Below are 576,716 nucleotides of genomic sequence, written 5' to 3'. Positions count from 1 at the left end.
GTAATAAAGGGGCAAAAAAAGGGGATATTGACCCCCAAAAAGCAAATAAGGAAAAAATTTGGGTCAAGAATAAAATGATTTGCTTTTAGGTGTTGGTTGACTAAGAGATATGATGAGAGGAATAAGAGGGAAACAGGAAAATGGGGGGGAAATTAAAAAATTACTATTGTATTTAGTGGATCAAGAACAAGATAAAATGGAGAGCCAGGGATGGGAACACTGATAGTGAGTTAAAAAAGTTAAGTAAAAACCCCTAAAATGCCACAAACATAAGTTTGAGTCCCAGATAAGATAATTTGTTTGTTATTGAGGATTAAATGAGAGAAGACATAAAGGAGAGAAGAAGAAACTAATATAGAGGGAGAAAAGAAAGAGAGAAAAAAAGGGAAACACTAAAAGAAGAAAAAATAAAAAATAGGAGAAAGAGAGAGTTAAGGGTTTTGGATTGCAACCCTCATAGAGAGAAAGAAAGAGGAAAGAAAAGATAATGGGAGATGCAACACTTATGGGTAGTGTAGTTCAAGGAAAGGAGAGAGTAAGACCAGCAGAGAATTAAATGACCAAATTGGAGGAGGAAAAAAAAAATCAAGAATGAAGATAAGAGAAACAAATGAACAAATATAATAAAATGGGATAGGTTATAAAGTCTGAGGATTATTCTTGATTTTGAGAGGTTATCTTCTTGCTTTTTCTTTTCTTTCCCTCTTCCTGGTTGGTGACTCTGTACCCCGGGTTCTGCCCCTTTGGCACGCTCAGGTAGAGGTTTGCAGTTGATAAGTCTCTATGGCGATGTCATGTATTGGGCTTCAGTCTTGTTGGCAGTCGAGGCTCATTAGCATTTGCAGGCTCTGACAGTGAGAGAGTCTGTGTTCCTGGAGCCTCTCTCCTAGTCTTTCCTTCCTCAATTAGTAGCCTAATAATCCAGGTATGGGGTTGCTGCTGCCTCTGCCTAAATAGTAAGAGGCTCAAAGAGCTGGCAACTCCCCACTCAGCACAGGGCTCTGGGTAAGGCTCAGTCAGTCAGAGCTGATAGCATAATCAGGTGGGGCTTTCACCCACACAAAGACCTCTGGCTCTGCCACTCTGTCTGGTAACATGGGCGGGCAGGCAGGCACTCACTCCCGGGGTGCTCAGAGTAATCTCTCACTCACTATCTGTGCATGCAGAGCAGGATATCAGACCAGCTGCCTCACACTTTGAGTGAAACCGCCGCCCACACGGAAAAGTTCCAGTGTTGGAATTGGCTCTCCCTCCGTTCCGTGCGCATTTTATTCAGGGTGCTGGGGCAGCCTGGAGATTCCACTTTTGGCCCACACAAGGGCCTCTGACTCTGCCTCTCTGTGGGATAACATGGTTGCCCACTCCTGGGGCTTTCGAAGGAATTTCTCACCCACTATCTGCACGCGCCAACCAGGAGATGGGGCAAAAGGCTGCCCTATTGTCTTTCTTTATCTGGGTTTGGCATGAGTGTTAACTTGTATTGCCTGGGTTGCCACAGGCACAGTTTTTCCTCTGCTTGGATCTCTGTGCCAAAGCCTGGTTCGGCCGTTTGTGCCACAGCCTGGATCTATGCGCCCCCTTTGCCTGCCTCAGTTTTTATACTCTCAGTTTCCAGTGAAGGCAGCCCTATTTAGGTTAGTGAGGAAGGTGGAGCATTTCTTACTCCCTATTTCCTTTGGGGTTTGACTATATATTTAGCCAATTTTTTGCTCGACCATACCTTTGGGTGTATTGCGGAACATCTAGAGGCTCCAAAGATAGATTTTTCTGTTTCTGGTTGAAGATCTTGTTGAGTTTTTGGGGAGATTTATCAGTATTGCTTCCTACCATGCCATTACTCTGATGTCATCTCTCAGCTTTGTTATGTTTTGATTGTATATATTGGTGTAGTGTTTTATCTAAAGTTTATAAAGAAAGCAAGGTTGCATATATCCACTGGGGGAAGCATATGCAAATTGAGCAATTTCTCCATTTTTATAAATAGATCTCACGGAAATTATACCAGAAACTATCACAATAGAAACTGCAGTAAAAATCTAAAGCAACAATATTAATGTGGGCTGTAGTGGTTAAGAGAACTGATTCTGGAAATCCAAGATAAATTGCAGCTACAAATCTCACCACACATACTTCAAAAATAACTATACAGATCAACAAATACAAATAAATCTATATAAATATTATACTTTCAGCATATATAGAGGAAAAAAACACTATAATTTCCAAGTATCTGTGTTTAGAAAAATAAATACCAATTTTTCATCAAAGCTTAATCTGAAACTCCTAACTCAGTTTATTTCAGAGAGTAGGATGGGGGAGGAGCAGAAAGGGAGAAGGAATAGTATCTAGACAAAGTATGAAAAAGATGGAAGGGGAAATTAAGTTAAAATCACTCTAAGCTATAAATATTAATTAAGAGTACTGGAGGAGCAGAGCACTGACTACAGGGAAGAGACTTCAAATTGGATTCAATGCTTAAAGAGGAGACAGTCTTGAAATGTTTTTCAAGAAAAGAGAATAAAAGGGAAAGAAAGACTGATGAGAGAAAAAATGAAGAAGGTTATGTTAAGATCCTTCCAGACAACATATTGTAAAGGAAAATATCAAAGATACACACAACATCACACCTTATTGCCCTCACTTATGCCACCTATTAAAAAAATTGCAATCTCCTACTCTGACAGAAGATGGCAACCTTAGATAAAAAAAATCTGGGAAACCACTCTAATCTGCCAAAACAATCAAACAAATACATAGGTATGTGCAGTTTTCTTCTATACAAAGCTACTATAAAAAAATTAAGTTAAAAATTTTAGCTGATAAAATTTACTCAAATTACCTTAAATTCAAAGTAAACTTACACAATAGACAAAACTGAATTATTATCTTTAAACTGTTAAAGATACAAAAAGACACATAAAATTAAAACTTTAAAATCTAATAACCAAAATTAGGCCTAAAATAAAAAGAAATGAAACCATAGTTGGTTGATTTCAGGAAAGAAATTAAGATAATAACCTATCATAAAGTAAGCTCAATTATATGGCACCTAGATAATATTTTAAATAGATTGGAGTGAAAATTTAATGAGCAGCATTGAAGAAAAACAGGAAAATAACAAAGAAAAAAATTTTTAATGAAATCAGAGAGAAATGGGTTGAAATAAAAATAAGGTAATGAAAAATCAACATATGTATAAGTGGAGACCCTAAAGAAGCAAAAAATTGCAGTGAAACAGGACTATTATTATTTTAAACTGCAATTTTTTAAAACATCGCAAAAATAAAAGAAGATCTGAATCTACAAAAGAGCCAACTCATAAAAGAGAGAAGTAGTCAGAAAATTGTTAGGAAGATCACTTCTAAAATTTATTCTGGTAAAATTATTTAAATTTAGAAATTAAAAAATACATATTCAAAGTTCCACTAAAAATTTACAAAGGCAAGAGAATTTAACTGGCACAATAGTTTTCAAAATTAGTATGCAAAGCAAGGCAAAAAAGAAATGCCATTTAAACAAAGATCAAGAAAAGAAAGTGTGAACCATTAATATTATATTCAATTATATTACCTTTTAAAGTATCAAGGCTACAGTATTAGAGTTCAAACTTGCAAGAGCTCAGGGAATGTTATATCCATAGCCCTACCTAAGAAAGAATTTTATACAACCAAGAAATTACTGAGAAAACCTAGTCCAAAGCGTTCAAATTTCTAAAGAACAAGAATAATGAGGAGTGACGTCACGGAAATGGCGCCGTGAGCAGCACGTCCGACAGATCTCCCCTAAATCACAACAAATTTATCAACTAGAAACAGAAAAATTTATCCTCAGAGCATTCCGGAGTTCCACACAAACTGAAAGCGAAAGGACGGTTATCACTTGAATCTGAGAGATGAGGGTGTGGAGGAAGCTACCGCAGCGACGTTCATTCAAGCCGCAAGGGAGTGCGCCTGTGGTGAGTCAGCCCACACTCGGGAGCCGCGAGCAGCCGCGGGCGCGCGCCTGGTACAGTTGTAGAGCGAGCACCGCCCACACTCCGGAGCGCGAGCAGCCACCAGCGTGCCCGGTCCGGTTGCAGAGTGAGCACCGCTAATGTTCCCAGCGGCCGGCGCACTGCGAGTGAGAGTTGCCAGCCACCGGTGCCCGGAGCACTCCATTCGCGCACGTGCCCTGGGCATTCCACACACCCAGAGCGCCTTACTGGCCCGCACACCCAGGGTGCCCCATTATCCTGCGCCTGGTGCGATTCAACCGCCAGCGGCAGGGCAAGCGGGAGAGGCACCAGGGTGGTCTTCCCTACTTGGGAGATTCTCTCTGTGGGCGGGGCACCTCACCCAGCCATTCAAGCTAACAATCAAGCGTTGGGGAAGGGGCGCGCGCAGGCAGCCTAAAATACCTTCAGGAGCACAGCTGCGACCTAATCACTGAAATTAGCTTAACCCATGAAATCTGCACACCCTTGGTTCTAATTGATAAGATCTCTCTCAGTTCAGCGACCCAAGACAAGAGGCATGATATTTTTTAGTGCCTCTCACTAAAGGGGCGGAAGCAACTTCTGATTGATAGAGCCTCCATATTCAGGGATAAACGCTAACAAGAGGGACTTGGCAGATAATAAGATCTATACTACACTAGTCACAAGCAGAGACGAGTGCCTCTTCTTCCCATCCAACACAGGCTACAAAGTGTGGAAAACCTGGGTTGAGAGGTCCAACTGAATGCTAGGCGCTGAACAGTCACCTTGACAACAATTGACTCCCACCCCCGCCTGATTACACTGGAGGCCCTGACTGCCAGAGCCTTTCCCAAAACCTTGCACTGAGTGGGGATAGAGTGGGGATTTCCCAGCTCTTTGAGCCTCTTACTCCCCAGGCAGAAGCAGTTGCAGCCTTATAGCTGGATCACCAGGCTGCTAATTCAGGAAGGGGGGACTAGGAGAGAGACTCCAGGAAAGCAAACTCTCTCATCGTTGGACCCTGCAAACGCCAACAAGCCTTGACTATCAGAAAGACTAAAGCCAATTATATGACATTGCCATAGAATCCCATCAACTGCAAATCCCTACCTAAGTGTGACACAGGGGCAGAGCCTGGGGTACAGAGTCACCGACCAAAAAGAGGGAGAGAAAAGAAAAAGGAAGAAGTTAACCTCTCAAAATCAAGAAAAATCCAGACTTTACAACTTGTTCCACTAATTTTTGTTGTTGTTGTTGTTTGTTTCTTCTATCTTATAGCCTTTATTTCCTCCACCTCGGTCCTTCTATTCTCTGCCCATCTTATGCTTCCCTTTTCTTGAACTACACTACCCATAACTGTTACATTTTATTTCTCTTCTTCATCCTCACCCTCCTTTAAAGTTATACTCCAAAACACTTAACTCTCACTCTCTCCTCTTTTTTTTTATTTGCTTTATTTTGTTTTTTTCTCTTCCCTTTTTATTACTTCCTTCGTTTTTCTCTTTTTCTTATTTTTTCTTTCTATTCGTTTTTTCTTTTCTCGTTTTACTTTCCTCCCATTTAATCCTCAATCACGAACAAATTAGTTAATTTGGGACTCAAGGATTTTTTGGCTTTATTTTTCTTTTTTGCTTTTGTTTTTTTTTTTTTTCTAGGTTGTTTATTTTTGTGGCATTTTGGGTCCTCCCAACCCAAGGTCTCCATTGTATTTAGTCTTCGCTCCACTTAATACAACAGATTTTTACTTATTATTTTTATTTTTTTCTTCTTTATTATTCTTTTTTTGGTCCTTTTTTCTGGTTCCCTCTTATCCCTCTCATTATATCTCTTAGTTGACCATCACTTACAAGCAAATCATCTTATGCTTGTCTAAAATTTTCTTCCTTTTTATTTATTTATTTTTTTTGCATTTAGTAGGTTCCTACTCCTTTTATTTGCCCCTTGAACTCTTCACCCCAAATCAGGCCCTCCATTATAGGCACGATATTTCCCTGAGGAGGGGAGAGGAGGGAAAGAGAAAAAAGAAAAAAAGGGGGAAATAATAAATTATTACTGTTTTTTTGTGTGGGGTGTTTTACCTTTTTTTTTTTTTTACTTTTTACTCTTTATTAATTCTAATTAGTGCTATAAACAAGACCACTCTCAGATGCCAATAAGAAAGAGGAAATAGAATATTATAAATACAAAAGAAAGAGAGGTAACACAAATAGATGTGGAAAAATCTATGGAGAAAAGACTTAAAATATTGGAAGCCTTGGAGCTAAATGACAGAGAATTTAAAATAGAAATCTTAAAAATACTCAGAGATATACAAGAAAACACAGAAAGGCAATATAGGGAGATCAGAAAACAACTCAATGAACACAAAGAATATAAAACTATTAAAACAAATCAAACAGAAATGAAAAACTCAATTCACGAGCTGAAAAACGAGGTAACAAGCTTAGCTAACAGAGCAGCCCAGACTGAGGATAGGATTAGTGAAATAGAAGACAAACAACTTGAGGCACAACAGAGAGAAGAAGAAAAAGACTAAAAAATAATAAAAAATGAGAAAGCCCAACAGGAATTGTCTGACTCCATCAGAAAGAATAACATAAGAATAATAGGTATATCAGAGGGAGAAGAGAAAGAAAATGGAATGGAGAATATACTCAAACAAATAATAGACGATAACTTCCCAAGCCTGTGGAAAGAACTAAAGCCTCAAATTCAAGAAGCAAACAGAAAACTGAGTTTTCTTAACCCCAACAAACCCACTCCAAGGCACATCATAATAAAGATGACACAAACCAATGACAAAGAAAAAATTCTCAAGGCAGCCAGGGAAAAGAAGAGTACAACATATAAAGGAAGGCCTATTAGATTATCATCAGACTTCTCAGCAGAAACTCTACAAGCTAGAAGAGAGTGGACCCCAATATTTAAAGCCCTGAAAGAGAGGAACTTTCAGCCAAGAATACTATACCCATCAAAGCTATCCTTCAAGTATGAAGGAGATATAAAAACATTCACAAATACAGAAAAGATGAGAGAATTTATCAACAGAAAGCCCCCACTCCCGGAAATACTAAGGGGGGTTTTCCAACCAGATTCAAAGAACAAAAGAAAACAACACCACAAGTAACAGCTCCACCAAGAACACAATAAAACCAAACTTAAACTGTGACAACAAAGGAAAAAAAGGGTGGAGAGGATGGAGATTAACAGTAGCAAAGGATGATGAAGTGCAAAAATACTTATAAGATAGGGTACTACAATGAATATGGTAGGTACCCTTTTCATTACTTAATGGTAACCACCCTTGAAAAAACCACCACAAAAACACTTGACTTAAAAAAGGTAGCAACAGAGGAAAGAAATATGGAACACAAACAAACAAAAACAAATGATAGAAAAACAAAAGAGAAGAATCAAACTAGATACAAAACTAACAGAAAGCAATTTATAAAATGGCAGTAGGGAACCCACAAGTGTCAATAATTACACTAAATGGAAATGGATTAAACTTACCAATAAAAAGACACAGAGTAGCAGAATGGATTAAAAAAGAAAATCCAACTATATGCTGCCTACAAGAAACACATCTAAGCAACAAGGATAAAAACAAATTCAAAGTGAAAGGCTGGAAAACAATACTCCAAGCAAACAACACCCAAAAAAAAGCAGGTGTAGCAATACTCATATCTAATAAAGCTGACTACAAGGCAGAAAAAGTACTCAGAGACAAAAATGGTCATTTCATAATGATTAAGGGGAAGTTGAATCAAGAAGACATAACAATCCTTAATATATATGCACCAAACCAAGGAGCACCAAAATATATAAGACAGCTACTTATTGACCTTAAAACAAAAACTAACAAAAATACAATCATACTTGGAGACCTCAATACACCGCTGACGGCTCTAGATCAGTCATCCAAACAGAGAATCAATAAAGATATAGTGGCCTTACACGAAATACTAGAACACCTGGATATGATAGACATCTACAGGACACTTCATCCCAAAGCGACAGAGTATACATTTTTCTCTAGTGTACATGGAACATTCTCAAGAATTGACCATATGTTGGGCCACAAAGACAATATCAGCAAATTTAGAAAAATTGAAATTGTACCAAGCATATTTTCTGATCATAAAGCCTTGAAACTAGAATTCAACTGCAAAAAAGAGGGGGAAAAACCCACAAAAATGTGGAAACTAAACAATGTACTTCTAAAAAATGAATGGGTCAAAGAAGAAATAAGTGCAGAGATCAAAAGATATATACAGACAAATGAAAATGAAAATACGACATATCACAATCTCTGGGATGCAGCAAAAGCAGTAATAAGAGGAAAGTTCATATCACTTCAGGCCTATATGAACAAACAAGAGAGAGCCGAAGTAAACCACTTAACTTCACACCTTAAGGAACTAGAAAAAGAAGAACAAAGACAACCCAAAACCAGCCGAAGACAGGAGATAATAAAAATCAGAGCAGAAATAAATGAAATAGAGAACAGAAAAACTATAGAAAAAAATCAATAAAACAAGGAGCTGGTTCTTTGAAAAGATCAACAAAATTGACAAACCCTTGGCAAGACTCATCAAGGAAAAAAGGCACAGGACTCAAATAAATAAAATCCAAAATGAAAGAGGAGAGATCACCACAGGCATCATAGATATACAAAGAATTATTGTAGAATACTATGAAAAATTATATGCCACCAAATACAACAATCTAGAAGAAATGGATAAATTCCTAGAACAATACAACCTTCCTAGACTGAGTCAAGAAGAAGCAGAAAGACTAAACAGACCAATCAGCAGGGAGGAAATAGAAAAAACTATTAAAAACCTCCCCAAAAATAAAAGTCCAGGCCCAGACGGTTATACTAGTGAATTCTATCAAACATTCAAAGAAGACTTGGTTCCTATTCTACTCAAAGTCTTCCAAAAAATTGAAGAAGAAGCAATACTTCCAAACACATTTTATGAGGCCAACATAACCCTCATACCAAAACCTGGCAAGGATGGCACAAAGAAAGAAAACTACAGACCAATATCTCTAATGAATACAGATGCTAAAATACTAAACAAAATACTGGCAAACCGAATACAACAACATATTAAAAAAATAATACATCATGATCAAGTGGGATTCATCCCAGAATCTCAAGGATGGTTCAACATACGCAAAACGGTTAACGTAATACACCATATCAACAAAACAAAGAACAAAAACCACATGATCTTATCAATAGATGCAGAAAAGGTTTTTGATAAAATACAACACAATTTTATGTTTAAGACTCTCAACAAAATGGGTATAGAAGGAAAATATCTCAACATGATAAAGGCCATATATGATAAACCATCAGCCAACATCATATTAAATGGCATAAAACTGAGGACTTTCTATCTTAAATCAGGAACAAGACAGGGTTGTCCACTCTCTCCACTCTTATTTAACGTGGTGCTAGAAGTTCTGGCCAGAGCAATCAGACAAGACAAAGAAATAAAAGGCATCCATATCGGAAAAGAAGTAGTAAAGGTATCACTTTTTGCTGATGATATGATCCTATACATCGAAAACCCGAAGGACTCCACAAAAAGATTATTAGAAACAATAAACCAGTAATAATACAGTAAGGTCGCAGGATACAAAATTAACATACAAAAGTCCATAGCCTTTCTATATGCCAACAATGAAATATTAGAAAACGAACTCAAAAAAATAATCCCCTTCACGATTGCAACAACAACAACAAAAAATACCTAGGAATAAACATAACAAAGAATGTAAAGGACCTATATAATGAAAATTACAAAGCATTGTTAAGGGAAATCGAAAAAGATACAATGAGATGGAAAAATATTCCTTGTTCTTGGATAGGAAGAATAAATATAATCAAAATGGCCATATTACCCAAAGCAATATACAAATTTAATGCAATTCCCATCAAAATCCCTATGAGATTTTTTAAAGAAATGGAACAAAAAATCATCAGATTTATATGGAAGTATAAAAAACCCTGAATAGCCAAAACAATCCTAAGGAAAAAGAATGAAGCTGGGGGCATTACAATAGCTGACTTCAAGCCATATTATAGGGCCACGACAATCCAAACAGCATGGTATTGGCAGAAAAATAGACACTCAGACCAATGGAACAGAATAGAAAGCCCAGAAATAAAACCACATATATATGGTCAAATAATCTTTGATAAAGGGGCCAACAACATACAATGGAGAAAAGAAAGCCTCTTCAACAAATGGTGTTGGGAAAACTGGAAAGCCACATGCAAAAGAATGAAACTCGACTATAGCCTGTCCCCGTGTACTAAAATTAATTCAAAATGGATCAAAGACCTAAATATAAGACCTGAAACAATAAAGTACATAGAAGAAGACATAGGTACTAAACTCATGGACCTGGGTTTTAAAGAACATTTTATGAACTTGACTCCAATGGCAAGAGAAGTTAAGGCAAAGATAAATGAATGGGACTACATCAGAATAAAAAGTTTTTGCTCAGCAAGAGAAACTGATATAAAAATAAACAGACAGCCAACTAAATGGGAAATGATATTTACTAACAACAGCTCAGATAAGGGCCTAATATCCAAAATTTACAAAGAACTCATAAAACTCAACAACAAACAAACAAACAATCCCATAAAAAAATGGGAAGAGGACATGAACAGACACTTCTCCCAGGAAGAGATACAAATGGCCAACAGATATATGAAAAGATGCTCAGCTTCATTAGTTATTAGAGAAATGCAAATCAAAACTACAATGAGATACCACCTCACACCTGTTAGATTAGCTATTATCAACAAGACGGATAATAGCAAATGTTGGAGAGGCTGTGGAGAAAAAGGAACCCTCATTCACTGTTGGTGGGACTGTAAAGTAGTACAACCATTATGGAGGAAAGTATGGTGGTTCCTCAAAAAACTGCAAATAGAACTACCTTATGACCCAGCAATCCCTCTACTGGGTATATACCCCAAAACCTCAGAAACATTGATACGTGAAGACACATGTAGGCCCATGTTCATTGCATCACTGTTCACAGTGGCCAAGACATGGAAACAACCAAAAAGCCCTTCAATATAAGACTGGATAAAGAAGATATGGCACATATACACTATGGAATACTACTCAGCCATAAGAAATGATGACATCAGATCATTTACAGCAAAATGTTGGGATCTTGATAACATTATAAGGAGTGAAATAAGTAAATCAGAAAAAAACGAGAACTACATGATTACATAAATTGGTGGAACATAAAAATGAGACTAAGAGACATGGACAAGAGTGTGGTGGTTACCAAGGGTGGGGGGAGGGAGGACATGCGAGGGAGGGAGGGAGGGAGAGAGTTAGGGGGAGGGGGAGGTGCACAGAGAACTAGATGGAGAGTGGCGGAGGACAGTCTGACTTTGGGCGAGGGGTGCGCAACATAATTTAATGACAAAATAACCTGGAGTTGTTTTCTTTGAATATATGTACCCTGATTTATTAATGTCATCCCATTACCATTAATAAAAATTTATAAAAAAAAAAAAAAAAAAAAGCTTTTGGCAAGGTAGCCAGTAAAAAAAAAAAAAAAGAATAATGAATATACTGAATATCAGATTCTGGATATATTTAAATCAACATTAAGAGAAAATTCACAGCTTAAAATCCACAAATCAGAGTAAAATAATACTTATAATAAATTACAATGATAAAAGGGCCATATAGATTTAATAGTAAATCTAATAATAAAATAAAGATAGAAACAAGAGTTGCAGAATAATATAAATGATACATGTTCTTACAAAGTATATCTTTCTAATTACTATTTTTATAAAGTAAAAATATAGGGATATAGAGAAAGTAGATTAAAGTCATTGATTCTATTAACAAATGAAAGTCAAAGAATACCATTTAAAACTGACAAACCACAAATTAAAAGTTAAATGAAATAAGAAACCAGGGGGATTTTTTAAAATTTAACAAAGTATAAATATAAAGATAACTAGATATACAAGGTTTTCTAAATTCCAAAAGAAACTATAGAAAATGATAGAAGATAATATACATACCAAATAATATGATGGTCACTAAAATTAAATGAGCTCAACTCATCTATTAAAAAATAATTTTCCTATGAATGAACAACTAAGGAGACTAAGGAGCCACAACAGGGAATTGATGCTTCTCATCTCTCTCCCTTCCTGTCTCTCTGTCCCTATTTGTCCCTCTCTTTTCTCTCTGTCTCTGCCATACAAAAATAATAATAATAATAATTTTCCTCTTGGCTTATGAAAAAAACTACTTTATATCGATTACAAAAGACACATCCAGGCAAATTTAAGCAGGAAAAAGTTACAGGAGTTGACAAAAATATACCAGGCAAGTAGAAATAACAAAAAGGCAAAGGCTGTCATTCTAATACCAGATAAAGTCATTCTAATACTCCATCAGAGCATTAACATTAGGAGTTATACTTTTTAATACTAAAAGTCACAAATCATCTTGAAAATAAAACATTTATGAATACTGATATATTTCTGTATTAACACCTTTCTTTTTTTGTCCTTTATTAATTTTTTATAGATAAATTTTTATTAATGTTAATGGGGTGACATCAATAAATTAGGGTACATATATCCAAAGAAAACATGTCCAGATTATCTTGTCATTCAATTATGTTGCTTACCCATCACCCAAAGTCAGATCGTTCTCTGTCACTCTTTAACTAGTTTTCTTTGTGCCCCTCTCCCTCCCACTTCCCCTCTCCTCCTTCCCTCCCATGCCCCCTTTCCCCCACCCCCGGTAACCAACACACTCTTGTACATGTCTCTTAGACTCATTTTTATGTCCCATCAATGTATAGAATCATGTAGGTCTTGGTTTTTTCTGATTTACTAATTTCACTCCATATAATGTTATCAAGATACCACTATTTTGTTGTAAATGATCCAATGTCATCATTTCTTATGGCTGAGTGATATTCCATAGTGTATATGTTTTGGTTTTTTATCTTATTTTTATTGATTTGAATGCAGTGACATTGATATATCAGGGTACATATGTTCTGAGAAAACATCTCCAGGTTATTTTGACCTTTGATTATGTTGTATACCCATCACTTAAAGTCAAATCGTCCTCCATCACCTTCTATCTGGTTTTCTTTGTGCCCCTCCGCTCCCGCCACACCCTACCTCTCCTTCCTCACCCTGCCCCACCCCTCCACCCCACTCCCTGTTACCATCACATTCTTGTCATGTCTCTGAGTCTAATTTTTATGTTCCATCTATGAATGGGTTCATATAGTTCTTAGTTTTTTCTGATTTACTTATTTCACTCTGTATAATGTTATCAAGGTCCATCTATGTTATTGTAAATGATCTTATGTCATCATTTCTTATGGCTGAGTAGTATTTCATAGTATATATGTACCAAAGCTTTTTAATCCACTCGTCCTCTGATGGACACTTGGGCTGTTTCCAGATCTTTGCTATTGTGAACACTGCTGCTATAAACATGGGGGTGCATTTCTCCTTCTGAAACCGTTCTATGGTGTCCTTGGGGAATATTCCTAAAAGTGAAATGGCATCTTCTTTATCCAGTCTTCTATTGAAGGGCTTTTTGGTTGTTTCCATGTCTTGGCCACTGTGAACAATGCAACAATGAACATAGGGCTACATGTGTCTTTACGTATCAATGTTTCTGAGTTTTGGGGGTATATATCCAGTAGAGGGATTGCTGGGTCATAAGGTAGTTCTACTTTCAGTTTTTTGAGGAACCACCATACTTTCTTCCATAATGGTTGCACTACTTTACAGTCCCACCAACAGTGAATGAGGGTTCCTTTTTCTCCACAGCCTCTCCAGCATTTGCTATTACCTGGCTTCTTGATAATAGCTAATCTAACAGGTGTGAGGTGGTATCGCATTGTAGTTTTGATTTGCATTTCTCTAATAACTAATGAAGATGACCATCTTTTCATATATCTGTTGGCCATTTTGTATTTCTTCCTGGGAGAAGTTTCTGTTCAAGTCCTCTTTCCATTTTTTTATTGTTTGTTTGTCGTTGAGTTTTACGAGTTCTTTGTAAATTTTGGATATTAGGCCCTTATCTGAGCTGTTGTTTAAAAACATCATTTCCCATTTAGTTGGCTGTCTGTTTATTTTGTTGTCAGTTTCTCTTACTGAAGCAAAAACTTTTTAGTCTGATGTAGTCCCATTCATTTATCTTTGCCTTAACTTTCCTTGCCTTTGGAGTCAAATTCATAAAATGCTCTTTAAAACCCAACTCCATGAGTTTAGTACCTATGTCTTCTTCTATGTACTTTATTGTTTCAGGTTTTATGTTTAGATCTTTGATCCATTTTGAGTTAATTTTAGTACAGGGGGACAAACTGTAGTCGAGTTTCATTCTTTTGCATGTGGCTTTCCAGTTTTCCCAGCACCATTTGTTGAAGAGGCTTTCTTTTCTCCATTGTGTGTTGTTGGCCCCTTTATCAAAAATTATTTGACCATATATATGTGGTTTTATTTCTGGACTTTCTATTCTGTTCCATTGGTCTGAGTGTCTATTTTTCTGCCAATACCATGCTGTTTGGATTGTCGTGGCCCTATAATATAGCTTGAAGTCAGCTATTGTAATGCCCCCAGCTTCATTTTTTTCCTTAAGATTGCTTTGGCTAATTGGGGGTTTTTATAGTTCCATATATATCTGATGATTTTTTGTTCCATTTCTTTAAAGAACATCATAGGATTTTGATGGGAATTGCATTAAATTTATATATTGCATTGGGTAATATGGCCATTTTGATTATATTTATTCTTCCTATCCATGAACAAGAAATATTTTTCCATCTCATTGTATGTTTTTCAATTTGCCTTAACAATGCTTTGTAGTTTTTGTTATATAGGTCCTTTACATTCTTTATTATGTTTATTCCTAGGTATTTTATTTTTTTTGTTCCAATCGTTAAGGGAATTATATTTTGAGTTCGTTTTCTAATATTTCATTGATGGCATATAGAAAGGCTATGGACTTTTGTATGTTAATTTTGTATCCTGAGACCTTACTCTATTGGTTTATTGTTTCTAATAATCTTTTTGTGGAGTCTTTGGGTTTTTCAATGTATAGGATCATATCATCTGCAAAAAGTGATACCTTTACTTCTTCTTTTCTGGTATGGATGCCATTTATTTCTTGCTCTTGTCTGATTGCTCTGGCCAGAAATTCTAGCACCACGTTAAATAAGAGTGGAGAGAGTTGACAACCCTGTCTTGTACCTGATTTCAGATGGAAAGTCTTCAGTTTTATGCCATTTAATATGATGTTGGCTGATGGTTTATCATGTATGGCCTTTATCATGTTGAGATATTTTCCACCTATACCCATTTTGTTGAGTGTCTGAAACAAAAAGTTGTGTTGTATTTTATGGAATGCCTTTTCTGCATCTATTAATAAGATCATGTGGTTTTTGTTCTTTGTTTTGTTGATACGGTGTATTACGTTAACTGTTTTACGTATGTTGAAACATCCTTGGGATTCTGAGATGAATCCCACTTGATCATGATGTATTATTTTTTTAATATGTTCTATTCAATTTGCCAGTATTTTGTTTAGTATGTTAGCATCTGTATTCATTGGAAATATTGGTCTATAGTTTTCTTTTTTTGTGCCGTCCTTGTCAGGTTTCAGTATGAGAGTTATGTTGGCCTCATAAAATGTATTTGGAAGTATTGCTTCTTCAATTTTTTGAAAAACTTTGAGTAGAATAGGAACCAAGTCTTCTTTGAATGTTTGATAGAATTCACTACTATAATCGTCTGAGCCTGGACTTTTATTTTTGGGGAGGTTTTTAATAACTTTTCCTATTTCCTCCCTGCTAATTGGTCTGTTAAGGCTTTCTGCTTCTTAATGACTCATTCTAGGAAGAATGTATTTTTTCAGGAATTTATCCATTTCTTCTAGATTGTTGAATTTGATGGCATATAGTTTTCATAGTATTGTACAATAATTCTTTCTATATCTATGATTTCTGCAGTGATTTCTCCTCTTTCATTTTTGATTTTGTTTATATGAGTTCTTTTCTTTTTTCCTTGGTGAGTCTCGCCAAGGGTTTGACAATTTTATTAATCTTTTCAAGGAACCAGCTCCTTGTTATATTAATTTTTTCTATAGTTTTTCTATTCTCTATTTCATTTATTTCTGCTCTGATTTTTATAATTTCTTTTCTTCAGCTGGGTTTGGGTTGTCTTTGTTCTTTCTTTTCTAGTTCCTTAAGGTCTGAAGTTAAGTGGTTCACTTGGGCTCTCTCTTGTTTGTTCATGTGGGCCTGAAGTGATATGAACTTTTCCCTTATTACTGCTTTTGCTGCATCTCAGAGATTCTGCTATATAGTATTGTCATTTTCATGTGTCTTTATATATCTTTTGATCTCTGTGCTTTTTTCTTCTTTGACCCAAACACTTTTTAAAAGTATGTTGTTTAGTTTCCATATTTTTGTGAGTTTTTTTTCCTGTTGCAGTTGAATTCTAGTTTCAAGGCTTTATGATCAGACAATATGCTTTGTACAAATTCTATTTTTATGAATTCACTGATGTTATTTTTGTGGCCCAATATATGGTCAGTTCTTGAGAATGTTCCATGTACACTAAAGAAAAATGTATACTCTGTCACTTTGGGATGAAGTGTCCTGTAGATGTCTATCATATCCAGGTGCTCTAGTGTTTTGTTTAAGGCCAATATACCTTTATTGATTCTCTGTTGGATGACCGATCTAGAGCCGTCAGCAGTGTAGTCAGGTCTCCAAGCATGATTGTATTTTTGTCAGTTTTTGTTTTAAGGTCAATAAGTAGCTGTCTTATGTATTTTGGTGCTCCTTGGTTTGGTGCATATATATTAAGGATTGTTATATCTTCTTGATTCAGCGTCCCCTTAATCATTGTGAAATGACCATTTTTGTCTCTGAGTACTTTTGCTGTCTTGTAGTCAGCATTATTAGATATGAGTATTGCTACACCTGCTTTTTTTTGGATGTTATTTGCTTGGAGTATTGTTTTCCAGCCTTTCACTTTGAATTTGTTTTTATCCTTGTTGCTTAGATGTGTTTTTTGTAGGCAGCATACAGTTGGGTTTTCTTTTTTAATCTATTCTGCTACTGTGTGTCTTTTTATTGGTGAGTTTAATCCATTTACGTTTAGTGTAATTATTGACACTTGTGGATTCCCTATTGCCATTTTATAAATTCCTTTCTGTTAGTTTTATATCTTGTTTGATTCTTCTCTTTTGTTTTTCTATCATTTGTTTTTGTTTGTTTGTATTCCATACTTCTTTCCTCTCTTGCTAACTTTTTTATGTCATATGCTTCTGTGGTGGTTTTTTTCAAGGGTGGTTACCATTAAGTAATGAAAAGGGTACCTACCATATTCACTGTAGTACCCTATGTTGTGAGTGTTCCTGCACTTTATTGTCCTTTGCTATTGTTAATCTCCATCCTCTCCCCCTTTTTTTGCTTTGTTGTCACAGTTTTTATTTGGTTTTATTGTGTTCTTGGTGGAGCTTTTATTTGTGGTTTTGTTTTGTTTTGTTCTTTGGATCTGGTTGGAAAACCTCCTTTAGTATTTCCTGGTGTGGGGTTTTTCTGATGATAAATTCCCTCATACTTTCTGTATTTGTGAATGTTTTTATTTCTCTTTTTTACTTGAAGGATAACTTTGATAGGTATAGTATTCTTGGCTGAAAGTTCCTCTCTTTCAGGGCTTTAAATATTGGGGTCCACTCTCTTCTAGCTTGTAAAGATTCTGCTGAAAAATCTGATGATAATCTAATAGTCCTTCCTTTATATGTTGTATTCTTCTTTTCCCTGGCTGCCTTAAAAATTTTTTCTTTGTTGTTGGTTTGAGCTATTTCCATTATGATGTGCCTTGGAGTAGGTTTGTTGTGGTTAAGAAAACTCGGTGTTCTGTTTGCTTCTTGAATTTGAGGCTTTAGTTCTTTCCACAGGCTTGGGAAGTTCTCATCTATTATTTGTTTGAATGTATTCTCCATTCCATTTTTTCTCTCTTCTCCCTCTGATATACCTATTATTCTTATGTTTTTCATTTTGATGGAGTCAGACAATTCCTGAAGGTCTTTCTCATTTTTTTTCTTTAATTTTTGAGTCTCTCTCTTCTTCTCTCTGTTGTGCCTCAAGTTGCTTGTCTTCTATGTCACTAATCCTAATTTCTACCTGCCTATTGTATTAGCTAAGCTTGTTACCTCGTTTTTCAGTTCATGAATTGAGTTTTTGATCTCTGTTTGATTCTTTTTTATAGTTTCAATTTCCTTGGTAATATATTTTTTGTGTTCATTGAGTTGTTTTCTGAACTCCCTAAATTGCCTTTCTGTGTTTTTTTGTATATCTCTGAGTATTTTTAGGATTTCCATTTTAAATTCTCTGTCATTTAGCTCCAAGGTATCCAGTATATTAAATTTTTCTCCATAGATATTTCCATATCTATCTGTGTTACTTCTCTTTTTTTTGTATTCATGATATTTGATTTGCTTTTTCTTAATGGCATCTGAGGGTGGTCTTGTTGATAGCACTAATGATAATTAATAAAAAATATAAAGTAAAAAATTTTAAAAAACATTGGAAAAAATAACAAAATAAAACCCAATAATAATTTATTATTTCCATCCCCTTTTCTTTCTTCTCTTCCCCTCCTCTTCCCTCCTCCTTAGGAAAATATCGTGAAAAACTGTGAATTATATTATGCTAAATGTTACAAAAACTGCCTATAATGGAGGGCCTGAATATGGGGTAACTGTTCAAGGGGAAAAAAAGGAAGTAGGGATCCACAAAATGCAAAAAAGGAAAAAATTTGGGTCATTTATAAAATGATTTGCTTGTAAGTGATGGTTGACTAAGAGATAATGAGAGGGATAAGAGAGAGGGATAATGAGAGGGATAAGAGAGAAACCAAAAAAATTGAAAAAAAATCTATTGTATTAAGTGGAGCAAAGACTGAATAGAATAGAGATCCTGGGTTGGGAAGAATTCTAATGAGTTAAAAAGCGAAGGGAAAAGCACCCAAAATACCATAAAGGAACCCAAAAAAACTTGAGTCCCAAATTAAATAATTTGTTCGTGATTGATGATTGAATGAGAGAAAAATTAAAAGGAGAAAAGAAGAAACTAATAGAAAGGGAGAAACAAGAAAAATTGGAAAAAGAAAGGAAGAAAAAAGAAAAAAAAACAAAGAGAGAGAGAGAAACAGAGAGTTAAGGTTTTGAAGTGTAACCCTCATGGAGAATAAGGAAAAAGAAAAGAAATAAAATGAAATACTTATGGGTAGTGTAGTTCAAGAAGAGGAAAGAGTAAGATGGGCAGAGAATAAAAGAACCAAGGTGGAGGAATAAAAATAATACTAATAAAGGCATGAAGTTAAAAAAAAACAAAAACAAAAAAATAGTGGAACAAATTATAAAATCTGTGGATTTTTCTTGAATTTGAGAGGTTAACTTCTTCTTCCCTTTTCTTTCTTCTCCCTCTTCCTGGTCAGTGACTCTGTTCCCCAGGCTCTGCCCCAGTGGCATGCTTAGGTAGGGATTTGCAGTTGATGAGACTCTACGGCAATGTCATATATTTGGCTTCAGTCTCATTGGTAGTCAAGGCTTGTTAGCGTTTGCAGGCTCCAATAATGAGAGAGTCCGTTTTCCCGGAGTCTCTCTCCTAGTCTCTCCTTCCTGAATTAGCAGCCTGATGATCCAGCTATGAGGCTGCAGCTGCCTCTCCCTGGGGAGTAAGAGGCTCAAAGAGCTGGCTAATCCTCACTCTATCCCCACTCAATGCAGGGCTCTGGGTAAGGCTCTTGCAGTCAGAGCTGCCAGTGTAATCAGGCGAGTCTGGGAGCCAATTGCTCTCAAGGTGACTTTCTATGTGCCTCCAGCCTGTTCAGCACACCTAGCACTCTATGGGACCACTGTCCCCAGGTTTTTTGCACTTTTTAACCTGTTTTGGCTGGGAAGAAGATGCCCTAGTCACTGCCTGCAGTACAGAAGGTCTTACCACAGCCAAGTCTCTCTTTTAAGCATATATTCCTGAGTATGAAAGCTCTGCCAATCAGAAATTGTCCCCACCCCTTTAGCAAGAGGCACTAAAAAATATCATGCCTCTTGTCTTGGATAGCTGAATTGAGAGAGATCTTGTCAATTAGAGCCCACGTAGGTCAGTTGGGAGGTGAGCAGCCTGTGGGTTAAGCTAATTTCAGCGATTGGATCCATAGAATTTCTCCAGAATGAACTGCAAGCTGCACGTGCGCCCCTCCCCCAAAGCTTGATTGTTAGCTTGAATGGCTGGGTGAGGTGCCCCGCCCATCTAGAGAAGCCCGGGTGTAGAAAAGTTCACTTTGGCACACTCCCCGTGCGCTGCTGGCAGCTGCTGCTCATGACGCAGGTGGTTACTCGCGTGCAGGTGGTTGCTCTCAGTGTGCGTGTGCTGTTGGGCTGCTCAAGCTCACATGGGAGGTTGGGCTGCTCTCGGCACAGCATGCGCGGGAGTGCGCGGTAGGTTGGGCTGCTCACTGCACGGTTCGGGTGGTTGCTCGCGGCGTGCAGGCGGAGCAGCGCATGGGCAGTTGCTTGCATTGGCTGACTCACCACAGGCACAGTCTTTCCTCGGCTTGAATAAATGTCTGTGCCACAGCCTAGCTACCTCCACACCCTTAGCTCCTCCCGACTCTCAGTTCCAAGTGAAAGCAGCCTTTGCTCAGGTTAGTGAGGAAGGCAGAGAGTTTCTTTGTCCGACTTATTTCCTTCAGGGTTGATTATATATTTAGTCAATTTTTTGCTCAACCCTACCTTCGCTTTCAGGGTGTGGAACTCTTGGATGCTCCAAGGATAGATTTTTCTGTCTCTGGTTGATGAACTTGTTGAAATTTTGGGGAGATTTTTTGGTCACGCTCCTCACAGCGCCATTTCCATGACGTCACCTTAACACCTTTCAAAGTCAACAATTCTGTAAAACAGAAGCTATAAGACATATTAGTGGACATGTAAAAAAACATAAGTAACAGATGACTTTATCACATTATTCTCTGTATAAGATAAATCAAACACACAAAAACAAATAAATAATGATATAGAAAACCTAAACTTTATATATTGCTAACACAGAATACAATTTTATCTCAACTGTACATAAAACATTCATACAAATTATCATATACTACATTTAAAAAGCACCCCTATGTTTGTAAAGTATAAATATTATGAAAAGGCTACAATTAAACTACAATTAAATATAATTAGAAAATATTAATAAAAATGCTAAAACACCTATCACTTGGACTTTTTCTTTTAAATAACTCTCAGTAAATGAAAACTAAAATTACAGAATTTCTAAGGAATATTTCTGAAACAAATAAAGGATTTCAATAAATGAATTAATTTTCCAATTTAAAAAGGTAAAATAACAACAAAGTAAACCAAAACTAATCAAATTGAAGGAAACAACAAACATGAGGACAGAAAAGAAAGTACTAAAGAATAATAACATACTAAATATAATATTAATTTTTTAATTTAGCAAAATAGAAAATCACCATGTACTTTAATCAGAAAAACAGTAGAGAAAAACACAATATACAAATTAGCAAATTACAAAAGAGAAATAAGAATTGAAACAAAAGAAACTTTAAATATCATAAACTACTACTTTCTAGACTTCTATTCAAATAAATTAACAACACTCAGTAAAGTGGGTAATATTCTAGGAAAGTACAGACTACCAAAGTGAAACTCATTAAGTATAGAAAGATTTAAATATACTATATGCAGTTGAAACAAAAAATTATTTTAAAACTCTCCCATAGAAACATCAGACATAGAGTGATTCATAAGCAAGTCTATCAAACTCAATGCTACATATTTTTTATAGAATACAATACAAAAAGATCTTATAAATTCTATTTACATAACCATTACAACATTAATATCTAAGCCTTATAAAGGTGATACAAAAGAGAAATTACAAATAACACTTTAAATATTTATGAAAATACTAAATACAATATTACCAAACAAAAAACAATCCCATCTTTTTTCTAGCTTTGATGTATAACATTAAGTTTAAGGTATACACATGTTGATTGAATCTACTTTATTGCAAAATAATTACCACCATAATGTTAGTTAACACCTAGATCATGTCACCTAATTACTATTTTTTTCTATTAAAACATTTTGAGATTTACCTTCTTAGCAACTTTTAAGCATTTAATACAGTATATTAACTATAATCACTATAATGTACATTGCTACTCAGAATTTATTCATCTTGTAAATGGAAGTTTATACTCTTTTATCAACATCTTCCATTTCCTCTGTCAAAACTCCCAACCCTTGAAAATCATCATTCTAGTCTATTTCCATGAGTGCAATTTTTTTTTAGATTCCCCATATCAGTGATATCACACAGTAATTATCTTTTTCTGCCTAACTTATTTCACTTAGCATAATGCTCTCAAGATTCATCCATTTTGTTGCAAATGGCAGATTGCCCTTCTTTCTCATGGCTGAATAATATTCCAATGTATATATACATAAATACTGTATCTTCTTTATTCATTCATTTATTGATAGACACTTAAGTTGTTTCTAAAGCTTGGCTATTCTGAATAAAGCTGCAATGGACATAAAAGTGCAAATATCTCTTCAAGATCCTATTTTTATTTCCTATGGATATACACCTTAAAGTGGGATGGCTGGATCATATGGTAGTATTATTTTTAATTTTGGGGCAAACTTTCATCTCTTTTCTCTAGCGGCTGCACTAAATTACATTCTCACTAACAGAGCACAAAAGTTCACTTTTCTCCACATTCTCTTCAACACCTGTTATTTCTTGCCTGTTGTGGACAATTAATGGCAAAAATCCATTATAGATTCGAGGTTTGGCAGGGGGCTAAGTTCTCCCCCCTCCATCTCCTTATTTGGCTTTGATGCTGAGTGTTTGCACCCACTCCACTTGTTTCCTTGGGTTGCAGGAAGTAATATACATGCCCTTCCTCTGACTCTTTGTTTGTTTCAGATGTTTGTAAATTTCACTAATGTATCCTGTTTTTGCCTTGGGAGAATTCCTGTCTTAGCCTTTGATGTGCAACTTTGTATCAGGGTCCTTGATTTGCATAGGTCCACATAATAAAGTGAACTGGGGCTGTGAGGCACTCAGATACTGCCAGGCAGTTTGAAGAGTCCTCCCGGTCCCATCGGTTTTGTTTTGACAAGTGTGTTTCCTCAATTCCGCACCGTTATTTGGAGCCGCGCTGGTCCGCGGCAAGTGGCGCCCGAACAGACGACTTGAGTACGAGGAAACTAAAACTGAAGGAAGGTGACGGAACTCCCCAAAGTGAAGTGCGCACAGTGAGTAAAGAAAGCTTTTGGGGAAAGTGTAGTTGGGAGTAAAAGAATATGGGGACAGATAGGGTAAAAAATAAGGGACCTTTTTGTAAAAATGTTTCCATATGAAGACAAATCGTTGTCTGAAGAGTATCAGGGTAAGCCGGAAACAGAGGAATGTGAATATGAGGATAATTTGAAGTCTGAGGATGACAGGGGGGATGAAAAATCCATGGCTATGGCTGCCTTAGCCGCGGGGCCTCTGCTGCCCTCAGCTCCTTCCTACATTCAACCCTCTGCTCCTCCGTTCCCTTATTGGGCTGATTCCATAGTCTATAGCTCAAAATCTGGGAAATCTCCTCTCCAACAATCTATAGACCAGGCTCGAAATATAGGGGAAACAATAGATGGCTTTGCCTGTTTTCCTATTGTGGAAAGACAGGATGATACAGGGAGACTAGTGCGAGAACATGAACCTGTACCTTTTAAAACTCTGAAAGAGCTTAAACTTGCTTGTGCTCAGTATGGGCCTACTGCTCCTTTTACACTTGGTTTATTAGATACCATTAGTGCAAAGGCTCTTCCCCCAAATGACTGGAAGGCGATTGCTCGTGCTTGTCTCTCTGCGGGTGATTATTTGTTGTGGAAGTCAGACTTTCGTGAAAAGGCTATAGAGCTGGATGAGAAAAATCAGCAAGAGGGGGTTGCTGTTACTGTAGATATGTTAACTGGAGAAGGACAGTATGCCCATACGGCAACTCAATTAGAGTATCAACCAGCTATTTATGATATAATTAATCAACTAGCCACACAGGCATGGAAATGCCTGCCTATTCCAGGGACCAAACCAGAAGAATTTGGTAAAATTAGGCAGGGTGCAGACGAGCGATTTCAAGACTTTGTCTCACGGCTAATTCAAGCAGTTGAAAGAATAGTAGGGGATAAAAATGTGGAAAAGGTTTTAATAAAACAACTAGCATATGAAAATGCTAATTCTGCTTGTCAGGCTGCACTTTGGCCTCACCGCAAGAAGGGAGATATAGAGAATTATATTAGAATATGCGCCGATGTTGGGCCTTCATACATGCAAGGTCTTGCCTTTACCACAGGTAATAAGGCAAGATTTCGAGGACAAAACTTTGATAAAGGACAGAACAAGCAAAGGAAGGAAGGTCAGGGAAGTACTTTTGCCCATGGAAACTGTTTTCAATGCGGGGGTTCGGGGCATTTTGCTAAAAATTGCCCTGCTTTTCCCGGATATTGGTCTCGGCCTCTCCCTCAAGGACAGCCAGCCCTTAAGGCTCCAGACCTCTGTTCACTTTGTAGACAAGGGACACATTGGAAGAATAAGGAGGCCTAAATATACTACCGCAGGGCAGGGAAACGGACAATGGGGCCCTCCCCGGCCCCATCAAACAATAGGGGCAATGTCAGTGTTTCCTCAGCAAATTCAGATTCCAGCAGGCTAAACATTGCCCAACTATCCCGGGCAACAACAGGCAGTACTGGACTGGACCTCAGTCCCACCTCCCAATTTGTATTGACTCCAGAGATGGGACCTCAAGCCATACCCACTGGAATTTTTGGGCCACTTCCCAGTAACATAGTAGGAATCTTGTTAGGCAAAAGTAGTTTAACTATGAGGGAATTCTTTGTTCTTCCTGGAGTGATAGACTCTGATTATGCAGGGGAAATTAAAGTAATGGCTCACACTTTGAGGAATATAGTCACTATCTCCCCTGATATGAAAATTGCTCAAGTAATCCTTTTACCTCTTTTAAGACAAGGCCAAACCCCGCTAAAGGGACCCCGAGAGAATCAAAGATTTGGTTCCACTGATACTGCCTATTGGATTCAAAAAATAGGTCAGAAACGCCCTGAAATGAAACTAACAATACAAGGGCATAAATTTAAAGGGCTTTTAGATACTGGGGCTGATGTATCTGTTATTGCAAAGCTACATTGGCCTCCTTCCTGGCCCACTCATGCAGCAGCCACAGAATTACAAGGTATAGGGCAGAGTAAATCCCCTCAACAAAGTTCTAGTTTTTTACAATGGGAAGATAAAGAAGGTCATTCTGGATTTTTTCAGCCTTATGTGCTCCCTGGATTGCCAGTTAATTTGTGAGGTAGAGATGTTTAGAAAAATATGGGGGCATTGCTTGTCAGTCCTAATAGTTTAGTTAGCACTCAAATGCTTGATCAGGGATTTTTGCCCACTAAGGGTCTAGGGAAAGAACAGCGAGGAATTCTCACCCCCATAGAAGTGGCACCCAATACCAGAAGGCATGGATTAGGATATCAAAGTTTTGCATAGGGGCCTTGGTAGCTCCTGCTACCCCAATAATGCACTGTGCAGACCCAATTACTTGGAAATCAGATAATCCTGTATGGGTAGACCAATGGCCCCTTTCTCAGGAGAAACTTAGGGCAGCTGCTCAATTGGTACAGGAACAGCTACAGCTTGGGCACATTGAACCATGGAATATGCCTATATTTGTCATTAAAAAGAAATCAGGAAACTGGAGGCTATTATAAGATATGAGAGCAATAAATAAGACTATGGAAATTATGGGTCCTCTCCAGCTAGGACTTCCTTCTCCTACTGCCATTCCATGGAACTATCACCTTGTAGTTGTTGATTTGAAGGATTGCTTTTTTACTATTCCTTTAAGCCCTCATGATTGCAAGCGTTTTGCATTCAGTGTTCCTTCACTTAATTTTCAGGCTCCCATGGAGCGATACCAGTGGAGAGTTTTGCCTCAAGGTATGGCTAATAGTCCTACCTTGTGCCAAAAATATGTTGCTCAAGCCATCTCTCCAGTACGAAGGCAACACCCTAAGGCATACATAATTCATTATATGGATGATATTCTTATTGCTCATCCAGATAAAGACACTGTGTTGACCATTTTGCAACAACTAGAATATTCTCTGAAAAAATCAGGACTTTATATAGCTCCTGAAAAGGTACAGCAATCTTTACCTTTTTCTTATTTAGGACAAATTATTGAGGGACAACAAATTCGCCCACAGAAAATAGAAATCAGGACAGATCATTTGCAAACTTTAAAAGATTTCCAGAAACTGTTAGGAGACATTAATTGGCTTAGACCTTCCTTGAAATTAACTACTGGAGAACTGAAGCCACTTTTTGATATTCTTAGAGGCTCAGCTGAACCAGCTTCTCCTCGGCTACTTACAGCTGCAGGACAGCAAGCTTTAAAGCTTGTAGAAAAGGCCTTGCAGCAAGCACAACTAAAATGCGTAAATCCTGAGGAATCAATTGCCTTGCTAATATGTCCCTCAAGTTACACTCCAACAGGACTATTGTGGCAAGCTTCAGGTCCTATTGAATGGATCCATTTAGCTGTTACTCCTAAGAAAGTTTTATCTCCATATTTTGATCTTGTTGCCTCCTTGATTATCAAGGGGCGTAGGCGACTCTTGCAGCTTATAGGTTTTGAGCCACAGACTGTTGTTGTTCCTTTTTCAAAGGATCAACAACAATGGCTCTGGGAAACTTCCACAAAATGGCAAATTGCTTTTGCAAATTTTACAAGCCAAATTGATTCTCACTACCCAGCTGATAAAATAGTTCAATTTTCATTAATTACTACCTTTATATTTCCTAAGACAATTGTTAATGAGCCCATTCCTGAAGCACCTACAATCTTTACTGATGGATCCAGCTCAGGAATAGCAGGCTTAATAATCAATGGACAGCTTTATACTGAAACAGTCACCTTAAAATCAGCCCAAAGAGTAGAATTACATACCATTATCATGGCTTTTCAGCATTTGCCATACTCCTCCTTTAATTTATATACAGACAGCAGATATTTACTTATGGTTGTTTCCACTATAGAGACTGCTATCTTAGGGACAACTGCTGATGAGGAACTATTTCAGCAGTTCCTCCTTCTTCAAAGACTTGTACGTCAACATACAGCTCCGTGTTTTATAGGACATATTCGAGCTCACTTCATGCTCCCTGGAGCTTTAGCGCAAGGGAATGCCCTTGTTGATCAAGCTACCCAAAAGAAAAGTATTGGAGCAACCATGACAGATCAAGCAATTCAGTCTCATACTATCCATCACCAGAACGCTGCAGCCCTGCGTAAACAGTTTCAACTTTCTCGGGAAGCAGCACGGCAGATTGTTAAATCTTGTCCAAGGTGCCCTATATTACAATCTGTCCCTTCATTTGGAATTAACCCTCGAGGACTCCTACCGGGACAACTCTGGCAAATGGATGTTACTCATATACCTTCATTTGGCAAACAATCCTTTGTCCACGTTACAGTAGATATTTATTCTGGATTTATAGTAGCCTCTGCCAGAACAGGAGAGGCTGCTAAACATGTTATAGCTCATTGCTTGTATGCATTTTCTATTATTGGACTTCCTAAACTGATTAAAACTGACAACACTCCTGCATATGTAGGAAAAGCATTTACTACATTTTGTCAGACTTTTGGACTTGACCTAATGACGGGAATTCCTTACAATCCCCAGGGTCAAGGCATTGTAGAGCGTGCACATCAAACACTTAAAAACCAATTGGAAAAAATTAAAAAAGGGGAATTATACTCTCAAACTCCTGCAAATCTCCTTTGTCATGCTCTTTTCACTTTAAATTTTTTGAATACTGATGTTCAGGGTCATTCAGCAGCAGAGAGACTCTGGAACCCTGCAAGGAAAGCCTTCCCTGAAGTGCGATGGAGGGACCCACTCACAGGAATCTGGCAAGGGCCAGACCCTGTTCTCTTATGGGGCCGAGGATATGTGTGTGTTTTTCCTAGGTCTGCTGAAGCTCCTCAGTGGATCCCTGAACGACTGGTGAGACACCATGATTCTAGATGACAGACTCACTTTACAAGAGCAATTGCATAAGACTTACTATGCTCTCTTCCCTTTCTCAATTATTATCTAATTTTTTAATGTTTTAGATCATTTTATTTTCCTGATTCATTGCTTGAAAAGAGGGCAAAGGGGGGGCCTGATTTGGGTATTGCTGAATAGAAAAATCATACCGCCGTCTTGAGATTTTTCGAGAGAGATCTCTGTTTAGTATATATCCTTATTATGTTCCTATTAAGATAGCCCTATTTAAGATCAAGCAGGCCATAGTTTAATCTCTAAAACCCCGGGTTTCACTCTTGATTTGTGTGATTGTATGTGAAGTCTTTGTTTAATGTCTAAGTGTTTTCGTTTATAAGGCCTGAATTAAGTCCTTACATGAAAAGTAATGATGATAATAGTTTTGGAAGTGCCAGCTGTAGTATTGAAAACAAAATGGGAATAATTTCATTTCCCTATATAAATATAATTTTGTTTGGAATAAGGAGAGCACGCTCATTTTGGATCCAAAAGTCTTGCTGGTTTGGCCAGGCTGTTCCAGGCCGCAAGTGAAAGGCTTGAAGCAGCATAGATTTACATAATAAAGGTGTAAAGATTTTTTTGCTGTAGAAGAATAATGAAGATCACAATGGGATTTTTCAGTTTTGATATGTACTCTCTAAAGTGCCTGTTAATTAATGTTAAGGGGGTGTTTTGATAAGTGTGGGAATTTTGTTTGGAAGTGCTTTTACTCTATTTTTGTTAAAAGTTAACAAAGTCAAGAATTTCTTGCAATAGAAGTCAAAATATTGTAAAGTGTGATTCAATTGTAAATAATATAAAAAGAAGGGGGGGGGAAGTCACGTCCTGGAGCTCCTGCAGGTCTACCCTGTTACGCTTTTTACTTCAAACAGTTTATCTTGAATGCTGATGTACAAGAGATGCCCAAATTTTTGTCCTGCAAACTACTACCCTTTTTTAATTTTTATTTGATTCCAGCTAATAACACTGTTTTGTTCTTTTCTGAATAGCTCCAGATATATAGGCAGATAGGGACTCTCAATCCCCTCAGCGAGATCTTCTGAGCATGGCTTTTAAGGTACCAAGAGGCCAAAAAAGCCCAAATGAGATCAGGTAAAATAGTAGCTCTTGGCATACGCCCTCAGAGGCTCCAACGCTCCAACTGGAACTTCATCAGGGCCCTGCTTCAATAGTGGAAAGGATGGTCATTTAAGCCAAAGCCTGTCAGGCTTATATGCTTTTGCTGTGAGGAAGAAGGGACACACTGGAAGGTAGGCTTCCCCCTCACTCCTCTAAGGGAGGGTTCAGTCTCTTCCAGCCCTGCTCCAGCCACCTGTGACCTAACTTTGCCCAGAATACTGAGATTTGCCACTGAAGGCTAAAAGGTGCCCAGGGCCGTCGGCCCCATCTTCGACACTGTGGATGAGCCTGGGGTATTTCTTCCAAGTAGCTGGTAGACTGGTCTCATTTACACAAGGGTCATTTAACTAGGTCTTGCCTGAATATTCAGGTTTTTTATTCTTCCCTCGAAGATCTCTGTTGTGGGTATTGATAGTCCTGTTTTCTGCTGCTTTGATTAATATATAGTATTTCCTTTATTCCTCCTGCCTCAATGCCCCACTCATAGTTTAGGCTAGGACCTACTCCTAATTCAGAGCTCCTTTTTTCCTTTTTTGCCAACTTACAAATTTACCTCTGCCACCCAGCTTAGTGTATCCCAAGGTTCTCCTCACCACCCTATGGCTGTAAAGCTCCAGTATAGGACCCCTGGGTTCATCTTTCCAGTTTGAGGAAAACGGAAGCTCCATCTTCATGCGTGCTGCAGATGGCTTTTCCAGTCTACCTGAGTCATTGCCAGCTGGGAGCAGCGGTCATTGGGACTTTGACGCTAACTGCAGAGTGTGGAAGTGTGACGGCAATTCCAGTGCCATGAGGACTTCTCCTGAAAGTGGACTTTTCCTGGACTCCTGCTCTTGTGACAATTTTTGATGGACTGAACTGGGGTTGGGTTGCATTTGCAGAGATTTGGAATGGTGTTGGTGTCAACTTGGACTTGGTGAACATGTTAAGGACATTACTCTTTTATAGATTCTTGTTGTATTAGCTTAAAGAGTTTGCTTAAGGGCTTTAATCACTGTGATGTATTAGTATACTTGTTTTGGGTATCTGTTAGCATTGGCTATATTAATTTTGTGTTTGTTTTGTATTTTTTCCATCTGCCTCCAAATTAGAAAATCAGATGAATGCAAATCTCAGCACACAAATTAAAAAGAAAAGGGGGATATGTTGTGGACCATTAATGGCAAAAAGCCATTATAGATTCGAGGTTTGGCAGGGGGCTAAGTTCTCCCCCCTCCATCTCCTTATTTGGCTTTGATGCTGAGTGTTTGCACCCACTCCACTTGTTTCCTTAGGTTGCAGGAAGCAATATACATGCCCTTCCTCTGACTCTTTGTTTGTTTCAGATGTTTGTAAATTTCACTAATGTATCCTGTTTTTGCCTTGGGAGAATTCCTGTCTTAGCCTTTGATGTGCAACTTTGTATCAGGGTCCTTGATTTGCATAGGTCCATATAATAAAGTGAACTGGGGCTGTGAGGCACTCAGATACTGCCAGGCAGTTTGAAGAGTCCTCCCGGTCCCATCGGTTTTGTTTTGACAAGTGTGTTTCCTCAATTCTGCACCGTTATTTGGAGCCGCACTGGTCCACGGCACTTGCCCTTTTTATGATAGCCATTCTAACAAATATCTCATTTAGTTATAATTTGCATTTTTCTGATGATTAGTGATGTTGAGCACCTTTTCATATACCTGTTAACCATTTGTACGTCTTCTTTGGAAAAGTAGCTATTTGGTTTCTCTGTCTATTTTTTATCTTTAAAATGGTTTATTCTTTTAATATTTTAGATATTAATCTCTTATTGCATATATGATCTGCAAATTTTTTCAAGCACTTAATAGGTTGTCTTTAAACTATGTTAATTGTTTCCTTTGCAGAAGTTTTCCGTTGTGCAGAAGTTTTTCATTTGATGTAGTCTACTTATTCACTTTTATTTTTATTGCTTTTGCTTTTAGTGTCAAATAAAAAAAATTGCTAAGTTAGATGTTAAGGAGCTTATCCATTATGATTTCTTCTAGGGTTGTATAGTTTCAGATATTACACTTGTCTTTAATCCATTTTTAATTGACTATTGTGAACTATGTAAACAGGAATCCAGTTTCACTTTCATGCATATAGCTGTTCAGTTTTCCCTACACCATTTATCAAAACAAAACAAAACAAAAAAATTGTCTTTTCCCATTATATATTCTTGGCTCCTTTTTCATACATTAATTGACCATATATGCTTGGTATTGTTTTCATGCTCTCTATTGTATTCCATTGATTTATGTATCTGGTTTGTAGCAATACCATACTGTGTTTATTACTAGAGCTTTGTAACATACCTTGAAATCAAAGAGACTGAAACTTCCAGCTTTGTTCTTCTTTCTCCAGATTACTCTGGCTATTCAGTGTCTTTTGTGGTTCTATACAAACTTTAGGGTTGCTTGTTCTAGTTCTGTGAAAAATGCCATTAAAATTTTCATAAGGATTGCACTAAATCTATAAAACTTTTTTAGTAGTATAGACATTTTAACAATATGAGTTTTTTCAAGTCATCAGCACGAGCTATTTTTCCATGTATATGTGCTTTCTTCAAGATCTTCTTTTTCCATGTCTTATCATTTCTAGTGTACAGATCTTTAACCTCTTTAGTTAAATTTATTTCTAAGTATTTTATTCTTTTTTAAAGAATTGTTTTCTTAATTTATCTTTCTGATAGTTTGTTATTAGTGTATAGAAACACAGCTAATTTTTGTGTATTGATTTGTATACTACAACTTTACTAAATCCATTCATTTGTTCTAACATTTTAATGACATAACCCTTAGGACTATTCTAAATATAATAGAATGTGATCTGAAATAGAGACAATTTTACTTCTTTTTTACTCATTTGTAATCCTCTTATTTTTTCTTCTTGTGTAATTGCTCTGACCAGCAATTCTAGTACTATGTGAATAAAAGTCATGAAAGTAGACATTCTTGTCTTGTTTCTGATCTAAAAGAAAAAGATTTCAGCGTTTCACCATGGAATATAATGTTATCTGTGAGCTTGGTCGAAATGGCCTTTATTACCTTGAGGTACATTCCTTATATACCCAAATTTGTTGAGAGTTTTTATCTTGAAAGAATGTTCAATTTTATCAAGTGCTTTTTCTGCATATATTGAGATGATTATATAATTTTAAAAAATATTTAGATGGCGGCCCTGGCCGGTTAGCTCAGGGGTAGAGCATCGGTCTGGTGTATGGGAGTCCCGGGTTCGATTCCAGGCCAGGGCACACAGGAAAAGCGCCCATCTGCTTCTCCACCCCTCCCCCTCTCCTTCTTCTCTGTCTCTACAGCCAAGGCTCCACTGGAGCAGTTTCCTCAGGCACTGAGGATGGCTCTGTGGCCTCTGCCTCAGGCGCTAGAATGGCTATGATTGCAGCAGAGTGACCACCCTGGGATGGGCAAAGCATTGCCCCCTGGTGGGCATGCCATGCTGGGTGGATCCCGGTCGGGCACATGCAGGAGTCTGTCTGACTGCCTCTCTATTTCCAACTTCAGAAAAATACAAAAAAAAAAAATTTTAAATGGCTTTATGTACGCTTTTCATTAGAAGATGATCATTAGTTATTGAAAGTAGAGGACAAGAGTTATATATTTTTTGAGGGGATCAAATGATTTTAATCCTTCATTTTGTTAATGTAGTATATCACCTTGATTGATTTATAGATGTTGAACCATTCTTGCATTCCTGGAATAAATCCTACTTGATCATGTGTGATTATTTTAATGTACTACTGAATTTGGTTTCCTAATATTTTGTTTTGGATATTTGCATCTGTGTTAATTAGGGACATTTGTATGTAATTTTCTTTTCTCGTAGTGTTTTTGTTGGATTTTAATATCAGAGTGATGCTAACCTCATAAAATCTGTTTTGAAATATTAATTCCTCTTCTACTTTTTGAAAGAGTTTGAACAGAACTGATTTTAAATCTTTTTTAAATGTTGGTAGAATTCACCATGGGAGTCATCTTCTCCTGGATTGTTCTGTTGGTAGATTTATTACTACTGTGTCAATCTCCTTATTTATGATCAGTCTATTCAGCTTTTCTTTTTCTTCTAGATTTCTAGAAATTTATTTATTTAATATAGGTTGTGCAATTTGTTGGCATATAATTGTTCACAATAGTCTCTTATGATTTTTTGTATTTGTGTTGTATTAATTATTATGTCTCCTCTTTAATTTATAATTATAGTTGAGTCTTCTCTCCTCATCTTGGTGAGTCTAACTCAGGGGTGGTCAACCTTTTTATACCTACCACCCACTTTTGTATCTCTGTTAGTAGTAAAATTTTCTAACCGCTCACTGGTTCCACAGTAATGGTGATTTATAAAGTAGGGAAGTAACTTTACTTTATAAAATTTATAAAGCAGAGTTACAGCAATTTAAAGCATATAATAATAATTACTTACCAAGTACTTTATGTTGGATTTTTTCTGTTTGACAGAATAAATCTTTATAAAACAACTTACTATAGTTAAATCTATCTTTTTATTTATACTTTGGTTGCTCTGCTACTGCCCACCATGAAAACTGGAATGCCCACTAGTGAGTGGTAGGGACCAGGTTGACTACTACTGGTCTCACTAATCAGTTTTTGTATTATGTTTATATATATTTTTAAGGAAACAGTTCTTAATTTCACTGATCTTTTGTATTGTTTTTAAATCTGTATTTCATTTATTTCCACTCTGATCTTTGTTACTTTCTTCTATTTAGGTTATTTTTTTTCTTATTTTTCTAGTTCCTTAAAGTATAAAGTTAGGTTGTTTACTTGATTACCAAATCTTTATTTAGTAGTAACATAACCCTAGAAAAACTATGAAGATAGGATAAGAATCAGAACCCTGACCTTTAAGACTATGTGAACATTACAAATGGATTTTATTCACTTGCCCAAATCACAAACTTTTAAATATGTTTAGTAATGCTTTAAAAAGTCTGATATAATTGGCTAATATTCTGCTATAAAATGATTATGAATTATATTTTTATTACCTGGGAAAACCTACTGATAGAGAAATCTACCTTGTAAGTGAAATATATAAGTAGTAAGTAGTTTTGAACAGAACAAAAACAAAATTAACATTCTTAAAGCTCTGGAAAGAAAGAATAAACCAATGATATTATTTTTAAATCAAAACAATCAAAATTTTCAGATCAATTTAATCTACTTTGCCTGAATTCTACCTTTAGTCCTAATGATATGCTATCTACATTTTAAAATTCTTATAAATTTTCATGTGTTCTCATAAACATGTTGCAAGAAAACTTACAAGTCCTGGGTAGATCTTTCACTGACAGACTCTAAATTCTCGCATTATAATTACATCAGGCATTGTTAAAATTAATATTATACACACACATATATGCTTGGCAAGTAAAAGTTACATTTTCAAACAAGTTACCACTAGATATATATCTGCATGATATACATTTAGGAAACTGAATTTATTGGAAAGGACACCAACAAAAGGCAGACTTAAAATCACTTAGAAAAGAACCAATTGAATATTTATGAACACAAATATTGTTCTTGAATTTCAGGGTATACAACTATGGAACCCTGTTTTCCTGTTTAAATTACCAGGAATCCTACAACCAGCAACTCAAGTAGACTTAAGGTCTAACACTGCATCTCACTAAAAGGCCAACAGTAGCAAATGACTCCAGAAGTAAGCATTTAACCCAAAAATTTAGAGCTCATACAGATGATATCAGGGGTATATTTCTTCCTTCTAAGGCTTTTTGATTAAGATTCATGATAGGAAAATGAACTTTTACCTAAACTCACATTTTATTACTTGTTTCTTTTTCTGTCACTGATTGCTACATTCTCCCACTGAATTTGATACTAGATTATTAAAGCAGATAATCATTTTTGACCTTCTCTATACAGACTTGCTTTTTCTAAACTTTTTTAAGTCCTTAATTTATCGTTACCAAACAATTATAATGGTGGACAATCCAACTGTTAAGTTTGTCATCTAGCCCTAGATCCCACTATTAAAATTAACATCAACATGAATTAATTGGACATATACCTCAACAATTGAGCTGCTTTTATGTATTTTTTAGAATCTTAAACTCAGAAAATGTCAAGAACATGGGGACACAGAACTAATAATACAAACTATGGTACAGTTTTTCTCTTATAAGTCTATATATACAAAAACAATTATATTATTTGTTTAATTACCCCCAAGGTGAAACCTATTAAATTTGAATAGGAATTTTTAACAGCCTCAGTGTCTGCTTAATATGCATCCTGAAGATTATTTTTCTTAGGTGATCAGATGCTTACCCACATTAAAATTTGACCTAGACTTTAATGTGGTTAGCCAGCCTTTCTAAGTATTCAAAATGATCACCATGAGGGATACAATCTATCAAATTGGATTAAAATATATGATCACACATTAACATATATGATCTACAATTAATCTCTGACTGTATCCCAAATAACAAATAAATCAGTTCAAAAAAATCAACACAAATTTATGAGCTAGAGTATTTTTAAACAATAAAATTGCCTTTGACTAGGTAGTCACCAAGCAAAAAGGAAAATAACTGATACCCGGGGAGACACTTCAGGAATAATGCAATAATCAGTTCATCAACTGAGCAGGCACTTTGGTTGAGCAAACTGAACCATGAAGCTTACTCTTTTGGTTAGATATATGCAGAATGTTGAGTGAGTGGGTTTCAAATGTTGTTTATGATGATTGAGATTACCTTTAAACTTGTGGTCTTTTTTCCAATCTTATACCTTGTTGCTTATATATTACTACACTGCCATTATCCTAAGCCAGACAAGGAGTGAAATTTCTGGGTCATAGACCATATTTATATTACATATATATAAAACCAAGGCTCATCTAAAGTAATGTTACCCCACATGCAGTGCTGAGCCTTCCAATTGCTCCACATTATTGTCAATATTATAAAGTTTCAGTCTTAAAATTTAACCATACTGGTGGATCCACAATAATACTGTGCCATGGCTTTAATTCATATTTCCCTGATTAAAAAAAACAGAAAAAAAAAACCTGGTTGAGCACAAATGTTTGCCCATCCTTTTGATAGGCTCTTTGAAAAGTGTTAGTTCAAGTTTGAACAATTTTCTCCCTTTGGCTTTTATTTATGGACTTGTAGGAGTTTTTTATGTATTCAGATATAAGCCCTTTGTACCTGTTTCTATCATAAATATCCTCTCCTAGTCTATGATTGGCCTTTTACTCACTTAAGGTGTCTTTTGATGAACAGAATTTTTTTTTTTTTTTTTTTTTACAGAGACAGAGAGAGAGTCAGAGAAAGGGATAGATAGGGATAGACAGACAGGAACAGAGAGAGATGAGAAGCATCAATCATTGGTTTTTCATTGTGACACCTTAGTTCATTGATTGCTTTCTCATATATGCCTTGACCGTGGGCCTTCAGCAGACCAAGTAACCCCTTGCTCGAGCCAGCGACCTTGGTGAGCTTTGAGCTCAAACCAGATGAGCCCGCACTCAAGCTGGTGACTTTGGGGTTTTGAACTTGGGTCCTCCACAAATCAGTCTGATGCTCTATCCACTGCGCCACTGCCTGGTCAGGCATGAGGAACAGAATTCTTAACTTTAATGTATCTTTCTTTTTAGTAATTCTGTCTTATTTAAGTATGTTTAACCCAAAGTGACAAAAATAATCTCGTACATTTTCTTCTAAATGCTTTCTTATTTTATATTTTACTTTAAAATATACCTGTCACATGGCATTAACTTTTGTTGTGATGTCAGTGAGAACCAAGTTTCATTGTTTTCCGTGTGAATTTCAAATTGGTCCAGGATCATCTGAAGAGAGATCATCCTCTTCCCACTCCTCTAAAGTGTTGATTTTATAATAAATCAAGTGTGTATTATGTATGCATAATTCTTTGTACCAATACTATACAATAATTACTGTAGTCTTGTAATATTAAGTTTTACTGTCTAGTAGAAATGATTTCTAAGATTGTCTTGACTATCTGTGGCCTTTTCCATTTCCATAAATATTTTAGAACTACTTGGTAAATTTCTACAAAAAATATCTATGCAGTTTAAGCTAATTTTTTTTTTTTTTTTTTTGTGGCAGAGATAGAAAGACTCAGAGAGAGGGACAGATATGGACAGGCAGGAAGGGAGAGAGATGAGAAACATCAATTCTTCGTTGTGGTTTCTTAGTTGTTAACTGATTGCTTTCTCATATGTGCCTTGACCAGGGGCTAGAGCAGATCGAGTGACCCCTTGCTTGAGCTAGCGACCTTGGGCTCAAGCTGGTGAGCCTTGCTCAAACCAGATGAGCCCGCGCTCACGCTGGCGACTTCAGGGTCTCAAACCTGGGTTTTCCACATCCCAGTTCGTCGCTTTATCTACTCTGCCACTGCCTGGTAAGGCTTAATTTTTTTATATCATAATAAGGTTATTATGGTGTGGAGACATGGAGACAGACAAGTACATTTAAGTTGGGTCCACTAAACTGGCTTTCCACTGTTTTTAGTCTGTTGTTATAGCCATCAGGTGAATTCTTAATTACTAATATATTTTTCACTTCTAAAAATTCATTTAATTCTTTTTTAAAAAAATGAACTTTATTTTGTCATAGTTCTTGGGACTGAGAAGCCCAAGATCAAATGCAGCTCAAAATGTTTTCTGGTAAGATCTCTCTTCCTGGCTTGTTAATGGCTGCCTTCTCTTTGTTCTCATATGAGAAAGACAGAAAGAACTTGTCTTTCCCTTTTCTCATAAAGGCACCAGCCCAATTGGATTAAAGTGTCACTCTTATTACATCTTTTAACATGTATCATCTCTTCATAGGTTCCATATAAAATATAGTCACATAGAAGGATAAGACTTCAATATATGAATTTGGGGTAGGGGAACACACACATTCAGTCCAAAACACTTCACCCCTGGTCCCCCAAAATCCATGTCCTTCTGTCTGTCTCACATTGAAATATATCTACTGCATCCCAACAGTCTCGAAAGTCAACTCACCGTGGCATCAAACTAAAGTCTAAAGTCCAAAGTCTTATCTAAAGATTATCTAAATCAGATATGGGTTAGACTCTAGGTAAGGTGAAATTTCCTGCTGTAAACCTCTGAAACCAGACTATTATTTGCTTACATAATGCAATGGTATGACAGACATAGAACATTCTCACTCCAAAAGGAAGAAACAGGAAAGAAGAAAAAGGTGACAGGTCCCTAGCAAGTCTAAAACCTGAAAAGAATTTCATTAGATCTTAAGGTTTGAATCCAGTCTTCTTTGATTGGATGCACTTGTTATCAGGGCCACTGAGGTGGCATTGTCACCTTCAAGATTGTTGAGGGCCCCCATCACAGCTCTGTCCAAGGGCCCTGCCCTCTGAAGCCAAGGAAGAAGCAGCCTTAACCCCTGGGCCTGTGGTAGAAGTGGCAGCTCTAGATCTTTGAATCACATTTTTCCCTTTTCTTGAAAGATAACCCCTGTAAGCAACTTCCTTTTATTTCATTCCTTTTGTTAAGCTGACAGGATTTCTGATGGTGAAATCCCATCTCTATTTCTGTATTCTGATGAAATGGCCAATTAGATTTATGGTTCACACCCACATTAATCACCATTAGTGTTCTCTTCAGAACATTTTTATCATTTTTTATATTATGAATTGATTGAGAATTTTTCAAATATTTAAGTTCTATTTCCATTTTGCTAAAGGATTCCTTCTTCAACTCATCTTTCAGCTCTATTTTTATGAAGTTACTGGGATGACATTGGTCAATAAAATTATATAAGTTTCATGAGTACAATTCTATAATACATCAGCTGTATATTATATTGTGTGTTCACCATCCCAAGTCAAGTCTCCTTCCATATCTTCCCTCCTATATCTCCTCTCCTACCTCTCCCTACCCCCTTTACCTCTGGTAATCACCATATGGTTGTCTGTTCTATGAGGGCTTTTTGCTTAATCCCTTTACTTTTTCCACTGAGCCCCCCAAATCCCCTCTCATCTAATAGCTGTCAGTCTGTTTTCTGTATCTATGACTCTGTTTCTATTTTGTTGTTTTTTTTTTCATTTGATTTTGTTTCTGTGGATTCCAAATCTTTGTCAATTTTTTTTATTTTTAATCTATTTTTTTCTGTATTTTCCCTATATTCTTAGACATATTATTCAGTTATTTTAACTATATCTGATACTTCCAATAATTTTACCACCATAACTCTTCTCTGTTACCTGTTTTTTGTTTTGTTTTGTTTTTATTGCTTAATTTTTAGAGAGAAAGAGAGCAAGGGAGGGGGGGGGGAGGGAAGCATCCATTTGTTCCACTTATATATGCATTCATAGCTCACTTCCCCTATGTGCCCTGACCAAGAATCAAACCTGCAATCTTAGCTTTTCAGGACTACACTCTAACCAACTGAGCTAACCAGCCAGGAACTCTTACCTATTCTTTACCTATTTTTGGTTTTTGTTTTTTCCTGTTGCTCTAACATGACTATAAGTTTGTATCAGCTGTTTGACATTATGGATATTATGCAGGACCTGGACAATGTTGTACATTCCTCCAAAAAGGGTTAATATTTTTTTTGTGTGTTAGGTTTTTGTTTATTCATTTGCTTGTTGTTATTTTAGTTGTTGTTTCTTTTTTTTTTTTTTTTGTATTTTTCTGAAGCTGGAAATGGGGAGAGGCAGTCAGACAGACTCCCGCATGCGCCCGACCAGGATCCACCTGGCACGCCCACCAGGGGTGACGCTCTGCCCACCAGGGGGCAATGCTCTGCCCCTCCGGGGCGTCGCTCTGCCGTGACCAGAGCCACTCTAGCGCCTGGGGCAGAGGCCAAGTAGCCATCCCCAGCGCCTGGGCCATCTTTGCTCCAATGGAGCCTTGGCTGCAGGAGGGGAAGAGAGGAAGGAGGGGAGGGGGTGGAGAAGCAAATAGGTGCTTCTCCTATGTGCCCTAGCCGGGAATCGAACCCGGGTCCCCCGCACGCCAGGCCAACGCTCTACCGCTGAGTCAACCGGCCAGGGCTAGTTGTTGTTTCATTTTGTTTTACAGGTAAGTAGCATACCAGCAGATCACCTGATCCTGCCAACCCTTTCTCTTAGGTTTTATTAGGGCTGGGATACTTCAGTTTTCATTTACTGTTGGGATGTACCACTCATTCCTAAAACATATGCTTTACTTTTGGAGTGTGGCTATTACTCCTAGAACCTCTGTGGGCTCAGTATTAAGTCCAGGGAATTTACTGAGGTGTATATCTTGGGAAAGATAAACTTGAATCTACAACTTTCCTGTACCTAATTATTGTGAAATCTCTAATCAGTTCATTTGAGTTCCAGCTGCTGTTTCCTGGTGGGTGTCTTTGAGACTCTCCTTGCACATGTGCTGCTGAAAAGTTGGTTCAGAACTTACTTAAGGAGTAGTTATACACAGATTTTTGGGCTCCTTCTCCATAGTTCCCTCTTCACTTAAAAGATTATCCCCTCTCTATATTGTATTGTCTAAATACTTTGTGGCCCTGAACCCTGACCTCTCAAAACTGCCACATTCTATTTAATTTTCAAATAGAGGGTTTGCTGGTATGGTAAGTTACCATCCTCTATTCATATAGCCTTAATAAACCAGTTTGTTCATAGGTAATACTGACATCCCATGTATTTTTGTTCTTCCAATCACTTTATTAACTTGAGTATTGACATGGAATCATGCTATGATAAAACTAGAAAGGATCACATAGATTTTTCTATTCCAACACCTTTATTTCAAATATGAGAAAAACTATACCCAGAGAGTAAATAATGGTTCTAAAATCTCTAGTATCTTATTAAACAAATAATCTCCTGTTTCCAAAGCTTTATTTGGACTCTCTTTCACTGTGCTATATCTAACCTCACTCTCATTGTAATAAGACGTTTTAAACTGTTTATGAATTTTTCTAGTTAATATCATGAAGTGACTACTTTATATTCGCACTCTTCTTACTGTTCTACTAGTAATTCTTGAAAAATTAATCTCCATAAAATGGTTGCTTTAGCCACTTTTGGTAATGCTATTCTCACTGCTTTCCCCATCCTGGAAGAGATAATAATAAGGAATTTTTTCTCCAGCTGAATCCAAGAAAATGTTTGCCTCATTAGCTCAGGAAACACTCTCACCAGCTAATTCATTCAGTGGTAGAGGCAAGAACAGAGAGCATATGGCTTCATTCTGCAAATATGGTCACAATTCATTTAAAAAACAAAAGAACACACACTGCAACACATTCTTCAATGTTTCTGCTGCTGTGGAATTAATGTCCAACAAAATCTTTACACAGTAACTATCACAAAGAGTGGCTTTCAGTTCTTAAGTAAACAATTTAGCCCACATAATCAGTCATGTCCTCATGAAAACTGTTAGAATTGGACCAGTGTATGGAAGAATTGAGCAAAGATCAGTCAATCTAGGGTGAGGTTTCTATATCTTTGAACCCTATAGGAACAGTGTATATTTTTTTATCCCTAATATCCACAGGCAATCTATCTAATAACGAAATTGTAAACAGAAGTTACAGTAAAAACTATCATGTGTAGATTAAAATTCAATTCCTTTCCATCCTGACCAAACAACTGGGTAAAATTTACCAGCCTCTCTTTATGATGAGATATTACTGTCTTCCATGCAATGTAGTGTGATCCATTCCAGGGTTGGCCTATAAAGACCTCCTACCCATAATCTTTGTCTCTCTTTTTTCATCTACAAGCAGAGGAAGACAAGCTCTAGAGAAGTAGAATTCTATTATGGAAAAACCCTGCAACCCAAAGTAATTTGTGAAGAGATCTAGAACCCCTATCACTACCCACCCACATTGGACAACAGTGTTTGTAAAATTCTATGTACTATTTGACCCTCTTGGAATATAAAAATGCAATTAATTTTTATTGTTCTTGTATATAAAAAAACTTGCTAATTATTAACTCAAGTAATTTACCTGTACATCATTGAATATTTTCTATTCACAATCATATCATTCACAAATAGGACTATTCTTTTCAAATCCTTACAACTTTTATTTTATGTTCTTGAGTTATTGCACTAGCCATGACTTTCAGTAAAATGTTAGTTTGTGCCTTGGCCGGTTGGCTCAGCGGTAGAGCGTCGGCCTGGCATGCGGGGGACCCGGGTTCGATTTCTGGCCAGGGCACACAGGAGAAGCGCCCATTTGCTTCTCCACCTCCCCTTCTTCCTCTCTGTCTCTCTCTTCCCCTCCCGCAGCCAAGACTCCATTGGAGCAAAGATGGCCCGGGCGCTGGGGATGGCTCCTTGGCCTCTGCCTCAGGCGCTAGAGTGGCTCTGGTCGCGGCAGAGCGTCACCCCTGGAGGGCGTGCCGGGTGGATCCCAGTCGGGCGCATGCGGGAGTCTGTCTGATTGTCTCTCCCCGTTTCCAGCTTCAGAAAAATACAAAAAAAAATGTTAGTTTGTCATTCTGATGTTTGCTATAGGTCTTTTTAGGCATACTTCATTAGATTAAGAGGTTTCCCTTTTAGCCTGACCTGTGGTGGCACAGTGGATAAAGCATCGACCTGGAAATGCTGAGGTTGCCGGTTTGAAACCCTGGGCTTGCCCAGTCAAGGCACATATGGGAGTTGATGCTTCCAGCTCCTTCTCTCCTCTCTCTCTGTCTCTCCCTCTCCTCTCTAAAATGAATAAATAAATAAATAAATTTAAAATGGTGTTGCTAATGCTAAGTTTAAAAAAGAAGAGGTTTCCCTTTTATTTATACACTGGAAAGATTAATCATAAATAGATACTGATTTTAATCATAAAGTTTTCTGCATCTATTTAACAGACTATATATTTCTCTCTTATTTCATTTATGTGGTGAGTTTTGTTACCCGAGTTAATAATATTAAATGAAACATGCATTCTTAGAATAAAACAACCTAATATATTATGAATTTTATATTATTTGATATATCATTTTTTTCTCAGATTTGTTGTAAACGTGTATTCTGTGTTTTTCAGGACATTTCCATCCATATTGAAAGACTTTCCAGTAAATTTTTCCCTTTCTTATAATGCCCTAATTAGGTTTTAGTATTAAAGTTATTTTGGTTTCATAAAATGAGGTGGACAGTGTTACTCTAATTTCTTTTTCTGGAATATTTTCTGTTAATCTTTGATAAAATTCACCTTTAAAGTCATGGGTACCTAAAATTGTAGGACTATTTTTTAATTAAAGACTCAATATTTTAATAGCCAGAAGACTATTCATATTTTCTATAACTAATCTACAAACCTGATGTTGTATGAAGAGTATAAAGTCTAAATCACTGAGTCTCTAATCTTCATATAACATCAGGGTAGTTAACTCTTGTTAACCAGCATGAGCATTTGAAAACACTGTTCCAAATAACAAATATTCTAGAACTAAAAATAGCCCCAAAGTTGGATTTCACTTAATTTCTGTCTCATCTAAGATATTGCCCTGCTTTCATTTTATCTCTCTATTCATCCTCCAGTGACCATTTAAAAAATATTTTTTACATCTTAGTCAAATTTTCTAATTATTGTCAATAGAAGCATGGTTCTGATTTACCTGGTCTACTCAAGCAAAATTATTAACCTCAGTGATTTTTAAAAAGTAAAGTTACTAATATAATCAACTACTTGATTTAATCAGCAATTTTCAACTGGTTTGTCTCAAGAATTTTTAAAACATGCAATACCTGACTATTTAGTCAAGGGTAATGACCTCTTTTTCCTTAGACTGTCAGATAAAAAAAAAGAAAAAGAAAGAAATAAAAATGAGAACAGCCAACAAAATAGCCATTTAGTGTGAATACTCTGTCATGAACCATAAATATATAGGTTATATAAAAGAGTTGCATCTTATCGGTTAAATCACAAAATAAGATTGCATCTGATTATTTGTAGGGATCTATCTATCTACCTAATCTAATATACCCAATTTAATCAGTCCTTAATCTACTCAGCAACCAAATGCAATCAATCTTTTAACTGCTAATCTATTCACTACTTAATCAAGTCAGCAACGAATCTGATTGACCTCTCAATCCAGTGGTTCTCAAACTTTTTGAAGTCCAGGCACATTCAAAATCCTACAAATAATTGTAGGTGCACTATATACAAATTTCTGAGAAATATATTATAATAATTAAGTCAAATATTAAAGAAAAAATATAAAGTCCAAGAATGCTTTTATGCTAATTAAATGAAATAAATATGACAAAATTAAATTTACTCTGACATTAAAAAAACATTTTTATGTTACATTTTTTGAGTTATGCTTTTAAGAATTTGTAGAAAAGAGGTGTTAAAAAGTGACAACAAAGTTATCTTTTTATATATATAGATACATTCTTAGTAAGATTTAATAAATTTGACAGGTCCTGGCACAAATGTGTAAAGTTTTTCATTTTTGTGTTTATAGAAAACATGAGCCTGACGTGTCTTAGCAATTTCTTCAATGTTTGGGCATATTTTTGAAAGGCAAACTCTCATTTTCTCATCAATACATTGAAGAATTCCTCTCTTTTTACTCTTAATTGTGTTAAGGGTAGAAAATCCTAATTCACATAAATAGGATGTTGAAAATTGTAGTAAAATGGTCAAAGCTTTTTTAGATATTGCCACATATTCTTCTTTAATAGAAACCCAAAAGGCTTCAAGAGACAATTCCTTATGTTTAATCATCAATCCACAATCAGTGAATATAGCTGCTAGTTCTTCTTCTGTTAATGTTAAACCAAAATCACTTGAAGCTTCCATAAATGGATTTCTAATCCAATTTTATTTTTCAGTGTTAAGTGATGGAAAATGCTATAAATTAAATTCTACCTGTCAGCATTCAAGTCCGATTTTATTTATACTTAATTTTGCTCACTTCGAGAATTGTATTCTTCAATATCATGCTTCTTTTTTAGAATTCTATCCATTTTATTTGGGTGTATTTATCTAAAAATAATATAATGATGTGTTAATAATAAATATAATAATGATGTGTTAACAAAAAGAGCAGTATTTCCTTAATGAAAGGGTATAATAGAGTAACTGTGAGGTAGGTTGGCAATGGGGAAAGGTCACATGAGGAACCAGGTCCGAGGACTTTGGCCGAAACCACCCACACACATGACTGCCAAAAGAAACAGCCCAGGAGCATTTTGTAAAAATCTGTCAGTCAATGAAATTTCACCACAACATATCAACCCACCACCACCCTACCAACACTATTAATTACCCCCAGGTGAGGGAAGCTGCACAACTTCCCTGGCCCCTTCTTGCGGACTAGTGAACCTCACCCAGGATGCACTCTAAATAAAGCTTTTGCTTGTCCACACTTGGCGGCTATGTCTTCCTTTCTTCCTTGGCGGAAAATACCTTACATTTGGTGCCAAAACCCCAGAGGAGCTTGAGTCCACAAGTACCGCTCCTCTCCCCTTCTCTTCCAAGGAAGACTAGGGACCTTCCAACCTTCCACCCACTTCAGCACATGGTGCAGTAGGTCCCCTGCCTCTGGCCTCCCCTCAGTTCTTTCTGTCTTCGAGACTCCCTCTCCCTAATCACAGCTGTGTCACAGACCTCCTACCCATTCCGAGTGTGTGTGTGCCCGTGGGGATCTCCCAGACACTCTCACTCTGCCTGACTATCTGGTGGTCAGAGATTGAGTTGTGGGATGACAATTCTCATCTCTGATCACCTCAAGGCTGAAGGTAGCCATGGGGGCACAGGACTCTAAACCTGGCTCAAAAACACCCCTGGGGTGCCTTATCTGGAATCTCTCAAACATTGATCCCTCCCTAAAGAAGAAGAAACTGATATTCTTCTCCACTGTGGATGGGCCATAGTACCCATTAGACCAGGGGTAGTCAACCTTTTTATACCTACTGCCCACTTCTGTATCTCTGTTAGTAGTAAAATTTTCTAACCACCCACTGGTTCCACAGTAATGGTGATTTATAAAGTACGGAAGTAACTTTATAAAATTTATAAAACAGAATTACAGCAAGTTAAAGCATATAATAATAATTACTTACCAAGTTCTTTATGTTGGATTTTTGCTAAGTTTGGCAGAATAAATCTTTATAAAACAACTTACTATAGTTAAATCTATCTTTTTATTTATACTTTGGTTGCTCCGCTACTGCCCATCATGAAAGCTGGAACACCCACTAGTGGGTAGTAGGGACCAGGTTGACTACCACTGCATTAGACAATCAACCAGGTGGCCTTCTGAAGGGACTTTTGATTTTAACACCCTCACCAATTTACAGAACTATTGCCAGAGAACTGGGAAATGGTCAGAGATCCCTTACATTCAGGGCTTCTAGTATTTGTGCTCCCATCCTAATCTCTGTGCCATCTGCTCTACAGCACAGGACCTTTTAGCCAGAGAAACCTCAAATAAACTCTCCGCTCCTGATCTTTTCTCCTTCACTGACCCCCTGAGGAACTCTCTTCTTTTCCTTTTCCTTCCCCTTGCACATTGCCATTACTCCACGTCCTGTCCAAATCTCTTTTTAAAACTTCTTCTGTATATTGCCTTGATGTCTCTATGTAAACCTGCAGAATGCTACTTTACAACATTTGGGGGCTCACCCAAAATGCTGGTGTTCTGTGTCACTGGGTAGAGAAACCCGATCAGCTGGTCTCTCTGGAGGGTTGGCTGACCCTCTAGAATCTTGAGGAGAGGTGCCACCTGAGATGGTCCAGGGCTCCCATTTTCCTGTGGCATTTGGACAGCTCTTTGGCAGACACGTTTGGTGCCCAAATTTGACAATTTGACAGAAATCAAGGAGGGTAAATTCTGACTCCAGAGGTAAGTGAGACAAATGTTTTGCTTTGCTGAATTCTGTTTGGGACTAGTCAATTTGGAACTATTGAGTGAGGACATTTGTTTGTACTCTCAGGAAGAGACCTGAGTGGGGACTGAGTTAATCAGTCCTGTCTCAGACTTCCAGAGACACCTTTGTGTTTGTCAAGATCTCATTCTTTGCTTTTAATGTTTCTGTCTAAAATCCCTGAGTGATTGGTGTGTGAGTGAGGATCTCTGGTGCCTGAGCCTTAGTTCCAAAGGGACATGGCTAGATGAGCACCTGAGAGGCCCTGATGGGGAATCACTTCCTTTGTCTGTTGAACTGTGTGCCTAAAAGTCAAGTGTAAATATAAAATAGTAAATTGTCTGTTTTATAAGTTCTCTTTGTTAGTCAGGAAAATCTCTGGTGTAATTTTAATTAGAATAAGTAAAGTGTGCTCATTTAAATTTTTTGATTTGTGTGATTATATGTGAAGTCTTTGTTTAATGTCTAAATGTGTCTGTTTCTAAGGCCTGAATTAAGTTCTTGCATGCAAAAATTGGAAATTTCTGGCTTAAAACCAGAGGGCAAAAGCCAAGGGAAATTCTAAGGTTCTGAACCTTAAAGACTGACAGGGCCAAGGTGGGTGTTTGCTCCCCTCAAAGTTTCCCCTACCCTTCCCCAGTTTCTTCGTGTAGCATGATTGTTGTCTGACATGGGAGGCATGGGGTTCATGGGGGAGACCCACTGCTTTAGCCATAATGGTGAAAAATTGTAAGAGAGGGTTCTCAGGAAGTTGCATGGTTGCTCTGTCCCTGGAAAAATTGAAAACATCATGTGGGCTAGAGTAGCCCACTGTTGGGAAGATGAATTTGTGAAATTTGTTTTGTTTTGTTTTGTTTTGGTTGCTGCTTTTGTTGTGGGAAATGGCACTAGGCAGCTGTTTGGAGAAGTGCACTTGGTTGCTGATAGCAGATTGAATTGTGTTCCTGCTTGGGAGGGGCCATTGTTTTGCTAATGGCTGCACGAAAACCAGCAGAGATAAATAAATAAATAAATAAATAAATAAATAAATAAATAAATAAAAGGGGCTGGTTTCTCTCACAGCTCCCAGTGCCTGCTCCCCCTCTGGCACCTGAGTATTCAGGCACTCTGACCAATTCCCTTATATTGACTTAATAGTGTAAAGTACTTTGGGCCAAGAAAAAGGTTAGCATCTTTTTACCAGCTGGGTAGTTATGAAATAGTGAGTACATTTTTACCATTCCTTATTTTTCTCAGTAAATCAGTGGTTCATTATGGATAGTAGTTTACAATCCTCTTATTATAAATTGTACTAAAATTGTACTAATAATAAGGCATATAGAATTGTATAGGCTACCAAATCCAAAGACTTCCTTTTTGTACCAAGGATCCCTTGTTGTGTAAAAAGTATTTTCCATGTTGAAAATGTATTATAAGTTACTAAAAAGGTAGCATCATCAGCTGCTAAAATAAATAAATAAAACTAAGCATTTCAGAAGGGACATTACTCTTCCCTCATATAACTCTGTTTGGTCCCTAAGATGGCTGGTTAGTCAAAACAGGTAAGATTCCTGAAGGCAGGAACAACCTAAGACAGGCACAGTCAAAGAGGGGCCATCAGGAGAAGGCTAAAGAACTAACAAAGGTGAGGCTCAAACCCTTACCCCAACAATGCAGGAGCCTGCTACCCTGAAATAGTAAATTTTATCCACTGTCCAGGGTACCAAAACAGGGGACTCCACCCCTGCTTCCCCACTCATCAACTGAGGGGGCACATGCCAGGCCAGGATTGGCAAATTGACTTCATAATGACTTTTATATGCCCCTTCATAAAAAATTCCATTATCTCTCAACTTTTGTTGATACCTTTGCAGGGTGGATAAAAGCCTTTCTCACCTCTCAAGAAATGGCAGACATCGTTGCCTCCATTCTCGTTGAAAATATCATCCTGCAGTTTGGACTGCTGACTACCATCCAGTCAGACAACAGCCTGGCCTTCAGTGCCCAAATGGTCCAGCAGGTTGCCACATCTCTCAACATCAACTGGAGACTCCACATACCCTATCACCCTCCATTGCCAGGTAAAGTGGAAAGGGCATCCTGAAGGGTCAGCTAACCAAGCTTTCCATTGAGACCAGACTCTTCTGGCCAAATTTGCTCCCCCTGGCACTCACCAGAATCAGAGAAACCCCACAAAACCCCATTGGACTCAGCACCTTTGAGCTGGTTTATGGTAGACCATTCCTAATTGACCATAACTTACTTATTAACCTTCCTCCTCTTGCCACATACCTTCCCTTCTGTCTTTACTCCGCCATCTTCTGAGGGAACATGTGGACTGAACCCTTCCTCCCATAGGGGGTCCAGAGGAAGCACACCCAGTGGTCCCCCTCCAGCCAGGAGACAGGGTTCTTCTGAGGGAGCTCAAGCCCAGCTCCCTACAGCCTGGGTGGATGGGACCCCATACAGTAATATTGACTACACCTACTGCAGCCAAGCTCCTAGGGCAAACATCTTGGTACCATGTCTCTCACCTCAAGCTTGCCTCCATGCAGGACTGCTTGCAGTCAGAACCACTGGGCCCCACCTGTGTTCAGCTCACCAAAAAGTTGGGCCCTGCTGATCATCCTGTTACTCCTCTCCCTTCCACTGGGAACCTGCCACCAGAGTGAATTAAAGCAGGGAGAAATGCTTTTACTATATCATTGAGACTGGCCTGATGGAATAAAACATCAATGTGCTCAATCATCTGCAAGAGAAACTGCACAAGGATCTCTCCTTCTACAACCCACTTAACTCCTGATGGCATTCACCCATCCTTACCTGGGTTGCCCCTTTCCTAGGTCCTCTTCTAATTATCAGCGTATTACTCACGTTTGCTCCTCTTTTTCTTAGATTGTTACAGGGATGCATCCATGAGGTTTCTTGAGTTACAGTCAACCAGATGCTCCTACACTTATATACACAAATCCCCTCAGAGCCACCTTCTTCTGACTTCCCTTCCCCATGATGCCCCTAACCAATAGGAAGTAGCCAGATGAATAGCAGTGCCCCTATCTAACATAAAAGATCAGAATGTGAGGTCAGTTGGCAATAGGGGAAGGTCACATGAGGAACCAGGTCCTGGAACTTTGGCTGTAACCACCCACACACATGACTGTCAAAAGAAACAGCCCAGGAGCATTTTGAAAAAATCCGTCAGCCAATAAAGTTTCACCATGACATATCAACCCTCCACCACCCTACCGATGCTATAAATTACCCCCGGGGCAAGGGAAGCTGTGTTACTTCCTTGACCCCTGTCTTGCAGACCAGTGAACCTTGCCCAGGATATGCTCTAAATAAAGCTTTTGCTCGTCCACAGTTGGTGGCTATGTCCTTCTTTCTCCCTTGGCAGAAAATATCTTACAGTAACTATATTTATTTTTATATCTGGGCACATGCCCCAATCCAACACAGCTAGTAATTCCAGGTCCCAAGTGGGACCAATGCAAAATTTAAAAATATGCAGAATTAAGAAAATATGGGGTCAGGAGGGCTCTGTAATTGCTGCTGGCAAAAACAAAGTGCACCCAAAAACCGCATCTTGCTTTATTTATAGGGCAAAGTGAGGCCATTAGCAAATCAATGGTCTCTGATCACATTTCCAAGGCAACCCAAGAATTTTACCAAGTATAGAAAACCCCCACCATTCATATCATCTTAACTTCACACCAAACAAAGGATAAAAGAAACTTGCCTCCAGTCTTTCTGGGGAACATGGGGGTAGTGTAAACAATCCAGCATCACAGCTTAACAGCCTTTTGCAACCTAATAAGGCAAATGAGGTGGGGGGTCAGGCAGACTGTCATTTTACAGCCAATTCCCCACACCTCTGTCCCCAAAAAATCTAAGCTCCAAAAACCTTGTTCGTTTTTTGGTCACCAAGAGGCACATATTTCTCTGGAATACCATAGGGCACACCTGGAAATCTTCGAGGGTGCACCAGTGCACCCTGGCACACAATTTGAGAACCACTGCCTTAATCTAACCAGCCATTCAATCTAATCAACCTACCTTTCCTTTCAATTGGCCACTTATTCTAATCAATGCCCTGATCCAACCCTGTTTGACCTAGTCTATTGCTTTAATCTAATAAACCACTTAAATTAGCAGTCCTGATTCATTCAGCAATTTAATGCGATCCGCCACCTGATCTAATCTTTCTCGTTAAACTAATCAGCTGTTAAACTAATGAGAACATAATCTGATCACTTCCCAGTTGATTTAATCAGCCCCCTATTCAGCCAAAGTGTTTAGTTTAATGAACTGATTATTCTAATCACCTGTTTAATTGATCTGCCAAAAATTTAATAGGCCCTGCTACTACTTAACCTAATTTAATTCAACTGTTCAAACTAATGAAGCACTTAATCTAAACAGCTATTTTATCTAAATCAGCCATTAAGTTAATCAGCTTCTAGTTTAATCAACTGCTCATGTAATCAGCTGCGTCACCTAATCAGCCAATTATTTAACCAACCACTTATCTAATCAACTGCTTATTTTAGTCAATTTGATTAATCTCATCACCCCTTACTCTAATAAGCTGTTTGATCCAATCAACAACTAATGTAATAGGTCGCCCAATCTAACAGGCTGCTAAACTAGTCAGATGCCTAATTTATTTAGCTGCTAATCTAATCCACCAGCTGTTAATCTAATAATCAGTCACTAATCTAATCTTTTTCGCCAAATCTGTTTTGACTGCTGATCTACTCAACAGTTAATCTGATCTCTCACTAATCTAAACAGCTGTTGATGACAATATGGCTTAACTAATCATTTGTCTGTCTGATCAACTGCTAGTCTAATGAGTTGCTAATCTAGTCAAATGCTGGTCTAAAAGCAGTTTGCTAAACTAATCAGCTGCCTGATCTAATCATTCACTCATCTAATATATGTTAATTCTCCATTTTCTATTTAGAAAATATTTTTTACCTCTTACTTAGATTTTCTAATTATTGTCAATAGAAACATGTTCTGATTTACCTGGTCTACTCCAGCCACATTAACCTTTACTGAGTAAAAAAAAGTAAAGCTAAAATTAAGTTATTTATACGTACATATATTTTCAACTCTTAAATTACAAATTATATTTTTCCAGTTTAACAATATACTTCTGCCCTGGCTGGTTGGCACAGCGGTAGAGCATCAGCCTGGCGTGCAGGGGACCCGGGTTCGATTTCCAGCCAGGGCACATAGGAGAAGCGCCCATTTGCTTCTCCACCCCCCCTTCCTCCTCTCTGTCTCTCTCTTCCCTTCCCACAGCCAAGGCTCCATTGGAGCAAAGATGGCCCGGGCGCTGGGGATGGCTCCTTGGCCTCTGCCCCAGGTGCTAGAGTGGCTCTGGTCATGGCAGAGCAATGCCCCGGAGGGGCAGAGCATCGCCCCCTGGTGGGCAGAGCGTAGCCCCTGGTGGGCGTGCCGGGTGGATCCCTGTCAGGCACATGCGGGAGTCTGACTGTCTCTCCCTGTTTCCAGCTTCAGAAAAACACACACACACACACAAAAACATACTTCTTAGGTTTCATTTCTTTAACTCTGTTGGTAAGTCTCATTTCAGGGCTCGTAATAGATGACCAACCACAAAGGAATGTCTGACGTCACAAGCTGAGAAGTCCTGGATGATTGAAGACTTCTAAAAGTTAAACAGTCAAACTTCCATAAAAGACAATCCCTTGTGCAGCAGCCAATTGGCTGATGCCCCATGGCCCTTCCTACACCCCTCTTCTAACCCTTGAAAAGGCATGGTCCTGTGTGATTGGCATGACTCTCCCTTACAATCCAGCCCAGCAGGGTTCCTTTCAATAAAGCCTGTTACACTGGTCTTTTCGGACTCCAATGGATTCTAACAATACTAAGTTGACTAATATGATCATTTGAATGACATCTTCAAAGTCAATATAAAAAAAGGTTAGGCCTTTGAGGGTGTATGTTGTTCCTCAAACTAGATTGTAAAACTTGCCTACGCAAGGATATAACTCTCAATAGTTCTACATTCCAATGTTCCACTGACCCTTTTTTTAGGAACATTTTATATGCGGTTTCTTTCAGCATTTGAGTTGCATTATGTAGAATTTAGGATCTTGTATGTCTTACTCTGTGTGTATAATTAGAACATGTGCTCTCATATAGGCAACCAGTAAACTAATTCCCAGGAATACAGACAAAGGGTTGCTTAGCAGGTGACTTTAGTTTGTCCTCATGATAGCTATCAATTCTCTGCTTGTATACTCAGTTATCCTATGTAAAAAGATCTTAGTATAAAATATGTGCTTTTTATGCAAATGTAACTTTAAAAAAGTCCTCTGACCCTCAACTTCATCTATATTATTGTTCCAAAATCCTCTTAAAATTAAAATTCTAGTCCTGGCTGGATGGCTCAGTTGGTTAGAGCATCATCTTGAAGAACAAAGGTTGCTGGTTTGATCCCCAGTCAGGGCACATACATGAATAGATTGATGTTCCTGCCTCTCCCCACCTCCACTTCTCTAAGATCAATAAAATAAACATTAAAAACCCAAAGTTCTAGAACCATGATTATAATCAGTTCCATGGGGGAACATTTCTATTGTCTGTATAAGTACACATATTCAGTGAAGATGTGTACTGTCATGAAATTTATAGGTGACTCAAGCTGAGCTTTTGCATACAAAAAAGTAACTTTTGCAAGTCTTCTGGAACCCCCAAACCAGGTCTCAATATAGTAAAGGGAATAGAGTAAGAACTGTCTTGACATTCTACCATCAAATGCTAGCTTCAAGGAATATTTTCTTTTTTTAAAAACAATACTAGAGTCTTTCTTGATTTTTTTCCCTTTTTTAAATCCCTTTGCCCTTAACACCTAGCCACCGACCCCTTCCTCAGACATCTGTCAATCTGTTCTCTGCATCAATGAGCCTCTCTACACTTTCTAAAGAACAAAAGGACTTATGTACACAGACAACAGTATGGTGATTGCCAGAAGGAATTGGGAAGCAGGGGGAGGTAGAAGAAAATAGAGGGAGGATCAATGGTAATGGAAGGAGACTGGACTTGGGGTGGTGAACACAATACAATATACAGATGAAATATTGTAGAATTGTACACCTGAAACATATCATTTTATTAACCAATGTCACCCCAATAAATTCAATTAATAAAATTTTTTATTGGTACCAAAATAATAAATACATCAGTTACAATCCTAAAGATAAAAATACACAATGACACTCTTTTCCAACTAGTTTGTGTCTTAGAAAAAATAAGGAATAAATATTTAGTAGCAATAGTTGATATTAGCACTACACTAAAACATCTTATATATTCTATCTCTAGCCTAAAAACAACCTTGAAAAGTATTGACCATCATCCTCAAATAAGAAAACTAAGGTCCAAAAGTTCAAGGCAGTATAAAGGCAGAATTTGAGCCAGTTCTCAAAGTCACTTTTCTGCAATAGATTCCTAAGGTCTGTGAGGTCAGAAAGTGCCTCTTCCAGGATACAACCTCCTATTTATTCTCAACTGTTTATTTTATTAATTAAAAAAGTAGTTATTGGTCATCTACAGAGTCTGACATATTCCAAGCATTGGTAAAGCTGCAAAAAATGTAACCAACAAGATTTTTGTGCTCATAAAGCTTAAATTATAGTGTACAAGAAAGACAAGAAATAGGAAGATTGTTGTGAAGAAAATAAAATGGGAAGTGAGAGCTAATTGAGATAAGATAGTTAGGGAAGATCTTTCTCAAGATCTTTGAGGTGGGTCTAAAATGATAAAATAGGACCCACTCAAGCAAAGACTTAAGGGGAAAGTGTTTTCAGTAGAATAAACAACAGGTACAAAGGCCCTGAAATAATGAATCCTCTACTTCAGATCTCCAGTGCCTTCACATTCACTTCTGTTTAAAAATATCAGATAAAAATACATAAAAAGACCGGAAAACATCAATTCTTCAGAAGTTCTTACAGTTTGCCAGAATTAAAAGATTGAATAGAATGAGGAAAGTTCCAGGGTAAGAGGTAGTCAACATCTCTCTGCGACCAAGAAAAGCATTGTGACATAGGCTCTTGCCCATCCTCCTCTACCCATGAAAGATATGCTTTGGTATCAGTTTTTCATATCTGAGAGGAAATGAAGAACCTGATAAGGCACAATATTGTCTCCCAGCACAGCAAGTTCCCAATGCACCAATTTGCCCCCTTTCAGTGCTTTGTGAGTAAGATTTTTTGAACCAAGACTACATGTCCCTGTAGGAACAATGATCTTAATTGCAAATTAGAGCCTGAAGCAAGTCTACAAAAGCCTGCCTAACTTACAACATTGTAAATAAGCTACAAATCAGCAATGGAAAACAGAATTCTGTCACACAACTACAGAATAAGTGGGAAAAATAATTGGGTGAGAAGTAATTTATCTTGAGTGGCATTGCATAAAGAAGGCCCAGTTTAAGAACAAGAGTTAATAAAAAGGATTTTGAAGGGGCTTCCTGGCAACTTTTAAAAATTCTGGTGGATGAGGCAATCAGTTGATTAGTTATGTTTGATCTTGCTTAATAAACTTTGGCTCTCCTTATTTTAGTGTATTTGCAATACTGCATTCTTCTGATGCATAATCATCTATAAGTAGAGATGGTTGACTTGGGGTCCTTGTCCTGGTTGTAATGGTGTTAAGAACTCATGCAAATTATAGAGAAAGTCAGGGAGAGACAGAAGAAGGAGGTTTAAACAGGAAGTTTTCATAGTTAGCATGCATCTGAATCCCCTGGCAGGATTTGTTGGAACACATGTTGCTCAGCCTTGTGCCAGACCATCTGACCAATAGGTCTGGGGTTGGGGGCAGAGAATTTGCATTTCCCATAAACTCCCACATAATGTTGATGCTGCTAATCCAGGGACAATACTTCGAAAACCATTACTCAAAACACTAAAGCAGGGGTCCCCAAATTACAGCCCGCCGGCCGCATGCAGCCCCCTGAGGCCACTTATCTGACCTCACAGCACTTCCAGAAGGGGACCTCTTTCATTGGTGGTCAGTGAGAGGAGCACAGGATGCAGATGCAGGAGCAGAGGATGCATATTCAGGAGCACAGATGCAGGAGCACAGGATGCAGTACTCCTGGAGTACTATATGTGGTGGTGCCACAAAGCACAGTGTCTCTCAGGTGCAGTACTACTTCCGGAGATGCCGGACGCAGGCAACATGGCTCCAGAAGTGAGTCATATGATGCACATCTGGTCTGTGGCTGCAGCGCCCCACATCACCGGAAGCAGTGTGAAATAACAGCAGAAGTAGGAGGAAAGGCAAAACACTATAACCATTACTAAACAGTACAATGGCCTCCATACTCACCCAAATGTACATCAACATAATGGCCCCTATAACCTCCCTTTGCCCAAAAGTATCCCCTCACATTACTACACACCATGTTTCCCCTATTATATATAAGACGCTGTCTTATATTAATTTTACCCCCAAAAGACGGGGGTTATCTTATTTTTAGTTCCCATTGAAATACTGGTCAGTTTGTTGGTTTAAATTTACTTGTTCTTTATTTTAAATATTGTATTTGTTCCCATTTTTACTTTAAAATAAGGTATGTGCAGTGTGCATAGGGATTTTTTCATAGTTTTTTTTATACTCCAGCCCTCCAACAGTCTGAGGGACAGTAAACTGGCCCCCCATGCAAAAAGTTTGGGGACCCCTGCACTAAAGGTTCAAGCTGCAGGAAACACTGACATCTTGCAGGAGGCACTGTTGTTAGCCCTGGTAGGCAGTACGTTAACATGATGCAGAGGGATGCCATGTAACTGACTGAAGGCTAATTATATGTGCAAATGGGTTGAGAAGGACCAATATTTCAGGGAGCAGTTTTGAGTTTTCTAAAAGCAGGTAAAAGTATTAGTAATAGTTTTTTACAAATTGGTATGATTCTCATTCTTCAATATGATGAACAATTTCTGGGACTATGCAAGGAAATTTTGGAATAGCTAACCCTTTTAGACCACAAATACATTGTTTGAAATGTATCATTTTATAGTTTACTCTGCAAATATATAATCAGTGCTACTCATTGCCACACTGTGCTAAATAAATGATGGGGAAATGTGGGAAGGATGTTTCAACCTGAGAGAAAAGCAGTCAAAGAAAAGTGGTATCTGGCCATAGAGTTGAACAAGAGATAAGGTTACACATTTAGGGGATTGGGAATAAAAGAGAGAAGAAAATATGTGTCCAGGAAGATAGAACTGTTATAAGGTACCAGAAAGCTGAAAAATTAATATTGATATTCTAGGAGGAAAGGTCAGGCTTTCCTGTTAGGCTTTCCTGTCCCATTCTTCCTTTGGAAAGGGGAGGGAGAAGAATGTAGAAGTTTCTGGCTTGCAAGAACAAGGGGTCATTTAGTTTTAAATCTAAAATAAAGGTTAACAGAGAAACTTCTTCTCTTTCAATGGAAGACAGAATTTACATAGCACCTTACATTGATTGCAGTTCTTCCCCCTTCCTGGAATCTTGAGAGTAAAATACCTCTAGGCTAATGATGGAAGATGAACCCTAAAAGATTTGTAAACATTTTTGATTGTGTTACCTTGAAAGTCTTAATGTTTCTGTATATCCTCTAAACCAGGGGTCCCCAAACTATGGCCTGCGGGCCACATGCGGCCCCCTGAGGCCATTTATCTGGCCCCCACCGCACTTCTGGAAGGGGCACCTCTTTCATTGGTGGTCAGTGAGAGGAGCATAGTTCCCATTGAAATACTGGTCAGTTTGTTGATTTAAATTTATTTGTTCTTTATTTTAAATGTTGTATTTGTTCCCGTTTTGTTTTTTTACTTTAAAATAAGATATGTGCCGTGTGCATAGGGATTTGTTCATAGTTTTTTTTATAGTCCGGCCCTCCAACGGTCTGAGGGACAATGAACGGGCCCCCTGTGTAAAAAGTTTGGGGACCCCTGCTCTAAACAAATGTTGTCAGCTTGTGCCATGATGTCATGCTCTCCCCTGCCAGTGTGTGATCAAAGGTATATAAACAGCCCCTGAAATATTTTTGGTTTGCACATGATTTGGGCTTCCAGAGTGCCCCATGTAAGCTATATGCAGCTGGCATATTTAATAAATCTCCTCCTTTAATAAAACTCTTCAAAATTTATCTGGACTTGGTGTCTCTATGTAAACCCACAGAATTGAGGTATGAGTACTTTACAACAGAACCATATGAAAAAAGTTTTCATGTAGGTGAGGGTAGGACATAAGAAAGGGAGCAGTGATCAGTTCCAGTTGGCTGGAGTGCAGGCCACAGAGCAATGGACAAGACTGGAAAGGTAAGTTAGCATTAAAACATGAGGTCCTTAAATAGCAGGAGGGGGGAGCTTGAATTCAACTGGGTATCAGGAGAGCTCTGAACGATTTTCATCATAGGAGTGAGAATTTGGAATTTTATTTTAGGTTAGTTTATTGGGTAGCAGAAAATTCAGAGGTTTTAAGAAACCTACTATCATAACCCAGGACTGAAAAAAAAAAACAAGTGGGGCAATGAGGGGTGAGAACAGAAGAACGATGATGAGTAAAGTAGGATAGAGTCTTCATTACCCAGCAACCAATTTGAGGTCAAAAATAAGAAAGAGAGAAAGAAAGAAGACAAAAAGTGACCCTGGTGTTTTGAACTTTAGAAACTGGACAAAGCATAGAATGTCCAACAAGAATGTGGAAAGTGCTAAGAAACATTTCAGTACTAAAAGAATTCCTGTACTTGATAGATATCGTAACTTCTCATACCATGAGGTAGATGAAAACTTTGTTGTAAAATCCAAACCTTTCCTGACTCTATTATTCAGCCCCACTTGCCTTGGACTAAATCCTGAAGTCAGCAGCTACCAAAAAGAATTTTTTTTAACTTCAATTCACATATACACATGTGAGAGAGTAAATATATTAATGAAGTGAAATGTTGAGAAACAGTACTTAACCTTTCATATATATTGGACTCTGATATTTTCTATTCTAGTCCATTTCACTTTTTAAAAATACCCATTGAGCCTGACCTGTGTTGTCACAGTGGATAAAGTGTCAACCTGAAACACTGAAGTCACTGGTCCAAAACCCCAAGCTTGCCTGGTCAAGGCACTTAAGAGGGTTGATACTTCCTGCTCCTTCCCCTGTTCTCTCTCTCAATCTCTCTCTCACTCTCCCCTACCTCTTTCTCTAAAACTCAATCAATCAATAAATAAATTTAACAATTATAATTAATAAAAAAAAATAATCATTGCAACTGCCACACTGATCTCATGGCTCACAAACAGGTTGTATTCGAGAGTATGAGAAACACTGTCCTAAGTGATGAGATTCAGCAGTTATGTTGACAGTATAGAAAGGGGAAAAATGGTCTTGGATAGTTGGCTCAGCAGTAGAGCAGGGGTCCCCAAACTTTTTACACAGGGGGCCAGTTCACTGTCCCTCAGACTGTTGGAGGGCCGGACTATAAAAAAAACTATGAACAAATCCCTATGCACACTGCACATATCTTATTTTAAAGTAAAAAAACAAAACGGGAACAAATACAATATTTAAAATAAAGAACAAGTAAATTTAAATCAACAAACTGATGAGTATTTCAACGGGAACTATGGGCCTGCTTTTGGCTAATGAGATGGTCAATGTGCGTCTCTCACTGACCACCAATGAAAGAGGTGCCCCTTCTGGAAGTGTGGTGGGGGCTGGATAAATGGCCTCAGGGGGCCACATGTGGCCCCCGGGCCGTAGTTTGGGGACCACTGCAGTAGAGCATTGGCCCTGAGTGTGGAAGTCCCAGGTTTGATTCCCAGTCAGGGCACACAGGAGAAGCACCTATCTGCTTCTCTACCCTTTCCTCTCTCCTTCCTCTCTACCTCTCTCTTTCCTACCCACAGCCAAGGCTCCATTGGAGCAAAGTTGGCCCCAGGTGCTGAGGACAGTTCCATGGCCTCAGCCTCAGGTGCTAGAATGGCTCCAGCCACAAAGGCGTAAGGCCCAAGATGGGCAGAGTATCACCCCCTGGTGGGCATCCCAGGTGGATCCCTGTCAGATGCATGCTGGAGCCTGTCTGACTGCCTCCACACTTCTAACTTCAGAAAAATACAGAGAGAAATGGCTCCCTGAGGAGTGCAACTGACAAATCTCCCCCAAATTTCAACAAGTTCATCAACCAGAGACAGAAAAATCTATCTTTGGAGCATCTGGGAGTCCCACACACTGAGAACAAAGGTATGATTGAGCAAAAAATTGACTAAATATATAATCAACCCTGAAGGAAATAAAATGGAGAAAGGAACAAACACTCTGCCTTCCTCACTAACCTGAGCAAAGGTTGCTTTCACTTGGAACTGAGAGTTGGAGGGGCTAAGGGTGTGGAGGAAGCTAGGCTGTGGCACAGACATTCGTTCAAGCCATGGAAAGAGTTTGCCTGTGGCAAATCAACCCACGTGAGCTAACACCCACGCTGTGAGCAGTAGCTGCAAGTGGCATGTGGGGAGTGTGCCAAAGCAAACTTCCCTATGCCCGAGCTTCTCTGGGCGGGTGGGGCACCTCACCCAGCTATTCAAGCTAACAATCAAGCATTCAGGGAGGGGCACAGGGGCAGCTTGTAGTCCATCCTGGAGCAGATTGGAGGATCCAATCGCTGAAATTAGCTTAACAAATGGTCTGCTCATCTCCCAACTGACCTACATGGCTCTAACTGACAAGATCTCTCTCAGTTCAGTGATCAAAGACAAGAGATGTGATATTTTTTAGTGCCTCTTGTTAAAGGGGTGGGGACAACTTCTGATTGGCAGAGCTTTTATACTCAGTGATATACACTAAAAGAGAGACTTGGCTAATGTTAAGACCTCCTGTACTACAGGCAGAGACTAGGGCATCTTCTTCCCAGCCAAAACAGGTTAGAAAGTGCAAAAAGCCTGGGGACAGTGGTCCCACAGAGTGCTAGGCATGCTGAACAGGCCTGGAGGATCATAGAAAGTCAGCAATTGGCTCCCAGCCCTGCCTGATTACGCTGGTGGCTCTGACTGATAGAGCCTTACCCAGAGCCCTGCATTGAGTGGGTATAGAGTGGAGATTTGCCAGCTTTTTGAGCCTTTTACTCCCCAGGCAGAGGCAGCTGCAGTCTCATAGCTGGATCATCAGGCTGCTAATTCAGGAAGGAGAGACTGGGAGAGAGGCTCTGGGAAAATGGACTCTCTCATTGTCTAAACCAGAAAATGCTAACAAGCCTTGAATACCAATGAGACTGAAGCCTAATATATGACATTGCCGTAGAGACTTATCAACTGCAAATCTCTACCTAAGTATGCCACAGGGGCAGAGCCTGGGGTACAGAGTCACCGACCAGGAAGAGGGAGAGGAAAGAAAAAGGAACAAGTTAACCTCTCAAAATCAAGAAAATCCACAGACTTTATAACTTGTTCCACTATTTTTTTTTGTTTCTTTCATCTTCTGTCTTTTATTATTATTATTATTTCTTTTTCCTCCACCTTGGTCCTTTTATTCTCTGCCTGTCTTATTCTTTCCTCTTCTTGAACTACACTACCCATAAGTGTTACATTTCCCATTTTATTTATTTTTTCTTCTTTACTCTCCATGAGGGTTACACTCCAAAACCCTTAACTCTCTCTTCTTCCCTTTTTGTTCTCAGTTCTTTTTTCTTCTTTTTCTTTTCCCCTTTTTCTTTTTTCTCCCTTTCTATTAGATTCTCCTTTTCTTCTGTAATTTTCCTCTCATTCAATCCTCAATCACAAACAAATTATTTTATTTGGGACTCAAATTTCTTTTTTTGTGGCATTTTGGGTGCTTTTTCCTTTGCTTATTAACTCATTAGCATTCCTCCCAACTCAGGCTCTCCATTCTATTTAGTTTTTGCTCCACTTAATACAATAGTAATTTTTTTCTTTTCTCCTGTTTTCCTCTTATTCCTCTCATTATATCTCTTAGTTAACCATCACTTACAAGCAAATAATTTTATACTTGACCTAAATTTTTTTCCTTTTTTGCATTTTGTGGGTCCCTACCTCATTTTTTGCCCTGTAAACACATCCCCCCAACTCAGGTCCTATATTATAGGCAGTTTTTATTATATTATCCATTTAACATAATATAATTCACAGTTCATCATGATATTTTTCTAAGGAGGAGGGGAAAGGAGGGGAAGGAAAGAAAAAAAGGGGGAAAATGATAAATTATTATTATATTTTTATTATTATTTTATCCAAATTTTTTTCATTTTTTCTTTTTTTTACTTTTTATTCTATATTAATTCTCATTAGTGCTATCAACAAGACCACCCTCAGATGCCATTAAGAAAAAAGAAATTGAATATCATGGATACAAAATATAGAGAAGTAGCACAGATAGATGTGAAAAAATCTATAGTGAAAAAATTTAATATATTGGAAACCTTGGAGCTAAATGACATAAATTTAAAATAGAAATCCTAAAAATACTCGGAGACATACAAGAAAACTCAAAAGGCAATTTAGGGAGCTCAGAAAACAACTCAATGAACACAAAAAATATATTACCAAGGAAATTGAAACTATAAAAACAAATCAGAGGTGAAAAACTCAACTTATGAACTGAAAAATGAGGTAACAAGCTTAGCTAATAAAACAGGCAAGATAAAAGGTAGGAATAGTGACATAGAAGACAAGCAACTTGAGGCACAACAGAGAGAAGAGACTCAAAAATTTAAAAAAAGGAGAAAGCCCTACAGAAATTGTCTGACTTTATCAAAAAGAATAACAAAAGAATAAGAGGTATATCAGAGGGAGAAGAGAGAGAAAATGCAATGGAGAACATATTCAAACAAATAATAGATGAGAACTTCCCAAGCCTGTGGAAAGAACTAAAGCCTCAAATTCAAGAAACAAACAGAACACCGAGTTTTCTTAACCCCAACAAACCTACTCCAAGGCACATCATAATGAAAATGGTACAAACCAACGACAAAGAAAAAATTCTCAAGGCAGTCAGGGAAAAGAAGAATACAATATATAAAGGAAGGCCTTTTATATTATCATCAGATTTCTCAGCAGAAACTTTACAAGATAGAAGAGAGTGGACCCCAATATTTAAAGCCCTGAAAGAGAGGAACTTTCAGCCAAGAATAATATATCCATCAAAGCAATCCTTTAAATATAAAGAAGAAATAAAAACATTCACAAATACAGAAAAGATGAGGGAATTTATCATCAGAAAACCCCCACACCAGGAAATACTAAAGGGGGTTTTCCAACTAGATACAAAGAACAAAACAAAACAAAACCACAAGTAAAAGCTCCACCGAGAACACAATAAAACCAAATGAAAACTGTGACAACAAAAAAAGGGGGGGGGAGTGGACAGAGATTAACAGTAGCAAAGGACGATGGAGTTTAGAAACACTCATAAGATAGGGTACTACAATGAATATGGTAGGTACCCTTTTCATTACTTAATGGTAACCACCCTTGAAAAAAACCACCACAGAAGCACATGACTTAAAAAAGGTAGCAACAGAGGAAAGAAGTATGGAATACAAACAAAAAAAAAATGATAGAAAAAAAAGAAGAATCAAACAACACACAAAACTAACAGAAAGCAATTTATAAAATGGCAATAGGGAACCCAAAAGTGTCAATAATTACACTAAATGTAAATGGATTAAACAAACCAATAAAAAGACACACAGTAGCAGAATGGATTAAAGAAAATCCAACTGTATGCTGCCTATAAGAAACTCATCTAAGCAACAAGGATAAAAATAAATTCAAAGTGAAAGGCTAAAAAACAATACTCTGAGTAAATAACATCCAAAAAAAAAGCAGGTGTAGCAATACTCATATCTAATAATGCTGACTACAAGACAGTGAAAGTACTCAGAGACAAAAATGGTCATTTCATAATGATTAAGGGGACAATGAATCAAGAAGACATAACAATCCTTAATATATATGCACCAAACCAAGGAGCACCAAAATATATAAGACAGCTACTTATTGACCTTAAAAAACTGACAAAAATACAATCATACTTGGAGATCTTAAGACACTGCCGATGACTCTAGATCGTTCATCCAAACAGAAAATCAATAAAGATATATTGACCTTAAAAGAAACACTAGAGCACCTGGATATGATGAACATTTACAGGATACTTCATCCCAAAGAGAGTATAAATTTTTCTCTAGTGTACATGGAACATTCTGAAGAATTGACCGTATGTTGGGCCACAAAAATAATATCAGTAAATTCAGAAAAATCAAAATTTTACCAAGCATATTTTCTGATCATAAAGCCTTGAAACTAGAATTCAACTGCAAAAAAGAGGGAAAACCACCACAAAAATGTAGAAACTAAACAACATACCTTTATTTATTTTTATTTATTTTTTTCAACAATTACAAAGGTACATTTCACCAATCTCTAAGCACTTTGCCAAAAGCGCAAAATGTCCTTGGCCTTCTTTCTAGCCATAAAAAAAGCTTTCCAGGAAAGGGAAAGGGCCTCTAGCAAATCCACCCCCCACCTCCATCAGGGTATTTCACATTGTCCAAAATCCGTAAATCTATCCAACAAAGGAGCCACTGCCCACTCCGGTCGTAGTCCAGAAAATCAGACCACGCAAATGGGACATCAACCACCCCCCTCATTTCTGCCATCCTGGCAGGTTTGACACTGTCCCAAAAAGGAGCACATGGCAATGGCAGTCAGCATTTTCATCTCTGCTCTGGAGAGCATCATGGTGTACAGCCCTATGTTCCAAAATCACAGACCTACCAGGGCCATAGTAGGTGTTCCTTCCAGGTGGGCTCTCATCTTATGGAGAATGTGGATTACAACTACAGCCCAATTCTCTTCATCCTCCAAAGAGGAACTGAAAACAACAGCTCCCACTGCCAGGCTTGCAGCCCCTGGCACAGCCTCAGCCCTGGCCTCAGTCCTGGCCCTGGCCTCCTGCCACGACTGGCTCTCCACAACATCCAGGGCAATCTGCAATTCACGAACCTGTGATTTCTCCTCTAGTAGCTGCTCCATTTCCAGGGGAATGTTGCAAATCTATTGGCCTCCATCCATGCTTTCTTCAGCTCCAGGGTCAAAATCTCTTTCTACCACGTTCGCTCCAGATCCTTCCACTGGTCAGTTTGCAGATCCCAGACAGCCTTTACTAAAGATCTCTCAGTTTCCTCACACATGGCTGTAAAAGTCAGCCAGCCCACAGTCCCTAAAAAAACAGCCATGGGGAACCATAACAGCAGCCAGTCCTCTACTCCACTGCTCAAAGGTGGTGGTGGTTCCGTACTGATCTGTATCAAATCCTGCCACAAACTATGCCAAATGTAAAGCCAGTAGGCACGGCCATCATCACAGCCGCCTGGCACATGCAGGTTCACTTTGGATTTGGACAGTTGGTAAAGAAACAATGGAGTGAAAAACTGATGGGCCATCATCTTTAACCCTAGCTTGCACCTGGTGGGCAAGTAAAGACACACACTGTGCTCCAAAACCCATTCATTTAGGGCTCACAAAGCTACTGACTTATTCAAGTTTCCTAGAATCAAAGGTTTCTAGCTCACCAGACTTATTCACCTCTGTTCACCATCACCTTCTTTCTCCCTGCACAAATTCTGCACAAACTGGCTTCTCATTCAGCACTCCATCATCTTGGCCTCCTCCACATGGCCTTTCTCTGCTCTGCTCTCTAATGCTAATTTCAAAAACCGAGGGCTAAACAACATACTTTAAAAAAATGAATGGGTGAAATAAGAAATAAGCCCAGAGATCAAAAATATATACAGACAAATAAAAATGACAATACAACATATCAGAATCTCTGGGATGCAACAAAAGCAGTAATAAGAGGAAAGTTCATATTACTTCAGGCATATATGAAAAAACAAGAGAGAGCCCAAGTGAACCACTTAACTTCAGACCTTAAGGAACTAGAAAAGAAAGAACAAAGACAACCCAAAACTAGCTGAAGAAAGGAAATAATAAAAATCAGAGCAGAAATAAATGAAATAGAGAACAGAAAAACTATAGAAAAAATTAATAGAACAAGAAGCTGATTCTTTGAAAAGATCAACAAAATTGACAAACCCTTGGCAAGACTTAGCAAGGAAAAAAGGCACAGGACTCAAATAAATAAAATCCAAAATGAAAGAGGAGCAATCACCATGGACATCATAGATATACAAAGAATTATTGTAGAATACTACAAAAAACTATATGCCACCAAATTCAACAATCTAGAAGAAATGCATAAATTCCTAGAACAATACAACCTTCCTAGACTGAGACATGAAGAAGCAGAAAGCCTAAAAAGACCAGTTAGCAGGGAGGAAATAGAAAAAACTATTAAAAACCTCCCGAAAAATAAAAGTCCAGGCCCAGACGGTTATACTAGTAAATTCTATCAAACACTCAAAGAAGACTTGGTTCCTATTCTACTCAAAGTCTTCCAAAAAATTGAAGAAAAAGCAATACTTCCAAACACATTTTATGAGGCCAAAATAACCCTAATACCGATTCCTGGCAAGGATGACACAAAAAAAGATAACTACAGAACAATATCTCTAATAAATACATATGCTAAAGTACTGAACAAAATACTTGCAAATCAAATACAACAACATATTAAAAAAATAATACATCATGATCAAGTGGGATTTATCCCAGAATCTCAAGGATGATTCAACATACATAAAACGGTTAACATAATACACCATATCAACAAAACAAAGAAGAAAAAACATATGATCATATCAATAGATGCAGAGAAGGCACTCGATAAAATACAACACAACTTTATAAAGACACTCAACAAAATGGGTATAGAAGGAAAGTATCTCAACATGATAAAGGCTATATATGATAAACCATCAGCCAACATCATATTAAATGTCATAAAACTGAGGACTTTCCCCCTTAAATCAGGAACAAGACAGTGTTGTGCACTCTCTCCACTATTATTTAATGTGGTGCTGGAAGTTCTGGCCAGAGTAATCAGGCAAGGGAAAGAAATAAACGGCATCCATATTGGAAAAGAAGAAGTAAAGTTATCACTTTTTGCAGATGATATGATCTTATACATCAAAAACTCCAAAGACTCCACAAAAAGTTTACTAGAAACAATTAGCCAATACAGTAAGGTCGCAGGATACAAAATTAACATACGAAATTCCATAGCCTTTCTATATGCCAACAATGAAATATTAGAAAACAAACTAAAAAAAATAATCTCCTTCATGATTGCAACAAAAAAAATAAAATACCTAGGAATAAACATAACAAAGAATGTAAAGGACCTATAAAACACAAACTACAAAGCATTGCTAAGGGAAATAAAAAAAGATACAATGAGATGGAAAAAATATTTCTTGTTCTTGAATAGGAAGAATAAATATAATCAAAATGGCCATATTACCCAAAGCAATTTATAAATTTAATGCAATTCCCATCAAAATTCCAATGACATTTTTTTAAAGAAATGGAACCAAAAATCATCAGATTTATATGGAACTATAAAAAACCCCAAATAGCCAAAGCAATTCTAAGGAAAAAGAATGAAGCTGAGGGCATTACAATACCTGACTTCAAAGTACAATATATTATAGGGCCACAACAATCAAAACAGCATGGTATTGGCAGAAAAATAGACACTCAGACCAATAGAACACAATAGAAAGTCCAGAAATAAAACCACATATATATATATATATAGTCAAATGATTTTCGATAAAGGAGCCAACAACACACAATGGAAAAAAGAAAGCCTCTTCAACAAATGGTGCTGGGAAAACTGGAAAACCACATGCAAAAGAATGAAACTCGGCTACACTCGTCTCCTTGTACTAAAATTAATTCAAAATGGATCAAAGACCTAAATATAAGACCTGAAACAATAAAGTACATAGAAGAAGACATAGGTACTAAACTCATGGACCTTGGTTTTAAAGAGCATTTTATGAATTTGACTCCAAAGGCAAGAGAAGTGAAGACAAAGATAAATGTATGGGAATACATCAGACTAAGAAGTTTTGGCTCAGCAAGAGAAACTGACAAAATAAACAGACAGCCAACTAAATGGGAAATGATATTTTCAAACAACAGCTCAGATAAGTGCTGCGGACCATTGCGGCTCCTAATAACGTTGCGGAATTAAGGAAACACACTTGTCAATACAAAAACGATGGGACCGGGAGGACTCTTCAAACTGCCTGGAAGTATCTGAGTACCTTATAGCCCCAGTTCACTTTATTATATAGACATATGCAAATCAAGGACCCTGATACAAAGTTGCACATCAAAGGCTAAGACAGGAACTCTCCCAAAGGCAAAAACAGGATAATTAATGAAATCTACCAACAACTGAAACAAACAGAGCGCAAGAGGAAGGGCATGTATATTGCTTCCAGCAACCCAAGGAAGCAAGGGGAGTGGGTGTAAATACTCAGCATCAAAGCCAAATATGGAGATGGAGGGGGGAGAACTTAGCCTTTAGCTAATCCTCAAAATGTACAATGGCTTTTTGCCATTTACGGTCCAAAACATATCCCCCTTTTCTTTTTTATTTTTAATTTGTGTGCTGAGACTTACAGTTATCTGATTTCATAGTTTCCCAGATTCTAATTTGTAGGCAGACAGAAAAAATACAGAACAAACACAAAATTAGTATAGCCAATGCTAACAGATACCCAAAACAAGAATACTAATACTTCACAATGATTAAAGCCTTTAAGCAAACTCTTTAAACTAATACAACAAGAATCTATAAAAGAGTAATGTCCTTAACGTGTTCACCAAGTCCAAGTTGGCACCAACACCATTCCAAATCTCTGCAAATGCAACCCAACCCCAGTTCAGTCCATCAAAAACTGTCACAGGAGCAGGAGTCCAGGAAAAGTCCACATGACACTGGAATTGCTGTCACACTTCCACACTCTGCAGTTAGTGTCAAAGTCCCAATGACCACTGTTCCCAGCTGGCAATGACCCAGGTAGACTGAAAAAGCCATCTGCAGCACACATGAAGATGGAACTTCTGTTTTCTTTAAACTGGAAAGATGAACCCAGGGGTCCTATACTGGAGCTTTACAGCCATTGGGTGGTGAGGAGAACCTTGGGATACACTAAGCTGGGTGGCAGAGGTAAATTCGTAAGTTGGCAAAAAAAAAAAAAAAAGGAAAAAGGGAGCTCTAAATTAGGAGTAGGTCCTAGCCTAAACTATGAGTGGGGCATTGAGGCAGGAGGAATAAAGGAAAGACTATATATTAAACAAAGCAGTAGAAAACAGGACTATCAATACCCACAACAGAGATCTTCGAGGGAAGAATAAAAAACCTGAATATTCAGGCAAGACATAGTTAAGTGGCCCTTGTGTAAATGACACCAGTCTACCGGCTACTTGGAAGAAATACCCCAGGCTCATCCACAGTGTCATAGATGGGGCTGACGGCCCTGGTCACCTTTTAGCCTTCAGTGGCAAATCCCAGTATTCTGGGCAGGGTTAGGTCACAGGTGGCTGGAGCAGGGCTGGAAGAGACTGGACCCTCCCTTAGAGGAGCAAGGGGAAGCCTACCCTCCAGTTTCCCTTCTTCCTCACAGCAATAGCATGTAAACCTGGCAGGCTTTGGCTTAAATTACCATCCTTTCCACTATTGAAGCAGGGCCCTGATGAAGTTTCAGTTGGAGTGTTGGAGCCTTTGAGGGCATATGCCAAAAGCTAGTATTTTACCTGATCTCCTTTGGGCTTTTTCTGCCTCTTGGTACCTTAAAAGCCATGCTCAGAAGATCTTGCTGAGGGGCTTGAGGGTCCCTATCTGCCTATATATCTGGAGCTATTTGGAAAAAGACAAAACAGTGTTATTAGCTGAATCAAATAAAAAAGGGGTAGTAGTTTGCAGGACAAAAAAATTTGGCATCTCTTGTACATCAGCATTCAAAAGACACTATTTGATGTAAAAAGCATGACAGGGTAGACCTGCAGGAGCTCCAGAACATGACCCCCCCCTTATTTTTATATTATTTACAACTGATCTTCAAGCAACTGTTAAGCACACTTTACAATACTTTGACTTCAAAGATTGCAAGAAATTCTTGACTTTGTTAACTTTTAACAAAAATAGAGTAAATGCACCTTCAAGCAACATTCCCACACTTATCAAAACACCCCCTTAACATTAATTAACAGGCACTTTAAAGAGTACATATCAAAACTGAAACATCCCAGTGTGATCTTCATTATTCCTCTATAGTAAAAAAAATTTTTTACACTTTTATTATGTAAATCTATGCTGCTTCAAGCCTTTCACTTGTGGCCTGGAGCAGCCTGGCCAAACCATCAAGTCTTTTGGATTCAAAATGAGCGTGCTTTACTTATTCCAAACAAAATTATATTTATGTAGGGAAATGAAATTATTTTTATTTTGTTTTTAATACTAAAGTCGGCATTTCCAAAATTATTATTATTATTACTTTTCATGAAAGGACTTAATTCAGGCCTTATAAACAAAGACACTTAGACATTAAATAAAGACTTCACATAAAATCACAGAAATCAAGAGTGAAACCCGGGGTTTTAGAGATTAAACTATGGCCTGCTTGATCTTAAGTAGAGCTACCTTAATAGGAACATAATATGGATATATACTAAACAGAGATCTCTCTCAAAAAAATCTCAAAATGGCCGTATGAGATTTCTATTCAGCAACACCCAAATCAGGCCCTCCTTTTGCCCTCTTTTCAAGCAATGGAGCAGGAAAGAAATAAAATGATCTAAAACATTAAAAAAATTAGATAATAATAATTGAGAAAGGGAAGAGAGCATAGTAAAATAAGCCTCATACAATTGCTCTTGTGAAGTGAGTCTCTCATCTAGAATCATGGTGTCTCACCAGTCATTCAGGGATCCACCGAGGAGCTTCAGCAGACCTAGGAAAAACACATACATATCCTCGGCCCCATAAGAGAACAGGGTCTGACCCTTGCCAGATTCCTGTGAGTGGGTCCCTCCATCGCACTTCAGGGAAGGATTTCCTTGCAGGGTTCCAGAGTCTCTCTGCTGCTGAATGACCCTGTACATCAGTATTCAAAAAATTTTAAGTAAAAAGAGCATGAAAAAAAGATTTGCAGGAGTTTGAGGGTATAATTCTCCTTTTTTTATTTTTTTCCAATTGATTTTTAATTGTTTGATGTGCACGCTTCACAATGCCTTGACCCTGGGGATTGTAAGGAATTCCTGTCCTTAGGTCAAGTCCAAAAGTCTGACAAAATGTAGTAAATGCTTTTCCTACGTATGCAGGAGTGTTGTCAGTTTTAATCAGTTTAGGAAGTCCAATAATAGAAAATGCATACAAGCAATGATCTATAACATGCTTAGCAGCCTCTCCTGTTCTGGCAGAGGCTACTATAAATCCAGAATAAGTATCTACTGTAACGTGGACAAAAAACTGTTTGTCAAATGAAGGTATATGAGTAACATCCATTTGCCAAAGTTGTCCCGGTAGGAGTCCTCGAGGGTTAATTCCAAACGAAGGGACAGATTGTAGTATAGGACACCTTGGACAAGATTTAACAATCTGCCGTGCTGCTTCCCAAGAAAGTTGAAACTATTTATGCAGGGCTGCAGCTTTCTGGTGATGGATAGTATGAGACTGAATTGCTTGATCTGTCATGGTTGCTCCAATAACTTTCTTTTGGGTAGCTTGATCAATAAGGGCATTCCCTTGCGCTAAAGCTCCAGGGAGTATGGAGTGAGCTCGAATATGTCCTATAAAACACAAAGCTGTATGTTGACGTACAAGTCTTTGAAGAAGGAGAAACTGCTGAAATAGTTCTTCATCAGCAGTTGTCCCTAAGATAGCAGTCTCTATAGTGGAAACAAACATAAGTAAATATCTGCTGTCTGTATATAGGTTAAAGGAGGAGTATGGCAAATGCTGAAGAGCCATGATAACGGCATGTAATTCTACTCTTTGAGCTGATTTTAAGGTGACTGTTTCAGTATAAAGTTGTCCATTGATTATTAAGCCTGCTATTCCTGAGCTGGATCCATCAGTAAAGATTGTAGGTGCTTCAGGAATGGGCTCATTAACAATTGTCTTAGGAAATATAAAGGTAGTAATTAATGAAAATTGAACTATTTTATCAGCTGGGTAGTGAGAATTAATTTGGCCTGTAAAATTTGCAAAAGTGATTTGCCATTTTGTGGAAGTTTAGAGCCATTGTTGTTGATCTTTTGAAAAAGGAACAACAACAGTCTGTGGCTCAAAACCTATAAGCTGTAAGAGTTGCCTATGCCCCTTGATAATCAAGGAGGCAACAAGATCAAAATATGGAGATAAAACTTTCTTAGGAATAACAGGTAAATGAATCCATTCAATAGGACCTGAAGCTTGCCACAATAGTCCCGTTGGAGTGTAACTCAAGGGACATATTAGTAAGGCAATTGATTCCTCAGGATTTATGCATTTTAGTTGTGCTTGCTGCAAGGCCTTTTCTACAAGCTTTAAAGCTTGTTGTCCTGCAGGTGTAAGTAGCTGAGGAGAAGCTGGTTTAGCTGAGCCTCTTAGAATATCAAAAAGTGGCTTCAGTTCTCTAGTAATTAATTTCAAGGAAGATCTAAGCCAGTTAATGTCTCCTAACAGTTTCTGGAAATCGTTTAAAGTTTGCAAATGATCTGTCTTGATTTCTATTTTCTGTGGGCGAATTTGTTGTCCCTCAATAATTTGTCCTAAATAAGAAACAGGTAAAAATTGCTGTACCTTTTCAGGAGCTATTTAAAGTCCTGATTTTTTCAGAGAGTATTCTAGTTATTGCAAAATGGTCAACACAGTGTCTTTATCTGGATGAGCAATAAGAATATCATCCATATAATGAATTATGTATGCCTTAGGGTGCTGCCCTCGTACTGGAGAGATGGCTTGAGCAACATATTTTTGGCACAAAGTAGGACTATTAGCCATACCTTGAGGCAAAACTCTCCATTGGTATCGCTCCATGGGAGCCTGGAAATTAAGTGAAGGACACTGAATACAAAACACTTGCAAACATGCAGGCTTAAAGTAATAGTAAAAAAGCAATCCTTCAAATCAACAACTACAAGGTGATAATTCCATGGAATGGTAGTAGGAGAAGGAAGTCCTAGCTGGAGAGGACCCATAATTTCCATAATCTTATTTATTGCTCTCAAATCTTGTAATAGACTTCAGTTTCCTGATTTATTTTTAATGACAAATATAGGTGTATTCCATGGACTATTAGATGGTTCAATATGCCCAAGCTGTAGCTGTTCCTGTACCAATTGAGCAGCTGCCTTAAGTTTCTCCTGAGAAAGGGGCCATTGGTCTACCCATACAGGTTTATCTGATTTTTAAGTAATTGGGTCTGCACAGTGCATTATTGGGGTAGCAGGAGCTACCAAGTCCCCTATGCTAAATTTTGATATCCTAATCCATGCCTTCTGCTATTGGGTGTCACTTCTATGGGAGTGAGAATTCCTCACTGTTCTTTCCCTAGACACTTTATGGGCAAAAATCCCTGATCAAGCATTTTGAGTGCTAACTAAACTATTAGAACTGACAAGCAATGCCCTCATATTTCTCAAAACATCTCTACCCCACAAATTAACTGGTCATCCAGGGAGCACATATGGCTGAAAAAATCCAGAATGACCTTCTTTATCTTCCCATTGTAAAAAACTAGAACTTTGTTGAGGAAATTTACTCTACCCTATACCTTGTAATTTTGTGGCTGCTGCATGAGTGGGCCAGGAAGGAGGTCAATGTAGCTTAGCAATAACAGATACATCAGCTCCAGTATCTAAAATCCCTTGAAATTTATGCCCTTGTATTGTTAGTTCCATTTCAGGGCATTCCTGACCTATTTTTTGAATCCAATAGGCAGTATCAGTGGAGCCAAATCTTTGATTCTCTCGGGGTCTCTTTAGCAGTGTTTGGCCTTGTCTTAAAAGAGGTAAAAGGATTAATTGAGCAATTTTCATATTAGGGGAGATAGTGACTATATTCCTCAAAGTGTGAGCCATTACTTTAATTTCCCCTGTATAATCAGAGTCTATCACTCCAGGAAGAACAAAGAATTCCCTCATAGTTAAACTACTTCTGCCTAACAAGATTCCTACTGTGTTACTAAGAAGTGGACCAAAAATTCCAGTGGGTATGGCTTGAAGTCCCATCTCTGGAGTTAATATGAATTGGAAGGTGGGACTGAGGTCCAGTCCTGTACTGCCTGTTTTTGCCCGGGATAGTTGGGCAATGTTTGGCCTGCTGGAATCTGAATTTGCTGAGAAAATACTGACATCGCCCCTATTGTTTGATGGGGCCGGGGAGGGCCCCATTGTCCATTTCCCTGCCCTCCAGTAGTACAGTTAGGCCTCGCCTTATTCTTCCAATGTTTTTCTTGTCTACAAAGTGGGCAGAGGTCCGGAGCCTTAAGGGCTGGCTGTCCTTGAGGGAGAGGCCGAGACCAACATTTGGGGAAAGCAGGGCAGTTTCTTGCAAAATGCCCCAAACCCCTGCATTGAAAAGAGTTTCCATGGGCAAAAGTACTTCCCTGACCTTCCTTCCTTCGCTTGTTCTGTCCTTTATCAAAGTTTTGTCCTGGAAATCTTGCCTTATTGCCTGTGGTAAACGCAAGACCTTGCATGTATGAAGACCCAACATTGGTGCATATTCTAATATACTCCTCTATATCTCCCTTCTTGTGGTGAGGTCGAAGTGCAGCCTTACAAGCAGAGTTAGCATTTTCATAGGCTACTTGTTTTATTAAAACCTTTCCCACATTTTTATCCCCTACTATTCTTTCAACTGCTTGAATTAGCCGTGAGACAAAGTCTTGAAATCGCTCGTCTTCACCCTGCCTAATTTTACCAAATTCTTCCGGTTTGGTCCATGGAATAGGCAAGCATTTCCATGCCTGTGTGGCTATCTGATTAATTATATCATAAATAGCTGGTTGATACTCTAATTGAGTTGCCATATGGGCATATTGTCCTTCTCCAGTTAACATATCTACAGTAATAGCAACCTCCTCTTGCTGATTTTTCTCATCCTCCTCTACAGCCTTTTCACGAAAGTCTGACTTCCACAACAAATAATCACCCCCGGAGAGACAAGCAGGACAATCACCTTCCAGTCATTTGGGGGAAGAGCCTTTGCACTGATAGTATCTAATAAACCAAGTGTAAAAGGAGCAGTAGGCCCATACTGAGTACAAGCAAGTTTAAGCTCTTTCAGAGTTTTAAAAGGTACAGGTTCATGTTCTCGCACTAGTCTCCCCATATCATCCTGTCTTTCCACAACAGGAAAACAGGCAAAGCCATCTATTGTTTCCCCTATATTTTGAGCCTGGTCTATAGATTGTTGGAGAGGGCGTTTCCCAGATTTTGAGTTATAGACTGTGGAATAAGCCCGATAAGGAAACGGGGGAGCAGAGGGTTAAATGTAGGAAGGAGCTGAGGGCAGCGGAGGCCCCACGGCTAAGGCAGCCATAGCCACAAATTTTTCATCCCCCCTATTATCCTCAGACTCCAAGTTATCCTTGTATTCATATCCCTCTGTTTCCAGCTCACCTTGATACTCTTCAGATGATTTGTCTTCATGCAGAAACATTTTTACAAAAAGGTTCTTTATTTTTACCCTATCTGTCCCATATTCTTTTACTCCCAACTACACTTCCCCAAAAACTTTCTTTACTCACTGTGCGCACTTCACTTTGGGGAGTTCCGTCACCTTCCTTCAGTGTTAGTTTCCTCTTACTAAAATTGCCTGTCCGGGCGCCACTTGCCACAGACCAGTGCGGATCTGAATAACGGTGCGGAATTAAGGAAACACACTTGTCAAAACAAAAACGATGGGACCAGGAGGACTCTTCAAACTGCCTGGCAGTATCTGAGTGCCTCATAGCCCCAGTTCGCTTTATTATATAAACATATGCAAATCAAGGACCCTGATACAAAGTTGCACATCAAAGGCTAAGACAGGAAATCTCCCAAAGGCAAAAACAGGATACATTAGTAAAATCTACCAACAACTGAAACAAACAAAGAGCAAGAGGAAGGGCATGTATATTGCTTCCAACAACCCAAGGAAGCAAGGGGAATGGGTGCAAATACTCAGCATCAAAGTCAAATATGAAGATGGAGGGGGAAAGAACTTAGCCTTTTGCTAAGCCTAGAAATCTACAATGGCTTTTTGCCATTTAAGGTCCACAACAGATAAGGGCCTAATATCCAAAATATACAAAGAACTCATAAAACTCAACAACAAACAAACAATCCAATAAAAAAATGAGAAGAGGACATGAACAGACACTTCTCCCAGGAAGAAATACAAATGGCCAACAGATATATAAAAAGACACTCATCTTCATAGTTATCAGAGAAATGCAAATCAAAACTACAATGAGAAACCACCTCACACCTGTTAGATTAGCTATTATCAACAAGACAGGGAATAGCAAACGTTGGAGAGGCTGTGGAGAAAAAGGAACCCAACAGTGAATGAGTGTTGGTGGAAAGAAAAGTAGTACAACCATTATGGAAGAAAGTATGGTGGTTCCTCAAAAAACTGAAAATAGAACTACCTTATGACCCTGCAATCCCTCTACTGGGTATATATCCCAAAAATTCAGAAACATTGATACGTAAAGACATATGTAGCCCCATGTTCATTGCAGCATTGCTCACAGTGGCCAAGACATGGATACAACCAAAAATCCCTTTAATAGAAGACTGGATAAAGAAGATGTGGCACATATACACTATGGAATACTACTCAGCCATAAGAAATGATGACATTGGATCATTTACAACAAAATGGTGGGATCTTGATAACATTATACGGAGTGAAATAAGTAAATCAGAAAAAAAAACAAGAACTACATGATTCCATACATTGGCGGGACATAAAAACAAGACTAAGAGACATGGACAAGAGTGTGGTGGTTACTGTGGGGGGGGCGAGAGGGAGGAAGAAGGGAAGAGGGAGGGTGAGGGGCACAAAGAAAACTAAATAGAAGGTGATGGAGAACAATCTGACGTTGGGTAATGGGTATGCAACATAATTGAATGACAAGATAACCTGGTCATGTTTTCTTAGAATATATGTACCCTGATTTATTGATGTCACCCCATTAACATTAATAAAAATTTATTTATAAAAAGAAAAATACAAAAAAAGGGGGTAGAACATTCAATTGGAGCTAAGGGAAAAACATGTAGAAACAAATATTCTTTGTCAACAATATTTTAGATTACTTCTTTTAAAAATCTAGAATACCTATCTAACAAGCTTTAAAATAATGCACTACTCTAGTAAAAAAAGTGATGTACATTTTGTGTCTCTGTTAGTAAGATGCTCAAAGTACTGATCACTATTCATTTATGTACCTTAAGGAAACTTAGTATAGTACTGTGTTGTTGTTTTTTCAGCTAATAATTCTCACTATTTTTTTATTCATTTTAATGGGGTGACATTGATCAATCAGGGTACATAGGTTCAGAGAAAACATCTCCAGGTTCTTCTGATATTTGATTATGTTGCATACCCATTATCCAAAGTCAAATTGTCTTCCGTCACCTTCTATCTGGTTTTATTTGTGCACCTCCCCTCTCCCCACCCCAGTAACCAACACACCCATGTCCATGACCCTGAGTCTCATTTTTATGTCCCACCAGTGTATAGAATCATATAGTTCTTAGTTTTTTCTGATTTACTTATTTCATATCAGTATAATGTTATCAAGGTCCATCCATGTTGTTGTAAATGATGCAATGTCATCATTTCTTATGGCTGAATACTATTCCATAGTATATATGTACCACATCTTCTTTATACAATCATCTATTGAAGGGCTTTTCGGTTGCTTCTATGTCTTGGCCACTGTGAACAATGCTGCAATGAACATGGGCTGCATGTGTCTTTACATACCAGTGTGTTTGACTTGGGGGGATATATACCCAGCCGAGGAATTGCTAGGTCATATGGTAGTTCTATTTTTAATTTTTTGAGGAACCACCATACTTTCTTCCATAATGGTTGTACTACTTTACATTCCCACCAACAGTGAATGAGGGTTCCTTTCTCTCCACAGCCTCTCCAACACTTGTTATTACTTGTCTTGTTTATAATAGCTAATCTAACAGGTGTAAGGTCATATCTCATTGTAGTTTTGATTTGCATTTTTCTAGTAGCTAATGAAGATGAGCACCTTTTCATAAATCTGTTGGCCATTTGTATTTCCTCCTGAAATAAGTGTCTGTTCCATGTCCTTTTCCCATTTATTTTATTGGATTTTTTGCTTGTTTTCTGTATATTTTTTATTTTAGGCCTTTATCTGTGCTGTTATTTGAAAATATCAACTCCCATTTAGTTGGCTGTCTGTTTATTTTGTTGTCAGTTTCTCTTGCTGTGCAAAAACTTCTTAGTCTGATGTAGTCCTGTTTATTTATCTTAGCCTTCACTTCCCTTGACTTTGGAGTGAAATTCATAAAGTGCTCGTTATAACCAAGGTCCATGAGTTTATTATCTATGTTTTCTTCTATGTAATTTATTGTTTCAGGTTTTATATTTAGGTCTTTGATCCATTTTGAATTAATTTTAGTACAAGGGGACAAACTGTAGTTGAGTTTTATTCTTTTGTATGTGGCTCTCCAGTTTTTCAAGCACCGTTTGTTGAAGAGGCTTTCTTTTCTCTATTGTGTGATAAATCAAAAATTATTTGATTATATATATGTGGTTTTATTTCTGGACTTTCTATTTTGTTTCGTTGGTCTGGGTGTCTTTTTCTGCCAATACCATGCTGTTTTGATTATCGTGGCTCTATAATATAATTTTAAATCAGGTATTGTAATACCCCCAGCTTCGTTATTTTTTCTTATAATTGCTTTGGCTATTCAGGGATTTTTATAATTCCATATAAACCTGATGGTTTTTTGTTCCATCTCTTTAAAAAATGACATTCAAATTTTGATGGGAATTGCATTCAATTCGTATATCACTTTGGGTGATATAGTCATTTTTATTATATTTATTCTTCCTATACAAGAACAAAGAATATTTTTCCATTTCATTATATCTTTTTTATTTTTCTTAACAATGCTTGGTAGTTTTCATTATATAGGTCCTTTACATTCTTTGTTATGTTTATTGCTAGGTATTTTGTTGTTGTTGTTGCAATCATAAAAGGGACTATTTTTTTTAGCTCATTTTCTGCTGTTTCATTGCTGGCATATAGGAAGGTAATAGACGTTTGTATATTAATTTTGTATCCTGCGAACTTACTGTATTGGTTTATAGTTTCTAGTAGTCTTTTGGTGGAGTCTTTGGGGTATTCGATATATAGAATCATATCATCTGCAAAATACGAAACATTTACTTCTTTTTTCCCACTATGAATACATTTTATTTTTTTCTCATCTCATTGCTCTGGCTAGAACTTCCAGCACTATGTTAAATAAGAGTGAAGAAAGTGGACAACTTTGTCTTCTTCCTAATTTTATGGGAAAAGTCCTCAGTTTTATGTCACTTAATATAATGTTGGCTGATGGTTTATCATAAATGACCCTTATTATGTTGAGATATTTTCCTTCTTTATATATATATATATGATATATATATCATATATATATATATATTAATTTTACTAGGGTGACATCAATAAATCAGGGTACATATGTTCAAAGAAAACATGTCCAGAATATCTTGTCACTCAATTATTTTGCATACCCATCACCCAAAGACAGATTGTCCTCTGTCACCTTCTATCTAGTTTTCTTTGTGCCCCATCCCATCCCCCTTTTCCTCCTCCCCACCCCTAACCATCACACTCTTAACAATGTCTCTTAGTCTCACTTTTATGTCCCACCTTCGTATGGAATAATGCAGTTCTTGTTTTTTTCTGATTTACTTATTTCACTTTTCATAATGTTATCAAGATCCCACCATTTTGTTGTAAATGATCCAATATCATCATTTCTTATGGCTGAGTAGTATTCCACAGTGTATATGTGCCACATCTTCTTTATCCAGTCTTCTATTGAAGGGATTTTTGGTTGTATCCATGTCTTGGCCACTGTGAACAATGCTACAGTGAACATGGGGCTGCATGTGTCTTTACGTATCAATATTTCTGAGTTTTGGGGATATATACCCAGTAGAGGGATTGCTGGGTCATAAGGTAGTTCTATTTTCAGTTTTTTGAGGAACCATTATACTTTCTTCCATAATGGTTTTACTACTTTATTTTCCCACCAACACTCATTCACTGTTGGGTTCCTTTTTCTCCACAGCCTCTCCAACATTGCTATTCCCTGTCTTGTTGATAATAGTTAATCTAACAGGTGTGAGCTGGTATCTCATTGCAGTTTTCATTTGCATTTCTCTAATAACTAAAGAAGATGAACATCTTTCATATATCTGTTGGCCATTTGTATTTCTTCCTGGAGAAGTGTCTGTTCATGTCCTTTTCCCATTTTTTTATTGGATTGTTTGTTTGTTTGTTGTTGAGTTTTATGAGTTTTTTGTATATTTTGGATATTAGGCCCTTATCTGAGCTGTTGTTTGAAAATATCATTTCCCATTTAGTTGGCTGTCCATTTTGTTGTCAGTTTCTCTTGCTGAGCAAAAACTTAGTCTGATGTAGTCCCATTCATTAATTTTTGCCTTCACTTCCCTTGCCTTAGGAGTCAAATTTATAAAATGCTCTTTAAAACCAAGGTCCATGAGTTTAGAACCCATGTCTTCTTCTATGTACTTTATTGTTTCAGGTCTTATATTTAGGTCTTTGATCCATTTTGAATTAATTTTCATACAAGGGAACAAACTGTAGTCGAGTTTCATTCTATTGCATGTGGCTTCCCAGTTTTCCCAGCACAATTTGTTGAAGAGGTTTTCTTTTCTCCATTGTGTGTTGTTGGCCCCTTTATCAAAAATTATTTGACCATATATGTGTGGTTTTATTTCTGGATTTCCTATTCTGTTCCATTGGTCTGAGTGTCTATTTTTCTGCCAATATCATGGTGTTTTGATTATCGTGGCTCTATAATATAGTTTGAATTCAGGTATTGTAATGCCTCCAACTTCATTCTTTTTCTTCAGTATTACTTTTCCTATTAGGGGTTTTTTATAGCTCTATATAAATCTGATGATTTTTTGTTCCATTTCTCTAAAAAATGTCATTAAAATTTTGATAGAAAATGCATTAAATTTATATATTGCTTTGGGTAATATGGCCATCTTGATTATCTTTATTCTTCCTATCTAAGAACAAGGAATATTCTTCCATCTCATTGTATCTTTTTCGATTTCCCTTAACAATGGTCCTTTACATTCTTTGTTATGTTTATTCCTAAGTATTTCATTTTTTTGTTGTTGTTGCAATCATGAAGGGGATTCATTTTTTGAGTTTGCTCTCAAATGTTTCATTGTTGGCATATAGAAAGGCTATGGACTTTTGTATGTTAATTTTGTATCGTGCGAACTTACTGTATTGGCTTATTCTTTCTAGTAGTCTTTTTGTAGATTCTTTGGGGGTTTCGATGTATAGGATCATCTCATTTGCAAAAAGTGAAACCTTAATTTCTTCTTTTCAGATATGGATGCCTTTTATTTCTTTGTCTTGTCTGATTGCTCTTGCTAGAACCTCTAGCAGCACATTAAATAAGAGTGGAGAGAGTGGGCCCTGGCTGATTGGCTCAGCGGTAGAGCATTGGCCTTTCGTGCGGGGGACCCGGATTCGATTCCCGGCCAGGGCACATAGGAGAAGCGCCCATTTGCTTCTCCACCCCTCCTCCTTCCTCTCTCTCTCTTTCCCTCCCTCAGCCAAGGCTCCATTGAAGCAAAGATGGCCCGGTCGCTGGGGATGACTCCTTGGCCTCTGCCCCAGGTGCTAGAGTGGCTCTGGTTGTGGAAGAGCAAAGCCCCAGAGGGGCAGAGCATCGCCCCCTGGTGGGCAGAGCATCACCCCTGTGGGCATGCCAGGTGGATCCCAGTCGGGCGCATGTAGGAGTCTGTCTGACTGTCTCTCCCCGTTTCCAGCTTCAGAAAAATACAAAAAAAAAAAAAAAGAGTGGAGAGAGTGGACAGCCCTGTCTTTTTCCTGATTTAAGAAGGAAAGCCTTCAGTTTTGTGACATTTAATATGGTGTTAGCTGATGGTTTATCATATATAGCCTTTATTATGTTGAGATATTTTCCTTTTATACCCATTTTGTTGAGAGTCTTAAACATAAAATTCTGTTGCATTTTATCAAATGCCTTTTCTGCATCTATTGATAAGATCATGTGGTTTTTGTTCTTTGTTTTGTTGATATGGTGTATTATGTTAACCGTTTTACGTATGTTGAACCATCCTTGAGATTTTCGGACGAATCCCACTTGATCGTGATGTGTTATTTTTTAAATATGTTTTTGTATTTGATTTGCTACTATTTTGTATAGTATTTTAGCATCTGTATTTATTAGGGATATTGGTCTGTAGTTTTCTTTTTTAGTGCTGTCCTTGCCTGGTTTTGGTATGAAGGTTATGGTGGCTTCATAAAATGTGTTTGGAAGTATTGCTTCTTCATCGATTTTTTGGAAGTCTTTGAGTAGAATAGGAACCAAGTCTTTCTTGAATGTTTGATAGAATTTGCTAGTATATCTCTCTGGGCCTGGAGTTTTATTTTGGGGGAGGTTTTTAATATTTTTTCTATTTCTTCCCTACTAATTGGGCTGTTTAGGCTTTCTGCTTCTTCTTGACTCAATCTAGGAAGGTTGTATTCTAGAAATTCTTCTAGGAATTTATCCATTTCTTCTAGATTGTTGAATTTAGCAGCATAAACTTTTTCATAGTATTCTACAATAATTCTTTGTATATCTAGGATGTCCGTGGTGATCTCTCCTCTTTCATTTTGGATTTTGTTTATATGACTTCTTTCCCTTTTTTCCTTGGTAAGTCTTGCCAAGGGTTTGTCAATTTTGTTGATCTTTTCAAAGAACCAGCCCCCTGTTCTATTATTTTTTTCTATAGTTTTTCTGTTCTCTATTTCATTTATTTCTGCACTGATTTTTATTATCTCCTTTCTTTTTTTTTTTTTTTTTTTAAATAAAAACAATCCATAATATTTATTGTCATCTGGTAGTCAAAGCAACAGGGATAAATGTTTAAGAACTACATTCCCAACAAAGAACATCTAAAAGACAGACTGCAATTAATATTCCACAATTTCTCACTCCATTAGTCATTCTAGTTGCAGACACTTTGAAGCAGAGTGATATTATCTCCTTTTAGCATGATCCGACCTAGTTGTTTCCTTGACTTTGTTTTAGAATGAATCTCTTCTGCATCATCTAATACGAGGTTCATATACTCATCAAAACCAATGATACAGCCCTCTATCCGCATATTCACTTGCTCATAAAGCCACACCTGAATCCGAGATCTGTTTTGCAAGTATCTGAAGATGAGGTTGATGGGCTGCACCATCACCTTCTGCACCTTCTGGCCCTGGCTGCGGTACGCCATGGTTGAAGCTGACAAAGACCACACTAAGCCCCACGCTTCCTCAAAATGCTACTTTTGGAATCTATTATCTCCTTTCTTCAGCTGGTTTTGGGTTGTCTTTGTTTTTCTCTTTCCAGTTCCTTAAGTGTGAAGTTAATTGGTTCACTTAGGCTCTCTCTTGTTTGTTCATATATGCCTGAAGTGATATGAACTTTCCTCTTATTACTGCTTTTGCTGCATCCAAGAAATTCTGATATGTAGTATTGTCATTTTCATTTGTCTGTATATATCTTTTGATCTCTGTGCTTATTTCTTCTTAAAAGTATGTTGTTTTATTTTTGTGGCCCCACATATGGTCGATTCTTGAGAATGATCCATGTACACTGGAAAAAAATGTATATTCTATCACTTTCGGATGAAATGTCCTATAGATGTCTATCATATTTAGGTGCTCTAATGTTTTGTTTAAGGCCAATATATCTATTGATTCTCTGTTTGCATGACTGATCTAGAGCTGTCAGTGGTGTTATTGAGGTTTCCAAGTATGATTGTATTTTTGTCAGTTTTTCTTTTAAGGTCAATAAGTAGCTGTCTTATATATTTTGGTGCTCCTTGGTTTGGTGCATATATATTAAGCATTGTTATGTCTTCTTGATTCAGCATCCCCTTAATCATTGTGAAATGACCATTTTTGTCTCTGAGTACTTTTGCTGTCTTGTAGTCAGCATTATCAGATATGAGTATTGCTACACCTGCTTTTTTTTGGATGTTATTTGCTTGGAGTATTGTTTTCCAGCCTTTCACCTTGAATTTGTTTTTATCCTTGTTGCTTAGATGCGTTTCTTGTAGGCAGTGTACAGTTGGATTTTCTGTTTTAATCCATTCTGTTTCTGTGTGCCTTTTTATTGGTGAGTTTAATCTGTTTACATTTAGTGTAACTATTGACACTTGTGAGTTCCCTACTGCCTTTTTTTTTCTAAAATTTTATTGAAAACCTTTATTGTCACTTAAGAAAAACAAAATAAGAGAGCAGTTCTCTGGCAGACCTCAGGACCCTCAGTGCGGAGTGGGCATGTCGGGGCTCAGACCGCTGCACCGAGCCCTGAACCAGAGCTCGGGCCACTGTGCCACAGCCCTGTCCTCTGCTGCGCTGCCTACAGCGAGAGCCCCAGAGTGGGGTCCGCTACAGTGGAAGCCCCAGGATGGGTCCACTACAGTGGGAGCCCCAGGGTGGGGTCCGCTACAGTGGCAGCCCCAGGGCGGGTCTGTCTACAGTGGGAGCCCCAGGGCGAGTCCACTACAATTGGAGTCCCCAGAATGGGGTCCACCGCAGCGAGAGCCCCAGGGCGGGTAAGCTACAGTGAGAGCCCCAGGGTGGGGTCCACTACAATTGGAGTCCCCAGAATAGGGTCCACCCTACTGCCATTTTATACATTATTTTCTGTTAGTTTTGTGTGTTGTTTGATTCTTCTCTTTCGTTTTTCTATCTTTTGATTTTGTTAGGTTGTATTCCATACATCTTTCCTCTGTTGCTATCTTTTTTTAAATCATGTGCTTCTGTGGTGGTTTCTTCAATGGTGGTTAGCATTAAGTAATGAAAAGGGTTCCTAACCTTTTGATTGTACTGCACTATCTTGTGAGTAATTTTGCACTCCATCATCCTTAGCTACTGTTAATCTCTGTCCTCTCCCCCTTTTTTTTGTTGTTGTCACAGTTTAAATTTAGTTTTATTGTGTTCTTGGTGGAGCTTTTACTTTTGGTTTTGTTTTGTTTTGTTCTTTGTATCTAGTTGGAAAACCCCCTTTGGTATTTCCTGGAGTGGGGGTTTTCTGATGATAAATTCCCTCATACTTTCTGTATTTGTGAATGTTTTCATTTCTCCTTCATATTTGAAGGATAGTTTTGATGGGTATATTATTCGTGGCTGAAAGTTCCACCTTTCAGGACTTTATATATTGGGGTCCACTCTCTTCTAGCTTGTAGAGTTTCTGCTGAAAAATCTGATGATAATCTAATAGGCCTTTCTTTATATGTTGTATTCTTCTTTTCCCTGGCTGCCTTGAGAATTTTTTCTTTGTTGTTGGTTTGTGCCAATTTCATTATGATGTGCCTTGGAGTAGGTTTGTTGGGGTTAAGAAAACTTGATGTTCTGTTTCATTCTTGAATTTGAGACTTTAGTTTTTTCCACAGGCTTGGGAAGTTCTCATCTATTATTTGTTTGAATATGTACTCCATTGCATTTTCTCTCTCTTCTCCCTCTGATATATTTATTATTCTTATGTTAGTCTTTTGATGGAGTCAGACAATTTCCGTAGGGTTTTCTCATTTTTTTAAATTTTTGAGTCTCTTTTTTCTTCTCTCTGTTGTGCCTCAAGTTGCTTGTCTTCTATTTCACTAATCCTACCTTCTATCTGACCTGTTCTATTAGCTAAGCTTGTTACTTCGTTTTTCAGCTCGTGAATTGAGTTTTTCATCTGTTTGATTTGTTTTTATAGTTTCAATTTTCTTGGTAATATATTCTTTGTGTTCATTGAGTTGTTTTCTGAGCTCCCTAAATTGTTTTTCTGTGTTTTCTTGTATATCTCTGAGTATTTTTAGGATTTCTATTTTAAATTCTCTGTTATTTATCTCCAAGGTTTCTAATATATTAAATTTTATCTCTATAAATTTTTTCTCATCTATCTGTGCTACCTCTCTGGCATTTGTATCCATGATATTCAATTTCTTTTTCCTTAATGGCATCTGAGGGTGGTTTTTTGATAGTATTAGTGAGAATTAATACAGAATAAAAAGTTAAAAAAATAAAAATTAAAAAATAAGTAAAAATTAAAAAAAATTATTATTCCCCCCTTTTTTTCTCTCTCTCCTCTCCTCTTCCCTTTTCTTGAGAAAATCTTGTGGTGGACTGTGAATTACATTGTGCTAAATAGAACAAAAACTACCTATAATGGAGAGCCAGAGTTGGCGAGAAGTGATAAATGGAAAAAGGGGGTCTATGGACCCACTAAATTCAAGAAAGAAAGAAATTTGGGTCAAGATTAAAATGATTTGCTTTTAGGTGATGGTTGACTAAGAGATATGATGAGAGGAATAAGAGGGAAACAGGAAAAATTAGAAAAAATTAAAAAATTACTTTTGTGTTTGGTGAAGCAAGAACTAGATAAAATGGAGAGCCAGGGTTGGGTGCACTGCTAGTGAGTTAAAAAAGCAAAGTAAAAAACTCCTGAAGTGCCACAAAGAAAAATTTGAGTCCCAGATAAAATAATTTGTTTGTGATTGAGGATCCAATGAGAGGAAAATTAAAGGAGAAAAGAAGAAACTAATATAGAGGGAGAAAGAAAAAAAAGAAAGAGGAAAATACAAAAAGAAGGAAAAAGAATAAAAGGTAAGAGAGAGAGAGATAAGAGTTTTGGAGTGCAACCCTTATAAAGAGAAAGGAAGAAGAAAGAAAAGATAGTGGGAGATGTAACACTTATGGGTAGTGTAGTTCAAGGAGAGGAGAGAGTAAGACCAGCAGAGAATTAAATGACCAAATTTGAAGAGGAAAAAAATAATCAAGACAAAAAGATAAGAGAAACAAACAAACAAATATAATAAAATGGGATAGGTTATAATGTCTGTGGATTATTCTTGATTTTGAGAGTTTATCTTCTTGCTTTTTCTTTTCTTTCCCTCTTCCTGGTTGGTGACTCTGTACCCTGGGTTCTGCCCCTGTGGCAAGCTTAGGTAAAGATTTGCAGTTGATAAGTCTCTATGGTGATGTCATATATTAGGCTTCAGTCTCATTGGTAGTCAAGGCTTGTTAGCATTTGCAGGCTCTGACAATGAGAGAGTCCATATTCCCTGAGCCTCTCTCCTAGTCTCTCCTTCCTAAATTAGCAGCCTGATGATCCAGCTATGGGGTTTCTACTGCCTCTGCCTGGATAATAAGAGGCTCAAAGAGCTGGCAAATCCCTACTCTATTGCCACTCAGCGCAGGGCTCTGGGTAAGGCTCAATCAGTCAGAGCTGCTAGTATAAGTAGGCAGGGCTTCAGCCCACACAAAGACTCTCTCCCACTATCTGTGCTCCTGACCAGAATATCGGGCCAGCCACCTCTCACTGCCGGTGAGGTGCCCGGTCCCCCATGGAAAAGTTCGTGCGTAGGGAATTTTCTTCCTGCTCCCTCCCTCCCTGTGTGCTGCTTTTTCAGCATGCAGGGCCGGCCCTGAGATTCCGCTTTCAACCCACACAAAGGCCTCTGATTCTGCCCCTCTGTCTGGGAACATGGGTGCCCACTCCCAGGGCTCTAGGAGGAATCTCTCACCCACTATTTGCATGCACCAACCAGGAGATTGGGGTGGATGGCTGTCCCAAGTGCCTTTCTTTGTCTGGGTTTGGCGCTGTCGTTAGCTTGTGTTAAATGGGTTGCACAGCACAGTTTTTCCTCAGCTTGGATGTCCGTGCCACAGCCTGGTTCAGATGTTTGTACCACAGTTTGGTTCTATTCACACCCTATGCCTGCCTTAGTTCCTATATGCCCAGTTCCCAGTGAAAGTAGCCCTTATTTAGGTCAGTGAGGAAAGCGGAGTGTTTCTTCCTTCTTATTTCCTTTGGGGTTGATTATTTATTTAGTCCATTTATTGCTCAATCATACCTTTGCGTTTAGCATGGAACTTCTGGAGGATCCAAGGATAGATTTTTCTGTCTCTGGTTGAAGATCTTGTTGAATTTTTGGGGAGATTTATCAGTATCATTCCTTACGGCGCCATTTCTCTGACATCATTCCCAAAATGTTTTCCTTCTATACCTATTTTGTTGAGTGTGTTAAACCTAAAATCATGTTGTATTTTATCAAATGCCTTTTCTGCATCTATTGATAAGATCATATGGTTTTTGTTCTTTGTTTTGTTGTTATGGTGTATTACATAAACCATTTTAGTATGTTGAACCATCCTTGTGATTCTGGGATGCATCCCACTTGATCATAATGAATTATCTTTTTTTTTTTTTTTTTTTTTTTTTTTTTCCGTACCTTTCCGAAGCTGGAAACGGGGAGAGACAGCCAGACCGACTCCCGCATGTGCCCGACCGGGATCCACCCGGCACGCCCACCATGGGCAACGCTCTACCCACCAGAGGGCGATGCTCTGCCCCCCTGGGGTGTCGCTCCACCACGACCAGAGCCACTCCAGCACCTGGGGCAGAGGCCAAGGAGCCATCCCCAGCGCCCAGGCCATCCCCGCTCCAATGGAGCCTCGGCTGTGGGAGGGGAAGAGAGAGACAGAGAGGAAGGAGCGAGTGGGGGGGGGGGGGGGGGGGTGGAGAAACAAATGGGCGCCCCCCCTACGTGCCCTGGCCGGGAATCAAACCCGGGTCCCCCGCACACCAGGCCGACACTCTACCGCTGAGCCAACTGGCCAGGGCCATGAATTATCTTTTTTAAGTGTTATTGTATTTGATTTGCTGGTATTTTGTTTAGTATTTTAACATCTGTATTCATTAGAGATACTGGTTTGTAGTTTTCTTTTTTTTTTTTTTTTACAGAGTCAGAGTCAGAGAGGGGAATAGACAGACAGGAGTGGAGAGAGATGAGAAGCATCAATCATTAGTTTTTTGTTGCGACACCTTAGTTGTTCATTGATTGCTTTCTCATATGTGCCTTGACCGTGGGCCTTCAGCAGACCGAGTAACCCCTTGCTCCAGCCAGAGACCTTGGGTTCAAGCTAGTGAGCTTTTTGCTCAAGCCAGATGAACCCACGCTAAAGCTGGCAACCTTCAGGTCTAGAACCTGGGTCCTTCTGCATCCCAGTTCGATGCTCTATCCACTGCACCACCACCTGGTCAGGCTGTAGTTTTCTTTTTTTGTGTTGTCCTTGCCAGGTTTTGGTATGAGGGTTATGTTGGCCTCATAAAATGTGTTTAGCAATATTGGTTCTTCTTCAAATTTTTGGAAGACTTTGCGTAGAATAGGAACCAAGTCTTTGAATTTTTTATAGAATTCACTAGTATAGCCATCTGGCCTTGGACTTTTATTTTGGAGGTTTTGATAGCTGTTTCTATTTCCTCCCTGCTTATGGGTCTGTTTAGGCTTTCTGCTTCTTCATGACTAAGTCTAGGAAGATTGTATTTTTCTAGGAATTTATCTATTTTTTTCTAGATTGTTAAATTTGGTGGCATACAGTTTCTCATAGTATTCTATAATAATTCTTTGAATATCTATGCTATCTGTGATGATCTCCCCTCTTTTATTTTGGATTTTGTTTATATGAGTGCTTACTTTTTTTTCCTAGTGAATCTATCCAAGTGTTTGTCAATTTTGTTGATCTTTTCAAAGAGCCAGTTCTTTGTTTTATTAAATTTTCTATAGTTTTTCTGTTCTCTATTTCATTTATTTCTGCTCTTTTTTTTTTTTCTTCTGGTGGTTTTGGGTTGTCTTTGTTCTTCTTTTTCTAGTTCCTTAAGATGTACAGTTAAGTGGTTTACTTGGGCTATCTCTTGTTTGTTTATATAGGCCTGTAGTGATATAAACTTCCCTCTTATTACTGCTTTTGCTGCATCCCAGAGATTCTGATACGTCATATTTTTATTTTCATTTGTCTGTATGTATCTTTTGATCTCTGCTTTTATTCCTTCTTTGACCCACTCATTTGTTAGAAGTATGTTGCTTAATTTCCACATTTTTGTGAATTTGTTTACTTCCTTTTTGCAGTTAAATTCTAGTTTCTAGGCTTTATGGTCAGAAAATGTGCTTGGTATCATTTCAATATTTCTGAATTTGTTGGTGTTATTTTTGTGACCAACATATGGTTGATTCTTGAGAATGTTTCATGTACACTAGAGAGAAATGTATACTCTGGCACTTTGGGATGAAATGTCCTGTAGATATCTATTATATCCAATTGTTCTAGTGTTTCATTTAAGGCCAATATTTATTGATTTTCTGTTTGAAAGAACAATCTAGAGCCATCAGCGGTGTATTGAGATCTCCAAATATGATTTTATTTTTGTCAGTCTTCGTTTTTAGGTCAGTCAGTAGCTGTCTTATATATTTTGGTGCTCCTTGCTTTGGTGTATATATATTAAGAATTGTTATGTCTTCTTGATTCAATGTCCCCTTTATCATTATGAAATGACCATTTTTGACTCTGAGTGCCTTAGCTGTCTTGTAGTCAGCATTGTTAGATATGAGTATTGCTACACCTGCTTTTTCCTAGGTGTTATTTGCTTGGATTATTTTTTTCCAACCTTTCACTTTGAATTTGATTTTATTCTGCAGCTTAGATGTTTTTCTTGTAGGAAGCATACAGGTGGATTTTTTTAAGTCCATTCTGCTACTCTGTGTTTTTTTATTGGTGAGTCCTATCCATTTATGTTTAGTGTAATTATTGACACTTGAGGGTTTTCTATTGCCATTTTATATATTGCTTTCTGATAGTTTTGTGTCTTGTTTGGTTCCTTTTTTTTCTATCATTTGTTTTTGTTTGCTTGTAATCCATACTTCTTTCCTCTGTTACTTCTTTTTTTAAGCCATGTACTTCTGTGGTGGTTTTTTCAGGGGTGGTTACCATTAAGTAATGGAAAGGATACATATCATGTTCATTTTAGTACATTATCTCATGAGTGCTTCTGTACTTCATCCTCCTTTGCTACTGTTAATTTTTGTCCTCTCCCCTTTTTTGTTTTTGTTGTCTCAGATTAATCTTGTTTTTATTGTGATCTTGATGGAGCTTTTACTTGTAGTTTTGTTTTGTTTTGTTCTTTGTATCTGGTCAGAAAACCCTCTTTAGTATTTCCTGGTATGGGGGTTTTCTGATGATAAATTCTCTCATCTTTTCTGTATCTATGAATGCTTTTATTTCTTCTTTGTATTTGAAAGATAGCTTTGATGGGTATAGTATCAAATGGGTACTATCCCATCTGATGGGATAGATGGGTAACTATCCTTGGCTGGAAGTTCCTCTCTTTCAGAACTTTAAATATTGGGGTCCACTGTCTTCTAGCTTGTAGAGTTTCTGCTGACAAATCTGTTGATAATCTAATGGGCCTTCCTTTATATATTGTATTCTTCTTTTCCCTGGCTGCCTGGAGAATTTTTTCTTTGTCATTGGTTTGTGCCAATTTTATTATGATGTGCAATAGGTTTGTTAGGATTAAGATTACTCAGTGTTCTGTTTGCTTCTTGAATTTGAGGCTTTAGTTCTTTCCACAGGCTTGGGAAGTTCTCATCTATTATTTGTTTGAATATGTTTTCCATTGCATTTTCTCTCTCTTCTCCTTCTGATATACCCATTATTCTTATGTTGCTCTTTCGGTTGGTGTCAGACAATTCCTGTAGGGCTTTCTTAGTTTTTTTAATTCATGAGTCTCTCTCCTCTTCTCTCTGTAGTGCCTCTAGTTGCCTGTCTTTTATGTCACTAATTCTCTCCTCTATCTAGTCTGTTCTATTGGCTAAGTTTGTTATTTCATTTTTCAGTTCATGTATTGAGTTTTTCATCTGTTTGATTCATTTTCATAGTTTCAATTTCCTTGGTGATGTATTCTTTCTGTTCATTGAATTGTTTTTTTGAGCTCCCTAAGTTGCCTTTCTGTGCTTTCTTGTTTATCCCTGAGTATTTTTAGGACTTGAATTTTAAATTCTTTTTCATTTAACTCCAAGGTTTCCAGCTATTGATACTTTTTCTGCAGATTTTTTCTCATCTATCTGAGCTACATCTCTGTCTTTTGTATCCATGAAATTCAATTTCTTTTTCCTTTATAGCATTTGAGAGTGTTATTAACAATTGATAAAAAAAATATTTTGAGAAAATGCAGTAAAAAACTGAAAACTGAATTGTGCTAAGTGGAACAAAAATATCTAGAATGGAGGGCCCGAGTTGGGGGGAGGTAACAAAGAGGCAAAAAACAAGGCAAGAACCCACAAAATGTCACAAGAAAAAAATTTGGATCAAGAATAATTTTTTTTTGTAAGTTATGGTCCAATAAGAGAAATAGTATAAGAGAAGAGAAGAAAAAAAGAAAAAGAGAAAAAAGAAAAAAATACAGTGAAAAATGAAAATTCTATTGTATTGAGTGGAACAAAAACTACATAAAATGGAGATCTGGAGTTGTGGGAAATGCTAAAGATAAAAAGTGAAGTAAAATGCACACAAAATGCCACAAAGGAAAATTTGAATCCAGAATAAAATAATTTGTTTTATGGGTGAGATTTGAATGAGAGAAAAAGTAAAAAAAAAAAAGAAGAAACAAAAAGAAAGAGAGGGAGAGAAAAATAAAATTTAGTTAAGTGTTTTGGAATATAACATTGATAAAAAAAAAAGGAAAATGTAATACCTTTGGATAATAAAGTTCAAAATGAAAAGAAAAGAATAAAACAGAAAGAGGATAAAATGACTAAAGTGGAAGAAAAAAAAGATAAAAATACAGGAAAAAATTGGAAAATGTAATAAAGATTGTAGATTTTTTCTGGTTTTGAGAGGTTATCTTTTTCCTTTTTCTTTCTTCTCTGTCTTTTTGGCCTGTTGCATTGTACCCTAGGTTTTGCACTTGTGACACTCTTAGGCTGAGATTTGCAGTTGATGTGTTGCTATGGTGATTATATAAACTAGGCCTTGGTCCCATTGGTAGGCTGGGCTTGTTAGCATTTGCAGGCTTTGACAATAGGAGAGTCCGTTTTCCCTGAACCTCTTTCTAAATCTTTCTTTCCTAAACCAGCAGCCTAGGTTTCCAGCTGTGAAGTTGCCCCAGCCATTCCTGGAGGGTGAGAGGCTCTAAGAGCTGCCAAATCTCCCCTCTATCCCCTTCAAAGAAGGGTTCTGGGTAACGCTTTTCCAGCCAGAGCTGCCAGCATAATCAGGTAGGGCTGGGAGCCAATTTCTTTTCAGGTGTCTTTCTATGATCCTCCGGGCATGTCTAGTATGCCTCAGTGCTCTGTGGGTCTACTTTCCCCAGGCTTTTTGCACTTTTTAATCTGTATCGGCTTGCAGGAAGATGTCCCAGTCACTGCCTGCAGAGCAAGACATCTTAAAAGCTGCCAAGTCCCTCCTCCAGGTTTGTTCAAAGCAGAGCTCTGTGTATGAAAGTGTTGTCAACCAGAGCCACCAGCTCAAGTAGGCAGGGCAGTGAGCTTATTTCTGGTTGTAGTTAAATCTGCCTCAGCACTCCACAAGTCAGCTCTCCACAGGCTTCTCCCTTGTTGAGAAGCCTACAACCCAGCCCACCCAACTTCTACAGTGTCCTCTGAGGTCTGTTCTGTGGGATTGTACTTTTTAACCTGTATTGGCTGGCTGGAAGTTGCCCCAGCCATTGCCTACTGAGCAAGAGACCCTGAAAACTATCAAGTCCCTCCTCTGGGTCCCCTTAAATCACAGGCCTGGGAAAGAAGGCTTTGTCAGCCATAGCCACCAGTGTAAATTCATCAGGCAATGAGCAGACTGTGGATTAGGTTCCTTTCAGCACTCAGTAAATAGCTGTCTGTGCGCCCTTCCCCCCACCACTTTCACAGTTCTCATTCCCGGGAATGTATTTTGTTCACCTGTATGGCTGGCGGAGATGCCGTGCCCATAGGGCAGCCAGGCTCTCTGTGCACTTCCTGCACACTGCCATTCGGGGCACCAGGATTATACAGCATTGGTCACAGCTCATGCAGAGGATCACTGCTGACAGTCTCCAACCCAGCCCCTCTGTCCAGGAATGCGAGTACCCACACCTGAGGCACCAGGTGGATCCACTCACACACTGCTCATGCTCACCAATCAGGAGACCTGGAGTAAACAAGGCAACTGTTCGCCCCCCTCTGCCGGGGTCTGCCACTGGCATTAGCTCCACATGGGCTGAGCCATGGGCACACTCTCTCCCTGGCTTGAACTTCTCTGCCCTAGCCCAGCTTTTTCTGTGCCCCCAGCCCTCCCTTCCTCTCAGTTCCAAGTGAAAGCAGCCCTTCCTCAGATCAGTGAGGAAAGCGGAATATTCCATTCTCTGTCTTATTTCCTTCAGAGTGGATTATATATTCAGACACCTTTTCACTCAGTCATACCTTTGTTTGATGTATGTGTATTTCAGATGTTCCTGCAATTGTTTTTCTGTCTCTAGTTGTTGAATTTGTTGAAGTTTCAGGAGCACCCTTCATGGCACCATTTCTCTGATGTCACTCTAGTATAGTACTGTTTATGAAAGCCTGTATTTACAACCTAATAAATTGAGATGAGGGAAAATAGGCATTCACATTTCAAAGGCAATCCTCACTCTATGAAAGGATTTTTAAATATAAATAATTCTCATACTGCATTTATGCTGCTAATAAAGTCAACCACTTGACAGAACCAGCTAAAAGGAAACTAGATAAAATGCCACTGCCAATTTTCTTTTGATCAAAATCAAGATAAGGGGACCCAGAGGAGGGACTTGATAGTTTTCAGGGTCTCTTGCTCAGCAGGCAATGGCTGGGGCAACTTCCAGCCAGCCAATACAGGTTAAAAAGTACAATCCCACAGAACAGACCTCAGAGAACACTGCAGAAGTTGGGTGGGCTGGGTTGTAGGCTTCTCAACAAGGGAGAAGCCTGTGGAGAGCTGACTTGTGGAGTGCTGAGGCAGATTTAACTACAACCAGAAAAGATGTTCTAAGGTAAGTTGTTTTCATTTATAAAACTTTTATTTATATCAAAGTTTTTAAAAATATCCAGATAAGGTATGGATACTGCATCCAATAGTGATGGAGTATGTGTTGGTCCTCAATTAGGGCCTGACCAGAGGGGGAGATTTTCCATGGATAAGATGAGAGTATAGTCTTTTGACTCACCGGCCTTTATTAGCCATGATACATCACTTTAATGAATCCAATTCCATTTGTGCCTGGCTTTGAAGGAAGAGTGGGAAAACAGACAAGTGGACTGTCTTGTCACACAAACTCATATACTACCTTGTGAGGAGTAAAATAAAACTGAGCTAAAGTGGGCATTCTTATTTCTAGTACTGCTCTGAGTACTTTCCACCCATATGATTGCCATACAGCCCAGAGAAGTAGTGAATTATCCCATTTTACAGGTGGATTAACTGGAACATCAAGAAGTTAAATACATTGGCCAAAGACAAAGAGCTGGGAAGTGCCAAGCTAAGATTTGAACGTAAGTTTCCTAACTTCTTTCCTTCCCTGATAATATAAAGAACATTGCACAAAAGCAGCTGGCTTGGTCTCTAGTTCCATCCTTTATGGAGCTTTATTCAAGAAGATAATTGTCTTCAGAGTCACTGTGCGAATATACAGTGTAAGCACCAGGATAGGCAATCAAAACCTTCAACAATAAATCTTTCAAATGCTTGGCTGTTGAGATTATTTCCCCCATTTCTTCCACCCCCTAATCTATCAGCCTCCCTCTACCCTTTGAGTTTCATTTTTCTCCATCAGTAGCCATGGCAACACCCAAAGATAAAACATGGGCAGGAGATTCTTATAAGTCTCTCAAAACATGGCACCTTGCTGATATTCTTCATCAGTCCAATACGATGTACCACAAAAACAAAGCAGCCTCCTTCTCTTTCTTTCACATGCCACCCGCTTAGTGGAAGCCAAGGCCATCGTTCCACTTATGAGACAACTGTCTTGTATTCATACACTTGCAGATCAGTCTTCTAGTGTTTCAAAAATGCTCAAACTGGAAGCTGTTGGATTCTTCTCACTACGCCCTAGTAAGCCTTTCTTAAGAACTCAGCAGTAGCCAGAAATAAGCTTTCTGTGAGATGTTTATTCTTTACCTTAATCAGAAGTGCCTGTCTAAATTGTAGGGCTCTCTCTGGCTTCCCAGATATACTGAATATGCAATGTAATTTTACCACAATGAAGCTCTTCTGAATCTCTTTACGGTATTGTGAATACTGAAAAATACAAGAGTGGAATCTGAAAACAGACTCAGTTTCTTTGGTGTTTTACTTAAACAACAGTCTTGATTGCATTCATAAATATCTGATCCACCCAGTTAGAATGCCTAATAATTGAATTGCATGGCTATAAATCAGAGGAGATTGCAAAACAATAGTCATCTGTCTGGAACACATTAAAACCTGGAGCATCTGCAGGCATAAATACAGTGTGAATGGCACACTGTGTGGTTGAGAATGTGTACAAACAACTGTCTCTTTAGCTTTATTTATTTCAAATTGTCCAAATTTGTACTGATGATTTTTATTTAGAGTTATTATTTTTTTAATTTTTGGCTTTCTTTTCAAAAGTATTAATGACTTCATAATGGACAAAAATTCTTAAACACACAGCTTACTTCATCGGGCTACAAGATACACTGCCCTCATAATTTCTTGACCCCATCAATTCTAGCCACAGATCTATTTATTGTGAGTGCTTATCAAGTCACAGCCATTGACACTTTATATACCATATCTCGCATTCATTTTTCCCACAACTTTATGTGGTATGGATTTTTAGTCCCATTTACAATAGAAGAAATTGTGGTTCAAAGAGAATAAATGACTTGCCTGGGGTCACAAACAGAGCAGTAGTAAAGTAGAAGTGGGAGCCAATTTTGTGACTACTCCATACCCCTTCCTTCCAACTTTGTGTCAGTGTAATGCTGGTGGCCAAGGCCAGGCAGATTCATATTGGATTTGGGCAGATGGTAGAAAAACTGTGGAGCTGGAAAGGGTTGGGCCATTCCATTTAATAGAGTCTCACAATGGTGGACAAGCACACAGGCAGGGCACACTGCTCTTAGGCAAACAAACAGCAAAATGGCCCCTCACAGTGGTGGGGAGGCAGTCCACACATCTGCAATTCCCATCTATCTCGAGCACAAGCACCCATAGCCTTATATAGGCTGTGCACTCATGCCTCTGCCAGCTGCTTACACACTACCAAGCAAAGTGCTTGCAGCTGGTACAGCAGCAAGCACACCTCACACAGCTGCCCCACAGTCAGGTACTCATAGCTTCAGTTACCCTGAAGCAAGGCTCTTAGCATAAATTAACTCCATTTTAGCTTTTGACTGCCATCTTGAACTCTAAATAACTCCAGAACTTATTTTTCTTAAGAATCCCCTAACCCTGGCCTTAGAGCTGGTTTTGCAAGATTGCAGATGTGGGCCCTGGTCAGTTGGCTCAGTGGTAGAGCGTCGGCCTGGTGTGCGGGGGACCCAGGTTCGATTCCTGGCCAGGGCACATAGGAGAAGCGCCCATTTGCTTCTCCACCCCCCCCTCCTTCCTCTCTGTCTCTCTCTTTCCCTCCCGCAGCCAAGGCTCCATTGGAGCAAATATGGCCTGGGTGCTGGGGATGGCTCCTTGGCATCTGCCCCAGGCGCTAGAGTGGCTCTGGTCGTGGCAGAGCGATGCCCCGGAGGGGCAGAGCATCGCCCCCTGGTGGGCAGAGCATCGCCCCTGGTGGGCGTGCCGGGTGGATCCCAGTCGGGCACATGCGGGAGTCTGTCTGACTGTCTCTCCCCGTTTCCAGCTTCAGAAAATTAAAAAAAAAAATTAAAATTAAAAAAAAAAAAGATTGCGGATGTGTTCGAAGTAGTTAGGCCCAGGATGTTCCTCCCAAAATTCCTCCTGTAGATGAACTTTGCAAAAGGTCAATGTTGGAATCCATGGGAGTTCGAAAGTAACAGGCTTTATCTACAGGAAGAAAGGAACCCTGCCAGGCACTTCTCCAAGGGAGAAGAGCACTGGTTACAGACTAGGGGTGAGTTATATAGTGTTTGGGAGAGCCTGAGGGGATACTGAGGCAAAAGTCCTGGTATGTCCAGAATGCTCCTCCGGGGCTTCGAGCATGTGGGTGTTGAATCAAAAGTCCTAGTGTGTCCGGAGCCCCTCCTTGAGGGCTTCTCAGCTTTTTGGAATTTCTCTGTCTCAGGGGCAATAGTCCAGTAAGGGTGAGGTCTGACAGATAAGCGGAATTGAAGAGGGCAGTTTGGAATACACATATCTATCATTTATCAGCTCTGTGGTTACATATAAAAGAAAGGCAGTTATTAATTTTATAATATACTATAAGGGGTGATGAGGAAAAAAGGGAGAAAAAAATTGGAAAATTATTGCTTCTGGAGTAAACTCAAAAAGGAAACCTTGCCAAGCCAAGTCCCTCATCCAGTTAAGGAGGTCATCAATTTCCATGCTGTAAGGTCTGAACCAGGTGATGTCTCTGAAAACCTGAGTGAGGAAGTAAAAAAAATTTGCGAGGTAATAATTGTGCATTGCTTGCTGCAAGTGAGTGCCAAATAAACAGAGTGACATGGTGGTATATGGTCTCCTGGATGAGCCTCATGAGACGTGCTGATCTGGTTCCTCTTGAATGGTAGGACATATGGAGATTTTTAGAAATAGGGAACCATTTGGTGTAAGTTTTTAGAAGGACTGAATATGTGTGGTTTAAAAGGAAGGGGGCCTGACTGGGTGTTGGCACAGGGGATAAAGCGTCAAACTGGGATGTGGAAGACCCAGGTTCAAGACCCCGAGGTCACCAGCTTGAGCAAGGGTTCATCTGGTTTGAGCAAGAGCTCACCAGCTTGGGCTTCTTCCTGCTGTCATCCCTACCTATTTGATATTTCCTTCATGAAATTCTCTTTGGGGTATTGGGGAATAGGAGTGTAGGAGCATTTGATTGTAGGTAATCCTAGAGATTTCTCTCATCCGGGCCTGTAGGAACTTGATAAAGAAAGAGGCAAGTATTTGGAGATTAGGAATGCAGAGATAAGTAGGGTTGTATAGCGGGGGGAGGGGTGGGTGAAGTTTACAGATATTTTTCCTGGCAGCCCTGGAGAGAGCAGTTAGCTTGAGCTAAAGGAAATGTTTCATGTCTGTTTGTAGGCTCTTCTTCAGCCAAGAAAACCCAGAGTACTTGTCCCCTTACTATGTGAAAAGATTGAGAAGCATTAAGAGGTGAATGCTATTTATTCTCCTAGTTCTTCAGGGATACAGGAGAGCTTTAGGGTTAGGGGACCTGTAAAGATTGAAAAATAGAATTTAGGAGCTTTGCTGATATAGGGTTTCAGATTTTTCTGTTTCGTGAGGGCAGGTTTTAGGGTTAGGTGTGTAGTGTTAGGTAGATTTTTCCAATTTTCTGATTGGCAAAGGTCTGCATGCAGTTCTGTAAGAAACTAGTGAACAAATGTAAGAGGCAGGGGCTAAAAGTTAGAAAAATAAATAGGAGAGTGAGTGGAGCAATGAAAGGCAATAGTCAAGACACCTAGTTTGTGTGACACCACTGATTCCATGTTTATGAATTCGCTGGGCTTCAGAGAGAGAGAGAGAGCAAGTGAATAGGAATAAGACAGGGAAGTAGCCAGTCCCCCTGCCCCTAGACCTACTTTTGTAGAGATTTCTAAAGCAATATGAATAGGGATTACTTATATAGCTCGTTTGGTTCTTAGATTGACAGGTAGTGTACTAGGAATTGAAAGAGGCTCATGGGGTGGGATTAGGTTGATATTTGGGGTGAGATAGATTAGGGGTTTCTGTCCAATTAGTAAGGAGACACATATAGGTGTTTGTAAAGCCAGTAGGAACAGCCACCATCACAGTAGCCCGGCCAATGCAGGTTCACATTGGATTCAGACAGTCGGTAAAGAAACAAAGGAGCCAAAAACTGGTGGGCCATCATCTTTAATCCTAGCTTGTACCCGGTGGGCAAGTAAAAACACACACTGGGCTCCAAAGCCCACTCACATTCAGTGCTCACAAAGCTACTGACTTATCCGAGTTTCCTAGAATCAAAGGTTTCTAGCTCACTAGCCTTATTTACCTCTGTTTCCCATCTCCTTCCTTCTCCCTGCACAAACTGGCTTCTCACTCAACACTCCACCATCTTGGCTGCTTCTCCTGGCCTCCTCCATGTGCCTTTCTCTGCTCTCCTCTCTGCTTTCTCCTCTAATAATAATCTCAGGATCCAAGAGAGTAAGCTCCCATTCTGCCCCCATTTTATAATGTAGAAATCCAGACCTTTATTCCAATATACAAAATAGGGAAGTCTCTAATACAAAGTCACTTATCTGAGGCATGATGGGATTGTACCACCCCACATCAAAAAGGGTGGGAAAGGCTTAGTCCTAAAACAAAGCCTGCCTGCCCACAGCCTGCCCCCAATACACATTCATATCACCTGGGCGACGGCTTCTGTATGGGCAGCACCATCTTTAACAAAGTGAGCATAATATATTTTATCTGCCCAACAGTGTTGGTCCCACACAAGTAGAAAGCCTTTGATTGGATGAGGCAGGTTGAGAGGTGAATAGAGAATAGAAGGGCAAGGAGTCGGTTTTGTTTCTCTGTTTCTGAGCTCCAGATGGTCAGGGTGGAGGAAAGAGTCATCTTACTAAGTGGGGAGAGTAGAGGATTGTTAGCTAGGGTGGCTGATTATTTGAAAACCAGTTTTCTGACTGTACAAATTCTTTTTTCTAAGTACAAACCTCCTATAACCTGCACAAACTTTCTACAACTTACATAAACCTTCAGCTTTCATGCAATTTCTTATCTAGAAATAACTAGCCTTCATAACAATTTGCTTTTTCTTTCAAAAGTATTTCCATACCTTATGCCTTCTATTATCAAAACCATACAATTTCTTTCTAGTCAGAACTCTTGATTTAAAACTCTTTAACCTTTCGTGACAATTAAGTTGACTTTCTTTTTATCCTAGTTTCCCTTTCCCAAAAGCCTGATTAAAAGAGTCCTTAGTTTTTTCATATATTTTCCATACATAGACCAACCAGCTTCAGGTTTGTGGTTGGAGTAAGGCATGTCGTTTTTCTACTTTAGCAGCAGTGGGAGTTGTCAGGATTACAGTGTGTGGACCTGCCCATGTGAAAGTCAGTCCTTGAGTGATCTAATGCTGGAAGTGCCTCTTGGACAGTCTTTGAACAGTTTTCTGAGTGATCTGTAAATCCTGCAAGTAATTAGGAAAAGGTTGGTTACATTCCTACACTTTGCAGTTAGAGTTTAAGTTCTAGTGACCACTGCTTCTAGCTGAGATTAGCAGCAGGTTCCAGCCTACAATAGGCATGGGGCATTGAGACAAGAGGAATAACAGAGACACTACACATTAAATAAAGTAACAAAATCAAACTGTCAATACCCACAGTAGAGATCTTTGAGGGATAAATAAAATTCAAATATTCAAGCGAGGCATAGTTGATGGCCCTTGTGTTTACAAGAAATGAGATTAGTGTATCTGCTACTTACGCTCGTGAACAATGTCCTTGGGCCTTCAGTGGCAATTCCCAGCATGCTGGGCAAGGTCAGGTCACAGGTAGCTGGAGCAGGGCTAGAAGAGACTGAACCCTCCCTCCATGGAGCAAGGGGGCAGCTTACGTTCTTGTGTCCTTCTTTCCACAGCACAGGTGTGTCAACCAGTGGGGCCTTCAGTTCAATGACCTTTCTTTCCACTCTGGAGCAGGGCCCTGATGGATTCCTATGAAGCCCTTTAGGGTGCTGGAGCCAAAAGCTTGTATTTCCTGACTTCTTTTAGGCCGTATTTGCCTTTTCTGTTACTTCCTTTGTCATTATAGACCTTAAAAGCCATGCTCAGAATATCTCACTGAGGGGCTTGACTAAGAGAAAAATTGGGAATTCAGTGTTTAAAGAAGTCTATTAGACCAAGGAAAGAAAAGATTTGATCTGTGGTGGTAGGTGGTTGGAGACTGCGGAGGGTCTGAGTTTTATCTAGGGTGAGACCTCAGGTGGTAGTGTTAAGGCAATGCCTAGATAGGCTACGGACTGAGAATGAAGTTGAGCCTTAGCAGAGAAGACATTGATATCACTTCACAGCAAGGAGGTTAAGAAGGGTGGAGATGTGTCTTCTTGAGGCAAACAGGGAGGGGCTGTAGAGGAGTAGGTTATTTACATATTTTAAGAGAGTACTAGATTTGAGATTGCATGCTGTTAAATCCTGAGCTAGTGCCTGCCCAAACAGGTGTGGGTTGTTTTTGATCCCTAAGGTAAGACAGTCCATGTAAATTGCTGGGCTGCATTAGTGTCAGGGTAAAGGCAAACAGAAAGTAAAAGCCAGGGTGTAGAACAGGTATCAGGAACCTATGGCTCGTGAGCCAGATGTGGCTCTTTTGATGGCTCTATCTGGCTTGCAGACAAATCTTTTTTTTGGGGGGGGTCTACTTTATTTTTTTTATATAATTTTATTTTTTTAATGGGGTGACATCAATAAATCAGGATACATATATTCAAAGATAACAAGTCCAGGTTATCTTGTCATTCAATTATGTTGCATACCCACCACCCAAAGTCAGATTGTCCTCTGTCACCTTCTATCTTGTTTTCTTTGTGCCCCTCCCCACCCCCTTTCCCTCTCCCATTCCCCCCTCCCCCCTGTAACCACCACACTCTTATCAATGTCTCTTAGCTTCACTATTACGTCCCACCTACGTATGGAATAATACAGTTCCTGGTTTTTTCTGATTTACTTATTTCGCTTCGTATCATGTTATCAAGATCCCACCATTTTGTTGTAAATGTTCCAATGTCATCATTTCTTATGGCTGAGTAGTATTCCATAGTGTATATGTGCCACATCTTCTTTATCCAGTCATCTATTGATGGGCTTTTTGGTTGTTTCCATGTCCTGGCCACTGTGAACAATGCTGCAATAAACATGGGGCTGCATGTGTCTTTACGTATCAATGTTTCTGAGTTTTTGGGATATATACCCAGTAGAGGGATTGCTGGGTCATAAGGTAGCTCTATTTTCAGTTTTTTGAGGAACCACCATACTTTCTTCCATAATGGTTGTACTACTTTACATTCCCACCAACAGTGTATGAGCGTTCCTTTTTCTCCACAGCCTCTCCAACATTTGCTATTACCTGTCTTGCTAATAACAGCTAATCTAACAGGTGTGAGGTGGTATCTCATTGCAGTTTTGATTGGCATTTCTCTAATAGCTAAAGAAGATGAGCATCTTTTCATATATCTGTTGGCCATTTGTATTTCTTCCTGGGAGAAGTGTCTGTTCATGTCCTCTTCCCATTTTTTTATTGGATTGTTTGTTTGTTTGTTGTTGAGTTTTATGAGTTCTTTGTAAATTTTGGATATTAGGTCCTTATCTGAGCTGTTGTTTGAAAATATCATTTCCCATTTAGTTGGCTTTCTGTTTCTTTTGTTATCAGTTTCTCTTGCTGAGCAAAAACTTCTTAGTCTGATGTAGTCCCATTCATTAATTTTTGCCTTCACTTCTCTTGCCTTTGGAGTCAAATTCATAAAATGCTTTTTATAACCCAGGTCCATGAGTTTAGTACCTATGTCTTCTTCTATGTACTTAATTGTTTCAGGTATTATGTTTAGATCTTTGATCCATTTTGAATTAATTTTAGTACAGGGGGACAAACTGTAGTCCAGTTTCATTCTTTTGCATGTGGCTTTCCAATTTTCCCAGCACCATTTATTGAAGAGGCTTTCTTTTCTTTATTGTGTGTTGTTGGCCCCTTTATCAAAAATTATTTGACTATATATATGTGGTTTTATTTCTGGACTTTCTATTCTGTTCCATTGGTCTGAGTGGCAGACAAATCTTTAGTAAAAAAATAATAAAGTTAAAAATATAAAACATTTTCATGTATTACAATCCATTCATTTTCTACCACTCATGTTCATGATTGCAGGTGGCTAGAGCCAATCACAGATGTCCTCTGAGACAACACCAAATTTTTATTGGATAATGCGTAATATACGTGAGTTGTTGTATGGCTGTCATGGAATTACATTTTAAAATATGTGGCATTCATAGCTCTCTCAGCCAAAATGGTTCCTGACCTCTGGTGTAGAAGAATGGTAAAAACGGCATTCTTGAGGTCTAGGACCTGTAGAGATTAGGGACTACTGGATGGAGGGGAATTACCACCTCATTCATTAGATGTAAGTCTTGTATGAGGCGATAAGCCCCTGAAGGTTTTTGAACAGGAAGGGTGGGGGTATTGCAGCGAGAGTCTGTGGGGATGAGTAAGCCTGGTTTAAGAGGTGAGTAATTATAGGTTTAAGGCCTTAGAAACAGACACAGTTACACATTAAACAAAGACTTCACATATTATGAATTAAGAAATTTAAATGAGTGTGCTTTACTTGTTTCAATTCAAATTATATTTGAGATATTTTCTGACAAAAAGACAAGACCGATTACTTACTCACACAGTTCAATAGACAACTTTGTTTTTTTAAGTTTTTTGAGATGGCAGGGAGTTGCCAACATAGATGGGAGGAAGAGAGAAAGCAGATGGATGGACATTGTGAGCAGCTGGATGGAAAAGAAGGAGGGTCAGAATCTGCAAGAGGAGGAGGAGATTAAAGCACCACATGGTCAGAGGAGTCAAAAAAGATTTAGAGCTTGAGGAGCGGGGAGAGGATGAGGGGTAGTGGAAGACACAGTCTCTGAGGAGGGGTAAGGATAGGACAAAGAAGAAAAAAAGACAGCTGAAACTGGTGGGGTGGGGAGATGGGTCAAAAAAGAAAAATAGACAGTACTGCTAGTCTGTAAGGAGGGAAGAGGGGTCAGAGAAGAGACAGGCACCTCAGTCAGAGCCACAGTTTCTAAGGAGGGGGGAGGAGATGAAGAACACAGTGGAGAAGGGAGGGGCCCCCAGCCAGCAGGGGAGGAGAAAGAGTGTGGTATTTGCAGGTGAATGAGAAAGAGGTTTCTGTAAAGGGAGGGGGCTTTCTGGAGGGGAGAGACTCGAGTGGAAAAAATTTGCAGAGGGACCAAAGAGGGGTCCCGAGAGAGGGGTGCCCTCAGGGGTCAGGTAGGAGAAGGAGAGAGTTGGGAGCCCATGGAGAGGAAAGATTAGGAGCAGAAGTTTTAGGTGAGGTTTACTTGGCCAAAATGGCCTGCGTGTAGAACAGAAGGCACAGAATTAAGGACAGGAGAGAAGGGAGAAGAAAAGCCTGCACATAAGGAATTTCTGATGCCCTCCCCATCCAGTGGCAGAAATTGTCAAGATCTCTTAAGATATTGTAATGATAGTAGAGAGCAACCTGGCTAGGTGCTTAGACTTTCGAGGAAGTCTGTAGAAGCTAGTCACTCAGAGTAGAAACCTCCCAAACTGTGAACCTCAGAGAGTAGGGTGAGCCCTGAAGGAGTAGAGGAGTAGTCTCTGAGGCCTGAGATTGGGAGAAGCCCGTGTTCTGAGGGGAGTCTGGCTGGACGGTTTGGACAGAGAGGAGCCCACAGTAGAGGAGACTGGTGAGAGAAGGGAGCGTCCCCGCCTTCAGTCACAGTTCCGAGAGGAGAAAATCTCTGTAGAAAGAGAGACTCAGTCAAGAGGTCGTCACCCCAAGGCTGGGATCATGGGACATAGGAGAGTGGCCTGGCTAGGCATGCCTAGACTTTCGTAGAAGTCCATAAAGGAGTAGAGGCAGACCACCTGTAAATATGGGGTCTGAAGTCAAAACCATCCATCCAGAAAGGGGTGTTTTGGAGAGAAATTTGGAGGCCAACTGGGGAAGGGGGAGGGAGAAACTCCTTACTTTTCTCTGGTTCAGCAGGGGTTCAGGACAGGGTTAGACTGCTGGCCAATCAACCCTGTCCCGGGTTTCAGCACCAAAATGTTGGAATCCATGGAAGTCCAAAAGACCAGAGTCACAGGCTTTATTAAAAGAAAGAAAGGAACCCTGCCTGGCACTTCTCCTGGGGAGAAGAGCACTGGTTACAGACTAGGGGTGAGTTATATAGTGTTTGGGAGAGCCTGAGGGGATACTGAGGCAAAAGTCCTGGTATGTCCGGAATGCTCCTCCTTGGAGGGCTTCGAGCATGTGGGTATTGAATCAAAAGTCCTGGTATGGCGTGACCAGGCAGTGGCGCAGTGGATAGAGCATCGGACTGGGATGCAGAGGACCCAGGTTCGAGACCCCGAGGTTGCCAGTTTGAGCACGGGCTCATCTGGTTTGAGCAAAAGCCCACCAGCTTGGACCCAAGGTCGCTGGCTCCAGCAAGGGATTACTCAGTCTGCTGAAGGCCCGCGGTCAAGGCACATATGAGAAAACAATCAATGAACAACTAAGGTGTTGCAATGCGTAATGAAAAACTAATGATTGATGCTTCTCATCTCTCTTCATTCCTGTCTGTCTGTCCCTGTCTATCCCTCTCTCTGATTCACTCTGTCTCTGTAATAAATAAATAAATAAATAAATAAATAAATAAATAAATAAATAATTAAAAAAAGAAAAGTCCTGGTATGTCCAGAGCCCCTCCTTGGGGCAGCTTGTCAGCTTTTTGGAATTCCTCTGTCTCAGGGGCGATAGTCCAGTAAGGATGAGGTCTGACAGATAAGCGGAACATCAAGAGGGCAGTTTGGAATACACATTATCTATCAGTCAACAAGATTAATGAGCTTGTTTTCCTGCTTTTTTTTTTCTACCATGCTTCACTAGGCTCCCCTCACCCTCCTATACCCTGGCTAAGATGTAGATTTTGTCTTTAAAACTCACCCCTGACTGTGCTCAGCACTGTGAGTTCTTTGGGACATAAGTCCACTCATGGTCACCAGCTTCTGTAATCAAGACTCCTAATTCAACAATTCTCAGTGTGGTAGATTCTGTTTCTTTTTTGCTAAATTGAGATACAACAACCCATTGACCTCATAAACATCTGAAGGCATTTTACTAACAGTAAGCCCTCCTGAGCATCATGCTTCTTCTCTTTGCATTTCTTCCATTGAGTTCTCTGGCCCCTTATCTCCTTTTCCAGAGTCCATCAGCATCTTTAGCACAAGATCCTTCCCAGCTCAGCCATGTCAGCCTTTTGCTCAGTTGTACCCTTGATGACTGCAAATCTGCTTCTAGTTCTTCAGCTCCACCCACCTTAGCACTCATCAAACCTGAGTAAACCATACACCTGGAGGCTACTAAATAGTAATGAAGAAGTTAGAAAAACAACTTGATTGTTTGCACACAAAGCAATGCTAATCAACTCACTTTAGTTCTCATTATTCCTTGATGAGCCTTTAATACATTCCAATTTGATTCTCAAACTCGATTCCAAACCATTTTGTTCTCAAAGTCCTAACTGTAGTTCTCCTGTTGTTATCTCAACAAGGAGCTCACATTTCATTTTACTAAAGTGATGAAAGTCCTTTAATACAGAATGCATAGCTTTGTGCTCTTCGTCATCATCATTTTTCTCCGTTTGCTTCCAAAGTAGGGAGAGAAACTGCTTCATCTCAGAATCTATGCCATGATGTATTGCTTTGAAATAAATTAAAGAACATAAGAATGAAATAATCAACAAATCCAGAGTGTGGGGCATTCTACAATATAAAAAATTTCATTTTTTCAACAAATAAATGGCATGGGAGAAAAGAACTATGGTGGAAAGATTGTTAGAGATTGAAAAGACTTAAAAGAAATAAGAACCAAATGAAATGTATAGATCTTATACTGATGCTGAATTAAACATGCTATAAGTAAAAAGACATTTGTAGATAACTAAAGACAATAAATATGAACTGAGTATTAGATGACCATGAGAAATTAATGTTAATATTTTAGGTCTGCTAATAGCGTTATGTTTATACAAAGAAAGGTGCTGTAAAACCAGTATACAAGGTCACCATCACAGCTGCCTGGCCCATGCAGGTTTGCATTGGATTCGGACAGTTGGTAAAGAAACAACAGAGCCAAAAACTGGTGGGCCATCATCTTTAATCCTAGCTTGTACCCAGCGGGCAAGTAAAAACACACACTGGGCTCCAAAACCCACTCACATTCAGTGCTCACAAAGCTACGGACTTATCTGAGTTTCCTAGAATCAAAGGTTTCTAGCTCATCAGATTTATTCACCTCTGTTCCCCATCTCCTTCCTTCTCCCTCCACAAACTCTGCACAAACTGGCCTCTCACTCAGCACTCCATCATCTTGGCTGCTTCTGCTGGCCTCCTCCATGTGGCCATTCTCTGCTCTCCTCTCTCTAATGCTAATCTCAGGAACCAAGAGAGCAAGCTCCCATTCTGCCTCCATTTTATAGTGTAGAAATCAAAACCTTTAATCCAATATACAAAATAGGGAAGTCTCTAATACAAAGTCATTTATCTGAGGCATGATGGGATTGTACCACCCATATTAAAAAGGGTGGGAAAGGTTTAGTCCTAAAACCAAGCCCCAGGCTACAAGGATCCTGCTTTCCCACAACCCACGCCCAACATACATTAATATCACTTGGGCAACAGGCTTCCATGTGGGCAGCACCATCTTTAACAAAGTGAGCATAATATATTTTATCTGCCCAACAATCCACCCCTATGCTCACTTTACTACCCACAATCTACACTGGCATTCCTGTGCAAGGAATTTAGGCACATTACACAAATTACAACATGACAAATCATACAATTTCAACAATTACAAAGATACACTTCGCCAGTTTCTGAGCACTTTGCCAAAAGCACAAAATGTCCTCAGCCTTCTTTCTAGCCATGGGAAAAGCTTCCCGGGGCAGGGGAAGGGCCTCTAGCAAAGCCGCCCCCCACCCCCATCAGGGTATTTCACATTGTCCAAAATTCATAAGTCCATCTAACAAAGGAGCCAGTGCTCACTTGATCGTAGTCCAGGAATCAGTTCATGAACATGGGACCTTAGCCTCCCCCCTCATCCCTGCCATCCTGGCAGGTCTTACACTGTCCCAAAGAGGAGCATGTGGCAATGGCAGTTAGCATTTCCATCTCTGCTCCAGAGAGCATGATGGCATTCAGCCCTATGTCCCAAAATTGCAGACCTACCAGGAACTTAGTAAGTATTCCTTTCAGCTGGGCTCTCATCTTATGGAGACTGCAGATTGGAACTCCAGCCCGATTCTCCTCATCCTCCAAAAAGGAACTGAAAACACCAGCTCCCATTGCCGGTCTTGAGCCCCGGGCTGCCACAGCCTTCTGCTCCATAGACCTCTCAGCTCCAGACCCGGCCTCAGCTTCAGCCTCAGCCTCAGCCCTGGCCTCCTGCCACTGCTGGCTCTCCACAATGTCCAGGGCAAGCTGCAACTAATGAACCTGTGATTCCTTCTCCAGCATCTGCTCCATTTCCAGGTGAATCTCGCAAACCTGGTCGGCCTCCTCCTCCAGCACTTCCTCTAGCTCCAGGGTCAGCATCTGCTTCTCCCATGTTTGCTCCAGCTCCTTCCACTGCTTAGTTTGCAGGTCCCGGACAGCCTCTTCCACAGAGCTCTCAGTTTCCTCACGCATGGCTGTAAAAGTCAGCCAGCCTACGACCCCTAAAAGGACATGGAGAACCATAAAAGCAGCCAGTCCTCTACCATGCACATCAAAGATGGCAGCTCCATACCTATCTCTGAATCCTGCAACAGACTACACCAAATGTAAAGCTAGTATACAAGGTCACCATCACAGACATCTTGCAGGTTCACATTGGATTTGGACAGTTGGTAAAGAAACAACAGTTTTGGTAAAGATGGCCCAAAAACTGGTGGGCCATCATCTTTAATCCTAGCTTGCACCCAGCGGGCAAGTAAAAACACACACTGGGCTCCAAAACCCACTCACATTCAGTGCTCACAAAGCTACTGACTTATCCGAGTTTCCTAGAATCAAAGATTTCTAGCTCACCAGATTTATTCACCTCTGTTCCCCATCTCCTTCCTTCTCCCTGCATAAACTCTGCACAAACTGGCTTCACACTCAGCACTCCACCATCTTGGCTGCTTCTCCTGGCCTCCTCCATGTGGCCTTTCTCTGCTCCCTGCTCTCTAATGCTAATCTTAGGAACCAAGAGAGCAAGCTCCCATTCTGCCTCCATTTTATAGTGTAGAAATCAAAACCTTTAATCCAATATACAAAATAGGGAAGTCTCTAATACAAAGTCACTTATCTGAGGCATGATGGGATTGTACCACCCATATCAAAAAGGGTGGGAAAGGTTTAGTCCTAAAACCAAGCCCCAGGCTACAAGGATCCTGCTTGCCCACAGCCCACCCTCAACACACATTAATATCACCTGGGTGACAGACTTCCATGTAGGCAGTGCCATCTTTAACAAAGTGAGTATAATATATTTTATCTGCCCAACAGGTGCTTACTGGTTCAGAGATGCATACTAAATTATTATGAGTGAAATGATACATGGTATCCAGATTGTTTCAAAATGCTTTGGCAACTTTTTTATCCAGTGTGGGGCACAGCAGAAACAGTTTTGGAAAATACTGACAATTGTCAAAGCTGGGTGATGGGTACCTGGAAATTTATAAATTGTCCCTACACATGTATGTTTGAAAATATGTATACTAACAAGTTAGCAAATAAAAGAGCAACTGAAAATCCTTTATTCATTATTTAAAAAGCATTTTTTTTTCTCAAACATCTTCAATCCCTCTCTATTTGGTTGTTTCCCCAGCCTCTACCTTCAAACAAACTAACTCTTTTGTCCCAATCTCTTAGTAACACTGTTTCCAGAAGCTAAACAGTGATAGCTTCCTATCATTGTTAACAATGATAGGCTCTTCCTATCATTCCCAGAGCCCTAAAATTTCAAGAAAAGAGGCCAGATCACTTCTGCCTTTTCCAAATTATTCACCCCTTTCCCCCCATTTTCTCCTACTGGATGTGCCCTGTAATGCCAGTGGCCGAGGCCAGGCAGGTCCACATTGAATTCGGGCAGATGGTGGAGAAACTATGGAGCTGGAAAGCGTTGGACCATTCCTTATAATAAAGTCTCACAATGGTGGACAAGCACACAGGCAGGGGAAAACCTCTTCTCAGGCAAATGAACAGCAAAAATGGCCCCTCACAGTGGCGGCCAAGGAATCTGTAACCCCCAATCTCTCTGAGCACAAGCACCCTTACCCTTATATAGGCCGTGCACATGTGCCTCTGCCATGTGCTCATGCACTAATCAAGCAAAGTGCTTGCAGCCGGTAAACCCATGAACAAGCCTAACACAGCTGCCCCACATGCCCTCATCACTAGTGTTCCCATTCTAAATATCTAAGTTGCTAGACCACTAAGCCCTACATAAACGAGGTCTCTTTCTCCATCTGTTTGTAGCCATCATCTCTTCTCTTCTCTTCTTGACCATTCTAAATGCTTTATTTACATTTGTTAACTCACATAATCTTATTAGGTAGGGACCGTTGAGGCAGGTTAGTAAGAAACTAGGGAAGTCCCCAGACAAGTAGAACGACGAAACTGAGACAAATTGTTGAACAAACAGCTGGAACAGCTGAGCAGTTAGCAGCCAGCTGATAAATCACAAGACTGTCCTCCCTGACCACAGATGCCTAAGAGCGGGTGGGTTAAACATACCCTCCCAAAGCGTGGAAGCAGTCCAGTAACACTATTATTATCCCCATTTAATGAGAGGGGGGGAAATGGGGCCAAGAAAAGTCGAATAATTTGTCCACAGCATGTAGGTAGTAACTGGTGGGGCTGAGAACCCAGGCAGTTTCACCTTTGACCCATGCTTTTAACTGTCATGTCAAATGCCTCTTCCTGGAGGCTGGCCCAGGACCCCTGCTCACAGCCTGTGTGTGGTGTACAGGAGAAAAGCACGTGTGTGTGTGGTGTACAGGAGACAAGCACGTGTGTGTGTGGTGTACAGGAGAAAAGCACGTGTGTGTGTGGTGTACAGGAGACAAGCACGTGTGTGTGTGGTGTACAGGAGACAAGCACGTGTGTGTGTGGTGTACAGGAGACAAGCACGTGTGTGTGTGGTGTACAGGAGACAAGCACGTGTGTGTGTGGTGTACAGGAGAAAAGCACGTGTGTGTGTGGTGTACAGGAGACAAGCATGTGTATGTATGGTGTACAGGACATAGGCACATGGGGGCTCTGACGTTCTGTCACAATGGTCCGTGTGCCCAGAGGGTGACCTTTTTGCTATATTATTGGGGCTAATATTCAGCATGGCCAATAAAATCATTATAAAGTTCATTTATTTTTAATAAATCAATCCAAACATGACAAGCTAAAAAACTAAACAGACAAGACAGCTTATGATTGAGCAATTTACTTTATTTTCTGACATTTCCTACAGCTAGTATAAATAATTATGTTTAGAGATAATAGGACAGGTGAAATATTTTATGTAATGATAATATGACTTCTAGAGATACATTTGGGTAAACCTTGTCATTTCAAATGTAAATAGAGCAATCTTTGCTTTCCTCTGAGAGATCTGAATTCTGCAGATGACCCCTGCCCACGTGTCTGGCTCATCCTTACCACCACTTCCTGATGCAGTCTACACTTCCTGCCTGCAGTTTCCAAGTGGCCATGCAGTTAAGTCTCTAGGCTTCTGCTCAGCCTGCTTCTTTGGCCTGGGATCTTTTTATTCCCAGTGTACACTTTTGAGCCTAAGCTGAATTATAACCTGCGAGGCCTCCCCATCTCTCCCTCTGTGGGACTCTTCCTCCATGGAACTCCATGATTATTTGTGTCCACATTGTCCAAGCTCAGTTGAGCGGTGAGAGACAGAGTTGAGCTGTCAGATGTGGGGTAGCCCAGGGAAGCAACAAGCCTGAAATAGAAGAGCCCAGCCTTTAATCATTTACTGCAATGATAGAAGTCAGAGTCCAAAGCCCAAGGAAACACCAGCTCCCCCTGTTCCACTCTCCCCCATAGAGTAGTGCAGGGGTTGAGGGTCAAGGGGAGCAGCACAGATGTGAGAGGCTTCTCACTGTTTCCTGACTTTTGCTTTATGGACTCTGAGGTGGGGATGGGGGAAAGTGATGTGGACTAGGAGTGAACTGAATCATGGTGGAGAAAAGTGTCTTCAAAATCTTCCCCTCCATTCAGCAAGGAGACCTTGGCTGGGGTTCCCGGAGAGGACATCTGATAGAGACCAGAAAGGAAGGTACTGCAGATAGGAGTGTAAACTTGTGAAAAATCATGACTTGGGAGGGGGCTTCTGAATCTTTGCTGGAGACCACAGAGCCTTGGCTGTGCCCTGGGTCTGGTGTGGGGAGGACAGCTCCCTAGGAAGCCTGTCAGATAAAGCCTTTGTAATTGCCTGTGGTCAGCCTGAGAGGTCACACACAGGGCTTTAACCTGGCTCCAGAGTTCTCACACATTATTCTGTCTGCCCAACTGAATTATAAACATCTTGAAGGCATCAGTTACCACTTTCTTGTCTTTGTTTGTCCATATAAAGTGGATGCTCAGCCGCACATAAGATCTTGTCACGAATGAAAGGCTCTTTCACCGGAGCCCTTCCACTTGACTCCAACTGGAAAATCCTACCAGTGGGATTTTCTCTGCTCAGGTTGTCTTATCTATCAAATCTTTAAAGGCCCAAATATAATACATTTTAATAATGTCATTCCAACATCTACCTGATTCAAATCTGTCCAAAATATCAATTGCAGCATCTTTTGCCAATTTGAAAGAATATATACATCTGCATTAATGGGTCTGAAAATGAACACATACAACTGTGACTTGCATTTATCAAGTTCATGTTGTACTGACCGCCTCATTTGGTGCTAAAGACAGAGATTTCAAAAGTATATGAATTTGACTCACACTTAGAATAATAATGCTTACAGAGATGATTGCTTTTTAACTTCCTTACATTTGTTATTAATGCTAGTCGATCCCAGGAATATCTCATTTTGTTTTAGCCTAGTTGTTTTCAGTTTGATTATCCTTGAAACTGCAGATTCCAAATGACTGAAACTTGAGTATCATGCTTTTAGAATGTTTTCCCAAGAAATCTGCAGAGAAAGCCATGTGTTTCAATATACATAGAGAAAGAGATGTGTCTTATGCCTCTTTGTGGCTTTGGAATAGACTATAGATCCTAGAGTACACTGAGGACTGAAAACACATTTATCAAATTGAATTGACCTTTGCTTCATCTTAAAGATCTGATATTAAATAACAGTCAATCTTACTTGGTTTTATTTGGGGGGAGGTCTTATTTTAGAAGAGCATGATCTCTGGGTTATGAATTCCTGATGTGTCTATATTTCTTCACAGATATTATTACATTAATAGGACCTTAGCAAACCACATTTCAGAGTTTGTCATCTAGCACCATCAGTTTTACTTTGACAAAGTTATATATTAACTTTTGATCATAGATATTTGTAGAATATTAAGTTTCAATATAGTTGGAGGTAATACTATTAGGTTTTATTAATCGTTTACAAGCTAGTGTCTCAGGTATTCTAGAGAGATTATTGCTTTTTCTTCCTTTACTTATTCCATCTTTTTTTTATTCTTTTCCATGTGAGAGGTGGGAGATAGAGAGACAGACCCCCACATGAGCCCCAACCAGGATCCACCCAGCAACCCTCATCTGTGGTGATGCTCTGCCCATATGAGGCCATGTTTGCATCTGAGCTATTTTTAGCATCTGAAGCAGAGGTTCCATGGAGCTATCCTCAGTGCCTGGGCCAGACATGCTGGATCGAACCAATCGAGCCATGGCTGCAGGAGGGGAAGAGAGGTAGAAAGAAGGGAGAGGGGGAGGGGTGGAGAAGTAGATGGTCGCTTCTCCTGTGTGCCCTGACAGGGAATCAAACCCAGATCATCTGTAAGCTGGATCAATACTCTACCACTGAGCCAACTGGCCAGGGCCTGCTTATGACCTTTAAATCATAGAGCTTCTTCACTCACATATGTTCTCTTTTTTATTTGTATATTCCACCAGATATTAATATTCTTTTGTAAAGATTGGAAAATGAGGGTGTTTTCTTATACAGAATTATGACACATGCTTGAAAAATACAATGTCTGTATAAAAACATGGTAGAAGTAATAAAAAATACCATATAGGGGTTCTCAACCAAATCAGAAACATAGAAAAAGACAATTAATATCTAGTGAACTATGAAAAAAAAGCCAATGCACAGCTTTTAGAATTTTAATTATTGCCTATGTCACATAGAAAAAAACCAACCAACCAAACAAACAAAAAGCCACTGTTTCCAGCATTTTGTGCACCTGCTAAAGACTCTAAATGGAATCAGATATAGAAGTATATCTCTAGTAGTTAAAAGGGGTCAGTATCCAAGTACTGTGAAGACATTAATTAAATCCCAGTTTCAATCTGTACTAAGACACTGTTCTCTTGAAGTCATAAATAAATAAAATGTTCTAAATAGATTAAGTGCATTGCACTCCAAGGAAAAATAAGAATGTCAATATGTAAATAAATGAATTGTGAATTAGCTCCTTTAGGAAAAAGACAAAGGAAAAAACAAAGAAACAAAAATTAGGTATTTTTAAATATCACTGAGATTCATAGATCACAGCGCTAATGCTAGAGGACCTCCCGTACATAAATATATAATAAAGCCCTACTATTTCAGTGGCAAAGAAACAGAGAGTGCCCAAAGGCCCTCACCCAGTTGATGAGAAAACACATACATTCAGAAAAAGACATTGTCACAATTTTCAAAATAGAAAATCACAAGGGACAAAAATAAGTCTAGAACTACACATAAGTTTAGCAAAGTCACAAGATACAAAATCAACATGTAAAAATCAATAGCATTTATTTATTTATTTACCTATTTTTTTTAAATAAATTTTTATTAATGGTAATGGGATGACATTAATAAATCCGGGTATATATATTCAAAGAAAACATGTCTAGGTAATTTTGTCATTAAATTATGTTGCACACCCCTCGCCCAAAGTCAGATTCTCCACCGCCACCCTCTATCTAGTTCTCTGTGCCCCTCCCCCTCCCCCTAACACGCTCCCTCCCTCCCTCCCATGTCCTCCCTCCCCCCACCCCTGGTAACCACCACACTCTTGTCCATGTCTCTTAGTCTCGGTTTTATGTTCCACCAATGTATGGAATCATGTAGTTCTTGTTTTTTTCTGATTTACTTATTTCCCTCCGTATAATGTTATCAAGATCCCAACATTTTGCTGTAAATGATCTGATGTCATCATTTCTTATGGCTGAGTAGTATTCCATAGTGTATATGTGCCACATCTTCTTTATCCAGTCTTCTATTGAAGGGCTTTTTGGTTGTTTCCATGTCTTGGCCACTGTGAACAGTGCTGCAATGAACATGGGGCTACATGTGTCTTTATGTATCAATGTTTCTGAGGTTTTGGGGTATATACCCAGTAGAGGGATTGCTGGGTCATAAGGTAGTTCTATTTGCAGTTTTTTGAGGAACCACCATACTTTCCTCCATAATGGTTGTACTACTTTACAGTCCCACCAACAGTGAATGAGGGTTCCTTTTTCTCCACAGCCTCTCCAACATTTGCTATTATCCGTCTTGTTGATAATATCTACTCTAACAGGGATGAGGTGGTATCTCATTGTAGTTTTGATTTACATTTCTCTAATAACTAATGAAGCTGAGCACCTTTTCATATATCTGTTGGCCATTTGTATTTCTTCCTGGGAGAAGTGTCTGTTCATGTCCTCTTCCCATTTTTTTATTGGATTGTTTGTTTGTTTGTTGTTGAGTTTTATGAGTTCTTTGTAAATTTTGGATATTAGGCCCTTATCTGAGCTGTTGTTTGAAAATATCAGTTCCCATTTAGTTGGCTGTCTGTTTATTTTGTTATCAGTCTCTCTTGCTGAGCAAAAACTTTTTATTCTGATGTAGTCCCATTCATTTATCTTTGCCTTCACTTCTCTTGCTATTGGAGTCAAGTTCATAAAATGTTCTTTAAAACCCAGGTCCATGCGTTTAGTACCTATGTCTTCTTCTATGTACTTTATTGTTTCAGGTCTTATATTTAGGTCTTTGATCCATTTTGAATTAATTTTAGTACACGGGGACAGGCTGTAGTCGAGTTTCATTCTTTTGCATGTGGCTTTCCAGTTTTCCCAACACCATTTGTTGAAGAGGCTTTCTTTTCTCCATTGTGTGTTGTTGGCCCCTTTATCAAAGATTATTTGACCATATATATTTGGTTTTATTTCTGGGCTTTCTGTTCTGTTCCATTGGTCTGAGTGTCTATTTTTCTGCCAATACCATGCTGTTTTGATTATCGTGGCCCTATAATATAGTTTAAAGTCAGGTATTGTAATGCCCCCAGCTTCATTCTTTTTCCTTAGGATTGTTTTGGCTATTTGGGGTTTTTTATACTTCCATATAAATCTGATGATTTTTTATTCCATTTATTTAAAAAATCTCATAGGAATTTTGATGGGAATTGCATTAAATTTGTATATTGCTTTGGGTAATATGGCCATTTTGATTATATTTATTCTTCCTATCCAAGAACAAGGAATATTTTTCCATCTCATTGTATCTTTTTCGATTTCCCTTAACAATGCTTTGTAATTTTCATTATATAGGTCCTTTAGATTCTTTGTTATGTTTATTCCTAGGTATTTTATTTTTTTTTGTTGCAATTGTGAAGGGGATTATTTTTTTGAGTTCGTTTTCTAATATTTCATTGTTGGCATATAGAAAGGCTATGGACTTTTGTATGTTAATTTTGTATCCTGCGACCTTACTGTATTGGTTTATTGTTTCTAATAATCTTTTTGTGGAGTCCTTCGGGTTTTCGATGTATAGGATCATATCATCAGCAAAAAGTGATACCTTTACTTCTTCTTTTCCGATATGGATGCCTTTTATTTCTTTGTCTTGTCTGATTGCTCTGGCCAGAACTTCTAGCACCATGTTAAATAAGAGTGGAGAGAGTGAACAACCCTGTCTTGTTCCTGATTTAAGGTAGAAAGTCCTCAGTTTTATGCCATTTAATATGATGTTAGCTGATGGTTTATCATATATGGCCTTTATCATGTTGAGATATTTTCCTTCTATACCTACTTTGTTGAGAGTCTTAAACATAAAATTGTGTTGTATTTTATCAAAAGCCTTTTCTGCATTTATTGATAAGATCATGTGGTTTTTGTTCTTGTTTTGTTGATATGGTGTATTACGTTAACCGTTTTGCGTATGTTTAACCATCCTTGAGATTCTGGGATGAATCCCACTTGATCATGATGTATTATTTTTTTAATTTGTTGTTGTATTCGGTTTGCCAGTATTTTGTTTAGTATTTTAGCATCTGTATTCATTAGAGATATTGGTCTGTAGTTTTCTTTCTTTGTGCCATCCTTGCCAGGTTTTGGTATGAGGGTTATGTTGGCCTCATAAAATGTGTTTGGAAGTATTGCTTCTTCTTCAATTTTTTGGAAGACTTTGAGTAGAATAGGAACCAAGTCTTCTTTGAATGTTTGATAGAATTCACTAGTATAACCGTCTGGGCCTGGACTTTTATTTTTGGGGAGGCTTTTAATAGTTTTTTCTATTTCCTCCCTGCTGATTGGTCTGTTTAGGCTTTCTGCTTCTTCATGACTCAGTCTAGGAAGGTTGTATTGTTCTAGGAATTTATCCATTTCTTCTAGATTGTTGTATTTGGTGGCATATAATTTTTCATAGTATTCTACAATAATTCTTTGTATATCTATGATGTCTGTGGTGATCTCTCCTCTTTCATTTTGGATTTTATTTTTTTGAGTCCTGTGCCTTTTTTCCTTGGTGAGTCTTGCCAAGGGTTTGTCAATTTTGTTGATCTTTTCAGAGAACCAGCTCCTTGCTTTATTGATTTTTTCTATGGTTTTTCTGTTCTCTATTTCATTTATTTCTGCTCTGATTTTTATTATCTCCTTTCTTCGGCTGGTTCTGGGTTGTCTTTGTTCTTCTTTTTCTAGTTCCTTAAGGTGTGAAGTTAAGTGGTTTACTTCGGCTCTCTCTTGTTTGTTCATATAGGCCTGAAGTGATATGAGCTTTCCTCTTATTACTGCTTTTGTTGCATCCCAGAGATTCTGATATGTCGTATTTTCATTTTCATTTGTCTGTATATATCTTTTGATCTCTGCGCTTATTTCTTCTTTGACCCATTCATTTTTTGAGAATTATGTTGTTTAGTTTCCACATTTTTGTGGGTTTTCCCCCCTCTTTTTTGCAGTTGAATTCTAGTTTCAAGGCTTTATGATCAGAAAATATGCTTGGTACAATTTCAATTCTTCTAAATTTGCTGATATTGTCTTTGTGGCCCAACATATGGTCAATTCTTGAGAATGTTCTATGTACACTAGAGAAAAATGTGTACTCTGTCACTTTGGGATGAAGTGTCCTGTAGATGTCTATCATATCCAAGTGTTCTAGTATTTCGTTTAAGGCCACTATATCTTTATTGATTCTCTGTTTGGATGACCGATCTAGAGCCGTCAGCGGTGTATTGAGGTCTCCAAGTATGATTGTATTTTTGTTAGTTTTTGTTTTAAGGTCAATAAGTAGCTGTCTTATATATTTTGGTGCTCCTTGGTTTGGTGCATATATATTAAGGATTGTTATGTCTTCTTGATTCAACTTCCCCTTAATCATTATGAAATGACCATTTTTGTCTCTGAGTACTTTTTCTGTCTTGTAGTCAGCATTATTAGATATGAGTGTTGCTACACCTGCTTTTTTTTGGGTGTTGTTTGCTTGGAGTATTGTTTTCCACCCTTTCACTTTGAATTTGTTTTTATCCTTGTTGCTTAGATGTGTTTTTTGTAGGCAGCATATAGTTGGATTTTCTTTCTTAATCCATTCTGCTACTCTGTGTCTTTTTATTGGTAAGTTTAATCCATTTACATTTAGTGTAATTATTGACACTTGTGGGTTCCCTACTGCCATTTTATAAATTCCTTTCTGTTGGTTTTGTATCTTGTTTGATTCTTCTCTTTTGTTTTTCTATCATTTGTTTTTGTTTGTTTGTGTTCCATACTTCTTTCCTCTGTTGCTACTTTTTTTAAGTCAAGTGTTTTTGCGGAGGTTTTTTCAAGGGTGGTTACCATTAAGTAATGAAAAGGGTACCTACCATATTCATTGTAGTACCCTATCTTATGAGTATTACTGCACTTCATCATCTTTTGCTACTGTTAATCTCCATCCTCTCCCCCCCTTTTTTCCTTTGTTGTCACAGTTTAAGTTTGGTTTTATTGTGTTCTTGGTGGAGCTGTTACTTGTGGTGTTGTTTTCTTTTGTTCTTTGAATCTGGTTGGAAAAACCCCTTTAGTATTTCCTGGACTGGGGGATTTCTGCTGATAAATTCTCTCATCTTTTCTGTATTTGTGAATGTTTTTATATCTCCTTCGTACTTGAAGGATAGCTTTGATGGGTATAGTATTCTTGGCTGAAAGTTCCTCTCTTTCAGGGCTTTAAATATTGGGGTCCACTCTCTTCTAGCTTGTAGAGTTTCTGCTGAGAAATCTGATGATAATCTAATAGGCCTTCCTTTATATTTTGTACTCTTCTTTTCCCTGGCTGCCTTGAGAATTTTTTCTTTGTCATTGGTTTGTGTCATCTTTATTATGATGTGCCTTGGAGTGGGTTTGTTGGGGTTAAGAAAACTCGGTGTTCTGTTTGCTTCTTGAATTTGAGGCTTTAGTTCTTTCCACAGGCTTGGGAAGTTCTCGTCTATTATTTGTTTGCGTATATTCTCCATTCCATTTTCTTTCTCTTCTCCCTCTGATATACCTATTATTCTTATGTTATTCTTTCTGATGGAGTCAGACAATTCCTGTAGGGCTTCCTCGTTTTTTATTATTTTTGAGTCTCTTTCTTCTTCTCTCTGTTGTGCCTCAAGTTGTTTGTCTTCTATTTCACTAATCCTATCTTCAATCTGGGCTGTTCTGTTAGCTAAGCTTGTTATCTCGTTTTTCAGGTCGTAAATTGAGTTTTTCATTTCTGTTTGATTTTTTTTATAGTTTCAATTTCCTTGGTAATATACTCTTTGTGTTCATTGAGTTGTTTTCTGATCTCCCTAAATTGCCTTTCTGTGTTTTCTTGTATATCTCAGTATTTTTAAGATTTCTATTTTAAATTCTCTGTCATTTAGCTCCAAGGCTTCCAACATATTAAGTCTTTTCTCCATAGATTTTTCCACATCTATTTGTGTTACCTCTCTTTCTTTTGTATCCATAATATTCTATTTCCTCTTTCTTATTTGCATCTGAGGGTGGTCTTGTTGATAGCACTAATTAGAATTAATAAAGAGTAAAAAGTAAAAAAAAGAAAGGTAAAACACCCCACAAAAAAAAAACAGTAATAATTTATTATTTCCCCCTTTTTTCTTTCTTCTCTTTCCCTCTTCTCCCCTCCTCAGGGAAATATCGTGATGACCTGTGAATTATATTATGCTAAATGGAACAAAAACTGCCTATAATGGAGGGCCTGATTTGGGGTGAAGAGTTCAAGGGGCAAAAAAAAGGAGTAGGGACCTACTAAATGCAAAAAAAAAAAGGAAGAAAATCTTAGACAAGCATAAGATGATTTGCTTGTAAGTGATGGTCGACTAAGAGATATAATGAGAGGGATAAGAGGGAACCAGAAAAAAGGAGAAAAAAAAAGAATAATAAAGAAGAAAAAAATAAAAATAATAAGTAAAAATCTGTTGTATTAAGTGGAGCGAAGACTAAATACAATGGAGACCTTGGGTTGGGAGGAATGCTAGTGAGTTAAAAAGCAACGTAAAAAGTACCCAAAATGCCACAAAAATAAACAAACAAACAAACAAAAAAAAACAAAAACAAAAGCGAAAAAGAAAAATAAAACCAAAAAAAAAACCTTGAGTCCCAAATTAACTAATTTGTTCGTGATTGAGGATTAAATGGGAGGAAAAGTAAAACAAGAAAAGAAAAAACGAATAGAAAGGAAAAAATAAGAAAAAGAGAAAAACAATGGAAGAAAAAAAAGGAAGAGAAAAAAAAACAAAATAAAGCAAAAAAAAAAAAAAAAAGAGGAGAGAGTGAGAGTTAAGTGTTTTGGAGTATAACCTTAAAGGAGGGTGAGGATGAAGAAGAGAAATAAAATGTAACACTCATGGGTAGTGTAGTTCAAGAAAAGGGATGCATAAGATGGGCAGAGAATAGAAGGACTGAGGTATAGGAAGTAGAAATAATAATAATAAAGGCAATAAGATAGAAGAAACAAACAACAAAAAAAAAATTAGTGGAACAAGTTGTAAAGTCTGTGGATTTTTCTTGATTTTGAGAGGTTAACTTCTTCCTTTTTCTTTTCTCTCCCTCTTCCTGGTCGGTGACTCTGTACCCCAGGCTCTGCCCCTGTGTCACACTTAGGTAGGGATTTGCAGTTGATGGGATTCTATGGCAATGTCATATAATTGGCTTTAGTCTTGCTGGTAGTCAAGGCTTGTTGGCGTTTGCAGGGTTCAACAATGAGAGAGTTTGCTTTCCTGGATTCTCTCTCCTAGTCCCCCCTTCCTGAATTAGCAGCCTGGTGATCCAGCTATAAGGCTGCAACTGCTTCTGCCTGGGGAGTAAGAGGCTCAAAGAGCTAGGAAATCCCCACTCTATCCCCACTCAGCGCAAGGCTTTGGGAAAGGCTCTGGCAGTCAGAGCCTCCAGTGTAATCAGGCGGGGGGTGGGAGTCAATTGTTGTCAAGGTGACTGTTCAGCGCCTAGCATTCAATTGGACCACTCAACCCAGGCTTTCCACACTTTGTAGCCTGTTTTGGCTGAGAAGAAGAGGCACTAGTCTCTGCTTGCGACTAGTGTAGTATAGATCTTATTATCTGCCAAGTATCTCTTGTTAGCATTTATCCCTGAATATGGAGGTTCTATCAATCAGAAGTTGCCCCCGCCCCTTTAGCGAGAGGCACTAAAAAATATCACGCCTCTTGCCTTGGATCACTGAACTGAGAGAGATCTTATCAATTAGAACCCATGGGTGCGTAGATTTCATGGGTTAAACTAATTTCAGTGATTGGGTCTGCAGCTGTGCTCCTGAAGGTATTTCAGGCAGCCTGCGTGCCCCTCCCCCAACGCTTGGTTGTTAGCTTGAATGGCTGGGTGAGGTGCCCCGCCCACGGAGAGAATCTCCCAAGTAGGGAAGACCGCCCTGGCGGCTCTCCCGCTCACTCCGCCGCTGGTGGCTGGGGCGCACCGGGCACAGGATAATGGGGCACCCTGGGTGTGCGGGCCAGTAGGCCACTCTGGGCGCGTGGGATGCCCAGGGCACACGCGCGAATGGGGTGCTCTGGGCACTGGTGGCTGGGGACTCTCACTCACAGTGCGCGGGCCGCTGGGAACTTTAGGGGTGTTCGCTCTGCAACCGGACTGGGCGTGCGCCGGCGGCTGCTCGCCACTTCCGAGTGTGGGCTGACTCACCACAGACACACTCCCTCCGTGGCTTGAATACACCCTCGTCTCTCAGATTCAAGTGATAATAATCCTTTCGCTTTCAGTTTGTGAGGAACTCTGGAATTCTCCAAGGATAAATTTTTCTGTTTCTAGTTGATAAATTTGTTGTGATTTTTGGGAGATCTGTCAGACGCACTGCTCACGGCGCCATTTCCGTGACGTCACTCCTATTTACCTATTTTTTTAGAGACTGGGAGGAGGAGAGATGAGAAGCATCAACTCATACTTGCATCACTTTAGTTGTTCATTGTTTCTTATATGTGCCTTGACCAGGGAGCTCAGCTGAGCTAATAACTCTACATTCAAAATGGCAAGTCTGCGCTCAAGCTGGCAGCCTCAGAGTTTCAAATCTGAGTCCTCAGTGTTCCAGGTCGACACTCTATCTACTGCACCACCATTGGTCAGGCTCAACTGCATTTCTATACACTTATAACAACCATGCAGAAACCAAAATTTCAAAACACAGTATCATTGAAAAATCTCTTCAAAGAAGACGAAATGCTTAGGTATAAACCTAACAAAACAAGTACAGAATATAATTAGAGAGTATTACAAGATGCTAGTGAAACAAATCAAAGAAGACCTCTATAAATGGAGAGAAATAGTGTGCATGGATCGATAGACTCAATGTAATAATGGTGTCAGTTCTCCCAAAATTGATTTAATGCAGTTTCCATCTAAACCTCAGCAAGTTATTTTGTAAACATAAGTCAGCTTATTCTAAAATTTGTAGGGAAAGACACAGGCCCTAGAATAGCTAAAATAATCTTAAAAAAGAAAAATAAAGTAGTAGGAAGAATCACTTTATCCAATGTTAAGTCTTACTAGTACATAGTTACAGTAATTAAGAGAGTATGGTATTGGCAAAGAAATAAACACATTGATCAATGTAATAAAACTAAAAATCCAGAAATAGGCTCACTCAATTAGGCTCAACTGATTTTTGGCAGAAGCAATTCAATGGAAAAAGCATTGCCTTTTTAGCAAATGGTGCTGGAGAAACTGGATAGCCATAGATAAAATTAATCTCAACCTAAACCTCAAACCTTATGCTAATATTAATTCAAAATCAATCACAGACTTAAATTTGAAATGAAAAACCTATAAAAGTTTTAGAAAAACATAGGAGAAAAAAATCTCCAAGACTAAAGTTAAAGGAAACTTCTTAGATTTGACACCACCAACAAAATTCATAGGAGAAAAAATGAATTAACTGGACTTGATGAACATTTTAAAATATTTGTTCTATATTACATACACTGCTGATGAAAAAGACTGCTAAAAGGATGAAAAGATGAAGCAAAAGAATAAAAAGACATTTGACTAAGGACTAGTATTTAAACTATATAGAGAATTCACAAGTCAACAATGAAACAAATAATCCAATCAACAATGAAACAAATAATCCAATTAGAAAAAGGACAAAAGATATAAAGAAAACTTTCATTGAATAGAATATAGAGATGGCAAATATGCACATGAAAAAATATTCAACACCACCAGCCATTAAAGAACTGAAAATTAAGTGCACCATGGGATGTCATTACATAACTATTAGAACAGCTAAAATAAAAAATCATGATTAACACCAAATGCTGTCAAAGATGCAGAGAAAACCAATCTTTCATACCCTGCTGGTAGGAATATAAAATTGTAAAGACATTCTGAAATATTATTTGGCCATTTTTTATAAAAAATAAACATACAATCGCCATATGATCTAGCAATTGCATTCTTAGGCATTTACTCCAGAGAAATGAAAACATGTTTACACAAATACCTACACATGGATGTGATAGCAGCTTACTTTATTATAGCTGATCAAAACCTGAAAACAACCCAAATCTCCTTCAGCAAGTACAATAGATGATTAAACAATTTGTGTGTGTGTGGGGGGGGAAACAAAGGTAAACATGTGAGATGAAGAATTGTGATTTAACACAATTGTGGAAATTTTTACAATGTATACATATATTAAACCAGGGGTTGGGAAAATTTTTGACTGAGAGAGCCATGAACGCCACATATTTTAAAATGTAATTCCGTGAGAGCCATACAACAACCCATGTACGTTACGCATTATCCAATAAAAATTTGGTGTTGTCCCGGAGGATAGCTGTGATTGGCTCCAGTCATCTGTAATCATGAACATAAGCGGTAGGAAATGAATGGATTGTAATACATGAGAATGTTTTATTTTTTTAACTTTATTATTTTTTTCACTGAAGATTTGTCTGCAAGCCAGATGCAGCCATCAAAAGAGCTACATCTGGCTCGCGAGCCATAGGTTCCTGACCCCTGTATTAAATCATCATGCTGTTCACTTCAAATATATCACAATTTGTCAGTTATATCTCAAAAAAACTTAAAAAAAAACACCCTATGATATATCCTTACCATGAAATACTACTCAGCAATAATTAAAAATAAACTATTGAAACTCACAAAAACTTGAATGAAACTCAAGGGAATTATGCTGAGTGGGAAAAAAAAAGCTCATAAGGTTATACAGTATACAGTATAAGTCAATGTATATGTCATCCTTAAAATGACATTATAGAGATGGAAAATAAGTTAATGATTGTCAGGGTTTAGGGACAGGTAAGAGGACCCATGAATATGATTATAGAGGGCAAAAGAAGAAAATTTTGAGGTGCTAGAACAGTTTTGTTCTTTGACTATAGTCATGATCATATGAATCTAAAATGTGATAAAAATTGATTAGAATTAAACACACACACATATGAGAGTATGTAGAATTGGTGAATAAGATGGATGAGATATCAATGTCAATTTCTTAGTCATGCTATTGTATAAAATATAATAGTAATTTTAGTAAGTTGTTACTGTTAGGGAAAACAGTAAAGGTTACAAGGGACCTCTCTGTATTATTTCTTACAAATAAACATTAATCTACAAGTTTTTCAAAATAAAAAGTTTGTATTTTTTAAAAAGGTATTGTCAGTTAATTCAGATAATACCTACCACAGGAATTCATAGTACATAGAGGTCAGTATGAGCTGGACTATAAGTCAAAGACAGAACTTCCCTAAATGGATTCAAGATGGATGATAGGATTTGTTCAGGTATAAAGAAGTGACCATTCCATTTATATAGTAAAAATAAGAAATTTCTGGTTTCTGCCAGAAGGAAGAGAGAAACCAATTTTCAATGACATGATAGGCAGGTAATGGTGTGTAGGGCTCTGTGAGCATTTCAAATGGCTGCTATACTAGGTAAGATATCATCCGTGTCTTCCAAATGACCTGGTTAGACAGCATAGAGCCAGAGTTTCCCAGTTCTCCAGAATAGATCAGCTCCTTCCAGAACACCTTAGAGTGAGAGAGAGGCTAATCAGGCTATCTTTAACAGTGGATAGAACATTAACAACCTTCTACATCATAACTGAACTCTTTTTGTTCAACACAACATGCCATAATGACATGGGCTATAAGATGGAGCCACATAGAACCCAGTCTGAGTATAGATACTTAGAACTGAGAAACAGCAGAATGTATTGGAGCAGACATGTGGACACACGACAAGGAAATCTGGTTCTCTGTTTCAGACCAGAATCCCTATGGAGGAGTACTAAACATTTCAGTGCTTAGAAAACAGTCCATTTTTCTACTACCTCTCTCCAATACCACCAATGTTCTAATCATCATTGCTATCCTCCAAAATAAGTTATGCCACCACCTTTAAGCATGAGACTAACCATCTTTGAAAAGTAAATTATAGTTTTGTTATAGACTACAAAAAAGAAAATGTTTTCCCATTTCTTCTGTAAATGATTCTTCTAAGAATCCATCTGTTATTGTATTTGCAAAATGTCACATTTTAGGAGTCCCTCCTTGTACCTCATTTTGAATCTTTTCTATTATAAAATTATTGCTTTTTTATCATATTCCAACTTCAATAGCAATAAAAGAAAATTCCTCCACTATGATGTACTTTCATTGCTTTGAATATTTTGAATATGATAGGACCTTATCTCGTACAACCTCCTCTTCCAACAGATAAAGAACTTGAACTTTGGTAATGGGCCTTACTGAGGCCACACAGTGAGACAGAGGAACTGAGAGCAGGACATATGCGACTGACTGACTGACTGACTGACTGGTTGGTGGAATAGAAGTGATTATAACTTGGGAAGAAACTAATCATGTGTTAGAGTCCTCGATTTCCAGAAAAGGGAATTCTGAAATACTTTAGAGATGGACATAAGATTTTGGAAAAGTTGGCCAAAGGTATCAGATAGACTGTCTAAAATGAAAGCAAGTAAAGAACTCTATTTGAGGGCAGGAGGGAGAGGAGAATGGGGATGGTTACATAGATCTCTGTAGGACTAGCTTTTAAAGACAGCATGAAACAGTTGGAATGAGAAAGCCTTCATCAATGTTAACTGCCAATCACAGACCTATAATTGGAGTAATGTCAGAAGTTCTAAACCCCAGACCAAATATTACTGTAAAAAAAACCAGAAATAGTAATAATCATAACTATAATAACTATATAGTAAAATAAAATGGTTTTTTAAAATTGCTCTATGAGAAAAAAAATGACAGTTCTAAAGACCAATGGTTTTATATTAATTGGAATAAATAAAGCAAAATCACCTCTGTTAAAAAATGGATCTTTAGTTTTAAAAAGGTAGAACGAACTCATTAAAAGGGAACAGGGCCCAATAGAAACTCATTCCTTCACCCATTCATGAAAAAAAAAAGGAAAAGAAAGAAAGAAAGAGAGAGAGAGAGAGAGAGAGAGAGAGAGAGAAAGAAAGAAAGAAAGAGAAAGAAAGAAAGAAAAGGAAAAAGGTAGGGTCATACAATATGCTAGGTACTTTGCAATGGGTACAGAAATGAACAAGTGAAACATAAAATTGTGACAAGGATCTAAAGGTGAGCACAATGAAGTGCCACCTGTCTCCTAAAAAGTTTACCGATTTACTGTAGGGGACATATTTAATTCAATCATCATTAAGACAAATGTAAATTTATCTCTCCAAAGTGCTGAGAAGAAGGATACAGTGCTATGACATCACATGTCAGGAATATCTGATTTAGAGACACTGAGGAATGTGTGAGAGGTGGTTGGGAAAGGCCTCCATGGGGAGGGATGATTGAGCTGAGACCAGATGAGGAGTAAGACTTAAATTAGGAGGAAAGCACAAGAGAAGAGGCTGTCTGGCCAAGAGAATTATGAGTGCGAGGGTCCCATGGCAGGGAAGCATGGTGTGTACGCCCACACACTGAAAGAAGGCCAGGTGGCCAGGCACTGAGGGATAGGCAGGGTGGGATGTTCCTATGGAGACAGGCAGCACCAGCATAGACTGGGCTTTCCAAACCATGGGCAAGACCTTAACTTTCATCTTGGAACAAAGGGAATTCATTGATGAGATAACAATCAAATTTATCTCGTAAAAAGGCCATGATGTCCAACAGGAGTAGACTGGGGTGTCCAAATAGAAAACTATTGCATTAGCCCATGATGTCCAACAGGAGTAGACTGGGGTGTCCAAATAGAAAACTATTGCATTAGCCCAGATGAGAAATTATTTACTTTGAACGGGTGTGAGAGAAGGGAAACATTTGAGAAGTATTTTTAGAAGATATAATCTATTGCATTTTTGATGGCTTGTATATGGAGTAAGAAAGAGGTATCCATATGGCCGTTTTTTAGTGTACCAAGTTGTAAAATTTGCCAGATGGTGGTGCCCTTCACCAAGCTAAGAAACAGTGAAGAAGACCATATTGGGGCTGGAAATCACAATTTCAACATGATTTGAATGATATCTGAGACATCCAAGTGAAGATGTCACATTAGCAGTTGGATGTGTATTTCTAGCATCTAGAAGCAAGATTTCAAAAGCAATTCTTTTGCTGCTTCTAAGATGTTTATATGCACACACACACACTCAGATGTTCAGAGAAATATTATCTTGTATCTATGGTTTTTACTATTTTAGAAATAATGCACTGAGGGATTAAGTAGCAAAAAGCGGGGATGGACAAATATTCTGAAGGGAAAAAGGTTGGTTCCACAAACATAAACTTTGAATTCAAATTTATGCACCAAAGGATTTTAAAATAGATGATTAATAAGATGATTTATGAGCTCTTCAAAAAGAAAACCACAATTACTAGGTGCCAGAAGAGGCTAAAATTTAGTTAAATTTATTCTATCTTTAAAAAATATATATTATTAAAATGTGATAGACAAGGCATTTGACAAACACTCTCAAAATAACCTTATGAACAATTTAAGCTAGATGATAATGTTAGATAGATTGACAGCTGGCTCCAAAAAAGTAGATTTATGGTCTATCAGGAAGAAGATAATGGTGGTCTGCAGTGCTTCAACCTCAGTCCTACCTTTTTTTTTCTTTTCTTTTTTTAACACTGTTACATATACATCTTAACATTTGGCTAAAGATAATAATTTTCAATAAAATTAGTAGACGATAAGTTTAAAATTAAAAATGAGAGAAAAGAATGTCTTGAATCTAAATGTTTCCACGTTGGTTAGTAGTTTCTTAACTCATGATAATTTTGCCCCTCAGAAGACATTTGGTTATGTCTATTGACTCTTTTGGTTTTTATAACTGGGGGACAGAGGAAAGGGGTAAAATGGTGCTATTAACATCTAGAAGCCAGAGGTGCTGATACCATCTGAGAAGCTAATAAACATACTACATGGCAGAGGACAGCCCCTTCCCTGCCTCCACCAACCAAGAAAGAATTATGCAATCCAAATGTCAATAGTGCCATTGTTGAGAAAACCTATTGTAAGTGAGCAGATTAGAATAAAGGGTCAAATACAGCAAGATTTAATAAATATCATTATAACATCCTATATTTACTTCTTCCAAATGGCAACTGTATAAATTATGGGCAAGCAATTAGAGTCACTTCCTTTTGCTACAGTAGGAGCTGAAAGGAGTCTTCTTGCTTCATCTAGTCATTCAAAAAGTAAAAACCAATTCCCAGAGACTGACTTACCTTCTCAAGGTTCTGTTTTTTTGTAGAAAAAGGAGGTCAAACATGAAAATGTTTAGTGTAGGTTGAAAAATGCCCCCGTGCCAAGGACCTCCACATCCTACCCAATGGATCATATTTGGAAAAAGGGTTTTTGCAAATGTGATTAACCTAAGGATATCGGGGTAGAGAGGATCCTAACATTATCTGGATGGGTCCTACGTGCCATCATAAGAATCCTAATAAGAGAGAGACAAAGGGGGCTAACACACACAGATGAGAAGAAGGTACTGTGACCATGGAGATAGAGATGGGAGGATGCTATCACAAGTCAAAGAATGCCAGTAGCCATGATCAACCAGAAGAGGCAAGGGACATAATCTTCCCTAGAGCCTCTTGAGGGAGCACAGCCATGGCAATGCCTGCTCTCTATCTATGAGCCTGTCTCTATTTTGCTTGTTAGTTCATTAGATTCCACATATGACTGAAATCAGATGGTATTGTACTTGTCTTTCTTTGACTGGCTAATTTTAGTTAGCATAATTTTCTCCAGGTCCACTTCTCTTGAGAGAATGTTCTCTAAATGCAATCACACTTAGCCTTATGAAAGAGAAACAGGGAGTTCGGAGAGAGACCTCGGCACACAGAACTGAAGGCAATATGAAGATGAAGCAGAGAAGCAGCCACAGGCCAAAGAATGCCTATGAACACTAGAGGCTGAAAGAGGCAAGAAATAGATTTCCTCTTTAAGCCTCTGGAAGAAGTACAGCCCTGAGGCTTCTGGCATCCAGAACTGTGAGAGAAAATATTTTTCTTCTTTTAAGCTCTCATTTGTGTTAATTTGTTACAGCAGCAATAGGAAACTAACATAGTATTCTATAATACTAACAATATAATGGGGAGTTGTGATGTAATAACAGTGCACACTTAAAAGAACCTGGGTCTTTATGTGACTGCACATTCAGTTATGTGACTGTCATAAATTGTGTCACCTTAGACTTCCTTAACAGAAGATTACAGAATCAGGAAGCTGATGTCCTGTTTCCCTACAATGCTTATTCAGCAGTATTATGCACAGGTATCTGTACTACAACTTGAAAAAGACATTGACACAATACAATGTACAGATGATGTATTTTAGAAGTACATACCTGAAACGTATATAATTTTATTAACCAATGTCACTCCAATAAATTCAATAATGTTTTTCAAAAGACATTGACATACTAAATTTGTTTCAAGAAAAACACCAAGAAGAGAAAGAAATCATATATATATAATGATAAAGAGTTAACACAACTAAGTCATGATGTTTAGTGCTTATCTTGAAAAAGTCTTGCAAGGCTTATGAGTGATGTCCTCAAACCACATAGAAGTCTGCCTTGTGAAGTAGGGAAGAGACACTCTCATTCCCTTCAACTCTACAGACCAGGACCTGGATTTAAGCAGAAGCTTTAGAGAATCAGATTTAGGATCCATAAATTAAAACCTCAAATTTTGGTCATACTGCCTCAGTGGAGCTAAACTGTCCATCACCTGAGGAGTTCACCAAGCCAAATGGTTACCAGTTAGGGCTTGTTATCTAGGGCTTTACTGTATAAAGTAGCAGATTAGGTAATATATCCCAGGTTCCATTCAGATATAATTCTCTAACTCTACTGTCATTAGGAAGAGTGGATCTGTTCATTTATTTCTTAGCCCCCTTTTTTTCAGACCCTCCCAAAACAACAATAACAACAAAAACTGGCTTCTTTTACCCTTATTGATATTGTTATCATCCAAGATTAAAGTACTCTACTCTTGACTTTCTCTGATCATTCCAAACTTTTCTTGACTATGCCATTGTAGAATCTAGTGTATAAACCAGCCCCAAATCTGGGTGTGACCAACCAGAAGCAGAAGTAGATAACAGCCCATATTCTATTTCCCTGATAATATAGCGATCAACACAAACTCACATTTGCTTTTCTTTTTTCTTTATTTAAGTGAGAGGCAGGGAGGCAGACAGACAAACTCCTGCATGTGCCCTGACCAAGATCCACCTGGCAAGCCCCCTATAGGACAGTGCTCTGCCCATCTGGGGCTGCTGCTCTGTTGCTCAGCAACCAAGCTATTTTAGCACCTGAGGCAAAGCCATGGAGCGAGCCATCCTAAGCACCTGGGGCCAAATCGCTTGAACCATTTGAGCCCTGGCTGCAGAAGGAAGAGAGAAAAAGAGAGGGAGAGAAGGGGGAAGGGGTGGGGAAGCAATTGGTCACTTCTCCTGTGTGCCCTAACCAGAAATCAAACCGAGAACTTTCACACATCAGGCCGATGCTGTTCTGCTGAGCCAACCAGCCAGGACCACATTTGCTTTTCTAAAGTGGTAAACTGTTTGAACTTTTCTTCCTCCCTGAGCAACTTTGAACTTCATGTAGTAAAGCTTGCTGATCCTCCCCATGTAGTTAAGTTAAACTTAGCAGAGCAACCGCAGCAGCATGGTGGCAGAGGCCTACCAGCCTGAGTTCTCCAGTGAGCAGGAAGATGTGCTGTCACTGTGGGACAACCAGGCTATGAACTTCAACCCCATGATCTTAACCAATATCTTTTCATTGTTTTACTTCAAAGTGCAGTTTTATGAGCTCAGGACCTACCACGAGGTGGTGGACAAGATCTACTTTAAGTCACATATGTTGAAGCATAGGAGAAAAGGAAGCAGGAAGGCAGTAAGCCAAACAAAGATGTGTAGAAGGGTAAGTAGAAGTCAGAGGTGTTAGAACAGGAGGAATTGTTCTATAGCCTTTTTTGTTATACACACTATTTACTCTGAAGTGAACTTATAAGCAAGTGATGGGCCTTATAACACACAGACTCGCCATATATGAAAGTCCTTAGATTTATGTGTATAAGGTACACACAGCCCCCTACAAATCTATGGGACTGGTTTGAATCCTTTCTTGATGATGAAGAGGACCTAGATGGAAAGGCTAGTGGAGGCTGTGTAATGACCATTGGAGAAATGCCATGGTCTTTTCTCACAAAACGGGAGTGGTTGTCAACCTTGTTCTCAAGAATTACAGTCCCAGTTCAGAAAGATATCAATCAATAGGTTTAAAACCAGCCTAGAAAAATCAAGAAAGATGGGAAGGAAGGCACTGAGGAAATAGACATGTTGAACAGAGATGTTCAAGGTCTCTAAAAAAAAAATCCGTGAGTCTACAAAAGTCCCCAAGAAGATCAAGAATTAGAGGTTTGCCCAGTCTGTGGTGGCACAGTGGATAGAGCATCAACCTGGAATGCTGAGGTCATTTGTTTAAAACCCCAGGCTTGCCCCATCAAGGCACATATGAGAAGCAACTACAATGAGTTGGTGCTCCCCATTTCTACCACCCACCCTCTAAATCAAGAAATAAAATCTTTAAAAAAAATTTTTTTAAAGAAGTTGAAGCCATTGTTGAGAGGGCCATGGGTCTTTGTTTTGACCAATAATTGGAAAGAAAGAATGCTAATGACTAGAATGTGAAGCCAAAGAAAGAGAAAGACAGGTGAATTTTCTAAAGTATTGCTAGATGTTAGAGCACAGGCCCAGCAGCAGTAGGGAAAGGCATACAAGTCCTAGTCAAAGTCACAATAGGAAAGGAGACAAAAAAGACAGGGTTCGAGAAAGAGAGAAAGAAAATGAGAGAAGTCTTAAATATATTGATGATTCCAAGATGGTGACAGAGTAGGAGGATATTCCAACTGCCACCTCCTAGGACCAAATTGGATTAAAACTTAATTTAAGAACAGTCATCTTGAAAAACCAACTTTAGACTAAAAGAAGAGGAGTCTATAACCAAGGATCACAGAAGCCACACCAAGACTAGTAAAGGGTGGAGAAGCAGAAAGGGCTGCCCTTCTCCCAGGAGCAAGTAGTAATGGAGGTATCCAGAGGGACTCTCACTGCAGGGAGAGAAGGGAGGGACCTAAGCCCCAGTCTGGTGTCACAGCCTAGAGCACAAGAGCCTAAAGAGTCACCCACACAGCATTTGGCAGTGAAAAAAGCTAAGGTTTCTGTTTGCGAGAAAGAGACCAGAGCTCTAGAGACACAAGGTAGAGTCTGTCTCATTCGTAGCCACTTACCTGGGGCTCTGGCAGGGGAGAGCTGAGAGGACCAGAGTTGCATGAAGAGAGCATGAAGTTGGAGGCCCAGGGAGAGACACTGTAAGGGACAGTCACCAGAACCCCTGTGCTGAATTATTCTTTAATACCTCCATCACCATCTTTCTTGAGTGGAGCAGTCCATTCTGAGCAGCATTAGCCTGGGGGAAAGCAAATGCCACCCCTCAGGAATCCTTATTGCCCATCCCATGGAGACCTGGCCTTTCTGAGAAGTCATCTCTGAAGCAGGGGGCACGTAAGTGACTCAGTTTTCTGAGTTCTGGCATTGAGGCCAGAACTTTTTACCTCATGCTCCCAAGTCGATGACTGGTGCTTCTGCCCAACAGGACACTCAGTAGAAACTGAAGAGACTGCGGGCAGACCACATCTCTGGGTCTCAAGGCCACACCCACCAGACTTCCAGGGCCACACATTACTGAGGTCTGTGAAAAGTCCAGACAAAATGACACCTGGGGCCCGGGGCCGGAGACAAACCCACTACCTTTCCTAATCCCTGAATTGCTACAGGCTCTAGATTCTACCAGAGGTTTTTTCAGTGGCCAAGCCCAACAAGCAGCCAGCTGACAGAGGCTGCAGGAGGCAGGAGGCAGGACTCAGATAATGTTGGTCTTTTAAGCAGACTTTCCCCCAGGCCCAATGTGGGTAAAAGCCAGCCTAGGCATGCAACTTGTTATTTCCATGTGTACCTGGGCCCAGCAAAGGCAGCCACAAACTCTAGATTGCTTGTAGGTCCAACAAGGCTGCTGAGGACCAGTCATGGGCAGTTTATCCCACTGATCTATGCCAGTTTCTCTCCAGGTAGGCTCAGGGCAAGCATATCCAGTGGCCAACTTTGGAGAGCATTGGTTCAGGACCTAACAACCTTTGCTAGAGTGGTATCATAAGGAAGGGCTCCTCGTGTCACAGCTGAGGCAAGTTCTGATCTCTGTGATCAGCAGTGGCACAGTGGCTCATGTGCATTGGATAGGGTAGAGCTTCACAGTCAGCCAGCCTGGGTGCTGGATATCCTGCCCTGTTGGGCTAGATTCCACAGGGGAAATGGAGAGAACCTTGGAACATGGACATTTAAAGTGTGAGTTCTTTGTGAGCCTATTGTTGGGTCTGGTGGAAAGACTAACCACTTTGCGGGGGGGGGGGGGGGAGGCACAGTCAGCCCCAGGAAAGGACTTCCAGTTTTCCTCCCAGAGACCAGGGTCTCATCAGTGTAAGAACTTCTGCAGAGGGGACTGTCAGCCTCACTCGATCTGAACCTGCTGCTCACTTGCTAAGGAGAAATAAAATTTGAGTATCCAGCAGTGGCTGAGGAATTAGGCTTTGGAGTAGGGGCCACTTTCTACATACTAAGTTTCTGACCAAGAGACCCCTGAAGTAGGAGGTCCCACTAATGTTGTATTCCCAACCTCAGCTTCTCTAATCCACAAAGCTTACAACCTGTAGAGGGATTGGTTGGGGGAGGCCAGACTGAGCCCACACTACAGTCTTTCTACAGAAGACTCTGTGGGAAGACAAAGCAGCCACAAGATGAGGTAGAGCAGCTAAAAAGTGGAGGCCAATGTTATAAGAGCCTGGGATTTTCATGGAGCTGCTATCATCTCTAGGCAGGAGAAAGCTGATCTTTATACACAGGTTGGCCCCTCCCACACTACCCAGGCACAGGAAATACAGACACAAACAGTATACAGAGCAATAGCTCCAGACAGGTAGCCCACAGCAGTTTACAAATAACAGCTGATGCCAACCCAAGAAGACCTGGAATCAACACAACTAGAACCAAGTGGAAGACAGCACCAGCCCTAGATTCAGCTAACTACAGAAATAGCATGCCCAAATGAGGAGTCCAGCAGGCACCAGACACTGTAAAGAATAAATGCACCCAACAAGTCAGACACTACACAGTATCTAAAACACATGATCAATGTTGACTCTTAGAGCCAGCCAGCCTGAAGGGATAACTGCACCCATGAGAGGTCCAACTGCATTCAATGCTCACATAAAACAGGTGGGAAAATACTACCCTCAAGAAGTATTCCTAGAGCAAGAAAAATGGGTGGTCTGGAGATCAGTGCCACTGAGCCCATCTTCCTCATAAAGAAACCACAACAAATTTCAAAGTCAGGCAGTGCTACCCAATACACCGAGAAAAAGAACAAAGAAATATTACCCAAATGATTCACCAAGAGAATTCCCCAGAAAAATAAAATGGAAGTAATCAAACTATTAGATGCATAATTTAAAATAATAATTTTTATGATGCTCAAGAATCTTAGAGCAACAATGGATGGTCATAATAAGTACCTAAAGACATAGCAAGCATCAAAAAGAATATTGAAATCATAAAAAGGAACCAGTCAGAAATGACAAATACAATATGAGAAATGAAGAGTGCAATAGAAGGAATCAATAGCAGGCTGGATGAAGCAGAGGATTGAATTAGTAATTTAGAGGATCAGATAAATGAAAGCACAGAAGCAGAGCAGAAAAATAAAAAGAGGCTCAAAAAGACTGAGGAAACTCTTAGAGACCTCTGTGACAACATGAAGAGAAACAACATCTGCATAATAGGGGTTCCTGAAGGAGAAGAGAATGAACAAAGGATAGAGAATGTTTGACGAAATCATAGCTAAAAATTTCCTTAAATTGATGAAGGAAAAAAGTCATATAAATTCAAGAAGCATAGAGAGTCCAATTAAAGAGGAATTCAAGGAGGCCTACACTAAGACACATCATAATTAAAATGCCAAAGTTAAGAGACAAAGAAAGAATACTAAAAGCTGCAAGAGAAAAAGTTAGTTACCTACAGAGGAGCCCCCATAAGGATGACATCTAACTTCTCAACAGAAACACTTGAGGCCAGAAAGGATTGGCAAGAAATATTCAAAGTGATGCAAAACAAGAACCTACAAGATTACTTCATCCAGCAAAGCTATCATTTAAAATTGAAGAAGAAATAAAAAGCTTCTCAGACAAAAAAAGACTCATGGAATTTATTACAACCAAATCAGTTGCAAGAAATGTTAAGGGCCTGCTATAAAAAGATCAAAGGAAAAAAGAAATTGATAGAAAGATTTTAGATTTAAAAAATAAAATGGCAATAATTAATACATATCAAAAATAACTATAAATGTAAATGGATTAAATCCTCCAATCAAAAGATATAGAGTAGCTGCATAGATAAGAAAATAGGACCTGTACATATGCTATCTACAAAAGACCTACCTCAGAACAAAAGATACACATAGATTGAAAAAAAGTATTTCATGGAAATGTAAATGAAAAAAAAGCTAGGGTAACAATACTAATATCTAACAAAATAGCCTTTAAAACAAAGGTTAAAGGGATAAAGAAGGGATAAAGAAGGTCACTACATAATGATAAAGGGAGCAATGCAACAGGAGGATATAACCATTGTAAATATCTATGCATCTAATATAGGAGCACCTGAATATATAAAGCAGGTTCTGACAGACACAAAGGGCAAGATCAACAGCAATATTATAATGCTGGGAGATTTTAATACCCCACTAACATCAATGGATAGATCTTCCAGACAGAAAATTAACAAAGAAACAGTGGTCCTCAATGACACACTAGATCAGGGGTCTCAAACTCGCGGCCTGCGGGCCCAAGTTTGAGGCCCCTGCACTAGATCAACTGGATTTAATAAATATCTTCAGAACCTTTTACCTCAAAGCAAGAGAATATACATTCTTTTCAAATGCTCATGGTACATTCTAAGGGACAGACCATATGTTAGGACACAAAACAAGTCTCAATAAATTTAAGAAGATTGAAATCATATCAAGCCTCTTCTCTGATCACAATGGCATGAAATTAGAAATCAACTACAATAAAAAAATTCAAATACCTGGAGAATAAATAGCATGTTATTACATAATGAATGGGTTAACAATGAGATCAATGAAGAAATCAAAAATAACCTTGAAACAAATAAAAGTGAGCCTACAATTCAAAATCTATGGGACACAGCAAAAGTAGTCCTGAGAAGAAATTTCATAGCATTACAGAAATACCTTGAGAAGCAAGAAAAAGATCAAGTAAACAACTTAACCCTGCACCTAAAAGAACTAAAAAAAGAACAACAAACAAAGCTCAGAGGAAGTAGAAAGAAGAAAATAATAAAGATCAGAGTAAAAATAAATGACATAGAGGCTAAAAAACAACACAAAAGATCAATGAAACTAAAAGCTGGTTCCTTGAAAAGGTAAACAAGACTGACAAACCTTTAACCAGACTCATCAAGAAAAATAATGAGAGGACTCAAATAAATAAAATTAGAAATGAAAATGGAGAAGTAACAACTGACACCACAGAAATAAAAGGATTGTAAGAAAATACTATGAAGAGCTATATGCCAAAAAATTGGACAACCTAAATGAAATGCATAAATTTCTAGAAACATACAATCATCCAATATTCAATCTGAAAGAATCAGAAAACCTAAACAGACTGATTACAACAAATGAAATTGAAACAGTTTTTAGAACAAAAGTCCTGGACCAGATGGCTTCACAGGTAAATTATACCAAACATTCAAAGAAGAACTAACACCTATCGTTCTCAAGGTATTTCAAAAAATTCAAGAGGAGGGAAGACTTCCAAGCTTTTTTTATGAGTTAAGCATGATCCTCATTTCAAAACCAGCTGAATATACTACAAAGAAAGAAAACTATAGGCTAATATCCCTGATGAACGTAAAAGCTAAAATTCTCAAAAAAATATTACCATTCTGGATCCAACAATACATCAAAAATAACATACATAATCATCAAGTGAGATTTATTATGGTTAGGCAAAGCTGGTACAATATTCTCAAATCAATAAATGTGATTCATCACATAAAAGGAAGAATAAAAGTCACATGATTATATCAATACATGTAGAAAAAGCATTTAATAAAATCCAGCACTCTGGGAAAACTGGAAAGTCACATGCAAAAGAATGAGACTAGACTACAGCTTGTCCCTTTGTACAAAAATTAATTCAAAATGGATCAAAGACCTAAATATAAAACCTGAAACAATAAATTACATAGAAGAAAACATAGGTACTAAACTCATGGACCTTGGTTATAACGAGCACTTTATGAATTTGACTCCAAAGTCAAGGAAAGTGAAGGCTAAGATAAATAAACGGGAATACATCAGACTAAGAAGTTTTTGCACAGCAAGAGAAACTGACAACAAAATAAACTGACAGCCAATTAAATGGGAAATGATATTTTCAAACAATAGCTCAGATAAGGGCCTAATATCCAAAATTTACAAAGAACTCATAAAGCTCAACAACAAACAAACAAACAATCCAATAAAAAAATGGGAAGAGGACATGAACAGACACTTCTCCCAGGAAAAAATACAGATGGCCAACAGATATATGAAAAGATGCTCATCTTCATTAGTTATTAGAGAAATGCAAATCAAAACTACAATGAGAAACCACCTCACACCTGTTAGATTAGGGTATTATCAACAAGACAGGTAATAGCAAATGTTGGAGAGGCTGTGGAGAAAAAAGAACCCTCATTCGCTATTGGTGGGAATGTAAAGTAGTACAACCATTATGGAAGAAAGTATGGTGGTTCCTCAAAAAACTGAAAATAGAACTACTTTATGACCCAGCAATCCCTCTACTAGATATATACCCCCAAAACTCAGAAACATTGATACATAAAGACACATGTAGCCCCATGTTCATTGCAGCATTGTTCACAGTAGCCAAGACATGGAAACAACCAAAAAGCCCATCAATAGAAGACTGGATAAAGAAGATGTGGCACATATACACTATGGAATACTACTCAGTCATAAGAAATGATGACATTGGATCATTTACAACAAAATGGTGGGATCTTGATAACATTATACGGAGTGAAATAAGTAAATTCATAAAAACCAAGAACTACATGATTCCATACATTGGTGGGACAAAAAAACAAGACTAAGAGACATGGACAAGAGTATGGTGGTTACCGGGGGTGGGAGGAGAGGGGGCATGGGAGGGGAGGAGGGTGAGGTGAAAGAGGAGGGGCACAAAGAAAACTAGATAGAGGTTGACAGAGGACAATTTGACTTTGGGTGATGGGTATGCAACATAATTGAATGACAAGATAACCTGCATATGTTTTCTTTGAACATATGTTCCCTGATTTATTGATGTCACCCCATTAACATTAATAAAAATTTATTTATAAAAAAATGGAAAAAAAGAAAAAAAACAACAAAAAAGAAGTATAAATTGGTTTCTACAGAATAGACATGGGGATGTAAAGTACAGCATAAGGAATATAGTCAATAATGTTCTAATAATTATGTATAGTGTTTGATGCATATGAGAGTTATTGAGATGCTCATTTTGTAGGCTATATAATGTCTAATCACTGGGTTGTACCCTTGAAACCAACATAATATGGTATGTCAACTGTAATTAAAAAATAAAAAATAATTTTAAAAAGTAAATAAAAATAAATCAAAATTTAAAAATAATAAAATAAAAAACCCAGCACCCATTTATGATCAAAACTCTCAGAAAAGTGGGAATACAGGGGACATACCTCAACATAATAAAGGCCATCTGTGCCAAACCGACAGCCAACATCATACTCAATGGGTAAAAATTAAAAGCGACTCTTTTAAGATCAGGAACAAGGCAGTAGTACCCCCCTTTCACCACTCTTATTCAACATATTTCTGGAAGTCCTAGCCACAGCAATCAGACAAGAAAAAGAAATAAAAGGTATCCTAATTAGAAAAGAAGTATAACTGTCATTATTTGCTGATGACATGATACTATACACAGAAACCCTCAAGTCCAGTCAAGAAACTACTAGACCTGATAAATAAATTTATCAAGGTGGCAGAATATAAAATAACTATTCAGAAATCAGTGGCATTTTTATACAACAATAATAAACTGTCAAAAAAAAGAAATTAAGGAAATAATCCCTTTAGATATTGCAACAAAAATAAAAAATGTACCTTGAAGTAAATTTAAACAAGGAGGTAAAAGACCTGTACTCAGAAAATTATAAGACATTAAACAAAGAAATCAAGGAAGATACAAAGAAGTGGAAGCATATACTGTGTTCAGGGATAGGAAGAATAAACATCATTAAAGTGTCTATACCACCCAAAGCAACCTATAAACTCAATGCAATTTCTATTAAAATATCAATGGTATACTTCAAAGATATAGAACAAATATTCCAAAAATTTATATGGAACCAAAAAAGAAAACAAGTTGCCTCAGGAATCTTGAAAATGAAGAATAAAATGGGAGGTATCACACTTCCTAATATCAAGTTATACTAGAAGGCCACTGTGACCAAAACAACTTGGTACTGGCATAAGAAGAAGCATACAGATCAATGAAACAGAACAGAGAACCCACAGAAAAATCCACACCTTTATTATCAATTAATATTTGACAAAGGAGGTAATAACATAAAATGAAGTGAAGATAATCTCTTTAATAAACGGTGTTGGAAAAATTGGCCAGCTACATAAAAAAAAAAAAATGTAACTATCCCACCAACTTACACCATTCACAAAGATAAACTCAAAATGAATAAAAGACTTAAATGTAAATTGCAAAACCATAAACATCTTGGAAGAAAACATAAGCAGTAAACTCTGATATCTCTTGTAACAATATTTTTGCCAATTTATCTCCATGGGCAAGTGAAATAAAGGACAAAATAAACAAATGGAATTATATCAAACTAAAAAGATTTTGCACAGCAAAAGACACCATTAATAAAAATAGGAGACAACCCACACAATGGGAGAACATATTCAACAATATGTCTGATAAAGGGCTAATAACCAAAATTTATAAAGAACTTCTAAAACTCAACACCAGGAAGGTGAATAATCCAATTAAAAATTGGCAAACAAACTGAATAGACACTTCTCCAAAGAGGACATACAGACGGCCAATAAGCATATGAAAAAATGTTCAATGTCACTAATCATCAGAGAAATACAAATTAAATCTACAAGATACCACTTCACACCTGCCAGAATGGCGCTCATTAACAAATCAACACACAATAAGTGCTGGTGAGGTTGTGAAGAAAAGGGAACCCTCCTGCACTACTGGTGGGAATGGAGACTTTTGCAGTCACTGTGGAAAACAGTATGACATTTCCTCAAAAAATTAAAAATGGAACTGCCTTTTGACTCAGCTATCCCACTTTTAGGAATACATTCTAAGAATACCAAATCACTGATTCAAAAGAAGATATGCATCCCCATGTTTATTGCAGCATTGTTTACAATAGCCAAGATCAGGAAACAGCCCAAGTGTTTGTCAGTGGATGAGTGGATTAAAAAGCTGTGGTACATATACCCAATGAAATACTACACAGCTGTGTAAAAGAAGGAAATCTTACCTTTTGCAATGGCATGGATAGATCTGGAGAATATTATGCTAAGTGAAACAAGCCAGGCAGAGAAAAACAAATATCATATGATCTCACTTATATGTGGAATCTCATGAACATGGTGAACTGAGGAATGGAATAGAGGCAGAAGTAGGGTCACAGGGAGCAGAGGGACAGCTGTCAGAGGGAAGAGGGATGAGGGGATGGGATCAGAGAAGGTGAAGGGATTAGTAAAATTTTGTATACATAACACATAGATACAAATAACAGGACAGCAAATCCCAGAGGGAAAGGGGAGGGAGTTAAGGAGAGGGTGACAAAGGAGTGTAGTGGGGGACATGTGGTTGGGGGATGAGGGTGTTATATTAAGTGGGACACTTGAATACATGTAAACACAATAAATTAAAATTAGTAAAAAAATGAGAGAGACAGAATACAAGATTGTGACTATGATAAGGAAAGAGGTAATGATGGAAGAAAGAAAAGTGAATGGTACAAGGCACAAAGAAATTGGGGCTATGTGGAAGAAAAAATATCATAAAGAAGGCAAAGATGGAAGACAGCATAGAGATGACAAAAAAAACTGATTCTAAGTAAGAGAAAAAAACATAGCAGAAAGCAGAGAAAGGACACAAAGAAGTAGGAATGCAGGGAAATGGAGTAGAAGCAGCAACAAAAAGAAATCAGGTAAGCATAAAAGCAAAAGCAAGGACCAGGTCCTGGTGAGCAGCTCAGTTGGTTAGAGCATCCTCCAGATATTCCAAAGTCAAAGGTTCCATCCCCCATCAGGGCACATACAAGAATCAACTCATGAATTCATAAAGTGGAACAACAAATCAATGTTTCTCAGTGTCTCTTCCTTTCTCTCCCTTTAAAATTAATAAATTAAAAAATATATTTTTTTAATTGAAAGCAAGAAGTCAAATAAAGTCAAAGTGGCAGTCAAGGAAGAACTGACCGTGTTGACAAATCAAGAAAACAGAAACATGGCCCTAGCAAAAAAAAATCTAGAAAGCATAGCAGAAGCTAAGAGCATTCATTCCCACAAATAGGATTACAGTGATAGTAAGGACCAGTCTGACAAACATGATCATTGAAGGAACCAAAGTATAGAAACAGAGAGCCAAGGAAAACAACATAAAAACTAAAAACAGACTACGAATTTTTTTGTGTGAAAGGGATTACATTGAATCCTATAAATGTTTGATTAAATCTGCTTTTCTTCCCTTCAAAAATAGATAACCTTAGCAGGGATTGAACTGTTTTATTTGTTTCAGGTTTTTTTTATTCATTTTAATGGGGTGACATTGATCAATCAGGGTACATAGGTTCAGAGAAAACATCTCCAGGTTCTTCTGATATTTGATTATGTTGCATACCCAATTGACAAAGTCAAATTGTCTTCTGTCACCTTCTATCTAGTTTTATTGTGCCCCTTCCCTTTCCTCACCCCAGTAACCACCACACCCTTGTCCATGACCCTGAGTCTCATTTTTATGTCCCACCAATGTATAGAATCATATAGTTCTTAGTTTTTTCTGATTTACTTATTTCATATCAGTATAATGTTATCAAGATCCATCCATGTTGTTGTAAATGATCCAATGTCATCATTTCTTATGGCTGAATAGTATTCCATAGTATATATGTACCACATCTTCTCTATACAATCATCTATTGAAGGGCTTTTTGGTTGCTTCTATGTCTTGGCCACTGTGTACAATGCTGCAATGAACATGGGCTGCATGTGTCTTTACATACCAGTGTGTTTGAGTTGGGGGGATATATACCCAGCTGAGGAATTGCTGGGTGGTAGTTCTGTTTTTAATTTTTTGAGGAACCACCATACTTTCTTCCATAATGGTTGTACTACTTTACATTCCCACCAACAGTGAATGAGGGTTCCTTTCTCTCCACAGCCTCTCCAACACTTGTTATTACTTGTCTTGTTTATAATAGTTAATCTAACAGGTGTAAGGTCGTATCTCATTGTAGTTTTGATTTGCATTTCTCTAGTAGCTAATGAAGATGAGCACATTTTCATAAATCTGCTGGCCATTTGTATTTCCTCCTGGGATAAGTGTCTGTTCCATGTCTTTTTTCCATTTTTTCTACTGGATTTTTTGCTTGTTTGTTGCTGAATTTTATGAGTTCTTTGTATAATTTTTATTTTAGGCCTTTATCTGTGCTATTGTTTGAAAATATCAACTCCCATTTAGTTGGCTGTCTGTTTATTTTGTTGTCAGTTTCTCTTGCTGTGCAAGAACTTCTTAGTCTGATGTAGTCCCATTCATTTATCTTAGCCTTCACTTCCCTTGACCTTGGAGTCAAATTCATAAAGTGCTCTTTATAAGCAAGGTCCATGAGTTTAGTACCTATGTTTTCTTCTATGTAATTTATTGTTTCAGGTCTTATATTTAGGTCTTTGATCCATTTTGAATTAATTTTAGTACAAGTGGATAAACTGCAGTTGAGTTTCATTCTTTTGCACGTGGCTTTCCAGTTTTCCCAGCACCATTTTTTGAAGAGGCTTTCTTTTCTCCATTATGTGTTGTTTGCCCCTTTATCAAAAATTATTTTACCATATACATGTGGTTTTATTTCTGGGCTTTCTATTCTGTTCCATTGGTCTGATTGTTTATTTTTCTACCAATACCATGCTGGTATTGGTTGATTATCATGGCTCTATAATATAATTTGAAATCAGGTATTGTAATGCCCCCAGCTTTGTTCTTTTTCCTTAGAATTGCTTTGGCTATTTGGGGTTTTTTAGAGTTCCATATAAACCTGAAGATTTTTTGTTTCATTTCTTTAAAAAATGTCATTGGAATTTTGATGGGAATTGCACTAAATTTGTATATCCCTTTGGGTAATATAGTCATTTTGACTATATTTATTCTTCCTATCCAAGAACAGAAAATATTTTTCCATTTTATTATATCTTTTTTGATTTCCCTGAACAATGCTTGGTAGTTTTTATTATATAGGTCCTTTACATTCTTTGTTATGTTTATTCCTAGGTATTTTTTTGTTGTTGCAACCATGAAGGGGACTTTTTTCTTTTTAGTTCATTTTCTGATGTTTCATTGTTGGCATATAGGAAGGCAATGGACTTTTGTATATTAATTTTTTATCCTGTGACCTTACTGCATTGGTTTATTGTTTCTAGTAGTCTTTTTGTGGAGTCTTTGGGGTTTTCAATGTATAGGATCATATCATCTGCAAAAAGTGAAACCTTTACTTCTTCTTTTCCAGTATGAATACGTTTTATTTCTTTCTCTTGTCTGATTTCTCTGGCTAGAACTTCCAGCACTATGTTGAATAAGAGCAGAGAGAGTGGACAGCATATTCTCTGATCATAAAACCTTGAAACTAGAATTCAGCTGCAAAAAAGAGGTAAACAAACCCACAAAAATGTGAAAACTATACAACATATTTTTAAAAAATGAGTGAGTCAAAGAAGAAATAAAAGCAAAGACCAAAAGTTACATAGAGACAATCAAAAATAACAATATGACATATCAGAATCTCTGAGATGCAGCAAAAGCAGTAATAAGAGAGAAGTTCATATTACTTCAGGTCTAACAAACAAAAGAGAGCTCAAGTAAACCACTTAAATTCACATCTTAAAGAACTAGAAAAAGAAGAACAAAGGCAACCCAAAACCAGCAGAGAAAGAAAATAATAAAAATCAGAGCAGAAATAAATGAAATAGAGAACAATTAAAACTATAGAAAAATTAATAAAACAAAGAGCTGGTTTTTTGAAAAGATCAACAAAATTGACAAACCCTTGGCAAGACTCACTAAGGAAAAAAGAGAAAGAGCTCATATAAACAAAATCCAAAATGAAAGAGGAGAAATCACCATAGATATCATAGATATACAAAGAATTATTGTAGAATACTATGAAAAACTATATGCCACCAAATTTAACAATCTAGAAGAAATGGATAAATTTCTAGAATAATACAATCTTCCTAGACTGAGTCATGAAGAAGTAGAAAGTCTAAACAGACCCATAAGCAAGAAGGAAATAGAAACAACTATCAAAAACCTCCCCAAAAATAAAAGTCCATGGCCAGACGGCTATACTAGTGAATTCTATCAAACATTCAAAGAAGACTTGGTTCCTATTCTCCTCAAAGTCTTTCAAAAATTTAAAGATGAAGCAATACTGCCAAACACATTTTATGAGGCCAACATAACCCTCATACTGATACCTGGCAAGGACAACACAAAAAAAGAAAACTACAGACCAATATTTCTAATGAATACAGATGCTAAAATACTAAACAAAATACTAGCATATCGAATACAATAACAGATTAAAAAAATAATGCATCATGATCAAGTGAGATTTATCCCAGAATCTCAAGGATAGTTCAACATATGTAAAACAGTTAATGTAATACACCATATCAACAAAACAAAAACAAATACCATATTGCATGCAGAAAAGGCATTCAATAAAATACAACACCATTTTATGTTTAAAACACTCAACAAAATGGGTATAGAAGGAAAATATCTCAACATAATAAAGGCCATTTATGATAAACCATTAGCTAATATCATATTAAATGGCATAAAACTGTTTTAACCTCTAATTAAATGCTAATCTTATTCTCCAGAGGGCCGGTGTCCTAGGCCAATTTCCAATGTACTTTCTCTTTTCCTCTCTCATGTTCTCTAACCAACTAGATATACAAGACAGAGCTTAAGGAAAAACTCTGAACCTTCGTCTTGGCTGTGCCCATAAAATAGAGCTAAGAATGTGGAAATCAAAGAACCAGTTATTTGAGACATATAATATTAAACTACTAGTTTTTTGTTTTGTTTTGTTTTTTATTGTAACTGCTTCTGGATCAGTAGAGTGATTATTAACTTTTCTCAAGCTGGAAGTGCTTCATCAGTTACTATTTTCTGGGCATGATGTATTATGCCCATGGCTCCAGCATGTGATATAATTACCTAGGAAATATCAAGTTTTTATCAGTGGGTTCCAAGTATTCCGCAGAAGCCCACAATTCTAATGTGTGTTCCCCTTTTTAGAAAGCAGTCCTTGAAAAGGACCATTAATATTCATTACCATTTACAATATACCCACTGTGATATTATAATTTATAATAAAAATATATATATCTGGTCTTTGTCCCCATTCCTGGAGCAGAACTGGTAAAGCCCTTGAAATTTCCTGTGATGATAGCAATAAAGATGTCTTTTGTTGTGTTAATGACATGACATCGGGAAAGCCCCCAGAAAACCTAAATTTGGGATCTGGCTGCTTGGGCGAGCTCAAACAAGTGATTAGAGTGTTGGAATTTTTAGTCTCACCCACACTCCATCTTAACCTTGGAGGAGAGTGGAGGGGCTGGAGGTGAAACAGTGGCCAATGATTTAATCAATCATGACTACAAAAGATAGCCTCCCTGAAAACCCAAAAGAGCAGTGTTTGGATCTTCTGGACTGGTGGAGGGACACATGGAGATTTAGAGAAAGACAGTTGCATAGATAGCTAATGGAGGTTCTGAGCGCTTTCCTCATACTTTGCTTATGCATCTGGCTGTTACAGAGTTATATCCTTTACAGTAATATGATTAAGTAAAATGTTTCCCCGAGTTCTGTGAAACTACGTAGTAAAATAATCTAATTGGGATCATTGGAACCTCTGATTCAGAACTGTTGGGTCAGAAGCACAGTTGACAACCCAAATTTGTGATTGGTATCTGCAGTTCTGTTGGAAAGAGCAGTCTTGTGAGATTGAGTCTTTAACCTGTGGGGTCAGAAGCTACCTTCAGGTAGACAGTGTCAGAATTGGGTTTAAATTGTAGTGTATCTAGCTGGTGTTGTATTAATTGCTTGGTGTGTGTGGGTGAACTCGCACATTGGAACTGGGGGCAGAATTGTACTCAGTTAAACATACACAGTGAGACTAAAAGTATACTTATACCAAAATATATTGAATATATCCACAACTACTTAGATTTGCTTCCATTAAATTTAAAAACCTTGTCTAAGCTATTTATGTACACAATCTTGACTTCAATTGTCCTGGAACAAAATTCACAAAAAACAGTTTTACCAAATATGCCATTTTTATTTCTGACACATGCAAACAAATCAGTAAAGATTTATTTGAATCTATTAGTAACATGCAACTAAATTCTAAAGTCAAGATTTTCAACTTAAACTTAAGCTTACATCAAAAAACTGGGAAATGGGATGTTATAAGGTTGTTTCTGTTTTGTTTTATATAGTCAGAGCAATTCATTCATCAACCAATATAAATGCACATAAATTCCTAAAAGTATATGATATACATCCCTAATAAAAATGATGGATACATTTTATTCATATAAAAGTTCTGTGCAAATGCTGAATAATTATAAGTCATTATTTCAAATCTGATTTAAGAGGCAAAGCATCTATATTTAGCAAGACTTGTTCCTCTGCTCCTAATTAGTTAGCAACCATGAAATTGACTAATAAAAATGACTGACATCTTATTTACAAAAGCTTTCATATTTTCAGGCTATAACATTTTATGACACTATTGACAGTTCTTATTTAGTCCACCTAATGGAAGATTCACAAAAGTTTAGACATGTGCAGTGAACAGCAAAAATATTTTCTAGGAAGTAGAAAACCATCTTGTTTGCATTAGCAAGATAAAGAGTAAGCATTCAAAAGCAGAATCAACCGGTATATTACAGTGGGTTTACTAAGCCAATTAAATATAACTATTTACTAACACAAATTATATTAAACTCCACTCTCCCTAAAAGCTAAATAACTATATCTTCCCTTCATAAAATAATCTTATATTCTATCAAGTACAATAGTCATTTTCAAACTATCTTTGAGCTTTTGGGCCCAGACATAGGCTTTGCCTGACAGGCCTCGTGTTGAGAAAGCTGCTGTCCCTACATTAGTTGGTGCAGTTAGTGCACTGCAGTCTCTGGAGGGCATTACTGTCAAGGACTCTGCCCTTCCCACCTTCCTGCTCACGGTGCTCATACACATACTTGCATTCCAAGCTTAGGCACCACCAAGCAGAAGCTTCCTTGTGCTGTTGGGGGAGGGTGTGTTGCTCTCTTCTCCCCTAGACCCCAGGGCCTTAAAATAGCAGGAGTCTTTTATTTGAGGCTCCCTCAGGAGTGAGGCCACACCTCCCTGTTTCTGTGCTGATCTATCTGACCTTGCTCAGTCATTGGCCAAATCCGTACTTGATCCCTGTTTAAACTTTCCACCTGACAGTCATCTCTCCAAGAGTGAAAAATGAACAAACTGAAGGGATGTCTGATTTGACTTTTCCCCTGATTCCTTTGCTCTCTTTTATGTGTTGCACTCACTCTCTTTCTCTGTCTCACCTGTCCTGTGATAGAAACTAAGTCCACTGATGTTAAACTGGCCTGTGTGGGGTTTGATAACTTTATCTTAAAGATTTCATTTACTTATGTTTTAATGAATTCAGAGCTATGATTAAAATGCTATAATGTATTACACGTGATTTCTCCCCTTCTGTTCCCATCTTTATTCATTCTCATGACCTTCACAACCCTCACTTTCACTCTCAAGTATGTGTGTTCAAGGAGAATAGACTTGGAACAGCATAACACCTTACAGTTAGCCCACTGCCCAGCTATTTCAAGCAAGCTAATTTGCATCTGTGAACAATTAAGCCAACAAGGTGTGTTTTTGCATCCTCATAAATGTCCTGGCTCTCTAGTCAGCATGACTTCATTGTGAACCACGTCCCAGAAAATTAATTTCTCCCACAACTTCTTTATTACTTTCACAGTCAGTTAAAAAAAGCCCTAACTGGTTAACAATCTATACACCACAATTCAATAAATCAGTATTGAAAGTGGCATAAATGTCAAGTTTGCAGTTGACTAGGACAGGTGTCATACGGTCTCCTCACTCAACCAAAATATATATGCTTGGGGCCAGTTGGGCACAGCTGACTCATTTGGTGAAGGTTGCAGATGAGTCACTGTGAAATCCAAAGATAGCACCAATGCAATGACTGTCTAGTGATCTTTTTTCAATCTGCCAGCTCAGTGATAAGATTATGAGTTTGTTGCTACTTCCTGCGTGGTTCTTTTTCGTGCTTGAAAACAGCAAAAATATCCAAGTCACTTCTAGGCAGACTAAACTGTGACTTTCTTTGTGTTACTTCCAGACTGTACAGAACAATGATTACAAGACAGTGGTGTGAGAACCGCTAAGATGCCTGGAGCATGGTGACACTCTGTGCTTATCACCATCACTGTTGTGAAATGTGATGGTGAAAGAAACTACAATCGTGTCTAGGCAGTGCCCACAAGAATAGGGAGGAGCAGAGGTCCATGAGACAGGAACAGGACTCCGGACAAGAAATATTAGTATTCTAAAAGGAATTGGCCAAGATGACACTGATTCCAGCTCTCAAAATTTTGGTGTCTCTATAAATTCTTCCACAAAATAACACCTATTATTTTTGGAGCCCTTACTATGTGCGAGGCATTATGCTAAGTGTTTTTTTCACATTAAATCACTTAATCCTTGCAAGCCTATGAAATGGTCAAGAATCACCCTCTGTTACCTGAGAGTCAGTAGACGTAAGTGGTCAGAAGATGAATCCTAGAGCCAAGTGGCATAGGTTCAAATCTGACTCTGCCTCCTATTAGCTCTATCACCTTGGACCTACCCCATACAGTGACTTTGATGAATCAAGGAGTTGACTTATGAAAAGCACTCACTCAATGTGAAGGCTAGCAATGATTATTGTTACACCATCAATGGTTAACTGGGTCCACAGAGTAGGGGCAGGGGAATGAGGTGAGATAGAATGGCTATCCAAGACCCATCTCTAAAAGAACACTTCTCATGAGGATTGGTGCCTTTGAAGAGGACCCAAAACTGACTATGGGGATATTGATTTTAAGTTAGTTTCTGAGAAACAAAAAACTCAGAAAACAATATTTGTGTGGCCCTCCACCTTTTCTTCCCAAGAGGTTTAGATAGAAAGACAGGCTCCAGGAAGGAAGTCTTAGCACCAGCACCTTAGCCTAACTTGTATCAAATATGATAGATCAGAAGGTTCCAGGCTGGGGGCTGGTAGCTAGACCACTCCCTGTGTTCCACTGTTTCCAGATTGCCTAGCCTTTGCCTGCTATGTAAGTTATGCTCTTCCTCGACTACCTATATATTAGACATTTTCACTTTTGGAGCCAAATACTCCATTCTCTCTTTTTTCCTTTGCCAAAAATGTCATATATACCCAATTTTGCCTTACTATTTTTGGAAATTTTTATGCTTATGTAAATTCCTTCTGTGTACATATTAAAATTTTATTTTCTCTTCTTAATTTTTGTTAATTTTATAATTATCCCAGCTAGAAAGCTAGAAGAACTTAGAAGAAGGGAGAAAAACAAATTTTTTTTTTTTTTTGGCCCTCACACCACTTCGGATCAGCCCTCTTCAGTGACAATGACATGCATCTTCATATTTTCATTAGCTGCTTGGTTAGCCATCTACATTCCAGGAAAAGGTGAGATGAGGCCAGTTTTTCCATATAACTAAAATCAGATCCTATTTCTGGAAAAAGAATATACATATACTTCTAGTTCTTAAGTACAAATTCTAACCCAATGGCAATTGCCTATTCAGAATGAATCTCCCTTTATTTATTTATTTATTTATTTATTGACTTACTTACTTACTTATTTTTATTTTAGTGAGAGGAGGGGAGGCAGAAATAGACTCCTACATATGCCCTATCCAGGATCCACCTGCAAGTCCACTAAGGGGCAATATTCTGCCTATCTAAGACTGTTGCTCCATTGCAACTGAAGCCATTTTTTAGCACCTGAGGCAGTGGCATGGAGCCATCCTCAGCACCTGGTGCCAACTTGCTCAAGTCAATTGAACCATGGCTATGGGAAGTTAAAAGAGAGAGAGAGAGAGAGAAGGGGGAGGCAGTGGGGTAGAAAAGAAGATGGTTGCTTCTCTTCTGTGCCCTAACTGGGAACTGAACCTGGTACAACCACACACCCAGCTGATGCTCTGCCACCGATCCAATCAACCAGGGCCTGAATCTCCTTTAACATAAAATTAATATGCCGGTAACTTTTTCCTCACCCAGGGTTCTCTAGAAGCAGAGCATCAGACAGGATTTGGCAAAGATGATTTCTGAGGGGGTGTCCCTAATGAAAAGCCTGAAAGGGAGAGATAGAATCAGGATATGAAAGGAAAAGGATAGAGCAAGAATGGGCTCTCAAGTAAACTGTAGCCTTAGCCTGATCCATGGAGGATACTAGAACATAAATCATACCATGATGTTGTCTCCACCTTGAGGCAAGGGGAGGGTCCTTTGTACCCTTCTACCTATGGGTCATCATCCGTGTCCTGCTTCTATTGTGAACGGAAGCCAAGAGTAGCCCCACAAAAGATGCAGAGTGGCGTGCGTGGTGAGCCGGAGTAGCCAATTCCCACCGCAGTGGGGAGTCCAGGCAGGATACCAATAGCATCTATGACAGTCTAGCAGGCAGTATCACTACAAAGGCATTGCCCCTCATGCTCTTGAAACAGCATATGACTACATAAAGAGTTTAATCCAAAATATTAAATGGCCAATTTGACTTACACTTTAAAGCAATCAAAATAAAATTTCTGAACCCTAGATATCTACCTAAGCCAGGGAGACTCTCCAGAGTTCTCTTTTTAAGGAGGGGATGCAGTAGAGTAGGGTTCATCTCAACAAGAAGTCCCAGTTAACAGTCCTCTTGCCCATCCCCTGAGTACACCTGTTTTTTTTTAACTTAGCTTTGCTGAAATGGACACAAATGGAAAGCATCCTGAAAGCTTATTGGCAGACTACCATATTTCCTCCTCCAAAGATAGTCAGGGTAGGAAAGTGTGTTCCCAATTTTCTTTTACAAGGAAATTATAAGAGTGAGACAGAGCAGTTACAGAAGTGTAATTAATGTCATTAAATCAATGTGAGGAATGATTATGCCTTGAATTTAGAGGTCACCTCCTTGCAAGGATTTGCAAAGAATGAAAGCTTCATCCTTACATTGTCTTACTCATCCTGACAGCACCTCCGGATAGACAAGAAAACAGCCAGCTTTATTCTCTGCGGCCACTCTTGGATCTGGGCAAGAACGCATGCCTAATTTAGCATACTCAAATGTATCACAGAGGACCTATCTTCTGCATCCCTGCCTGGGCTGTACACAGGTCCAGTTTTGTGGATGTGTAACTTGCACAGTGGCATAGGGCCACACTTAGAAGGATCTAATGTTTGGTTTAATGCTCTGATGTCACTCTCTTGGAACTCTTAATAATTTTTGAACAAGAGGTCACATATTTGCATTTTATACTAAACTCCACAAATTATTTAGTCAGCCCCTGCTTGTATGTATTGAGCTGAACCTGACATGTGAATGAGGACCAAATACTTGGGGTTCTCCTTCCAGATACAAGAAAGATTGAAACAGAACTTGCCATCAATGAAATGTGAGCAGGAAGTGATGATGTCATATCTGGGAGGAAGGTTTACAGGCCAGTCTTTCATGTACCACACTCCCTTTCTCTCTGCTTCTTAGTTCAGTTAGAGCTTCCCTCTGCAAGTACCTGAGAGAGATAGAGCCCCTGGACTACCTGCACAAAACATGCTCTGTGAACGAGATAAACTTTGGTCGTTGCAAACTACTAAGATTGTGCAATTATTTTTTCATACCTGAGCCTACCCTGATGGAGACAGAAGAGGTACACACATTCTGAAAGCACCCTTTGCAACCTGAAGAGCTAGGGAGAAGCAGCAGGGTGTGTGGCAACAGTGTTTCTGATCATGGAAGGGAGGCTCCCATACAAAGATAGGAGCTGGAGAAGAAGTCCAGAGCTATTTAACTGTAGTCCAATTGTCACTACTGAACCTCAGGAAATACAGCATTAGCAGGGTTCATTTTTAATGGTCCCAACAGCATATAAATTTAAACTAGAGGAAAAAAAATCTGATCAAATGAACATGTCCTCCCATCACTGCCATTTTGTTTCATAAATACTCAGCAAGTACAAATTGCTTTCCCCCACCCACCCACCCAACCAGAATAAGGAAAAGACCTTAAACATTTATTGGGTTACCTAGTGAAGCTCAGCAAATAAACAGTATTTTATTGAAATGTTTTATGAGCCTGGGAGCTACAGCAGCTTAAATTAAAAAAAAAATCAACCTGTTTGATATTTTTCTTTCTCTCAAGCCAAGAATCAAAGTCAATGTGAATTTACAGTAGTAGCCCCTGGAACAGCTCTGTACAGAAGTGTCTTGTTCTGCCTGCAAGTTAAAACAGCTGCAGTGTTCTTTTATTCATGACCAAATGTGTTCAGAATGATTAAAGCAGTTGTAAATGTGCAGCCTATATCAGCTGAATGACAAAGATTAAGTGATATTCAGATTAAAATGCTAAGTGATTGAAAAGAAGAAATGCACCCCCATCTTTATGGCAGCATTGTTCACAATAGCAAAAATATGGAAACAGCCCAAGTGTCCATCAGAGGATGAGTGGATTAAAAAGCTTTGCTACATATATACTATGGAATACTACTCAGCCATAAGAAATGATGACATCGGATCTTTTACAACAACATGGATGGACCTTGATAACAGTATACTGAGCAAAATAAGTAAATCAGAAAAAACTAAGAACTATATGATTCCATACATAGGTGGGACATAAAAATGAGACTCAGAGACATGGACAACAGTGTTGGGGTTACAGGGTGGGGGGGAGGAGAGGGAGGAGGTTGGGGGAGGGGCACAAAGAAAACAAGTTAGAAGGTGACAGAAGACAATTTTATCAATGTCACCCCATCAAAATTAATCAAAAAAAAAAAAAAAAGAATGTGTCTCATGGCTAATTCAGGCAGTTAGAAGAATACTATAAGGATGCTAATTCTGCTTCTCAGGCCACATCCTGCAAAAGGGGCCCCAAGCAAATTGGTGAGTTGGCTCCTCTGATTTTGCCAATTGGATTTAAAAAAAAAATAGGTCAGGAACGCCCTGAAATGGAACTAACAATACATAAGCATAAATTTAAAGGACTTTTAGATACTGGAGTTGATGTATCTGTTATTGCTAAGCTACATTGGCCTCCTTCCTGGCCCACTCATGCAGCAGCCACAGAATTACAAGGTATAGGGCAGAGTAAATCCCCTCAAGAAAGTTCTAGTTTTCTACATTGGGAAGATTAAGAAGGTCATTCTGGATTTTTTAAGCCTTATGTGCTCCCTGGATGGCCAATTAATTTGTGAGGTAGAGATGTTTTGAAAAATATGGAGACATTGCTTGTCAGTCCTAATGTTTTAGTCAGTACTCAGATGCTTGATCAGAGATTTTTGCCCACCAAGGGACTAGGGAAAGAACAGCGAGGAATTCTCACCCCCATAGAAGTGGCCCCCAATACCAGAAGGTGTGGATTAGAATATCAAAATTTAGCCTAGGGGTCTTGGTAGCTCCTGCTACCTCAATAATGCATTGTGCATACCCAATTACTTGGAAATCAGATAATCCTGTATGGGTAGACCAATGGCCCCTTTCTCAGGAGAAACTTAGGGTAGCTGCAGCTTGGGCACATTGAATTGTCTAATAGCCCATGTAATACACTTCCATATTTTGATCTTGTTGCCTCCTGGATTATCAAGGGGCATAGGCGACCCTTACATCTTATAGGTTTTGAGCCTCAAAATTATTGTTGTTCCTTTTTTCAAAGGATCAACAACAATAGCTCTGGGAAACTTCCACTAAATGGCAAATTGCTCTTGCAAATCAATGGAATTTATACTGAAACTGTCAACTTAAAATCAGTTCAAAGACTAGAATTATATGCCATTATCATGGCTTTTTAGCATTTGCCATATTCCCCCTTTAATCTATATACAGACAGCAAATATTTACTTATGGTGTTTCCACTATAAAGACTGCTGTCTTTTTTTTTATTATTTATTCATTTTAGAGAGGAGAGAGAAAGGGAGAGAGAGAGACAGAGAGAGAAGGTGGGGAGGAGCTGGAAGCATCAACTCCCACATGTGCCTTGACCAGGCAAACTCAGGGTTTCAAGCCGGCGACCTCAGCATTTCCAGGTCGACGCTTTATCCACTGTGCCACCACAGGTCAGGCCTAAAGACTGCTGTCTTAGGGACAAATGCTGATGAACTATTTCAGCAGTTCCTCCTTCTTCAAAGACTTGTATGTCAACATAGAGCTCCATGTTTTATAGGACATACTCGAGCTCACTCCATGCTCTCTGGAGCTTTTTTAGCACAAGGGAATGCCCTTTTTTTCTTTTTTCTTTTATTTTTTATTTATTTTTTTTTCTCTGAGGTTGGAGATGGGGAGGCAGTCAGACAGGCTCCTGCATGCGCCCGACTGGGATCCACCCGGCATGCCTACCGGGAGGGATGCTCTGCCCATCTGGGGTGTTGCTCTGTTGCGACCGGAGCCGTCCTCAGCGTCTAGGCCAGCTTTGCTCTGGTGGAGCCTTGGCTGCAGGGGGGGGGAGGAGGGGAGGATGAGCGCTTCTCCTGTGTGCCCTGGCCGGGAGTCGGGCCCGGGGCCCCTGTGTGCCAGGCCGGCGCTCTACTGCTGAGCCAACTGGCCAGGGCCTAGGAATGCCCTTGTTGATCAAGCTACCCAAAAGAAAATTATTTGGAGCAACCATGACAGATTGAGCAATTCAGTCTCATACTTTTCATCACCAGAACGCTGCAGCCTTATGTAAACAGTTTCAACTTTCTAAGGAAGCAGCACGGCTTGGAAATCCTGTTCAAGTGGTCCTATACTACAATCTGCCTCTTCATTTGGAGTTAACCCTCAAGGACCCCTACCAGGACAACTTTGGCAAATGGATGTTACTCATATACCTTCATTTGGCACACAGTCCTATGTCCACGTTACAGTGGATACATATTCTGGATTTATAGTAACCTCTGTCAGAACAGGAGAGGCTGCTAAGCATGTTATAGCTCATTGTCTGTATGCATTTTTCTATTATTGGATTTCCTAAACTGGTTAAACTGACAATGCTCCTGCATATGGAGCAAAAGCATTTACTGTATTTTGTCAAACCTTTCGAATAATGTGTATTTCTTAAAATCTTTAAAGTCAAGGTATTATTAAAGTGTACCCAGCAAATATTTAAGGTCAATTTAAAAAAATTTAAAATGAGGGAGTCATATCCTGGAACTCCTACGGGTCTACCATATCATGCTTTTTACTAAAAAAAAAAAAATTAAATTTCTTTTGAATGGTGATGAACAAATCTTTTTCTCCTGCAAACTACTACCTTCTTTATTTGATCCAGCTAATAACACTGCTTTGTCTTTTTCTAAATAGCTCCAGATATATGGAAAAGACTTATATAGGCGGATGGGGATCCTCAAATCCCTCAGTGAGAGCCTCTGAGCATGGCTTTTAAGATACCAAGAAGTAGAAAAAGCCCAGTAGAGACCAGGCAAACTACCAGCTTTTAGGATATGCCCTTAAAGGCTCCAATGCCCCAAAGGGGCCTCATAGGATGCCATCTGGGTCCTGCTTCAATAGTGGAAAGGAAGGTCATTGAGCTAAAGCCTGCCAGACTTATATGCCTCTGCTGTGAGAAAACAGGGACACTGGAAGGTAGGCTTCCCCCTCGCTACTCTAAGGGAGGGTTCAGTCTCTTCCAGCCCTGCTCCAGCCACCTATGACCTAACCTTGCCCAGAATGCTGGGGTTTTCCACTGAAGGCTGAAGGGGCCCAGGGCCATTGGCCTCATCTACAACACTGTAGATGAGCCTAGGGTATTTCTTCCAAGAAGCAGGTAAACTGATCTCATTTGCACAAGGGCCACTTAACTATGTCTTGCCTGAATAGTCAGGTTTTTTATTCTTCCCTTGAAGATCTCTGTTGTGGGTGTTGATAGTCCTATTTTCTGCTGCTTTGTTTAATATATAGTGTTTCCTTTATTCCTCCTACCTCAATGCCCCACTCATATTTCAGGCTGGGACATACTCCTAATTTAGAGCTCTCTTTCCCCCTTTTGCCAACTTCTATTATGAATCTACCTTTGCCACCCAGCTTAGTGTATCCCAAGGTTCTCTTTACCAAGCCACAGTCACAGAGCTCCAGGGAAAAGCAACCTGGTCTCATCTCTCCAGGCAGAGGAGGACATAAGCTCCATATCCACACATGCTGCAGATGGCTTTTCCAGTCTATCTGAATCATTACTAGCTAGAAGCAGCAGTCATTGGGACTTGGACGTGAGCTGCAAAGTATAGAATGGTGACAACAATTCCAGTGCCATGCGGACTTTTCCTGGATGTGGACTTGTTCTGGACTCCTGCTCCTTGTGACAGCTCCTAACAGACTGAACTGGGGTTGCGTTGCATTTTTCAGGGATTTGGCATGGTGTTGGGGCCAACTTGGACTTGGTGAACATGTTAAGGACACTACTCTTTTCTGGATTCTTGTTGTATTGGCCAAGAGTTTGCTTAAAGGCTTTAATCACTGTAAAAAAAAATAGAAGACTGGATAAAGAAGATGTGGCACATATACACTATTCAGCCATAAGAAATGATGACATCAGATAACTTACAACAAAATGGTGAGATCTTGATAACATTATATGGAGTGAAATAGGTAAATCAGAAAAAAACATGAACTGCAGGATTCCATACATTCGTGGGACACAGAAACAAGACTAAGAGACATGGACAAGAGAGTGGTGGTTACGGGGGGAAGTGGGGGGAGGAAAGGAAGGAGAGGGGGATGGGGAAGGGGAGGGGCACAAAGAAAACTAGATAGAGGGTGACGGAGGACAATCTGACTTTGGGTGATCGGTATGCAACAGAATTGAATGACAAGATAACCTGGACATGTTTTCTTTGAATATATGTACCCTGATTTGTTGATGTCACCCTATTAAAATTAATAATAGCCTAAAGAAGTGTGCAAATCACCACCTAGACAAAACTTCAGAATAACAGGGTACTCAAGAAACTGTCTTGAATGGCAAGTAAGTCAGTGAGAGTTGAAATTATTTTTTTAAAAGTACAATTGCTCAGCAATATTTATGAAAAAAAAAATATATATATACATCTAAGCCAACAACTTAATCAACATGTATAGTCATAGTGGATTTGTTTCAACTAGAAGATACAATAATAAAGTTCATTTTACTGACACATTAAATGTTGATAAACACATTTCAGAACAAAATATAAGTTAGAAACCAAATATTACTGTCAGAACTTCTAGATTTCTTATTGCAAGAGAATAAACGTGCTTTGAGTAGTATAGAGCTTTTCTCCAAAAGAAAGTCCACAGTTGAAAGCCAAAATGAATAAAAATTTATTTACCAAATATTACTGTAAAAATAGAATAAAAAATAAAACAGTATTAGAAAAAAATCTGTAACCGCTACATGAGTAATGTCTTAAAATTTTATTATATAATGGAATATAAAAGTAAAATCACATAGATCTTTGCCAATGACATTTAAAAGTGGCCTGAGACACTGATGAACAAATAGGATATTAAATTGATACCCTCAAACTTCCCTGTTTATGGCTTTCTGAACTTCTCTAAATCAGTTCACCTTTCATGGAATATAACCTCATTAATCTGCAGGTTATTACTACAGCCTGAATGTTTGGATTTTCAAGAGGAACAAAAAGGGCAGCAATAGACTGTCATATTTAGAAATTCCCAGTAGTGGACTTTTGCATGGGAAATTTTCCTAGCTGGCTTCATGGAAACACTTGTTCCCAGACCCACTAGACACACCAAGTCTGTCCCATGGCGGGCAAGGACATACACTCTCACTTCTAAGCCCTGAAAAGGGAAGAGTAGAATGGTGATGTCTTTTTTCATTCTGGGTGCCGAGTAGGTACCCACCACACAGTGGTTAAGAACAAGAACTCTGATACCACCCAACCACAGGGCACACTGCTTATCACCCTGGTTTCCACATCGGTAGTGCAGGGATGGCCATAATACATAAAACATCCTGAAACAAACAGTCCTGCACAGAGCTGTTGGGCAAACCAACATGTTTCAAGTGTGAAACAAGTGTGTTTAGTTTTGCTCACTTGTATTTTGCATTGCGCCATGTGTGTGTAGTCTATGGATGGCCTCCGGTACTTGCCCTAAGGGCAGCAGATTGCAAATTGGGGACTGCCTGCTACTGTGGGGCAGGTGGGGAGCAGCAATTGGTTGCTATTGTTTGCCAGAGAAGGAGTATTTCCAACCAGCCTGTCTTGCTAGAGAATGCTGAGGGGGTTGGGAGCCCTGCTGAGGTTGGTAGGGGCCTGTGAGTCCTGGTAAGTCTGGAGAATGAAACCAGCCTGTCTTTCTAGAGAATGCTGAGGGGGTTGGGAGCCCTGCTGAGGTTGGTAGGGGCCTGTGAGTCCTGGTAAGTTTGGAGAATGAATCCAGGTTGTGGAACTGGAGAGCGCTTCAGGGCTTGGGAGCCCTGAGTGAAAGGGGAATGCTCTTCCCTGCCCGTTTGTTTGTCCACCAATGGGAGACTTTAATAAACAGAATGGCCCACCACATTCTGGCTCCACCATTCTTTTACTGTCTGCCCACGGAGGCAGCCACTGGCCTTACAAGAGTATATGGTTATCATGCACATAGGGGTCCAAAATAATGTTTGCAATTATGATTGTAATGGATTCTCTTCCTGGAAAAAATTTTGTGACACCATAAGGCCCTTGGCTCCTTCTGCCCTCTTAGAAGAGTCACAGATATTTAGTACTGATTCTATCAAGTGGTGAACAGATGTGGCTGTCCCAAAATTGGACAAAAGGATAAAATATAGTCTTTTGAAGAAAAGGTCAGGGAGAGGCAGCCACATAGGAAGAATAAATAGAAAACAACACCCAAGATTTAACTCCTGATGACATGTTAAATGACGGGTGGGGATAATCCCTGCTGCAATTGGTTAACATTTAGCACCTAATTACCACTTCTCAGTGGAGTCCAGATTAGATCATTGTGAACTGCAACCTCCCAGATACACAGGAAACGCCTGATGCCACTAAACCACAGATTCAATGCTTTAACAGGCATTGGCTATCTAGAGGCAAGTAGCTATAAATGCAGATGTTACTCTACATAGCCAGTGAAAGCCATCCCTTTTCTGGATCTAGCCTGCATTTCAGCAGATTGTAGCTGAGCAGGATGTGAATGATACCATGCAAGCTTTCCTTCTAAATTGTCTGTGTACCAGCAGATATGGACATGGCAGAAAATACAGTCTTGAGATTGCAAACCTAGATTTTCTTTCACGCAAGGTAGGAAGTACTGCTGGTAATTCACCACCATTGTGATTTGTTTGTTTGTTTTTGGGGTTTTTTTGTGGGGGTTCTTGTTTTTTGTTTTTTTGAGTTTTTTTGGTGGTATGATAAATTTCCTAATTCTTCCAGCCTCCACTCCCAATTTTTTTCTCTACATAAGTGGAATTACTGCTTAGGATAGAATGATAATTAAAACACAGGCCCTACCCCCTAAGAAACTCTAACACAGAAGTCTAATATGGAAGACTAAAGGAGAAGGTGAAGATTCCCAATACAATAACAAGTGTAATATTTATAAAAAGGTATGGGAACACATGAGGCAGAATGATGAAATCTGCAATGATATTTATGCTGCATCTTAAGAATAAGTAGGAGAAAATAGAAGAAAGGTATTATAGGCAGAGAATAAGGCAAGTAGAAAAAGGCTTGGCATGTTTGAAGTCTGTTGCTTGTGATACAAAGTTGGGGGCGTGATGTTGGAGAGACAAGCAGGAGATACTGTGAAAGATACATGAGGAACATTCTAAAATACACACAGGCTTTCAGATTTAATCTGGTAGGTAATGAGAACAAATAGTGAGTTTTTGTTTGTTTTTCCAATTTTGTTTTGTCTGGGTCAAAGAAGTTTGTAAAATATGATTTTAATGTTTGCTTGCTTACAGTTTGCATTGGGGGCTGGGCAGCACCAGGTATTTGTGGGTCTGTGAAATTACAAATTACCTTCCTGCTTGGGAAGGACCATTGTTTTGCTAATGTGTGCTGGAGGAGAGGTTTTTGTGCCAGAAAGTTTTGAAGAGAAGAAGAAGAGGCAGAAGGAAGCCATGTTTTGCAGAGAAAAAAGCCATGTTTAGAGAGTAAGAGCAGAGAGAATGCAGAAAAGCCATGTTTGGCAGAGAGAGAGAAGGTGTGCAGATGGTAAACCAGAGCTGAGGGGTTTTGGGAGCCCTACTGAGGATTACAAGAGGACTTTGATTTTAGGAGGAACCAGAGAAGATTCTCCTGGTTGTGGAACCAGAGAAGGTGTCAGTGGTTTTGGGAGCCCTGAGTGAAGGGGCAGTGTTTTCCCTGTGTGTTTGCTCGTCCACTGGAGACTTTAATAAAGGAATAGCCCACTGTTTTTTAGATCCACTGTTTCTTTACCATCTGCCTGAATCCAATCTGAACCTGCATGTGAATGGCCAAGATGATGGCGGCTCTTGGCCCTACATTTTGTTTTAAAAATAATGAAGTGAGGCAGATTTTCAAGAATGTAGTCTGTATTGAAAATAAAGATGATAAAACCAGATAGACTGTTGTTGCAAAGGTTCAGGAAAAAAAGCTTGGGGTTGTGGGCAGTAAAGAAAAAAAAATAGGTCAATTTTAAAAGACATCTGTGAGATATAAACTAAAAGGTTATTGATACTTGGATATGAGGGAGAGAGTGAAATTAAGAAAATACAGGGGTCCTCGGGTTATGACACAGTTCTGTTCCTATAACAGTGATGTAACCTGAATTTTGGTGTAAGTCTAAACACACACTAGCCTAAGTCACTTACCTATCCTAACACAGTTGTAAAATCATAGTCTAGAATAGGCATGGCCAACATACGGTCCACGGGCAGAATCTGGCTCACGTAATGAGTTTATGTGGCCCATGATTAAATTTTTAATATTCTCCGCTACTTTAAAATCACAGCTACTCAGAAGCAGAAGCATCTTTGATTATTGGAAATTGAGATATTTAAGAAGATAATGATACATGGAAAAGAATTCCGCGTGTGACTAATCTAGGGTTAACTTCCAATAATTGGTCAAATAGATTCACGATACTTCTTTATTTTTTTCAAAAATTCCACTATAAAGATTTACAACTTTTGTACTCATCTGTACTAGATATGAACTGTTTGACATTTAGTAGCAATGTGAAACCCACATTCTTTTAGGTGGAGTTTGCCAGTGCGCACCCAGGGTCAAACAATTCATTATTTTTGTAGTCATGTGTGCTGAATCAAGTGGCATTATAGAATAGACAATAGCTGCAGTTGATAACTGAAAATGTGTCCAGGCTGACTGTAAAACGAAATAATTATTTTATTTGCGATATAATCCCTTCAAGCTCATTCTATTAATTAAATATTATTTCAATTGATTGTGATACAGTTTAGATATTTATACAGTATGTAATTATATTTTTATTAAAATAATATTATATATTAAATTTTTCATTCACATTTATTCATAAACAAATTACATAATAAAATTTTGTTTTCTTAAATGAATCATTTTTGTATTTAACATTTTTTAATTTTAATATTTCGTCTGGCCCATGAAAAAAGTTCTCTTTCTAATCTGGCCCGAGGGCAAAATCTGTTGGCCACGCCTGGTCTAGAACATACAAACACAACTAAGCCACAGAAAAAGGAAAAGAACATAAATATACTAAACTGTACACTGTACTGCATATTCTTCCACCACGCACAACCAAACTAGTTTGCCCACGTAGTCCATAAGTATGACACTAATGGCATAAGTCGAAACACTCATGTCTCAATTTTTTAAAGTTTTTATGGGAGTGAGTGTTGTAAACTCAAAACATTATATGTCAAAACTATCATAACCCGAGGATCCCCTGTATTTGCAATGACTGGGAGGACAGGAATATTGTGGAGGAGGGAAGGAAAATAGAAATCTCTCAAGCAATCTGGTAGTGAACCAATGTTCTTTATGAAGAAAGTTGCATACATATCCTCAGGATGGAAATCTAGTCATGGAAAGAAATGAAGTTAACTGGATCACTTCAAGTCCACATTCATTAGCTTGGCCTCATTTTAACAAGAATAATCAACCAGCCACAGATCAAAAGTTTTAAAATCAAACACATTGAACACATGCACACTATTGGCAAGCAAATCCAGAAAGCAACAGCTTCAAATAGTCCTGCCTTAGCCATCGTTCTCCAGAAAACAGAAGCCAAGACAAAGATACGTGTATAAGAAATTCATAGAGTGGAGTTTTAGAAGCAGGAGAGTAAAGTAGGGAAAAGAGAGTCAATGCAAAGATGTGTCAACCACTGCTGCAGGCAATTGATTGTTCAATCATCCAGTCATTGGTCTAAGGTACCACACATGATACTGGGCTCCTTTGCCTCTTCTTTAACCCCTCACCATTATTCCTTTTGATATTCTATAGTTGAATAATTAAAGGTATGCACATCACATCTGTAATGTGAAAAGCAGTAAAAAAAACTTTGTTGCCATGTATAGTCAGAACATCACATGTTAAAGCAGGACTGACCCTCCAAGTTCCATAGAGCTGGTCCAGCTATAGATGGTTGTCCCCTGCTCCTTAAGTACCTCATGTGCCTTTGCATTGTCCTGGGTTGAACAGTGTCTCCCAAAAGTTCATGTCTACCCAGAACCTCGGAATGCCATCTTATTTGGGAAATAGGGATTTGCAGATACAATTAGTTGAGATGAGGTCATACTAGCTTAGAGTAGACCTTATATCCAATTACTGCTGTCTTTATAGGAGAAAGGAGAAGATTCAGGACACACATGAGGGAAGAGGGTGATGGAATAATGGAAGCAGAGATTGCAGTGATTTAGCTACCAGCCAAGAAACACCAAGGACTGTAGGTGACTGTCAGAGGCTAGGAGAGAAGAATGAAATGGGCTCTCCCTCAGCACTTCTAGAGGAACCAACCTGGCCAACAACTTGACTTCAGATTTCTCATCTCCAGAATGATGAGAGAACACATTTCTGTTGTTTTAAGCTACCCAGCTTGCAATACTTTGTTATGGGAAGTCCTGGGAAACAAATACAAGCAGTGTTCTCACCGACAATTTTTTGGTGGGTATTTGAGTGCCTGGGTCCTTCTGCTGGAACTGTCACACTAGACCTCAAAGTTCATATACTCAACCTTCTAGACATAATAAACTTTTCAAAACATTCCATCACCTTGTGAACAAACATTGCATATGCATCCTCTGAGCAACATAGATATTTATCTTGTATAACTAAGTAGAATATTTTTGCTATTGAATCACAATATCCTTCAGGATAGTTGAAGAAAGACTCACAGAAAATATATTACACACACACACACACATACTTATTTTTTAGGGATTAACTTCAGTTCTTTTAAAATAAGGGCAGGAGGTCCAAGATGGCAGTGGCATAGGAGGATGCTGAACTTGCTCCTTCCCATGAGCAAAATAAATATACTTGTATATAAGTACCAATCACTTCTATGCAACAACTGAACTGAATGAAAAGCTTTTGACAACAAGAGAGACAGACTAGAGAGGCTGGGAAGCCCAGGGAACCCTTGGGGAGCTGCAGGAACTCCCTGGGTTGGAGGAGCTGGTGAATACTGCTGTTTAAGTTCCCCGTCACTTTGATAGCATGGATAGGAACTCTGTGCAAGTGTTTTGGCCTACCTGCTCTCTCACACAACAGATGCAGTAGTTCACAGCTACATTGTCTCAAGCCTTTTTCCTCCTAACAAAGCAGGAGTAACAGGCCTCACCATATTCACCTAGCCTCCCTGTCTCACAGCTGCTCTGAATCAGCAGACTAGGACCCCATGTGCCTTAAGTGTCTGTGCAGGCTCCAAGCTGCTTCCCGCAAAGTGCCCAGCAGATAAAACCTGCACAGAGCCTTCTTCTACACTGGACCACTTTCAGTACAACAAACAAGAGAGACACTGCATAGAGAAGACTAGAGAACCACAGTAGCTCTCCAGGGACTATAGGAATTCTCCAGGGTCAGAGGAGCCCCCTTACTTACATTCTACTCCACCTCCAAGGGGTGGGCAGGAGCCCTATCTAGGTGCTCTGGCCTCCCTGCAAGATTTCTGCAGTGCTTTCCCAAACACATCTCCCAATCCCATTTCTGCCTGAACAAACAGAGCAGGCAGGATCAATAGGGTGTTACTACATGCACCTGCCTTCCTTACTCAGAGCCACTCAGCTCAATAGACTAGTTCTCCAAAAAATTTAAGCACCAGGTAGGCTTCTCCTGAACTGCACAATCACCTTGCCCATACAGTCACACAGAGCCCACTTCTACATAAGGCCACTTTCCTAAGGCTAGAAGAATCAGCTATTTTATCTAATTTGTATAAACAAACATAGAAAGTCAAATAAAATGAAAATAAAAAAGAACATCTCTCAGATGAAAGAACAAAAAACTACTAATGAAATAGAAATGAGTAATTTGTCTAATAAAGCATTCAAAGAAATGATCATAAAGATCCTTGCTGAACTTCAGAATGAAATAGAGGAACTTACAGAGAACTTAAACAAAGAGTTACGAAGTATAAGAAAGAACAGAGCAAACCTGAAGAATACAATGACAGAAATGAAAAACACATTAGAAGAAATGAATTTAATTAGCTAACACAGAAGAACGGATCAGCAGTGTGGAAGACAGACTAATGGACATCAAGCAATCAGAAGAGCAGGGAAAAAAAATTAAAATAATAAGGATGATTTAAGAGACTTTTGGGGTATCATCAAGTGCTCCAACATTTGCATTTTAAAGATACAGAAGGAGAAAAGAGAAATAAAAACTGTATTTAAAGAAATAATAGCTGAAAACTTTCTCAACCTGGGAAAGGAAACGGACATCCAGATTCAGAAAGTATAGAGTTTCTAACAAGATTTATTTAAAGAGAACCACACCAACCCATATCATAGCTAAAATGGCAACAGTCAAAGATAAAATCTTGAATTAAGCAAAAGATTACATTACATAGAAGGGAAACCCTATAAGGTTATCAGCTGATTTCTCATTAATAACTTTCCAGGTTAGAAGGAACTGGCAAGACATCCTTGGAGTGCTGAAAGAAAGGAACTTACAACCTAGAATAATTTACCCAGGAAGGTTATTAATAGTTGAAGAATAGGTAAATAGTTTCCTGGATGAGCAAAAACTAAAGCACTTCATTATCATCAAGCCAGCTTTAAAAACATTAAAGGTTCTTCTTTATGTGGAAAAGGAAAGGCCATAACCAGAAATAAAAAAATATGAGAAATAAAATATCCTCTCAGGTAAAACAAAATATTCAATCAATGTAGCAAATCAGACATTTAAAACCTACTACTACTACTACTACTACAAAAAAATGAAGCTACTACAACAGTTAAAAGAAAAAAGTATCAAACACAACTAAAACTACAATAAAGTTAGGAGATGCACAACACATACAAAAATCGAAAATATGACATCAATAACACAAAGTGTGTAAGGGGGAGTAAAAATGTAACCCTTATAGAATATATTCAAACTAAATACCTATAAACTTGAAATAGACTACTATAGAAAAAGAATGACATAAATACACCTATGTTACCACAATCCAAAAATCTACTAAAGGTATAGAAAAACAAAAAGTAAGGAATCTAAAGAAAGCACTATGAAAAAAAACAGCAAAGCACAAAAGAAAGAATTCAAGAGGATGAAAGGTACAGAGGACAACTATAAAAACAACCTGGACCCTAGCCAGTTGGCTCAGTGGTTGAGCATAAGCCCAGTGTCTGGATTTCCCAGGTTCGATCCCTAGTCAGGGTCACAGGAGAAGGAACCATCAGCTTCTCCACATTTTTCCTTCTTGCTTCTCTCTCTCTCTCTCTCTCTCTCTCTCTCTCTCTCTCTTTTCTCTTCCTTCATCCATGGCTCAATTGGAGCAAGTTGTCCCCTATTGCTGAGCTTGGTTCCATGGCCTCCACCTCAGGCACTAAGGAGAGCTCAGTTGGTGAGTAACAGAGCAATGCCCCAGACAGGCAGAGCATCGCCCCTTAGTGGGCTTGCCTGGTGGATCCCAGTAGGGGCGCATGCAGGAGTCTGTCTCTCTGACTCCCCTCCTCTTACTGAATTAAAAAGAAAAACCCTAAAAACAATAAATAAAACAGCAATAGGTACACACTTATCAATAATTACTTTAAATGTTAATGGTATAAATGTTCCTATAAAAAGACATAGAGTAGCTGAATAAATTTGAAAATTTTACCCATCTATATACTGCTTATAAGAGACTCATTTCAGGCCCTGGCCGATTGTCTCAGTGGTAGAGCGTCGGCCTAGCGTGCGGAGGACCCGGATTCGATTCCCGGCCAGGTCACACAGGAGAAGCGCCCATTTGCTTCTCCACCCCTCCGCCGCGCCTTCCTCTCTGTCTCTCTCTTCCCCTCCCGCAGCCAAGGCTCCATTGGAGCAAAGATGGCCCGGGCGCTGGGGATGGCTCTGTGGCCTCTGCCTCAGGTGCTAGAGTGGCTCTGGTCGCAACATGGCGACCCCCAGGATGGGCAGAGCATCGCCCCCTGGTGGGCAGAGCGTTGCCCCATGGTGGGCGTGCCGGGTGGATCCCGGTCAGGCGCATGCGGGAGTCTGTCTGACTGTCTCTCCCTGTTTCCAGCTTCTGAAAAATGCAAAAAAAAAAAAAAAAAAAAAAAAGAGAGACTCATTTCAAATTAAAAGACACATACAGGCCAAAAGTGAAAGGATGAAAAAAGATATGTCATGCAAATAAATTATTTTTTTAAAGTTGGAGCAACAATTTTTGTATCAAATAAAATAGACTTTAAAGAAAAATAAAATAAAATAAAAAGGAAAAAATATGAATAGTACATAATACAAAGAGGTCAATTCAAGAAGAGGATATAATAATCATAAATATCTACACACTCAACATAGGAGTGCACAAATATACAAAGCAATGATTAACAGACATAATGGAAAAAATCTATAGTAATACAATAATAGTAGATTTTAATACTACACTCAGATCAATGGGTAGATCATACAGACAGAAATTTAAGAAGGAAATAATGGCCTTAAATGGCATATTAGACCAGATCATGTTAACAGATGTTTTGAGAACATTTCATTCCCAGCTCTGCAGGTTTGCTCAGTGAACAGAGCATCCACCCCACATGTGGATGTCCTGGATTCAATCCCCAGTCAGATCATAAACGAGAAGTGACCATCTGCTTCTCCTCCCCTCCCTTTCCCCCTTTTTTCTCTTTTCCCCTCTCTCAGCCAATGGCTCAATTGGTTTGAGCATTGGCCCCAGATGGGAGTTGCCAGGTGGATCCCAGTCAGGGCACATGCAGGAGTCTGTCACACTATCTCTCTTCCTCTCACTTAAAAAAAAACCAAAAGCATCAAAGAGGAAATTAAGAAGTCAAAAACTCCTGTGAAACAAATGAAAATGAAAACACAATTTTTCAAAATTTATGGGATGCAGCAAAAGTTTTAAAAGGGAAGTTCAAAAAAAAAAAAAAAAAAGGAAGTTTATGGCTATACAAATCTACCTCAAGAAACAAGAAAAACCCCAAATAAATAATCTAACTTTACACCAAAAAAATTGAGAAAAAGAAAAACAAACAAAACCCATAGTAAACAGAAGGAAGGAAATTGTTAAGATCAGAGTGGAAATAAACAAAATAGAAATGTAAAAAACAAAAAAAGATCAATAAAACTGAAAGCTGGTTTGTTGGAAAGATGAATAAAATAAATAAAACTTTAGCCAAACTCATAAAAAAAAGAATTAGAGCCCAAATAAATAAAACCATAAATGAAAGAGAAGTTACTACTGACACCACAGAACTACTAATCTTAAAAAAAAAAAAGGATAAATATAGTCTTCTAAAACTGAAACAAGAAGAAATAGGAAGTCTAAGCAGATCAATTATTACCAATGATATTGAAGAAGTAATAAAAAAAACTCACAAAAAATAAAAGTTCAGGACTTCAGATGGCTTCACAAACAAATTCTACCAAACATTCAGACAAGATCGGGCATGTTCTGGGTGGTATGGCCACATCTACCGAACATTCAAATGCTTAATATCTATTCTTCTTCAACTATTTCAAAAAAATTGAAAAGGAAATAATGCTTCCAAACACATTTAATGAAGCCAGCATTACCCTAATACGAAAACCAGATAAAGACATAAAAAAAAGACAGAAATTACACATTAATAAGCTTGAAGAATATAGCTGCAAAAGTTCTCAGCAAAATATTTGCAAACCAGATTCAACAATACATTAAGAGGATTATACATCATGACCAGTGAGACTCACCCCAGGAATGCAAGGATGCTTCAACATCCATAAATCAATCAATGTGACACATCACATAACAAGGTAAAGGATAAAGGATCATATCAATAGAGGCAGAAAAAGTATTTGAGACAATTCAAGATTCTTTTATGATAACTCTCAACAAAGTTGATACAGAAAAACGTATCTCAACAAGTAAGGCAATATAAGACAAATCTCTAGCTAATTTTATACCTAATGGCAAGAAGCTGAAAGCTATTTCTCAAAGATCAAGAAAAAAGACAAGGATTCACAGTATTACCACTTTTATTCAACTAGTATTGGAAGTCCTAGCTACAGCAATTAGAAATGACAATGAAATAAAGGGCATTCAAAGTGGAAAGAAATAAGTAAAACTCCATTTGCAGATGACATGGTACTATATATAGGAAACCCTAAAGACTCCAACAAAAACTCTTAGAACTAATAAATGACTTCAACAAAGCTGCAGAATACAGAATCAATTTACAAAAATCTGTTGTGTTTCTATACACCAATAACTACTCTGAAAACTATAAGACACTAAAGAAAGAAATTAAATAAGATACAAATACATGGAAGGATATATCTTTTCTCATGGATTGGAAGGACTAATATTGTAAAAATGTCTTTACCAACTAAAGTAACATACAGATTCAATGCAATCCCTATTAAAATGCCAATGGCTTTCTTCTCAGAATTAGAACTAATTCTAAAAGTTATATGGGATCATAGAAGATCCAGAATTGCCAAACAAATCTTGAGGGGAAAGAGTGAGTAGTATCACACTTCCTGATTACAAAATCTACTACAAAGCTACAATAATCAAAACACTATAGTACTGTCATAAAGATGGATATATAGATCAATGGAAGAAGGAGCCCAGAAATCATCCCTCAGCTATATGGTCAATTAATATACAACAAAGGAAGCAAGTAAATACAATGGGGTAAAGACAGTTTCTTCAATAAGTGATGTTTGCAAAACTAGATAAATATATGCAAAAAACTGACAGCTGTCAGAGGAGAGGGGAATTGAGGGAAAAGGTGAAAAAGGTAAAGGCATTAAGAAAAAAACTCAGAAACAAACAGAAGTATGGTGATTACCAGAAGGAAAGAAGGAGTAGGAGAAGGTAGAAGAGGATAAAGGGGAATAAATGGTGATGAAAGGAGAGTTGACTTGAGGTGGTGAACACATAATACAATATATAGATGACGTATCATAGAATTGTACACTTGAAACCTATATAATTTGATTAACCACTGTCATCCCAATGAATTAAAAATAAATAAATAATTTAAAATAATAAAAATAAAAGAGCAATTAAAAATTAATTTGGGCTGTCTTCTTACACCATGTACAAAAATAAACTCAAAATGGGTTAAAACCTTAAATGTTAGGCATGAAACAATAAATGTCCTAGAAGAAAACATAGGCAATAAATGCTTTGACACCACTCTTAACAATATATTTTGGATATATCACCTCAAGCAAGAGAAACAAAAATAAATAAATAAACAAATGGGACTACATCAAACTAAAAAGGTTTTGCACAGCAAAGGAATACATCAATAAAACAAAAAGACAACCTATTGAATGGGAAAAGATATTTGCAAATGATACATCTGATAAAAGGTTAATATCCAAAATATATAAAAGAATTATACAACTTTTAAAAAAATATTTATTGATTTTAGAGAGAGAATAATGTAGAGAGGGACAGAAACACCGATCTGTTTCTATATGTGCCCTGACTGGGGATAGAACCCACAACCTTCGCATATGGGGTCGATGCTCAGTCAGGGGTCTCCAAACTTTTTACACAGGGGGCCAGTTCACTGTCCCTCAGACCATTGAAGGGCTGCCAAATACAGTGGTCATCTCACTGACCACCAATGAAAGAGGTGCCCCTTCCAGAAGTGCAGAGGGGGCTGGATAAATGGCCTCAGGGGGCATTGCGGCCCGCGGGCCGTAGTTTGGGGACGCCTGCTAACCAATCAAGTTATCTGATCAGGACAGGAACTCATACAACTTAACACCAAAAAAATTTAAAAATTATTAAAAAATGGTGGAGGGCCCAAATAAACATTTCTCCCAAGAGGACGTACAGATAGCCAACAGACATGTGAAAAGATGTTCAACATCACTAATCATTAGAGAAATGCAAATCAACACCACAATGGAGATATCACCTCACTCCTGTCAGAATGGCTATCATCAATAAATCAACAACTAACAAGTGTTGATGAGGATGTGGAAAATGGAACCCTTGTGTACTGTTGGGATTGTAAACTAGTACAGCCACTATGGAAAACAGTATGGAGATTTCTCAAAAAATTAAAAATAGAGCTCCCATATAATCTAACAATTCCATGTCTGGGTATTTATCTGAAGAAAACAAAAACAACATTATTTAAAAAAATATGTACACCTGTGTTCATTGTGGCATTAGTGGTAGCAGTCAAGATATGGAAGCAGGCAGGCTCTGGCTGGTTCACTCAGCAGTAGAACATCAGCCCAGCAAGTGGAAGTCCTGGATTTGATTCCTGGTCAGGGCACACAGGAGAAGCACCCATCTGCTTCTCCACCCTTTTCCTTCTCCTTCTTCTCTATCTCTCTCATCTCCTCCCGCAGCCAAGGCTTCATTGGAGCAAAGTTGGCCTGGGCACTGGGGATGGCAACCTGGTATCCACTGGAATGGCTCCAGCTGCAAAGGAGCCACATCCCAGATGGCAGAGCATCGCCCCCTGGTGGGTATGCTGGGTGGATCCTGGTCAGGCGCATGTGGGAGTCTGTCTGACTGCCTCCCCAAAAATACACACACACACACACACACACACAAACACACACACAAGATATGGGAGCACCCTAGCTGTATATCAATAGATGAATGAATAGGCCCTGGCTGGTTGGCTCAATGGTAGAGCGTCAGCCTGGCGTGTGGAAGTCCTGGGTTCGATTCCCGGCCAGGGCACATAGGAGAGGCGCCCATCTGCTTCTCCACCCCTCCCCCTCTCCTTCCTCTCTGTCTCTCTCTTCCCCTCCCACAGCCGAGGCTCCATTGGAGCAAAAGATGGCCCGGGTGCTGGGGATGGCTCCTTGGCCTCTGCCTCAGGCACTAGAGTGGCTCTGGTCACAACAGAGCGACGCCTTGAATGGGCAGAGCGTCGCCCCCTGGTGGGCGTGCCAGGTGGATCCCGGTCGGGCGCATGCGGGAGTCTGTCTGACTGCTTCCCCGTTTCCAGCTTCAGAAAAATCCAAAAAATAAAAAAATAAAAAAAATAGATGAATGAATAAAGTGTGTGTGCATATATATTTATATATATATATTATATATATATAATATTACTCAGCAATAAAAACAACAAAATCTTGCCATTTGTGACAACACAATGGATTTAGAGGGTACTATGCTTAGTCAAATGTCATATGGAGAAAGATAAATATGATCTCACTTATATGTGGAATCGAAATAAAGAAAACCAAATAAATGACTAAAAAAAATAGAAATAGGCTCATAGATATAGAGAACAAGCTGGTGGTTGCCAAAGGCAAGGGCATGAGAGAATGGAAATAAAAAATAATAAATTTTTATAAATTAAATTAAATTAAAATATAAAACAAATAAAAACTAAAAATAAAATAAGGGAGCCCTGGCCAGATAGCTCAGTTGGTTAAAACATTGTGTCAATTACCAGGGTTGTGGGTTCAATCCCTGCTCAGGGCACATGCAGGAATCAACCAGTGAGTGCCTGAATGGGTGGAACAACAAATCAAAGTTTCTTTCTTTTTCTTTCTCCCTTTCACACCCTCTTCCTCTCTCTAAAATTAATACATAAATTTAACAATTAAAAAAAATAAGGCCAAGAAATTCAACTTTACATTATAATATATTTTTTTCAGTTTATATTAGAATCCCCAAAGAGAGAGGAGAATTTGGGGTAGTATATGAGAAATGACAAGAAAAAAAAAGTAGGACTGAATAAAGAAACATCCTATTTCTGATACCTGAGACATATTCTTCCATAGACTACTTTTTTTAATTACTATGCATCATATAATTATGTTATATGATGTTAACAAGGTAAATGTTATATATACTACAGTTTTCTGAAAATCTTCCTTTGACAACTTCTGGAAAGATCAAAACAACAATAGCATCAGTGCACACTAGAATTGATGAAATGTGAGTAAAAAGAAAGGAGAGTTACACATGTGTCAGTTCCAGAGTCTCTAGACAAGCACTTTTGTAGAAGATGAGTTGCTCCTTCCTTCCTTCCTTCCTTCCTTCCTTCCTTCCTTCCTTCCTTCCTTCCTTCCTTCCTTCCTCCCTCTCTCTCTCTTAATAAGCACCTTGTCTGAAAATTTTACAGTTTTGTAACACATGAAGAAATTACTTAGCATATTAAATTTGAAAAATAAAGCGGTTTTAATTGCTAAATATTTGATTTTACAGACTTGTAAAACTGAAAGAGAAAGAATTAGATGATCTTTGCAAGGCTGCTTTTATGGCATATCGAGAACTCAGTATTTCAGGTAGCATGCATTTTTTTCTATTAAGCCATGCAGCCTGTTCCTAGGTTTTAGTTGGTCCTTTGAAAAGATGAATGTAAATTTACTACTTATTCCAAAAAGCTGTTACATTGTCTTATAATCTTTTAGGGGTTAAAGATGTTTCATTTGGTAATACCTGAAAGTTGCACTGACCTTTTCAAATCAAATACACAGTTCTAACCTAATTGGATCTTAGTGACTATGCCTGTTCAGTATATAATGAACTCAAATAATAATGAACTAGAACTCCTTTGGATATAGAGGTAATATAAACAGTATTCACAGATTTTCAACTAGTTTTTTAAAGTATTAAAAAGCTCTTCTTAAATTATTTTGCCAACAGCAATCCTGTGCTCAGCCATGGAAAACATCACTCCATTTTCTACTTGAGGGTCTCAATACTGAAGTACTTTCATTTTTGTTTCTGGTCTTACTTCTTGCACTTACCTTATTAAGCTTTCAAGAACACCAGTCAAGCACATATTTTTCCCAATTCCATTCCCACTTTGTGCTTTTCAGTTCTCTTAACTATAAAAGGTATGGACAGTATCTCTAGAAAATATTCCCAAATTACTTCTTGATTTAGACTTAAGCACTGATGACACATATTAATGCACAGGTAATATGGAAAGAGGAATTTATGCATTATGCCTTTACCAGCCAATACTTTGATAGCTTTAATCTGTTTATCAAGTTAAGCCACTAGTCACCTAACAGGGCATCACGAGAGGGACACAGGAAAGATAACTTTTGATAATAAAATATCTACATCATGAATTCTCTTAGAGAAGGCAAGCATGGCTAAGCAAACTCAGAAAGTAGTATCAGGAAAACAATGGAGCAACACTGGTTAATACTTGACTTCTGAAATAATGAATCCTGACTGTCACCACCTCTCTCTCTCTCTCTCTCTCTCTCTCTCTCTCACACACACACACACACACACACACACACTCACACCACACACAAACATAAACACACCATTCTTATAATTTTAGCTCCACATTCAGAGAAATGATAATATTCTACTTTAGGACAATCATTATTGCTATTGCTATGTGGTTAATGATTTAATATATGCAAAGTACTTAGAAGTGTGCCAGACATATGGTAAGTACTCTGTAAATGTTAGTGATTATTACTACTATTTCCACCCACTTACATTTTTTTCCACAAAAACATATTAAGAATGTCTTAAATGTCTAGCTCTGATGTATGTACTACAGAAATAAAGAGAAACTAAATAGATATTGATTTTGAAGATTTTGGTGTGATGAAACTAAATGTAAAATCCTTTTCTAAACATTGTGAATTAAATGTTAATTAGTCCCCCTACATTCATGGACAATTTGAGATTCAGAGATGTACTTCTGAATCCTCAGCTGATATTCATAACATTAGGACTTGAAACCAGATCTATTCAAACCCAAAGCAGAGCTAAAAACTCAGGGTGTAGGATGCATGGTTTCATAGCTATAGCAGTATGAAGCCAGCAGTTGCAGCCGTCACAGCTGCCTGGTACATGCAGGTTCACATTTGATTTGGATAGATTGTAATGAAACAATGGAGCCAAGAACTGGTGGGTCATTACCTTTAAGCCTAGCTTGTACCTGGCAAGTGAGTAAATACACACAGTGTGAAAACACTTCTTTTTCTATTCAGGACTCCCAAAGCCACTGACTCTTCCAAGTTTTCTAGAATCAAAGGCCCTCACCAGTTCAGCAGAGCTTACAGAGCCCCTCACCTCTGTTCCCCTTCACCATGCCTCCATCTTGCTACCTCTCTTCCTGCAACCACGTGGCCAATCTCCCCTGCAACAGCGTGGTCTCCTTCCAAAATGGCCTCCTAGCTCCTCCTTTTAAAACTTTTTTGGCGCAAAAATCCCTCCTCTGGTGCACATTAGCATAACCAATCCCCTTCCCAAGCAGGAAGGTAATTAATCATATCACCTGGGTGACAGCCATTCATGTGGGCAGCACCATTTTTAACAAAAAAATATGAGCAAAGCCAGAAAATACAGATTTTACAAACTTATTTGGCCAATAAGTAGATTTCTCATTCAATGGTTGGAAACATAAGAGCAAGATAGAACTAATGTACCTGGGAAGACCAGTGGAAGCTTCAGAAAGGAAGAAATACTGGAATAGATAGGGTTTTGAAAACAAGAGTGTAAGGAGAAAAAGTACATTTCAGCGTAAGCCCAATCAGGGTTTGGGCTGTGGGGCAAATGGAGTCTGAGAGCTATTTATTTCCAATAGTTTCCATTTCCTTGTTTGGGATAGTTGAAGTCTTCACCAAGGAATATTTATTGAGCAAGTACTCTGGATAAGGCAGCATCATAAAAACTGTCATGGATACAAAGAATATTTCAGAACTTAGTCAACCCCCCTGATCTTCCTCCAGTCAGGAGCTGATTATATTCACTTCTCCATTAGCCTCTCTTTCAGTTCTCAGGATTATTATGTAATACTCCTCCCACTCTGGCATGCGAACTGTTTCTAATTAGTCACAATTCCTGTTGCTTCACAGGTTACAGAAAATAGTTTTATTTCAAAAGAAGTGACATTTTATCAGTGCCTGAAATGACAAATTTCAAAAATAATTAGGAATCTAATTTTAATATAAACCAGGAATATGAATATGAATTGTGGTCCAAAAGTGAGTTGAGATTGAGAGTATGACATTTTCATGGATAGCACTTACAATGAGGAAATTCCAAGCTGGATATATGAGGAGGTGAACTCATGGCCCATGCAGGATAAGAGAGGCATAACCTAAGTTCAGGTATAGACCAAACATTAATAAGCTTTCTCCTTTGAGTCTGGTAAATATGATGGAAGTGCTCTCTCTAGTTCTGTAGATAGAAGACAGTGACTGGGAAACTGAAGATACTTTTAATGAGTTTGACAACTGATTATATTTTTCATGATTCTGTAACACAACACAAACCACTTGCAGCACATTGTACTTGCCCCAGGCAGAGTTGACTGGGTAAACAAGATGTCTTCTCTCCTTTGTATCAACTTTTCATAGTTAAAATTGACAGAAAAACACCTTAATAGATACTACTGTTACTACTGGTGATAATAATAGTAGCTAACAAGTAAGGACTTCCTTTTATGTGGTCAACACTTTATTTTCTCCAATCCTGACACATATTCTGGAGGCAGATATTATTATCTGTTTTACAGGGAAACTGAATGACTCAGAGTAGTTTAAAAACTTTCCCAAAATGGCAGAGTGGTAAGTAGGTAAGAGAACTATATCTCAAACTCGTATTAACTTCAAAGCCCACCCTACAATGCCTCCTGCAGAAAGTCTCAGATTTCTGCAAGTAAGAGCAACCTTGCACCTTGCAATCGGTGGCTGGGTGAGATAGCAACTCCAGAGCCTCAAATTCAAATCGCAGCTGTGCCACTTGCTAATCTGCGAGACTTGAGCAAGTTACTAAACAAATAGCCCTGTGTACAACATTAAAGTGATTCTTGGGGGAATTGTGTAAGATTGCATGCTATAAGATCAATATCTAGCACACAACAGATCCTCATTTAAAGCTAGTCGAACTGAATAACCAAGGAAACTAAAAATAAAATGCCAAGATCACAATTTACCAATCATATGCTTCCATTTCCATTTCCAAAGAAAAGGATTCCTCTAGGGTATCATTAACATAAAAATGTTTTAATGTGTGTAAAATTTAATTTAATTTATAAACACTAACAATATACAGCTTCCGAGATACATTATTTTATTAAAAGAGGAACCCCAGAAGTCTAATAATGGATATACTATAGTCCAGTTGCATCTCCAGATACTAAAAACTGCTTTCAAAACAAATATTTAGGCCCTGGCCGGTTGGCTCAGCGGTAGAGCGTCGGCCTAGCATGTGGAGGACCCGGGTTCGATTCCTGGCCAGGGCACACAGGAGAAGTGCCCATTTGCTTCTCCACCCCTCCGCCGCGCCTTCCTCTCTGTCTCTCTCTTCCCCTCCCGCAGCCAAGGCTCCATTGGAGCAAAGATGGCCCGGGTGCTGGGGATGGCTCTGTGGCCTCTGCCTCAGGCGCTAGAGTGGCTCTGGTCGCAATATGGCGACACCCAGGATGGGCAGAGCATCGCCCCATGGTGGGCGTGCCGGGTGGATCCCTGTCGGGCGCATGCGGGAGTCTGTCTGACTGTCTCTCCCTGTTTCCAGCTTCAGAAAAATGGAAAAACAAAACAAAACAAAAAAAACACAAATATTTAGAAACTTTATAAGATTTAGTCATTCTATTATTTACTATTTAAATCAATGACAGTGTATAAGTGGTGAACAAAATTAGCATATATATTTGCCTTTTATGTGCTAGGTTCCTTACAAAGGTTTCACCAGGTAACATTGCACAAGGTTCACAAACAGTACACTCTTGATAATTCCAGACATTGGGATCATATCAGTTATCCAAATCCTAGGGGAACAATCAACCTATGTGCAGAGATTTCTCTCTAAATATTTATAGTGGCTATATATTCTGAGTTTTCCAGTTGATTTAAAATATTCTCTTTTGTCATCAGACCATGTCTCCCAGTTTTAAGTTTGGAAAACTTGTTTATACTATCTTTGATTTAGAGTCAAGTTAAAGTATGAATTTAAAGAAGGAAGGGAGTGGGGAGAGAGAGAGTTAAGAGAGAAAAAAGAAGAAAGAAGGAAGAAAGGAAGGAAAGAGGGAAAGAAGGAAGGAAGGAAGGAAGGAAAGAAGGAAGGAAGGAAGGAAGGAAGAAAGGGAGGGAGGGAGGGAGGATGAAAAGCTGTTTCTTTCCCCCACACATGGACCACAGGAGGCACAGTCATTTATCTGGGAAATTGATATAGTCATCACAAGGGATTCATTTACAAGGTAAAACTACTCAGCATTCTATGAGGCAAAATATATAAATCCATCAAGTTTAACAGTAAAGCCTCATCCATTTACAGGTCTGTCTGCCTTACCACTACCCACCTCTTCACTCCTGCTTCTTTATGTTATTCATGGTCATTTGTAGAACTAATCAACTGCTAGATGAGGTGTGAATTTGAAGGGGTTTTTTTTGTTTGTATTTGGCAAGACTGCTTCTCATACCCTGACAAATTAATTAACTGTGAATACTTACCAGCAGCCCTGGACTTTCTTAAATGAAAAAAACAGTGGGTACCAGTGCTTACCATTTCAGAACAAGAGCATAATAAATGAAGTGATCAAAACACAAGGCTCTGACCTGGAGCCCCAGACAGAGAGCCTGCTGTGGGTTTTTTTCGACATTGTTTTCATCAGAATCAAGTAGCACAGAGCACATGTCCCAAGGCTGCCAGTAGAATGGATTTCACATTGCCAAGTGGGAAGAAAAAAGAGCAACAGGAGCAAAGAAGCTATTAGAAGGAGAAGTCCCAAGTAACTTGGAGGCTCAGCCTGGAACGTTCTCCAGGAAAGCTTTTAAAGGCAAAGGATGAAGAGAGGAGGGTGAAATCGTGGGACCATGCTGCCATGGAGAAGCTCCCACCTTCACTGGATGGAACAAGGGGCTGCTGAACCTGCACGGGGTATTAGAGCTGGTCCTGGGCACAGCAGCTCCCTCTGTCACATTAGCACTCAGAGCTACAATTTTTCATTATATTTACTGAAGCTTTCTCTTAGTCACCTTGCAATTTCTCCTTAACCCTTTGAGTAGTGAGATTTTTCATGCTTGCTGACCCCTAGGAGTGAGTTTTATTTTAAAAAAAATGAAATTAGTTCCAGTTCCAGTTTTATTAACTTAAAATCATGTTTGTGTAACAACCAATTTATGAAAACAAGAACATACATTTGCTTTTTTTTTAACGTTGTCTTACACATTTTTGGAGGTACGAAGATGTACATGAACGTTCATACTACTCAAAGGGTTTATTGTTCTACCTCGGTTTGAGCATCCAACTGACTTTGGATGTCTCAAGGGCAGGACCCAAGCTGGCTATTTCATTTAAACCTTTCTACAGTGCTGAGTAGCAAAACAACATTTGTATAGTGTTTTGCAGCTTACAAATGGGTTCTTGTGCATCAGCCCATTTGTTCTTCCCCATAACCCTAAGAGGTGGGAGCTATTACTATCCTTATGTCACATGGCCAGGATTCAGTGCACACAGAATGTGGCTTTATCTGTGGATGGTTGAGGCCATTTTGTTAAAAGGTTACTGTCATTTTTACATCCTGGAAATTTGTAACAAAAGTATAAGAGAGAAAAGATGAGCTACACACAAGATAAAGTTTGGATAATTTTGAATATAAACCTCTCAAGAGTATAAAAGGATGTGACATACAAATGAAATGACATCACCTTCAATTAAATCAAACATGGTCTTAAAGAGGAGTTCCTTATCTGTCAACACAAGGGATTCTCCAATCCTTGTAGATACCAAACACTATAGATGGCTAAAAAATAACATGTTTCATACATATATATCCACTTTATGAATGATAAATCACATTTAATTTAAGAATTACTTTACTCACAGTAACACTTTTTGAAATTATATGTATTCTCAAACAACAATTACAAGAATAACTGCTTTCCATAAAAGCCATCACATTTGAAAGCAGTCCTCACATCATAGATAGTTTCACAGCCTGAGCGCCAGTGTAAGCTCTGGGAATGGGCCGGGACTTCAGAGCCCCATATGACTCCCAGGAAATGTGTGATCAGGTCAGATGGATGATTGAAGTACATACCATAAGCATCACTCTACTCCAGACTTGTGTCTGACCTCAGTCAAAGCTCTCTTTGGATCTCATCTGCGCTGTTCCAAGGAGACTTAATTCAGGAAAGGGCTCACCTAAGGAAAGAAATGGTACACAGAGAAGATGGTTCATCACCAGCAATGTCATCTTCTCTTGTCTTAACTGACCCTGTTTGGAACTCCAGAAAAATCCTCTGGCAGAAATCAGAAGCCAATCTTTGTCACCCTCATCAACATTATCATTATCATCATCAATTCTCCCAAAATAAATCCACACATAGAATATAATTTCTCTCAAAACCCAGCCAGTTTCTTCATATAACATTCACACTGATTCTAGAATTCATTTGGAAAAGCAAATTGGCAAGAATAATAAAGATAATTTTATAAAGGAGCTAAATTGGGAGCATTCTTCCCAGGTATCAGGACATTAAAAACTATAGAATTATATGATGTTGACATAGAAACAACTAGGTTATTTGAAAAGAATCAAAAACTAAAATCATATCTATGTATATGTAGGAATTTAATATTTGATAAAGGTGATACTAAGTCTATGAAGAAAGAGCAGACTAGTCAACAATGAGAAATAATATAATTTCTTTTGAAACAAAAGAAAATTTTTTCATATGGAGATTCTCTATGGATTAAAAATGTGAATATAAAAAATATGTAAAAGCAGCCTTGGCATGTTGGTTCAATGGTAGAGCATCGACCAGGCCTGTGGAAGTCCAAGGTACAATCCCCGGTCAGGGCACAAAGGAGAAGCAATGATCTATTTCTCGCCCTCCCTTCCTCTTGCTCTCTCTCTCTCTCTCTTCACTTCCCACAGCCATGGCTTAATTCATTTGAGTGTGTTGGCCCTGACTTTGAGGATGGCTCTGTGGAGCTTCTGCATCAGAAGATAAAAATAACTCCGTTGCCAGCATCATCCCCAAATGGGCAGAGCATTGACCCCAGACAGGGTTTGCCAGGTCAGGGTGCCTGCGAGAGTCTGTCTATCTCCTCCCCCCACTTAAATATATATATTTAAAATAAAATATATACTAAAATAAAAGATTAGAGACCATCTCTGTGACTTTGAGTGTAGGGGAAATTCTTTTTAATCAAGATGCAAAAAAGCAAAAATAAAAAAAAATGATAAATCTAACCATATCAAAATTCAAAACATATTTATCAAAAGATACCATAAACAGAGTTGAAACATTAGCAAAAATTGGAAGAAAATATTGACAACACAGAGAACAAAGAATTAGATCCCCATATCAATAAGAAAAGATCAAACAAGCAAGTAAAAGAATAGATAGCTTTATTATCAGGCAATTCACAGAAAAGGAATGTAAATGACCAACAAGAATATGAAAGAATACGCAACCACACTGATAATTAGTACCTTAAAATCACAGATGATATACATTTTCTTTTTTTATCCACAAGATTATCAAAAAAATTTTAAGGTGTTGACATGTTTGACAGAGTATAAGGAAAGGATTACTCTCCTATGTTGTGGTTAAAATTTAAACTGGTACAGTGATTTTGCTGGTTATTGTGAAGAACTGATTGAAGCTAAAATGTGTTGACCTTGTGATCTTATATATCTCATTCCTGATAATTCCTCTAGAGAAATACTGGCTCAAGTGAACAATAAAATGTTTGTTGCAACATTGTTTATGCAAGTGAAAAACTAGAAGTAAACAAAATATCCTTCATGGAGAATGATTCTTAAAAATATGATGTACACAGAAGTGGCAAGATGGCGATGGAGTAGGCGGACATACCAACTTCCAACTCCCAGAACCAAAGTGGATTACAACTTAATTTTAAGAATCATCATCTGGAAAAACCAACTTTGGACTAAACTAAGAAGGCTCTTCAACCAAGAAACACTGAAAAAGCCACACTGAGACTGGTAGGAAAAGCAAAAATGCGGAGAGGGCTGCCCAGCTCCCTGAAGCAAACAGCAGCCAAGAGAGACTCACATGGTGAGATGTAAGTTTAGCAGAGAGGGGAGGGCCCTGGGCCTCAGGAAAAAAGCTGCAGCCTGCAGCCCTAGAGCCTAGAAGAGGCATACAGACAGTATTTAGCAGTGAAACAAACCAGGATATTGTATGCTAGAAAGAAGCAAATTTCTAAGACCCAGGATTCTTCTTAAAGGGACTGCACAACAAACCTCTTTCACAACCATGCACCTGGGGCTCCAGGGGACAGGGAGAACTGAGAGGACTGGAGTAGCAGGAAGAGAGTGTAATCTAAGAGGCATAGGTAGAAACACTTTGAGGGACAGCCACCTTAACCCCTGGGCTGAGTCACTCCCCAAATCTAAAGTATATATTTCTCCTGGAATTAGCAATACCAGCAAAGGGAAGCAGGTCATCAGCCAAACAGAAGCTCTCCCGCTGCACTCAGAGAAAAGTTGCTTAGAAGAAGGGAGCCATCAGGATACAGTATTGAGTGCTGAGGTCTGAGCTGCATCACCCCCACCCACACTGCTGAGTGCTTGTTGGAGGGCGGGCAGTGGCAGGACACAGAAGTGCATTCCGGTTGGTAGGGGCAGAGGCTGAGGGTGGCCGTGGTGGCAGAAGGGGTGCACAAAAGCAGTATGACCCATGGCTGCAGGCCCAGTGAGCAAGAGTGGTCCACCTGCAGTTCCACCAGCAAGGGCAAGGTGAAAGTCGAGGAACCGACTAAGGCCTGCAGCTGAGTGCATGTATGCAGCCCTACCCATGGGGCTAAGGCTTGGGGCAATCCCCTAGATGGGCAGAGCATCAACCTTGGTGGGCATGCCAGTTGGATCCTGGTTGGTTGCATGGGAGAGTATGTCTGACTGCCTCCTCATTTCCAACTTCAGAAAAATAAAAAAGAAGCCCTGGCTGGTTGGCTCAGCAGTAGAGCGTCGGCCTGGTATGTGGGGGACCTGGGTTTGATTCCCGGCCAGAGCACATAGGAGAAGCGTCCATTTGCTTCTTCATCCCCTCCTCCTTCCTCTCTGTCTCTCTCTTCCCCTCCCACAGCCAAGGCTCAATTGGAGCAAAGATAGCCTGGGTGCTGGGGATGGCTCCTTGGCCTCTGCCCCAGGTGCTACACTGGCTCTGGTCGTGGCAGAGCGATGCCCTGGAGGGGCAGAGCATCGGCCCCTGGTGGGCAGAGCATTGCCCTGGTGGGCGTGCCAGGTGGATCCCAGTCGGGCACATGTGGGAGTCTGTCTGACTGTCTCTCCCTGTTTCCAGCTTCAGAAAAATACAAAAAAATAATAATAATAAAAAAAATTTAAAAAAAAGAAATAAATAAAAAAGAAATGAAGACCACACTGGAAGGAATTAAAAGCAAGATAAATGAAGCTAAGGATTGAATCAGTGAGTTAGAGGACAAGATAAACAAAGGTACAGAAGCAGAGCAGCAAAAAGAAAAGAGACGCAAAAAGTCTGAGGAAACTCTAAGAGAGCTCTGAAAACATGAAGAGAAATAACATCCGCATCATAGGGGTTCCTGAAAAAGAAGAGAAAGAACAAAGGATAGAGACCTTATTTGAAGAAATCATAGCTGAAAACTTCCCTAAATTGATGCAAGAAAAAGTCACAGAAGTTCAAGAAGCACAGAGAATTTCATTAAAGAAAAACCTTAAGAAATCTACACCAAGACACATCATAATTAAAATACCAAAGCTAAGTGATAAAGAGAAAATATTAAAAGCTGCTAAAGAAAAGGTTATCACCTACAAAGGAGTCCCCATAAGGATGACATCTGACTTCTCAACAGAAACACTAGAGGCCAGAAGGGAATGGCAAGAAATATCCAAAGTAATGCAAAACAAGAGCCTACAATCAAGACTTCTTTATCTAGCAAGGTTATCATTTAAAAATGAAGAAGAAAAAAAGCTTCTCAGACAAAAAAAAAAAAAAAAAAAAACCTCAAGAATTTATTACAACCAAACCAATGCTGCAAGAGATGTTAAAGGGCCTGTTGTAAACAGAACAAAGAAGGAAAAGAATTTAGTAAAAGAGGAATGTAGCTTTAAAAAATAAAATGGCGATAAGCAACTACATATCAATAATAAACTTAAATGTAAATGGATTAAATGATCCAATCAAAAGATATAGGGTACCTGCATGGATAAGAAAACAGGACCCAAAAATATACTATCTACAAGAGACACACCTCAAAACAAAAGATACACATAGATTGAAGGTAAAAGCCTGGAAAAAAATATTTCATGCAAATGGAAATAAAAAAAAAAAAAGCTGTGGTAGCAACAGTTATATCTGACAATATAGATTTTAAAACAAAGCTTATAATAAGGGATAAAGAAAGTCACTACATAATGATAAAGGGAGCAATCCAACAGGAAGATATAACCATCATAAATATCTACGCACCTAATATTGGAGCACCTAAATATATAAAGCAGATTTTGATGGACATAAAGGGCAAGGTCAACAGCAATACTATAATAGTAGGGGATTACAATACCCCACTAACATCACTAGATAGATCCTCAAGAAAGAAAATTAAAGAAATAGCAGCCTTAAAGGACACACTAGATCAACTCAATTTAATAGATATATTCAGAACTGTTCACCCTAAAGTAGCAGAATATACATTCTTTTCAAGTGCTCATGATACATTCTCTAGGATAGACCACATGTTAGGACAGAAAATTAGTCTCAATACATTTAAGAAGATTAAAATCATATTAAGCATCTTCTCTGATCACAATGTCATGAAACTAGAAATCAACTACAATAGAAAAGCTGAAAAATACTCAAACACTTGAAAACTTAATAGCATGTTATTAAATAACGAATGAGTTAACAATAAGATCAAAGAAGAAATAAAAGAATACCTAGAAACAAATGATAATGAGCATACAATAACTCATAATTTCTGGGACACAGCAAAAGTAATCCTGAGAGAGAAGTTTATAGCATTATAGGCATACTTTCAGAAGCAAGAAAAAGCTCAAATAAACAACTTAACCCTACATCTAAAAGAATTAGAAAAAGAACAGCAAATAAAGCCCAGAGGTAGTAGAAGGAAGGAAATAATAAAGATCAGAGAGGAAATAAATGACATAGAGGCTAAAAAAAATACAAAGTATCAATAAAACCAAGAGCTGGTTCTTTGAAAAGATAAACAAGATGATGAACCTTTAACCAGACTCACCAAAAAAAAAAGAGAGAGGACTCACATAAATAAAATTAGAAATGAGAATGAAGAAATAACAATTGACACAACAGAAATACAAAGGATTGTAAGAAAATACTATGAAGAACTATGCCAAAAAATTAGACAACTATGTAAAATGGACAAATTCATTGAAACATATAGTCTTTCAAAAATCAATCTGGAAGAATCAGAAAACCTAAACAGACCGATCAGAAAAAATAAGATCGAAATAGTTATCAAAAAACTCTCAAGAAACAAAAGCCATGGACCAGTTGGCTTCAAAGGTGAATTCTACCAAATATTCAAAGAAGAACTAGCTCCTATCCTTCTCAAGCTATTTCAAAAGAGGAAGGAAGACTTCCAAGCTCCTTTTATGAAGCAAGCATAATTCTGATTCCAAAACCAGGCAAAGACAACGCAACGAAAGAAAATTATAGGCCAGTATCCCTGATAAATTTAGATGCTAAAATTCTCAACAAAATATTGGCAAACCGGATCCATCAATATATGAAAAAAATCATACACCATGATCAAGTGGGATTTATTCTGGGAAGGCAAGGCTGGTGCAATATATGCAAATCAATCAATGTGATTCATCATATAAACAAAATGAAGGACAAAGACCACATGATAATTTCAATAGATGCAGAAAAAGCATTTGATAAAATCCAGCTCCCATTTATGATCAAAACTGTCAGCAAAGTAAGAATACAGGGAACATACCTCAACATGATAAAGGCCATCTATGACAAACCCACAGCCAACATTATACTCAATGGGCAAAAATTAAAAGCAATCTCCTTAATATCAGTAACAAGGCAGGGGTGCCCCCTTTCACCACTCTTATTCAACATAATTTTGGAAGTCCTAGCCACAGCAATCAGACAAGAAAAAGAAATAAAAGGTATCCAAATTGGAAAAGAAGAAGTAAAACTATCATTATTTGCAGATGATATGATACTATATATAGAAAACCCTCAGTCAAAAAACTACTGGACCTTATAAATAAATTCAGCAAGGTAGCAGGATATAAAATTAATACTCAGAAGTCAGAGGCACTTTTATACACCAACAATGAACTGTCAGAAAGAGAAATTAAGGGGGAAAATCCCCTTCACTATTGCAACAAAAAAAATAATGTATCTAGGAGTAAATATCACCAAGAAGATTAAAGACCTGTACCTGGAAAATTATAAAACATTGATAAAAGAAACCAGGGAAGATACAAACAAGTTTAAGCATATACCATGTTCATGGATAGAGAGAATAACATAATTAAAATGTGTATATTACCCAAAGCAATTTATAAATTCAATGCAATACCAATTAAAGTACCGATGACATACTTCAAAGATATAGAACACATATTCCAAAAATTTATATGGAACCAAAAAAAGAACATGAATAGTCTCAGCAATCTTGAAAAAGAAGAATAAAGTGGGAGGTATCACACTTTCTGACATCAAGTTATACTACAAGGCCATTGTACTCAAAACAGTGTGGTACTGGCATAAGAACAGGCATATAGATCAATGGAACAAAACGGAGAACCCAGAATTAAACCCACACCTTTATGGACAATTGATATTTGACAAAGGAGGTAAGAGCACACAGTGGAGTCAAGATAGCCTCTTTAACAAATGGTGCTGGGAAAATTGAACAGTTACCTGCAAAAAAATTAAACTAGACCACCAACTTACACCATTCACAAAAATAAACTCAAAATGGATAAAAGACTTAAATATAAGTTTTGAAACCATAAGCATCTTAGAAGAAAACATAAGCAGTAAGCTCTCCGACACCTCTCACAGCAATATATTTGCTGATTTATTTACACGGGCATGTGAAATAAAGGACAGGATAAACAAATGGGACTATTTCAAACTAAAAAGCTTTTACACAGCTAAAGACAATATGAACAGAATAAAAAGACAAAGTACACAATGGGAAGACACATTCGACAATACGTCTGATAAGGAGTTAATAACCAAAATTTATAAAGAACTTGCAAAACTCAACACCAGGAAGATAAACAATCCAATCAAAATATGGGCAAAAGAAATGAATAGACACTTCTCCAAAGAGGACATACAGATGGCCAATAGGTAGATGAAAACATGTTCAACATCACTAATCATCAGAGAAATGCAAATTAAAACCACAATGAGATACCACCTCACACCAGTCAGAATGGCGCACATCAACAACACAGAATAAGTGCTGGTGAGGGTGTGCAGAAAAGGGAACCCTCCTGCACTGCTGGTGGGAATGCAGACTGGTGCAGCCACTGTGGAAAACAGTATAGAGTTTCCTCAAAAAATTAGAAATGGAACTGCCCTTTGACCCAGCCATCCCACTTATAGGAAATATATCCCAAGAACACCATAGCACTGATTTAAAAGAAAAAATGCACCCCCATATTTATGGCAACATTGTTCACAATAGCAAAGATCTGGAAACAGCCCAAGTGTCCATTCATGGACAAGTGGATTAAAAAGCAGTGGTACATATACACAATGGAATACTATGGGGCTATAAAAAAAAAGAAAATCTTACCTTTTGTGACAACATGGATGGACCTGGAAACTATTATGTTAAGTGAAATAAGCCAGGCAGAGAAAGAGAAATATCATATGACCTCACTTATTTAAGGAATCCAATGAACAATGTGAACTGAGGAACAAAATTGAGACAGAGGAGGGATCAAAGTGACCAGAGGAAAAGAGGACAGAAGGAAAGGGGATGATGGGATGGGATAAACCTGAAGGGAAGTGGGAGGGTGCTGTGGGGAGGGAGGCAAGGGAGATGTTTAGGGGAATACTGGGGAGGGGGGGAGGCATTTGGGGCAACACTAGAATCTATGTAAACATAATAAATTAAAATCAATAAAAAAAGAAAAAATATATGATGTACACATAAAAGGAGATGCTGCAGTATTTAAAAATAATAAGACTATTCTACATCTGTCAACTTGGATAGATCTCAAAAATATACTGAACAGAACAAAAAAGCTATAGAAAGTGTAATGCTATATATTGCTATATATCTTCTCTGGAGGAAAGATAGGATGGATGGATGAATGGATACATGATAGATAGATAGATAGATAGATAGATAGATAGATAGATAGATAGATGATAGATAGATGATAGATAGATAGATGATAGATAGCAAAAGACCATGAAAGAAACATCCAAAATGTCAAGAGTATTTCCTCTCAATTATGGAGAGAGGATGTGGGGGATTAAGAATGATTGATATTGGGGAATTAATTGCTTGAAGGTGACTTTGGCCTTATCTGTAATATTTCCTTTTTTTTATTTTTACACAAATAATATATCTTGGTATTTATTGAAAATTCATGTGTCAGAGACTATATAAAGTGCTTTATGTAAATTATTTTATCTGAAACAATAAAGAAGCCTCCATGTATTATTACTCCTATTTTATAGGTAAGAAAGCTGAGTCCAAGAGATTGTAAGTTATGGGTCTCACCATCTATATTTAGCTGCCTTCTGTTGGAGTGAATTTGAGAAGTACTTAAGGATGACAAGTCTCCTTGCCTATGTATAAGTCTTTCTCTAAAACAGATGTCAGGAATTTGAATTTCTGGTTCATAAAGTATACACAGATTCAACTGTTAGATTCAAGGAGTACTGATATACTGTGGCTGCCAAAGAGTGTAACTATTAAAGAAACAGGGACTACTGATATGGCCCGTGAGGCTGAGAACAAAGAAGTTCAGAGACCCTTATCAGAAGTTTATGTTTGAAATTCGCCACTAAGCTAAAACCAGCCCCTGTTGCTATGCCGGCCCCTGTTGCTATGCTGCGTGTGACCTCCCTAGCCAATAGCTAAAATACCACATCTGCTTCTGTATTATGCTTGCTCACTTAGGATATATAAGGACCTGGCTGTAAGTGCCAGGCGCGGCTTTCGTTTGCAGCTCCTCATGAGCACAGTGTCTCTGGACATCTTGGGAGTTTGCCCCTGCGCAGGTTAAACTGGCCAATAAAGTAACATCTTAACTCCTGAAAGTCTCCGACGTTTGTTCTCGTACCAGGTGGATGCTACATTTTGGGGGCTCATCCGGGGTTCTCCCTTGGTGGAGTTTTGGGTCAGAGACCGGAAGGACAGCTCGAGCTGAGTAAGTATTCATGGAGGATCCTCATTTGGTTTGGCTTTTGGGCTCCGGAGCACACAACCCTGAGGTAGTAGGTGGGACGCTGCCAGTAACCTACCCAGGGCTTTCAGAAGCGGGACACCGCTCTCTGAAATTTGGATATTTGGATTTGTTAACTTTGGAGTGACCGGTCACATTAGGAATCCGTTTTGCGCTGCACTGCGCTGCGTTTTGTCTGAGCTCAAATGACTGAGTTGAGTGTGAGAGAGACAAGTGTGCTCCTTGTGTTAATAGTGTGTGTTGTCTGTATCCTACCCTTTCTCATTATTCCTGAGTCATCTAGGATGGGACAACAGGAGTCTGTGCCAGGATCCCTGCTCGAGTGCCTGTTGAAGAATTTTTCTGATTTCCAGAAGAGGGTTCAGGGTTACGGAGGTTCGCAGCCGAGTCCAGGTTTCCTCCGGACATTGAGCCAGCTAGAATAGCCTGCATTTAATGTAGGATGGCCCACAGAGGACACTTCTGACCTTCCAACTTTATTTGCTGTCAGAGCCATGGTCTATAGTGTTCCCCACCCAGACCAATACCTGTATATGGATATGTGGGTAGATGCAGCCATTTTGTCTCCTCCAGGAGGTGCAGTCATTTTGCCTCCTCCTCCTCCAGGAGGAGCAGCCATTTTGCCTCTCTGGGATGCGCCACTGGCACCAGATGCTGGCCCACGGGCACCTCCTCGCCTCATCTATGTGCCTTTTTCCACTAGTGATTTATACAATTAGAAACAACAGAATCCCCCATTTTCCGAGAAACCTCAGGGACTAATATCTCTCCTTGAGACCATTTTTAGGACCCATCAGCCCACATGGGACAATTGTCAGCAGATTTTACAAACCCTCTTCACTTCTGAAGAAAGGGACAGACTAATGAGAGAAGCTGCTAAGGCGGTATTAGGAGAAGAAAAGGAAACTTGGGAGGGATGAAGGGAAATAGAAGATGTTCTACCATCTCAACCTCCTACCTGGGACCCTAATACCGCTGGGGGAAGGGACGTGCTCCTCCTGTATCGCCGGGCTCTGTTGAGGGGACTCAAGGCAGCAGCTAGGAAGCCAACCAACTTTAGCAAGGTAAGTGAAGTCATCCAGGGAAGAGAGGAATCCCCAGCAGCCTTTCTAGAGAGACTCATAGAGGCTTATAGAGTATATACCCCTCTAGATTCTGAGGCAGAAGAGAACAGGAGACTAGTAAATATAGCCTTTGTGACTCAGGCCGCTTGAGATATTAGGAAAAAGCTTCAGAAGACTGAGGGGTTCGAGGGAGAAAATAGAAGCAAGCTATTAGAGATAGCCCAGAAGGTGTATGTCAATAGGGATGATCTGGAGGTTGGCAGGGCAAAGGAAGTTGCCAAAATTCTGATTGCTGCCACTGCCCAGAAACCTCCCCCCAAAGGAAAAGGGGGACAGAGGAAGGGTCAAAGATAGTGAATAGACAAGGATCAATGTGCCTATTACAAGGAGAAAGGACACTAGAAGAGAGAGTGTCCAAGGTTGAAGGCCGACAGCCAAGGGCCAAGAGGTCTTGCTCCAAACCTTAGACTGATGGGGCCAGGGCTCCATTCCCATCAGCTCCCAGGAGCCCATGGTCACCTTAACAGTCGAAGGAAAGCCAGTAGACTTCCTAGTTGACACGGGAGCCACCTACTCAGTCCTAAAGAAACCACAGGGCCAGATGCAGAAGACAACTACTAAGATAATAGGGGTAACGGACAAAGCAGAAGCCTACCCATAGGCCACCACAAGAATTACTGACTTAGGTCGAGGCACCATCACCCACTCTTTCCTAGTCATTCCAGACTGCCCTTATCCACTACTTGGAAGCTACTTATTGCAGAAACTTCAGGCCACCATAACCTTCCAACGGGAGGAAAGCCCTATGGGGAACAAAGAGGCAGAGGTCAGCATGGAAGTAACTGTCCCACTGTCTGAAGAACACTTACTTGCCACCGTCCTAGAAGGTAAGGAGGCCGAGGAAGGGGTTCCAGATGCCCTGCGTGCCCGGGTACCTGAGGTTTTGGCGGAAACCAACCCCCCAGGTTTGGCTGCTCACCAACCGCCTGTCCTGGTGCAACTGCTTAGCACTGCTAGACCGGTTAGGATCAGGCAATACCCGGTCCCAGCCCGAGCTAGACAGGGAATCGCCCGGCACTTGCAACGCCTGCTGGAGGCAGGCATCCTTCGAAGGTGCCAATCAGCCTGAAACACCCCGCTGCTTCCCATCCAGAAACCGGGGAGCCAAGATTATCATCCAGTCCAGGACTTGCGGGAGGTGAATGCACAGGTAGAGACTATTCATCCCACGATGCCCAATCTGTATACCTTACTGAGCTCATTGCCCCCAACCCATACCTATTATTCTGTCCTGGATTTGAAGGATGCCTTCTTTTGTATTCCCCTGGCACCTCAGAGCCAAGGGATCTTTGCCTTTGAATGGAATGACCCAGATAATAGACTGGTGGGGCAGTTCACTTGGACTAGACTACCACAAGGGTTTAAGAATCCCCCCACCATTTTTAATGAAGCCCTCAGCAAAGATCTACAGGCTTTCCGCTCCTCCCATTCATCTATCGTACTGCTCCAGTATGTGGATGACATCCTCATAGCTGCCAAGGATGAAGGAGACTGTGAGGAAGCTACCTCGGACCTGCTACAAGATCTCGGGCGAATGGGGTATCGAGTCTCCGCCAAGAAGGCCCAGATTGTGACGCAAACTGTAAGTTATTTGGGGTATAACTTACAGGGAGGGCAAAGGACATTGTCCAGCTAGCAAATTCAGACGGTCTTGCAGATCCCCAAGCCTACTAACAAGAGACAGGTACGAGAATTCCTGGGTGCAGTAGGATACTGCTGACTGTAGATATTAGGCTTTTCAGAACTAGCTAAACCCTTGCATGAACTGACCAGGGGTAAGGAAGAGCAGTTCACATGGACAGATAAGAAGAAGCAAGCGTTTCAAGTGCTGAAAGAGGCCCTGGCGGCTGCCCCAGCTTTGGCCCTGCCAGATCTGGCCAAACCTTCTCAGCTATTTATAGCAGAAAAGGGAGGGGTACCTTTAGGGGCACTGAGCCAGGAACTTGGGCTGTAGAAGAGGCCTGTCACCTATCTGTCCAAGAAACTTGATCCTGTAGCCTCGGGATAGCCAACATGTCTGAGAGCACTTGCTGCCACCTCCATACTAGTCAAGGAGGCTAGTAAATTAACTTTACGGCAGGACATCAAAGACATTGAGGAACACTACATAGAGCAAGTGCTGCGAGCACCTCCTGACAGTTGGCTATCTAATGCGCGGCTAATGCAGTATCAGGCTCAGCTGCTGAACCCTCCATCTGTTCAGTTCCTCAAAACTGCTGCCCTGAACCCAGTGACTGCACTTTGGTCCACAGTTGCAAACAAATCCTTGACATAGTGACTGGCTCCCGCCCGGACTTAAGGGATCAAGCATATGGGAAGGCAGACCTGACCCTCTTTACTGACGGGAGCAGTTTTATTAAGGATGGACAGCGACATGCAGGGGCAGCAGTGACCACAGAAAATAAGGTCCTGTGGCAGAAAGCACTGCCCACAGGAACATCTGCACAAAGGGCAGAGCTAATAGGACTAACTAGAGCCTTACAGATAGCAGAGGGAAAAGTTGCCAACATCTACACTGACAGCTGGTATGCATTCACCACTGCCCATGTCCACGGAGCCATATACGAGGAGAGAGGCTTACTGACAACAGGGGGGAAAGACATTAAAAATCGCAATAAAATTCTTGCCCTCCTAAACGCCATTTGGCTACCTACCAAAGTTGCCATCATCCACTGCAAAGGGCACCACAGAGGGGACTCGCCTATTGTAAAGGGTAACAACCTAGCAGACTCAGCTGCAAGGGAGGCAACCACTAGGCACAAGAAAGCCTTCTGCCATTGCTGCCTAAGTCAACGCTACCTCCAGATCCTAGATATTCCCCAGAAGAAGAGCAGGAAGGGATGCAGTTGAAAGGGAAGAAAAATTAGCAGGGATAGATAGAGCTTCCTGACTCCCGGCTCTATTTACCCCAGGGAATAGTAAGAGAAATAGTAGGAAGTATTCATACTAGTACCCATCTAGGACAAAACAAGCTAGAACAACTTATCAGGAAGTATTATGTAGGGCCCAACATCAGGGATATTGTCCACTCCATTGTCTCGAGGTGCAGCATCTGTGCCAGAGTAAATGCACAAAATAAGAAGCTACCCCCCTTTGTGAGGTATCGGGGGAAAGCTCCGGGAGAACTGCAGGAAATAGATTTCACAGAGATGACCCCTGGGAAGTCAGGTTATAAATATCTATTAGTATTATTAGACACCTTCTCAGGATAGGTGGAAGCATTCCCCACGCGAGGAGAGGCTGCTTCCACAGTCTGCAAAGTCTTATTAAGGGAAATCATATCTAGATATGGCATTCCCCTAGCCCTAGGATCAGACAATAGACCTGCATTCATATCCAGGATATCTCAAGAATTAGCCACTAAGTTAGGTATTAATTAGAAATTGCATTGCATTTATAGGCCCCAAAGTTCAGCACAGGTAGAAAGAATGAACAGGATTTTGAAGGAAACTATAATTAAGCTGAGAGGGGAGACCGGCAAAAACTAGGTTGAGCTCTTCCCTTTCACCCTTTTTAGAACCAGATGTACCCCCTATCTCAATAAATAGACCCCTTATGAAATCTTATTTGGGCAACCTGTGCCCTTTGTACCTTGATTGACCAGAGGGGAACTAGAGATTTCTAATCATAATTTCCTCAAGTCCTTGCAGGCCCTGCTCCAGAGTAGAAAGAAAGATCATTGAACTAAAGCCTGCCAGGCTTCCCGGCCCCATCAAGGGACACGTCTGTGCTATGGAAAGAGGGACATGAGAAGGTTTTACAGGTTACTCAGCAAACTGTTCAAAGACTGTCCAAGAGGCACTTCTAGCAGTACACCACCCAAGGACTGACTCCCACGTAGACAGGTCCACACACCATGATCCTGACCACCCCCACTACTGCCAAGGTAGAAAGCATACCCGCCTGGGGTCCACCGCAGCCGGCTGAAGCTTGCAGTCCCAGAAGAAACACCTTTGTGGACAGCCAAGACTGACCCCGCCAACCCTTGTAAGCTGACCCTGAGAAGGACAGCATGCCCTGCTTCAGCCACAAACCAGAAGTTAACTGGTCCACGCATGGCTAATGTCTAGAGGAACTAATTAAGGACTCTTTTTTTTATTTTTATTTATTCATTTTAGAGAAGAGAGAGAGAGAGAGAGAGAGAGAAGGGGGGGGGAGCAAGAAGCATCAACTCCCATATGTGCCTTGACCGGGCAGGCCCAGGGTTTTGAACCGGCAACCTCAGCATTCCAGGTCAATGCTTTATCCACTACACCACCACAGGTCAGGCCCCTAAGGACTCTTTTAATCAGGCTTTAGGAAAAGGGAAACTAGGATAAAAAGAAAGTCAACTTAATTGTCACTAAAGGTTAAAGATTTTTAAATCAAGAGTTCTGACTAGAAAGGAATTGTATGGTTTTGATAATAGAAGGTATGAGGTGTAGAGGTACTTTTGAAAGGAAAAGGAAAAAGTAAGTTGTTGTGAAAGCTGGTTATATATGAAAGTGCATAAAAGTTGAAGGTTTGTGTAAGTTGCAGAAGGTTTGTGTAAGTTGTAAGAAGTTAGTACAGAGAAAAAAATACAAAGCAGAAAGAAATTAGTGTAAGAATTTATTCTCTTCATCCCCTTAGCTCACTATGTTACTTACTGCTCTTGCCGGACCCCTCGTTTTGCTTATAGTAGGGGGGCCACCATTAGTCCCTAAAGCTTGTAGTACTAAGGCCACACTATCAGCGTGCCAGCACATACTAGGGAGGACCCTTGACCCAATTAACTTATAGCTACAGCTAAAGTAGAAAATTCTCATGAGCCCCAGCCTTATACCATTCTCCCCACTGATAAAGAATCAAGGGTTTGATTTATGCCCAAAAGAGATGGGGGAATGTTAGATTCAGGGAGTACTGATATACTGGGGCTGCCAAAGAGTGTAACTATTAAAGAAACAGGGACTAATGATATGGCCCATGAGGCTGAGAACAAAGAAGGTCAGAGACCCTTATCAAAAGTTTATGTTTGAAATTCACCACTAAGCTAAAACCAGCCCCTGTTGCTATGCCGGCCCCTGTTGCTATGCTGCGTGAGATCTCCCTAGCCAATAGCTAAAATGCCACATCTGCTTCTGTATTATGCTTGCTCACTTAGGATATATAAGGACCTGGCTGTAAGCGCCAGGCACGGCTTCCATTTGCAGCTCCTCGTGAGCACAGTGTCTCTGGACATCTTGGGAGTTTGCCCCTGCGCAGGTTAAACTGGCCAATAAAGTAACATCTTAACTCCTGAAAGTCTCCGAGTTTGTTCTCGTACCCGGTGGATGCTACACAACCTCAACAGATTTGGTGAAACTGACCCCTCAAAGTTGCTGTTTCAGTTTACACTAAAGCACTCAGTTTTCAGAGCAGTAAGGAGACTTTGCATCCCAAGTCACTATGCTATATCCTATCACAGAACTTCATTGCAGGCCCGGACTAACATTTCCCAAGTGCTGGAGTTGATGGGCAATAGTTAACATCCATTAAGTGAGAGTCAAAGGCCAAACAGTGCTAATCTTCCACTCAAGACACCATGCAGCTACTGGCAGTGGGTTTTAATTGGGGTTTCTATTAAAGCAATTTTCTCTTTATTGATTTATCATAAAGAAACAAAACAATTAAGTCTCATTTGGAAACACAAATGAATTATTTAGCATGAGTCAAACAAAAAGAAAACATGACCTGCGTTAGCCTCATCTGAGGTACAAGCACATTTTGAAGAAACAGACTAATAAGAGCGTGGGACATGATAAAGTGGAGAGTTTTGTATTAAAACAGCTCTCAACACAGCCTCCCTCATTCTAGTGGACCTTCCATCCCAATCTATTCTGTACCAATTCACAAGTAAATCTTGGTAAAATTCCATTTGCTCAATCTTGTCTCTGTTTCTCACTAACCCAGAAAATAAGGATGAAGTCCCTTAGGATGGTATCCAACTTCACTCTACTAGTTCCTCCCTTTCTGGTCTCTGTCTTTATTCTCCCACAGAAATGGAAGGTGGCTCAATCTCTTACCTTGACAAATATCTTCTTCTTATTATTTTTTTAATGTTTATGTTACTGATTTTTAGAGAGAGAAAAGGAGAGAGTAGGAAAGAGACAGGAACATCTATTCCTGTATGTGCCCAGACCAGGGATTGAACCAGCAACCTCTGTACTTTGGGACAGTGCTCTAACCAACCGAGCTGTCTGGCCAAGGCAAATATGTCTTCTTAAAAAGCCTCTCCCCATGGTTACTAAGTACCACATTACCTCTGCACAACAGGAGACTTCACTTAGGAACCTAGACCCAGTTTGTCTTCACACCAACAATGATCCAGGTACATCCAGATCTCAAACCCCAGCAGTTTCTCTATAGATTTCAACTAAGATGGACAGAAGAGTCAACCACAAACATATTTTACTTCTGCCCGTGTGATAAAGAGAAAAATATCACAATTTATAGCAGCCATATGCCTGCAAAGGGAATGAATAAAAAGATATGCCTTCACAGTTAAGCTTTCTGAAGTGGTGGTCTGCCACTAAAATGACTCAGCAAAACAACACAAAAACAAGCAGCAACCATTTTGTAGTATTTGCCAATCTCTTTGGTGTAAACACTCCTACTATGGCCAATTTCGAGCTACCAATAGGCCCCAAATTCCAAAATATTTAATAATCTTTCTAGCCATCCCTGAGTCCACCATACGGAAGACTCTGATTGGATTTTTTGAAAGAGAAGGTAAGTCCCAAAGGCAGAAAAGCAAATCACAACTGATTCAATCTATCTGTTCACTGAATATAGTAGTTGACTTAAGCAACTAAAGCAATAGGTAGAGAAGTTTGGGGAGGAGAGGGGGCCAAAGAGATATTCCTGTGATGGTCCCCTCTAAGAACTTTAAAAATTAGACATGATGTGTTCATTTGATTTAAGTGACTTACAATGTTTTGTTGTTGTTGTTGTTTTGACTTACAGTGTTATAACATAATTCCCTCAATAACTCTGAAGCTTCAGGTAAAGTCAGGCTTCCTCTAAACCCTGTGAAGATAGTATTCTTGAGAGCACAAGCATACCAGATGTTTCTAGCACAGACTATTATAAAAGGAGAAGGTATAGCACACACAGGGTGCTGAGGCTGAGAAAATTCCAACAAATTGGATTAATTCAATAGAAGCAGATAAACAGAGTTAAAGAAGGAAAACTGCCCATCTCACTGCATTCAACCAAAATCTTCCCAGAGAAAGTTGGAAAACTCTTACTACTAGAGGAAGAAAGGTTCAAGAGAATTCCATTTAACCTTCAAAAGGCCGAGGGACATCAGTAGACATCTGTATTACAGAGTCAGAGTAAATAGCTTTCTTTCACATTTTTGCTTCTATGTATCATGTCAGACACAAAAAACAAAGGGCAGGGGGATAAACAGGAAGAGTCAAAGTCCAGGTCAGCTGATGTATATCTAGCAGAGAATATATTTGGATATGAGCAAAGGCATTGGCCAGGGGTTCTGCAACTATAGGTGCAACAAAAAATCTGAACCAAAGTCCAGGAGGCAAGCACAGGTGGAGGGGGGCAGGAAGGAAGCATTTCTCAAATGGACAAATGAAATTCTGTGTCCAAAAGGTCAATACAGTTGGCTCAGTGGTAGAGCATCAGCCTGGCGTGCAGAAGTCCCAGGTTCGATTCCCGGCCAGGGCACACAGGAGAAGCGCCCATCTGCTTCTCCACCACTCCCTTTCTCCTTCCTCTCTGTCTCTCTCTTCCCCTCCCGCAGCAAGGCTCCATTGGAGCAAAGATGGCCTGGGCGCTGGGGATGGCTCCTTGGCCTCTGCCCCAGGTGCTACAGTGGCTCTGGTCGCAACAGAGCGATGCCCCAGAGGGGCAGAGCATCGCCCCCTGGTGGGCAGAGCGTCGCCCCCTGGTGGGCGTGCCGGGTGGATCCTGGTCAGGCGCATGCGGGAGTCTGTCTGTCTCTCCCCGTTTCCAGCTTCAGAAAAATACAAAAAAAAAAAAAAAAAAAAAAAAGGTCAATACAGCCGAGTAGGACAAAAATTTAGTGAGTCAAAAATAGGTGAGCTGCACCTGCAGGACCAGGGACTCAGCAGGAACAGGAGGGGGAGGCTGGCATCCTAATAAATGGTTCAGGAGCTAAAGGGACAGCTTTCCCCAGGTGGTACCTGGAGACTTTGATTGCTACTCACAGAGACAGCAGCGGATGCTCTCTGCCCAGGCATGGTGCTCCCTCCTCCAGGTGGGTAAGCAAATACCAGACTGCAGCCTCGCTGCTGGAGAGACAGGGTTGGGGAGGGAGAGTCAGCCTGTGGCTACAGCTGACGATCTCTTCTGTTGATTTTATTGATGTCAGCTCTGCTCTCAGGTTACATGCCAATACTGTAGGCTACATCCTTCCTTGATTAAACTACAGGTGGATAGCCAGTCATCATCTTTCATCATGTTTTTTTTTTTCTTTCTGTGGGAAGCCAGTTCTCAAAAGGAAGCTCCTGACAGTATAACAACCTAGTGCACTCCTGGGTAATGAGCCTGTCGACTCAATCTGGGTGACTTTTTTACCTTTGGAAACCATAAAGGAAAACACAATATAACAGCATTGGTGATAGGAGAGGAATATTATAACAGACAATATGACAATCTGCAAAATAAAACCAGGAAGCATAATTGAACACCAAATGTCCAGGAGCTCAGTAACAGCAGCCATTTTACAGACCAGGAACATCACCTCTGGATGTCTGAGTCTGTTTTGTCCTCTTTGCAGAGAGAAGAATAAACTCAGGAACCTGAGAAGGCCCTGGCTGGTTAGCTCAGTGGTAGAGCATTAGCCTGGTGTGTGGAAGTCCCGGGTTCAATTCCCGACCAGGGCACACAGGAGAAGCGCCCATCTGCTTCTCCATCCTTCTATCTATCTCTCCTTTCTATCTCTCTCTTCCCCTCCCACAGCCAAGGCTCCACTGGAGCAAAGTTGGCCCGGGCGCTGAGCATGGCTCCATGGCTTCTGCCTCGGGTGCTAGAATGGCTCTGGTTGCAACACAGTATGCCCCAGACAGGCAGAGCATCAACCTCTGGTGGGCATGCGGGGTGGATCCTGGTTGGGCACATGCAGGAGTCTGTCTTTCTGCCTTCTGCTTCTTGTTTCAGAAAAATACAAAAAAAATTAAAAATTAAAAAGTAAATAAAATAAAAAATAGGCCCATAAGAGAACTGATTGTTCTGAAACACTAGCTCTAGAACATTTTTTCCTTCATAGGAATAAATTGGTCCTTAACATCATGCAGCCCAGAAAAGAAGGAGCTTGACAATTAGGATGCGGCCTGCACACTTAGAAACTCTCACACAGTCAGATGCAACCTGAAATTCATCTTGGTGATTTTATTAAGTCTTACTCAACTTTAAATTTGTGATTCAGAGCTTAGAAATAGCACTACAGGGGGCTGAAGGAGGTCATCTGGATTCCCATTTCCATGTCCTCCTGAGTCTGGCTAAACACCATTGCTGAGGAAATTAGGCAAGAATCTCAAGGACCAAACCATCTTTCTCTTTTTCTTTTAATTGATTATATATAGAGAAACAGGAAGGAGGAGAGAGAGAGAGAGAGAGAGAGAGAGAGAGAGAGAGAGAGAGAGAGAGAAACATTGATTTGTTGTTCCATTTATTTCTGCATTCATTGGTTGATTTTGATATGTGCCCTGACTGGAGATCAAACCCACAACCTTGGCATATCAAGATGATGCTCTAACCAACTGAGCTACCTGACCACGTCCCCAAACCATCTTTCAAAGCCATTACTTCCCCCCAGCTCATTGACATCCTCTAACTCTGACCCCAATTCTTTCTATAAGGTCTTCCCACAACCAGGTTATTCCTTCCAAACTTCCACAGAGCAACCCAAGTGATCGTTTTCAAGAACAAATCTTATTTTATTGCTATGTTTAAAGCCATACAAAATGTTCCTATTGCTCTTAAGATGCAGGACAAACTCTTCTTCATGACTTAGAAGGTCCAGCATGACTCAGCCTCTCCCTTAATCCCTTCCTCCATCCTTCATCACTGGCCTCACAACAACCACCCCTGTCTACATGCTCCAGCAACACTGGACTTCAAATCCTGGAGTAACCTCTTCTCTCCCATCTTTGGACCTTCACTTTGGCTGTTCAATCTGGCTGAAACAATGTTCCTTTTTGCCTAATTAAGTCTTATTCACTCATCCCAGGTGGGATGCAATTTACTCTGGAGAGCTTGTCTTGATCCCAAGGCCTGAGTGAAGGACTCACAGCTCTGGCCAACATCTGCCACGGTCATAATCACACACTCATCTGCCATCCTCTGATTGCTTGTCTGTTGATCGTGGCCACACTGTTCGAGTTCTGCAAGCCAGGCACAGAGCTTGTCTGGATCACAGATAGATCTATAGCACCTAGCAGAAAGCCTGCACACAGTAGGCATATAATCAATATCTATTGAATATATGGGAAAAAATAAGAAGCATTGAGTAAGTATAATATACATTATTCCAAGTAAAATTTTTAAAAAGACAGTAACACTTGCATAAGCCCTTACCATTTTTTCTTAGTCTGTAATTTTTAAAATTGTTTTGCAAATCTCTCACAACTGATAGATTAGGAAATTGACAGACCAGTGCTTGTTTACAACCTTAGAAATTTCCATACAACAAAAAAGGGCAAGGAGAGATGGAAGAAAGTGACAGACCACTCCAGATGGTTAGGTGGCAGATTTAGTAAACAAGAGGATTTACTGCACATGGCTTGTCTTGAGTGGTTGCACCATCAGTAGATCTGCTCCTACCTCCTGGATCCTTAAAAGTTCATACAGAGGCAGTCACATACACCATCCAGATGGTCTCAACATTGTACTGCTCTCTCAAGGCTGTGTCTTTGAAGACAACTCCCACTGTGGGAAGAGGGGGCAGAATGCATGTTCCAAGGACCAGAAAAGGGTGAGGAGCCTCTAATTGCCCAGTTCCAGCTCACAGGTCAACCTGTAGTTGTAAGGACCAAGAGAAAATCAGAAAATAAGCAGGGCACTAATGGAACAGGGAACTTAAGGGTTACAGGCAGGTCCTGCTCCTGTTCTGTTAGGAGTAACATGCCCAAGGTCGTTCAAGAAGCAGAGACAGATAGGGACTCTGGGAAGCTGAGAGAGAAGAAAAAAAAAAAGGAAAAAGAGACAAAGGTTTGCATTCTATTGGTTAAAGACCCTTATCAGAAGTTTAGGTTTGGAATTCGCCAATGAGCTAGACCCCAGCCCCTGTTGCTATGCTATGTGCAGCCCCCTTAGCAAATAGGTTACCACCACATCTGCTTCTGTATGAGGCTTGCTTGCTTAGCTTATAAAAAGATTTAGCTGTGAGCGCTAGGGGCGGCTCCCATTTGCAGCTCCTTGTGGGCACGGTGTCTCCGGACATCTCGGGAGTTCGCCCCTGCGCAAGTTAAACTGGCCAATAAAGTAACATCTTAACTCCTGAAAGTCTCCGACATTTGTTCTCGTACCCGGTGGATGCTACATAGTCATGTCCTCTTGATGACCTCCTCTAACAACAAGCCATGAAAGTTGGGAGATTTGTAATTCACCTAAAGTCCTCATGCAAGGTCTTGCTAGAGTCTGCATAAGAGAGTCCTGCCTGAAATGTTTTCCACAGCAGCAGACCCCTCCCCCACCCCAGTACTTCACATGGGAATAATATCTGATTTAAGCTCTTGAAAAAAAGTTTCAAGGAATTCTTTTACATAATATTTGGGGAGCAAAAGAAGACATCATTTAATCTATGATTATCTTCAGATAATTTTTTTCTTCTTTTCCATGACTCCTGCATGCATCCTGACCAGGATCCACCCAACAACCCCAATCTAGAGCCAATGCTCTGCCCATCTTGGGCCATGATCATAACTGAGCTATTTTTAACACCTGAAGCAGAGGCTTCACGGAGCCATCCTTAGCACCCGGAGCTGATGCACTTGATATAACTGAGCCATGGCTGAGGGAGGAGAAAAGATAGCTAGAGAGAGAAAGGGGAGGGGGAAGGAGTGGAGAAGCAGATGGTCACTTCTCCTGTGTGCCCTGGCCGGGAATTGAACGTGGTATATCCACATGCCAGGCCAATGCTCTACCACTGAGCCAACTGGCCAGGGCCATCTTCAGATAACTTTTAGGTTAATAATAGTTTTTCATTTTCTTTTAATGAAATATAAATTTTGTCATTAAGTTTGTCAAATATCTTTAAAAATGATAAATCCTATGTTGGCAAAAATATGGGGTACTCATATACACAGTGAAAAATAATATATATTGGTATAAACTTTTTGGAAGATTTGACAGTATCTTCTTTTGACAATTTGACAGTATCTATCAAAATATAAGTCATAAATTCTCTTCAACCCACAGTTTCACTTTCATCTCACAAAAATACAAACAGATTTACAAAGATATGTATACAAGGATTTTTATTAAAGAATGTTTGCCTTGGGAACAATGAGAAGCAATATAAATACCCATGAAGAGGAGACTGATTAACTATAGAATGCTAAACCATATGATAAAATACCATAAAATTGGTAAAAAGAGTCAAGTGATCTTAAAGTTGCAAAGAACAGACTATACCTGGAAAGTTGCCCAAGATAAATAACTAAATGAAAAGCAAGCTAAACAAAATATATATAAAATGTTGCCATTCAGGAGCTAAACTATACCATAAGCTATGAATCCTGATTGACTAGACCTTCAGGAATTAAATAAGCTTATGTATTTAAGCATAGTAGGAGCTCAAATAGTGTATGAATTTAGATTGTAAGCATCCAGCAAAGAGAACAGGTGCTGATTCTTGACCGGAATCCTAGGAGTTGAGACAATGTCCCATCTTGATAATCCATTAGTATATAAATGACAGCATGATTTTGATTTCTTTTGCACTTCAACATTTATAAAGTACATTCATATATATTCTCTTAATTTCACATATATTCTCATCAATTTCTTGATTTTGGCATTCTGTTCTCATATTGTGATGAAGAAATCTTCAGAAAGGTTAATAATTCATGTCAACTTTAGAAAGGTAGAGATTATCTGATCAATTCCTTACAATATCCCAGTCTTCTATCACAGTATCTCTCTGTCTGTCTCTCAAATACACACAGGGAGTGCTCAAACATTTATTTAGTATGGGAGGGAGAGAAGTTAGGAAAGAGGGAGGGAAGGCAGGAAGAGGGAGGGGAAGTGAGCAGATTTGCCCCAGGCCTTTTGTTTGCAAACAGAATCTCTTTCCATTCAGCTGAGCCACTGCCAGAAGATAGGCGAGCACAGGGTGAGCAATATGAAACAGAAGATCTTAAGAATGGAAACTAAAGCATGCAGCTGCCTCATCCCCATTTCCTGTAACAGTGAAAGCTCAACTCTCTAGGTCAGAACCAACGGCATCCAGGTCTGAGTGCTTCTGCAGTCCAGGTCATCAAAGCCGGCAGAATCCTCCCTGTAGCCCAAGAGAGTCCTTGAGGCACTGCAGTGCTGTGAGTTCCTGCTCCCTCATACTACTGAAGTCTCTTGCATTAAAATATGGTAGAAAGGGTCAGAGATCTGAGTTCATGTCGCTGCTCTGCCCCTTACTACTTTCATGGACTGAGACAAATTATGTAATTTCTCTGAGCCTGTTTCCTCATCAGTAAAGCAGGGATAGAAAGGACTAATGGATAATGCAAATGAAGAACAGCATCAGCTATATGGCAAGCACCCAATAGTTGTCTAGTTAACACATGGTGGGAAAAACATCAAAAGAATGGTGACAGAAAAACTGCAGAGGGCACGTTAAACAAAAGTATTTGTGTGCAAATATGTGTGTGTGTGGGGGGGGAATATATGTCTAAGGAAAGTGGGGAGCCTGGGTTTGGAGTGGAAGTAGGTTAGTATTTTGATAACAGTTACTTCAAAGAAGCTCTCTGCAGAGTGGGGCTCTCTAACTGTGATACTGCCCTTTGGAAAGCCAGCAGGACAATTTCCAAACCAAAGGCTGAAGTCACCCAGGCCTCTCTCCCTGACGAACAGCCTTTCCAAGGTCCTTCCACATATACAAGTATAACTGGGGAACCTGTAAGAAGAAAGTATTCTAATTGAAGGCTTTCTATTTCATCATTCAGTGCCTTCCCCCCAGCACGGATATTTTGCTGTCTGATTACTGTAAAACGTGAGGGTGATGTCACCATTCGCTGTTCTTTTGCATCCCAATCAAATTTATTGACCAAGAGTCCCTATTCCAACATGGAACCAGAGTGTTATTTCTTTACATTGGAGATGTTTCCTTTAGCAGTTTTGCTCAGAGTCTTTAAACACTGGGAAAATGAGAAGAAAAAGCTTTTCTGTTATCACTCTCATCTCCTACCCGTGACAGCACTCATCCCGGGCACTCCGCTGTACTGCCCCATGGGCAACCCAGCCACCATACTCTGGGTACAGTGACACTGACAGGGCAGTGCCTGGGCGGGGCCGGCTTCCTCACTTAAACCAACCAACACAAGAGTTTTTTAAATATCTTAGAGTGGCACAAATAACAAAGAGGAAGGAAAGATTTTCCAGAACATTTTGATCTCCCCAACTTCATACCAGCCATTTCTCAGAAATTGAGCTTTTCCGCAGCAAAATTGCCTGTGCTTTCTGTTTCTTTCCAGAATAGAGAGAAGAGCAGTGGTCTAGCCCCGACTAGCTTGTGAAAGTTCTGGTGAGCTCACCAAGCTCAGCTTGTGCTGACCAGAGGGGACTGTCCTTTCTTCACCAGGAATGGCTCAGCATGGATGTAGGGCCAACTCCCCATTTGCCTATTTTGAGGACACCAAAGACCTGTGAGTCAGAACACACAGCAGGACCCCCTATCAAATGGTGAGGGTGCTCAGAAGGAAGGCAGAATTGGCCTGAGTGTGGCTAAGGTAAAAGAAAGCTGGGTGGCCCTTCCCAGTGGTCTCTAAGTGAGCTCTTAACCAGGAGTCCTCCAGGCATATCCCTGAAGAGCCAGCACAACAGTTCGTTTGGTTCCACCAGCATATTTACATAGATCACTATCTTATGCTGAGTATATAAAAATGAGCACAGCATGGTCTGACCCTTGAGGAGCTCAGATGCTACAGTTAGAAGGTCCTGCCTATATACCCGCTGCTCACCTGGGTGAGGCTGGATTCCCAAGCGTTCAGAACTGTGTAACACCCAGTGACAAAGCAGTTACGGGTCTGACTTCTCAGGGCACATGGAATGGAGTGGGCAGAGTTAGGGTTACCCAGGGCTGGCAGTACCTACAAGAGGGACCATCTTCAGGCCAAGGTTCTTGGAAATGGAATGAACAGGGGAACAGAGTTTACCCTGTTTACTACATAGAGGATGGTAACTCTGCTTTCTGTTCCAAAGACTATAAAAATCTTGTACAAACATCAGAGACTCAGGGCCTGACTAGTTTGTAAAATAAGCCTTTATTCACCTCTATGGAGGGACATCAACTCCCAGCCCTGTCCCTCAATCTATTTCTCTGATTGATTGATTTACAATAACATGGATGGACCTTGATAACATTATACTGAGTAAAATAAGTAAATCAGAAAAAACTAAGAACTATATGAATCCATACATAGACGAGACATAAAAATGAGACTCAGAGACATGGACAAGAGTATGGTGGTTACCGGGGGTGGGGAAGCTAGAAGAGGGGGGGGAGGGGCACAAAGAAAACCAGTAGAAGGTAACAGAAGACAATTTGACTTTGGGTGAGGGTTATGCAACATAATCAAATGTCAAAATAATCTGGAGATGTTGTCTCTGGACATATGCACCCTGATTTATCAATGTCACCCCATAAAAAGTAAAAAAAGAAAAAGAAAGTATGATTATTCAGCCACAGAGAATTATAGCAAGTAATGTACATGCCACTGGTATAAAAATGAAAATAATGCTCAGTTCTCCAAATGCTTACCAAAACCATTTAACATTTTCATGCTGATAGATATTTTAATTATGCTACATTTATAAAATGAAATAGTGTATAGCCAATAAAAAATATTTTAAAAATGACAAAATATGATACCCTCTCTCATGGCTTAAATTGTGTTCCCCCAAAAAGATATGTTGGAATCCTAACCCTCAGTATTTGTGAATGTGACCTTACTGGAAATAAGGTAATCAATTCAATTAAAGTAGGCTTTAGTCCAACGTGACTGGTGCCCTTATAAGAAGAGGAAGAAGTCAGTGAAGACAGAGTCACACAGAGGAAAGGTCTTGTGAGGACAAAGGAAGAAATTGGAGAGATACAGCCACAAGACAAGGACTGTCAAAGGTTGACAACCACCACAAAAAGCCAAGAAGAGGCAAGGAAGAATTCTACCCAGTCACAGAAAAAACATGGTCCTCTCAACACCTTGATTTTGGACTTCTGGTCTACAGAACTGAGAATAAATTTCTGGGTTTTATTAATTATTTATTAATTATTATATCATTTTCCATATTAACAGCTGTCTACATTTCTGTTGTTTTCAGCCACCTAGTTTGTGGTAGTTTGTTATAGCATTCCTAAGAAATTCACAGGCTTACCATACACTGTTAAAAAAAAGAGGACACAAACTTTTATTTGGTACCTTAGTGAGTTAATATTTTTGGACCTCTTAATTTCTTATGTGAATGTTCTGTTCACACACTTCCAGGAGAGGTAACTTTTTTTTTTAAGATTTATTTATTCATTTTAGAGAAGAGAGAGAGAGAGAGAAGGGGGAGGAGCAGGAAGCATCAACTCCCATATGTGCCTTGACCAGGCAAGCCCAGGGTTTTGGACCACAGCCTCAGCATTCCAGGTTGATGCCCTATCTACTGCACCACCACAGGTCAGGCAGGAAAGGTAATTCTTGAGGCTGAGAATTAGCACTCCAGCCCAGGGCTCTGGGTGGTCCATGGATGACTTCTTGGTCAACCCCAAGTCTCTTTGCCCTACTCTGAATAGGAACCCAGCACTCTGAGGGTTAAAATCTGATCCCTTTTATGGTCCCATAGTTTCATTCCAAGATGTGGTCTGGCCACTGACTTAAAGCTTCATCTTTGGCATATAACATATTGGTTGCTTATTTATTTATTTATCTTAAATTCCTTCCAAGTATTCTATTCCAAGACTGTAGAATTAAAGCAAGTATGATAGCTTAGAAAAATTAAACATTGCATAAATTGCTGATTAGGCTCTTACTGTTGTCAGGTTCTCATCTGAGCATCACTGGAATTTAAGATGAGTCAAATGGGCAGCATATGTCTTTCTTCCCTACCCCTTCCCTTCCTTACTGAAGCCCTCCTTAAAACCCCAACACTTTGAAGTGGGAATTTATAGGCATAAGACTCTGCACACTTGGTCTCCATTTATAGCCCCCATCCTCATTTATGCAAACCACAGCCTCTTTCCCTCTCCAGAGGAAGCTGGCCAGAGGGCAGGCTGGTGATCTGGGGGAAGCATATGGTCATCGCACATCAGACACATTATGTCATCAGTTGCTTACTCACTAGCTTCAAACTATAGACTCTCCTCATATGTAGGGACTTCTAAACATAATCTGTAGGTGATGCAATTTTTCAACTGCCAAACATAAACCCTGATTCTATTATAGCCCTTATTACTCTGTGTTATTTTATGTATGAGTATGAGTTTCCACAGTATACTATTAGACCTGAAATTCAGAGTCATTTTTGTGTCTTCCCAGCTTGTACCTTAAATGGTACATGTTCAGTGTCATCATTGTTTATTTGAAAAGGATTACTGAGAGCTTAATCTGGACCTCTTCAGCACAAGTGGGACAGGATAGAGGGATATATGGAAAAAAGTCCAGGAATAACAGGTATATCTTTATGGTGTATTAGTTGGAGCAGTTTAAAGAATGTCTCACAAATGAGATGACCTTTGAACTGAGCTTGGAAAGATTACTATAATTTCACAAAATGAAAAGGGAAAATGATGCAGAAAGTAGCATGAGATAGTATGCAAGCAAGTTTATGGACAACTATAATTTGCTTGCTGTGGCTAGAGTATGAGGTGCAGAAAAAAACCTCATGGAAACTTGCAAGCAGTTGCAGTGTTTTTTCTTAGTAACCTTTTGTCAATAAAGGGCATAATCATTTTACTGTGATATGTCCCTTACTTTAAATCAAGCAGTCTTTCATTCAGCAAACGTATTGAACATCTATAAAATTTGGGGCACTTTAAGATTCAGTATGTGGCTCCATCCTACCCTTTCAGTGGGTTATCCATCTCTTTAGAAATGTTTTGTGGATGTTTTATGTAGTTTGCCTTAGTACTGAGCCTTATAAAACAACCAAGAGATTGCATCTGTAATGCCTTAATATCTTCCCACAAAATCTGCATAAATGTTTGATAGACACTGTTGTTTAATAAATGCTTTTGCATTGAGTTAAGCTAACCTCAAGTAAAACCACAGTAGAAGGAAGAGGGCTGATAGGCAAAATAATAAATATTAATGAAGAAGACCTAGAAAAAAATATTAGTGCAAGGAAGAAAAAAATTCGGGCTGAAATTAAATGAGGATTACTTACAAGATGTAAAAAAGCACAGAATCTTGGGTTTTGAAGAGATAAATCTTAGGTTTAAATACAATTCCAGAAACCACCACTTAAGGAAAACTAAATTAGAAAAAAGGATGGATAGCACTCTACCATTTTCTTTATTGCCAAGGTTATAGAAACACACAGCAATATTATTTTGACTCAGACTTAACTAGGCAACTGTAGGACTATTTAAATACTCCCAAATTTGTGGTCCTGGTGCTCATGTTCTGAGCCATCTAGCAAAAGGTGAGATGGTGGTTACAACAACTGAACTAACTCCTCAGTTCTGAGTGAATTAAGTCAACAGAATTTCAAATAAAAAAAATCATAATACTTTTTCTTCTCTATTTCCAAACAGTGTTCAAGTGCTGGGCTGGAGGACCCTAGCTAGATTGCACTACATATATACGTTCATTATTTCTGACAAGTCAAGTTAACTGTACTGTTTCTAACTCATGCAAATCAAACTACTTCTCAATTTTGATGCTTTCTGATAGAAGAAACAATTCTTCAAAGTTCCATGTCTCCTTTATGGTCCTAGTGGTCATATGGGGGTCACAGCAGTGATTCGTAACTCTCCTGTAATGTTTTTGTTGCATCAGGTTTGAGTGAACCTTGGGCAAAGATGACTAATGACACCCCCTCCTTCATCAGTGAAGGACAAATGAATCAGACACCTCACAAGAAACTAGTGGAAATATGAATCAGAAGTCTTATTTAAAGTTTTATCTCTAACTAGTGACAAAGTCTTGCAAAAGTCCCTCTAGGCATCATTGATTACCTCCTTTTTAAAATGTGTCCTCATGACACTTTAACATCTTGACTCTTGACTGTTCCCTTCAAATCTAATTGAATTGTTATTTATTATGAAATAGATTTTATATTTTCACTGTCTGAATATTTTGGAGGACAAAGTACTCTATCCACGTATTTGGACATCTGATGAAAAATAAAAACAAAACACCAAGCTTATTCATAAGATACATCTGTCCATGGCAGCAAGTTAAAACAGAGGAAACCTTTGACCTGATTCTTCCATAAAGGAGAACAGCTACTTTATGTAGGGTCTGCCATTTGGTTAGATAAATGTTTTCAAGGCATTTGCATTCAGCTGGCAAAGCTGGAGCCAAGATGAGCTGAGAATAAAAGCTACAGCACAGAAAACTGACCTCTGAAATCTTAATGCAGAATTGGGATGCAGCTGTAGAAGACCTTACACAGTTAAAAGAAACCATAGGTAATAACTCTGTGAGTTTTCCACTTCAGTGTCTTCAGCAGCGAACATGGCTCATTCACTGGTCTGTTTTCTTCAACCACCCCAAAGGGCGTAATAACATCATTGATCTCTTCCTTCACCAGCCCCAGTACCTTAATGCAATGTGTCCATATAGTCCACACTATTTGACTACAGCAGTTGTAACAAACAAAAATGTTGGAAATGCCAGCCAGTATTAAAAGATCTAGTAGAAGTTATTCAACAGGAAGTCTTATACATCTAAAGACCCAATTACAGAATTTGTTGACCTCTTTGACTATGTTAACTTTGACTATGATGAGGCTCAGAAAAAAGCTGAGGGAATATGAATCTGTACTAATGAATGACTTCTTCTTGGTGGCTTGTTTTGAGCATTTCACGGATAATGCCTGTCTCTTCATATTTGAGATTTCTTTGTTACATCACCCAGTGTATCAGCATTAACATGCTGGCAGATTAATTGAACATGACTCCAGAAGAAGCTGAAAGGTAGATTGTAAATTTGATTAGAAATGCAGGACTAGATGTGGCCACATTGCAAGACTTGGATGATTCCAAATTAAGCCACGTTGTTATGGTAACAATGCAATTTATGCTGGCCGTGAATATTGGGAAGAACCTTACCATATTTTTCACTCCATAAGACGCACCTGGCATGTGACCATAAAACACACCTAGGATTTTAAAGAAGAAAATATGAAAAAATATATTGTGAACCAAATTGTGTGTTAAAATATATAATAAAATATGCCACAATAATATTCCAACAATGTAAACTCAACAACAGTATTAACAACCATCAGCACTGTTATTAACAAATGAGAAGAGACTCTAATGTTCAAATACTCTCTAGTTGTTCAGAATCCCCAGGAACTCATCATCACTAGTGTCAGAATTTAAGAAGCTCAGTTGCTCACAATCACTGATATCACTTTCTTCCCTATTTTCATATAAGATACCATCTTCAGGGTCATCTAAGGCATTGGTAATGCCACATTTTTTGAATGACCATACCACAGTTTCATTCTTCACTGACTGCCATGATGTTTTCACCCATTCAAAAACCTGAGTGACAGTGGGTCTCTTCATTCATCCAGTTGGTGTCAAATCATGATTAACAGCAGCCATTCATTTGTTCCACTCTTCTCGCATAAAGACTAAACAGTTTGTTGATGGAAACGTCGAGAGGTTGCACCTGGCTGGTAAGACCCCCAGGAATTACAGCTAGATGAGCCTTCACTTCTTTAAAAATTTTTTGTGTGGTTTCACTAATATGTGCTCTAAACTGATCCAGCACTAATAGGGCAGCAAGTGATGTCAGCACTTCACACAGAGCTCCAGCAGCTGCAGTGCAGCCCTCCATTGCTGCAATGCGCCTCTCACATTTGCCCTCCATGATGCCAGATGAATGTGCCCGCACAACGTGGCTCTATTTCCCTCCTGCCCTACATGCAACTGTGGAAACTGGAACCAGGAGATCACTCAGCAGATGCCGGGGTTCCACACGCTGCTGTGGCAGGTATGACTATGCTCCCACTGGCATTTATTCTACATATGTTTACCGGCGCAGCACCCCACAGCAGCTTTAAAAAATGAACATTCGCTCCATAAGACGCACAGACATTTTCCCCTCCACTTTTTTGGGGAAAAATGTGTCTTATGGAACAAAAAATACAGTAATCAGAACAGTAGCTCAGAAGCTCCCAACTGGGCAACCCAAGACTCTGATTTCTATTGAAAAGCTATGAACAAAAGATGAAAAAAAAAACTATAAATGATAAGATAATAAAAACATTTTAAGGTGACATATAGTTTAGAAACAATTAACATATTGTGTATATATTTTGGAGAATTTGAATAAAATTGGCAGTATTTAAAAAAAAGAAGTTATAGCACTCACTTAGTCATTTTAAATGATAAAACTATGCTTTCATTTCTCTTCCAAAAATTCAAAGAATTCACTCATGAGACCATTAGGCTATACACTATACACTAACACAACACTCAGAATGAAACAAAGCCTTAGTCACTTGCTTCCCAAGAGGTAGGTACATTTCAAGCTTTTTGAGCTACCCCATTAATATTGTAAAGTGGTACAAATACAATATGTTAATACTGGTACTGGTAGCATTTATATTTGCCACAGGGGGAAAAAGAGGTATTGTCCTCCTTTAACCCAAAATTTCTTCTATGGACTTTTTGCTATTGTAGTCATTTTCTTTGATGTTCTCAGGCCTTTTATTGACCAGTAGATATAAAAAATTGCCAACCCTTCATGGAGAAATTAACTGGATAAAACTATACACTAGTAAGGAGATTTTAAATATTTTAAAAAATAGATAGAAGTTGGGAAAGGACTTTTTTGAGCAATGGGTTTCCCTTGAGCCTTGGAAATCACAGTATGCTGAGACGTCAGCCAATTTTGTGTCCTGTCACAAAAAATTCCCTCAGCAGGCAGGACGCCAACCAGGCATAATTTTATGGGTCATCAGCAACTTTTCACATGAACCAAGTATCTGCAAGTCAGCTCAGGCCTTGCCAGTTTTTCTTATGGGTCAAAACTGGACACCTAAGTCTGAAATGATTTTAGTAACTGCCTAAGGCTGTAAAAGTAAGCCTGAGAAATATGTTCCTGGCCCACCTTACCCTTCATAATAAATCAGAAGGTTTCCTGGTTAGCAAAGGTTAAAACAAAAGAAATCGACACTTTCTTTCCATCCACCAAGCAATGGTGACTGAATGAAATCACCGATGGGCCTCTGCCAAGAGCAGAGCAGCAGATAATCTAATGAATTCTAACTCTGTCACTCTATGTCTACATTTCCCTCTTCATTCCTCACATGACCCCAGAGCTATGACTTAAATAACAGTGGAGGGAAGTTTGGACAATATTCAAAGGCTAGACCAAGTATGAAGATGGGCAGTGAATGGCAACTCAGAATCAGAGGAGTTGCTTTGTCATTCCATTTAACCACTGAGCCAGTTTGTATGCCATGTAACCAATATGCATAGGATTAAACTTTCTTAGTGGTAACATAGCTGTTGACTTTTGGTGCATGTCTCATTACTCCAAAGGCCTATCCAAAGTTGAGTGGCCCTAGCAGCCATTGTGAAGTGAAGAATTCATCAAGTCAGAGGAGCTGAGACCATAGGCATATTGCCACTTAAACCACATTGAAGCTGACAGGAGTGAGGAGACCAGGTTTGCTCTCTTCCTTATGATCACGAGAGGAATTTTATGCTTCACTAGTCACATCCTTCAATTTTTTATTTCTTACTATACTATCATGGCTTCAATGCAACAGGCCTAGTCATGACCTATATCAGAAACCCTGAATGGGTTTTAGCTTTTTGAGAAACCACCAAAAACTTTTGACTATATTTGAGAGATATTCTGGCCTTACCCTCAAACATCTTTTACATTTCTATATCTATATACTACTATGTTTCACCAACATACTCATATATTTACTAACTTCTGTCTCAAATAAAAAACCTTATCCTTGACATTAAAGCCATAATATAAAGATCTCTCTGTAGTGACCGCCACAAAGCATACCTGAAACCTGTATTTGAAACCCTAAATCCTAGTGTATCACATTAACAATTATATCCCCGTCCATTCTCACATGATATCCCACCAAACATTAGATATGATGTAAGATTAAGCCTTAATACATCATATCTCTATTTTCATAAAGAACATAAAACCTCAGGAGGCATTGATCATTATGATCACAAAGTGTTTACTGAGCATATGTTAGGAACAAGAATTAGAAATCCTTTAGAAGCTTCAAATGTAATTGGAGGGGGTAGGACATTAACAACAACAAAATAACCTAGAGATAAAAACTCATAGATTTCTAGAGCTATAGGATTCCAGAGTGGATAGTTCTCCATTCTCATCTCTGAATTTCTTCCCTGTAGTCATGAGTTTAAAAATCTCACTTATGGGTGTTTTTGTTTGTTTGCTTTTTTTGTATTTTTCTGAAGTGAAAAGCTGGGAGGCAGAGAGACAGATTCCCACATGCACCTGACCGAGATCCACCCGGCATGCCCACCAGTGGGCAATACTCTGCGCATCTGTGGCCACTGCTCTGTTGCAGCTGGAGCCATTCTAGCACCTGAGGCGAGGCCATGGAGTCATCCTCAGTGCCCCAGGCCAACTTTGCTCCAAAGGATCCTTGGCTGCAGGAAGGGAAGAGAGAGATAGAGAGAAAGGAGAAGGGGAAGGTGGAGAGGCAGATGGGTGCTTCTCCTGTGTGCCCTGATATGTAATCGAACCAGGACTTCCACATGCTGGGCTGATGCTCTACCACTGAGCCAACCGGTCAGGACCTCACTTATCTTTTGAGACCCAGATCACTGGCCACACTTTTCACAAAAGCCTTCCCAGATAGAGTTCATTTATTCCCAAATCAAAAGTAATTTTCTCAGTTCTTTCAGCCCTCAGTAGCTTATGTATTTCTCCTATGATACCTTCTACCTTGTGTCATAATTACTTATGAGCAAGGCTTATTTCCAGGACCAGATGAGGTTAGAAACTTATGGGGGACTAAATCTTATCCTTTAATACCAACATCACCCAGGAAAAAAACTAGAGAAACTATGAAGTATCTTGTAGAGGGTCATGCTATTGGGGCCAATGCTCTAGGAGAATACTGAAGCACATCTATGTCAGTTTGTAAGTAGCTACTAATCCCAAGAGGTTTCTTGCTGTTCCAGCTGTTCTAAGCCATCCTTTGGAATCCCCAGGGTCCTTTATCTAGCAACTACAAAACCAGCAGAGCAGGGGATTTACAATACAATGTCTCAGTTCTGGAGCTGACATCCATTGTGATTGGTCCATGCTCCTGCCAGCCCAGTTATTTACAATTTGAATGTCACCTGGCATATAGTACTTGCTTAGAGGGCTATGACAAAAAAACAAATGTCTCACTACTGTTCCCAATACATTGGGGCATAATTTAGCATATGATAAACTGAGTTACAGAAAAGAATTCATGGAGTATGAATTATCAGTAATTGGACTTTTAAAAAATAAGTGGAACCAGACCTCAAAGTTGAAGAACATGAAGATATTGAATAAGTAGAGTTGGAGGAGGGCACTCAAAACATGAATATGAAATAAAACAATGGTCTGGAAGCAGATCTTCGTTTGATACATAATTCGGTGTTGGCTACATACTTTGCAGAGCCTGGTATAAAAGAAAATTGCATAACCTCTTATTAAAAAAGCAGGAAAAAGTTTATTTTCTTTTTTCTGTAATCTTTCTCCTAACCTCTCATGGTGTTTTTTATTTGCTATTTAACGATGTGCCCCATAGAGCACAGGATAAACTCCAGGAGGGTGCAGACCCTCACAGGTGCCCAGGGCTCTGCTCAGCACACAGGGCACATGTGCCTGACCCCAGTCCTCCCCTCTCCCCACCAAGCCCAAGGCAGGAATATGAGCGCAAGTGGCCAGGACTCTATCCAGAGAAGGTGGAGAGGCAGCAGGAGGTAGGACCACATGTAAACTGAGGCCCACTCATGTTTCAGGTTATAGGCTAAAAGAGCCTGGTCATGGAAGGGGATCCCGCGGTGGTCTGGAAACTGGCTCCAGCTCCTCTTAGCCATAGTCCAGGAATCCCAAGAAAACACTTTCTTACCCTCAAACAAGAGAGCCTGTATGAGAACCCAGCAATGTTTCATTTTCCCACTTACAAAAGATAAGATTAAAGAGAGAATTATTAAGAATTTCAAGATAGCAACCATGGAGCAGTAAACCCCAAGTGTGCGACCGGCTTTCAAGCACAGAGCCCTGTCCAACTACACTGGTTTCACACTCACGACACAGAGCTGTATGTTCCAGAAGCAACAGAGTTACATGAGAGTGTGGGATTAATGTAGGTGAGGAGTAGAATGCAGCCACAGAGGGTAGGTATAATATGTGGAGACAGACCTATAGATTTAAGATAATTTCTATATCCCACAAATCAGTTGCTTTGGGTATCCAAACAAAATTAAGCAGTAGATGAATTTTGTCTACCCCTGTGGGATCATCTTTCAACTTCTAAAAAACACTTTGAAGGGAAACCCACCCCCACTGCTGCCACCATCACCACTGCCACCTGTAGTACCATTGGCCTCTCTGTTGCTGCTGGAAGGATATCAGCATTGTGGGGGCCTAAGAAATCCTTCATTTTTGTGTCCTCCACAGAAAATTGTCATCCTTCCACAAACAAAACTGTCTTTAAGGAAAATACAGAACCAGCTCCTTATGCTAAGGGGTTTGGAGGGACTTGCCCACTCATGCATTGGGTAGGAGGCAGACAGGCATTTATCACAGATGTGGATCCTGCAGTAACCCATAAACTGGTTCTAGTCCCTCTAAGCCCTGGTCCAGGAACCCCTGGAAAATACTATCATAGACAATGACCCACATGAAAAAGAGACTTTATAGAAATCCAGATTTCCAGAGGAGAAGTTTCAGAACAACATTAGAGAAAGAAATAGGACCTTGTATGCGAGTGTGCAGGTAGTAAGGACTAGAGAGGTGATTGCTACTTCAAATGTGAAGATAACAATGCAAAAGTTTAAGAAACATAAAAGAGCAAGGTAGTATGGCACTTCTTATGGATCAACATCATTTTCTGGTGAGAGAACTCACAGACATGGAGATCTGAGAAATACCCGATAAAAAAAATCAAAATAGTTATTTTAAGGAAACCCAATGAGCTACACATAAACATAGAACGACAATTCAACAAAACCAGAAAAATAATACAGAAACAAAAATGAGAACTTTCAACAAGATAGAAACCATTTTGATGGAACAAACACAAAATTTGGGAGCTGAAGAATAAAATAAATTAAATATAAAAAATATAGACCCTGGTCAGTTGACTAAGTGGTAGAGCGTCTGCCTGCATTTGGATGTCCTGGGTTCAATTTCTGGTCACAGCACACAGGTGACGTGGCCATCTGCTTCTCTACCCTCTCCCCTTCTCTCTCATTCTCTCTCTCTCTCTCTCTCTCTCTCTCTCTCTCTCTCTGTCTTTGCTCCTCCCACAGCCATGGCTGGATTGATTCATGAGAGTTGGCCCTGGGCCCTGAGGATGGCTCAGTGGCTTCCACATCAGGCTCTAAAAATAGCTCAGTTGCCAAGCAATGGAGCAACAGCCCCATATAGGCAGAGCACCACCTCATTCATAGGGGGCTTGCCAAGTGGATCCTGATTGGGATGTGTGTAGGAGTCTGTATCTCTGCCTCCCCTGCTCTCACTTAATTAAAAAAAAATTTTATAAGAGGTCCTGGATAGTGGGTCAGTGGATAAAGCATTGTCTCAGCGGCCCAAGGTGGCAAGTTTGATCACTGCTCAAGGCATATACAAGAAGCAATGAATGAGTACAAAACTAAATGGAACAGCTAAGTAGAATGACGAGTCGATCTTTTTTTTTCTTTCTCTCTCCTTCCCCTCCTCTCTGTCCCTCCTTCTTTCTCTCTCTCAAATTAATGGGGAAAATATATTTAAATGTAATAGAGAGAAGACTTGATAAAAAATAAAGAATCTGTGACATAAAAGACAAGATCTTCAAAATCATCTAGTCAGAGGAGAAAAAAAAAAGACTGAAAAAGTGAAGAAAGCCTACCAGATCAACAGGAACCATCAAAAGGAACAATTTGTGAATTACTGGAGTTCCAGAAAACAAAGAGAGGGAGAAGGAGGTACAGACTATATTTAAACAAATACATAAAATCAGAGAACCTCCAAGTACTAACAGATCTGAAGGTAGTATTCACAACAAAATAAGAATGGTAGGGAATTTCAATACTCTACTTTCAACAATGGATAGATCATCCAAACAGAAAATCAATTAAAAAAACCAGCAGATTTGAATAATACTTTGGACCAAATTAATCTAAAAGAAATACAGAAATTATTTTATCCAAGAGCAGCAGACTGCACATTTTTCTCAAGTGTATGGAGAACATTGTCCAGGATAGATCATAGGTTAGGCTAAAACAAGTCTTAAAAATTTAAGAACATTGAAATTATACCAAGTATCTTTTCTGACCACAGTGGTATAAAACTAAAAATCAATAACAGGAGGAAAGATGAATAGTAAACAAATATGTGGAAACTAAATAGTATATTTATGAACAACCAATGGGTCAAAAAAATCAAAGGGAAATAAAAAATATTAAAACATATGAAAATGGAAATACAAAATAGCTAAACCTATGCATGTAGCAAAAGCAGTTATCAAAGGGAAGTTTATAGCAACAAGCACTTACATTAAGGAAAAAGAAAGATCCCAAGTAAACAACATAACTTTATATCTCAAGGATCCAGAAAAAGAAATAGATCCAAAATTTGTATAAAGAAGAAAATAGCAAAAATCAAAGCAGGAATAAATAGAATAGTGACCACAAAAACAATAGAAAAGTTCAAATTGAGCTGATTTTTGAAAAGATAAAATTGACAAACCTTTAGCTAGATAATAAAAAAGAGAGAAGCCAAATGAAATCAGAATTGAAAAAGGAGACATCACAACTAATGCCACAGAAACAAAGAATCTTGAAAGACTGCTAAGAACAATTATAAGCCAACAAATTAGAAAGACTAGAAGAAATAGGTAAATGCTTAGAAATATACTGTACAACCAACAAAGACTGAATCGTGAAGAAATGGAAAACCCAAACAAACCAATATAAATAAGAAGACTGAATCAGAAATCAAAATCCCCTAACAAAGAAAATACCAGGACTAGACAGTTTTACTGGTGAAGTCTACCAACATTAAAGAATTACACCAATCATTCTCAAATTCTTCCCAAAAGTTGAATAGGAGAGAATACTCCCAAATTCATTTTATGAGATCAGCATTACCCTGATATCAAAGCAAGATAAGGATAAGCAAGATAAAAGAAAAGTTACAAACCAATATCTCTGATGAATATAGATGCAAAAATTTTTAATGAAATAATACCAAACCAGAATTAACAACATATCAGAAGGATCATACAAAATGAACAAATGGGATTTATACACAAATCAATAAATATGATTCACCACATTAATACAGTAAAAAATAAAAGTCATATAATCATCTCAATAGATATAAAAAAAGACATTTGATCAAATAATCAAATACAACATTCTTTCATAATAAAAAAAGCTCGGCCCTGGCCGATTGGCTCAGTGGTAGAGCGTCAGCCTGGCGTGCGGGGGACCCGGGTTCAATTCCCGGCAAGGGCACATAGGAGAAGCGCCCATTTGCTTCTCCACCCCCCCTCCTTCCTCTCTGTCTCTCTCTTCCCCTCCCGCAGCCAAGGCTCCATTGGAGCAAAGATGGCCCCGGGCGCTGGGGATGGCTCCTTGGCCTCTGCCCCAGGCGCTAGAGTGGCTCTGGTCGTGGCAGAGCAACGCCCTGGAGGGGCAGAGCATCGCCCCCTGGTGGGCAGAGCTTCGCCCCTGGTGGGCGTGCCGGGTGGATCCCGGTCGGGCGCATGCGGGAGTCTGTCTGACTGTCTCTCCCCATTTCCAGCTTCAGAAAAAATAAAAATAAATAAATAAATAAATAAATAAATAAATAAATAACGCTCAACAAATCAGGTGTAGAGGAACATACCTCAAGATAATGAAGGACATAAAAGACAAACACAGATAACATACTCATAAGTGAAAGCTTAAAAGGTTTTTTTCTAAGATCCAGAACAAGACAAGGATACCTACTCACATTTTCTTTAACAATGTTAGAAATTTAGCTAGAACAATCAGGTAGGAAAAAGAAATAAAGGGCATTCAACTTAGAAAGAAAGAAGTAAAACTGTCTTTGCAGATAATACAATCTCATATGTAGAAAATCCTAAATATTTTACCAAGACAAAAGCTATTACAATAAATGAATTCAGTAAAATGATAAGATATATAATCAATATATGAAAATTAGTTGTGTTTCTACACACTAACAATAAAATATCTAAAAGAAAAAACATCTCACTCACAATAGCATAAAAAATAATGAAATATTTAGGAACAAATCTAACCCAGGAGTTAAAAGACCTATTATACACTAAAACCTTTAAGATTTTGATGAAATAAACTGAAAACACAAACAAATGAAAGATATTCCATGTTCATGGATTAAAATAATTATTATTGTTAAAATGTTCATGTACTTAAAAGTAATCTATAAATTCAATGCAATCCCTATCAAAATTCCAATGACATTTTTTTTACAGAAATAGAAAAAACAATCCTCAAACTTGTATGGAGTCACATAAGATCCCAAATAACCAAAGCAATTTTGAGAAAGAAAAAATAAACAGAAAACTTGAGGCATTGCGTGTCCTGATTTCAAACAAAGCTATAGTTATCAAAACAGTATAATACTGGCATAAAAAGAGACATAAACCAATGGAATGGAACTGCAACCAAAAAACAAACCCTCACAAGTATGGTCAATTAATATTTCACAAGGAAGCCAAGAATATTCAATTGAGAAAAAACAGTCTCTTCAATAAATGGTGCTGGGAAAATTGGATATTCACATGCTAAAGAATGAACCTGGGCCAGACCTGTGGTGGTGCAGTGGATAAAGCATTGACCTGAAATGCTATGTCCTCGGTTCAAAACCCTAGGCTTGCCTAGTCAAGGAACATATGAGAAGCAACTACAAGTTGATGCTTCCTGCTCTTCCCACCCCCACCCCCTTTCTCTCTCTCCTCTCTCTAAAATCAATAAACAAATCTTAAAAAAAAAGAAATGAAACTGTAGCCCTACACCACTTACAAAATTTAACTCAAAATGGACTAAAGATTTAAACATAAGTAAGACCTTAAATCATAAATCTTCTAAAAGAAAAAGTCCTTGCCATTGGTCTTAGCAATGATCTTTATTTGAGACACCAAAAGTACAAACAACAAAAGTAAAAATAAACAAGTGGGATTACATGAAACTAAAATGTTTCTGCACATCAAAAGAGAAAATTAACAAAATAAAAGGCAAAATGCAGAAAGGAGAAAATATTTGCAAATCATATATCTGATAACAGGTTGTTAACACCTAAAATGTATAAAAACTCTAGTAACTAAAAGCAAAACAAATAATTCAACTAAAAATGGACAAAGGACCTAAGTAGACAATTTTTTTCTAAACACTCACAAATGTCTAACAGATACATGAAAAGCTGTTTAACAATACTAATTATCAGGGAAATGCAAATCAAAACTACAATGAGTTATCCTCTCACACCACAGGTGGATTTAATGGCAGGCGCACTGGGCAGGTACTCTGGGCCTCGACTTCTGAAGGGCCCCACAAAACCCCAACTTTACACTTTTTTCTAATGACACCAAGTTTGGTTTCATATGTATAATTTAACATTAATAGTACATAATATTTTTATTTATTTAAAAATATATTTAACATGTATTTTTATTTTTGATGTCTCTGTTATTTAAAAATATGATTAACATGTATTTTTATTTTCTATGTCTCTCTCTCTTTTTTTAAGGGGCTCAATATTTTCTTCTGCACCTGAGGCCTCAGCCGACCTTAATCCGCCTCTGCCTTACACTTGTTAGAATGGCTGTCATAAAGAAAAAAAAAGAGAGAGACAGAAACAGCAAATGTTGGTAGCATGTGGAGGAAAGGGAATCCTTGTTCCCTTTTGGTGGGAATGTAAATTGGTGTACCCACTATGGAAGATAGTATGGAAGCTACTAAATATTTTTAAAATAATACTACTATATGATCCAGCAATTCCATTTCTGGGAATAAAAACAAAATCTCAAAGTGATATCCTCTACCCTAATGTTCACTGCAGCACTATTAATAATAACCAGTACTTGGAAACAAGAGTGCATCAACAAATAAATGGATAAAGATGTGACATGTATAAGGTCTACCGGAAAGTTCTGTCCGTTTCTATCACAAGTTTCGACACATAAGTATATGTTTATTTGGCGCATGTATGCCTCTCTATTTTTATCACTTAATGTATACATACTGATGTAGCAAATGAACTAAAACAAAGTTGATTCATGTTAGTCTTATGTGTGAAGTGATAGTGTACCCATGGCTACTGATAAAGTTCACTGTAATTTTTATGAATTTCAACAAGGAAGAAGTGCTACAGAAGCATGTCTGTCACATCCACCATATTCCCCGGACTTCGCACCCTCCGACTATCACTTATTTTTGTCCTTACAAAATTTTTTGAAGGGCAAAAAATTCAAAAATGAAGAAGATATCAAACAAGCACTGGTTCAATTTTTCGCATCAAAAGATAAAACATTTTTCAAAAATGGGATATACAAATTGCCCTCATGCTGGCAAGAAATCATTAATAATAATGGCAATTATATTATTTAATAAAGTTTATTGGTAAGAAAAATTTGTATTTTGTTTTATTCCAAAAACGGACAGAACTTTCTGGTAGACCTTATATATACATAATAGTATTTTATCTAGCCACAAAAAGAAGAAAATCCTGCCATTTGTGCCAACATGGATAGACACTGGGGACATTATGCTAAGTGAAATAAGTCTGACAGACAGAGACAAATATTGATGATCTCACTTATGTGTGGAATCTGAAAAAGTCAAACTCATAGAAACAGAGAGAATAGTGGTTGTCAGATCTGAAGAATGGAGGAAATGAAGAGATGTTGGTCAAAAGTTAAAACTTTCATTGATAAGATGAATAAATTCTAATTTACAGTATGGCAATTCTAGTTAACAATATTGTATTATATACTTGAAAATTGCTGAGAGTGAATCTTAAATATTTTCATCAGAAAAAGAAACAGTAATTAGGTAACATAAGGGAGGTGTTAGATAATAGTATGGTAGTAGTCATTTTGCAATATATGTGTATCAAATCAATACAATGTTATATGTCAATTATATAGCAATAAAAATGGGGGGGGGACAGAAAAAAATGACTATGCAGATGTACCATTCTGAGATCCCTGGGCAGCTCTTTAAGCACTGAGTATATATTTTCACTCTTTCCCTAATGGTTAGGGCCTAGCCTATTCCTTCTACATCCCCAAATCATTCTGCTACAAGAAAGGATGTGATTGACTCTTTTGCTGGTAAATAAAGAGCAGCTAATATATTTCCCCTACCAAAGAGAAACTTGTAAGAAGAAACTATTTCAAATGCCAAATATTTTATTCTAGTGATGGATTTACAAGATCAGCAAAGGTCCTACTATTAGTGGGAGAGAAAGAAATGTGGGAAAGCAAATATGTTTAAGTGGAGACCATGCCCAATATTCCCTCCAATAGCCTGCTCCACCTGAGCAAGGCTAAGTGCTGCCACCATTCATATTCACTGCACCCTCTGCCAATACTGATGTGCAAAGCAAAGACTGCCTGCCAAAGGGGAGGCTGGGCCTCGCAATTGGCCAAACAGAATTTCTCAGTCACAGTGTTTCAGAAAATATGAAATTGGATCTTGGTCATTTGGAACCTGCCATCATCATTAAGCAGAAAAAAGCAGACATCTGTTCTGTCCAGGAACATAGAAAGCATACTAATTTACAAGCTACTGCCTCATACAGAGCACTGTAGCCTCCGCTTGGATAGGCTGTTGGCAAGGATGGCAGAGGCCGACCAGGCTGCAGTCATTCCAGAAGCAATATAGGTCACCATTGAACTGTCTAGTGGTTTGAGACTTTGTCTCTCATCAGTGAGTGGATGAATGATATGGCACTCCTTCTCTATCACTGTCACACCCTATTCTTTCACACCCTGAATTTCAGGAACAAATTTCTGAACTGAGCATGCATGCTGAATCTTGTGCTTTTCATCGTAACCCCATCATAATACTCTCTTCTCTCCTTTTTTCCCCCAAATTTTGTTCAGCTGTCAAAGCTCATCCATAGATCCATATCACTCATTCACTAATTTGTTCATTAACCAAAAATGAGTACTTAATTTGTACAAAGTGATGTATTAGTCATTTATAGAATACAAAGTGAATTGTGGGTAAGTCTTTCCTTCAAGATGTTTACAAGCCTAATAGGGGAGAGCAAATAGATACCCAAATAACACAAATTCAAGACAAAAAAAGAAAATAAAATAAAGTGGCAGGTAAGATGGGTAGGACTAGATATTCTAGGAGTTCAAAATAAAGAACAATGAATTAATCAAGCATATTCAAAGAAGGCTTTATTGAAAAGTTTGTGGTCGTGCTAGGACTTGAAGAGGGGCTAGTGCTCAGAGATACACATATATGGGGGAATGCACATAGAGAACTACTGAGGTAAATAAAGGGAAGGAAGAATATGCAAGCTGTGTTTGAACAATTCAGAATATACTCAGTATGATAAGAAATAAACTTTTAAGAAGAATCACGAAGTATAAGATTACAAAGGCGGGTTGAAGCCTAATCGAAGCATCCTTTCAAAAAACAACCCAGTAATATACAACCTCTGCTGATCCTTTTCCCTGTGACTGTCCATATGCTTCTGTTTGTATCTCATCTTTTGTAATCTAATGACAGACAATCAATAAATGTGTACCGAATAATAAATTAAGACATTCATTAGTAAACGTTTCTGTGACTACACCCAGGGAAATCATGTAATATGTTCTAAATGAAAACTTAGTTGTTTCAAGTGATCATCTTTGTTCCTTAATTTTCCAAAACTAACAAATAAAAGCTATGGGTTGTGAAAGGTGAGATAATGGTGACAATTTTTATTTTAAGAGCATCTTGGGATGTATAAATCATATCTCATTTTATCTCACTAATTCAAGTGACTTCAGATTGAGAGAGAAGCAAAGGAGGGCATGCTAGTGGAATTTGGCTGACCTGTGCTGCCACAGGCTCCTGGATAGGTATGCCGTTACTGTGCCTCCTCATCAGAAACTTCCAGAGAGATCACCGATGGCACAGAGTGGAAGTATAGAAGCTAGACGAAGAGATGAAGCAAATGTGGAGTGCTTGGAAAACTTAGAAGTCTTGAGACTCCATGCTGAAAATTTTCATAGATTCCCACATTTAGCTTATTCATAATAATAATGGTTCTAATTTATTTACTATGTATCAGTATTTATTAAATATTTGTTATAATAAGTACTTTATAGGTATAACTTCACTTAATTCTCATGACTACTGTATCAAGTAGAATTATCACAACCCTTTTGTAGATGAAGAAAACGTGGGACAGGTTGTGAAGGAACCTGACCAGGTTAAATAGCAGGAATTGGCAGAGCTGGCATTAAACCCAAGTCTGTCTGATTTCAGCCCTAAACTACCTCTCTGAATTAATGGATGATGGATTCTTCATGCATTGTCAAAAGAGACGAGGACAATTAGCAGAAACCAACAAGACAGACATTAGAAAGCCAGCCCTGCCCTTCTTTTTTTTTTTTTTTTTTTAATTTTATTTATTCATTTTTTAGAGAGGAGAGAGAGAGAGAAGGGGGGAGGAGCTGGAAGCATCAACTCCCATATGTGCCTTGACCGGGCAAGCCCAGGGTTTCGAACCAGCGACCTCAGCATTTCCAGGTCGATGCTTTATCCACTGCGCCACCACAGGTCAGGCCAGCCCTGCCCTTCTTGAAGCCCAATCTCTGATAAAAGTATCTCCCAGAATCCCTGGATTTTTGTATGTGTGCTGATTTTTATGGACTTTCAAGGACTGGAAAACACATCAGTCATGACATAATCTAATAATAAATAAATGTCCACACTAAATATTAGAAGTTAACAAGCAACATGCCAAAATTTCCAAAAGATGCACTTTCATGAATACTGAGAGGAGAGAAAAAAGAAATGGCATCTACAAGCTTAAGCAGTGTCAAAAATTATAGTAGTCCATCCACCCCAATCCATGGTTTTGGTTTCTGAAGTTTCAGTTCCCTCCAGTCAACCAAGTCTTAAAATATCTAGTGGAAAATTCCAGAAATAAACAATTCAGAAGTTTTAAATTGTGTGCTGTTTCACTTATGACGGTAGAATCTCACACCGTCCCACTCTGTCCCACCCTGGACATGAATCATCCCTTTGTCTAGTGTCTCCATGCTATAGATGCTCCTGCCTATTAGTCACTTAGTAGACATCTTGGTTATTACATTGGCTGTTGAGATATCACAATGCTTATGCTCAAGTAAGGTTTATTTTACTTAATAATGATCTAAGAGTGCAAGAATAGTGATGCTGGCAATTCGAATATGCCACAGAAAAGCTGTAAAATGCTTCAAGTGAAAGGTAAACATTTTCGACTTAATAAGGTTAGAAAAAATCTTAACTTATAAACTTTGTAACAGATATGTATGTATAGGAAAAAAGCAGTGTATACAGGGGTCAGTACTATCTACGGTATCAGGAAACTCTTTGGCATATTGGACCACATGCTCCATGGACATGGAGGGACTACTGTAGGGTTGAAACTGGGATATGAGTTGTAAATAGCAGAACACAGACAAGCCATTCCTGTCTTTCGTTCTCCTTGAAACATGTCTTCAACAACTGCTTTGGTCTGTCCACTGGTTAATAAAAATAGTTGTTTCTGGTGTGTTTTAGGCAAACTATCACTTATACAGCACCCTAAATCCTCTCTAGGAGGTAACACTGGAGATTCGTAGTTGTCTGGCCTGAGACAAATTATTGTGAGCTTGCATCATCATCACGAGTGCAAATCACTTCTCTCTACACCTTGGCCTCTCATCTGTAAAACTAGGATAATAAAGAATGCTTACCACTTAAGGCCAATGTGAGGATTTATAGACTTAATGTGCATATAATTAATGTATATGTAATGTTCTTAAAACAATACCTGGCATACAGTAAGCACTGTGTAAATGTTAGGTAATATTATCTTATGTGCAGAATAGCTGTGCAAATATTAACTGACTTAGGAATAATTTTCATTAAATGTCATTTACTAGTGTTCTGCAGAAAGTCTCATGAAGCAAAAGTCATGGTGTTTGCATGCTCTCTTGCACACACCCACACAAATTTTCTGAAATATTCACAGGTATTTTTCTAGTGTGTTCTTGTCTTCAAGCATTTGTGAGTCCGTGTGTGTGTTTCTAGAAAATCATCATTTAATCCATGTGCTTCATTGTTTTCCGTCTCATCCACTGAGACTTCTTGAGGTTGGGGTCAGAGGCGAGGTGAGAAGCTGAGAGCGCCCAATGATGGCAGAGGTGAGAAGGGTCTTTCAGCTCGGCAGCGCCTGGGAGCCAGAGAAGCTCTCGCCTGTGTCTCCTGAAGGACAAACAATAGGGTGGGGAGAAGCCCCTACACATACCGAATGGGGTGGTGGTGGAAGAAGCAGACAGACATCTGTCCACCTTCCCCATTCATTAAAAACTACGTGTGCAATGAGCCTGCTATGGCCAGACATTGTGCTGGGCAAGACAGGAAAAGGGTGAGTAAAGCAGAAAGGCAGAGAAGGTCCAAGGCCCAGCCCTGGACCTTACCTAGGGACGCAGTGACTAGCCTTCCACATGGCAGACGCTTCCCACGGACAACCAGGCCTAGGCTCAGGTGCAGGAGGGACGAAAGTTCTCAGGCAGCCGCGTTGGGGCCCCGCCTACTCACCACTCCGGGCCCGCCCACTCGCCGCGCGCCCGCGCAGTGCGGATTCCGCCCCTTTGGCAGCAGCGGCGGCGGCTGCGCGGGCCTCAGATGAGCGCGCACGCGGGGCACCCAGCTGTCAGTCACACGCAGTCTGAGCTCGGTGCGGCGGGAGCGGCGGCGGTGGCGGCGGCCGCGGCGATGGGACCCCAGCGAGAGATCTGCGGCTAGCTGGCTGCACTTGCTCCACGGGTCGGGGGATCGGAGGGGCAGGTAAAGCCCGGGGATGCGGTAATCTATACTAGGTTTGTCTCTCCAGTTCTCCCTATCCTCCCTTTCTCTTTCCTTCCTCTTTCCTCACTCACCTCTCTCTCTCTGTCTCTCTCTCTTTCTTTCTCTCTCTCTCTCCTCTCTCTCTCTCTCTCTCTCTCTCTCTCTCTCTCTCTCTCACACACACACACACACACACACACATTACTCATTCACGTTATATGTGCACAAATCCGTACAAAAAAAACCTTAGTATTAAAATTCATGAACAAATAAGGGTTAGCCAACTCCATGCTTTGATGATTTGTGGTTTGTGTTACGTAAGAATTTGGGAGATACACAGGGAAAGCTTAAGAGTTTTTTTTTTTCCTGTGAAACAAGAAAAGTTGTTTATTAGGTAAGAGTAAATTCTGTGTATTTGGAGTTTGGGAAGATGGTTTCATTTGTTTTCCAGTCTGACTATAACCCCTCTTGTCCTCGCCGCTCCGTTGCCACATCTAAAAATCTTTGAGCATACTGATATTATTCAATATCTTAGGACCGCCTTTTTGTACGGTTCGAAAGGGGCGTTGGGTGGGGGGGGGGTCAGAGCAAGGCTGATGACCTCAAAGAAAACAGAGAGAGAGTTAAACAGCTGTTGTTCGTTTAATTGCTTCCGGGCTTTGTAGCAGAAATGTTTCAGCACCTTGGAGAGCTCTGTGGGCTCCTGGCCAGCTTTGGTGAAGGGCAAGTGTGGAGTCAGGTCCTACAAAAAAAAATGGGAGCAGGCAACAGATAAGGAAAGAATATTTAATTGAGAGACACGGCACAGATGAGAGAGGGGGAAGGAGAGAAGGGCAAAGGAGAAGAGAGAAGAGAAGAGGAGAGAAGAGGAGAGAAGAGGAGAGAAGAGGAGAGAAGAGAAGAGAAGAGAAGAGAAGAGAAGAGAAGAGAAGAGAAGAGAAGAGAAGAGAAGAGAAGAGAAGAGAAGAGAAGAGAAGAGAGAAGGGAAGGGAAGGGAAGGGAAGGGAAGGGAAGGGAAGGGAAGGGAAGGGAAGGGAAGGGAAGGGAAGGGAAGGGAAGGGAAGGGAAGAGAAAGAAGGGGAGAGGAGAAGAGAAGAGAAGAGAAGAGAAGAGAAGAGAAGAGAAGAGAAGAGAAGAGAAGAGAAGAGAAAAGAGAAGAGAGAAGAGAAGAGAAGAACAGGGGAATAGTGGCTTGTTTTCTTTTTCTTATCCAGATTCAGGACACCCACAAAATAAAATTTTGGAGCAAAGAAATAAATCTTGGAGAAGGTTTGGCTATGGTTTCATATACAATGAACCTGCAAAATACTGAAAATAGTTTGTCAGTTTTCAGCTAGGCTTATTCACCTCAAGTCTTTGAGGTTCTTCTGCAAATGGATGAGGAACTGTTCATCAGAAAGAATTCTCAATGACCTCTTGAAAAATATGCCTGCATTTATTATTCTATTAATATTTCACATGACTAAAGTAATGCAGGAAACCAATAGTTCTATAACTGGCAATGGCTTTTTAATTAAATCTTGCATGGGCTCCTGGTTTTCTTAATCAAATGGAAAGTAAAATGATCATGATAGGAAGAAAATGGATATAGGAGTAAAAATCAACCTAATGAATAAATCATCCAAAGAGCCTTAATAAGTCTAAAATGCATGTACATAGATCAGAAAACACAATGGCTGTAAGAGTCATTTATTTTATAATATAATGGAACAGGCATCAAATAGATTGATTCTGGACTATCTAGGAAGCAAGTAATCTTTTTACTTAGAACTTGTAAACTACAAATGGATTAATCTAATTAGTATTATTGACTGCATGGATTATAATATCAAAATAAGAATAGTGTTTGTATAGTATGTTATATTTTATAAAGCTCTTTTCACTTATGTTGACTTATTTTTCTATAAACTTTCATGGGAGCCCATTAAAAAAGTTACAATATATGTTATACTTTTGTAGAAAAAAAAATCTATCTCTGCTCTTAAACAAGAAGTCTTTTGTTAATGTTTTTGTCAACATTAAAATGATTTTGGCTTAGCCTGACCTGCGGTGGCACAGTGGGTAAAAGCATCAACCTGGAACACTGAGGTCACCAGTTCGAAACCCCGGGCTCCCCTGGTCAAGGCACATAATGGGAGTTGATGCTTTCTGCTCCTCCCTCCCTTCTCTCTCTCTCTCTCTCTCTTTCTGTCTCCTCTCTCTAAAATGAATAAATAAAAAAATCTAAAAATAAATAAATAGAAATAATTAAAATGATTTTGGCTTATGAAATTTAAGTTTTTATCTGGATCACATTCTGCACTGATTTTTTTTTTAGTAGGGTTGAAGAATGTGCCTTTAAAAAGAAAAGTCAAAGAGTAAATAACAAAAAGGAGAAGAAGAGGCCTTCAAAGGTAAGGCTCAAACCTTGTCTCATGTTGATTTATAAGCACCTTGTGGTTTGTATGTAGACAATAAGATTTAAAGAGAATATGTGTTCTTTTTTTCATTTTGGTTTTGGACTTTATATACCTTTATTTAAAATATATATCTTGAAGGAGTAAAGTAATAAGGTAATTGCTTATCATTACCCTTCTTTTAAAAATTATATAGTGGCTGCATATCCACTGACATAGAGGGTATAATAAAGCTCACAATATAGAGCCACAATCTCTACCAATATTCCAGGAAAATAAAATCTCTGTGAAATGATCCATTGGTAGAAACACATTTTTAAGTTTTAAGGTTATGCTTACATAATTCCAGAATGCCTGATTTAAAAGTAAAAGGCTCAGCCCTGACCAGTTGGCTCAGTGGTAGAACATCGGCCTGGTGTGCAGGAGTCCCAGGTTCGATTCCCGGCCAGGGCACACAGGAGAAGCACCCATCTGCTACTCCACCCCTCCCCCTCTTCTTCCTCTCTGTTTCTCTCTTCCCCTCCCGCAGCCAAGGCTCCATTGGAGCAAAGTTGGCCCAGGCACTGAGGATGGCTCTATGGCCTCTGCCTCAGCTCTAGAATGGCTCTGGTTGCAACAGAGCGGCGCCCCAGATGGGCAGAGCATCGCCCCCTGGTGGGCATGCCGAGTGGATCCCGGTCAGGCGCATGTGGGAGTCTGTCTGACTGCCTCCCCGCTTCCAGCTTCAGAAAAAATACAAAAAAATAAATAAATAAAAGGCTCTTAGTAGGCTTTCATGTCTTCCTGCATCAACTCTGTGTCTGGTCTAAGTCTTTTAAATGAATTGACCTTTTGGTTTGGTGCTGGATAAATGGTCTAAATCAGCTATGTGCCTGTACCTTGCAGCACTGGCCCTGGGGAAAAGTGGCTCTAATGGAAACTTCATTCTAATTATCTCAGAATGATTTTATGGAAGAGCAAAGCAGTATGAAAATGGAATAATATTTCAAATACAATAAATAGAACAGGGCCTGTGCCTGGAACCACAGCTGACTCACATGCAGAGCCCATGGGAAAACACTCATCCTTTTATGCCTCAATTTTCTGTCAGTCTTCTCTCAAGGAGACCATGAAGAACAATGATATAAAGTCTTTGATAGGCTTAGCGTTTCATGCTGTATAAATATTTATTTCTGTTTTAATGGCTATGAATACTTTTAAGTAAAATAAAAAGTAACTGTATATGTTAAACAAATTCAAATTTCCAAGAAATTGAGATCGTGATATATTAATACACATAGAGATCAAAATGACACATGTATGGTTTTGTTTGCCAAATGGAGGAATTGTTCAAGAGTTTCTCAGTACTTGTGCTTCTTCCCGCTGCAAATCTCTTGTTTTGGTGCTCTTTTTTTGTTTGTTTGTTGTTGTTTTGCAATTATTGCTTCATGAGTATTTCTCCTTCTAATCCAAAAGTCTACTGAAGGCAGACTGTTCTTTGCTCATTTTTGTGACCATTATCTCACAAAATCTGGCACATAACTAGGCCTTTAAAAACACTGAAGAAAAAAGGGAATGAAAAATTAAGGACCACTCAGGCCATCACTCACCCCAACCCATGTAGAATTCTGTGCCAAGAAGTTTCAAAGTGCTTGAGGTCAAAGTGATAAACAGGAGAGACCAAGTCCCTGCCCTTGTGAAGCTTACAGTCTATCATGTACCTTGTCTATCAGAACATGCATAATGGAGTATCATGTAGTAACAAATGCTATTAAGGCAAACAAACTTGGACAAAGGGATAGAGAGTGATAAATATGCTGATTGCAGAAAGTCTCTTGGAAGACTTTGGAAGGGAAGTTAAGGTATGATTTCTCCATCTATGGGTCTCTGGGATATGATAGGTATGTTGTGTTGCTAAGAATTGAATATTCATTTTAATGTATAATTGTATATGCCATTGAGATAGACAGATTATAAAAAGAAGAATATGGATGGGTCCTCATTTACCAGCACGTAGAATGTCCTTCAGGAATAATGAAAACAACTGGCTCTGAGATGACCAAGCAACCAGATACTAATGTCGCCTGTGTTCTATCAAGGTGGCCATGTTGGCAGCGAGGCTGCACAGGCTCCACAAGATGGTTTATAAAAGAATATTTACAAACTCACTTAAATACAATACTGGAGGCTTTGACCAGATAGTGCAGTTAGTTAGAGTCTCATCCCAATAAACCAGGGTTGGGAATTCGATGCCTGGTCAGGACACATACAAGAATCAACCAATGAATGCATAAGTGAATGGGTGGAACAACGAATTGATCTCTCTCTCTCAAAGCAATAATTAAATAATTTAAGTACAATACTGGAAAATATTTTCATTCACTGCCCCCCATTCATGCACATCCTGGGATGTCAAGGCTTTCTCTAAAATAAAGGGAGCCCTCTAGTATCTGTCACATAACAACTGTTATAGATTTGACATTATTGTTTTTGCTGTTGCTAATACTGTGGCTATTGAAATACAAATATCATAATTCTCTTAAAACTTTCTCATTAAGTAAATGCTGGGCCAACCTAAAAAGCCTTTGACATAGCTTCCACTTCTTCTTAACCTTAGTTTATTGTATAATAATTACCCAACTCTTAGAATGACTTTATAATGTGACCTCATGTATCATGTAGTCTTTATGACACTGGAGATGTTAATCAACTAAGTAGTACTGTAACATTTTTTATATTGAGACAACAAGTTACTGGCTTTTCTATGAGAATTGTAACTCTTTGTTGAGATTTTGTAGATGCAAAATTCTCATTTTAATGTGTTTAAAAAAAGTCATGATCTTCCAAGTACTCATTCTCCACTAAGAATGAATTCCAAGTTATATGTTTGGGAAGATGTATGAACAAACCTCTAAGACTCCCAGGAACTACTGTTTTAGGCCATATACACGATATTGAAGTTAACTTATTAAACAAACCATAAGCAACCATGCATTCGATTTAATACTAAGTAACTAACCTAAGTAGTTGCTTATATGCTCTTTTGAACTAAAGCTTCTTACATACAATAATAAAGCAAAATTTGAGACAATAACAATCAATCTATGAGCATTTAAGAGAAGGTGGCAAATTAGTAAACCCAGTTGTTAATCCAACAAAAATAATTGACCCCGTCTATAGATTCATGGCCAAAGACTCCTACGCAAATATATCTAGAAGGATTAAAGGTTAAGTGGTGCAACCATCTTATTTTAAAATTAATAAAAACCAAAGTTCAGAGAGGTTACTGAGCTTGCCTGAGATGTCATGACCAGTAAGTTGCAGACTAAGAACTAGCATTAGAACCCATTTTCTGCTCTTTCTGGTTAGAACAGTGGAGGCCATGTTTTGTGTTTAGAGAAAGGAAAAAGTCTCATTAGGATTCCTTTTCTGGAATATATCTAGCATCACTAAATATCTATTCTGACTTAGAGTAGAGCCTTCCATCACTTAGCTTCAAAAACATTTGTTTTATGACACTATCTCTCTATGATTTTACCCATACTGAATCTAACAAAGTTGGATCACTGAGTCTCGTCCTATAAAGCAGACACAGTTAACCTGGTGTGCTGGAAACAAGTTGTGCCAGGAAGGACTATAGTGTGTCACATGGTGCTGCTTTACATGAAAGAATCCTGAGAAAGAATGACGGTAGCATCTAAGAAAAATAAGTGTGACTGTTGCTTTGCAGGATTTATTTTTACTAGTTTAATATTATTTTTGTCTTTGTTATGTTAAATTCTGATACTTTATAGAATATCAGAAAATATATGTTTGAGTGAGTTGGTATCTATGTAATGATTCAGTCCATGGGCAATCATGTTTCACCTGCTCCCTTACTCATGGTATAACCTTTAGCAAGTTATTTTTTGATGCCTCAGTTGCTTCGGTGACAAAACAAAATTAGTAATAATAATTCTTTGTTATCCTCCCTTTGAGTGAAATTTTGTTAGAATATCTTTAAAGAAAGTGCCTTTAAAATTGTACTACTTATATATCATTTGTAATAGGCCTTTATTAATCATCTGCATTGTGCAAGCATCAGACAAAAGGTACTGCAGAGGTCATCCTAGCATTTAAAATATGAAAACTAAGTTAAAAGAATTTGATTCACCAGGCTTTGCTGTTCTCATCAGGCAAAGTACATTCTAAAATCTTAAATTTTAAATGAAATAATATCATTCTAAAATGTTCAAAAGAGTTTTATTTGTTTGTTTGTTTGTTTGTGGCCACGGGACAGGAAAATGTTAAATATCCCTGGCTTCAGCTTTGATTTTAGCCCATGATTGTATCCAATGAAATAAATGATCCCACAAGCACTCTTGCCAGAAATTTAGATTTTTTTCCCATGTAGATATACATAGCTACTTGGTTTCTTGGTAAATAATTAGAAATATTTAATATATTTCTGCTAGCTTAAGTTATACCACAAGCCCCAAGAAAACCCAGTTCAATTGGGAAAATACCCTTCTATATTGATCCTTGCTTGGTCATTTTGAGATCATGTCCACACAGGGAAAGCAAACTAGAGGATAATTGAAATTTTCAAACAATATTTCACATCTCCAGCTGCATATTAATCTGCTTATATGGAGATTAACAGATTAAACACAGAATAACTGAGAATTCCCTCACTCACCAGATTTGCTATCCCTCAGTAGTAATTCCTTTTTTTGTTTGTTTTTCATGAATTAATAATCAAATGCCTCTCTTCATGGGTAATGATTAGGTAAACTAATAAGAAGGCAAAGTCACAAATAACCTACTGGGAATGTAGTTTTATTTAACAACTTTCTGAATTCTTATTTATACTAGACACTTCATGGAAAATAACAAAAGCCTGGGGTCAATTCTCTACTTTTTGCTTTAGCATACCATATGGACAGAGGTCCTCACAAATAATTATTGAACTACTTGGTGTCAGAGTTAGTGAGGTGTAAATTATTGCCCATCATTTGTGATTAAAAAAGCATGAAGCATAAGTTTGCTCAGTTGCTTTTTAAATAAAGCTTCTGTATAACTTAACAATTGGTTAAAGAGTTAGAGCAGGTTACATTAGATCCAAAGGCATAATTTCTAACTGCTAAGAGTAAAACTGTGTAGACCACAAGGAAGCATGGTTAAACATCTGAGAAGATAGTCCAAGACAAATTCCACCTGCAGAAATGAGTGCCTGCCTGCTTCTTTGCATGTGTAAGTGTAAAGACTACTGGGTTCCAAAAGATTACAGATTACTTGTGAAGACAATGAAAATCTCAGCTTCTTTGTTGCCATTTCTCATGTGCTTCAGGCTTAAATTTTTGCATAATTTAACTGAACTGTGTTGTTATGTCTGGTTTTACTTGTGGAGAACCAATTCTAACTATTGAGTATTTAGGGGAAGTTTGTATTAAGCTTGTAAGAAAGGTAGGTCTAGAACAGTGTCTTTGTTCTTAAGAATCAACATTGTTCAAATAAGCTGACATTGCTCAGCCTAGTTCTCATCTTTAAGGTGCCTTTTGATCCGGAGGCCAGAGCCCACAAGCTCATGCACATGGATGTTATCGTTTTAGCTGGGAAGGATGAGTTCTTGCAGTAATGTCTGTGGATCCAAGCCAATCGAGGGCAGGTACCAGCGCTATGGAGTCCGGTCTTACCTGCACCAGTTTTATGAGGACTGTACCACCTCGATCTGGGAGTATGAGGATGATTTCCAGATCCAGAGATCACCTAACAGGTGGAGCTCAGTGTTCTGGAAGGTAAGTCAAGAGCACATGTTTAATTTAAGAAAGGGCACAGTTATTGGATATGGTAAATACTATGGCTGTAGAGAGCTGTGAGGCTTGAAACTCTGTGTGGGCATCCCTCCTGGTGATACTATATGCAGTTTTCTTCTCTTAGGAAACTAGAATAAACATCTGGGGCTGAAGAAAGCTTCTAAACAGCATTATTGTTGATCTTTAGGTTAAACATAAGTCAATACAATTGCTATAATTAATTATTGTTATCTTTGTTACTGTTGTTATTGTGCCCCTAAATTCACCAACTGTTAAGCCATCCATAGGCAAAATACTGTATGCTTCTAGCATCCCTTACAGTCTTGGTAATTATTATGTGACAAATTACAGCAATTAGTAAAAAGAAGTAATTGGGTGTTGAGAGAAGGATAGTGCTGACACATTTTAAGGTGGTCACTCTTCCAGCCCTAGCTCTACCAGATGTGTGATCCTGAGGCTCTCTGATCTTCAACTCCCCAAATGAAGGAGTCTCATTAGACAATGTATTCAGTTATTTAAAATATAATTAGTGAGTACCTATTCTGTGCCCAGAAGTTGCAAAGTGCTGTGGATGAAAGCGATAAACAGGAAAAGAAAAAGCCCCTGCCCTCATGGAACTTACTATCTGTCATGGCAAACAGACTGTAAACAAATAAACCACATAATAGAGTGTCAGGTAGTGACAAGTGTAATGAAGAGAAATAAATCAGGACAAGAGGCTGGGGAGTGATGGAGGACTGGTATTTAGATGCTGATGACAGAAAGGCTTTCAGAGCAGATGATATTTATAAGCAAGTACCAGGATGAGCTGAGGGTCATTCCAGACTGGGAAAATAGCAAATCCAAAAGCTCTGATATGGGAACAAGTTTGATGTGTTGGAAAAAATAGCAAGAAATACATTCAGATCAGAGTGGAATGAAAGGGGGAAAGGACACATGATGGACTCAGAAGAAGAATAGGGCCCAGATGATTCATGTAGAGCCTTATAGATGACAGTGGGGATATTTACTCTTACTTCGAGAGACACAAGAAGTCATGTGAACATTTTATGCAGAGAAGAGACATGATCCAATTAATATTTTAACAGGACAATTGTGTCTACTACACAGAAAATAGTTTATAGAAGGAAAAAAGTGGCCCTGGCCGGTTGGCTCAGTGGTAGAGCGTCGGCCTGGCATGTGGAAGTCCTGGTTTCGACTCCCGGCCAGGGCACACAGGAGATGCGCCCATCTGCTTCTCCACCCCTCCCCCTCTCCTTCCTCTCTGTCTTTCTCTTCCCCTCCCGCAGCCGAGGCTCCATTGGAGCAAAAGATGCCCGGGCGCTGGGGATGGCTCCTTGGTCTCTGGCCCAGGCGCTAGAGTGGCTCTGGTCACGACAGAGCGATGCCCCCGGATGGGCAGATCATCGCCCCCTGGTGGGCATGTTGGGTGGATCCCAGTCGGGCGCATGTGGGAGTCTGACTGCCTCCCCGTTTCCAGCTTCAGAAAAATAAAAAAATAAATAAAAAAAGGGGAAAAAGTAAAAGCAACTTGATTATTTAAGAGGCTATTAAAGTACCCTAGCAGAGATGATGGTGGCTTAAATTAGAGGGATGCTAGTGGAGATGAGGAGAAGTAGTCAAATTTAGCATACAGTTTGAAGACCAAGATGTTAGAACATGCTGATGAATTAGAAATGAGACAAAGTGGAGTCAAGCATGACTCCAAGGCTTGCAGCCTGAGCTATGCAGTGGATGATGTTATAATTTACTAGGTTGGAGAATGCGAGGAGAACAGTGGCACAGATGGGGAACCAAGAGTTGAATTCTGGCTATATTATATTGGTGATGCCTAGTAGATATGCAAGTGGAGGTCTCCAGTGGCAATTTAAATATATTGACCTGCAGTTCATAGACTGGGAGTCATTAATCTACTAAATATATCATATATAAGGCACTAGACTAGGTGAGATTACCTAGAAAGACAGAGGGACATAGAAGAGAAGGGTCACTGGGACATTCCAACATTTTGAAATTAAGAAAAGGCTGAGTCTTAAGGAAGGGAAGCTGAGAAGATGCAGCCTTGGCTGATGTCTCTGTTCCACTCGAGCTCTAACATTCTGTGACTCAGGGTTTCCAATCATCCTGACTTCCAAAAGATCTCAGAATTTTCGACACTGATACTGATATGAACTTGCAATTTATTGCAATAGTGTAACCAGAGACAATGCAATATAATGGTTATGAACATGGACTCTGTCCTCAGTCTTTATGGTTCAAATCTCAGCACTTTCATTTAATAGCTCTGTGACTTTGGCAAATAATTCACCTTAATGAGACTCTTATGGTGATACTTACAGTATCAAACACATAAAGTTATGAGTACTAAATAATATTTACAAAGAGCTTAGAATAATGTCTGGCATGCACTCAATAAGCATTCAATGTAGTAATTACTATTCCCCAATGCCATATGGAGCATTAAGTCCTGAAATGGAAATAAAAGTAGTAATCTAGTTAATAAACAAAGCATTGGGTAACATAGTTGTTAACATGGATTACCCAAGGCCTGTGTGACGTCAAAATCTCATTAGTGTCATGTGCTCTGTATTAGAATCGGTCAAGCTATCATCCTTGCCCTGTCACTTCTGATGCATCCTTCCTGGCCTGAACCAGTGAAATCAATAGCCAAGCTTGGCACATATTGTATTTACCCACGTAAGTGGGTGCTTGCTTCAATCTGTGTCAAAAACAAATATTTGCCTCACAGATCTGTTGTGCCAAAAGCCTAAATGCTCCTGACACAGAATATTGTCAGCATTTGTGTGGCTCCAAAGCCTTACTAGTTATATGATTTGTGATCTATAAATCCATTAAATAATAGAAAGGTATGGATTCAAAATAAAAAAACTCACAGGAAATTACCAACCACAGAATTCAGATTTTAATATTTTCTCCTTTCTACTTTATACAAACAAGATCTCAAAGTGTTTGCCCCTGATGTTCTGTACCTATTGCAGAAGGAAAAAAAAAAAAGAACAGGCAAAATCATGTCTCATAGAGATTATATTACAACAAAATCCAAATCTTAGACTCATATTCTAATTATTAACACTAGACTGGGAATTCAGAACCACAGAGTTCGCCTGAATAACCTAAGAACCACTGTCTTAGAGACCTTACCTCCACCAGGGGAATAAAGCAACTGCTCTTGGCTTTCTTCCTCAGAAATTTTAAGTGAATTCATTTCAGTAGGTTTATGAAGTGCTTTCTGCCAATACAGAGAAAAGCACTGGTTATGCACATGTTTCTATTATGATTTTTTTGTTGTTATTTTTTTCCCTCTCATTTTAAATTGCATCTGTAAGTGGTTCAAGCTGTGGGCTTCCCTTTCCCCCTCTTCCACCACAGTGTTGCCATGGTCATGCTGGTGTCTCACTGGGGACTCTGCTCACAGTTCTTCAGTGGGACTCTGCCCTCAAGCCAGCTCCTTCGCAATGGGCAGCATGGAGGGGATTAATGAAAATGGAGGTTGGAATCCAATGGGCCTGAGTTAGAATACTTGTGCTGTCACATGGACCTACAGAGCATCTACCTCACAGTGCTGTTCTTTCTACAAATGTTTATATGTCCTCCGTGCACAAGAATATGGGGTAGACTCTGGGATTCAACTGTGAAGAAGACACTATTCTTCACTTGTGAGTAAGATATAGCCTTGGCTTAAAGGAGTTAATAAATAAGGAAGGTAGACATTTACACAGATTGTTCAAATCCAATGTGACAGACATTCTCCTAAAAGTAGTCAAAGAAGTTACTGGAAACACAAGGCAGGGAGATCCTGATGCAATCTGAGGAAGGAATAGCTCCACAGAAGAGATCACCTGCGAACAAGCAGGAACAGGGCACCCGACAGAGGGAGAGCATTGCAGAAACTGAGTCCTAAGAAAAGATGGCATGCTCAGGAGATCGCAAATAGCTCGTGTGAATGGGTAGGTTAGAAGTTATAGGAAAGGGGCCAAGAGATGAATGTTGGAATGCATATAAGAGGCAGATCACAGATGATTTTGAAAAGCTATGAAACAGAAATTTCTCTAGAACCTTCTAGTTTGAGTACAGGCAGGGGGCAATATAATAATTAGTGGAGGTTATCATGGGGAGGTTGACTCACATACAGGTGTAAACATACCCATAGTATTACACACATCCTCTGTGCCTCACCAGTGCTGTGTCACCGTGAGGCTGCCCCAGCCACCACTAATATATCCCAGTGCCTGTAAAAACCTATATGACATGGTTCTCACCTACCGCTGCCACCCTCTGCTGCTACCAAGGCAGAATTTTTCTTTCTTATCCTTGCACTGGACCGTCCCTGAGACTGTTGCCACTTGATTGTACAGCAAAGAGCCTCAGTATGGCAGGTATGAACTAATGGGAGCAATCTTCTCACTCCCAGTCATACTTCCCTAACCTCAGGGTTACCCTCCTTTTTACCTTTTCTCTTCAACTCATGTGAAAAACTACTCAAAGGGTGTCCAAAAGCCATGTGCAGGTCCCAGGCAAGTGCCTCCCCCACAGCCTTACTCGAAGTGAAAGTGGCCCTGTCCATCTCTTTTCTCTCAGGACCCTCCTCCTCTGTGTCCTGATCTCTTCAGTTTACCCTCGAAGCTAAGTCAGTTTAATCTTACATTAGGTTTCTCTTCAACGTTTTGTTAGATGTTAAAGAAATAGTTTCATATTAAAAATGAGAGGAGATATGAAAGCTTCTTAAGAGAGAATTCACGTGCGATTCATTCTGTTTTTAAACATTCTTGCAGCAGATAGCACTTGAAGAATGGGTAAAGAAGGGTAAGACGAGCACTGGTGACCTAGGAATGCTATTGGGATGCTCAGAGCAGGACAGAATAATCCTTAATGGCTGGCATTGTTAGAGGAGCTGTGGTGATGGCGAGGAGAGTCAAGAATCAAGAGAGCCTTATGAGGTAGAATCAATAAAAATTAATTAGCTATTGATTATGAGTGTGAGGAAAGGGTCAGTGAATGGGAGGCTAGCAAGAACCAGATAGGAAATACAGGAGGGAGGGAAGGAAAGAAGGAAAGGAGGGAGGAAGGAAGGGAGGCAGAAAAGAATATTTTGAATGTTTAGGTTTGATAAGCCTATGGGACATCCTATTGTCTTCCCCACACTGTGCCCCCAGTAACCACTGTGACTACTTTTAAGGGAGTGTTTATCACATTGGATTGTAACTGTGCTCCTACTGACTGTCAGAAATATGAGGCTGGAGCCCAGGAGGATGATTTAAGCTTGAGCTGGAGATTTAGAGATTCTTGGTATATAGGTGGTAGTTTAAACTTCAGCCACAGATTAAACCCTAGAGAGAACATACTGAACAAAAGGTATGAGTCAAGGGTGGAATTTTGAAGAACCTGATTAATTAAGAACAATATCTGGCAAAGCAGGTTGAGAGTGGGTTGTTAAAGAGGCAGCTGTAGAAAGAGAAGAGAGTTATTATATCTGGGATAACAATAGGTGAGGGTTTTAAGAAAGCATGTTAACATCAGTGACTGCAGAACATTCAAATGAAATAAAAAGAAGAATCTCATGGGGTTTGAAAATTAGAAGGTCGTTGGTGACCCTGGAGAGAGCAATTTCAGTGAAATCATGGGGACTAAGTTTGGCTGTCAAAAGTAGGAATGACTTCAAGCAGCAGCTAGCAAGGACCATGGGAATCTAGAACAGGTTTTGAAGACTGAAGTGTTCACATGCTAGAAGGGCAGGGTCCCTGTAAAGTAGAGGAGCTAGTGCAGGTTAATGAGTTCCACTACCCAGGGGAAGGGGGAGTGTAGGAGGTAAGGCATGTGAAAGGACTTAGATCATAGCCTGGCCTAGATTTTGACTTTGTAAAGCTCAATGTCCCTACAGGCAGGTCAGGCAAGGAGGTTGGGACATAAGCTAAAATCTGTCCTCATTGCTGGCAAGTGACACCACTTATAGTTCAGAGCCTGCAGCAGCCCTCAGGGCTAATGAAGAAGGAAAGCCATTCTTCACTCTGGATGTGCTTCCCCCGAATTACCTCTGACCCAGATGGCTACTCTCACATTTTGCTTCATCCAGCATTTCCACCACACTCTGTTCTTCCCAGCTACACTAGGTCTTGCTTCCAACAGTCATTACTGCCTCCTCTCTGCCAGGACAGCTGTGTTGCTCCTGCTGCCAGCTCTCCTTATTGAAGTAAACTGCATTTTCTTAACTCATCAGCTCATAGAGATGTAGTAAAGGGGCTGTTGGTCAAAATAACAGCAGTCTCTGGCTTGTTGCCCCCACAAGCAGAATTTCTGGAATCCAAGTTCTCTGCCCTATCCAGTCCTCTTTTCCAGCAGCAAAGACTGAGTCTTCACACATGCTCCTCACAGCCAGGGAAGTCATTAGAAGTTACAACTCAAAAACTGTCCTTGCTGGTGTCTTTAAGCTCTGTCACAGCCTGGGGAGGTCCTTCTCTCTCACTGTTGGTGTCAAGATAACCCTCCCACAGCGCCAGGAGGCTCTGCTATGCCTCAGGGAGGCCCTGTGCCCAGCAGCATTTCAAGTCCTCTGCATGGCTCTAAATAGGGCTGCTTTACTCTCTCAGACCCTTAAAAGATCTCTGTGTTGTATTTTGTAGAACTCTGTTTAATAGAGTCCTTATCCTCCTTGACCCAGGACCACTTCAATTTAGAGCTATTCTAGAGACAATTATTAGGATACTGTACACCATCATTCTCTAATTTTTTCATTCCTTCCAGTATTCCAACATGGTGCTAGAATTAAGGTGATGTATGCCAACATCCCTCCTTACATCCATTATATGCTTAGGGAAGTTAAGATTCAGGAAAGTTTTGATCCCATCATTGCTCCGTCATGCCTACAATACTGGACTCTCCCTGACACATTTTAATGGATTTAGAGTCTCTGAGCACATTTCTTAAAGATTCTCAGTAGACTTGTATTGATGGCATCTTTGGAGTTAGCAGATAAGTTCACTGTGGTCCCCTCCACGGAGTGCAGCCATCTCTCTGAGACACGGAGATCACAAGGAAAAGGGAGAAGGCTCAGGGAGGCCAGCCATTTTCCAGTTCTTGAAGTGAGCAAAAGCTGTGCCATCTGCAAGAGATGGTTTGCCTTTAGCTTCTGAGTGATATTCCAAGCATGGGTTCTAATCTGTAAGCACTGAGGAGAGGAGCAGACTGTTCTGAGAATCAATCACCTGGCTCCGTAGTCAGCAGTCGGATGGTTTAAGTTAGTCAGGAATATTTATTGAGCTCTGGCCGGAATACGAGATGTGGAGAGACAAGACAGAAATAGAAGATGGAGAACATTGGCCTCAGTTGTTCTTAAGAACTTCAGAAACTAAGACAGATACATTTTAACTGCTTTCAATTTTTGAGAATTAGTGCCAGTTTTTGAGGAGGGAGGTAATTTAGTGACATATGAAGCATGTCACCATGGATATTTAAGTTAATTTAGTTTGTGCATTCAGAATTTTCCAATGTGAGTCATTTTTTAAAAGTTATTTTAAAATAATGGTTAGTCTTTGAAGGTGAATTTATTTGCTATCGTTTTTAGAAAAATATAGAAAGCCATTTGAAATGTACTTTACAAGCCAATTTATTCCTATACTGCTTATATATTATGGAGAATAGTTTCTATTTTTTTCAGAAGAGATTATATTGACTTTTTGTTTTTCAGTTTCCTCAGAATATTACAAAATAGAATTTTATCCATCTATGGTAACAAAACCATCTGTTGCAATAAAACAATAATTGAAGGTAATATACAAAATAGTAACTGATAAAGTATCATAGGAGAGTAAAGGGGGTAGGGGCTTAGAAAACCTGGGTTAGAGTTCAGTCAAGCCATCTGCTAACTACAGGACCTTGAACTATGCTTCTTTAATCCTATAAACCTCAGTTTCTTTTAGGTGAAATAGGAATAAATTATCTACCTCTCATAAGGCTGGTGAGGATAAAATGAAAAATACATCTAGCACTAGTCTAAGTCATAATAGAAGTTGTTAACACTAGGTCACTGCCATCAATCCACTGCCAACAAGAGTCCCCAATCTGGGCTGTGGTAAAAGGAGAAACTTAACTCAGGTAAAACATTTTGCAAACAGGAAAAACTCAGCTTTCAAAAGAAACAAAGTCAGCTCCCCAGAGACAAAGTGAAGGCTGCCTAATATAGAGAAAGCTGCCATTCTGGTCCCTGATTGGTCATTTTTATGTAAATGAGGAATCCAGATTCTCACAGTTTGGTTCAAATAGCACTGTCCTGATTGGACAGAATTGCCTGTTTTGATTGGTCAATATAGAGCTGCTATGATTGCTCAGTAAATATGGAAATAAGGCTACAGCTGTGTGGCTTTGATTGGGTAAGATCGCAGGTCTCAGCCTACTGGTTGAAATATGATGCCAAGAACTCCTTTATGAAGGTCAGCTCACCCTGTGAAGGAGCACAATGCAGGTGGCTCACAGCTTAGCCTGTGGCTTTCTCCTGAAATGCAGCATGCATGAGATGTCTCTCTCTCTGCCAGCATTGTATGGTAGACTCTGAGTATGATCTGAGCACAGTTAACTACAAGAAGTTCCTCTTGGCAGATATATTTTTTCTGGAGGTTCACAATACTCAATAATACTAGTTCTCCTTTTCTCCTTTTGTTAAAGTGATGGATTTGCAAGTGTGTTTTCCTTCTATTATCTCAACCTTGTTTACTCTGGAATTTAATAAATAAATAAGTTAAATAAACATACTTTAAATGTTCAAGATTAAATGGTGTTATTCATTTGGTTATTTTTCCAACCTGTTCTTCTAACTAAAAGCAAATAGAAACAGTAGAAAGTGAAAAAAATGTGTTTTAAAAATACAGAACTGTATTAGCTGTTCTTTATTTTAAGTACTGAGCAATTGTTGTACTGTGGTTGCCAATGTAGCATAATTTTATAAGAGGAACATTTCCAAATAATAACAGCAACTTAGTCCAATATATTACTTAGCCAGGCAAAGGACGAAGTCTTTCATGCATAGTCTCATTTAGTCCTCACAACAACTCTGAGTTGGGTACAATGATCATTTATCATTTTCTAGGTGGGGAAATTAGCAACAAGAGCATGTATATGATTCAGTGCTAGTTGGCAGTGCTAGAATCAAAGCCTGTGTCTGTTAGTTCTAACCCTCTGAGTTTAAACCACCAAATGGTGTATTACTTTCCATCTCCAGTGTGTTACATTTTATTAGAATTTGAGCTTACGCGATGTAATTTCCATTTGTTGCTCCTAACACTTTTCAGCATCTGCACAAACCCAAAGAGCACTGGCCTGCTGTCAGATCTGTGGCTTCCAGCCCTGCCTTTGCAACTTGCTCTTCATCCTGGGCCAGTGACCTACCCTCGGCAAGGTTACATTTCCTCAGCTGTAAACTGACAATTATGGTTCCTTCCCCACTTACTTGGGGGAAGTGGTGCGTAGTTAGTTACATAGACTGTCAATACCTTCCAACCAAAATCACCAGGACATACCTATAAGTAGAAGGAGTTAAGTCTGTTACACACCATGGTGAGGGAGATGACACCATGAGGACTCCTGGGCTGTTTCAGTAAGGGAGTATGAGAAAGGACATGTCGGAAGATGTGGGTTTGGGTTGAATGGTTTGGGGAGAGTCTAATGGAAGAGGAGTTCACCCTGCATTGTCAGAGGCAATTCTATGATTGAATTTCTTAGGGAATCTTATCTATAGGGAGGGCCGCCTAGAGCAAATACTAAAGCTGCATTTGGTAAAGAAGCAGCCATCATTCATATTGGCAGAGAAGAGAGGAGGTGTCAGGTATTTGACCTTGGTTTTAGACAAAATGTGTAGCAGTCTTACTTCATCACGGGGGCAGAATAAGCTTGTTTGATGATACTCTGTGAGACTGATTGTGCCAATGGGCAGCTTCTAGCAACATCAGGGTCTAGTGGATAGAGTCAGGCCAGCTTCTGGATGTCAGGGCTGCTTTCCTCTTCCACCAGACCAAAGGGGACAATGTAAGTGGAAGCAGGCTTTGTAACTGCAAAAGATACCACACTCAGAAATCTTAAACGAAAAATCAAGACAGTGCTACAGTTTCTGGTTGGCATTAAAATCAGCAAGGTACTCTTGTCATCTTCTCTTTTACCAGAAAATTAGGTAGGCTTCTTATTCATATTTGGGGTGACAGAAAATACACATCCCCAAAACACAAGCCCTGCCCTTGTGGGTTCAGGGAGAGCTGAAGCACCCGTGCTTACCTGTCTTGCTTCGTTGTGTCTCTCTCTAGGTCGGACTCATCTCCGGCATGATCTTTGTGATTCTCGGATTGACTGTTTTGGCAGTGGGCTTTCTTGTGCCCCCCAAAATTGAAGCTTTTGGTGAAGCAGATTTCATGGTGGTCGACACCCATGCTATCCAGTTTAACGAAGCCCTTGATGTGTGCAAGTTGGCAGGGGCCATGCTCTTCTGCATTGGGAGCACATCCATGGCAGGGTGCCTGCTGATGTCAGTATTTGCTAAACGCTACTCCAAAGAAGAAAAATTCCTGCAGCAAAAGTTTAAAGAGCGAATCGCAGACATCAAGGCCCACACTCAGCCCATCACAAAAGCTCCAGGCCCTGGGGGAACAAAGATACCAGTCACTTTGTCCAGGGTTCAAAATGTCCAGCCTGTATTGGCAACCTGAACCATGTTGCTCCCCATGCTCTCTTCTCTAATGTTACACACATGGTTATGAAGGAGCAGGCCAGCTTTTGAGGTGACAAGGCTTTGGTGTTGATTTGTCCCATGGCTGTGCTCAATTGTGGTCAGCCTAGGGCATGAGCTTACACTCAGTTAGCTCAGGGGCCCTGTTGAGGGTGGATGCCACCGGAGCGCAGGCACCGGCTGTGAAAGGATGCTTCTGCGTGCCCGCCCAGAGGCCTCTGAAACTCCCCTCTCATAGATTGTGGCTTAGTGTCATTTTTTGCATTATTGGAAAGCCCTGGACAGTGTAGACCAGTCTCTCACTCACTAACATGGCCCATTTTATTTTCCAGTAGTGGTTTTTCTAATCTTCCCTGCGTGGTGCTGCCTTTTTTTCCTGTCTCATTAAGTGTAGGATAGTGTCATGTGTGTTCTTAGAAAAATCGAGTTCCCTGACTTTGACCCAAACATTATTAGTCTTTTAACTATACATTACATGAGGGTCTTGAGATTGGATACATTTATCAGAGTTCTTCACAAATCCTTTCTGTTTTCGTTCGGTTTCACTTAAGCTAAAATTGCCAATTCTAGAATCTTGGGGAAAAAGTTCATGTTGGGAGCATCTATTTATGCAAAGTCTAAAAGCACTTCACTAGAAGCTGAGGAATTTGAGTTTCTACTACTAAATAGCTGTGTGACCTTAAAGAAGTAATTTGATTTTCCAGGCCTCAGTTTCCCCATCTATATAATAGGGGTCCTGGACTGTGGTGTCTGAGATTCCTTTTTTACCATGTGTCAGTGAGTCTCCCCCACCCCTGCACCAACTATGTTTCCGAAGTCCTATGGCTCTCCCCACAGTGCGGTGAGGTCCTTGGAGTCCGGGACTCCAGGAAAGCCACCAAGTCAGCAGCCTCCATCCACCTCCCCCTAAATAGCCAATCCCGGAAGTTTATACGAGGCTGCCCTATATTTATAAAGACAAAACTAAGCTGTCCTCCAATACGAAACCACTGAATAGATATTAACCTTAAAGGGTTTTCTTCCTCTATGAAGACCTTTTATTCTCCAGCAAGATATTCGTCTCATCCTTTTGCACCTTTATTTTAGCCGTGGATTTCAGTGGACTGAGGAAGATGGAAGATGTGACCTTGGTATTCATCCTCTCAGAATTTTTGCCCTCTCACGTTCTGTCTATTTTTCCTTCCTCCTTCCATCTTTCCCTCACTGGATAAATAAAATATGTGAACCAGCAGAACCTGAATTGCATTGTCATTCCTTCAGTGTGGCTCTTCTGCTCCGACTTGTGATTTTCCATTTTAAGGCTGATTAGCTCTGATGTTCCCCTGGCTGAATGGAGGAATACATGGAGCAATTAGTGCTCTTTGTGCACACTGTTTATTTTGCCTGGTCCAGTATAAAACAGATGGCAAATCAGCCCCCTCAACAAGGAACACTGGCCAGATTTGGGAGAAGTCGTTCCAGTTCCCTCAGGTTTTCCACTTTCCTGTGGAAATATCACTTTCACTTTCCTCCCTGAAACCTTCCACAAGTCCCTCAGCATGTGGTCCAAGTGACAGCATTTGAAGCCTTCCATGCTTGCTTCTGTGTTGTATGACAATGACTCTCTGAGGATGAGACTTGATTCTTTTTTTTTAATTTTATTTATTCATTTTTAGAGAGGAGAGAGAGAGGGAGAGAGAGAAACAGAGAGAGAGAGAGAGAAAAGGGGGAGGAGCTGGAAGCATCAACTCCCATATGTGCTTTGACCAGGCAAACCCAGGGTTTTGAACTGGCGACCTCAGCATTTCCAGGTCGACGCTTTATCCACTGCGCCACCAGAGACTTGATTCTTAAATGATCAAGAATAGCTGCTGGGCATGGCAACTCTTAGGTACAGGCATGAGAGCAGCTACAAACAAGCAGCTCTAGTCCTCAACACCTAAAAGAAACCAAGATGGATAAAGTAGGAGCTGGGTGAGCAAGAGTAACTCAACCCAGCTATCTTTCCTGTCTTGCCCAGGCTTTAGGGAAGGGGGGCCTTATAAGGAGGAGATCAGAGCATCTTGTAGGAAAGCAGAAGAGGTGGTTGAATGGTGTGGGAAATACACCGTGATCTTTGAAAAAAAAGCACAGGCCATGTGTAATCAGAGGACAGGGAGCAGCAGACTAGTTTTTAAAGCGATTACCAGGCCCAGCTGGGGAGACATCAGTGGTATGGCAAACTGGATGGTCTTAGAGCCTTGGCATCAGCCCTTTGCCTCCACTGAGCCAAACCTTCCCTTTGGTACTGAGCCTTCTAGAGCAAAGTGAAATTGCACACTTGTTGATGGAGACAGAGGTGAGACAGACGCACCAAAACTGAAAAATGAGTTCTGGCCTGGAGATCGTGTAAGCAGAGGCACATGGAGTTGGGAGACCCCTTCAATGATGTGGGCCTACCCCAGCCAGAAGACCCTGCCCCCCCTTATGTCAGCACTAATGCTACCACCTCTATCTGCCTGGCCACTCCCACCAGCTGGTCCCCTACTGCCACAAAGGGCAAGTCACTACATCTTATGATGGCTCCATATGGTTAGAAAGCTTACCCTCGTGTCTTTCTGGAATCTGCCTTTGTAACCCTTCTGCACATTGGACCAACATCTAAAATTCAAAGTTACCTACAAGTCTAACACCTCTGACAAAAGACAATCTAACCCACCACCTACCCCAGGCTTTGAATTTTTCATTCAATTATTTTTAATCCTGCCACCTCCCTTACTGTCTTCTTCAGGGAAATGCTTCCATATATTCTCAATGTTCCTTATTGTCCACGCCAGCTATTAAATGGGGTCCTAAGAAGTTTTTAAGTTTATATAGGTTATAGATTCCCTAACTTCATTAGTTGCCTTACATATACAATGCATAAGTTCATAGGATCTCAAGCCAAAAAAACTGATGAAAAGAGTTGTGTCAGCAGCTCCTCTGTCACTTCCATGGTCACCTGTGACCTGTCCCGCTCCTTCCCAGTTATATTCTGGCATGTGTCCTGGAACCTGCATTCTTGTCATACTCAGCCAGTATCTTCTCTAAAGGTGCCTGTGTGTTCTTGCCACTGTGCCTGCATTCCCAAAGCTTGTTTCCCCAGCAGTGACCATCTGCCCTTCTCTGGCTATTGAATTTCTCATTCAAGCTCACACCAAGAAATAATAGCAATAATAATGAGATAATGAATATTGAATGGAAGGCATCATTGAGACATTTTATGTATAGTAATTCATTTAATCCTCACAAAAAACCTAGAAAGTCAAGGCTCTGATCATATACCCATTTCACACAGGAGGAAACTGGCAAAGAGATAACGACCAAGGAGAACCAGTAAGTGACAGAGTCAGGACTCAACTCTGAGCCACCTGACTCCAAAGGCTGCAGCTGCACCTACATTCAATGTATTCTTTGTCTCTGGAAATCTTTCTCTCTTTCTCTCTCTCTCTCTCTCCATCTCCCAGTTCAGAGTTAATGCCTCTTCTTCAAGTGCCAGCATTCTGTACAAACACATTCTGTCAGAGTTCTCTCTCTTTATTATAGTGATTTGTTTACACATCTGGTTCTTCCATTAGAAGCTAGACTATGAGTTGCTTGGGCACAGGGAGCATGACTTAATGAGTGGTGAACCCACAAAAGCAAACACATAAAAGCTGTGTGCGACTATTATACGGTCATTTAAAATAATTACTGCATTTTTTATCTAGACCTGGACATTGTGCTGCCATTACAGAAAACAGAAGAGGTGCTTAATAGGGAGACTAAAGAGGTTTTTTTTTAATTTAATATGTGTGTGTGTGTGTGTGTGTGTGTGTGGACTAAGACTGGGAGTATGGCTATGGGTACCCCAGAGCAAAGCTTCTCCTCAATCTAATATTTGCATTTGAAGGAGCCCAACCTAATGGCTGTCTTGCCATTATTACTCCATCTAAAAGCAAAATCAGAGCTGCCAGCTTTACTCCTCATTCCTGTGAGAGCCTGATGGAAGAGCTGGGCCTGCTGAATTAAGGGTGGAGTAAATTGTCTCCAGCATCCTGAATAAACTACCTGATTCTTCTTTCTTAAACAGGAACACACAATCAGAATCACGAGACATCTGAGGAAAACCAGCATCTTGAAAAAGCCTATATATAGAACATAATAGGGTCTGTGGGAAATGTATTCCAGAAATCACAGGGCAACTCTAAAAATAATCTAATTAGTCTGCAAGAAAAATTTGCATAAATAAGATAAAAAATAGAATACCATGAAAAGAAACATCAAATGATATAAAAACAACACATTCATAAAAGAATAGTGAAGGCATTTCCCAAAAAATAAAATACCCTCCATAAAAATAAGAATATAAGACAAAGAAGTAAAAGGCAGAGAGCCAATCAAAAGGAAATAAAAAATAGAGAAGAAAGTATAAATAGAAGAAAATTTCTCAAGGCTGAAGAATACAGAAGTCTTCATATTGAAAGTGCTCGCTGAATATTCAACAATGTGAATGGTAAAAAAAAAAAAGCCAATTTGACAATAAGCAGATAATGTGTTATAGAATTGTGCACTTGAACCTATATAATTTTATTAAGCAATGTCACCCCCAATAAATTTAGTAACAAAAAATTTTAAATCCCAACAAAAAATGTTAGAAACATTCTTGTGAAATTTGAGAACACAAAAGATAAAAAGGAACCAACAAACTTCCAAAAAGAACAACCAACATCTACAAGGCAATAAACAGGGAAAAAAGAAAAGCTGTGATTTCACACAACTGATGGTTAGGTATCTTGTAGTCTACAGAAGAGAAATATGCTCTAATCAAAAAAGAAAAAGGTGATAGAAACTCCAAAAATAAGATTTAAAAATAAACTGCACAAGAAAATCATAGTCCAAATATTAAGCATGGTTGTGGAGTCATGGGGGGAAATTGATGAAGTCTAAGAAAAAGGAAGCCATTTGCAATTGGACCTTCCCATTAGGCAGAACGTGTTTCCTGTAGAATAGGAGCTGTGGGATGTTGGATCCACAGAGAAAGAACTGAACTCTGCTGCCTGAGCAGCTCTGCAGAGACAAACGTTTTTCCAAAACCCAAACAAACTGTTTACTTCTTTTCAATTTTCAAAATCAAACTGTAGACAAAAGAAAGTCTAAATAATGATTATAAAATAGATGGCATATGTGATTAATCTGAAGATATTAAAGGTAGAGCTAGCGGAATTTGGAAAGCAGACGGGGAAAGATAAGAGGAGCTAATGGTAGGAATACTAATGCCCTTATCCAATTTAATGAGGAGTCAAGAGTAATTGTCTCACATTTATGGAAAGAAATAATGACCCCGGTTTATAAAGTACAATTATAAAAAAATAACCCAATGAAAGAACTGAAAATGAAACAGAAACTGGAAAGAAGGGAGGCAATAAAATGAGATTCAGGGAAAGTAAATTAAATTCTCATCTCTAATGGTAGGAAAGCAGTCATTATTGTCTGTTATAAATTAAGAAATAATAAGTATATTATCTAGAGTTATGGAAGAAGCCACTGGAAGTGTTTTAAACAAGAAATGTTAAAGGAGGTTTCCTCTGAGAGAGGCGGGGAAGGGCAGGGGGAGCAGGCCCTTTTGCTCACAAAGCACCGACCAGGATAGACACACTGTCCACCCACAGGCCTTATAGAGACTTCAAGCAAATCACTGTTATATTAAAAAAAAAAAAAAAAGGCTATATAAAAAAAGGAGCATCAAGGATTTCTGTTTACGCAAAGAGATTTGTCCTAGATTAAGACTCTGGGCAGGCCTCCCTGAGGACCTGATATTTAATCTGTATCTTGAAATAGGAAAAGTTAAGCAGGAATTTGTTCCTTTGATGTGTGTGTGTGGGGGGGCAGTGGACTATACGGAGAGAGGGGAGCTGTCAAGGCAGAGGCAACAGCACATGCAAATTCCCAGAGCACAGTGTGTGCATCGCCTTGAAAGAACTGTATTAAGTGCACTGTCATTGAAGCAGCCCTGAGCCCTGCGGAGAATAGAGAGCAGCCATCTGTAATGACAAGGCCACAGAGCGGCGCAGTTCCAGTATGAACACTGCTCTCTAGTGCTGTGCAACAGGCAGCACCATGGGATGAGGCTGTCACGGTAGAGAGTGAGGTGTTCTACAGAAGGCCGGATCCAGCAGAGGAGGTAGGGAAACTTGAGGGTGGTGGGCGACAGCTCAGTGCAGCCCCAAGGGAGAGGAGTGGGGAGCTGGACCGCAGAGAACAGAGCTGAAGGAGAGCGAATGCTCTGTGCCCCAATCCTTCAGGTGGCGATGGCTTTCTCTCAAGGTTTCTGTCTTGGGTACATTACCAGCTTCAGAGTCTATTCCAGAGGACTCACTCCCTTGTCACTCACTCCTTCTGCCTCCTGATAAATGAAGAATATCAGCGAGAGATGCTGCTCTTGTCATTTCCATAGCTTGCCCCTGGGCCAATTTACTAGCTGCTCTTGGAGGAATGAAGAGGGAGGGCCTAAAATCTATAATCTTTGCTTTGCTCGAGTCCCTTCCTGAGTCCTGCAGGAGGAGACAGAACTAAGAAATAGAACTAAACCGAGAAAATAATCCAAACAGTTTACACTTACTGAGAGCATTCTCTGTTGCATGCAATGGGATAAACACTGTCATGCAGTTTTGCATTTAATTTATTGTTGAAAGAATTCTAAGGGTGACTACTTTTTTTCTCTCTATTTATAGATAAGGGGCTCTAGGCACAGAGAGATAAAGTGGTTCACCCAAAAACATGTAGCCAGAAGTGATCAAGCTCGCATTTACACCCAGGTGGGCTGACTTGAAGATGTCCCTACCTGTGAATAGATTCCTCTGGAAAAGATGAGAAAGCTGCATCTCATCTTTGTTGAAAATGTCTGAGAGTGAACACTTCCTTTATCTCAGAGCTCTGCACTTGTTACAGGGTATAAAAAAGCCAACAGGAAATATACACGTCACCCCTACATAGGATTCAGTGCAGTGAAGGTAAGACTCCCCGTGCTGAGTGTACAAAAGATCAGTCTAGCCTGCTAATTTTGTTTTCCCAGAAATTTTATAAAGGGCAAATCAGCTCATTAGGAGGTCCTTGAAGGTTGGTACCATGTTTTACTCATATGTCTCTCAATACTTAATATAGTATCTAGATCACAAGAGCAGTTCAATAAATGTTTGCTGAAGTGAAGTGTTTTAGTTCATTAAACCGCAATAATTTTTCATACCAACCCAACCTCCTGGTGACCTCCACCACTTGTGTGTAATATTGGTAAGATTCTATTTCCTATGCAGCACCTGAGGGCCTTGCATGCTTTGACCTATCCTAAAGTGTGTTTACAGGAATACCTGGAAGATTTGAGTGCCTCAAAACCCACGCATGGCTAGTGCCTTTTTAACTGTGGGAGAACAGCCTGAACTGACGGAGGGGGCAGCAAAGCCCCGCGGTTAAGCATGCAGGCTCTCGACTTGGACTTCATTCATTCAAATCTTGGTTCTTTCACTTTGCAGACTGAAAAACTTTGGCCCAATCACTACAACTCTCTATGCCTCAGTTTCCTCAGAAATCAGGAATTATAATAGAATGTGCCTACCACGGTTGCTGATGAGGATTAAATGAGTAAATCGCTTGTGAGAGTGACTTGCACAGAAACTAGCCCTTAATAAATGCCGATTGTTATTAGCTGGGGTGTGGCTCCTTTGAAATATACTCACTTAAGGCCCCAATGGAAGGCACAGGGCTCCCATTTGCCTGTGTACACATTTTCTGTCACCCCTTACAGTCACCCCCACAGATGGGTCTGAAGTGATTTGGAACCGCCAGACAGGGCAGTGACCTTTTCAACATCAAGTTAATTAAGGCTAGTGAGTAGCTAGAGTGTAATGTTTCACGTCTTTCCATGTAGTTCAGTGAGAAAGATTTATTAAATCATTAAAATGTCTTGTTAGTTATTCTCAGCTACTCAGAATGACTGCTACTTCCAGCCAGTGACTTGTCCCAGAAAAGACCAAGAATAGAATCTGACTCTATTGACTTCCGAGGCTGGCATTTGCGTCACTAGATCATGCTGCTCCAACAGTAGGATAAAAGGCTCAGACAAGTGTGAGGGTTGATTAAAACTCATCTGCTTCTGGTAACATGCAAAAGGTTGTGGGCCTGTCATGATGAGGCCTCGTCAGTCTGGAGTCACCTCCTGCTGTTCCTGGGGACGGAGTGGGACTGGCTGAGCTGGCTGAGCGAGTCAGTTCCAAAGAGCTGGGTCTCTGCTGTGCTGACCTCACTTCCTGCAGACCAACTGACTGAGTCCCCAGCCTCGTTACTCCACCACTCTGTGTGGCCCATCAAACTATTTTCTTTTCTAACATAGAATTCAGTTACTTCCACACCTACATCACCCTGTTCATTCAATCAAGCTGCAAATGCATAGTCTCTTCTGTGGAAACTCACATTCTTTTTGAAGAGGGCAGAAATGCTAATTAAGATGCAATTCCCAAGTTTCCTTCTCACCCACATCCTACAAAACACACTTAACTTTTGTGTGCAATTATGAAATCTACACTTATATTTTGTTATGTCTATGCACACTCTCTATTCCTTCCCGTTTTGGGGGTTAGATCCTTGAAGCTGCTGATGGACAGGGACCCAATCGCTTTCTCATAGTGCCATGTAGAACTCAATATTTAATAAAGTTCTTTCGATAATGGTGACTGATGAGAATATAAATGAGGAGAGAAAAATGCTAAATAAGGTCCAGATTTTTAATAAAGTAGGCAAAAATTTATTTCCTGAGCAACCAAATTTCTGAATGTGTTTCCACCATCATTTCAAATGTTTTTATATTTATTATGACAATTTCCTGCTTTCAAATATTGAACATTAAACAGGAAATTAGTTTGAGGATGATGGTCTCAGTCAAAGAGAGGAAAGCAATTTCTGTGACAAGTAACCAGATACTCTTCCTAGGAAAATTTCTTCAGAAAATAAATATAATGAACATAGACCTTGAAATAATCTCAGTGGATTTAAATTTTTCACTCCTAGAAATAAAGTTGTATTTCCTTGTCTGAATAGCCCAAGTCATAATCAATTTGATTTTATTTTCCAACTTGAGATGGCCTTTCAGAAACGCAAAGAAAAACAGAAAGCAAGGGTTTCTCTGGGGACTCCCTCTCTGTGGGGAGCCACTTACGAGGTCAGGAGCAGAGAGGTGGGGACACAGAGGCTGGAGAGAATGCTGTCCATTGCAGGAATCTCAAAAAATATTGTGTTAATGATAAAGATGACAATTCTTAAAACTGCACACTCACGTGATGTCCAAACAGGTATCTGGTTACCTACTAGTATTTCATAGGAAGCCTAACACTGACTTGTTCAAAGATAACCATATTGCATAATAAAAACTTTCCAATTATATTCATATCATCTGTGGCTATTCCACTTGGGCTGGGATCAACAGTAATTAAGGCTCCAAGGTAAATACAAAGGCAACCCCCCAACTTCATATGTAAACAGCTTGTATGTTCAATCTTGTAAAGCTTACCAAAAAGTCAATGCCAAAATGATAAAACATCAAGCAGTGAGAGCTTGATTCGTCCCACGCTCACACACCCACATATGCATTTACCATCCTTACCATCATCACCCTCTTCCCCTCTTTTACACAACACATCCTGAAAATTAATCATCAGCTTTAGCAATAGACAAAGGTCATGAATCTAGTCAGTCCAAGGTAATACAGGTATAAATACAGGTAATACAGGTATACAGCTTTGGGGAGTATTTTTTGTCAATAATGGAAAAGCACCAATAAAGAATCAATTCTGGCTCTAAGGTGGATAGCAAAGAAGCAGGAAGAAGCCAGGGAAAGTTGGCAGGCATTTCAAAAGAAGATGCTGAGGAGTGACGTCACGGAAATGGCGCCATGAGCAGCGCATCCGACAGATCTCCCCAAAATCTCAACAAATTTATCAACTAGAAACAGAAAAATTTATCCTCGGAGCATTCAGGAGTTCCACACACACACTGAAAGCGAAAGGACTGTTGCTGAGGAGGGAGTACGCCTGTGGTGAGTCAACCCACACGTGCAACTGCCCGCCCACACTCGGGGAGCGGCAGCCTGGGCACTGGCGGCAGCTGGCATCCCCTGAGAAACCGTGCGCGCACCCCGTGCCCTGGTCCGGAGAGTCCCAGCCACCAGCGTGCACTGAGAAACCGTGCGCGCGCCCCGTGCCGTGGTCCGAGAGGGGTGCCAAGCCTGTCTTTCCTAGTCGGGAGATTCTCGCCATGGGCGGGGCACCTCACCCAGCCATTCAAGCTAACAACCAAGCTTTCGGGGAGGGGAGCGCAGGCAGCCTGAAATACTTTCTGGAGCACAGCTGCGGATCCAATCACTGAAATTAGCTTAACCCACGAAATCTGCGCACCCACGGGGCTCTAATTGATAAGATCTCTCCCAGTTCAGCAATCCAAGACAAGAGGCATGATATTTTTCAGTGCCTTTTGCTAAAGGGGCGGGGGCAACTTCTGATTGACAGAGCCTCCATATTCAGGGATATACCTAACAAGAGGGACTTGGCAGATATTAAGATCTATACAGCAAGCAGCGAATAGTGCATCTTCTTCCCAGCCAAAACAGGCTACAAAGTGTGGAAAGCCTGGGTTGAGTGGTCCAACTGAATGCTAGGCGCTGAACAGTCACCTTGACAACAATTGACTCCCAGCCCCACCTGATTACGCTGGAAGCTCTGACTGCCAGAGCCTTACCCAGAGCCTTGTGCTGAGTGAGGATAGAGTGGGGATTTCCTAGCTCTTTGAGCCTCTTACTCCCCAGACAGAAGCAGTGGCAGCCTCATAGTTGGATCACCAGGCTGCTAATTCAGGAAGGGGAGACTAGCAGAGAGACTCCAGGAAAGCAAACCCCCTCATTGTTGGACTCTGCAAACGCCAACAAGCCTTGACTACCAGCGAGACTAAAGCCAATTATATGACATTGCCATAGAATCCCATCAACTGCAAATCCCTACCTAAGCATGACACAGGGGCAGAACCTGGGGTACAGAGTCACCGACCAGGAAGAGGGAGAGAAAAGAAAAAGGAAGAAGTTAACCTCTCAAAATCAAGAAAAATCCACAGACTTTATAACTTGTTCCACTAATTCTTTGTTGTTGTTGTTTCTTTGTTCTTTCTTATTGCCTTTATTATTATTTGTATTTCCTCCACCTCGGTCCTTTTATTCTCTGCCCATCTTATGCTACCCTTTTCTTGAACTACACTACCCATGAGTGTTACATTCCAGCGAGATAGACTACAGCAGACCCAAAGTGAATTTTATAAGTTTTATTGCAAACCTACGCAGGGACTGCAGGTAACCCACACAGGGGAACACAGCAGCCCCCCAAACCTGCGCAGGGACTGCAGGTAACCCACACAGGGGAACCCTGCAGCCCCCCAAACCTGCGCAGGGACTGCAGGTAACCCACACAGGGGAACACTGCAGCCCCCCAAACCTGCGCAGGGACTGCAGGCAACCCACGCAAGGGAGCACTGCAGCCCCCCAAACCTGTGCAGGGACTGCAGGCAACCCACGCCTCCGAAGAGACTGGAGCACTGCAGCCCCCCAAACCTGCGCAGGGACTGCAGGCAACCCACACAAGGGAGCACTGCAGCCCCCCAAACCTGCGCAGGGACTGCAGGTAACCCACACAGGGGAACACTGCAGCCCCCCAAACCTGCACAGGGACTGCAGGTAACCCATGCCTCCGAAGAGACTGGGGCACTGCAGCCCCCCAAACCTGCACAGGGACTGCAGGCAACCCACGCCTGCGAAGAGACTGGAGCACTGCAGCCACGAGCTTCTAAAATGGCTCCTTTTTATAGGGTGGCTATCTAGGATGAGCAAGCATTACACAGAAGCTGATATGGCTGTTAGTCATTGGCTAGGGAGGTCATGCGCAGTTACGGGGGGGGGGGTATTACTCAGTGGAGAATTTCAAACATAAACTTCTGATAAGGGTCTCTGACTCAATGCAGGATGTTGCTGAACTCTTTGTTCTCGGCGTCACAGGGACCTTGTACACTCTTGGCAGCCCCAGCATGTCAGTACTCCCTGAATCTAACAATGAGTGTTACATTTTATTTCTTTTCTTCATCCTTACTCTCCTTTAGGTTTACATTCCTAAACGCTTAACTCTCACTCTCTCCCCTTTTGTTTTTTTTTCCCTTTCCTTTTTTTCTTCCATCATTTCTCTCTTTTTCTTATTTTTTCCTTTCTATTCATTTCTTCTTTTCTCCTTTTACATTTCCTCCCATTTAATCCTCAATCACAAACAAATTATTTAATTTGGGACTCAAGATTTTTGTTTTTTTCTTTTTTTCTCCTTTTGTTCTTGGTTTTCCTTTATTTGTTTGTTTTTGTGGCATTTTGGGTACTTTTTACATTGCTTTTTAACTCACTAGCATTCCTCCCAACCCAAAGTCTCCATTGTATTTAGTCTTCGCTCCACTTAATACAACAGATTTTTACTTACTATTTTTATTTTTTTCTTCTTTAAATATTATTATTTTTTCTCTCCTTTTTTCTGTTTCCCTCTTATCCCTCTCATTATATCTCTTAGTCAGCCATCACTTACAAGCAAATCATTTTATGCTTGTCTAAGATTTTCTCCTTTTTTTTTTTTTTTTTGCATTTAGTAGGTCCCTACTCCCTTTTTTGCCCCTTGAACTCTTCACCCAAATCAGGCCCTCCGTTATAGGCAGTTTTTGTTCCATTTAGCATAATATAATTCACAGGTCATCACGATATTTCCCTAAGGAGGTGAGAGGAGGGGAAGAGAAGAAAGAAAAAAGGGGGAAATAATAAATTATTACTTTTTTTGTGTGTGGAGTGTTTCCCTTTTTTCCCCCTTTTTATTCTTTATTAATTCTAATTAACACTATCAACAAAACCACCTTCAGATGCCAATAAGAAAAAGGAAATTGAATATTATGGATACAAAAGATAGAGAGGTAACACAAATAGATGTGAAAAAGTCTATGGAGAAAAGATTTAACAAATTGGAAGCCTTGGAGCCAAATGACAGAGAATTTAAAATAGAAATCTTAAAAATACTCAGAGATATACAAGAAAACACAGAAAGGCAATTTAGGGAAATCAGAAAACAACTCAATGATCACAAAGAATATATTACCAAGGAAATTGAAACTATAAAAACAAATCAAACAGAAATGAAAAACTCAATTCACAAGCTGAAAAACGAAGTAACAAGCTTAGCTAATAGAACAGGCCAGATAGAAGATAGGATTAGTGAAATAGAAGACAAGCAACTTGAGGCACAACAGAGAGAAGAAGAAAGAGACTAAAAATAATAAAAAACGAGAAAGCCCTACAGGAATTGTCTGACTCCATCAGAAAGAATAACATAAGAATAATAGGTATATCAGAAGGAGAAGAGAAAGAAAATGGAATGGAGAATATACTCAAACAAATAATAGATGAGAACTTCCCAAGCCTGTGGAAAGAACTAAAGCCTCAAATTCAAGAAGCAAACAGAACACCGAGTTTTCTTAACCCCAACAAACCCACTCCAAGGCACATCATAATGAAGATGACACAAACCAATGACAAAGAAAAAATTCTCAAGGCAGCCAGGGAAAAGAAGAATACAACATATAAAAGAAGGCCTATTAGATTATAATCAGATTTCTCAGCAGAAACTCTACAAGCTAGAAGAGAGTAGACCCCAATATTTAAAGCCCTGAAAGACAGGAACTTTCAGCCAAAAATACTATACCCATCAAAGCTATCCTTCAAGTACGAAGGAGATATAAAAACATTGACAAATACAGAAAAGATGAGAGAATTTACCATCAGAAAGCCCCCACTCCAGGAAATACTAAAGGGGGTTTTCCAACCAGATTCAAAGAACAAAAGAAAACAAAATGACAAGTAACAGCTCCACCAAGAAAACAATAAAACCAAACTTAAACTGTGACAACAAAAGAAAAAAAAGGGGAGGAAAGATGAAGATTAACAGCAGCAAAGGACGATGAAGCGCAGAAATACTCATAAGAAAGGGTACTACAATGAATATGGTAGGTACCCTTTTCATTACTTAATGGTAACCACCGTTGAAAAAACCACCACAAAAACACTTGACTTATAAAAGGTAGCAACAGAGGAAAGAAGTATGGAATACAAACAAACAAAAACAAACGATAGGAAAACAAAAGAGAAGAATCAAACAAGATACAAAACTAACAGAAAGCAATTTATAAAATGGCAATAGGGAACCCACAAGTGTCAATAATTACACTAAATGTAAATGGATTAAACAAACCAATAAAAAGACACAGAGTAGCAGAATGGATTAAAAAAGAATATCCAACTGTATGCTGCCTACAAGAAACTCATCTAAGCAACAAGGATAAAAACAAATTCAAAGTGAAAGGCTGGAAAACAATACTCCAAGCAAACAACACCCAAAAAAAAGCAGGTGTAGCAATACTCATATCTAATAATGCTGACTACAAGACAGAAAAAGTACTCAGAGACAAAAATGGTCATTTCATAATGATTAAGGGGACACTGAATCAAGAGGACATAACAATCCTTAATATATATGCACCAAACCAAGGAGCACCAAAATATAAAAGACAGCTACATATTGACCTTAAAACAAAAACTGACAAAAATACAGTCATACTTGGAGACCTCAATACACCGCTGACTGCTCTAGATCGGTCATCCAAACAGAGAATCAATAAAGATATAGTGGCCTTAAACGAAATACTAGAACACCTGGATATGATAGACATCTACAGGACACTTCATCCCAAAGCGACAGAGTACACATTTTTCTCTAGTGTACATGGAACATTCTCAAGAATTGACCATATGTTGGGCCACAAAGACAATATCAGCAAATTTAGAAAAATTGAAATTGTACCAAGCATATTTTCTGATCATAAAGCCTTGAAACTAGAATTCAACTGTAAAAAAGAGGGGGGAAAATGCACAAAATTGTGGAAACTAAACAACATACTTCTAAAAAATGAATGGGTCAAAGAAGAAATAAGTGCAGAGATCAAAAGATATATACAGACAAATGAAAATGAAAATACAACATATCAGAATCTCTGGGATGCAGTAAAAGCAGTAATAAGAGGAAAGTTCATATCACTTCAGGCCTATATGAACAAACAAGAGAGAGCCAAAGTAAACCACTTAACTTCACACTTAAGGAACTAGAAAAAGAAGAACAAAGACAACCCAAAACCAGCCAAAGAAAGGAGATAATAAAAATCAGAGCAGAAATAAACGAAATAGAGAACAGAAAAAGTATAGAAAAAATCAATAAAACAAGGAGCTGGTTCTTTGAAAAGATCAACAAAATCGACAAACCCTTGGCAAGACTCACCAAGGAAAAAGACACAGGACTTAAATAAATAAAATCCAAAATGAAAGAGGAGAGATCACCACAGACATCATAGACATACAAAGAATTATTGTAGAATACTATGAAAAACTATATGCCACCAAATACAACAATCTAGAAGAAATGGATAAATTCTTAGAACAATACAACCTTCCTAGGCTGAGTCATGAAGAAGCAGAAAGCCTAAACAGACCAATCAGCAGGGAGGAAATAGAAAAAACTATTAAAACCCCCCCCAAAAATAAAAATCCAGGCCCAGACGGTTATACTAGTGAATTCTATCAAACATTCAAAGAAGACTTGGTTCCTATTCTACTCAAAGTCTTCCAAAAAATTGAAGAAGAAGCAATACTTCCAAACACATTTTATGAGGCCAACATAACCCTCATACCAAAACCTGGCAAGGGTGGCACAAAGAAAGAAAACTACAGACCAATATCTCTAATGAATACAGATGCTAAAATACTAAACAAAATACTGGCAAATCGAATACAACAACATATTAAAAAAAATAATACATCATGATCAAGTGGGATTCATCCCAGAATCTCAAGGATGGTTCAACATACGTAAAACGGTTAATGTAATACACCATATCAACAAAACAAAGAACAAAAACCACATGATCTTATCAATAGATGCAGAAAAGGCTTTTGATAAAATACAACACAATTTTATGTTTAAGACTCTCAACAAAATGGGTATAGAAGGAAAATATCTCACCATGAAAAAGGCCATATATGATAAACCATCAGCCAACATCATATTAAATGGCGTAAAACTGAGGACTTTCCACCTTAAATCAGGAACACGACAGGGTTGTCTACTCTCTCCACTCTTATTTAACGTGGTGCTAGAAGTTCTGGCCAGAACAATCAGACAAGACAAAGAAATAAAAGGCATTTATATCAAAAAAGAAGTAAAGGTATCACTTTTTGCTGATGATATGATCCTATACATTGAAAACCCAAAGGACTCCACAAAAAGATTACTAGAAACAATAAACCAATACAGTAAGGTCGCAGGATACAAAATTAACATACAAAAGTCCATAGCCTTTCTATATGCCAACAATGAAATATTAGAAAATGAACTCAAAAAAATAATCCCCTTCACTATTGCAACAAAAAAAATAAAATACCTAGGAATAAACATAACAAAGAATGTAAAGGACATATATAAAGAAAACTACAAGGCATTGCTAAAAGAAATAGAAAAAGACACAATGAGATGGAAAAATATTCCTTGTTCTTGGATAGGAAGAATAAATATAATTAAAATGGCCATATTACCCAAAGTAATATATAAATTTAATGCAATTCCCATCAAAATTCCTATGAGATTTTTTTAAAGAAATGGAACAAAAAATCATCAGATTTATATGGAACTATAAAAAAACCTTGAATAGCCAAAGCAATCCTAAGGAAAAAGAATGAAGCTGGGGGCATTACAATACCTGACTTTAAACTATATTATAGGGCCACAATAATCAAAACTGCATGGTATTGGCAGAAAAATAGACACTCAGACCAATGGAACAGAATAGAAAGCCCAGAAATAAAACCACATATATATGGTCAAATAATCTTTGATAAAGGGGCCAACAACACAAAATGGAGAAAAGAATGCCTCTTCAACAAATGGTGTTGGGAAAACTGGAAAGCCACATGCAAAAGAATGAAACTCGACTACAGCCTGTCCCCGTGTACTAAAATTCATTCAAAATGGATCAAAGACCTAAATATAAGACCTGAAACAATAAAGTACATAGAAGAAGACATAGGTACTAAACTCATGGACCTGGGTTTTAAAGAACATTTTATGAACTTGACTCCAATGGCAAGAGAAGTGAAGGCAAAGATAAATGAATGGGACTACATCAGAATTAAAAGTTTTTGCTCAGCAAGAGAAACTGATATCAAAATAAACAGACAGCCAACTATATGGGAACTGATATTTTCAAACGACAGCTCAGATAAGGGCCTAATATCCAAAATTTACAAAGAACTCATAAAACTCAACAACAAACAAACAAACAATCCAATAAAAAAATGGGAAGAGGACATGAACAGACACTTCTCCCAGGAAGAGATACAAATGGCCAACAGATATATGAAAAGATGCTCAGCTTCATTAGTTATTAGAGAAATGCAAATCAAAACTACAATGAGATACCACCTCACTCCTGTTAGATTAGCTATTATCAACAAGACGGGTAATAGCAAATGTTGGAGAGGCTGTGTAGAAAAAGGAACCCTCATTCACTCTTGGTGGGACTGTAAAGTAGTACAACCATTATGGAGGAAAGTATGGTGGTTCCTCAAAAAACTGCAAATAGAACTACCTTATGACCCAGCAATCCCTCTACTGGGTATATACCCCAAAACCTCAGAATCATTGATACGTAAAGACACATGTAGCCCCATGTTCATTGCAGCACTGTTCACAGTGGCCAAGACATGGAAACAACCAAAAAGCCCTTCAATAGAAGACTGGATAAAGAAGATGTGGCACATATACACTATGGAATACTACTCAGCCATAAGAAATGATGACATCAGATCATTTACAGCAAAATGGTGGGATCTTGATAACAATATACGGAGTGAAATAAGTAAATCAGAAAAAAACAAGAACTACATGATTCCATACATTGGTGGAACATAAAAATGAGACTAAGAGACATGGACAAGAGTGTGGTGGTTACCAGGGGTGGGGGGAGGGACGACGCTGGAGGGAGGGAGGGAGAGAGTTAGGGGGAGGGGGAGGGGCACAGAGAAAACTAGATAGAGGGTGATGGAGGACAATCTGACTCTGGGTGAGGGGTATGCAACATAATTTAATGACAAGATAACCTAGACATGGTTTCTTTGAATATATGTACCCTGAATTATTAATGTCATCCCATTAACATTAATAAAAATTTATATAAAAAAAAAAGATGCCAAAAACCAAGTCAGAAAGCTAATAACCATAATGTCTAACAGCTGCGTGGTGCTTGGTCTGTGCTGGGTGCTGGAACTGCAATCTCTCTTTAAATCCTCCAGGACAACAAAGTTGCATTTTCTCCTTTGCAGAAGTGTTAATTAGTTCAACTCTGGTAAACATTTCACAATGTACATATGTATATCAAATCATCACACTGCATACCTTAAATAAAATTTTCATTTCTCAATTGTACTTGAATAAAGTGGGAAAAATGACTGGTGTTCATTTTTAGAAGCTCTACTAAGTTTGTCAAGTGTATGCTTTCGTCTCTTTCATGATCTTGTTCTTTTATGATGTCTTCTCTCCATTTTATAATTTTAATAATTTTGAACCATATTTAGATTTATTTAATTAGAGTCATAAGAATTTAAAGTTATTATTTCTATTTCCTTGGGTGTCTATTTCCCCATTTGTGTCAGCTGACTTGACCTCATGAGGGTCCTCTCCTTCTGTGGCTTGCACATTGGTCTGGTGAGCCATTTGTGGATTATTTTGCATGGGACAATTGCACTCCGGGGTGTAGAAATGTCTCTAGAGAAGTTTTACATTTCCTTTACCACTTCCCTAGAGTAGCATAGTTCTTCTATGTACATCCTTTATTTTAAGAGTCCCTACTACTGGAGTAGTTCAAATTTGAGAGCCCATGAATATTGCAAAGCTGGATTTTTGTTTTGAGTAGATAGTTTTTGTTTGTTTCTTTACCAATAAGCTAGGGTGGATCTCAAGAGGTTCATGCTATCTCTTAGGAGCCTGTGAGATAGTTATCTAAGAATCTAAGAATGGTTTAACATTAGGAAAAATTTAAGGTAATTCACAACATTTAACTAAAGAAAAAAATAATAAAAACCTTAATAAATTGAGAATCTTTCATCCTTTCAGAATTTTCAAATAAAACACATCTTAGAAAACTAGGAATAAAAGAGAAATGCAACCTGATATAAAATATCTACCAAAAATATAAGCAAACATCATATTTGATGTTAAATACTGGAAGCATCCTCTTAATGCCAGGGGAAGACAAAAATATGTGCTATAATTTTTACTAATTTTTTTTAGCTAATTCAATAAGATAAGCAAAAAGGTGTTTTTAAGATTGGAAAAGAAAATATGTCACATAGATATGATAGTTTCCACAAAAATCCTACAGAAACTTACAAATCACTTCTAGTAACAGTTCTGGAATATGCTGAATAGAATATCAATTTATAGAAATCAATAACATCCCTAGATATCATTAATACTTAAAAAGCAATTTAAAAATTATTTCATCCACAACAGCCACAGAACTGTAAAATATCTGGAAATAAATATAATCAAAGATGTTTAAAATTTTTTAAATAAAATGATACAAACTTTTGAAGGACTTTTTTAAAGACCTGGGTAAAAGGCCATTTCAAATTTATAGACAGGATGTCTTAATATCATAGAGACCTATGCAGTTCTAATAAAAATTTCAGCAGGCTTTTTCACAGAACCTGACAAATTGATCTTAAATTTTTTTTTGAAACAGTAAAGGGCCAAAATAGCTTTGAATTGAACAGGGAGTTTCACTCAACCAGACATCAGTTCTTGTTATAAAGCTACAATCATTTAGTAAAGTTTTGGCATCGAGAGCCCAATAAAACAAAATGGAAACAGAACATCAGGACACAGAATCTACAGATAAACCCTCTTCTATAAACCATTTTCTTACTAAACAATGTTTCCTTCATCCAGGAATATAAGGACATAATGGGTTAGCACAAGGAGAGCTGGGTACCTCCAGGCTTGGGTCATTCCCATTCCAAAAGATCCCAACTAAAAGTTACAAAAAAGGGAAGGAATGAAACATGGAGTATGACATGCTCTTTTATATTGCACTTTACAATGATCATTTTTGCATGCTTGATATGTTCTAATTCTTTTATTAGAAAGGAACCTTGCCTTTTAATACTTTATATGGAACCTTTCACATTGTCTCTCACTCTTGTCTACCTTCCTGGATATAAAGGAATCATCACCAAATAGGTGAAGAAGTGGTGTCCAGGTTATATTTGAAGAGCTGGACCCCATGCAGCCCTCTTTGGATCCGCTTTACTAATATACCTTCTAATCTAATACCCTTCTAAGAATGGGAGCTCATTAGTAGAAGACTAAGAAACCAATGTGGATAATATATGATAAAAAAAATTATCTTGAGTATAAAACAAATAGAATTTGTTAAGAAAACCTTCTAAATCTTCTTTTGCATATTCACTGACCAAAAAAGTAATAAAGAAATAAACTCCCGTTATAGAATTTAGGACTCAGCATGTGGTAAGGTACCAAAGAATTGCAAAAATTAATATTAATATTTTAGGAGAAAAAGTCAGGCCTCTTGCCCTGTCTTTTCTTTGGAGAATGGAGGGAGAAGAATGCAGAAGCTTTCTGGCTTGCAAAGATGACTGGGTCATTTAGTTTAACTATAGAATAAAGGTTATCTGAAGAACTTCCTTTCCCTTTCAATAAGAGACAATATTTACATATCCTACACTGATTTTAGCTCTTCTTCCCTTCCTGGAACCCTGAGAGTGACATACATATACCTCTAGGTAAAGGAGGGGAGATAGACACTGAAAGATTTGTGAATGTCTTCGATATGTAAAGCGACATCACTATTGTGTTACCTTGAAAGTTTTAATATGTAGGAATGTTTTTTATAGATCCTATGGACAGATGTTGTGAGTTTGTTGATAATTGATTATTGTGTCATATTTCACCTTCCTTTTTCCCCCTAACCTGGGTGTGATCAAGTCTATATAACGAGCTGCAGGGCTATTTTACGCACGCATGATTTGGGTCAGCTATACCCCGTGCAAGTCATATGCAGCCAGCTTATTAAATAACTCTCCTCCTAAAAATTCTTCTGTATCCTGCCTTGGTGTCTCTATGTAAACCTGTGGAACGCTACTTTACAACAAACAAGGATAAAGAATTTGGATTAGTCCTCTCTGGCTGCTATAACAAAAAATCAAAGACTGAGTAGCTTAAACAACAGATATTTATTTTCTCACAGTTCTGGAGACAAGAGTCCATAGTCAAGGTGCTGGAAGACTTGGTTCTGGTGAGGCCTGTGCTCTTGGCTTGTAAAGGGGTGCTTTCTGGCTGTGTCCCCACATGGCCTTTCCTCTGTATGTGCACACAGAATGACCTCTGGTGTCTCATCTTCTTCTTCTAAGGATGCCAGTCCTATAGAATAAGGGCCCCACCCTTATGACCTCATTTAACTGAAATTGCCTCAATTAAGGCCCTATCTCCAAATACAGTTACATGGGGGACTGGGTGCTTCAACATACAAATTTTGGGGGAAGGGAAATAATTTAGTCTCTCCTCCAATCTTGAGCCAATAGGACTTTCCTCCAATCTTGAGCCAATAATTTACCTAAAAAACATGAGAACTTGATATAGTTCTGACTACAAATCAATGGGGAAAAGACAGCATGTTCAATAAATGGTACTAAGACTGTTGATATCCATATAAAAAAGTATAAGAAAGTTAGGTCCCTAACTCCAGTGCACACACAAATACATGCCGGACAGATAAGAGTCCTAAGTGTGAAAAACAAAATTTTCTTAAAAAATGAGAAAGTATTACAGAATATAATTGGCATCAACGTTCCAACAAATTTTTTAAGTAAATCACAAAAATCCCATAAACTATAAAAAAGATAAATATATTTGACTACATTAATATGAAACATTTATCTAGGCTAATATCACTTTTAGAAAAGCAAACAAGGTAAACCACAAGCTGGCAGAGATACTTGTGAAGCACACAACCAGGTTATGAAGAATATATAAAGAAGCCCTTCGAAGCAATAACAAAGTACCAAAACCTAGTAGAAAAAATGAGATAAACATATGAACTGATGAAGAGGAACCCTCTTGGCCAATAAACAAGATCAAGAAAATTAATACACAGTGAACTAACATTTCTAAGCATTAGCTAAACAATCAAACAACATAAAACTAAATGACTGATTTGACACAGAGAGAACGGCAATAATTTAAGATGACCCTGAGGTTTCTAATTGGGCAGTAAGATGCATCATTAACCAGGATGGGCAATGTAAAAATAGATACACACTGTCAAAAAATAAATAAAACATTTCAGTATGTGGTAACTACGGAATATCAACTTGTGAGTTTTACACCCAGATCTGGAACTCCTGGGGAGAAATTTGGCCCAGAGATACAAATTTCTAAATCACTAGCATATAGGTTGATGTTAAGGTCATGACTGTTTTTGAGATTGCTCATGGAGATGGGAAGAGGATTATAGCCAAAACGAACAAATATAGTGAAACCAAGGAGAGATGCTTTATCAGTGTTTTGGTTTTGGGTGTTTTTTTTTTTTTCATTTTTAAACCATTTTTGTTATTACTAAACAATGCATTTGAAATGCAGGCCATCCCTGAATCATTTGTCTCTTTAATGGTAGATGTATTTGTGGGGGCATTTGAGAGACCTGTGCGATGATTTAATAAACTAACACCCCATTAGAGGAGAAAAAACACCTGGAAGCCTACAGAAATGTATGTTTGACTTCATAAACAAGAATTTTATAATCAATGCTTGCCAGCCATTTTACAATACCTTGGAAAATGACCGTCATTGATTGAGGGAAGCTTCTAATGTTGACTAGCCACATGGTCCAAAGAGATTTGACTTTGGCAATCTAGATGCCTCCTTTGTGTGGAGGTTTGCTTCTTTTACTCTCCTAGAATAACAAAGACACAGGGCCAACTGCACAAGTGGTGTATACTGTCTTCTCTGTAGTCTGGTCCCCAAATCACATGTATTTTGTTACTACATATCAAGAAGACAAAATGCTTGTGCTTAGTGGATATTGTTTTTTAAACATGGAGGGAAAAAACAAAACTACTTTAATTCAATAGAATGAAAACAGTGAATATCCTACAAACTGAAGAATTTTAGCCAATCTCTTAGTAAAATTGTAAATCTATTCCTAGAGCTTTATCTATATAAAATGTGCAATGTGTGTAATTTATTCTTTGCTTTTAGAGATACCTTTATTTATCATAACAAAATTTCTAGACCTGTGTTTCTCTAATACTCTTTCATGAAAGAAAAAAACAATGTTTTTTTTAAAACATACCTGTAATTTTTACCAACTAAACATGTATATGAAGATATACAAATCGTTTTCTTTATATAATAAAGTTTAATATTCATGCCAAATAGAAAAAGTCTTTTAATGTGCTAAATTTCTACATAGTTTAAGTAAAAAAATTCCTATTGCATTTGTGAAAAATGTCATGCAAGAATACTCGACCTATTAGCAACACAATATCATAAACAAATAATAAACTATCCAGACACAATTTAATTATAAAAACACAGATCTATTTATTTATTACACTGAACTTTTATGGTTTACCAGGAGCAATGACATAGAAGTAAAAACCTAAATGCTCAGAATTTGATGAAAACAAATAATTCTCCTTATAAAGAAAAGTTCTAAACATAAATCAGATAAAAATAATAAGCTCAACTTAGTCTTTACATACAACATTGATAATCACCCATTATCATTGAACATACTAAAAAGTTAAGGCACAGGAAAAACACAAGCAAAAACAATAGATTTTCTTCTAAAACAGGCTATAGAAGTCATTCCCTCTTCTCACATGCCATTCCCTCTTCTCACATGCCATTAATTTGTGACAACTCAAACACTCAGTTATACTATGTAGTTTAAGCTGATGAAATTAGAAAATTCATTTAGTACTATTCATGGATTTAAGCTAAATTGTTATTTTCTATTAGTTACCACCTTATTTTATAGGTGCTTTATGGTTATCTAGATTTCTAAAATTCTTTCCTAATTCTTCATATCCTACGGGGTCATAAACAATATTTTTCTTCCCTATCAATTTGTGGGGACACGCTTTCATTCTCTGTCCAAGTCACTTAGACTTCATAGTCAGAACCACACTAACTCCATGTGGTAAGAACAAAAATCAGACCCATCTATATACCAGAATACAAGCAAAAATCTTACTGTATTTACAACAATAAAATTTAATAATAAGAACTGTATGTGCTCATCACATTAGAATGACAGTTTGAATCAGTGGGTACATTCTAGGCCATTACATTTATACAAGGAAGCCACAAAGCTTCTGCACTGCACTTCAACATTAGCTAGCTAGATAGTGGACTACTTTCATTCTATTTGTAGTAATTCTGGCTGCTTGTTACGGAAAAGAGTCCTCTATATACAGTGATGTACATCACACAGACACACACACACACACACACACACACACTCACAAGCAATAATAACCTTCTGACAGAGCTTGGTGGTATGAAATGTTCTGCACCGACAGTACATGGTACTTAAGACTGATGACAAAGAACTAAAGGACTATATGCCCTAGTTATTTCAGTAAAATCCCTCCCTAGAATAAATTTTTCCTTAAAATGCTGGGATCTTTCTTATTTTGTGAAGATTTTTAAAACTCTTAAAGTCTTCGGGAACCAAGTCTTTAAGCACCATGATATATATCATTTCTCAGCATTGCCTCTCCATGTGTTTTTATGTATTGCTTCTCTCCAAAGAGTTTTGTTCCAGCCCTGGCCAGTTGGCTCAGTGGTAGAGCGTCGGCCTGGTATGTAGGAGTCCCAGGTTTGATTCCCGGCCAGGGCACACAGGAGAAGCGCCCATCTGCTTCGTGACCCCTCCCCCTCTCCTTCCTCTCTGTCTCTCTCTTCCCCTCCCACAGCCAAGGCTCCATTGGAGCAAAGTTGGCCCGGGCGCTGAGGATGGCTCTGTGGCCTCTGCTTCAGGAGCTAGAATGGCTCTGGTTGCAACATAGCGATGCCCCAGATGGGCAGAGCATCGCCCCCTGGTGGGCATGCCGGGTGGATCCTGGTTGGGTGGATCCTGGTTGGGCGCATGCGGGAGTCTGTCTGACTGCCTCCCTGTTTCCACCTTCAGAAAAATACAAAATAAACAAACAAACAAACAAAGAGTTTTGTTCCATTAATAATGCTTGGCCTGAGGAGGCCCTTTCAATACTTTAAAATGTGTGAGTGCATCTGCATAAGTATTTGCTCTGTATATGTGTGTATTTATATAGTAGTCTATTTCTATTCAGATTGGCACCAGTTCAGATGTGATGCTGTCTGTTTAGCAATTAATCTATTCTACTTTATAAAATTTTGTTTTGCTAAGTATTGAACAACAACAACAAAAAGAAAGAATAGAGTCTCTTTAGGAGAGTCAGTTAACCATATTAGGATGACCTCCTGTTGCTCTGCAACCACAATTTTTAATACACAAATATCTCCTAGCTGAGTTAACTTCATTTTTTATGAAGAAGGTAGGTTATGGAGTGACATTTTCAAGAATGTTGGTTTATGAGCAGTAAGTTCGAAGCATTACTATGAATAATTTCATATTAGTATGGCTTCACAACCTTGAGCCTACAGAGATAGCAAACTGACTCTGAGCCACACAAGCTAGTTCAGTTTTTATAGACAACAGGAACTAACCCTCAGAATAGAATAGAATACACAGAATGTCATAATCTTCTTATGAGTCTAGCATTCTAATATTCCCCAAAAACATAACCAAGAAATGTTTTAATAAATAAAAAGTCACCCTATGCATTAGAAAAATAATAATGAGTAAAATGTTATCTTATGGTCATAGCATCATGTTTTATAACTAGAAGTCCATGAACTTTTCAGTAGTTATTTTAAAAGATGCTAAAACATGTAAAATGTCCTTGGTATGAAAATGACTTTAGTTAAAATTTCCTTTATTTGATCTGCAAAACTCCTAGTGCTCCAATTCAACTAACCAACAATTTATCTACAAATATCATAAAAGTAAATTAATAAAAGTTCCATAAAATTAAAACTATGAAATCTATCATAAAAACACAAACTTCTTAAAGCATTCTATTGGTTATCACATAAAACCATACCAAAGCCTAAACTAGGATCTCTACTGCTCACCCAGACAACGAGTTTAAATCTGTCAGGGAGTCTAGACTTAGGGAGCTGCTCTGCCTCTGAGGCCACCATTTCGTCCAAGAAAATGTCCACATTTGAGAGGTGGATTAACTTTCATTACTTATGTTAAAGTCATCTCCAAAATGCTGTCCACAATATTTATTCTCTGTGAATGATTTCTCCTTGGTTAGATAACATGTTTGATTCCTTTTTTTTTTTAAGTTATTAGTTGTTGTTCATCCCCTCAAGTTAGATCACAACTGCATCTTGTTAACAGATGGTAAAATACACATATGCAAGATACAAAGAGAAGTATCACATCCCCACTTTTCAATTTTTTGCCATAGTCATTGTGGCCTATCACCTTCTTAAAATATATTTAAAATACCAAACTTTGTTTTTAATGTGAAATAACATTGTTTTCCATTAAGATGATTCTTAAAAAGTTCCTGAAAAATCTAAGCTTTAGAGTACGATGAAGAAAAGAAGAAAGAAGAGACACAGAGCAGCTTTATTAAAAAAGAAAAAGATAAAAATTCATTAAAGGAAGAAAAGAGAAAGAATCCCCCTGATAATTAGTTTTAATTCTACATATTTAACCCCCTATTTTTATAAATGATTAAAAATCATTAACCCCAGGCCCAGTAATAGTTTGGATTTTAACATTAAAAAATCAGGTAGTCTATTTCCCTAGCAACACAAGAGTATTGTTTATAGTCTATGCTGCTTTTGTTGTCCCATTTGAAAAGTAAGCCTACTAGTAGACAGCATAACTTAGATTTTAAACTGGAAACATACTACCCCATTTATAATTCATCTTCCCAGATTAATATACTTGTATATCATTATCTCTTTCTAATACTGTTACATTATAATCTCTGCTTATACTCCCTATTTGTGGAAAATATTAAAATAGTTGCTAGGGAAAATATATGTTTTCTATAACATTATTAAGTACTTTATATAATTACTCTTATCCCAAATGGTTGCTTATAAAACCTTAAGGGGAAAAATATTTTGAAGTTATAATTAATAATGAAATCTATGAAACCACTAGCAGTTTATTGATTTCTTTTTGTTGTTGTTTTTGTGACAGATACAGAGAGAGGGACAGATAGGAACAGACAGACAGGAAGGGAGAGAGATGAGAAGCATCAATTCTTTGTTTCGGCACCTTAGTTGTTCATTGATTGCTTTCTCATATGTGCCTTGACCGGGGTCTACATCAGATCGGATGACTCCTTGCTTGAACCAATGACCTTGGGTCCAAGCTGGTGAGCCTTGCTCAAACCAAATGAGCCCGTGCTCAAGCCAGCAACCTCAGGGTTTCGAACCTGGGTCCTCCATGTCCTAGTCCAACACTCTATCCACTGTGCCACCACCTGGTCAGGCAAAACACTAACAGTTTACATTTTAATTTTATATTTCTATGTAACAAAATATTATTTAATATAAAAAATAGATTAATTATATATTTAATAAAGAACTGCATCATCTCTTGAGAATTTAAAAAACTAATACAAGTATGGTTTTCCCCATATGTATCTAACAAGGCAATTGTGAGTTAATTTAATCAGCCCACAAACTAGTAATTGGAAATTGGTTTCATATGATAATTTACAAACATTTTTTTCCAACAATTTCTATCAGATAACTTCTAATTATATAGAAAGAGATCTACTAGAAAGTCTAAGTACAATTGGCTTTAAAGTAAACACTTGCTGGTATCCTCAGAGACAAAAATATGACAAGACAGTCCTAACAGAAATAAGGTAACAAGCAAGTGGAATTGAACAATGACAAACTTTTCACAAACCTACATTTTCCTTTTGTTAAGAAAAAAAGAGAGAAAGTTTAATCTTTGGAACAATTAATATTGAGTTTCCTAACATGAGGAAGAAGAGACGTATATCACTGATAAAGGTAGTCTGGATCAATGGAAATCCATAGGATACCAAAATTTGCAAACCATCCAGCCAATCTCAGATATATATATGGAAATCCATAGGATACCAAAATTTGCAAACCATCCAGCCAATCTCAGATATATATATATATATATATATATATATATATATATATATATGGATGTTCCTTTATAAGTCCTACCTGACTGTTCTATGAAAGCCACAAGGATAAAACATGACACACTTAAGGAGGGAACACAATATTAACCACTAATACACTAAGTGAACACTTCCTCCTTCCAAAACTAATAGCTTGCATTCTTTTTAATTTTTCTAAGGTTAATATTGGCTAAGGAGGAAGAAAGAATGAAATATCAACAAGTCATGGAAATATTTCCATTTACTGCCATTTCCAAATTATTTCTGAAACTAAATTATAATTTGTTTATTCAAGAGTTTATTGCATTAAAAAATACTACATGCTTTGCTATTATCATTGAAAATCTCTGCCTTCTTACATACGTACCTTAGCATAAGCTGCCATCTAATAATCGTGCTTCTAAATTTATAAAAAATATATACCAGGGGTCCCCAAACTAGGGCCCGTGGGCCTTATGCGGCCCGCGACGGCCTTTTACCCAGCCCGCACTTCTGGGGATTCAGCTGGTTCCCTAATTCATTTCAATTGTAAGCGCCCTCTGGCGCTTACAATTGAAATAATGCACCCACCGCTATACAGGAACTCTCTTTCCTGTATTGTGCTCAGTGCTCACTGTCCTACCTAGATGATCACGTCGCGACGTTGTAGCGCGCGACGTGTGTATCTAGGCCTGACAGACTGAAGACCGAGGTGCCAGGTCCACAGCGTGGCAGCAGCTGCCGTACTAGGTAAGTATATTTTTTATTTATTTTTTAATTGGATTTTAAAAATGGACCTACATTGTGGGCAGAGACCTGAACCTACATGGGAGGCAGAGACCTGGACCTACATGGGAGGCAGAGACCTGGACCTACATGGGAGGCAGAGACCTGGACCTACATGGGAGGCAGAGAACTGGACCTACATGAGGGGCAGAGACCTAGATCTACATGGGGGGGCAGAGACCTGGACCTATATGGGGACAGAGGGCATGGACCTACATAGGGGGCAGAGGGCATGGACCTACATGAGGGGCAGAGGGCATGGACCTACATGGGAGGCAGAGACTTGGATCTACATGAGGGCAGAGACCTGGACCTACATGGGGGGCAGAGGGCATGGACCTACACTGTGGGCAGAAACCTGGACCTACATGGGAGGCAGAGGCCTGGACCTATATGAAGGGCAGAGAGCATGGGACCTATATGGAGGGGCAGAGAGCATATATATATTGGTTTTTAACTATTATCAATTTGGAATCCCTAGGAAACAATGACGTCAAGAAAGAGAAAAATTGACTCAGAGTGTAGGATATTCAAAGAACAGTGGACTTATGATTACTTTTTCATGCAGTACAAGGAAAGAGCTGTGTGTTTGATATGTCAGAATATAGTGTCTGTGTTCAAAGAGTATAATTTGCGTCGACACTATCAAACTCAACATAAAGATAAATATGATTGTTCGGTTGGAGATGTGAGAAAAGATAAAATATTAAAACTGAAAAATTCATTGTCAACCCAGCAAAATACTTTTGTGAAGCAGAAGCAGCTAAATATTTCATCACTGCGAGCAAGTTTTCAAGTTGCCAAGCTAATAGTGTGCGCTGGCAGACCATTCAGGATCTACAATAACACAAAGGATTGAAGAAATGGGGGACAATTTGCATCAGCATTTGCAAAACTCTGCGAGAAAACTTTCTTATTTTTCCTTGGCACTCAACGAGAGCAATGATGTTCGTGATTCTGCACAACTTCTAATTTTTATTCGTGGAATGAATGACAATTTCGAAGTCACAGAAGAGCTTGCTGCACTGCAAAGCATCAAAGGAACAACTACGGGAGAGGATATCTATGAAAAGGTTTCCCAAACTGTGAAGGATTTGGAGCTGGACTGGGCTAAACTATCCAGTGTGACAACTGATGGTGCGCCTAGTATGGTGGGGCCTAAGAAAGGAGTAATTGCTCGCATTAACCTAGAGATGGACAAACTTAACCATTCTCATCCAATAGCCATACACTGCCTCATCCACCAACAAGCGTTATGTAGTAAATCACTGAAGTGGGACTCTGTTATGAAAATTGTGGTACATTGTGTTAACTTCATTAGAACTAATGCACTAAACCACAGGCAATTTCAGGAATTTCTGTCTGAGCTAAATGTGGCCTATGAAGATGTTCTGTACTACACCGAAGTCCATTGGCTGAGTCGAGGGAGAGTTCTGAGACATTTCTATGACTTACTTCCACAGATTACAGCTTTTATGCTTTCAAAAAACAAAGAAGTACCAGAGCTCAATGATGCAGAATGGAAATGGCACCTCGCCTTTCTGACAGATGCAACAGAGCTACTCAACAGTTTCAATATGCAACTTCAAGGAAAAGGGAAGCTCATCTGTGATATGCAATCACATGTAAAAGCATTTGAAGTAAAATTAGGCCTCCTTATTAAACAAGTGAAGGAGGAAAATTTCTGCCATCTCCCCTTAACTCAAAACCTGTTAGCGGAAAAACCCTTGATTACATTCCCAAAAGAAGTATGTGTGGATTCACTGGAAAAGTTGCAAAAGGAGTTCCAATTTAGATTTAAAGAGCTTCATCTCCATGAACAGGACATTCAGCTTTTCCATAACCCATTTTCTATTGACATTGAAAATGTGGATTCAATTTACCAAATGGAACTGGCTGAACTGCAGAATTGTGACTCTCTGAAAGACGCATTCAAGTCAAACAACTTGCCTAATTTCTATGCCTCTCTCTCATCAGAGACATATCCTAATATCAGGAACCATGCTCTTAAAATGTCAACAATTTTTGGCAGCACTTATGTCTGCGAACAGACATTTTCTAGGATGAAAAATTTTAAATGTCCAACCCGATCTAGACTAACCAATGAACACTTGCATCATTTTTTGCAGCTAGCAGTGACAAATATGGAACCAGACATTGACTATCTGATTAGCCAAAAGCAAGCCCATAGTTCCCATTGAAATGTTGGTAAGTTTGTTGATTAAAATTTACTTGTTCTTTATTTTAAATATTGTATTTGTTCCTTTTTTTTTTTTTTTTTTTTACTTTAAAATAAGATGTGTGCGGTGTGCATAGAGATTTTCATAGTTTTTTTAGTCTGCCCTCCAATGGTCTGAGGGCCAGTGAACTGGCCCCTGTGTAAAAAGTTTGGGGACCCCTGATATATACAAAAGTAATTATTTTTCATTCTTTATAAGAACAAGAGCCCAACTGTCTTCCAGTTCAAATTCTCCTCTATCTCTCTTATTTTTCTAAATGAGTTTTTAAAAAATATATTCCATAATGAGAAATCACTCTACTTTAGTATTATTTAAAGTTATCTGGTCTTCCTATTAAGTCCAATTTTTAAATTTAGTAGGTAGTTTACAACCATATTGTCACATTATGTTTAGCAGTAACTATACTTATTATTCAAGTATTATAACTCTTCATTTTTCTTATAATCAAAATACTTTCTTTTTTTAAATCACCTATGCTTTGACAGCACAGTCCTTGCTTTGTTCACTGTCTTCATTTTCTTGTGGACTACTGATTTTTACTTCTGGCCTTGGTGGTCTTTGAGGGTCTAAGTTAGCCTGGAGGAAAACAGATCAAAACAAGATATTGATTTAGATATAAAAGTAATAAAACTTACAAGGAAAAAAGTACTCAATATTCCACTTAACCATTAAATATTCAACTTAAAACAGTTCCTTGGGGACCTTCATTTTTTAGTCTATCATTACCCAATAGACACACCAATCTCAATACTACTTATACAGAAGACCTTTCTAAAACCATAATCCACTCTGTGTTAAGGGCACAGACATTTCTTGTGCTACAGGCTTTATTTTTCTTGGTGTTTTCCTTGAGCATTTCTTTTCGACAGTATATTTATACATTTCATTTTAGCATTGTCAAAGAAAAAGGAAGAGGAAAATGTAGCAATTCTACCCTCATGTCACATTAGTCAGTCCCATACTAGCTGTTCTTCTGTTAGTTTTCTACTATAATTCACAAATTCTTTGTGACTATGGTGCCAACTGGCATAAAGTATCAGGTAGATAAGAGCAGGACAGAAAGTGAAAACACAGAGGCAGCATTTTCCAACAGCAGCCTTCGTCCCAGCCACTTGGACTTCTCATATGTTATTACTGCTATTGTCTCATTTATAATTTGTCTTTCACACTAGACTGAAAACCAAAGGGCTGAGATTGAAATTAAGTGGTTCTCAAACACTGCTCCATGGAATTGTGGAGGCTCCACAACTCCCACAATGACCACCAGTGTCGGGCAAATAGGAATAGCTCCAGGTCCCATTCCCTACAGGCCATGATTTATGTTCTAAAAAAGAAAAAATGATTACTGGAACTGTATCTTACTTTTCATTGTTATCTCGTGAAGTGTCTCAAACAGCATTTTTTCCCCTTTGTTATTATTACTGATTTGAGAGTGAGAGAGAGAGAGAGAGAGAGAAACATCAATTGTTGTTCCACTGATTTATGCATTCATTGGTTGATTTTTTGTATGTGCCCTGACAGGGGATTGAATCCACAACATCAGCGTTATCAGGATAGTGCTCTAACCAACCAAGCTACCTAGCTCAGACAGCATCTTGAACACAGTACAAACTCAAAAAATGTCAGCTGGTTATTGTGTATTTGTCATATATTTCTTACTGTTTTCTTCCAATAATATCACATTTTGCCTAAGAATTGTTACATGGAACAAAATTTTATATGACAAACAAAAGTTTTAGTCATTTTATAAGTAAGGAATCATTTTGAAAAAGTTAATTATTAATGTATAACTTATAATTCATATAAATCTGTTTTTCATATAGTTGGTATACTTAAAGTGTACCCATACTATCACAAATAGAATGAAAACAGAATATATTATCATTATAAGAGAGATGAGTTAAGAAAAAATTGAATCTCTTGTGGGTAACTGCTCTGTCCTAAGCATCTGTATAGTTCTTAAAATCCCTAAGTAGTGCCAAAAGATTAGATCTGTTTTCCATACATACCATTGACACCTGTACTTCAAATTATATAACCTTGATCTTGACTGATATCCAATTCCTATAAAAAGCCTATTTTTAAAAATTAAATTTATGAAATAGAAAGAGGAACTCTATTTACTTCTATAAAAAAACTATTTGGGGCCCTGGCCGGTTGGCTCAGCGGTAGAGCGTCGGCCTGGCGTGCAGGGGACCTGGGTTCAATTCCTGGCCAGGGCACATAGGAGAAGCGCCCATTTGCTTCTCCACCCCCTCCCCTCCTTCCTCTCTGTCTCTCTCTTCCCCTCCCGCAGCCAAGGCTCCATTGGAGCAAAGATGGCCCGGGTGCTGGGGATGGCTCCTTGGCCTCTGCCCCAGGCGCTAGAATGGCTCTGGTCACAGCAGAGCCATGCCCCGGAGGGGCAGAGCTTCGCCCCCTGGTGGGCAGAGCGTTGCCCCTGGTGGGCGTGCCGGGTGGATCCCAGTCCGGCGCATGCGGGAGTCTGTCTGACTGTCTCTCCCTGTTTCCAGCTTCAGAAAAATACAAAAAACAAACAAACAAACAAACCAAAAAACTATTTGGATTATAACATTAAATGAAGCTAGACCACTGGAAAAATGCATACTTGGTCCTGCATAGAATTCACACTTTGATTTTATGCTGTAAACATTTATCAAAGGCCACTATAATAACAAAGAGCCTCATGACACTGAGGACACTCTGTGTTACCCTACATGACTGTGCTTCCTGTATGAGTCCCCAGAATTTGCTTCCCCTTGAGAAACAGTTTTTCTTTTGCCTTCCTTGAGAAATTCTGTTTCCTTATGGAGATAAAGGGAATCATGTAATTGACTGAATTCTGTTTTTAATTTAACTATAAACAACTTCAGAATAGAAATTTTAGCTGAATTTTAATAGCCATGTAGAACTACATATGGGAAATTTCTTACAGAGTAGGCCTGTGATTGCCTCATGCTGAGAAAAGACGAGAGACACAGTGAGTGCTTTCATTTGGATGTTAAGAATGTGTTTGTACAAGCCATACAGTGGAATACAGATAACTCTGTACTGGTTACTGAAATTTACCCACAAAATCATTTTACACTTTACCATTACTAAACTTGGTCTCCTTAAGAAAGATAAAACAGATGGAGTCATAATAAATAATCAGGAAGACCCCATTCATCATACTGGGTTTTCAGGGATGAAGAGACCAAGGCCCATGTCAGGGGTTCCAGCCTTGGGGGAGGTAAGCTCTGAGCTGAGGGAGACACAGGAAGAAGGGCACAATAAATGGTGAAAAGCTGTGGGGTACACCAGCCTCTGACACTATGAGACTCAACCTTAGTCTCTTCATCAGCCTCTAACCCAATCTATCCTGTTGAAATTTATCCTGGACTTGAGAATATCTAGCTCCAGGGCCATGGCGGAAAAACAGGCTGCAAAGGAGGCTTCAACACACAGTTCTTCACCCTCGTTGTATATTATTAAGTATCTGGAATATTGTGCACTTAATTCAATCAATCCATTTAAAGTGGACTACACAAACTAAAGTTTAATAGCTCTAGAGAGCAAAGAAGTCACCCATAACAGAGACTATGTTCTTTAAATCATGTTTATGTCTCACTTTGTTGGTTTATATCTTGCCTGGTCTTAACTCATCTGTATTTCTTATTTATATATGTCTCTGTTTTGTTGTACAGTCGTGGCTTGCCATATTGTGGTTCACTTTTCGTGGTCAACTGTATCGTGGATTCTTAAATTGTATATATCTAATTTTGTACCATAGACTTTTCGCTATATTGTGGAATTTTGTGGTATATGAATATTTTAATATAGTTATTATTTTAATTATTTTTGTGGTAAAGTAAGCATTTTCTAGCCTAAAAAGTTGAAAACAATATGAAAATATATAAAGCCTTAAAATATATATAAATAATAAAATAAATAAAAGGTCATTACTTCACTGATTTTCACCTATCGCAGGGGGGTTCTGGAACCTAAGCCCCGCCATAGACGAGGGACCACTGTATATGTTCTTAGGAGCCTCTGTAAATATTTTGTAGACTAAGGTATGAAACTGATGGAGGGATGGAAGGATGGAGGGACGGAGGGATGGAGAAATGGAGGAAAGGAAAGGGAGGGCAAAAGGGAAGGAGGGAGGAAGGGAGAGAGGAAGGGGAGCAGAAAGAAGGGAAGAACGGAAGAAGGGAGGAAGGATATATCAATATATAAATGGTCAAAAAAGTGGCTGACAGGACTCTTAACTTACTGTAATAATATAGTCAAATAAATGGTATTAGATATTTTCTGACTCAACAAGTGGTTTCAATTCAAGTCCCAAGCACTTGAATAATTCCCTAAGTGTACACACACACACACACACACACACACACACACACACACAAATGAGCTAAAGCAACAGAAATACCTCCTCCTCTTGTTCACTGCCAGCTCCTTCAGACTTCATTTCCTCAACCACTGCCTCCTGAAGCTCGTTGTTGGCCTGATCCCATTCTTCACCATTTTCTTCATCGGTGCCTCTATTAATAGGAGCAGGACCTCCCTGCTCTTCTGTGTGCACCGGCATCTCCTCAGCTTGCTCAGAGGCAGCTGTGGCCTCCTCATCTCTTTCCTTTTCAACTTCACCATTCTTTTCTAAAAACTCTTCTTTCTTTTCTGCATCCTTGCTTTCTTTCTCTCCATCTTCTTCTTCACCTACTATTTCTGCTGATCTCTGATGGATCAAAAGAAATAATGAATGGATAACAGTAAGAAGTTTAACAGATATTTTCTGCACATTATAATAATGTCGCGGTTATTATGTTATAGTCAGGTAAGACTTCCTCACATTTCCATAGTACTTTACTGTATACACTGTGTTAACCTTTACTGAGTGCCCACTGAATGCCATTCTTCACAAGTATCTCCTCATTTAATCCTCATGACAATCCTGTGAGGTTGGTGTTATACCTATTTCACAGGTGAGAAAACTAAGGTACAAAGAGATCTAAAATATAGCCCAAGATCCCACTGCTTATAAATGGGAAAGCCAGAATTAGAAGCAATGCTCTTAATCCCCATGGCAGAGAGGAAACTACACTCAAGGTCCTTGGCTAATGTTTAGTGGAGGGTCTGGCTCAGAGGAGGGAGAAAAATTCTTTGTGGAGAAAATATCACACTCACCAGTAGTGACAAACATCACACTAGAGAAAATATCACACTCACTACTAGCATATTTATGTCTCTACAAAAAGGGCAATAAGGATGGCACCAAGATGTGAACCCACCAGGTTTTCTAACACTAAGTGTGGACAGCTTTCTACACAGTGCCTAAGAGAGTTGACAGTATACAGCCAAATACCAAATTCACTGTTATACAGACATGAGACCAAGAAACTATTAATCCTTTCTATAAAAATAATAAATCCTCAAGCATTTTATAAATTCTAATGAGTCATTTTTACTGTTATTTGGATACCTGTAAGTCTGCTTTAAAAGAGAGTGGGGGGATGAATGCTAGAGCCAAGACTTTGGAGAGAGGAAGACTCAGAGTCAAGTCCTGGCCAGGCACTTACTGGCTTTACCTAACTTCTGTGAGTTTTGGATTCCCAGTATAAAATGGAAATACAATAAAACTTCCATGGGGATCAAATGAAATAAGTTATATACAGTGCCTGGCACATCACAAATCCTAAAATAAAATAAAAATCACATTAAAATCCCTTCCCATTTGTTATGATACATTCTTTCCTGGCACTATCATATTTCTTGATTGTCCCCAATAAAAAAAGAGCTATTTTTTTAGAGGATAGGTAGGAACAACATAGAATGTTAGGACCACAGACCTGCCTCTTTCTAGCTCTCTGACACTGGACAGGTCATTCCTCGAGCATCTGTAAAATGAGGATTTGAGACATAAATAATCTGACTTCCCTTCCAGCTCTGGAAATCCACTCTCTTCTCATGGCCCAAATACTTGTTAGGGGACTGTTAATGGTCTTAAAAGTTCACATAATGAGTCAACATAAGCTTGCAGTTTCAGAAGTAAAGAAGGAAGTAAATGAAGAGGAATAGATGAAAAGTTCAGGATAAAATTCCACACATTATTTTGAAAATAGAAGAGTTGAATCATGAATTCCTATATTCTGTCAAAAATAAAGTCTCATATTTGATTACATGACATCAAAGATACACTTTTTAAATGAAGGGGAAAAAATTGTTGTTTTTAAGATAGTCCAAACAACACAGTGGTTACCATTATGCAGATTAACTAATAGTACAGTGAGCATGTATGTTTCCAATTTTCGTTCAGATGCCAATGTCAAACAGGGTATGCAGGGTCCCTGCCAAGCCTAAGCGTGCTGCCCAGGGCAAGGCCCTTGGGAAGGCCGAGTTCTGGGCAGAAACTAAGATGGAAGGGACATAGATCTGCCAGATAGTGCTGAAGGACAAGACATTCATGAAATGTAACCCACATTGCTTGCTAAGGATTTCTGGGTTTTATAGATAAGACCTACATGAATAAAGATGAGTAAAATTTCCAAGTTACAAAAGAGAAAACAGTATGTCCCCACCTCCACACCCATGTTGCACCCACCCTCTCCCTGTAGGAACAAACGTGGCAAAGCTATGAGGCAGATGCACCTGAAGGGATGAGCAGGAGACCTGGTGAAGAAATAGGCAATGTGATCATAAAAACAGAACTGAGGAGCCTGACCAGGCGGTGGCACAGAGGATGGAACATTGGACTGGGACGCAGAGGACCCAAGTTTGAAACCCTGAGGTTTTCCTTTTTTACCAAAGGAAAAAGTAAGAGTAAGAAATTGCACATTCAGTTTGAGGGAAAAAGGAAGAAGGGAAAACAAGAGGGAAAGCCCCATTTTCCAGCATCCAACTGCATTGACTGTCTGTGTGCAGTGAAGGCAAGACAAGCTCCTAGGCATGACTTCATCCCTCTTCCCTAAAGAAGCCAGTGCTCACGTGATGCCAAGAGACTGTCCAGACCTGAGGAAGATCACTGTGGCAGTGGGAAAAGGAAGGTTCTGAACAAGATTTATGTCTTCTGATGTTTTCTGTGATGGGACATCAACTGGCAATGCAAAATATACATTGCACAGGGTGGGACACCTATGATCTGGTGGTTACACTATAACTTCAGGCCAGAGAATTCACCTCACCTGGTCTCAGAGACCCTTTTGGAATTTGAGGATGATAATGACCTCACAGAGTTGCAGTAAGGCCCAAATTAAACCATTGTAAACTGAACAACAATAATATATATATATTATTGTTTATATATATATGATATATAAGCATATATGATATATATTTATTATTGTTGTCACTCCATTTTTCTTGCTATTGAACAGAAGGAGTTGAGAGGTTGTCTAATAAAATATTATAATAAAGTATTTGCACTAATGAAATTATAAATTAGTGGGCCAATTAGATCAATATTCATTCTAAGTTTCATAAAAACAAGCAAAAAATAGCATCGAGACACTTAATGACTGTCTAGCCCTTATCAATTAACACAGTTAAAATGCAGGCTGATGTTCAATTTCTGGTCCATTAGACTATTGGTGTGATTTACATAAACTAATCATTAAAACTTCCAGAAGTGCTTAGGGGGACTGGATAAATGGCCTCAGGGGGCCGCATGTGGCCCACAGGCCATAGTTTGGGGACGCCTGCTCTAGAACCACAAAAAATAAATTTCTACTGTTTAAGCCACATAATCTGTGGTATTTTGTTAAGGTAGACCTTCAAACACTTACCATTATTTTCTCCCCCACACCCACACACACACTTTCATATTTGTATGCATATTCTTTCCTCCTCCATCACCGGTCTTATTTCTGTTTATTCCATGGTTTCTGAGTTCCCTATTATGCATTTTTCACAACAAATTTACCATCCTTTTTTTGTTTTGTTTTCTGAACTGCTATCCAGTCTTAAAAGTAATATAAATGTGCCAGAGAGAGACATTAAACAAGGCTGATTTACATAAATTAGTATATGGACTTCAGTAACACACAACTGTCTTCAGTTGGAATGACAGGTTGGCAGCAGCCAGTTCAGGGTATAATACCGGCAACATTTAGGTAGCACATTATGCTTATGAAAGCACCTTCACATCTGCTGTCTCATTCTGTCTTCCCAAGTAGGAGGGCAGTCTTGAGGATTCACACAGTACAGAGTGGGAAACTCAGCCTGCTGAAAAATCAAGCACCTTGCCAAGGGTATCATGACCAGGGGTGACAACACCTTTCACTTATGTAATAAAAAATAAAATTAACAAAACCTAGTCACCATGGAAACCAGCCACCTAATAAGCCCCACTCTTAATATATGACTAATGGACTTATGAGGCAGAGGGACTGGCTGGGATGAGCTGGGTTCCATGTCTCTGCTTTCTCCCTTTTCTACTAATCACTGATCATCTTTCTCACAGACACAGACTTTGAAAGCTGACTCTGCTCCTTGCATTTTATTTTTGACTTATTATGTGGCATCAAATCAGAGACAAACCCCTTTTTCTCACTATTTAGGGCTGAGTTATGTCCCCTCAAAATTTTTATGTTAATGTCCTAAATCTCAGTAAGTACCTCAGACTGCGACTTTAAAGAGGTAATTAAGTTAAAAATGAGATCATTAGAGTGGGCCCTCATCCAATATGACTGATGTCCTTATAAGAAAAGAGATTAGAACACAGACATGTACAGAATAAAGATTATGTGAAGACACAGAAAGAAGACAGCATCTGTAAGCCATAGGGAGAGATCTTAGGAGAAATCCAATCTGATATCACCTTGATCTCAGACTTCTAGCCTCTCTGCAGGGGTCCCCAAACTTTTTACACAGGGGGCCAGTTCACTGTGCCTCAGACCGTTGGAGAGCTGCCACATACAGTGCTCCTCTCACTGACCACCAATGAAAGAGATGCCCCTTCCAGAAGTGCTTAGGGGGACTGGATAAATGGCCTCAGGGGACTGCATGTGGCCCGCGGGCCATAGTTTGGGGACGCCTGCCTAGAACTACAAAAAATAAATTTCTACTGTTTAAGCCACATAATCTGTGGTATTTTGTTAAGGTAGACCTTCAAACACCATTATTTTCTCCCCCACACCCACACACACACTTTCATATTTGTATGCATATTCTTTCCTCCTCTTCTCTCTGTCTACCCCCACCCTCACCCTATTTCCTCCTCCCTTCCCAGGAGCAGTACTGCAGGGGAGAAGTGGGGAGGGATCTCCTCTGTAGAAGAAGCTGAAAGGAGTCCTGGCCACTCCCCCTGCACCATACTGTATCATTCCTTCTGCTCCTGGTACCTTGCCCAGAATGCTCTCCTACCCCTCTGTTAGACACATCTTACCTTCTCCAGTAAGCCTTCCTGGCTCCCTCAGCCAATTTTGACCTCATCACACCTGTCAAATTTCTTTAGTACACTTTTACTAGCATGTGAGGTTCTTCTCTATTTAGGTATGATATGAAAATAGTGAACATGAATCTCTATCAAGTAAACACCTCAAACAATGTTTGGAATAATTACAGAATAATGGGAAAATATTAGCCTTGACTCTATGGAAGTTTCCAGAGACAAGGGCTGTTTCTTATTCATCTTAATGTTCCTTGCCATATTTACCATAATATTGTATTATTAGCTGTCTTAAATTGAACACAATTGTGCTTCCCACAGATAAAAACCAGCATAACATGTACCCTTAGGAAAGTACAGATACTAACGACAGACTCACATTTATTTAACTCTCCAGGTCCCTGGCATTATGTTCAATGCACCTCATATGCATAATCATATTTTAAGTAATCTCACAACTACTTGAGGTAAACTGTTATTATCCAAATTTGCAGATAAAGAAAAAAGCATAAAGAGTTAAGTAAAATTGATCAAAATGCTACAGACTTGCTCAAAATTGACAGAGGGAAAGGAACTTTTATGACCACCAGACTGTAATAAATCTTTCCCCAAGGTAATGTATAGAGTAATACCCCAAACTCAGCATGATGCTAAATAGTTCCTTCCAGCCTCATGTCCTCTAAGCCAGTGCCTCTGCATCACTGGGGAGTGCATGAAATGCAGTCTAAGTCAGTGGTAGTCAACCTGGTCCCTACTTCCCACTAGTGCGTGTTCTAGCTTTCATGGTGGGTGGTAGTGGAGCAACCAAAGTATAAATAAAAGGATAGATTTAACTATAGTAAGTTGTTTTATAAAGATTTATTTTTCCAAACAGCAAAAATCTGACGTAAAGTACTTGGTAAGTAATTATTATTATATGCTTTAACTTGCTGTAACTCTGCTTTATCAATTTTATAAAGTAAAGTTATTTCCCTACTTTATAAATCACCATTACTGTGGAACTGGTGGGTGATTAGAAAATTTTACTACTAACAGAGATACAAAAGTGGGTGGTAGGTATAAAAAGGTTGACTACCCCTGGTCTAAGTCAAAAGTTTGAGCCTCTGAATTTCTAACAGATCCCAGATGACCCTTTGCATGGTAAGGCTCGCAATCACGTATAACACAAGATGATCATAATATATCATTTCAAAAAAGTATTTTTGGTTAAAATTTATAACTGTACCAATGCCTTGACATAATCCCTCTTTAAATGAAGATTGTATTTTTATCTTAAAAATATCAATTTTATTTAAAGCTGGGAGAAAATAGGATTAATTATTGACAGAATAATATTTGGCCATAAAGACAGAGCTACCAGATTTATTCTAAGCCCATCATCATGCGGCTTTCTATTAACAATCATGTTATAAAACAGAAACACATCATTGCAAAGGCAAAATACATCAGGAAGATATTTTTACCCATGCTTAAAGTCTTCTGTCCTGACACATAATATTTTGGTCAGTCTGTGACTAAAATTTAAAGAGAACCAATTCTCAGGTAGATATTGTGTCTCCAAAGAGTTCATTGATCCTGAAATTTCAGAACGAGTCATGCCTATGAGTAATTATAGAATATTATATTCTGTAGAAGGCACAATTCTTGTGTTTCAGTGGAGTCAAGAAAGGGTATTCATTATACTCTATCCTATATACTCACTAAACTGAAGTACATAGTAGTAAAGCAGCGATCACAGAAGTCATCTAGATAATTCCAGCCTCACGGCCTCTCTAACATCAAACATCAGAGTACAACTAGATTAAAAGACACTTTACACATGTATGTACAATTACAGATAATGTATCCTTAAACACAGAGGTGTTTATACAATCTGTATGAGGCCTTTTTTCTTGTTGAAACTTTATCTTTTAAAAACCACATTATTCATCATAAGCAATTGCTGTTCATATTTATTAGAAAAGTGACAGCAGATTTTCTCTTTAACATAACATCAATGTTAGCATTTCAGGTGTATTTGCCTGAGTTAGCCTGCCTGTGTCTCTTACTATTTATTTTGTGACAAAAATTCTGAGAAAATGGTTGAGTTGTATGACAAGACAGAAAAGGTCTGGTAGCTATTATCATGGGCTACATCCTTGCAGGGATGGCTCAGGGGAAACCATAAGAGTGCAGGATTTCTAGATAAGGTATTTTCACAGACAGATGGAACTGCTCAAGTGATTTACACTTTAAACTCACACCTCTGACAATAACAGCAGCCCCCAAAAACTAGAAATGGGAAAGGCATACAAACATACACTACCACTCATGTTGCACCCATGTTAAAGCTGACGTTGATGTTGCGAATATTTACATTGGAATTCCCTAAGAAATATACTTTAATATTTAATACCTTTGCTCTCTGAGATAACAGCACAAGTTAGAGCTTTCTAGTCAAGAGATTCTACTTAACCACCCTCCTCTCCTTCCATTCCCATCTATCAAGTCTTCCTCACTGAAATATATTAGGCCTAGAAACTGGAGATCAGAACCCCCCAAAAAAGACGACTTTAGATGTCCATTCCTGCATGTAACATCTGCTACATTTGCAATTTGGAAAATGTAAGGATTTCTGACAGGGTTTTGGTAGAAAGAGTTGATGCGGATTTTACAGCCAAGTTCAGGCACAGATGTTGAAAGTACAGAAGTTACCGCACTTGTTTTCTTTCTTAGTTTTATTTCTTAGTTTAGGAAACTAAAATCACCTACCCAATTTCAATGAGTTATTTTGAAATTATCAGTTTCAATTTCTCACACTAACAAAGTACTTCTTCCTGCTTTCAGCTTTCAGAGGTTTGCTTTCCCAGCGGGCCAAGGGAGGTATGTGTGGATTAAAGCACAATGACCTATGGAAAGCGTGGTTGTGGACCCTGGAAAAGCAGAAGTAGCTTGATTCTCTGGCCAGCTACCTGCTGAAAGTGGGCTCACCCAGGTCAATTCAGGCTCTGTGAGTTCCTGCAATACCCTCAGGAGAAGAAATAATACACTGAAAACTTAGATTAGATAGCAAAGGAATATTTAGTCACCATTAGAAAAAATCCGCATTAAGTTTTCTCACTTTAGAAGTAAACGTTGATTTTCTTTCACTTACATCAGAAATCCCTGAAGGCTACACCTTCACGTTTATCACCACTTCTATCAATTAAACAGGAAACTACAATCACGATGGCACAAAGCCTCGATGATGTACATGGCAATCAAGAAGCCAGATCAACCTCTCTTCACTCTTTCAGCTGGGTGGGATGCTCGCAGCCTAAACGTGAATGTGACTCACTAAAAGGCTATGACCTGAAAATAAAAATGGTGCAAATACTGCTTGTGCAGTATTTTGAGTTAAGGGAAGGCAGAAAAGGCCGAATGGCCTTCTACACAGATGGAACATGTTGCTGTTTACGGGATAATAAGAAGTCCGTAATCTCCTCACTTCCTTTCCATGAGGTGATCAGATAGGGTTGTAGACTGGAAGCCAGGAGCCCTGCGCGCCTATGGTGAGCCCCTATCAACAGCCGCACATTTGTGGGAAGAGGGCTTTCCCCACTATGGAATTGTGTTTCTTCATTGGAAAAATGAGGAGTTTGAGAAAGCTTCCCTTCTGGTTCTGAATATTTTATAATTCTTATTTTAATAAATATATTTCATTGAACTAGATTCAGAGGTCTGTTCAGAGGAAGTAGACTCCTTTTTTATTTTATTACATATGAAAAAGTACTACAAATAAGCTCTCCAATTAGCTTCCCTTTCATGAGAGAAGCTGTGACTGCTGATTCTCCATAAGCAACAGGTGTAATAAGTGATGAGATCAGGGCAAGGAGAATAAAACTATGTGAATGGGCGTAGCTGGATGTCAAACCTCCTGTTTCTGGTTATAGCCTCTAGGCTGCAGATGTTCTAAAACAGCATTATGTTCTCTATGTGTAGACCAGTAATCATAAAATCAAATGCCCCCAGGTGCTGGGAAAATAACATAAATGTAAATTTGGGAGAGGTGTTTGACAGAGAGTGCTGCAGTCTGTGGTGAACTGTACTATCTGGCTTGCTAAAGAGGTCCAGGTATTATCAGCCCTGGACTAGCCAAAGAGACTCGCTTAGAGGAGATTTGGTCACAGGCTGCTCATTTGCTTATATGTAGGTTCTATAAAGATGAATTAGTATGAAAGTGATTTATGGTTAAACACAGAAGATTGAAAAAATGTGTTTTTTTTTTCCTGGCTCCCTTCTGATACCCCTATACATTCTGAGAGTAAAACTGGAGGTCTACTGGCCCTGGCTGGTTGGCTCAGTGGTAGAGCATCGACCTGGCATGCAGGAGTCCTGGGTTTGATTCCCGGCCAGGACACACAGGAGAAGTGCCCATCTGCTTCTCCACCCCTCCCCCTCTCCTTCCTCTCTGTCTCTCTCTTCCCCTCCTGCAGCCAAGGCTCCATTGGAGCAGAGTTGGCCTGGGCACACAGGAGAAGCGCCCATCTGCTTCTCCACCCCTCCCCCTCTCCTTCCTCTCTGTCTCTCTCTCTTCCCCTCCCACAGCCAAGGCTCCATTGGAGCAGAGTTGGCCTGGGCACTGAGGATGGCTCCATGGCCTCTGCCTCAGGTGCTAGAATGGCTCTGGTTGCAACAGAGCAACATCCCAGATGGGTAGAGCATCGCCCCCTGGTGGGCATGCCGGGTGGATCCTGGTCAGACGCATGGGGGAGTCTGTCTGACTGCCTCCCCATTTCCAACTTCAGAAAAATAAAAAAAAAACAACAACTGGAGGTCTACCAATGAAATGGCAAAAACCAAGTGCCCTACCGTGAAACTCTCCAACTTGATGAGCCTTGCCTACGCACACACAATGTCCCTACTGCTCCACTCTAAAATCTAACCAGATATACAGGGGTGGGCAATAGGTTTATAGTTGTTCACATGGAAAATAATATAATAATTAATACAGAATAATAATACAAACACAAATGCTGTGTTTTATACACTCACAATGGAAAACCTAGTTTTGCCCACCCCTGTACATTTTGGATTTATATAATGTCTTATGGCAAACATTTCAATTAAAAAATAAAATTAACCAGAAAGGCAAGAAAAACCTCTGATATGGAAGCAGAGATCAAAACATTAAGAAAAAAGAAATTCTGAAGAAACAAAAATAGTATTTTTATATACTATTTATATACTAAGTTTGAAATAATAGCTCAATCCTTGTAAATATAAGGCATGATATCACATCCATAAAGCAAAAATAAGATACTATAAAAATATGCAGAGAATATGGAAGAACTCTTAGAAATTAACAATATGATGGTGGGAAAAACCAACATATGGAATATAAACAGTGAGGCTTTATGATTTTTTAAAAAGTTGAGAAAATAGGAAAAAATTCATAGATGGAACAGTAGAAGAAGGAATTATAGGATGAGTCGATGAAGGCCTACATTTTCAAGTACTTGTTTTTCCAAAAAAAGTAGAGAAATGAGAAAAAAGTAATCAAAGAAATAATTCAATATTTTTTTTCAAGACTGAAAAACAAATGCTTCCAAAAAAAAAAAAAAAAGCCCATTAAACAGATAATCTAATAAGCAAAAAGAACTGCACCAAGGCACAGAATTGTAAATTTTCAGAACACCAAGAACAAAGACAAGAGACTAAGAGCTTCTAGATAGTCAAAAAGGGTTAGCTTATAAAAGATCAGAAAACAGAATGACACCAAAATTTCCCAACTGCCATTCTGGGTGAGAAAGACAGTTGAGTAATGCTTTCAAAATTCTGAGAGAAATATTATCTAACCTAGGATTTTATACCTAGTCATCTTTACAATTAAGTTTGAATAAAGAAAAAAAAAGATATTTTCAGACATAAAAAGTTTCAAAAAAATGTTTCTTCCATGAAGCTTTTCTCAGTGGGCTCCTAGAGGTGAGTTCCACAAAAAATAAAGGTGTAAACAAGAAAGAGGAAGATGTAGAATCCAAGAAATAGAGGCTCCATCCACTAGAGAAACAAAGGAAATTTCTAAAATAATAATGAGAAAAAATACCAGCATAACCTTTTAAAACAGATAAAAAGAACAACTAACTAGCTTGAGGCATATGATTGAGAGGCTTAAAAGATGAAATTGAGATTTTATTATCACTGTATATCTTTGAGTATACCAATAGAAGATCAACAGTTATGGACGAATTTGGAGATGGCTTGGTAATAACTACACACACACACACACACACACACACACACTCTCTCTCTCTCTCTCTCTCTCTCTCTCACACACACACATACATACACTCAAAAAATGTTTTAAAGGCAATTACAAAAATAAGGAGGAGGAATAAAGGGTTACACAAGAAAGGAAATGTACCCAGAGTATACTATATCGCTTAGCTAAAAATAATACTTACACAGCAGCAAAAATAATGTGCAGATTAAATACTGACTTAGCCAAAAGTCATTATAAAATTATAATAGGAAGAAGGGGAAAGGTATGTGTGTGAGGTTTTGTGTGTATGTGGTCTTATTTGGGAAGGAGAGGCAGGAAGAAGTAGGTAAACTTTATCATTAGAGATAAAGTTAGTAAATAATATCTAAATTTGTAGAGTAAAATAAGGAAAGTATTTTAGCAAATTCGAGATGTCATCAATGAAAAGGATCTCCATTATTCTGTGTACCTCTTAGAATGAAAAAAATAATCCAATTAAACTATGAAATGCCATCTCTTATAAAACCCAAAAATCTCAGCGGTATTAAAAGGGAGAGGAGGGAGGGAGGGATGGTGTATAAACAAACTAGTTCAAATTGCCTCTGTGGAGAAGGCATCCAGGTGGGGAGAAATGGAGCAAGGGATTGTCATTTTTGTTGCCTTTGTTGAACTGGTTGATTTTTTAAACTATTACATGTGTAATTTTGACTACTAAGTTTTAAATAAATAAATAATAAAATGGTATATATCACAATTTAGAATTTAAAAAATAAAAAATGCTTTCACTGCTCCTGTGCTCGTGATGCTGGCTTAAATGTTATTTTATGAAGCTATTCGGCATAAAAAAAATTTTGCATTTCTCATTATTTTACTACTCAGAATTAACTACAAACGGATGGGACAACACTATAAAACAACCCAAAACTACTGTATAGTTTCTGTTCCCATTATGTGCTCTTGTCTGTCAAACAAAACAAAATCTAAAACATAATTTCTTATTTCCTTATTTTAGAGGTATATATATATTTGCCTGTGTTTCTGAAATGGTGAAATCTCCTTCCTAATCCTCACTTATTAAAGGAAGTTTACTACAATATAATGGAACAGGCTCATTTCTTGCCTCCTTAGCTTAGAAAAGCATCATTTTATAAATACAGCAAGCTGTCACATCAGTCATCAGTGCCAGGTACAGCCACAGGTATTAGTTACTCAGACACTTGTTCCACAGCTTATGGTCAACCAGATTGATTTGGAATATGCATGGTACTCTAATAAGACTACCAAATTTTTATTAGACCTATACTCTCCCCTGAGAAAAGATATTTGTTCTGGCATTCCTGAATGTAAAAGAATATAGCTTCTTCAGTTTCCTATGAGTTTGGAAGTATCATTAACTTGTCTCTAAAAAATAAAAATAAAAAGAATCTCAACCTTGGGGCAGTTTTCAGACTCTCTCTTGGCTGGAATTTATACACACACATACACACACACACAACAATAAATACACAGGCTAGTTGATGTCAGTAGAGGCTATCATGGACTGAAAGATCTGAAATTTTACCGTACTTGCCAGGTGACACATTAGCCTGCCCCAGTCTAATGTGTTTCATGGATGCTGGCAAAAGACATGGGACTCTTGGGTCAGAGACAGAGGACTTGATTCCTCACAGCAGTGTCAGTAGCTAGAGTACCACCACTGGTGCTCACTCCCCACAGCCCCATTCCCCAGGGCAATGTAGCCTGCATTTAGGGGAAGAATCCTTAGCTGAGAAAACACAAATCTTTTTTTTTTTAGTATGTGTGTGCGAGGGGGGTGGGGAGGTCAAACAGGGACAGACACACAAGAAGGGAGAGAGATGAGAAACATCAACTTGTTGTTGCAGCACTTTAGCTGTTTCTTGATTGCTTTCTCATATGTGCTTTGACCAGGGGACTACAGCAGTGTGATTGACCCCTTGCTCAAGCCAGCTTCCTTGGTCCTCAAGTTAGCAATCTGTTGGGCTCAAGCCAGCTATCCATGAGGTCATGTCTGTGGCCCACACTCAAGCTGGAGTCCTTGGGGTTTTGAACCTTGGTCCTCTGTGTTTCAGGTCAACATTTTATCTACTGTGCTACTGTCTGCTCAGGCAGAACCCAAATCTTTTATTTCCATATATTTTCATTGCAGTAAAATATATGTAATATAAAATTGGCCTTTTTAACTAGTTTTGAGTATACAATTCAATGGCATCAAATCTTCCATAATGGATAAACCAGCCTGACTGCTATACCATATGGAGATATTCCCTTTAATATACTTTATAATAAATAAACCTTGCCTTTGCTCCACAGCAAGATTTCTCAATCTCAGCCCTCCTGACATTTTGGACTGGGTACTTTTGTGTGTGCAGTGAGGGCTGACATGTACCAGGATATTTTAGCAGTATCTCTAGCTGCTATGTCCTAGATTTCTTCAGCTATAACAATGAAAAATGTCCCCTAAATTGGCAAAGTTGCCTTTATTTGAGAATGACTGCTCCCAAGAAAGTCACTATCCCTGTTTTTCAAGCCTGTTCACTATACAAACATCCTTAAAAAGATAGTTCAGAACAAAGGTAATCAGTGTCTCTGCTCACAAGATATGGAGAAGCACAAGAGCTCTAGAGAACTCTTTCCCAACAGAGGTCTTGATATTTACTTCTAAAACTTGATCTGCTTTCAGGCATAGATAAATTACTTGGCCAATTTGCACATGATATTTACACACACACACACACACACACCCCTTCTTCATGGGTTTCTGACTAAAGTTATAACATGAACCATTTAGATGTTAGAAAACCAACTCAAGAAAGTTAACTAGAAATGGCCCGAAAGGGAGTGTGTGCAAGTATCATTTACAGCTTAGGCAAGGTAGCCTATTTTCCTTCATTACATAATAATTTTTTCAATCCCTGTGTTAACAATTGATTTTTGGCTTATGTGTTTGTTTATTTATTGCATTTAATGCTCTTCTTCCAGGTCACTCCTGTGCTTTGTAGTTAGACATGCATTCAAATCTCCTTTTTTGACAGTACAGTTTTGGACAGGTAATCCCACCTATGTGAGCTCACTTTCTTCCTCTTTATAAAGTGGAAATAATATGACCTAACTCACAGGGTTGTCATCACAATTGTAGGAGATAAAAGTGCCCACTACAGTGCCTGGCATTCAGTAGGTACTTAATGAACAGTAGCTATTATTCAGTGAGGATCACCATTATGGCACATCCTCAGAGTTGTTCTTACTATAACGGATCTTCACTTTAATTTTTCCATACTCTCACTTGGTTTTCGATAATATTTATAACACAGCTGCTTAGGATATAGAGTTAAAGGTCACCAGATCATAAAGAGAATTACTCTAAGCTCTGACCTAATAAGCAGGTCTATCCCACATGAGGTAGACAATTCCAATTTTATTACTTACAGGGTCAAAAAGGAAAATAATTCTGGCCTTGTTACCTGTTTTTATTTCCTCCACACTGACATCAATTGGTTGATATTGCTCAGCTTTTAGCAATCTGTCTAATGAGTCTCTCCTGCATCCTTGTATTTTAATGTTAGCACTCTCTACCAGGCATCCCCAAACTACAGCCCGCAGGCCACATGAGGCCCCCTGAGGCCATTTATCGCCCCCCCCTCCCGCCGCACTTCCGGAAGGGGCACCTCTTTCATTGGTGGTCAGTGAGAGGAGCACTGTATGTGGCGGCCCTCCAACGGTCTGAGGGACAGTGAACTGGCCCTCTGTGTAAAAAGTTTGGGGACCCCTGCAAGAAATCAAGCTCTGCTTATCCAAGGCTGTTCAGGTATTACCAGTGATCAATGACCCCTGCCAGCCACCTCTCCTTGTGATCATCAAACTTACAAGTAAAGAAATACCTATCATAGATTTCATAATTCATTAAGTGACAAACAAAGAGATTTCTCTTTGGGTAATAATGCTATGATTTTTTCTTGATATTTGGCATTTTAACTTCAGAATATGTATGATATAAATTAGTATTGGTTTTGGGAGCTATTAGGTGTTATATATTCCTTAATGATTACTCTTCTTTGTCTTTTTAATTTAACTACAGCTTCACAGAAGATTTAAAGTTTCATTTAACCTTAGGGGAAAAATACCTAAAACTTGGAGTTTATGAAAAATTATTAATTGTAGCTAATCCTGGATAACAAATTGGATTTTTGAAATCTGTCATTTTTAACACATTAGGATCTTCCTCAGGAAGGCAATGCTTACAGAAAATGCCCGTGTGATAATCCAATAGCCGCTTCACCATGGAGAAAAGCACACTTGAGAACATCATCTATAGAACTGCTTGATTGTGAAATTTGCATTTGGAAAAGGAAATGTCACATAACAGTCGGAGGACAAGTGGCAATTCCTAGTGACTTCTCATGGCCCCGAGCCTGGGATGAGGATGTTCTATCCTCACGAAAATTCCCATCCTCCACTCAGAATTGTAAGAAATCTGCTTGAATTGTATTAAAACGTCTCATTTATTTCTGGCATCATTAGCCAGATTAACATTTCTTAATCCCTTCTATAAGCACATGTGTGTAAACATACACACATGGTACAGTGTTTGCTCACCTGAGAAATAAAATCAATATACACAGCAAATATTTGAGTTGCATTTAAATAAGCAATTACTTTATGACAAAAACTCTAACCACAACCATCTCAAGGACCCTAAAGGAGAAAATATCAAGACATTCTAAAACAAACAAACCCTGCTTTTCTAAATTGAGGACGTTTTTGTGGCTAAAACCCCGTACCAATACTCTTTTTTTTCCCTGTTTCAAGCTTTCTCCCTTTTTATATCTTATACCTAACTCCAGTCCACTAAGTTCTTTAGTGTTGTTTCTTAAAGATATACTATTTTCCATAATAATAATAATAAAAGACTCTCTTTCTGTTCTTTGTGAGAATGCTAATAAGAACTGAAGGTGTTTTGTTTTGTTTCTAAGGTTTTTAGGCACACTGCACCTGAGAGGATTAAACTAACATATGCACGGGAACAGCTTGGGGCAGGTGATACAAAACTTGATATAGAAATAGTAGTGATTGGTTTACACACATGTTTAAAGGCATGATGATTACCTGATCAACTGGAATCTCAACTTGAGTATCCTCATCTTCTTGGACTTCTGCTGCCCCCCGCATTTCAGATCTCTCTGTTCCAGCTTTGAAAATGCCTTCATCTATTATTGAGATAAATACACAGTGAAATCAAAATCCAATTGTGACATCGTGTGGCTGAATGTAGAAATTACAATCAAATACCTAACCTATTGAAGATCATTTTTCAATAGGTTTTCTAGTGACAGGACTTTTTTAGCCCCCTCCCCACAATTCTTCCAAATAATCATTGGGAAAATGTTTTCATGGCCAGAATAAGGCTGACTCAGCAGAGTGGAGATCTGTCCCAGACTCTTCCTCGTATGTTGGCTCTGAATTGATAACACAACACAGTCAAGGTATGTGGATGGGAAGAACTTCACACTTACTATCTCTGTTCTCCCATCCTATCCATGGGACAGTGATGATGCTTAGTCCTTTAAAATACTACTTTTATAACTCTATTTTCCCAAGAAAATGCTATATACTGAATGTAAATAATGTATAGAAATAATTATCTCTGTTCAGAGTAATATAAAAATGTTTTTACTGCAATAGAATCATAGAACTGACTCTGCATCTGAAACAAATCAATCTTTTATTTTGAAGATTTCTACAGAATTTTCACAATCTATAGTATGTCTTCAAACCCTTAACTAGAAATGTAACCTAAATTTCTAAGACTTTAGGGTGAGCTCCTTTGACTTGTTTTTCTATGGAAGCAACGGTAGCTATTTTCCATATCTGAAGCAGTTTTCATGTCTTACCCCTCATCCTCTCTTCTCCAGGCCAAGGAATCAAAAAGTCACAGAACCATTTGTCATCATGTCTGTCTTCTTGCCTCAGGATAGGTTCAATGTTTAGGTCACTCACAGATGTCTTCTCTGTCCAATTTTTATGGATCTCCAGGGATGGAGATTTCACCTCCTCCTTGGTAATCTATTATACTATTTGTTACCCCTGCAGTCTAGAAAATATGTTTTTATGTTTTGTCTTATAACGTCACCTATTTCACTAAAGAAAGCTTATTTCTCTGAGCGTATTTAATACGTTTCACATAATAATGCTTCATGTTGTTAAAGAATGAAATCATTCTTAATTAAATGTAAAATATATTTTTATATTTGTTGAAAACCAATTATACCTAAGGCACAATGTGACACTATAAGATATGAACGGGATGTAGAGCGTCCCCCAGATCACCTATGCGCCAATGAGTAAACAGAGACAGAAGCACATGCAACAAATACTGTGATAGGTAACGCCTGTGGCAGAGCCCTGTGGAGGCTAGGAGGACAGGGCAGGTAAGGGAGGAATAAAGAGGGGGAGACAAAACCATACTCAACTCCTTTTTGTTTCTCCTGAAGAAACCATTTTCCTTTTTAATTACTTTTATTTGTAATTTGACTGTATGATGGCTTCTCTACTCTCTTTTTAAAAAACTAGGAATAGCAGAGGTACCCTCACAGCTTATCATACATGTCAAATTAATTCACATGGATTCATTTTTCAGATGATCTACAGCAATCATTTAATCGCAGACTGGATTTTCTTATCCTCCAACACATATTTTCATCTTTTTCTCTCCTTCCCATCAAGTCTGTGTGCTTAGACAAAGCAATGCAATCTTTCATCCACCAGAATTGTCTCCGTTAAATCCTCTTGCACGTATATGTGAATTGCAAATGTACACAAAAAACAGGATACACTACAAAATCATTTCCAAATGATGATTTCAGCATTGGTAGCTACTTTTGGATTATCTGTCCAACTAACCACCCAAGGATTAGGTGGCCCACACAGCAAGTCCAAGGTTTATGTCCTGACTCTGTTGCATCTTACAGCTGAGGACAGGGATCCAAAATGAAACTGCAGCCCCAAGCTCAGCAACAGCCGAAGAAAGAATATAGAAAATGAAACAGAGAGTGTGGTGGTGCTCTCATACATGCAGAGCTCTGGTCATACACTCACAAAGCACAGGGTGGGCTAGTAAAATAACCTTCGTTACTTTGTCCTGAAGGAGGAAAGTGAAAGGGAGGCATCCAAGTCTGTACAACTGGACTCAAGGGGATAGGGTCAGCCGACATATGTCTCTCCATGAAATTCTGGAACTTGGAACTCAAGGAAATAATAAGGGAAACAATAAAAAATAAATTCTGCTTTATTCACATATGGATTTCATAACTCTGAGAATGTACAGAGGCATAATGAACTAATTTTGGAAAAATATGTTATACAATGTATTAACTGTTACCTACAAAATGGTTAAAAAATAAAAATTAGGTATGTTTGCATTCATTTCTACCTTCCAAATTCAGTAGAGGATTGCCATGACCTATGCATATGACTTATTTGGGTGACATTTTTGTACCCAAGTGCTGCATTTGCTTTCAAAGAGAATACAAAGAGAAACCTATAGGTACAAAAGAAACATATTCTCAAATACCCACATTCAATGAAATGTTTCACTGTCTCTGAGCAGTGCTATGAAAGGCTTGCAGATGTGTTTTAGAATAAACATTTCAGCAGAAAAGAAGAATAAGATCAATAATCACAAATAAAATAGAATTGAAAGGGCACCAGAATGGAAAATGAAAATCATAAGGACATAAACAGCAAAGCGCAGCCTTGTGTATAGTGGCACAGAGAGAGAACACAGAGACACATGGGTCTGCTGGGGCTGGGGGAGAGGCTACTCATCAGTGAACTGGACCTGCGAGCCACCTTCTCAGCAGCTCAGAGATAGAAATGAAGTCAGAAGATATGCACAGGAATAAACAGTGAGGAAAAAAGGAAGAACAGCTAGAAAGTTCTTTGTGATAGAAGAAAGCCTATTAGGATTTAAATTTTTAAACTATAAATGCTATATAAATTTTAAAAGAGTAATATGAATGTCTAGGGAAAATATTTTTGATAGCATTTTATGATTATAAATTATTTATATATGTATGCATTTCAGAAAATTTGGAAGATAAAGAAAATAAACATCCTTCTAATCTCATGACCCAGAGATAACCACTAATATTTTGAAAACTGACATTCACTCTCCCCCTCGCTATCTCACACACACACACACAGTCACTCATAAAATTGGCATCATAATATATATTTTTAAAAGTTTTTTTCCTTTAAAATCATATCATGAACGTTTCATATGTTAATAAATATTATTTTAACATATAATAAATTACTGCACAAGGTGGTACCATCCTGTAATTAATGGGCACTAGTGAATAATAAAAAATAGGAGTTTTTAAATTAGGCTAGATTTCACTCATTTCATTGGTAAATAAAATGTTACCTTAGATAACATCATTTCAGACAATATCATTTTGTCACAATGTTGATGAGGAAAAAAATGTCAATTTCCAGCTGGGGCCAGTATTGGTGTGGGGTGTACCCCTTCTCCCTATGTCTGGGATTTCTCCAGGGGTTGTTAATTTCTTCCCACATCCCAAAGATGTGCATTTTGGGGCGCCTAACTGGTCCCAGTCTGAGTGTGGATGTGTACGAGTGTCCCTGAGATCCTGTCCAACCTGGGCCCCTCTGCTCATCCTAAACTGTCAGGAGAGGCTCTAGCCACCCTTGACCCTGAATGGGAATTAGTGGGGTGGAAAATGATGTGACTTGTTTATCCACCTTTCTTAGAAGTATGAAGAGCTCACATTTATTTTATGTTGAATAACAAAAGTGTTATGGGTCTTCATTTAGAAGACCGCACTCACGTCTGTTTCTGTGATCAGAACTCTGCTATCAGAACCTAACTCTTCTATCAATTAAGACTGAGGTAAAATTGGTTTTGTTATATAACGTTTGGTTTGCCATTAAGAGTTCCAAGAGCCTGTTGCTGATGTGAAGCAAAAACTGACTGTATATACCATGCCCTCCTGTGTGAAAGTCACTCTGGGAAACCTGGACGGCCTGACCTTTACAGGCTCAGCATCTTATGTTAAGATCACAGATACTGCGTTATCTGCCTTTCCATGAACATATCCTCCAGCTTCTTTCCTGTCTTCTGAGTCCTGCTTCCCAAGAACAAGCATAGTCCACAGAACACATCAAGTGCTCAATAAATGTTTATTGAAATGAGACCAAAGAGAAGTCCCTGGTTTCATCTCCTTCTCACATACTGGTTGATTGCCTTCCTGCTCTATGCCTTTGACAACCCTCCACCTCAAGCACTCTGCCGGTATTTAATTCTGCCTCCCATTACCTTTCTCTAATCATGCTGACAATGAACTCTGGTAAACCCTTAGCCTTTGCACTGAATGCTCCCTTTAACTGTTCTTAAGGGAAGCCTCACCAGCTCATGTCTCTTTCCACCCTGTATCTTACCATCTCAGGAATTTCAATGTCCACATGATGAGCTATTCTCCAGCGACAATACCATCACCTCTACCTCACCGCACGTCCTTCCCATCATATGGAGACACTTCACTCACAGCCCATGTGCAATCATGACCAAAGAATGTGGGTCACAGTACTGATGTGCTAGTTTACACCTCATGCCTCTGCCCTCAGTCCAGTCTACCGCTTCCACCTTTGTCCCTGTAAGTGTTGGAGTCTTACTCATGGTTCGAATCCTATTCAGCTACACAAAATCACCTCAGCTTCTCACCCCACAACCAAACAGAACCATAGCCTTTCCCATGCACAACTCCCTCATCACAGACTTCTTTTATTCATGAACCACACTCACTTTTGTGATGTCTCCTTCCTTTTCTGCCTCCCTTACTACAGCCCCTTCAAGCACAGACCACACCTTTTCAAGTCCTGTGCCTTGCATAATGTCAGCCACAAAACTGGTTTTGAAAAGATATGTTTTTAAAAAAACTAATATACAAGACATTATATAAACACCAAATTTTTGGCATTGTCTAAAAGTACTATTTGTAATAGAACTTGTATGTATATATTTTTTATCCATGGCCAAATCAGTGAGCCAATGGGAATGTTCAAAAATGTGTGATTATTTAATATGAAAGTTCAAACTACAGTGGTACAGAATTTGAAAGATACAGTAAGAATATGTTCCTCTTCTATCAGTGTCACTGCAGAAAGCAACCAAAGACACACTCCAAGGAAGAAGGAAAAAATAATACATTAAAATTTTTAGGTGACGTCATAGAAATGGCGCCGTGAGGACATGGACCAAAAAATCTCCCCAAAATTTCAACAAGTTCAACAACCAGAGACAGAAAAACCTATCTTGAGCATCCGAGAGTTTCACACCCTGAAGACGAAGGTAGGATTGAGCGAAAAATTGGCTAAATATATAATCAACCCTGAGGGAAATAAGTTGGACAAAGAAACTCTCTGCCTTCCTCACTAACCTGAGCAAAGGCTGCTTTCACTTGGAACTGAGAGTCAGGAGGAGCTAGGGGTGTGGAGGTAGCTAGGCTGCTGCGCAGACGTTCGTTCAAACCGAGGAAAAAGTGTGCCTGTGGTGAATCAGCCCACACGAGCAAACGCCAGTGTGCCACGCCCCAAGCATCCCAGCCTCCAGCCCGTGCTGTGAGCGACCGCCCAAGCCCCCGGCCATGGGCAGCCCAGCCTCCCGCGTGCCGGCTGTGAGCAGCCCAGCCCCCCCCTTCCACGCCAACTGGGCCGCGAGCACCCCAGCCTCGCAGGCCTGGCCGCAAGCAGCCCAGCCTCCTGGGCTGGGCTGTGAGCAGCCCAGCCCCCCATGCGCCAGGCCGCAAGCAGCCCAACGTCCTGCGTCCCCAGCTGCGGGCAGCCCAGCAACCACCTGCGTGGGAGTAATCGCCTGCACAAGGAGCAGCAGCTGCCTGCGGCACACAGGGAGTGCGCCAAAACAAACTTCCCTACACCCGAGCTTCTCTAGGTGGGAGGGGTGCTTCACCCAGCCATTCAAGCTAACAATCAAGCTTTGGGGGAGGGGCACGCATGCAGCTTTCAGTTCATTCTGGAGAAATTCCATGGATCCAATCGCTGAAATTAGCCTAACCCACAGGCTGCTCACCTCCCAACTGACCGAGGTGGCCTCTAATTGACAAGATCTCTCTCACTCCAACTATTCAAAACAAGAGGCGTGATATTTTTTAGTGCCTCTTGCTAAAGGGGTGGGGGCAACTTCTGATTGGCAGAGCTTTCATACTCAGGGACATACGCTAAAAAAGAGGGACTTAGCAGTGTTAAGACCTCCTGTACTGCAGGCAGTGACTACGGCATCTTCTTCCCAGCCAAAACAGGCGACAAAGTGCAGAAAGCCAGGAAAAGTGGTCCCACAGAGTGCTGGGTGTGCTGAACGGGCCTAGAAGCTCAGAGAACGTCATCTTGAGAGAAATTGGCTCCCAGCCCCGCCTGATTACGCTGACTGCTCTGACTGCCAGAGCCTTACCCAGAGCCCTGCATTAAGTGGGGATACAGTGGAGATTTGCCAGCTCTCTAAACCTCTTACTCCCCAGGCAGCGGCAGTGGCAGCAGCAGCCTTATAGCTGGATCATCAGGCTGCTGATTCAGGAAAGAGAGACTAGGAGAGAGGCTCCGGGAAAACGGACTCTCTCATTGTTGGAGCCTGCAAACGCTAACAAGCCTTGACTACCAACGAGACTGAAGCCAAATATATGACATTGCCGTAGAGTCTCATCAACTGCAAATCCCTACCTAAGCGTGCTACAGGGGCAGAGCCTGGGGTACAGAGTCACCGACTAGGAAGAGAGAGAGGAAAGAAAAGGGAAGAAGAAGTTAACCTCTCAAATTCAAGAAAAATCCAAAGACTTTATAATTTGTTCCACTATTTCTTTTGTTTGTTTCTTTCATCCTCTTGCCTTTATTACTATTATTTCTATTTCCTCAACCTTGGTCCTGTTATTCTCTGCCCATCTTACTCTTTCCATTCCTTGAACTACACTACCCATAAGTGCTTCATTTTATTTCTTTTCTTCTTCCTTACTCTCCATGAGGGTTACATTCCAAAACCCTTAACTCTCCCTCTCTTTTTGTTTTTTTTCTTTTTTCTTCCTTTCCTTTTCCCCTTTTTCTTGTTTCTTCCTTTCTATTAGTTTCTTCTTTTCTCCTTTTAATTTTCCTCTCATTCAATCCTCAATCACAAACAAATTATTTAATTTGGGACTCAAGTTTTTTTTGGATTTTTTTGTGGCATTTTGGGTGCTTTTTACTTCGCTTTTTAACTCAGTAGCATTCCTCCCAACCCAGGATCTCCATTCTATTCAGTCTTTGCTCCACTTAATATAATAGTTTGGGTTTTTTTCCCATTTTTCTGGTTTCTCTCTTATCCCTCCCATTATATCTCTTAGTCGACCATTACTTACAAGCAAATAATTTTATACTTGAGCCAAATTTTTTCATTTTTTGCATTTTGTGGGTCCCTACTTCCTTTTTTTTTTTTTTGCCCCTTGATTATTTCCCCCAACTCAGGAACTCCATTATAAGCAGTTTTTGTTTCATTTAGCATAATATAATTCACAGTCTATCACGATATTTTCCTAAGGAGGAGGGGAGAGGAAGGGAAGAGAAGAAAAAAAAAGGGAGAAAAATAATAAATTATTATTTTTTTTCCAAATTCTTTTTATTTTTTATTTTCTTATTTTTTTCCACTTTTTATTCTTTATTAATTCTCATTAGTGTTATCAACAACACCACCCTCAGATGCCATTAAGAAAAAAAATCAAATATCATGGATACAAAAGAAAGAGAAGTAACACAGATAGAGATGGAAAAATCTATGGAGAAAAAATTTAATATATTGAAAACCTTGGAGCTATATGACAGAGAATTTAAAATAGAAATCCTAAAAATACTCAGGGATATACATGATAACACTGAAAGGCAATTTAGGGAGCTCAGAAACAACTCAATGAACACAAAGAATATATTAGCAAGGAAATTGAAACTATAAAAACAAATCAAACAGAAATGAAAAACTCAATTCATGAACTGAAAAACGAGTTCACAAGCTTAGCTAATAGAATAGGCCAGATTTTTTTTTTTTTTGAAGATGGCAGCAGAGTAGGCGGACGCACAGACGCCCAGCTCTCAACACCAAACTGGAATACAAATCAATTTAGGAAAAATCAGCATGAAAAACCAACACTGAACTGCAAGAACAGCTCTCAAAAACCAAGGAGCAAAGAGGAAGCCACAATAATCCTGGTAAGGAGTGCCTGAATCTCCTCTGCTTACAGAAACGGAGTGGGGGAGGTGAGGCTGAGAGCCCAGAGAGGATTTCACAGAGGAAAAAGAGCAGAAACTACTGCTCACAGCCACTTACCTGGTGATCAGGGAGCAAGGTGGGTTGAAAAGACCAGCTTATCTCCCAAGTGGAAAGGATAAGGAGAGGGACAGACTGTGAGGGGCTAAGGTATGCAAGAAACAAAATTAAAAAGCTGACTCATTCGTGCTGGAGGTGGCCATAGCTGGGGGAGGGACTGAAATTTTCACAAAACAGAGCTGAAGTGCTTCCGGATCAGAGATCTCCAGATACCTATCCAGCTCCAATCAGCGCAATAAGACACAGCTGAAAACAAGAAGTGGGGAGGAGGGGCAGTAACTCAGGTCCCCATGGAGATCTGAGATACATCTCCCCCTACTGAAGCTGAGAAAAAACCCTGCCCCCAGTGAGATTAGTTGGTGGAAGAGACCTTCAGCGTCTCAGGTTACACCCACAGAATTCCTGGTTACAGTTTCAAGGAAGCCCCCTGCTGAGATCAGTTAACAAGACTATCACCTGTTAAGAAAACAAACAAATCAAGACTTCAAAGCTGCCCAAATCTGAAAGTGGATTACAAATAATAGCTGATACCAACCCAAGAAGACCTAGTAATAACACAACTGAAAACTGGAGGCAGACAACACCAAGCCTAGACTCAACCAACTCTACAAATAAAACACCATTATGAGAAGACAAAGGAGTGCAACCCAAATGAAACCAAAAGAGACACCTTTGAGAGATGAGCTGAGTGATATGGAAATAATCAAACTTCCAGATGCAAAGTTCAAAATAATGATTATAAGGATGCTTGGGGATCTTAGAACAACAATGGAGGGGCAGTTTGAAAACCTAAATAAAGAAATAGCAAGTATAAAAAAGGATATTGAAATATTAAAAAAGAATCAGTCAGAGAGGACAAATACAATATCAGAAATGAAGACCACAATGGAACGAATTAAAAACAGGATGGATACAGCTGAGGATCGAATCAGCGAGTTGGAGGACAACTGGAATGAAGGCATGAAAGCAGAGAAGAAAAGAGAAAAGAGACTCAAAAAGTCAGAGGAAACACTTAGAGAGCTATGTGACAACATGAAGAGAAATAACATCAGCATCATAGGGGTTCCTGAAGAAAAAGAACAAGGGATAGAGACTTTGTTCAATCATATCATAACTGAAAACTTCCCTAAATTAATGCAAGAGAAACTCTCACAAGTCCAAGAAGCACAGAGAACTCCATTAAAGAGAAACCCAAAGAAACCTACACCAAGACACATCATAATTAAAATACCAAAGCTAAGCGATAAAGAGAAAATATTAAAAGCTGCAAGAGAAAAAAAAAGTTATCACCTACAAAGGAGCCCCCATAAGGATAACATCTGACTTCTCAACAGAAACACTTGAGGCCAGAAAGGAATGGCAAGAAATATTCAAAGTATTGCAGAACAAGAACCTACAATCAAGACTATTTTTTTCCAGCAAGGCTATCGTTTAAAATCGAAGGAGAAATAAAAAGCTTCCCAGACAAAAAACAACTCAAGGAATTCATTACAACCAAACCAACGCTGCAAGAAATGTTAAGGGGCCTGTTGTAAACAGATCAAAGTTGGAAAAGAATATAGCAAAAAAAGGAATACACCTTTAAAGAAGAAAATGGCAATAAACAACTACATATCAATAATAACCTTAAATGTAAATGGATTAAATGATCCAGTCAAAAGACATAGGGTAGCTGCGTGGATAAGAAAACAGGACCCATACAAATGTTGTCTACAAGAGACACACCTTAGAACAAAAGACACAAATAGATTGAAGGTAAAAGGATGGAAAAAAACATTTCATGCAAATGAAAATGAAAAAAAAGCTAGGGTAGCAATACTTATATCAGACAAATTGGACTTTAAAACAAAGGATATAGTAAGAGATAAAGAAGGCCACTACATAATGATAAAGGGAGTAATCCAACAGGAAGATATAATTATTATAAATATCTATGCACCTAATATAGGAGCACCCAAATATATAAAACAGACTTTGATGGATTTAAAGGGCGAGATCAACAGCAATACTATAATAGTAGGGGATTTCAATACCCCACTAACATCACTAGATACATCCTCAAGAAAGAAAATTAACAAAGAAACAGCAGACTTATTGGAAACACTAGATCAACTCGATTTAATAGATATCTTCAGAACCTTTCACCCTAAAGCAGCACAATATACATTCTTTTTAAGTGCTCATGGTACATTCTCTAGGATAGACCACATGATAGGGCACAAAAGTGCTCTCAACAAATTTAAGAAGACTGAAATCATATCAAGCACTTTCTCCGATCACAATGGCATGAAACTAGAAATGAATCACAGCAGAAAAGCTCAAAAATTCTCAAACACATGGAAACTAAATAGCAGGGTGTTAAATAATGAATGGATTAAGAATGAGATCAAAGAAGAAATTAAAAAATTCCTAGAAACAAATGACAATGAGCATACAACAACTCAAAATTTATGGGACACAGCGAAAGCAGTGCTGAGAGGGAAGTTCATAGCACTACAGGCACACTTTCAAAAGCTAGAAAAAGCTCAAATAAACAACTTAACCCTGCATCTAAAAGAATTAGAAAAAGAACAGCAAGTAAAGCCCAAATGTAGTAGAAGAAAGGAAATAATAAAGATCAAAGCAGAAATAAATGACATAGAGGCTAAAGAAACAATACAGAGGATCAATGAAACTAGGAGCTGGTTCTTTGAAAAGGTAAACAAGATTGATGAACCTTTAAGTAGACTCACCAAGAAAAAGAGAGAGAGGACTCAAATAAATAAAATTAGAAATGAGAGAGGAGAAATAACAACTGACACAACAGAAATACAAAGGATTGTAAGAAAATACTATGAAGAACTGTATGCCAAAAAACTAGACAACCTAGATGAAATGGACAAATTCCTTGAAACATACAATCTTCCAAAAATCAATCTGGAAGAATCAGAAAACCTAAACAGGCTGATTACACCAAATGAGATCGAAACAGTTATCAAAAAACTCCCAACAAAGAAAAGTCCAGGGCCTGATGGCTTCACAACGAAATTCTACCAAATATTCAAAGAAGAACTAACTCCTATCCTTCTCAAACTATTTCAAAAAATTCAAGAGGAAGGAAGACTTCCAAGCTCCTTTTATGAAGCGAGCATAATTCTGATTCCAAAACCAGGCAAAGACAACACAAAGAAAGAAAATTATAGGCCAATATCTCTGATGAATATAGATGCTAAAATCCTCAACAAAATATTAGCAAACCGGATCCAACAATATATGGAAAAAATCATACACCATGATCAAGTGGGATTTATTCTGGAGAGGCAAGGCTGGTACAATATTCGTAAAGCAATCAATGTGATTCATCACATAAACAAAAAGAAGGAGAAAAACCATATGATAATTTCAATAGATGCAGAAAAAGCATTTGATAAAATCCAGCACCCATTCATGATCAAAACTCTCAGCAAAGTGGGAATACAGGAAACATACCTCAACATGATAAAAGCCATGTATGAAAAACCACAGCCAACATCATACTCAATGGGAAAAAATTAAAAGCAATACCCTTAAGATCAGGAACAAGGCAGGGGTGCCCCCTTTCACCATTCTTATTTAACATAGTCCTGGAAGTCCTAGCCACAGCAATCAGACAAGAAGAAGAAATAAAAGGCATTCAAGTTGGAAAAGAAGAAGTAAAACTATCATTATTTGCAGATGATATGATATTGTATATAGAAAACCCTAAAGTCTCAGTCAAAAAACTACTGGACCTGATAAATTCAGCAAAGTGGCAGGATATAAAATCAATACTCAGAAATCAGAAGCATTTTTATACACCAACAATGAACAGTCAGAAAGAGAAATTAAGGAAACAATCCCCTTCACAATTACAACCAAAAAAATAAAGTACCTAGGAGTAAACTTAACCAAGGAGACTAAAGACTTGTACTCGGAAAATTACAAAGCATTGATAAAAGAAATCAAGGAAGATACAAACAAGTGGAAGCATAAACCGTGCTCATGGTTAGGAACAATAAACATTAAAATGTCTATATTACCCAAAGCAATTTATAAATTCAATGCAATACCAATTAAAATACCAATGACATACTTCAAAGATATAGAACACATATTCCAAAAATTTATATGGAACCAAAAGAGGACACGAATAGCCTCAGCAATCTTAAAAAAGAAGAATAAAGTGGGAGGTATCACACTTCCTGATATCAAGTTATACTACAAGGCCCTTGTGCTCAAAACAGCCTGGTACTGGCATAAGAACAGGCATATAGATCAATGGAACAGAACAGAGAACCCAGAAATAAACCCAAAGTTCTCTGGGCAACTGATATTTGACAAAGGAGGTAAGGAAATACAATGGAGTAAAGACAGCCTCTTTAACAACTGGTGTTGGGAAAATTGGACAGCTACCTGCAAAAAAATGAAACTAGATCACCAGCTTACACCACTCACAAAAATAAACTGAAAATGGAAAAAGACTTAAATGTAGGCCGTGAAACCATAAGCATCTTAGAAGAAAACATAGGCAGTAAGCTCTCGGACATCTCTCGGAACAATATATTTGCTAATTTATCTCCACGGGGAAGTGAAATAAAAGACAGGATAAACAAATGGGACTATATCAAACTAAAAAGCTTTTGCACAGCTAAAGACAACAAGAACAGAATAAAAAATACAAACTACACAATGGGAGAACATATTTGACAATATGTCTGATAAAGGGTTAATAACCAAAATTTATAAAGAACTTGTAAAACTCAACACCAGGAAGACAAACAACCCAATCCAAAATTGGGCAAAAGAGATCAATAGACACTTCTCCAAAGAGGACGTACAGATGGCCAATAGGCATATGAAAAAATGCTCAACATCACTTATCATTAGAGAAATGCAAATTAAAACCACAATGAGATATCACCTCACACCAGTCAGAATGGCGCTTATCAACAAAACAACACAGAATAAGTGCTGGCGAGGATGTGGAGAAAAGGGAACCCTTCTGCACTGCTGGTGGGAATGCAGACTGGTGCAGCCACTGTGGAAAACAGTATGGAGATTCCTCAAAAATCTGAAAATCAAACTGCCTTTTGACCCAGCTATCCCACTTTTAGGAATATACCCCAAGGACACCATAGAACGGCTCGAAAAGGAGAAATGCACCCGCATGTTTGTGGCAGCATTGTTCACAATAGCGAAGATCTGGAAACAGCCCAAGTGTCCGTCAGAAGACGAGTGGATTAAAAAGCTTTGGTACATATATATGCTATGGAATACTACTCAGCCATAAGAAATGATGACATCGGATCATTTACAATAACATGGATGGACCTTGACAACATTATACGGACAGAAATAAGTAAATCAGAAAAAAAAAAAAAGACTAAGATGAATCCATACATAGAAGGGACATAAAAATGAGACTCAGAGACATGAACAAGAATGTGATGGCAACAGGGGCGGGAGGTTGGGGGAGGGGGGATGGGGTGAAGAAGGAGAGAGGGGTTAGGGGAGGGGAGGGGCACAAAGAAAACCAGATAGAAGGTGACAGAAGATAATTTAACTTTGGGGGAGGGGTATACAGCAAAATCAAATGTCAAAATAATCTAGAGATATTTTCTCTGATCATATGTACCCTGATTTATCAATGTCACTGCATTAAATTTAATAAAAAAAAAAGAATAGGCCAGATAGAAGATAGGATTAGTGACATAGAAGACAAGCAACTTGAGCCACAACAGAGAGAGGAGAGAGACTGAAAAATTTAAAAAAAAAATGAGAAATCCCTACAGGAATTGTCTGACTCCACCAAAAAGAATAACACAAGAATAATAGGTATATCAGAGGGATAAGAGAGAGAAAATGGAATGGAGAATTTATTCAAACAAATAATAGACAAGAACTTTCCAAGCCTGTGGAAAGATCTAAAGCCTCAAATTTAAGAAGCAAACAGAACACCAAGTTTTCTTAACCACAACAAACCTACTCCAAGGCACATCATAATGAAAATGGCACAAACCAATGACAAAGAAAAAATTCTCAAGGCAGCCAGGGAAAAGAAGAATACAACATATAAAGGAAGGCCTATTAGATTATCATCAGATTTTTCAGCAGAAACTCTACAAGCTAGAAGAGAGTGGACCCCAATATTTAAAGTCTTGAAAGAGAGGAACTTTCAGCCAAGAATACTATACCCATCAAAGTTATCCTTCAAGTACAAAGGAGAAATAAAAACATTCACAAATACAGAAAAGATGAAGGAATTTATGATCAGAAAACCCCCACTTCAGGAAATACTAAAGGGGGTTTTCCAACCAGATACAAAGAACAAAACAAAACAAAACTACAAGTAAAAGCTCCACCAAAAACACAATAAAACCAAATTTAAACTATGACAACAAAAGCAAAAAAAAAGGAAGGGGAGAGGACAGAGATTAACAGTAGCAAAAGATGATGAAGTGCAGAAAAACTCGTAAGATAGGGTACTACCATGTATATGGTAGGTACCCTTTTCATTACTTAATGGTAACCACCCTTGAAAAAACCACCACAAAAGCACATGGCTTATAAAAGGTAGCAACAGAGGAAAGAAGTATGGAATACAAACAAACAAAAACAAATGATAGAAAAACAAAAGAGAAGAATCAAACAAGATACAAAACTAACAGAAAGCAATTTATGAAATGGCAATAGGGAATCCACAAATGTCAATAATTACACTAAACGTAAATGGATTAAACTCACCAATAAAAAGACACAGAGTAGCAGAATGGATTAAAAAAGAAAATCCAGCCTGAGCTGTGGTGGCGCAGTGGGATAAAGTGTCGACCTGGAAATGCTGAGGTCGCCGGTTTGAAACCCGGAGCTTGCCTGTTCAAGGCACATATGGGAGTTGATGCTTCCAGCTCCTCCCCCCTTTTCTCTCTCTCTGTCTCTCCCTCTCCTCTCTAAAAAAAAAAAGAATAAAAAATAAAATCCAACTGTATGCTGCCTAAAAGAAACACATCTAAGCAACAAGGATAAAAACAAATTTATAGTGAAATGCTGGAAAACAATACTGCAAGCAAATAACATCCAAAAAAAAGCAGGCGTAGCAATACTCATATCTAATAATGCTTACTACAAGACAGAAAAAGTACTTAGAGACAAAAATGGTCATTTCATAATGATTAAGGGGATGCTGAATCAAGAAGACATAACAATCCTTAATATAAATGCACCAAATCAAGGAGCACCAAATTATATAACACAGCTACTTATTGACCTTAAAACAAAAACTGACAAAAATACAATCATACGTGGAGACCTCAATACAGCGCTGACGGCTCTAGATCGGTCATCCAAACCGAAAATCAGTAAAGATATAGTGGCCTTAAACGAAACACTAGAGAACCTGGATATGATAGACATCTACAGGTCACTTCATCCCAAAGCGACAGAGTATATATTTTTTTCTAGTGTACATGGAACATTCTCAAGAATTTACCATATTTTGGGCCATAAAAATAATATCAGCAAATTCAGAAAAATTGAAATTGTACCAAGCATATTTTCTGATCATAAAGCCTTGAAACTAGAATTCAACTGCAAAAAAGAGGAAAAAAACCCCACAAAAATGTGGAAACTAAACAACATACTTTTAAAAAATGAATGGGTCAAAGAAGAAATAAGCACAGAGATCAAAAGATATATACAAATGAAAATAAAAATATGACATATCAGAATCTCTGGAATGCAGCAAAAGCAGTGATAACAGAGAAGTTCATATCACTTCAGGCCTATATGAACAAACAAAAGAGAGCCCAAGTGAACCACTTAACTTCACACCTTAAGGAACGGGGAAAAGTAGAACAAAAACAACCCAAAACCAGCCGAAGAAAGGAGATAATAAAAATCAGAGCAGAAATAAATGAAATAGAGAACAGAAAAACTATAGAAAAAATTAATAGAACAAGGAGCTGTTTCTTTGAAAAGATCAACAAAATTGACAAACCCCTGGCAAGACTTACCAAGAAAAAAAGAGAAAGAACTCATGTAAACAAAATCCAAAATGAAGAGGAAAAATCATCGTAGATATACAAAGAATTATTGTAGATTACTATGAAAAACTTTATGCCACTAAATTCAACAACCTAGAAGAAATGGATAAATTCCTAGAACAATACAACCTTCCTAGACTGAGTCATGAAGAAGCAGAAAGCCTAAACAGACCTATTAGTAGAGAAGAAATAGAAAAAAACATTAAAAACCTCCCCAAAAATAAAAGTCCAGGCCCAGACAGCTATACTAGTGAATTCTATCATTTAAAGAAGACTATTCTACAGAATAGTCCCTATTCTACAGAAGGTCTTCCAAAAAATTGAAGAAGAAGCAATACTTCCAAACACATTTTATGAGGCCAACATAACCCTCATACCGAAACCTGGCAAGGATGGCACAAAAAAAGAAAACTACAGACCAATATCTTTAATGAATACAGATGCTAAAATACTAAACAAAATACTGGCAAATCGAATACAACAACATATTAATACATCATGATCAAGTGGGATTCATCCCAGAATCACAAGGATGATTCAACAAACCTAAAATGGTTAACACCACATCAACAAAACAAAGAACAAAAACCACATGATCTTATCAATAGATGCAGAAAAGGCATTTGATAAAATACAACACAACTTTATATTTAAGATACTCAACAAAATGGGTATAGAAGGAAAATATCCCAACATGATAAAGGCCATATATGATAAACCATCAGCCAACATCATATTAAATGGCATAAAACTGAGGACTTTCCATTTTAAATCAGGAACAAGACAGGGTTGTCCACTCTCTCCACTCTTATTTAACATGGTGCTAGAAGTTCTGGCCAGAGCAATCAGACAAGACAAAGAAATAAAAGCATCCATATTGGAAAAGAAGAAGTAAAGGTATCACTTTTTGCTGATGATATGATCCTATACACCGAAAACCCGAAAGACTCCACAAAAAGATTATTAGAAACAATAAACCAATACAGTAAGGTCGCAGGATACAAAATTAACATACAAAAGTCCATAGCCTTTCTCTATGCCAACAATGAAATATTAGAGAATGAACTCAAAAAAAAATAATCCCCTTCATGATTGCAACAAAAGAAATAAAATACCTAGGAATAAACATAACAAAGAATGTAAAGGACATATATAATGAAAACTACAAAGCATTGTTAAGGGAAATCGAAAAAGATACAGTTAGATGGAAAAATATTCCTTGTTCGTGGGTAGGAAGAATAAATGTAATCAAAATGGCCATATTACCCAACGCAATATATAAATTTAATGCAATTCCCATCAAAATTCCTATGACATTCTTTAAAGAAATGGAACAAAAAATCATCAAATTTATATGGAACTATAAAAAACCCCGATTAGCCAAAGCAATCCTAAGGAAAAAGAATGAAGCTGTGGGCATAACAATACCTGACTTCAAACTATATTATAGGGCCACGACAAACAAAACAGCATGGTATTGGCAGAAAAATAGACACTCAGACCAATGGAACAGAATAGAAAGTCCAGAAATAAATCCACATATATATGGTCAAATAATTTTTGATAAAGGGGCCCACAACACACAATGGAGAAAAGAAAGCCTCTTCAACAAATGGTGCTGGGAAAACTCGACTACATGCAAAAGAATGAAACTCGACTACAGCTTGTCCCCTTGTACGAAAATTAATTCAAAATGGATCAAAGACCTAAATATAAGACCTGAAACAATAAAGTACATAGAAGAAGACATAGGTACTAAACTCATGGACCTGGATTTTAAAGAGCATTTTATAATTTCACTCCAAAGGCAAGAGAAGTGAAGGCAAAGATAAATGAATGGGACTACATCGGACTAAAAAGTTTTTGCTCATCAAGAGAAACTGATATAAAAATAAACAGACGGCCAACTAAATGGGAAATGATATTTTCAAACAACAGCTTAGATAAGGGCCTAATATCCAAAATTTACAAAGAACTTTTAAAACTCAACAACAAACAAACAAACAATCCAATAAAAAAATGAGAAGAGGACATGAACAGACACTTCTCCCAGGAAGAAATACAGATGGCCAACAGATATATGAAGAGATGCTCAGCTTCATTAGTTATTAGAGAAATGTAAATCAAAACTACAATGAGATACCACCTCACACCTGTTAGATTAGCTATTATCAACAAGACAGGTAATAAATGCTGGAGAGGCTGTGGAGAAAAAGGAACCCTCATTCACTGTTGGTTGGACTGTAAAGTAGTGCAACCATTATGGAGAAAAGTATGGTGGTTCCTCAAAAAACTGCAAATAGAACTACCTTATGACCCAGCAATCCCTCTACTGGGTATATACCCCCAAAACTCAGAAACATTGATACGTAAAGACACATGTAGCCCCATGTTCATTGCAGCATTGTTCACAGTGGCCAAAACATGGAAACAATAAAAAAGCCCTTCAATAGAAGACTGGATACAGAAGATGTGGCACATATACACTATGGAATACTACTCAGCCATAAGAAATGATGACATCGGGTCATTTACAACTTAATGGTGGGATCTTGATAACATTATAAGGAGTGAAATTAGTAAATCGGAAAAAACCAAGAACTGCATGATTCCATACATTGGTGGGACATAAAAACGAGACTAAGAGACATGGACAAGAGTGTGGTGGTTACCGGGCGTGGGGGGGGGCGTGGGAGGGAAGGAGGAAAGGGGGAGGGGGAGAGGGAGGGGCACAAAGGAAACTAGATAAAAGGTGACGGAGACAATCTGACTTTGGGTGATGGGTATGCAATATAAGTGAATGACGAGATAATCTGGACATGTTTTTTTTTAATATATGTACCCTGATTTATTGATGTCATCCCATTAACATTAATAAAAATTTATTAAAAAAAATTTTTTTAAACCCCTGTTTGCAAGGATGCATTCCAATAGAAATTATTAAGTTTTTCATCAAGGGCAATATTATTCAAGCACTTCAGAACTTTACCACTTTTCTTTTATTATTACTGCTAATAAACTTGCAGATTAAATTTGGTGAATTTAAATCATATTGGAAACTGGTACGTGCAATGGTTGCATAGTTATTGCTATAGACACCTCAGACATCCTAACCACAACCCACTAAGGGTAGTGCCACCTGGTGGGGACCTCCAATGGGACACAAACTTTGTTTTAGCATCATTGTCTACATCTCTCACCCACACACTTTCCCTCAGACTTTCTCATCCTATTTCTGTAGCAGCACTCCGTACTCTTGCCAAAATTATCAGTGTCACAATGTCCATCTTTATCTTCACATTTTCATCTCACAGAAGCTCTCTCCCTCCCTCTCTTTCTCTCTCTCTCTATCTTTATCTCTCTCACTCTGACTGTTTATCTATCTCTTTATTTCATTCTCCTGGTTGCAGCAAAATCACCAGCTGCTCTGTCTCCTTGGCCAAATCCTCCTCTATTCAACTTTCCAATGTTAGACCACTCCAGATGTGCATCATGGGTCTACTTATTTTTTTACTCATTCTTCTTACATAATTTCATCAAGATAATAGATTAAACACTATCAATCTGTTAGTGATACTCTAATCTGTATTAGCCTCTTCATAGATCCCAATTAATTTTATATCTCACCTTGGATACCTAAAAGGCATCTCAGTGTTAGCTTGGTCAAAACAGAACTTCGGTTCTCCACCCTAAATTTCATCCCCTATATTCCCCATCCCAGGAATTGAAGTTACCACTCAATCTCAAAATCTGGAAATTATCCATCCTTATATCCATCTTGCTGTCACTCCCTACGTACATTCCATCACTTGTCAAGTCTATCTCCTTTTAAATATATCCTAAATATCCAAATATCATTTCCATCTCTTCTATCAACCTAGTCTAATTACTATTATCTGTGGGATAGGCTATTGCAATAGCTTACAAATTAGTGTCTCACTTCTATCTACTGTTGCTATCTTATAGCTCATCCTCTATACAAGTCCAAGTGATCTTAATAGACTTTTAAAATTACTTAGAAACTCTATAAAGTCATTTTTCATACACAGAATCCAAGTTCCTTGCCATAGCTTACAGAGGTGTAATCTGATGCTTAACTCTCTCCTGGACCACATTTCATTACACTTTCCATTGTGCCACTAAACTCCATCTACATTCTGTTTCCCCAACAGAAAGTTTATTTTCTATCTTATGGCTTTGTACTCTTATACCTTCTGCCTGGAATGTCCCCCTCCCTTTTTCCCACATGATTGGCTGTTTGTTGTCCTTTAGATCTAAGTAAACCCTCCTGGTTCCAATCCCAATAGCCACCCAGTCATTGACATTACTCTTGTTTTAATTTGCTGCCTAGCATTTCTTATCAGCTGGGATTTTTATTTGGAGTTTTAGTGTTTTCTGTATCTACTGAAGTATAAGCATATGAGAGCAGGCAGCATGTCCATACTATCCTCTGTCCTATCCCCAGTGGGTAAAGGAGCCCAACACACAGGTGTTCAAAAGGTTCCTGTTGAAAGAATGAAGAGTGTTAGATTTGGGGAGGTGTGCTGTGGCTGCCAGAGTGTAACTATTGAAGGAGCAGGAACAGGGAGATGCTGATAGGGCCCCTGTGAGGCTGAGAACTAAGAAGATCAGCACAAAGGAGGACAAACATCCTGCATTCTATTGGTCAGAAACCCTTATCAGAAGTTTATGTTTGAAATTCGCCACTAAGCTAAACCCTGCCCCTGTTGCTATGCTACGTGCGACCTCCCTAGTGAACAGCTAACTGCCACATCTGCTTCTGTATAATGATTGCTCACTTAGGATATATAAGGACCTAGTTGTAAGCACCAGGCGTGACTCTCGTTTGCAGCTCCTTGTGAGTACGGTGTCTCCAGACATCTTGGGAGTTCGCCCCTGCACAGGTTAAACTTGGCCAATAAAGTACGATCTAAGCTCCGGAAAGTCTCCGACATTTGTTCTCGTACCCGGTGGATGCAACAAAGAGCAGACACAAAAATATTTGCTGCATTGATGTAGAATGTAAGGACCGTAGAATTTAAAAGTCACTAGCCCAGTCCACTAATTCTTTGTGTTGTTATGGGGTTTTGCTTCAATCTGGCAACAGCTGACAGTATAACATTTGAATAAGTAGGGGTAACAGGGCTGAAGAGAAAGAAGACTGGAGTGCAACCTCCACGAGAATCAACAAACTATGCTATTTGTGGTAGGTAAAGTAAATGTCTCCCCACTAAAATGTCTACATCCTAATCCTCAGAAACAATATGTTGCATTGCATGATAGAAGTGAATTCAGGTCACAGATCTTGATGCATGGAGATCATCCTGGATTATTCGTGTGGACCCAATATAATCACAAAGATCCTTGTAAATTAAAGGGAGAGAATTGGTGTCAGAGTGATGCACTGTGGAAAAGACTTGACTGGCCATTGCCGGCTTGAAAGATTGAAGGAGGCCATAAAGCCAAGGATGGCAGGCAATCTCTGAAACTGGAAAAAGGCAAGGACGCAAACATTCCCCTTAGAGACTCTAGAAGGAACAGAGCCCAGCCAGCACCTTGGTGATAGCACAGCAAAGACCATTTTGAAATTCTGAGCTCCAGACTGTAAGGTAATTTTTAGCCACCAAGTTTGTGGTAATTTGTTACAGCAGTGATAAGTAATATTATGCATCCAAAAATGATGGTCTACAAAGAATATAGGGGGCAAGAGCCACTGAAAATCTGATTCCTGCAGATACCTGCGAGGCAATGGCAGATGGCTGGACACCCTCTGCTCCCTGCTCCTGGGAGTCAGCTGCCTTTTGTTTTCCTTCTCTGTTGTTACTTCTCTTTCTCACTCCCCTATGAGGTACAAACAACATTTCCACCATCACATACCCATACATCTGCCTGAAAAAAAGGGATTAGATTTTTTTAAGTCTTCCTCTACTCTAAAACATTTGTAATAAAAGCTATTCACTAACAAACTGAATAGCAAGGATAAATTTGATACATAATACTGCTCTCATTCAATTACTTCACTGAGGATCAAATTCAATGCCTGGATGCACACTGAACCCAAATTCAGCTCAAATCTTTTCTCTTTGAATCATGAATAGACACTTTAGTGTATATTACACAGTAAAGCAATAACAAACACTCTAGTAAAAATAATTGAAAATGCTCTTCAATTATTTCTCACTTATCCCTCAAGAATTTTATTGCCGAAACACTGAAAGCAGAGCTGCTAAGGTAGGGAGTCATATCATTAATGTGTAGTTCCTAATAAATATGAATTGGTTTCCCCTACAGAAATGGGAAACAAATATTTGTGCCTTTTTACTTTTCTGCAACAAGACCACTGAGAGGAACACACTTCCTAGTTTCAGTGCATTGGCATCATAGCTTACTGATATCACCATACTTCAATGTTCTCAATAAGAAAAGTTACTAAATTATTAATGAATGATATATTCATGTCATTGAAGAGAATCAGTTATTTAGGCCCAATAATCTTGTTTAGAATATCTCCTTACCAGAATTATGAAAAAATATTTTAAAGTATTATTATAAACCAGATTTTGATGTGTTCAGTGTTTTAAACTGGTTGAAACTTACCAAGGATAAATAACATGAGAAATAAAATAATGTCCAGTTCAGAATACTTTATGGTAATATTAGATATCTATTAAGTGGAAGCTTTATATGTAAACAAGAAAGTTTGGTGTGACTATAAGCATTTCACTATAGTTTACTGAAACTGTCTCATAAAAATGTTAAATTAAAAAAGCACGCAGAACATGACCAGGCAGTGGCGCAGCAAATAGAACATCAGACTGGGATGCGGAGGACCCAGGTTTGAGACCCCAAGGTCACCAGCTTGAGTGCGGGCTCATCTGGTTTGAGCAAAGCTCACTAGCTTGGACCCAAGGTTGCTGGCTCCAGCAAGGGGTTACTCGGTCTGCTGAAGGCCCATGGTCAAGGCACATATGAGAAAGCAATCAATAAACAACTAAGGTGTTGCAACAAAAAACTAATGATCGATGCTTCTCATCTCTCTCCGTTTCTGTCTGTCTGTCCCTATCTGTCCCTCTCTCTGACTCTCTCTCTATCTCTGAAAAAAAAAAAGCACGCAGATAATGTGTTGTAGAACTGTATACCTGAAACCTGTATAATTTTGTAAACCAGTGTCACCTTGATACATTCAACAAAAAGGAAAAAATGCTAATTTTAAAAAGCAGTTCATTAAACCCAGTAGATTATCGAGAAAAAATGTGGGAAACAAGTTTATAGGTTTTAGTATATAAGATAATATTCTAGGAATAAAAAAAAGGTTTAGATTTATTTACAAGAAAAATCATGCTCTTTATAAGTGTCACATGTTACAGAGGCAGAATTAAAATTTAAATTGGTGAGAATGTGACCTAAAAATTATTTTCATTAACTAATATTAATGTAAACTACACTCATATGTGAAATACATTGAATTTCTAATATATAACTCTTCCTGGATAAAAATTGTTGTCATCACAACACCTTAATGAAAATTTTAAAAACCACTTCCAGAAAGCTGACCCAATAGGAAGCAGTCTTTATGAAGTTTAGCAAGGGCGAGGTAGAAAGGAAGAGTGGACTCACACATAATGACAGTTCCTCATGGACAGATATCAGGCAACTGCCTCTGGTCCTTATTACAACTTATATAATATCCTCCTTGCACTTCTTCTCTGAACTAGAGCATATCATCATTAGGAAGAACAAAAAACTAATCAAATAACAGCTAACATTCTGAGCACGTCTAACTTAGTACACCAATCTAACCCAAATGCTTTTTAATCATTAATTTTCTCCATATGTTTCATTATGGCCCATAAATGCAAATAGGAAGCTCTCTACAGAAACAAAAATATCACAAGTGATATAATTTTTTTTTTGGCAATTTAGAACATTACATGAAAATAACTCCATCAGTATATTACAAAAGCTGAGTTTTCGTGACTGAAGTTTGAAAGGTTTTGCTTCTTTCTGTTCCTTGTGTCACACTCTAGGGTATTAAATATCATCTGTTAAGCAACTGTTGTTTAAATTTGACTATTAACTCTTTGCATAGACTTAACCTTAACTGTTGTGGACCGGTAATGGCAAAAAGCCATTATAGATTCAAGGCTTGGCAGGGGGCTTAAGTTCTAGCCCCTCCATCTCCATATTTGGCTTTGATGCTCTGTGTTTGCACCCACTCCACTTCCTTCCTTGGGTTGCAGGAAGCAATATACATACCCTTCCTCTGACTCTTTGTTTTCAGATGTTTGTAAAATTCATTAATGTATACTGTTTTTGCCTTGGGAGAGTTCCTGTCTTAGCCTTTGATGTGCAACTTTGTATCAGGGTCCTTGATATGCATAGGTCCATATAATAAAGCGAACTGAGGCTGTGAGGCACTCAGATGCTGCCAGGCAGTTTGAGGAGTCCTCCCGGTCCCATCGGTTTTGTTCTGACAAAGTGTGTTTCCTTAATTCCGCACCGTTATTTGGAAGCTGCGCTGGTCCGCGGCACTTAACCATCATGGTTATTTTGCCTTGACTTTAAATGGGTGTAACAACATTTTCTAAGTCTATACAGAAAGCATAAATAGGATTATTATCATTGATTTCCCCAGATCACAAGTAATATTGCTCTTATCCATACATTTTTATTTTAATTCTTTTAGACACAGGTGTCTTAGATTCTTATCAAAATCAGAAATATTCAGAGTACCAAGAAGAAAGCACATATTTGTTTATAATATGTAGAATTCATGACAAACTATTTTATAATCTATATACTTTTTAGTATAATTTTCAAAGTTTACATTAGATAGTGGGACTGAGAATAATAAAGTACCTCTTCGTATATTCACCTAAACCAACAAGTATATATAGATTTACTCTTTTATTCCTAATTTTTTTAACCTTATAAAAATTATACTGTAAATTATTTTTAGTTCACTAGACTAACTAAATTATTCCTCCTTGTATTTAGTGACTTGGAGTTATTTAATGAGGGGCCTAGGATTCCTCTTCTTAATTCTGGCTGATTCCACTACCTCGAAATGACCTGTGTTTCATACCCAAGTCTATAAAAGAGCTAGCCATACTTCAAATACTTCTAACAAATGGAGTATTTGAATAGAACATAAATACACAGTACTTATAAATTCCTCAATGTTTTTGTTCATTCATTCATTTATATGTCAGTATTTACTGAGCCTCTTCATGGTCAGGCATGTGTTGGATACCAGCTGTAGAAAGATGAACAAGGTGCTGGCCTTGAGTCATGAACTGTCTACTGGGTATATGAATGGAAAAGTCAACAGCACAGAATAGTAAATGTCACAAGTTCTACACTGGCTATCAAGAGTGCAAAAGAAAGAATATTGGTGTGTGTGTGGTGGGGGGGTGGCTGCCAAAAAAGGCTTCTGAGGGACAGAGGCTGCAAATTGGAAGACAAACTGAATCAGTCACTGAAGAGCAGAGGAAGGATGTTCTATAGAAAGACCAGTGTACACAAAGATTTGGAGGCACTAAAAAAATGTATGGTGTGTTTCAGGAACTGCAAGCAAATAAGTATGGCTGCGGCAATGCCACAGGGCTCTGAATTGGCAGGAGAGGAGGGAAGTGATTCAGAACACCTTGTTCTGACAGGACCAAGAACTTGAACTTGATCCTGAAGATAATGAAGAACAAGCAAAGGACTTTAAGTTGGAAACAAGGCACGCAGGACTGAGAGAATGCTTAGACAGATGGAGGTGAGGCTTCATGGCAGGGAGTGTGGAGGGGGAGGAAGAAATCACTCAAGGCCCTCCAGGACTCTATTGCTGAGCTGGAGATACCAGGTCAGAGTGAGAAGACTAGCAGAGATTATACAAAGAAAGCCATAAACATGGGTCAGACTGAAGTGAGAAAAGGCAGGTAGCTTGGAGAAATCAGAGCAATGGAATGGGAAAGGAAGCATGGAAAGATGAGCATGAGCTTCTGGAGCATAGGACTCTGTGGTGGTGCAACTGGCACTGCTGTCTGATTTGGGCACAACACTGGACATGGCATGTCCTGAATGAAAGCAATGGCAGTGGTGTGAACAGAACAGGACACATGAGAGAACTCCATAAATGCCTGGATGTGGGAGGTGAGGGAAGTAAAAGAGTTGAAGGGGAACTCCAAGGTTTATGGTTTGGCTGCCTAAGTGGTTAGTAGTGTTATTCGCTAAGACATCGAAAAGAAGAAAAAAGGGGTGGTAAGAAGGGAAATGATAAATTGTAATTTAGATTTTTTTTATTTAGAAAATTAAATTTAATGGGGTCACACTAATCAATAAGAGTACATAGGTTTCAAGTAAACATTTCTAAAGCATTTGAACTGTTGATTATGTTGTGTGCTCATCACCCAAAGTCAGATCATTTTCTGTTACCTTATATTTGTCCCTCTTTATTCCTCTCCCCCACCACTCCCCTCCCCCGGTAACCACTACACTTTTATCTACATCCATGAGTTTCATTTTTATGTCTCACCTATGTGTGAAATCATATAGTTCTTAGCTTTTTCTCAATTACTTATTTCACTTAGTATAATGCTCTCAAGGCCCACCCATGTTGTCATAAATAGCAATATGTCATCATTTTTTATGTCCTGGTAGTACAATATTCCATTGTATATATATACCACATCTTCTTTATCCAGTCCTTTATTGAGGGACACTTTGGTTGTTTCCATGTCTTGGCCACAATAAATAACGCTGCGATGAACATGGGGCTGCATGTGTGTTTGTGTACCAATACTTTCAAGTTGATAAATTTTAATCTTGATATGTATGTGTGTGTGTGTGTGTGTGTGTGTGTGTGTGTGTGTATATATATATATATATATATATATATATATATATATATATCATATTTGAGTCGCCTGGGAGCACCATGAAAGAAATGTCAAGAAAGCAGTTGAAAATGTAAGTCTGCTGATTAGGATCAAGTTCTAGGAGAAGGATATAGGTGTGGGAACCATCAGAATACAGTTGGTAGATAAAGTCCTGGGTCTAGATGAGAACCTAAATAAGAAGAAAAGATGGCTGGAGACAGAACTCTAGAAACAATATTTTAGAGATGGACAGAAGAGAAGCAAAGATAGAAAAGAGATAACAAGAGGTACAAGAGAAAATGAGAGTGTGAACTGTCAAGAAAGCCATGGGGAAAGTGAAATTCAACAATAAAGGAGTAATCAGTACCAAAAAGTGTCCTCTAGCCTTGGCATCCCAAAGATCTGTTCAACCGGGTGAGGGTAATTTTAATAGGGCATGGAAGTCAGATTACATGGGATGTGATAGACAAACAGTATACACCACTCTTTCAAGATGAGTGGCTGTGAGGTGAAGAAGAGAGATCATAGCCTTAAAAAAACTAACTCAGAGGCCTGAGGCCATGGAGTTCATAAGGGATAGAGGGGGGTTAAATCCCATCTCTGCTGACTCCTGCCTTCTGATGACTTTGCCACAGAGGTCACACTCTAAAGCTGTTGCTAAGCCTATCCCTACTGCACAGCATGTCTAAAGAAATCCTGGCATTCCTGTAAAAACTCAAACCATTCCCATTCACTCACAGTCAAGTTAAACCAAAACAGATCATCTGCATCTTGATAATATCAATGTAACTGGAATTGTATTTCATAAAAATAACAATCATTCTTGCTACACAGACATTTATTGGAGTTTCAACTTTAGCTAAAAACCTAAATGAATTACAACATGGTAATCTGGCTGCTGGAAGTAACAGACTGGGAAGAGATAGGGCCAGAAAGAGAGAAACCTATACAGCAGCACCCATCCCAGGAAACAGGGCTCCTTCCACTGGTCCTCAGTTGGGTTATTCTATATAGCATGGTCATTAATAATCCTTTCTGACAAAGAAATAAAAGATCCCCTAGCTTCAGAAGACTACTAAGAGTTCATGCAAAAAAAAAAATCTGATAATCCAGAAGCTAAAGAAAAACCAGGATTGTAAATTTTTAAAGACTATCTGCAGTTGATAAACTTGAGATGGAAGACTAAACTAATTCTCTAAATATGTTTCCAAATTATAGACATAGACTATACTTAAGGAATTAAATGCATGGCTCAAATATAAATAGAAAAAAAACCTGAATACGCATTTTAACAACTTGGTTATTAATCCCAATTATTTACTAAATTATAGCTTTGATACTCTAAGGCACCAACATTAACTTTCAATTATTAACCATAACATGGCTGTAAAATAATATGCTTACCAGTGCCAATACTACTAAGTATAAAGCAAGTATCACTTTCAAAGCTAATCTAATGATGATACAGGTGCTAGTGATTCTGTAAATGGTGGTCCTCACTCGGGGTAAAGTAGTGTGCAGTGCAAATGTGAAAACCAGTCCCAATCAGTCCTCCTCAAGGAAAGGACTGAATTGTGCTTCATTTCATCTAATTGGCACAGGAAATATGCCTGAACTGTTCATTAACTTTGCTTGAGGGTGTTTTCGATTGAACTGTTTCAGCACTTACAGATTAGTATGCTTCTATTTGCTTTGGACAATCAAAGTGAGATCTCTGGAATGCTTAGCATTTCAGGTGTTTATACAGATAAGTAAGCTCCATAGTACTTTAAGAGGATTATAAATTTTCATCAGAGTTGATGTCTTGCTAAAAATATAACTTAACTTTGATTGGCAGCTAAGCTTCAATCTTAACACAAACTATAAACTACAATGTGCTCAATTTAGCCTGTCTACTTTGTGCATAAATCCTACAATTCAAGGAACTGCTGTCAATAATGGTAGATAAAAACAAATATTTTCATAAGATATTTTTATTTTCAATATCTACTATGTTCCATATTTTATTTACAATGCCTGAAATAAATCCATTTAAATGATTCTATTAAACTCCATTTTAAGATGATTATCTAATTATAAATCAGCAATTAATATAGATATTCAGATACAAAATGTCCAGGATATCAATTTAGCACCAAATTTGAAAGAATCTTGTAACGGTAAAATGCCAAACTAGCAGCGGAAAATAATCTTAGTAGCCATAATTAATGATAAGAAATATACTAATTAGCTACAAAAGTACTACTTATTATAAAATTATCAGGAAGAAAATTCAAACAGGTCAAGACAAGTCAGCCCACATTTTGTTCACTTTAATTTAATGTTGCTTCAACAACAGGTATTATCAGATTCCAAAAGATTCTGAACTCCTCATTTAGTATTATAATTTAAGGATTTAATCTTATCTATAACAAAAATCTACATATGCTATATTTTTGCAAAGATAGAAAGCATTCTCCTCTAGAATATTAGCCTGTGATTGAAATAATTTTATACTGCCATCTAATAATTTTGTTCCAACTTGACCAGGTGGTGGTGGCACAATGGATAGAGCATTAGACTGGGACCTGAAGGACCCAGGTTTGAAACCTCAAGGTCATCAGCTTGAACATGGGCTTAACTGGTTTGAGCAAAGCTCACCAACTTGAGCCCAAGGTCGCTGGCTTGAGCAAGGGGTCAATCATTCTGCTGTTCCCTCTCGGTCAAGGCACATATGAGAAAGCAATCAATAAATAACTAAGGTGCCACGAAGAACTGATGCTTCTCATCTTTCTCTTCCTGTCTGTCTGTCCCTATCTGCCCCTCTCTGGCTCTCTCCCTGTCACAAAATAATAATAATAACAATAATTATTATTATTAATAATAATTATTATTATTTTGTTCCAAAAGGAAATAATTCTGGCTCCTTAAGAAATGTTATTTTTCAGATATCCTTGCTTCTTTCCTAACTGATAACTGAGAAACACTAGTAATCTACTTGTATTAATAAGGGAAAAGGGAAGAGAAATAAAGTAAACTTTATTGGACTTTTCATTAAATTAAAATTTTTAAGTATTTCCATGATATTGTTTGGTATGAATTAATTTTTATTTGCTTATTATAATAATTCACATACTTCTAGTCAGGATAAAACACAAGTATTGTTAAACCTAAGTAAATAGTTTTTTTAGAGTAAGTGGAAATGCTTACTGTTCAGCCAAGAAATATTTTTCCTTCAGCATTTACCTAGAGAAAAATGTAATTAATAATGATAGTAACAATATTAATAATGATGATTAGCTGATACTTACTGGTTACGACAAACATCAATCTAATATTACATGTATCAACTCATTTAATGTCCATAGCAACTTTGTGAAGTATCAATAATTACTATTACCAGCATTTTACATATGAAAAATAGAAGTATTCTAAAGTTCATATATAGAAATGGTAGAAGCAGGATTCAGATACAGCAATGTAACACTAGAGTCTAGGTTTTAATGGCTTTACTATGATTTTAATGGCAGGTTCTCTAATCTGCCAGTCATGACCCATGAATGATTGTGACATCAAGTTAATAGGTTGTAACTACTGTTTTTTAAATAAAATATATATAAAAAAAAACATTTGTGGCACCAGAATCAGCTTCCTGGATATGTGACCTGGGCAGTCCCTAAGACCCGTTCTATGAAAGACCCCTACTTGGCTTAATATTCAGCTGTTACTGTCGTGAGATGCTTAATAATCATATCCTTGAACTTCTATTTTGTAAATGAAGTCCATTGAGAAAAGGGAGAATGTTCATGAGGAGAGGATATATATACAATAAGCATGGCCATGGTCCTCTGTCCCCATTCACATCCCGTGCTTGCACTGTCCCGAGAGTACAGAATTCAAGATAAGCATGTTATATCTGCACTTGAGTCAGGAAGAGAAGGCTGCAGACTATCTGTTCCTTAGAGGCCACACTTTCTATTAAAACTGGAACTTGCTTCCAAGAAAGAAAAAAGGCAATTGCATTCCAAGAAATAAGACCAAGAATAACCCTGTATTCTTCCTTATTCATGTTACTTCCCTGTAGTAGTTAATCACTTCTGAAACTGAGGACATAACAGGAAAGGAAAACATAAAGCAACCTGTGACTCCTTTCCTCAGAACATCCTTATTCATCAGTAGCCTAAGGGAGCAAATGTTAGTAGAATGGGTGTATATCAAGAAGTAAAACAGCCCTGGCTGGTGGTTCAGTGGACAATGTCGTCTCAGCACATGGAACAAGTAAGCAGAACAACAAGTGATGCCTATCTCCCTCTCCCCTTTTCTCTCTTCTTCTGTCTCTCACTCTTCTTTTCTCTCTCTCAAATTAAAGGGGAGATTTTTTAATGTTTATTTTTAAAAAAGAAGTGAAATAACCAGTTAAGTTAATTTTAGACAGTAGTTTCACTTCTCTGATAAGAAAAAAAGTGGATAGACAGGTATGAGCTAAAAAACACAACCTGTATAATTTTGATGATTCCCCATGTATGTTTAATGCTCTTATATTGTTTTTAAAACTGGCATTGCACATATAAAGATGTTAAAATTTTTTTATTTTACTTAGGATGACAAGAATAGCATATATAAAACACCATGACAAGTCAAGAAAGAGAGAGATCATGGAAGAAAGGATATAAAAAAGTACCTTTAACAGCACTTTTTCCTGCTTTTTTTTGTCAAAAGTTCCTGCATCTTTATTTTGCACCGGTGATTGGGCTACACACAGCACTCAATATAGAATCACGAGCGGGAGACTCTTTTGTCGAATGCCTACTATGTGCCAAGTACTATGCTAAAACACATTCCTTACAACACCGTATGAAGTATTTTTGTCCTACTTCATAAATAAAGAACCTGAGGTTTACATAATTTGCCTAAAGTTGCACAGAGCTAGGACCAAGACTGAGCTTCTCCCATTAGGATGCCTTATAAAGGACAATCACCTTGGAGAAAGCATCACCAATATTAAAGTAATCATCTGCAATTTATGCCAATGAAACCAAACCTGAACAATTGTCTTAAGAGCCACAGGGGATATTTATTCTAATTCTGAATTTTTAGGCTGCCTTCCAAGTTATGGATGAGAAGAAGTAGATTCAAAAGTTAAAAGAGAACATATCAGGCCTGGGTAGGGTGGTGGAAGGGCATGTGGGGAAAGAGTAAGTAGTTTTTAGTTCATTTTGGGAAAACAAATGAGAAAAAGAAAAGAGACTAGTCTTAAAAATAAGTCAAAGTTTCGGGAGCAATAGAGAACAGAGAGCTATCAATGGAAAATTATTTTGGCAACTTAGGCATAGAAGACTGGCATGAGCTTTAGTCTCATGTGTGCCTTGGATGGAGCTGGAAAAAGAGAAGGTTTTGTCTGTTTTCCACTTAATGAATGGAAACTTGAGAGCTCTGTAAATTTTTCATTAAAATTTTTAACTTATTGTTGAATCTTCTAACCATCTTCAGGATAATTCTTCCCGATGAAGTAAAGGTATATTTTTTCTAATTTAGGGTTCAACTGTTAAAATCTTTCCATAAAAGGCATAATTGCCAAAATAAACACACAAGTTTAATATCTGACTATATCAGAAATCCCTGTGGAAATAAAAATGCTAATGCAGGATCTGAGTGTAACATGCACTGGTATGCAGTATGAAACCATCCGTAACTATTTTATTCTTAGCTCAAACGTGAAAAGCAAGAAATTTAATTTCAGGGGAAAGAAATTCTGAAAAAACATCTGTTTTCCTTAGATGTTCCTAAAGCTTTTATTTTTATATATATATATTTTCTTTCCCATTGAAAGGAGAGTTAAAAATTAAGAAAATATAATAAGTTGAGCTACATATATAATAGAATATCCATAAGGCTGTAGGATAAACTGGGATACCAAATAAAAACAATCAAAATGAATAACTATTTAAAAAGTGAAGTCACAAAGTTTTATCATAATCAAAGCTATTTTTATTTCTAATCATATTTGCTTATTTGAATATATTTTCCTTTTTGGGAGCAAAAGCTGAACTTTTATGGAAAAAAGACGACTGGTTAAACTATATATTTTCATATGAGTATGTGTGTATAAAAATATCAATATATTTCTTTTAAAAAAATCAGTGGCCAAATGAATTTAAGCACACATTAATGAATTCCACAGCTAGGTTTAAGTGGGATCTGGCAAACATCTATCAAAAAACTTTCATAAAAGCTTTTAAGTAAAGAAGAAGCTTATAATATTGAAACTGTGTCAAAGTGAATTGAATTCATTACATATGCTATTCTTAGAACATTCACAGAGTCCAATTTTATAGTTAAATGTATTACATGTTCTTAAATACATTTTAAGCTGCACATTTTATAACAAGATGATAAAACCATATGCAATGGATTTACATGGTCACAAAAGAAGCAAAGGTTGACATTTCTGCACATCTGTGAACAGGGCTAACTACACCAACACAGACACACCATTGCTCCTGCTTGCCCCCACAACCACGAAGCTATCTTCTGTGTATCAGCATCTTCTCTCACTTTTCCAATTTATCTATTTTACAAAATTTATGCAGGTTGCAACGACTTTACCTTAATTTTGGAAAAGCCTTTCAATTGTCAAAAAAAGCACACATTGGTGAATTAATAAGAAAATATGCATAAAGAATTTTTTACATTCGATAAACAATCCATGCAAATGTTTTGCACATCTGACATACATTGCTCGAATTCATTAGCTTGCAAAAAGGAGCTAGAAATTGCATTGCACAGGGATTGTGCCAGCCAGGCTGTTTATAAATTATCCTGTGTCTGAGGATTTGCTGCTAGCAATAGTTGCCATACTCGCCTATGTATTTACAAATTTTAAAGCAATATTGACAAAGAGAAAATGATTAAGACTAGTGTTCATGTGAAAGAGTTTAAGAGTAAAGAATTAGTGAAACTTCCTTGTACTAAGCTTCCTCATCAGTGGGAAATGAAAGTGAGTTGCTTTATCTAATGCATTAAATTACCTTGACCTTCCTTTTTAACACAGAGGGTTGAAACACTCTGGATCATCTGAAGATATCTCCCCAGAATGTCACAAAGAGTGTCTTAGCTACCAGTGCTGCCTATACCATTACAGACACATGTACGATACACACAAGAATGCCCGTGAAACTATAGCTCTTTGGTAGGTCCTTTTCTTTTTTAATTTGACTATCTTACATAACTTAAATAAATATTCCCCAAAATTCTGGCAACTGATTTCTTGCTTTAAAATCATGTGCTTCTATTAATGCCAGAGCAGTAAAAAACAGTATATCACACCAAACCATAATGCAGCCAAGTCTCCATACACTACCACATATGACTGTGAAACATTCAAGTCTAATATTTCAGCCACACATCTGTCTCTTACTGTTCCGCTTTTTTCATGCTCAGTTTTAATCATAAAATAGTCAACAAGTATTTATTTTCCATCACATGTTGTTCAGTATTGTATTAGGATAAGAGAGGTTTAACAAGTAGCCTTTTCCCAATAGTGGATTTGTATTCTAACTGAAAGCGAATATCTATCAATTAACACACTTTCATTGATCCCAACCCCACTCTCCATGATCCTTGTTTTATGCGAACAACATTCAGGATACAAAGAACAAGATACATAAAATCTGACTTCAAACAGATCATGTTCACAATAAGTAATGTTTTATATAATAAATACCACAAGGAAGGTCTATACCGGGGGTCAACCTTTTTATATCTGCCCACTTTTGTATCTCTGCTAGTATTAAAATTTTCTAACCACTCACCAGTTCCACAATCATGGTGATTTATAAAGTAGGGAAATAACTTTACTTTATAAAATTTATAAAGCAGAGTTACAGCAAGTTAAAGCATATAATAATAATTACTTACCAAGTACTTTATGTCAGATTTTTACTAAGTTTGGCAGAATACATTTTTATAAAACAATATACTATAGTTAAATCTATCTTTTTATTTATACTTTGGTTGCTCTGCTACCACCCACCATGAAAGCTGGAATGCCCACTAGTGGGCGATAGGGACCAGGTTGAATACCACTGATCTATACCAAGGGTCAATAGTACCCTGAAAAAAAAAAGACTGATTATTTCTGAGGGCCCAGTAAAGATTTTATAAAGAAACTGACACCTGAGCAGGCTTTAAAGTACATCTGCAAGCCTGGTGGCAGGACCATCCCCTGTAGGAAGACAAGAGCTGCCCTGATAAGAGTTACAAGTTAAGCAAAAGAGACAGGATCAGCTCTGGTGAATAAGAAGCCACCAAAGTTTCTAAAAATTATGATCATATCTGTATTTCAGGTAAGTTGTGACTATCAAGAACAGATTTAAGGGGAACAAGACAGGAAGCTAAGGACCCCTGCGGTAGGACTGCTCTTGGGCAGAGAGGATACGACCAAGGGCAATGACAGATGGGTCTGGAGGTATAAACAATCACAGTGACATATTGGAAATAGACTCAGCAGCCTCCTGTGGAAGGCAGCAGAAAAGAAACACAGATGAAGGGTAGCTCTGATACTTCTCACTTAAGCACTGAGGGGGATACACAGATCAGAGGGGGTCCACAAAGAATGGTGTAATTTAGAATCTTTTCAGTTTTAAAATCCTGCGACAGTAGATCAGGTGCACAGGAGGTGGCTGGGATGCAGGACTGGTATTCCAGGGAGAATGGGAGCAGGGATACAGAAGGGAGCACCTGTGATGTAACTCAGAAACACTACACTTTATATAGACAGTGTAGGGAATCACCTATCTGATCTTAAACCCTCTAGAACTTAGATTGGGGAACTTTAGTTAAAAAGCCCTGAGTGTGAATGGTGATGTGAATGTGATCCCTGCTGCAGACACAGGGAAGCAGGTTTCTTGGATGCAAACACAATGAAACTGTGTTAGTGAGTGACCTTTGTGCAGACATAAAGGAATGCATGGGAATGGGCTTTAGGAAATTAGCCTAGAGGTTTATAGATTGCCCCTCCCTGCAATCCTGTTACCTTCTGATCAATAAAAGCTCTGGGAAAAGGACACTCAGGAAGTTAGTCTCTCTTGACTGCCTGTCCCTCTTCTCTTTTTGTGTCTTGAGCAGTTTTTCCACACAACACCAGTTCCCAGTGGACTAGAGGACTACAAGACAGAGAAGGGGTGGATCTTGCTCCTAAGACTGAGAGGAAACAGAAAGACGGAGGGGAAAGAAGCAGTCAGAAATATCACAAAAATCATGGTGGTGAGCATTTGAGAAGATGGCAGTGTAACCACAAAACATTGGCAAGATGTATTTACTGTTTTATTGACACAATAAGTAGCATAAATACATTTGTGAAAACAAACCTCTACATATGACGCCAGTTTTGTGACTTAGTGAGTAAATGTAAGACATTAAGATTACAGAGAGTAAGGATTATAAAGTCTCCTAGGCGTAGCTGTTCTCCCTCGGGACTTTAAGTATGTTGACCTGGAAAAGAGAAATGGAGGAGCAGGACTTTCCAGTCAAGAACTGAAAACAGAAAGAGAGCATTAAAGAATCAGGGATCAAGGGGTCTAAAGAGACCAACCTTCATCGATTCATGTTGAGGGCTAGTGGGAGATGAAGGAGGGCTGTGGAGAGCCTTGAGAGGCAAGCAGAGACCTAGGGCCCATCATGGCTCCTATGTGCCAGGATTTCCCTGCTCTATATCCATAACTGACCACAAGAGCCCCCAGACTCTCCTAGCATCTTTTTTCATATCAGCACCTGCCCTGCTCACTGGCTGGGAAGTACAGAATGCTGGGAGAACCAGCCTGCTGGGCTCACTGTCTGTACATGCTGCAGCTGACCCTCCCCACTCAGTGCTCAAGGCCAATCCCGCCCGCCCAGTGCTCGCAGCTGATGGCCCCTTCCATTAATCTGACAGGCAGAAGGGGGCACATCAGAGATGTCCAGTTGCTTTCACTTCAGAAATTCTCATTAACCTGACTATCAGGGTGGGAAGGAAGGAAGAGATAAAACACCTGGACTTTCTCACTCCAAATTGCTGGAAGGTGGTGATTCTTACGCCCTCTGATTCCATCTTAAAAGACCCTTGCAAGGCAAGAAAGAGCACTGTTCTCCATTTCTCCCTCCCACTTCACTCCTTTCTGTGGTTCCTGCAAAAACACCATTTCAATTCACAGGCAGAACGTTGGCAAGCTTTGATAATCTTTGCTCACAATCTCTACTGAACACATGTAGCAGCAAATTATATGTGAATTATCATGATTTTAAATAACTGAACCCTTTGGGTAATATGGCCATTTTGATTATATTTATTCTTCCTATCCAAGAACAAGGAATATTTTTCCATCTCATTGTATCTTTTTCGATTTCCCTTAACAATGCTTTGTAATTTTCATTATATAGGTCCTTTACATTCTTTGTTATGTTTATTCCTAGGTATTTTATTTTTTTTGTTGCAATCGTGAAGGGGATTATTTTTTTGAGTTCGTTTTCTAATATTTCATTGTTGGCATATAGAAAGGCTATGGACTTTTGTATGTTAATTTTGTATCCTGCGACCTTACTGTATTGGTTTATTGTTTCTAATAATCTTTTTGTGGAGTCCTTCGGGTTTTCGATGTATAGGATCATATCATCAGCAAAAAGTGATATCTTTACTTCTTCTTTTCCGATATGGATGCCTTTTATTTCTTTGTCTTGTCTGATTGCTCTGGCCAGAACTTCTAGCACCACGTTAAATAAGAGTGGAGAGAGTGGACAACCCTGTCTTGTTCCTGATTTAAGGTAGAAAGTCCTCAGTTTTATGCCGTTTAATATGATGTTGGCTGATGGTTTATCATATATGGCCTTTATCATGTTGAGATATTTTCCTTCTATACCCATTTTGTTGAGAGTCTTAAACATAAAATTGTGTTGTATTTTATCAAAAGCCTTTTCTGCATCTATTGATAAGATCATGTGGTTTTTGTTCTTTGTTTTGTTGATATGGTGTATTACCTGAAACAATAAAGTACATAGAAGAAGACATAGGTACTAAAATCATGGACCTGGGTTTTAAAGAACATTTTATGAACTTGACTCCAATGGCAAGAGAAGTGAAGGCAAAGATAAATGAATGGGACTACATCAGAATAAAAAGTTTTTGCTCAGCAAGAGAAACTGATATAAAAATAAACAGACAGCCAACTAAATGGGAAATGATATTTCCAAACAACAGCTCAGATAAGGGCCTAATATCCAAAATTTACAAAGAACTCATAAAACTCAACAACAAACAAACAAACAATCCAATAAAAAAATGGGAAGAGGACATGAACAGACACTTCTCCCAGGAAGAGATACAAATGGCCAACAGATATATGAAAAGATGCTCAGCTTCATTAGTTATTAGAGAAATGCAAATCAAAACTACAATGAGATACCACCTCACCCCTGTTAGATTAGCTATTATCAACAAGACGGGTAATAGCAAATGTTGGAGAGGCTGTGGAGAAAAAGGAACCCTCATTTACTGTTGGTGGGACTGTAAAGTAGTACAACCATTATGGAGGAAAGTATGGTGGTTCCTCAAAAAACTGAAAATAGAACTACCTTATGACCCAGCAATCCCTCTACTGGGTATATACCCCAAAACCTCAGAAACATTGATACGTGAAGACACATGTAGCCCCATGTTCATTGCAGCACTGTTCACAGTGGCCAAGACATGGAAACAACCAAAAAGCCCTTCAATAGAAGACTGGATAAAGAAGATGTGGCACATATACACTATGGAATACTACTCAGCCATAAGAAATGATGACATCAGATCATTTACAGCAAAATGGTGGGATCTTGATAACATTATAAGGAGTGAAATAAGTAAATCAGAAAAAAACAAGAACTACATGATTCCATACATTGGTGGAACATAAAAATGAGACTAAGAGACATGGACAAGAGTGTGGTGGTTACCAGGGGTGGGGGGAGGGAGGACATGGGAGGGAGGGAAGAGAGAGTTAGGGGGAGGGGGAGGGGCACAGAGAACTAGATAGAGGGTGGCGGAGGACAATCTGACTTTGGGCGAGGGGTACGCAACATAATTTAATGACAAAATAACCTAGACATGTTTTCTTTGAATATATGTACCCTGATTTATTAATGTCATCCCATTACCATTAATAAAAATTTATTTAAAAAAAAAAATAAAATAAAATAATAAAATAAAATAAAATAAATAACTGAACCCAAGGAACAGAAAGGGGTTTGCTCTTAAATAATTAAGTGAAAATCAGTTCTGGTCTCTTTTTGGAATCTGGAAGATGCTTACTACTGCAGTCAGGAGCAAAAGATTCCAGTAAATTTGAAGAAATTTCTGCTCCTAGCTTGCAGAAATTTGCACATTGGCTTTTTAAATGAAGGTACTTTTTATAGCATTAATTGGAGATTTTAAACAGCAGGTGGTAGGATTTCATTTTATTTCATAAGGAAAAGTCTAACAGTTGTCAAATGGCCTGGGTAGAAGTGAATTATTTTGAATTTTTTCTCAGGCTCTCTGAAATGAGGCTTTTACTGCCTGCCGGGTAATGGCCTTCCTTTGCCATGTAAATGTGGGATCAATCTAGTTTTAAACAGAAAGATTTTTCTAATGTGTTTTTGGTATTTTTCAAGCTGTGATACAGTTGATAGAAGTTCTTATAAAATGTGAATTACAAAAAATTCATATTTATAACCTTCTGCGAGTAATTTGAGAGGGCTGACTCTTAAACATCTGCTAATGAGGAATTCCAAGAGCAGCTCTGTGTACTAATTTTTAACATTTCCCAGACATTGCTCTTCCCCTGATTTAGACCTTGATGGATGGCTGGAGGCCTGCCCAGCATGGGACTCATTTTGTGAGATCTGGTCACTGCCCCTAAGTGAGGATGAGATTCAGTGGGCGGACATGGCAATGGGCTTGAATGGGGTCACAGATCCCAACTCCTGGAGACAGGTCTGCTTCCTTAACAGTGCCACAGTGGCCACTGCCGGGTTTGGCAATCACAAACATTTTCCTTGAGAGAATGCTGGAAATGGTAGTATTATAAATTGGACATGTGGCAAAAACACATGGACAGGTTTTCCCTTGCTCTTTCTGTATTGGCTTCCAATGGCTGCTATGACAAAACACCACAAACTCAGTGGCATAAAATGAGACACAAGTTTTATTTTAAAGTTCCAGGGCCAGAGTCTGAGCTGCACCTCACTGGGCTGAGATTAAGATGTGGGCAGGGCCTCGTTCATTCCCTTCTACAAGCTCCGAGGAAGAATGCAATTTCCTGCCTTTTTCAGCTTGTAGGGGCTATCTGCATTCCTTGGCTTATGGAGTCCTGTCTCCATTGCCAGCAATGGCCTGCCATTGAGTCTTTCTTACACCATCATCTCTCTGGTTCTGACTCTTTGTCTTCCTATCCCACATTTAAATGACACTTACAATTACACTGTACCCACCAAGGTACAATAATTCAGGACCATCTCCCTGTTTTAAGGTCAGCTAATTAGCTAATTTGGTTCCCCCCTGCCTCATAACAGAACATACCCACATATCCTGGGGGCCACTATACTGCCTACTGCACACCCAATAAAAGGTTTTCAAGACATTTTAGATCAGTTAGTCAAATAGACACTTGAGTTTAGTCTCCGGAGCTACTCTTTCAGAACACTAGCATTGTAACATGTTTTTTAAATCCTGCTTACCATCATTTCTTCATACATCCTATAAATGAAGGTGAATTATAGATGTTTCTTTATTAGATTTTATACTAATGTCCTTCGGTAGCAAACATCCACTGGGTCCCCATGTCCACCATAATTGCCTAATCACAGGACTGCCGAAGTCTAAGAGTGCAGATCCCGACTGGCACCACTGGCCAGCTCCCAGCCCTGCCATTTTCTCTGCAGGAGGCTGCTGCTCGCCTCTGCCTGACACAGCCTGCTGCTTGGACCATACTCCTTCTCCTTCCCCAGACAAGGTTTAGCACGTTTTCCTCTACCCCTAAGTTCCAAAAGCAAATGAACAGCCCTGTGAGATTGTTCTAAGGGATTTTACTGTTAGGAAAACTTGGAAGAGTTTCTTTTAAATTATTTTCACTAATTTAAAAATATTTATCAAGTACCTACTCTGTGTCTGTCTTTGTCCTAAGCATTAGGAATGCAGAAGCGAACATAAGCAGAAATCTTTGGCCTCATGGAGGTTGATGGCAGGAGGGACAGAGGAGACAGAGACAATTAAGCACAATAAGCAAGAATATATCATATCAGAGGTAGAAAGAGGGTGCAATTTTAAATAGAGTAGTAAGAGTGGACCTCATTGAAAAAAATAACATGTAAATAAAGGCTTGAGAAGCATAAAGCATGGCTGTGTGAAGGGAGAATGCTCCAAGCAGAGGGAATGGACGGGGCAATGGAGGAGCAAAGACAGAAAAAGTTATCAAGGATTAGGAGACTATAATTTTTCACTACAAAACCTACCCCTAAAATTAATTTGCATGCAAAAACACTAGATCTGATCTTTAAAAAAAAATTCTCCTCTACGACCATCTTCATTTTTTACCTTAAGATTCTATCTACTTTATTCTTTGAATCATCACACATTCTACACAGGTCATACTCCATTCCTAACAGGAGGGGCCAGCACGGAGGACCTGAGAGGAACTAAAAGTCATCACCAAGGGGGCAAAAATGACACAGAAAAGGGGCAAGGTTATGGAAGACACACTCTGCTTGCCCATAACTCGCCCTCCATTTGGGCAGAACTCAAATGCAGGAGTGGGAACAACAAGAGTGGCTGTGCTCAGGGGACAGAGCTCCCTCCCCCACGTTTCCTCCCTGGCCTCACTGCTCTCTGACCCGGCCTTGCTTCTGTGTTGTTTCTGGTTTGTGGTCCATCTCCTTCATGGGAATGGATCCTTCCCTAAGAGCAGGAATCTTGCCCAACTTGCTCACCCCCTATCACCAAGAGGACTCAAACCCAGTCTAGATCTCAGCACCATGAAATGTGGTAGGTCCTTCCTGAGATCCAGCCAGCAGTCTTGGTTACAGAAGTAGGTCCATGAGGAAGGAAAAGATGCCAGGCCAGAAGCTGAATCTTTTTCTGGAAAAAAATTTCTACATGTAAGAAAAGTTTACTTTTAAAAGAACACACACCTGTTTCCTGACATATTCCTTTCCAGTGAGCACAGACCTGGGTTGTTAGGGCAAAGACACAGCACTCCTCCCGAACTCCCCACTACTGTCAAGAATCTACCTTCTGTCAATACTCAGGGAAACCTTTATCTGTGGAGAGGGCTACCTTCCTCACTCTCACATGCAAAGCAGTTGAGGGAGGGGGGAAGTTATGGCAGAAAGCATTAACAAATATAACTGTAATTATTTATGTGATGCAAAGGTTGTTCTCAGGATGCTGTGCAGAGACACGATGTGATGGAATTATTTCCATCACATTAATAATAATAATAATAAAAGGGGCCTTCACCTCCCATGACAAGAAGCTGCAAATCGAAATAATTTTATCTTCCACTCCGAATATTTCCCAGGATACAACAAAGTAGCACTATCTCATGCAGAGGGACATTATTCACTGAGAACATTAAAATATGCCCTTTCAAAAATGACTCAGATAATATTTATGTGACTTCAATAATTATATACATGCACACACAGATATATGCATATATACAGATATATACATACAAACATAAATTTACTAAAATGTTCAATTTTATTGATGGAACAGTTTAAACTTTATACAGAATTTTTTATGTACTGTAACAAATATAAAATGATATATGTCTATGCCACATCATAAACAGCAATATGAACCTGTGCAAGTTCACAAAGTCAGTTTGATCAGCATGTCCAGGCACCATACAAACTTAGAAATACTAAAGTGTAAGCCAGGCAACCAATATTAATTAGATCATTATATTCTTTTCTAGAACTGGTTGGCTCAGTTCTAGAGTGTCAGCCTGGAGTATGGATGTTCTGGGTTCAATTCCAGGTCAGAGCACATAGGAGAAGCAACCATCTGCTTCTCCACCTCTCCCCTTCTCCCTCTCTCTCTCTCTCTTTTTCTTTCTCTCTCACTCTCTCTCTTCCCCTACCATAACCATGGCTTCATTGTCTCTAGTGACTTGACCTCAAGCACTGAGGATGGCTCTGTAGCCTCCACCTCAAGCACTAAAAAAAAATGGCTTGGTTGCTGAGCAATGGAGTAATGGCCCCAGATGGGCAAAGCATCATCCCCTAGTAAGCTTGCCAGGTGGATCCTGGTCCAGGTGCAGGCAGGAGTCTATCTCTCTGCCTCCTCTCCTCTCACTAAAAAAACAAACAAAAAGAAATAGTAATATATATTCAGTTAAGTAGTGCATTTAAATTTTATTTATATAAAATGTCATAAAGTCAAAATACCCCATCCTAATTAACCAGGCACAGAACTATTTTAACTATTCTGTAGCAGAATATCTATTAATGCATTGTTTTCAAACACCTAAGAAATGAAAAGGCATACCACCCCTAAAAACAGAAGGATGTCTTCTAGTTTAAATGAGCACATTGCTGTCGTTGTAGTTCAGAACTTTGTCTCCTGTGCAAGTTCACAAAGTCAGTTTGATCAGCATGTCCAGGCACCATACAAACTTAGAAATACTAAAGTGTAAGCCAGGCAACCAATATTAATTAGATCATTATATTTTAGAGCCTCAGAAGACTACAGAAAGCAAATGGTTTAACCCTTTTATTTTCCAATTGAGAAAAGAATTGTTGAATAATTTTCCCAAGGCATGACCAGATCTTTATTTCTCACACAGGCCATGCTTTTTAATTTACAGGACGCTGCATCTGGCTGCCAGACAAAATATTATTTAGGGAGTTTGAACAGGGGAAATCAATTCATAATGTTGCTTTAATAACCATGGAATTGTCTCTATAGCTTAACATAGTGCCTTCCAGAGAATTAGTGCTCAATAAATAGTTGCTAAATGAGAATGAATAGAATGAATAAAGGAATGAATGAGTGAAGGAATGAATAATAGGAGGGAAAGAGGTAGAGAGGGAAGAGGAAGACAGTTCTTTAAAAAAAGTATATTTGCTTCAAATTATACTTCATTCTGGCCATGAGAAAACTTAGCAGACTTTCCTTTCTATATCTGTCTAGGAGCAACCCAAAAAACAGCCTTCCTGGTCTGAAGCACAAGAGAGCATGCCTATTTTGGGAAGCACATGATGGTTTTCTCTATGTTGATTTTTTTCCCCTATTTTAATGTTTTCAAATGGACACACACTCAGTAGACAAGATGCCCTGATTATAATGCTATAAGACTTCATGAGGAAGTTCTGATAAAATCTATTTCTAAACATTATATAATTTTTAAATTTAGGTATAATGTTATGTCTACTTTTAGAATTAACCCTATTAGCTTCAAAATTAGCTCAACATAAAACAGAGGTTCTGCTTCCTGTACCTTTGTCTGATTCCCTTCATTAAAAGTTTATAATTTTTATAAAATTAAGCCTCTGCACACTCCTGTGTGGTGTGGTTTGTGGTTTGCTTTTGTTTGTTTAAATCCCCACCATTTAGTGAAAATGTCAAACACTTATCATCTGTGCCATGGTTTTGAATCCGTAACCACTTGCTGAATTTACTGTTACATGTATGTCTTCTTTCTCCAATGAAATGATAAACTGTTTAGTGTCAGGAGGCAGGTACATCTTACAATATCACTGGGTGTAGTCAATACATTCAGATTGAATTGTTTAAAGCCACTGGATAGAAAGAACCATGGGAAAAGTGCTCTCCCATCAGGAAGTTTAATTAGAAACCCACTCCTTCCAGAATTGTTTGTGTGCATTCAGTAAAAGACACAGCAATGAAGTCTAAAAGAAGTTCATTTAGCACATAATTAAAGAGAAAATCTCATTCTTTTTTCTTAAAACAGGGTTGCCAGAATGATAAAGGAAGAAGACATCAAACATACAGGGTGTGGCAAAAGTAGGTTTACAGTTGTTCATGTGAAAAATAACATAATAATTAATAAATAATAATAACAGAATAAACTGTTTTGAGTACTCAAAACAGTACTGTAAACCTATTTTGCCCCACCCTGGAGAATATTTGCATTTCAACATAATATAAATAGTTGTACTACACAAATATTTGCACATGTAAAGGTAAAATTGGACTGGGAAATAAGATAATTACATGCATTCAAGTAGGCTCATTCACCCCTTATTTTACTTACCAAGTATTTACTGAATATCTGCTAAAGACCAGATTAAATGCAAATTATACCAACATGAGTGACCCATGAACTCACCTTTAACTAACTCACTATCTAGTCAAGGATAAACATAAAATGTGGATAGAGCTCTGCACAAAGGTATAGCAATAAAGACTAATAAACCAGACATAGATGGGAGCTGGAGTCAGGCTCCAGGAGAAGGTCTGGAAGTATCTTAGGGGAGAGGGACATCTAAGCTGAATCTTAAGGCAAATAGGTTTTGACAAAAAGAAGTTTGGATGGCAGTATGAATGGGGAAAATTTCAGATAAAGAAGACCATAGAATCCAAGTGATGGCATGGGAACATAGGGAATTGCAAGCCATGTATAATGCTGTGAAAGCATCAAGCCCTGTTTAGGAAGTGTTGAAAGATGATGCAAGGAGTCAGGTATGAGCCCGAGTGTTGTGTGGAAGACCTCTAGCTTTTTCCTCTAGAATGGGGAGCCATTGGAAGATTTGAGGCATATAAATTGCATATAGTCAAATTTTGGTTCAGACAGATGACATTAAAAATGATGCAGAACAAGATTCAAGAAGAAAAGATCTAGTGGGAGGTTAGTGTTTCTTGTTGAGAGCAAAAGAGAACCTCAGCAAGGGCTATGGAAGAGAGAAACAATCAGCAAATATTCCTAATATTTATTAAGTAGGATCAGCAGGTGGTGAACAACTGGGAAAATGTGACAAGGGGAGAAAAAAGTCAAGACTTTGCCTAGATTTCAGGCATAGGTAGATTGATGACACTGATCAAAATAGAAAGTTTGGGCGTAGAAGGTGATCATGTTAGTATTAGAAATGTTGGGTACAAAGTTTTTGAATCCCCCAAAATGCTCATCAGTATCCAGGTGTCAATTTGAAGAACAGTCTTTCTCATTGACCCTTATTTGTGTCAATAAATTTATAAAAATAACTGAATACCACATAGATAGCACATTGCCAAATATCTAAGTTATGGTAAAATAAAAAAGATAAATAAGGCCCTGGCCGGTGGCTCAGTAGATAGAGCATTGGCCCAGTGTATGACATCCTGGGTTTGATTCCGGGTCAGGACAACACAGGGGAAGCAACAACCTGCTTCTCTCCCCCTCCCTCTTCCCCTTCTCTCCCACTCCCACAGCCAATGGCTTGATTGGTTCAAGCATTGGCCCTGGACACTGAGGATAGCTTGGTTGTCTAAGCATAGGCCCCAGGCACTGAGAATAGCTCAGCTGATTCGAGCATCGGCCCTAGAGAGGGCTTTCCAGGTGGATCCTGGTCAGGGTGCATACAGGGATCTGTCTCACTATCTTCCTTCCACTCACTTAAACTTCCACTGACAGGCTCAAATTAGATCAACAAAGTTAAGTTTAATAAGAAAGTCCTGCATTATAGTATGGCAAAATATGACTTGACAGCTGTTCATGTAAAAATAAATGGAAATTTTAGCAGCACTTAGACTTAATATAACCTCTACTGAGTCTGAAAATTTGGGACTCCATTCACAGAAAATAGATTATATTTTTTAACAATACATTTTTCAGATTGAGATGGCCCATAAAACCCTCAGTGTGCTATCAAAATGTTTCACTGGCAGACCTGGGTCAGTAGCTCAGCTGGTGAGATTATTGGTCCATTACGCTAAGGTTCTGGGTTCAATCTCTGGTCAGGGTACATACAAGAATCAACCAATGAATGCAAAAATAAGTGGAACAAGAAGTTGATGTTTCTCTCTTTCTAAAAAAAATCAATTAAAAAATGTTTCACTGGCCAGCACAGACAGGTGGGCCTACCCACCTGTCCAGAAAACGTTCTTCAACCAGAAAATATCTTCTTTTATTTAAATATACTAATTGGATTTTGTGGAAAATATTCTTTAACTAAAGTTTTCTACTTCTTAAACCACTGATTGTTATCCCGGGGTATAATCATCTCATACTAAATTCTACACAAGTCAAACCATATCTTTGATGTTTGTGTTCAGTTCCAGGTATCTCAAAGTGGCCACTAAAATGTCCAAAAATTTACAGGTAGAATGTAACCAAGATGAGAGAATCCAGCAATTCTTCTCACTGTGGAACGGATGAAAGAATCAGAGGTGTCTTAACTAGAGAAAGACTGAAAAAAATATCAACACTTGATTCTCAGTATTTAAAGGGATATCAAATAGAAAAATCATATTCTTCACAGAGTTCTTCTGATGGCTTCACCAGGAGGCAGAGCAGAGATGACCAAGAAGGAGATTATGGGCTAACAGAGGAAGGGACTAAACCCATTCAGACTACTGGAAATGGTTGCTCTGTGAGGACATGAGCTCTCTGAAGGTAATCAGGCAATTCTACCTCCTCGAGAAAAGTTTATTGCTTTAACAGCTTTGTTTTGCATCTCTAGAAAGAAAAGATGTGCATAATCCAACTATATTCTTATTTGGTGCCCCAACTTTGCAATAGACTCTAATACTTCCAAAATTCCTTTATTTAGCAAGTACCAAGCATTCATGTCAGAACATGAACATTTCAAATATGAATAACACATGGTCCAAGCCTTCACATAGTTCACAGTCCATTAAAGGAAGCAGGTTTATAAACAAATTCTTACAGTACCAACCTGAAAAAGTAATACATGAATAGCATTCCCTTCAGGTCAAAAGAAGAGGGACAAGATCCTATCTTCCTGCTAAACCCAAGTCCCTTTAGAAACACAAGTTTCCCCAGCACCATTATCTTATTTTCAGTCCTATGTGGACCCCTTAAGGTCTTTTCTCATTTTACTCCATAAATCTGACTCATTCTAGCTATTGTAGGCACACATTGGGGTGACTGATGATTGCTGATTGACAGACAAGCTTCTTCTCTTCCTTACCCCTCCAAACACTGAGTAGCCATGTGACACAGCTAATCATAAATCACTATTCCCTAACCATGACTGGTCCAAGGTGTAGACACATGATATTAATTGGGCCAATCAGAATCCTTCCCTGTGATTTTTTTCAATCTGAATGTAAGAAAAAAGTTCTCTTTACTCTCATGTTCCTGGGCTAAAAGGGACATAATCCAGGAGCTGCCTATGGTGATCTTCCCTTCATGTGAGGAAGTTTCATGCAATGAGGAAAATGAAGCCCAGGACTGGAAGACTTGGATCTGAAAGACAAACAAAACACTAGATGTTTGTGTCCCTGGTTCCTGTTATGAGGTCCCTGGCTTTGCCCTAGTCTATAAAGTTTTCTTTTTCAATTCTATAAGTTATCTACTTAAATATTCAAAGTCACTTTCAAGAAAAATACTCTATAAAAATTTTTTTAAATAAAAAGAACACTTAGAAAATAACATGCCAATATAAGCTGATGTGAGATATGGAAAAAAACAGAAACAAAAAAAGAAATGACTTGTTTTCATTTGTTCAAACCAAAACATTTTTGAGCACTAATTACGTGACAGACCATATGTAGGTGCGAGGGACAGAGTAGAAAAAACAGGTATGCAAGTCAGCAAGAACAGGTATGTGTAATATAAGTGCATGTAGATTTTTTTTTTTAAGTGAGAGGAGAGGAAATAGAGAGATAGACTCATGCATGTACCCTGACTGGGATCCACCCGGCAACCCCTCTCTGGGGCTGACAATTGAATCAATTGAGCCACTGGCTGTGAGAGGGGGAAAGAAAGAGAAAGGGGAGAGGGAGGCAGAAAGAAGCAGATGGTCGCTTCTCATGTGTGCTCTAACCGGGGATCAAACACAAGATGTCCACAGGACGCCAGGCCAATGCTCTATCTACTGAGCCAACTGGCCAGGGCCTAGACTTTTAGTGCAGTTAAAATATACAGAAGGATCATACGTGGCATTAATTGTGAGTTAAAAAGTCAAAATATTTTAGAACCAATAAGCAGAAGCACTGACCAGTTAGAAAACCATAAACAATCTGTGTGGCTGTTGGCCACAGTGATAAGTACTAGCTGAAAATCAGCCCTGATTATAGTCAGATTACTTCTTTTTAATTCTCCCTAAAAATTCATTATCATCCTCGAATGCTCAGTGGCTTTGCAGGGATATGTCAGAAAGCAGGAAGAAGTTAGCGGTTAACAATTAAACTTTGCCAGTTTTTCTGATTACAAGCATCATGCAATTTATTTCCTGCTGATTGAACTGTAAAGTTTTTTCCATGGAAGTTTTGGGCTAAATATAAAGTTGGTGGACTTTTACAAAATTATTTGGTCAACAAGGTAAAAAAGGACCTACTAAGTCAAATTGCTTTTCAAGCTACTTCCATAAGCTAATTTAAATAGTGGGCCTACAAAGTGGAAAAATCATTAATGCTATTATTTTGATTAACAGGCATTTTGGAATAAAGGGCTTACAGACTAAGGAACTAGTCGATTTCAAAATCAAAGTAACCCAGAGGCTAATCAGTGCTCTGCCATTACACAGGCTGGACTGATGGAATATATTTACTAGCATCATGCTGTTGTCAGAAACAAGACACAGCCCACACGATGAAGTACCAGATAGAGTCAGAAAGACAGGATCAATCACTGCTGCAGCTGAGAGTTTAGGGTATTCATAAAGATTCCACTGCCCAAACACAGCAGGGGCAACTTAATTTCAATTAGGAGAATGGGAAGCAAACTGAATATTATAACAAGATAATAGGCTCCTGCATGAGTACAACTATGTGTGTGAAGTCACAATGTTTGTTCACAAAGTGCCTGATATTGGTATCAAGACCACCAGTAACAATGAAAGTAATTGGTAAACGCTTCCTCTGGTGAGATCACTTTTTGCTAGTTGTGGGATTCAAGGGTTTTTCAATCCCTGTAATAGAGTACAGGCTGAGGTTTTACCATTGGATTGATAAGGCTTGTGACCTTCAGCCAACTGGACTTGGAAATTGTGCAGTCTGACGATCCATTATAGCCATACTTAGGGTACAATTAGCCAAGATAAACATTCGAAGAAAAAAGAATGGCTCATGTATTTTCCTTTGCAGTTCTTTTACAGACCTTTCCAAGATTATAAACTATGAGTCTTAAACTTCTACAGTGCTGCATTTTCTACATGGCACCTCCAGGAAGACAGGATATTTGACACAGATACATTTTATGTCATCACACATTAAAACTTGACTGTCTGAAGATGAGGTCTCATTTACAGGTCATAATGAAAGGAACAATGACCAGCTTTCTTTGTATTTTTATGGGAAGGTTTCAATTAAAAAGTCAAAATTAAAATGAAGAAAAAATAAGCAGTGGACCATAATTTTAAAATATATATATTTTTTGAATTTTAAAATAATGTCGGCCCTGGCCAGGTTGCTCAGATAGAGCTTCGTTCTGGTGCACCAAAGTCACGGGTTTGATCCCTAGTCAGGGCACATATGAGAAGCAATCAATGAATGCACAACTAAATGGAAGAACTAAGGAGAACATATAATTGATCTCTCTCTCTCTCTCTCTCTCTCTCTGTCTTTCCTCTCCCTTTCCCCCATCCTGCTCACTCCCTCTGTCTCTCTCTCTACTCTTTCTCTGTCTCTCAAATTTATAAAAAAATAAAATAATTTCTAAAATATTCCTTAACTGAAAAAACACTAGAGCAAATAAAACCAAAAAGAAAACAACTTTTCTAAATTCACGAAAAATTCACTAGGGAGAATATTTATATCTCTTTTGTCGGTGTTTTTAAAGCTTTGCAAAGAATTTGGAAAAGTAATTTCCAAAGAGCTTATTTAAACAGGCCACCCTCTCCTGACCAGGCAGTGTCACACTGAATAGAGCATCGGACTGGGGCGCAGAGGACCCAGGTTTGAAACCACAAGGTTACCAGCTTGAGAGTGGGCTCATCGGCTTGAGCACAGCACCAGCTTGAGCGTAGGGTCAATGGCTTGAGTGTAGGCATGACCCCATGGTTGTTAGCTCAAGCCCAAGGTTGCTGGCTTGAGCAAGAGGTCAATCACTCTGCTGAAGCCCACCCCAGTCAAGGCACATATGAGGAAGCAATCAATGAACAACTACGGAGTCTCAATGAAGAATGGATGCTTCTCATCTCTCCCTTCCTGTCTGTCTGTCCCTAATTGTCCCTCTCTCTGTTACAAAAATATCAATCAGCCTGACCTGTGGTGGCGCAGTGGATAAAGCGTCGAACTGGAAATGCTGAGATCACCGATTCGAAACCCTGGGCTTGCCTGGTCAAAGCATATATGGGAGTTGATGCTTCTAGCTCCACCCCCTTCTCTCTCTCTGTCTCTCTCTCCTCTCTCTCTCTCTCTCTGTCTCTCTCTCTCTCACTCTCTCTCTCCTCTCTAAAAATGAATAAAAAGGTGACGTCACGGAAATGGCGCTGTGAGCAGCGCGTCCGACAGATGTCCCCAAAATCTCAACAAATTTATCAACTAGAAACAGAAAAATTTATCCTCAGAGCATTCCGGAGTTCCACACACACTGAAAGCAAAAGGACTGTTATCACTTGAATCTGAGAGACGGATCAGAGCTGACGGTGTGAAGGAAGCTAACTACAGCACGGACGTTCATTCAAGCCGAGGAGGGAGTACGCCTGTGGTGAGTCAACCCACGCGTGCAACTGCCTTCCCACACTCGGGGAGCGGCAGCCTGGGAGCTGGTGGCCGCCGGCGTACCCTGAGAAACCGCGCGCGCATCCCGTGCCGCGGTCCGGAGAGTCCCCAGCCACCGGCGTGCCCTGAGAGATCGCGCAGGTGCCCCATGCCGCGGTCCGGGCGGGGCACCTCACCCAGCCATTCAAGCTAACAATCAAGTGTTGGGGGAGGGGTGCGCAGGCAGCCTGAAATACTTTCTGGAGCACAGCTGCAGATCCAATCACTGAAATTAGCTTAACCCACGAAATCTGCGCACCAACGGGGCTCTAATTGATAGGATCTCTCTCAGTTCAGCGATCCAAGACAAGAGGCGTGATATTTTTCAGTGCCTCTCGCTAAAGGGGCGGGGGCAACTTCTGATTGACAGATCCTCCATATTCAGGGATATACGCTAACAAGAGGGACTTGGCAGATATTAAGATCTATATAGCAAGCAGCGACTAGTGCCTCTTCTTCCCAGCCAAAATAGGTTACAAAGTGTGGAAAGCCTGGGTTGAGTGGTCCAACTGAATGCTAGGCGCTGAACAGTCACCTTGACAACAATTGACTCCCAGCCCCACCTGATTACGCTGGAGGCTCTGACTGCCAGAGCCTTACCCAGAGCCTTGCGCTGAGTGAGGATAGAGTGGGGATTTCCCAGCTCTTTGAGCCTCTTACTCCCCAAACAGAAGCAGTGGCAGCCTCATAGTTGGATCACCAGGCTGCTAATTCAGGAAGGGGAGACTAGGAGAGAGAATCCAAGAAAGCAAACTCTCTCATTGTTGGACCCTGCAAACGCCAACAAGCCTTGACTACCAGTGAGACTAAAGCCAATTATATGACATTGCCATAAAATCCCATCAACTGCAAATCCCTACCTAAGTGTGACACAGGGGCAGAGCCTGGGGTACAGAGTCACCGACCAGGAAGAGGGAGAGAAAAGAAAAAGGAAGAAGTTAACCTCTCAAAATCAAGAAAAATCCACATACTTTATAACTTTTTCCACTAATTCTTCGTTGTTGTTGTTTGTTTCTTCTATCTTATTGCCTTTATTATTATTTCTATTTCCTCACTTCGGTCCTTTTATCCTCTGCCCATCTTATGCTTTTCTTGAACTACACTACCCATGAGTGTTATATTTTATTTCTTTTCTTCATCCTTACTCTCCTTTAGGGATACATTCCAAAACCCTTAACTCTCACTCTCTCCCCTTTTGTCTTTTTTTCTCTTCCTTTTTTTCTTCCTTTGTTTCTCCCTTTTTCTTATTTTTTCCTTTCTATTCGTTTCATCTTTTCTCCGTTTACTTCTCTTCCCATTCAATCCTCAATCACGAAAAAATTATTTAATTTGGGACTCAAGGTTTTTTTGCTTTTATTTTTGGTTTTCCTTTGTTTGTTTGTTTATGTGGCATTTTGGGTACTTCTTACATTGCTTTTTAACTCACCAGCATTCCTCCCAACCCAAGGTCTCCGTTGTAGTTAGTCTTCGCTCCACTTAATACAACAGATTTTTACTTATTATTTTTATTTTTTTCTTCTTTCCCTACTCCCTTTTTGCCCCTTGAAATCTTCACCCCAAATCAGGCCCTCCATTATAGGCAGTTTTTGTTCCATTTAGCATAATATAATTCACGGGTCATCACGATATTTCCCTAAGGAGGTGAGAGAAAGGGAAGAGAAGAAAGAAAAAAGGGGGAAATAATAAATTATTACTGTTTTTTTTGTGTGTGGGATGTTTTCCTTTTTTTTTTCCTTTTTACTCTTTATTAATTCTAATTAATACTATCAACAAGACCACAATCAGATGCCAATAAGAAAAAGGAAATTGAATATTATGGATACAAAAGATAGAGAGGTAACACAAATAGATGTGGAAAAATCTATGGAGAAAAGATTTAACATATTGGAAGCCTTGGAGCCAAATGACAGAGAATTTAAAATAGAAATCTTAAAAATACTCAGAGATATACAAGAAAACACAGAAAGGCAATTTAGGGAGATCAGAAAACAACTCAACGATCACAAAGAATATTTACCAAGGAAATTGAAACTATAAAAACAAATCAAACAGAAATGAAAAACTCAATTCACGAGCTGAAAAACGAGGTAACAAGCTTAGCTAATAGAAGAGGCCAGATAGAAGATAGGATTAGTGAAATAGAAAACAAGCAACTTGAGGCACAACAGAGAAAAGAAGAAAGAGACTCAAAAATAATAAAAAACGAGAAAGCCCTACAGGAATTGTCTGACTCCATCAGAAAGAATAACATAAGAATAATAGGTATATCAGAGGGAGAAGAGAAAGAAAATGGAATGGAGAATATACTCAAACAAATAATAGATGAGAACTTCCCAAGAACTAAAGCCTCAAATTCAAGAAGCTAACAGAACACCAAGTTTTCTTAACCCCAACAAACCCACTCCAAGGCACATCATAATGACATAACACAAACCAATGACAAAGAAAAAATTCTCAAGGCAGCCAGGGAAAAGAAGAGTACAACATATAAAGGAAGGCCTATTAGATTATCATCAGATTTCTCAGCAGAAACTCTACAAGCTAGAAGAGAGTGGACCCCAATATTTAAAGCCCTAAAGAGAGGAACTTTCAGCCAAGAATACTATACCCATCAAAGCTGTCCTTCAAGTACGAAGGAGATATAAAAACATTCACAAATACAGAAAAGATGAGGGAATTTATCATCAAAAAGCCCCCACTCCAGGAAATACTAAAGAGTGTTTTCCAACCAGATTCAAAGAACAAAAGAAAACAAAACAACAAGTAACAGCTCCACCAAGAAAACAATAAAACTAAACTTAAACTGTGACAACAAAAAAAAAAGGGGGGGGGAAAGGATGAAGATTAACAGTAGCAAAGGACGATGAAGCACAGAAATACTCATAAGATAGGGTACTACAATGAATATGGTAGGTACCCTTTTCATTACTTAATGGTAACGACCCTTGAAAAAACCACCACAAAAACACTTGACTTAAAAAAGGTAGCAACAGAGGAAAGAAGTATGGAATACAAACAAACAAAAAATGATAGAAAAAAGAGAAGAATCAAACAAGATACAAAACTAACAGAAAGCAATTTATAAAATGGCAATAGGGAATCCACAAGTGTCAATAATTACACTAAATGTAAATGGATTAAACTTACCAATAAAAACACACAGAGTCGCAGAATGGATTAAGAAAGAAAATCCAACTGTATGCTGCCTACAAGAAACACATCTAAGCAACAAGGATAAAAACAAATTTAAAGTGAAAGGCTGGAAAACAATACTCCAAGCAAACAACACCCATAAAAAAGCAGGTGTAGCAATACTCATATCTAATAATGCTGACTACAAGACAGACAAAGTACTCAGAGAAAAAAATGGTCATTTCATAATGATTAAGGGGACACTGAATCAAGAAGACATAACAATCCTTAATATATATGCACCAAACCAAGGAGCACCAAAATATATAAGACAGCTACTTATTGACCTTTAAACAAAAACTGACAAAAATACAATCATACTTGGAGACCTCAATACACCGCTGACGGCTCTAGATCGGCCATCCAAACAGAGAATCAATAAAGATATAGTGGCCTTAAACGAAATACTAGAACACCAGGATATGATAGACATCTACAGGACACTTCATCCCAAAACGGCAGAGTATACATTTTTCTCTAGTGTACATAAAATATTCTCAAGAATTGACCATATATTGGGCCACAAAGACAATATCAGCAAATTTAGAAAAATTGAAATTGTACCAAGCATATTCTCTGATCATACAGCCTTGAAACTAGAATTCAACTGTAAAAAAGAGGGGGGAAAACCCACAAAATTGTGGAAACTAAACAACATACTTCTAAAAAATGAATGGGTCAAAGAAGAAATAAGTGCAGAGATCAAAAGATATATACAGACAAATGAAAATGAAAATACGACATATCAGAATCTCTGGGATGCAGCAAAAGCAGTAATAAGAGGAACGTTCATATCACTTCAGGTCTATATGAACAAGCAAGAGAGCCGAAGTAAACCACTTAACTTCACACCTTAAGGAACTAGAAAAAGAAGAACAAAGACAACCCAAAACCAGCTGAAGAAAGGAGATAATAAAAATCAGAGCAGAAATAAACAAAATAGAGAACAGAACAACTATAGAAAAAATCAATAAAACAAGGAGCTGGTTCTTTGAAAAGATCAACAAAATTGACAAACCCTTGGCAAGACTCACCAAGGAAAAAAGGCATAGGACTCAAATAAATAAAATCCAAAATGAAAGAGGAGAGATCACCATGGACACCATAGGTATACAAAGAATTATTGTAGAATAATATGAAAAACTATATGCCACCAAATACAATAATCTAGAAAAAATGGATAAATTCCTAGAACAATACAACCTTCCTAGACTGAGTCATGAAGAAGCAGAAAGCCTAAACAGACCAATCAGCAGGGAGGAAATAGAAAAAATTATTAAAAACCTCCCCAAAAATAAAAGTCCAGGCCCAGACAGTTATACTAGTGAATTCTATCAAACATTCAAAGAAGACTTGGTTCCTATTCTACTCAAAGTCTTCCAAAAAATTGAAGAAGAAGTAATACTTCCAAACACATTTTATAAGGCCAACATAACCCTCATACCAAAACCTGGCAAGGATGGCACAAAAAAAGAAAACTACAGACCAATATCTCTAATGAATACAGATGCTAAAATACTAAACAAAATACTGGCAAATCGAATACAACAACATATTAAAAAAATAATACATCATGATCAAGTGGGATTCATCCCAGAATCTCAAGGATGGTTCAACATACGTAAAACGGTTAACGTAATACACCATATCAACAAAACAAAAAACAAAAACCACATGATCTTATCAATAGACGCAGAAAAGGCTTTCGATAAAATACAACACAATTTTATGTTTAAGACTCTCAACAAAATGGGTATAGATGGAAAATATCCCAACATGATAAAGGCCATATATGATAAACCATCAGCCAACATCATATTAAATGGCATAAAACTGAGGACTTTCCACCTTAAATCAGAAACAAGACAGGGTTGTCCACTCTCTCCACTCTTATTTAACGTGGTGCTAGAAGTTCTGGCCAGAGCAATCAGACAAGACAAAGAAATAAAAGGCATCCATATCGGAAAAGAAGAAGTAAAGGTATCACTTTTTGCTGATGATATGATCCTATACATCAAAAACCCGAAGGACTTCACAAAAAGATTACTAGAAACAATAAACCAATACAGTAAGGTCGCAGGATACAAAATTAACATACAAAAATCCATAGCCTTTCTATATGCCAACAATGAAATATTAGAAAATGAACTCAAAAGAATAATCCCCTTCATGATTGCAACCAAAAAAATAAAATACCTAGGAATAAACATAACAAAGAATGTAAAGGACATATATAACGAAAACTACAAGGCATTGTTAAGAGAAATAGAAAAAGACACAATGAGATGGAAAAATATTCCTTGTTCTTGGATAGAAAGAATAAATATAATTAAAATGGCCATATTACCCAAAGCAATATATAAATTTAATGCAATTCCCATCAAAATTCCTATGACATTTTTTAAAGAAATGGAACAAAAAATCATAAGATTTATATGGAACTATAAAAAACCCCGATTAGCCAAAGCAATCCTAAAGGAAAAGAATGAAGCTGGGGGCATTACAATACCTGACTTTAAACTATGTTATAGGGCCACGATAATCAAAACTGCATGGTATTGGCAGAAAAATAGACACTCAGACCAATGAAACAAAATAGAAAGCCCAGAAATAAAACCACATATATATGGTCAAATAATCTTTGATAAAGGGGCCAACAACACACAATGGAGAAATGAAAGCCTCTTCAACAAATGGTGTTGGGAAAACTGGAAAGCCACATGCAAAAGAATGAAACTCGACTACAGCCTGTCCCCGTGTACTAAAATTAATTCAAAATCAATCAAAGACCTAAATATAAGACCTGAAACAATAAAGTACATAGAAGAAGACATAGGTACTAAACTCATGGACCTGGGTTTTAAAGAACATTTTATGAACCTGACTCCAGTGGCAAGAGAAGTGAAGTCAAAGATAAATGAATGGGACTACATCAGAATAAAAAGTTTTTGCTCAGCAAGAGAAACTGATATAAAAATAAACAGACAGCCAACTAAATGGGAAATGATATTTTCAAACAACAGCTCAGATAAGGGCCTAATATCCAAAATTTACAAAGAACTCATAAAACTCAACAACAAACAAACAAACAATTCAATAAAAAAATGGGAAGAGGACATGAACAGACACTTCTCTCAGGAAGAAATACAAATGGCCAACAGATATATGAAAAGATGCTCAGCTTCATTAGTTATTAGAGAAATGCAAATCAAAACTACAATGAGATATCAGCTCACCCCTGTTAGATTAGCTATTATCAACAAGACGGGTAATAGCAAATGTTGGAGAGGCTGCGGAGAAAAGGGAACTCTCATCCTCTGTTGGTGGAACTGTAAAGTAATACAACCATTATGGAGGAAAGTATGGTGGTTCCTCAAAAAACTGCAAATAGAACTACCTTATGACCCAGCAATCCCTCTACTGGGTATATACCCCAAAACCTCAGAAACATTGATACGTAAAGACACATGTAGCCCCATGTTCTTTTTATATATATATATATTTTTTTTCTTTTTTTCTTTTTTTTTTTTTTTTTTTCATTTTTCTGAAGCTGGAAATGGGGAGAGACAGTCAGACAGACTCCCGCATGTGCCCAACCGGGATCCACCCGGCACACCCACCATGGGGCGACGCTCTGCCAACCAGGGGGCGATGCTCTGCCCATTCTGGGCATCGCCATATTGCGACCAGAGCCACTCTAGCGCCTGAGGCAGAGGCCACAGAGCCATCCCCAGCGCCTGGGCCATCTTTGCTCCGATGGAGCCTTGGCTGCGGGAGGGGAAGAGAGAGACAGAGAGGAAAGCGAGGCGGAGGGGTGGAGAAGCAAATGGGCGCTTCTCCTGTGTGCCCTGGCCGGGAATCGAACCCGGGTCCTCCGCACGCTTGGCCGACGCTCTACCGCTGAGCCAACAGGCCAGGGCCTGTAGCCCCATGTTCATTGCAGCACTGTTCACAGTGGCCAAGACATGGAAACAACCAAAAAGCCCTTCAATAGAAGACTGGATAAAGAAGATGTGGCACATATACACTATGGAATACTACTCAGCCATAAGAAATGATGACATCAGATCATTTACAGCAAAATGGTGGGATCTTGATAACATTATACGGAGTGAAATAAGTAAATCAGAAAAAAACAAGAACTACATGATTCCATACATTGGTGGAACATAAAAACGAGACTAAGAGACATGGACAAGAGTGTGGTGGTTACCAGGGGTGGGGGAAGGGAGGACGCAGGAGGGAGGGAGGGAGAGAGTTAGGGGGAGGGGGAGGGCCACAGAGAAAACTAGATAGAGGGTGACGGAGGACAATCTGTCTCTGGGCAAGGGGTATGCAACATAATTTATTGACAAGATAACCTGGACATGTTTTCTTTGAATATATGTACCCTGATTTATTAATGTCATCCCATTAACATTAATAAAAATTTATTTAAAAAAAAAAGAAAAAAAATGAATAAAAAAAATTTTTTAAATGTAACTTTATAAAAAAATATATCAATCAATTAATAGGTCACCCTCCCTAGGTTCTTCAACCTGAAACTGTTTGTTGTCTATGCTCTACTGCTTTTATTCCTGAAGGACATTAGAATATACGAGTGTATTTCATATTTTACAAGATCTACAAATGGCAAAATACAGTTTCTCACAAAAAGAAGTGATCCAAAGAGCAAATTAATTGTTTGTTATTATTTAGTAGCACCCATATTATCCACAAAATAAGATCTGGCTTCATAGTCCCCAGGCCCTTTGAGTATTACATGTGGCTTTCTTCTCCAACTTCATGTCATCCCGCCTCATCCCACACACGTTAGTGGTCAGCCCTTGCTCACTGTACCCCCAGGCCCAACCTCTCCCTGTCTCCACCCACCCCTTGCAGGATCCAGCCTCTGTGACAGCACTGAGCACAGCAGAGTCATCACTTCTAATTCCTCACAGAAGACCCTTGAGCTCCCCAAGAACAGTCAATGCATTTTGTCTGTCTTTCTTCTCCCTTCCCACCCAGCACAGTGCCTGAAGGGGGCAAGCAGTCTATAAGTGCTGGGTAGATGGGTGGGTGGGTGGATGGATGGATGGATGAATGATGGATGGGTGAATGAAAATATTCCCCTGAGGAAGCCCTGGACACTTCTAGTCAAGACAGCCCAGGAATCTATCCTCTGAGGTGTCTCCTCTGTCCAAACACAAAGTATGAGAAAAAAACTGAAGAGGAAAACTGAAAAGACATAGCTAGACTCATAAAAAAGCTAAAGCTCTCACTAATCAAAAACCAGAATGGAAAATCAAAGTGGTGAGTGAGACTGAAACCCTGGGCTTGTGATCCCCGCATCAGAAAGGAGGGGAAGAGGGAATAGTGCAGGAAACTGCATACCTGCAGGAGAATGGCATTTCAGCATGGATGGAACCCAACCAGGCCTGGCATGAGGCTGCACCCTTTAGAGCCTGATAGACTACATTTCATCCATGCTCTTCCACTGGCTAGCTGTGGGATTCTGGGCAAGTTACCAACCTACCCATGCCTCACTTTCCTCATTTGTCAGATGATGCTAATAAGAGTCCTACCTCTGCCTGACCTGTGGTGGCTCAGTGGATAAAGCATCGACCTGGAATGCTGAGGTTGCCTGTTCAAAACCCTGGGCTTGCCCAGTCAAGGTACATATGGGAGTTGAAGCTTCCTTCTCCTCCCCCTTCTCTCTCTCTCTCTCTCTCTCTTTCTCTCTCTCTCTCTCTCTCTCTCCTTTAAAATGAATAAATAAAAATGAGTCCTACCTCATAGGGTTGTTAGGACTAAATGAGTTAATGTAGTTAAAATGTGCAGGATAACAACACTTGGCACTTTACAAGTGTGTGCTATTTTATCATTATAGTTATTATTTTTATTATTGTTATCATTGTTAGGAGAATGGAAAAATTCCTCTTGCTGCCAGGGTTGCAGCTTATAGAGGGCTGAGAGGCTAGATTAGAAGGAAGGTCTAGGCCTGGCCTGTGACCACAGCTCAACCAAGCTGTCACTCATTCGTGACTGATTTTGCCATACGCTGGAGGTCCCATGTGGCATGAACTCCAGATTCTGAAGGTAAGTCTAATTCTGGCCTTCAGGATCAGATAAACAGATAGACGTAACCCAAAAGCAAAGGACTAGGAGTGGAGGAGGTTGAGTAGGCAGTGAAGAGAGCTCAGGAGAGAGACAGAGGAGAAAGACAAACAAGAGTTTAGAGCTAAAATCCAGTATGTCCTCACCACCTATTTTATAATTTGAGTTAATATTTACTTCCAATCACCATGCCTGTTTTCCATTTCAGAATTTAAACCTATGACGAGCATTAACATGGGTTATTATTGCAGCCTCCCACTAAAGAGAACTCGCCTTCTAATCAACACATAATGTATCCTCCAAAAAACCTCTAAACGGACAACTAAAGTTTCTGCTTTAGGAGTAAACAGTTGCCATAAACAAAAATTTTCAACCCAGATAGTAAAATCCAGAAGACTTCAAAAGGAATAGACCATGTTGCTTCTGACAATCAAAATCTACTTCTTCTCCTAACATTTCTGACAGAAACTTCAGACACTGTGACCTCCTGAATGTGCTTTGGAAAGTCCAGAGGAAAATACTAGTAAGTACAAAATGATTTGAAACCAAATTTCCAAATCAAAGACTTTTCTTAAAACAGAATTCTGTGAGGTTGGTTTAAAAATGAATCAGGCAAGGTGGGAAAAGGACAGAAAACTTACCCGCTGAAAAATTACATGTGATGAGGAGAAGCTGCCCTGACCTTTCATCACACAACTGCCTCTGATGCCCAAGGCTGTCTCCTTCACTTGGCCTGGCTGAGTAAATGCCACCGTGCACAGTGAGAGCAACAGATTCTGCATCTGGAGGGCGACAGCACAGTCACCTTATGTGACAGTATGAAGCTGGTCTCCCCTGCCTTGCCGTCCCTCCTCCTTTTGCTCTATATTCCCCACCCTGCAGATCAATGCTCCTCGTCCTCTTCCCCGGCTCCTGTCATCCTTGCCGGAGCTCCATGTCTCCAACTCTGACAGAATCCTTCAGTGCAAGCTCATGTAGCTGAAATTTAAAGTAACATGATGGACTGAGGTGACACAGGTACTCCCTTGCTACAAATACACAAAATCACAGGTAAAATGTGAATTCAGAAGTTTTATTCATGGTCAAGCTCAAAACAAAGGTCGGTTTGCAGGTACTGTGAAAAAAAAAAAAAAACTGTCTCAGAGCTTCAGGGGAAGATGGACAGACATTCAGGCTTCAGAGGCTGAGAGCTAGAACTTCAATGTCCATAAGATGGAGGGCTGGAACAGAATCCACAGCATAAAACTGGGACCATTGCAGGGGTTTCCAACTGGTGAAAAGTTGACTTTAAAACTGGGCTAGATGAAAACATAGCAAGAAAGCCTGGCATCTCCCTGGGGTCATTGAGAAATCAAAGCTTCAACCATTTACTATGCAAAAGGCTATCAAGAGCTAACATTATATTACTCAAGTAGTGAAGAAACCTCCAACCAAGAAATTAACTGCAATACTGGTCCCAACCAGGAGAATTCCCACGGCCTCGGCAGAAGCAAATGCAAACACTCTGAAGGGATGCTTCCTCCATCCTAGGCACACTAGACTGTCTCAGCAAGACAAACTTCCCATGAAGATTAGCACACCATGGAAATTTACAAGTGTAGTTTAGAAACTAACCACCATGATGGAGAGTCAGTAGGCAAAACAAAGAGAATTACCATTCACAAGTGCAGGAGATAATAAAAACAATTTTAAAAGGGACGGTTTAAAAGTGCATTACTTTGCATTCTCATCAACATTACACCAGAGTTTCCTTTTCTTCACATCCTCCCACTAATCTGTTCTTTTTGATGACAGCCATTATAACAATATGAGGTGATATCTGATTGTGGTTTCCACTTGCATTTTCCTAACAATTAGTAATATTAAAAATCTTTTAATGTGCCTGTTCTCCATCTTTGAAGATGTCTTCTTTGAGAGAATGTCTACTCAAAGTCTCTGACTATTTTTTAACCTGGATGTTTTTGTCGCTGTTGTTGTTCTTGTTGTTGAGACAGGGTATGGCAAAGGGTAGAAACAAGACTTTTAGTGGTAAGTATGATGTACAGATGTTGAACTATAATGCTCAACCCTTGAAATTTACATAATTTTATAAATCAACATTAACCCAATAAAATAAATACAAATTAAAAATGCATTAAAATGATTAGAAAAATAAAGGAGAATAGAAACAATGCTGAAAGAACAGTATAAACAAAAACTGGAAGATTTGGCAAAGAGTATGTATAGCCAGTAGCCACGGCCACCATCACAGCTGCCTGGCCCATGCAAGTTCGCATTAGATTTGGACAGATAGTAATGAAACAACGAAGCCAAGAACTGGTGGGCCATTAGCGTTAATCCTAGCTCGCACCCGGCGGGCAAGTAAAAACACACAATGGGCTCCAAAACCCACTCATTCAGTGCTCACAAAGCTACTGACTTATCTGAGTTTCCTAGAATCAAAGGTTTCTAGCTCACTAGCCTTATTCACCTCTGTTCCCATCTCCTTCTCTCTGCACAAACTCTTCACAAACTGGCTTCTTTAGCATTCCTCCATCTTGGCTGCCTCTGCTTTCCTCCACGTGGCCTTACTCGGCTCTCCTCTAGCATGGGTTCCTTCTAGAATAGTAGTCGTGAACCTAGTCCCTATCGCCCACTAGTGGGCATTCCAGCTTTCATGGTGGGCGGTAGTGGAGCAACCAAAGTATAAATAAAAAGATAGATTTAACTATAGTAAGTTGTTTTATAAAAATTTATTCTGCCAAATTTAGTGAAAATCCAACATAAAATACTTGTTAAGTAATTATTATTATATGCTTTAACTTGCTGTAACTTTGCTTTATAAATTTTATAAAGTAAAGTTACTTCCCTACTTTATAAATCACCATTACTGTGGAACCGGTGGGCAGTTAGAAAATTTTACTACTAACAGAGATACAAAAGTGGGCAGTAGGTATAAAAATGTTGACTACCCCTGTCCTAGAATGTAATCCCTCTTCTCCCAGAACAATGTGATCTCTCTTCCTTTTAAAACCTTTTGGCACAAAAGCCCTCCCCCAACACACATTAATACAATCACTCCCATCCCAAAGCAATCACCTGGGCAATGGGCTTCCACATGGGCAGCGCCATCTTTAACAAAGTGAGCATAATATATTTTATCTGCCCAACACTTTCCGAGGATTATTTATATTTCTTTAAAAAATTTATTATTCCAAATCACTAAATTTTTAGTGGTAAAATGTAAAAGAAAATAAATTATCTAATCATTTAAATTATATGCCATCTTATAGGCATTCATTTAACGAACACGATTATGAGATCTGTCTTAAATAATGACAGTAAGTCTTAACTTGGCAAGTGGGAGAAAACCAGTTTTTTTGTATTTAATTAATTCTTGTCTTCCCTATATCTATAATCATGCTTTCTCTGCCTTTGCTTCGTGGAGCATACATATTGAAGTATGTATACTTTTCTCACTAATTTTCATTATAAAATCAGAAGTAAACCCATAGAAAAAGGTAACCCAAAAAGAGATGAAAACATCTTGTAAAACAGCTTATCGAGGCTCAAGCTGGTCTTGATATATTTTAAGGGAATCAACTGCTGCTATATTTTGAAGAATATCAAGAAAACTACATGAAAAACCTTTTCTAGACAGTGCCTGTTACTTGGAATTCCACTAAATTACCTCCAGCAAATGCTCATAACTATGGGAAGAGCCAAACAATAAGACATTATTTGTAACTTGATTCAACTAAGCTTATTCAACTGGCGTATAATTTAAATGGTTAGATAATTTATTTTCTTTTACATTTTACCACTAAAAATTTAGTGATTTGGGATAATAAATTTTTAAAAGAAATATAAATAATCCTTGGAAAGTGTTGGGCAGATAAAATATATTATGTCACTTTATTGGGGAGAAGAAGGCACAAGAGATGGTTTGAGGCTCCAATCATCTCAAGATACATATGCTAAAGATGGCTATGCCCAAGAAGGGAAACAGATACTGAAAGGAGAATGCTCCAATTTCTCTAAATAAAACTCCGTTCAGTCACTCACAAACATAGGTTGGGCTCTCTTCATTTCAAATAAGGACTGATTACATATCATTGTCACAGAGGGAAAAAAAAAATTGGTTTAAAAGGACCAGTTTGGACCACAGGTACAGCGATTGGCTTTGGAGCTAGAGAGAGCTGTGTTGAAATTCAGCTCTGTCCCTTAATAGCTGTGTAATCTGAATAGATTCTTTATCCTCTCTTCAGCTCAGTTTCTGCATTGCTGGATTAGAAACAAAATACCTTCAGTTGTGGATATTAAATAAAATTATGTTGAAAAGTACTTAGTAAAATACCAGCACTGAGGAACTGCTCAAAAAATTTCATCATTGTTACTGCCAGAAATGCCATCTTGCAGCTCTGGGGAGCAGGGCATTCAATGCAAACACTAACCCCTTCACTTACCAGATCTAGACTTCCACACACAGGTACGTGGTCTAAACACCTTCAAGTCTCAGATCCCTCATCTGTACAGCTGAGATAGTACCTGCCTTGTGATATTATTATGAAAATTAAATTATACAGCATGTATACAGAACTTAGTATAGTGCCTGCACATAAGAAGCCTTTACTCATTGGTAGGTATTATTTTTAGTTTTAGGCACAATTTTCTAAAACGAGTTTAACTGGCAGGGGATGTGTAATTAAGCAAAGGTCACTGTCTGACCTCTGGAACAGTAAGACACTACAAGGTGATATTTAATTTGTAATTCCCTCGAGGGCAGAAACATCTGTCCTCTACATGGCAGATACTCCCCATATCAATGACTAGTCCATATGAAGAGATGTGCTGACCCTCCTCATACGAAAGACGCTACATATCAAAATGACTACAAACAGTTTCAAAGTGCGAGCTTCTGCATAAACGTGAAATTAAAATGGAAGTTCAACAGGCAATAACTACTAAAATGTTTGAAAATATAAAGCATCTGTCTTCACATTACGCCAATTAACCTAATGCCCTTACTCCTTTGAAAGCTGTAACTGCCAATTACCAATGCGCCATCCAGTGAACAGCTTTAGTTTCTTTTTTGCATTTAATAATTTTAGGTATTTGTTTTTGGAAATGAAATATAAAGATGTAAAATGAGGTGACTATAATCTCAAAGGCTCCTTCTACTTTGGTTTCTGTTATTTTTATTCAATCTATTAAAACTCAATCCTATGATAAGTCATCCATTCTGAAGTGACTCACTTAAGAATACTTGGTGACACCCTAAACAAAGGAATTAGCAGAGTGAAAGGCTCTGCTTTATGATTCTATTGAAAAGAAAGTTAATGGGAGTTGATTGCTTTCAATTCCACCATAATTAAAAATACACCACAATCACAGCTTCATGGAGACGGGCTTGAATTGCTGAAACCTATTTAACTAGTATAAATTGCTAAAATTCTACTTCGGAATCTGATAACTTGAGCTCCCTATAGGAAGACAATTCTCTATTCACTAAGATTCTTTGTATTCAATTGAGAAATTCAAAAGAGCTTCACTTCTAAAATTTTCAAATAGTAAAGCCCCAACTTTGCCCACAGCTGTGCTGCTGCGCCATGCAGTAGTGCTGCCTTTCCTGAGGGAATAACTTCAGAAGTGGATGCGGTAGCTGCTAACTGCCTACATTTCAGATTCCTATTTTCGTTATACCCCATGTGTATTTTATCCAAACCTAGGTAAACCAAATAAAAGGCATTAAATTAAAAAACAAAATCGCTAAGAAATGGAAAGGGAGAAGAGACTTTATTGTATGACTGGTGATTGTTTTGAGAACCACATTCCACTGAAATATTGGACCCTCATATCAGTGCTTACAGATAGAACGGAGATATTCCACATAGGTTTGAGTGAGTGCTGTTTCTGGTTGCTTGCCATTAATTACAATTAGGTTTCCATAGTCTCTGAATTGTACATTTAAGAGTTAGAGTTCTTCTGTTTCCGAATTGGATAAATAACTATAGTCTCTAGCACATTGAAATATATATTAGGCAGGGGAGAAAAAATAACTTTCCCTCTACTCTCTAAGGTTTAGTGATTGAGATGTGTAAATTAAACTGACAAAAAATTAATAGGAGAAAAAGTTTATTTCACATGAACATGGGAGCTTCACAGAAAAAAAGCAAAAACCCCTAAATGTGATTAGGGCAGAGAGGCTATATACCATTTTAACAAAGGGCGATACATGAAGAAGTGACTAATAAAGAAAAAGGAGTTGGAGTAGTCTGGGGGTAAATGGTGAGGTAGTAAACACACAAGGAAAACTAATAGAATCTAAGGGTTATTTTAGTAAGGTTTATTTACATAGTCTTAAATCAGTGCCATCTTCACTGATAGGAGCCTTCTCTGGTGATTAAGAGCTGTTCTTTACAAATGGAAAGGTATGCTTTGCTTTTAGGCAGAAAGGGAGAGGCCAGAGAGTTCCTCCAGTGCCTACTGTTCTCAATGGCCTTTGGCCCAAAGTAATTCTTATGCCAAAGTGGCATATTTTGGGTGGCATATTCTGATCCCCTTCACTCTAAGAATGGCTGAGATGTAGCAGTGAGCAAAAACAGCAGCAGGCTCAGTCACTGACAGTGGTCTATGCCATAAGCACAACTATAATTTGAGAGGCTTAATTAGTAGGCTCAAGTCTTTTGTGATTTGCTGGGTTTTACCTCAGTCCTAGCTGTCTCCCTCTCCCATCCTCTTAACCTCATCTGGTAACCTCTCACTTAAGGAAGTGAGAGAGTGGTGGAAGACAACTGTCCAGAAGAACATTCTGGCAAGTTGGAATCCATTAAGAGAGAGGTAGGTATAAATAGTAATCAAAAGTGAAGGTGCCAAACTCAATGTCAAGTCCAGGTTATAGGGCCCAGGAGAAGAATACAGAGCCAAGAGTAAACAGAGGGTGGCCTGAATTATAGGCCATGTATGCTGGCAATTATAACTGACTAATATATAGCACCAGGGTGCCATTACTGTGCTCAAAGGGCAAGGACCAGCGGGACATTACTATGGTAACAATTTTGCAAATATATACTTCTCCCTTAGGGCAATAAAAAAAATATGTCCTGAACATACATATATTCTATGCATTCAATTTTTAAAATCACATTGTGCGTCCTAGTGCTATCAGGCAAAAATTATTGGTGGTACAACCATAATATGAACAATTTGCATACACAAATATATATAAAATATGTGAACAATTTTTTTTTTAAAAAAAAGACTGCTTTAGAAGAATGGATATAATACAAATTATTCTGAAAAATGTCATTTCCCAACTTACATCCCAATCTGTACATGTATCCTATTAATTCAGTACTTTAAAAAAACACAGAGAGAAAATATAAATCATACTCCTAAGGCACTCCTACAACAGGCATCAAAATTACATAGCATGATGATGCATAATTATGGCACTTTCAAACAGCATTTGAGAGCATGTTACAAGTGATGAAAAATGCAATTTATTTCTACTGACAGATATTAATTGCTCTGTTACAAAATTTTTGAACCATTACTGATAAGCAAAAATGGTAACATAAATGCTTTGAAAACAACTGCAATGAAAGAGGTATAGCTCTAATCATAAAAACTCCCATAGCACAAGGAAAGGTAATTTCTCAAAGAGAACGTCTATTATTAAAATTCTGAAATTGTTGCCATGACACAGTAGGAAAAGGCTCAAATATTAAGTCACTTCCAGCAGGTCTAAAGTGTTATTAATCTCTGATAGTCCTGGCTAATTGGAATTTAGAATTGTGCCCTGTTTCCTTAGCAAATTGTCTTTGTTAAGGCAAATCTGGATGCTTGCGGGAAACTTCGGAATGAGAGCATCCACACAAAAGATGATTCTTTTAAAAGTGAAACCCAAAGGGTCAAATGCCTTTTATGTGTGGCTTAGGAGGGCTATGCTTTCTCCTTATTACTATTAGTGCAACTATTACTGTTGATTGATTTTGATCTGTGACTTCAGAGGTTATGAAACTTGGACAGCAATGTTAGGTTTCACTGGCTTCCAAAGCTGATGTGGCCAAATGACAAGTTATAACAAGTCTCATGAAGCTCTGTTATCTTCAAGAGAAATATAAGTGAGCTCCTTCCATCCATTATCATCACCAACTCCCAAAACCTGTGTCAACACCAACGCTTTTTCCATTCTCAGAAAAGAATGACCCCTGCCTAAGCTGACCCTCACCCATACAGCACTTGGGCGCTGTTCTGACACCTTGTGCCTAAATTCTGTTCCACATCCTCATGGTCCTATTTCTATCTATAGCACCACTAGTCTTTTAAAAACTAAGGTTGGGTTCCTTGAGTTATCATTGAATCTACATTATCCCTTCCCTTAAGACTACTTTTTATCTGTTACCACCCTGCTACAAACACTACAATCTCAAATCACATAATTTTTAAAGGATCTTTCTGGACTTCTTTCTACACACAGCTCTATCAGATCATTCTCCCTAAAACACTAGTTTCATCACATTAGACCATTATGCACATACGCATAATAGCCAGTGCCTTGACTCTGTAGCTGTACGATAATTTCTAAATGCATTAGCTTGACATTTAAGACCCTTTATGATCTGACCTCAGCCCTCTATGGACCAGGTAATGCTCACTTTACTAATTCTGTCTTCTCTAGCTGCTGTGATCTAGGAAATACACAGCATGTTAGGCTTCTTTGCCTCTGGAATTTCACTAAGGCAAACTCCCTGCAACTCACACCCTTGTTTTACTAGGTTTTGATTTCAGATCAAATATCAGGTTCTCTACAAAACCATTTCAACCCATAATGATTGCCTTTTTCTTTCTACTACACTCATATAGTTGGTATTATATACACTTCCTTGTATTGTTAAATCTCTGTACGTGGGCTTCTTGATTCTAGCCAGATCACAGCCCCTTAAGGGCATGGACTATATCAAATATTTTTAGAATCCCATGACTTGTGCTCATGGAGCTCACTTATATTTCTCTTGAGGATAACAAATGACAGGTCAGCTCCTATAAGAGAAATGGAGAATGCCATGCTGGCCTGCTGATCAAAGCCACAGGCCCAAAGGGACAGGGGCAATGATGGAAACCAGGATTGTAAGCAAAGGATAGGTCACAGTCAGATGAAACCATGTGAAAATATATACACATTCAAAAACAGCTAGAACAAAAGAAGAGGCCATGGTAAATTCATACAGGAGATCAAGGAGATTTAATGAGCAAAAGAGGGTGTATAATGGTGATTATTTCACAATGTACACAAATATTGAATCATTATATTATACACCTGCAACTAATATAAATGTTAAATATCAATTATACCTCAATTTAAAATAAAATGGGCAAGAAAGTGAAAAGCAAGTAATAAAGGGCAATCAGTCTGGAGTAATTCCAAAGCCAAAGTACATTTGGAGGAACTTGACCCAACAAACACAGGACCCAGCTCTCAGCAGTGACTGTACACATACATTTCTCATGTACTTCTGGAATTATTGCCAAGTTTGGCCCTATGTTAAGCCATAAAGTATGTCTCAACAACTTTAAAAGACCAAAATTATTTAAGTATGTTGTTTGACCATGTTGGAATCAAACTAAACATTTTTAAAAAGATAATTATAAAATCCAAAATATTACTGTTTTGAAAATAGGTAATACAATTTTAAATAACCCTGGGTCAAAAATATAATGACAATTTTAAAAATTATATTTTATATAGATAGTGAAAATAAGACAAATTAAATCATGTTAGATACAACTATAGAAAGAAAAATCAACAAAGTCAAAATTGATTATTTTAAAAGACTAATGAAATTGATGAACCATTAGCAAGACTGATTACGGAAAGACAAAAAAAGTGCGAAAACAGAATTATCAATACAGGGAAATGAAAAATAGTTCATTTGTATAGATTCTATAGATGTTTTTCAAAGAGCATATAAGGCATAATATTATGCCAATAAAATTTAAAATTCAAGTGAAAAGAACTTTTAAAAGAAGTTGAAGCTGAAATTAAAAACTTCACATAAAATTTCACATAAAGAAAATTCTGGATGTGATTGCAGCAGGGAGATAAAAAAATAATAAAACATCAGACCCAATTTGAATTTACTGCAGACATGCAAAGTTAGTTTGATACCAAAAATCAATGTAATTTACCACATTATAAGAATAAGAGTGAGAGAGGTAGAGGATTAAAGCAAAAAAGGACAAAGAAAAAAACTTATGGACATGGACAACAGTATAATGACTACTGGGAGCAGGGGCGGGGGGGGGATAGGTGAAGGAGGACACAGGGGGAATAAATGGTGATATACGAGCACTTGACTTGGGGGGAGTGGTGAACACACAATATGGTGTACAGAAACGTTTAGAACTGAGCACCTGGGCCTGGCCTGTGGTGGTGGAGTGGATAAAGTGACAACCTGGAATGCTGAGGACGCAGGTTTGAAACCCTGGGCTTGCCTGGTCAAGACACATATGGGAGTTGATGCTTCCTGCTCCTCCCCCCTTCTCTCTCTCTCTCTTTCTCTTCTTTTGGTAAGGTACTGTTGAGCAGATAAAATATATTATGCTCACTTTGTTAAAGATGGCACTGCCCATATGGAAGCCATCGCCCGGGTGATATTGATGTGTGTTGGGTGGCGGGCTGTGGGCAGGCAGGATCCTTGTAGCCTGGGGCTTGGTTTTGGGATTAAGCCTTTCCCACCCTTTTTGATGTGGGGTGGTGCAATCCCATTATGCCCCAGATAAATGATTTTGTATTAGAGACTTCCCTATTTTGTATATTGGATTAAAAGTTTTGATTTCTACAATATAAAATGGGGGCAGAATGGGAGCTTGCTCGCTCGGTTCCTGAGATTAGCGTTAGAGAGCAGAGCAGAGAAAGGCCACATGGAGGAGGCCAGGAGAAGCAGCCAAGATGGCGGAGTGCTGAGTGAGAAGCTAGTTTGTGCAGAGCAAAGGAAGAAGATGGGGAACAGAGGTGAATAAATCTGGTGAGCTAGAAACTTTTGATTCTAGGAAACTCGGATAAGACAGTAGCTTTGTGAGCACTGAATGTGAGTGGGTTTTGGAGCCCAGTGTGTGTTTTTACTTGCCCTCTGGCTGCAAGCTAGGATTAAAGATGATGGCCTACCAGTTTTTGGCTCCATTGTTTCTTTACCGACTGTCCAAATCTAATGCGAACCTGCATAGGACAGGCGGCTGTGATAGTGGCCACAGCCACAGCTACTGGCTTTACAGGTACCAAAGAATTCCAAAAATTAATATTAACATTTTAGGAGGAAAAGTCAGGCTTCTTGCCCCTTCCTTTACTTTGGAGAATGAAGGGAGAAGAATGTAGAAGCTTCCTGGCTTGCAAGGAAGACTGGGTCATTTAATTTAACTATAGAATAAAGGTTATCTGAAGAACTTCCTTCCCCTTTCAATAAGAGACAATATTTGCATACCCTACACTGATTTTTAACTCTCCCTCCCTTCCTAGAATCCTGAGAGTAATATACATATACCTCTAGGCAAAGGAGGGGAGATAGACACTAAAAGATTTGTGAATGTCTTTGATATGTGAAACAACATCACTATTGTGTTACCTTGAAAGTTTTAATGTTTTTTGTAGATCCTCTAGACAAATGTTATAAGCTTGTTAATGATTGTGTCATGCTCCCTGACCTGTATGTGGTCAAGGGTATATAACCAGCCTCAGAGCTATATTCAAGACTGCACGATTTAGGTCAGTTATACCCTGTGTACATCATATGCAGCCAGTTTAATCAATAAATCGCCTCTTAAAGATTCTTCTGTATCCTGCCTTGGTGTCTCTACGTAAACCTGCAGAACGCTACTTTACAACACTCTCTAAAATAAATAAGTAAAATCTTTAAAAAGAAAAGAATTGAGCACCTAAAATCTCTATAATTATGTTAACTAGTGTGACCCAAATAAAAAAAAAAAGAAATCATAAAAATAATTTTAATGTCAATCAGAAGATGGCGGATGAACAGACGCCCAGCTCTCAACACCAAACTGGAATACAAATCAATTTAGGAAAAATCAGCATGAAAAACCAACACTGAACTGCAAGAACAGCTGTCAAAAACCAAGGAGCAAAGAGGAAGCCACAATAATCTTGGTAAGGAGTGCCTGAATCTCCTCTGCTTACAGGAACAGAAGGAGGGGGGTGAGGCTGAGAACCCAGAGAGGATTTCACAGAGGAAAAAGAGCAGAAACTACTGCTCACAGCCACTTACCTGGCGACCAGGGAGCAAGATGGGTTGAAAAGACCAGCTTATCTCCCAAGTGGAAAAGACAGGGAGAGGGACAGACTGTGAGGGGCTAAGTATGCAAGAAACGAAATAAAAAAGCTGACTCATTCGTGCTGGAGGCGGCCATAGCTGGGGGAGGGACTGAACCTTTCACAAAACAGAGCTGAAGTGCTTCCGGATCAGAGATCTCCGGACATCTATCCAGCTCCAATCAGCACAACAAGACACAGCTGAAAACAAGAAGTGGGGAGGAGGGGCAGTAACTCAGGTCTCCATGGAGATCTGAGATACACCTCCCCCTACTGAAGCTGAGAAAAAACCCTGCCCCCAGTGAGATTAGTTGGTGGAAGAGACCTTCAGCATCTCAGGTTACACCCACAGCATTCCTGGATACAGTTTCAAGGAAGACCCCTGCTGAGATCAGTTAACAAGACTATCACCTGTTAAGAAAACAAACAAATCAAGACTTCAAAGCTGCCCAAATCCGAAAATGGATTACAAATAATAGCTGATACCAACCCATGAAGACCTAAAAATAACACAACTGAAACCTGTAGGCAGACAACACCAAGCCTAGACTCAACCAACTCTACAAATAAAAAAATAAAAAAATAAAAAAAAGAAGATGAGAAAACAAAGGCGTGCAATCCAAATGAAACCACAAGAGACACCTTCAAGAGATGAACTGAGTGATATGGAAATAATCAAACTTCCAGATGCGGAGTTCAAAATAATGATTGTAAGGATGCTTAGGGATCTTAGAACAACAATGGAGGGGCAGTTTGAAAACCTAAATAAAGAAATAGCAAGTATAAAAAAGAATCAGTTGGAGACGACAAATACAATATCAGAAATAAAGACCACAATGGAAGGAATTAAAAACAGGATAGATAGAGCAGAGGATCGAATCAGCGAGTTAGAAGACAACTGGAATGAAGGCATGAAAGCAGAGAAGAAAAGAGAAAAAAGACTCAAAAAGTCAGAGGAAACTCTTAGAGAGCTCTGTGACAACATGAAGAGAAATAACATCCGCATCATAGGGGTTCCTGAAGAAGAAGAAAAAGAACAAGGGATAGAGACTTTGTTCAATCATATCATAGCTGAAAACTTCCCTAAATTAATGCAAGAGAAACTCTCACAAATCCAAGAAGCACAGAGGACTCCATTAAAGAGAAACCCAAAGAAACCTACACCAAGACACATCATAAATAAAATACCAAAGCTAAGCGATAAAGAGAAAATATTAAAAGCTGCAAGAGAAAAAAAAGTTATCACCTACAAAGGAGCCCCCATAAGGATGACATCTGACTTCTCAACAGAAACACTTGAGGCCAGAAGGGAATGGTAAGAAATATTCAAAGTAATGCAGAACAAGAACCTACAACCAAGACTACTTTATCCAGCAAGGCTATCGTTTAAAATTGAAGGAGAAATAAAAAGCTTTCCAGACAAAAATCAACTCAAGGAATTCATTACAACCAAACCAATGCTGCAGGAAATATTAAGGGGCCGGGTGTAAACAGATAAAGTGGGAAAAGAATACAGAAAAAAAAAAAAGAAAAAGGAATACACCTTTAAAGAAGAAAATGGCAATAAACAACTACATATCAATAATAACCTTAAATGTAAATGGATTAAATGATCCAATCAAAAGACATAGGGTAGCTGCGTGGATAAGAAAACAGGACCCATACATATGTTGTCTACAAGAGACACACCTTAGAACAAAAGACACACACAGATTGAAGGGAAAAGGATGGAAAAAAATGTTTCATGCAAATGGAAATGAAAAAAAAGCTGGGGTAGCAATACTTATATCAGACAAATTGGACTTTAAAACAAAGGATATAGTAAGAGATAAAGAAGGCCACTACATAATGATAAAGGGAGTAATCCAACAGGAAGATATAACTATTATAAATATCTATGCACCTAATATAGGAGCACCCAAATATATAAAACAGACTTTGATGGATTTAAAGGGCGAGATCAACAGCAATACTATAATAGTAGGGGATTTCAATACCCCACTAACATCACTAGATAGATCCTCAAGAAAGAAAATTAACAAAGAAACAACAGACTTATTGGAAACACTAGATAAACTCGATTTAATAGATATCTTCAGAACCTTTCACCCTAAAGCAGCAGAATATACATTCTTTTCAAGTGCTCATGGTACATTCTCTAGGATAGACCACATGTTAGGGCACAAAAGTGCTCTCAACAAATTTAAGAAGATTGAAATCATATCAAGCACTTTCTCCGATCACAACGGCATGAAACTAGAAATGAATCACAGCAGAAAAGCTCAAAAATTCTCAAACACATGGAAACTAAATAGCAGGGTGTTAAATAATGAATGGATTAAGAATGAGATCAAAGAAGAAATAAAGAAATTCCTAGAAACGAATGACAATGAGCATACAACAACTCAAAATTTATGGGACACAGCGAAAGCAGTGCTGAGAGGGAAGTTCATAGCAGTACAGGCACACTTTCAGAAGCTAGAAAAAGCTCAAATAAACAACTTAACCCTGCATCTAAAAGAATTAGAAAAAGAACAGCAAGTAAAGCCCAAATGTAGTAGAAGGAAGGAAATAATAAAGATCAGAGCAGAAATAAATGACATAGAGGCTAAAGAAACAATACAGAGGATCAATGAAACTAGGAGCTGGTTCTTTGAAAAGGTAAACAAGATTGATGAACCTTTAAGTAGACTCACCAAGAAAAAGAGAGAGAGGACTCAAATAAATAAAATTAGAAATGAGAGAGGAGAAATAACAACTGACACAACAGAAATACAAAGGATTGTAAGAAAATACTATGAAGAACTGTATGCCAAAAAACTAGACAACCTAGATGAAATGGACAAATTCCTTGAAACATACAATCTTCCAAAAATCAATCTGGAAGAATCAGAACACTTAAACAGACCGATTACACCAAAGGAGATCGAAACAGTTATCAAAAAACTCCCAACAAAGAAAAGTCCGGGGCCCGATGGCTTCACAACAGAATTCTACCAAATATTCAAAGAAGAACTAACTCCTATCCTTCTCAAAATATTTCAAAAAATTCAAGAGGAAGGAAGACTTCCAAACTCCTTTTATGAGGCGAGCATAATTCTGATTCCAAAACCAGGCAAAGACCACACAAAGAAAGAAAATTATAGGCCAATATCTCTGATGAATATAGATGCTAAAATCCTCAACAAAATATTAGCAAACCGGATCCAACAATATATGGAAAAAATCATACACCATGATCAAGTGGGATTTATTCTGGGGAGGCAAGGCTGGTACAATATTCGTAAATCAATCAATGTGATTCATCACATAAACAAAAAGAAGGAGAAAAACCATATGATAATTTCAATAGATGCAGAAAAAGCATTTGATAAAATCCAGCACCCATTCATGATCAAAACTCTCAGCAAAGTGGGAATACAAGGAACATACCTCAACATGATAAAAGCCATCTATGAGAAACCCACAGCCAACATCATACTCAATGGGCAAAAATTAAAAGCAATACCCTTAAGATCAGGAACAAGGCAGGGGTGCCCCCTTTCACCACTCTTATTTAACATAGTCCTGGAAGTCCTAGCCACAGCAATCAGACAAGAAGAAGAAATAAAAGGCATTCAAGTTGGAAAAGAAGAAGTAAAACTATCATTATTTGCAGATGATATGATATTGTATATAGAAAACCCTAAAGTCTCAGTCAAAAAACTACTGGACCTGATAAATAAATTCAGCAAAGTGGCAGGATATAAAATCAATACTCAGAAATCAGAAGCATTTTTATACACCAACAATGAACAGTCAGAAAGAGAAATTAAGGAAACAATCCCCTTCACAATTACAACCAAAAAAATAAAGTACCTAGGAGTAAACTTAACCAAGGAGACTAAAGACTTGTACTCGGAAAATTACAAAACATTGATAAAAGAAATCAAGGAAGATACAAACAAGTGGAAGCATATACCGTGCTCATGGTTAGGAAGAATAAACATCATTAAAATGTCTATATTACCCAAAGCAATTTATAAATTCAATGCAATACCAATTAAAATACCAATGACATACTTCAAAGATATAGAACACATATTCCAAAAATTTATATGGAACCAAAAAAGGACACGAATAGCCTCAGCAATCTTAAAAAAGAAGAATAAAGTGGGAGGTATCACACTTCCTGATATCAAGTTATACTACAAGGCCATTGTGCTCAAAACAGCCTGGTACTGGCATAAGAACAGGCATATAGATCAATGGAACAGAACAGAGAACTCAGAAATAAACCCACAGTTTTATGGACAACTGATATTTGACAAAGGAGGTAAAGAAATACAATGGAGCAAAGACAGCCTCTTTAACAAATGGTGTTGGGAAAATTGGACAGCTACCTGCAAAAAAATGAAACTAGATCACCAGTTTACACCACTCACAAAAATAAACTCAAAATGGATAAAAGACTTGAATGTAGGCCGTGAAACCATAAGCATCTTAGAAGAAAACATAGGCAGTAAGCTCTCCGACATCTCTCGGAGCAATATATTTGCTGATTTATCTCCACAGGGAAGTGAAATAAAAGACAGGATAAACAAATGGGACTATATCAAACTAAAAAGCTTTTGCACAGCTAAAGACAACAAGAACAGAATAAAAAGACAAACTACACAATGGGAGAACATATTTGACAATACGTCTGATAAGGGGTTAATAACCAAAATTTATAAAGAACTTGCAAAACTCAACACCAGGAAGACAAACAACCCAATCCAAAAATGGGCAAAAGAGATGAATAGACACTTCTCCAAAGAGGACATACAGATGGCCAATAGGCATATGAAAAAATGCTCATCACTAATCATTAGAGAAATGCAAATTAAAACCACAATGAGATATCACCTTACACCAGTCAGAATGGCGGTTATCAACAAAACAACACAGAATAAGTGCTGGCGAGGATGTGGAAAAAAGGGAACCCTCCTGCACTGCTGGTGGGAATGCAGACTGGTGCAGCCACTGTGGAAAACAGTATGGAGATTCCTCAAAAAACTGAAAATCGAACTGCCTTTTGACCCAGCTATCCCACTTTTAGGAATATACCCCAAGGACACCATAGAACGGCTCGAAAAGGAGAAATGCACCCGCATGTTTGTGGCAGCATTGTTCACAATAGCGAAGATCTGGAAACAGCCCAAGTGTCCGTCAGAGGACGAGTGGATTAAAAAGCTTTGGTACATATATACTATGGAATACTACTCAGCCATAAGAAATGATGACATCGGATCATTTACAATAACATGGATGGACCTTGATAACATTATACGGAGTGAAATAAGTAAATCAGAAAAAAAAAAACTGAGATGAATCCATACATAGAAGGGACATAAAAATGAGACTCAGAGACATGAACAAGAATGTGATGGCAACAGGGGCGGGGTGTTGGGGGAGGGGGGATGGGGTGAAGAAGGAGAGAGGGGTTAGGGGAGGGGAGGGGCATAAAGAAAACCAGATAGAAGGTGACAGAAGACAATCTAACTTTGCGGGAGGGGTATACAGCACAATCAAATGTCAAAATAATCTAGAGATATTTTCTCTCAACAAATGTACCCTGATTTATCAATGTCACTGCATTAAATTTAATTTAAAAAAAATAATAATTTTAATAGATACAGAAATGTCATTTGATAAGATTCAAAACTCACTGCAACTTAAAACATCTTAGCAACCAAAAAAAAAAAGAAAACTTTCCCGAGAGTTAGTGTCAGAATCAAATTGAATTGAAGGGCACCTAGCTGGTGATGAAGAATTGGAAAAATGCTGTGGAAACTACGCCATTTATTTTGTGTCAGGAAGAAGAAAATCCTCACCAGGGTAATGTTCTATTCCTTGACCTGACCTGGCTGCTGATTAGAGGTCTACTCACTTTGTGAGCATTCATCAAGATGTCACTCAAGATCTGAACGCTCTTCTGTATGTATGTCATATGTCAGCAAAAAATTCAGTTTTGTAAAAATGTGCCCTGTGTGTGTATATGTATATGTGTGTGTGGCCATTCACCCAATGGCAAATAGCTGGATGTTCAGGTAAAGAGAAGCATCTCCCAAAATGGAGATACTTCTGCTGGTTAGAGTCTTAGAGAACAGAGCACAAGAAAAAAATGCAGAGGAGAGTGGCCTGAGTCTGTGTGTGAACAGAAGAGGAATCCATCAGGAGGCTGAGGATTGAGACAATATAAAATTGTGTTTTAGAAGGGGGATAGGGCATAATTTAAAGTTATACAACACTATTTAATGTGAGAAATTAGAAATGTAAATAATCTCCAGTCCACAGTGGATTTTAAATCCCTTAATGGAAAATCTGATATCATGTAGACAGCTGTAAAGCCAGGAGCCACCATCGTGGCCATTCACAAGCAGGTTCACATTGGATTCAGACAGATGGTAATGAAACAACAGAGCCAAGAACTGGTGGGCCATTAGCTTTAATCCTAGCTTGCACCCAGCGGGCAAATAAAAACACTTACCGGGCTCCAAAACCCACTCATTCAGTACTCACAAAGCCATTGACTTATCCGAGTTTCCTAGAATCAAAGGTTTCTAACCTCACCAGTCTCATTCACCTCTGCTCCTCATCTCTCTGTACAAGCAGCACAAACTGGCTTCTCTTTCAACATTCTGCCATCTTGGCTCCCTCTCCTCTCCTCTCCTCCACATGGCCTTCCTCTGCTCTCTTCTCTAATGCTAATGTCAAGAACCGAGAGAGAGCAAGCTCCCAGTCTGCCCCACTTTATAGTATAGAAATCAAAACCTTTATCCAATATACAAACAAGGAAGTCTCTGATACAAAGTCACTTATCTGAGGCATAATGGGATTCCTCATGAGAGTGCACCACCCCACATCAAAAAGGGTGGGAAAAGCTTATTCCCAAAACCAAGTCCCAGGCTACAAGGATCCTGCCTGCCCACAGCCCGCCCCCAACACACATTAATACAATCATGCCCATTCCAAGCAATCACCTGGACAACATGCTTCCACATGGGCAGTGCCATCTTTAACAAAGTGAGCATAAAATATTTTATCTGCAAAACAAGAGCTCTACAGAAAGAATAATTTCACATTATAAATTGAGGAAAATTCATCATTTCAGTTGGTTTTAATGGCCTCCATTTTTTTAGTGGTGTCTTCATCAGGCTGTTACCTGGGCAGCACAGCACACCAATCAGGGGCCATCTGATCATGTTTTGTTGTTATTTCTTCTTACTATTATTAACTTATAGTATATATTTTTTCAGTATTTCCTATATTGAGCCATAGATTGCACCTCAGCTCTAATACTGATTTCTTAAAACAAGTAAGCAATCTTTTCTCAGACCTATTCCTTCTCTTTGATTATCTCTGCTCGCATGGATATAGATCTACTTTGCCTCAAGGCTGTGGCAGGCAGGAGCCCTGTTAATCTCTCTGCCACAGGGAGGTGTTTGATTAGCAAATCTGACTTAATCCAGTGAACACCAATTAAGAAATATCATCATAAATAACTGCAATCATTAAATTCAAATAAAAGTACAGCAAAAAAAAAGAAAAATTATACAATGTTCGGAAAAATTCAGTCATTCTTTCATCAAACTTTACAGAGAGCCAGTACCACAGCAATGGAGCCAGATGAATGGGCTCATGAAGAATAGCAAGGTAATAATAGGGAGGAGACCTGGTTCTCAAACTGTCCACTAGCCAGTGGAGAAGCACATGTGAACAAGACACACTTGTGAGGGTCGGGGTGCTAGGGAGGCAGAAAAGACAAAAGATCTGCTCAGAGAGTCGGGACAGTTCACAGAACAGAAGATGCCACTGTGAGTCTCAAAGAAAACAAAGTGGATGAGGGCTGAGAGGGTATTCTAGGCACATGCAAAGGGACAGAAAAGACTCAAATAACTGAGAAACTCTGAAAAGTTTGTATGCCGAATGTGCATGGTGGAGGCTGGGGGTTGGACAGCGAGGCCATAAGAGTGAGAAATTTCTGAATGAATTTCATTAGAAGAGTGTTTAGGACTCCATTCCGGCACAGCTGCGAAGGTTGGATGGGTGGCACTCGGGAGATATCCAGAAGGCTGCAGCTGTCTGTGTGAAAAATACGGAGCCTCGGATGACGTCAGAGTAATGGCGGAGTAGGAAGCGATACCGATAAATCTCCCCCAAAACTCAACAAGATCTTCAACCAGAAACAGAAAAACCTATACTTGGAGCCTCCAGATGCTTCACAATACACCCGAAGGTATGGTCGAGTGAAAAATTGGCTAAATATATAACCAAATCCTGAAGGAAATAGGGAGTAAGAAATGCTCCGCCTTCCTCACTAACCTAAACAGGGCGGCTTTCTCTGGTAACTGTGAATATAGAAACTGAGGCGGGCAAAGGGGGTGAATACATCCAGGCCGCGCACAAAAGGCCGAACCAGGCTGTGGCTCGGAGATCCTAGCGGAGGAAAAACTGTTCCTGTGGCAAGCTGGGCAATACAAGCTAACACTCGCGCCAAACCCAAACAAAGAAAGACAAGCGGAGCGGCCATTTTACCCGGTCTCCTGGTTGGTGCGCAGTTAGTGGGCAAGAGATCTCTTCCTAAGCCCCAGAAGTGGGTGTCCGTGTTGCCCCACAGAGAGGCAGGGTCAGAGGCCTTTCTGTGGGCCGAAAGCAGAATCTCTGGGCAGCCCCAGCGCCCTGGGAAAGCCGCGCATGGGAGGGAGCGAGAACTAATTCCAACGGTGGAAATTTTCCGTGCTGGTGAGGGTTTCACTCAGGGAAACGCGGCTGGCCTCATATCCTGGTGTGCGCGCAGATAGGTAGTGAGCGATTCCTCCGAGTGCCTTGGCAGTGCGCGCCCGTGTTATCGCACAGAGGGGCAGAGTCAGGGGCCTTTGTGTGGGCAAAAGCGGAATCTCGGGCCGCCCCAGCGCCTTGCAAAAGCCGTGCACGGGGACGGAGCGAGAGCGAATTCTAGCGCTGCAAATTTCCATGCGGTTGGGGGTTTCACTCAGAGCGTGAGACTGCTGGCCAGATATCCTGGTCTGCGCGCACAGATAGTGAATGAGAGTTTCCTCCAAGCACCCCGGAAGTGGGTGCCCGCCTGTGTTACCGGACAGAGTGGCAGAGCCAGAGGTCTTTGAGTGGGCGGAAAGCCCGCCTGATTATGCTAGCAGCTCTGACTGACTGAGCCTTACCCAGAGCCCTGTGCTGAGTGGGAATAGAGTGGGGAGTTGCCAGCTCTTTGAACCTCTTACTATCCAGGCAGAGGCAGCAACAACCCCATAGCTGGATTATCAGGCTACTAATTGAGGAAGGAAAGACTAGGAGAAAGGCTCCAGGAACACGGACTCTCTCACTGTCGGAGCCTATGAATGCTAATGAGCCTTGACTCCCAACAAGACTAAAGCACAATACATGACATTGCCATAGAGACTTATCAACTGCAAACCTCTACCTGAGCGTGCCAAAGGGGCAGAACCTGGGGTACAGAGTCACCAACCAGGAAGAGGGAAAGAAAAGAAAAAACAAGAAGATAACCTCTCAAAATCAAGAATAATCTGCAGACTTTATAACCTATCCCATTTTATTATATTTGTTCGTTTGTTTCTCTTATCTTCATTCTTCATACTTTTTTTCCTCCTCCAATTTGGCCAATTAACTCTCTGCCGGTCTTACTCTCTCCTCTCCTTGAACTACACTACCCATAAGTGTTACATCTCCCATTATCTTTTTTCTCCTCTTCCTTTCTCTCTATGAGGGTTGCACTCCAAAACCCTTAACTCTCTCTCTCTCCTTTCTTTTTTCTTCTTTTACTGGTTTCCTCTTTTTTTCTCTCTCTCTCTTTCTTTCCTCCCTCTATTTTAGTTTGTTCCTTTCTCCTTTACATCTCCTCTCATTCAAACATCAATAACAAACAAATTATCTTATCTGGGACTCAAACTTATGTTTGTGGCATTTTGGGGGTTTTTACTTCACCTTTTTAACTCACTAGCAGTGCTCCCATCCCTGGCTCTCCATTTTATCTAGTTCTTGTTCCACTAAATACAATAGTATTTTTTTAATTTGTCCCCCCATTTTTCTGTTCTCCTCTTATTCCTCTCATCATAACTCTTAGACAACCAACACCTAAAAGCAAATCATTTTATTCTTGACCCAAATTTTTTCCTTATTTGCTTTTTGTGGGTCCATACCGCCCCCCTTTTTCTTTTTTTTTTTTTCTTTTTTTTTTCCCCTTTATTACTTTTCCCCAATTCAGGCCCTCCATCACAGGCATTATTTGTTATAATTCACAGTTCACCACAAGATTTTCTCAAGAAAAAGGGGAGAGGAGAGGAAAAAAGAAGGGGGGGAATAATTTCCTTTTTTAAAAAATTATTATTTTATTTTTCTTTATTTCATTATTAATTTTTTTAAAAAAAACAACTCTTTTTGATTTTTTAGTTTTTTTTAACTTTTTATTCTTTATTAAATCTCATTAATAATATCAACAAAACCACCCTCAGATGCCATTAAGGAAGAGAAAATCGAATATCATGGATACAAAAGAAAGAGAGGTAACACAGCTAGATGAGGAAAAATCTATGGAGAAAAAATTTAATATATTGGAAACCTTGGAGCTAAATGACAGAGAATTCAAGATAGAAATCCTAAAAATCCTCTGAGATATACAAGAAAACACAGAAAGGCAATTTAGGGAGCTCAGAAAACAACTCAATGAACACAAAGAATATATGTCCAAAGAAATTGAAACTATAAAAACAAATCAAACAGAGATGAAAAACTCAATTCACGAGCTGAAAAACGAAGTAACAAGCTTAGCTAATAGAACAGGTCAGATAGAAGAGAGGATTAGTGAAATAGAAGACAAGCAACTTGAGGCACAACAGAGAGAAGAAGAAAGAGACTCAAAAATTAAAAAAAATGAGATAGCCCTACAAGAATTATCTGACTCCATCAAAAAGAATAACATAAGAATAATAGGTATATCAGAGGGAGAAGAGAGAGAAAATGGAATGGAGAACATACTCAAACAAATAATAGATAACTTCCCAAGCCTGTGGAAAGAACTAAAGCCTCAAATTCAAGAAGCAAACAGAACACCGAGTTTTCTTAACCCCAACAAACCTACTCCAAGGCATATCATAATGAAATTGACACAAACCAACAGCAAAGAAAAAATTCTCAAGGCAGCCAGGGAAAAGAAGAATACAACATATAAAGGAAGGCCCATTAAATTATCATCAGATTTCTCAACAGAAACTCTACAAGCTAGAAGAGAGTGGACCCCAATATTTAAAGTCTTGAAAGAGAGAAACTTTCAGCCACGAATACTATACCCATCAAAGCTATCCTTCAAATACGAAGGAGAAATAAAAACATTCACAGATACAGAAAAGATGAGGGAATTTATCATCAGAAAACCCGCACTCCAGGAATTACTAAAGGGGGTTCTCCAATCAGATACAAAGAACAAAAAAAAACAGAGCCACAAGTAAAAGCTCCAAGAAGAACACAATAAAACCAAATTTAAACTGTGACAACAACAAAAAGAAAGAGGGGGAGAAGATGGAGATTAACAGTAGCAAAGGATGATGGAGTGCAAAAGTACTCACAAAATAGTTTGCTACAATGAACAGGGTAGGGACCCTTTTCATTACTCAAAGGTAACCACCATTGAAAAAACCACCACAGAAGCACATGAGATAAAAAAGATAGCAACAGAGGAAAGATGTATGGAATACAACCAAATAAAAACAAAAGATAGAAAAACGAAAGAGAAGGATCAAACAAGACACAAAACTAACAGAAAGCAAGATATAAAATGTCAATAGGGAACTCACAAGTATCAATAATTACACTAAATGTAAATGGATTAAACTCACCAATAAAAAGGCACAGAGTAGCAGAATGGATTAAAAAAGAAAATCCAACTGTATGCTGCCTACAGGAAACTCATCTAAGTAACAAGGATAAAAACAAATTCAAAGTGAAAGGCTGGAAAACAATACTCCAAGCAAATAACATCCAAAAAAAAGCAGGTGTAGCAATACTCATATCGGATAATGCTGACTAAAAGACAGGAAAAGTACTCAGAGATAAAAATGGCCATTTCATAATGTCTAAGGGGACACTGAATCAAGAAGACATAACAATTCTTAATATATATGCACCAAACCAAGGAGCACCAAAATATATAAGACAGCTACTTATTGACCTTAAAACAAAAACTGACAAAAATACAATCATACTTGGAGACCTCAATACACCGCTGACGGCTCTAGATCGGTCATCCAAACAGAGAATCAACAAAGACATAGTGGCCTTAAACAAAACACTAGAGCACCTGGATATGATAGACATCTACAGGACATTTCATCCCAAAGTGACTGAGTACACATTTTTCTCCAGTGTACATGGATCATTCTCAAGAATTGACCATATGTTGGGCCACAAAAACAACATCAACAAATTCAGAAAAATCGAAGTTGTACCAAGCATATTTTCTGATCATAAAGCCTTGAAACTAGAATTCAACTGCAAAAAAGAGGAAAAAAGTCCCACAAAAATGTGGAAACTAAACAACATACTTTTAAAAAATGAATGGGTCAAAGAAGAAATAAGTGCAGAGATCAAAAGATTTATACAGACTAATGAAAATGACAATACGACATATCAGAATCTATGGGATGCAGCAAAAGCAGTGATAAGAGGGAAGTTCATATCACTTCAGGCATATATGAACAAACAAGAGAGAGCCCAAGTGAACCACTTAACTTCCCACCTTAAGGAACTAGAAAAAGAAGAACAAAGACAACCCAAAAGCAGCCGAAGAAAGGAAATAATAAAAATCAGAGCAGAAATAAATGAATTAGAGAACAGAAAAACTATAGAAAAAATTAATAGAACAAGGAGCTGGTTCTTTGAAAAGATCAATAAAATTGACAAACCCTTGGCAAGACTTACCAAGGAAAAAAGAGAAAGAACTCATATAAACAAAATCCAAAATGAAAGAGGAGAAATCACCACGGACACCGTAGGTATACAAAGAATTATTGTAGAATACTATGAAAAACTTTATGCCACTAAATTCAACAACCTAGAAGAAATGGATAAATTCCTAGAAAAATACAACCTTCCTAGACTGAGTCAAGAAGAAGCAGAAAGCCTAAACAGACCTATCAGTAGAGAAGAAATAGAAAAAACCATTAAAAACCTCCCCAAAAATAAAAGTCCAGGCCTGACGGCTATACCAGCGAATTTTATCAAACATTCAAAGAAGACTTGGTTCCTATTCTACTCAAAGTCTTCCAAAAAATTGAAGAAGAAGCAATACTTCCAAACACATTTTATGAGGCCAACATAACCCTCATACCAAAACCAGGCAAGGATGGCACAAAAAAAGAAAACTACAGACCAATATCTCTAATGAATACAGATGCTAAAATACTAAACAAAATACTAGCAAATTGAATACAACAACATATTAAAAAAATAATACATCATGATCAAGTGGGATTCATCCCAGAATCTCAAGGATGGTTCAACATACGTAAAACGGTTAACGTAATACACCATATCAACAAAACAAAGAACAAAAACCACATGATCTTATCAATAGATTCAGAAAAGGCTTTCGATAAAATACAACACAATTTTATGTTTAAGACTCTCAACAAAATGGGTATAGAAGGAAAATATCTCAACATGATAAAGGCCATATATGATAAACCATCAGCTAACATCATGTTAAATGGCACTAAACTGAAGGCTTTCCCCCTTAAATCAGGAACAAGACAGGGTTGTCCACTCTCTCCACTCTTATTTAATGTGGTACTAGAGGTTCTTGCCACAGCAATCAGACAAGACAAAGAAATAAAAGGCATACATATCGGAAAAGAAGAAGTAAAGGTATCACTTTTTGCAGATGATATGATCCTATACATCGAAAACCCCAAAGAATCCACAAAAAGACTACTAGAAACAATAAGCCAATACAGTAAGGTCGCAGGATACAAAATTAACATTCAGAAGTCAATAGCCTTTCTATATGCCAACAATGAAACAACTGAGAAGGAACTCAAAAGAATAATCCCCTTCACGATTGCAACAAAAAAAATAAAATACTTAGGAATAAACATAACAAAGAATGTAAAGGACTTATATAATGAAAACTATAAACCATTGTTAAGGGAAATTGAAAAAGATATAATGAGATGGAAGAATATACCTTGTTCTTGGCTAGGAAGAATAAATATAATCAAGATGGCTATATTACCCAAAGCAATATACAAATTCAATGCAATTCCCATCAAACTTCCAATGACGTTTTTTAAAGAAATGGAGCAAAAAATCATCAGATTTATATGGAACTATAAAAAACCCCGAATAGCCAAAGCAATCCTAAAGAAAAAGAATGAAGCTGGGGGCATTACAATACCTGACTTCAAACTCTATTATAGGGCCACGACAATCAAAACAGCATGGTATTGGCAGAAAAATAGACACTCAGACCAATGGAACAGAATAGAAAGTCCAGAAATAAAACCACATATATATAGTCAAATAATTTTTGATAAAGGGGCCAACAACACACAATGGAGAAAAGAAAGCCTCTTCAATAAATGGTGCTGGGAAAACTGGAAAGCCACATGCAAAAGAATGAAACTGGACTACAGTCTCTCCCCCTGTACAAAAATTAACTCAGAATGGATCAAAGATCTAAACATAAGACCTGAAACAACTAAGTACATAGAAGAAGACATAGGTACTCAACTCATGGACCTGGGTTTTAAAGAGCATTTTATGAATTTGACTCCAATGGCAAGAGAAGTGAAGGCAAAAATTAATGAATGGGACTACATCAGACTAAGAAGTTTTTGCTCAGCAAGAGAAACTGATAACAAAATACACAGAAAGCCAACTAAATGGGAAATGATATTTTCAAACAACAGCTCAGATAAGGGCCTAATATCCAAAATATACAAAGAACTCATAAAACTCAACAATAAACAAACAAACAATCCCATAAAAAAATGGGAAGAGGATATGAACAGACACTTCTCCCAGGAAGAAATACAAATGGCCAACAGATATATGAAAAGATGCTCATCTTCTTTAGCTATTAGAGAAATGCAAATCAAAACAGCAATGAGATACCACTTCACACCTGTTCGATTAGCTATTATTAGCAAGACAGGTAATAGCAAATGTTGGAGAGGCTGTGGAGAAAAAGGAACCCTCATACACTGTTGGTGGGAATGTAAAGTAGTACAACCATTATGGAAGAAAGTATGGTGGTTCCTCAAAAAACTGAAAATAGAACTACCTTACGACCCAGCAATCCCTCTACTGGGTATATACCCCCAAAACTCAGAAACATTGATACGTAAAGACACATGCAGCCCCATGTTTATTGCAGCATTGTTCACAGTGGCCAGGACATGGAAACAACCAAAAAGGCCGTCAATAGATGACTGGATAAAGAAGATGTGGCACATATACACTATGGAATACTACTCAGCCATAAGAAATGATGACATCGGAACATTTACAGCAAAATGGTGGGATCTTGATAACATGATACGAAGTGAAATAAGTAAATCAGAAAAAACCAGGAACTGCATTATTCCATACGTAGGTGGGACATAAAAGTGAAACTAAGAGACATTGATAAGAGTGTGGTGGTTACGGGGGGGAGGGGGGAATGGGGGAGGGAAAGGGGGAGGGGCACAAAGAAAACAAGATAGAAGGTGACAGAGGACAATCTGACTTTGGGTGACGGGTATGCATCATAATTGAACGACAAGATACCCTGGACTTGTTATCTTTGAATATATGTATCCTGATTTATTGATGTCACCCCATTAAAAAAATAAAATTATTTAAAAAAAAAAAAAAAGAAAAATACGGAGCCTCAATCAAGAAGGGGAGGAGGGCCATATTCAAGAGACTCTGAGAAGGTGAAATCAATGCAAATTAGCTCTGATTGTTATGAAAAATAAACAACAAGAAAAGTCTAGGATAACTTCAAATTTAATAGAATTAAAAGGATTGAAGGGATGGAAGCAACCCCACTGCCCATCAAGAGACAAACAAATTTAAAAAAAATTTTTTAAGCAAAAAAGTTGAGGCACATACATACAATGGAATATTACTCAGCCACCAAAAAGGAATAAAATCTTCCCATTGCAACAGCACAGATGGAGGGAACTAAGTCAGAGAAAAAAAACAAACACTATATGATTTCCCTTATATGTGGCATCAAAAGAGCAAAATAAATGAACAAACAAGATAAAACCAAACTTGTAGATACAGAGAACAGACTGAGAGTTGCCACATGGGTGGGGGTTTAGGGACAAGGTGCATAAGGTGAAGAGATTAAGAAGTACAGATTGGTAACTACAAAACAGTCATGGGGATGTAAAAGTACAGAATAGGGAATCTAGTCAATAATACTGTAATGACTATGCATGGGCCAAGTGGGCACCAGAAATAATGGGGGATACACTTTGTAAAGCACATGACTGCCTAACCCTTGTGCTGTACACCCAAAACTAACAAAAATGATACTAAATGTAAACTATAATTAAAAAAAAATTTTTTTTAAAGGATGGAAGGAGTGACAGTGAGGGGGCTAGAAAGGAATGAGGCCGGGTCCACTCATGTCCCATTTATCACTGCAAATTGACAGAAACTATGAACCCTTCCTGTGACCCCCATCCACCAACACGGATCACTGCTGGCTGGCTGGCGTGCTGGTCCCAAGACAGGGAATATGTGTGGAAAATTAAATATATAGAGGCAATTCAGGGCTTCAGGGCTTGGAGAATCTTTTTTTAAACGTCTGCATGGAGGGTGCCGTGAAAAATCAAGGTAGAAATGTCAAATAGTCAGAAATATGGGCCTTAATCTAAGAAAAGTGTTTGAGCCTGGAAAATTAATTCCAGTGCCATGTCTGTAAGGAGGCTGTTGAGACTGCAGAGGCTTTCAGTGAGGGGTACAAAATAATAAAAAATGAAAGCCTACTAGTTACTTCAAGGAAAAGTCATGCTTTTTTGTTGTTTTTATGGACAACAGCCTTGGGTGTCAACAGTGATGTTCACTGCCACTATTATGATTTGTAATAAGAGTACAATGGAAAATTTTGAGCTACTCTGAGAAAGAGGATAAAAATAACATAAGATTAAACCATGGAAGAAGAGCTTTCCCAACACCTCCACCACCAGAAAAAAAGGGGGGCGGGAGCTGGCCTGTAGTGGTGCAGTGGATAAAGCATCGACCTGGAACAGAGGTCACCAGTTCAAAACCCTGGGCTTGCCTGGTCAAGACATATATGTAGGTTGTTACTTTCTGCTCCTTCCTCCTTCTCTCTCTCTCTCTCTCTCTCTCTCTCTCTCTCTCTCTTCCCTCTCTAAAAATGAATAAAGAAAACATAAAAAAAATTAAAAAGAAAAATTACAGCAATTCTCCATTGTCCAATAAACAAATTGCTGAACAATCCTTTCCCTTCCCTGCTCATATTAAATGATTATTGTAATTGGAAGGATTAATTAACATTTAACTACTCTGGGTTTAAATTGCATTAGAGATTAAAATGCTGAAATAGTCCTGGTTTCCCACCCCCCTTCAAATTCTATACCCAGAACTTCCTTTCTCAAACAAACATCAATTTGCAATCTCAGCAGTCAACTTGATCTTCTCTCTCCTCTCTCCATGCCTTTATATGTACTCTATTCTGCTACTTACCATAAGCTACCTTAACTTAAAGGCACTTTTGTGTCTCCAACTCAGTTTTAATCTTTATGAAAAGAAAACCATGTTTTCCTCCCATGTTTATGCCTGTCGTCCATGGAAAGCACCCACCACACTGATAATAAAATGCTACAGAGCAAAGTGGAATATGAGGAGATTAACTTGGAAGCCAACTAGAGTGAGAATCACTGCTTCCCATTATTTCCACTTTTTAAAATTTGCATTAGAAGGAATGATTTTGTCTCCTCCTCACTTCTTTTTAACCCACCTGACCTTCTTTAACCTTTTCATTGTTCTTCAAAGACTTCTGCATCTTTGGGTTTCAGAAAAGAGGGGCAACTGAGTGTCAGAAGGGGGAGTGGAAAGCAGTAAGAAGGCAGCTACCTAGAGGGAACCCTCCTCACCATCTCCAGGGTCCCTCATTTCGGGCTTGGAGACCAGTTCAAAGTAGTCTTATCTGCTTACACAGATGCTGTTATTATCCAATAGCCTCTTTAAGCACTTTCTACTTTATAAAAGTGTTTTCTCATTCGTTTTCATGAATGAGATTATACAAATGCTAAATAATTGTGCTTCTAAAATTATAACCTGAAGGTGAGCCTGGAAATCAAGTCTAAAGAGAATTGGATTATTCTCCCAACTAATTTCTAAAAATTAAGGAGGAAACCTGCCTCACAAATAAAAAACTGCCTCACGGCCACCGACCTACTGAAGAAACTTTTTATTCCTTTGTCTCTTCTGTCAGAGACTTGCTCAGAAAGTAAAAATTCCTAAGGAGTGGACTCATCCATCTAAACATTGTTGAGTGTTGGACCAATTAGATCTGGAACTTGGTTTTAGTTAGCAAACCTTACCAAAGTGAAAATGTAATAAATCTCAAACCTGCCAGGATGAACAGCACCAGAGAAAATATAAAGTCCACTTGTCCATCATGGTGCTCACTGGCTGCTTTCAAGTTTGCTACTCATCTTGTCTTGCAGAAAAATGACAACCCACATCACTTCTTCAAAAATCAGACAAAATGATCAAGAACTTTGGTACCAATGAGGGGTAAATAATTCTTTAATTTTAATTAAGAAAAACAGCCATTGTTCCCCTTTGCTTCTAAAATGTTCTTGGGCTAGTCTGACATGAAAACTATTTATTCTCTCACTTGGACCTTTTTGCTGACTTTACAGTTACAAAGGAATAGTCATTCATTTTCAGATTGCAAATTTTTTACCTGGAACAAAAAGCAATTTTAGAATTCTTAGCCATCATTTTCTTCCTGTCTGTCATTAAGTGAGGTTTAAATCAATTTTCTTGCTATTATTTCTGGGTGTTCAATTTCTCGACAGAATGACTCTGCCTCTGTTTTTAATCTGAGGTATCAGTGCTTTTTACAGTTTTATTGTGTTATGCACACAAGGTTTATAACATGCACTAGGTGAAATATATGGAAGATCACTACATTTATATAGCTTAAGATTTAGTGCCTTGCATTTGGTCATAGTTTTACATAAAACACAGACAGATCTCCCCAACACATTTAGGCAATAGACACTTATAAAGTCTGGTTAAGGCCACTATAATCATAGGAAGAACTCTAAACTTGGGAGTTTAGGTACTATGATACCTTGGACATAAACAGCTGCCATTTAGTTAATGCCTATGGCTTGCTACAGGCTGGGAGACACTAAACCTTTCTGTACTTTAGTCTTCAGATCTATGAAATGGAGATTTTGCTTTCCATTTATAAATAATACAATCTCAATTTATGAATAAACTCAGTGTTTGGTCCATGAAACAGGTGAGGTGATCAGAGATGTAAGTGCTCTACAAGTGATTTCATTTCTATGTCTCCCCATCCTCTTCCTGCACTTGCTTTGCAGTCAGGGTCATCCCTTCTCTTCCAAGGCTGTGGACCTACCTCTGGCATCTTCTCCTTCACCTTGGCCTCACATCTCAACTTACTGGCTGGTGACCCCCAGATCTACATCTCCAAGGGGAGTCCTTCCACCTCCAGCTGATCCCTGCAGACCTCCATGGATGCCATACAGGTCCCTTTAACTCATCTTGGATAGAGTTTCCCTCCTTGTTTACATATTCTCTAAAACTTAATGACACCAATCACCTTCCTTGTTATCCAGGCCAAATGCTCAATGTCTCCTTGGTTCCCACATAGCCATAGGATCTCAGGTTGTATTTACTCTGTCTCACACATATTTCTCCAATCTGTCCTCTCCTCTGTACCCCACTGTCAAAAACTGTTGAATCCATCACTGTCCCTCCTCACAAGCCTTCCACATTTCCATTCCTCAAGGGGCCCCCTTTAATGCCCCAAACTTATCTTAGCCCAGCCCAGAGGTATGTTGCAGCTGCAGTAGACAGTTCCCACACACTTCCAGGCCTTCCTACCTCAAATTCCTGAGTCTCTCTCAGTCTGAAGACTTTCTCTGATCACAGAAGCATGTTCAGCTTTGGTGAGGGACTGGCCACAGTACCAAGAAATTAACATGCCAAGAACAACCCTCATTCACTGAAGCACAAGAACCGGTGAACAGAGACCCCAGTGTCCTCGCTGCTGCATGGGACAATTCTGAGGTGTGTTTCAGATACTTTGAGGGTTTCAGCAGGATTGAGTCCCAGTTGGCCAAAGGGTATCCCATTTTACATTACCCCCCTTATCAACTAGTCTCCGATCCATGTCTTACGTGCCCATGTTTTCTGGGATGTACTTGAACTACTTGAACCCAACTCCTTTTCTCAGACCCTTACCTATTAGGTAAAGCTTTGGGGAAATCCAAATTAAGATGAACAGAAATAAGAATATCATCAGACTTCTTAACAGAAACAAAGAAAATAAAAAAAACGGTGAAGTAATACATCCAAAATCTGAGTGAAAAGGATTTCCAACCAAAAATTCCAAGTCAACCCAAACAAAAAATTAAAGGTGAGAGTATATATAATACAGACATTTTCATACATGCTGGGTGTGATACTGTGATATAATAAGAAATACGTTATGACTTGTCCATGGTTCCTGAGACTCATCTCCTGAAACACTTATAATTTCCTAAGTGATAAAGAGAAATGGAAGACCTTTTCTTATATTTGGATTTTTGTCCTCAAATAACTCCAGTACCTGAAACAGCTCCAAAGCTAAGGTTAAAGGTATATCTTATTGCTGTATTTTCTCACGTATAAGATGCATTCTTTTGTGAAAAATTTGGGGTCTAAAAACTGGGTGCATCTTATACAGTGGTTGCAGTTTTTTTTACTTGCATTTCCTGCTTTTTCGCACTTGTTGTCTGTACTCATTGTTTCTCACTTGTTACCGGTATATTACGATAGGTTATGTTTCGCCATGTTCTGCACAGAAATGGCTCAGAAAAGATTTTCACACAGTGCTGAATTCAAGTTAAAAGTGATCCAGTTTGCAAAAGTGAATGGAGGTAGTGCTGCTGAACATAATAAGGTTGGTCCTCCTCCAACTAAGAAATCAATCCAAGACTGGCTACAGGAAGAAGTAACCCTACTGAAAACACCATGGCAGAAAAAGGCTGTGGCAAGTCAGCAAAATGGCCTGATTTAGAGAGGGAATTGAAGATATGGATTAAAGAGCCAAGGGCAATTGGAATTCCCATGTCCACAAAGATGTTTCAGCATGAGGCAAGAAGAATTGCTGATGAAAAAGAAGTTACTGATTTCAAAGGAGGACACAACTGGTGCTTCAGGTTCATGAAACAGAATAGACTAAGCATGTGTACACACACCAGATTTGCCCAAGCGATGCCTGAAAGCTATGAGCAGAAGGTCCTTGAATTTCATCGTTTTGTCATTCAATGTTGGAAGACACATCAGTTTGAGTTGGGACAAACTGCAAATATGGATGAAGTCCCCCAACAATTTGATGTCCTAAGTAACAGAACTGTTAATAAGAAGGAGGTGAAAACTGTAACTGTGAAGACAAGTGGACATGAAAAGAGCCATTATACAGCTGTTCTAGCTTGTTGTGCTGAAAGAATCATGCAGCCTCCTATGCTGATTTTCAAATGCAAAACAATGCCAAAAGAAGACATTTCTTGAGGAGTGATTGCCACATTCATGACAAAGGTTGGATGGATCAGGATGGGATGAAGATCTGCTTTGAGAAAGTTTGAGAAGGAGACCAAGTGGGCTCTTACACAAACCTGCCCTATTGGTGCTTGATCAGTTCAGGGCACACATAACAACAACAACTACAAAAAAAAACCCACAAAAAGGATTGCTGCAGAGCAAAAAACAAAACTTGATGTCATGCCTGGAGGCTTGACATCCCAGCTCCAACCACTGTTGATGTCAGCATTAACAAACGCTTCAAAGGTGCCATGAGAGATGAATAGAACCAGTGGATAAAGTCTTCTGGGAACAATTTGACACCAGCAGAAAGAATGAAAAAACCAACTGTAGAAGTTTATACCTGGGTGAAAAGATCCTGGGATAATATCAAGATTTAGATCATTGTCAAGTCATTTAAGAAGTATGGCATTTCATAGATGAAACTGTCAGGGACCAAAAAATCAAGTGTTTTTAGAGTTTGGATTTCTAAAGGACAGCGGTGTGGGGAATTGGCTGTAAACTGACAGTATGCCCAACCCCCCCACCTCACTTGCCTGATTAGGTTGCAAAAGGCTGTTAAGCTCTGGTGCTGGATTGTTTACACTAACCCCCATGTTCCCCAGAAAGACTGGAGGCAAGTTTCTTCTTTGTGTAAAGTTAGGATGTTTATGTGCGGTGGAGGTTTTCTGCACTTGGTAGAATTCTTGGGTTGCCTTAGAAACTGTAATCAGAAAAGTCATTGATTTGCTAATGACCCACTTTGCCCTATAAAATAAAGGAAGATGTGGTTTTTGGACACGGCCTGTTTTCTGCTAGGGAGGTCTGCTTCTGCTAGCAGTAATTGCTGAGCCCTCTGACCCCATCTTTTAGTTCTTTAATTCTTTAAGTTTATTTTCTTAATTCCACACCATTCTCATTCAGGACCTGAAAATACTAGTCACGCTGGTTTGTGACATGGAACTGAGGATGAGGCAATATATGAAGACAGTGATTCATCATCAGACACAGATGAGGACAAGCTAATGGATGAGAGTTTTGACAGTGATGATGAGTTGTATGAATTTTATGATGAATAAAACTTGAGTTCAATAACTTTATGTAATACATTTTTTTTCAAATTTCAGGCCCCCAAATTAAGATGAGTCTTATACATGGGGAAACATGATATGTATTACAAGGCCTTTCAATGACATATAAGTTTAAGCTAACAGGGTAACTTTTAGAAAGCTCTTAAGGATGGGGGCTGGCTGCCAAGGGAGCTAACCATGTGATTAGAGGATTGCAACTTTCATTCGACCTCCTACCCCTACTTCTGGGGAAGAGAGAGGAGTTGGGGTTAATCATTAATAACCAATATTTTAATCAACCATGCCTACATAATGAAACCTCTATTTTAAAAAAAGAACAACAAAAAACTATGCATCTATGCAAAGGGTTTAAAGAGCTCCCAGGTTGGTGAACATATGGCAATGCTGGAAGGGCATGGAATGTCTATGTCACTCCCCCACACCCTGCCCTATACGTCCTTCCATCTGTCTGCCCCCAAGTTGTATCCTTTATAGTAAACCAGTAATCTGGCAAGTAAACAGTTTTCCTGAGTTCTATGAGCTGCTCTAGAAAACTGTCACACCCATGGAGAGGGGTGTGCAAACCTGATTTATAGATGGTCAGTCAGCAGCACAGGATACAACCTGGACTTGAACCTGACGTCAAAAGCTGGTGTAGGGTGGTAAGTTGGGAGGTGGTGTTGGGAGTCTTGTGAGACTGAACCCTTAACCTCTGGGGCAGGTGTCCCCAAACTACGGCCTGTGGGCCGCATGCAGCCCCCTGAGGCCATTTATCCGGCCCCCCACCGCACTTCTGGAAGGGCCACCTCTTTCATTGGTGGTCAGTGAGAGGAGCACTGTATGTGGCGGCCCTCCAATGGTCTGAGGGACAGTGAACTGTCCCTCTGTGTAAAATGTTTGGGGACCCCTGCTCTGGGGTCTTTACTAACCCCAAATAGACAGCATCTGCATCTAATTAAATTCAAGGACACTGAGGTGTGGTCCACAAAAGCTATAGAATTACCTGGTTGGGGGATGATGGTAATAATAATGACACATACACCAGAGGGCTAATATAAAGATTAATGAGAGTGTATGTCCAAAGTGCTCCGTCTAATCCCTAACACAGTAAACACTCAGAAACTGTGAGCTGTTTATGTTAGCTATTGATCTGGTCAGACCACACAAAAAGAAGGTGTCTCATTTAATTTTCATCAGAAATTCCCCCATGTTGTACAACCTTCAAAGAAGCAGTAATGTGAGGGAACACTGCCTATTTGAGTACCCCAGTGCATCTCAAATTGTGCTGTAGAGAAAAATAATCTGACCATGTGCTCATCAGTAACAGGGATCCAGAGTCTGAAAAAGCATGAAATATTTCCATTTTAAAAAGCTATGAAAAATCCAGAAGTAAAGAAAATGGCTTTACTTTGTATAATCCAGTGGTAGTCAACCTGGTCCCTACCGCTCACTAGTGGCGTTCCAGCTTTCATGCGGGGCAGTAGTAGAGCAACCAAAGTATAAATAAAAGGATAGATTTAACTATAGTAAGTTGTTTTATAAAGATTTATTCTGCCAAACTTAGCGAAAATCTGACATAAAGTACTTGGTAAGTAATTATTATTATATGTTTTAACATGCTGTAACTCTGCTTTATAAATTTTATAAAGTAAAGTTACTTCCCTACTTTATAAATCACCATGACTGTGGAACCGGTGGGCGGTTAGAAAATTTTACTACTAACAGAGATACAAAAGTGAGTGGTAGGTATAAAAAGGTTGACTACCCCTGGTATAATCCAACATTTCCCAAATTTATATGTGAGCACAGACTCTTATTACAAGAAGAATCTATTAGAAAGCCACTGTTCCTTGGAACCCATTTTAGAAAATGACAAGTTTGGATGACGTCAGAGTAATGGCGGAGTAGGAAGCGATACCGATAAATCTCCCCCAAAACTCAACAAGATCTTCAACCAGAAACAGAAAAACCTATACTTGGAGCTTCCAGATTCTTCGCAATACACCCAAAGGTATGATTGAGTGAAAAATTGGCTAAATATATAACCAAACCCCAAAGGAAATAGGGAGTAAGAAATGCTCCGCCTTCCTCACTAACCTAAACAGGGCGGCTTTCTCTGGTAACTGTGAATATAGAAACTGAGGCGGGCAAAGGGGGTGAATAGATCCAGGCCCCCGCAGCAAAAACGGCCGAACCAGGCTGTGGCTCAGAGATCCAAGCCGAGGAAAATCTGATCCTGTGGCAACCCGGGCAATACAAGCTAACACTCGCGCCAAACCCAAACAAAGAAAGACAAGCGGAGGGGCCATTTTACCCGGTCTCCTGGTCGGTGCGCAGTTAGTGGAAGAGAGATTTCTTCCTAAGCCGCGGAAGTGGGTGCCCGTGTTGCCCCACGGAGAGGCAGGGTCAGAGGCCTTTCTGTGGGCTGAGGGCAGAGTCTCTGGGCAGCCCCAGTGCCCTGGGAAAGCCACGCACGGGAGGGAGTGAGAACTAATCCCAACGGTGGAGATTTTCCGTGCTGGAGGCTGTTTCACTCAGAGGGAACCACGGCCGGCCTCATATCCTGGTTTGCGCGCGCAGATAAGGAGTGAGCGATTCCTCCGAGTGCCTCGGCAGTGCGCGCCAGTGTTATCGCAGAGAGGGGCAGAGTCAGGGGCCTTTGTGTGGGCCAAAGCGGAATCTCGGGCCGCCCCAGCGCCTTGCAAAAGCCGCACACGGGGACGGAGCGAGACTCAATTCCAACGCTGCAACTTTTCCCTGCGGTTGGGGGTTTCACTCAGAGCGTGAGACTGCTGGCCGGATATCCTGGTTGCAGACAGTGAGTGAGAGTTTCCTCCAAGCGCCCCGGAAGTGGGCGCCCGCTTGTGTTACCGGATAGAGTGGCAGAGCCAGAGGTGTTCGAGTGGGCGGAAAGCCCGCCTGATTATGCTAGCAGCTCTGACTGACTGAGCCTTACCCAGAGCCCTGTGCTGAGTGGAAATAGAGTGGGGAGTTGCCAGCAATTTGAGCCTCTTACTATCCAGGCAGAGGCAGCAGCAACCCCATACCTGGACTATCAGGCTACTAATTGAGGAAGGAAAGACTAGGAGAAAGGCTCCAGGAACACGGACTCTCTCACTGTCGGAGCCTATAAATGCTAATGAGCCTCGACTCCCAACGAGAATAAAGCACAATACATGACATTGCCATAGAGACTTATCAACTGCAAACCTCTACCTGAGCGTGCCAAAGGGGCAGAACCTGGGGTACAGAGTCACCGACCAGGAAGAGGGAGAGAAAAGAAAAAGCAAGAAGATAACCTCTCAAAATCAAGAATAATCTGCAGACTTTATAACCTATCCCATTTTATTATATTTGTTCGTTTGTTTCTCTTATCTTCATTCTTGAGACTTTTTTTTCCTCCTCCAATTTGGCCGATTAACTCTCTACCAGTCTTACTCTCTCCTCTCCTTGAACTACACTAGCCATAAGTGTTACATCTCCCATTATCATTTCTCTTCTCTTCCTTTCTCTCTATGAGGGTTGCACTCCAAAACCCTTAACTCTCTCTCTCTCTCCTTTCTTTTTTCTTCTTTTAGTGGTTCCCTCTTTTTTTCTCTCTCTCTCTTTCTTTTCTCCCTCTATATTAGTTTCTTCCTTTCTCCTTTATATCTCCTCTCATTCAAACCTCAATAACAAACAAATTATCTTATCTGGGACTCAAACCTATGTTTGTGGCATTTTGGGGGGTATTTACTTCACCTTTTTAACTCACTAGCAGTGCTCCCATCCCTGGCTCTCCATATTATCTAGTTCTTGTTCCACTAAATACAATAGTAAGTTTTTAATTTGTCCCCCCATTTTTCCATTTTCCTCTTATTCCTCTCATCATAACTCTTAGAAAACCAACACCTAAAACCAAATCATTTTATTCTTGACCCAAATTTTTTCCTTATTTGCTTTTTGTGGGTCCATACGCTCTTTTTTTTTTTCTTTTTTCTTTTATTTTTTTTCCTTTTTTTTTTTTTTTTTCTTTCTCTCTTTTTTTGCCCCTTTATTACGTTTCCCCAATTCAGGCCCTCCATCACAGGCATTGTTTGTTATAACTCAAAGTCCACCACAAGATTTTCTCAAGAAAGAGGGGAGAGGAGAGGAGAGGAAAAAAAGAGGGGGGGAATAATTTCCTTTTTTAAAAATTTTTATTTTATTTTATTTTTCTTTATTTCATTATTAATTTTTTTTTAAAAAACAACTCTTTTCAATTTGTTATTTTTTTATTTTTTTTAACTTTTTATTCTTTATTAAATCTCATTAATACTATCAACAAAACCACCCTCAGATGCCATTAAGAAAGAGAAAATCGAATATCATGGATACAAAAGAAAGAGAGGTAACACAGCTAGATGAGGAAAAATCTATGGAGAAAAAATTTAATATATTGGAAACCTTGGAGCTAAATGACAGAGAATTCAAGATAGAAATCCTAAAAATCCTCCGAGATATACAAGAAAACACAGAAAGGCAATATAGGGAAATCAGAAAACAACTCCATGAACACAAAGAATATATGTCCAAGGAAATTGAAACTATAAAAACAAATCAAACAGAGATGAAAAACTCAATTCACGAGCTGAAAAACGAAGTAACAAGCTTAGCTAATAGAACAGGTCAGATAGAAGAGAGGATTAGTGAAATAGAAGACAAGCAACTTGAGGCACAACAGAGAGAAGAAGAAAGAGACTCAAAAATTAAAAAAAATGAGATAGCCCTACAAGAATTATCTGACTCCATCAAAAAGAATAACATAAGAATAATAGGTATATCAGAGGGAGAAGAGAGAGAAAATGGAATGGAGAACATACTTAAACAAATAATTGATGAGAACTTCCCAAGCCTGTGGAAAGAACTAAAGCCTCAAGTTCAAGAAGCAAACAGAACTCCAAGTTTTCTTAACCCCAACAAACCTACTCCAAGGCATATCATAATGAAATTGACACAAACCAACAGCAAAGAAAAAATTCTCAAGGCAGCCAGGGAAAAGAAGAATACAACATATAAAGGAAGGCCCATTAGATTATCATCAGATTTCTCAGCAGAAACTCTACAAGCTAGAAGAGAGTGGACCCCAATATTTAAAGTCCTGAAAGAGAGGAACTTTCAGCCACGAATACTATACCCATCAAAGCTATCCTTCAAATACGAAGGAGAAATAAAAACATTCACAGATACAGAAAAGATGAGGGAATTTATCATCAGAAAACCCGCACTCCAGGAATTACTAAAGGGGGTTCTCCAATCAGATACAAAGAACAAAAAAAAACAGAGCCACAAGTAAAAGCTCCAAGAAGAACACAATAAAACCAAATTTAAACTGTGACAACAACAAAAAGAAAGAGGGGGAGAAGACGGAGATTAACAGTAGCAAAGGACGATGGAGTGCAAAAGTACTCACAAAATAGTTCGCTACAATGAACAGGGTAGGGACCCTTTTCATTACTCAAAGGTAACCACCATTGAAAAAACCACCACAGAAGCACATGAGATAAAAAAGATAGCAACAGAGGAAAGATGTATGGAATACAACCAAATAAAAACAAAAGATAGAAAAACGAAAGAGAAGGATCAAACAAGACACAAAACTAACAGAAAGCAAGATATAAAATGGCAATAGGGAACTCACAAGTATCAATAATTACACTAAATGTAAATGGATTAAACTCACCAATAAAAAGGCACAGAGTAGCAGAATGGATTAAAAAAGAAAATCCAACTGTATGCTGCCTACAGGAAACTCATCTAAGTAACAAGGATAAAAACAAATTCAAAGTGAAAGGCTGGAAAACAATACTCCAAGCAAATAACATCCAAAAAAAAGCAGGTGTAGCAATACTCATATCGGATAATGCTGACTACAAGACAGGAAAAGTACTTAGAGACAAAAATGGCCATTTCATAATGTCTAAGGGGACACTGAATCAAGAAGACATAACAATTCTTAATATATATGCACCAAACCAAGGAGCACCAAAATATATAAGACAGCTACTTATTGATCTTAAAACAAAAACTGACAAAAATACAATCATACTTGGAGACCTCAATACACCGCTGACGGCTCTAGATCGGTCATCCAAACAGAGAATCAACAAAGACATAGTGGCCTTAAACAAAACACTAGAGCACCTGGATATGATAGACATCTACAGGACATTTCATCCCAAAGTGACTGAGTATACATTTTTCTCCAGTGTACATGGATCATTCTCAAGAATTGACCATATGTTGGGCCACAAAAACAATATCAGTAAATTCAGAAAAATTGAAGTTGTACCAAGCATATTTTCTGATCATAAAGCCTTGAAACTAGAATTCAACTGCAAAAAAGAGGAAAAAAATCCCACAAAAATGTGGAAACTAAACAACATACTTTTAAAAAATGAATGGGTCAAAGAAGAAATAAGTGCAGAGATCAAAAGATATATACAGACTAATGAAAATGACAATACGACATATCAGAATCTATGGGATGCAGCAAAAGCAGTGATAAGAGGGAAGTTCATATCGCTTCAGGAATATATGAACAAACAAGAGAGAGCCCAAGTGAACCACTTAACTTCCCACCTTAAGGAACTAGAAAAAGAAGAACAAAGACAACCCAAAACCAGCTGAAGAAAGGAGATAATAAAAATCAGAGCAGAAATAAATGAATTAGAGAACAGAAAAACTATAGAAAAAATTAATAGAACAAGGAGCTGGTTCTTTGAAAAGATCAACAAAATTGACAAACCCTTGGCAAGACTTACCAAGGAAAAAAGAGAAAGAACTCATATAAACAAAATCCAAAATGAAAGAGGAGAAATCACCACGGACACCGTAGATATACAAAGAATTATTGTAGAATACTATGAAAAACTTTATGCCACTAAATTCAACAACCTAGAAGAAATGGATAAATTCCTAGAACAATACAACCTTCCTAGACTGAGTCAAGAAGAAGCAGAAAGCCTAAACAGACCTATCAGTAGAGAAGAAATAGAAAAAACCATTAAAAACCTCCCCAAAAATAAAAGTCCAGGCCCTGACGGCTATACCAGCGAATTTTATCAAACATTCAAAGAAGACTTGGTTCCTATTCTACTCAAAGTCTTCCAAAAAATTGAAGAAGAAGCAATACTTCCAAACACATTTTATGAGGCCAACATAACCCTCATACCAAAACCAGGCAAGGATGGCACAAAAAAAGAAAACTACAGACCAATATCTCTAATGAATACAGATGCTAAAATACTAAACAAAATACTAGCAAATTGAATACAACAACATATTAAAAAAATAATACATCATGATCAAGTGGGATTCATCCCAGAATCTCAAGGATGGTTCAACATACGTAAAACGGTTAATGTAATACACCATATCAACAAAACAAAGAACAAAAACCACATGATCTTATCAATAGATGCAGAAAAGGCTTTCAATAAAATACAACACAATATTATGTTTAAGACTCTCAACAAAATGGGTATAGAAGGAAAATATCTCAACATGATAAAGGCCATATATGATAAACCATCAGCTAACATCATATTAAATGGCACTAAACTGAAGGCTTTCCCCCTTAAATCAGGAACAAGACAGGGTTGTCCACTCTCTCCACTCTTATTTAATGTGGTACTAGAGGTTCTAGCCAGAGCAATCAGACAAGACAAAGAAATAAAAGGCATCCATATCGGAAAAGAAGAAGTAAAGGTATCACTTTTTGCAGATGATATGATCCTATACATCGAAAACCCCAAAGAATCCACAAAAAGACTACTAGAAACAATAAGCCAATACAGTAAGGTCGCAGGATACAAAATTAACATACAGAAGTCAATAGCCTTTCTATATGCCAACAATGAAACAACTGAGAAGGAACTCAAAAGAATAATCCCCTTCACGATTGCAACAAAAAAAATAAAATACTTAGGAATAAACATAACAAAGAATGTAAAGGACTTATATAATGAAAACTATAAACCATTGTTAAGGGAAATCGAAAAAGATATAATGAGATGGAAGAATATACCTTGTTCTTGGCTAGGAAGAATAAATATAATCAAGATGGCTATATTACCCAAAGCAATATACAAATTTAATGCAATTCCCATCAAAATTCCAATGACATTTTTTAAAGAAATAGAGCAAAAAATCATCAGATTTATATGGAACTATAAAAAACCCCGAATAGCCAAAGCAATCCTAAAGAAAAAGAATGAAGCTGGGGGCATAACAATACCTGACTTCAAACTCTATTATAGGGCCATGACAATCAAAACAGCATGGTATTGGCAGAAAAATAGACACTCAGACCAATGGAACAGAATAGAAAGTCCAGAAATAAAACCACATATATATAGTCAAATAATTTTTGATAAAGGGGCCAACAACACACAATGGAGAAAAGAAAGCCTCTTCAATAAATGGTGCTGGGAAAACTGGAAAGCCACATGCAAAAGAATGAAACTGGACTACAGTCTCTCCCCCTGTACAAAAATTAACTCAAAATGGATCAAAGATCTAAACATAAGACCTGAAACAATTAAGTACATAGAAGAAGACATAGGTACTCAACTCATGGACCTGGGTTTTAAAGAGCATTTTATGAATTTGACTCCAATGGCAAGAGAAGTGAAGGCAAAAATTAATGAATGGGACTACATCAGACTAAGAAGTTTTTGCTCAGCAAGGGAAACTGATAACAAAATAAACAGAAAGCCAACTAAATGGGAAATGATATTTTCAAACAACAGCTCAGATAAGGGCCTAATATCCAAAATATACAAAGAACTCATAAAACTCAACAACAAACAAACAAACAATCCAATAAAAAAATGGGAAGAGGATATGAATAGACACTTCTCACAGGAAGAAATACAAATGGCCAACAGATATATGAAAAGATGCTCATCTTCTTTAGCTATTAGAGAAATGCAAATCAAAACGGCAATGAGATACCACCTCACACCTGTTCGATTAGCTGTTATTAGCAAGTCAGGTAATAGCAAATGTTGGAGAGGCTGTGGAGAAAAAGGAACCCTCATACACTGTTGGTGGGAATGTAAAGTAGTACAACCATTATGGAAGAAATTATGGTGGTTCCTCAAAAAACTGAAAATAGAACTACCTTATGACCCAGCAATCCCTCTACTGGGTATATATCCCCAAAACTCAGAAACATTGATACGTAAAGACACATGCAGCCCCATGTTTATTGCAGCATTGTTCACAGTGGCCAGGACATGGAAACAACCAAAAAGCCCATCAATAGATGACTGGATAAAGAAGATGTGGCACATATACACTATGGAATACTACTCAGCCATAAGAAATGATGACATCGGAACATTTACAGCAAAATGGTGGGATCTTGATAACATGATACGAAGCGAAATAAGTAAATCAGAAAAAAACAGGAACTGTATTATTCCATACGTAGGTGGGACATAATAGTGAAACTAAGAGACATTGATAAGAGTGTGGTGGTTACGGGGGGGAGGGGGGAATGGGAGAGGAATAGGGGGTGGGAGGGGCACAAAGAAAACAAGATAGAAGGTGACAGAGGACAATCTGACTTTGGGTGGTGGGTATGCAACATAATTGAACGACAAGATAACCTGGACTTGTTATCTTTGAATATATGTATCCTGATTTATTGATGTCACCCCATTAAAAAAATAAAATTATAAAAAAAAAAAAAAAAAAAAAAAAAAAAAAAAAGAAAATGACAAGTTCCTGGGTAAGAGCCTCACTCTCAGATCCTTCGGAAGCTCTCTGCTATCCCAAGGGGTGTTGAAGGGGTGCAGGGCACGGGGCTGCCAGCCTAGGCTTTAGGAATCATCCTCAAAGGTTTAGGTGGAGGATTCTCATTTTTTAGCGTGCCACAACACCAAAATGACTCCCACTTCATACTGGCACCCTTACCATTAAGTAAAACAATGCCTGGGAGAAAGCTTGCTATAATCAGTCCAAAGGTGACAGACACATGTGTCTTCACTATGCAGTAGAGACGGGCCTGTCAGCTTTGCTGACTTCGCTGTGTAAAACGGTTTTTATTATGGCATTTTGTAGAGAATGAAACCTTGCTCGATTTCACAGAAACAATTTGGTATTATCATACAATTGCCTAAAATAAGAATAAATGGATAGTTTTAAACATGCAAAGCTCAAAAGCACTTTATAGATATTTTCTCTTTATCTTTATCCCTATTGTGATAGAACATTGCATACTGATTTGCAGTAAAGGTTATATCTTATTTCAAAAACAACTAGGGTAACTGAGAAAAATAGAAATAGAGTTCATATATAAGATAGGCCACAGTCTACAAAGGAGGCTCAGCATGTTACATGAGTAAGGCCGTATCCCTCCCCCGTGTTCAGTACCAAGTAGTATTTAGGAATGGTTCCAGACACCATGATAAACACAGTTAAGCAAAAATGGCCTGGTTCCCTGGTAGTATGCTGGTACTTTCTACGTGAACAAAATTGATAGAGGCCCAGGAGATGGCTTCCGACCAAGACAGAAAAACACACCAATGCTTACAACATAAACACATTATGGCATTTATGAGTAGTGAATTTTGTTTGTTCATTGAAATGGAAAAAGAAATTGCTTCTACTTCATTGAAGAAAATTTCTTGCTAAGGATAAAATTCTGACTACTGGAATAAAATATGTAAGTGCTAAGCAGTTAGTACAAAACACAGAAAATGGAGTGACCCTGGTGTTTGGTAAGGTGTGCAGTATATGGTAAGCACTCAGTAAATGTTTATGGAAGAAATAAAGGTGGTATTCTAGGGAAGGGGGTAGGGTTCATAAATCTGAAGATTCATGAAACATGGGAAGAAAATTCAGACACAGAGAAGGGCTTGGGTTACAAGAGTTTAAGTCCTAGGATATTCAAGAAACTGTAAAAATAGATGTGTAAGTTTCAGAAATTTGATTGATAAACTACAGATCAGCCTCAAAAGTATCCAAGTGGATAAAGCACTCACCTGAAATGCTGAGGTCATCAGTTTGAAAACCCAGGCTTGCCCAGTCGAGGCACATACAAGAAGCAACTGTGATGAGTCGATGCTTCCTGTTCCTCCCCCCTTTCTCTCTCTCCTCTCTCTGAAATCAATAAATAAAATCTTAAAAAAAAATACATGCACCTTTGTCAAGGTTCCCAAACACTGAAAAAGTGGGTCTACATGCTGAGGATTTAGCATTCATCCTGGCCTGAGTAAGAGCCCAGAAGAACCTTTACTATACCACATTGTGGAAGAAGAAGTCTCCTTGATAGTAATAACTCACCCCCACCAGGTTACAGAACAGAATAAGCTCAAATCAATCATTCCCTTTTACAAAGGGAATATGAAATACTGAAAAATGGAAGAGGAGAAAGACAGGCACTCTTCACAATATTTTAGATAAGCTTCAGGGTTGATTGTGATACACAATACTTAGCACTAAAAAAAGAGCACATACTCCTCTGGACTCTCGGGCACCCATGCCCTACATTGGGTATGTCTATTTTCCAACCAGCTTTCAGGCAGAGTGGCAATTTCCAGAAATCACTAGCTGTTGACATACCTTTGGACTCTGAGAAAACTGGTGTCTCTTTTTTTTTCCATTTGTGAAACTAGGAAAATGTTCTTTATCTAATTCAAGAATTGGTAGATGAAGCTTATAGATATCAGATTAAAATCCACAATTGAGATGTTCTAAAACATGGGCATGGACATCAGAATGGTACCATTACTCAGTGTTTGAGATCTGTAGGCCTTCATTTCAATTGTCATCACAAATGTAGGCATAATGGATCTGCAAACATATACACACACACACACACACACACACAAACACAAACACACAAAGGCCAAGTACTGAGCAGAACGCTCTGCTGGGTGTTTGTGTCTCACATGTGAATGACAGCTGAGGAGCCTCTGATACTCTAATTGTTTTTATGTTTCCAAAATAAACATCTAGGGGTTTTAAATTAAATTTAATGGGATGACACTGATCAATAAGAATACATAGGTTTCCTGTTAATAACTAAATAGCATTTGAGCTGTTGACTGCGTTGTGGTACTCTAACTAACCATGTCCCTATTCTGGTTTTACTTCACCACAGAGCTGGCAGAAGAAAGGAAGGTGAAGAGGGAGAAAGAGTAACAAATTCCCTGGCTACTTCTTCTTTTCCCTCCATGCTGTGACCTCCATGATCTGCATCTCACGGACATTCCTAGCACCAGACCCCTCCTTAACCAAGCCATAGTTGGGGCCATACCTCAGATCCCATGATACAATGACCAAAGTAACCCAAGTCTGGTTTCTTTCTGAAAAAGTACATGAATCACACTTGGGTTATTGTTGTGTCAGAACCTCACCACTGGTGTGAATCCATGTTTTCTCTACACTAAATGATAGAAAGCTTCAGAGATAACTTTGGAGGCAGAATAAGGAAATGCTATAAAATTTGTCTGGGTCCTTGATGGGCCAAGAAGGAAAGAGCCCTTGCTTAGAAATAATGGGTTGCATCTATGAAAAGGGTGATTGGCAAGATTAAGACTAGGCAAAATAATAAAGATGAGGCAATCCCAACATTATCCTCTTGCAGAGGATCAACTAATTTTAAAAAAAAAAGAAAAGAAAAAACCTGGGCCCAGAACTCAGTGTCCCCACCCCTATAATTCCAGGTCTGGCACCTCAATCTTCACAGTCCTCTTCAGACCCACACCCAGTGGAACCCTCACCTTGCAACCCGAGCTATACCACAGCAGTTCTGCATCCTCTGGCAGCAAGATAATGTGAGTTATTGGCATTTTGAGATGGAACTCTAGTTCCCTTTCCCACCAGCAGCATCAGTGCACACTGCAGGTAACTTATACGGCATCATGATACAAGAATTAAGATGCATTATGGGTTATATAGAGTTTTATGTGCTACTTGCATGGAAAATGTCATGTGAGGACCAAAATACCTACTTAAAATAAATTTCCAGAATAAAATCTTTCAAAGGTTTGAAGATATCTATGTAATTTAACAGCTCACAAACTTCTCCTTTTGAAAACAAGAAGTATTTTCATACCTCATCCCTAGGCTACATTTAAAAATAGCAGAAAAGGGACAAATATGTGTGGATGAAAAATGATTTGATTTTGGGTGATGGGCATACAACATAATCAACAGTTCAAATGTTATGGAAATGTCTACCTGAAACGTATGTACTCCTATTGATCAATGTCACCCCATTAAATTTAATTTCTAAATAAAAAAAGAAATAGAATAAAATAAATAAGTATATAAAATTAGGCCTAAAAAGATATTTTCTACAGAGGCCTCAAACCTATATCAGTGATTTAAAAAAATGCTTTTCTCACAGTACTTCCAGGGCAGAGTGTATAAGAAGGCAGAATATGAAGAGAATCTTTTCTAAAGAGGGCTAGTGTCATACTCCTCTCAAACTAAGATAAACATCTTAGTGGTATACAGCCAAACTCTAATTTTTCAATCTCTCAGCACTAAAGTAAAGAGCAAACTGTACTAATTTTTATTAATAGAATTGGCATACCATAATTAAACTTCAAGAAGTGACTAAAACTCCTTGCTGTGCTGGAATTCTGTTGTACAATATGTGATTTTAAGAAAGATCACTGAATCACGGAAAGTACTTATTTTAAAATTTTTGAAATACTAGTACTAAATTTGACTCACGTCCCACATAAACACTGCCATTGTGATGAGAAGTTAAGGTCAACAACAGAATAGAAAATCTGTGTTTCTCTGTCCTAGGATGAGTGTGGTGGCAACAGGCACCAATGAATCATAAATCTTCCCTGAGCTTATTAAACAAAACCAGGGCCCTGCTTTGAGAAGCCACCTTAGTGCCTTCTCCTACACTCTCTTCCAGGACATGATCCCCCTTACAGGGTGAGACGTGGGAGAGCACATTAAGAAAATGTGCTGCCTGTTTTATCCTCAGAATCCCTTGTGACTGGCAACCATGTAATTGCCTGAGCTGGTTCCTCAGTTGAACCAGAGAAGCTTGCGTTTCAGTGCCCTGTGATCTGACTCTGAGGATGGACTGCAGTGATGCTTTGTGCTTGGGGCGACGCAGCATGCCTTGTGCAGGTTGTAGCTGTTAGAAAATTCAAGAGCATGACTGTCAAGGGCAATCACCCAGCAAGGTCATAATATTCCTACATCCTTTCCAGGCATGGCACCTGCTCCCTATCATTCATCAGGACTCCAAACAACACAAATTCCTTGGGAACTATCACAGAATGATGCTGGGAATAGGCTAGGAACTGCATCAAGAATACTAGTGTGTGCATATGTACACAGAAGTGCACCCACACATGCAGCGAATCATACCCTTCAAAAGAAAACAAGTCTTGGTTTTGCTTACATTTTAATGCTCTTAATTTTAAAAAGTATTTGTAATAAGCAATCCCACAAAAGCCACAGCAGTATAGACTAGACTATTTTCTTTGCAGCCTTTACAACATTTAAAGTACACCTAAATTTACTGTACATTCTGTATTCTAAGAGTACTAAAAACATTAATTTTTTCACGTAGAAAAAATATTTAAAATATCAATGAATATAAATAATCCCCAAATACTATTTCAAAACAATTATCATCACTATTTCACTCATAGTGGAGAGTGTAGCTATTTAACAGCCTCTAAAACGTATCCCAAGGCACAACAACTCAAGTGGAAAGTGTAACGAAAACATACCCTGGCCAGTTAAGCTGGTATTTAAATGCAGCACTAAAAATGCATTTCACACCCAACTTCATCAATCACCAACCAATCTTACTTTGCATCTTGGCTACCAAAAGAAAATGGGATTTGTCTCCCTGAAGAAATATGTCACTGCTTTGCTTGAATTATTAAGTTTTACTATTACAGAAAGAATCAGTCAGAGGGAGAAAAAAAAAAAAGCAAAAGAAATAAAATTAGACCTACATTGCCATCTACAGACTGATATCAGCACTGCTAATTCAGACAGCATTAGACAGGGGCTAACAGCAAACAGCTGTAAACAGAAGGGAAAATTTTATCACTACAATCTTAATTATAAAAAAATTTAAGGAAGCCTACAAAAAATTAAGAAAGCTTCTTTTTCTTAATTAACTTGAGAACAGTATATAGGTAAAGAATATTGGGTCAAAATTTTGCACAATATAACATATGCTATGAAATAATCATATTCATCCTAACTCTAAAGTTTAACATTTTGAAATAAAACTGAATAGGCTACTTAATTCCAAATTTAAAATATTTTCAGCAGAATACACTGTTTTGCCTCTAAAATCTAATTCTTGCATTTTTTAATTTATGTATACATTATGAAATGATCACTACAATAAATCTTGTTAATATCTGTCTCCATACATTACAAAAAAATTTTTCTTGTGATGTGAAGTTTTAAGATTTACTCTCAGAAAAAAAAAAGATTTACTCTTAGAAACTTTTAACTATGTAATACGATATTAAATTCTTGCATTTGTTTAATCATTCTCTTGATTCACCACACCTCTTTCCTTTCACTTTGCTTCAAGTCATTAATGCTTTTACCTTTCTAAAGAAGAAGAGCCTCTTGAAATATGAATAGCCAAAAGCACACACTTGGTTCTAATTACTAAAATAGATGACATTAAAGCAACTGTAATAACAATATAAAGGCTGAATTAAGGAATAAAAAAAGAGGGAGATGCTTTTGATATTATAAAGTGGAAATTTTCTATAGCCAAAGACATCTGGAGGGAGACCTTATAATGTGAAATAGTTCAGTTTTCAAAAGTATGATAAGCTAATGTCCTTAACTCACCAATGATAATTTAATCTAGTGACTTGTACAATTTTTTTTTCACTTTCCCTGGAAAAAAATTTTTAGAAGCCAAGATTCATTTTCAGGTCATATGTTCTCCTTATTAAGATAAAAATATTCAAAAGGTTTCCTCTAGACTATTCTATGTGCTTCTGGATCAGCTATATAAACCTATTACTAAAAAAAAAAATTATTCAAAGAAGAATGACAGTGAAATATTCCCTTGCTCTCACCCCTTTAAGTTTCAGCAATTTGAATAGCTATAATTCAACAAAGGATTCCCTGTTCAACACATAAACACATCTGAGATCTGCACATTGAAACTTGTAAAAGTAGACAAGTGGGAGTGAATCAAGGAGGTGAGAAGAAGAGCTTAGACGAGCCACCCATGGATGCAGCCCTGAAGCTGGGAGTTCCTAGCAGGGCTCAGTCAGGAGAGGGGAGGAACCAGGTTGTGGCTGGCCTTTAGCCAGGAGGAACAAAGAGATTTAGGGAGCATTCGTGCAGTACTGTGCAGTACAAGCTGTGGCTGAGTCCAGTGACCTGCGAAGGGATGAAATACATAATTGCAGCCATGATTGTCTGGCAATGGGCATTTCAGACAGAGAAATATAGCATAGAACTTGGTTGCCTTTAACCTCCCAGAGCTTGCCTTCTTTCATCTGCGGTGTTGGGTTGCATAGCACATTATCTGCAAACCTGAAAACCAGTACTACAAAATTGCTTTCTCCCTGAGTGACAGGCACACTCTGTGACCAATCCCAGATTCAGGTGAAGGTATAGTGGGGAAGCCACAGAGGTCCACTAGTCACCACTGTTGGGAGGGCAAAGCAACAGAAGAGGTGGCCGTGTTCCCCCAACTCACTCCAGCCCCACACATTGTGATCACGCTGCCAGCAATGTCTTCAAGGTACAGCACTGGGATTTCATGGGGTGGAGACACACTGCCAACCACATTTCCCTGCAGGGTTGATTTCTAGGGACTAAGGCAACCAGATCACAGGGGAGGCACCCAACTTTCCAGGGAGCACAGGCCACTTTCCACCACCCCACAGAGAGATCTGAAAAGCCAGAGAAGTGCAAAGGAGCTAAAAACAAACAAATAGACAATGACAAAGAAAGAATCCTCAAGGCAGCCAAGTGAAAGAAGAAAGTAACCTATAAAGCAGGGGTCTCAAACTTGCGGCCCACGGGCCGCATGCAGCCCGCTGAACAATTTTGTGCGGCCTGCAGACTAATCCACGAAGTTCAAAATATTTTGGATAAAATTAAGTAAGCCTGTGGATTAGTCTGCGGGCCACACAAAATTGTTCAGCGGGCCGTGAGTTTGAGACCCCTGCTATAAAAGAAAGCCCACTAGATTATCACTGGACTTCCCAGCAGAAACTCTACAAGCTAGAAGAGAGGGGAACCAAATATTCAAACTATCCAAAAAGAGAAATTACCAGCCAAGAACAATATAACTAGCAAAGTTATCCATTAGATATAAAGGAGAAAGAAAGACTTCTCCAGACATACAGAAGCTGAGGAAGTTTATCACCAGAAGATCTCCACTGGAGGAAATACTCAGGGGGCTATTCTACCTGAATCAAAGAACAAAAGGTCGGAAAACGATGAGTAAGATTATCAAGAAACATACAGCATAAACAGGAGTAATTTGTGACAACAAAAATATGAAAGGAGAAAGGTCAAGGTCTGAATTTGCAAAGGAGGATGGAGATCAGAAGCATTCAAAAGAAAAAGGACTACTGTACCTTTTATATATACTGAAGTTTCTTTTTCATAAACCTAATGGTAACCACATACTCACACACACAACAAAACACACAAACAAAGGCATATAACTTTTAAAAAGAGAAATAAATGTATGGAATACCACCAAACAAAAACAACAGATAGAAACACAAAGGAAAAGAACCAATTGAGACAAAGAGCTACCAGAAAACTAAAGATAAAATGGCTATTAAAAATCCTCATACATTAATAATCAACCTAAATGTAAATGGAGTGAATTCACAAATAAATAAAAAGTCACAGAGTACTAGACTGAAACAAACAAAAAAAATCCAATCATATGCTGCCTTCAGGAGACCCATCTAAACCACAAAAACAAAAACAAACTCACAGTGAAAGGGTGGAAAAATGAGTCTCCAGGCACATAGCATCACAAAAAACAAGTATAGCCTTACTTATATCTGTCTGACAAAATGAATTTTAAGATAACAAAGGTAACAAAAGACAAAAAATGGACATATTATAACAATAAAAGGGACACTACATTAATTAAGACATAGCACTTCTATATATATGCTCCCAATCAGGGAACACCAAAATACATATATAAAGCAATTACTAACAGAACTAAAGGGAGAAGCTGACAAAACACAATCATAATAGAGGATCTAAATACTCTATTGACAGCTTTATATAGATCATCCAAACAAAAAACCTATAAGAAGTATTGGCCTTAATTGATCCATTAGACTAAATGAATATAATTGGTACTTACAGAGCCTTTCATCACAGAACATGAGATTATACATTCTCCTCCAGTGCACATGGAAATATCTCAAAGACAGACCATATGTTGGGTCACAAAACTGGCCTCAACAAATTCAAGAAGACTGAAATCATACCAAGCATATTCTCTGACCACAATACTTTGAAATTAGAAGTCAACTGTAAAGATGAAGTAAAGAAACCCACAAATATGTGGAGATTAAACAACACACTACTTAAAAATGACTGGTCAAAGAAGAAATAAAAGATGAAATTAAAAGATATATAGAGACAAATGAGAATGACAACACAACATATCAAAAGTTCTGGGATGCAGCAAAAGTAGTAATAAGAGGGAAAGTTTACATCATTATAAGTCTGTCACAAGAAATGAGAAATCAAAAGAGAAGCAACTTAGCATTACAACTTAAAGAACTAGAAAAGAAAAAAAGCAACCCAAAGTTAGCAGAAGAAAGGAAATAACAAAAATAAGAGCAGAATTGAATGAAATAGAGGACAAAAGGACTATACAAAAAAAAAATTAATACAACAAAGAATTCGTTCTTCGAAAAGGTTAACAAAAATTAGCAAAACCCTGACTAGACTAAGGTAAAAGAGAAACACATAAACAAAATCATAAATGAATAAAAGGAAGTTACCACAGATATTCCAGAAATACAAAAGATCATACTAGAATTCTGTGAAAGACTATTAAAAACAAATTTGATAACACAGAAGAAATGGGTAAGTTCCTAGAAATATATACCCTTCCTTGACTGAATCATGAAGAACAGAAAATCTAAATAGACCAATCAACCATGAGGATATAGAAACAACTATCAAATACCTCCCAAAAAATAAAAGTCCTGAACCAGATGCCTTCACTAGTGAATTCTACCAAACACTCTAAGAAGATTTGATAGCTCTCCTTCTCAAATTCTTCCCAAAAAAATGAAGAGGCAATACTTCCTAAAATGTTTTATGAGGTCAACACAACCCTGATACTGAAACTGGCAAGGATAACACAAAAAGAGAAAACTACAGACCACATCCTTTTAGGAATACAGATGCAAAAATCCTAAACAAAATACTAGCAAATCAAATATAATACATTAAAAAAATAATACATCACAACCAAGTGGGGTTCATTCCAGGGGCACAAGTATAGTTGAACATAAGCAAACTAATCAATATAATATAGCACATTAACAAGACAAAGTATTAAAATCATATAATCTTAACAATAGATGCAGAAAAAGCAACATCCATTTATGACTAACATACTCAATAAAAATAGGTATAGAAGAAAATTACCTCAACATAATAAAGGCCACATATGGAAAACCCTTAGATAGTATACTCAATGGTGAAAATCTAGAAGCTTTTCCTCTAAAATCAGGAACAAAACAAGAATGGCCACTCTCACCACTCTTGTTCAATCAACACAGCTCTGGAAGTCCTAGACAGAGAAATCAGGCAAGAGAAAGAAATAAAAGGCATCCAAATTGGGAATTAAAAACAAATGTCAGCCTGACCTGTGGTGGCGCAGTGGATAAAGTGTTGACCTGGAAATGCTGAGGTCACCGGTTCAAAACCCTGGGCTTGCCTGGTCAAGGCACATATGGGAGTTGATGCTTCCTGCTCCTCCCCCTTCTCTCTCTCTGTTTCTCTCTCTCTCCTTTCTAAAATGAATAAATAAAATAAAAAAAATAAAAAAGAGATCTTTAAAAAAAAAAAAAAAAAAACAAAAACAAATGTCACTCTTTGCAGATAACATGATTCTTTATATGGAAAATCCTAAAGGCGTCGCAAAAAAATATTTGAAAAAAATAAACATACACTGTAAAGTTTCAGGATACAAAACCAATGTACAAAAATCCAATGTACAAAAATCCACTGCATTCCTATATACTGACAATGAAATTTCAAAACAGGAAACAAAAAATATTCCTTTTGCAAATGCAACGAAAAGAATAAAATAGCTAGGAATAAATTTAACAAAGGGTGAGAGGGACCTATATACTGAAAACTACAAAGCATTATTAAAAGAGACTGAAAAAGACACAATGAGATGGAAAGATAGTCTGTGTTCATGGATTGGAAGAATCAACATAGTTGAAATAGCCACATTATCCAAAGCAATATACAAATGTCATGTAATCCCTATCAAAATCCTAAAGTCCATTTAAAAAGTAAAATAAAAAATCATAGAGATCTACACTTGAAACTTATATAATCTTATTAACCAATGTCACCCCAAAAATGTAATAAAAAATTTAGTCCCCAAAGCCTTCATTTGAAAGACACCAGCAATTGTTCTATTTAGGCATGAGATACAGTTATTAAAAACTTATGATCTGAATTTTATAAAACTACATTGGAAAGTATACACTTAAAATGAGCAATTACCTAAAACAACTGCAGGATTCTCTAAAGACAAGGAAAGAATAGCTGAGGGTTTCTAGCCTCTCTTAGCACTTTTAAAATATGACTTGCTTCAATGGTCAGTGTATTTTGTTATTTTCTTCCTCAAAGATACAATTTTTGTTGACAACTATTTGTGGATTTCCCCAAAAGCAAAATACTGATAATTCAACTTTTTAATAATGGTTACTTTCTTATGAAAAACAGAAATAATGATACATTCTCTTGTGTTCCCAAGTTTCTGTAAATGAGGCACCTGACAAGATGACATTCCCCTTTCTTCTGAGGACAACTACTAAATATAAAGACTTTTAAATATAAGTTGGAAGTAGGAGTTAGACTTTTTATAAACTAATAAGAGCCTCACAGAAAATAAGCAAGTAATATTTTATTATAAAGCCTTTAATAAAAATAATTCATGGAAAGTATAAAATGGGGATTGTTTCTTAGTTTTAAAGTATTACAGAGACTTCTCTATTTCATAACTTCCATCACTCATTCCTCAATATTTATTAAGTGTCTCACATCTATCATATCTATGCAAATTGTTGGGAATTAAAAAAAAGTAGTAAGACATAGCCCATGGCCTTGGGGGCTTTATGATCTAATATATATTGATTAAACTAAATATTTTTAATGCTCAAGGTATGGCATGTTCTTACAGTCCAGCTCTTTTTCTTTGGTGTCTTCCACACAACAAGCATTCAACAAGCACTTGTTGACTGGAGTTTACCTTGGCCTCCCAGTTCATGGCCACTGAAAAGAATTTCACAAACTTAAAGATAAGCTAAACTTTAAATATAAATCTTAATATGAGCTCACATTTTGCAGATGGTTAAAGGGGCCCAAAAATGTTAAGTGCCTTCCCAGGGTCAATAGCAGAACTCGGACAAAAATCTAGAACTCAGCTTCCTGTTAATCTCCATCATTTCAATCTCGAAGATTTAAACACCCTCTTTCACTCTTTATGTAATAAGCTCATTCACTTAGCCTGTTCTTTTAACTTAGTCTCAACACATCTCTCTTCTTACTCTTTCCTCATCTGAACAGCATCCTCTAAACCAGGGGTTGGGAATGTTTTGGGCTGAGAGAGCCATGAATGCCACATATTTTAAAATGTAGTTCCATGAGAGCCATACAACGACCCGTGTACGTTACATGTTATCCAATAAAAATATGGTGTTGTCCCGGAGGACAGCTGTGATTGGCTCCAGCCACCCGCAATCATAAACATGAGTGGTAGGAAATGAATGGACTGTAATACATGAGAATGTTTTATATTTTTAATGTTATTATTTTTTTTTATTAAAGATTTGTCTGTGATCCAGATGCAGCCATCAAAAGAGCCACATCTGGCTCATGAGCCATAGGTTCCTGACCCCTGCTCTAAAACCTCACACAGATTTATTCTCTCTCCTTTCAACAGAGAAGCTCACCTTAGATGTAATTCTAACATGAATATTCATACAGACTCTGAAATGAGCTGGAGCTTCCAGGCAAGAAAACAAAACTCCAGCCATGAATCTGAAAACTTATGCCATCCATCGTCTTCCTAGGTGCTCCAGGATGTCCCCTTGCAGAGGATGGGAGTGGATCCCAGGATGAAGGAGAAGCAATCACTCTGCTGGGCTGTGCCCCAGCCGGCCCTCCATACCCAAAGCATCACTTCATTGTCATGTGCTCCTCCCACTGGAAACATGCTTGGAATGAAACCCAAAAGAGTCTGTCTTCACATATATCCAAGAAAAACTGATGGGAAAATTCAGAATTTTGATGGTGTATGTCCTTAGTTCATCACACTTATCTTCAAATCTTGTACTCATACAAAATCTTTAAAAACTATTTTAGAGCAACTCTCTCCTTATAATGCAAGATACATAACCAATTTGCTACAAATTGTTTACTGGTAAAGTTTTGTGTGTATTTATTATTCTCTTGGATATCAGTAAAATTAGTAAATTTTTTTGGGGGGGGGAATATGATCTGTGACTAAAAGGTAATCGTAATGAATGTGGACAAGGATTGTAGACACACAAATGAGGAAGACCAGTGTCAGCAGCCATTGGTAAACACGTTAAACACTTTCAGCAGGAGCACAGGATGATAAATTCACCTTGCTTTGTAAGACCACCATTTGAGTTATCTCAGAACATGTCTTTGTTGCACAAACCTTAATTACAAATAGAAATTAATCATGAAAAACAGCATCTCTCATACACACACAGTCCTCTGTGAAAATTCTCATGTATGCCAATTAGGAGTATCTTCTGTGTGCCCAGAGAAACAAAGGGATCTAATTCAGCACTAAAATTGTATCACAGCATTAAGATAATAATAATCAATAACAACAATATAATAATACCAACAAACTTACCACTGTTTGGAAGTGTTTGTAGTGAATTCTTTAACTTTAGAATTTGTTTCCCTTTTGTGGGTTTTTCTAAATTCACATCCTTTTTCTTCCCTTTCCTCTTTGGGGGCTGAGGAGAAGAGTTGTCACTGGATCCTACAGTTAACTTAGATGGGCGATCATTTCCCTAAATGACAAGAGATTAAACCCTTATTACTGGTTAATGAACTCCCAAAGAGATTCCTAGTCAAATACAAGTCATTCCCTTGGCATTAGATAAACAGGGCAGGGGCGGAAGATGGGAGGGGGGTATTGGGCTGCTTCTGCTTCTGTCCATTTTATACCTGCGTAACTCTTCCTAAAGGCATAGAAAGGGTTTAGAAAATGAAATAAATAAAAATAGCAATTGATGATTAGTTAATATTACCCTGTATTCTATAAAACATTGTCACTCAATCTTCATACCCCTGTGCGACAGGTACTGTTATCACTCCATTGTAAAGAAAAGAAAGTAGGCTTAGAAATTAAGCCTTGTCCAAGGTCACACAGCCAGCAAAAAGCAGAGCAGGTCCTCTGTCTTAATCATCCCCTCCTTCCTGTGTTTCTGAAGAATCAGCAGCTATCTTTTGAATATGAATAGTGACAGCCCTCAGTTTGATCAGTTAGTCAAGAAATAACATTTTTACTAGCTGTCACTGTGAATGTCTAATAGGCATCATCTTTCGAACAGACGTACCATGTGCTTGTAGAAATCTCCAGTGATCTACTCATTTGTTGGTGAGTGCAATGGTCTCTATGAATTGCAAATCCAGACCAACATAGGACCATAACAGTTCAAGATCACATGTCTGCACTCCTACAAGGTGGACACCAATGACCACACCTTCATTGGTTGCCTCTAGCACCTGCTTAACTCTCAAAATGAAGGCCTTGCATCTCAGCAGGAAGGAAAGGTTGAGTTTCAGTGGCTCTGGTCACTGTCCCAAGTATGGCCATTGCTACAGAAAGAAATTCTCCTTAACAAGACAGACCTGGCTCTCAGATGCTCAGGTGCTAAACATACCTGAGTATGTAAAGTGTCAAGCTGCAGGTAATGGAAATAATATGTTTTAGAAACTCACAACCCCTGGCTCAGTGGCCACTGCAGTGCCACAAACCACCTATGGGAACCTGGGCTAACTCCTACCTTGTTTGAGCCCCTACCCTCATCAGTTAAATGGGGTTAAGGTACCTGCCCTTACATCTATAATGAGAATGAAATGGTAATGTCTAAAAGTAACTGGCACAGTGCCTGACATATAGTATTTCTTCAATGAGTATCAGAGTGTTTTCTTTAAGAGCAAAGAGATAATATCTTTTTCTTAAAATTATATCATACACACCATATAGGGTTCAATCTTTATGCAACATCTGTACTATGCTAGTATCTGAAAATAAATGTAATAATATTAAATAAACAGATCTGCCTACAAACTTATTATAACTGCTCACTTTAAAATTTTATCTATTCAGTCATTCAACAGCATTTAAATTGTTTTAGCCATTGCCCAATTAAGGATAGCAAAATTCACAGCCTTATAAATGAAGTTATTTATGCTATTTTGTCATAGCCTACAAGAAAATGAATTATGCATAGATTTATTAACAGTATGAAAATCTGTCCAAATCTATAACACTTTTTTGCATAATTTAATTTTCTATTCCAACTGCAATTTAAACATACAGTTTTCATTTAATTATTGCATTAACTGCTACCAGAGTTGTTTGTTGTTGTTTTTTCTTTTCTTCAATGATTCTCGCACCGCCATAACTGATAATATAATTATGGTAGAGATTCCAAAACTATCAGCCAGGTCTCAGATTTCAGGCTACTTTCAACCGAATCTATTCATAACAAGAATTTTAAAACTTTAAAAGCTTTGAATGAATGAAGTAACCCCTCTAGCAAGTTTACTGGAATATCTGGTGATGCTGTGGAAATTTCAAGGACTAAAATGAATGAGAAACTTTGGATCTTGGCACAATAGTTTTTACAGCTCTCTGGAAATAGTCTTATTCACAAAAGGGGTATAACAAGGGAGAAGAAGAAGCCCCATCCTGGAATGGGATGCCTGGGCACTCACATAATTTAAAAACTCTCTTGCTGAATATTTAGGAGGTTCTGATTTACTGCATTTCTCGTAGTGACACTCAAAAGTGTCATTGTGGAGCATCAAGAGAAAGACTAGTTGCTTTCAATAACTACATGCAGCATGGCTCTGTAACTCTTCCTCACACATTCAATTACTGACTAATGACTAATCACCAGGCACTTATAAGAACAAAAACTGAGGGCAAGAGAAGAATTGTTTTGTAATTAAAAGACTGGAAATAATTTAAATGCTTGTCCTTTTAAAAAATGTTGGTTCATCTAAAATGTTAATATACAACAAATATATAACAAATTATATGCATATGTGTGTGAGAGAGAGAGAGAGGGAGATTTCCCTTTCTTTCAGGGATTTCCACATGTGACTAATAACTTGGACACATAGATAGTAGTTGCTATTTGGGGAGCATAGTGAATAGGGGAGTTTTATCATCTCATACAGCTATGCCAGTTGATAAGACAATGTTACTATCACTTACATGTTAAATACCTATTAACAGAAATATTTACCAAATGTGTAGACAGGTGTCAATATCATCACTTTACGTGTAAAGGAATTCACTTTCTCAGATTACCCAAATTCAAAAAAAAAAGGAAAAAAGATGACCCAGGTTTGATTCTTCTGCGGTACTGGAGCTCCCTGATGCCAAGGCACTAGAAACAACTATGACATAGTATGGTTCCCTAAAAAGCCATCTGGAACTGAGAGAGCATGGCTTTACCCTAAAGTGGAAGGAATCAGAAGCAGCCCGATTTTATAGCATATCCTATGCAAAAACTAGACCTCCATGGGACTCAAACCACTGTCCTACCTTCTGCCTCACACACATCTCAGCTTATCTGATAGGAATAGCAAACTTCTACCTCAAACAAGCAAAAAACTAAGAAGAGCCCTTCCATTACTGCTCATTCTTCGGAAATTGGGATTTTTAAAATAGTTCCCAAGGCAATTTCCAACAAAATCCAATCAACTCAGGTTTCTTTCATTACTATAGAAACCCATCTTCAGTCCTCAAGAAAACATCCTAAAACCAAGTTTAAAAATATCTGTGTGGGTTTTGCCTGTGGGAGCCGCCATCACCACGTGGGTCTCAGGGACACCCTGGGAAGCGGATCTCAGGAGCAAGAACTAGGCGTGACTAGGGCTGGTGTTGCTCTCACCCGCGTGTCTGGTGAGAGCAAGTATGAGAATCCCTTTCATCCACACTGAACTCAGTTTTTTCACCAGATAAATGGAATTTTAGGACCATGCAGAATTTTTCTTGCTTCACTGTGACTTTGTGATACGTGGATCATAATGTTTTTGTTTTACCACAACCTTCACAATTATAATACTTGAATCTGTAAATTACTGGTCACAAGATGTATTAGCTACATGATAATATGACAACAAAAGACAATTTGATTTAGTTTTTGGCTTTAACTTTCAAAGACTTCCCTGATTTTGCACCTCTCCCACTAATGGGTGCTTTCATTCTACAAGGAGTGACCTCAAAGCTAGAGAACAGCCTGTCTTTGGTGGGTTTATTTTTCAAACTTTATAAAACTCAGGACAATTATCTTATATCTTCCTTTTGTTTTCAAGGTTAGAATCACAACTTAAAAATATTCACAATCTGCTCATTTCTGTCACTTTCCCAGCACTTGGGAGTATGTATCAGGGTAGCTCTGGTCTTGTCCTGCTTTGCACAAGGCATTCCCTGGCCAATTTAATTTCAAAGCGTCTGCTTGACCCCCAGAACTCCCCACTCCCCACATTCCCTACCACAGGGTGCAACTCCCCTGACTACAGAACTGATGCCACAGCGGGGGTGCACTGTGCAGACAATAGCAGCTCTCTCTCTCTCTCTCTCTCCTTCCCCCTCCTTTTTTGAGTTCTATCAGGCCCTGCTCACACTCCCCTTCATCATGCGACAGAGCAATTCCTAGAAAGCTGTTGGGTAAATGAATTCCGAAAGTCCAGTCATGCCCCTCCGATCTGCACCCACGTTCAGGGATGCTTTCCCCGCTGAACTGGCTGTGGTTCCCCAAGTTTGAAACAACTCTCTCACAGTCCAGGTAACACCCCTCAAATCTGTGCCAAGCAGTTAATGACCTCAAAACACATACATGCTCCAGGGAACCAACTAATTAAAAGAAAGGAGTAAATCAACCCTTCTGTTAAAAATTGAATCTGTGACTGACATTATGAGCTTAGATGTTCTCTCTGTGCGGCTCACTGCCAGTCATGCTCACGTCCAGTAAACAGGTTGTGAAAGCCTACCATGTGCCAGGTGGGTTATTACTCTCCCCTCAGATCTGACTTCCCAAAAGAGGCCTGCCTTGCCCACCCAGATATCGCTCCCTCTCTCACTTTCTCTTCCCATATTTTGATGCATTTTTCATCAAGCTTCATACTACTTAATACCAAATATATTATATATTTGTCTTTCTCCTCCTCTAGAATGTAAGCTCCATATCTTTAGTGCTTTCTCAGGAACCTCTGCCTCCTCTTCCCCACCAAGCACTAAAATAGTGCCCAGGGCATGGTACGTCCTCAGTAAATGGCTGTGATGACTACATCAATCAATGACAGCAGAGATTACAATATACTCAAAGAAGAAATATCACAGATATCCATCTCCCCTGTTGCCACCTGTCCAAGTCCCCTGCCTCACATGCCTGGACTCCAGCTGTCTCAAAGCCTCCTGCTTCTATTCATTCCTGCCCCAACTCACTTCTCTGTAGACACTACAGCCAGAATGATTTTGTTCTAAATGTAAATCAAATGTTATCACTTTTTTCTAACTGTCAAGTGGTGTCCCATCAAGCAATAAAGCACAACTCCTTACAGGGCCTCAGGATCAGGAGCTGCCTGCCCGAATTAATCTCAGACTACACTGGCCTTCTTTCTGCACTCGCATGCCGAGCTCTTAACCAAGAGCTTTGGTGCCTTTTCTCTTGCCATGGAGGCTCTTTTCTCACCTGTTCCAACCCTGTATGACTGGCTCTACCATTAAAGTCTCAGTTTCAGAGAATTTTATAACAGTAAGTGCCCTGCCACATTTTCTTTTACACGCCGCATTTACACCATTTAAAATGAGCTAAATATTTGTTTAGAAGCTGATAGTCCGTCTGTTCCATTCTTCCACCTTCTCCTCCCCCACCCTCCACCACCTAGGCACTAGAACAGAAGTTCCATCAGGTCTGTACTCTTGTTCACCACTCTATGACAGGTGCTTACAGTAGTTCCTGGCACTTCATAAGTGCTTCATAAATATATGTTGAGCAGATGAATGAGTGAGCAGATAGGTGAATGGATGGACAGATATACAGCATGCTTTGGGAGCATTGTGAAGAAAGGAACAAATTCTGCTGTCATTTTATTTTTCTAAGTCAGAGATATAATTCAGAGTCTATGCTTTCTATGAGATAAAAACTGTCTGCCATTAAAGGTCACTTATTCAAAGAGGCCCTTCCTGACACACCTCTGGAAGTTAGTTCTCCTTTGATTGTCTCTCATTTGGTTCTGCACTTTCATTTTCAACACACTTTGTGATGACATACAGATTTGTGGAATTGTTTGTCTCTCCCAGTAGACCATGCGCCAAGAGAAGCGCCATGTCTCTCTGCTTATCATTGTCTCCCTAGAGCCTTGTTTCATGCCAGACACATGGAAAACTCAATAGCACAGATTCTAAACTGCACATGAGTGCCTCCTACACAAGAATTTTAAAGCAGGAAACTCATTATACATTATTTAATTTAAAAAACTAAACATTACAAATTACTGAAGAGTAAGCACATAATTCTGAAGTTCATTCACTTAATGCAGAGTTAAGTCATGACCTTGGTTCTGACATCAACTTTTCCTGTGACAGATGGTCAGTTAGTCAACCACACTGGGTCTCTCTTTAGTCATCACTCTTCCAGGTGTACTGTGAGAACTAATGAGCTCATATTTGCCTGTACACAGAAGAGATTCCACTCCAAAGTCCTAAAGAAGAATAAGGTAAAATTTCCAAACCCTAAATTCATGGGTTTATTTAGCTTTATCGTGGCTAATACATACTTTTCAGCTATTGAAATATTCTCTATCTCCCTTCTCTCTATACCCATGATATAGTTACCTCAAGCTGGGGCCCTTTGTGGCTCTCACTGCATCTCTCTCCAGGCCTCACACACCAGCCTCACACTCAGTGACACGATGAGGACTGCGCCCTGCCAGGCTGTGCTGAGTGCTAGGAACACTACAGTGACAGGTATCTGCTCTTCAACCATAACCATTATGTGGATGAATTTGCAAATCCACATCTGATGCCCACATCAGGCCACAGACTCCACCATTTATAATTGCTTGTTAAACACTTTATACTAGATTTTATGATGACACAACTTATATGTTTGAAATTCAGCAGGTCATTATTTCCTCTAACTATCTTCTTCTTGGCCACAGTACTACCATTTTCTCAGGCATCCAAGTTCAAAGACTTGCAGTTACCTTTGGCTTCAACTTCTCCAATAACCACATGTACCCATTACCAAGCAAGTCTTTCATTTCTTCATGGGCAGTAATCCCTTCCTGCTCCCTCTCCATCTACCCAGTCTAGACTCATTACTTTATGCCAAGCCTATTGCTTTAACTGCCACATAATTGAGGTCTCATCTATGACCTCTCACCATGTAAATCTTTCTCCACATAAAAGATCTGGCCTTCCTATTTAGAATGAATTTGGATTAACATTCTCACCTCTCAGAAGCCCTCATGAGCTGCCCTCTACACAAAGATAAAGACTAGCTCCTCATTCTGACATTCAAAGTCATCCAAAACTGCTATCCCCTACCATTTCAGGCACCTCACACCTCTCACACCACAATGGACCTCCTGTTCCAGTAGGTCAGCCTGCACAACTCACTGTCCCGAGGTCAGAAGAACCAGCTTCCTCCCAGAAAGCCCTTGGGGTGCAACCTCTCCCCTGCCATTTGCTCAACAGAAACCTTTGGACATGCTACTCTATGGTCTGTGCTTCCTTTTCTCATTTTTAAATGCAGTAATAGTGGTAGTGCCTGCCTCGGGGGATAAGGATTAAGTAAATCCTATCTGTAATGACACTGTCAGTGTTGAGCCCTCAAGTGTTCACTAAATATCAGCCGCATTACCGCTTCTCCGCATGCTTGCTCATCTCCTTCCCTCACGCCGTCCCTGCTGTCAGGGACCCTCTCCCCCACTGACCTGTGCCTGAACCTTAAACTGTCCTCAAAGGCACAGCTCAAACTCAACTTCCTCCATCTACTCTGAATGATGTACATTGATCCCTTCTGTCTCTCTTATGTTTACCAATCTCACCATAAAATCAGAGTTTAGCTTGTTAACTTATTTTTTCAACCTATCTTCTTTATTTCAATGAGATCGTAAGTTTTTTTGAGGGCAAGTGCTTTGGCATACGTAGTATGAATCTCAATAAATGGGTGGGTAATAAATGTCTGCTGTTTGTTATGCTGGGTTTAGCTCTACTTCTTTGCATAAAATTATTTTTCTTTTTTCAAGAATTTCAAATGATATAATCAAAAATATAGAAGAGATACAGATACCTAAACTGTCACTAGGAGACAGTATCATTGCCAGTCACTTATTTCACACAACACCTTTATAACACTTTTGCTCAGTTAATTCAGAGAGAAGGAAGTGTCAAATCAATCCTGATTGCTACTGGTTTGGAAATTCAATCAGAAGGGTAGAAGGAAAAGCCTCAGCTGAAAAAAAACAATCTGGCAAAGCAAACCTGCAGCATGACATCAAACCCATCTCCATGAAGTACAAACAAAATGTACAGAGAAGTTAAGAGGTTACCTACCAAATGTTTGTCACAGTTCCCACATAATGAGTATTTAATAGATGGTTGCTGAATTAACAAATAAACAATGATGAATGAAAAAAATGCTGATAGGGAGTAAATATTTGAAATGATTCTCAATCTTTTTAAAAAAAAATATATTTTAGGGTTACCATTTACTTTCAAACACTGTTTTAGTCTTTGTCAGAGAGAGGAAACGAGACTGGGTGACCACTGGTGTGACTCCCACAGCATTTCTTCTCGTTTTATGTGTCATTACTGAGGTTTCAATGTGATATAAATTGTACCAGGTCTCTACACAAAGAAAAAGAGATCTATTTCGTAATCTGTATTTTTTAAATGTTAGCTTTAAGATCTTAATTGTAACATTATGTTCTAGTGTTATTTCACGTAATGGCTTATATGCCCGTCAAGTTTTATGTCTTCAAATTTAATTGAAACCAAAAGGACAGTGTCTCTGCATTGTATAGAAATATAGAACACTAACAAGTAAGCCTCTGATACTTACACTCCCTTTAGACTTTCGGGATCCTACAATAGGAGGCAGTGAAGAAGCTTTCTGACTGTGGAAACAAATTACAATTTAGAAGTATGAGTGTTATTGACAAATAACATATAATACAAGATAATTTTCATCCAAACTTGTCATTTCAACTTGAAAGCTAACTGTTTACTGATATCAGTGTTTCACAAAAAGTACTATATACTTTCCCAGGTTCACAAAGACCACCATAAAATTTCCAAATTCCATCCTGAAAGATGTTTAATGTTTTCCTATATACTATTGTAATTGATACTTACAATAAACTTTTAGCACCACCTTAAATTATTTCATAGCATTTTTAATTCCCCAAATTTTCTATATAAATTTGAAAAAAATCATTTCTCAAGCTGAGTAATGATTCTGCCAAATTGAGCTTAAAACAATAAATCCCCCCCTCTTTTTTAATATCCATGCTGTCTACTTCTTATAGAAGCTCAGAATGATAACACACTGACATTTATAGTCAGGGAGTTTCTAAACCACTCTTGTCAAAAAACAAAAACTGTCTTCAGCCATAGGAATGTTGTTTCACAGATGTCTATATGATTAGGAAAAGACCAACTGAACCTCTCTGTAAACAAGAAGATACAAAGATAAATGTAAGTCTTACTAATTTGTCTGAGAAAGGCCACTGAGTTAGGGCTCTCACTGCCACCAATTATACACTGAAGCAGACTAACCCAGTGTCACTTAGCAGATTGTGGAAGGATTTAATTTCATGGATGGGTAAAAACGATTAGCAATAAATCCGCTGGTAAATAATTCTAAAGTGCTGGAAAACCATGTGCTCTTGCACACATCAAACAGCACCCCTGAAATTTCATTTCATCTATATTTCTCTAGAATGCAGCTAGGTTCTTCATCAGGCTTCACAAATTGCAAAGTAATAGACAGCATGTTGGTGATATTCTGCTCTATCTCAATAAGTATCACCCACCCTAACAGAGAATAAATCCATTTCCAATAGCAAAGTGGCCACAGAACTTCTGTAAAATGTAGCAGAAGTGGATCCAGGACACCATGGGCAAGCCGAGAAAGGGACCCTGCATGTGCCAAGGGCCAAGGCTCTTCATGCATGTCCCTGCAGTCCAGCTACTCAGTTGGAATAAGGCATCTTTCACAAATATATGACATTTCATAGAGAAAAAAGATTCATAGTTCATTATCTGTAATTAACATTGCAATCTTTAAAATTTTGCATGTATTAACTATAAAGGCAGTCAATCTACTTATGTAACACAAGTGATATATTATTTTTATATTTTCCAGTTATTATTAAAAAGTGTACAAAAATAGTATGGTTTCTTAAACACTTTTAGATGTTTTATATGACTAGCTGAAAAATTACTTGATCTAGCTAAGAAGTTGACATTAGAACTTCTAATAATGTATGTGTTATAAAAGCTCATTGCTCCAATTCTTCTTTGCAAGAGTAAATCTTTATATTTACTATAAAATCGTAAGTGAATGGTAAAAAAAAATAAAAGTACAGGCAGTCCCTGGGTTATAAGTGAGATAGGTTCTATAGGTTTGCAAATGTTGAAGTATTTATATGCACAGAAAGGTCAAAATAAATACTATGTTAAGACAAACATCTGTCTAAGTTACATTTAATAGGTAAATGTTCCTGTTCCAATTTACATTCAAATTCAATTTAAGAACAAACCTACAGGAACTTTTTTGTTCATAACTCAGGGACTGCCTGTATATAGTAAAAAATATACTATACAATCTTTCATAGATTCCCCCAAATTATTGGGTAATAGCTCTCAATCTTCAATCATGGCAAAAAAAAAAAAAAGATCAATATATATGATACATGCTTTTCAGTCTAACTGATAAACAAGATTATATAAAACAGTGATCAGCAAAAGACTCAATGCTATTTCAAGTGATAACTAAAATATGAGAAGTGAATGAGGATGGAAACTTACCCAAAAGACCTTCTCATTGTTGACTTGTCAAAGAGTAATTCACTGTAAGGCAATTTCTTAAACTTATCTCTGCCAACAGCCACATAAAATTTCCCGTTCTCCAACTCTGCGCCACTTTCAACCAGCTTTCCTTGTAAAGTATAAAGTCTGCCAAAATATGAATGCCAGCAATTAAAATTTTAACAAGCATGGGAAGAACTGCTTAAAATTACTAAGTAAATAAAAACATTCTGTTCTTAATTTGGCTCATTTGTTACTATCCTAATTATTGAATTACAAAAGCCTCAAAGTCATTAGATTCAGCTACATGCCAATGTTATAATGCAGACACAGTGGCCATCTAGCTGTACAGAGTTTCCATCCCAATGAACTTGACAATCTAACAGGAGTATCCCCTGTGGCTGCCTTATTAAGATTTCAGAAGGAAAGCTTTAACTTGTACAGAATGCAGTGCTTTCAATAAAGCTCAGCTTCTGTTGGAGTTTGACTGTTCTATTTATATTTTGTAAACACTTTCAAGTTTTATTTTCTTAATTTGTTTGTCAGATTGATATACCTCTTAAAGCACTTTGTATACAAGCAGCAGCCATCAGCCAAAATATTACATCCAAACACACATAACTGGGTCAGAAAATAGGAGGCGAGAGAGAGGTCAGCGGGTGAAAGAACCCATTGCCAGCATTAATGGTGCAGAACTGCATAACATTCATGCTTCTTTCTTTTTCCCCTGCCTTCCCCCATCTTCCCAGAATAGATTTCACAAGAATCTCCCTTTACTGTAAAACTACAATTAATAAGTTACTTATTAAAACAACAGTGATTATTTCCTCTGGGAAATTTAGAGTGTCCAGAAAAGTTCTTTAAAGAATGAGAGACCAAAAAACAGACTCTTAGAGAACTACAAAGAAAGACAATGCATATATTTGAAGATTAGAAGCAAGAGTGAGCAACTGGAAGGATTACAAAATAATTATTTTTAAAAATTCTCAGACTTCTTATATTACATAATAAAGGTTAGTGGTATTTGCAAAGGAAGAAAAATCATCCATTGACCTGTCTGCTTGTTTACTGACTATGTAAATTGCCCATCACATGGAGCCATGAAGTACAAAGAAACTACTCACTAAAATCCTTGAAATGTGTTTAATAGAAAGATCCAATGTCTCTTCTTTTACAACATTGTACTCCTGTCCCTACAAGTCCCTACAATTAGTGCTGGTTTTCCTACTTTGACCTAGACCAGGGTTTCTGAACACTGTTGACATTTTGAACATGACTATTCTCTGCTGGAGAGGTGGAGAGGCTGTCCTGTGAACTGTAGGATAACAGCACCCCTAGTTTCTAACCACTAGGTGGCAGTAGTAGCCGTCCCATCCCCAGTTGTGACTATCAGAAGTGACTGGACACTGACAAATGTCCTCAAGGGACAAAAGCGCCCCTGGTTGATAAGCTCTGGCTTAGGTCCAGACATTCTCCTTTCATTTTCCTTCAAAATAGGAAGTTCTGAGTCAGTAATTAACTTTTATAATGAGAAATTAAAAGGTAGCATAGCTGTGGACTTGGAAACAGACAAAATTTGACTTCCTCTGCAAGAGGGGAAAGGATGCTGAATAAAGCTGAGCCCATGATTTTATCCTTTGTTTGAGGGACTCCTGTTGACCTGCTTTCTTCCTGTGCTAAAAAACACAAGAAATATAAATAGGAAGTTAAACCAATTTTTATGGGATACTTTTAATATCTAAATATACTGGTGTTCAAGGAGGATCCAACCATAATACTTTTTAATGTCCTGTTAAAGAAAGATGGACATGTTCAAAGTGAACAGCAACCAAATCTTACTCATATCCTACCTTATATTAAGAATGAATTTTAACTATTCAAGTGTTCAGGGGATATAAAAATATTGTATTTTCTGTATTTTTACTTGCATAAATTTTATTTCTATGTATGAACTTGTTCACATTAATATATGTATGAATAAATGTATCTTAGGCATGCAATGGTGTATATATATTTTTTTATGCTTTATATATAATTTATTTAGTAGGTTTATGTCTATGTATATGTCAAAAGATACAACTATATACTTAAAATAAAAAATCAATATATAACTATTGAGATCTGCTTTCACACTGATTCCAAAATAAAATCTAGACCGATCAAAGGTTTTAAATAAAATTTAAAAGTACAAGATGAAAACAGAATACACAATATTTTTATAATCCTGGAGTGAAAAAATCCTAAACTAGTCATAAAACTCAATGATCATAAAAATAAAATAAAAATTCAACATATCTGTATGCAAAAAGAAACAAAGAGTATCAAAAATACAAACTGGAAATATACTTAAAACTATTGTATATGAGCAAGGGCCAATTTACCTAATATGTAAAAAGTGCTTATAAAGCAATAAAACAAATTTGCAAAGCCATGACAGGTAGTTACTATATATATAAGAAGAAGATAAATATTTGGCAGTTATTTAGAGAATAATTAAGAGAACAGGCTCTGGAGCCACACTGCCCACTAATTTGGTTGAATCCAGTGCTGCTAACCACTATCTACATAATTTTGGGCAAGTTACTTTCCCCCTCTGTGTCTCATGTTTCATTAAAAGAGAATAATAACACTGTTCACCACATAAAATTGCTAAATTAAGTTAAAAATGTAAAGCACTTGGAACAATGCATTGCACAAAAGAAAAGCTCAGTCTGACAGGTGGTGGTGCAGTGGACAGGGCTTGAACTTGGGACACTAAGGTCCCAGGTTCCAGGTTCAAAACCTCAAGGTCATTGGGTTGAGCACATCCAGCCTGAGCACAGGCTCACCAACTTGAGTGCAGGATTGCCAGCTTAAGCATGGGATCATAGACATGATCACAGGTTGCTGGCTTGAGCCCAAAGATCACTGCCTTGAAACCCAAGGTCACTGGCTTGGGCAAGGGGTCATTGACTCAGCTGGAGCCCCCAGTCAAGGCACATACGAGAAATAGTCAATGAACAACTAGGGCCATAACTATGAGTTGATGCTTTTCCTCTCTCTCCTTTCTTATCTCTCCCTCTCTCAAAAATATTAAATTAAATTTTAAAAGTCCAATATATGTTGTCATTGAATATCACATGAATAAAAATAAACAAACAGTGAAATATTTTTACTCAATATGAATAAAAAGACAAAATGTTAACTTCACAGTGCAGATGAGAGTATAAAAAATGGGCCCTCTCCATCACCTCCAGTGAGAGCACAAGTTAGTGCAGACTCTCTGGAAGACACCTGGCGGCACCTACAAATATTTAAAATGCATTTGCCACTAGGCACAACAATTCCACTTCTAGATTTTAGTTTGCTGATAGACTCTACTTATCTACAAAGACATGAACATATAATAGTGAGTGACTGGGAATGATTTAAGTTTCCATTAAGAGTAGACTGTTAAATAGATCATGGCACTCTCATAAAATGGAATATTTCATAGTAATTAAAAGTAATAAGAGTAGGCCCTGGCCGGTTGGCTCAGTGGTAGAGCATCAGCCTGGTGTGCAGGAGTCCCAGGTTTGATTCCCAGCCAGGTCACACAAGAGAAGTGCCCATCTGCTTCTCCACCCCTCCCCCTCTTCTTCCTCTCTGTCTGTCTCTTCCCCTCCAGCAGCCAAGGCTCCATTGGAGCAAAGTTGGCCCGGGAGCTGAGGGTGGCTCCATGGCCTCTGCCTCAGGTGCTAGAATGGCCCTGGTTGCAACAGATCAATGCCCCAGATGGGCAGAGCATCTCCCCCTGGTGGGCATGCCAAATGGATCCCAGTCGGGCGCATGCGGGAGTCTGTCTGACTGCCTCCCCGTTTCCAACTTCAGAAAAATACAAAAAAAAAAAGTAATAAGAGTAGAGCTATTTGTGCTAATAAAAATCCCAAGATTTGTAGAAACAGTAAAAAAGTAAGGTATATTTATTCATGTATCGCCTGACCAGGTAGTGGAGCAGTAGATAGAGCATCGGACTGGGATGCAGAGGACCCAGGTTTGAGACCCCGAGGTCGCCAGCTTGAGCGTGGGCTCATCTGGTTTGAGCAAAGCTCACGAGCTTGGACCCAAGGTCACTGGTTTGAGCAAGGGGTTACTCGGTCTGCTGTACCCCCCCCCCGTCAAGGCACATATGAGAAAGCAATCAATGAACTAAGGTGCCACAACGAAAAACTGATGATTGATGCTTCTCATATCTCTCTGTTCCTGTCTGTCTGTCTCTATCTATCCCTCTCTCTGACTCTCTCTCTGTCCCTGTAAAAAAAAAAAAAAAAAAAAAAAATATATATATATATATATATATATATATATATATGGCCTGACCAGGCGGTGGCGCAGTGTATAGAGTATCGGACTGGGATGTGGAGGACCCAGGTTCAAGACCCCGAGGTCACCAGCTTGAGCACGGACTCATCGGTTTAAGCAAAGCTCACCAGCTTGGACCCAAGGTCGCTGGCTCGAGCAAGGGGTTACTCGGTCTGCTGAAGGTCCGCAGTCAAGGCACATATGAGAAAGCAAACAGTGAACAACTAAGGTGTCGCAACAAAAAACTGATGATTGATGCCTCTCATTCATCTCTCTCCATTTCTGTCTGTCTGTCCGTCCCTATCTATCCCTCTCTCTCATTCTCTCATTGTCCCTGTAAAAAAAAAATATATATATATATATATATTCATGTATGTATGTGTGTTCCCATTTATGTTTCTAAAAAATAAAAGATGCATGGGCTTTCATATGCCTAGAATATCTCTGGAATAATGCAGAAAAAGTGCTCGAAAGAGGGACTAGGGAGGGGAGACAAGCAGTTTTTATTTATACCTTTTGTTTGTTTGAAATGTTTTTTTTTACCACATGTGAAATATTACTTTCAATTATATTATATTTATATATATATACCTAATTGTATTTAAAATCCAAATGGCTATGAAACTATATATAAATATATGTGAATTATGTATACAAATTAAACTGAAAGACAATATGCAATCATTTGAGAATTTATCATATGCATGCATAGATAGGTATATAGATAAGAAAACAGGTATATGATCTTGAAAGCAGGAGTGTATTCTACCAGTGGAGTATGTTAAAGAGCCTGGGATGAAGACAGGACGCAAGAACTACCAGAAAACTCTTTATTACATGTCAAGTAGTTGTGAATCACATGTTATATATATTCTATGTTCTGTACTTGTGTATGGTATTTATAAGCCTCCCACCTACAAGAATATGTCAGCTTCCATCAAGGAATAATTTCAAAGGCTTCACAATTTAAAATCCATGATTTTGGTCTTCACTTACATTTCAGATCTTGAGAAAAATGTTTCTGATTTCTTAAGTTTTGGCAACCCCATTTAATCATCCTCTGGCCTGCCTCTTCCTCAAATCCACTAACAGCTCGTGATGCCTGATGTTTTATTCTAGGCAAATATTTTGGATCATCAAAGAATCATATATACTCCTAAATAAAAGGACAACTATTTAAGAGCCAAAAATCTGGCTCAGTCAGAATAAAGTTCTTAATGAAAAGAATGCCGCCTATTTGCTCTAAAGCAAAAGAATAAAAATAGTTAATATCTGTTGACATGCTACTATGTGCCAAGAACTGTTTTAAGTGCCTTATATAAATATTATTCCTTAAAGCAACCCTATAAGGTAAGTACTATTATATACCCATTTTACAGATAAAGAGACTGAGGCATGTAGAGCCTAACTGGTGAGCCAAAATCCAAATTTGGGACCAGCAACTTGAGAACCTCTTGGGAATATTGTTAACAGTTCTGAAAACCATCCACTCATAAGATTACTCTGACATACCTGTGAACAGCCCCACTCCTCAAAGTTATTTTTTCTGTGACCATCTGTAGCACATGATCCCACTGATTCAAGGCCTTTCTAGGAATAAGGAGGCGGGATGCTGGGCTGATGAGGTCTCCATTTGCAATCAAGCTGGACAAAAAGCAAAGCCAATGAGCCACACCATTCGAAACAGTAATGCCATTAACTACAGCGCAAACCCCAAACCGAAGGGAAACCACAGCCAATTTTCATTTGAACGGTAAAGGCCTCCTACTTACAAGATAGTACAAGGTTCCTGAAGTGATTTTCTAAATCGTGCTGACACATTGATCCTGCTGTGGATTACTGGTTTTACCTTTAAAAGCAAAGAAATACAAATCACCAAGCTTATGTTACAATAGTTGCTTTGTTTTTTTCTGTTAAGGAAATTCTATAGGTTTCCAGGGAAATGGCTGAGAACTGTTATGCCTGTGGTAAAATCTTGCTTTCCCCCTACTTACGTAAATGTCTGGGCTCGCCTCCTATTGATATTATGTGGTTTTAACAAATGTTTTTTTAAAAATCGCTTACACCCTGGGAATACTGCTCATGATTTTTCCAACATAGAAATTGTTGGGCTGTTATGAGAATTTCAAGGCAAATTCTTTAAAAAATGCTTTCTGTAAAACAAAAATAAAATAATTCTATAAAATCTTGAACTCTGAGGTTCCGCCTCCAGCCTGTCTTGTCCCCTCTCCTCTCCCACCTTTATTGCACCTACTCCCTGAATTAGACCCCAATGCATCACTGACTCCATCCTATTCTCGTAAGTCTGACTCTGTCACTTTTTCTAGATGTTGCTTCTCTCTCTATCCATCAGTTGCCCTTGAACCAGTGCCCTCAATTCCTGAATTCCTTGCATCTGAGTGGGTCTAGTCATCACTCCTTTGCTTCTAGAATCCAGGCTGCTATTGGCAAAAACCAGATGGCCCCATGGCGCCTTCACCCATGACAAAGCTTTTGTATCAGCCAGGCTTCTGCTCCTCCCAAGTCAACTAGTTCTCACATTTCCTACAGTGGATGATCTAAATCCCCACCTCTCTTCTTAAACCCTACAATCCTACTCCAGACACGCACACTCTCAGCAGACCATTTTCTTCCAAACTTTAAGAAAAGAGGCTTACAGGTATGCAGCTTTCCAACCTCCACATCCTGCACAACCACCTTCACTACACCCTCACTGCTTTTTGCCTTTTATGCTTGCCTCAAAAGGAGCTTTAACCCTTTAAAAAGCTAATACCCATCTGGATTTTGTCCCCTGATGTCTCTGTTTGTCCTATTAGTTGTCTAGATCCCTCCACATCTTTGGTGTTTTTACTTTCTCCCTGGGCCCTTTGGCCCCATCAAGCCCTATCCTGTCCCTATTGTCCTCCTCATCCTTCACATTCCTACTTTCTCCTGCCCCATCCTCTCTTCCATCTTCTGCTATCCAGCTTCCATCTCTACCACTGAAAGACAACACCCAAGTCCTAAGCATGGCCTATAAGAACCCCCCATGACCAACCACTGCTTACTCAGTTTCCTCACCTCCTACCAAACTTCCTTCCATGCAGATCTTTAGTCATGAGCTTTAATTGAACTAGTCTACTCACTTCCAGTCCCAAAACACACCACACACACACTTCCATGCCTTTGTTCACCTCGCTCTCTGCCTACGAATGTCCTCCTCATTCTCCATTTGCTGGGCTCAGCTCAGTTATCACTGACCTTTCTCTTTTGTTTGTTAGCTTTCTGTACCAAACTGCTACTGCTACTGTAGTATAGATGACAGCATTTTTGTTTTTAGGGTTTTCCCCCTGATTCGAAAAGAAAACTTACAAGCAAAGGAAAATTATTAATAAAAATAGCTAACATTTATTGCACTGTATTAAATGGAAAGCACTGTACTAAGTAATTAACATGCATCATATATTATTTAATCATCAAAGCCATGCCCTGAAGTGCTATTACTATTGCTCTATTTTACAAATGAAGACTAGAGCTTAATTAATTGTTTAAAATCACACATAATAAGAGGCCAAGTTGTTAGTGACCCTCTAACTATTTGTTATACAATTTACCAGTTATTTTAGAGCTCAAATATTAACCCTGCATAATTAATAGGACTCTCTCCTTTGTCAAAATATACCATTTTCAGAGGAACAAAGAGCATAAATGTTTCTGACTCTCACTGATGATTAAAGGAATCTTTGCAATGGGTGCTAGTTGTATAAAAAAATGTTTGTTACATTTTAATTAAAAAATTCTCCAATTTAAGGCACATGGATCAATGGAACAAAACAGAAAGTCCAGAAATAAACCCATACATATATGGTCAATCAATTATGACAAAGGAGCTAAGAGTATAGGTACAATGGGGAAAAGACAGTCTTTTCATGCAAACGAAACAGCCATGTGCAAAAGACTGAAACTAGACCCCTATTTTACACCATATACAAAAATAAACTCAAAACAGATTAAAGATTTAAATATAAGACCCCAAAACCATAACTGCTAAAGAAAAACATAAGGGTAAGCTCCTTGACAAGAAATAACAAGTGTTGATGAGGATGTGAGAAAAGTCAACCCTGTGCACTGTTAGTGGGAAAGCAAATTGGTTCAGCCACTATGGAAAACAATATGGAGGCTCATCAAAAAATTAAAAATATAACTACCAAATGATCTAGCAATCCTACTTCCAGGTATTTATTCAAAGGAAATGAAAAAAGGATAGTTGAAGAGATATCTCTATAGACTCCCATGTTCGTTGCAGCATTATTTATAATAGCCAAGACATAGAAACCACTTAAGTGTCTGCTGATGAGTAAATGAATAAAGGAAATGTGGTATATATCTCACACATTTACATATACAGTAGAATATTATTCATCCATGAGGAAGAAAAATATCCTGCCACTTATAACAACATGGATGACCTTGGTTGCATTATGCTAAATGAAATAAGCCAAAGAAGGACAAATACTACATGATTCACTTATATGTAGAATCTTAAAAAAAAAAAAAAAAAAAAAAAAAAAAGAAGAAGAAGAAGTCAAACTTATAAAAACAGAGAATAGAAAACTGGTTGCCAAGAGGTGGGGTAAGTGGGAAAGTGGGGAAAGTAAACAGACACAAGTGTTCAACTATAAAATGAATAAGGTCTGAGGATTTAATGTACAACATGGAAGAAAAAAGAACTCCAACATTGAATAGAAAAATTTTAATTCAATCATAATTCAACGTTTTAAATTCAGAGATTCTTGGACCTAAGCTAACATTTACAATGATGTTAATTTTTAAAAATAAATTTGTTTAATAGGCAATGCAGGCACCTAAACAACCGTTGATTTATTTAGTTCATACTACAGCATAAGAAAATAAATCGATTCACAAGGACTGTGTTATGAGACCATGTGGTTTACAATGCCTTTCGGTGACCACAAATCCCTCTCGCATCAATCAGATTGCTTGATCGTAAGGCTCAGCATGTGTAACTGCAATAAGTCTTCAGTTGGGTGAATGACAGGCCTCTCTGACTATTTGTCTGGGTTAACAATATCTTCCTATTGAAATCCTCTACAGTTTTTAAATATAGCTATCCTGCCTCCTTGATAACTTGACTTAAAGCTATGGCCACATCCCTGGTTCTCTGTTGCATTCCTTGCCTTATTATTTTTTGCCCATAATACAACCTTCTGACATATTGTACATTTTATTCATTTGGTTTTTATTTTCTTGCTCCTATTGTTACTTTTTAGTTATTCTCAATATTAACTAGTAACATACTGAGCACATACTTCATACCCAGTTGTTAATTTTTTCAAAAGTCTTGCCTATCATTGATTGTTTAATACCTTGTTCAATTATTAAATTCAAGATAAAGATTATAAATTATATAAACAAATGACATTAGAACTTTCGTTGTTGGCTAAAATACTACTTTTCTTTGGAGTATACATATTTATAATACACAGAACTTCATAAGTAACATGATTTTTAAAGTAATTATATAACTTTATTGTGAGTCTATAAGTTGCTTAAATTAAAGCAAACCATCTGCTTGAATAATTGATTTTCTTCATTCAACATAAAAATATTTCCCAAATTTTCATAATTAACCAGCTGAATTAAATAGTAATCTTAAATATATATTTCTCTAAGTCATTGTAGTTAAAAATAACTGAATTAGTCTGTTTTCAGGTATACTAATACAAGAATCTTAAGGCCCTGGCCAGTTAGCTCAGTCAGTAAGAGAGTCATCCTGAAATATCAAAGTTGAGGGTTCAATTCTGAATCAGGGTACACACAGGGAAGTAACCAATGAATCCATAACAAATGAATACTTTTCTATCTATCTATCTATCTATCTATCTATCTATCTCTCTCTAACTCAATCTCACTCCCTTCTTCTCTCTGTCTCTCCAAAATCAATCAATAATAATAGTAGTAATAAATCTTAAGAAAATAATCCAAGTAATATTGGATTGAAATCTGAATTGAAAAAATATATACAAGACCACTGTATAAAACAACTGGAACTTTTTGTAAAATAATACCTTTTTTTCTTCAAAATGCATTTTTCCACTTGGCATTTAAAGTAATAAGTTAAATAATAAAAAATTAAGTTACCCTAGCAGGGTGTCTTGCAGGGGTCCCCAAACTTTTTACACTGGGGGCCAGTTCACTGTCCCTCAGACAGTGCTCCTCTCACTGACCACCAATGAAAGAGGTGCCCCTTCCGGAAGTGCAGCAGGGACCCTGACAAATGGCCTTAGGGGGCTGCATGCGGCCTGTGGACCATAGTTTGGGGACACCTGGTAGAGCATCATCCCAATGCACCAAAGTCCCATGTTTGATCCCCAGTCGGGCATGTATGAGAAGCAACCAATGAGTGCACAACTAAAATAGAACTAAGTGGAGCCACAAGCTGATGTTTATCTTTCTCTCTCTCTCCCTTCCCTCTATCTCCCTTCCTCACCCCTCAAGTCAATGAAAAAATTCAAAAATTAAAAACTTAAGCTAAATCTACTGCATAAAAGGGAGCCTTTGCAGAGCCCTTACACGGATTAAGTACTGGTCACTTGACACTAATCTAGAGATATGTCTGTAGACAATGAAAACATAATAAACAAGAATACGTTTTTTTAAATTTATGTATTTTTCTTAGTAACTCATATACTTTCCATTGCCTTTTGAAAATAAATAGTATGTGAAATAAAAGAACAATGTTAAGAGCCAACACACCTAGTTACAGAAGTACAGATACATAAAGATGAACTCTGAAGTACTCCCACTCAGATCCCTGTGTACCAGGAATGGCTATCAATGGTAAGCAGGCTGACCAGTGTTTGTTACGCAATCTGTGACCACAAAAATCAAATGAAAATATATCAATACAATTTTAAACCCAGAAGAGATAACACTCCTAAGTTGGTTTTTTCAGCTGGTGAGGGAATCACCACCAAGCAAAAGTAGGACGTGCTTATAGCAAACTTTGGCCTTGAGTCTGCTCTGGGCCAGCATTATCTTAGAAAATGCAGTTTATTTGGGTATTGAGAAGTAGGTTAGCTGGGTGAACCAGAGAGAGAAGTCATTCCTTGAGTAAGACGATGTAGATAGGTAGATAGATAGATAAACAGACTGACAGATACAAACTGACTAAATATTCAGCTAACACATTTCTTAGAAATATTTTCTTTTCTTTTTTTTTTTTTTTTTGTATTTTTCTGAAGTTGGAAACAGGGAGGCAGTCAGACAGACTCCCCCATGCACCCGACCAGGATCCACCCGGCATGCCCACCAGGGGGCAATGCTCTGTCCATCTGGGGCGTTGCTCTGTTGCAACCAGAGCCATTTTAGCGCCTGAAGCAGAGGCCATAAAGCCACCCCAGCGCCCAGGCCAACTTTGCTCCAATGGAGTGTTGGCTGCGGGAGGGGAAGAGAGAGACAGAGAGGAAGGAGAGGGGGAGGGGTGGAGAAGCAGATGGGCGCTTCTCCTGTATGCCCTGGCCAGGAATCGAACCTGGGACTCCTGCACACCAGGCCGACACTCTACCACTGAGCAAACCGGCCAGGGTCTAGAAATATTTTCAAAGTCAAAGGTGGCAAGGATGACTTAACCATGTTCATACGGCTAGAATGGGTGAACCACGACTGCAGTGCTGGTCTTTGGTAACAAATCACACGGACTTTCCAATATATCACTCTGTCTATGGTAGCTTATTTAGCCTGTGTTTATGTCACAAATGTCCATTCCAAACACAAAAACAAAAATATCAATGCTTCCTGTGAAACTGACAAGTCTAAGTATGTAATTTACCTAAGTTCACAGATTCTATATGGCACAGCAGGACAGCACAGCAGCTGGGTAAAATTCAAGTTAAAGCCTGCCTGACTCAAAAATATGAATATATTTGTTATACAAAGTCAATGAAACTAAAAGTGTTGTTGTGAATATATATATTTGGAATAATAAGATCAAAATCTATAAACTAAGCAACTGACTAAAGGTCTAAAATTCTAAATTCCAGGACTAATTGCCAATTCAGTGCCTCATCCACCTCATTTTCTTGATGAGTAAAATAAGGACATCCTACTAAACTAGCCCAGAGCAATGCTCCATGGACTAATTGATGAGGTGGCAATATGGCCCTGGGGCTGTTAGGCTGATCTTCAGAGGATCCACCTGCCTCAAACCTCAGCACTCACCATCTCTAGAAACCCCAAGCCCAGGAAACCAAGCTCAGTTTAAGGACCCCGGGGAAATGATGCTGCTAAACAAACACCACTTCAAAAATCTAGTAACTACTGAGCTCTTACAAAAGCTCACTACACTATTTAAAAACTCAAATGTAAATCATACATAAAAACTCACTTTTAAGGACTATATCAGGATTCTGTGACTGTCCATAAGACAGACTTAAGTCTTAAGGAAAAAGTTAAGCAATAAAGTTATTTTTTGCAAAATATAGGCCAACCTATACAAAGATACTTTGACTCTATTCCATATTCTATATTTAAGAAAAAGTGAGTTCTCAAAATAATATTCCTGAAGAAATTTTGTTGCTACTTTGAAAAGACAGCACACAGCATCAAAGAGGAGGACAAAGTCCTTTATAAGTTATTTAATCAATTTCCACCACACTCTAATAAATGAGAAGGGATAAAAAATTTTAAAAGACAACAGAGTAAGAAAATAACTTACCTTAGAGGCAATATAACAGATGTAAACAAACCATAGATTACCTTAGAGAGCTTCCTTAAGTAACCAGCCATGTATTTTTACATGACTATTTTTATATGGACAAACAACTAGCTGAAATGCCTGACGCATGGTAATGGTATGATCCACCAAGCTGAGCATGTCTCCTGTGTGGATGCTTTGTACGCAACTGACCATTGGAACGTGCCTCTATCAGAGGAAGTATCGTGCTGAGAACTCCTAACTTCAAGGAATAAAACTATCATGAAGATACTCCAGATGCATGAACTAAAAGAGAAACTTAAAAATGGAAAGGCAATAATATAGCAAGAGGTTGAGGACAATAATCAAACTTTTCAAAAGGAAAGTTGACTAACCCTCTCCTTGGATTTCTACCAATGTTGTTACATCAAATCTTAATAATTATGAGTTCTGACATACCCTAATCTGCTGATTAACACAGATCTCCTGAGACACAAAAATTATATTGTTGTATTCTCATTATCTGCTACTTTTTCATATCTAAGGAAATAAATTCTGATAAATTGGTACAAAATTAGACAAATAAAATGCACTTGCTGTGCTGTGTCATTATGATTATACTTTCATCACTAAATATTTCAGTGTTTTTCTTTCCATTTTAAAGTAAACTAAGAGACAGTTCCATTTCTGGAGGTAGAAGGTTGTAGAAGACTATTATTCCCAACAAAAAAATGAAAACTGAAAAATCAGCTAAATATAATAATTTTTAAAAATGCATTAAATCTTGGCCCTGGCTGGTTGGCTCAGTGGTAGAGCATCGGCCTGGCGTGCAGGAGTCCCGGGTTTGATTCCCAGCCAGGGCACACAGGAGAAGCGTCCATCTGCTTCTCCACCCCTCCCCCTCTCCTTCCTCTCTGTCTCTCTCTTCCCCTCCCGCAGCCAAGGCTCCATTGGAGCAGAGTTGGCCCAGGTGCTGAGGATGGCTCTATGGCCTCTGCCTCAGGCACTAGAATGGCTCTGATTGCGGCAGAGTGACGCCCCAAGATGGGCAGAGCATCACCCCCTGGTGGACATGCTGGTGGATCTCGGTCAGGCAAATGCGGGAGTCTGTCTGACTGTTTTCCCGTTTCCAACTTCAGGGGAAAAAAAAATGCATTAAATATTGATGAACTAAATCCAGAGAGGAATGAGCCCTTTCCAAGTCAGAGGAAACATACAGCTGTTTTCATCCTCAAGGGCACAGCAGGCAGAGGAACAAACCTTCCCATAATAAACAGCCAGTATGTAGGCTGGCATGACAGAGAGTCTCAAGAGCAAGTTCGCACTGCCCACCAATTCTTCCCCATGGGATCTTTTTTATGTGCACAAAAGTGCAACTAAGCTAAGAGCAGGGTAAAAAAGTAAAGAAAGAAAGCTCATGGTGTGGAAAATTGAGGGTGGAGATGGCAGAGAAAAAGAGATAAATTCCAAAAGATATAAATAGCTAACAGTTGAAAGATCTAGAATTTCACCAAAATCAAACCCAAAGCCTTGCTGGAAAGAGAACAAGGTCTGATTTCACCCACTAAATGTTTGAAACCACTGGGCAACTGAAACTAAAGATGCAACTCAGTCTACACCCAGCTCAACAATGGAATCAGCACTTCACATTAGCAGCTCAACTGAAAAGGGGATGCATTTTTTTCCTGTGGGTAAATATCTTTAAATTTCTAGAAATTTTATACAAAATGACAAGTATACATAAAACTATAAATCATGTCAATAAAGAGGACAATATGACCCATTATCAAGAGAAAGAAAGTCAAACTCACAAATGATTGTGATGAAATTAGCAAATTAGGATTTTTAAGTAATTAAAATATGTTAAAGAAATCAATAGAAAGAATAAACAAAATATATCAAAGATGGACAATTTTGACCCACAAATTAAAACTATAAAAAATAACCAACTGAAAAACCTAGAACTAAAAAACACAGTACATGAAATAAAAAATTCATTCCATGGGTTTACTAGCAGATTAGACGCAAGAGAAGACAGCTAAGTCAACCAAAAGACAAGAATTATTGAAGGTAAAGCACAAAAAAATAAAACTGGTCAGAGCATCAGAGATATGTAAAACAAAGATCTAATGTGTAACTGGAGTCAAGGAGAGGAGAAAGAGAATTAATTGGCCAGAGGAAGTACAGAGAAAACGGCAAAAAGTTTTCCAAAACTGATAAAAATCATTAATTCATATACCCCAAAATTTCAGTAAACTCCAATCAGCATAAATATAAATATAAATGAAACAAAACAAAAACAAACAAACACTTACAGTACAAACTGCAATTAGAGAAATTACACACATTTAATCACAATTCAGAGAACTAATGGCGCGGGAGACGGACGGATCATCGCCTGAACGCATTACTGGGTCACCTTGCCCTGGAGGGAGAAAAAGATGGCAGCGGAGTAGACGGATGCACAGACGCCCAGCTCTCACCACCAAACTGGAATACAAATCAATTCAGGAAAAATCAGCATGAAAAACCAACTCTGAACTGCAAGAACGGCTCTCAAAAACCAAGGAGCAAAGAGGAAATCACAGAAATCCTGGTAGGGAGCCCCAGAACCTCCTCTGCTTGCCGGAACGGGGGGGGGGGGCTGAGAGCTCAGAGAGGATCTCGGAGGGAGGGGAGCAGAAACTACTACTCACAGCCACTTGCCTGGCGACCAGGGAATGAGGTGCGTTGAAAGGACCAGCTTATCTCCCAGGTGGAGAGGACAGGGAGAGGGACAGACTGTGAGGGGATAAGGAATGCAGAACAGGAGCTAAAAGGGCTGACTCATCGTGCTGGAGGCGGCCATAGCTGGGGGAGGGACTGAACCTTTCACAAAACAGAGCTGAAGTGCTTCCGAATCAGAGACCTCCGGACATCTCTCCAGCTCCAATCAGCGCAAGAAGACACAGCTGAAAACAAGAAGTGGGGAGGAAGGGCAGTAACTCAGGTCTCCATGGAGATCTGAGTTACACCTCCCCCTACTGAAGCTGAGAAAACACCCTGCCCCCAGAGAGTCTAGCTGGCTAAAGAGACCTTCAGAGTCTCAGGATACACCCACCGCATTCCTGGATACAGTTTCAAGGAAGCCCCCTGCTGAGATCAGTAAACAAGACTATCACCTGTTAAGAAAACAAACAAATCAAGACTTCAAAGCTGCCCAATTCTGAAAGTGGATTACAGATAACAGCTGATACCAACCCAAGAAGACCTAGAAATAACACAACTGAAAACTGGAGGCAGACAACACCAAGCCTAGACTCAACCAACTCTACAAATAAAACAAAAAAAAACAAAAAAAAGAGGATGAGAAGACAAAGGAGTGCAATCCAAATGAAACCACAAGAGACACCTTCAAGAGATGAACTGAGTGATATGGAAATAATCAAACTTCCAGATGCGGAGTTCAAAATAATGATTGTAAGGATGCTTAGGGATCTTAGAACAACAATGGAGGGGCAGTTTGAAAACCTAAATAAAGAAATAGCAAGTATAAAAAAGAATCAGATGGAGACGACAAATACAATATCAGAAATAAAGACCACAATGGAAGGAATTAAAAACAGGATAGATAGAGCAGAGGATCGAATCAGCGAGTTAGAGGACAACTGGAATGAAGGCATGAAAGCAGAGAAGAAAAGAAAAAAGAGACTCAAAAAGTCAGAGGAAACTCTTAGAGAGCTCTGTGACAACATGAAGAGAAATAACATCCGCATCATAGGGGTTCCTGAAGAAGAAGAAAAAGAACAAGGGATAGAGACTTTGTTCAATCATATCATAGCTGAAAACTTCCCTAAATTAATGCAAGACAAACTCTCACAAATCCAAGAAGCACAGAGGACTCCATTAAAGAGAAACCCAAAGAAACCTACACCAAGACACATCATAATTAAAATACCAAAGCTAAGCGATAAAGAGAAAATATTAAAAGCTGCAAGAGAAAAAAAAGTTATCACCTACAAAGGAGCCCCCATAAGGATGACATCTGACTTCTCAACAGAAACACTTGAAGCCAGAAGGGAATGGCAAGAAATATTCAAAGTAATGCAGAACAAGAACCTACAACCAAGACTACTTTATCCAGCAAGGCTATCGTTTAAAATCGAAGGAGAAATAAAAAGCTTCCCAGACAAAAAACAACCCAAGGAATTCATTACAACCAAACCAATGCTGCAGGAAATGTTAAGGGGCCTGTTGTAAACAGATCAAAGTTGGAAAAGAATATAGCAAAAAAAGGAATACACCTTTAAAGAAGAAAATGGCAATAAACAACTACATATCAATAATAACCTTAAATGTAAATGGATTAAATGATCCAATCAAAAGACATAGGGTAGCTGTGTGGATAAGAAAACAGGACCCATACATATGTTGTCTACAAGAGACACACCTTAGAACAAAAGACACACACAGATTGAAGATAAAAGGATGGAAAAAAAACGTTTCATGCAAACGGAAATGAAAAAAAAGCTGGGGTAGCAATACTTATATCAGACAAATTGGACTTTAAAACAAAGGATATAGTAAGAGATAAAGAAGGCCACTACATAATGATAAAGGGAGTAATCCAACAGGAAGATATAACTATTATAAATATCTATGCACCTAATATAGGAGCACCCAAATATATAAAGCAGACTTTGATGGATTTAAAGGGCGAGATCAACAGCAATACTATAATAGTAGGGGATTTCAATTCCCCACTAACATCATTAGATAGATCCTCAAGAAAGAAAATTAACAAAGAAACAGCAGACTTATTGGAAACACTAGATCAACTTGATTTAATAGATATCTTTAGAACCTTTCACCCTAAAGCAGCAGAATATACATTCTTTTCAAGTGCTCATGGTACATTCTCTAGGATAGACCACATGTTAGGGCACAAAAGTGCTCTCAACAAATTTAAGAAGACTGAAATCGTATCAAGCACTTTCTGCGATCACAACAGCATGAAAATAGAAGTGAATCACAACAGAAAAGCTCAAAAATTCTCAAACACATGGAAATTAAATAGCAGGTTGTTAAATAATGAATGGATTAAGAATGAGATCAAAGAAGAAATAAAAAAATTCCTAGAAACGAATGACAATGAGCATACAACAACTCAAAATTTATGGGACACAGCGAAAGCAGTGCTGAGAGGGAAGTTCATAGCACTACAGGCACACTTTCAGAAGCTAGAAAAAGCTCAAATAAACAACTTAACCCTGCATCTAAAAGAATTAGAAAAAGAACAGCAAGTAAAGCCCAAATGTAGTAGAAGGAAGGAAATAATAAAGATCAGAGCAGAAATAAATGACATAGAGGCTAAAGAAACAATACAGAGGATCAATGAAACTAGGAGCTGGTTCTTTGAAAAGGTAAACAAGATTGATGAACCTTTAACTAGACTCACCAAGAAAAAGAGAGAGAGGACTCAAATAAATAAAATTAGAAATGAGAGAGGAGAAATAACAACTGACATAACAAATACAAAATATTATAAGAAAATACTATTAAGAACTGTATGCCAAAAAACTAGACAACCTAGATGAAATGGACAAATTCCTGGAAACATACAATCTTCCAAAAATCAATCTGGAAGAATCAGAAAACCTAAACAGACCGATTACAACAAAGGAGATCAAAACAGTTATCAAAAAACTCCCAACAAAGAAAAGTCCAGGGCCCGATGGCTTCACAACAGAATTCTACCAAATATTCAAAGAAGAACTAACTCCTATCCTTCTCAAAATATTTCAAAAAATTCAAGAGGAAGGAAGACTTCCAAGCTCCTTTTATGAGGCGAGCATAATTCTGATTCCAAAACCAGGTAAAGACAACACAAAGAAAGAAAATTATAGGCCAATATCTCTGATGAATATAGATGCTAAAATCTTCAACAAAATATTAGCAAACCGGATCCAACAATATATGGAAAAAATCATTCACCATGATCAAGTGGGATTTATTCTGGGGAGGCAAAGCTGGTACAATATTCGTAAATCAATCAATGTGATTCGTCACATAAACAAAAAGAAGGAGAAAAACCATATGATAATTTCAATAGATGCAGAAAAAGCATTTGATAAAATCCAGCACCCATTCATGATCAAAACTCTCAGCAAAGTGGGAATACAGGGAACATACCTCAACATGATAAAAGCCATCTATGAGAAACCCACAGCCAACATCATACTCAATGGGCAAAAATTAAAAGCAATACCCTTAAGATCAGGAATAAGGCAGGGGTGCCCCCTTTCACCACTCTTATTTAACATGGTCCTGGAAGTCCTAGCCACAGCTATCAGACAAGAAGAAGAAATAAAAGGCATTCAAGTTGGAAAAGAAGAAGTAAAACTATCATTATTTGCAGATGATATGATATTGTATATAGAAAACCCTAAAGTCTCAGTCAAAAAGCTACTGGACCTGATAAATGAATTTAGCAAAGTGGCAGGATATAAAATCAATACTCAGAAATTAGAGGCATCTTTATACACCAACAATGAACAGTCAGAAAGAGAAATTAAGGAAACAATCCCCTTCACAATTACAACCAAAAAAATAAAGTACCTAGGAGTAAACTTAACAAAGGAGACTAAAGACTTGTACTCGGAAAATTACAAAGCATTGATAAAAGAAATCAAGGAAGAATACAAACAAGTGGAAGCATATACCGTGCTCATGGTTAGGAACAATAAACATCATTAAAATGTCTATATTACCCAAAGCAATCTATAAATTCAATGCAATACCAATTAAAATACCAATGACATACTTCAAAGATATAGAACACATATTCCAAAAATTTATATGGAACCAAAAGAGGACACGAATAGCCTCACCAATCTTAAAAAAGAAGAATAAAGTGGGAGGTATCACACTTCCTGATATCAAGTTATACTACAAGGTCGTTGTACTCAAAACAGCCTGGTACTGGCATAAGAACAGGCATATAGATCAATGGAACAGAACAGAGAACCCAGAAATGAACCGACAGTTCTATGGACAACTGATATTTGACAAAGGAGACAAGGAAATACAATGGAGTAAAGACAGCCTCTTTAACAAATGGTGTTGGGAAAATTGGACAGCTACCTGCAAAAAAATGAAACTAGATCACCAGCTTACACCACTCACAAAAATAAACTCAAAATGGATAAAAGACTTAAATGTAGGCCGTGAAACCATAAGCATCTTAGAAGAAAACATAGGCAGTAAGCTATCCGACATCTCTCGGAGCAATATATTTGATGATTTATCTCCATGGGGAAGTGAAATAAAAGACAGGATAAACAAATGGGACTATATCAAACTAAAAAGCTTTTGCACAGCTAAAGACAACAAGAACAGAATAAAAAGACAAACTACACAATGGGAGAACATATTTGACAATACGTCCGATAAGGGGTTAATAACCAAAATTTATAAAGAACTCGTAAATCTCAACACCAGGAAGACAAACAATCCAATCCAAAAATGGGCAAAAGAGATGAATAGTCACTTCTCCAAAGAGGACATACAGATGGCCAACAGGCATATAAAAAAATGCTCAACATCACTAATCATTAGAGAAATGCAAATTAAAACCACAATGAGATATCACCTCACACCAGTCAGAATGGCGCTCATCAACAAAACAACACAGAATAAGTGCTGGCGAGGATGTGGAGAAAAGGGAACCCTTCTGCACTGCTGGTGGGAATGCAGACTGGTGCAGCCACTGTGGAAAACAGTATGGAGATTCCTCAAAAAACTGAAAATCGAACTGCCTTTTGACCCAGCTATCCCACTTTTAGGAATATACCCCAAGGACACCATAGAACGGCTCGAAAAGGAGAAATGCACCCGCATGTTTGTGGCAGCATTGTTCACAATAGCGAAGATCTGGAAACAACCCAAGTGTCCGTCAGAGGACGAGTGGATTAAAAAGCTTTGGTACATATATACTATGGAGTACTACTCAGCCATAAGAAATGATGACATCGGATCCTTTACAATAACACGGATGGACCTTGATAACATTATACGGAGTGAAATAAATAAATCAGAAAAAAAACTAAGAACTACATGAATCTATACATAGAAGGGACATAAAAATGAGACTCAGAGACATGAACAAGAATGTGAAGGCAACAGGGGTGGGGGGTGTGGGTTGGGGGGAGGGAGGATGGGGTGAAGAAGGAGAGAGGGGTTGGGGGAGGGGAGAGGCACAAAGAAAACCAGATAGAAGGTGACAGAAGACAATTTAACTTTGGGGGAGGGGTATACAGCACAATCAAATGTCAAAATAATCTAGAGATGTTTTATCTCAACATATGTACCCTGATTTATCAATGTCACTGCACTAAATTTAATAAATAAATAAATAAAAAATTCAGAGAACTAACAATAAAAAATCATAATTGGCTTCTCTGAGAAACAATATAAGCCAGAAAACAATGAAAGAATATCTTTATAGTGCTAAAAGAAAAAAAAAATGTTAACGTGGAATTCTATATCCTAAGAAAATACCTTTTAAAATTGAAGGTAAAATAAAAACATTTTTTTCAGACAAACAAAGGCCAAGAGAATTTTGCTCGCAGACTCGCACTACCAAAATCTTGTAGAGAAAGTTCTTCTGATTAAAGGGAAGTAATACAAAATGAATGTCTGGATCTATACAAAATAATGAAAAATATTGAAATATTATATGTGAGTGATTTTAAAGGCTTGAAATTTTTTAATCTTAAAGACTATTTTAGGCCCTGGTCAACTAGCTCAGTGGTAGAGCATCAGCCCAGTGGGTGGATGACCCAGATTCGATTTCCAGTCAGAATACTCCATCCCTTTCCCTTTCTCTCTCTCCCCCCCTTTCTCTCTGTCTCTCACTTTCAATTTCTCTCTCTCTCTTTTCCTCCTGCAGCCATGCCTCGATTGATTTGAACACATTGGCTTCAGGCACTGAGGATGGTTCTGTGGAGCCACTTCTCAGGTGCTAAAAATAGCTCAGTTGCAAACATGGCCCCAGATGGGCAGAGCATCAGCCTCAGATGGGGGTTGCTGGGTGGATCCCAGTTGGGGCATATGCAGGAATCTGTTTCTCTATCTCTTCTCCTCTCACTTGGAAAAGAAGAAAAAAAAGACTATTTTAAACCAAAAAGAATAATAATGTCTCATGATGTTTGTAACATGCAGAGAAAAATATTTAAAAGGAATGCAAAAGTACAAGTGAAAGTAAATAAAATTATACTGTAGTAAAGTTCTTCATTGCTCATAAACTGGTAAAATATTATTTGAAGGCAAACTAAAATAAGTTATGGACATACATTGTAAACTCTAGAGTAATCACTAAAAAATCATGAGGCACAACTAAAAAGCCAATAGAAAGATAAAATGGAATAATTTTTAAAACAGTCCATGAATCTAAAGAAGGCAGGAAAATAACTAAATGTTAGATGGAATAAACAAAAATAATACATTAGACTTAAATCACACCAGTAATTTTGTAGATGTAAGTAAACAAAAAACTTTAAAAGACAGATAATCAGATTGAATAAAGAAACAAGACCCAATTATATACTGTTTATAAGAGACACATTTTAAATATAAAGAAACGAGTATATTAAAAGTAAAAGAATGGAAAAATATACCTTGCAAATATTAAGAAAATCCAGATTTTCTGATCTATGCAAGATTACAAGAGATATCATAATGCTCACTTGCTCTGTTAATTTCATAACAAATTTATACTAAATGGATTTTTAAAAACAAGTGCATATTTAGAACTTGGATATTTCTTGCAAAATATATTCTATACAATATATGACACACTAAAGAATCTTTTTCTAGCCTGTCCAGGCGGTGGCACAGTGGATAGAGTTGGACTGGGATGTGGAGGACCCAGGTTCGAGACCCCGAGGTCGCCAGCTTGTGTGCGAGCTCATCTGGTTTGAGCAAGGCTCATCAACTTGAGCCCAAGGTTGCTGGCTCAAGCAAGGGGTCACTTGGTCTGCTGTAGCCCCCCGGTCAAGGCATATATGAGAAATAAATCAATGAACAACTAAGGAACCGCAACAAAGAATTGATGTTTCTCATCTCTCTCCCTTCCTGTCTGTCTGTCCCTATCTGTCTCTCTCTCTCTCTGACTCTCCCAAAAGAAAAAAAAAAACGAATCTTTTTCTAGTATTATGCTCTTTTAGAATAAGAAAATATGCCTAATCTGTGGTGGCACAGTGAATAAAGCATCGACCTAGCATGTTGAGGTTTCTGGTTCTAAACCCTGGGCTTGCCCGGTCAAGGCATATATAAGAAGCAACTACTAAGAGTTAATGTTTCCCACTCTCCCACTCTTCTCTTTCTCTCTCTCTCTCTCTCTCTCTCTCTCTCTCTCTCTCTCTTATCTCTCTAAAATAAATAAAATCTTTTTAAAAAATAAAGAAAATTAAGCCTCTGAAATATTGGTAATCTGAAATAGTTTAGCTCCCAGATGTTTTGGATATATGATCTTTCGTGATTTGGAACAAAAAGCAAAAAGGGACTATAACTGGAAACTCCATCACAGTTCAGAAATATGATATCTGAACTCCATCCTTCTGTGACCATTCTCAGTTTCCTATACTAAGGATTCCTCCTCTGCCCATGCTTAAACGTTGATAGTTCCTCCATGGTTCCATCCCTGCCTTCTTCTCTTTGTAATTCAGACTCTCCCTGGTCAAATTTATCCAACCCCATGTTATTTATGATCAATATCATTTTGTTAAAGATCATCAAATATCTATTTTTAGTCAGATCTTTCTCCTGACATCAAACCTGTATAACCAACTGGGTATCTCTAATTCTTTGCAGCTGTTAAAATTCAGTTAAGACAAAACTTTTACAAATATTTTGTACCTAAACATTCATCAGTTCAGAAGAGTCACTATATATGAGAATTTATTTGCATTATTAAATTTGTATAAGTCTCTTGTAATTTTTAAAGCAGTTGAAAAAGTATCTACCACAAGACATATCATTACTCCTACATCCAGTGATGAAGTGCAATAGCTTCTCCCTCCTCAAAACTCCTTCATCTGTCTCCTCCTCTACACACCCCATGGCCCAGGTCAAGGTCCTCACAAATCCTGACATGAGTTACATCCCGCATGATCTAACCAGTATTTCTACCTACAGCATACTTCCTCTTTTATCTACCTACTTCTGAATTAGCCTTCTTGAAGCAGAGATGCAAACATGTGACTTTTCTGTGCAAACACCTTCCAAGGCTGCCACTACCTTCCTATAAAGTCAATGTGTTTTAGAATTGAATATTTGAGATCATATCTGAGGTGGGGCCATCATACCACACTTGACTTCATTTGTTACAATTCTGCCTTTACCCTTCACTCAGCTAGATATAACTCTTTCTTCAGAAATCCCATATCATTTTGACTGAGTATCTTATATTACATTTTTCATAGGTATAACATATTTTCCTTATAATATTAATATTTATATGCACCACTTCTCTTTTTTGTTATTTGAATAAACAGCCTCATCTATAATTTAAAGACCCATTCATGGTGCTTTAGTCATAGAATTCACTCTGTTAATACCTTAAACAAAATTAGTTCTAATATTTTGAGCATATCCATGCCTAGAACTGAAAAAGATAAGAATTAAATATTTTCATTTATAGTACCATTTGGTCCTCAAAGTAATAATATGAGGTCAGTATTATCCCAGCTGTGCAGATGGGAAAAGCTGAGCCTCCCTGCCCCTCAAGGCTGCACAGGAAGCAAAGAAGCAATCTCATGAATCCACCTCTTCTGATTCCCAGTCCAGGCTTCATTCCTCTGGTGAATGTTGTTTGAGACAAAATGGCTGTGAGGTCAGTTGGCAATAAGGGAAGGTCATGTGAGGAACCAGGTCTGGGGACTTTGGCTGGAACCACCCACACCCATGCCCACCAAAAGAAACAGCCCAGGAGCACATTGAAAAAGAATGACTGTCTGTCAGCCAATGAAATTTCACCACGTCATATCAACCCGCCACCACCATATCAATGCTATAAATTACCCCCACCCCTGGGGCGGGGGGAGGCTGCGCAACTGCCCTGGCCCCTGTCTCACAGACCAGTGAATGTCGACCTGGGACGTGCTCTGAATAAAGCTTTTGCTAGTCCACACTTGGTGGCTATGCCCTTCTTTCTTCCTCAGTGGAAAATACCTTACATTTGGTGCCAAAACCAAGGAGAAGCTTGAAGCTCATGGGCAGGGGCGCTCCTCTCCCCTTCCCTTCCGAGGAAGGACAGGACCTCCCACCCACTTCAGTATACGATGCAGTAAGTCTCCTGCATCCAGCCTCCCCTCCGTTCTTTCTGCCTCCAAGACTCCCTGTCCGTAATCGCAGCTGCATCAGGGACCTCCCACCCATTCAGAGTGCGTGTGTGCTCGTGGAGATGTCCTGGACACTCCCACTCTACCTGACTGTCCAGTGGCCAGAGATTGAGTTGCAGGATGCCAGTTCTCATCTCTGATCACTCTGAGGCTGAGGGCGGCCATGGGGGCACAGGAATCTAAACCTGACTCAAAAACACCCCTGGGATGCCTTATCCAGAATCTGTCCCTCCCTAAAGAAGAAGAAACTGATCTTCTCCAATGTGGCCAGGCCACAGAACCCACTGAATAACCAGACCAGGTGCCCTCCTGAAGGGACTTTCGATTTTAACATCCTCACCAATATACAGAACTATTGCTAGAGAACTGGGAAATGGTTAGAGATCCCTTACATTCAGAGCTTCTAGCATTTGCACTCCTGTCCTAATCTCTGTGCTGCCTGCTCTATGGCACAGATCCTTTTGGCCAGAGAAACCTCCACTTCTGATCTTTCCTCCTTGGCTGACCCCCTTGGGGAACTCTCTCCCCCTCCTGCCCAACCTCCGGGGACGCCCCTCTCTCGGGACCTCTCTCTGGTCTCTCTGCGGACCTCTTCTGCTCGGGTCTCTTCCCTCCAGAAAGCCCCTTCCCTGCCGGCCAGGGGCCCCTCCCTTCTCCGCTGTGTTCTTAAGCCCCTCCCCTGTCAGGCCACCCTCCACCAGCCACTGGCCCTCATGTGGGTTTGCAGAGCTCCTGATCCTGCAGCCCAGCCCCAGTCTTCTTGCAGGAAGGCCTGACCCTGTCCTGCCTCTGGCTTCAGCATTTCTAGCCAGATCTGGGTGTCGGGCTCCCCAGGAGCCCCCCTCCTCTTATTCTCAGCCCCCAAACCCCTATCCGAGACCTGAAGGACATAGCATTTAAAGTTTTTAATGGTCGGAAGGAAAAGGCCGAGGCTGCTTGCCAGACCCGCATGCAGCAGAAAGTAATAACACTCCAAACCCAGGTTCTTGTGGAACCCCAAGGCCAGCATAGCAACAGGGGCAAGGCATAGGAGGTGCCTGACCCAAGGCCAGGCCACAAGGAGAAATCCCACCAGGAGTTTGCTTTATTTTATTTTATTTTTATTTTTTTTTACAGAGACAGAGAGAGAGAGAGTCAGAGAGAGGGATAGATAGGGACAGACAGACAGGAACGAAGAGAGATGAGAAGCATCAATCATCAGTTTTTCATTGCGACACCTTAGTTGTTCATTGATTACTTTCTCATATGTGCCTTGACCACGGGCCTTCAGCAGACCAAGTAACCCCTTGCTCAAGGCAGTGACCATGGGTCCAAGCTGGTGAGCTTTGCTCAAACCAGATGAGCCTGCGCTCAAGCTGGCGACCTTGGGGTCTCGAACCTGGGTCCTCCACATCCCAGTCTGACGCTCTATCCACTATGCCACTGCCTGGTCAGGCCAGAAGCTTGCTTTATTTATTTATTTATTTAATTTTTAAAAAATTTTTTGTATTTTTCTGAAGCTGGAAACAGGGAGGCAGTCAGACAGACTCCCGCATGCGCCCGACCAGGATCCACCTGGCACACCCACCAGGGGGCGGTGCTCTGCCCATCTGGGGTGTCGCTCTGTCGCGACCAGAGCCACTCTAGCGCCTGGGGCAGAGGCCAAGGAGCCATCCCCAGTGCCCGGGCCATCTTTTGCTCCAATGGAGCCTCGGCTGCGGGAGGGGAAGAGAGAGACAGAGAAGAAGGAGAGAGGGAGTGGTGGAGAAGCAGATGGGCGCCTCTCCTGTGTGTCCTGGCCGGGAATCAAACCCGGGACTTCAGCATGCCAGGCTGATGAGAAGCTTGCTTTAAATGAGGCAAAGAGGGTCACTGGGCCCTACAGTGCCCCTGCCTGAGGCCGCCCACTAAACTCTGCCCTGACTGCAAGCAGCCTGGTCACTGGTGGAGCGGTGGCCCCTTTGGGCAAAGACTTTTCCTCGGCGCCTCCACACGGAGGACACACACCCAAATGGGAGGCCAGGCAGGCCCATCGTTCAAACTTTTTGACCCCATGGATGACTGGCGCGGCCCAGACTCGAAGACACCCATCACCCTCGCCGAGCCCAGGGTAATGCTGCAGGTAGCAGGTAAGTCCATCTCATTTCTTGTGGACACGGGAGCTGCCTTCTCTGTTTTTCCATCACAGTCTGGTCCTCTAGTTCCCTCACAGGTCTCGGTTATGGGAGTGAATGGCACCCCTTCTTTTTCTCCTTCACACGCAACCCTTGACATGTAGTTTGGACGGATTTCCTTTTCACACTCATTCTTAGTTATGCCCTCATGCCCTGTACCCCTTCTGGATCGGGACATTCTACACAGTCTCAGAGCCACTATCCAGCTGACAGCATCTTCCCACTTACTTCTACCACTCCTTACTGAAGGCTCTCCCACTACCACAGATCACTCTAACCCAGTCACACCTCCTATTCCACCAGACACTGTCAACCCCCAAGTCTGGGACACTTCTACCCCGTGGTAGCAACCCACCACCCACTCGTTCACATCCTCTTGAAGAATCCCTCCCAATTCTCATCTAGGCCCCAATTCCCTATTTCAGCAAGTCACCGCCAGGGCCTTAAACCAATAATTACCCACCTCTTGAACCAAGGCTTACTCATCTCCACGGACTCTCCCTGAAATACCGGCATTCTTCCTGTTCAAAAACTTTCAGGAGCTTATCGCCTCATATAAGACTTACGCCTAATCAATGAGGCAGTAGTTCCCCTCCATCCGGTGGTCCCTAATCTATACATGTTACTGTCACACATTCCCTCAGATTCCACTTACTTCATGGTCCTAGATCTCAAGGATGCCTTCTTTAACATTCCTCTACACCCTGACTCTTACTTTCTGTTTGCCTTTACTTGGACTGACCCGGACACTAATGCAACCCAACAGCTTATGTGGACCGTCCTGCCTCAGGGGTTCAGAGACAGCCCATACCTGTTTGGACAGGCGCTGGTTTGGGATCTAGCTGCATGCAATCTCGAAACTAGTACAGTACTCTCTTACAATATGTAGATGACCTACTTCTCTGCAGCCCCTCCCTGTCTGCCTCAAGAAGACACACCGCCACCCTTCTTAACTTCCTCTCTGTGAAGGGTTATTGTGTCTTCTCTGCTAAGGCTCAACTTCACTCTCAGTCCGTAGTCTATCTGGGCATCGCCTTAACCCCCACCACCCGAGGTCTCACCCTAGATCGAACTCAGACCCTCCGCAGTCTCCAGCCACCTACCACCATGGATCAAATCCTTTCTTTCCTCAGTCTAATAGGCTTCTTTAGACACTGAATTCCCAATTTTGCTCTCTTAGCCAAACCCCTCTACGAGGCTGCAAAAGAGACTCCCACGGGACCTCTCACATCCCCCAACACCATCAAAAGGGCTTTCTCTACCCTTAGAGATGCTCTCATCTTCTCTCCCCCTCTCGCTTTACTGATGAAAAATGTGGCAATGCTATTGGCGTATTAACTCAACCTGTAGGGCCTACATACCGCCCCATGGCATACGTCTCTAAACAACTGGACACCACTGTCAAAGGCTGGCACCCCTGCCTCCGGGCACTGGGCATGGCAGCTGAACTCACCAAGGAGGCTACTAAGCTCACCCTTTCCCAACCTATCACTGTCTTCTCCTCCCACAAGTTCACTGACCTCCTTTCGCATAAATCTCTTTCTCAGTTAGGTCCTCCCTGCCTACAAGAATTTCACCTCCTGTTCATCGAAAACCCTTCAGTCACTCTTTTGCTGTCTCCCCAACTCAACCCAGCCACTCTACTGCCAGCTCCAATGACACTTCCAGAACCCACCCACTCTTGTACTGAGCTAATAGATTTCCTCAACAGACCTTGAGATGGATTATCAGATTCTCCTTGAAAAGTTCCAGATCTAATACTCTTTGTAGATGGGAGCTCTGTACAGGGACCTGGTGGACAATGATGGGCAGCCTATGTGGTGGTCACCACCTCTTCCACCCTAGAAGCCCAACAGCTGCCAGAGGGCACCACCTCCCAGAAAGCAGAGCTGACTGCCCTCACGCGGGCACTCACTCTGGCCCAGGGAAACGTGTAATCATATATACTGACTCTAAATATGCCTTTCTTATCACCCACAGCCACTCTGCCCTCTGGAAGGAAAGGGGCTTCCTCACTACCAGGGGCTCCCCCATAATCAATGCTACCCTCATTTCTAAGCTTTTACAGGCATTACAGCTACAGGCTGAGGTGGCTGTGGTACATTGTAGGGGCCATCAAACCTCTCAGGACCCGGTGGCCTTGGGAAATACTCGGGCTGACACGGCGGCTCGAAATCTCACCCCGGGGACCTCCCCCACTCCTCTCATGTTTCTCTCCACCTCCTTGAAACCTTCCTACACTCCTGAGGAAGAACAAACCCTACTCAGAAAGGGTGGAGACGTGTGCAACCAGGGATGGATATTTCTCGGAGATAGAATTGCCTTACCAAAAGAACAGGCTTAAACTCTCCTTTTTGATATCCACTGTTCCTTACAATAGGGCCAAAAGCTCTCTATTGGTTCTTGCAACCACTCTTTTTCCTCCCAGGCCTCCAACAGACTATTGAAAAGGTACAAGCAGCATGTGCTGCCTGTTCCAAACCCTCTACACAGGGGCTCTTTGTCCTTGCTTCCCCACTCGTCAGCTAAGGGGGCACGTGCCAGGCCAGAACTGGCAGATTGACTTCACTCATATGCCCCCTCATAAAAAAATCCATTATCTTTTAACTTTTGTTGATACCTTTGCAGGGTGGATAAAAGCCTTTCTCAACTCTCGAGAGACGGTAGACACCGTTGCCTCCATTCTCGTTGAAAACATCATCCCGCGGTTTGGACTTCTGACAACCATCCAGTAAGACAACGGCCTGGCCTTCACTGCCCAAATATTCCAGCAGGTTGCCACATCTCTCAACATTACCTGGAGACTCCACATACCCTATCACTCTCAATTGTCAGGTAAGGTGGGGAGGGCCCATGGCATTCTGAAGGGTCAGCTAACCAAACTTTCCATCAAGACCAGACTCTCCTGGCCAAACCTCCTCCCCCTGGCACTCGCCAGAATCAGGGCAACCCCGCAAAACCCCACTGGACTCAGTGCTTTTGAGCTGGTTTATGGTAGACCATTCCTAATTAACCACAACTTACCTATTAACCCCCCTTCTCTTGCCATATACCTTCCATTTCTGTATTTACTCTGCCATCTTCTCAGGGAACATGTGGACCGGACCCTTCCTCCCATAGAGGGTCCAGATGAAGCATACCCAGAGCAGTCCCCCTCCAGCCAGGAGACAGGATTCTTCTGAGGGAGCTCCAGCCGACTCCCTACAGCCCAAATGGACGGGACCCATATGGTAATATTGACTACTCCTACCGTAGCCAAGCTCCTAGGGCAAACACCTTGATACCATGTTTCTCGCCTCAAGCTTGTTCCCATGCAGGACCGCTGGCAGTCGGAACCACTGAACCCCACCCATCTCCGGCTCACCAAAAGGTTGGGCCCTGCAGATCCTCCTGTTACTCCTGTCCCTCCCACCAGAAATCTGCCACCAGAGTGAATTAAAGCAGGGAGCAATGCTGTTCAATGAGACTGGCCTGATGGAAGAAAACATCAATGTCCTCAACTGTCTGCAAGAGAAACTGAGCAAGGACCTCTCTTCTTACAATCTGTTTAACTCCTGGTGGCAGCCACCCATCCTCAACTGGGTTGCCCCTCTCCTAGGTCTTCCTCTAATTATCAGCATATTACTCATGTTGGCTCCTCTCTTTCTTAAATTCTTACAGGGCCACATCCACAAGGTTTCTCAAATCACGGTCAACAAGATGCTCCTACAACCATATACATGAATCCCCTCAGAGCCACCACCTTCCTACCGCCCTTCCCCACGATGCCCCTAACCAGCAGAATGTAGCAGACAAATAGCGGCGGCCCTATCTAACATAAAAGGTCAGAATGTGAGGTCGGTTGGCAAAAGGGGAAGGTCATATGAGGAATCCGGGGACTTTGGCTGGAACCACCCACACCCATGCCCATCAAAAGAAACAGCCCATGCCTGACCTGTGGTGGCGCAGTGGATAAAGCACCGACCTGGAACGCTGAGGTCGCCGGGTTCGAAACCCTGCACTTGCCTGGTCAAGGCACATATGGGAGTTGATGCTTCCTGCTCCTCCCCCCTTTCTCTCTCTCTCTCTGTCTCCCTCTCTCTCTCTCTCTCTCCCCCCACCTCTCTAAAATGAATAAATAAAAAGAAAAAAAAAGAAACAGCCCAGGAGCACGTTGAAAAAGAATGACTATCTGTCAGCCAATGAAATTTCACCACATCATATCAACCTACCACCACCATAACAATGCTATAAATTACAACCACCAACCCCCCCCCCAATACCCCCACCACCCCACAGAGGAGGCTGCGCAACTTCCCTGGCCCGTATCTCAGACTAGTAAATTTCCCCCGGGATGCGCTCTAAATAAAGCTTTTGCTAGTCCACATTTGGTGGCTACACCCTTCTGTCTTCCTCAGCGGTAAACAACTTACACTGGCCACTAGAAGTAGTAGTAGACACATATCTGTACCCAGTTAAATAAGATATTTATTTATTTATTTTTAAAATAATTTTATTTTTTTAATGGGGTGACATCAATAAATCAGAATACATATATTAAAAGATAACATGTCCAGGTTATCTGGTCATTCAATTATGCTGCATACACATCACCCAAAGTCAGATTGTCTTCTGTCACCTTCTATCTAGTTTTCTTTGTGCCCCTCCCCCTCCCCCTTTCACTCTCCCTCTCCCCCCTCCCCCTGTAACCACCACACTCTTATCAATGACTCTTAGTCTCACTTTTATGTCCCACCTATGTATGGAATAATGCAGTTCCTGGTGTTTTCTGATTTACTTATTTCACTTCGCATAATGTTATCAAGATCCCACCATTTTGCTGTAAATGATCCGATGTCATCATTTCTTATGGCTGAGTAGTATTCCATAGTGTATATGTGCCACATCTTCTTTATCCAGTCATCTACTGTCGGGCATTTGGTTGTTTCCATGTCCTGGCCACTGTGTACAATGCTGCAATAAACATGGGGCTGCATGTGTCTTTATATATCAATGTTTCTGAGTTTTTGGGGTATATACCCAGTAGAGGGATTGCTGGGTCATAAGGTAATTCTATTTTCAGTTTTTTGAGAAACGACCATACTTTCTTCCATAATGGTTGTACTACTTTACATTCCCACCAACAGTGGATGAGGGTTCCTTTTTCTCCACAGCTTCTCCAACATTTGCTATTACCTGTCTTGTTAATAATAGCTAATCTAACAGGTGTGAGGTGGTATCTCATTGCAGTTTTGATTTGCATTTCTCTAAAGAAGATGAGCATCTTTTCATATATCTGTTGGCCATTTGTATTTCATCCTGGGAGAATTGTCTGTTCATGTCCTCTTCCCATTATTTTGTTGAATTGATCGTTTGTTTGTTGTTAAGTTTTATGAGTTCTTTGTATATTTTGGATATTAGGCCCTTATCTGAGCAGTTGTTTGAAAATATCATTTCCCATTTAGTTGGCTGTCTGTTTATTTTGTTATCAGTTTCTCTTGCTGAGCAAAAACTTCTTAGTCTGATGTAGTCCCATTCATTAATTTTTGCCTTCACTTCTCTTGCCTTTGGAGTCAAATTCATAAAATGCTCTTTAAAACCCAGGTCCATGAGTTTAGTACCTATGTCTTCTTCTATGTACTTTATTGTTTCAGGTCTTAGTGTTTAGATCTTTGATCCATTTTGAGTTAATTTTGGTACAGGGGGAAAAAATGTAGTCCAGTTTCATTCTTTTGCATGTGGCTTTCCAGTTTTCCCAGCACCATTTATTGAAGAGGCTTTTTTTTCTCCATTGTGCGTTGTTAGCCCCTTTATCAAAAATTATTTGACTATATATATGTGGTTTTATTTCTGGGTTTTCTATTCTGTTCCATTGGTCTGAGTGTCTATTTTTCTGCCAATACCATGCTGTTTTGATTGTCATGGCACTATAATATAGTTTGAAGTCAGGTATTATAATGCCCCCAGCTTCATTCTTTTTCTTTAGGATTGCTTTGGATATTTGGGGTTTTTTATAGTTCCACATAAATCGGATGATTTTTTGCTTTATTTCTTTAAAAAATATCATTGAAATTTTGATGGGAATTGCATTAAATTTGTATATTGCTTTGGGTAATATGGCCATCTTGATTATGTTTATTCTTCCTAACCAAGATAAAGGAATATTCTTCCATCTCATTATATCTTTTTCAATTTCCCTTAACAATGGTATATAGTTTTCATTATATAAGTCCTTAACATTCTTTGTTATGTTTATTCCTAGGTATTTTACTTTTTTGTTGCAATCGTGAAGGGGATTGTTCTTTTGAGTTCGTTCTCAAATGTTTCATTGTTGGCATATAGAAAGGTTATTGACTTCTGTATGTTAATTTTGTATCCTGTGACCTTACTGTATTGGCTTACTGTTTCTAGTAGTCTTTTTGTGGATTGTTTGGGGTTTTCGATGTATAGGATCATATCATCTGCAAAAAGTGATACCTTTATGTCCTCTTTTCCGATATGGATGCCTTTTATTTCTTTGTCTTGTCTGATTGCTCTGGCTAGAACCTCTAGTACCACGTTAAATAAGAGTGGAGAGAGTGGACAACACTTCTTGTTCCTGATTTAAGGGGGAAAGCCTTCAGTTTAGTGCCATTTAATATGATGTTAGCTGATGGTTTATCATATATGGCCTTTATCATGTTGAGATATTTACATTCTATACCCATTTTGTTGAGAGTCTTAAACATAAAATTGTGCTGTATTTTATTGAAAGGCTTTTCTGTGTCTGTTGGTAAGATCATGTGGATTTTGTTCTTTGTTTTGTTGATATGGTGTATTACATTAACCGTTTTACATATGTTGAACCATCCTTGAGATTCTGGGATCAACCCCACTTGATCATGATGTATTATTTTTTTAATATGTTGTTGTATTTGATTTGCTAGTATTTTGTTTAGTATTTTAGCCTCTGTATTCATTAGAGATATTGGTCTGTAGTTTTCTTTTTTTGTGCCATCCTTGCCTGGTTTTGGTCTGAGGGTTATGTTGGCCTCATAAAATGTGTTTGGAAGTATTGCTTCTTATTCAATTTTTTGGAAAAGTTTCAGTAGAATAGGAACCAAGTATTCTTTGAATGTTTGATAAAATTCCCTAGTATAACCATCTGGGCCAGGACTTTTATTTTGGGGGAGGTTTTTAATGGTTTTTTTCTATTTCTTCTCTACTAATAGGTCTGTTTAGGCTTTCTGCTTCTTCTTAACTCAGTCTAGGAAGGCTGTATTGTTCTAAGAATTTATCCATTTCTTCTAGGTTGTTGAATTTAGTGGCATAAAGTTTTTCATAGTATTCTACAATAATTCTTTGTATATCTACGGTGTCCGTGGTGATTTCTCCTCTTTCATTTTGGATTTTGTTTATATGAGTTCTTTCTCTTTTTTCCTTGGTAAGTCTTACCAAGGGTTTGTCAATTTTGTTGATCTTTTCAAAGAACCAGCTCCTTGTTCTATTAATTTTTTCTATACTTTTTCTGTTCTCTATTTCATTTATTTCTGCTCTGATTTTTATTATCTCCTTTCTTTGTTTCGGTTGGTTTTGGGTTGTCTTTGTTTTTCTTTTTCTAGTTCCTTAAGGTGTGAAGTTAAGTGGATCACTTGGGCTCTGTCTTGTTTGTTCATATATGCTTGAAGTGATATGAACTTCCCTCTTATCACTGCTTTTGCTGCATCCCATAGATTCTGATATGTCATAATGTCATTTTCATTTGTCTGTATATATCTTTTGATCTCTGCACTTATTTCTTCTTTGACCCATTCATTTTTGAAATGTATGTTGTTTAGTTTCCTCATTTTTGTGGGATTTTTCTCTCCTTTTTTGCAATTGAATTCTAGTTTCAAGGCTTTATGATCAGAAAATATGCTTGGTACAACTTCGATTTTTCTGAATTTGCTGATGTTGTTTTTGTGGCCCAACATATGGTCAATTCTTGAGAATGATCCATGTACACTGTAGAAAAATGTATACTCAGTCACTTTGGGATGAAATGTCCTGTAGATGTCTATCATATCCAGGTGCTCTAGTGTTTTGTTTAAGGCCACTATATCTTTGTTGATTCTCTGTTTAGATGACCCATCTAGAGCCGTCAGCGGTGTATTGAGGTCTCCAAGTATGATTGTATTTTTGTCAGCTTTTGTTTTAAGGTCAATAAGTAGCTGTCTTATATATTTTGGTGCTTCTTGGTTTGACGCATATATATTAAGAACTGTTATGTCTTCTTGATTCAGTGTCCCCTTAGCCATTATGAAATGGCCATTTTTGTCTCTGAGTACTTTTGTTTTCTTGTAGTCAGCATTATCAGATATGAGTATTGCTACACCTGCTTTTTTTTGGATGTTATTTGCTTGGAGTATTGTTTTCCAGCCTTTCACTTTGAATTTGTTTTTATCCTTGTTACTTAGATGAGTTTCTTGAAGGCAGCATACAGTTGGATTTTCTTTTTTAATCCATTCTGCTACTCTGTGCCTTTTTCTTGCTGAGTTTAATCAGTTTACATTTAGTGTAATTATTGACACTTGTGAGTTCCCTATTGCTATTTTATAGATTGCTTTCTGTTAGTTTTGTGTCTTGTTTGATCCTTCTCTTTCATTTTTCTATCTTTTCTTTTTATTTGGTTGTATTCCATACATCTTTCCTCTGTTGCTATCTTTTTTAAATCATGTGCTTCTGTGGTGGTTTTTTCAGTGGTGCTTACCTTTGAGTAATGTAAAGGGTTCCTACCCTCTTCATTGTAGTACACTATTTTGTGAGTACTTTTGCACTCCATTGTTCTTTGCTACTGTTAATCTCCATCCTCTCCCCCCCCCCCTTTCTTTTTGTTGTTGTCACATTTTAAATTTGGTTTTATTGTGTTCTTCTTGGAGCTTTTACTTGTGGCTTTGTGTTTTTTTTTTTTTGTTCTTTGTATCTGATTGGAGAACCCCCTTTAGTAATTCCTGCAGTGGGGTTTTTCTGATAATAAATTCCCTCATCTTTTCTGTATCTGTGAATGTTTTTATTTCTCCTTCATATTTGAAGGATTGCTTTGATGGGTATAGTATTCATGGCTGAAAGTACCTCTCTTTCAGGACTTTAAATATTGGGGTCTACTCTCTTCTAGCTTGTAGAGTTTCTGTTGAGAAATCTGATGATAATCTAATGGGCCTTCCTTTATATGTTGTATTCTTCTTTTCCCTGGCTGCCTTGAGAATTTTTTCTTTGCCATTGATTTGTGCCAATTTCATTATGATGTGCCTTGGAGTAGGTTTGTTGGGGTTAAGAAAACTCGGAGTTCTGTTTGCTTCTTGAATTTGAGGTTTTAGTTCTTTCCACAGGCTTGGGGAGTTCTCATCTTTATTTGTTTGAGTATGTTCTCCACTCCATTTTCTCTCTCTTTTCCCTCTGATATACCTATTATTCTTATGTTATTCTTTTTGATGGAGTCAGATAATTCCTGTAGGGCTATCTCATTTTCTTTAATTTTTGACTCTCTTTCTTCTTCTCTCTGTTGTGCCTCAAGTTGCTTGCCTTCTATTTCACTAATCCTACCTTCTATCTGGCCTGTTCTCTTAGCTAAGCTTGTTACCTCGTTTTTCAGCTCGTGAATTGAGTTTTTCATCTCTGTTTGATTGTTTTTATAGTTTCAATTTCTTTGGAAATATATTCTTTGTGTTCATTGAGTTGTTTTCTGAGCTCCCTAAATTGCCGTTCTGTTTTTTCTTGTATATCTCTGAGTATTTTTAGGATTTCTATTTTAAATTCTCTGTCGTTTAACTCCAAGATTTCCAATGTATTAAATTTTTTCTCCATAGATTTTTCCTCATGTATCTGTGTTACCTTTCTCTCTTTTGTATCCATGATATTTGATTTTCTCTTTTTTAATGGCATCTGAGGGTGGTTTTTTTGATAGTATTTATGAGATTTAATAAAGAATAAAAAGTTTAAAAAATCAAAAAATCAAAAAGAGTTGTTTTTTTAAAAAATTAATAATTAAATAAAGAAAAATAAGATAAAATAAAAATTAAAAAGGGAAATTATTCCCTGTCCTCCTTTTTTCCTCTCCTCTCCTCTCCCCACTTTCTTGTGAAAATATTGTTGTGAACTGTGAATTATATTGTACTAAATAGAACAAACAATGCCTGTAATGAAGGGCCTGAATTTGGGAGAAGTAATAAAGGGGCAAAAAAAAAGAAAGAAAGAAAAAAAGAAAAAAAGGGGGTATGGACCCACAAAAAGAAAATAAGGAAAAAATTTGGGTCAAGAATAAAATGATTTGCTTTTAGGTGTTGGTTGACTAAGAGTTATGATGAGAGGAATAGGAAAAAAACAGGAAAATGGGGAACTAATTCAAATTTTACTATTGTATTTAGTGGAACAAGAACTAGATAAAATGGAGAATCAGGGATGGGAGCACTGCTAATGAGTTAAAAAGGTGTAGTAAGAACCCCCCAAAATGCCACAAACATAAGTTTGAGTCCCAGATAAGATAATTTGTTTGTTATTGAGGTTTGAATGAGAGGAGACATAAAGGAGAAAGGAAGAAACTAATATAGAGGGAGAAAAGAAAGAGAGAAAAAAAGAGGGAACCACTAAAAGGAGAAAAAAGAAAAAGGAGGAGAGAGAGAGAGAGAGAGTTAAGGGTTTTGGAGTGCAGTCCTCATAGAGAGAAAGGAAGAGGAAAGAAAAGATAATGGGAGATGTAACACTTATGGGTAGTGTACTTCAAGGAGAGGAGAGAGTAAGACCGGCAGAGTTAAATGACCAAATTGGAGGAGGAAAAAAAAAAATCAAGAATGAAGATAAGAGAAACAAACGAACAAATATAATAAAATAGGATAGGTTATAAAGTCTGTGTATTATTCTTGATTTTGAGAGGTTATCTTCTTGCTTTTTCTTTTCTCTCCCTCTTCCTGGTTGGTGACTCTGTACCCTGGTTTCTGCCCCTGTGGCATGCTCAGGTAGAGGTTTGCAGTTGATAAGTCTCTATGGCGATGTCATGTATTGGGCTTCAGTCTTGTTGGTAGTCAAGGCTCATTAGCATTTGTAGGCTCCGACAGTGAGTGAGTCCGTGTTCCTGGAGCCTCTCTCCTAGTCTTTCCTTCCTCAATTAGTAGCCTGATAATCCAGCTATGAGGTTGCTGCTGCATCTGCCTGGATAGTAAGAGGCTCAAAGAGGTGGCAACTCCCCACTCTATTCCCACTCAGCACAGGGCTCTTGGTAAGGCTCAGTCAGTCAGAACTGCTAGCATAATCAGGCGGGGCTTCCGCCCACTCAAAGACCTCTGGCTGTGCCACTTTGTCCGGTAACATGGGCAGGCACTCACTTCCAGGGCGCTTGGAGGAATCTTTCACTCACTATCTGTGCGCAGACCAGGATATCAGGCCAGCAGTCTCACACTCTGAGTGAAACCCCCTCCCACACGGAAAAGTTCAAGCGTTGGAATTGGCTCTCGCTCCCTCCCCGAGCACGCCTTTTCCAGGGTGCTGGGATGGCCTGGAGATTCCGCTTTTGGCCCACACAGAGGCCTCTGACTCTGCCCCTCTGTGGGATAACACGGGTGCCCACTCCTGAGGTGCTCAGAGAAATCGCTTTCCCACTCTCCATGTGTGCCAACCAGGATATCAGGCCAGCCGCCTCACAGTTTGAGTGAAACCCCCTCTTGCACAGAAAAGTTCCAGCATTGGAATTGGCTCTCACTCCCTCCTCGTGCACGGCTTTTTCAGGGCTCTGCGGCAGCCCGAGATTCCGCTTTCGGCCCACACAAAGGTCCCTGACTCTGCCCCTCTGTGGGATAACACGGGCGCCCACTCCCGGGGCTTTCGAAGGAATCTCTACCCACTATCTGCGTGCACTGACCAGGAGATCGGGGAAAATGGCTGCCCCACTTGTCTTTCTTTGGGTTTGGCGCGAGTGCTAGCTTGTATTGACTGGGTTGCCAAAGGCACAGTTTTTCCTCGGCTTGGATCTCCGTGCCAAAGCCTGGTTCAGCCGTTTGTGCCGCGGCCTGGATCTATTCACCCTCTTTGCCCGCCTCAGTTTCTATATTCTCAGTTCCCAGTGAAAGCAGCCCTATTTAGGTTAGTGAGAAAGGTGGAGCATTTCTTACTCCCTATTTCCTTCGGGGTTGGATTATATATTTAGCCAATTTTTCACTCGACCATACCTTCGGGTGTATTGCGAAACATCTGGAGGCTCCAAGGATAGGTTTTTCTGTTTCTGGTTGAAGATCTTGTTGAGTTTTGGGGGAGATTTATCGGTATCACTTCCTACTGCGCCATTACTCTGACATCATCCCCAATAAGATATTTCTTAAATTACATACCAATAAAGTTATGTCAATATGTATATACAGGCATATCTGGACTGCCTTCTTTTTCAGTAGTCTCAGTATCTTTTCAAGACCACTCAGGTTTCTCTCCCTTTGGCTAGCACCTGCCAAATATTCTTTACATGAGAATATCAGCATAATTTACAGAAACCCAACTGAATGAAAATTGAAATCCTTTAAACCCCAAACTCCTACAAATTCCAGAAAGGCATGGTGGCAAAAATCAGTCCAGCCACTTAAATATTTTGGAGAGAATATTTTCATCAGCATAGTTATATAATAATAAAAAGTTGCAACTACTCAAACTTCAGTGAGAACCCTGTTATAAAAGATGTCTCTAATTATAATGAACAAGATGTTTAGAACATTCCCAGAAGAGCCCAATTAGTTTCTATGAGCTGATGACACTACTCACCAGAACCTGGGTCCTCTGCAGGTCTGTTTGTTTTGCCCAGCAGCACAGGACCTGACTCCCTGAGGAAGGGTTAGGGTTCACCTACTAAGTGTGGACTATCACTTCTTATTCTCAAGGTTATTCTTTTGCCAATAACGTTAGCATCAGTTTGCAGATTTGTCTTTTGAATTATTCTCTAAGTTTAAACAGGAAAAAAATTCAAAACAATATTGTGAACATACAAATTGTGAACACAGGTTCATCAGTGATAATAAGTGCATGGCACCAACGGGGGCTGATGATAGTGAGGAGGCTGTGCCCGCAGCGGGGGGGGGGGGGGCTGGTGATAGTGAGGAAGCTGTGCCCGCAGGGGGGGGCTGGAGATATTGAGGCTGTGCCCATAGCAGGTACACAGGAAATATGTACTTCCCACTCAGTTTTACTGTGAACCTAAAAAGGCTTTCAAAAATAACATCTACTAAAAACAAGTGACTCAAAAAATAATATACCTATGGTAAGTTATATCTTCTTTGGAAACTCTTCAGTGTAGGCATATATTTTTTTAAAGTCTCCATTTTTTCTAAGTCTTCTGCTCTTCAAAAAAAATGCCCATCAATTTTCATAAACTTTGAACCATTGAATCAATTTCCCAGCCCTACCACACAGGTTTAAACTATTGGCATTCTGGTTTAATTTTTCTCTTTATTATACTTTGTGGACTATTTTTTAAAAACAGATAATCCTAAGCATTCTGAATATATAATATTAAACCTCACTTTTGTTAACTTTGTTATTCTAAAGTAATTATTTACAATGGCCACTTTATCTTATAGAAAAATGGAACAGGGCTTGTGTCACTTTTAAGGCATTCATAAATTAAGTCTGCATGGTTTCCACAATGCTATACTAAGAGAATAATATGACCCCCATAAAGTTAAAAAATAACCCATTAACCCTGTAGAATTCTTAGGAGAAGTTACAGGAACCACTACTAATGAAACATTGAAAAATAATTGTTTTTAATTGTCTCTTTTCTATTGTATTCCTTCTTAACTCATAGAGCCATGTTTACTTGTCACCATTGTTATTTTTGTTTGCTTTGTTTTCCCCAACAGGGCTTTGATTACTAAACCAATGTAAGCAATGGAATGTAAAATTTTCATTAAAAATGCAGAGCGGCTGGAAGTGTATACATAACAACATAAGATTAAAGGGAGCAATGCTGACTATGCAGGGCAGTCCCAATGGCTGGAATGCAGTTTCCACTTGCATTAAAATAAGTCATTGAGGCCCCAGGACTCCCCCAGAAGAATGTGCCAATTGTACATGATCTGCATTCAGTCCCTCATAAATATTAAGAACACTATTAACCCCCCAACAGATAGCAAGGAAAGTGTCACTATCATATTTAGCAACTATTAGTTTTGTACCCACATTGCACTGGCTCTGTGCCCCTTGCTGAGGACTCAGTGCTGAAGAAGGCAGTCAGGTCTCCACTCTGAGCTCAGTGTGGGTAGCAGGCAGGAGTGAGAAGCAGACAGGAGTACAGGAAAGGAAAGCACAGCATTATTCAGTACTGAAGAGGGCCGACAGGCTTCCACTCTGAGCTCAACAGGGGTGAAAGGCAGGGGTAAGAGGCAGAGAAGAGAACAGGATTGGAGAACACAGCATTATTCAGTAGCACTGGACTGGGAGTCAGCTTCAAGCCCTAGAAGTTCAGCACCTCAGTGAGTCACCTGAGGCAAGTCCCTTCAACAACCTATGCAGTCCTGTCTGCTAAGCTACAGGGTGAGGGGACTGCATTTTGATCACCTCTAAAATTCTCACATTCTCCAAAAATATTCAAGTGTTATTAAAATACAGCATACATTGAAAAATAATTTAAAGGTTTTAAAATTAAACTGAAAAATATGACCTTGTTAACCCTAAGTGTCAAAGAATTGCTAAATCAATTGGGATCTCTAGGATTTGGAACAAAACATCATTATGTACACCAAATGGAATGTGGTATATATATATCCTCTTATAACTGTTAGAAAAATATGTAAAATTGACTAGGTTAAATAGGTTTTTTATAAAATCATCTATAAACTTCAATCTCAGCTGCTAACTAGATTCCACATAAACAACCATACACACTTCCCAAGGCAAATATTATAGGAATTAAATTTGAACTAATGTTTGAGTCAAGGTTTCAAAAATGTCCTAAAGGTCTGAAATGCTTCCTAGCATGGCTGCAATATTTTACACTGTTTACAGCTGACCAGTGACACCACTGACTCACATTGTTCTAAATGTTTAAAGGCAGTTCCCTTGTAGTGCTACCTTACTCAAAACTGAGTTCTTGGGCTACCTGCTTGAGACCTCTGTGAGTCAAATAAGTTTGTAAATTGATATATAGGTTTGCTCGTTTATAGTTTGCATTGGGTATGGGAGACAGGCTGTAAACAGGCAGGGTTGTTATAGCCTAAGGCTTAGTTTTAAGACTAAGCTTTTCCCCACACTCTTGACTGATTGCATGATGTGGGGCAGTGCACTCTCATGAGGAATCCCATTATGCCTCAGATAAATGACTTTGTATCAGAGACTTCCTTGTGTTGGAATCCATGGGACTCCGAAAGACCAGAGTAACAGGCTTTCTTGACAGGAAGAAAGGAACCCTACCGGGCACTTCCCCTGGGGAGAAGAGCATCAGTACAAACTAGGGGGACAAATTATATGGGATCAAGAAGAATTCTGAGCATGTGGGTGTTGAATCAAAAGTCCTGGTATGTCCGGAGCCCCTCCTTGGGGTGGCTTGTCAGCTTTTTGGAATTCCTCTGTCTCAGGGGTGATAGTCCAGTAAGGGTGAGGTCTGACAGATAAGCGGAACATCAAGAAGGCAGTTTGGAATACACATATCTATCACCTTGTTTGTATACTGGATTAAAATTTTTTTATTTTTATACTATAAAATGGAGACAGACCAGGGGCTTGCTCTCTCAGTTCCTGCTATCACAATTGCAGAGGCCTCCCTGATTCCTTGCCCTTCATGGGAAAAGCAAGTTTTCTGCTTTTCCCTTGTCTTCTCTTGTGGCTTACCTGTCTTTATGAGACACCAATAAACAGAATGGCCCACCATCCTCTGACTCTGCCATTTCTTTACCATCTATCTGAATCCAATGGGAACCTGCATGTGAATGGCCATGATGGCGGCCCCTGGCCATACAGACTTCTTAAAAGAAATATATTTTTATTGGACTAGAACTACAACCTAAATTAAAAAATTTAGGCATGTTTCCCTCTCAAATCAATCCAGCCTCAAAAGTTCACGTCCTCTCTTTCCAGTTTTCTTCAATCACTATACTTCTCTAATAGAAATACTGATGAAATACACTTTGTCTTCCAGAAATAAGGGTTAAGGCCAGGATTTTAAGCTATAAAATAATACATATATGTTTGTCTTTATTTCAACTACCCGCCCCATATATCATCCCAGATAATGCATGTTTCTGTAGCTCCTCAATAAGCACCTTCAGATGAGGAAACTCCCAGGAATCAGGTCACTCACACTAACCACCTGCCATTCCTGCAGGAGCTGAGAACACAGGAAGTACCCCAATGCCGAGAAGAAAGCAAGCCATCCATGGGTGACACTCTTCTGACAAAGGAATGGGCAAGTACTACAAGGTACCCCACATTCTGAACTCTGATGCTGTCTTCAGTGAAATCATCTGACTATCTTGTGGTTTATCTACTGTTGGCAAAGAGAGTCCATTCAGTCAATGATGTCTACCACTTGTCCCATTATCTACCGTGCTCCAGGCACTGGGGTAAGTGTTGAGTGCTCATTGGTAAATAAGTCAAGATCCCTTCCCTCACAAAGCCCATAGAAGAGGAAAGGGGGTTAGCAACAAACAAAAAATGAGAAATTAAACCAAAAATAAACATAATCACAAATTATGAAAAGGACTCTGAAGAAAATGAAGCAGTCATGAGATAAGACCACTGTGAAAAATCTATAAAGAAAAAGCACTGAGCATGCTTAGAAACAAAAGGGAAGTTGGAGCACTGGGAGTGCAGTAGATAAAAGGAGAGAAGGACAAGCTGGTCGGCACACTGCCTTCTAAGTCATGGGAAGAAGAATTTTAACATAAATGCAATCAGACTCCACTGCAGATATTTTCAAAGATCATTGTTGCCGTTAAATGGAGAATAGATGGGAAAACAAAATTGAAAACAAGGTAACCAAAAAGAAAGCTGTTGAGTTGTCTAAGTGAGAGATGGCAGTAGTTTTTCCTAAAGGATGACTAAGGAGAAAGAGAAAAACAGATAGACCTGAAATATATTTTAAAGGTAGAAATTAGAACTTGCTGGAAGAAGCAGCTGGACAGTGAGGGAAAGAGAGCTTGAGCCACTTCTGAGAAAGAAGAAAAATCTGAACTGGCTGTAGGATCAAGAGTTTAGTTTTGGGCATTACATTTGAGATGTCTATGAGACCTCCAAGGAGAGGTACCATCCGGGTAAGGAGGGTGAGCTCACAGAAGTGAGGGCTGGAGACACAAATGTGGGGTAATCAGTACATAGATGGCAAGTACAGCATGAGACTGAATGAGCTCACCAAGGAGGGAGCTGGAAGCAAAAAGATGGGCTCAGGACTATGTCTCGGAGTCAGACAATGCAAGAGAAAAATCCAAGAGGTGAAGCAAGAGTGCCACGTTCCAGGAACTAAGAGAGAAGGGTCAGCTGCTAGAAGACAGATTAGAAGAAAGGAAATGCCCACTGGGTTTGTCGACACAGACACCTTTAGGGAGCAAGACAAGAGCAGTATAAGGGGAATGCAGGAGACAGAACCCTACTGAAGTGAGTGGACTTGAAATGGAGGTAAAGAAGTAGAGAGCACTCTTTCTGCTCCGCATTACTAATCTCTATAGGAAACACAGAATACGTTTAAGATAAGCTTCTTACTATGAACATGGAATAGTCAGGGCACATAGGAAGCATTTAGGCCAGGAAACTAAATTCAAGAAGTGAAGCAAGGACAAAACTCTGAGGTCACACAATTACACACATCACATGTATAAGGTTATAAATGAGGAGTGCCTGGAAAACCAGGAGAGGACTCCCATGCAGCTTTGTTGCCCAGAAGGGGCACAGAGTAGGTTGGCTAGGTGAAGGAGAGGGAAGAATGAGCCCATGAAAAGCAAACTATCACATCTGTACCAGGGCAGTAAGCTGGACAGCCAAGAGAACTGGCACCCTGAAACCTCATACTAAATTACTATCCTACCATTCTGTTTCCAGAGAGATGGCTTGAACCATTCTTTTTATTTTATTTACTCATTTTAGAGAGGAGAGAGAGAGACAGAGAGAAGAGAGAGAGACAGGGGAGAGGAGCTGGATGCATCAACTTCCATATGTGCCTTGACCAGGCAAGCCCAGGGTTTCGAACCAGCAACCTCAGCATTTCCAGGTCGACGCTTTATCCACTGCACCACCACAGGTCAGGCCTGGCTTGAACCATTTTTAACAAACAAGTAAGAGCCTGACCAGGCAATGGCACAGTGGCTAGAGCCTCAGACTGAGGTGCGGAAGGACCCAGGTTCGAGACCCCAAGGTTGCCATTTTGAGTGCGGGCTCATCTGGTTTGAGCAGAGCTCACCAGCTTGGACCCAAGGTCGCTGGCTCAAGCAAGGGGTTGCTCGGTCTGCTGAAGGCCCGCGGTCAAGGCACATATGAGAAAGCAATCAATGAACAACTAAGGTGTCGCAATGAAAAACTGATTGATGCTTCTTATCTCTCTCCATTCCTGTCTGTCTGTCCTTATCTATCCCTCTCTCTGACTCTCTCTTTCTCTGTAAAAAAAAAACAAAAAACAAGTAAGAGAAACACATGACAAAATACTGCCAAATTCAATGCTTTAAGAAAATCTAAACTTCTACATATTCTTAAAAATGATCAAGAACCATTCCTCCAATGCTAGAAACTTGGGGCAAAAAACTATATTACTGATAACATTTTAAATTGACATAATAGGCCCTGGCCAGTTGGCTCAGTGGTAGAACGTCGGCCTGGCGTGCAGAAGTCCTGGGTTCGATTCCCGGCCAGGGCACACAGGAGAGGCGCCCATCTGCCTCTCCACCCCTCCCCCTCTCCTTCCTCTCTGTCTCTCTCTTCCCCTCCTGCAGCCGAGGCTCCATTGGAGCAAAGATGGCCCGGGCGCTGGGGATGGCTCCTTGGCCTCTGCCCCAGGCGCTAGAGTGGCTCTGGTTGCAACAGAGCGACGCCCTGTAGAGGCAGAACATCGCCCCCTGGTGGGCGTGCCAGGTGGATCCCGGCCGGGCGCATGCAGGAGTCTGTCTGACTGTCTCTCCCCGTTTCCAGCTTCAGAAAAATAAAAAATTGACATAATAGTTTTTCAGAACTCTGTGGAATTATGTATCTGGAAGTATAAGACGTGATATGCATGTCTTTTGACACTGAACTTCTCACTCATGTATCCTGATAAAAAGAACTCAGAAGCAGAAAAATACACTGTATACATAAAAGATGTTGACTAGGATATCACTTAGCAAAAACAAGGGAAATTATCTAAATATAATTGTATTAAGTAACTTATAATATCAATTCAATAAAACAGTATACATTACTATTAAAAATGACAACAAAGACTATGTGAAGAATATCAGTAACAATGTAAGTGGAATATAGCAAAAAATTGCATTAAATATGTATTCTATAATAACAACTCTGTATATGTGTGTAGATACATATATTTCTACCAATTTGACTAAATAAAAAATTAAAATTTCTATATACATACTCAGACAGACATATATGAATAAAACCCGGAAAAGAATTTGTAAAAATGAAATCTAATTTGAATGCTTTATTTAGGGACTATATAGTTTTCACTGTAAAAAAAATGTTTTACTTACCCTAAATTATTATTTTTATAATTAATTTTTAAAATACAATTTTAAAAATTGATTTTAGTAGAATGATACTTATGTGTGAATAGACAAACAGGCCAGTGGAACAGACTAGAAACCCTGGAAATAGACCAAAGTAGGTACATTGGCAATTTAGTATTTGATAAAGTTGTCATCTCAAACCACTGGGGCAAAAAATAAAATAAAGTAAAAATAGGATTTTAATAAATGATGCTGAGACATATGGGTAGCCTAGATATCTTTGGAAAAAGATAAAAATTAGATCTACATCTTACACCATAGACAAAAGCAAACTCCAAATGGAACAGCGATGTAAAAGTAAAAAATAAAACCATGCAAGTACAAAAAAAAAAAAAAAAAACATGGGTGAATTCCTCTTTAACGTTGGTGCAGAAAAAGGATTTCTAATTATAACTCCAATAAAGACTTAGGAATTTGACTACATAAAAATAAAAAATCATTTTCCATGACCAAAAAACTACATAAGCAAAGTAAAAACACAACAAACTAGAAGATAATATTTGTAACATATACCACAGATAACTTATAGCATATATATATATATATATATATATATATATATATATATATATATATATATATATATAAACTCTTGTGCCTGACCTGTGGTGGCGCAGTGGATAAAGCATCAACCTGGAAAAGCTGAGGTTGCCGGTTCAAAACCCTGGGCTTGACTGGTCAAGGCATATATGGAGTTGATGCTTCTTGCTCCTCCCTCTTCTCTCTCTCTCTCCCCTCTCTATAATGAATAAATAAAATCTTAAAAAAAGAAAAACCCTCTTAAACATGAATGACAATGAACCAAAAGTCTGAAGAAAAGTGGAGAAAAGACAATGAAGTCACCAATTGACACCTGAACATATGAATTGTTCAAACTTGTAATTAGAGAAATGCAAATTAAAACAACACCAAGATACTATTTATCACCTATCAGATCATTAAAAAAAATTAAAAAGCATAACAACACATTTTATTTTCTAGGCTGCAAAGACAGATACACTGATACCCTGATGATGGGAATGCAAACTGATACAAGGCTTCCAGAGGGAATTTGGCACTAACAAAACTACATATTCCTTTATCTTTTTGATTGAGCAATTTCACTTCTAACAATCTATCTGAACATACACCTCCAAGAAGACAAAAATACTTATGTTCAAGGTTAATCACTTTGTAATTGCAAAATATTAGAAACCTAAAAACCCACACACAAAAGAGCAATTGAGAACAGTATGGTACAGCCATACAATGAAGATCTCTGAAATTGCAACAAAGAATCAGATTTTTATGTACCAATATGAAAAGATTTCTAGGACATACTGTTAAGTGAAAAATAACAAAGTAACAAAGAATATCTATTGTGTAAATCCTTCATATAAGAAAAAAAGAAACAAAAAATATACATCTGTGTGTGAAAGATAGGATAAGAACAAGGATAACCAGAGGCCCTGGCCGGTTGGCTCAGTGGTAGAGCATCAGCCTGGCGTGCAGAAGTCCTGGGTTTGATTCCCGGCCAGGGCACACAGGAGAAGCGCCCATCTGTTTCTCCACCCCTCCCCCTCTCCTTCCTCTCTGTCTCTCTCTTCCCCTCCCGCAGCCGAGGCTCCATTGGAGCAAAGAGGGCCCAGGCGCTGGGGATGGCTCCTTGGCCTCTGCCCCAGGTGCTAGAGTGGCTCTGGTCGCAACAGAGTGATGCCCCGGAGGGGCAGAGCATCGCCCTCTGGTGGGCAGAGCGTCATCCCCTGGTGGGCATGCCGGGTGGATCCCGGTCGGGTGCATGCGGGAGTCTGTCTGACTGTCTCTCCCCATTTCTAGCTTCAGAAAAATACAAAAAAAAAGGATAACCAGAACTAAGGAGACAGTTTCTTACAGGAAATGGACAGGAACCAGTTGTAAAGAATGTGGGGATGCAGAGAGAGAAGGGCCCCTTCTCTCAGTATACCATTTTGTACAGCTACTGACTTTTAGGACCAGGGAAAATAATTAAAATTAACCATGATATGGGGGGGCTCAAAATATGACATAAGCAGTAACAAAGAAACTTAACTGTGCTCCAAATAAAACACACCCACACTGAAAGGGATGAGGAAGAAAACTGGTAATCTACGTAACTGGGGAAAATGAGATTTCTACTTAGAAAACGAGATTCCTACTTACACTGGAAGGATAAAGACAAGAAGAACTATACATATAGTTACTCTGGTTCATTAAATGTTTCTCACAGAAGTATGGGTCCACAATTCTAAAACTGTTTTGTATGTACATTACAAATGAACAGATACATACATTGTGGATAATGAGAGTGGGGTTTTCCACTTTTAGAAAAGAAGTTACAACGAAGGAGTGGGAAAGGCTAGAACAAACCCTGCTGTGCTGGTGCGGAATTGGAGGAATGAATGATGAGGAACAGTATACTTGCATAGCCTCAAATTATCTCCCCACAAGATTTATTATTTACAAAGGAAAAAACAATGCCATTGCCGTGAAGAAACCTGGCGGACACCAGCACAACCAATATATCAAATTTAATATGCTCCCAAAAGGGGGCACCATCAGCATCATGTACTCTAAGGACAAATACAAATTAACAGGAATAATTCTCCCTGGTGAAAATAAGAGTCCCTCACCCACCTTTTTCTCAGAGTATTTATTTTAGAAAATTTGCAATTGTCAGCACTTTATCCTCCCTTTGGAATGTATATAAAATCATTTCTGAGGGCTCATGTATGACTAAAGATGTTAAACCTTTCTCATGCATTGCGAATGAAATACCATGTTTTTTGTTATTATTTTACTGTGGTGTTTTATGTTTTGGTTGTACAATAATTGTATACTGAAATATAATCATGTCTGTTTTATTTTTAAAAAATAGTTTTGAAGATTAGATATCCTTTTGTCACCTTTATGACCCAGGAATATCTTTCTCAAGGACCTAGGATGTAAACATCAAGGGAAATAGAATTTCTATGTCCCAGTTGACCCTTATACCCCAGTTTCTGTGGGAGGACAAGGACCTAGCTTGTGGGGACACCTTGCTCCAAGTTGCAAAACTACTTCTTATCATAACACTATGAGCAGTTTATCTTCTAGACAAAGTGGATTAGCTAACACAGATAGTCACCAACAACCAGGTAACTATTGGGTGAATTATGCCAAATGGTGCTGTCAAGTCCTCTTCTGAATGACTAGTTATGGTTTATCTTGAAAATATACTTGTGGTGGGTTGGATCTGCTTGGTTATATAAGTGAGTAGGATTTCTTTCTGTCCTTGCAGTCTCCTAGTGTATTGGCTATGTGAATCATATTCTGGTTTAACACTTATTCTATAATAAAAGTACTTTCTTTCTCTACCACCTCTGTAGAGAGGATTTCTGGATTGAGATTTTGTTTTTAATTACATTTTCCTAATAATAACATCTGATAGGATGGACTGAGCAGGGCACAACATCATTTTCCTATAGTCTTGCCAAAAAATAAATAACCTCAACCCAAACACAAGTAAGCATTGAACAAACCCATAATGAAGAACATTCTACAAAATAACTGACCTTCAAAGTTGTCAAGGTCATGAATAACTGGGGGACGGTAACATACGTAAAAACTAAAAGCAACACGAAACTAAAAGCAGTGTGAGCACCTAGATTGGATCCTGGATCAGAAAAAAGACAAAACTGGCAAAGGCAAAAAAAAATCTGTAAATTAGTTATTGTATCAATTTTAATTCCCTGCTTTCAAAAATTACACTACGCTATGATCATATAAGATGTTAACAGAGGAAGCTGGGTGAAGTAAGATATATTTGGAATCCTCTATACTATTTGACACTTCTGTCTAAATTTATTTCAAAATAAAAGTTAAACATGTGTAATGTTTATCATCAATATAACTGAACACCTGAAACATAGGAGGCCTTGCTTGCCCTGTCTTTGCCCAATTTTCTCCAAATAATTAGCCACGACCAAATGTGCACTTAAAGTGTAATAAAAATACCTTCTGAGACACCTAACAATAGTTTCCATGTGATTGCTTTTGGTTCTGTGTTTAGTTTCAAAGAAACTTGACTCTTTATTGCTTTGTGAAACCAAGAGATGGACTAAAAAGAACAACTAAAAAAATTCAAGCTAAATTTGACACTAAATTATTTCTTGAGTCACTATAACAGGAAAGAACGCGCAGTTATCTCCTGAAGATCAGTCATGGGTTTTGTTACTAATATGCAATCATATACCAGGCTTACTAGCTCAGAACAGTAAGAAAAAATGGTTCGTTGTTAACCAATGAAGCCTAGCTTAATTGGGGAAATAATATTTGCATTACCTTAGGATAGAACTAGGTCAAAAGAACCTCACCTCCATCAAAATTGTACCATCCAGGAGGTCAAAGCACATGATGTAGACAAAGAAGAATGTTCAAGGTTCAGTGAGGTTTTTTCTTAATTAAAAGCATAAAAAACCCTCAAAATGTAACTGTTCAAGACTATAGATGGCATAGTGACTTCCTTATGGAATCAGCCCACTGTCAGCTTATCTCTAGCCTGCCTCAGTGAAATACATTCACCTGAGAACAGAGAATGACGGAGAGTCTCACTCTTTTAAGGAAAACACTTGAAGAAATTAAATCTGTATTTGGCCTGTCCAGACCTAAGACCAGCAAAGAAAATAAGCATGGTACTTTGTGTTTCACTTGTAACTGTTAGCAATTGTGAACAGCAAAGTTCGCTTCTTTTTGTCCCATCATTCTCATATTTGCTTCCACTTCTATCTGGATTGCTTAGGTGAGTATAACTCATTGAAGAGCCTTGGCACTATGGTATCTAAAATATTTCGACAAAATCAAAGACAACGCAAGAGAGAAGAAAGGGTTTCACATCAAATGAAATTATGCAAGGCCAAGATCATTTTACTTCCAATCTGCCTGTTGCAGGGAAAGCCTTGGAATCAGGAAGTCCCTGAAGTAAAGCTCACTTCTTGGAATAATCCAAAACCAGAATCTCTGGAGCCACCTGGTCCAAACTCAAATACTCCATCCTGGAGTGAGGAAGAAAGACAGCCACTTCCCCACATTCTGCCCCACTTTCCCTCTGCTTTGCAGGCCGCCATCTTTAATTACTCCATGAGCAGTTTTTACATTACAGTAAATGATAAATCATGAAGTCCTCTTGGTAACAGAAAAGCAGCATGGAAGGTAGGTTAGGATGCCTTATGGAGAAACTTTTAAAGTCTTAAAGCCACAATCAACTCCACCTTGGAAGGATAACTAAGACCATGGATCCCATCCGCTAAGGCATTTGAGGGTTTTGCCCTATACTCTGAGAGACTAGATGTACCTCATATTGTGACCTAATGTATACACAGATACACACACATAGCCTTGCAGGTTGCCTAGCATAGACTTAGTTAGAATTTTTAACTTAGGTTAACCTGTAAACCCACTTAGATCACCCTACATGTTATAAGGTTGGCGAAACTACAGCCTATGACTTCCTAAGAGTTTATAAAAGGGCTGAGATTTAATTAAATTTTCTTCCATACATACGTCATCCATGACATTGACAACTGCCAGACCTGTCATTTCAGGGAGATAGATGCCCAGGATGATTTGCAGACCCAGGGTGCTAATCCTGCTCAAACCTCCTAAGGCTGGCCAAAGGGGTCATGACCTCCTCACAAACTTGACCATTATATCCTCATTATAATACTAAAATCTCCTCCCAGGGGATGAAGATTTTCTACCATTTGTTGTTTTGTTTTATTGTATTTTTCCAAAGTTAGAAGCAAGGAGGTAGTCAGATAGACTCTCGCATGTGCCCGACTGGGATCCACCGGGTATGCCCACTAGGGGGCGATGCTCTGCTCATGTGGGCCATAGCTTCGATGCTCCGTTGTGGCCGCAGCCATTCTAGCACCTGAGGTGGAGGCCATGGAGCCATCCTCAGCAGCCCAGCCAACTTTGCTCCAATGGATCCTTGTCTGCAGGAGAGGAAGAGAGAAATAGAGAAAAAGGAAAGGGGGAAGGGTGGAGAAGCAGATTGTCGCTCCTCCTGTGTGCCCTGACTGGGAATCAAACCCAGGACTTCCACATGCAGGGACGACTCTCTACCACTGAACAAACTCTACCATTTTTGAACACATGATGCATGTATAGGCACATTTTCAAACTGCAAGTGAGCACGAATGTCCCCATTTATAAATGTGATGGGTGAAGCTCGTCTTAATGTTTATGCATGATTTCCCTGACTAAAGATAAATCTGGTCTTTTGTTCAGGGACAAACCTTTCTGTGAAAATGACCCTCTCTCCAACCCCCCAAACCACCCCTATGTATCCTCACCTGCTGGCATACAATAAATTCTGTTTCTTCTCACAAAATCTTGAAGTTGTCTTTTTGTCAGGCAACTACTGAGTAACTCAACCCAGTACAGTCTGGTAACAACATCCCAAAGACACAACCAGGGAATCCTGGTGTCTTCATCTTTACAAGGTTGTTGCACAAAGAATGAATAAAACATTTTAGTTACATTAGCACCATGTTCTCTATAAATATGTTCCACAAAATTTTCTGCAATTCTAAGGCAGATTTAGCAGTTGGAGTGGATTTTTATTATTTTTTAAAATAAATCACTAGAAAATATCCAGAACATTTATCTTATTTCATCTCTCTTTTTTCTGTCATCACATTCATATCACAGCCTAAAGTAGGGTTAATTTCTTAACATGACAGCTAACCCTCTTTACAAAAAACAAATGCATACCTATAAGTGTGAAATTAAACACATTTATTTTACCACACTCTGACTTTTAATAAAATTAGAATATTTAAAACTGTTTTCAGTCTCACAACCTCACTATTCTTACTACCATGGTATTTACTGGCCATTTCTTCAGGTCTGCCTTCCCAACGACCATGTCAAATCCCAGAACAAAAGCTAGTATAACTTTTCATTATTACCATTATATGTGGGAGTACAGAATTTGATTAAGTTTCCTACAAAATTCCAAAACCTGAAAGAAAGAAAGAAAGAAAGAAAGAAAGAAAGAAAGAAAGAAAGAAAGAAAGAAAGAAGAGAAAGAAAGAAAGGAGGGAAGGAGGGAAGAAAAAGAAAGAAAGAAAAAAAGAAAGAAAGAAAGAAAGAAAGAAAGAAAGAAAGAAAGAAAGAAAGAAAGAAAGGAGGGAGGGAAGGAGGGAAGAGAAAGAAAGAAAGAAAGAAAGAAAGAAAGAAAGAAAGAAAGAAAGAAAGAAAGAAAGAAAGAAGAAAGAAAGAAAGAAAGAAAGAAAGAAAGAAAGAAAGAAAGAAAGAAAGAAAGAAATTTCTGCTCTGTTTAACTGAGGTAATTGAAGAAGCATATGTACTTATGCACAATTTGCAATTTTGTTAACAAGCACACCTACACAAAACTTACAGGTTTCCCTCATTGATGGAGAAGAGAAAGGCTACGGATAATCAAAGTGTGGGTTAATTCAAAGGTCATTTAAAATTAAAAGTTATTAAATAAGCCCTGTCATTTTTGCCAATGCATTTACAATATCCCTTTCTGAATGTCTTCAGTTTCAGAACATACCAACCAACAAAAGGACATCCTCTCATAGCTCCCAAGACAGTGTAAAAAAAAAAAAATCCAAAACTTAAAGTTTACTATAAGTAATGTTAAAATCAAACAAAGATTATTAAGAGCTAGCTGACCTATATTTTAGCTATGAAGAAAACAGATATAGAAAAGAAGCCAAGGTTTATCTAGCAGAAGGAAAAAAAAATCATTCATATCAATAAAAGCCAAGAATGAAAAAAAACAAACAAGAATGCATTAATGTTCGCTTACATTTTCATTTAACCTATACCATAGCTGTTGTATTTGCTGACTGTTGTCTCCCCAGATAAATGGTTCACTATGTGAATCCAGGGACTGTGTTGTATGTATTATGTCATCACACACACACCCCCAACTGTAGCCCAGCATCTGGCACACTGCAAGCAATCACAGCAAATATCTGTGGAGTCCTCCATACAACCATGAACAATTCAGTCAGGGCTCCTGGACTAGCAGAGCTTACAATTAACTGGACAGTATGTATTTGATTAGTTGAATTGAATTGAATTGAATTGAATTACAAAGAGACACAAGTTAGCACAGATAATGCATTAATCAATTCACAGTTGGTTTCCTGACGTGTGGTTGCACAGTGGATAAAGTGTCCACCTGGAATGCTGATGTCACCAGTTTAAAACCCTGGGCTTACCTGGTTTCAATGCTTCTTGCTCCTCCTACCTTTTCTCCTTCTCTCCCTCTCTCTATTCTAAAATGAATAATAAAAACTTTAAAAAAAAAAGATTTAAAAAAAAATTCACGGTTGAGGAAACTGAGTTCATAAAGCAATATAGCCCAGGATTTTTGACTATACATCCTGAGCTCATTCGACTTTCCATAAGCATTTTGTTTTAATTTCCACTGACACTTTCTTTGTTAATCTAGTTTCTTGAAATTAATCTCTTCAAATGTATTCAGGAACATTATCAACTGGTCGCATGTGAGTGGCTGAATTTCACATATATAACTGGTTTTCACTGTAATAATTCACTTTTAATCAATCTATTAACACTATAAACTTACAACAAAGATACATGATATCACTAGTCAACAGAATGAATACTCTTTAAATAAAATAATTTTTAAAGGATAATCAATGTGTTAATTTGTCTTTCCCTTTGCATATATTAGTTTCTGCTTAATATATATTTTGCGAGATGACGACGTCAGAGTAATGGCGTGGTAGGAAGAGATACCAATAAATCTCCCCAAAAACTCAACAAGATCTTTAACCAGAAACAGAAAAATCTATCCTTGGAGCCTCCAGATGTTCTGCAATACACTAAAGGTATGGTTGAGCGAGAAATTGGCTAAATATATAATCCAACCCTGAAGGAAATAGGGAGTAAGAAATGCTCTGCCTTCCTCACTAACCTAAACAGGGCGGCTTCCACTGAGAACTGAGAGTATAGAAACTAAGGTGGGCAAAGGGGGTGAATAGATCCAGGCCGCAACACAAACAGCCGAACCAGGCTTTAGCACAGAGATCCAAGCCGAGGAAAAACTGTGACTGTGGCAACCCAGGCTATATAAGCTAACATTCGTGACAAACCCAGATAAAGAAAGACAAGTGGGGCAGCCATTTGCCCCAATCTCCTGGTCAGCAGGCACAGATAGTGGGCGAGAGATTCCTTCAAAAGCCCCAGGAGTGGGTGCCCGTGTTACCCCACAGAGAGGCAGAGTCAGGGGCCTTTCTGTGGGCTGAAAGTGGAATCTTCAGGCTGCCCCAGTACCCTGAAAAAACCGTGCACGGGGAGGGAGCGAGAGCCAATTCCAACGCTGGAACTTTCTCGTGTGGATGAGAGTTTCACTCAAAGTGTGAGGCAGCTGGCCTGATATCCTGGTCTACGCACACCGAGAGTGGGCAAGAGATTCCTCTGAGTGCCTCAGCAGTGGGCACCCATGTTACCCCACAGAGAGGCAGAGTCAGGGGCCTTTGTGTGGGCCAAAAGCGGAATCTACAGGCCACACCAGCGCCCTGAAAAAGCCGCACACGGGAAGAGAGCGAGAGCCAATTCCAATGCTGGAACTTTTCCATGTGGGCGAGGGTTTCACTCAGAGTGTGAGACTGCCAGCCTGATATCCTGGTCTATGCACGCAGATAGCAAGCGAGAGATTCCTCCGAGCGCCCCGGGAGTGGGCGCCCGCCCACCCACCCCTGTTACTGGACAGAGTGGCACAGCCAAAGGTCTTTGTGTGTGCAGAAGCCCTGCCTGATTATGCTAGCAGCTCTGACTGACTGAGCCTTATCCAGAGACCTGTGCTGAGTAGGAATAGAGTGGGGAATTGCCACCTCTTTGAGCCTCTTACTATCCAGGCAGAGGCAGCAGCAACCCCATAGCTGGATTATCAGGCTACTAATTGAGGAAGGAAAGACTAGGAGAGAGGCTCCAGGAACACGGACTCACTCACTGTTGGAGCCTACAAATGCTAATGAGCGTCGACTGCCAACGAGACTGAAGCCTAATACATGACATCGCCATAGAGACTTATCAACTGCAAACCTCTACCTGAGCGTGCCATAGGGGCAGAACCCGGGGTACAGAGTCACCAACCAGGAAGAGGGAAAGAAAACAAAAAACAAGAAGATAACCTCTCAAAATCAAGAATAATCCGTAGACTTTATAACTATCCCATTTTATTATATTTGTTCGTTTGTTTCTCTTATCATCATTCTTGATTTTTTTTTCCCTCCTCCAATTTGGTTGTTTAATTCTCTGCCGGTCTTGCTCTCTCCTCTCCTTGAACTACACTACCCATAAGTGTTACATCTCCCATTATTTTTTCTTTCCTCTTCCTTTCTCTCTATGAGGGTTGTACTCCCAAACCCTTAACTCTCTCTCTCTCTCTCTCTCTCTCTCTCTCTCTCCTCCTTTTTCTTTTTTCTTTAGTGGTTCCCTCTTTTTTTCTCTCTCTGTCTTTCTTTTCTATTTCTATATTAGTTTCTTTCGTCCTCCCTTATGTCTCCTCTCATTCAATCCTCAATAATGAACAAATTATCTTATCTGGGACTCAAACTTATGTTTGTGGCATTTTGGGATTTTTTTACTTAACTTTTTTAACTCACTAGCAGTGCTCCCATCCCTGGCTCTCCGTTTTATCTAGTTCTTCTTCCACTAAATACAATAGTAATTTTTAAATTTTCCCTCCCATTTTCCTGTCTCCCTCCTTATCCTTTCATCATAACTCTTAGTCACCAACACCTAAAAGCAAATCATTTTATTCTTGACCCAAATTTTTTCCTTATTTGCTTTTTGTGGGTCCATACCCCTTTTTTTTGGCCCCTTTATTACTTCTCCCCAATTCAGGCCCTCCAGTACAGGCATTGTTTGTTCTATTTAGTACAATATAATTCATGGTTCACAACAAGATTTTCTCAAGAAAGAGGGGAGAGGAGAGGAGAGGAAAAAAGTAGGGGGGTAATAATTTACTTTTTTATTTTTATTTTATTTTATTTTTCTTTTTAAATTTTAATTAAAAAAACGCTTCTATTTTTGATTTTTATTTTTAACTTTTAATTCTTTAATAAATCACATTAATACTATCAACAAAATCACCCTCAGATGCCATTAAGGAAGAGAAAATCAAATATCATGGATACAAAAGAAAGAGAGGTAACACAGATACATGAGGAAAAATCTATGGAGAAAAAATTTAATATATTAAAAACCTTGGAGTTAAATGACAAAGAATTTAAAATAGAAATCCTAAAAATACTTAGAGATATACAAGAAAACACAGAAAGGCAATTTAGGGAGCTCAGAAAACAACTCAATGAACAGAAAGAATATATTAACAAGGAAATTGAAACTATAAAAACAAATCAAACAGAGAAGAAAAACTCAATGCACAAGCTAAAAAAAAGGTAACAAGCTTAGATAATAGAACAGGCCAGATAGAAGGTAGAATTAGTGAAATAGAAGACAAGCAACTTGAGGCAAAACAGAGAGAAGAAGAAAGAGACTCAAAAATTAAAAAAAAATGAGATAGCCCTACAGGAATTATCTGACTCCATCAAAAAGAATAACATAAGAATAATAGGGAACCCTCCTGCACTGCTGGTGGGAATGCAGACTGGTGCAGCCACTGTGGAAAACAGTATGGAGATTCCTCAAAAAATTGAAAATCGAACTGCCTTTTGACCCAGTTATCCCACTTTTAGGAATATGCCCCAAGGACACCATAGAATGGCTAGAAAAGGAGAAATGCACGCCCATGTTTGCGGCAGCATTGTTCACAATAGCGAAGATCTGGAAACAACCCAAGTGTCCATCAGAGGACGAGTGGATTAAAAAGCTTTGGTACATATATACTATGCAGTACTACTCAGCCATAAGAAATGATGACATCGGATCATTTACAATAACATGGATGGACCTTGATAACATTATACGGAGTGAAATAAGCAAATCAGAAAAAAAACTAAGAACTATATGAATCCATACATAGAAGGGACATAAAAATGAGACTCAGAGACATGAACAAGAATGTGATGGCAACAGGGGTGGGGGTATGGGGTGAAGAAGGAGAGAGGGGTTGGGGGAGGGAAGAGGCACAAAGAAAACCAGATAGAAGGTGACAGAAGACAAATTAACTTTGGGGGAGGGGTATACAGCACAATCAAATGTCAAAATAAACTAGAGATGTTTTCTCTCAACATATGTACCCTGATTTATCAATGTCACTGCATTAAATTTAATAAATAAATTTTAAAAAAAGAATAATAGGTATATCAGAGGGAGAAGAGAGAGAAGAGAGAGAAAATGGAATGGAGAACATACTCAAACAAATAAGAGATGAGAACTTCCCAAGCCTGTGAAAAGAACTAAAGCCTCAAATTCAAGAAGCAAACAAAACTCCGAATTTACTTAACCCCAACAAACCTACTCCAAGGCACATCATAATGAAATTGGCACAAACCAACGGCAAAGAAAAAATTCTCAAGGCAGCCAGGGAAAAGATGAATACAACATATAATGGAAGGCCCATTAGATTATCATCAGATTTCTCAACAGAAACTCTACAAGCTAGAAAAGAGTAGACCCCAATACTTAAAGTCCTGAAAGAGAGGAACTTTCAGCCACGAATACTATACCCATCAAAGCTATCCTTCAAATATGAAGGAGAAATAAAAACATTCACAGATACAGAAAAGATGAGGGAATTTATCATGAGAAAACCCCCACTCCAGGAATTACTAAAGGGGGTTCTCCAATCAGATACAAAGAACAACAACAAAAAAAAAGCCACAAGTAAAAGCTCCAAGAAGAACACAATAAAACCAAATTTAAAATGTGACAACAACAAAAAGAAAGGGGGGTGGGGAGAGGATGGAGATTAACAGTAGCAAAGGACGATGGAGTGCAAAAGTACTCACAAGATAGTGCACAACAATGAACAGGTTAGGAACCCTTTTCATTACTTAATGGTAACCACCATTGAAAAAACCACCACAGAAGCACATGATTTAAAAAAGATAGCAACAGAGGAAAGATGTATGGAATACAACCAAATAAAAACAAAAGATAGAAAAATGAAAGAGAAAGATCAAACGAGACACAAAACTAACAAAAAGCAATCTATGAAATGGCAATAAGGAACTCACAAGTGTCAAAATTACACCAAATGTAAACAGACTAAACTCATCAATAAAAAGGCGCTACCTACAAGAAACTCATGTAAGCAACAAGGATAAAAACAAATTCAAAGTGAAAGTCTGGAAAACAACACTCCAAGCAAATAACATCCAAAAGTAGCAGGTGTAGCAAGACTCATATCTGATAATGCTGACTACAAGACAGCAAAAGTACTCAGAGACAAAAATGGCCATTTCATAATGGCTAAGGGGACACTGAATCAAGAAGATATAACAATTCTTAATATATATGCACCAAAACAAGGAGCACCAAAATATAAAAGACAGCTACTTATTGACCTTAAAACAAAAGCTGACAAAAATGCAATCATACTTGGAGACCTCAATACACTGCTGACGGCTCTAGATCGGTCATCCAAACAGAGAATCAACAAAGATATAGTGGCCTTAAACAAAACACTAGAGCACCTGGATATGATAGACATTTACAGGACATTTCATCCCAAAGTGACTGAGTATACATTTTTCTACAGTGTACATGGATCATTCTCAAGAATTGACCATATGTTGGGCCACAAAAACAACATCAGCAAATTCAGAAAAATCGAAGTTGTACCAAGCATATTCTCTGATCATAAAGCCTTGAAACTAGAATTCAACTGCAAAAAAGCAGAAAAAAATCCCACAAAAATGTGGAAACTAAACAACATACATTTCAAAAATGAATGAGTCAAAGAAGAAATAAGTGCAGACATCAAAAGATATATACAGACAAATGAAAATGACAATACAACATATCAGAATCTATGGGATGCAGCAAAAGCAGTGATAAGAGGAAAGTTCATATCACTTCAGACCTATATGATCAAACACGAGAGAGACCAAGTGATCCACTTAACTTCCCACCTTAAGGAACTAGAAAAAGAAGAACAAAGACAACCCGAAACCAGCCAAAACAAAGAAAGGAGATAATAAAAATCAGAGCAGAAATAAATGAAATAGAGAACAGAAAAACTACAGAAAAAATTAATGGAACAAGGAGCTGGTTCTTTGAAAAGATCAACAAAATTGACAAACCCTTGGCAAGACTTACCAAGGGAAAAAGAGAAAGAATTCACATAAACAAAATCCAAAATGAAAGAGGAGAAATCACCACAGACACCGTAGATATACAAAGAATTATTGTAGAATTATATGAAAAAATTTATGCCACTAAATTCAACAGCCTAAAAGAAATGGATAAATTCCTAGAACAATACAGCCTTCCTAGACTGAGTCAAGAAGCATCAGAAAGCCTAAACAGACCTATTAGTAGAGAAGAAATAGAAAAAATCATTAAAAACCTCCCCAAAAATAAAAATCCAGGCCCAGACGGCTATACCAGTGAATTTTATCAAACATTCAAAGAAGGCTTGGTTCCTATTCTACTGAAACCTTTCCAAAAAATTGAAGAAGAAGCAATACTTCCAAACACATTTTATGAGACCAACATAACCCTCATACCAAAACCAGGCAAGGATGGCACAAAAAAAGAAAACTACAGACCAATATCTCTAATGAATACAGAGGCTAAAATACTAAACAAAATACTAGCAAATCGAATACAACAACATATTAAAAAAATAATACATCATGATCAAGTGGGATTTATCCCAGAATCTCAAGGATGGTTCAACATACGTAAAACGGTTAATGTAATACACCATATCAACAAAACAAAGAACAAAAACCACATGATCTTATCAATAGACGCAGAAAAGGCTTTCGATAAAACACAACACAATTTTATGTTTAAGACTCTCAACAAAATTGGTATAGAAGGAAAATATCTCAACATGATAAAGGCCATATATGATAAACCATCAGCTAACATATTAAATGGCACAAAACTGAAGGCTTTCCCCCTTCAATCAGGAACAAGACGGTGTTGTCCAATCTCTCCACTCTTATTTAACGTGGTACTAGAGGTTCTAGCCACAGCAATCAGACAAGACAAAGAAATAAAAGGCATCCATATCGGAAAAGAAGACGTAAAGGTATCACTTTTTGCAGATGATATGATCCTATACATCGAAAATCCCAAACAATCCACAAAAAAACTACTAGAAACAGAAAGCCAATACAGTAAGGTTGCAGGATACAAAATTAACATACAGAAATCCATAGCCTTTCTATATGCCAACAATGAAACATTTGAGAATGAACTCAAAAGAATAATCCCCTTCACGATTGCAACAACAAAAAAAAATACCTAGGAATAAACATAACAAAGTATGTAAAGGACTTATTTAATGAAAACTATAAACCATTGTTAAGGGAAATCGAAAAAGATATAATGAGATGGAAGAATATTCCTTGTTCTTGGTTAGGAAGAATAAATATAATCAAGATGGCCATATTACCCAAAGCAATATACAAATTTAATGCAATTCCCATCAAAATTCCAATGACATTTTTTGAAGAAATGGAGCAAAAAATCATCAGATTTATATGGAACAATAAAAAACCCCGAATAGCCAAAGCAATCCTAAAGAAAAAGAATGAAGCTGGGGGCATTATAATACCTGACTTATATTTGATTGTCGTGGCCCTGTATTAAAGGGCCACGATAATCAAAACAGCATGGTATTGGCAGAAAAATAGACACTCAGACCAATGGAACAGAATAGAAAACCCAGAAATAAAACCACATATATATAGTCAAATAATTTTTGATAAAGGGGATAACAACATACAATGGAGAAAAGAAAGCCTCTTCAACAAAATGGTGCTGGGAAAACTGGGAAGCCATATGCAAAAGAATAAACTGGACTACAGTTTGTCCCCCTGTACTAAAATTAACTCAAAATGAATCAAAGATCTAAACACTAAGACCTGAAACAATAAAGTACATAGAAGAAGACATAGGTACTAAACTCATGGACCTGGGTTTTAAAGAGCATTTTATGAATTTGACTCCAAAGGCAAGAGAAGTGAAGGCAAAAATTAATGAATGGGACTACATCAGACTAAGAAGTTTTTGCTCAGCAAGAGAAAATGATAACAAAATAAACAGACAGCCAACTAAATGGGAAATAATATTTTCAAACAACAGCTCAGATAAGGGCCTAATATCCAATATATACAAAGAACTCATAAAACTCAACAACAAACAAACAAACAATTTAATAAAAAAAATTTGAAGAGGACATGAACAGACACTTCTCCCAAGATAAAATACAAATGGCCAACAGATATATAAAAAGATGCTCATCTTCTTTAGTTATTAGAGAAATGCAAATCAAAACTGCAATGAGATACCACCTCACACCTGTTAGATTAGCTATTATTAACAAGACAGGTAATAGCAAATGTTGGAGAGGCTGTGAAGAAAAAGGAACCCTCATTCACTGTTGGTGGGAATGTAAAGTAGTACAACCATTATGGAAGAAAGTATGGTGGTTCCTCAAAAAACTGAAAATAGAACTACCTTATGACCCAGCAATCCCTCTACTGGGTATATACCTCCAAAACTCAGAAACATTGATACGTAAAGACACATGCAGCCCCATGTTCATTGCAGCATTGTTCACAGTGGCCAGGACATGGAAACAACCAAAAAGCCCGACAGTAGATGACTGGATAAAGAAGATGTGGCACATATACACTATGGAATACTACTCAGCCATAAGAAATGATGACATCGGATCATTTACAGCAAAATGGTGGGATCTTGATAACATTATGCGAAGTGAAATACGTAAATCAGAAAAAACCAGAACTGCATTATTCCATACATAGGTGGGACATAAAAGTGAGACTAAGAGACATTGATAAGAGTGTGGTGGTTATGGGGGGGAGGGGAGAGAGGGAGAGGGAAAGGGGAGGGGGAGGGGCACAACGAACACTAGATAGAAGGTGACAGAGTACAATCTGAATTTGTGTGATGGGTATGCAACATAATTGAACGACAAGATAACCTGGACATGTTTTCTTTGAATATTTGTATCCTGATTTATTGATGTCACCCCATTAAAAAAATAAAATTTATATATATACATATATATATATATATATAGTTTCATTTATATTATACTTTAATGCCCCACATTTGTTACTTCCCGATAGACGGCTGAAGTGACAAGCACAAGGAAATGAGACCTAGATTAATATTCTTCCATTTTCGAGGAAGATAGCATACACTACTTTTGGAGTGGAGTACACATTCCCTCACAATGAACAAGAAGAATTTGTGTGTCAAAGAATTTGTGTGTCAAAGCTGTGAACCAAATAGTAATACTTTCTCACCTGACCATGCATGGTTGCTGGCTTAAGCCCAAAGGTTGCTGTCTTGAGCCCAAGGTCACTGCCCTGAGCAATGGGTCTGCTGCAGCCAGCTGGTCAAGACACATATGAGAGAGCAATCAATGAACAACTAAGGTGCAACAACAAAGAATTGATGCTTCTCATCTTTCTCCCTTCCTGTCTGTCTGTTTCAATCTGTCTCTCTCTCTGTCTCTATCACCAAAAAAAAAAAAAAAAAATACTGATATTTTCTCCAAAAGTGTACACACCTCCTCCATATATTCAGACACTTGATAAGCTTTTCTGTTTGGGTCACAAGGTAATGCTAAATCTCCCACTTACCAGTGATGAGTTGTCAACAACTGAAGATTTTAAAGTACATTCCGGGAGGGACGTCATGGAAATGGCGCTGTGAGCAGCGCGTCCGACAGATCTCCCCAAAATCACAACAAATTTATCAACTAGAAACAGAAAAATTTATCCTTGGAGCATTCCGGAGTTCCACACAAACTGAAAACGAAAGGACTGTTATCACTTGAATCTGAGAGACAAGGGTGTGGAGGAAGCTAACTACCGCTGGGACATTCATTCAAGCCGCGGAGGGAGTGCGCCTGTGGTGAGTCGGCCCACACTCAGGAGCAGCGAGCACCACCGGCGCGCGCCCGGTCCAGTTGCAGAGTGAGCACCGCTAACGTTCCCAGCGGCCCGCACAGTGCGAGTGAGAGTCCCCAGCCATCGGTGCCCGGAGCACCCCATTCGCGCGCGTGCCCTGGGCATCCCATGCACCCAGAGCGCCCTACTGGCCCACACACCCATGGTGCCCCATTATCCTGCGCCTGGTGCGCCCCAGCCACCAGCGGCGGGACGAGCAGGAGAGGCGCCAGGGCGGTCTTCCCTACTTGGGAGATTCTCTCCCTGGGCGGGGCACCTCACCCAGCCATTCAAGCTAACAATCAAGCGTTGGGGGAGGGGCACGCAGGCAGCCTGAAATACCTTCAGGAGCACAGCTGCGGACCCAATCACTGAAATTAGCTTAACCCATGAAATCTGCGCACCCACGGGGCTCTAATTGATAAGATCTCTCTCAGTTCAGCGATCCAAGACAAGAGGCGTGATATTTTTTAGTGCCTCTCGCTAAAGGGGCGGAGGCAACTTCTGATTGATAGAGCCTCCATATTCAGGGATAAACGCTAACAAGAGGGACTTGGCAGATAATAAGATCTATACTACACTAGTCGCAAGCAGAGACTAGTGCCTCTTCTTCCCAGCCAATACAGGCTACAAAGTGTGGAAAGCCTGGCTTGAGTGGTCCAACTGAATGCTAGGCGCTGAACAGTCACCTTGACAACAATTGACTCCCACCCCCACCTGATTACACTGGAGGCTCTGACTGCCAGAGCCTTTCCCAAAGCCTTGCGCTGAGTGGGGATAGAGTGGGGATTTCCTAAGTCTTTGAGCCTCTTACTCCCCAGGCAGAAGCAGTAGCAGCCTTATAGCTGGATCACCAGGCTGCTAATTCAGGCAGAGGGGACTAGGAGAGAGACTCCAGGAAAGCAAACTCTCTCATCATTGGACCCTGCAAACGCCAACAAGCCTTGACTACCAGCAAGACTAAAGCCAATTATATGACATTGCCATAGAATCCCATCAACTGCAAATCCCTACCTAAGTGTGACACAGGGGCAGAGCCTGGGGTACAGAGTCACCGACCAGGAAGAGGGAGAGAAAAGAAAAAGGAAGAAGTTAACCTCTCAAAATCAAGAAAAATCCACAGACTTTACAACTTGTTCCACTAATTTTTTGTTGTTGTTGTTTGTTTCTTCTATCTTATTGCCTTTATTATTATTATGTCTATTTCCTCCACCTCGGTCTTTCTATTCTCTGCCCATCTTATGCTTCCCTTTTCTTGAACTACACTACCCATGAGTGTTACATTTTATTTCTTTTCTTCATCCTCACCCTCCTTTAAGGTTATACTCCAAAACACTTAACTCTCATTCTCTCCTCTTTTGTTTTTTTTTTGGCTTTGCTTTATTTTGTTTTTTTCTCTTCCTTTTTTTTCTTCCTTCGTTTTTCTCTTTTTCTTATTTCTTCCTTTCTATTCGTTTTTTCTTTTCTCGTTTTACATTTCCTCCCATGTAATCCTCAATTATGAACAAATTAGTTAATTTGGGACTCGAGGTTTTTTTTTGGTTTTATTTTTCTTTGTCGCTTTTGTTTTTGTTTTTTTTGTTTGTTTGTTTATTTTGTGGCATTTTGGGTACTTTTTACGTTGCTTTTTAACTCACTAGCATTCCTCCCAACCCAAGGTCTCCATTGTATTTAGTCTTCGCTCTACTTAATAAAACAGATTTTTACTTATTATTTTTATTTTTTTCTTCTTTATTATTCTTTTTTTTCTCCTTTTTTGTGGTTCCCTCTTATCCCTCTCATTATATCTCTTAGTCAACCATCACTTACAAGCAAATTATCTTATGCTTGTCTAAGATTTTCTTCCTTTTTTTTTTTTTTTTTTGCATTTAGTAGGTCCCTACTCCCTTTTTTTGCCCCTTGAACTCTTCACCCCAAATCAGGCCCTCCATTATAGGCAGTTTTTGTTCCATTTAGCATAATATAATTCACAGGTCATCACGATATTTCCCTGAGGAGGGGAGAGGAGGGAAAGAGAAGAAAGAAAAAAGGGGAAAATAATAAATTATTACTGGTTTTTTTTGTGGGGTGTTTTAACTTTTTTTTTTTTTTACTTTTTACTCTTTATTAATTCTAATTAGTGCTATCAACAAAACCACCCTCAGATGCCAATAAGAAAGAGGAAATAGAATATTATGGATACAAAAGAAAGAGAGGTAACACAAAGAGATGTGGAAAAATCTATGGAGAAAAGACAACATATTGGAAGCCTTGGAGCTAAATGACAGAGAATTTAAAATAGAAATCTTAAAAATACTCAGAGATATAGAAGAAAACAGAGAAAGGCAATTTAGGAAGATCAGAAAACAACTCAATGAACACAAAGAATATATTACCAAGGAAATTGAAACTATAAAAACAAATTAAACAGAAATGAAAAACTCAATTCACGAGCTGAAAAACGAGGTAACAAGCTTAGCTAACAGAACAGCCCAGATTGAAGATAGGATTAGTGAAATAGAAGACAAACAACTTGAGGCACAACAGAGAGAAGAAGAAAGAGACTCAAAAATAATAAAAAATGAGAAAGCCCTACAGGAATTGTCTGACTCCATCAGAAAGAATAATATAAGAATAATAGGTATATCAGAGGGAGAAGAGAAAGAAAATAGAATGGAGAATATACTCAAACAAATAATAGACGAGAACTTCCCAAGCCTGTGGAAAGAACTAAAGCCTCAAATTCAAGAAGCAAACAGAACACCGAGTTTTCTTAACCTCAACAAATCCACTCCAAGGCACATCATAATAAAGATGACACAAACCAATGACAAAGAAAAAATTCTCAAGGCAGCCAGGGAAAAGAAAAGTACAACATATAAAGGAAGGCCTATTAGATTATCATCAGATTTCTCAACAGAAACTCAAAAAGCTAGAAGAGAGTGGACCCCAATATTTAAAGCCCTGAAAGAGAGGAACTTTCAGCCAAGAATACTATACCCATCAAAGCTATCCTTCAAGTACAAAGGAGATATAAAAACATTCACAAATACAGAAAAGATGAGAGAATTTATCAGCAGAAAGCCCCCATTCCAGGAAATACTAAAGGGGGTTTTCCAACCAGATTCAAAGAACAAAAGAAAACAACACCACAAGAAACAGCTCCACCAAGAACACAATAAAACCAAACTTAAACTGTGACAACAAAGGAAAAAAAGGGGGGAGAGAATGGAGATTAACAGGAGCAAAGGATGATGAAGTGCAGAAATACTCATAAGATAGGGTACTACAATGAATATGGTAGGTACCCTTTTCATTACTTAATGGTAACTACCCTTGAAAAAACCACCACAAAAACACTTGCCTTAAAAAAGGTAGCAACAGAGGAAAGAAGTATGGAACACAAACAAACAAAAACAAATGATAGAAAAACAAAAGAGAAGAATCAAACAAGATACAAAACTAACAGAAAGCAATTTATAAAATGGCAGTAGGGAACCCACAAGTGTTAATAATTACACTAAATGTAAATGGATTAAACTTACCAATAAAAAGACACAGAGTAGCAGAATGGATTAAAAAAGAAAATCCAACTATATGCTGCCTACAAGAAACACATCTAAGCAACAAGGATAAAAACAAATTCAAAGTGAAAGGCTGGAAAACAATACTCCAAGCAAACAACACCCAAAAAAAAGCAGGTTTAGCAATACTCATATCTAATAATGCTGACTACAAGACAGAAAAAGTACTCAGAGACAAAAATGGTCATTTCATAATGATTAAGGGGAAGTTGAATCAAGAAGACATAACAATCCTTAATATATATGCACAAAACCAAGAAGCACCAAAATATATAAGAAAGCTACTTATTGACCTTAAAACAAAAACTAACAAAAATACAATCATACTTGGAGACCTCAATACACTGCTGACGGCTCTAGATCAGTCATCCAAACAAAGAATCAATAAAGATATAGTGGCCTTAAACGAAATACTAGAACACCTGGATATGATAGACATCTACAGGACACTTCATCCCAAAGCGACAGAGTATACATTTTTCTCTAGTGTACATGGAACATTCTCAAGAATTGACCATATGTTGGGCCACAAAGACAATATCAGCAAATTTAGAAAAATTGAAATTGTACCAAGCATATTTTCTGATCATAAAGCCTTGAAACTAGAATTCAACTGCAAAAAAGAGGGGGAAAAACCCACAAAAATGTGGAAACTAAACGACATACTTCTAAAAAATGAATAGGTCAAAGAAGAAATAAGTGCAGAGATCAAAAGATATATACAGACAAATGAAAATGAAAATACGACATATCAGAATCTCTGGGATGCAGGAAAAGCAGTAATAAGAGGAAAGTTCATATCACTTCAGGCCTATATGAACAAACAAGAGAGAGCCGAAGTAAACCACTTAACTTCACACCTTAAGGAACTAGAAAAAGAAGAACAAAGACAACCCAAAACCAGCCGAAGAAAGGAGATAATAAAAATCAGAGCAGAAATAAATGAAATAGAGAACAGAAAAACTATAGAAAAAATCAATAAAACAAGGAGCTGGTTCTTTGAAAAGATCAACAAAATTGACAAACCCTTGGCAAGACTCACCAAGGAAAAAAGGCACAGGACTCAAATAAATAAAATCCAAAATGAAAGAGGAGAGATTACCACAGACATCATAGATATACAAAGAATTATTGTAGAATACTATGAAAAATTATATGCCACGAAATACAACAATCTAGAAGAAATGGATAAATTCCTAGAAAAATACAACCTTCCTAGACTGAGTCATGAAGAAGCAGAAAGCCTAAACAGACCAATCAGCAGGGAGGAAATAGAAAAAACTATTAAAACCTCCCCAAAAATAAAAGTCCAGGCCCAGACGGTTATACTAGTGAATTCTATCAAACATTCAAAGAAGACTTGGTTCCTATTCTACTCAAAGTCTTCCATAAAATTGAAGAAGAAGCAGTACTTCCAAACACATTTTATGAGGCCAACATAACCCTCATACCAAAACCTGGCAAGGGTGGCACAAAGAAAGAAAACTACAGACCAATATCTCTAATGAATACAGAGGCTAAAATACTAAACAAAATACTGGCAAACCGAATACAACAACATATTAAAAAAATAATACATCATGATCAAGTGGGATTCATCCCAGAATCTCAAGGATGGTTAAACATACGTAAAACGATTAACGTAATACACCATATCAACAAAACAAAGAACAAAAACTACATGATCTTATCAATAGATGCAGAAAAGACTTTTGATAAAATACAACACAATTTTATGTTTTAGACTCTCAACAAAATGGGTTTAGAAGGAAAAAACTCAACATTATAAAGGCCATATATGATAAACCATCAGCCAACATCATATTAAACGGCATAAAACTGAGGACTTTCTACCTTAAATCAGGAACAAGACAGGGTTGTCCACTCTCTCCACTCTTATTTAATGTGGTGCTAGAAGTTCTGGCCAGAGCAATCAGACAAGACAAAGAAATAAAAGGCATCCATATCGGAAAAGAAGAAGTAAAGGTATCACTTTTTGTTGATGATATGATCCTATACATTGAAAACCCGAAGGACTCCACAAAAAGATTATTAGAAACAATAAACCAATACAGTAAAGTCGCAGGATACAAAATTAACATACAAAAGTCCATAGCCTTTCTATATGCCAACAATGAAATATTAGAAAACGAACTCAAAAAAATAATCCCCTTCACGATTGCAACCAAAAAAATAAAATACCTAGGAATAAACATAACAAAGAATGTAAAGGACCTATATAATGAAAACTACAAGGCATTCTTAAGAGAAATAGAAAAAGACACAATGAGATGGAAAAATATTCCTTGTTCTTGGATAGGAAGAATAAATATAATTAAAATGGCCATATTACCCAAAGCAATATATAAATTTAATGCAATTCCCATCAAAATTCCTATGAGATTTTTTAAAGAAATGGAACAAAAAATCATAAGATTTATATGGAACTATAAAAAACCCCGAATAGCCAATACAATCCTAAGGAAAAAGAATGAAGCTGGGGGCATTACAATACCTGACTTTATACTATATTATAGGGCCACGATAATCTAAACAGCATGGTATTGGCAGAAAAATAGACACTCAGACCAATGGAACAGAATAGAAAGCCCAGAAATAAAACCACATATATATGGTCAAATAATCTTTGATAAAGGGGCCAACAACACACAATGGAGAAAAGAAAGCCTCTTCAACAAATGGTGTTGGGAAAACTGGAAAGCCACATGCAAAAGAATGAAACTCGACTACAGCCTGTCCCCGTGTACTAAAATTCATTCAAAATCAATCAAAGACCTAAATATAAGACCTGAAACAATAAAGTGCATAGAAGAAGACATAGGTACTAAACTCATGGACCTGGGTTTTAAAGAACATTTTATGAACTTGACTCCAATGGCAAGAGAAGTGAAGGCAAAGATAAATGAATGGGACTACATCAGAATAAAAAGTTTTTGCTCAGCAAGAGAAACTGATATCAAAACAAACAGACAGCCAACTAAATGGGAAATGATATTTTCAAACAACAGCTTAGATAAGGGCCTAATATCCAAAATTTACAAAGAACTCAAAAAACTCAACAACAAACAAACAAACAAACAATCCAATAAAAAAATGGGAAGAGGACATGAACAGACACTTCTCCCAGGAAGAGATACAAATGGCCAACAGATATATGAAAAGATGCTCAGCTTCATTAGTTATTAGAGAAATGCAAATCAAAACTACAATGAGATACCACCTCACCCCTGTTAGATTAGCTATTATCAACAAGACGGGTAATAGCAAATGTTGGAGAGGCTGCAGAGAAAAGGGAACTCTCATCCACTGTTGGTGGGACTGTAAAGTAGTACAACCATTATGGAGGAAAGTATGGTGGTTCCTCAAAAAACTGAAAATAGAACTACCTTATGACCCAGCAATCCCTCTACTGGGTATATACCCCAAAACCTCAGAAACATTGATACGTAAAGACACATGTAGCCCCATGTTCATTGCAGCACTGTTCACAGTGGCCAAGACATGGAAACAACCAAAAAGCCCTTCAATAGAAGACTGGATAAAGAAGAAGTGGCACATATACACTATGGAATATTACTCAACCATAAGAAATGATGACATCAGATCATTTACAGCAAAATGGTGGGATCTTGATAACATTATATAGAGTGAAATAAGTAAATCAGAAAAAAACAAGAACTACATGATTCCATACATTGGTGGAACATAAAAACGAGACTAAGAGACATGGACAAGAGTGTGGTGGTTACCAGGGGTGGGGGGAGGGAGGACATGGGAGGGAGGGAGGGAGAGAGTTAGGGGGAGGGGGAGGGGCACAGAGAACTAGATAGAGGGTGGCGGAGGACAATCTGACTTTGGGCGAGGGGTATGCAACATAATTTAATGACAAAATAACCTATATATATGTACCCTGATTTATTAATGTCATCCCATTACCATTAATAAAAATTTATTAAAAAAAAAAAAGAAAAGAAAAATGTAGGTATAGCACCCACAATATTTGTATATTTAAATAAATTATATATACCTTTACTTCTGTACACAAAAGATGTTATAATACATAAAATGACATAAATACTAAAATAAATAAATAAATAAATAAATAAAGTACATTCCGCTGTGTAGATTTACCTTTATGGGTTATTAGATCGCCAGGTAATGAAGTTTAGATTCCTATAACATATGCTAAAAGGAATATTTGAACTAGCTGTGCTTTGGACAGCTGACTATGCATGTAATGCTTATCATGCATCTGGGGTCCCCACTTATGTGGACATCTGTGGGTTTAGGGGGAATAGTGGAGAATCACTGCTCTGGGCACTTGTTCAAGCCAAAGTGCATTTCTGTCACATCTGCAGCCCACGGTCTATCATACCCCAGAAGTCTGAGGCCCAAACTAGTTGGGACACCTATAAAATTTTACACTTCTGTGTCCTTGCTTGTGGTCTTCTCAGCTCATCCTCAGTGAATTTATTGAACTACTGGTTTTCCAAGACCCAGCTCCTGTCTGAAAAATCCTTTCTCTGGTCTCCTTGGCATGCGATATTAACTGCATCCCTCCTGGTAGGCTCCTCCACACTGAGCTTAAGGACTCTGACACATGTTCACATTATACTAGTGCTGTTTGTGGGCACATCTCTCATTCCAGCCAGACAACCAGCTGATCTCTGGAAAGCAGGAGCCACACACTTCTCATTTTTCACCCCAATCACCCAGTTCACATTATCTGACACATGACAGAAATTCACTTAGTACTTCTTGATAACTACAATACCACGACAAATATGATGTTTTTCTAGTTTCCAATGAGAAAACTGTGCTTTAGGTCCCAAAATCAGGATTAAAACTCAGGCTTATCTGGTTCCAAAATCCATGTTCTTCTCACTGTGCCATGCCATCCCTCAATGAAAAAATGCTACACCGAAGCATTCAAATAAAACCAGACAGTTATGCCCTACTAATGGAAACATATAAATGAAGGTTTGGAAAGATCATTCGGGTTAAATAAGCTTTGTTACTCGGCACATATATAAATGTATAGTGAGCAGGGAGACACATACAAAATAATAACACAATTAAATAATTTTTACTCTCACTCCCTTTGCACACAAGATAGAGTTCTTGGGAAGCCTTTATTAAGTTTGATTATTTGTTTTTCTGAGCATAAAATATCACATTAAGAAGAAAAAGAAGTTCAATTAAATTTTTTATTGACTTGGGTTTATTAAAGGATTAGTTTTTTAAAAAAATACCACTGCATTTTTTTCTATTTTTTTTAAGGGAGAGGAGGGGTAGCCTGACCTGTGGTGGCGCAGTGGATAAAGCGTCAACCTGGAATGCTGAGGTTGCCAGTTCAAAACCCTGCACTGGCTGTGGTACGGAAAGAGAGAGAAAGGAGAGAGGGAGGGGAGAGAAGCAGATGGTCGCTTCTCATGTGTGTCCTGACTGAGGATTAAACCAAGGACATAATGTACACTGGGCCAATGCTCTATCGGCTGAGCCAACTGGCCAGGGACAATACCACTGCAATTCAACTCCTCCTTTACCCTATAATCCCAAAATTATAAAGATAAGGTAAGAAAGAATGGTGGTAACTCAGAACTCAGAATCCTGTGGAGACAGACAATTGAGGTCAAACTTATGAACCATCTAAAGTTCCAGAGTGAGAAACTAGAAAGGGTTTCCTTCTGTAGCTCTTCCAATTGGAATTAACCTATTTCCATGGTTAATCTATGTTTTACAAGAAGCCTAACTTACTCCTGTGACTTAATTTCCTTCAATACAAATTCAGGGGATCCATGAGATGACACAAAATCAGTCCCACATGAAAGCCTGAGTGTTCCTTGAACTATTTTCTATTCCATCAGCATTTTATTTATAGTGAAGAAACAAATGAATACTGTGGGGAATGGGAGCTTATGTTAAAGTTTCCATGCTGTGTTCCTTCATCTTGAGAATCAGCTGATGTAGAGGATACAGAATTTGTTGCAGGCCTCTCTACCTTCTTAAAGAATTGGTCCAGGCTAGTCTAGAAGGTTGATGACTTCTTCTAACAAAACTAGGAACTAACCACGTAGACCGTAAATACGATGCTAATGGTGTAAACTGAAACACTCACAATCTCAATATTTTTAAGTTTTTATGGGAGTGAGCATCGTAAACTTGAAACATTGTATGTCAAGTCTATTGTAACCAGAGGAGCCCTGTATTTATTTAAGAAAGCCAGTGTCTTACACTTTCTTAGATATCGGCAAAAACAAAAACAAACAAACGAAAAAGAACAGCTACTTAAAGCTTTAAATGAAAAAGAATGACGCTTCATCCAGTGTTAGTTCCTACTAAAATCTTCTTCAGTTCAATTATTTTTTTAAAAGTTCCACTAAACATGCTTCAGAATTACTGTACTCCAATTAGCAATAACCATAAACTAGAAGCCAATTTTGTTTGCAAGGGCTAGCTAGCCAAGTCCTGGCTGGTCCCTCCTGGTATTACTTTCATTATGAGCACTCAGAAGAATAACGTTTCGATGGCTTGTTGTTGCAATTAGGTTTCTAGGTTACCAACTACCAAACAATCCTGGGCTGAAAGTAACTTTGAGACATAGTGTTCCAAAGACTCTAAAACCTGCCACAGGCACCGACAGATAAACCACAATCTCTACACCCACAGGGGAGCAGAATAATAAATCAAAGGAAAGGGTCACTCTGTACAAACAGTATTGGTTGGGCAACCTTGCACTTAACAGTCCTTCTGTCTAGCTTTCAAAGAGGAGGAATTTGACCTTCTGAACTATTTGACAACTCGGCCTTTTAAAATGGACCTCCATGAAGAACACTTAAGAATTTTTATTATGGGCCCTGGCCGGTTGGCTCAGTGGTAGAACGTCGGCCTGGCGTGCGGGGGACCTGGGTTCGATTCCCAGCCAGGGCACATAGGAGAAGCGCCCATTTATGTATTATGTAATCAAAATTAATGACAAACATCAGCAAGACTATATAGAGAACACTACTAAGAGCTCAGATTCATCCAGAATAAACATTTGGGCCACCCCACCCATTTCAGAATCCTTAGCAGATGAAGTACTAATTAAAGGCAAAAAGGGAAGATGAAAACATGGTAGAAAAAAAAGTTATGAATACCATCTCCAGTCTCACGACCCTTACTTCCTTTCTTGTGGTGTCATGTAAATATTAGAGATTGTGTCTATAACTAACATCCTTTTCCCCTCTCTCTTTACCCCACCAACTTACACAAGGTAATAATAGTTACTTTTACAGTTTAAGATATAAGTTGTACAATATTGATATGAGACAACAGAAGAACTAGAAAAAGCAGACATCTGCCAGAGATCCTGACTTGAAAGAGGATGCAGTAACTAAGGAGAATGTGGATTCCTCCTTTAGAAGAAGACCAGTATGTTTTCAGAGGTATGAGAAATATTAGCATTGATTTTGGCAGAAACAAAAGATATATGCTAATGTTGGACCATCAAGGGAAGTGTAGTTAATGTTTGTCTTATTTTTGCATTCTAACATCTGAACGTATTTTCCACGTGAATAGAATTCCCACCACCAGAAACTTGGAGGGAAGCGGATCCCACCACCACAGACAGAGGGTAAAAAGGCCAATGGTCACTTTATTATCCCTATTGCAGGTAAACCTTCAGAACATGATTTCTGCCTGACCCAATAGTCCTACTCAGGGCTTTTACACCAACCCTAGTAATACAACAAAGCAGAGAAAATAAAAGTGGTGCCCTCAGTAGCAACAAAGTCCAATTTCTACGGGTAGTGCTTGCAGCATACACTGTGAAAAGTCTGGGGCAATGGTCTGAGAAGCCAAATGTCTTCAGTGTTTGACTGAAGTGGCAGTACTATCCTTAAGGACACAATGTGGCCTGGGTTGTAGCTGCCTCAGCTACCTTCTAACTGTTCACATTCTGATCTGAGTTCTCCTGATCTATCAGGACTTTTAAAGGATAGCCAAGATATTTTCAAAAATCCCCTTTTTTGCTAAAATAAGACAGACATTTTGTTTTGATTACAGAAAATACACTAGCCAATCCACTTGTATATTTTTTTCTCTATACATAATATATCTCAATCTTTGTGAAATTATGTAAACACTCAATATTTGAAGAATGGCTTCAAGATTCAGTCACACATAGAAGTTTATTGTGTGTTATTTTATTTACTAATGTAGTTCTTTTTTTTTTTTTTAGTGAGTGAGAGAGAGAAAGAGACAGAGAGAGGAACAGATGGGGACGGAAAGGCATGAAGGGAGAGAGAAGAGAAACATCAATTCTTCATTGTAGTTCCTTAGTTGTTCATTGACTGCTTTCTCTTATGTGTCTTGACCAGGCAGGGGTGGCTCCAGCATAGTGAGTGACCCCTTGCTCAAGCCAGTGACCTTGGGCTTCGAGCCAGAGGTCTTTGGGCTCAAGCCAGCAACCAAGAGGGCAAGTCTATGATCCCACACTCAAGCCAGCAACCCTATACTCAAGCCAGATGAGCCCACACTCAAGCTGGCGATGTAAGGATTTTGAACCTGGGTACTCTGCATCCCAGTCCAATGCTCTATCCACTGCACCATGGTCTGGTCAGGCTGTATTTCCTTTTTTTGTGTGTATTTCTATGAGAATAACCCCAACCATTTATCAAACATCTACTCTATGGTCACTCCAGTGAGAAGGAGTGAGAAGCATCACCTAGAATCTACAGAGGGTTTTATAGTTGAATAAGTGCTTAAATGTTCAACTACATGACCAAAGTCTACTAAAGCATTCAATATGATGTTTTATTTCACTTACCAGCCACTCAAATCACATGGTTCTTAGCAGCAATGTATCATAATTCCATTTATTGAGTTCTAAGTATACATCAGGCATAATGCTAGGGACTTAGTATATTTCTCTGTATTTCTAACCTTCACAACTTATTTTAAAAATGTATTATTATTTCCACATTTGAGATGAAGAAGTGAGGCCCATACTGATCAACTGACATTCAACTGATCTTGGTGAAAAAATGTTTTGTCTCCAACACCTAATGCCTTCCACATTCCCTTCCTCCAACTCTGCAAGTTGCTATGATTGCTTGGTTACTTGGTATATGCTACTCAAAACATCTAGTCATAATAACTAAAAAGGCCCTGGCCAGTTGGCTCAGCAGTAGAGCATTGACCTGGCGTGTGGATGTCGGGGGCTCAATTCCTGGTCAGTGCACACAGGAGAAGCATTCTCCACCCCTCCTCCTTTCGCTTCTGTCTCTCTATCTCTTTCTCTCATCTCCCCCCCTCCTGCAGCTATGGCTTAATTAGATCAAGTTGGCCCTGGGCACTGAGGATGGCTCCAGGGCCCCTGTCTTAGGCACTAGAATGGCTCCATTTGTTACAAAGCAAGGGCCCCAGATGGGCAGAGCATTGCCACCAGTGGGCATGCCAGGTGGACCCCAGTTGGGGCGCATGTGGGAGCCTGTCTCTACCTCTCCATCCTCTCACTAAATATATATAAAAGAATAACTAGCCTGACCTGGCAGTGGCACAGTGGATAGAGTGTCAGCCTGGGATGCAGAGGACCCAGGTTCAAGACCCTGAGGTCGCCAGCTTAAGCACGGGCTCATCTGGTTTGAGCAAAAGCTCACCAGCTTGAACCCAAGGTTGCTGGATCTAACAAGGGGTTACTTGGTCTGCTGAAGGCCCGCGGTCAAGGCACATATGAGAAAGCAATCAATGAACAACTAAGGTATTGCAACACGCAATGAAAAACTAATGATTGATGTTTCTCATCTTTCTGTTCCTGTCTGTCTGTCCCTGTCTATCCCTCTCTCTGACTCTCTCTCTGTCTCTGTAAGAAAGAAAGAAAGAAAGAAAGAAAGAAAGAAAGAAAGAAAGAAAGAAAGAAAGAAATAAGAATAACTAAAGAAACCAAATGGTCCTTCCACAGTAAACATGATAAAATAAAAAATAATCAACCATGGTTCTTGGCTCGATAACTTTTTCTCTAATCTTTTCACACTCTCTAGCAAATTTCTATGCAAAAATATTTTTGGTTTCCTGTGGAAGCCCTTTTATAAGCAGATATAACAAAACCCTTTCAAGTGCTGTATTAGAAACATTCAGCATAAATAACTTGTCCCAAAGGGAACAGTACCAAAGCTAAAAATATAGTAAGAAAAAGAGAAAGAGGGAAGGAAGGAAGGAAGGAAGGAAGGAAGGAAGGAAGGAAGGAAGGAAGGAAGGAAGGAAGGAAGGGGGGAGGGAGGGAGGGAGGAAGGAAGGAAGGAAGGAAGGAAGGAAGGAAGGAAGGAAGGAAGGAAGGAAAAGAGGAAGGAAGGAAGGAAAAATAATACAACTAAAATAACTCTCAGCAAGATTTTGTGATTGATGACTTATTAAAGAAGGAAATCAAGAAAACTGAAAGAAAATTGTGCCCCTTTTCTGGGTTCACTTCCTAATTTTTAGTCTTTTTATATATATTCTCCTCATCATCATCAAATCAAAGTATAATAAATAAATCCCTTCATCCTGAAACGGCCTTTAAAAACAAAAAGAGCCTGACCAGGCGGTGGCGCAGTGGATAGAGTGTCAGACTAAGATGCGGAGGACCCAGGTTCCAGACCCCAAGGTCGCCAGCTTGAGTGTGGGCTCATCTGGTTTGAGCAAAGCTACCAGCTTGAACCCAAGGTCACTGGCTTGAGCAAAGGGTTACTTGGTCTGCTGTAGCCCCACGGTCAGGGCACATATGAGAATGCAATCGATGAACAACTAAAGTGTTGCAAGGAAAAACTGACGGTTGATGCTTCTCATCTCTCTCCATTCCTGTGTGTCTGTCCCTATCTATCCCTTTCTCTGACTCTCTCTGTTTCTATAAATAATAAGTAAATAAATAAATAAGATAAAAAGACACTAAATAATCAACTTTATTTAATTCTATTAACTTGGTTGAAAATGCTTTCCTTGACACTAACGTACACATGTAAGCTACAGTCCCCCTTGACTGTGAGCTCTGCAAGACCATGTCTTAGTCCCCAACTTCCTCCTCCAAAAAATGGGAATAACCATCCCTACTTCATAAGGTTGCAGTGAGGATTAAATTAGACAATCTTTGTAAAATGTCTAGAAAACTACCAACCACCCACACACATATACACACATATTCACATTGAGTTCTGGTTTTGTACATCTTCTAACATTTAGGTTGGGTTGATGTTCATTTAACACTTCAACTATTTCTGACTATCACTATTATCAAAACACAACTTTCACCCTGGCCGGTCAGCTTACTCTTGATCCCTGTGTTGTCCTGGCTGACATCTACTCATCCCCTCTGAATCTCAACTTAAGTGTCATTTCTACCAGGAAGCCTGTGATGAGTCCTCTGGTTGAGGTAGTGCCCCTAGCACCCTGTACCTCTGTGCTCTCCCACAACAGCATGCTTCATGATGATGCTTGTCGGCTGATGTGTCCTCTCCACTAGACAACAAGCTTCGTGAAGGCTGTGACTTTGTCTGGCTTCCTCACCATTGTAAATCTAATTAGTATGATGCCTCAAACATAAGTAGGTACTCAAAAAGAATTTATGATACTACTTTTTTACTAACAAAAAGAACCATAAATTTGTGATTAGTGTCATTCCTCTGAGCTCCAAATCTAAATACCCACAAGGAGGCCTAGAGCAATTCATCTCCAGACTCCCCTTCCCAAGACAATGCAAACAAAGTCATCTTCCATAATCCATTAGGATCATTGGAAGGCTGCCATTAGGATTTTATAATACAGACTGAGTATGTGGTGTTCAGGACACACAACTAAACTAACACTGCTGCAGGTTAAAATGAACAAGTCTAACCAAGATTGTCTTTCTGGGAATGAATACTTTTTAAATAAGCATTACACAGGTCCTCCTGACATCAAATTTGACGCACAGGACTCCACTAACTTGTACTGTAGTACAGAGCAAAAGCAATTGAATTCCTAAACAGATGGAGAGTTATAATAATTTGAACATGGATAAATATAAGCAAGTGAATTAGGGAAATGGTAAAGGGAAAGATTTTAGGAAAAAATATGAATCATTAAGTAAAAATGCTGCAAATTTTCAGCAACAAATCACATTGCCCACATTGCATTATATACATATCCATGTATGTGTCTAGACTGACTAGTAGGCGAGAAAAGCCAGACAAAGTCAATCAATCTTATTGATAAAATCACTGGAACAGAATAAGACAAGGGAACAGCAATCTGATTAGGGAAGTACCAGCTGGGAGAAAGGTAATTTAATCCAATTTCCATATACCACTTGACTAAATTAAATATCAGCTAGTGAAACATTCATTAGAAACAAGCTATACATTTGCAAAAGCCATACTCAAATATCTCTTTGCCATAAAATATATATATAATTTAATATATATATACATAATATATATAATTTAAAAATTGATATTTCAAATCTGTTTAATCCAGCTTTTGAAAACCTGATGTGAAAAATGCTATACTAGCTAATGGAAAACTGATAGTACTGGCAAATGAGTTATTTGTTCACGTCTAAGAAAACAGGCTGTGAATGTAGAGTGTTATCAATTAGCACATAATTTAAAACGGAACTTGGGTAATAGTAGATGACTTGTTTTATAACAATTTCTATGTATTAAGTAGTATAATCTGAACTAGCAAAGATGGCCATGGAGGTCCATAAATCTTTAAAACTCAAAAATACTTTCTGTTAGAAGATGAGAAAACACACAAAAGCAGCACAGACTGACTGCCTTTAGAATTTCCTAGAGACAAATGTTGTACGTTAAACATTAGTCACTGCAAATATACCAAGTCAATTTAATTTCCTCTTTCCCACAATCCCTCACCATTTAGTTTTGCCCCCAGCTAACAGGTGGGCTGAAATCAACCTTATTTCAACAAACCAAACATCCAAACTATGTAATCATAGATGACATCTGGACTTGATCTGGCTGGCTGCTTAAAAAGGTGTCTTTCACAATGACAAATGAGAATTTTCACTGTTGACCAAGCTAAAGACGAAGGCACACCACCTTTGTACATCATGCTGAAATCAACCAAAGGCAAATAAATAGCTCTACCTTAAAAAAATGCCTCCAGGCCCTGGCTGGTTGGCTCAGTGGTAGACCGTCGGCCTGGTGTGCAGGAGTCCCGGGTTCGATTCCCAGCCAGGGCACACAGGAGAAGCGCCCATCTGCTTCTCCACCCCTCCCCCTCTCCTTCCTCTCTGTCTCTCTCTTCCCCTCTCGCAGCCGAGGCTCCATTGGAGCAAAGTTGGCCTGGGTGCTGAGGATAGCTCTGTGGCTTCTGCCTCAGGCGCTAGAGTGGCTCTGGTTGCGACAGAGCAAAGCCCCGGATGGGCGAAGCATTGCCCCTGGTGGGCATGCAGGGTGGATCCCGGTCGGGCGCATGCGGGAGTCTGTCTGACTGCCTCCCCGTTTCTGACTTCGGGAAAAAAAAAATGCCTCCATCCATCCATTTTGAAGTACACTGAAATATGTATTATTTTACACATAAAGATAAGATTTTCCAATATGTTTTTCCAGTATGGTGATAGGTGAAAGCTGAATTTCACATATGCTCTTGCCCATGCCTTAAACAACACCACAGCTGAAATGACAGCTGGATGATGGGGGACAGTCTGGGGACAGAGACTGAGTCCCACGGGGTCTAGCCCAAGTCCTTTCACTGCACAGTGTTCACACAAGGCTACTCCACCAGAAAAAGAGCCCAAGGATTTGATGCTGCTCTGTGCTACTCTGGATCTTTGAAACAAAGTTAGACATGTAAAGAGTAAACACAAACACACAGAGAATTTGTTCTACATTAGAGAGAAATAAAATTTAAACTGCCTAAACTGACAAGTTTCTATATTCTAATGAAAAATCAATGCATTGTCACAGATGAATTCACACACTTATTTCTTATTACTGATTCCTCTGAGTTTCACTTCTCTTATTCCGTTAACACATCCCTCTCTTGGCTTTTCTTTTCTGGGTGTACAATGTGTGGAGAAAAAAATGAAACATCTCAATGGTTGCTGTATCTGTAGAGAATGCAAAGTTACCTTCAGTTCTAAATACAAAAACACACTCCAAAGCAAGAATTGTCTCCAAACCCTTTGTTTTAATGGAGTTGCTTCAAAATTTTTTTTAATATTCTGACTAGGATTTCCAGCAAATTGCAGCACATGCTTATTACTGGCATTGAGGAGTTCTCTGAAACTTGAGAAATCACAACAGAAGGAACCATCATGGACTGCTGCCAGTCACTCCCCAGTTCTCTCCCTCACACAGCTTCCTGCACAGCAATCTGGGCAGTGGACCTTTGGGGCTTCCATGGAAGCTTCTGACAGCAATCAAACCCACAAAACCTCAGATTAGAGGATATTTTGTAAGTCAAGTCAATCTCAATTCATCTCACCACCTTGGTATACAACTGAATTATGCGAATCAGAAGAATGTATTTATATTTTAAAATATATAGAAAGAAGATATGACACTTTCTTTCAGTGAGTGTTTGTAGTCTTCACCGGTTTAAAATTTTATTTCTTTCAATTTGACTTAAATTCTTTTTTTTAAGATTTTATTTATTCATTATAGAGAGGGGACAGAGAGAGAGAGAGAGAGAGAGAGAGAGAGAAGGGGGGAGGAGCAGGAAGCATCAACTCCCATATGTGCCTTGACCAGGCAAGCCCAGGGTTTTGAACCAGCAACCTCAGCATTTCCAGGTTGACGCTTTATCCACTGCGCCATCACAGGTCAGGCAACTTAAATTCTTCAACCTTCACACCACGGCTTAATTTTGTTGCCCCAATTTTGTTGCCTTTGCAGTATCCAGCAGTGATGGAGAAGAACTAGTCACCATATTCTTTGTCAATATTGAAGCCAATTATTAATTAGGTCCAAATAAATTCTTTTCTTCCCTTGGGCTAACAACCTCTGGCATTATTTTTCAGTCATTGTATTCTTTTTCTTGTAACTTTTCTTTAAAAACATTTTTCAGGGTCCTCCTCCTACAATTGCCTTGTTGTAATGTCTGATTGGCACATGGTCAGTGTCTTTTTACATCTTGACGGCTAGAATTTATCAAACAGGCTCTTAGTATCATAAATATCCATGATAAAATGTGAAATCATAAATGAGCAATGCTCAGTAAATGAGTATAATTTGTCTTCCTTGCTATTTATGTAGTCATGTTTTGCTGTTATTCCTACATATGGAAATAGTCACAATTCTGGAATCTTTTGACTTAACCAGAGAATTCAATAAGCTCCTTCTAACAATTATTCTAAAGTGGGAACAGAAGTAGTAATTTTCTAGTAAGTAGGAGCACAAGTATCCATCAATCAAAAGCTTGGTAAACCTTGGAAGAACTTCAAAGCATACTACATATTCCTAAAATTATGTTTCTGAATCTTCTGCAGTGTAAGAACAAAAAGTTCTTCTCTGTTCAGTAGGGGCTGCTGTTGGAGTGGTCAAAAGGACCTATTCTAAGAGGGACTTAACTGAAATTTCTCATTGAGTATAGTTTGATATTTTAATTAAGTAGCATTTTTAAGCATAGACATTTAGCTAACATTTAACTATTTTATTAGATACTTTTTCTATTTTGTCTTAAAAGGTTGATAATTATTTACTAAATGTTTATTAAATGTATATGTTTGTTTAGAACTTTTACTATAAATAAAAAATTATAATGTTCTAATTTGCATGCCCTCCAATTTTACATTCAATTTCCTAAAATCATGTCTAAATGTCAAGTAGGGAGAATGCAAGATATTTGAAACCACCACCATGATACATGTTAACAGACAAACTAAAATCACCAAACTTTTAGCTTTTTATCAGTGTTAACTGTGGTTATTAATGGGTATTTTTCATTAGACCAATATTTTCCAGGTTGATGTGAACACCTCTTTTTCATTCTTATTCAAACATCACACAGAAACACACACACATCAGTTCAATACCAAGAAAATGCAAAAGAAAAAAGTGTGAAAGAAAACTGAAATGTAGCCAGTTATCTCTTTAATAGAAAACTCTGTCTTCATAGAGCCTCAGCAAGGCCATACTCAACTTGGATCGCCATGACCACTGATGTGAACTGGCTCCCTGAAAGAACACTTCTTGTTTAGTAGTTACATTGGAGAGGTGGGGAAAGGTATAAAATAAAAGAAGTGGGGAGAGGCTTTAATTATTGTTGAAAGAACTCACAAAAGGGGTTTTATTTTCTTTGATTTTTTAATACATTAGAAAACCTGACTAATATAATCTGAAAATCTTCTCCCAAGTTCAAGAAAGAAATATTTTGGTGTTTAACTGTTTAGTAGTTCCCCTTTTGAACCCAGAATTCCCAGGCTAAAGATTAGTGAGTTAAACCACATAGTCCCATGCCTTTCTACAATATGGTTAATAATTAACACCCAATTTAATGTCTAGAATCCCATTCCCAACCAAAAGCCTTTAAGTAACATATCTCATAGTATGTCTCATTAGAGATTCTGCCTAATGATTAAACTGAAATGTGAAGTTTTTAATACTGATATTCAAAACCTTATACAGCGGTAGAGCGTTGGCCTAGCGTGCGGAGGACCCGGGTTCGATTCCCGGCCAGGGCACATAAGAGAAGCGCCCATTTGCTTCTCCACCCCTCCGCCGCGCTTTCCTCTCTGTCTCTCTCTTCTCCTCCCGCAGCCGAGGCTCCATTGGAGCAAAGATGGCCCGGGCGCTGGGGATGTCTCTGTGGCCTCTGCCTCAGGCGCTAGAGTGGCTCTGGTCGCAATATGGCGACGCCCAGGATGGGCAGAGCATCGCCCCCTGGTGGGCTGAGCATCGCCCCATGGTGGGCGTGCCAGGTGTATCCCGGTCGTGCGCATGCGGGAGTCTGTCTGACTGTCTCTCCCTGTTTCCAGCTTCAGAAAAATGAAAGAAAAAAAAAAAAAACCTTATAGACATTCACTGGAGCAACCACCCAAAGTATAACCCATGCCCCCACAAACTTTTCAAACAAAGCAAAGCATTGACGGTTTCAAAAACTCTCTTCCTCTCTCCCCTCCTCTCCAATGTATCCCTGCAGTGTTACAATCCACTAAGAAGAAACAATGTTTATCCAAATTCTCCACAAATGAACATCTAAAATGAGTGGGAGGATTCAGGAGGATTCAGTATGACAGTTTATCCAACAAGGAGATTTCCACTCCTTGAGGATACATTCATTAGAGTCTGACTTCTGATTTCAATTTTAATTTGTTCTGTAAGGCAGCACTTCTTGGAACTACATATAACACACCCACAGATGGGTCACTTGGAGGAAGTCGAGCATGACCTTCTGTTCTCTCTCCTTACCTATCACTGTGCGTATGAGTGGCATATTTAAATATAAATGTGAGTAAAGCGGTAAAATTTAGCCTCTTCTGCTAACCCTGAGAATAAAGAGTAGGAAGATTCAAGTTAACAAAATAAAGCTCTCAATTGTCTGTATTAGAAATCAATAGGAACTTGGGCTGGGAGGGGGGAGCAGAGAAGTGCTGTATGGGAGGAGAAAAAGAGAGAGAAGGCCAAGAAACAGGCCAAAAGCTGGAAACTGGGTTCATAAATAAAACCAAGGTTTTTTTGTTTGTTCGTTTGTTTGTTTTTTGGGGTTTTTTTTGCATTTTTCTGAAGCTGGAAACAGGAAGAGACAGACAGACTCCCGCATGCGCCCGACCGGGATCCACCCGGCACGCCCACCATGGGGCGACGCTCTGCCCACCAGGGGGCGATGATCTGCCCATCCTGGGCGTCGCCATGTTGCGACCAGAGCCACTCCAGCGCCTGAGGCAGAAGCCACAGAGCCATCCCCAGCGCCTGGGCCATCTTTGCTCCAATGGAGCCCTGGCTGCGGGAGGGGAAGAGAGAGACAGAGAGGAAGGCGCGGTGGAGGGGTGGAGAAGCAAATGGGCGCTTCTCCTGTGTGCCCTGGCCGGGAATCGAACCTGGGTCCTCCGCACGCTAGGCCAACACTCTACCGCTGAGCCAACCGGCCAGGGCTCCAAGGTGTTTTTAAGAATGAGAAAATCTGACATTAAGTTTTGAGTTGTTGATTCTTCTATACAACCTAGAAAACCTACCCCATTTGAAAACCACCGGTAAATTTCACCACACAGAAACTTGTGTGAATAGGGTATTTGTGTGTATATCAGTGAAAAGGTTTTACCTCTGAGTTGGTGGGGTCTTAAAGAGACAGAAGCTGTAGGAGAACAAGACAGTCCAGAAACTCAACTACCATTTTGGAAGCAGAAGTCCATAAGAGGTGAGCGTAAGACAATAATCCCTGAGGATTTCACAGAAATCTTAAGGGAAATGTTGAACATCCCAACTAAGTTTAAATACAGGTTTAAAATAAAAATTAAACTAAGTTTAAATTAAAAATTAAATAAAATAATAGAATAAGTAAATGCAGGTTTAAACTAATTTTATCCTGATCATAAGGAGATGGACAACCGTAGTTGTTGATTTCGGTCACAATTAGTTTAGGTATTTATAACTCTGGGAAAAGGGAACTAATTTTCCAGAAATTAGGTGTTTATTACTCCTCAAAAATTAGTCCATTTCCTGACCCATTATTAATAATGTAGTTCAAAAACTGTTTAGCCCTCAAAATACAGCTCTTGATTTAAAGAAGTCTACCTTACACCAAGTTCTGCATAAAGATCAGTGTTGGCAGAGTTAAAATCAAAGCACAGAAGGCAAGGAAGACTAAAGAGCATAAGCTCCATGAGGTCAGGGCCACGTGTTTGGTGTCCAAGTGACACACACAATGCCTGGAATAAAACAGGTACACAATAACCCCTGAGTGAATAGCAGCCATTTAACATAGCTCCAAATCATACTAATGTGCCAATAAATTTATCACAAAAAGGTTTAAGCACAACTAATTTTAGCCCTGAAACAAAATCTAAACAGGTAGTGGCCATGACTACTGTTGAGTTATTTGAGACATCCCACTCATATGCAAAATGCAGAATAATCAGGCATGCATGAGGCAGATAGACCTCTCCTTTAACTGCGTGATGGAGAATATTCAAAACTAGACAATTAAAATGATTACTAGCCTATTAACACTAGGTACAGTACAGCATTAGCAGACCTCCAAGAGACTTATGATCAAACAGGCAGTTTTGATGCAGATACTAATGCCTGACCATCTAAAGACTACCAGGAACAGGAACAAACCTGCAGTCCAACAAACGCAGGGTTGCTGACTTGGTACAGCTGGGCATGGCACTGGGAGAAACCACAGAGTGATGCTGAGAAGAGGGAGGAGGAGATCACCTTCGGTAAGGTTTGAGTTCTCACTGAAGGAGGCTGAGGAGAGTGAGGGAAGCAGAGATCAGTTCTGGACTAATTATAGGTTTTGAGGTGAGATTAGGAAAAGTGGGGATTAACTAGGAGTTAATGAAGTGAGGTCAACAGGTTTAGCAATTAAAGATCTCTGGTAAAATATGATTAGAGCAAAGCAGATCCAGGAGTGTCAGCAATAAGAAAGCAGGAATGCATGCAGCAGGGCATCTTGCAGCTGCTGCATGGCCATGACCATGGGGGACGCACTTTCTACAGCAGTATCTTTCAACCAGTGTGCCACGGCACACTAGTGTGCCATGAGACATGGTCAGGTGTGCCATGGGGAAATTAAACATGGGTCCCCAAACTACGGCCCGTGGAGGCTATTTATCTGGCCCGCCGCCAGCCACCTCCATCTGAACATAAACATTCCCCTCACAATCCCTCCAGCTATCAGCGACAGGAAGAGTGGAGGCACAGGGAATGCTCACTGACCAATCACCTTCTAGGATTCATCCCGACCACTAGCGATGAACCAATAGTAGGCCGCCTCTCATCAACACCCAGGAAGGTCCCCGCTCGCACACTTGTCATTGTGTGGCTGCGCTGCGGCTAGTAGTTGAAGCTGCTACTCTTCCCCATGGTCCCAATTTCTAATCCTGGTCAGGACTGGAGGTAAATGTTGCCACCACTAGATGAAGCCTCAGCCTCAGCTGGTTATGTCTATCCTGATGGTGTATATAGCTATTTGACCTTTTTCTTTTTAAAAGAGGCCCCCGTGGCCCTGGCCGGTTGGCTCAGCGGTAGAGCGTTGGCCTGGCGTGCGGGGGACCTGGGTTCGATTCCCGGCCAGGGCACACAGGAGAAGCGCCCATTTGCTTCTCCACACCCCCCTCCTTCCTCTCTGTCTCTCTCTTCCCCTCCCGCAGCCAAGGCTCCATTGGAGCAAAGATGGCCCCGGGCGCTGGGGATGGCTCCTTGGCCTCTGCCCCAGGCCGCTAGAGTGGCTCTGGTCGCGACAGAGCGACGCCCCGGAGGGTCAGAGCGTCACCCCTGGTGGGCGTGCCGGGTGGATCGCGGTCAGGCGCATGCGGGAGCCTGTCTGACTATCTCTCCCCGTTTCCAGCTTCAGAAAAATACAAAAAATAAAAATAAAAAAATAAAATAAAAGAGGCCCCCGCAGAGGGTGATATACAATGCATCACAATGCATCACAATGTTATCTAACTTTAAAGCTAAAGTTTGCTGATCTTCCTTTGGACAGTTTTTGGTTATCTGTTGCCAAGGAGTTCCCCATTCTGGCCAACAAAGCTATTTTGACACTGTTGCCGTTTTCAACCACATTATCTATGTGAGCTGAGCTTCTCAAGATTGACTGCGATAAAAACTAAAAACAGAGAGAGACTGAGAACTGTTGAGGAAGAGCTTCGTGTGTGTCTTTCTACCATTCCTGCCAGGATATCCCTTTTGTGTTCATCGAAACAGGCCCAGGTTTCACACTAAGTGAGTACAAATACATTAAGAAACTATATTATTAACTATATGTATAATATGTACTGTGTTAGAGTGTCATTTTGTGTCATTTTGGTAGGTGATGTGCCCCAGGATTTTGTAAATGTAAAAAATGTGCCGCGGCTCAAAAAAGGTTGAAAATCACTGCTCTACAGTGTTGAGTCTACTAACTCTGCAGCCAGCTTGCTCCGCATCTTTCTCCAAACCTGACAGCAAGGCGACCTTTACCTCCTTCCCTCCAAGTCAATGTTCACTCTTTTTGTCAGAGATAGTCTCTGACTCACTCACACATACAGGTATTAAGTAATCCCCCATAATCAAGGTATAGAAAGGAACATTCTCAAAACTTTAATAGAAAAAGACCAAAAATAAAAGATTCTATTATATTTCAAACAGACACACACCCCTAGTCCCATCTGTACCTTCACACTCATCTGAGAATACTTCTAGCTCAGCACATATGCCCTGCAATAGCTGTAATGCATCACAATTGTAGTAGGTAATAACAGCTGGTTTATTTCCCTGTTTCCTCCCCTAGACCCTCTAAGAGCAAAAACTAAGAACTGCCTGACCAGGCAGTGGTTCAGTGGATAAAGTGTAGTACTGGGACACGGAGGACCCAGGTTCGAGACCCCGAGGTTGCTGGCTTGAGCACAGGCTCATCTGGTTTGAGCACAGCTCACCAGCTTGAGCCCAAGGTTGCTGGCTTGAGCAAGGGGTCACTCACTCTGCTGTAGACCCCTGGGCAAGGCACATATGAGAAAGCAATCAATGAACAACTAAGGAGACTAAGGAGCCACAACAAAGAACCAATGTTTCTCATCTCCCTACCTTCCTGTCTGTCTGTCTGTCTCTATCAAAAAAACAAAACAAACAAACAAAAAACCAACTAAAGACTGATTCCATGCCTGCTGCCTAGCACAGATCCCGGTACATAATACGTGCTCTGGAACCAAGGTCCCCGCTTGTCCCCTCTGCATATAATGTGTGCCAAGGCTTCTTAGACAGCAAAACAGATTTTGTATTCAAAATACTTAAAAATATCACAAGGTGAAAGATCCACTGGGCCAGGGATGACGGGTGGATCTACAACTCTAGATTTCAAAAGAAAGCTTACATTTCAAGAGTTTACAAATGGCTTTATTTATTGCAACATGATCAAGTCAAAATCATTTCAAATAAAAGCTTATCGCAAACTGAACTGAATCCCTGTCCAGCTGAGTCACCTATGATGAGGTACTAGGGACTAGAGACACTCATACATTTGTATTTCATCAAGACATTTTTGGCAGTGTCTGTTCTGCATGTCTTGTTCATTTTTGCTCCCAGCACTCTGCCTCGCACGCTAAGCGGTATAGCCATCAATCACATGGATGCAAAGCACAGAAAGTAGAAAAACAAGAAGAAAGGAGGCAAAAGTCATAAACAAAAAGGTAGGAGCACAGGCCAAGCTGGTAAGGAAGAGGGAGGTGCCCCCCAAACCTCCCCTCCCCCAGTGCATATCAGAGGCTTCCTACACACTGCTTCAGTTAAAGAGGAAAGAGAGAGGCTGGGAGTGGCTTGGAACATGGAAGCAGAGAATAAGGTCTGAACCTGGGCTGAGAGGAGGTTGCAGAGAGAGGACTGGGAAGACAGGATATGCTACCAAGGTCAGAAGATGGGAAAAGCATCTATAGTAAAATCACCAGTGATGCAGGGGAAGCAGGATGACAATAAGGCTATGCAGAGTGACTGAGGAGCAGAGGTCTCTAGATGGTCTCTTTATCTGAACCTTAGTAGATGGAGAGAGGCAACTGGGAAGTCTGCTCTGAGCACACGATGCTGTGCAAACTACCACAGAGTCCCCTTTCATTTTTCTTATTCCTGTCGCCTTCTATCCACCCTTTTCCTCTTCTGCTGCCAGAGTGTTGGCCAAATAAGACCACATGCTTCTTCTGGGTCAGTGGAAGAAGCCCTTAGAGTCCTGCCTTTCTCTGTCCTAAGGATCCACTCATAAAGAGGACGAGGAGGATGACTGGCATCTGTTCAGTGTCTCTTCCATGATGAGCTTCATGGAACAGTCAAGCAATGACAAGACCCGCAAAAGACCTTCACATGTCAAGGTGACACACACATTCTAGTTACCGTGACCTGCGGTTAGCAAGTGGATACCAGCATGTCTAAATTATTAACTGTCTAAACAGCAACCAGCATGCATTCTGCACGTGGGTGACGGTGCTCTGGGGAGAAGGACTGCTGCCAGCTCCCAGTCCTCCCGGGTTAAACTGCCTGTCACATCTGAAAACTTAGCCACAACTCCTGGGACTCGGTGCCACACATTCTACGTAACCCCACCCAACTGTAAAGGTCTTTCCACAGTAACACATTCTACGAATCATCAGAATTAACATGTGTTAGGCAGTTAGGATAACCAAATCATGTACACGAGTATGGTGGCTTTGTTTTTCTTCTTGTGACAGAGACAGAGAGTCAGAGAGAGGGACAGATAGGGACAGACAGACAGGAAGGGAGAGATGAAAAGCATCAATTATTTGTTGCAGCACCTTAGTTGTTCACTGATTGATTTCTCATATGGGGCTACAGCAGAGCGAGTGACCCCTTGCTCAAGCCAGTGACCTTGGGTTCAAGCTGGTGAGCTTTGCTCAAACCAGATGAGCTTGCACTCAAGCTGGTGACCTTGGAGTCTCGAACCTGGGTCCTCCATATCCCAGTCCAACGCTCTATCCACTGTGCCATATTGTGGCTTTTATTATGCAGCCCAGGCACTGAAAATACAGAGTATTAAATTACCTCAGATTTGAGAGAAATGTCCCCAATTTTGATAAGTAATTTTACTCAACCCTGGTCCTAAAAAGTCTTTGCATAAACACTGTTTGTGCTACTATTGTACTGAAACAACTCTAAACCCTCCATATTCATGACTTAGGTTTTAAACCCACTTCAGAAGTAATTCTGTGCACCCTTCCCTGTGATTGGAAATAAAGTATGTTATCTTACTCCAAAGGATAGTGGTCATTCATAGTATTTAATAAGGTATACAATCTTTTCTCAGTAGACACAAATATTGAGAGGAAATCACTGTCTTAAATAAAAATTTTTAAAAACCTAAAAAAAACAACAAACAGAATCTACAAATTTTGTGGAAATCTAGTATTGATCAAGTCTATTTACAAATTTTAAATATAGATATTCCTCTAACTTAAAATTTTACTGAGTTCTAAAAGTCGGATTATAAAATAAGTTGTAGAAAAGAGAGAGGTATTTCTCCTTAGTAAAAATTACACATACAACAGGTTCTCGGAGAAGCCCACAAAAGCCTTTCTAACTTGTGCTCTACCTAAAACAGCAGTGATAATACTGTAGAAAACAATAGTTACAATGGTATCTCTATGAGAAAATGCATTCAGCATACTTTTTTTAGATGCCAGGAACCCAAAGTTCTCTTTTTCTGGCAATGAAAGGTGAGGTTCTTCTTGCTCAAGCAGGCTCCGAATGTGTCCATGGGATGGGCTTGGGAGGAGAGTCTGTGTGTGGAACAGCAGGACTGGGAATGCAAAATGCAAAGTGAGGGAAGTGAACACACTGCTCGTACAGACGGGGAGCAAGTTTGGGCAGGCACAGAGGAGAGGGCCTGGGGAAAGGGCAGCTAGTGGGAGCGTGGGGCTGGGGCAGGTGAGGGAAGGAGCTGAAGAGCCAGCAGTTCCCCACCACCTCTTGCCATTTCCCCTGCATCTCCAAGTTTCTTCTACTTCTTTCTCTTTCTCCCCTTCGAAAGGCTTTATGGGGAAGGACTAAGAAGAAATGAAAGGCTACAACAGTGTCTGTGCAGTAAGAGGAAAGGAGAAGGGGAGAGGATTACAGTAAAAACCTAAAGTGGAAGAGATACAGTTTTCTAGCTGCAGATAAGGGGTGGGTTTTTCACTATCAGATGTATGTTCATAAATCAGAAGCTGTCTCTGTGGTTGACACATAGGCCCAAAGTAAAGAGAAAACAATAGCTTTTACCCCAAAGTAGAAGAGCATTCAGCAAGTTACATTAACCTTAGTGTCTGTGAATGCTTCCATTGTTAAACATAATCTTTAAAAAAAAGGGGGGGGTATTATATTGAAAAATTTACTGCATACCTGCTACCCTTTGCCAGGCACAATCTCTTCACCAAGAACACAGGAATCAGAGTAAATATATGCCTGCACTTTGGGAGGAAGTCACATATCTCATATCCTATTGCAGAAATTCAGGTAGTCACCAATTTCATGCAAGGTTCTCTACTTCAAACAGTTATATATCCTTCAAGCAAAATTATATCTAGAATTAATTCACTAATCTGTCCTTTTTTTTTACTACTGTTACAGATATTGACTAGCTTTCATTCTGCAGCTATAACATAAACACAACATAAAAACCATATACCTTTGTCTATTTGAAGCTCAAAAGCTTATCACTTTCACTAACAAGCACTCTGATTCACATCGAAAACCTAACTTACAAGAATATTAACTATTTTAAACACTGTCTGGGATTACCACCTTTTCCACAAATTATTTGAGTAATGAAATTAACCTCACATTCTTCAAATAGACACAATTAGAATTTTTATTTACATGTTTTTTGTCTTTTGTTTTCCTAGAGAGACCTACTTGGTCCTGTTTGGTATTCAATATAAACACAAGGTGAAAGGAAAAGGAGAGAGCTGAGGCTTCTCTCTGGGGCTCTGCACTACAAATGAGAAGAACCTCTTTTTCCCATCAGCCCCTTATCCCCTGGCAGGGCACAAGCCGTGGAAGCACATGTCATGTGGAATCAAAATGGGAAAAGGGGATGTCTGGTCTGGTGAACAGAGTCCCAGTCTGGGTTTAACTATAATTTTCCCTCTTTCACTGGGATACTTAAAACTGCTGCTTAAAAAACAAAAAAAAACTTTGTTTTAATCTATACTGCTCACAAAAATTAGGGGATATTTCAAAATGAATATGAAGCGATAAAATATTTCTTAATTTTTGTGTGCAGTATATATTTCAACCACAAACTAAAGAATACGTCCTACACAATATCTGAAAATTCCACTAGGGCTCTAGTCAGCAAACTCATTAGTCAACAGAGCTAAATATCAACAGTACAACGATTGAAACTTCTTTTGAGAGTTAAATTTTTTAAACTTAAACTATATAGGTAGGTACATTCTTTATCGAGGTAGTGCCCGCACGTGGTATTTTGTGGAAGAGCCACCCTCAAGGGGCCAAAGAGCTGCATGTGGCTCACGAGCCGCAGTTTGCCGACCAGGGCGTGATTAGGGGTTCAGAAACTGTATAGAAAGTAGTGTTCTAAATATTTCACAAGACTCATTTCCAATCTTCACTCAAGCTTTTGATGATTGTGCTCCAGTGAACTTTAATGCAAGTTAATGTGCTCCAGTGAACTTTAATGCAAGTTAAAATAGGAAGTGTTTTCCTGACATCATGGAAAGTCCAACAGGGTCCTTGGGGCAGCCAAGGTGATCACAGCTATTTCAGACACAGGGCTGTCAGAAACAATGAGAACAGGGGTGTAGTTTGAGTAAAGACTGGTATAACGGTGCTCAGAATCTCTTCCCGTTTGATAGGGAAATTTTCTATGGATTTCAACCGGAAAACATAAAACTAGAAAATGTCTAATCCTACATTTTAGTACATATTAGTTTAGGATAATTACTCAGTCTCTTCATTTCTAACAATGCTCCAAAGAAAAAGTTGTCTTTGCCTTAAAACAGATAGTGTTCCATCTATAAACATTAGACAAGTCATCTGTTATGAGTAGAATATCATGTAACACTCTAAACACAGCCTAAGAAGCACAAAATTGCCACTATTATTTACTTGAGCCTTCAAAATGTTACTGTTTTACCTCTGTATTAACTTCCATTGGTCTCCTCTTGATTTCTCCTATGTCCAAGTAACTGGGAAAGAAAATCAAACAAACAAGCAAATAATGAGTGTTTCTTTTATTGCATTTGAGTCAGTTGTATAAATTTGTTTTTAAAAATTGTTAAATAGTAAAACAAGCCATAGAAATATATACTTAAGCCTAAAGCTAAAATCAATAACTACTAGTCAAAGCAATTTCAGCACCACCAACCTGTGCTGACATACTTTTCTGTTCTAAATTTCAATGAACTGAAGTCTTAGAAATGCATACTTCTACTAGGGAATACTTTCCCTTACAATGGTTAGCTACTTGCTATATATACTGTATATGGTATCTCTCATTCTTATATCAGTTTAGACAGAAAGAGTGGTTTGTGTATAAAGCTGCTTAACAGTTCCATTGATCAGACTTCAGGTTTAATAAAAGTACTGATAGCATGCATTAGCAACTATCAACTGTGAAATTCACAACTATGAAAGGCTCAGAAATCTTTCCTATGAGAGCAACTTCTAATGATAGAGAAATGCTTAGCCATGCGGAATGGTTTAGTTCAACTGAGACAGATGGGTGGACTAGCTAATTTTTGGAGACCTCTATTATTCCATTACGGTATGCTACAGATATAAACTAGTGATCCTTCTTCAACTTTAGCATAAGCACAACCTAAAAATTTTATACCTGTGTCAACTTCAAGCTATCAGTTCATCACTGTGATCTGGTACCACTGTGCTTCACACATAGAAGGTGCTAAATAAATGCTCTAGTATAAAAAATAAGTATACATCTAACATTTAATTTATAACCTTAGATAGAAAATAGGTAGATTCTCTACCTCAACTACTATAATTTCTCAGTTACCAGAAAAAAAAAAGTTTATATTAGAAATAATTTTGACTATGTTAGATCATTGTTGTTTGCTTTTTTGGATAGAATGCTTTAGTTGATCCATACCTCTGGAAATTACCATATGTTTCCCTCACATAACAGTGCTTACATAAGGCAGGGCAAATGCTCTGTTTAGCAATAAATGGCTCTTCTGCAAATCCGCAGGGACTGATTTCTGACATAAAAAAAAAACACTAAAAAGTTCTGTCATTTTCAGGAAAATGATCTCAGATCCACAAGATTAATCTTGTAGAACCATCTTCCAAAAATGCACAGGGAAAATAACACTCTCTAGAATTCTTTTTTTTATAACAGGTTAAACAGCTACCCAAAGTTTCATTATGGTTTCAAACATACTAGAAAAAATGTGAGTAAAAGAATTCAAGAAGAAAGTTGTCATTTTCATTTGAAAAATACATTTTCACAATTGCTATCATTCCCAGCATCATTTAGGCTCTAAATAACAGAATTACCCTTGATATCTTTTGAACTTTCTTTTGTTCTTCCAGGTGATTCATTTGTTATATAAATTTACAACTGCTAAGCTTCAAATATATCAAGCATTTAAATCTTGGCTTCCATCAGTATAACCATAGATACTACTACTTTCGCACAAATAAATAAGCTATTTCTCTGTCAGTATGGAAAACTAACCACAGACACTGTTATAACAAGGTGAGGGGTTTTTTTGTGTGTGTGAATTAAAAGCAAAAATAACCATGCAAATCTCATATATAAAGAGTAATTTCGAAGAGCACCTTCTCTTTGGTTTGAAATTGTACCTGATTTTATCTTTTGAACTGGCAGTGCCAAATAAACAAAAGAGAATATGAATTACTAAAGTGAGTATATAATTTTGAGCTGTTAGTAGATTCTGAAGCATATTTCCATTCCCATGAAACTGCTTTATAGAGAACTTATATAATGAAAAGGAAACAAACTATATGATAAAAGGAACCAGACATAGTGATGTTTTACATTTATGTAACATTTTCATGTTTACAAAACATTCACATTCATAGAATTTACTCTTTTTTTTTCATTTACTTTTTAACACAACCCTGTGAGGCTGAAATGATTATGTTCCTTTTCTTTATTAGGAAATTGACCAGCTGAGTCAAGTGGTTTGCCCAAGGAGCTAACAAACACATAGCTCAGTCTCACCTCTCTTGATTTTCAGTGATAAGGTCTAAGTTTCTCTGAAGTATATAGTTTCATTTAGTTCTTTTCTACCAAGTGAAACAAACAATATTAAAGGAGGTTTCAGGGGAGGAAAAACTAAATCCAAATGTATCCCTCACTTCCCACCAAAAAAAAAAAAAAAATGTCTGACAGAACAACTAGAACTCAATTTAAACTTATGAAAGAACGGATGATATATATAGCTTTAGTGATATGCAGGAAAATATTTCTATACAGTTAAAATCCAAATTCACAAGCACTTATTTTTGTGGTAAAAATTTTTGTTGTTGTTGTTAATCTGACATTCAAGCTGAATTCTAATTAAAATGTTATATTAAAAACTATGGAATGTAGACTTTTCATACATTCAGCCATTCTACTCCTAGGTATATACCCAGAAGAAATGAGAAAACTTGTACATGATTGTTCAGAGAAGCATTATTCTTAATAGCCAAATGTGAAACAATCCAAATAACCATCAACTGATTAATGGATAAATAAAATGTGATATATTCACACATGGAATATTATTCAGTGATAAAAAAATAAGTACTGATACATACTACAACATGAATAAGCCATGAAAACATTATGTGACATGAAAAAATACAGAAACATAAAAAGCTACATCTTATATGAGTCCATTTATATGAAATATCCAGAACAGACAAATCCATAGACACACAATAAATTAGTTGTTACCAAAGGATGGGGAGAAAAGAGATATCTATATTAAGAGGTACAGGGTTTCTTTTTGGAGTGACAGAAAAGTTCTAACATTAGTTCGTGGTGATGGTTGCACAACTCTGTGAATACACGTAAGACCCACTGAAATAGGTGAGGTTTATATAACGTGAACTATATATCTCCATAAAGCTGTAAAAAAGAAAACACCTACAGAATGTTAAACTCTACCTGTCCTACAACACCCACCCACACCAGAGGTAATCTCTCTCAACTCTGAACTCCCACATCACTTTGTTTTTCTAATTGCACTTATTCCTTTGTACTCTACATTAAAATGTTGGTGTGCATGTACTCTTTCTCCTGTCAGATTGTAAACTCCTAAAGAAAGACAGTCATATCTTGGTCATCTTTGCTCCCCTCACAGATCCAAACTCAATGTGCTAATTCACTGAGTGAGCTCCTTGCCAGCAATGATGACTTCTGTCCTTGAGGGTCTAGCCATCAGGCACTTAGAGACAGACATGTAGACAAATACAATAAGCCAATCAACCTTTCCAAGCTTTATCACAATAGCATAAACATGCAGGTAGAGGGGCGTGGTCCCTTCACTTGGAATGAAAAGGTTGAAAGAATTTAAAGGGGGGGGGGGGTAGAGAGTAATTTTCTCCTCTGGTGATTCAATAAAATGATTTTAACTAAAAAGACGGGTTCCAATATAAAGGAAGAAAGAAAATGCTAAAATATCAGTTTGGTCACTTTTTAAAAAAATTCCTGTTCCTTACACATAAGGTTTAAGATTGTTCCTTCTGCTACACAAGTGAAATTCCTTCTCCAGTGACGCTTTCTGCCTCCAACCTCAACTGCAGCGGGAGCTTTCAGAGGCACCAGCCCGCACAGTCAGTCACAGCCCCTCGACCCACTGAAATTTGGGTGAGGCGGGAAGACCGTGTCATTCCTTTCCTGCTGCCAACCGGAAACCTTCGCGCACCCAGAAACGGTGAGCGGTGGGACAGACGGACTCACTTGAGTTTCTTGAAGGCTTCCTGGCCCCCGGCCACGTAGTTGCCCCCGCTCTGGATCTGGTCTAGTTTACAGATGCGGTGCCCGGTCCGGGGGGTGTACAGATTCCTGACGGCCCCAAAGGGCGCCTGGACGCCGCCCGTCACCTCCTTCAGGAAGATGTCGAAGGTGGACACCTTCTTCTCGTGGATGACAACGCGGCGCCCCGCGAAGAAGGGGTCCCCGTTGCGGTATACCAGCACGCTCTTGACCATAGGCTGGGTGCGGTGGCCGGCCTTGGCGCCGGTGCCGCTCATTCTCCCGCCGCCGGTGCCGGCTATCGCTCAGGATCCCGCTGCCCCGAGGCCTCACCGCCCACTGCGGTCACAGGCTGAAAGGACCCAAAACAGACCCGGTCAAAGCGAGCAACGGCCCAACACCGGCGCGCGCCCGGGGAGACGCCACGCCCGCGGCGCTCAGCGCGCACAGTCCAGTCAAGTACTTCACGGTCCGCACGGCCAATCGGGGGCCGCCCTGGCACCGCATCTGTTCTCACGCGCCCCGCGGAGCCCAGGTGTGGCCCTGGGACAACAGCCGCGTGGGCGCGGGAAGAGAGGTGGGGACACACGCACGCACACACACACACACACACACACGCGCGCGCGCCTGTGCTGCACGTTATAAAGATGTAACTCAATTTCTCGCATCACATTTGCGTTATTCTTTGCCAACAGTTTAATTTTCTATTCTCTTCTTGCTCCCTCACCTCTCAATCCCCTGCTTGCTCTCAAATTAAAGCAATTAAGAATCTGGCTGGAATTACCCAGATTTTTCTTTGCGGAACGCCAAAGGTGTGTTGTGAGACAGAGGAAACTGGAGCGTTCAGGACCACCACCACCCCCTCCGCCCTCCCCACCGCCGGCGCCCGGTGGCGAAACTCCCAGGGGCACTGTCTGAACGCCACGAGCGGCGCGCAGGAGAGCCGGGGCAGGACTGGGGTGGGGGGGTCCCTACCCACGCTCGGGGACCGTGGGGAAGGGGCACCGATCGGGGCAGGGTCTCGGCGGTGACCTCGAAGGCGCCGCGCGTCGCTCACTATGCTCCTTAAGCTGCCGCCCCCTCCTAGGGCCCAGCTCAGCCCGCTGGGACCCTAACTGTTAGCTCCTGCCGTTTCCATAGCAACTGCAACCGCGCAGAGAACAGGGTTCTGGAACTGGGCCTGAGGCGTCCCTGGGGCCTTGGGCTTTACTGCCGCCTGGGGCAGAGGCGCGAAAGAGGCAGCGAGGTTGGAGACTGGAGGGAAGGAAGCCTAGGGGCATCTTATACATGGGCGCCAACTGTGCCAGGCACTGTGCTAGGTAGGAGTTGGTTGGTTAAACAGCAGCAAACAGAATAACCTGCAGTATGCTGAGTGCCCATCACGTGCCTAGCTATGCTGAGAAAAGGCTTTTTCACAACTTCTAGAAGGTTGCATGGCTGTAAGCTGTCTGTGCCCAAGAGCCCACATCCGTGTGGTTTGTGTAGACTGGATCAGTGTGTGGACAAGATAGGGGAAAGAGGCTTTGAGACTAAGAAGAGGTGATTTGTCCAGTCCATTCTGGGACAAACATATTGTGGAATTATAAAAATTCTTTTTTAAAAAATTGAAACCTTTCAGCTCATCCCTGCCAGTGTTCCATTTATTCCTCCTAAAACCTTGCTACTAAATGTCATGTGTAAATTTAATTTAATTATTGGCAGTTCCTAATTCAACATATATGAATAAAATAATCTTTATAATAACTACCATTAAACACTATGTACCAGACATTGTTAGGCACTTTCCATAGATTATATAATTTAATATTCTCCATTCTCCAAAGAGGTAAATATTCTTTTTTCAAACTGAAATGGGATAAATGACCCGCAGGCCCAGCTGCCTGTCCCCATGAAAAACAACTACATGACACAGGTGCTGATGAGAAGGAAAGAAGTTTATTCAAGTGCCAGCCACTGAGAAGATGGGGGATTCCTGTCCTCAAAAACCCTTCTTCCCCTTTTGGTGCAGGCAGGGATATTTATAAGAAGGGAGGAGTGGAAATAAGAGGCATCAAAAGTAGGGACCGGGAGTTCTTTGCTGAAGTAGAGGGTGCTAGTACAAGCTAGCTCAGCATGTTCAGGTAACAGATTGAAGGATAGCCATCCCTCAGACCTAGCATGTCTAAAGGCTAGAGTCCATTCCCTTGGTTTCACAGGAACTGAAGCTAGGGTTCTTGTAATAAATTAGGGTTCTTGTTTTATGTAGCAAGTGACAGATTTCCACAGTTGGGTTGTCCTTTTGGCCTTGAGTGAGAATCCAGACTGCAAACCTCAGCATGGTGGCAGCAGTAGAAGAGGGCAGGGCCCAAGGTGTAGTTCCAGCTTGTGCTTATTCCTCTTGCTCAGATATTAACCCCTGATGTGAGTCAGCTGAGGGGAACAGGCCTTTTAACTGTAACAAGAACTTGCCCATAGGTAAAAAAGCAGGGTTGGTTTTATAGCAGTGATTTGTTACAGAATACATGACTGTGATTACTAAACTAGTAATATGGAATCATGGTTAGAAGAGCAATAAACTGGATTTCACATTTTACAGAAAATCTTTTATATGCTTACTTTGTTAGTAAATTCTTATTTAGTTCTTTTTTATGGCTAGACAGACTAATCTCAGTAAATCAGTAATATTCCTGGCTATGAAATGAAGACACGAGGTAGAGAGAAACCAAAGAAACTTACCTTAGGTCACAGGAAAAATTCCACCCAGTCCTCTGATTCCAGAACTACCCTAACCACCATGTAATCCCAAACTGAGAGGTGAGTGTAGGGGACATTGTCATCTGGGGATAAGTGTGTTTATTACACTTAGCATATGAATGCCTTGAAAGTTAACAGTTTTATAAAGAAGAGAAAATAGAAGGGCACATTACAGATAGAAAATAGAAGAAGGAAATTCTGTGAGTTGGTTGTGAAGAGTACACACACTGGATGGATCAGCTGGAGAAGAGATCTGTAAAAGTGCTACCAAGTAGGTGAATGAGGCAGAATACCTGTTCTGAGGAGTGGAAGGTAGTAAATAAAGCAACACTCCAAACAGTCCAAACTCCCTACCACCGAGGCTAGCCTAGAGCAAAATGAAAACACACAGTCCCTTATTTGAAACAAGAATTTAATATGGCAACAGCAGAGCATTAAACCTAGTGCCTGCCCTTCTATGTGTGGGAAGCTCTACCAGTGCGTGAAGCTACCCCACATCTGTGCTTCCACAGCAGTACCTACAGCCCGATCTGTCTCTGAGCCCAGACCCATTGATCCAGTTGCCTCTTAGCCAGGGACGTGTATATAAATGTTCAACAACTAGTTTTCAGGCAAGGAAGGCCTTGATTCATAGCATTTGCTAACTTCTTTAGATTAAACTCTGCAAGCAAGGCCAGTTTGCAGCTACCAATCAGACATCACTGATGGCAAGAGATGCTCAGTAACATGCTGGTATTTCTATCATACATATCACTTCCTAGGCAATAGTCAAATGCAGGTGGTGATGAGTTTTGGGTATTATCTGTTTTTAATGTAATGTGTGTAATTGTACATTTATATGACTTAATTTTTAGTAAAGACTATGTTTAAAATCTCTGGAAATTTAACAGTTGACTCTCGCAAGGCATTACAAGGTGGCTCTCAGGCCTGATCATGAAAAGCTGTGATGTACAGTGAGAAGCCATTTCAGATGGACACTGGGGAAACTTTGAGAACACACATAGAATGAATAGGAGACAAGATAAAGTTTTATTTTTAAGCTTCTTCCTAAGTGTATGAAAGATATAGAGAGTGAGAGATTACAAAAGACAATTCTTAAGATTTACAGTGCATTAGAAATAATACCATGAAGATATTTGTCACTTTCTTGAGAGCCTGAGTAAATCTCTGAAATAATTCCAATTATATTTTTCTTCTAAAATAATAATTATTTTAACCTAATACTGCACTGAAAACAAATCACATTGAACCTTGGGCTTATAAGAGTTCTTCAGTCAGTTACCAAGTTCTTTGTAGAATTATATATTTGTATGTATAAATTCCCTAAATAAAAGGACTGTGGCCACTGCATTCATTCATGTATCTCCAGTGCCTAGTAAAGAGGCTAGTATACCTTCAGTATTGAATAATTATTTAATGAGTGAATGAATGCAAAATATATTGTTTACAATTTAAGAAAAACTTCAAAAAATTAGAAACTATTCCTCTAGAAGGAAACATGGTTTCAGATCAGCAAATAAAAAATATTTAATTGGCTCTGGCTGATAGCTCAGTGGATAGAATGTTGGCCCAGCATATGGAGGTCCCAGGTTTGATTCCTGGTCAGGGCACACAAGAGAAGCGACCATCTGTTTCTCTTTCCCTCCCCCTCCTCCTTTTCTTCCTCTTTCCCCCTGCAGCCAGTGGCTTAGTTGGTTCCAGCATGGCTCCTGACACTGAGGATAGCTCCGTTGGAGCGCATTAGCCTCAGGTGCTAAAAATAGCTTTATACTTGAGCATTGGCCCTAGATGAGGTTGCCAGGTGGATCCCAGTAAAAGCACATACAGGAGTCTGCCTCACTGTCTTCCCTCCTCTCACAAAAAAAAGAGAGAGAGAGAGAGAGAGAGAGAGAATTTTGATAGAACTCAATTTTCAACAACATGCTGAGCTAAATGTCCTGAAATCACTCTTTTTCTAAAACAATCAAAAATGCTAGATTAAAGAAAATGTTTAGTATTTTTTAAAATGCATTGCCAATTTAGCAAGAATGAATAGAATTCATAAAAACCAAAAGCGGAGTTAAAACAGAAATCTTGGGAGGGAATCGGCACCGAAATCAGCATTTACCTAAGTACCCCTGCGTGTGCCCTGATGACCTGGGCTGCTGTTCTGCAGGCTGCACAGGGAGGGAGGCAGCACAAGGGGGAAGTCCAGGTCCTTTCCAACATGGACAGTGTAAGAGGAGCCCTTTGTGTATATCTGGAACCTCAAAAGAGCTACATAAAAGAGTTACATTTGTCCTCAAGGCAGAGGTGGAAAGGAGGAATCAAGGAATTTTCCCCTGAGAATTCATTATTCTAACAGTTTCCTCCTGGGTAGCTCTGCACCTAATTGCTCTGTGTTGACAATCTAAAAAATGTGAAGCAGAAAATTAAATTTAAAGTAATTTTGGGTTAGAAATGCTGTCAGATGGCTGAGAAAGTCAGCAGCACAAAAACACAGCAGACCAAAGAAAAAAGGAGGGGGGGGGGAGCAGATCTGCAAATATTTAAAATGCTAGAATTTATTTAGTAAAAGACTAAAATACTGGAATATCCATACTATGAAATATTACTTGTTAAAAGTACTGATGCATTTACAACGTGGACAAAACTCAAAAGCATTATACTAAGGAAAACTAGCCAGATACAGAAGGTCACACACACCATATTTCTATTTATAAAAAATGTACAGAAAAGGTAAATGCATAGAGACATAAAGTCTATTAGTGGTTACTAGAGGTTAGGGGAAAGGGAAAATTGGAAGGTAAAGGATATCTTCTGAGAGTGATGGAAACGTTTTGGAATTAGTGGTGATGATTCTGTAATGTGAATATATTAAAAACCACTGAATTGTACATGTTTTCATATTATTATTAATATTTTATACCCCTCACATACATTTAAAATGTTATTGTTATATGTTCAAAATTTAGTAATAATTCTTTTTTTTTCCAAAATGAGTTACTGAGGGAGGTGGAGGAGGGTGTGGGGGGGATAAATGGTGACAAAGGCTTGACTTGGGGAGGTGAACATACAATACCATGCACAGAGAGATGTGTTGTAGAATCGGGCACCAGAAACAAGTATAATTGTATTAACCAGTGTCACCTCAGTAAAATTCAATTAAAAAAATAAAAAGAGGACCTGAGATGAATAAGTTTATTCTTATTTAGAAGAAAGGGAGGGAGGAAGAGGAGGAAGAAAGGGGAGAGGAGAGGTGGAAGAGGAAGAGAAAGTGAGGAGAGAAAGGAATCACAAGGAGTCTATGAGTAAGATTCAGCAAGAAGAAATTAATGATAGCAATAGCAATCAGGAGGACAACCCAGAGGAGGTGAGTCTTCACATAGGCCTTGAAGAATTGATTGCATGTGATATAGTGAAGAGATGAAGAGGAAAAGAAGAGAAGCAAAGACAAAATGGAGGAATAAAACCGAGAAGACTCCAAAAGACAAGAGGTCTCTAGAGGCCTGTTGAGGAGATGGTGAGCAGGCCTCTGTCTGTTGGAGTGCTTGTGTGGAAGGGCAGGGATGCTACATGGCAGAGTCCCATGGTGTGAGGGAGGGACCAGGAGAAGACGGTGAGGCTGCCTGAGAGGAGGCCAGCCTGTGGTGCTCTGTGTCCCCTCCAAGGAGTTGAAAGGGAGACCCTGACCATCATGCCCTCACGGGGCCACTAGAGCTCCCTGAGTCCCTTGACCATCTCAGGGAATACAGGCCTCATGCTCCTGCTCTAGCAGAAATGCCCTGTGGTGGCTGGAGAAATCCCAACTCTTCAGCTCTAGCACTTAATTATGTGGTCTCTGGAATTCCCTAAGAACATGGCATGTGGGCTTCTCACTGCCTTTGCCTCTCTGGGATTCGCATCTGGGCTGGGATTTCCCTAAGGCTCTTCTCTCTGTGGAGTTAGATTAGGAACCCAGAAAACCATATGCCTGGAGGCCCCATCACAGTGAACAGCAATTTGGGAATGTGATTGTGCTCACAACAGATCAGCAGAGGATCCCTACAGCCGAGGTCCCACGAGACAGGGCTACTCCTATGATCTTGGTCCATTTGGGCTCCAATAGCATCTCTGGGATGGGTTCAGTGTAAAATCCCACTCCTGACATGTTTCTGGGCAATGGAAGCTCTAGAGGCAGAATAAACATATAATATAAATAAAAATAGAAGTATTGCTATTATCTCTGCACGGAATGCTTAGATGACAAGTTTTTGTATAGTTGGCTCTTTCTTGTCATTCATATCTCAGCCAGATGTTTATCACATCAGAAAGGCCTTTGAATAACACCATGTAAAGTGTCCCCTAGTTACTGTCTCTCAAACACTCTATTCTAGTTGCTGTTCATAGTACCTGCTACTGTCTAGAGTAGCCAGGTGAGTGGGATGTGACATCTTAGGACAAGTGGTGCAGGCCACCAGCCATGAAAACTGAGTACATTCAGTACATGGCTGGAGGAAAAAAGATAAACAACCGTTAGAAATGTAGCAATATTTTCCACTGAACTCTATGTACCCAGATCAAGGAAGCCCCTACCCTAGAGACTTAGCCAAGAATGAGGTCAGCTAACCACACCCCTCCCACCCTTGTAAACGCTGCTTGCTTGCTCAGCCTAGATAGCCACCCTATAAAAAGGAGCCATTTTAGAAGCTCGGTGCTGCAGTCTTCCCTTGCGTGGGTTGCCTGTAGTCCCTGCGCAGAATTACAATAAAACATAAAATTTACTTTGGGTTTGCTGTGGTCTGTCTCCTGGGATGTAACATGGGACATTGTTTACTTCATCACTGCTCCATCTGAAGTGCCTAGAGCAGTGCCTGGCACACAGTTAGTGTTGAAGGAGAGAGAAAAAAAAAGAGTGGAGGGGAGGGAAGGAGGGAGTAGTAATGGAAAGATGTTCTAGCCTGAGTCTCAGGGCTGTGTCCACTTCAGGGATTCACCCATATCTGAGCATGTCTGCCAGGCTGCGAGGTGGGCCCACTAGGAATGTGTTTCTGTGAGCAGCTGGGGCATCTCCTGAGGAAAAATATTCATCCTGGTGAGAGAAGTAAATTTGGTCCCAGTAACAAAGCTTAGATGGAGAGAACAAGCCACAGCTTAGCTCTCATTTGTCAGCTTCCAGTCCCCAGGTAGCCATCTGGGGAGTTAGACCTGACTGTAAGAAAAACCTGAAATAACTATTTTACTGTAAGTTATCTAAAGCATTAAGTACAACAGCCCTATTACACCATCTGCAAAGTGTAATCTAAGAAAGGAAGGGAGAAGGAAAGAGACATTCTAGGGCAGGGAGCAAAGTCATCTTTGCAGTGCCTCCCTAGGCCCCGAGGACCCTAACACAGCACCCATGGCAGGGGCCATCCACGGCAGTGACGTCTGACCAGAGACTGCACCATCCAACCCTGATAAAGGTGCACAGGTGCCGGCCCCTGACTGCACAAGCAGCGGCGTTGTCAGTAGTAACCAGCACCAAAGGGAGCTAGAGCAGGGGGTGTGGGGCATACAGAGGCTGTGCAGACTTAAGGGTTTGCTCCCTGGGAGCTCATGAAATAACTGGGGAAACTTGGGGGAGGCAATTATGGGATGTGCATGTCCCTTTCCTAGGAAGCGGGAGCTTGCCAAACTTTGCCCAGATAATTCTGACCATTTTACCCCCAGGCTTGGCATGGTTCAGTAAAATATAGGGCTTTGAGCTGTGAGAGTGAGGGAGAAAGGTATATGCAAAAAAACTAATAGAACCTTGTAAGAGTGAAAAATACAAGTTAGTAACTATTTTAAATACCGGCGTGGGTTTATAAAGATGAGAAACACTCTGCACTTGAGAGTTTCATCTGGAATTGCAGAGATGCAGTATCCTCATGATTCCACCACAAACACAGCACTCCTGGAGCTGCCACTCCAAAGGGGGTGTGACTAATGAGATCCTTTGACCAATAAGGCAATTGGTAAACTACAGAAATCCTCTGAGGGACTCATCAAAGCCCCAAGCCTTCTGGAGGCATTTAACTAGCCGCCTGGAGGATTCCCTGTCTCTAGACAATTATTTCACAGCAAGGGAAGACAATACTGCCTGAGGTTTTCAATGGGAGTCACATTCACTGGAGTCAATAAACATGTCAGATGGTCTGTGGAGCTGCCACAGGTCAGTTAAGCACAAAACTTGAATCTTGAAAGACTGCTCTTTCCTACACTAGATAGCATATAGATGTGACCAAAAATCCTATATTCCTGATGACAAAGAATCCAGTCTCTGAAACTGACTCACTCAATAGACATAATATAGGAGAAAAACTAAGAAAACTGATGACTAGAGACATGTTTGTTATTTTATTTTTTTTAATGGGTTTTCTTTTTCTTTTTTTTTTTTTTTTTTTTTTGGCAGAGACAGAGAGAGTCAGAGAGAGGGACAGATAGGGACAGACAGACAGGAAGGGAGAGAGATGAGAAGAATCAATTCTTCATTGCAGCTCCTTAGTTGTTCATTGATTGATTTCTCATATGTGCCTTGACCAGGGCACTACAGTAGACCAAGTGACCCCTTGCTCGAGCCAGTGACCTGGTGAGCAAGCTGGTGAGCCTTGCTCAAACCAGATGAGCCCGCGCTCAAGCTGGCGACCTCGGGGTCTCGAACCTGGGTACTCCACATCCCAGTCCAATGCTTAGTCCACTGTGCCACCACCTGGTCAGGCTAGAGACACATTTTTTAAATGCATGCCCATTGTACTGCATTTGTCAAATGACTTAACTCTTTAGACTTAGAAAAATTTGCATCTATTTCAAAGGGATGGTTGCAAAACTGATTCTAACTTGCTTCACTGACTATGTCAATATACTTCAAAATAGATTGTGTTGTTTTATTTAAACATGAAATGTGTAACCTGGTTGTGAATCTTGGCTCCATCGCCTAATAACTGTGCTATCATGGTCATGTTACTTAACTTTTCTAAGCCTGAGTGAGTTTCTTCATAATAAAATGAGCAACAAACCTCATTTGCATAAGCTTGAAAGAGATCATGAATATATAGTGCTTTGAGAAGTTCCTGGCCCATAGTACCCACCAAGTAAATATTATCTCTTATTTTTTTAAGGTAAGTCTTTCTTCTTCTCTTGTGTATATGAGTGTTGTCAATTCCCAGTGACACATACAGCAAATGACTAAACTCTTGTAATACAACAAAGCAGAGAGAGAACAACCCTGTCTTGGTTTAATCTTGAAGCCGATTGCTATCTGAAATAGGACACTGTCAGTGATCAGTGCAGATCCTCTTGAATCTCTGGGACGCTGTGTGTCCCACCCCTGGCTTCTATGTGCCACGTGAGTGACTCTTTTTCACAGGTGGACTTCAGGCACTGAAACAGCATTATCTAGGCTGGCAGGAGCAAAGAGTGTCAGATAATTTATTTCTATCCTGCCATCACCCCACATCTACCCACTGCTCCTTACTCTTCGACTGACTAACCAGTGCAAGTGTATGAAAGCCAAGCTCTCTTGCTTTTGGTTGGGCTAATTCTGAGGCATAAAGTATATTTCAGAGCTCCCCTATGGAATCAAGTTGAAGCTGCCCTCAGTGAGATGCTCTCTGAAATCATACCCTTACCTGGCTTCTTATTAATTACCCTAGAAACACTTCTGTAATAAGTCACTATTGCCAAACCTATGATCCTACCTATTCTCCCATTCTGACTCTTTAACCTCCAGTCCTAGACCTGAGGAACCTACCTACTTCATTCATTCATCATTATCAAATACTATCTCAGAACCTACTCTGGGCAAAGCACTATTTCTCATTTATATAGTAGAACTAACATTCTGCCCTTTCTACACCCATCTCCACCTTCTGTGTTTCTCTTCTATAGTTTCCGATATTTAATTATATATCTTAAATAAGAACAGAAAGGGAGAAAAGAATAGGAAGGGAAGAAAGTTTTGTTGTTAACTGAATTCAACAGTAGATCTTAGGAACATAAACATGCGCGCGCACACTATCAACACCCTCTTATTCTGTCACTTGTGGTAAATGGCAAATTAAGACTAGGATGTGGTCAATTTCTGTTCAGTTGCTAGACAATCTTAATCCATCACTCAGCAGCTGTGGGACTAAAACAAGGTTTACCTTTGGTACTTCCCTCCATCTCAATTTTCTGCCCCACCTTCACTTAATGGCATAGTCTCCTCATCATCTTCTAACCACCACTAAGAAATATATATATATATATATATATATATATATATATATATATATATATATATATTTGTATTTTTCTAAAGTGAGAAACAGGAAGGCAGAGAGACAGACTCCCACATGTACTCGGCCAGGATCCACCAGGCATGCCCACTATGTGGCGATGCTCTGCCTAACATGGAGCTGGGGTGTTGCTCCATGCCCATTCTAGCACCTGAGGCAGAGGCCATGGAGCCATCCTCAGCGTCCAGGCCAACTTTGCTCCTGTGGAGCCTTGGCTGCAGGAGAGGAAGAGAGAGAGAAAGAAAAGGAGAGGGGGAAGAGTGGAGAAGCAGATGGGCGCTTCTCCTGTGTGCCCTGGCCAGGAATCAATCCCAGGACTTCCACATGCCAAGCCAATGCTCTATCGCTGAGCCAATTGGCCAGGGATGAGAATATTTTTTAAGAGAGAAAATAAGCAAAGTCCTGCAGAGATAGAACAAGGTTTCTGGGTTCCCTGAGATTCTTATAAAAATTGTGAAGTATTTTAAAAGGATTGTCTTGAATTATGCTAGGTGAAATAAGTCAGACAAAGACAAATACCATATAATCTCATTTATATATGTATTCTAAAAACAAAACAAAACACAAAAATCCCAGGCTTATAGATACAGAAAAGAGATGGGTGATTGCCTGAGGTGAGAGTGGGTTAAATGGATGAGGGTGGTCAAAGGTACAAGCTTTCAGTTATAAAATAATTAAGTCATGGGGTATTATGTACAGAATGGTGGCAGTGTGATAAGACTGAATTGCATAATTGGAAGTTGCTAAGAGAGTAGATATTAAAAGTTCTCATCACAAGAAAAAACTTTTTGTGTGCAATTATATATGGTGATAGATTTTAGAGTTTTGTGGTGATCATTTCACAATATATACAAATATTGAATCATTATGTTATATTCCTGACAGTAATATAATGTAATATAATATAATTTATATATATATATATGTATAAATTCTTCTCAATAATAAAAAAGGATTACTCTGGCTTACTATTTTAGAAACTCGTTATGTCTTTCAATAGAGAAAAAGAAAAACAGATTTTAAAAAATTCTTTTTCAGCTGACCAGGTGGTGGTGCAATGGATAGAGCATCGAATTGGGATTCAGTAGACCCAGATTCGAGCCCCAATGTTGCCAGTTTGAGTGCAGGCTCCTCTGGCTTGAGCGCAGGGTTGCCGACTTGAGTGTAGGATCATAGACATGACCCCATAGTCGCTAGCTTGAGCCCAAAGGTCACTGGCTTGAAGCCCAATGTCACTAGCTTGAGCCCAAGTTCTCTGATTTGAGCAAGCGGTCACTCGCTCTGCTGGAGTCCCCCCCTTCAAGGCATATTGATGCTTCTCATCATTCTCTCTTCCTGTCTGTCTATCCCTATCTGTCCCTCTCTCTGTCTCTATCTCTCTTGCTTAAAAAAAATTCTTTTTCAACAGTGGTTGCAAATGAACACCATTCTGTAAATAAATTCTTACTGGTCAACATAAAAAATATTATTTTGTAATTCCATTATGTTGCCATTTTTTGAGTAAGGTACCCACTCTAATTTGGGGTTTAAAATTTCCAAAGAAACACATTTCCAGATCCTGACACATGATGCATAATATCAGCATGTTGTTCATCTGGTTATGAATTTTTCCATTGTGCCAAGTATGTCTTTAAAATGGGAAGGAAGCAACTAGCATTTGATAATTCCTGTGTACCCAGCAAGGACTGTGCCAGCACTTTGTTTATATGTGTTTTGAATCAAGGAATGTAGTGCTTAGAGGAGTGGGTTCTTAATAGACTGCCTGGTGTTAAATTTTGGTTCTGTACATTGGGCATCTTACTTACCCTATTTATGCCTACAGTATTCTCATATAGAAGATGGTAGAGGAATAATATTACCTAATGTAGTGATGACTAAATGAGATAATGCATGTAGAGCATCTAACAGCTAATTATAAATTCTAGTGCTTGTTATATTTTGAAAAATCATCTATTTGTTCCTTTTCTAATTATTATATCTTTCAAAATCTTCAAATTATAAAGTTATTGTATTACAAAACATCTTTTTTCTACATGATCCTAAGAAAAAAAGTATAATAAATGCATGATGGTAAGTTCTGGGGTTAAAATATTTAGCCCATAATATAAATAAAACCTTATATATTTACATTAAAAAAACAGCATAACATCAGAGTGTTTTAAAGTAAGAAGTTTCTGTGGAGGGAGTCTTCCCATTTGTAGAGTATTTACATGCTATTTGCATTAGTTTGCTAAGGCTGCTATTAAAAAGTCGCACAGACTGGGGGGTTTAAACCACATAAGTTTATTGTGTCACAGTTCTAGGGGCTGGAAGTCCTAGATCAAGGTGTTGGTCAGGTTGTTTTCTTCTGTGGCCTCTTTGTGTGATTTGGAGATGGCTGTCTTTCTGCTGTGTCTTCACATGGTCTTCTCCCTGCATATGTCTATACCCTACTTTCTTCTTTTTATAGACACTAGTCATATTGGATTAGGGTCCTCATTTCAACTTATTTACCTCTTTAAAGACCTATCTTCAAATATAGTCACATTCTGAGTTAAAGGGGATTAGTAATTCAATATATGAATTGTTGGGGTGCATAATTCAGCTCAAATACCCATTATACTGGGGAACAAAATTTTTGTTGCATTCACAAAAGCACTTGTTCTTACCTAATTCAAGTGTGCTGATCTCAAATCTGACATTAGTTTTTCTCTGTAAGCTACAGTTGTTTTGCAATTCAAGATTTTAGGTTTTCATCTTATTGTAAAATTTTCAACATTTAGTTTAACATAATGAAGTAGAATGTCTTCTTGGGTATCATCTTTGTGAAAATATAATAATTTATATAATGCAGTAAATACACTAATACACTAAAAGATATGATTGCATCAGAATTTACAATTTCGAAATAGAACATATTAAAACACTTATTTTAATCATAAAATTGCGCAAAACTTATTTAAATTCTATTCAGGCAAAATTTTGCGTTTGTAGCTATTGTGTTTGTGTACTTGTTGAGGACAATCTCTTTTGATGCTCCAGCAGTAGTCTGCTCATTGCTAACAGCTCCAAGATTTTGGGGAAACTTATCAAGGTGACTGTTCAAGAAGTGAATCTTAACACTCATGTTACATCCAATGTTGCAGAAAGCCAACAGCATCCTTTGAACCAGAAGTTCATAGTTTTCTGCTTTTTTGTTGCCAAGGAAGTTCTTTGTAACTGTCACAAAAGACTGTCATGCTGCTTTCTCCTCCTTATTTATCTTCCTGGCAAATTCATCATCACATGTGAGGGTTTGAATTTGAGGTCCATCAAATACACCTGCATTTACCTTCTCGAAAGACAAGGCAGGAAAAGCAGAAATAATATGTTGAAAGCATTCACTTTCCTATTCAAAGCCTGAACAAACTGCTTCATTAAGCCAAGTTTGTTGTGAAGTGGGGGGAAAATGATCCTGTCTCGATTAACTACAAGTTTATTCACAATATTTTGTATCCCTACTTCCAGAGCTTCATGTTTCAGCCACTCCTTCTGTGTCCGGTGTTTCTCCCGAGCTCAGCTGCCCCACAAACACAGAAAGCAAGGATACTTTGTGAAACCTCTCTGTTGTCCTAGCAAGAAATTTACCATTTTTAGATCCACACAAATGATCCAGTTATGCTCCTCATACCTCAGAAAGTTGAGGACAATTTTTATGTCATTATAATCTTCTTGCAGATGAGTTGAATAACCAATTGGAACCACTGCATAAACATTACCATTGTGTAGGAGAACACATTTCAGACTCTGTTTAGAGCTCTCAAGAAAAAACCGCCATTCTGTTGGACTGTAACTGGTAACACCTAGCTGGCTGAGAAGACTACTGATATCATGACAGTAAACAAAGTGTTTGTCTTTGGAAAAAAAGTCCACAAAAATTTGTTCACGCTTCCTGAAATGGGATACTTTAGCTGACCTGTGAAGTACATTCTTTTCTTGAAGCCTGGAGGCTAATAACTCAGCTGTTTTCTTTGATAGGCCCAAATCTCTTACTAAGTCATTAAATTCAGGTTGGCTAAACTACTGAGGGGTTAATGACTTCTTGGCATCAAAAGAAGACCCTTCAGATTCTACAACCATTTCCTCATGCATCTTATCAAAATACAGTTGATCACCATATTCACTTTCTTCATTCTTAGAAGAAATAAAACCACTAAAAACGGGAACCGGGAGTGTCTCAGAGTGTGGGATAGGTCATATTACTGAAGGAATATTAGGATATGTGATCATACGCCATTTTTTCTTGCCGATGCCCTTTGTATGGATCAGACAGAAATAACAGTCACTGCTGTGTTCCTTAGGTTCACTCCAAACCATGGGAATACCAAAAGGCATTCCTTTGCATTTTCCTTTTGTCCAGTCACGAATCATTTCCTCACAATTATGACACACACTATGAGAAGCCCAATTCTTGTCTTGGTCACCAAGGGGAACTTGAAAATAGGGAATATATGCACGTGTCACAAATGATGAAATATTGTGCCTTTGACGTTGAAGTGTGTAACAGCCACATATATAACAGAAGGTGTCGGGACTATTCTTACATTTACACCTACTTGAAGAAGCCATGATTCAATCTTAAAAAAAATAAAAGGGTGTTTTTATCAGATAATAATTTTTTGTAAGACATTAATTACCTTGTGGTTATGTTCAATCCAAGAGTTGTTGCCCTTTAACTCCAATTTAAAAACCAATGCATGCCACTAACTGTAACAAAAAGAAATTGAAGTTGCATAAAAACTAGAGCATGCACCAAAAAAACTGGATTTCAGATTTGGAATCAGCAATGCAGAAATATATAGAAACAGTTCTAAACACGCAACAGAAAATGAGAAAGAAATTGTTCCCCGGTGTCATCAGTCATTGTCAGTAGTGCCAATTCTAACCAATCACCACTATTTTTGTTTCATACATCTACTATACAATTATGCCCACTTACTTTTTTTCTGCAAAAGTGGCTAGGCCTACAGGTTTAGAGTGAACTGTAGGTGAGATTAAAGCTGGTGGGAAATGGAAACACGAAAACCCTCAAATGTCTAGAAAAGCCTTTAAATGCATGAGGTGCCAGAGAAGGATGTGACCAGAGTCAGGACTACAGTGATTAGGAATTCATTCAGTGAAGTAATTATCAATTTGTTCATTCTTTGATTTGTTTCAGTGGATCTATAATGTATACGTCATTTGTATCATCGATTTGTTAAGTTCTTATACACCCTAGTTTCTAAAAACCGAAGAACAAAGTACTACATTATCTTACAGGAAACCAGAACCTTTGTGACACTTAAGTGTGACAAATGAGGACCAGGGCACAGGATTTGGCTTTTTAAATGATGTCCTCAGTGGGAGAGGTAAGCAACTGCTAGGTCAACTTTACTGGCCCACAGGACAGCTGGGAGGACATGTAATATTGAAACTTTTCATTGATGACACCACTTATGGCCCAATTCGTTGCCTCTCACTTCGAGTCTCTGAACAGAAAAGCCATTTAAAAAAAGAAGTTCTCCTGCATGGTGACTTAATAGTACAGCTATTGGCAGAAAAAAACTTTCACTAAACTAGGCAACCTAAACTGAAAAATCCTTTCCATACTTGAGGCAAGTCTCAGTTCCCTTCACTTATAATGAAATTATTTTTGTCAGTTTCAAAAGAAGCAAGACTTTCTTAGATTCCAAGTTAAGATTGTTACTCACTTTCTTGGCTTGACTTTACAAACTGGCAAATAGTTTATAAAGGGTTTTACTATGCCAGAATAAGTTTCACTTTCCTATGTCTCAGCTCTCAATTATTAATTTTTATAACCATTAAGTAGGTATAAATATCTTTACATAAGTCAGTAGCAGTGTTTATGAAAACAAATCAAACCAAAGCTTACAAGCAGTTAATACCTTCCCACCAACACCCAGATAATTCAAGGTACTCTGGGTCCATAATAATTTAACTTGCTGCCTGTCCAAAGTATTATCAGATTTCATTAAAGTAAAAATTGGAGTAATGTACATCTAAGGTTGCTAATATTTTTGTTGGTAAACTGTGCTAATCCTTCTGTGATTCAAATTTGAAACAACAGAACAATGCAATAAAACTTCTCCAATATTCCAGAGGCTTCTTTCATATTGTCACACTACAAACAGGCTAAATTTCTCCACTGACCTTAACTTATACACAACGTCAGAACCAGCGTTTTGTCGTGTTTTTTTTTTATTATTATTATTCCAAAATCGAAGTCACTGTCCTTTAACACCATCAAGTGCGCTCGAATGGCTGTCTCTGGCTCCATCATCACCAAGAGGCTTCTGCTGGGAAAATGTTAGATGTCTAGTTTGGACCATCATTTTTTTAATTAGTGCTTTGAAGTATTTTCTTTAGTTTACTAACAATTGCTGAGGTAAAACAGTACTGTCTCTTAGTACCTGGGAGGTTTTTGTTTTGTTTGTTTTGTTTTTGGGTAATATGCCTAAACCACAGTGAATTGTAGTACAGAGAGTTTTGATAAAAAGAAAACTACCCCCTGCTGCGAAGAACTGAGAGAGAAGTTAACCATTACAACATAACAATTTTGCAGGAAGTTATGTCACTGATACAGAAGTTATTGGTTAACTGCAGTCCACTTTCTAGATTAATGGAAAGAGCTACTTTAGTGAACTATTATGTTCTAATGTCATTCAAAGTTCGAAAATTCTAATTTAAAACATTTTAATCAAGCTTATATAAGACCAGGATTAGCATGGAAGGTAGACACCTAATGAAGGCCAGAAACCCTAATATTTTCTACTCGTATACATTGATTTCTAACTTAATGATAAACTAACTACAGAAGTGTCAATGATTACACAAAGTAACATTTTTCAACCCTCAATATTATGACCTATTTGATCATTTCCCAATGACAATGACATTTTTAGATTTAGCAGTAAGACCATACAGGGTATGGATTTGAGAAGCTCTTTTAAAAACTTCTCTGTGAACAAATGATAAGGCTTTAAGAACATTTTAAGTTAAAATGCAGTAAAAGCATACGTAATAAGCACCCAGCACACACTGTAACCTGACGTTTCCCACACGTAATTTTAACCTGAAGGAGACAAATGACAAAAGAAATTTATATCAGGAATTTGCTCAAGCCAGAAGGAGGAGGACAAGAAAGAAGAAACCAAACACCCTATTACATTTACTTCATAATGCATGTGTTTTCACATCTTTAACAAATAGCACACCATGTCATACAGGCTTTACTCTACTTAACTCTATCTCCCCCAATCTAAATTACCATAAAGTAAATTTTCATCAAGTTTGCTCTATCATTATTTACTGTTGTCTCTTAGGCTTGGCCAAAGGAAGGACACACGGGCCTGATGAATTCCGAGAAGTTTATTTATGTGTCTGCAAACAGACAGGCTGAGACCCTAGTGGCATCAGCAGAGAGCTGCAGGAAGGGAGTGTCTGACACAGGGACCATTACAACCATCTGCTGACAGAGGGGCTGGTGCACCTGGACACGCTTAGATGAGCACATCCTGGTTTGTGGCCTTGATCACAGACCGTTTCCTTTCTCCAGCCCTTAGGCCCCTCTTGAAGGCCTTGTCTGAAGGACACTTCCCAGAACCTTCCCAGGGTGAGGGGACTTACTTGAGGGAAAGGGGAGGTTGGTGAGGGAGATGCTTAATGAGGAAGTTGCCCCAGCTGGACGTTGGGTGAGGGGGAGTTTGAGTTTAAAGGGACCCGGACCCAAATCTAATATTGTCTAGAGCTAATTCAAGCATATTACAGTAAGGAGTATGTGTACATTTATCTTCTAATAAATTCAGATGTACACTTACTAAGGTCGTCTTCACAAACCAAAATTTTAAACAGTTTGACAGCCACTGAATCTTTATAAAAAGAAAAAATGCTGCCTTATACTTAATACTTTCTCAATATACTGGTAGATAGTATAGAAAAGTGGAACTTACCCATTGTCAAATGTCTTCATACACAATGTATTTTCTTCAAAAGAGATGATATTCATTTTAATGCCTTTATCCTAAGTTTTTGTAAAACTGTGTAGTGCAGCAATCTTCTAAAAGTGCTATCTTACACTATTGATTCCAAAAATTATATCTACAAAAATAAATGCAGCAACAGGTGGGCATGAGCTTAGATCATAAGAATGAAGATATGGCCTGACCAGGCTGTGGCACAGTGGAGAGAGCATCAGTCTGGGATGCTGAAGACATAGGTTTGAAACCCTGAGGTCGCCGGCTTTAGCGCAGGCTCACCAGCTTGAGCATAGGGTTTCCGGCTTGAGCGTGAGATCATAGACATGATCCCATGGTCACTGGGTTGAGCCCAAGGTCACTAACTTGAGCAAGAGGTCACCAGCTCAGCCGGAGCCCCCCTTGTCAAGGCCCATATGGGAAAGCAATCAATGAACAATTAAAGAGCCACAACTACAAGCTGACGTTTCTCATCTCTCTCTCTCATCTTGTCTTTCTATCCCTGTCTTTCTCTTTCTCTCACTCTCTCTCAAAAACAGAAATGGAGATGTGGTTAGATTCTGAATGTATAATGTAGTTATGATGGTTAATTTTATGTGTCAACTTGTCTAGGCCTGGAGTACCCAGATTACACATTATTTCAGGATGTCTGTGAGGGTGTTTCCAGATAAAATTTGCATTTGAATAAATGGACTCAGTAAATTGGTGCCCTCAATGTGGGTGGACATCATCTAATTATTTGAGAGCCTGATTATAAAAAATAAGGCAGAAAAATAAGCAAATTAACAAAACAAACTCACAGATACAGACAACAGAATGGTGATTACCAGCAAGGAAGGGGTTGGGGGAATAGCAAATTGGGTGGAGGGGGTCAAATATATGGTAACAAAAAAGAAACTAGACTTTGAGTAATGAATACACAATAGAGTATACAGGTATCTAGTTATAATATTTTACACCTGAAATTTATATAGTATAATTAACTGATGTTACCTCAATAAATTTAATTTTTTTAAAAAAGCAGAGGGATTTACCACTTTTCTTTTTTCCTCACTGTTGAGCTGGAACCTCTTATCTCCCTCCATGCCCTCAGACGGGCATTTGCAGCATTGGCTCCCTGATTGTTAGGCCTCAGACCCACTGAAATGCACCATCAGCTGTCTCGGTCTCCAGCTTGCAGATGGCAATCATGGGATTCCTCAGCGTTCATAATTGTGTGGGACAATTTCTCATAATCAATCTCCTTTTGTCCTGTTTCTATGGAAAATCCTGATTAATATACTAGCTCTCTTTCTGATTTCTAGATTTGAATGTTCCTGCATCATGTAATTCTCTCCAACAAGCATGTATTAAAATAATAAATGAACAAACCACCAAGCATGGGAATAGTGCTCCCTCCTGTGGCCAGACGCCTTGAAAATTTTCAGACATGAGAAAGCTGCCTTTTCCACACATGGATCGTGAACCCAGACTCCAAAGAGGCCTGCTTCCCATCACAGGTGCTGTGTGTAAATAGGAATATGATTTGAAAAGCTGGGCTTTCTATTTTAAAAAATGGACATACATAAATCAGGGTGGAGGGGGTCAAATATATGGTAACAAAAAAGAAACTAGACTTTGAGTAATGAATACACAATAGAGTATACAGGTATCTAGTTATAATATTTTACACCTGAAATTTATATAATGTTTAAGTCATTAAAAAACATGAAAAAATAAATTGTGATTTAGTGCTGGAGTCTGGTAACATTAGATTTGCACTTTAGTATCTACCATGTGTGAAGACAATATTCATCAACATTTAAGAGGGACATATCATCTAAAGAGGAAAATATGGTTGTGGAGTTCTGGATTCTTTTTATTATTATAAAACAGTGGTTCTCAATCTGGAGTGATTTTTACCCCCAAGAAGAGAGTGGCAATGTTTGGAGACATTTTTGGTTGTCACAACTTGGGGAAGGGGTGAGACAGGCCCAGGAGGTAGAGGTCAGAGAGGCCGTTTGATGCCTTGAGGTGTGCAGGACAGCCCTCATCCCAACACTGCTTCTCTGGTGTATAGTATCAATGGAGCTGAGGTTGAAAATCCCTGATGTAAAAATATTCTATCATCATTTTTATTCATGTGCAATATGTAAACCTTCAAATTGTAAGTAGTGCTTATTAAATGCAAAACTAAATGCATTTTGATAAAATTCCAGTAATAAAGTCAGAAATTCGAAAGGATGATTCTTAATTCAATCATATGTCTGACTATATTCGTTCAGATTATATACTTTGTTGTAAAATGTGATATATTTACAATGTTTAGTTATTCTTTTCTTTTTTACTATTATTCAGTGAAAGGAGGCAAGGCAGAGACAGACTCCCAAATGCACCCCAACTGGTATCCACCTGGAAAACCCACTAGGGGGTGACGCTCTGCTCAGCAATTGGAGGAGGCCATGGAGCCATCCTCAGAGCCTGGGCCAACTTGCTCCAATCCAGTATGGCTGCAGGAAGGGAAGAGAGAGAGAAAGAGAGAGAGAGAGAGAAGCGGGAAGGGAAGAGGGGGAGAAGCAGATGGGCACTTCTCCTATGTGCCCTGATAGGGAATCGAACCCATGACTTCCACATGCTGGGCCAACGCTCTACAACTGAGTCAACCGGCCAGGGCCAGTTAGTGTTTCAAATAGAAAATACACTTGGGTGTTTTGGTTGAGAGCTGCCATGAGATATAACCTGAGAAATTCTTGTCTCTTGGGGAAATATGAAGACAGTGAGGTTGTTTAACTCCTGGTGGGTCTGAAATATTTCCATTAGGAAAACCTGTCACTTGCTGATGACAGGTACATTGAGAGCAGGATAAAAGAGAAAGAAGAGACTGTGACATGGCAATCCCTCTGGCAACCAAAGAAAAGCAATTATTTTAGGACCAGGATCCCTAGCTTGGGATCCCTGAATCCTTAAGCTCTATTATAATTCGAAGAGCCCAAAAGATATTTTCAACATTTAAGAAATGATCTAATATCCATTGAACATTTATCTATAAGAAAACTTATTAGACTCACTAAAATGAAAAACCCAGGAGTCCTTTGTGATTAAGGAAAAGTTGGAAACTATTGCCTTGTGGAAATCTAGCAGTTTAGATGGATAAATATGGGAAGGCAAAATCAAAATATAATACAAGATTGGGCAAATGTAGGTTTACAGTTGTTCATATGAAAAATAATACAATAACTAATGAATAATAATATAGAAATAAACTGTGTTTCACAGACTCACAACTGTAAATCTACTTTTGTCCACCCTGTATTTGTATATAGGACCTTTAATGAGGTCATTAAGCTTAAGATAAAATCATGAGAGTGGGCCCTAATACAATCTAACAGGTGTCTTTATGAAAAAATAGTGGACCATAGAGAAACCAGGAATGTGCATGTGCAGGGGGCGGGGGAGGCCATATGAGGGCACAGCAAGCCAAGAAGAGAGGCCATAAGGGAAACCAAACCTGCCAACACCTTGACCTTGGGCTTCTAGCCTTCAGAACGATGAAAAAATAAATTTCTGCTGTTTAAGCCACCCAGTCTGTAAAGTTATTTTTATGGCATCCATAGAGAACTAATATACCTTCTTATCCTCACCAATCAGCAAATTGTACCCACTCCACTTCCTAAATATTCTATCCTCTCTACAGCCTTTTCACCTGCCCTTATCCAATCCCCCATTAAATCTCTTATGGGTGCCTCCCAATGGTCTTTCTGCTTTCACTTTCGGGCTCTACAATCCAGTCCCCAAAGAGAGGGCAGATTGGTATTTAAAAACTAAAACGGAATCCTTTCCCGTAGTTTAAAACCCTTCCATAGTTTCCCATTTCTCAAAGGACACGAAATCACAACTCCTTAACTGGGCTGACAAAGCCCAGCATCATCTAGCCCCTGCTTACCCTCTGGACTCATTTAGAATCACCTGAGCTTATCATCTACCATGCTCCAGACACAGCCACCTCTGTTAGTTCTTCCAATGACCAAAAACCCTGGTCTTCTCACACACTTTTTCCTTTGCTGTAAATTTTTCTTAGCCCCTCGTCTTCATTTGACCAATGCTTATGCATCCATCCTTCTGGTCTCCGCCAAATTCCCCCTTCCTAAGAAAGGCTCTCCCTGACTTTTTATATTGATTCACCTATTACAAGTCCCCAAGGAGCCCCATGCTGGTCTTTCATAGTACCCTTCATAAGTGCAATTAAACAATTGTCTGTATAATCATGTTTGTAAGGTCTGTCTCTGATCTGTAAGTTGTTTGAGGATAAGTATCACTTTTCTATTTTTTGTATTTGTAGAGCCAAATACAGTGCCTGGCACATATATGTTGAAAGAATGAAGAATGACAAGAACACCTAGATACTTTCAAGCAATGCATCTGGAGCTTCAAAGGAAGACAATTTCCTTCTCCTAAAGGCCCGACATACTGTATTTTGGGGAAAGAATCTGATTTGAATTCTGAAGCCAAATATTAAAGAGCCATAAAAGCCAGAACTTAACAGCAGGTTAAGCTAGAAGAAAACAGGAAACTATAACATACCTTATTGGCTTGGGATATGTATTACTGTATTTACTGACACTAAAATAATTTTGTACCTTAAAGGACTGCAGATTATACACCATCTGCTAAGATAGAGTAGGACTTGGCTGGAATAAGAGGTTTGAGAATGCCAGTAAAGACCTAAAGGAGGTACCGGGGGACATAAGAGGGGACTGGAAGAGGGAAAGTAAAGTAATTGGCAGGAAGTACTGAAGGCAGAGTTGGGCCATAAATTTTGTTGGCCCCAATCAAGTAGAATTTAAGTTACCTGAAAGCAGCGTATGAACTTCCTATGGCTGTCATAACAGAGTACCACAAATTGGGTGGCTTAAAACAACAGAACATTATTCTTTCACAGTATGGAGGCTAGCTTTCCAAAATCAAGATGTCAGCAAGAGCATGCTCACTCTGAAGGCTCTAGGGGAAAATCCTTCTCCTCCCCTCTTGGCTTCTGATACCTTCTGGTGTTCCTTGGCTCTGGCAGTATCACTACTCTCCCTGCTGTCATCATCTCCAAGTGTTCTTCTAGTTGGATCTATGCCCAAAGCTCCCTCTCCTTTCTCTGATAAAGAAATTAGTAATTGAATTTAGGGTGCACCTTAAATCTAGGGTGATTTTATCTGGGATCCTTAACCAGTTAAATCTGCCAAGACTCTACTTTCAGAGAAGGTCACATTCTGAGTTCTGGTGTATATAAATTTGAAGGACACAATTCAACTTACTACAGACAGAGATTTTGTTTCATTCACTTTTCTATTCCAAGAAACTAAAATAATACTGAGCACATAGTTTATGTCTAATACATATTTGTGAAATAAATGACTACATTAATTAACAAATAAAAGACATGCCAAAAGAATTGAGAGTGCTGAGGAAGGTCAGTGTTTCCAACGAGATAGGATAGCAGCACCAAAGTCAGTTGCCACATGGATCATCTGATGCAAATTCCAAAAGAAACCATCAGAGAAGCCATTACACAACTGAACTGGTCACCCAAATGGAAGATATAAAAGAATACTAAAGACACAGGGGGAAACATTGTATGAAAGATTTGGGAAAGGCTCTGCTGTGGGAATCTATCAAGAGACAGTCAAGTGGAGAGGAACTTCCTAAGTCCACTCCAAGACTTTGAAGAAGTCACAGATTCACACCTGAGCAAGGGATAGTAGCCCTGTGCCAGAGAAGTAACTGTACTCCCTCTAAAGGTGCATGAATCGCCTGACCTGTGGTGGCGCAGTGGATAAAGCGTTGACCTGGAAATGCTGAGGTCACCGGTTCAAAACCCTGGGCTTGCCTGGTCAAGGCACATATGGGAGTTGATGCTTCCTGCTCCTCCCCCTGCTCTTTCTCTCTCCTTTCTAAAATGAATAAAAAATTAAAAAAAAAAAAGAAAAAAAATAAAGGTGCATGAATCTTGGAATGCAGATGTGAAAACAGAAATAACATTCTGTAGTTGTTTTTAAAACCATCCTGCCCAAAAAGGCTGCATGTCAGGAAGAGTGGAACCTGGTCATTTGAGGCAAAAAGGGATGAATCTGAGAGTGATCAGGGGAGTCACTGCTCACATCAAAGGAATGGCAACTAGATGGGCATCAGTGTTGGTGAAAAGACAAGTGGGGCAGCCATTTTTCCTGATCTCCTGGTCGGCGTGCAAAAATAGTGGGCGAGAGATTCCTCCGAGCACCTCCGCAGTGTGCGCTCATGTCACGCCACAGAGAGGCAGAGTCAGGGACCTTTGTGTGGGCCGAAAGCGGAATCTCCGGGCCACCCCAGCACTCTGAAATAGCCGCGCATGGGGAGGGAGTGAGAGCCAATTCCAACGCTGGAACTTTTCCATGCGGGCGGGGGATTCACTCAGAGTGTAAGACTGCCGGCCTGATATCCTGGTCTGCGTGCACAGATAGTAAGCGAGAGTTTCCTCCAAGCGCCCCGGGAGAGGGTACCCACCCGTGTTACTGGAAAGAGTGGCAGATCCAGAGGTCTTTGAGTGGGCAGAAGCCCCGCCTGATTATGCTAGCAGCTCTGACTGACTGAGCCTTACCCAGAGCCCTGTGCTGAGTGGGAATAGAGTGGGGAGTTGCCAGCTCTTTGAGCCTCTTACTATCCAGGCAGAGGCAGCAGCAACCTCATAGCTGGATTATCAGGCTACTAATTGAGGAAGGAAAGACTAGGAGAGAGGCTCCAGGAACATGGACTCTCTCCCTGTCGGAGCCTATAAGTGCTAATGAGCCTCGACTGCCAATGAGACTAAAGCACAATACATAACATCGCCATAGAGACTTATCAACTGCAAACCTCTACCTGAGTGTGCCAAAGAGGCAGAACCCGGGGTACAGAGTCACCGACCAGGAAGAGGGAGAGAAAAGAAAAAGCAAGAAGATAACCTCTCAAAATCTAGAATAATACACAGACTTTATAACCTATCCCATTTTATTATATTTGTTCGTTTGTTTCTCTTATCTTCATTCTTGATTTTTTTTTCCTCCTCCAATTTGGTCATTTAACTCTGCCGGTCTTACTCTCTCCTCTCCTTGAACTACACTATCCATAAGTGTTACATCTCCCATTATCTTTTCTTTCCTCTTCCTTTCTCTCTATGAGGATTGCACGCCAAAACCCTTAACTCTCTCTCTCTCTCTCTCCTCCTTTTTCTTTTTTCTCCTTTTAGTGGTTCCCTCTTTTTTTCTCTCTTTCTTTTCTCCCTCTATATTAGTTTTTTCCTTTCTCCTTTACGTCTCTTCTCATTCAAACCTCAATAACGAACAAATTATCTTATCTGGGACTCAAACTTATGTTTGTGGCATTCTGGGGGTTTTTTACTTCACCTTTTTAACTCACTAGCAGTGCTCCCATCCCTGGCTCTCCATTTTATCTAGTTCTTATTCCACTAAATACAATAGTAATTTTTTAATTTGTCCCCCCATTTTTCTGTTTCCCTCTTATTCCTCTCATCATAACTCTTAGTCAACCAAAACCTAAAAGCAAATCATTTTATTCTTGATGCAAATTTTTTCCTTATTTGCTTTTTGTGGGTCCATACACCCTTCTTTTTCTTTTTCTTTTTCTTTTTTTTCTTTTTTCCCCCTTAATTACTTCTCCCCAATTCAGGCCCTCCATTACAGGCATTGTTTGTTCTATTTAGTACAATAGAATTCCCAGTTCACCACAAGATTTTCTCAAGAAAGAGTGGAAGAGGAGAGGAAAGGAAAAAAGGAGGGGGGGGAATAATTTACTTTTTTAAAAAATTTTTATTTTATTTTATTTTTCTTTATTTAATTATTAATTTTTTAATAAAAAACAACTCTTTGATTTTTTTATCTTTTTAACTTTTTATTCTTTATTAAATCTCATTAATACTATCAACAAAACCACCCTCAGATGCCATTAAGGAAGAGAATATTGAATATCATGGATACAAAAGAAAGAGAGGTAACACAGACACATGAGGAAAAATCTATGGAGAAAAAAATTTAATATATTGGAAATCTTGGAGTTAAACGAAAGAGAATTTAAAATAGAAATCCTAAAAATACTCAGAGATATACAAGGAAACATAGAAAGGCAATTTAGGGAGCTCAGAAAACAACTCAATCAACACAAAGAATATATTTCCAAGGAAACTGAAACTATAAAAACAAATCAAACAAAGATGAAAAACTCAATTCACGAGCTGAAAAATGAGGTAACAAGCTTAGCTAATAGAACAGGCCAGATAGAAGGTAGGATTAGTGAAATAGAACATAAGCAACTTGAGGCACAACAGAAAGAAGAAGAAAGAGAGTCAAAAATTAAAGAAAATGAGATAGCCCTACAGGAATTATCTGACTCCATCAAAAAGAATAACATAAGAATAATAGGTATATCAGAGGGAGAAGAGAGAGAAAATGGAGTGGAGAACATACTCAAACAAATAAAGATGAGAACTTCCCAAGCCTGTGGAAAGAACTAAAACCTCAAATTCAAGAAGCAAACAGAACTCCGAGTTTTCTTAACCCCAACAAACCTACTCCAAGGCACATCATAATGAAATTGGCACAAATCAATGGCAAAGAAAAAATTCTCAAGGCAGCCAGGGAAAAGAAGAATACAACATATAAAGGAAGGCCCATTAGATTATCATCAGATTTCTCAACAGAAACTCTACAAGCTAGAAGAGAGTAGACCCCAATATTTAAAGTCCTGAAAGAGAGGAACTTTCAGCCACGAATACTATACCCATCAAAGCTATCCTTCAAATATGAAGGAGAAATAAAAACATTCACAGATACAGAAAAGATGAGGGAATTTATCATCAGAAAACCCCTACTCCAGGAATTACTAAAGGGGGTTCTCCAATCAGATACAAAGAACAACAACAAAAAAAGCCACAAGTAAGAGCTCCAAGAAGAACACAATAAAACCAAATTTAAACTGTGACAACAACAAAAAGAAAGAGGGGGAGGAGAGGTTGGAGATTAACAGTAGCAAAGGATGATGGAATACAAAAGTACTCACAAGATAGTGCACTACAATGAACAGGTTAGGAACCCTTTTCATTACTTAAAGGTAACCACCATTGAAAAAACCACCACAGAAGCACATGATTTAAAAAAGATGGCAACAGAGGAAAGATGTATGGAATACAACCAAATAAAAACAAAAGAAAGAAAAATGAAAGAGAAGGATCAAACAAGACACAAAATGAATAGAAAGCAATCTATAAAATGGCAATAGGGCCCTGGCTGGTTGGCTCAGCGGTAGAACGTCGGCCTGGCGTGTGGGGGACCCGGGTTCAATTCCCGGCCAGGGCACATAGGAGAAGTGCCCATTTGCTTCTCCAGCCCTCCCCATCCTTCCTCTCTGTCTCTCTCTTCCCCTCCCGCAGCCAAGGCTCTATTGGAGCAAAGATGGCCCAGGCGCTGGGGATGGCTCCTTGGCCTCTGCCCCAGGCACTGGAGAAGCTCTGGTCACGGCAGAGCGACACCCCAGAGGGGCAGAGCATCGTCCCCTGGTGGGCAGAGTGTCGCCCCTGGTAGGCTTGCCGGGTGGATCCTGATCGGGCACATGCGGGAGTCTGTCTGACTGTCTCTCCCCGTTTCCAGCTTCACAAAAATACAAAAAAAAAATGGCAATAGAGAACTCACAAGTGTCAATAATTACACTAAATGTAAACCAATTAAACTGACCAATAAAAAGGCACAGAGTAGCAGAATGGATTAAAAAAGAAAATCCAACTGTATGCTGCCTAAAAGAAACTCATCTAAGTAACAAGGAAAGAAATAAATTCAAAGTGAAAGGCTAGAAAACAATACTTCAAGCAAATAACATCCAAAAAAAAAACAGGCATAGCAATAATCATATCTGATAATGCTAATTACAAGACAGCAAAAGTACTCAGAGACAAAAATGGCCATTTCATAATGGCTAAGGGGACACTGAATCATGAAGACATAACAATTCTTAATATATATGCACCAAACCAAGGAGCACCAAAATATATAAGACAGCTACTATTGACCTTTAAACAAAAACTGACAAAAACACAATAATACTCGGAGACCTCAATACACCGCTGACGGCTCTAGATCGGTCATCCAAACAGAAAATCAACAAAGATATAGTGGCCTTAAGCAAAACACTAGAGCACCTGGATATGATAGACATCTACAGGACATTTCATCCCAAAGTGACTGAGTATACATTTTTCTCCAGTGTACATGGACCATTCTCAAGAATTGACCATATGTTGGGCCACAAAAACAACATCAGCAAATTCAGAAAAATCGAAGTTGTACCAAGCATATTTTCTGATGATAAAGCCTTGAAACTAGAATTCAACTGCAAAAAAAAAAGAAAAAAATCCCACAAAAATGTAAAAACTAAACAACATACTTTTAAAAATGAATGAGTAAAAGAAGAAATAAGTGCAGAGATCAAAAGATATATACAGACAAATGAAAATGACATTATGACATATCAGAATCTATGGGATGCAGCAAAAGCAGTGATAAGAGGGAAGTTCATATCACTTCAGGCATATATGAACAAACAAGAGAGAGCCCAAGTGAACCACTTAACTTCACACCTTAAGGAACTAGAAAAAGAAGAACAAAGACAACCCAAAACCAGCCAAAACGAAGAAAGGAGATAATAAAAATCAGAGCAGAAATAAATGAATTAGAGAACAGAAAAACTATAGAAAAAATTAATAGAACAAGGAGCTGGTTCTTTGAAAAGATCAACAAAATTGACAAACCCCTGGGAAGACTTACCAAGGAAAAAAGAGAAAGAACTCATATAAAAACAAAATCCAATATGAAAGAGGAGAAATCACCACGGACACCGTAGATATACAAAGAATTATTGTAGAATACTATGAAAGACTTTATGCCACTAAATTCAACAACCTAGAAGAAATGGATAAATTCCTAGAACAATACAACCTTCCTAGACTGAGTCAAGAAGAAGCAGAAAGCCTAAACAGACCTATTAGTACAGAAAAAATAAGAAAAACCATTAAAAACCTCCCCAAAAATAAAAGTCCAGGCCCAGACGGCTATACCAGCGAATTTTATCAAACATTCAAGGAAGACTTGGTTCCTATTCTACTGAAAGTCTCCCAAAAAATTGAAGAAGAAGCAATACTTCCAAACACAGTTTATGAGGCCAGCATAACCCTCATACCAAAACCAGGCAAGGATGGCATAAAACAAGATAACTACAGACCAATATCTCTAATGAATACAGATGCTAAAATACTAAACAAAATACTAGCAAATCGAATACAACAACATATTAAAAAAATAATACATCATGATCAAGTGGGATTCATCCCAGAATCTCAAGGATGGTTCAACATACGTAAAACGGTTAACGTAATACACCATATCAACAAAACAAAGAACAAAACCCACATGATCTTATCAATAGACGCAGAAAAGGCTTTCAATAAAATACAACACAATTTTATGTTTAAGACTCTCAACAAAATGGGTATAGAAGAAAAATATCTCAACATGATAAAGGCCATATATGATAAACCATCAGCTAACATCATATTAAATGGCACTAAACTGAAGGCTTTCCCCCTTAAATCAGGAACAAGACAGGGTTGTCCACTCTCTCCACTCTTATTTAATGTGGTACTAGAGGTTCTAGCCAGAGCAATCAGACAAGACAAAGAAATAAAAGGCATCCATATCGGAAAAGAAGAAGTAAAGGTATCACTTTTTGAAGATGATATGATCCTGTACATCGAAAATCCCAAAAAAACCACAAAAAGACTACTATTAATAGAAACAATAAGCCAATACAGTAAGGTCGCAGGATACAAAATTAACATACAGAAGTCAATAGCCTTTCTATATGCCAACAATGAAACATTTGAGAACAAACTCAAAAGAACAATCCCCTTCACGATTGCAACAAAAAAAATAAAATACTTAGGAATAAACCTAACAAATTATGTAAAGGACTTATATAATGAAAACTATAAACATTGTTAAGGGAAATCGAAAAAGATATAATGAGATGGAAGAATATTCCTTGTTCTTGGTTAGGAAGAATAAATATAATCAAGATGACCATATTACCCAAGGCAATATACAAATTTAAAGCAATTATCATCAAAATTCCAATGACATTTTTTAAAGAAATGGAGCAAAAAGTCATCAGATTTATATGGAACTATAAAAAACCCCGAATAGCCAAAGCATCCTCAAAAAAAAGAATGAAGCTGGGGGCGTTACAATACCTGACTTCAAACTATATTATAGGGCCACGACAATCAAAACAGCATGATATTGGCAGAAAAATAGACACTCAGACCAATGGAACAGAATAGAAAACCCAGAAATAAAACCACATATATATAGTCAAATAATTTTTGATAAAGGGGCCAAGAACACACAATGGAGAAAAGAAAGCCTCTTCAATAAATGGTGCTGGGAAAACTGGAAAGCCACATGCAAAAGAATGAAACTGGACTACAGTTTGTCCCCCTGTACTAAAATTAACTCAAAATGGATCAAAAATCTAAACATAAGACCTGATACAATTAAGTGCATAGAAGACATAGGTACTAAACTCATGGACCTGGGTCTTAAAGAGCATTTTATGAATTTGACTCCAAAGGCAAGAGAAGTGAAGGCAAAAATTAATGAACGGGACTACATCAGACTAAGAAGTTTTTGCTCAGCAAGAGAAACTGATATCAAAATAAACAGACAGCCAACTAAATGGGAAATGATATTTTCAAACAACAGCTCAGATAAGGGCCTAATATCCAAAATATACAAAGAACTCATAAAACTCAACAACAAACAAACAATCCAATAAAAAAATGGGAAGAGGACATGAACAGACACTTCTCCCAGGAAGAAATACAAATGGCCAACAGATATATGAAAAGATGCTCATCTTCATTAGTTATTAGAGAAATGCAAATCAAAACTGCAATGAGATACCACCTCACACCTGTTAGATTAGCTATTATTAACAAGACAGGTAATAACAAATGTTGGAGAGGCTGTGGAGAAAAAGGGACCCTCATACACTGTTGGTGGGAATGTAAAGTAGTACAACCATTATGGAAGAAAGTATGGTGGTTCCTCAAAAAACTGAAAATAGAACTACCTTATGACCCAGCAATCCCTCTACTGGGTATATACCCCCAAAACCCAGAAACATTGATACGTAAAGACACATGCAGCCCCATGTTCATTGCAGCATTTTTCACAGTGACCAGGACATGGAAACAACCAAAAAGCTCATCAATAGATGACTGGATAAAGAAGATGTGGCACATATACACTATGGAATAGTACTCAGCCATAAGAAATGATGACATTGGATCATTTACAGCAAAATGGTGGGATCTTGATAACATTATATGAAGTGAAATAAGTAAATCAGAAAAAACCAGGAACTGCATTATTCCCTACGTAGGTGGGATATAAAAGTGAAACTAGGAGACATTGATAAGAGTGTGGTGGTTACGGGGGGAGGGGGGAGAAGGAGAAGGAAAGGGGGCAGGGGTAGAGGGAGAGGGAAAGTGGGAGGGGGAGGGGCACAAAGAAAACTAGATAGAAGGTGACAGAGGACAATCTGACTTTGGGTGATGGGTATGCAACATAATTGAACGACAAGATAACGTGGACATTTTATCTTTGAATATATGTATCCTGATTTATTGATGTCGCCCCATTAAAAAAATTAAAAAATAATAAAAAAATTAAAAAAAAGAAATCAGGAAACTGGAGACTATTACAAGATTTGAGAGCAATAAATAAGACTATGAAAATTATGGGTCCTCTTCTGCTAGGACTTCCTCTTCTAATGACATTCAATGGAATTATCACCTTGTAATTATTGATTTGAAGGATTGCTTTTTTACTATTCGTTTAAGCCCGCATGATTGCAAGCGTTTTGCATTCAGTGTTCCTTCACTTAATTTCCAGGCTCCCATGGAGCAATACTAGTGGAGAGTTTTGCCTCAAGGTATGGCTATCAGTCCTACCTTGTGCCAAAAATACGTTTCTCAAGCTTTCTTTCCAGTATGAAGGCAGCACCCTAAGATGTACAGAATTCATTATATGGATAATATTCTTATTACTCATTCAGATAAAGACACTGTGTTGGCCATTTTGCAACAATTAGAATATTCTCTGAAAGAATTAGAACTTTATATAGCTCCTTAAAAGGTACAGCAATCTTTACCTTTTTCTTATTTAGGCCAAATTATTGAGGGATAACAAATTCGCCCACAGAAAATAGAAATCAGGACACATCATTTGCAAACTTTAAATGATTTCCAGAAACTGTTAGGAGACATTAATTGGCTTAGACCTTCCTTGAAATTAACTACTGGAGAACTGAAGCTGCTTTTTGATATTCTTAGAGGCTCAGCTGAACCAGCTTCTCCTCAGCTACTTACACCTGTGGGATAACAAGCTATAAAGCTTGTATAAAAAGCCTTGCAACAAGCACAACTAAAATGCATAAATCCTGAAGAATCAATTGCCTTACTAATTTGTCCCTCAATTTACACTCCAACGGGACTATTGTGGCAAGCTTCACATCCTATTGAATGGATTCATTTAGCTGTTCTCCATATTTTGATCTTGTCACCTCCTTGATTATCAAGAGGTATAGGTGACCCTTACAGCTTATAGGTTTTGAGTCTCAAAATTATTGTTGTTTCTTTTTTCAAAGGATCAACAACAATGGCTCTGGGAAACTTCCACTAAATGGCAAATTGCTTTTGCAAATTTTACAGGCCAAATTGATTCTCACTATTTACTTATGGTTGTTTCCACTATAGAGACTGCTATCTTAGGGACAACTGCTGATGAACTGTTTCAGCAATTTCTCCTTCTTCAAAAACTTGTACGTCAACATAGAGCTCCATGTGTTATAAGACATACTCAAGCTCATTCTATGCTCCCTGGAGCTTTTAGCACAAAGGAATGCCCTTGTTGATCAAACTATCCAAAAGAAAATTATTGGAGCAATCATGACAGATCAAGCAATTCAGTCTCATACTATTCATCACCAGAACGCTGCAGCCCTGTGTAAACAGTTTCAACTTTCTCGGGAAGCAGCATGGCAGATTGGTAAATCCTGTCCAACGTGTCCTATACTACAATCTGTCCCTTTATTTGGAGTTAACCCTCAAGGACTCCTACCAGGACAACTTTTGCAAATGGATGTTACTCATATACCTTCATTTGGCAAACAGTCTGTTGTCCATGTTACAGTGGATACTTATTCTGGATTTATAGTAGCCTCTACTAGAACAGGAGAGGCTGCTATGCATGTTATAGCTCATTGTCTATATGCATTTTCTATTATTGGACTTCCTGATGTGATTAAAGCTGACAATGCTCCTGAATATGTAGCAAAAGCATTTACTGTATTTTGTCAAACCTTTCGAATTACAGCTATTTCTTAAAATCTTTAATGTCAAGGTATTATTAAAGTGTACAGCAAATATTTAAGGTCAATCTAAAAATATATATATATAAAAGAGGGAGTCATATCCTGGAATTCCTTCAAATCTACCTTATCTTTCAAAAAAAATTTTTTTGAATGCCGATGAACAGGAGATGCCAAATCTTTTTCTCCAGCAAACTTCTACCCTTTTTTATTTGATCCAGCTAATAACACTGTTTTGTCTTTTTCCAAATAGCTCCAGATATATGGAAAAGGTTTATATAGGCAGATGGGGATCCTCAAACCCTTCAGTGAGATCTTCTGAGCATGGCTTTTAAGGTACCAAGAGGCAGAAAAAGCCCAAAAGAGATCAGGTGAAATATAGCTCTTGGCATACACCCTCAAAAGGCTCCAATGCCCCAACGGGGCCTCATCGGACTCCATCAGGGCCCTGCTTCAATAGTGGAAAGGATGGTCATTTAAGCTAAAGCCTGCCAGGCTTACATGCCTTTGCTGTGAGGAAAAAGGGGCACTGGAAGGTAAGCTGCCCCCTCACTCCTCTAAGGGAGGGTTCAGTCTCTTCCAGCCCTGTTCCAACCACTTGTGACCTAACCTTTCCCAGAATGCTGGTATTTGCCACTGAAGACTGAAGGTTCCCAGGGCCGTCGGCCCCATCTACGACACTGTGGATGAGCCTAGGGTATTTCTTCCAAGTAGCAGGTAAACTGATCTCATTTACACAAGGGCCACTTAACTATGTCTTGCCTGAATATTCAAGTTTTTAATTCTTCCCTCGAAGATCTCTGTTGTGGGTGTTGATAGTCCTATCTTCTGCTGCTTTGTTTAATATATAGTGTTTCCTTTATTCCACCTGCCTCAATGCCCCACCCATATTTTAGGCTAGAACCTACTCCTAATTTAGAGCTCCTTTTTTCCTTTTTTGCCAACTTACAAATTTACCTCTGCCACCCAGCTTAGTGTATAACCAAGGTTCTCTCTACCACCCCATGGCTGTAAAGCTCCAGTATAAGGCCTTCTGGGTTCATCTTTCCAGTTTAAAGAAAACGGAAGCTCCATCTTCATGCATGCTGCGGATGGCTTTTCCAGTCTACCTGGGTCATTACCAGCTAGAAGCAGCGGTCTTTGGGAATTGGACATGAGCTGCAAAGTATAGAAGTGTGACTGCAATTCCAGTGCCATGTGGACTTTTCCTGGATTTGTTTTCTGGACTCCTGCTCCTGTGACAGCTTTTGATGGACTGAACTGGGGTTGGGTTGCATTTGCAGACATTTGGAATGGTGTTGGTGCCAACTTGGACTTGGTGAACATGTTAAGGACACTACTCTTTTATGGATTCTTGTTGTATTGGCCAAGAATTTGCTTAAAGGCTTTAATCACTGTAATGTATGAGAATGTTTGTTTGGGTATCTGTTAGCATTGACTATACTAATTTTGTGTTTGTTCCGTATTTTTTCTATCTGCCTCCAAATTAGAATCTGCGAAACTAGGAAATCAGATGAGTGCAAATCTCAGCACACAAATTAAAAATAAAAAAGAAAAGGGGGATATGTTGTGGACCATAAATGGCAAAAAGCCATTTTAGATTCAAGGCTTAGCAAAAGGCTAAGTTCTCTTCCCTCCATCTCCCTATTTGGCTATGATGCTGAGTATTTGCACCCACTCCACTTGCTTCCTTGGGTTGCTGGAAGCAATATACATGCCCTTCCTCTGATTCTTTGTTTGTTTCAGATGTTGGTATATTTCACTAATGTATCCTGCTTTTGCCTCGGGAGAGTTCCTGTCTTAGCCTTGGATGTGCAACTTTGTATAAAGGTCCTTGATTTGCCAAAAAAAAACAAAACAACAACAAAAAAATAAAGGTCCTTGATTTGCATATGGCTATATAATAAAGCGAACTGGGGCTATGGGGCACTCAGATACTGCCAGGCATTTTGAAGAGTCTTCCTGGTCCCATCGTTTTTGTTTTGATAAGTGTGTTTCCTTAATTCTGCACCATTATTAAGGGCCGCGCTGGTCGGTGGCAAACTTCCACACCCATGAGCTTGGATAACAGACCACATACTGGCCTATTAAACAATCCCATTACAAACTGGGATTCTTATTTCATAACGGAGTTTTCCATTGAAATGTGGCCTGTATGTAGCAAAGAGACAGCTTCTCCTGGTGAATGAGTCCAGGAAGTTGAGATACTGGAAGAAAATTCCCAAGGAGTCCTGTTTATTCTGCAGCAATGATAGATGTCTTTCTCTGCAGCCAAACCCACCAGGTACCAGGTGAGCCCCCAGCTTCCCCGGAAGGCACTAGGAATGCAATTGACATTTGAACACAGTTCATTAGAGGAACACTCTGGGCCATTTTCCGCCAGGCACTCACACTTACCAAAGCAGTCCAAAAGAGAACAGAAATAACCATGTCGTATCTGAGCATTTTCTATAAAGCTGAGGTTGCCACTCTGCGGAAGGCGGGGGGGGGGGGGGGGGGTCTCTCTGGAAAAAAAAAGAAAAGAGAAAAAAAACCTTTCAGAAAAATAAACGAAAGAATTAAGGAAAAGAAGATAAATAACCATATGGGTTTCTTCTGGAAACTGAACCCAAACTTACTCAAAGACTGCTTAAAGCAACCTTTGACATGGCCGCCTGCAGCTGTCATGGAGATGTGCAACACCTGTTCTGTGCGGAACATATATGAAGGCCCCAGTCGCCAAGTCCTTACCTGGAGATGCACCTGAAATGGCCCAAATTCGTCTCCCAGCCTCTCTCTTTCTTCCGCAGCACATGAGTGCGGTGCGAACTTCCCCCTCTCCAAGGTGTCCCCAGAACTCTGCGGCGCCTGGCGGGATCTTTATTCGCGAGGACTCGGGGAGACGAAAGCGACCCTACCGGGCATGTGAGTGCAGAAAGGGCCCAGCCTTCCTCGTCCGTGATACCTCCCCCCGAGCAGGCGCTTACCCGGCACTCCGCACGGAGGCGCGCCTTGCTGCGCTCTGCGGCTGGGGACCGGAGCCAACGCAGCGCCCGCAGCGAGCAAGCCGGCGACCAGGAGGCCGGGCACCACCGACTTCGCGCTCGGCGCGGTCCGGAGCGGCCTGCGTCCCGGCGTGCACAGGCCCTCCGGTCTCATTCAGCTGTTAGCGGAGCCCTGTCTTACTCGAAAGAGGCCCTGGACTCTTTCTGCCTGCTGCACTCTCTAGGATGCCCATTTGTCCCACTAAAACGCAGAGGTTCCTGGCTGGCCCTGCGCCGAGGCCGGTGCGGCTGGGGACTCGGGAGGTAGAAAGTCTCAGCAAACATGTCCTGAGCAGGGAGGACAGGTAAGGCTCTATTATTCATAACGAACATGTAAGTAGCATTTAACCCCGAGCCAGAATCTATTCTAATTGCTTTACAGGTGTTATTAAATAATCAACACAACAATAGCTATTGTTATACCTAAATTGGAAATGGTGGAAACTGAGGCACGGGACAGCGCTCAAGGAGACACTACTAGCAAACTGTAGAGCTATCAATTGAACCCAGACACTCAAGGAAACTCTCTCAAGGTGGTTCTGGGCAAACTGTGTCTCTTATTTAGCGGACTATTCTACCAAATGGTGGACCCCGAGGCTGCTGGCTCTCTCTCACAAAGCCTGTCCCTCTGGTTCGAGGAAGTACAAGAAGAAGAATAAAAATCATGGGAAGCCTGAAGGCTACCTGGGTGGCCGGGACGGGGTGGGGGGGGTGGGGGGGGGTTGATGCTGAGAAGTGAAGTGGGAGGAAAAAATTTTAGGTTCTGCTCTTTCCTCCTACATTGTCTTGGGACAATGAGGGCAGTCTCTATTAGGAAGTTTCTGTTTCCTTTCAATACTGCTTCTCCTGGAGGCTAGAACCATGGCCTGAAGAAAAATCTGCTGTAGTGTCAAAAAAATGAGAGTGATAGAGGTAGAGATGGAGAAAGTGCATTGAACAGAGAATATGGAAACCTAGTTACCAGCTGTAGGCAAATCTCCTTTCTCTCTGGGCCTCTTTGTAAAAGAAGGGAGGAGAGCCAGGTTTTTCTGAGTCTCTTTCAGCTCTGAAATTCTATTATTAAAAATCACACAGCATAGGTATGATTTTAAATAATATCACATTTTATTATCTAAATAAATAATATTGAAATCATTAATAAAAAAAGATTCTCTGAAAAGAGAAAAAAAGGCAAGCCGATATAAGACAAAGCAATGAAATACATTGGGGATAAAATATGCAAAATACCTGGCACATAGTAATGCCACAATTATGGATGGTATGACCCCACCTCCCTATTTTGCCCTTTTTCCTCTCCCATCTTTCTTAGTTTTTCTTTTATTTTTATTTGCATATTTATTCTATCTCCAGATATTCATATCTGATACTGGTACTCACTCTGTTAGACACTTGCAGGTAATAATGAGGTTATTAGATTGTGTCCTGAGGAAGAAGCCCTTGCATTGAGGGTTAATGCAATTGACACTTTCTCTCAGTAGGTGGCACTGTAATCCAGTGGCTATGTAGCCAGACCAGCTTTATATTACCATCTGGATTTTTTCCCATTGATTCTAAGATCTCTTACCACATTTTTATTTAGGTGTTTTGTTTGTTCTGCTTTTGTTTTCCTTTTTCACATTTCCAAAATTCTGAGTCATCTTACACTCAATATATGGGTTTACAGTAGCGTTTTATGCCCCTGCAAGATGTTATTAAATTGATGTTGCTTCTTATTAAATCTTAACATTGACTTAGAGCAGACGGCAGTCAATGTATTATAAAACTTACCACTATGTGGAGTCAATTAATTAACTGTAGAGAATATGCAAAATCACTGAACATAGGTTCTTTCTGAAAAATTCAAAGTGAAGCATCATATGGTTGTCTGAGAATCATTGAAGCCTTGGAATTGGACAGAGTCAGATGTTTGAAACCAGGCTCCAATATTTACCAGCTGTGTGATCTTGGGCAAATTTCTTACCTGTATAAGCTTCAGTTTCCTCCTCTCTCTCTCTCTTTTTTTTTTTGTATTTTTCTGAAGCTGGAAACGGGGAGAGACAGACTCCTGCATGCGCCCGACCAGGATCCACCCGGCACGCCCACCAGGGGCGATGCTCTGCCCCTCCGGGGCTTCGCTCTGTCGAGACCAGAGCCACTCTAGCGCCTGGGGCAGAGGCTAAGGAGCCATCCCCAGTGCCCGGGCCATCTTTGCTCCAATGGAGCCTCGGCTGCGGGAGGGGAAGAGAGAGACAGAGAGGAAGGAGAGAGGGAGGGGTGGAGAAGCACCCGGGACTTCTGCACGCCAGGCCGACGCTCTACCACTGAGCCAACCGGCCAGGGCCCAGTTTCCTCCTCTTAATAATGGTGATAAAAGTGACTAATTGGAAGATTGTTGTTGGATGCCTACCCCATAATTTGGCTCAAAACAGATTCAGTAACCTCTAGCTAGTGTTATGTAATTTTAAAAAGCTTAAGTTAACAATGAAATACAAAACATACACCTGTTAATTTACCACAAATAGGGAGAACGCACCTGCTACTCAATGAATTAGCTGATTGGAGACTGGATATGAGCCCTTGTTCGGCACTTGTCCTAGATTGGCACAGCTTTGTCCTCTGCGATGTTATCATTCTTGGAACAGAATCTCCTAAGGTATTTGTTAAACAAGCATACTAAATTAAACTCTCTGGAGGTAGAACACAGAATGTCATTTAAACAAGTTCTCCATATTGTTTGTAGGGACACCAAATAAGGTCACTGACCTAGAGTGTGATTTCCCCTAGACTAGTATTAGGATCACATCAATTTAGCTTAATTTCTGCAGTACTTGAATGATATCCTTATTTTGATTTGTTTATTGGGTGGTTGAAGGACAAAACTTAAGGACAGCTCTGGTTCCTTCTGTTTTTTCTGCTTCCCACCATGTTCCATTCATCTTTCACAAATCAGTTCCATTTGCAGTGGTGTCTACCAACATTATGAGTGGGTCTTGGACTTACAATAAGAAGATCAAAAAATTCTGGAGATCTCATGCACAGCACAGTGATTATAATAAATAGTGCTTAATTACACACTTCAAAATTGCTTAGAGACTAGATCATAAGTGTTCTCATCACAAAAAATAAGTGGTAATTATGTGGTGAGATAAAGGTGTTAGCTAACAGTATGGTGGTAATTATATTGCAGTACATAAATGTATCAAATCAGCATGTACACCTTAAAATTTCACAATGTTATGTGTCAAGTATATCTCGATCAAACAAAAACAACCCCTGTTAAAAAAAATAGTAATAGGTCTTGCATGAAGGTAATGCCAATGATGAAGTGTTATCTCTTTCATGTGCAATAGTTAGAAAATGAGAATTCTAGACTGATTAGTGAGAGCTCTAGATATTGAAGTTTAAGTATTTAAATGTCTACACTGTTTTAACATTTTTGATGAGAATTATTGAACAAATACTGTTTGTTGTTGGCTTCCCAGATTCCAGGCTCAGGCTCTTTCTCAGTACACAAAACACAAGGAAGAAAACACATGCTTTTGGAGCAGGAAGAGCTACCTGGATCAGCTCTTCACACATAACAAGGTTTCTGGGAAGAGGGCCTCCCAGCTCCCTCTGGTCCCCTCAGTCATGCCTGGTGTATGGGTGTGTGTCTTTCCAGGTGCTGCTCAGGCAGTTGTTGGTCAGACTTCCAAGGCTCCAGTAATATTTATGATGCTCCTCAAAATAGCAAGTTGCTTGCTGAACTGAACTTCCTCCTCACATATTTTCCTTGAAGCCAACTTAAGGTGCCAAAAAGCTTGAATATACAGTTATGTGTATATCTATATATAAATATGTGTGTGTAAGTGTGTGTGTGTGTGTGTGTGTGTGTACATTTGGTAGGAGGTCTACCAGTATCACTTTATGTACTTGGTCTACCACGCTAGGTAAAAATAGTTTTCTAGGACTAAATGGCAGAAGACAAGGCCACAGTGGAGTGAGTGCTGGATACTAGCTCAGAATGGGGCAGTGGAGAACTCTAGGCTGAGAGCACTTGCAGATGTGAGTTAATACTGACGATCAGAGAATGCAGCTGTTAATATCATGTGGCAAAAGCTCTCAGCATTTGGGAAAGTATAGGATACTGTCTCCTGTATGGGTTGGCATACTTATTTACTTGAATAGCATATTATTTCAGAGACAAATGGCATTATAATGAAAGAGTACTACAGCTTCTTCAAAAGAGGAGCGATATGTGTCTCAACTTTTTAATTTCATAGGATCATTATTAGAAACATAAATTATTATACTATGTGATCATTTTGAGAATTACTGTGAGAAATGAGTGTGGGATGGTGGTGGGCCACTTGGCCCACATTAAGTGACTCAGCCCTCTCTGTACCTGGCATCTCTGTCCCACTCAATGCTCTGCTCCTACTTTATGTGCCTCTTGCTCCTTCTGTCACCCTTCTGCTCTATGATGTCCCCTTCCATCTCATTAGCTCCACATCTTTTTTTTAATTGAGGTATAATTGGCATACAATATTATATTGATTTCAAGTCTATAACATGATTTAATATTTGTAAAAATTATAAAATAATCACCCCAATATGTCTAGTTAACATGTCATCATACGTGGTTACAGAATATTTTTCTTGTGATGGGATCTTTTAAGATTTACTCTCTTAGCAACTTCCAAATATAGAAGACAGAGTTAGTAACTAGCTATAGTCATCATGCTATACTATGTATATTCCATGTAATATCCCATGACTTTTTTTATAACTGGAAGTCTGTACCTTTTGACCCCCTTCACCCATTTCACTACCTGTCTTCTTTTTTCTTTCATCTCGCATTCTAAATTTTTAAATCTTAGATATGTATTTAGAGCCATTTCTAACCAATGAAAATGAACCCTCTATTATAATTAAGACCGTTAAATAAATTTTTCCTCACCCAAAACTTCTCTTCATCTTTTGATGATTTACTGATTAGTATTTATTTCCAAAGGCATGGAACTGATGAGGTAAGTATACATAAAGATTTTGAAACAGCTACTCAATATAAAGAGCATAACCAAAAGCTTTTTTTTCTGTATATATTTGAATAGCACACAAAGGCTATGGAATCTACCTCACATCTATCTACCCTGACATATGTAGGATTTTGTTTTGTTTTAGGTGAAAGGAGGGGAGATAGTGAGGCAAATTCCTTCATACACCCCAACTGATATTCACCTGGCAACCCCATCTAAAGACAATGCTTGAGTACCAAGCTATTTTTAGCACCTGAGGCTGATGCGCTCCAACAGATCTATTCTCGGTGCTTGTGGCCATGCTGTATTGAATTGAGCCACTGGCTGTCAGAGGGGAAGAGAGAGAGAAAGGGGAAAGGGAGGGGGGAGAAGCATAAAGTTATTTCGCCTGTGCCCTGACCAGGAATTGAATCCAGGATGTCCATATGCCAGACTGATGTTCTATCCACTGAGCTACCAGCCAGGGCCCATATGTAGGTTTTATAATGCACTTTATTACATCTCTGTCCTCTGCATATCTCCAGCTCTTCTTGGATTTTTTAACTGGTTCTTGTACTCCAAGCTTTACTAGTACTTCTGAATCAGTGTTGTTCCAGAGTACAGTTAAGGGTGGCAAAGACAAGAGTGCAATGGTCATAACTCCATTGGCCATTGAAGTAGTTCAATGTGTTTCTCAACTTGAAATCAGTTGGCTTTAGGGAGCCTGTATGAGCATTGGGATGAATGTCAGGCTCTCCTACTGTTCTAGCTTGCAAATCTCACTATCAAAATGTCAAAGTGAGCCTGACCTGTGGTGGCGCAGTGGATAAAGCGTCGACCTGGAAATGCTGAGGTTGCCGGTTCGAAACCGTGGGCTTGCCTGGTCAAGGCACATATGGGAGTTGATGCTTCCAGCTCCTCCCCTCGTCTCTCTCTCTCTCTCTCTCTTTCTCTCTCTGTCTCTCCCTCTCCTCTCTAAAATGAATAAATAAAAAAAAATTTTTTAAATGTCAAAGTGACCTGGATAAGCAAATGTGGGGCCCATCTGTCAGGCAGGACCAAGAGCTCCTCATAGCTGGGGACAGTGACTCCCACCCCTCGGGTTCCAAGGCAGAGTTATGGGGGTGGCCTCCTCTCCCATCTGCTTGCCCAGCACTACCTGTCATAGGGCAGCCAGTCCTCTGGGGCAGGGCCGGGACCAGGATGAAGAGAGTGAGACATGCAGGATGTGTGAGAGCCAGGCCTCCTTAAGTGCTGCACCCAAGGCACCTCCCCTGCCTCGGTCTTATTCTGGGGACTTCCAACTGTCCTTACTCCAAACATTTGGAATTTGACCCTGAAGATGGAACTAGGGAACTTGAAAAAGAACACATGACTCTCATATCCTAATTGGTTATTAATCAGATAAAACAAATGACTTAGAGAGCTCTGCCCTATAGTTATAGCCCACACCTCTTGGACAACACTTTCATTAGCTAATTGTTTAGTTAAGTGGAACTGATCTAGAATTTATTATCTACAGTAGATAAAAGTCCTATTGTGTTATGTTTGGATGTGCATTCTCTAAGGAAAGGGGAGGACACAAAGAGAAACTAAAGTGGGACAGGAAACCATGTCGAGGAAACTAAACCCTGTGAAGATGTGACTGCTTTCAGAATCAATTGCAATTTTAAACTAAATCCAATGGGGTTGTATGTCTTGGCAAAATAGTCTTAAAATGTATCTAAATGGGCCCTGGCCGGTTGGCTCAGCGGTGGAGCCTCTGCCTGGTGTGCGGGGGACCCAGGTTCAATTTCGGCCAGGGCACATGGGAGAGGCGCCCATTTGCGTCTCCACCCCCCCCCCTCTTCCTCTCTGTCTCTCTCTTCCCCTCCCGCAGCCAAGGCTCCATTGGAGCAAAGATGGCCTGGGCGCTGGGGATGGCTCCTTGGCCTCTGCCCCAGGCGCTGGAGTGGCTCTGGTTGCGGCAGGGCGACGCCCCGGAGGGGCAGAGCATCGCCCCCTGGTGGGCAGAGCGTCGCCCAGTGCGGGGTGGATCCCGGTCGGGCGCATGCGGGAGTCTGTCTGACTGTCTCTCCCTGTTTCCAGCTTCAGAAAAAGAAAAAGAAAAAAAATATATATATCTAAATGTAAATTCAGGCAAGAACATGTCAAATTGTAAAGAGGCAGGGGAGGAGTCTGTGCCATTAAAAGAGAATTGGTGTTGTCATCTGGCCACACAAACATTGATGACATTTCCCTAGAGCAGAATCCATGGCCTAACCACAGGGCATGTGACATGCACATGAATTCAATATGTATTATAAAGAGAAAGAATAAACAATAATAACTAAAATCAATTCTGTCAGAACAGGCTGCACATAATTAAACAAACATATAAAATAGAATGATAAATAAATAATGGTAATAAATAAAGAGGAAGAATCAATATAAATTCTCATCTCACACCATGGCCCCAAATGCACTCCTGATAAACTAGAGTTAAACAGAATTGCATCACAGAGAAGTCTACATGATCATAAAGATTGTAAGGGAAAACAATAGAACAATGGACAA

At 39.0% G+C, this 576,716-nt stretch overlaps 3 protein-coding genes, 1 long non-coding RNA gene, 1 other non-coding gene and 1 pseudogene across 8 annotated transcripts; 4 read left to right on the top strand and 2 right to left on the bottom strand.

Annotated features, from left to right (window-relative positions):
* The first annotated feature begins 81,901 nt into the window (after positions 1 to 81,901).
* Positions 81,902 to 81,977, top strand: TRNAE-UUC (transfer RNA glutamic acid (anticodon UUC)). Its single transcript has one exon. It is a non-coding gene; the product is annotated as a tRNA-Glu (tRNA).
* Positions 81,978 to 83,303: 1,326 nt separating this feature from the next.
* LOC136328926 (small nuclear ribonucleoprotein E-like) lies at positions 83,304 to 83,773 on the bottom strand. Its single transcript, XM_066264911.1, has one exon. The coding sequence runs from the start codon at positions 83,725 to 83,727 to the stop codon at positions 83,449 to 83,451; it is 279 nt and encodes a 92-aa protein (XP_066121008.1). The 5' UTR covers positions 83,728 to 83,773; the 3' UTR covers positions 83,304 to 83,448.
* Positions 83,774 to 84,778: 1,005 nt separating this feature from the next.
* Positions 84,779 to 143,868, top strand: LOC136329929 (pre-mRNA-splicing factor 38B-like; annotated as a pseudogene).
* Positions 143,869 to 230,895: 87,027 nt separating this feature from the next.
* On the top strand, positions 230,896 to 251,171 carry NRSN1 (neurensin 1). 3 transcript variants are annotated; one of them, XM_066268284.1, is made up of 4 exons: positions 230,896 to 231,044; positions 233,365 to 233,437; positions 239,011 to 239,196; positions 249,519 to 251,171. In XM_066268284.1, exons 3-4 carry the CDS (start codon positions 239,020 to 239,022, stop codon positions 249,915 to 249,917), a joined length of 576 nt encoding a protein of 191 aa, XP_066124381.1. In that variant the 5' UTR covers positions 230,896 to 231,044; positions 233,365 to 233,437; positions 239,011 to 239,019; the 3' UTR covers positions 249,918 to 251,171. The 3 variants fall into 3 exon arrangements, with proteins under 3 accessions (XP_066124381.1, XP_066124379.1, XP_066124378.1); XM_066268282.1 differs by having other exon boundaries at positions 233,362 to 233,437; XM_066268281.1 differs by lacking the exon at positions 230,896 to 231,044 and having other exon boundaries at positions 233,362 to 233,437; positions 238,950 to 239,196.
* A 30,702-nt stretch (positions 251,172 to 281,873) lies between these two features.
* On the bottom strand, positions 281,874 to 532,280 carry DCDC2 (doublecortin domain containing 2). 2 transcript variants are annotated; one of them, XM_066268286.1, is made up of 10 exons: positions 531,691 to 532,280; positions 527,893 to 527,944; positions 438,337 to 438,413; positions 438,077 to 438,208; positions 432,245 to 432,391; positions 430,275 to 430,329; positions 421,808 to 421,970; positions 418,545 to 418,691; positions 302,140 to 302,240; positions 281,874 to 282,004 (listed from the first exon to the last, which is right to left on the bottom strand). In XM_066268286.1, exons 1-10 carry the CDS (start codon positions 531,981 to 531,983, stop codon positions 281,900 to 281,902), a joined length of 1,272 nt encoding a protein of 423 aa, XP_066124383.1. In that variant the 5' UTR covers positions 531,984 to 532,280; the 3' UTR covers positions 281,874 to 281,899. The 2 variants fall into 2 exon arrangements, with proteins under 2 accessions (XP_066124383.1, XP_066124382.1); XM_066268285.1 differs by lacking the exon at positions 418,545 to 418,691 and adding an exon at positions 285,843 to 286,148.
* A 19,715-nt stretch (positions 532,281 to 551,995) lies between these two features.
* LOC136328925 (uncharacterized) lies at positions 551,996 to 556,971 on the top strand. The gene is made up of 3 exons (XR_010730111.1): positions 551,996 to 552,186; positions 555,006 to 556,452; positions 556,651 to 556,971. It is a non-coding gene; the product is annotated as an uncharacterized lncRNA (long non-coding RNA).
* Positions 556,972 to 576,716: the final 19,745 nt, after the last annotated feature.

The sequence above is a fragment of the Saccopteryx bilineata genome, chromosome 3 (genome assembly GCF_036850765.1).
Source record: "Saccopteryx bilineata isolate mSacBil1 chromosome 3, mSacBil1_pri_phased_curated, whole genome shotgun sequence".
Taxonomy (NCBI): Eukaryota; Metazoa; Chordata; class Mammalia; order Chiroptera; family Emballonuridae; genus Saccopteryx; species Saccopteryx bilineata.
This window is presented reverse-complemented; position numbering and strand designations above follow the sequence as displayed.

Bases quoted from the DNA above. Each gene is read 5' to 3' on its own strand.
- DCDC2 (XM_066268285.1), bottom strand. From the start codon at position 531,983: ATGAGCGGCACCGGCGCCAAGGCCGGCCACCGCACCCAGCCTATGGTC. The intron at 438,209-438,336 runs GTAAGTAGGAGG...CTTTTTGTCCAG, and splicing joins CAGGAACCTTGTACTATCTT to CTTGATTGCAAATGGAGACC. The intron at 432,392-438,076 runs GTATGTCAGAGT...ATATTTTGGCAG, and splicing joins AGGAGTGGGGCTGTTCACAG to ACTTTATACTTTACAAGGAA.
- NRSN1 (XM_066268284.1), top strand. From the start codon at position 239,020: ATGAGTTCTTGCAGTAATGTCTGTGGATCCAAGCCAATCGAGGGCAGG. The intron at 239,197-249,518 runs GTAAGTCAAGAG...GTCTCTCTCTAG, and splicing joins GGAGCTCAGTGTTCTGGAAG to GTCGGACTCATCTCCGGCAT.
- LOC136328926 (XM_066264911.1), bottom strand. From the start codon at position 83,727: ATGGCGTACCGCAGCCAGGGCCAGAAGGTGCAGAAGGTGATGGTGCAG.